The 573,997-nt window shown below is 50.5% G+C and overlaps 1 protein-coding gene across 1 annotated transcript; it reads left to right on the top strand.

Annotated features, from left to right (window-relative positions):
* Positions 1–123,263: 123,263 nt before the first annotated feature.
* Positions 123,264–558,744, top strand: CLSTN2 (calsyntenin 2). The gene is made up of 17 exons (XM_004588347.2): positions 123,264–123,395; positions 279,823–279,945; positions 446,045–446,240; positions 446,662–446,870; positions 458,285–458,434; positions 495,274–495,459; positions 500,455–500,703; positions 508,910–509,031; positions 536,698–536,860; positions 545,381–545,547; positions 548,837–548,985; positions 550,744–550,961; positions 554,941–555,111; positions 555,506–555,651; positions 555,765–555,888; positions 556,520–556,704; positions 557,923–558,744. The coding sequence occupies exons 1-17, from the start codon at positions 123,296–123,298 to the stop codon at positions 558,115–558,117; spliced, it is 2,853 nt and encodes a 950-aa protein (XP_004588404.2). The 5' UTR covers positions 123,264–123,295; the 3' UTR covers positions 558,118–558,744.
* Positions 558,745–573,997: the final 15,253 nt, after the last annotated feature.

Here is a 573,997-nt window from a genome sequence, read left to right as displayed (position 1 = left end):
ACCTCCCATCTTGACAGCAGCTTCATTTTATAAAAAGGAAGTGAGGGAGGAGGAGGCTGATGGAAGGGGAGACAGGAAGAAGACTGACTTTAATTTAAAACCATCGTAGGAGCTCCACAAAGTTGCAGGCTGACTGGTGGGCACATTTCATAAATCCCCACCACTTAACACACACTCTCTGGCGGCATAAATAGCATCACTGCGTGTCAGCCGTTATAGAGGGCAGATTTCCAAAGCCACTTCTCTTCTCCGTGCCTAAGAACGCCATGATTACAAGCCTACTAAAGCTGTGCCCTGGGAATGCAGCCCTTCCCACTGGCCCCATGCACAGGGTCTTCACCCGCCCGCCAGGGGTAGGCTGTGGTTGCCAACGGGCACAGGCAGCCTCGACTCCTGCTTTTGCTCCAGGACGACAGCAGACCAGCTCCTGGATTACGGAATAAGGCTTGGAGCTCACCACTGCAGGGGCCTATGGATGTACTCTCAACAGCTCTGTCCACACAGATAAAACAGGTCTCTAATAATCTCCAGGCAAGGACAAGGGACGCTTCCCAAAGCCTCCAGGATCACATCTTACTTCAAACTGTTTTTTCCAGCTGCGTTCTCCCTGTTCTGAGTGGGTGGCAAGGAGCGAGCTCCTACTTCAACAGCAGCAACTCTTCCCCAGGTGGGTCCACTGCCAGCCCACTCTGCCCAGCCACATGGGGTCAGGTGTGTCTGTGGCCAGCTCACCTACGTGCTAAGAGCTGTGAGGCAGCTCTGCCTCAGGAGCAAGTAGACAGGCTCCCAGGTGGGCTCGGTCACTGGGCAGGGAGAGGGCTCGAATGCCTTCTTTCCAACTCACGCAGCAGAGTTAGCTAGAATCTCCCAGAAGGAGCAGGTGCTGAGGACCTGGATGCCTAAGAACCCACAAAGGGGCTCTGCCGGCTCCAGTGGGGTCACTGAATCACAGCATAAAAATTACTCTGTTTGGAAGTCAAAGCACAGCTGTTCCTGGAAGAACACGTCCTAAGAGTGCCCTGGCAGCACACAGCACCATCCAAGGGCCTTCAGAGGCCGGTGACACTTAGAGGTCCTCATTATACTGCCGTGTCAGTCCCACTGGAAAGATTATTTGAAGGGCAGAAAGAAGGAAACGTATAGAGACAGAGATCTTCCACTACTGGTTCACTCCTCAGAAGCCAGCAACAGGCAGGGTTGGTCAGGCTGAGGACAGGAGCCCAGAACTCCGTGTGGGTGCCCCACATGGGTGGCGGGAACCCAAGACCTTGAGCCATCACCTGCTGCCTGCCAGGGTGCTCCTTAGCAAAACTCCTTCCTAGTTCCTAAGTTTCCGGGCTGGTGCACGGACCTGTGTGTGCACAAGGGACGCCAGAGGCCACTGTGGGTTGCCAGACACGAGTGTGCATGACCGGTCATAGGGTGGGCAGGAGCTGCCGCCCTGAGGCCTGCCTACAGGACGGGATCTCTCTGTCGCCGGGAGGAGCTCTGATGAAAGAGCAGACAGACAGCGGGCAGGACAAGCCATTTTATTTAAAAGCTGCCACAGCCCAGAGTGGTTTAACATAGATGCATTGGGAGATTTATCTAGATGATAAAATACCTGAACTTGAAAGCCACATAAATTACAACATTGCAGTTTCTTCCCTTTTAAGATTTCACTCAGTCGAGTGTTGGAAGTAATGAACGAAAATGCACAGAACACTGACTTCACTGTCGAGGAGAGCTAGCCGATTGGTGGTCTACACGAGGCCTCTGCTTGCAAGCGGGAAGGAGCTGAGAAGCAACACTGCCCACCTATGGCTGGGGCCTTCTCCTGCTCACCATGGCGGCGGGCACTGCAGGAGAGAGGCGTGTGACGCTGCAGCAGCTGCAGTCACCCAGCGTCTAGCACATGACACGCCGTGCACTGCACCAGCACGCCCCGTGCTTGTCTTGCTGGATACATCTGAGGTCCTATGAGTCAGGCGCAATGACTTCCACGCTACAGATACGAAAGCTTAGGTGTGGAGAGCCCCTTGACGCCCGGGAGGCCAGGCAGACATATTCTCCTACGAAGCTGCATATCTACCACCAAGCAAGAGGGTTGGCCCTCAGCAAACGCAACTGGCTCCTGGCGTCGGATCAGCTCAGCTCAGCTCAGCTCAGCCCTGGCCGTTGCAGCCATGTGGGGAGTGAACAGCAGATGGAAGATATTTTTCTGCGTCTCTCATTCGCTCTGTAGATCTGCCTTTCCAATAAAAACAAATGAATTTATTAGAAAGGCAGATCAGGTTTATGCAGAGGAGAGACAAAGCTCTTACATCCCATGGTTCATTTCCCAAATGGTCACAGCCAGGAGCTTCTTCTGGGTCTCCCACATGGGTGAAGGGTCCTAAGACCATGGGCCGTCCTCCACTGCTTTCCCAGGCCACAGGCAGGGAGCTGGGTGGGAAGCAGAGCAGCCAGGACCCGAACCAGTGCCCATATGGAATCCTGGTGCGTGCAAGGTGAGGATTTTTATCCACTGAGCCACCGTGCCAGGCTCTTCACCCACCTTCTACGACACTCACATGCTTATATTTGGAGAAGTTTGCCCCTAGGCTGTGCTCACTTACCCATGGGTGCTTGCATTTGGGGCCTGGTTTCTGTCAGTACCGGGGTTAACAAGCTCCCAGTCATCTGGTCCAGTGGCTAGGATGCAGCTTGGGACCTGCACAGCCCACTAGGCATGCTTGGGTTCTCGCTGCTGACGCCCACCTGGGGAAGCAGAGGACGGCTCACCCTGTGGGAGGCTGAGATGGACATTCTGGGGCCCAGGAACATGGGAAGTCCCTATCAACCTCTTATTTAATACATACATGTATTTTAAAGCTCCTTGCCATTCGGAGCAGAGCATTCCCAGGCAATCACCACCCCCCCCCCCCAGGGGAAGGCTGATGGCAGGGGACCACAGGGGGCAGCGGGGTAACAGCAGCCGGACCCCCAGCTAGCACAGGCTGGAGACACCCTGTAAGAGACAATTTCAGGCCCTGTCAGCCCTGGTTTCCCCAACACCCTCTGCTGTATTTTCTTCGGTCTGAGCCTTCAAAGATTCAATTCCCCGGCCTGCCAGTGTGGCTGCCCAGGAGGCCTTTTATCCTGCAGAACACCCTCGCTCCTGCCAGCCTGATAATTGTTGGCAAACCACCGCACCAGATAACCCAGCTCCCCGTAATCACCCCGCACAGTCCCTCAGGCCCTGGCCGCCCTGGCTTCCGCCCCCGCCCTTCCTAGTCAGGCTGAACAGCCATGACTACAGCGGGGCAGTTGCACTTCTCCAGTGTCCACTGTCTGTCCAGGGCGGCTGCAGGGGTCAGCCAGCCCGCACAGCTACACCAAGCCTGCAGCTTCGTCCTTCCCGGGGCCAGCACACGCAGGGACGACACACAGGCTGCCCTCTCTCCCTCCCCAGGAACGGGGCCAGCCACCAGCCCCAACTGTTGTCCCCCATTCTCCAGGCCTCTCAGGCAGTTTTCACGGAGCAACTCCTTTGCCCCCACCAACCCTGAGAACAGAGCCAACAAAGACATCGGGACCATTCCAGGCAAGCAAATAAACCGAGCACTTGACAAGTGCTTCTGGGAGCCCCAAACCATTTCTAAAGGGTCCTTGGCAAGCGGCTTGCAGGCTCCTGGCCAGTTCTCAGGGTGACGTCAAGAACTCAGGACCACCAGCGACACGGGAAGTCACCTGCGCGCAGTGGAGGAGGCTGGTCCTGGAGGCAGCCAGTGGTCAGCCACAGCTGGGCAGGCAGGAGGAAGGCTTCTCCCAGCAAGGCCAGGGGAGGGTCAGACTGCATCCTCTGGGCCCTGCCAGACTGGAACTGTGGCTTCCACTTGCGAGCCTCACCCCACACTGGCCGCAGGAGAGGAAGGGTCAGTCTGCTTTCTCTTTGCATCGTTAGATTCGGGGGAAGAAGGCAGCAGTGGGATGTTCAGACCCGAATGACCCAATCAGTTGGCCTGTTAGAGAGCAGGTGGAGGCAATCTAGGACAGGAGCACCTGCTTGGTCCTCAGAGCTTCAGGGACAGGGCCACACCGTTCACACAGAGCCCTTCAAGGAGTCAGTGGAGGTTAAGGAACGCGCTTCCCGACCCAGTTGTACCCCAGCGCGCCCCCACACACACCACGGCCTCCATCAGTAAAGCACGCTTGCCCCGTGGCCTTCTTCGCTGGAATTGTTAGTCTTACTCAAGGGTCGGCTCCAGCAGCTTTCTCAGCTGGGCACCCGGAGAGAAATGCCTCAGTTCCACGCAGCTCCCCCGGGGCGTGTGGGGAGCCGTGAATCCCGCGCACCCTCCACGTCAGCCCAGGCCTGCGCGCTGCGCGGCTAGGCCCTGCTTTTTAACTTGAGTGGGACAGAAACTCGCGTCTCTCGGGCTTCTGGGTCAGGCAGGGACCTGCCCGAGAAGGCGGGCGCCCTGAAAGGGTCGTTCCGCCGCGGCCAGGTCTCCCCGCCGGCTGGGGTCTCCCCGCCGGATCCTCCCGCGCCCCGGCGTCCTTACCTGCGGCTCAGGCCCGGCTCCGGCACTCGACAGTCCCAGGGCTCTGCGCGGCCCGGCGCCGTCCAGCACGTGGGGGACTGCGGGGCCTGCGCCCGCTCGCCCGCTCCGCCCCGTGCGCCAGGCTGCCCGTGTGGGGCGGAGCTCGGGGGCGCAGCCGGGCTGGGAGGGGCCCCACAGCCCCGTGCGGCCGTCCACGCGGGCCCCAGGGCCCCACAGCCCGCCCCGCCTCAGGCAGCCGTCCACGCGGGCCCCAGGGCCCCACAGCCCGCCCCGCCTCAGGCAGCCGTCCACGCGGGCCCCAGGGCCCCACAGCCCGCCCCGCCTGAGGCAGCCGTCCACGCGGGCTCCCAGGGCCCCACAGCCCGCCCCGCTCCCAGGGCCCCACAGCCCGCCCCGCCTCAGGCAGCCGTCCACGCGGACTCCAAGGGGCCCCACAGCCCGCCCCGCTCCCAGGGCCCCACAGCCCGCCTCACCCCGTGCAGCTGTCCACGCGGACTCCAAGGGGCCCCACAGCCTGCCCTGCTCCCAGGGCCCCACAGCCCGCCCCGCCTCAGGCAGCCGTCCACGCGGACTCCAAGGGGCCCCACAGCCCGCCCCGCTCCCAGGGGCCCCACAGCCCGCCCCGCCTCAGGCAGCCGTCCACGCAGGCTCCCAGGGCCCCACAGCCCGCCCCGCCTCAGGCAGCCGTCCACACAGCCTCCCAGGGCCCCACAGCCTGCCCCGCCTCAGGCAGCCGTCCACACAGGCTCCCAGGGCCCCACAGCCCGCCCCGCTCCCAGGGCCCCACAGCCCGCCCCGCTCCCAGGGCCCCACAGCCCGCCCCGCCTCAGCAGCCGTCCACACAGGCTCCCAGGGCCCCACAGCCCGCCCCGCCTCAGGCAGCCTTCCACGCGGGCCCCAGGGCCCCACAGCCCGCCCCGCCTCAGGCAGCCGTCCACACAGGCTCCCAGGGCCCCACAGTCCGCCTCGCCCCGTGCAGCTGTCCACGCGGACTCCCAGGGGCCCCACAGCCCACCCCGCCCCAGGCAGCCGTCCACTCGGGTTCCAAGCCCCTCCCCTCACCCCCACCTGCCGTCTGCTGCGCTCTCCCTTAGGTCTTTGTGGCTTTCCTATGCCGTTTGTTTCTTATTTCTACTTCCTTTTCTTCAAAAGCTTGACTTTCTATATAGCTAAGCAATGTATGAACACTATTAAGCAACATAGAATTCTCTAGATGAGCATATAGCGAAAGCAACCGGCACCTCTCCCTTGCTTTCTAACCCAGCCCTCCGTTTAGTCCTTCTGAGGGTCACCCCCTTGTCGCTAAAGAAAGACGCTGACGCAGCGATTTCTTCATCTGTTTATTGACTTCCTGCTAGGGTAGATGAGGATTTACTCTCTTCCTGCGCCCCTGCTTCCTTCTCCTGACAAATTTACACCTCTGTTCTCACGCCCTCCTGGCTCCCGGCTCCCTCAGAGCAGCGCGGGCTGCAGCTTTGCAGAGGCCAGAGGTGACCAACGCGGCTGTGAGGGCTGAGGAGTGCTTGCAAGCTGACGCTGGGTCCTAACAGGCGGGTTGCAGCAATCCTGGGGCACTGCCGAGGAGGCTCCCTTCTCCAGGCTCAGGGTCCTGGGCCTGCCTCCTCCACCACCCATGGCCCCTGTACTTGCTTCCTCCTCCCAACTAGGGGCCCCAGGCCGGCCCCCTCCGGCCACCCAGGGGACCCTGGGCTTGCTTCCTCGGCCCACTAAGAGCCCTTCTGACCTCCCCAGCACCTCACAGCATGTTACACCGGTCTCTGCAGCTAGGACTGGCACGTGGGAGCAACAGAGCCTGTGGCCAAGGGAGACTTGAAGGAGGATGTCAGGGTCCAAACATGTCATGACCACTGGGTCCTAACTGCAGTGACATGTCCTCCTCCCTTTAGTATGGAAAAGTGTTCTAGAAGCTGTTCTAGAAGTGTTCCCGTCCCTGTCACCAGACACCCACAAGGCTCCCTTTGAGGTGGCTGGGCAGGTGTGTGGTCCCCACACTTGAGCTACCCTCTGCTGCTTTGCAGGCTCCTGAGCAGGGAGCTGGATGGGAAGTGGAACAGCTGGGACTCGAACTGGCGCCCATATGGGATGCTGATACCACAGGCCGAAGCCCTCCCTACAACACTACCACGCCAGCCCTTGTGGTCCTATTTTTAGGCGGGTCCATACACTCGTCCCCTTGTGTGAGCACGGGAAGCACTCAGCAGCCAGTGAGGCCCCAGGTGGAGGCACTTCTGCACCCACACTGCAGGCCGTGGCCAGGCCCTGTGTGTCCGCCTTCTCTCCTGCCCGTTGTGTGGAATGCAGCTCCGCCAGGTGGCCTAGGCAAATCTCTTGGCCTCTCCACGTTTCCACTGTCCTCCCTGCACTCGCCACCACACTGGGTCTGCAAAGGGTTAAGTGTTTAATGTCTCCTGGAGCAGGTTCCAGAGTCCTGAAGTCTGGTGTGCTCTTGGGAAGCCAGTGCGTCACCAGCAGGTTGGTGGCTGCTAGAAAAACCCCAAGATGTCTGAACATTGGTGCCACAGGCAGTCTGCGTGTGGCGTCTGGTCTCATAGGCGGTTTGGAGTCCTGGGATCACATTCCGAGGTTGAGTCATTGTGAAGTCAAGGTTGCAGGCCAGAAAGACAGAGACTGGATACAGAGCAAGTGGAGAGCTGGGCAGTGCCACCTGTGCCCCAGGTAAGGCCAGTTTCTCTCCTCGGAGCAGGAAAGGTAGAGGCTTGTCCTGGAGAAAGTCTGGCTTCTGGACCAGAAGTGATGGACCCTGGCATGGAGGGTTCCCCTCCTAGAAGAGCCTTGCTTTATCTGGGTCAGCAGCTCAGAGGTCCACTCTGGAGAGAAATGAGTTCCCAGGTTTCTATGTAGATTGAGATGTAGGTGAGGGTCTTTGCTTAAGATCGTGGGAAACTGCTGGGTCACAGGCATGATGGATGCGTTCTTCCATCTCCCCTTTGCTGGAAAGCTTCGTGTCTGCTCCTGGGTGGCACAGCTAGGGAAAGGAGATGGGGCAATGCTGTGTCAGGTTGGAGGAGGAGAACTTACCTGGCAGCTGCCTGCAGCCAAGGCCCTGGGGAGCGGATCCTGAGCCCAGAAGGCAGGTGCAGGCAGTGGACAGGAATGGCCGTATCACTGACAGCATTAAGTAGGACAGCCCAAGGACGTGTGTAGCATGAAGCCAGTTGCTGTTAACAGGTGCTTGCAGCTTAATCCTACAGGAACATTGTAGAAAGGAGTGCAAGCAGCAGTGAACAGGAGAGGCTGCAGGGGGCAGGTCTCTAGGGGAAGGCTGAAATTGACAGCTTAGCTTTGAACGTAAAAAAAAAAACAAACAAAAAGGATGTCTAGTGTGGACATGTCCTGGCCAGGGTGAGGTGAGGACTGCACTGGAGCACACTGGGCAGGCATCAGGGAGCGGTGACCCGGTGCCATCTCCTGGGGCCATCCTGGGAGGTCCGCTTCGGGAGGGTGCTGATGAGACCCGGATCGGGGTCACAGTGTGGTGAGCTCATTCTCACCTTGGCTTCTGAGCCTTCACTGAGAAACAGCGCCTTGTAAGCTGGGCGAAAACAAAGGATGAAAGGGAGGCGGTTTGCTTTAAAAATGACCAGAGAGGGAGATCTCGTCTGTCATGGGAATAATCCAGGATGGTGTTTGGGGCTTCTCTTGGTTTTGGAGCCCAAGATGGTAACTGCTTACCTGAAAACAGAGTTCTAGATCAAATATTTAAGAGCTCAATTGTTTTCATTTTCTGCATATTTTATATTCCTGTTCCTCCTTTTGCTCTTTCCATAGCCACACAGTTCACACACTCAAGTTAATAGAAATGTTTCATGGTTATTAACTGTGACTAAGCAATGGGCTTTGGTGGAACATAAGGCCGGACGGGGCCACTTTGCTATTATAAGGACATCATGTTCACCTGAAGGTGTGGACGCGGATTCAGCAACCCTCTTACTTGGTGCTAAAGCGCAGTCAGGCAGATGCCTGTCGGCTGCAGGAAGGCCTTGGGGTTTCCTGTGGGCAAGTCCTTGTCCTCATTTTACTGAACCTGTGTGCTGCGTTGGGTGGCGTTGACCCTGCCTTCAGCAAAGTTTCTCCTCTCCTGGCTCTGTGACTTTCCTTTCTTGGGGTTCTCTTCTTCTCTCTCAGACTGTACACACTGTGCCACTAGGATCATTTGTCAGGGCATTAGTCCATGCCCTGGCTCGTGCAAGGATACCATGCTCCTCCACTGAAACTGAATCGTGAGTGAACATGGAAACCAAAGACCTGCAATGGGGGATCCATTGCCCTGTCCATCCACTGTCATGGCCAAGCTGTGGAGGAATTTTGGACTCCAGAGTCAGTCTCGTCTCTTGCCTGGTCCTTCAGCTCTGCAGCAGCCTTCCTGAAAAGCCAAGAACGTCCTTGCCTTTTACATTAGCTGCAGTCAACTGCTGCTGGTGCCCAAGGAGCCTCAGGTGCGAACTGGGGAAGAGGGCACTCCTTGGGCAACGAGCAGAGGGAGGCGCCAGCCTGTGCTGCAGACCCACCAGAGCAGGGCTGTGTGGGGCCGCCATGCCCAGGCCAGTCCTTGAGCTCCACTTTCTGTAGTCACTGGCTGGCCCTTGGCCTCAACGTGAAGACAGGTGGGCTCTGGAGAAGCCAATAACTGGAGATTTCCAGGAAGCATGTTTCTCCCCACTGGACAGGAGTCCTGTCTGAAGGCATCTGGTTTCATCCACATTCTAGACTCTAAAATGACAGCAGAAACTCGACCAGGAAGACTCAACAACAGAGTTCCTAATCGTACAGCACAGTCTCAGCTGTGGGTGGTGGCGCTGTCTCCTTCCCCTGGCTTCCGAGTCATGTTCGCATCCTTGCACGCCTTCTCTCATGTATCCTTCTCACCTAGATTGTACTCACTGGCTGACCGAAAATGAATGAAGGAAAGACTGATGACTCAGATCTGAGAACAAAGGAATGATGAGAGAGGAGCAAATCGAATCAAGATACTTCCACAACAGAACTACCTCCGACTCACGTAGGAACGAGACGATTGTGCCCAGCCCCAGGGACTCTCTGAGAAATTGCTTGAGTGTGTCCTTCGGTGGCCGTGAAGTGGTGTCATTTCGTCTCCTGCCTATTTCCTTGCGATGACAGCTGTTCTGTCGGTGCCTGCAATGCTGGTTCAGCTGCCATCCTTCTCTCAAAGGCAGCTTAGCCAAGGGCGTAGAGAGCTCCATTGTGGTGAAGGTGGTAATTGACTTGCTACCCCAGGGCTTTCCTTCTTCTTCCTATCTTTATTGCTTCTTGCTGTGCCCAGATGGCACCTGGCCACCAGCTGTGGCTGCAGCTGGCTGGAGCTCAGCGACCCTCCAGGGTGGACAGCAGTTCCCTACTCATTTCCCCGTGATCCTAGAATGACTTACAGCCAACCACGCTAATTGGCCTGCCTTTCCTCCGGCAGTAGCAGAGCCCTTGATTGGGACCGACTGTGATGGCTTGCCCCATCAGGAGCGGATACAGTGAAAGTACCCTAGAGGGGGAGATCATTGTCCCAAGATCGGTTTTGGAAAGGACAAGTGGAATTTCACACCCGTTGCCTGGTGACTTTCCCATGTTCCTTCCAAGAGGAAGAAGTGTGAGGGATATTAACTGGCTGTCTTTTTGCAGTTGTCAGCTTAGGTAAAATTACACCATGGCAATAAACAGCGCATGCTTCAGTGGCTGAGAAAAGCAAAGGGCTCCTCCCTGCCCAGCCCGCGTGGCCAGCAGGGCCAACCACAGCTCCGCCATACTCCGTATTTGCATGTTTGCACAATGGCCTTCGTGGAGGTGACGCCTGGTGGCAGAGGGAAGAGAGACAGCACTGTAAGCTGACTTATGCTGCTTCCAGCATCAGCAGGTTTTGGAGGTCCAGCCCCACAGGGGCCAGTGACATGGGAGGGTAGAGTGCTTCCCTGGGAAACACTGCTCTGGGGATTCATGACAAAGTACCTGCACCGACAAAGAGGAGTCAGGTGAGCAAGCAGCCTTCAGGTGCCTACCTGGCTTTGCACCTGCAAATGAAGCAGAGGATGGGCCTTGCTGCAAAGCCTGTGAGTCAGTGGCCGTGGACTGAGGGTCCACTTCTGACATTTTACAGGCTGTCGAATCTTCCTGGCCCTCCCTCCGAGGATTGAACACTCCTTATTAAGGCTGTTGTGAAGAGTGAATCATCTATCCAGCAGTTGCATAATTCATTGGAGATTTTTTTTATTAAAATGAAGGAATCCATGCTTGCTGTGGACAATTCAGAAAATTCAGAAAAATGGGAAGAAATAAATCATGCTAAACCGTTTCTCGCCACTCAGAATAGCCCACATGAAAACGTTGGCATATTTCTTTCAGAAGAGGAGAGTGTGCTATTTTTAAAGTCGCAGCTGCTTCTGCATTTGGGGAAAGGACAGACAAGCCATTTGTTTGGGAAGACACCTTAACGGGCTTATCAGCCACTCTCCCTCATTCTCCTGGGCGAGTCTGAATGTGAAACATTGTAAGGGAAGTTATCTGAATTCTCCGCATGTTTACCAAATAGGAGTTCTGGAGTCCTCGGTGGCAAGCAGAGAGGGAGAGGCCATTGCCGGGGTTCTGGAAACTGGGCAAGATAGGATATAAAGGCAAGGGAGAGCCGAAGTGATAGTCTGAGACTGGTGCACCTGGAGAGAAAGTGGGAGTCCCAAGGAGAGATGTTGCCAGAGGAAAAGACAGAGCAGTGGAGAGGATGGGGCCCCAAAACACAGAGGACATGCACAGGGCAGACCGATCAGTGGTGTGCACTGTCTATGCCTGCACGCATCCCTGTACACACAGGCACACATCCCTGTACACACAGGCACACATCCCTGCACACACAGGCACACATCCCTGCACACACAGGCACACGTCCCTGTACACACAGGCACACATCCCTGCACACACAGGCACACATCCCTGCACACACAGGCACACATCCCTGTACACACACACAGGCACACATCCCTGTACACACACACAGGCACACATCTCTACATACACACACAGGCACACATCCCTGCACACACAGGCACACATCCCTGCACACACAGGCACACATCCCTGTACACACAGGCACACATCTCTGCACACACAGGCACACATCCCTGTACACACAGGCACACATCCCTGTACACACACACAGGCACACATCTCTGTACACACACACAGGCACACATCTCTACATACACACACAGGCACACATCCCTGTACACACAGTCACACATCCCTATGCCTTGGGGCTGGAGTCACTGTTCTTTGATCTCGATGCCTTGAGGATAAAGGCTGTTCCACAAAGCAGTCAGCTGCCTGTTTGTGCCACAGCCAATGTGGGAAGAGCGTCTTTTTTCCTGGACCTGGTGGTGGTGGTGGGGGGTGCTTGGGGAGAGCCTGGCTGTCTGGAGCTCAGGGGGATTGACTGATAATCCCACCAAGAGTGGAAGTGGGGTAAAGCAAATGACAACCCAGAAAAGTCAAAGCCCCCTTCCCTAGGTGCCTGGAAGTCTCCAGGAGGAGGGCTCACCGTCCGTGAGATTGGGGAACATGTTATGTGTGTACTAGACTGGATCTAATGATGGATAAGAAATATAAAAATATAATGATAGCTACACACTGATAACCGTGTGTGCAAATACATAGATACATCCCACATAGTTGAAATGATGCTATGAACATATTGCATCCCCTGAGTATTATATTTCAAACATTCTCCCACACCATTAAAATCTCTCCATAAACATCATTTTAAGGCTTTTACCTTTTCACAGCGATCATACCACCCTCCCTCTGCCTCCCCCTCCGCGGCCCTCCGACGGTTCCTGCTGCCCACCTGCTTCGTGGGCAGACTGTCTGCTGCCTGAGCTGGAGGAGGGGCCTCCGACAAGGCCCTTGGTGGGCTCAATTATGGAGAACACGGGCTGAGACGGGAGTGAGTGATGGCCGTGTCCCTCCTGCCTGTTGTGGGAGCCATCACGAGGGTGCTTCCAGCACAATTTTGTTATTTGCCATTGTGGTTAATGAAAAGATGAAATTGGAGCCGATGAGCACAACATGTAGGCAGCACTGTAATTAGCCCTTTGGAAGGTGAAGGATCCACTTTAAAATAAAAGAAAATAGCTTTACTCCCACAATGAAATGGCTGCAATTTCCCAGCTAATGCAGAACCTGCAGTATTTCTGTAATTATGTCCCCTAGGTCTTTTATTCACTGTAACTTTTTCCTTTCTTTTACTCTCTTTTTCTTCTTTCTTTCTCTTTGAATCCTAAGCAAATTCCCTTCAGTATAAAGACAGCTAAATAATATTATTTACAAACAGAAGGAAAAACCTCTTAGCTACATGATAAACACATCTTATTTTGAAAAAATATCCAAATGATGAAGTTCTTAACGTGGTAGGACTGTGTCTTCTAAAAGATTAAGCCAAATGTATGCAGGTGACACTCGGCCTTGGGTTTTGGTGACTGACCCAGGTCACAGGCAGTCTGGAGGAGGGGAGGTGCCCTGGGCTCTGTCCCAGAGCAGACCTGAGGCCACGCCCTTGTCGCCCCATGCTTCAGTTTCCCCATCTGTAAAACGCATGGTGAGTCCCACCCTGTGGGCCGGTTTGGAGCATGTGCAGGTGTCTAGCACAGCACCCGAGAGTGCGTGGAATATGGTCAGAACTTTGGAAGGATTGATTATCCGTTTCAAACAACTCCTTTCGCAGCTGCACCTTCTCCACCCCCTCCTTTCTCGAAATCCCCTCCTTTCTCCACCTCGTCGTGTTCCTGTGTCTGACCCCACAATGATGCACAACCCCAGGGGCTGCTGTCTGCCAGGTTCAGAGATGCCAGAGAGAGAGAGAGAGGCTTTCAGTTGAGGTAAAGGATTTTATTAATCCGGGAGGAAACCTGATGGACCACTTCCACATGGCAGGGAACCATGTGAGCAGCTGACGGCACATGCTCCATCCCAAACACACGCTCACTCTGCGCCAGGCTAGCAGCATGCTGACTGTGGCTGGAGCTTCGGAGCAAGTGGGTAACACGCCGAAGCACGGGGCTAACTCTCCAACTCTATGCCCTGCGTCTTCAGACCATCGCAAGAGGCATTCCTCCTGTAGTACCACTCCCGCTTTTTCTCCTTTCTAGAAAGCTGGCTCATGGCTGGGCACAGACCCAAGCAGCCAGTCCTTCTGCTGGAGGGCCCATCCTGTCCAGCCAGTGCCAAGACTCATGCCAAGATGTGGATTACAGCAATGGGTAGGAACACTTTTGGAGTGATTTTTTCTCCCCCTTCACCACACTGGCTGTTGAGCTTCCCAGCCCAGCTGTATGGGCTGGCTCTGCCGGACTGTGTCCTGTAATGCCATGCTTGTTCATCCCCAACTCAGGCACTGTGTGTGGTTGGCTGTGCTGCTTCAATCCACGAATCCCGACCCAGAAAAACAAGGCAGGAGCGCTGCAGGAAGGGGTCAGGATTTCCTCTCTGAGCAACGAAGTTGAGACACGTGCATTTGCCAATCAACACTTCTCTGTCCAGCTTCCAGCTGGGCAGTCTCATGCCCTCACCAGCTGCAAGGGTGCTCATTTTTGTTCATTTTGCAACGGGCCATTTCTGTGTGACTTCCAGGGGCCTGCAGACTGTAATTTGTTGATCCTCATTAGGAGGGAAAAGGTGTAGGCACACACTCGTGGCTGTCATAAATCACATTTTCAGGTGGTTTTAGCATGCTAGAACATTTCTGAGCACAGGGCCTGACATGAATAATCCCCAGGATGTGGCTCTGTCGGCAGCCAGCACGCAAAGCTCTTCCGTGAGCCCATCAGTGATTCACCGAACATTCATGCTGAGGCACAGACAAAGGTGAATTAGTTCCAGACAAAAATGCATCAATGCTCCATTGAATAGTCAATTATTAAACACATAATGGAATCCGTGGCTAGCAAGGCAGGCCGAAGATGTGCCGTGTGTGCACAATTTCCGATGCATGAGGAAGGCTGGGTGGTGGTTTCTGAAAAACTAAGCAAGCCACTGACATTTAAGGCAAACCTGGAAATACACATCTATCCTAGGTGAGTAGATGCTGCGCATCACTCACGGGTTCTTCTGTTTCTCCTCTGGCGTGGGCGTTGGGATGCTCAGACCTTACAGCTCAGCACTCCGCAGTTCTGGAGGGCGTGGAGCGGGAAGGCTCAGAGTGGTGGACGACCCCATTTTCCTCTTTGGGGTTCGGATGGTCTTCGTCCCTCTTTGGTGTGAATGTGGGTACAGTAGGGTCTGGAATTCTCAGGGCTCAAGCAAAGGACTACCTCGTGCAACATTTTCCTGCCCTGCCTCCTGGGCCTCGCAGCTGCAGATGGAGACATTGCTCAGGCTGGCTGGGCCGGAGGGAGCAGAGGCTGGTCCTGGGATGGTCCTGGGCTGCTGCCTTCAGCCTGATCGGATCCTACCTGGCTTAGGGTGTAGAGAGCAGCACAGTGGCTGGACTCTGTTTTTTCAGATAGAATGAAGGGACAATTAGTTTGAAAATAGGCAATACACCATGCTAGTGCCCCTAGCGGGGTATTAAGTGCAAAGGCAGGCCTGGGGCTCCTTCTGCATCTGTCAGGAGTTAGTGGGCATGCATTGCCCACTGCTTCCCACGGTGTGTCCCTGGGCAACTTACCGCCCCAATGTGGTTTCAAGCACGTAGGATGAATTGGGAGAAAAAAGCATTTAGGAAAAACTTTTAGTTATTCACAAACATGTTTGAAGTCAGATGCCGCCGGGCTTTGGATGCACGTGTGGTTGCCTCAATTGTCTTAATTCACTGTAAGCAAATTAAACAGTCTCCTAATGGCCTTCCACCTGTGAGCTGGCTCTTTTGTATCCAGAATGACATCTTGGGCAGATACCATCATTTTGCCGCCACTTTCAGTTATTGCAAGCCGAGACAAGTTCAGTGCATTGATCAGAAACTCAGTTTACACAATTTTTCCCCTCGGCCCCTGTGAAGTCTTTATACTTGACTTCAGGGAGGGGAGAGGTTGAGTGTGGCCCCTGGCTGGCAGGTGAAAGCTGGTGCTACGGGGCTGGCCTTTCCGACACCTGTTCTGCCAGTCCCTTGAGTCTAGACACTACAGTGTTGGGAGAAAAGAGGCGGGGAGAGAGAGAGAGAGGGTCTTTCTTCCTTCCTTAAAAAAAGAAGATTCATTTTATTTTATTGGAAAGGCAGATTTACAGAGAGAGGGAGATACAGAAAGAAAGATCTTCCATCCACTGGTTCACTCCCCAAGTGGTTGTATTGGCTGGAACTGAGCTGATCCGAAGCCAGGAGCCAGAGCCAGGAGCTTCTTACGAGTCTCCCATGCGGGTGTAGGGTTCTAAGGCCTTGGGCCGTCCTCGACTGCTTTCCCAGGCCACAAGCAGGGAACTGGATGGGAAGTGGAGCAGCCAGGACACAAACTGGCACCCGTTTGGGATCCCGGCATGTGCAAGGTGAGGATTTAGTCACTGAGCCACTGTGCTGGGCCTAAGAGAGAATCTTCTTTTGCAACTGAGAATTAGTCCCTGGAGGCCAGGCAGGTTGGTGGTCAGGCAGGTGCTGCTGGTCTCCTGAGGCTGGTGCAGTTCTACATGGTGGTCCCCCTCATTGGTGTCCAACTGCTCCCTAGTCAGTGACTTATCCCTAAAGACAGGCAGAATTTACTTCTTTTTATCCCAGTCCCTTTTCTGAAAGCCATGGGAAGACAGAGTGTTTTCTCCTGCTCCAGCCATAGGCCATGAGTGGTGGTGAGGGTACTGATGGGCTCACTACGGCATGATCCTCACAAATGATACTGGGTGAGCTGCTGCTGCAACCACACCCCAGAAATTCCTAGGAGGCAGTCCATAGATTGCTAGACAGTCTACCCTATGAACTACAGGGAACATATTCTCCCCTCCCCTCCCCTCTTCAAATGTCTGTCCAACACCCAGCCTCAATGCCAGAGGCACCTGGGCATGCTGTGTTTACCACACCCTGATGGAGTGCAATGCCAGCCTTCCCTCTGGTAGGCTCCCCTGAACTCTGTGATTTGATCTTTGGTTCTACCATTTCCCCCCAAACCCAGCAGCAGACTGGAGGTGTCTAGCTCTGGGTGGGCTATGTTAGACTATCTCTACTGACTCCCACCATGGCTGGGTTTAGCCGATGATTCAGGAACCATGTAAAAGACCCACACTCAATACTGCATCACAAGTGTGTTTGTGTGTCTATCTGATTGCATTAGCTTTCACAGCGACACATATCCCAAAACAAAGAGGAAGAGCTGCTGAAATGGCTTGAAAAGCATCCCATTCCCACAGTTTCTGATCTTAGCTGGAATCAAGGTTGGCTTGGGTTTCAATAGTAACTGGGAAAGTTGGTAAGATGTGGCCACCCATCATGTGACTGTTCCTGTGACAATGGCCAGGGGCCCATGGCATGTCTAAGAAGGTTCTGACTGGGGGACTTATGGGTGGGGTGATCCATAGCCCTGTGCAGAACAAGTGACTCTCTCATCAGATGGGTCTTGGTGAACACAGCCCCTCACCCCAGGTGACCAGTTAGGCAGGAGAGGGTCTGTGTGAGGGTAGGTGCTGTGGGGGCCTGCCGCCGGGGTGGCCAGGAGACAGAAGGAGGCACCTGCTAGAGCTGCCATGTGGACGCTGAAGCGGATACCCCCTAGTCCTGCTGCTTCTTTCTGTGCTTTGCAGTGATTAATGCAGCCTAGGCCAGGGGCCCCTTCTGGTCACAGCTCCATCCCCTCTTATCACCACACACTTCCTGCCTGTGTGCAAAGGTTTGCATGTATGCTGTGGGGCTGTGCAGCCTGTGGTGTGCCGAGCTTTGTGGTTAGGGAAGGTCAGGCCAAATGAGGCGGCTTCAAAAAGTTTGTGGAAAGTTTGCGTTATGTTTTAAATTTCTTTTTCCTCACAAGCCTTTGAAGTCCTCCTGTATTACTAGGGTAACAAATCAACCCCTTAATCCCAATGGCTTACCGAGAGTCTATTTCTCACCTCGATGGAGTGTGTTAGGGGGTCAACAGGTGGTGGCCTCCGTATGGTGACTCAGAAATCCAGGTCACGCCTAGGTTTTGAGTGTCACCATCCTCACACACATCCTGTGGGAGTTGCGTGGCAGAGAACAGAAGGGATGGACCAGATGGCTTGCCTGGATAGCTCCGCCCCGGCTGTCCTAGACTTTCATCTCCTTTACAGTCATGAGATCTGCCATGTCCATGGGATATTTCTGTCTCCACAACGGAGGGTCGTGATTTGTCTGATAATACTATAGTGACTGAAGTCCAGACTTACCTGAGCTATATTGGCCATGATAGAGACACTGTGCGTTTATATAGCTATTTTATATCTTGACAGCTTTTGCACGTATCTCATTTCACTCTGTCAAGATCTTTCTGAGGACAGGTGGTGCACTTCCAGTACTGTCCGTCGGGGTAGTGGACACAGAGGGCTCATGCCTCTCCCTGATGCCCTGACTGTGTGGCTGACCTGAAGACAGGGATGTGATGAACCACCCCTCCATGCTCAGTGCCACCACAGGAGGTCTTGCAGGAGGTCTTTGACGCTGTAGTAACAACGCAGCTGACTGCTATTGAATACATGATGATTGGATGCTAAGTGGACCTGTCAGGTTCCATCGGGAGATGAGGAGGAAAGCTGCTGCCTGTATCTGTTCTAGAAATTCCCAGAAGAGACTTTTTTTAACGCTCCTGAAAAAAGTGACAAACTGTCAAAAGCAAAAGATTTGGCAGTTTAAATTGCTGCATTTTAAATCATAGGTCTGTTTGCTATGAAACAACATAAAATTGCAGCTTTTTTTTAAGCAGCAGAAGAAATAAATAGAGTCTTTGATTTAAACACGGTGGTTTGGATGCAGCTAGTCATCGCTGCCCTCTTGAGATATCAATAAAATTGCAGCCAAAAGACGGAGCAATGGTGGCAGTCTGCAAGGACACAGAGAGCAGAAGCTAAGAGGCGAGTGGGACAGGGTGGGACATGGGCTGCTGGTGGTGGAGCCCGTGGACAGGCGCTGTTCACGGCCCAGGAACCGCTGGGCACCTGATTGCCTCATGGAAGCAAACCAATGAGGGAAGTCAAGGCCACGCCGGCCATTTCTTTGTCGCTCAGCTTCCATGGAGAGCTGATTGGCAGCTGTCACCCAGCACAGAAGTACTCTGGAGCAGACAGCAAAAGGAACCAAATGGGCCAAAAGGGGTGTGGGGGGGAAAGACAGAGAACTGTGAACCCAATCTGTGAGGTCCGAAGTTAACTAATGGGCACTCCAGAGAGACAGAACAGGGGAGATTGGTGGGAGGAAATTATCAAAGAGATAATAAAAGTGTATTTGCCAGAACCGAAGGACTTGGGTTTTAGATTGGGCCTGCCACCTGCTTAGCACAGTGGATGAGAAATGACTCTCCTCAAGGCCAAAGATCCTAAGAACTTTCAGAGAGAGAGAATCCAGAGAAATAGCGTGCTTCAAAACGACATCAGACTTTTTAGCAGCAACCCAGGATGCTGGCAGAGAATGCTTCAAAATCCCTAAGGGAGGATTTTTTTCAGTCCAGAAGGCCCTGTATGGTCAGACTACAAAGGACAAAAATTACGATCTGTCACACATTCTTTTTATTTTTTTTTTCAGGTTTCCAAAAAATGAGTGAGCTGGGGCCGAAGTTGTGTTGTGAGTTAGGCTGCCATTTGTGCTGTATTGGGGTACCAGCCAACCCAGCTCCCTGCTAACGCACCTGAAAGAGAAGGACGATAATCCAGGTGCTCAGGTTCCAATCAAGCACTCGGAGTGGGTTCCATACATTCTTCTGGCTCCTGGATGAGTTCCTGGCTCCCGGCTGGAATGGCCTGGTCCAGCTCTGGCCATGGTGGCCATCTGGGGAGTGAAGCAGCGGATGGAATATCTAGCCCTCTCCCATTGCTTTGTCCTTCCGGAGGTGGAAGGATGGTGCGTGTGGCCCCGTGTGTGCACGTCTGCACGAATGTGAGCAGCAGAGGGCTCAGGCCTCATCTTTCCCAGTAGAACTGGTGGACGTTGCTCCAGCATGAGCCTCACAAACATCTTACCGAGCAAGATGAAGATGCGGGGCAGGTGATGGGGCACACAGCCTGTGAGGCTGGCATCCCATGCAAATGCCTGTTTGTATTTCAGATGCTCGGTTTCCAACCCAGCTCCCTGCTAAGACCACTGGGAAGGCAGTGGAAGATAGCCCAGGTACATGTCACCTGCCACCCAAGTGGGAGACCTGGGGGAGTTTCTGGCTCTTGGTATGGGCCTGGCCCAACTCAGAGTATTGCTGCATGGATGAGGCATCTCTCTCCCTCTCTGTGTAATTCTGCCTTTCGAGTAAACACATGTTTTAAAAATTTGATTATGTCCCTCTGAAACGTAACATCCATGGCCAGGAGCTAGTGCTCACACATCAAGGCAAACATATGGCATCACTCATTGCCTAGCCCCCATTCTATTGCACCATTACTTCATTAGTTACACTTTTAAAAAGATGTATTTTATTTGAAAGAGTTACAGAGAGAAGAGAAGGAAGGAGGCAAAGAGATGGAAAGTGAGCTACAAAGAGGCAGATGAGGGTCTTTCATTCACTGGCTCACTCCTCCAAAGTCGGTGATGGCCGGGCTGGGGTCGGTTCTAACCAGCAACCCTCAAGCACGTGGACCATCTCAGGCGGCTTTCCCAGATGTGTTAACAGGGAGCTGGATCAGAAATGGAGCATCCATGGTTTCAGCTGGTATCCATACAGGATGCTGGCATCACGGGCAGCAGCCTAACACACCGCACCACAATACTATCCCCTAGAACGAGATACCCAGAGCTCTTGCATCCAACCGAGACCTTATTTTTCAATGTCCTCTTGAGCCAGCATCTGTCCCCGGGGGACGGCTGAAGCCGCATGCTGACTCCCCACAGCTCCAGGTCTTTGGTGTCTATAATAGAGACTGTCAAAACGCTGGTGAGAACTATTTTTAAGAAGACCCATTTAGCATCGAAGTGATGCCAGCAATGAGGCCTATGAAGAAAGACGACAAATGATCACTTCCTCTTCCAATTCCGTCTGAAGCCTGAAGCTGCAAGACTAACCGAGTCTATTCTTGGACAGTCAAGACACAAGATTCTTTTTTTTTATTGTTTTGTAAAATGCCAATCAAAATGTAACGCCATCAGCACTCTGGGATTCTGTGGGTAGTGTGTGAGCCGAGGAGGTGGAGTCGTGCCCACAGAGGGAGACACAGGCAGCCTGCCGGGGTCAGTGGCTCCCAGGCTGCCGGCTCCCCACAGAGCTGGCCACGAAGCAGGTAGTGATTCTTGGGACTCTGTTTGCTAACACCTTTTCTGTCTTTCAAGGTGGCAAAACCCCAGGGGGCTTTCAGCCTGCTTAGTAACTTAATGAAAAACACAGGCAAAACAGCAGTAAGTACATATGGTAAATCCTATTTCATATTAATCTTTTTTTCTTTTTTTAAAATTTTATTTGTGATGATGTTTACACAGTTGATTAGGGTGGGAAGGATTGAGGATTAGGGAAAGTGGGTGACACCATTTGTTTTCAAATTTTCTTTTTCCCTCACCTCACCCGGGACCAAGCACATGGGGAATCCCTAGGTGCTCTCAGCTGCCTGGACATGAGCCCCCAGGTCCCTGCATATCCCAGCTGTTGCCATCCTCCAACCCCCTACAAGCCTGTCGTCACAAAGGCCTAAAGTCATCTTTATATCAATGCAGTCATAAACTCTTTAATTTTTATGGAGGAAGCCAAAAGTGCCTAGGGCTAAGCCGTGAGTGTCACACTGAAGTTTTGGTTCCAATGATATAGGTCAGGGAGCCTGTCTTTGGGGTTGCTGGCTGCGGAGCAGTAGGACCTAGACAGGACTTGCTGGAGAGTGAGGGCGTGGTGCAGGACTGGGGACCCAGCAGCAGCTCAGAAGGTGGGGCCATGCTTCAAAGACAGCAGCTACTGCTGGACGCTCTGCTAATTCAAGCTATGCCGCGTGACTGACGGTTTCCCTAAAGTCTTCCAGATTCCAGACAAGTAACGATGACAGATCCAGAGAAATAAAATCCTTCCAAAGTGAACAAATGAGGAGTTTCTGTTTGGCCAATAGTCAGTAGTTGTGAACAATTTTAGAAACATGAGTATCATTTTCTCCGGGCAAGGGTGCACAGTTCGCTAAGGTCAGAGCCGGAGTTCTCCAGAGCCTTGGCAAAGGGCAGCCTTGAGGTGGGGGGGTGGGGGGACAGGTTTGCTCCTGGAGACCCTCTAGCTACTTCCATGAATGGGCAGTGACCACCTCTCAGATCTCTGTCCGAGTCTTCCCTTCCCACAGGGAGGTGTGGGTGGGAGCTCCAGGAGGGAGGGGCTGACTGGTCTGGATTCTCCACTGAGCTGCTTCTCGGGATGCAGACTCCTGTGCCCGGTCTCTACTCTCATGACTTCTGGGAGGCGAGGCATGGATTTGGTGATGTGGCTCATGCTGTGAGTCTTGGGAAGGGTTTCTTATTATAAAAAGGTATTTGGGAACAACAGAATGATACCAAACCCTTGTTCTATGTGGAAATATTTGCATGTTATTTCCACCTCTCCTGGCCGTAATAACTGATCTTTGTAAAGCACCTGCTCTGTGCGAAGAGCTTTATGCACACAGTTGGCCTTTCTAGGCACCCTGTGTTTTCACTCACCAGTGGAATTCAATGGCCCTCGAGTCGGCAAGTGACTAGAACCATGTGTATCCTTATCATGCCATCACCGTCTTTCTTTTCATGTACCTACTACTGAACACAGGGCTCCTGTGGAAACAACCATGCGGGTAGTCACTGACTCACCTTGAAATGATCCTGTGATACAGATATGTTGGTATTTCTGCTCTACGGCCAGAGACGGAGGCAGAGCCAGTGAGGTAACTTGTCAGGGCCCAATGTCCTGAGCTGGGTGACTTAGTGGCTCTCTGGATCTTCAGTGTACTGCTTTCCCTGCTGTTCATTCTTCCTCTTCTCCTCCTTAGCACCTCATACCCACAGGGCTCCCCGTGCCCTGCACTGATGCAACAGTCCACAAAGGCTCACTTTCCCTGTGTGGTTCTTGGTGGTGGTGGTGGTTTGGGTTGCTAATTTCTTATCCTCATGTTTGTCCCATATGCGTTTCTCCACCCTGCACGATAGGTAACATACTTCAACAGTGTGACAGGGTGTCGGAGTTAAGGTGAGCTCATGTTGTTTCAAACCTCAGAAAATAGATAACTTACTGCAGGAAGGTACGATGTTATGAAGAGGGAGACCTCGTGTGTCCGTGTCTGATAACCAAAACTGCTGCTTGCTTTCACCAGCACAAACACTAAAGTTGAAACGATGACCAAAATGATCAAGAGTGCAGGGAAATGCACCTGACACAAGTCACCGCGATCTCACAGGGCAGGCTCTTGCCAAGGACATGCACCTGGTAGCTTTGACCCTTCTGACTGATCCTGCAGCCAAGGATCATCGTCTCCAAAGGACAAGGCTGATCTCCATGTGTCCCCCGGCCTCACTGAATATGCCCTTCATTCACTGTGGCACACACCCTCCCAGGGGAGTGTTTATTCCTGATTAAATTCATTATCTTAGGAGAATCTGTCTCTATTATTTAAGTTGACAATAGGCATGTCTCATTAGAAAATCTCTGGAGTTGTTTCATTATGCATGCTTGGGTTCTAATTTGTAAGAAAAGCATTGTTCCTCAAAAATCCATTCTGCCTCTGGCTTTTCCCAGCCGCTTCCCTGCTTTCGCGACTGCCCAGGTAGAGTTATGCACACTTGGTTCACAGCTTCTAAAGCACATCCCACTGAATTGCAGGGATGGACCCTGCAAGCATAAGGCCCTGCTGGGAGACCTAATAACGCCGTGGTAAGCACCTGCCTGCTGGTCCTCTGATTAGATCTCAAACCTCTGCGATGTGTAAATAGGAACTGCCAGATTACAAACGCCAATACCCATAATTTTACTAAATCCTGCTAAAGCACTTTCCAAGACAGCTGTTCTGACGTCAAACTCCCAGCAAGCGTTTGTATTTTTCTTAAGAAAGTTTATCATTTTTATTGGGGAAATGGGTGCCGTGTAATCCTTGATTTTAAGGCATTGGCCTTAGCACAGCATGCTTATTAAGAAACACAAAAGCAGAATATGACGGAAGTATAAGAAAGAAGTAAGAAGAGGTGTCCTGAAGGGCTATGTCTCAATCCCTGTTGGACAATAACTCTCATTCTTGGATTATTCTCTTGGAGGAAGTGAAATTCTAGCATTCAAAATATCTTTGGATGCATTTGAGTGGTAGAGCATCTTTCCTTCTTTTCTCTTTCTTTCTTTCATGACACAGTTCCAACACAGTGTACTGCTGCAGGTCACTTGGACATGCGGAGCAGACATGGGCTGGCTATGGCCAGGGAGGATGGGCATTGTCTTCCTGGGAGTAAATTCATCATCACGTACACATTAAAGGGTCTTCCAAGACTTGCTGTATAAAAACGCAGCATTTCTGAGATGTCTCTGGCCACTCAGCTGCCCTTCTCCTGGGCACAGCCATATGATGGGACTTGAACAGGCTAACAGAAAACTGAAGGAAAGGCATGTTTATTTTGGTGTAAAGGTTTTTGAAACTCAGGTTTTGTGTTGTTACAATGCACATTCCTCCAGAAATTGTTGACAACTCCTTATCTGAACACCCTACCTGTATCGGAGTGGATGTGGGTAGGCGCCTCCTGCTGGTTGCCACTATCCGCCTCCCGCTCTCCTCCTTTCTGCCCACGCTCCCCACTCAGACAGCAGTTCTAACATCTGAAGGCTCTTTCAGGGAACTCAGTCGGCGTGCCCCTGGCTGCCTGCCCTTCAACACAAGTGTGGCGCCTTCACTTCTGAACAACCGAGAGCAGGCTTCTTGCTACGCTCATAATAGCACCATGCTTGGCTCCTTGCACGTCGGATGCCTCTTGGAGCTTGGGTGAACTGAGCGGAGGCACGTTGTCAACTTCACGAATCTCATCCGTCCTGTGGGCCTGCAGGGCACCTTGCACGAGCCTGGCTGCTTCAGCCAAATAATGGGAGCTATTATTTGGATAACACTTTAAACAATCAGCCAGATGTTTCCTAATCTAGTACCTCGGTGTCCAGGCTATGGCTGTGTTTACACTGTGTCCTACCAGGCCCTGTGGATATGAACAAACACATTCTAAAGACGTATTTGAACAAATCCTGGAGATGCCAGCAACCCTGGCTCTCAGCCCAGGCTGAAGCCACAACAAGGTGAGCTTTGCCCTGTGATTGAGGCTCTCCCTTTTCTGGCAATTCAAACATTCGTCCAGGACATGAAAGCTCAGGTTTAGCCTAAATCCAACCAAGTCTTGTAAGTGGAAGAATATAAATAAAGAGGAGACATTGCTGGCAAGGTTGCAGCCGTTGGCTAGCTCGGTAGGGCTTTAAATAGCTGCTATTGGGGAAGTGTCAAGGAGCCTAAAAAAGAGTACATTCCATTTCTTTTGCCTCCGGAGCCCTGCTCCCAGGGGTCAGTGGGCAGAGCAGCTATAATTACACCTCAAGTGGTTTGAATGACACAGGGGGCAATGCTGAGGCCTAAGGTTGCGACAGAAGCAGGTGTCTTTCTTGGCTTTGGCCTGGCTCACCCAGCCCCCAGATCTCTGCAGCTGATAACAGCCCCGAGAATTCCAGAGAGACCAGATTCCCTGGAGGGGCTGGTGATGGAAATAGAAGTGCCTATTCTCAGCAGCTTGTAACCCTGGTCTTACGGGCCGCCTCCTCCATCCTTCAGCTGCCACGAGAGCCCCGAAGACAAGAGAGCTGGGGTGGTTTTGCTTAGGAAGACGATGGTGTGGCTGGACACTGGCAGTCCCTCCTTGGAGAGCCAGCAGCCTAGGAAATGCTCCTGTGCATCTTGTGTGAGCATGTGTGTGCTCACATGTGTGTGTGTTCACACGTGTGTGTGTTGTTCTGGAAAGTATGGTTCAAGTCATCACTGTGACTCAAAATCATCCCACTTCAGACTTCCCTCAGCTGGCCCTCCTGCCCTTGGGACCATCAGGGAAGAGACGGCAGAGAGACAGGCCTCAGGGGGAGTCAGTTTCCAGCTTGTCACATGCTCCTGTGAGCCAGGTCCCTTTGCAAAGCAGACCACAGCCACGTCCACGCATTTCCCAGGCACCAGCAGAGGGAGCCAAGAGCCTCCCGGGACCTTAGATGGCAGCATTAGCAATTCTGCTTTCCATCTCCTTCTCTATGTAGGGTACCAAACCTACCAAACCAGCATCAAAACTCTCCTCCTTTGATCTCCCCGAGTGGTCAGAGGCCTGGTCCCTCCGTGAAACAACAGCGAGCGTCCTACAGCGCTGACAGAGGGCAATCTGCTCCCTGAGGCTTATCCCCAAACCTCCCGCCTGGAAAGCCAGGGAGAAGTGGAAGCAGCTGCCCTCCTGACAGACAGCGTGGTTATATCTCATTAAACAAGTAGACCACACTTCGTTTCCGCATTTCTCTAGCCAGGAACATTGTGCTTGTTAGCAGATTCTAACTACTACAGCTCAAGCTGCCGGGAGCACACGGCCCTGTCCAGGTCTGCGTGAGCACCTGTACCTTCACTTCTGCTGGGTCTATACTGAGAAATGCAATCACTGGCTGTAGGGCAGGTTTATGTTTAACTCTAGTCAACACTGCCTAACAGCTTTGGAAAGTGTTGAACCAGTTTACACTTCTGCCAGCCATGAGGGGTGTTATACCGGAGAGGTTTTTTCCGGTGAGCTGTCATGACCACACCGCTGTCTTTGCCCACACCATTTTGCAAACTGGTTACTAAACTCACCTGCTCCTCATCCCCAGGCTCTAAGAGATGCAAGCTGACCATATGTTTCGATGAGCTCGAGCTTCCATTAATAAATGTAACTGAGATCAATGAGACATTTGGCTTTCACTCTAAGAAATCAACAAAATGTAAATGAAGACGGCGGCTGGCAGGGACCTTTGGCACCCCAACTTTGACAACTGAAACAAATACCCTCCAGGAGTGAAACCCTCCAATTGAGTATGACTGAGTATGACTGAGTATGACTGAGTATGACTGAGTGTGACTGATTGTGACTGAGTGTGGGCCCAGTGTGACTGAGTGTGACAGTGTGACTGAGTATGGGCCCAGTGTGACTGAGTGTGACTGAGTGTGACTGAGTGTGACTGAGTATGGGCCCAGTGTGACTGAGTGTGACTGCGTGTGACTGAGTATGGGCCCAGTGTGACGGTGTAGTGGCTAAATCCTTCCCTTGCATGCCCAGGAGCTCATGAGGGTGCCAGTTCATGTCCCGACTGCTCCACGTTCCACCCAGCTTCCTGCCTGTGGTCCAGGAAAGCAGAGGAGAATGGCTTAGAGCCTTGGGATCCTGCACCTGTATGGGAGACCCAGAGGAAGCTCCTGGCTCCTGGCTTTGGATTGGCTCAGCTCTGGCTGTTGCAGCTATTTGGATTTTTATCTCCTCCTCTCTGAAAATCTGCTTTTCCAATAAAAAAAGTAAACAAATCTTTTAAAAACAATTCCCACTTAGCAGGAAAGAAACTCCCTTCCCTAGGCTCCCTGACTAGATGTCGCACACTTGTCTCAAACCCAGACAATCTGACTGTGGAGTTCGAATTCTGACCTCAGGTGAGGCTGGGGCAGTGAGGCAGAGAGGACCCATTACAGCTTCAAGGTGGGGCAAAATGGGCTCTGATGCCTCCTCCAGAAAGCCCACCCTTGTCAGAGCTCCTGGAATGGAGTAGGTAGCTGCCCAGCCCAGGCTTTAAGGAGTGGTGACTGTTTGCAACTACGATTCTTGCAAGCCAACAGCTCTCTGAATATTAACAACTCCAGGAAAGGAACATTTATCTTTCTATAAAGCCAGACTATCTGGCTCCAGGGGATCTATTACCAATACATTGCAATATTTCAGAAGTGATTACGCAGTCTGCTTTGGAATAAAATGTGTTTTGTGGTTAAAAAGTTACAGGTTAAAAAAAATTTTTTTTTAAATCTAGCAATGATGTTTGCTTTTCCCCAAATCTAATTCAGGCCTCACATTGCTGTTCTAAAATCTATTGATCTGTCAGCTCATCTCACATTGGAATAATGTAAAGTAAATTTACAAACTCAAACACCTGCTGAATCAGTGGGGTGGAGGGGGGAGAAAGCCATGTTGCTTCTCTAGGCTCGTTCCCTGTCTTCAGCTTGACTCCGTGTTACTTCCCAGCAACAGAGAGTTTGCTAGCATTGTACCTGGAGCTGGAGTGTGCAGGTCGAGCACAGCTGCTGCCTTCACGGAGCTCACGGTCTATTGTTGATCAGTCTGGGCGTCTTAGACGGCTTCTGAGGGGAACTCGGAAGGATGGGGGCCCTGGGGTCCAAGGGCAGTGGAGATTCAGAGGAACTGCTTGGTTAGTCGGGTGCAGTGTGGATCCCAAGAAGCCACGCTGCGCAGGACTTTTTCCTGTCTGCTGTGGCCTTTGTTTATGCTTTGTGTGCTCGTGGTCCACCTGTCAGAACCCAGCCACCTGTCAGTGTCAAGATCAGCTCACCAGGCCCGGCGGCGTGGCCTAGTGGTTAAAGTCCTCGCCTTGAACGCCCCGGGATCCCATATGGGCACCGGTTCTAATCCCGGCAGCTCCACTTCCCATCCAGCTCCCTGCTTGTGGCCTGGGAAAGCAGTTGAGGACGGCCCAATGCATTGGGACCCTGCACCTGCATGGGAGACCTGGAAGAGGTTCCAGGTTCCTGGCATCGGATCGGCGCGCACCGGCCGTTGCGGCTCACTTGGGGAGTGAATCATCGGACGGAAGATCTTCCTCTCTGTCTCTCCTCCTCACACACACACACACACACACACACACACACACACACACACACCTTCCTGTCTTCTTTCTGACCTCTGTTGGTTCTTGTTTCAGCAATAATCATTGTTTCTGAATCACTGTAGGGCGGGTGCTCTCTCGGTGCTTTGGGGTCTCGCAGCCTCCAGGTTCCCCAGCAGAGCTCTACGAGGGAGATGGCATGCAACAGACACCCCAGTGTACCATCCCTTACGGAATTTCAAACTTCAAGTCTGGTGTTGCTGACCAGTTACGACAGTGTCCACCCGCCTCTGTAGGGCGTCCCTGACCACCTTCTCCTGAGTTTCCCCTCACTTCTTTGCTTGGCTCTTCCCAGCATCTGTGAGACTGTTATGGTCAGAACTGAAGTTTGCTGTCCATACTCATGCACACGTCGACAGCCCTAAGTCTTACTTTCGCGGTTAATGGCTTACTGCTGATGGTGCTGGGTTATAGTGACTTTGATAGCTAGGAAGTGATCCCAGGTGACCGGGACACTGCTTCTGTAGGTGATTCTCTAGACAGGGTTGGTTATGGAGTTTGGCTCAGCTTCTCTCTGCACACCAGCTGCTCCACCATGGAAGTGTTCCTCTATATCGACTCTGCCACTGCCAGCCTCCACCTGATGCCAGGCTGTCCTAGACTGTGAGCGTAGACTGCTCACCAAACTAGCGCCTTGCTCCCCACTCCAGCCCTCCCACGTGTTCACGTGTTGACAACTGCAGTGACTAGCCCTACTCTGGTGCTTCCTTCTGTGCAAAGTCCTGTTTGGGGTGTGTGATTTCCTGTGTCAATGTACCACTTGGCAAGGCTCCTGCCCTAGGGTTTAATTTCCACTCCCTTGCTGACAGGCAAGCAGGGAACTTCGCCTGCCTCTAAGGTTGGTCAGCTCCAGGACTGCTCTATCTTGGGGACTTCCAAACAGATTGATTATACTTACTACCTTACCCCAAGCATGTCCTTCCTCCTGCAGCCTGGTGAATAGCACCAACATAATGTCAGTTGTCAATCCAGAGATGCAGGGAACATTCTAGATTTCCCTTGGCCCCATCTTATCATGTAAGCTCAATGGTGTCTCCCAACAGGGACCTCTAGAACCTGCACCTTCCTCCCCACCCGTCTTCACTATTTATTTTCTGTGACCGAGGCAGCTGCCCTGAACTACTCTTCCTCTCTCCAAGAGGGTCTCTTCGTTTTTCTAACTCACATGTTAGGGTAATATTTAAAATCCTCACCACCATCATCCTTTCCAGACAATGAAGGGATGCGGTAGGGTTTGGTGAGTGATTCAAAGTGTTTTGACTTGCTTGGATGAGCGATGAGGATATTTTGAGCTTATTGTTATAGAATACAACTGCTCCAAACTAAAGTGTCAACTCTGGGACTTGGTGATCAGATGAACACGGTCTGACTTCTCTTTGTGCTGTCTCTCCTGGCCCGGGGAAGGTGAATTCCTCATCTTACGCAGCCATCACCAGTGTCCTGCCGTATCACACGTGATATACCAGTGCTGAATGTTCTTCAAACAGGAACTGGCTTTCTTTGGATGAACAGGTTTCGCTGATTCCATAAAAAGAGGACTTACTGCTGTATTCCAGGGTGTATGTGAGAGAATAAGAACCCCAAGAACTTTTTATTGGGTAGGAATAAATCTGTCTAACCAGCCAATGCTGGCTGCACTGTTCAGTGCTCCACTACAGGACAATGTCCCGTGCTAATGCCTTCATGTTATCAAAGCACTTCTCATGAAGTCTTGCACTTTTATTTTTGACTTGTCATGCTGGCATGGCAGGTGGCCCTGAGAAGCAGGAGTGGCATTTGAGTCTAGAATTGAGTGGATTCCTAGTCCAGTGCTCCTTAGATAATGGCCACAGAATCTTCTCTGGGAAACACCTCCCTTTTGTAACACAGTAGCAATACTGTCTTGAACAGTTTATTTTATTTTTTACACGGAAGGAATTCGTATCTGAGCACCTAAGAATATTCTTCCTATGTGTGGGACCTGAAAAGCTATTGCAATCCAGAGGGCCAGGACAGAGAACTGGGTGAGAAGACAACGCTGCACTTTCATGGGACAAAAGTGAGTTCTCAAACATCTTAGCAACAGCCAGGCTGCACCGATGATGGTGTGCATGGCTGGCCTCATAGACCTGAGTGCTCGCAGCTTTGAAACCCAAGTATCAACACACGGTGGTGAGAGAAGCTTGGGATACACGGCCAGGGAGAGTCCAGGGATACCCAGCCAGGGGGAATCCTGGGATACACAGCTGAGGGGACTCCAGGGATACATGGCCAGGGGCAGTCCAGGATACACGGCCAGGGGGCGAGGGGAGGCCCGGGATACACAGCCAGCAAGACTTCCTGTGACACTCAGGTGATCCGCGCCACCTTGAATGCCTGCTCTCCAGCTCTGCTTCCTCACTCTTCAAAGCACAGCTGTGATGTCACTTCCTCTGGGAATTCCCTCACCCTTTGATGATTGGAATGACCCTTTCATATTTAGGGACTTCAAGTCACTTTGTACACTTCTGGACTTCTTGGTTCTGTTTCTTAGAGGCAGGGTAGCCTAGGGTCATAATGCAGATTTAGCAGGTTGAATCCCAAAGCAACCTCTCACTAGCTGTGTGAGCTTGGGCGAGTTCTCGCCTCCCTCAACTTCTTGATAATGTGAGATGGCGGTGATGGTGATGATGGCCTGCACCACAAAGGGTTGTCGTGATGAGAACACAAAGCAAGCGCCCTGGCATCCACTGTTGCTGTGCTGGGTACGGATGGGCCAGGATTAGAGTGGCTTTATAATCCCACTGCACTGAGCGCATAATCAGTTTGAGGGGGTACTTGTTGAATTCCAGACTTTGCTTAATAGCGATTCAATAGTCATTTGTTTATTGAATTCTTCACTGAATTGAAATCAATCAAGACATACAGGAAAGAATAGTATTGCAAAAAGTCAACCAATCAATAAAAAATTTGTTAAATGTGAATTGAGAGACAAGCCTGGTGAAGCTTTCTGAATCCTAGTAGAGAACAAAACACAGCATCTTCTCTAACATACCGTGCTGTTTAACATAACCTTTGGGCACCACAGACACTCTTAGCGGAGATGTTAATTGCCAGGGTCCGTGCAGTAGGTGTGAATGACACAAAGGTGTGAAGAGAACAGCTCCCTGCATGGCAGGGCCCAGGGAGCTTCCAGCTGTTTGGCAGGGCCCGGCGGATTTCTCTCTGACCACCTTGATGCAGTCTCACCACCCTTTTGCATGGACACTCAAGCACCCCACTAAGAATCCTGTAATCTATTGAGGCATTGTTTGCCCCTGTGAGATGGCTTTGGCAAATAATATCAGCTTGAGAGTTAATGTTACTGATAATGTCCTGGTGAGTGGGCCTTTAACTGCACACAGGAGTACAATCAAGCCCATGCTGTTTCCAGACACCTTATTGTGTACCTACCCATTGCCATAAAATCTGCCCTGGACATTTAGCATGCTTTCTGGGAAATGGCTTGATAAGAATTTTACAAACTAATGGAAATGATGGGAGTATGGGTTAAAACTGCCATGACAAAAAATATAGCTACTGGGACCCTAAAAGCTATCTTGTTACTGGGACCCTAAAAGTTATTTTGTTACTGTGACCCTAAAGGCTATCGTGTTACTGGGACCCTAAAGGCTATCCTGCTAAAGCAAAAAAAATATAGTTACTGTGACCTTAAGGGTTAGCCTGTCCTTGTAACTCTTTAGAACATAGAAACTATAGTTGCTTTAGCTGCTTTCATAATTTCTAACTAGATGAAATATAGGCTGATTTCACTAACATCACAAAGATGTACTTTTGATTATTGTTTAATCACTTATGAGGTTGTAGAACCTGCAGTTGTAGAGGAACTTAATGTTTGGAACCTTTTGTCTTAGCTCTTTGTTTTTTCTCTTTTGATGTATTTCTCCCATTAAGTAATGGATAAGTTGTAGAATAAGAATTGTAGTAAGAGTGTATTACTGAATACGATATGTTGCCTACTGATAAATTCTTGGCTGCAACGTTGGAATGGATAATGCCCTGTCTTGAGGTGAAACAATTTGTAGAATTGTCTTTGGAAACACTCACTTGTCAATTGCAGAATTGAAACTTAAATGGAGTAATCTTGGCTCATTGCTAATTATAATTCTTTCCGCTGTTATAACTCTTGCTTTACTTGTTCAGATAACAAACTGTGTGAGCTTGCTGACCTAATGGCCTTTAGTGCCAATGGCCCGTAATCCCCATACACCAAGACCCCGGACTTACTAACCCATACATAATTCAAGGTAGGGGCCTGGTTGTCACAGGTGGCGCCAAGGTTAGAGCCCAGACCTGAGGAGAGTGGGTGAAGACTGGCAAACCAAGATAAGCAAGGAATGTGGGATCCTTCCTCAATCATTTCTCAAGAAGTTGTAAATTGTGCCCCCCTGAAGCTATGTCAAAATGCCCCTAAAAGAAAACTTTGTACTGCTTCTGTATAAATAAAGCGGACAGCTTTCTTGCAAGGTCCACAATCATCAAGGAATCCTAGTGGTCCGTCTCTCTTTTCTTTCTCTCTTCTTCTTTCTACGCCTATCTCACGCACCCTTCCCGAGCTCCGAACTCTCGGCTGGAGCTGGACTCCGGCAGTTAATGAACGTCTAGTGACTCAGGCTTCCTGCCTGGGTTTCATCGACAAGGATCAGGTAATGGAAAAAGCTACATCATCCAATCTCTTTCTATAGTTAGTTCCCTGTGGCTGATGGTGACATCCCATCGTATCACGTGAGCCCAGAATGCACTCTTACGACTTGGTGTCGTCTTCTGAGTTGCTTTTCACTTTCTATTTGGAATATATTATGAATTTACAGGAAGCTGCAAAGTCAGTATGAAGAGAACCTGGGTCCCCTTTGCAATGGTTGCATCTCCTGGAATTGTAGCACAAATGAAGAGACCGACATCTGTCTACAGCACACACACATCGTGTGTGTGTGTGAATGTGTGAGTGTGTGTGTGATGTTTGCTTTCTGAATTTTGGCTTCGCATCTCTGTGAGAAAGCAGAGCAAAGACCTCTATGAAGACAGTCCCACGGCTCTTATGAGCAAGCGATGGCCCAAGAGCCACTGGAGTGTGGGGTCAGTCCTGCAATGCCTTAGGGGGCTCCTGCAACGGGCACAGGAGGGAGATTGCTGATAGCCTGGGCTGCTCCATGCAGACACCCGGGCATGGGCTATGGAGGACAAGGACCTTGCCAGCCATGAGATTTGTTGGTGGGGTTTCCCATCCCCTGACTCCACCACTTCTTCCTATTTCTGGGGGATCACCCATACTCCAGGACATTGTTCTCCATGGGGACCCCAGCAGCGGGTTCCGAGTCTTCTGTTATGTTCTTAAGCACAGTAATCCAAGGATTGGCTCTGCTTTTATGAGAAGGAGCAAAGACAGAGCCAAAATGTGGCTGAGACAGCCACTGTGCAGCCCTGTTTATGAAGCTGCAAATAACCCGCTCATGGAGGTGTTGACAATGATATTTTATAGGGGTTTCGAACACCTCATAAAGACCTTTTATTCAGCATGCTTAATTTTAAATGGGTCCTTAAATTGTAGGGGATCTAAATGCCAGTGTTCTTTGAATATTTATGTGCTTGCTTCAAGGAGAAAAACAGTGGAAATGACCAAGACGGAGGGGAAGACAAGGGTACTGTTCCTGGCTGCTCCAAGGGACAGGCTTGGTTATGAAGGGGCGTTCTGGCTTATTAGCAGGGCTGGGAAGAGATGTGGCAATTAGGAGCCCTCTGGCAGCTAAGAGCGTGGTAGTCAAACTTCATCATGCAAATGCTAGGGCGGTTGGTGAAGGCGGGTCAACTCCCGCCCCACAGAGCAGTGCCAGGAGACACATGACTTCCAAAAAGCCAGGGAAGACATGCTGTGTGTCAGGATTTAGTGTAAGCCTCATTACAAGTAACTTTAGGAGATTTTATTAGTAATGAGTTTTTATTTCAAAGGTAGATTTACAGAGAGAGGGAGAAAGAGACAGAAAGATCTTTCATCTGTTGCGTCATTCTCCAAATGGTTGCAATTGCCAGAGATAGAATGATGTAAAACTGTGAGCCAGGAGCTTCATCTGGGTCTCTCACATGGGTACAGGAGCCTAAGGAGTTAGGCTAGCCTTAGATGCTTTCACAGGCCATAAGTAGAGAGTTGGATTGGAAGTGAAGCAGCCGGGATTTGAACTGGTATCCATATGACATGTTGGCACCATAGATTAAGGCTTAACTTACAATTCCATGGCATTGAACCCTAGGTGGATGGTTTAATGCCCACCCCGGATAGGAGTCCAAATTGTGGCTCACTCAGTTAAGGAACAGGCTGGGAACCACAGGGCTGATCCACAGTGGACATGGTGTTTAATCTGTTTGCGCTTGGGGAGCTGTTCCCCAGGCTTCCTCACTGCCGTGTGGAGATGAGAAGAGAAGCAGCATGCATTCACCAACTGAGTGGTACCCTAGCTCAGGATCCGGTACCTGCCGCGGCAGGACCAATGTTCACACCCATCACTCTTGGCTTTATTTTGAGTCACAAACACTTAGCATGTGCTGGACACTTCCAAGGACCTTATTATCTCATCAGAGCAACTCCAGGGGCTGGTATTTGTTATCATTTTAGAGGTGGGAGAATAGGGTAGAAGTTCAAAGAGGATGAATGAGTCACCCAATGTCACATGGGTGGGCCCTGGCCAACTGAAGTTTTTGTCCAGGATCTTGGTTTGGACCCACCCTTCTGCACTGCCTCGTCCCTGGGGTCTCCCACTTCTGGAGATGGAGAGTGGTGGTGGGCTACAAGCTCTGCTCCCCCACAGGAGCTGGTGTCAATAACAACTGGTGGAATACAGCTTGCTGGGCCTCAGGGTGCCAGAAGTCCGGGTGTCTCTTGTCTGAGCCCTTTCTTGGAGAATTGGGGCAGAGGGTGAAGGCCAGAGCAGCCTCCTCTCCCATGGATCCGAGTGATCTGAAATGCTCTCTCTCAACTCTGCCTGTTCACCCCTCCCGAGGCGTCACTGTGAGGTTGGCATTTACCTCCTATTTGTCGCCTTTCCACCAGGAGAGCTGAAATCGCAAGAGAAGCTAAGTTTCATAGACAAAACACAAACTTAAAGACAAATGACACCTTCGAAACAGAAACCGTGGCGCAGTAAACCACCAAATATGGGGCAATTCTGACCACAAGGCTTATGTGATCACTCTGATCTTATACCCAGTATGGCCTGGATAGAGCGTCATCACTTGTATCAGGGGTCAGGGAAAGAAGAGGAAGAGGAAGCTGAGATGATCAGAGTTGCCCTCAAGAAGGAAGCGTGCTAAGGTTTGGCCGGAATCTATTACCCTTACCACACAGATGTCTCAGCCCCCAAGTCACACGCTGACGGCACTGACACAGGTGGGACCTGACTCCCGCTATAGTGGCTGGGGAATGGGCCGGGTAGAGACCTGTGGGACTTGGGAGATATGCCATCTGAAGGTGGTGTTCCAAGAAGGCTGGCTGCATACCCACATTGCCCCGGCTTCTTACCATGCTGCCAGCCCTGTCACATGGCCAGATCAACAGGGCCACCTGAACCTCGGCTGTGAGTCAGAGAAAACCTTTTCCTTTTGACTGGTGGTGACAATGCTGAAGGGCCAAATCCTGACACCTGGCTCCTCCACCCCCTCTTTTCTCTTCCTCCAACAAGGACCTGTTTGGCTCCAGGTAAGGATCACCTCCAGAGAGGCTTCACGGATTCTCCTGTTCACGGTCTGGCAGCAGGCCTGATGGCCATCAACCCTTAGTACCAGGACCAGCGCATCTGCAAGCAAAGGTTCCCAGCTGTGTGCACAGTACAGAAGTGTCACCCAGAGGTTGCCCTCAGGGAGGGCCACAGGTCTCCATCTGAGTGCTGACTCAGTGGGTCTGTGTGGGGCATCCTGGCAAGTGCCCGGATGATTCCTGCGTGGAGACCAGGCCCTGCTGCCTGAGTGGCCCTGTGAGCTCTCCTGAAAGGGAAGAGACTTACCTAGGGCTTTGGTAAAAGCAGGTGCTTGCATCATTGGCTAGTTATTAATCAAAACTTTTCCTTGCAAATGGCAGGGACGGGAAGACAGAAGCATTCAAAGTTATGGGGTTGGGTTTTACGATATTCTGAAACATTGAAATTTATCCATGTGGCTCTTTTTCCTGCCTGTAAATGAGTTATATGTAAAGCAAAATAATGCATGAAACATGAAATTCTACATGTATGTCTATCATTGTCAATGTGTTGGGGGCCCCGGGATTCCACTAAGCCCTCCAACTCGCCCACCCTAACTCTGAGCAGGTGTGAAGGCCTGCTTAGAGTTTTGGGCTGCTTAGAAGTTTCCTTTTCCTGGGATGAGATACACTGAGCATCCAAACACGGTGGATTATAAATAAGGTTTATTATCTTCTTTATGCTTCTCTGCACTTCCCTAATTGTCCACCACAGAGAGTATTATTACCAAGATAAGCAGAAAAGTGTTACTTACAAAATCCTGCTTGTCTCCAACACACAGTACACATGACATCGGCTCAGCACACGAGCCTGTTTAGAGAGCTAAATGGTCACAAACTCCATTCTGTCTGGGACTAGGCGTTGCTAGTCAGGCACTCCTTCCGTGTAGCACTCATTGTCTTCCTCAAAGTCCCGACTGTGTTCTTAGCATGTGTTCCCCCTGTGCTATGATCCCAAGTTCTAAGATAGTGTGGCAAGCAATTGAGGGCATGGCATTGCCGTTGGCCAGATGTGAGGTCTAATCCTGCTTCTGCCACCTGCCGGCTCTGGAATGGGTGGTTTGCTTCCCTGGGTGTCGGTGTCCTCGGCTGAAGAGGTCGGAATGCTGCTTGCATATCAGGTGCTCATAGACAGAATGGGGGGAAGATGATACGCCACCTGCGGCCAGCACACACTGAGATCAGGCCCTCGCTGCGGAAGCCTTTGTCCTGAGCGCTACTTCCTGTCCTACAGCCTTAGGAACCACAGAGAGCCCAGCACGCTGCCACGGACAGCCATCTCCACGTTCCTGGGTTGGATGGAGACTGGGCAGTGTGGAGGACCAAGGGCCTGATTTGGAGTGCCACTGAAGTTCCCCATGCCCCACCTTGTCCTGAAGGGACCCGTGTGTCACGTTAGTTGCAGTGGAGGGTGACAGAGCATGGCCAGCCTTCTCTGCTAATGGCTTTGCATCGAGCTGATGATTTGATTTGGCTGCCTTTGGTTTGAATTCTGCAGCCCCAACATCTTATTTCTTTTTGTCCTGCTATAATAGACTATCACAGAAGGGGTAATTTGAGTTGAAATTTATTTTTTACAGTTATAGAGGCTAGGAAGTCCAATATCGAGGTGCTGGCATCTTGCCAGGACTTTCTTGCTGTGTATATGTGGTAGAAACCATCACTAGGAGGGCGAGGAGAGAGAGACGAAGAAGGTGGATGAGGGGAGAGGTGCAGAGAGGGCCAGGGGAGAGGGGACAGGGAGAGGGGATGGGGGGACAAGGAGAGGGGACAGGGAGAGGGGACAGGGGACAAGGAGAGGGGACAGGGAGAGGGGACAGGGAGAGAGGGGACAGGGAGAGAGGGGACAGGGAGAGGGGTGGGGGCACAAGGAGAGGGGACAGGGAGAGAGGAGACAGGGGAGGGGGACAGGGAGAGGGGACGGGGGACAAGGAGAGGGGACGGGGGACAAGGAGAGGGGACAGGGAGAGGGGTGGGGGCACAAGGAGAGGGGACAGGGAGAGAGGGGACAGGGGAGGGGGACAGGGAGAGGGGACAGGGGGACAAGGAGAGGGTACGGGGGACAAGGAGAGGGGACAGGGAGATGTGCAGAGTGGGGACGGGGAGGGGACAGGGAGAGGTGCAGAGTGGGGACGGGGAGGGGACAGGGAGAGGTGCAGAGAGGGTTACGCTCGCAAGGTGAGCATCGCTTCCACAATGACAGTTGAGTAGGGTTCCATTTTTGGAGGTCCTAAGGGTTCCATCTTCCACAAGTGACTCGTCAGGTGGGTGAGTTTATGCAGATTTTTGGTTTATCTGTTTGAAAAGGCTGGTTTTCACAGTCTGTTCAATGAACCCGCCTCCTTAATGCCAGCTTTTTGCTGTGCTATTGTTTGTTTCTCTAGTTATTTAGCCTCTGTGAGTTATTTTCTTTTTCTTTTGTCACTGTTGAAAAAATCCAAGCAAACACCAAAGTAGAGACCATGGTTGAATGAACCTCACTTATCCTTCAACCAGTCCTAATAAGGACCAATTCATAGCGATCTCTCTTCTCTTTGCTCAGTTCCCACTCTGCGTGATTTGAGAGTGAATTCCATTGATCGCATCAATTCACCTCTAAATATGTGAGATTGTAGCTTTATATAAGACTTAAAAGCACAGCTATGATACCATCGCCACATCAGAGATTAGCAATCACTCCATAATTTTGAAGAAGGACCAAGCTGTGTTCCAATTTGCCTGACTGCTTTATGCATATTTATTTTATAGTTTGTTTGAATCAGGCTATAGAGACAATACTCCATGTCACCTGCATTCTATAGGTACCCATTTCACCTACTTTTGTCCCTTGACCATTTTTGTAGAAGGGACTGGTCCCAGCTGTTTGTCCTGGGGAGGTTTGCGGGTTTTTTGTTACACTTGGACTCCGCTGATGGCATTCACATGGTGTGGTCTAACAGATTGCCCCACTGCCTGTATGTCTGGGTTCCGTTTGGGGTAGATGCCTCGTCCTCTGGAAGGCTGGACACAGTGACTGTCTGTGGTGCTGTCTGTCTGTCTCTGTAAGTTCACAGGGACGGCACGACATTGACACACAAAGCCTACCATGATGCGTTTATTAGCCGAAATACGTCTATAAATAGCTGCGTCTCTTCATCAATTCTGCAGCTGCCCTGAGGGATAGTTCATTTAGGAAAATCAAGATAAATGCTTGATTGTCCCCCTCTGCTTGCCAGTTTTGAGATAATTAGCTGCTTCATTTGCACCTTCCAGTGATGGCTAAATAGTGTATTTTTGATTTTTATGAACTCTGGATTTAAACATATCTGATGTTTTTTAATCTGTTGGTTATTACCATTATTGAAACTCAAATTGACTCCCATTAGCAAGTGGCGGCATCCTCACATTTATTCCTGAGTCCATCTGATACGGTCCTAGAAGTCTCCTCCTGCTCCCACCAGGTGTCCTTAGAAAAGTTTTGTTTTCCAGGGATCGATGCTGTGGCGTACTGAGGAAAGCTGCTGTCTGAGATGTGGGCATCCCAAATGAAGGCAGCTTTGAGTCCTGGCTGCCTTCCTGATCCAGCTCCATGCTGGTGTACCTGGGAAAGCGGCAGATGATGCGTGTGCCCGGTCCCCTGCCACCCACCTGGGAGTCCACATGCAGTCCTGGGCTCTTGCTCCCACCACCGCAGCCCCAGCTGTTGCAGGCATTTGCGGAATGAGCCACCTGACGGAAGCTCTCCAATTCTGGCTCTCCCTCTCTGTGTAATCCTGTATTTAAAAAAAAAATTCTTATTTTAGAGTCAAGAAGGGAGGAGAGAGATCTATTCCTCAAATGCCCACAGCGGCTCATAAAGGGTCAAAGCCAAGAGCTGGGAACTCAGCTCAGGACCTGGGCAGCAGAAACCAACCCTTGGGCCGTCACCACTGTCCTCCCAGGCTGTGCATGAGCAGGAAGCTGGAGTCAGGAAGCCCCATTGTTGGGGTGGGAGCTGCATCACGTAGAGCACATCAGGTTAGGAGCTGCCAGGGAGGGTTCAGGCAACTTAACCAGTGCAAGTTTTAAAAATGTTGATGAATTTGTTTTCAAAGACAGAGTTGTAAAGACAAAAGGAAAGACTGGGAGAAATCTTCTATTTCCAAATGCATGAACCACTTCACCCAGCTAGGCAGAAGCCAGGAGCCGGGAGCTTCAGCCAGTCTTTTTTTTTTTTTTAAAGATTTATTGTTATTGGAAAGCCGGATATACAGAGAGGAGGAGAGACAGAGAGGAAGATCTTCCACCCGATGTTTCACTCCCCAAGTGAGCTGCAACGGGCCGGTGCGCGCCGATCCGATGCCAGGAACCAGGAACCTCTTCCAGGTCTCCCACACAGTGGGAGTGTCCCAATGCATTGGGCCATCCTCAACTGCTTTCCCAGGCCACAAGCAGGGAGCTGGATGGGAAGTGGAGCTGCCGGGATTAGAACCGGTGCCCATATGGGATCCCGGGGCTTTCAAGGCGAGGACTTTAGCTGCTAGGCCAGCCGCCGGGCCCGCTTCAGCCAGTCTTACACTCAGCCAAGCACTTACCCCAGTTTTGGAAGCTTTGCCAGTGGCCTTCTAAGAGTGTGACAAGATGTCTCAGACTGGTTCTGTACAATTTCTGTCCCAGATTGGCCAGCACATATTTCTCCAAGAATTCTTGTTTTTGTTTTGTTTTGTTTTGGTGTTGTGTTGTGATTGGTTTAGTCTTCCTTTAGGGCTTTATAGTGGGTAAAAGGGGGGCAAGTACAGGTGGATATGTGTAGACAAGAGTATTTCTAGGGGCCGACATGGTGGCACAGCATGCTAAATTCCAGCCTGCAGCACAGCAGCCCAAATGGACACAGGAAAATGTCCTGGCTTTTCCACTTAAGGTCTGGGAAATTAGCGGAGAATGGGCCAAGTCCTGGGGCCATTGCATCCATGTGGGAGACCCAGAAGAAGCTTCTGGCTCCCAGTTTCAGATAAGCTTATTTCTGGCCATTGCAGCTATTTGAGGAGTGAACCAGTGGAAAGATCTCTCTCTCCTTCTCCATCTATAAAATCTGCTTTTCAAACAGAAACAAATATTTTTAAACAAAGAGTATATCTAAAGGATCATGGAAAATGAAAGATTCATTTTGGTACAAAATTTTTGAAGGCTGTTTATATGTGGGTCTTCAAATAGTTCATGAGAAATGCCAATTATGAAAAAGCTATGGTTTTAACATACCTTATCTTTCAATTGTGGTTTCCATATGTATTTATACATATGCACACATGCACACAATATGCATAGACATGCATCAAAGATGGGGTATATTGTGAATTAACATTGTTGCTACCAAGTCTGATTTAGGATTATGGAACTTTGGTTAACCTCAATCTATTTGGCTTTTCTCCTTTACTGAAATTACAACTGCTCAGTGTCACCAGACAGCTACTTACGGAGTTTGTGGCACAGCACAGCCCACTGTGACCCGAGAATGACAATACAAATGCCACCATGAACACTATGATTTAAACATGATTCACAAACATGGATTTGGGAATTTTTGTTTCAATTCTTTTTGTCCTCAGGGCAGATCCCACTGGGGACGAATGTTGAGCCCAATCACCACATGCTGGAATTGCTTGGGATAATTCTTCTCTCTGTGGTTCTGCTACCCACGGAATAGAGTTATGTTCACTTATTTCATTTTGCTTTTGATTTTAAGGGATTACTTTGCTGAAATTTAATTCTGTTTTATACTCAATGTAAAATATTTACATGGCTCCAAAATTAAATCTATAAAGCAAGTTATATTTTAAAAGTCTACCAGTGATCTACTTTTAATCTAGGCACGTATGTGTTATATATTCATAAATCCTCCCTTTGCAGGTAGGTGGGAGCATTTTTCCCTATCTTGCCTTTTGCACTTGCTTAATACATCTTAGAGATTCCTCCCCAGGAGAACGTAGGCTTGCTCTCGTTACGTGTCAGTATCACAGTGCCTTGTCTCTCAGAATCCACCTGCTGTTTGGAAGTGTTGAGTCTGTCTTTGTACAAATTCTACCTGTGATTGCCAAAGGGTACTGGGTCCGTGAGCACTCTCAGAGAACTCTGGCCAGAGATAACCCAGGTCCTTCCAGCAGACATTTTACCTGTTAAGCCTTGCTCTTCAATGCAACAGCTGAGTCATTTGGCTTTTGGAGGTTTGGCCATCTTCTCGGCCATCCCGGCCTTCTTGGCCACACCAGAGGCCATGGGATTGGCTGCTTCTGGCAGGTGAAGATGGTGGTGTCTGAGAGTCACTTCTCATCCTTGGAATTTCTGCTGGGAAACCTGTCATTCCTGGGAACTTGCAGCCTTGAGGATAAAACCATCTGTTGGACGGATTCATTCCAAAGAAAAGTTGATTTGCTAACCAGGAAGGGCTCACCACTTTCCTTCGAAAACATGATTTTATTGATTGGTTGACTGATTTCTCTGTTCCATGTGTACACATGGGAACCACGTCAGAAATTGGAACCCAAGGAATTTTCTTCCATCTCTGAGCCTGTTGGCATCTGGTCACATCCTTCTGGAAATTTGGTCTGACAATTCCTGGTCCTAGAATACCAAATTCTTCCTGTTGATGGAGTGCTGCAAACCCAGGGACGTGAGAAGGACTGGGCTATTGCCTCTGAGCATGTGTTCAGGTGTAAGGCTAGTCATGTGTCCTTGGGCCATCTTGCTGGAAGAATGTGTTTGCTTTTTAAAGTTAAACATCTAATGGACTCCGGCCAAATACATAGAGATCTCTTTGAGGACCTGAATTTATATATATAAAATACATATTTGTTAGAATGAAGTTTTTCAGGGCAAGTGTTGTGGTGTAGTGAATTAAGCCACCACTTTGTGACACTAGCATTCCATAGCAGAGTTCTGGTTGCAGGCCTGCTTTCTGCCAATGCGCATGGGAAGCTGAGCCCCTGAACCCATGCTGGAGACCCAGATGAAGATCCTGGCTCCTGGTCCCACTCCGGTCCAGTCCTGGTTGTGGTAAGCCAGTGGAAGGACGATTTCTCTCTCCGCCACTTAAGAAAAAAAACCTTAAAAAATGGAAGGTTTTTACTGATTAGGCATTCATAGAGTAGCTGTTTGTGGCCTGGAAATAACTGGCCCCTTTTCTAAATAGAACTCACAGCTGACAAGCCCTTCAGTGCTGGAACAATGTTTGCCTTCTCTGCAGAGCCCAACAAAATATGAATGAATAAGGCGCAGTACTGCTCTGGTCTTTTACTTAAAACAATTTGCTTTTAAAAACTGTTACAAATTGCTCTACACACACCTTCAGGCTGCGTCATTAAACTGTCTCTTGGGGTTCTGTGCATAAAAGAGATAACATTAATGCAGCCCTTCTACAGGAGGGAGCAGCAGGACGCCAGCACACCGCTAAGAACAGGAGAGGTGGGGCACCTGCTCCCACAGTCACCCATCTCACACACACGCACAGACACACACACCGCTGAGAACAGGAGAGGTGGGGCACCTGCTCCCACAGTCACCCATCTCACACACACGCACAGACACACACACCGCTGAGAACGGGAGAGGTGGGGCACCTGCTCCCACAGTCACCCATCTCACACACACGCACAGACACACACACCGCTGAGAACAGGAGAGGTGGGGCACCTGCTCCCACAGTCACCCATCTCACACACACGCACAGACACACACACCGCTGAGAACGGGAGAGGTGGGGCACCTGCTCCCACAGTCACCCATCTCACACACACGCACAGACACACTTGTGCATACACTCCCTCACATGAACACACTACATGCTTGACAGCACGCATTCACACTGACACGCAGACACACGTATACCTACTTGCACAGATGTGTGCACACACACTTGCATGCTCACTTATGCACTCCTCTGCTTATTCATACATGTAGAAGTGCACTTCAAAAGGCTGGTAGAAAATAGAATTAACACGTGAGTTTACTTTCACACAACAGTTTGAAATCTATGCAGTTTTAAAAATAAAGATTCGTTTTTCATTAATGTCTTTAATCAATTGAAGAAGGAGAGCGACAGAGAGCTCCTTTCCACGGGTTCAGTGCCTGCAACAGTTGGCGCTGGGTTGAGGCCACAGTGGGGAGCTGGGAGCTCTGTGGGCTCCCACACTGGGGGAAGAGGCTCCCACATAGGCCGTCACCATCACCTTGTAGGGCCTACAGCAGGAAACTGGCTGGAGTCAGGGGCACACGGGCACCCCAGCACGCTGACCTCGTAGGGCTTACAGCGGGAAACTGGAGTCAGGAGCACACGGGCACCCCAGCATGCTGAACTCGTAGGGCAGGCATCTCAAACACTAGACCGAAACATGCTCCACAATGCATTTTCCACAAACATACCCACTCTAACACACCCACTACCCCCACCCTCAGGCACGCTGACAACACCTATAAGACACATGCTCATGGACACAGGTACACACTGCACGAATACACACACTGTACCTTTCTCGTCCCTCATGGAAGTTTGAAGTGGTCACAAAGATGGAGGCTGTTCTGTTTGTATGGAAAGTCACCTGTTGCTAGGAACTCTGCCCTGGGCATCCCATCAGGTAACAGACTTTCTACGGCTTTGCAATCCACTGGGCCAATGCTGAGAATCAAGGAGGGAAGTGGTATCATCTCTTTCCATCAGTAAGGGGGCGGATAAAAGCACAAACAAGGAGTGTGACCCTTGCCAAGCCCTCCCAGGAGGCCAAGGTAGCTGGGAACAGCCCAATGCCCGCTCCCCCGCAACCTTGGCCATTTTGGCATGGAGCCGAGCTGTCTTCCTCCACACTCCTGGGCAACATTGCTTGTTTCCTGTCTCTAAACATTCTCTTCCATTAGTTAATCCTTTAACCAAACACATTAATCATGTTTTTCATGATCTGAAATGACCCTTGGCGTAAGCCTGTCCACCTTGTTCAGAGGCAGTAGCTGCACGGTCTGCGTCTCGGTTTCATTTACCCAGCATGTGGCGGAGTGACCATGTGCAGGCTCCAGGAACCAGGCGTCTCTGGAAATGGCTGGCCATGATGTTCCCTTGCTGCCTCTGAGCAACGGCAAAGGAGGCCTTCGGGAGCGTATGGCTGAGCTGCTTGCCTAACGCAAGAGGCAGGTCCTTGCTCTGAAAGACAAGCTCTAACCTGAGGTTCGTTTCTGAACAAAAAAAGGCTCGACGTTGGGCCTTCAAACCCAAACCCTTTGCCTCGTGTGGACTCTCTCTGTGTCTACACACACACACACACACACAGCCCTACTTCCCAGCTTCTCCTTTCCATGGACACTGGAAAACGAGGAGGCATTGAATCAAGCATCTTGGAGTGGTTTCTAAATCTCAGGGCAACAGGCCAGAAGTTTGCAAGTCACCTTTCCTTCCTAGTAACAAAAACACTGAGAAATGAAAAGACCAACAACATCTCTTCTATCTGTAAGACAAGTAGGGTTACAGAATGAACTGCTGCCCCCAGATGGGAACCAGCAAGTGGGTTCAGAGGCACAGCATGCCACAAGAGGGACCCATGATCAGAGACCACCGCCCCCGCCCCATGTTGGGGAAAGACTTGGGACTGGGACGCAGGAGCCTCCGTCCTTCTTGGCTCACTTGTTAACGTCCTAGGTGAGACCTCGGTCTCATGGTCCTCTGTACCGTTTCTTCCATCACGGTGGCCAAGTGACGGCCATTCCCATTCAGTGTGTCGTTTGGGGTTGACTGGCTGGTTTACAGCAGCATGTCACTGGAACCCACTGGAAAGAACTCCATGGTTGGTCTGTGGCGCTGACCACAGCTGTGGATGAGGAATGTGGGTAATGACCGTGTCCTTGGCTGAATGGTCTTGAAGACCTCTTCAGCTAAAGCATACGGAGAACTCCCCACAAAGCTTTTCCCTGACATTGCAAGACACGCTCTCCTGCCCTTCCTTGCAGCTCCTGAAGATTCCTCCCCCTGCCCAAGCTCACTCAGCCCTCTGGAGGCACAAGATGCTGCCTAACAGTACTTATTTTTGGAATTTTTTGTTATATATCATTAGATTTTTCCATTTCATGGCATCACTTTTTTACTTAACAACTTGACTCCTCAGGCAGATTGTAAGCTCTTTGGGGGAAGTTCTCGGATTGCCCCGAATCCCCAGAGGCTTGCTACAGACGGATGCGTGTCTGCTGATGAGGAGGCCGCAAGGCCTTCTTATTTGATTTAGTGTTAGCTGTCGGCGGTTAATTGTGAAGTCCTTGGCACTCAATTGGTTCTGGCCTACAAATTTGATTTACAATTTAGACAATGCTAATGGGTGATGTTGGTGTCCTGCCAAGATGTGGCTGCATACTACACAGGAGCCTTTTAACAGCATCTCCTCTTGGACGCCTTGACAAGATCGGGAAGTTCAATGTGTGTTCTTACTGATTCAGGAAGCTGAACCAGGGCCCAAAACCAGGAATTGAACCAAGGCTGTCCTGTAGGCCAACATCTGTCCAGGTTGTGTTAACTCACAACTGCTCAGGGGCACACAGGATCTCCACTCCAGGCCAAGGACAAGCAGTCACCAGGCAGGCTCCCCTGGGATCCTCTGGGGGAAGTGCCAGGCATCGAGCCAGGCAGCAGACACCCGAGGCTGACTTCCAGGGCAGCTTTCGGAGCCGGCTTTGCTGTGTCCACACCACCTTCCCACCTGGCCCTTCACCCTGCGGACAGAGCGTGGGGTTGCAAGTGGTGGATCACACGGCTCTCTCCAGCAGAGATCGGATAATGAGGCCCTGACTTAGAGCAAGACTGCACATTTTGCTCTCTTGGCAGCCTGTTTGGTACATGTGGCCTGGTGTCCTGGCAGTCCTCACATTGCCTGCCCAGCCAGCCATCAGTGCAGGAGATAAGAGCTGTCCATGGCATGCGGCAGCGTCTCGCCTCTCTCCTGCCCGAGGTCTGTGGCAGCTGCTCTTGTGCTGAGTGACTGGGTTCAGATGATGCCACTGACCCTCTGCGCACCTAAGCACCCCAACTGATCAGGGAGGCTGTGGCCCCCAGAAGGCCTCCCAGAGCTCCCCAGGGGCCTTGTGGCCTCGCAGAGCCTTTCTGTCACCACATGCTGGCAGCATGAAGTGCTTTGCCCCCGAAGCCCAGTGCTGGCAGCATGAGGTGCTTTGCCCCCGAAGCCCAGTGCTGGCAGCATGAGGTGCTTTGCCCCCAAAGCCCGGCGCTGGGAGGGGGCATGGCAGTTTCCCGTCCGTGGCACTGTGGCAGGCTGTGCGGGAAGCATCCGCTTCCAGGAGCAGGTCACCCTCCAGGCAGTTGTCATGGCTGGCCCTCTCACGACTCAGTACCTTAAGTCATTTTCTCTAGCCTGGGACGCCCAAGGACCAGAGTCAGCTGAGGGATCCAGGGCTTTGTTAGAGCCCAGCGATGGCCCTTTACCTTGCGTCTGTCCATCGCCACTTTGGAGCTGGAAGGGCAGAATAGGACCCTTGCAACAGATGTTGCGAGCAGCAAACCAACCCATCTGGAGTTGTGCACTCCTGCCCAGGCCCGCTAACCAGCATGCTACCAGACTGTACACTGGGCCTGTGATGGACAGGTGGCTGATTCAGCAAGAGACTGAGCAGCCCCCACTGACCTCCTGGAGCCTGTCCCAGGTGAGGACACAGCAGAGGGATGCCAGGCTTATTTCATGTGTGTGATTCCCAGGTTTGTTTAAGGGAACCCCAGCTCTGTGAAGAGCATAGATATTTGAGAACCACATTCTTGGCCTTCTCTTAGAGATTTGCAACACACATGACTATATGAGAGTCCTTTCAAAAGCTTATAGGAAAATGGATTTAAAAGGTAAGTTTTGGTGCAATTTTTCTTAAAAAAAAAAAAAAAGATTTGTGTTTATTTATTTGGAAGAGTTACGGCAGGAGGAGAGATTCCGTTTGTGAATTACTCTCCCGATGGCAGCAATAGCCAGGCCCATGTCCAAAGCCAGGTGTTTCATGCAGGTCTCCCATGCAGTGCAGGGCCCAAGCACCGCCTGCTGTTCCCAGGCTGTTAGCAGGGAGCTGGAGCACAGGAGAGGCAGCTGGGACTCCAACCAGCATGCTGGCGGCATGCCAGTACTGCACATGGCAGCTTTACTCGCTATGCCATCATTTTGGCCCCACTGGTACAAAATTGTTGAAATTCATTCTTTTTTTCACAATATAAATGTTGCATGAACATTTTTGAAGTAGTTTTGTATTAAAGGCTCTGAAAAGCCATGTGAGTGATAAACCTCTCTAATAAAATTTTCTAATGGAAGTTGATCCCCAAATTATTTTTATATATGTGTCTCAGTCATAGTTCACAAAATGTAGATAAAGTTTTGGAAAGCAATGATCTAAGAGAAAATGCTAATTGCATAAATTTTATTCTAAAATGTAACTTATTTACTGAAAGGCAGAAAGCCAGAGAGAGAGACAGGCTGGTTCTTGTATTCATTCCCCAAATCCCAGCCACAGCTGACTGAAGCCGGACCTGGGACATTGCTGGCATCTCCCATGGGAGGGGCAGCAGGCAGGTACCTGCGTCATCACAGCTGCCTCCCAGGATGCACGGCCGCAGGAAGCCAAGCTGGGAGCAGAGCTGGGACTTCAACTCAGGCACTCCAATAGGTGATGATGGCATTTCAAGCCGTGTCATGGCCGGAGTACCAAACCCCTGCCCCATCGTGAATCGTGGAAGTGATTTGTGTATGAATTCCAGAACACTCTTGCTTGGTTCTATTGGAGGGTGCCAAGACATGCAGTCCCTGGGGGAGTCTGCAGAACCTGAGGTGACAGATGTTTGCTTTCCTTTCCTTTAATAACTCCGGGGTCAGTGAGCTGCGTAGGGACCAAAGAAAGCCAGCACAGACAGTGCAGCCGTGTGGCAGGGAGAGGACGGCTGAGGAAGTCATCAGGGGCTTTCAGCTCCTCACCTCCTCTGAACCTACAGGCTCTGAGCTCCCCTCCTAGCTCTAAGCAGGAAGGAGTGGGATCTTGGGGAAGGCAGCCCCACTGGAAAGCGCCTCAGAGATGGCTCAGAATCACACATTACCCCATCCCTTCTTGTCCGTCTCTCCGATGGCTCATCTTGCTACCAGTGGCTGGGAATGAGGAATGGCCATGTACCGCCAAGTGGTGCTCGTGTTGCAAGTTGTGGACATTTGTGTTACGGGCCGAGGCTCTCTAACAGGGAAGGTGGGATGGGTCCCCCACAGCAGACTGTGGACACAGAGTCCTTCTAGGAGCTCACTGTCTTGTGGCACAGGGGGACTCCCCAGCTGCCACAGTACCCTGTTCTGGTGGCCATCCTCATGTGGGAAAGCCATCCTGGTGCCTTTTAGGTCCAGCAAGAGAAAGCCAGACACAGGTGCAAGGGGGGCCAGTGACAGAAGCAGGTGGCAACATGAAGCCAGAACAAGAGAGAGGGCGCCTGGGCACAGTCCGCTACTGTGAGTTCAGGGTTTGTCTCCTTGGAGACTGGAACGAGTCACAGGCTTCTGCAAGGGAAAACAAGCAAACAAAGCTGCGAATGAAAACCCACTGTGGAAATGAGACAAATACGCAGCAATTCGAGAGATCTGAAGGAAGAGGCAGCGAGAATTGTCTTCTGTGGATGAGAACAGCAAGCCTTTGGTTGAGGACAACAGCTGACTGACAGGCTTGGCGGAGGTCGGCCTGTCCCAGGCTGCTGGCGGAAGGATGCCCTGCTGGCATTTCCGCTGCTGCCCTGTGACCAGATGGTTTCCATTTCTAGAAGCCTGTTCTAAGAGAAAGAGCAGATGCGGGGAAGAGAAAGCTTCATCAACAGAGGGGTCCGTGCAGTGCCATCCGCACGGGCGGGCACCTTCTCTGTGGCCCACTCTAAGGGGAGCTTTAGTACACTGACATTTGCATACAACGCAGTGTTTTATAGACTGTGAAAGTAGTGCTTCCAAAGACATTTTCAGCGATGTGAAACTCCTTTGACGTGGTATGTGATGAAGAGGAGATACACACAACTATTGAGAGTTCTCAAGCATTTACAAGTATGACATGATCGACAATAAAATGTTAAAAATGCTTATTTATGAGCCATGGGATTATGAATAATTTTAACTTTCCTGTACATATTTTCCAAGTTTCCTATAATGATCACACATCATGTTCATCGCCAGAAGAAGGATTTGAGCAAACTCTTGAAGATCAACGAAGGAGGAAAGCAGCGTCCTGGCGTAATCAGAAGACACTGGAAGAGCGGAGTGCGTGAGGGCCCAGGTCAGGACAAGCAGGGCTACCGCGGGACGTGGGCCAGGGTCTTCACCCCGCACCCTCACAGCCAGGGCCCTGGAGGCCTGGGCTAGGCCCTGCTCAGGACCCTCTGCCAGTCCAGCAGAGGACCCACTGCACGCAGGCTTTCTTTGTCTCTGTTTTAGGAGCTGAATTGAAAGGCAGAGTGAGACAGTTTGGTTTTCCCGTCCACCGGTTCATTCTCCAAATGTGCATCATCAGGAGCCAGGGACTTTGTCTGAGCTTCCCACGAGGGTGCTAGGGGCCCAGGAACTCAGGCTGCCTTCCACTGTCTTCCCCGGGTGGGTTATCAGGGAGCAGGGGTACCCCCACATGGGTGCTGGTGCTGCAAGCAGCAGCAACTGAACCTGCTGCACCACAGAGCCAGCCTCACGTTAGGCCCGGCCACCTGGTGATCAGTGAAACCCTGGGGCTCCACTTGCTGTGGCTCTGTCCTGTGGTGGCTGGTCTGGAGGGACTCTGCAGAAGCCAGCCGGGGTGGCCTGCCCCAGACAGGCTGCTTGCTCCCACTGCTCCCACCAGGGCCCTTGGTCTGAATCCCCGGGGCTGCTGCTAGGGCTGACAGTGCATGGGGCTCCAGTTATCTCAAGTTCACTGTGGCTGAGCCCCGCACACGGTGAACGCTGGCACAAGCTCACCCTGCGGGCCCCAGCACACTGTCTCCACACAGCTGTTTGTTGAAGCCATGCTGGACTGAGGACATTCTGAGATTTTTTGGGTGCATTTTCTGGAAGCAAAACAAAACAACAGCCAGGGTTAATGTCACAAATAAACTGTGTCAGAGAACAGTCCGCAGAGGACCGTGTGGCTGGAGGTGAAGAACAGGAACCTTGGTGTCAGACTTGGGTTCGAGTTCTGCCACGGCCACCTGTCGCCAAGGCCCCGACTCCTGAGCCCTGATCTCACTCACCTGTGAAGCTTCTGACCTCACAGCGAGAATCAGACCACGGGCAATGATGTGCCATCAAGGTACCGTCGCAGTTGATGAGAGCAAGGACTTTATTTTTGCTATTTGCCATGAAATACAGTTGAGGAGCCTTTAATTCAGAGCATGTTCTTGCTGGAGGGTGTGAGATGCAGTGTGCAGGAGCTGTCTGAGAGTGACGACAGCCGAGCACACTGCAGCTGGATGGGGACAGCTTTGCAAACAAAAGCTAGGCCGGAATCTGGAGGCGGGCTCCTCTGCCTGCTTTCCCCTCCCGGAGCCTTGCGAGTCCCCTGGGACTGCGCAGGGAGGGAGCCACCACGGACCCAGTGTCCTCAGGAACATGGAGGATTTCAAGCTCAAGTAGAGTAACTGACTTCTCAGTAGTTATTGTGGGTTGGGCACTGTGCCGGGAGCCGCAGAGATCTCACTGCCTGCAGTTTCTGGGCATATGCAGACTAGGAAGGGTGGTTGCTGGAGACACCTGGTTCTTGAGGAAAACGGAAAGCTTGATCTGTGCTTCACCATGCCCCTGGTGGTAATGTTTTCACCATGGTTTATTTCAGCCTGCCGACTTGGTGTGCACAATCAACTCTCACAAACCATGCGAGGCAGTTGTTAGCACACCTCTGGGTATGGCCTCTTCCACAGTTCTCTTGCTGGTGAAGGCAGAGCCGCACCTCACTCAGACACCTGCCTTCACGGCCTCGGTTGTCTCTGCTTCGCTTGACACTGGATCATGTGCAGCCAGCATGCGAGTTCCCACCAGTGACTCACTGCAGCCTTTGCCGGTGGCAATGTCACCAGCAGATCTTCCGGGTCCTGGCCCGGGCAGAAGCGACTCTAGGAAGAATCACAGTGCAGGACGCGGCCTGCCCTCCCTCTCCGTTTATTTCCACTTCTTGCCGGTAGTTCAGATTGTCACTTATTCCTCTGGTGAGAACACTTGAAAAAAAAATGCTTTTCCTGTTAAATCATGTCCTGGGTAGATGCCAGAGGTCATTCATGATGTCACAGTATTTAGTGCAGAATTTCAGAAATACATTGAACATGGCCCCTGTCCAAAAGCAGATGGATGGTCAGGACTGCCTGGTGACAGTGGCTTCCCGGAAGTCTGTGGGCATCCTTTGGTCACTGAAAGAAAATGTCTCCTTCAACCTAAGTACATGCCCATTAATGCGAGGTTCCAAGCACAGTGGGGCTAAGGCGGTTGTAGTACATAAAGAAAGAGGCCCTCTGCTGTTGGTGGTAAAAGGTCTGTGGAAACAAAACAACAGTCATGTGTGGGTTGATGAAAAGTCCTTGTATTATACCTAACTTGTGTATAGTTTAACCAAACCATTTCAGATGGTGGGGGCGGGGGGCACAGGAGCATGCAAATGCTACAGAATTATATACTGTAACATGCACTGGAGGCAGGTGGATCTTCTTAATACTATGTACTTTATGTTCTTCAGGGTTCTAATTTTCTGTACAAAATCTTAGAAGGGGAAAAAGCCATCACTGCGTTGAAGTAGGAATGTACAGACATATATGTGTGAATAGGCGTACTTGGAGACTCAGGCATTCTGTGCCGTTGGCTGGCCCCTGGAGTCATGCTCTCACTGTTCACAGCTTTGCTCCTGAGCAGTCCGCCCTGACCCGTGTCCCACGAGAGGTGCCACGACCCTAACCACGCACCAAGGCTTCCTTCCCATTCCGCCGTCCACAGCATTCCTGCACTGGTGTCCCTTACTTGAAAAGCAGTGTTGTCAGCATAGTGGGTTGGAATGTCTGGCTTTCAGTCAAGGTTTTAGTCCTCATTCCAGCTCCCTGCAAATTTGCAGAGCGGGAGATGGCCCAGTGGTGGGTCACTGCCACCATGGGGAGACCCACGTTGAGTTCCCAGCTCCCAGATTTAGCATTGCCCAACCTCGGCCTTTCTTTGTGGACCTCTGGGGAGCAAAACAATAGATGAGAGAGCTTTGTTTGTCTCTCTCTCTTTCTCACTCTCCATCTTGAATGAATAAGACATAAAGCAGTGTTGTCTGACTATTCAGTAATGTACTTAACCTTACATGTGTTTTTTTCATGGCTCAAAGCTTGAAGTCTCAGTTAAGCTTATAAACATTTGACCTGTCCGAGGGTAGTATAGACAAAATCCTGACCTCCAAGTTTTGGGATCATTCCTTCTAGAAACATGCCTGGTGTCCTGGTACTGGTGTTGTCACCCGGATCCTACGGCACACCAGATCAGCTGGTCTGCGGGCAGTTCAGCTACGTACAGAGGGAAGCTGGCTTTTAATCTGATCCCACATCCAGCTTGGGGAGCTTTAAAATACCCCAATGCTTTCACTACCTTAAAGGTTGCACATAATTTGATTAATAACTCACAGCTTAAATGCTTTCAGAAGGGAAAAAATAGTTCAAAAATCAATTCCCCCAACTGTTCAATTGTTTGCCATGCATTTCCAATTTAACCACGGGAACTGGATCACTTTGTTGAAAATCTTTTTTCAGATCTTAACAACTAAAGGGCCAAGCATACAGCTTAAAAATAAATGTCAAAATACTCTTTCATGTTCCCAATTATTTGCATTTATTTTAATAGCTTTCTCTGATCAAAAGAGCAATAATGCATGCATAGTGTGGAAAAAGTTAACTGTAAGGAAATCATGTAGTTAGGTGAAAACTCCTCTTGAAAGAGCATCATGGTGTCTTGACACTCTCTCCCTGATTCTAAGATGCTACTATGAGTAAGACTACAATCGACATTCTTGTTTTATGTGATTATTTTCTAAGAACTTCTAGAAGCAGATTCCCTGGTTCCGTATTACTTTAATATTGTAAATAGTATGGATGCTGCAGACCAGAAGGGAGGAGTGGGGAGCACAAAGAACAGGAGGGAGCTTTGCACACACCTGGGCTTGCATCCTTCCTCCCTCAGTAGTCCAGGCCACTCAGCTCCTTGACTTTAAAGTTGCTGAGACTAAGTAAGGTATTTTATATAAAGCATCTACTCTGTTCCTGGTCTCCGGAAGAAACTAACAGAGATCAGCTCTAGTCATAAACGGCTGCTTAACAAAGACCATGGTAGTATTTGTCTAAAGGTCACGTGTAATGGTGGGACCACAGGCATGTGTAGGTCCTTGGTGGCCCAGGACCCTCCCCTTCCTTCTCATTCTCTATTGTTCTCTGTCTTTCTTTCCAGGCCCCAATCTCAGCGGCTGAAGAACTGGTTTCTCTGCTCTGAATGTCGCAGACCAAGGCACTGAGTGTGCCGCCTCTGCTAGGAGAAGGGGTGAAAAGCAACTTAGTGTGTGAGCTCTGGGCGTCTGTCCTACAGTCCATTCACCCTGGGCGGCTGAGCGGACTGCTCTGTGCTCAGGCTCGTCCTACAGTCCATTCACCCTGGCGGCTGAGCGGACTGCTCTGTGCTCAGGCTCCCCTTTGGGAAGAGGTCTATAGAAGACAGGAGGTGTGAACCTGGGGGTACCACTGGTGCAGTTCACACTCGACAAATGTCAGCTGTCACCACGTCGGAGTCCACATGGACTCACCATGTGGGTTATGGGAGACCAGACAGCTTGTGTCATCGCTGCCCAGAGCTGGAGTGCTTGCCAGGCGGCCATCACTCACTCAGTGTTTGTAGAATAAATGGCTTCTTGAAACACTCTTATTTCCAAAGAATGGCTGTGGATGCTGTTTGTGCCACTGACTTGTTGCTGTGCTTTTTGCTTCTGACAGTGCTATTCTGGAGTTTACCCCTAATTTCTTTCTCTGCGGGAGAAAATACTACAGTTTCTTGGACATACATATTTAATGCAACTTTAGCTGCAGAAGCATATTCCTTTACTGCCGGTTAAGTCCCAACTGTGTCTGAGTGGTCTGGCAGGCACTTGCTCTGTGCAACAAGTATTTATGTATCTGAATTATCCGGTGTGGGGCTCAGCATCAGGCCAAGCAACGTCGTGTTGAAAAGAACAACCTCTAATCATCAAACTCCTGCTTTCAAGAAGTGTGGACACACACACTCGCACACGTGAGCCCAAATCGCCCCCGCTGGGGCTGCGGCCCAGTGGAGTCATTCCTTGCCCTGAACCATGAGCAGCAGCAAAGGATGATGAGAACAGGAAGGCAGGAGCAGAGGGAATTATGGGAGGAGGAGGATTCTGAGCAAGAGCTCAGCTCACTTGAGCTCAGCAGACTCTTCTCTGCACAGTTCACCAGGTTGGGCATCAGAAAGAGGAGGTGGGCAAGACAGAGCGGCATGGACAGACCGGAAGCCCCTCAAGGAAGGGCCTGAGCATCTCCCAGGGCTGTCACAGGGTCCTGTGCGAATGCTGGACGCACACAGCAACGGGAGTGAGCACTCAGCTGCCACTGCATTGTGGGCCTCGGGTGCTGGAGCGACAGGAGTGGCTGTTTCTGAACAGATGGCCAGGGGCCACCCCCATAGAGAGGTCTGCACACCGGGTTCTACGAGAAGAGAGGTCTTGTGTTTACCACAGCAGGATGGATGGAGTCCCTTGGGGACAGGAGCTTTGGGTGGCCGGCACTGTGGCATGGCCAATGAAGCAACTGTGTGGGACGCCCGCATCCCACATGAGCACTGGGTAAAGTTCTGGCCTCTCCACTTTGGATTCAGCTTCCTGCTTGTGTGTCTTGGAAGGAAAGTTAAGTAGCCCATGTGCTTGGGTATCTGTCCCCGCATGGAAATCTAAACGGAGTTCCTGTGTCCTGGCTTTGGCCTGACTATTATAGATATTGGGGAAGTGAATACGTAGGTGGAAGATCCTTACCTCCCTGTCTCTGTAACTCTTCCCTATAAATAAATGAATCTTCAAAAAGAATAGAGAGTTTGAATTGGGGCCAGGTAGTAAAACCCTGTGCTCTCCCTTCCACATGCCCACTTCTTAGTCCCTGGGACCTAGTGGAAACTTCAGGGGAGGCTAGATGAGGGATCCAGGAATGTGCAGATGATCCAGTAGCCAGCTGTAGTCGATGGCATCACAACGGCCCTTCTAGGAGAGAAGAAGGAGAAGGATTCAGATCAGAAAGGCAGTGTGATAGGGCAGAGGGTGAGCTGAAGCCAGCGGGCAGGGCCATGAGCCATGGGATGCAGGGGGCTCTAGGTGCTGCAGGAAGGAGCAGCAGGATGAATGACGCTCTGCCCAGCTGACCTTCAACACTCCAGGGGAATAAGTTATCATCTAACCCATTGCATTTTGTTACAACAGAATTGGAAATGACAACAGGTGCCCTAGGAAACAAAGGTGCTTGCTGCTTGTTTCCCAGACGGGAAGGTCTGTCTGGGAGGGTGAGATATCTGCACTAAGTCCCAAAGATCAGGGATGAAGGGTTAGGGAAAGGATTCTAGAAGGAGCTGAGATGGAAGGAGGAAGGATGCCAATCACACAGATCATTGTTCAGATGCTGTGGGGGGAGGGGCGTCTGAGGAGGGGTGGTGAGAGACACAGGTGGGCTGCGCAGTGACCGGGTCCCTAAGTGCAGGCTGCAGTTTGTATTTGTTACAGGGATAGTGTCTTCCCATCCAACTTCTCCCAGTCTTGCCTTTCTCTCAAGCTGTTCTGATCAGGTTGCTGGGGAACTTCTGGTTGCAGGCTCTCTAGCTAACACTGGTCCCTCCAGATCTGCCAGCGGATCAGTCCTTTCTGGAAGTTTCGAACCAGCTGGACACCACAGCCACCTGCACTTCCTCCTGCATCCAGTCTGCTCCTTTCCCTCCTCCCAGCTTCCCTGACGCTTCAGGGCCCAGCTCCCGTCCTGGTTTTTTCTAGCAACACTCACAGCTCACAGAAACATGTCAGTTTCGTGACTGGCCTGCATGCTGAGGCTCTCTCTCAAGACTGTCCCCCAAGGTCTGATGTCTGGACTTGAACAGCTACAGGGTTTTTCCGTTTTAACAGGCTTCTAAACTCTTGCTTCCACCCAAACTATGCCCCGTGGTCCTCAACCTCAAAGGGCTTCCTCCAGCTCAGCAGCATGTAATTCCACCTTTTCCATTAAAACACAGCCCTGTATTCTGTGTCTTTCTGTGAGCCTGACCCTCACCACTGTATCCCAGGCTCCTGTGGGTTCTCTGAGCTGTCCCAATGGACTCTCGGTACTTCCCCTTCTTGCTGACTGCTCCTGCACAGAGCCACCAGTGTTTTGCTCTGAGCTCCCCAGTATTTGTCACTCTGATTCAAATGAACCTCCAAGCCCTTGCCCTGGCTTCCACTGCCTCATGAACTGCTCTCATCCCCTGACACTCCCTGCTGCCTACCGTGCTGCGGCCTCGCGGGGCTGTGTGCTCCCCTCTGCCTTGCCCTCCTGCGATTCAGGTGTCTGCTCAAATGCCACCTTCCCTGGCCACTGCCAGTGAGGAGACAGTCCTCGCTTGCTATGCCCTTGCAGTGTTTAATTGCTCTTGGTGCTTTGCTCTACCCTGAGTTCACCTGTGGACTGACAGTTTTCTCTTCCCTGAATGTGTAGTTCCTGTGAGATACAGGACATTTTAAAGCATTTCATTATTTCACACACACACAGGCTCTCCCATCTACTGCTTGCTCCCCGCATGCCCACAACAGCTGGGGCTGGGCCAGTCTTGCAGGTGGATGGGTGCCAGGGGCCCATGCATTTGAGCTATCACCTACCTCCTCCCAGGGTGCACAGGAGCAGGAAGTAGATGCAGGCACTCCAATCTGGGTGTGCCAGGCCCAAGGGCAGTGTCCTAGTTGCTATGCCAAATGCCCACCATGCACACAAGCACTTTTCATTATGGCTTCTCTCCAGGGCCTAGGTGCTGAGTGGATATTTGCACTGATGACTGACCCACTAGTAATGGGATGAAGCGACCTCTCACTCGCCCTCTGAAGTGTGTCAGCCATAACGTTGGTGTGTTGGCGTTCTTTCATCTCACATCTAACCCGACAGTGCTGGCGAGCCCGTCGTGCACTGGGGAACACCTAAATCATGGGAGCCGTCAGAGGTTCTTGGTTTTAAGTTTTTGCACAGAGCAGTGATAAATTCACTCTAGGAAACAGCAATCCAGGGTCCAGGATGGAGGGAGCCGAGGACAAGGGGTGCCACAGCCTCAGCCTCACCAGGCTCTCCCTGAGCCACATGAGCAGGGCAGGGAGGGAGAACACAGCACCATGTGCAGGGAAAGGCACAGGGCTCCAGGTGCTGGTTCAGGCTCAGTAGGTTCCCTACAGAAACACGGAGCCCAGGAGCAGAGTCTGACCTGAACTTGGCTTGAGGAAGGTTGAGGGTGAGTGCCCTGAGGGCCGCCCCAGCTGACACAGGAAGAACGCAGAGGGCCACAAGCCCAGAAGCTCAGGGAAGGCCTTGGTGCACTTAGACCGGGTTTCGGAGATGATCAGGGTTTGGGGTGGTGTGCACTAAAGCACGAGACAGGGGAAGTGGGGCGGTGAGGCCCAGCCAACTGCAGACTGCTGTCCTCATGAGTAGAAATCTGGGTTTCAAGCTTGGGCCTTGGTAGGGGCTGGGAAATAAGTCTCTCTGGGTTCTCATTGGGACGGATGAAAATAGAAGCCATTATGCCAGAAAGGGGGCCACTGCCAAGACCCTACTCGTGGGGTGCAGAGAGCAGGCAGCTCAGAGAGCTATCCAAGTGGCAGCCAGCCTCTGTCCCTCATGATTGACAGGTCATCCTAACTGCTGAGCAGCCCACCTCTCATCCAGGGATGAATCAGCTGGAACGTTGGGATCTCAGGAGCAGCAGGGATGGGTCTCTCTTGTCTCTGGAGATCTGTGTGGGACACTTGGGCGCTGTAACTCCTACCATAGGCATCTTTCATAAAAGGCACAATGGCCTGCAGGTGAGCTGAGCCTAGCAGAGGTACAAGGCATAAGGATTTCTGCAGAAATGCCTTCCTTGGCCCGTTTCGAGGGAAGAGGTGCAAAAAAAGCAGTGCATGCAAGAGGGATGGAGAAAGACAGCCAGCAGGCTTCCCTGGGAGAGGGCTGGGCTGTCTGGCAGGGCTGTGGGTGGGAGAGGCCTTTAGCTGGGAGAGGGCTGGGCTGTCTGGCAGGGCTGTGGGTGGGAGAGGCCTTAGGCTGGGAGAGGGCTGGGCTGTCTGGCAGGGCTGTGGGTGGGAGAGGCCTTAGGCTGGGAGAGGGCTGGGCTGTCTGGCAGGGCTGTGGGTGGGAGAGGCCTTTAGCTGGGAGAAGTTGAGTCTAAATGAGGGACAGAACAAAGCGGACATGAAGAACTCGCAGTGTGGAGAGGGCCTGGGAGCTGGCAGAGAGCCGTAGCCTGGGAGGGACTTTGAATGCTCCCGGTGCCTTCCTTAATTGGTTTCCTCCCATTTGCTCATCAGAGGCAGATGCAACACTGCTGTGTGTCGGGAAACGAAGGGGACAGAACGGTAAGGTCTGCACACCAAAACCTCTGCAAGTCCAGTAGTGAAGAAAGGAAAGAGAAAACTGCCCTTTGGGGGTGCCATCAGACGCAGAGGCGTCACCATCTGGGGATGGCCAGAAATAGCCTCCTGCAGGCTACGGCTGACCAGTCTGCACGCGTCCACCAGCCGGGCGGAGGGAAGCAGTGTGTGCGCTTCTGTGACTATGCAGTAAATCAGCCCCAAAGGCAGCTGATCCAGGTGTTGGTGATCACTGCTGATCTCAAGCAGCCTCTGTGAGTCGTGGATGCGGGTGCAGCTTGGTGAGGGGCTTCTGGCGGGGAGATGCCCACAGGCTTGCAGCTCAGGTTGGCTGGGCTGGAGGGTCAGCTTCCCGGGAACCTCACTTCCTGCTTGGCATCCCTCTCTCAGGGCTGTGGAAGCTCTGGTAACGCGGCAGCTGCTTCACAGGGAGGCAGTGATAGGACACAGAGCATGGCAGAGTCCGTAGGCGGTCGTTGTTCTAAAGCAGGTTAATTTCCCTGGTGGTGCCTGCGTGGTGCCTTGTCGTCCTGTTTTTAAATTTATTTATTTGGAAGACTGAGAGAGACAGAAAAAGTTTCCATTTGCTGATTCACTCCCCAAATGCCCAAAATGGCCAGGGCTGAGCCAGGTGGAAGCCAGGAGCCGTAAACGTTATCTGGATCTCACCCGTGGCTGTCAGGCCGGCACCTGCTGCTCCGGGGAGTGCAGTCACAAGAAGCTGAAGTGGAAGCGGAAAAGGGACTTAAACCACAGGTTCTGTTAGAAGTGTGACTTCATCGCCGTGTCTGGTGCCTGTCCCTGCCTCGCCCCAGGAAGCATGCCCTGTCATCTACGTCATATCCTATTCATTACACAGGTCAATCCTGCTCAGTGTGGGAGGGCAGGACACCAAGGGAGGAGGGCTAGGAGGTGGCCCTCACAGGGACTCCATCAGGGAGGCATTTCAGGTCACCGGGCTGAGACCCAGGTGGGGTTAGTGAGGAATGAGCAACAGGCAACTTGAGGACAAAAGACGCCAATTCAGAGATGGGGAGACAGATCAGATCAGATCAGGGACAGTGCTGTGTGCTCATTCAAGGCACTTGGAATACCTTTTCTGGACAGGACAGCTAACAGGAACCTGTATGACCTCTAAGATCGTGGTTGTGCCGTGGAGGGTCAGGAAAACCAGCTAGAAGGCTCCTGCAGTTGTCTGAGTTCTTTCCTGGGACAGCAGGGGTCACTCAAGGTCACAGGCACTGTATTTAAGAACTAACTGCATGTGGGATGGGATGGCATGCAGTGGGTTGAGAAAGGTTTCCACTCTTCCAGCTGGGAGGCGGAAGTGCCGCTGGCTGAGATGGGGATCTGAGGGGGCAGAGTGGGACGGGATGGTAGCTCGCTAGGGACTGAGTTTGCTTTGGGCCAATGAACTACGGATATCTGAATAGATTTTCCTAGAGCACACATTCTGGCGTCTAAGAGAGACTTCTGAGTCAAAAATAGGAACCAGCAAAGCCTGCCCAGAGGATGCGCAATTCTTTCTTGGGCGTAATGAAAGTGATTTTGCTGTTCTTGGCCCTTACTTGCTCAAGTGGTATGTGCTAACACTGATCAGTGAGTGAGGAGGGAAAAGAGAAAGCACTTACGGCCCTCCTAACACGTGTTTGGAACTGCACTGGGTTCTTCCAGTCTTTAAAACCCTCACAACAGTGTTGGGAGCTCATTCCTTGTCAGGTATTCTCCTGAGAATTTCGTGCTAAATCATTTAGTTCTCATGGCAAAGCTCTAAAGCAGGTGCCATTACATGCAAGGGGCCAGCGCTGCGGCAGAGTGAGTCAAGCTGCTCCACTTCCAATCCAGCTTGTTTGCTGGGAAAGCAGCAGAGGGTGGCCCACGTGCTAAGGCCCTGCAACCTCATAGGAGACCTGGGCAAGTTCCTGTTCCCTGGCTTTAGCTCGGGTTAGCCCAGCCCTGGTTGTTGTAGCCATGTGGTGAGTGAACCAGCAGTTAGAAGATCTCTCTCTCTTTCTCTCTCATTCTCTCTGTGTGTGTGTGTGTGTTTCCCTCTCACTCTCTGTAACTCTGCCTTTCAAATACACAATAAATAAACCTTAAAAAAAACCAAAGGCACAAGCAAGTTGAGATACTTACCCAGGATTTCAGAAAAGGCAGAGATGGGGCCAACTGCTGCTCCATGTACAGATAAGGGACTACATACGTAGTCAACGTGTTGTGTCCAAGATCAGACTGTGATCGAGGGTAGAGCCAGGAGGTGGAGTCGCTGCTTTGCTTCTTCCCCAGCACGTGGGCCATGCTCTGCTGCTTTCCCAGCAAACGAGCTGGATTGGAAGTGGAGCAGCTGGGACTGGAGCAGCTTGACTCACTCTGCCCAGCTGACAAATGAGGAGGTGGCTTCCATGATTCTGCCCAGTGCACTGGCGGGAGAGAGGCATGAAGATGCTGAGAGCTTAGAGTCAAGAAAGCCCCATCTTCCAGGGGGACCATAGTACCCACCCTCAGACATTCCGGCCCCAGTATTTGACTGTAAAACTTCTGCCCACCAATCTGGGGGTGGGGCCAGGGGACTGGCTGGTGAAGTTTCTCCTGAGCAGGCTTGGCCAGCCCTGCCGCAGGCTCCAGATGGCCAGGTCAAGACCTCCTGGGAGCAGTGGGTTCTGTTCATGTTGATAGCACAGCACAGGAGTCAGACCTGCTACTCATACACACTGCCAGCTTTGGTCTGCAGTTCTACTAACGTCCTTTGATGAAAGCAAGTCAGGAAGCCCAGCCTAGTGCTCATGCAATGCTATGACAGAGTGTGAATGTGCAGTAGGGTGGGGGGACTGACATGGGAGGAAGCTCCTCTGTTAATCCAAGGCTACTGAATGGAACGCTGCAATGCGACTGTCTACCTTAGACCACAGGGACATCATTTCTCCAAGCAGGTGTGGGGTCAGCAAGATATGAGCACAGGTGAGGGCCTATGAGGCATAGGGACCAAGTTGTTGGTGGGCAACAGGAGAGGCGATGCAGGTTGGGCTCAGGCTCAGGGCCAGGGTCAGGGTCCTCCGCGGCCACTGCTTCTCAGATAGAGAAACAAAGGCATCACTGATTCAAGAGCAGGTCCTGACCAAGGAGCAGCACTCCATGAAGGGCTTCCTGATGTCTGGGCGAGTGGTTGTCCCACAGAAGAAGTCAGGGAAGGCTGTGGCTTTACCCCCGGGAGCGGGTGACTCCAGGGAGCCTGTACCTTCAGCTCAGGGTTTCCCAGGCTCTGCAAGGCAAGCAGGCTGCTCAGGAGGTCGAGAGAGAGCAGCCCCAAGCTCCCAGCTGCGTTTCCAACAAAGTCCCTGGTGCACACACAGAGGAATCCCAGGTGTCAGCGACAAGGTCTGCTTTCCGTTTCTCCCTCCGGGCAGGGTCAACTGGAAGACACGGTCCAACTCCTCAAGGCCTCAGGTGCCATCATTTTTGGGGATGGCAAACTCTTGACAAAGGCTTCCCCTCTCAGATTGGGATGTTTGTGAGATGTTTGTACATGCCTGCAAGTAGGTCCAGGAGTGTGTCCTCAAGTAATCCTGCCACACTCTGGTTGCACGATGTCACCTCTCTTCATTCTTAACTCTTGCCCCTTCGTAGTGTTCCTAGTTTCAATAAACGCAGGATGTCTGAGATGAGTCTCTGACAACATGGCCCAAGGCCTCCTCGCCACGCTCAGTACGCATTGGGCAATTACACAAATCACCAGAAAGCACGCTGAGCCCAATACTCAACGTTGCGAGTGCTTAGCCATCAGTTTCCACTTACACGGAGAAAAGCTATGGATTTGGAGCTCAGAAGAGCACCTTTAATGATCAACCTCTAGACAGTTTTCAGCCTCATTTCTTTGGCAATTGAGAAACCAGTGATTTGGAAGAGCCAGTGAGGACCCCTCCACAAAACTTACTGACCTATTCCTGACTTCCCTGGAGCGTGTGGGGCTGATGTTGCTAAGGGCTGATTGAGATGTTCTGGGCTGGGGACCTGGCACGCACAGATGTGTCTGTCTTCCAGAGGGAGCAGGTCAAGGCAGACTCTCTTGCTTTCTGCGCAGTCCCTGATGAGCCACTTGGACACTGCACTCATTTTCCCTTCGAGGAACCGATTCCTCAATGTACAGGACAGCATCTCATATTTTCCTATATTTCTTGCACATTGACTCTGCACTAGCTCTGTACATATGTGTCCTCTTTTATCTGCCCAACAACTCTCTGGAGAAGGAAAATATTATATGCCTTTCCATATAGAAAAACCCAAGCTTGGAGAATGAAAGTGAATAGCCATGGTTATCCCACTGAGACTTGTTTTAGGGCAGATCCAAGGGCCTGACATACTATTTCACAGCTTCTTCCTCTCCCCACCCCAAGGGGTTGGTAAAGTGGGTGCTGACAAGGATGCGCCTTTGCCCGACCCTTCCTCCAAGATGTGAACAAAATGCACGGAGCTTCTGCCCCAGACTGGCCATCCTGTGTCTCAGAAGCCAGGCCGAGGGCTCCCGGTTCTCTTCTTAAGAGACAGCAGAAGACACTCCTTCCCCTCCTCTTCAGTATGAACTCCGGGGTAAACGTCAGCTTCCAAACTGCCCTCTAACCGTGAGAACATCGTCCTCCCTCAGCTGTGCTTTCCCGACTGCTTTGTTGGAATTTAGTATGGATTGCAGAAAATACTAAGGACCCTTCTCTCAGCTTTCTTCTCATTTATCACATCCTGGAGGTGAGTGGCGCACCTTTATATTTAGCATGCTATTAAAGCTAATTATACTTTGGAATCAAAAGAGATCGCTCAGATTAAATGGAAAATGATTAAGTTCAGCAGACTCTGATTTTCTACTGAGAAAGGAACCCAAAGAAAGCTAAATGTAGAGGCAGGATTTCCATAGCTGGCCGTGGGGAGGGGAGCAGAAGGGGCTGGTATCTCCCGCACAGCTGCTTTGGGGCTGATATCTCTCCCACGCTGCCACTTGGGGCGGAGCACTGTCCTTGGTGCTGAAGCATCTTGCTAGCTGGTTGAGCAGAGGTCCTGTTGTCACAGGGTGAATCCTCTCTCTTCTGCAGATGCGGGCTCCCCTGATCTCACTACATCATTTCAGCATCCATCAGCATTGCTGATGTTATCAGAAATGATGAGATCTGGTTCAGCCTGTGGCTCCAGGGGACCTCTCCTCATCAGTAAAGTTCCTCTGTGCTTCCAGTGCAAGTCACAAGCTCTGGAAGCATTCCTGAGGTTAGAAGGCACAGTCTGCGACATGGTTTACTGGTTTCATATTTTCTGTTTCCTTTTTAGATGCAGGATATGTGCTTGAAAATCTCAAGTGTGTTTCCAAGATATATAATAGATTAAAATGCACCATGGTTGTAGTACGGGAAGTGCCTGACACTCTGTCACTTGGGCTCACTCTCTGGAGACCCTTGAAGAGTTGACGGAGATACTCTTGGGGACCATACTGCCAGCCACATGCTGAAAGGCATTAATTTTAGTCCCACATTTCCTGCTCCATGACTTTCATCTTTGGAAGGTAAACACAAGTCCCCCCTTACGGAAATGCCCAGGTTTCTGAGGAGGTTTCTTGTGCTGCTAGAGCAGAGAGGAGAGACGGACAGACAGTGTCCTTGGGGTCCTCCAAGTTGTATGGCCCATTCCGAGCTTCAGCTGCACTCTTACCCTTGAGTGATGAGAATCAAATCCTATCCAAAAATAAATCATTATTTCCTTTGTAATTAATGCCAGGGGCTTCTGCCGTATACAGCCAAAGACTTCTGCTAGATGTGGGAGAACTCTTCTTTTAATTACATTTTTAACGATAGCTGAACAGACATAGACTCTCTTATCCACTGGTTCATTCTTCCAAATACTGCCAACAGCCAGTGCTGGCAGCCCAGAGCTCCGTGAGGTTCTCCCATGTGCGAGGCAGGGATCCACACTTGCGACCTGCCAGGGTGCACAGTAGCAGGAAGCTGGATCAAAAGTGGAGCTGCAATGCAAATATAGACATTCTGGTATGTTATGTGAGCACACCAAGCAGGGTTGTAACCATTTCGCCAAACCCTACCTTCTCCTTGAAGTTACACCTTGCTCCCTCTTGCACTCTCCTCTGCCCAGGCGTCTGATTAGGTTCTCCCTGTAAAAATAATTGCATGGTGGAAGCAGGCTGGATTCCCAGTCACTCACTAATGCTCCAAGCAACAACATGGCTTGGGTGCTGCAACCCACTCCATCCTTTGGGTATACGATTTCCCAGGAGGCCCTCTGGGCCCCCACATTAACTCGCACTGCTGGGCACAACACAGCTGGATCCCAGGCAAAATTTAGGACAAGTCCAAGGATGTTCTAGGATGGAAGTGTGCGCCTCCCAGACCATGTCCTTCTCAAGACTTCAGGGCTGAGTCAGCCCAGCCTAGAGGAAATGCTCATGCCGGAGCTTAGAGACGGGTGGATTGAAGGACGGTGGAAGAGACAACCTCCCCCGTGTGTGATGTCTCACAACACTGTCTACCTCTTCAAAGTGGATCCCTTGAGCTGATACATTATATTAGTTTAAAGTAATTGCTTGCAGTGTTCCAATTACTCTGCTTAATTGCTTCTAAAAGTGAACACAACTGGAAGAGACAAGTTAGTTGTACAACCGGAGTCTGTTCTGCCGTGGGTTCCTCTGACATGTGGACAGCAGTGGCTCCTAGTTCACAGCCCCTCACGCTGCAGCCCCTCAGTGCACCCACGGTGATGGGTGAGAGGTGTCCGTTCCTAACCAAAGGCAAACTTGCTTGGTTTCACCTCATTGGAAAGCCGAGCCAGGGGATAAGCTGGGCACCTTCCTCCATGGAAATAGAAGCCCCTTTTGTATTTCACCCAGTCTACTGTCCTGCTCTTTCTTTATATTTGCCCAGAGCTGTAGGCTAAGCAAAACTGGCCTTGTGGAAGTGCTTTCTCTACCTCTATTCTCCTTTCTCTTACTCCCTCACCACCTACTTGCCTATGTCTCCTCCATCTGTGTATAAATGTGTGTGCTTGTTTGTGGTGTGGTTCTAGCTTTGTATCTGGCTATCTTCCTACTTATGTATTCATCCATCCATCCATCCATCAGCCATCTTCTGTGTGAAATAAGCATTTCCTTTAAGTGGCACGGGGCATGGGACAATCTAGAAGGGGACAGGTGTGCACATTGCAGAAAGAATCCAGTGAATGTGAGTGTGTTGAACTGTTCATTTCAATACAAACAGAAAGGAGAGTGATGTACTTAGGAAACATTAATTGCCTTCCTTAAATGGCAGGAGGGATCTGAGGCAGCTGCAAGACCCCCAGGAACAGCCTTCACAGGTTCTCAATGGAGTCACCTTGGAAGGGTTTGAAGAACACAGGAGCACGTTCTGGGATGTGGGGGGTGCTGGGAGGGAGGAGGAAGGGAAAGTAACAATTTCAGAGGCACATTAGGAGAGAGGTGCAGTTTGCAGGCTTTTCTGAGTAGTTGCAGTAATGCCTCATGTTGTCTCTGCAAAACGATCAAAGACAAATTTCAAGACAGAAGAGGATGAGTCAGTGTAATCTTCCGCAAAGGCTCTGGGCTGGGGTTACGGGGTCCCACGGTGGGACATGGCTGAGGCAGTCAGCCCCAGTCCTACCGAAAGCCACCACACAGACACTCCATGGAGGAGCAGAGGCCCTTCGCTGGTCATGGAGGTGCCTTTCCACTCCGAGAGAGGCAGCGGAAGCAGTCACCAGCAGGCCACTGTTTCCCTAGCAGAAGGGAAGACTGGCTAGCAGCCGCAACCGTCAGCTCTTATGCCAACCAAGTCCTCTTTGCGGGATGAATTTGCCGCAATAAACCAAAATATCAGATGCAGAGAGGTACCTAGAAGGTCCTTTATTCCAGCAGGGTCGGGACAGGAGCAGAGGGAGAGAGAGAAGGGGGGAGGAACATCTCCTGCCAAGGCGGCAGGCAGGTCTGCATGCGCAGCGGAAGGGGCAAGACAAAGAGGAACCAGAGAGCGGGTGTGGGGAAGGGGCGGCACTTGCAGGGAAGAGGAGGAGCAGAGGGTGGCCATGAGAGTTGGTGGATAGGATTGTTGCAGCCGCAGGGGAATGGCAGGTGGGCAGGGAGTAGCGGGTGGGGCTGCCAGAGGTTGGTGGAGAGGCTGTCAGATACGGCGCCACGAGGTTACAGAGGACTGTTGAGCAACCAGAATGGCACAGCGAGCCACGGGAAGGGGAAGCAGCTATCTAAAACAGCACCGAGTCCAAAGTGGTGGGGCCCTTCTGGGCCAAGAGGTTCCACCAAGCTTGCAGCTTAACTGGGCCTAGCATAACTGCAGGTTCTAGCGGATGTCTAAAGAGGGCAGGGCTACCAACGTGAGGCACACCTGGAACTGCTGGGAGGTGCGGTATTTCCTGGGGTAAGCTAAGTCTCTCTTCTTTGGGGACCAACCTTTTAACTTTGAATGAAAGGTTCGATTTCTGCCCAGACTCTTGCAATGTACCTATGTCATGAGACTGGTTGGATGAGAAGGACGAGGAGTGCTCTGAAGCCATTTGCACAAAGCCCAGCAGGTAGGAGCAAGGGACATTGCAGGAGCTGTTACAGTGAGGATTCGGATGCACTAAGAGGCCCTGGGGAAGTCACTTTTTGAAATCTTACATCTTGCATCCCCTTATGTTTTTGCCTCCTTTGAAAAGAGAAGTTCCTCAGACTTCTGGATTTATGGTAAAAGTAGCGACTGGGGGCTGGGCGGAGCTCCTACTGGGATGTAAACTTTCCTCCCCTGGTACCAATTTCACCTGAAACCTAAAAAAGCTGAGGAAGTTTCAGGTCAAAGTGTCACCTTTCACCTCTTTGAATTTTTATCATGAAGAAGCAAAGAGCTGGTGCCTGAGATTTCAGCTTGGTGAGGACGGGTGGAGGGGGCAGCCAGTCACACTTTCTGACCAGGAGCCGAACTGCCCGTGGTGAGTCGGTTCCCCCACTTTTCCCTTCTTTCCGCTTGGACTCTCTGCTTTATCTCCACCCCCACCACTTTCTCTGTGCTCCCTTGCAGTGCCCTCCTGTCACTAGGGCAGGACACCTGCTCTCACTCTTAGACAAATCTTGTAGCTGCTGCACCTTGCACATTGAATTCCCCGCAACACTGGCAGGAAGGTTAAGGTTAGCAAATGAGGCTTCCTATCAGCCAGGAAAACAGAAAAAACTTCAGGGCATTGATCATGAGGACTGATACCAAATACGTCTACATGCATGGAATCTGTTTATGAAACAGTTGGATCCGTCTTCTCGCACATGAACGTTATACTGTTTCAATGGTTTTAGCTTTGGCATGTATTTGAATGCAGGTTACAGTCCGTCCTGTCTGCTTTTTCTTTTCCTTTATCATTGCTTTTTTCCACAACATTTTCTTGGTTCTCCGTTTCTTTGTATCTTGCGTCTTTTCTTTTCCAGGATGAACTTGGAATCTGCTTATCAACTTATAGGAAAAGTCTGTTGTCCTTATGTTGGAGGCCAAATATCTGGAGAAGTGTCATGTTCACAATACTGAGTCTTTCTGTGTAGCAATATGGAACATCTTCTGTGTATCCAATTCTTCTGTCTGTATGACTTTCTTCAAACAAGCCGTGTTCATTGCAGGCTTATTGTAGCTTTGGTTGCAGACCCGTATGTGGTATTATCCCCCGTGGCATTTTGCAATTGGCTGTTGCTGATGGAGAGAGAAGCTCCTGGTTGTTGAATGCTCTTGTATTGAATCACATCCCCAAACTCCCTTGTTGGCCTTAACAGCTCTTCAGTGTAGCATCTTGAGTTTTCCAGGCGAGGAGCCAGATTGTCTTAGCTGCCATATTCAAGCTGTTTTCCCTTTTAAGCCTTTATTCACTCACAAGTTCTCTAAAACCTTATCTCTGTGCCTCTACATCCTGTCTTGAACTTTACTAATGTCTGTGCATTGTATTGGCGCTAGTAGGTTGCCTGAGAGTGCAATCCTCTTGCTTCTCTTTGCACCATTTCCTCCATTGCCTGAGACCCCAGTATATCACCTGGCATAGAGGATATAGTAGATGCTCAATAAACGTTTCTGTAAATGCTTAGCCATGCCACGGAGTGAACTGAATTTTGCATGTTAAATCCAGAATCAACTGTGTGAGAAAATATTATTTTATGTGAACCAGTATCCTGAGACTTTTCCCTAGATGAAGCAAATAAATTGGGAACACATTGCTCTGGGGCACAACATGGAGCAAAGATGTTAAAGTGTTGGTTTTGAAATTCAAATTTCAGCTCCAGATAGAAAGACCGACTTTGTGGCTCAAGGGAATTTCATTCTTTTTTCCATTTATCCTGCTGTGGCCACACACACACTACACATACCACACACACACACACACACACACACACACACACACAGATACACACAGATACAGACACACACAGAAACACACACAGACATGCATGCACACACACAGATATACACACACAGACACACATATAATGGTACATCCTATATAGCTCTCAATCTGTTTACCCTAGATACACACTATCCCCATCTTCCTTAGTAGGAAGACAGGCCTCTGGAGATTAAAACAGCCCATGATTCCCATTATTCTCATTGTGCATGAGTGAGAATTGGCTGCTTGGACACAACAATGTCTTGAGTTCTGTTGGGGAAGACAGGCAGCCAACACAAGGGATGTGACGACTGCTCTGACACTAATGCAGTAAGGGGAGTGGTAGGGCTGGCAAGACTGCTGTTCTGCAAAGACCTCTGCGGAGACAGCTGAACTGGACTTGGCCTCAAGGAACCAGCCATGCTATTAGCCCAGGCAGGGGGAATGGGAAATTCAGAGACTTGGGGATAGGAATGAACTTTGCAAGATGAAAATTCCATGTAGCTCTGGACTGATGGTGGGAGAGGAGAGGAGAGGGGCCTTGTAAGGTGGGACTGGGGTGAACAGGAAGCCTTGGGGAGACTTTGGCCAGGGCAGGGCAGATGCTTTCATCTGGGTCACCAGCACACCTGTGTAGAGTGGTGATTATTCCAAGCCAAGTGGGAAGCAGGGGTGGGTTTGGCAGTTAGTTTTGAGTTGGGGATGGCTGATGGTAGAGGCTTGGGCCAGAGAGGTTGTGCAGCTGGGGAGGGGATAGTGGAATGAGGCAGTCTGGGGACAGAACCGGGTTGGGTGATGAATTAGACGTCAGCTGTGAATTGAAGAAACGAGTACGGATGGTTCCTCTGCATTGACTTGAGTAACGGCAAAAAGAGGTTTCTGATCCCTAGAAGGGCTAGCTGGTGAAGCTGAGAGTTCATTTTATGTGTGTTAGTGAGTGGAATGGAGGTGAAGACAGGGTTGGGGAACCACCAACCATCTCTTTTTTCTTCCCCATTTCCTTTCTGGCAGCATCGTAAGATGTGGTCATCATCTGACTCCTGGTCTAAGTGAGACAGGCCCAGTGCTGCCCTTGTCATGTACCTGTAAGTACAACACTGTGGAAGCCCCGAGATGTTGTGCATGTGAAGAGGGAATCGAGCTGGAGCCAGCTGGGGGCTTCTATGGGCAGGCAAGCTGCAGGTATGGAAGGGTCCAGGACAGGAAAGCTTCCCTGGGGCAGTCGTAGGCCACCCACCGCACAGAGACATCAAGGGCAGCCTGAGCAAGGAGGTCAGGTGCTGGGAAGGTTGGAGCAGGAAGAGCTGAGAACAACCCTGAGGCCAATGGAGGAGAGGCAAAGTGGATCCCTTAGTGTGGGAGGAGCAAGCCTGGAGCTCCACGCTTCCCTCCCAGCAGCCCAGCTATGTCCTCCACACCGCGGGAAAGCTGTTGGTGAAGAGGGAAGTCGAGATGGCTAGAACCGAAGGCGGCTAACTGGAAGGTCTCCTTTCCACCTTCAACACTTCCTGAGGGGTTTCAAGGTAAGGATGAGAAACCATGAGTGTGGCAGTCAAGGGAGCCAGGGTGGGGAAGGCATCACTTTGTGTGCATAGGGCCCCTAGGTGGCCCTCAGGTTGCTACCAACTTCCTGTCCCACCTGTGAATAGAGCCTGGCACTCCCTCCAGCCCCTCCAGCTGGCAGAACGTTCTGTTCACCATTGTCACCACCAAGCGCACATTGGTACCAGGGAGCCTCACAGATACTAAGTTTAAATGCAAATGTTTCAGGATTGATATTCACTCTCTGTAATCCAAAATGGACCTGAGACCCCTTGCCTGGGAGGTAGTAGGGTTAAGCCAGAGTAATTTTAAAAAGAGCTTTGCTGAAAGCCCATGAAAGAAGGGAAGAGGAAATTGCGTCAGGAAATCAGGAGGAGAGGTAGTGATCTCTAAATTTAGCATGAAGCTCATCACATAAAAAGGCAGGTGTACACTTTTGCCTACTTCTCCAGAGGCAAGCATTGGTGACATTGGACAAGACATTCAGTTCTTAGAGCACAAGGAGTCTTTTCTGTACAATGAAGGCAATTATTGTAACCAGGGTGCCTCGTAGGCACTCTCTCCACTCCTGGCTCATAATTCTAGGAGGAGATGTGTCACGGGGCTCTTACATAAGAGAAGACACAATGCCATCTGGCCACGTCCACCTCCTCCCTGGCCTTGTGGCCACAGTGTCTCTTGGAAGAATATTTCGAAGGGAAGAACAACAGCCCATGGACGCGGCCCGGGGCTGACCCTGCTGTGGAGTGGGCTGTTCTGTGTGGATCTGCAGCGTGTCTGGAAGCAATGAGCTGGCAGCATCAAAGGCTGCTGAAGGAGCCAGTGTTCTTCAGGAAGCTTAACCACGACTGCACACATCTGAGGCGGCCAAGTGGAGCTAGACCATCCCACTGTTGCTGTCGACTCTGCTGTTTCTTTTATAGGACCGGTGTCCTCAGGGGACCCTTCTCGCATCTCTCCTCTCACATAAGGCTTCCAGGGGCAGAAACTCAGATGCCAAAAGTATTTGCACCTGCTCATCCCCTCCTCTCCTGCTACCAACAAGACCCTAGCCTGTTAGGGACTGAGAGGAAAGGAATAGGAACAAACTCCTAAGAAGCACATGGTGGCCCGGTGGGTTACACTGTCTCCTGTGACACTAGTCCCTCAGCTAGCTTCCCGGCTGCTCTGCTTCTGACCAGCTCCCTGGGAAGGCAGAGAAGACGGCCCAAGAGGCTGGGCCCCTGAACCCATGTGGGGGGGCCCAGGAGGAGCAGTGTACTTGCACATGGCTTTGCATGGCCCCGTCCTGGTCTTTGCAGCCACCTGCTAGCAGCCATTTCAGTTGTTTTTACTATGAGTGTGAGCATTCTGATTGATACAAGCGAAGCTCAGAACAAGAAAATGCTATTGCCAGGTGGTTGGGAAGATTGAAGAGAAGAGGGGAGACAGTAGATGGCAGATTCTTTCTCTGCTGCTCTGTCTTTCAAGTGGACAAAATATAAATACTAGATAAATAGAATCATAAAAGAAGATGACCCTGGAAACAGTAACCGTGACCTCAGCTGTCCCACCCTGTGCACCAGCTGCTGGCTGTAGTTTCCTCCTGGCCCAAGTGGGGCTCTCCCGGGGCCTGGCCCTTCGGGGACATTCACTCAGTGACCCTGTCATTCATATGTGGTTGTCAGTGCAACACAGGTCCCTGAAGGACAATGGCTGCATGCTTAGGTCTTGCTAGGCACCCAGCGCTGGGTAGACTTAGGAGGGAGGGACGCCAGTAGCTGTTGGCATTTGGCTTCCTCAGGCACCAACGTTTCAGAGAAAGCTAAAAAATGCAAGGTCATTCATTGAGCACGGATTGGAATATTCCTGCTTTTCAGATACTGCTAATTAACCTAATTAGGGAGATCAGTCTGGCATGACCACCCTCTGTCCCAGATCCCATGAGCACTCACTCTCCACCAGGTCCTGTGCTAGGAGGAAGGAAGTGAAGGAGACTCACGGAGATACGGAACATGAGCCCCACACAGCCGAGAGCCAAGCAGAGGGACTTCATGGGGAGATGGCCGTGTCCCCAAGCCAAGCCAGCAGGGAGAGGCAGGAAGGCAATGTGCGTGTGAGGCACTGTGGTGACCTGGAAGGGTGCTTCTGGCTTGAACTGACCAGGAGCCAAGTACAAGCATTCTTCTTACCACCCCAAAGCTTTATTGGGGAGTGGGGAGATGGCTTCTTATGGCCCAGGGCCTCTCCCGTGAGTGAGGGCTAGTAGTACTGCTGCTGTAGCCCCTTGTGAGGCTCTGGTCAGCAGGCGCATGCAAAGTGCACCTCACATCACAGCAGGCCTATGGCCAGGGTACACATGTATTATCCATTCGAAATGCCTGACACATGTCACTTGCTGTTTTCATTTTGACTGCTATGAATGAAGTGGCTCAGATTAAAAAATTTCTATTGGCAGGTGGTTGGAAAGATTACAGAGAAGAGGTGAGACTTGGATGAGCACCTGACTGTCCATGGGGAACATGAACACATACAGATGCACGCCTTAGGATCATCAGGATCCGGGAGGTGAGGTCTGGCCTGGTGTGTCCCAAGCTGTGGGTGGAACAGTCATGTCCTGGCTTAGAAGATAAAACCACCAAGTGGCATCTCCCATAGGCACTTTGGCCTCTCACAGCCCTGTGGACTAGGGTGTGGAAGCAGCTTCCTCTCCCCTTCCTGTAGGTGCCTCCAGTGTCCATCCGCTCTGTCCTAGGCCAGCTCCAGCTGGGAGGCTGTTGGGTCACTTTATCGGCAACCTTTTTATTCAGCCTGCCCCCTGCCAGAGCTGCCCCCTCACCAGGACGGCTCCACAGCTGCCACATGCGAAGGTGAGCGTGGGATTTCACATGTACGTCTGGAAGATTATGTAACCTGCTGGCAGGAGGAAGCCGCCACAGTTGGCGAGTTTAGCAGGACTCAGTGTGTCAGCAGTCGGCTTTGAATATGAAAGAATGCAAATGCCTGCTTTGTTCCGTTGGATTTTTTTTTAGAGTTGAGATTGGTCATGTTCTTTCTAAAACATTGTAGATTGAGAGTGTGTTTAACTTATTTGCTCATTCAACAAGTCTATATGACAGTTTATTATGTTGCAGGCAAATGGGGTCCTCAGGGAGGGGGTCTCAGTGAATCACGCCTCCCCAGAGGGGCTGACGCTCCCCTAGGGCAAGGCGGATGAGAAGCAACGTATGCACAACCACGACGCACAGTACATGGCATGATGGAACCCGAGCAAGGTTGCGGGAGGAATTTTAAAAGCAGAGGATCGGAGATGCGGCATTGCAGAGATGACGGCGCATGCTAGACTGGGCACTGACACACCCTGTCCTGAGAACGTGCACTGGCCTGGCTTTGGGTCCCTTTTCATCCTCCTGCTGGGCAGATGTTTAGTCTGTAAGGTGTTTCAGATGCATTCCCTGCTCACCGTGGGTGGCCTTGCTAGGAAACAGCCAAGAGGGCCCAGTTTCCTAGCTGTCCAAGGGAACCAGCTGAGACCAGAGGGCACTGAGGGCATGGACGATGAAGCAGACCAGTTGGAAGTGGCCGCCCTGTCTCTGGGCTGCTACCTAAGTGGACTCTGGCTTCTAACGCAGCCCCTGGGCACCCTCAGCCCTGCCACAAGTGGGCCCTGGCTGGCCGTGGTTCAAGCCTGGCTCATTGGCTTCTGAGCTCCTCTGGGACTTAGGGGGTGACTAACTGCTCTCCCTTCTGCCTCTCCAGGCCTGGTCCTTCAAGACGGCGAGAAGCAACAGGAAGTACCTCGTAGGTCCAGCTTGTCCAGGGCCTCCTGCGCCCCGAGGTGGGGGAGGCAGGGGTCACTCGGTACCTGCCTGAGCCGTGAGTCTCACTTCTCTTTCTACTTGGCATCCTTTGTGATGTCTTAGGTGCCAGAGCCTTGAAGAGGGAGGGTTGACAAGAATGCTCCATCAAACCCCACCCAAACTGCTAGTAAAAGTGATAATTAATCAAATTACTACAAGAAGAGGTCTCCTAGTATCTAAACTGCCCCCTAGACTTCAAGTCATCCTTGCCTCCCAGCTGAAGGTCTCAGCGTGGCCTCCATCAGGGCCAGCACTGTGTACCCTGCACGGACCATGTCTGACCTCCTGTAATCTCTCCCTGAGCGCTGCCTGCAGCTGTGAACTCCTGTTAGCATAGCAGCATCTCCTAGGAAAGTGGGAGGAAGAGCTGGGCTTGTTCTGCTGCTGCCAAGTGTTGCCCTCCCTGTGCAGCTTGTTCACAGCACAGTGTTCTCCACAAAGTTTGTGAAGCCTCCCCTTGGGAACAGACAGAGAGGAGGAGAGGCAGAGAGGAAGATCTTACATCCGATGATTCACTCCCCAAGCGAGCCGCAATGGCTGGTGCTGTGCCGATCTGAAGCCGGGAACCAGGAACCTCTTCCAGGTCTCCCACGTGGGTGCAGGGTCCCAAAGCCTTGGGCCGTCCTCAACTGCTTTCCCAGGCCACAAGCAGGGAGCTGGATGGGAAGTGGAGCTGCCGGGATTAGAACCGGTGCCCATATGGGATCCCGGGGTGTTCAAGGCGAGGACTTTAGCCGCTAGGCCACGCTGCCGGGCCCGAAACACGTTTTTAAAGCATCATTACTATAAAATTCGTCAAACCGAGTGTAAACACTTTATCAACGATATGTTCTGAGTTTTCTTCTCTCCCTCTCTTGCTTCTCCTGCTTTTCAACTGAAACATTATTTCACAGCTGCCTGCCTCCCCAGTTGGGTCACGCGTTAATAACGTCCCTGCCTTGGAATGCAATTGGGCTGTCGTTTGCCTGTCGTGTGGATGAAGCCAGGCCTGTTTGTCATTCCTTGTGGCTGCGGCAGTAAGCGGTGCGTCATTGTTACCGAGCTTTCTTCTTCACTTTATCTTCTACCATCAAGTGCAATCAGAGGAGCAGGGGGGCCCGTGCTCCTTGGAAAGAGATTCCAGACACCAAAACCTTAGGTGTGTGGGGCTCAGGGGAGCCCAGGCACAGGGTGCTGCAGAGCGCATGCAACTAAATAACAAACTCCAATTCATGGCATGTGTTGTGGAATTATTTGGTTGTCACATGGTGTAAACACTGTATTTATGCATAAGACTCAAATATGTTCTTTTATCCTTGGCTTTGAGCACTTAAACTACTGTTCCTTGGTGCCCACACAATGATAGATGTGTACCCACGTGGGCACCATGTTCTTAGGTGACCACAAAAATGAAACATTTTAAAACTTCATCACTTTTGTCGTGGCTTTGAAGACCCACAGGTGTGACGGTGAACCCCAGTTCTGACAGGGAAGGCGGGATCTGCCTGGCTGCCAACCCTGCCGGCCTGTCCCTCTCTGTTGGTTTTCATCATTACAGATTTCTGTGTTGTCTTCCAGCACCTCAGCCTGTATATTCTCTAAATCTTGATGTTTCTATTTTTTGCTGTCGTTTGTCGGCACTTGTCACCCTTTTTTGAAAATGTCTTTGTGATTTTTAGTTTGTGCTTATGGCATAAAATTAGAGGTTGCTTTTCTCCAATCTTCGTATTTGTTCTTTTGTCTTTAAAAGAGCGTTGGGGAAGCATAACAGATGTACAATAAGCTGTATCTATTAAGGTGCACAATTGTATACCCATGAAAAAGAATTCATCACAGTGATTACTTTTAATGATTTTTTTCTTTATTATTTATAACAGGGACATTAAAAACAGTAGTCATAATTGAAATTAAAGACATGTTTGGTCTTTTCCTAGTTCATTTGATGACTCTTGTATTATGTATTATGTTCCTTTTTTTTCCTTTACACAAGTTTTATAGCACTGAAAAAGTTTTCTTAATTATTAAACCATTTTATTTGAGAAGCAGGGAGAGAGAACTCCTCTCTCCTGGTCCATTCTGCCCACAGTGGTGGCAGCCAGGTCTGGGCCTGAGGCCAGAGCCAGGGCTGCAAACATGCTCTAGCCTGCCCCGGGTGGCAGGACCTGAGCGTTGAGCCCTCACTGTTGCTGCTCAGGCTTGGCATGCAGTCAGGTGGGAATTGCCAGGCATGCTGCTATGGGATTGTCTCTAACTGTGTTAGTTTTTAGTTTAAGGTATTACTTGGCCTCTGGTGATTGAGAAGATTTTCTAGATGTGTCTGGCTTAAGGTGGGTATTCAAGAGTGTATTTCTTTATCAGCATTTTCAACATCCCAAAGTCCCAAGGGATCCTTGAGCTGGGTTGGTGACTCAGCTCAACCGGAAGCCACATACGCTCCATCACGGAGCTGCCAGGAGCACGCTGTGCCTGCACCACCAATTCTTGGGTTATTTATCTGGAATCCTTTCAGTTTTGGTTCTTGGCCTTTAAAAAATATTTCTAGAATAGCTTACCTCTCTCAATCCCTCTTGGCCTTTTATGCACTGGTTCTGAGTTTGCAGCAACTTTGACCTGCTCAGGTTCTCTAGTTGCTGTCCTGCCCCTGCCAGCCTGCCACTCACTTACTGGTGCCTCTTGTTGTCACATCACTGTATCCCCGTTCCCGCTCCTGCTGTGGCTCCAGGGCATCACTGCTGTCAGTGAGCCAGGCGACACCGGTGTCTGAGCCCCAAGTCCTCTCCTCAGCGGTGTTTTCTCAGACATCACCGTGGTCACCCACCAAGTTTGAGTCCCAGCTGCTCCACTTCCAGCCCAGCTCTCTGTTGGGAAAGCAGCTGAAGAAGACCCAAGTTCTCGAGTCCTTGCACTCATGTGGGAACGGTCAGCATCAGGAAGTGAATACTATCAGCCGCTGAGTCATCCCCTCCCTGTCCTTAGTCTCCCGGATCCCTTGCACATCCACTCTAATCAGCTCTCTCGCTTGATTCCCGTGGCCCTCCCGTGGCCTCCCTTCTTACCGTGCAGCACTGCATGCTCCCTTGTAAATCCTGACTCACCTGCTGCTTCTTGTAGTGGACATACGTGGTCTACCTCTGTCTCCCAAAAAAAGAGTATCTTTGCAGATATAATCAGTTCAGGAACCAAGATATGATCATGTTAAGGAGTGTTCTATATCCAACGACAAGTTCCTTAGAAGAGAAGTTGGAACATGGAGACGCAGGACAAGGGCGTGTGCAGATGGAGGCAGAGAGAGCAGGTGAGATGCAGCCAAGAGTGAAGGGGTGCCAAGAGCTGCTAGCAGCCCCGGAACCCAGAAGAGAGGCCCAGAACAGCTTCCAGAGTGGCCCAGTGCTGCAGGCAGCAGGGTTTGTGTCTCCTGGCCACCACAACTGTGTGAATCAATCGCAACTATTTTAAATTGCCATTTGCCATGGCGGCCCTAGGAAAGTAATACACTCCTGCTCGGGTACTTAACTGGAAAAGCCCTGAGCTGCTTCAAACCAACTCTTTGCTAATTCTTCACTTATACCTGAGGCGCCCAACTCTGTCAAGGAGGAAATCCAGCTCTCTCCCTCGACTCGGTCCCAGCCCTTCCCCCTCTTTCTCCTGGCCCTCCTCCTGCTCCATGCCAGCTTCTCACCACTCTCAGCTCAAGGGTGCAGATTCTCACGGCAGCTTCTCGCCACCCAAGCTCAAAGAGTCCTGTGGCTCCACTGCTTGTTGTCCCTACTCACACTCACCTGAGAGTGCCCATCCAGCCACAGGCTTCAGAAACACATAATGAGGGTACTCCAAAAGGGCTGTGGGGACGTGGAATTCCAAGATGAGCTTATTTGAGTGCGATGTTTAAATCTGTGAAGGTATGTGTGGGGTGGGGTATGTCTCTGATTGCTCTTTGTTGAACCATTTGAGACTCCTGTTGCTTAGCTCTCACATGGCCCCTTGGATGCCTACTTGAAATTTCTGAATAGTCAGGAACAGATAGATGGGGATTTCTCGCCAGACGATTTGCGCCTGTCCACATCTTAGGAAATCACTGCACACTCCTGGGTCATCATTTTCGTTTTTGAATGTTTTATTTATTTGCTTCTTTGAGAGCCAGATGACAGTGGTCTGCACGGTCACAAGCCCTGCCCTGATGCTAGGGCATAAAATCTGGTCCCCTCACTTTCCTCCAGAGCCTCCCAAGGCTCCTGCCCTGCCCTCAGCCGGGCCCTCGCCTTGCGCTCTGAACTTGCAGCTCTGTGATGTGGTCCCACGGGGCCTGCTGCCGCAGTGAGCAGGAGCTGGCTGTTGTAGATCTGCCCGGTGGCTCAGAGCAGCAGTGCTTACTTCCTGCTCGCATAATAGCACTGGGGCAGCTGGACATGTTGGTCAAGTTGTCCTCCCACAGTCCTTCAGGGAGACAGGCTGACTGTCATCTCTTCCAGGGTCACGCTGGGGAGCATTTACGTATCAGCCAGCTGGAGGGATGCTTTTCCTGAGTGACGTGAATTGTACCACGTCTGTTCACGCTGCCCTGGCTGCAGAGCTCACGCCGCAGCAAAGCAAGAGCCTGGGCCCTGGGGAGTTCCCAGGGGGCTCAGCCAGACTCTCTGGCCTCCCCACCCCCCTCCTTCTGCCCAAGTTCTCTGAGCCCATACACTGTGGCTTTGCTTTTCAGAATGAACACTTCAATCCTGTTCCTTCTTGGAGAGGTTTCTCCTCTTCAGGAGAGACATGAGGTTGCCTCTTCCATGCTTTTAGTGCCCGATTCAAACGGCCATCCCCCAGTCTGCCCGAGTGGCCCCAGCCCATGCTCTTCCTCCTCCTCATGAACTTGTTCACTTGCACACGCTCCTTCATCCGTCTGGTATCTGCACACACGCCTTCTCTGACACTGGATGCTGCTAGTCCTCTTCAGGACCCCAGCTGGGGTTGTCACAAACACCCTTGTGGGGTGTAGTTCTGTGTGCTGGACCAGAGCTGGGGCTGAGGAAACAACCTTTGTAACTAACTCCATGTTGCTTTGGGATGTTGGTTCTGCTCTGATTTTGTTTCGGGTAGGACTCTCTTAAGTAATTTACTTAGAAAGTAGACTTGGGTGGCATTTATGAGTCTTCTTATGGCAAAGAACGTCTTTCTTGTCTCACATGAATATTTCATTGCGTAGTATAAGATTCTTGGATCACGATGCCTTTCTCAAAAAGTTAAATATAGTCTGTTCCCTCCCTATCCTCCAGTGGCCAGAGCTGCAGACGAGGGATCTGTGCTGCTTGGGTTCTCTGGTCCCTTCTCTGCATGTGGGGGCAAGTGTCTGTTCTGGGTTCAGCGATGTTTCCGTAGTCAATGCTTGTACCTCTCGCTCCTTGGTGCTTGTCCTTCGTATGCTTGCTTCTGCTGGATCTGTCCATTGCCTTCCCCAGAGATGACCATGCGTTCCCTACTCCTCATCCGGCAGGTCCTCCACGGACTCGGATCTTCCCTCGTCTTGCCCTGCACATCGAGCTCCTGTGCAGGAAATGGTGCTTTCATTAAATCTTTACTCATTCAGCTTCCCTTTGAATCAATTTAATTTTTCAGTTACAGAAATGAGTCTCTCTGTTCAAGCTTTTTTTTATTTGCGCAAACTCAAATTGCATAGCCTTATGTATTTCTATGAATTTTTAACTCACTTTTCCTTCCGTTTCCTTTGTTCAGATTTCTTCATTAGATGGAGGTCTGGCTCTTGTTTGGTTTTCTCTTCATGCTGCAAAGCCTCTTGCTTTGTAATCATTCATTCCCTGGCGGTGGGAATAGGGTTGACTTCCTGGGTCAGGTTCAGGACGGGGAGGGGCCACCGGCAGAGGTGGGTGAGACCAAGCAGGAAGTGCAGGTCAGTGTTCTCTCAGTGTTGGTGGCAGCTCAGCACGTCAGGCCGGCTTACTTTGCTGGCTACTCAGAAGCCTTCACCCCACACTTTGCCAGGGAGAACCTGGTCTGCCTCATCACCAGGTGCTCCAAGTGAGAGAGGCAAGTCCATGGAACAGCTCTTGTCCGGTGTCTACACCTGCCGAGTCCCCCCACATTCTGGAACCTCGGGTGTGAGCTGTCCCCTCTCGAATCCAGCACTGGGGGGCTGCCCTCTCTGCTGTCCTTCTTCCTTTCTCCTGAGTCACTGCTTCCGTGGGCCAGACACACCAACTTGGGCTGCCAAGCTCCTGGGCTTCCTCCTGGACCTTGCTCTAGAACCCCTGTCCAGGGTGCATCTGTAATCCTCTCCAACTACTGGGCTCACCCAGACTCCCTCTTCAGGGCTAAATCAAGGAGTCAGCAAGAACCAGGGTCCTAATGGCTGAGCACATTCTCCCCAGGGGAGGTGGCTGGAATAGGGATGCTACATGAAGTGGGGATGGAGGCACGGGCAACACCCACGTCTTACCTCTTAGGGGTCCTGCAGTGAGACAGGCTTCGGGATGCCTCCTGTCCAGCGACGGCTGTCCCTGATGGAAAAGAGAGGGCAGCTGGGGCCAGGCTAGAAGGTGGCTGGATTTCTGCAGTGGAAAGGACCCCAGACGATTTCCATATTCTCGACCCGGGCAGGGGAGGTGTGGGTGAGAGGCGTTTCTCTCAGGTGGGTTTTTCTGAGTTGGTCATTCTGCTCTGCTGCATGGAGGACTGGGCCGGCACACACAGGAAGTCATCCAGCCAGGAAGTAGATCTGGGATCCAAACCTTGGTCATCTCTCATCTCAAAAACACAGCTAGTCAAGCTTTGAAGTTTCCCAATGGGCCTCAGAAATGTCGTGTATTTGGAAAGAAGATTGGCATTCACCTGGGAAGGATAAATGGCCACTTCTCTGCCGTTCACAAGTCTTCAAGGCTGAACCATCTCAGTAGCTTATTGGAGCAGAGGATCAGTGTTTCTTCTACACTACTGATAAAAGCTGGAAGTGGAAGGGCCACATTTGTAACGGAAGCCATAGATACTAGGTGTTCTCCAAGATCGGTCCTTGCAAGTGCTGCTGGCCCACCTCCCTACAGTGCACTGCAGGGTTGCTGTCTGCCTCTGCATGCCCAGCTCAGCACCATGCACAAGACACCCTTGGTCTACTGTTGGGAAAGGGTTATGGGGTGGGGAAAGGCAGGAATGTACAAAGGTAAGAGAGAAAGGAGAATGATAAAGGGGCACATGGAGCCCAGAGCTGGGGAGGAGCAGCCAGCCCTCTCAGGCTAGCTGAAGTCAGGGCGGTGGGGAACCTTGCCCGCGGAGGTGCTCTGAGCCAACTGTCAACACTGGCTGAAGGAAGCTATGACCAATCCTATTGCCTCTACCCTGTGAGGTCCAGACAGCTGATCTCCTCTCCCTGCTCTGTGCTTCCCTCCTGCACACAGCCACCTGTGAGAGCTCAATGATGCTTTGCTCCTAGAGGGTCACAGACAGGGACCAGGACCTACATGGGTGAGCAGGGATAAAGAATAAGACATAAAAGTGCTTCCAGCAGTTGAAGAGCACAAAGGGGTCAAAAATGGACAGTAGAGCTGAGGCCTAGGGAAGGACAGGCAGTGCCGGAGGCTGGCAGGCACAGTGTGTGTGCAGCAGGACAGCCAGGAAAATGCCCGGCAAAGACAGAGAAGCAAGCCAAGCAGGCCCCTGTCCACAACTCTGAAGAGGGAGGAGGAGGCGGGCCCAGGCACCCAAAGCTTTCCGAGCATCAGGGCTTGGGAATTCTCCAAACTGCCTGAAATTCTCCGTGTATTTATGAATTGGAAAAGATATTCCCCTACTGGGGGAATTTTGCTAGTGTCCTGGAAGGGGTGGTCAGAAGGTGAGAGTCCTGGAAGCCAGGTGTCCCCTCCACCTCCTCAGTTCTGGTGCCTTGGTCACGGGATCGGTGTAACTGGCATACTGTTCTCTGGGCTTATGTAAATTGCAGCATTGGGGAAGCTTGGCCATCTGCATACCTTCACGAAGTCGCCACCATCAACCCCCGGAGTTTCATCATGCCCGGCTTTAATCCCTTCCTCCCGCCTGTAATCTCCAGGCAACCGCTGCTCTCCCATCAGCAGGGGGAACACTGTCTGTTAGCTTTCAGTTCCTAAAGTTTGGTAAAAATAGAGGCTTAGGCACTCCTTTCCCGGGGGAGGGGCAGGCTTCTTTTACTCAGCCTAATTGTTTTGAGTTTCTTCTGCGAGTGTGTCAACAGTTTGTTGGGTTTCATTGCTGCACTGTATTCTGTTGGAGGGTTTGCCACGCCACGTTGTGCTACCCATTTACCTCTTTGTGGACATCTGGGTCACTTCTAGACTGGGATGCTAGAAATACAGCTGCGATGACATGCCAAGCACAAGTCCTTGCGCCTTTCCTCCAGAACAGTCTGGAAGCTCTGGGGCCAGCTCACGAGGCAGGCGTGGGCGATGCTCTAAGAGTCATTGTTGGACTGTTGTCCAAAGCAGCTCTCCCATGTGAGATCCTTGCCAGCAGTGAGAAGACCTCAAGTTCCTTATCAACACTTGCAAGTCCTGCTAATGACGATTTTAAATTTTATTCTTTTGAATAGGTCTGTGGTAATATTTCATTGCATTTTTAATGTTTGTTTCCCTAATGACAAACGATGTTGAGTTCCTTTTTGTGTGTTTCTTGGTGCTCTATCACCTTTAAAGTGCCTTCTGAAACCTTTCATCCGTGGTGGATGGATGGGGCTTTCTTACTACTGAGTTTTAAGAATTATTTATATATTGCAGAAATGCATACATTGATGTATGATCTGCAAATATTTCCTCTCAGGGTTTGGCTTATCTTTCATTTCTTACCATTATAAACAGAGACTTTTAATGAAGTCCAACTTACCAACATTCTTTATTTATAGATTATATGTCATCATTAATAATTGGTATCACAATTAAGGAACATTTGCCTAACTCTCAGAAGTTTTTTTTTTTTTTTTCCATTTAATCTCTGTCCAAACATTAGAACTGGAATGCACTGTTCAGGTAAAATTCCAAACCTCTGATTTATTTTTATTTCTTCTGAAACAAACACATTGTTTGGAGTTGGCGCCAGCCTGGGGAGTTGTGCCCTAGAACTGCTGCCTCCAGGGGCTCAGCACAGGTTACCAAGTAGGATGCTCTGAGGGCGAGAACTGGCTTCTTCGTGGGCACTGGGCCTTTTCCTGTGCATCTGTTTCCTGCCACACCTGCCCTGGCGAGGAGGGGCTGCGTCCCAGGTGCAGTGTGAACATCTGTTGTGCTGTGTCTTGAGTGCTCCTGCCAAGTGTTTTCTTCGGTTCCCGGGGACAGGAGGATGCACACAGTGCTCCCTGCAATACCTGGGCCTCATTCCAAGCTCCTGCTAATGCACAGCCTGGGAGGCAGCAGGTGAGGGGCCAAGAACTTGAGCCCCTGCCGGCCACATGGGAGATGCAGGTCGGCCTCCGGGCCCTGCTGTTGGGGTCAGCCTCAGGCCTTGCTGTTGGGGTCAGCCTCAGGCCCTGCTGTTGGGGTCAGCCTCAGGCCCTGCTGTTGGGGTCAGCCTCCGGGCCCTGCTGTTGGGGTCAGCCTCCGGGCCCTGCTGTTGGGGTCAGCCTCAGGCGGGCCCTGCTGTTGGGGGGTCAGCCTCCGGTGGGCCCTGCTGTTGGGGGGTCAGGAATATGAAAGCATGTATCCGCACAAATAATTTATACATGAGTATGCTTGACGCTACTCCTAATAGCCAAAAACTGGAAAGACTCCCCTGTTCAGTTGATAGATGGATACATGAAGTGTGGCATGCCCATAGAATAGAATATGGTTTGGGAATAAAAAGGAATGGGAACTGATAATGCTACAGCATCATGAGCCTTGGAAGCACAATGCTGTGTGGAAAGAATCAGCCGTGAGAGATCACACGCTGTGTGGAAAGAATCAGCCATGAGAGATCACACGCTGTGTGGTTCTGTTCCTGAGATCACACGCTGTGTGGTTCTGTTCATGAGAATGGCCTTGGAGAGGCCCAGCAATGGGCACCGAGTAGATGCTGGTTGCCTGAGGTGGGGTGAAGGACCGAACGGGGAGAAAAGCAGCTGCCTGCAGGTGTGCAGCTTCTCCTGGGAGTAAGAAGATGCTGTACAATCAATGACAGTGACACCACACAACTCCATGAACAGATTCAGAAGCGTTGAGTTCTGTACTTTGTGAATTTGTGAATTGTGTTATTACATAAACTATACTTGGTCCTAATTTAAAAGTGTAAGAAAACAAGAACTGTCATGTAAACATCACTTTGTAGCTTACCAGTAAAAAAAATACAAAAGAAAAAATTTTATTAGTTTAAACAGATAGCAAGAAGGTAAAAGAAGCAAAAAAACCAAAATTGCCTGGTAATAATTGAATTTAAGTATATCACACTAGTCCTAACCTGAAGAGTTCTATTGAAATAGGAATTTCAGGGACTGTAGGTGGTGGCTTTTTCTGCCATGAAATCTGAATTTATGCCCCTTTGGAATCTAATTCTAGAAAATGCAGAGCAGGTGGCAGTGTGATGCTCACTGGCTAATCCTCCACCTTGCAGTCCCAGGAGGGCCAGTTTATGTCCTACTAACCCTCTTCCAATCCGGTTCTCTCTTTATGGCCTGGGAAAGCAGTAGAGGATGGCTCAAAGCCATGGTATCTTGTACCCATGTGGGAGACCCAGAAAAGGCTCCTGACTCCTGACTCCGGATCAACTCGACTCTGGGAGTGAACCAGTGGACAGAAGAACATTCTTTCATTCTGTCTGTAAATCTGCCTTTCTGATGAAAATCCCCCTCCTTTTTTTAAAGTGTGTAGCATACTCACAGCTTGCCTGGCCTGCCGTTCTGTATGGCAATAGGAGCATGGGTGAGACACAACCGTGCGCTCAGGGAGAGAAGGGAGCGATAAGATGCTGGGAAGGATATAGGGCTGGAGAGGCGCAGAGAACGCACGCCCACTCCTGTCTGTGGGCCTGCCAGGAGTCTCAAAGGGCAGGTGCTGTCCTCAAGGTGGAGTGGTGGGAGAGCCTGGCATAAAGGCAAGCAAAGCGGCCCAAGCTCGTGAGAGCCTTAGATACGACACGGATTCTGCTGTGGTCAGCAGAGGTGAAGGGGTCACCTTTGCAGTCCGTCACCAAGGCCCACATCGGAAGAATGCCCAAGCACTGGAACCTGAGCTGAAGGGCAAGAGCCTGCCTGGGGCTTTGGAGCAGGACGGGAACAGCTGGAGGGGTGGTCATGCCCAGAGAAAGGAAGTGCCTTTCAGGGATAGGGAGGGTCTGGAATAGGACAAAGTGACCAGATGAGCACTCTGGAAAGGCAGCTGCACTGGGGCTGAGGTGAGCATGGAGTCGGGGTGGGGTGGGGTGGTGTTTGATCAGCACAACTTGGGAGTGGGTGGGCCCTGGGTAAAGAGCCTGAATGGAGCACTTTTCGAGGTGTCCCAGTCCCAAGGAGCTCACTTCAGTCCCTGGTTCTCATGGCTGCAGTCATGTGCTGTGTATCCAGGCTGAAGACAGTGCGGGGAGACACGAGTTGTCAGTGTGTTCAGCTGTGGCTTTGGCTGTGTGCATGTAGCGACTGTCCTTGGCTTTGCCCAACTGCCTCTCGGTGAGGAGTGGCGTCCCCAGGATCGCAGCGCCAAGCAAGCACTGCTGCAAGCCGGTGGCTAACATGCCTTCCTGACACAGCCGCAGTACCAGATCTGATCTTGTCACACCTACAAGGTACCCTGAGCTGGGATCCAGAGGCGGTGCTCTCGGCGCCCAACACAGCATTCTGTGATTATCAGCACTCGCACTTGCCGCTTGGCAGATTGGAAGCGCTGGAAATAGCACAAATTTGAAAATCTGCGTTTTCTCTTAAATCATCAGGCTGCTGTATTTACGGTGTTGCTGGGATTGGCGTCTTAGAGAAGGCAAGCTCACTTCACACTCGAAGGTGAGGTAGTTGTCTCCTCTGGTGTTGCTGGGGTTGGCGTCTTAGAGAAGGCAAGCTCACTTCACACTCGAAGGTGAGGTAGTTGTCTCCTCTGGTGTTGCTGGGGTTGGCGTCTTAGAGAAGGCAAGCTCACTTCACACTCGAAGGTGAGGTAGTTGTCTCCTCTGGTGTTGCTGGGGTTGGCGTCTTAGAGAAGGCAAGCTCACTTCACACTCGAAGGTGAGGTAGTTGTCTCCTCTGGTGTTGCTGGGGTTGGCGTCTTAGAGAAGGCAAGCTCACTTCACACTCGAAGGTGAGGTAGTTGTCTCCTCTGGTGTTGCTGGGGTTGGCGTCTTAGAGAAGGCAAGCTCACTTCACACTCGAAGGTGAGGTAGTTGTCTCCTCTGGTGTTGCTGGGGTTGGCGTCTTAGAGAAGGCAAGCTCACTTCACACTCGAAGGTGAGGTAGTTGTCTCCTCTGGTGTTGCTGGGGTTGGCGTCTTAGAGAAGGCAAGCTCACTTCACACTCGAAGGTGAGGTAGTTGTCTCCTCTGGTGTTGCTGGGGTTGGCGTCTTAGAGAAGGCAAGCTCACTTCACACTCGAAGGTGAGGTAGTTGTCTCCTCTGGTGTTGCTGGGGTTGGCGTCTTAGAGAAGGCAAGCTCACTTCACACTCGAAGGTGAGGTAGTTGTCTCCTCTGGTGTTGCTGGGGTTGGCGTCTTAGAGAAGGCAAGCTCACTTCACACTCGAAGGTGAGGTAGTTGTCTCCTCTGGTGTTGCTGGGGTTGGCGTCTTAGAGAAGGCAAGCTCACTTCACACTCGAAGGTGAGGTAGTTGTCTCCTCTGGTGTTGCTGGGGTTGGCGTCTTAGAGAAGGCAAGCTCACTTCACACTCGAAGGTGAGGTAGTTGTCTCCTCTGGTGTTGCTGGGGTTGGCGTCTTAGAGAAGGCAAGCTCACTTCACACTCGAAGGTGAGGTAGTTGTCTCCTCTGGTGTTGCTGGGGTTGGCGTCTTAGAGAAGGCAAGCTCACTTCACACTCGAAGGTGAGGTAGTTGTCTCCTCTGGTGTTGCTGGGGTTGGCGTCTTAGAGAAGGCAAGCTCACTTCACACTCGAAGGTGAGGTAGTTGTCTCCTCTGGTGTTGCTGGGATTGGCGTCTTAGAGAAGGCAAGCTCACTTCACACTCGAAGGTGAGGCAGTTGTGATTCCTCCCCCCACCTTGCCCACCGCTGCCCCTCCTGGTCTACCCAGGCTCAACATTCCCACCATGTGAATCATTCTCTCCCTGTCTCCCCTCCCCACTGGGCTGTTTCTGCACCTGGCTCGCCCTTGGGATAATTCACCACCTTGGCAAGGAGCCTGTGATGAAATGAAAGATTGTTGCTTTTCTTTAATTACTCACCAGCCTGTGACATGAGCTTCATATGATCCCATGAGTTGCACAGTTTTCATACTTCAATAAAAGCCCAAGTACTTGGTCTGGGTGGCTGAGTCCTGAGTCACCTGTCAGCTACTCATTAACTGGCAATGCTGAGAGGGAAAGAGGGGGAGAGGGAAATTAAGCAATGGATACAAGACACTTGCAAATCTGAAGGATCTTGGCACAGAGGTGAAGGACGTGGGATCAAGATGGGGGCATCTTCACTTCGCAGGCACCTGTGCCCTTGGGGGGCTCTGGCCAGGCCCACCTGCTCACTATGGATCCCTGCTCCAGAGTCCCCCAGTGCCACCCCAACAGTAAAGCCACCAACTTGCCTTGAGGTTGATCCTGTCCCGCTGGACAAGAAGCCCCACCTGGGAACTCATTCATCCCTGCACGTGCCAGCTGTCCAGCACATCAGTGAGTCTCAAGTTAGGTAGTTTCAGGGAGTCTAACAGGTGAAGAGAAAGATGTGAAATCCTGAGGAGGGAATAATACACAAGGGGCTTAACTGTCTTCCCAGCATCCCAGCAGCTTCCAGCTACTCTCTCTGTGCGTGGGGCCCACTTTAGAAGGAAGCAGTCACCATCTGTGTTGTCAATATCATGCTGGGTGAGCCCACATGGGCTACCTTGGTACTAGGCTTTGCAGATGGGAGGGAAACAAGAGTTGCTGACAAGGCTTGGCTTTTGTGATGTGATAGCCATGCAAGAACAGAGTCATCTTTATTTTTATGATATTTACATAGTTGATTAGGGCGCAAAGGGTCAAGAGCTACAGGACAGTGGGTAAGACCATTGTTTCCACATTTTTCCTCTGTATCTGGGGTAAAGGGGAGATAGAGGGAGAAGTCCCACCCAGTCTCCCACCCATCCCAGGTCCCCGATGTGGGGCATGCTCCTAGGGTTCTGCTCAAGTAGTTTTGATAGTTGAACAGTTCTGAACTGCTGCCAGTCTCGCCATTCCAAGCATGATGAAATCTCTCCAGAATCCACTGGCTGACATAGCCCACCTTAGAGTCTCCGTTTGCCCAGATTTTCACTGCCAACACATGGCTGGAGTAGTTGATTGATTTGTTCTGTCCTCCATCCTCTGTTGTGGTACCGGGTGTCCTCTGCAGGTTCTGATGGACTGCCATATCCTCCATGTGCACCTGGGTATGCTGTCCACTGCTCCGTCTGAGCCTCTGAGGAGGCTCAGCTTTGACATTTGTACTCCATGGTCAGACCATGGAACCTGCACTTCTCTTCATGGTGGGGTTTTGAGTTCAGTAGTTCAGTTGGGGGGGATTTCCACCTATTCTTGTGTGTGCTTGCCAGTACAGGGTCTGGCACAGACCATCGCCCCAATCAGCTTATGCACATGCTGGTGGTTGTAATTGCTGGGTCAGCTCTGTCCTGTCTTCTACACAAACCAATGGGTATTGCAGTCCAGCCCGATCCTGCCCACCACATATTCGGCCCTCATGCAAACCAGTGGGAGCTACAGTCTAGTTGGAGTGACCCACAATAACTCCCATCAGGCCTGCCCCTGCCCTGGTTAACAGGGATGCCTTTAGGATAGGAAATATATAAGGATATTAGAATACAACTTGGCTGAAAAGAAACAAGGAACCTTAAGGCACATGACAAAGTAAAATATAAAACCAAAGAGAAACTTAGAAGTCCAAGTGCTGAGGTTTGGGCCTGGAAGAGGTCTTCGAGAATGCTCAAGTCTGTCCCTACCTGAAGTGCGATCCCTGTGCCTGCAAGTCATGGGGAATTTCTTTGGTGCGGTTAAGTGGTCAGCAAGACGTGCTCTCTCTAAAGGTGGTTGATACTGTAGGTGTTGGCCCCTAATCCCTGACACGAGGGTTTCACACAGGGAATCCTTCTGCTTGACGGGAGCCTGGCATGAGTCTGCCTGGCTTTCCCACACAACGTCACTCTCTGTTTGAAGGAGTCATACTCTGTCTGCACCCAGGGTCGCCTTCTCCACCCCAGGCCAATGCTGAGTGGCAGGCCTTTCCCCTTCCTCTCTGTGGGCAGGCCTGTCCAATCCCTCATCACATTGCCACGCGATCCATTCCCAATCCCAGACCGTAAGACCACAGTCTTGGCTCTGAGTGAGAAAGCCGCCCGTTTGTCATAAAGAGAATACGTGACACCCAGCAACTACCAGCATGGTGAGAGGAAGACATCAGTGAGTGTTGGGTTCTTTTTATTAGTAGTAGTATTTCTATTGAAAAGTCAGATACACAGAGAGGAGGAGAGACAGAGAGGAAGATCTTCCGTCCGATGATTCACTCCCAAGTGGCAGCAACAGCTGGAGCTCAGCCAATCTGAAGCTAGGAGCAGGGGCTTCTTATGGGTCTCCCACACAGGTGGAGGGTCCAAGGCTTTGGGCCGTCCTCAACTGCTTTCCCAGGCCACAAGTAAGGAGCTGGATGGGAAGCAGAGCAGCTGGGATTAGAACTGGAGCCTGGCATGTGCAAGGCAAGGACTTTTAGCTGCTAGGCTACTGTGCTGGGCCACAGGTTTTGGGTTCTAGCACAACAGGAGAATGGGAAGGCATGGCCAAAGGCCGAGAATTGATCTCCTGGAAGTGTTCATTCATGGAAAACTGCTGACCTTCCAGCGAGGATGGTGGGAATATGCAGGATTCTTGCCGGGGACTCCTCTCATTCCTCGGAGATGTTCCTACCAGGCTGAGGCGCAGCCTGGACAGCAGCATACTGAGGTAATCCCTGGATTGGCTGAGGACTTGCACCCAGAATACATGAAGCACTCCAGCAAGTCAGTAACAAGAGAAGCAAAATTGTTTGAAAACAGGAGAAAGATCTGAACAGAAATTTTAGCAAAGGAGCTATTCAAACAGCTAATAGGGCTCCACAGCATCCGTCATTAGAGCAAGGCAATTTTAAGCCACATTGAGATTCCATTACACAATCACTAGAATGGCTATAATTAAAATGACAAAGTCAAGTGCTTCAGAAGATGTGGGGAAACAGAAGCCCTGTTAGATTGCTGATGGAAGAGTAGATTATATAGCCACTTTCAAAGGCAGTTTGGCATTACAAAAATTAAACATGAACTTACCGTCCGACCCAGCAATTCTGTGTTCGGTATCTATCCAAGAGAATCAAGATTCTTGTGCGCATGAAGACGGGCGCACACATTTTCACAGCAGCATTATCTGTGCTGGCCTGAAGCAGAAACAACCCAGATGTTCACCAACTGGCGAAAGGACAAACCAAACACAGCTTATCTATACAAGGAAAAACTGTTCAATAAGAAATAATGACATCCTGAGGCACAGCAGGTAAAGCCACCGCCCACAATGCTGGCATCCCATATGGGTGCTGTTCATGTCCCAGCTGCTCCACTTCCTGTCAGCGCCCTGCTAATGCTCTGGGAAATGCGCAAAGGCCGGCCCCTGCATCCACATGGGGGCCTGGGACAGCCCTGGCTGGTGGCCATCTGAGGACTGATCCAACAGATGGATCCCTGTCTCCCTGTTCCTCCCCTCTCATTCCCTCCGTAGCTCTCACTGCACAAAATAAATAAATGACTACCTTTGAAAACAATACCCTGATACAGGCTACCACGTAGACGAGCCTTGGAAACACAACGATAATGAAAGAAATCAGATGCCAAAGACCACGTGTCACGTGGCTCCGTTTCTGGAAAATGCCCTAAATGCAAAGTCTTAGCTCATGAAACGGTGTCTGAAAGTGGATGAGAAGCGGTTCACCGCAACCAAGCTGTTTGGAGAGAGCGACAGGTTCTTAGGTTGGATTTGTGAGTGTGTAATGTGAATTTACTAAGACCATTCAGTTGTGCAGCTACAGCAAATGCATTTGACTATTTGTAAATTTTTCCTCGGAAGGCTGTGAAACCAGGGATTCCGCGAGAGGCACAGCAGTCGAAAGATCCGTGCAGTGCAATGGTGTTTGTTACCTATAGATTGTCAAAGTATCGGACAGCTGGCGCATGAATCACTGGCAAAACATACAGAAAAAAAACAGGGATAGTAATTGTTTTAGTTTTCTTCTAAAGAAATATATTCATCACAATTAAATTTAAAAATAGATGTACTGTGTGGCTCCCGGGAGACAGGATTCTCCCGAGCCTTGAAATCTAGCCCACCAGAATAAATTTAAGCATCTATTTGAAAGGAGTCCATTGCGGTGTTATATTTAGTAGCAAAATAAAGCAACCTGAAAACAAAAGTCTATTGATATGGGACAGATAAACTGTGCAGCTGCCATATGGTAGCTCAGAGCTCAGTTCAGGGTGATTGAGGAGAACATGAGCTGATACGGGGGGATCTGGGAGGAACATGATCTGGGGAGGGTATGGGGGATGTGGATCCCACAGGGGTGCTGGTTCGTGTTCCAGAGGCTCTACTTCTCTCTGGCTCCCTGCTGCTGGCCTGAGAGGGCAGTGGAGGATGGCCCATGGCCTTGGGACCCTGCACCCATGTGAGAGACTCAGAGGAGGTCTCTGGTTTCTGGTTTTGGATCAGCTCAGCTGTGGCTATTACAGCCAATTGAAGGGGGGGCTGGCAGATTCACACTCTCTGTCTTTTCTTCTCTCTGTGGATCTGCCTTTCCAGTAAAGATGAATAATTTGTTTTTCAAAAAAAATGTTGTGATATCTGTAATTTGCTATAAAGAAGTTGGCTCCTGGGGCCAGTGTGATGGCCCAACTGTTTAATCCTCCACCTGTAAGCGCTGGTTATATGGGCTATATTGGGTTATATGGGCTATATGGGTTATATGGGTTATATTCTATCTCCACTTCCCATCCAGCTCCCTGCTTGTGGCCTGGGAAAGCAGTCGAGGATGGCCCAAAGCCTTGGTCCCTGCACCCATGTGGGAGACCCAGTGAGAAATCTGCCGTGGGCCTCATTGAGCAGAAATGAGCAGCTGCCTGGGCTGCCCGCTCTCTAGGCTTGTAGAAGAGAACGCGTCTCGTGCCTTTTCTGGCTTCCATAGGCCGTGGTCCAATGCCTCTTCTCTCCCATCTTCCAAGCAGCCAGGCTCCATCTCATCACCCCAAAGCTCTGCACCCCCTTCCCTACCTGGAGCAGAAAAGGATCTTCAGTTATTGGGATTCCAGCCCTTGGACTGGGCTCCCTGGAAGACGCAGACCACCCCCCAAGCCTCACGCCATGTGAAGTGACAGTCTTATCATGGCAGGAATTAAGGGAACATGTAAATGCTGTCATTGTCGAAGCTCGGTAATGGATGCTCGGGAGTTCCCGAGAGAGAGGACCAACAAACAGGAGAGTTCTCTCAGTCTTAAATGAATAAATAAGAATTTAAATATATAAAAATGTATGTGCTAAATTTTTTGAGCAACTCCCTAAAATAACAAAATTAAAACTATAACCATAAAATAAGCAAAGGAAAAGAAAAAAGGATGAAGAGAAACAAATCAGTATAAAACATGTAAGTTAGTAGGTGAGAAAAAGTTGACAGGTAAATTATGGTAAAGAACAGGCTCCAATGTACTGTAATAAGAAGCGGCTGGAAATGTGAATTATGCTGATGTAAAAAGTAAGAGCATTTTACGTAGACAAAGCAAAGCAATAGTCATAACTTATATAAACATATCCAGCTAACCTGTGAAAATCCAGGAGCTAGCATACTGACCAGAAATCAACATTGCCTAAAAACACATTGATTTCCTGCTTGTTAAAAGTCCACTTCTCTCTGCGTCCTTTCCTATTCTCTCTGTAACTCGGACTTTAAAATAAATAAATACTTTTAAAAAGAGAATTATTCATCTGAAGAATATGTAATAGCTGCTTTTCAATTCATGGTGGGGTTATGACCAAACCCATCTCAAGTTGGAACTATTAAGTTTAAAAGGCATTTAATCTGCCGTTTTCATGCCCTGAACATCACAGCTCGCTGGTGCAGCACACCGCACAGTACTGGTTGTTTGCCCTAAAGAGCGGGCTGTCACTACCTCGCAGCTCAGAAAAGTAAAAGACCAAAATTCAAAGCTCCAGGTGCAGTGTCTCCTGAAGGCATGTGACCTTCGCACCATTGCAAAGCAGTGAAAGCCAGGGACCTCCATGCATGCGCCAATGTTAATAATGTTCATTGTATTAAATAATAAGGACGACTTGTGGATTTAGACTGAAAGGATAATGATAGCAGCACAGTAGTGTCGCGAAAGAAGCAGAGATTAGTAGATGTACAGTGCCCAACGGTTTTCCTATTATGCAAGCGTGGCAGTATAAACTGCTATTTGACTAGCATGAATATTGCAATACAGGAATAGTAACAGGGAAGTAATTGAACAGAAGTCCTCCTTGTGACAATTTCAGTTAAACAGTCGCTGAAATAGTAACTGGAGCTAAGACGAGAGGCGGGCCAAGGTTATAAGTGGCTACTCCGTGTCACAAGCCTGCTGTCCACTGGGTAGCATGGTTAGTCCTTCCCTCCTCCAACTGTGAGCGACACCGTGTGCCCTGTCCAGCTGCTTAGGAGGAAGCACAGAAGTGACGGCAGATCGTTTCTGAGCCGTCGTGTGTCTGCGTGTTCTCTTGTACCATTAACGTGAGACTGTAACCAGGCGTATGACAGACACACAGAACTCAAAGCAACCCAGTTGCGTTACCAGGGGCCTGCCTGGATTAGCAACAGCCCAATGGCTCCCCGACGTGAACAAGGCTAGGCAGCATCAGCCCAGGGAGCTGATCTTTGCCACATGAGCAACAGATACCTTATCCTGTGAACACGAAGGCGTTGTTTGGCCACGTCCATATATTACAGGGAATGTTAATTACACAGACAACGGCAATACAATCAGGATGTGTGGGAGGCAGAAGAGTGACTACTGATTTTGTGCTGCGAAAGCAACAAATGCCCACTGCTCTGTGACATGCAGGATTTGTGCCTTTCATTCTCATCCGTTGACATTGTAGACTCCGGGGAAGGCGGTACTGCCTCACACGGGAGAACGGACTGGAGAGAAGCAGCAGGTGCTGCAGGGAGGGCAGACCAATCTTCTTTGGCAGACCGGGGGGTTGTGGTGAGGCTGCCTCCAGGTCTGCTAATACCACCTCTTAAGGGGCATGGAAATGAAGAGTGGGTGTGCTGGTAGCAGAAGGGCAACGCCTTGTATGTGAGAAGATTCACTCTTCTTCCCAAGGAGCCTCTCTCCTTCAGCATCTTGTCCATAGTGTCTCTTTGGGAGACACACAGTAAGTGGCGTTTTAGGCGGCTGATTGCTAAGCTCACGGCAAGAGCTGAACTCAGAGAGCCAGCTGAGATTAGCAGGAGAGCCGTAATTACCAGCCGGGGAAAACCTCCTGTCTGAGCTGTGTAAATGCGTTATGGCACCACAGCACTTTGCCCTCCTGTTTATTCTCGATTATCTAGTACAGCTCTTGGAGACAATGGAATACAGTTTCATCAAGAGAAATCTACGCCTACAATGACGACAGATTTCTTCTTGCGATGGTCACTTGGCTTGGGAAGGGGTCTCTTCTTATAAAGTCCCCTGAGGCCCATCTGGTGGTGAGGCAACTTGCTGCTCAGTCTGTCATCATCATCTTTTGGTGGCAGAAACAGAGAAGTCAGGGGACTTTGACCCCCAAAGTCTTCGTGCCTGCTGGCTCCTCCTGCCTTTGGTTTGCCCAGCTGTGGCTGACCTGCGCACCTGCTGCTAGGCAAGGGCCACACCTGGCCTTCACTGCTGTCCCTCTTCTCCTCAGACTCCCTCCCCCAGGTCTGTTTGGGAACCAGTGGGGATCGTATAGAGAAAGGGACATGGATCCTGGGGGCTCAGGCGTTCAACTCTTGGATTGTACCGTCAATCAGACACCAGCCCAGCGTGCCCCGACCCGGGGTGCTGTGTGAGACTACAGGTGTGCCCTTTGTCTAATGCAGCCTAAGCAAACACAGGGTACTGTCAGGTGGGGGAGGCGGCCGAAGCGAAGCAGTGTGGGGCTTCAACAAAGACCTCGGCAGAAGGCAGCGCGGCAGAGACCTGGGGGTCAGGGAAAGCCTTGCTTGGGAGTAACATCTGTGCAGAAATCATGAGAAAATGGGAGAAAAGGGCTGGACCCAAGGCCCTGCGGCTGGACTGTTCCGGGAGTGTCTAAGGAGCAGCAAGCAGGTCAGTCTGGGAGCTGACAGCCGCATGGAGTGTGAGCCGAGCCCGACCATCTGGGGTTTGCAGGGTGCATGAACACTTTGCATTTCGTTCTGACAGCCCTAAAGGGTTTGGGACTGGGAAGTGATACAGTCTGAGTTAGGATTGCAGGCACGCTCAGAGCCCCTGGTGGGAGGGGGCAGCCTGCCTGCACACGCTGCTGTGAGAGACCAGGCGGCCTTGGGCCTGGAAAAGCCGTCAAGTGATGACTCATCTGGACACGCAGTCCGAATTCTGGCTTTCACAAACTGTAGCCTTGGGGAAGCTTCTCCTCTCCAGGCCTGCTTTGTCCTCTTCAGAACGCGGAGGCTGGAGACGCTTCTGCTGCGGTGCTTCGACCTGGCGACCACACAGCCCACCTTCTTGCTGCAAGAGAATTCTCTTCCTGCCCCAGAAGTTGAGAGAGCCTGCCTCATGAGCGCCGTCCCTGGCTCAGGCAAGGTGTTGACCTTGTTTTATTTACTTGCTCTGCCTCTCATTCCTCTTCAGCTGCCATTCTCATCCAGTCCTTGAGATGAGGAACGGGTAAACTCTTGCAAGCACCAAGCTGTTCTGTGGCTCAAACTTTCAATGTGTCAAAGTGGTAGACCACACACTTCTTTCTGTTTCTTACTTTTCCGAGCTCCGTATTTTCTAGATGCATTCCCACTGCTGTGCATAATGCTGAAAGATGTATTTGTTTGCTTGTTTGGAAAACACAGAAAGATTTGATTTGCTGGTTCACCAAAAGGCTGAACAGCCACAGCTGGACAGACCAAAGCCATGAGCTACGGACCAGGCCTCCACCATGTTAGTCTCAGGGGCCCAAGCGCTTCAGCCACTGTCTGCTGTATTTCCAGGTCAGCATTAGCAGAGACCTGGACCAGGAGGGCAGCTCTACCCACAGAGGAGCCCAGCCCTGCCCACGCAGGAGCACAGCCCTGCCAGTCTGCCTGCATCCAGGAGATCTCTCCACGCCCTTGGTCCTACTCGGTTCTCACAGGGACATTGCCAGGGCACCTGTTGAGGGTGCACTCTCCTGCTCGGACCCAGTTAGTAGCAGTCTCTGTGTGGGCCCCAGAGTGCATCAGAGAAAACTTTCACTCCTTCCGCTTTCCCCACTCTTTTTAAAAAGAGGTTTATTCATTTTCCTTGAAAGACAGAGTTTCAGGGAGAGAAAAGGAGAGAGAGGGAGAAGGAGACAGAGAGAGAGAAGGCCAAAGGGCCTCAGTGTCTGGAGCTGAGCTGATCTGAAGCCAGGAGCCAGAAGCTTCTTCCAGGTCTTCCACGTGGGGTGCAGGGTCCCAAGGCTTTGGGCCGTCCTCTCCTGCTTTCCTAGCAGAGAGCTAGATTCTAAGTGGAGCTGCGGGACCAGAACTGGCAAAGCAGGCAGAGCATTAGCCTGGGTGCCACCCTGCCAGCCCTTTAAGTAACAATTTTTGTCGATCCTTTTCTGCCTTAGAAATGGAGCTGGCATTTGAGATTCCCCAAGAATATGGTGTGTTCTGTCTCCTCCCTCCTGTTGGCTCAGATTTCTGCTGCTGCTCAGGGTCTCCTTTCATCTTTAACCTCTGAAACCTTTACCTCCTTTCGAAGACCAGGTGAGAACCCACATCCTTTTCCAGCTTGAATCAGGTCACCTGCCCTCTCTCCCCTTTAATCTTTTGAAGCAGTGGACAAAGAGGCGGAGCAGGGAGCGGCCCTCCCACTGGCTCTGGAGCGCCCATGGCGAGTGGTGGCCGAGATCTTCAGCTCATTCCGTAGTGAATCTCTTCCCAGGTGCCAGGGACACAAACGTACTTCACCAACAACAAAGCTTCCCCTTACCTTGCCAATGGCCCGCCCCACCATGGTTGACATTTGCTGGATCCTTTGAAAAAGCACAGGAAGCTACAGCGTGTAGCAGGCCTCCCCACAGTCCAAGGCACAGTACCTACTCCTATAAAAATGTTTGGAGTCCTCAGAAAAGAACAGCTTTAGGGCTGTGGAGACACAGAGAACACACTATCTCACCTCCCCTGTCCCTGCTGAGCCTAGGCACATCGCGGAGGACTTCCTGGAGGAGTTGCTGATGAATCCATCAGAAGCTAGGTTTGTGGTTCCTCCCACCTCACCCTGTTTTCCTGCCAGGTTCCTTCACAACCCCTAACAGACCAACAAACAAGATCTCCAGGGGCTCACTCATACTTAATCTTCCAGCAGCATGGTCCCCTCATTTATTTCTGGTACTAATTCAGACTTTCAGAAATCAGCTTTGCCAGAGGTGAGGGGATGCCAGACCCAGGGTGACATCTGCTTGCACTAGCTTGAACACGTCTGGAGAAAAATCCGTGCTGTGTGGCTCCTGCCTGCTGCACCGGTCTCTTTGGGTCCTAGGAAACTCTATAATATTCATTTTTCAGAAATCGAAGGTTTCCTGTAGGTAACATATCAAGATTTACAATACCTGGGACAAAATTAGGCATGGGATTAGGAACTCAATGCATGACTATCTTCCTTCCTGAGAGATGCTGTGGCCGGCTGTACAGTCAACAGCATTTCATTACAGAGAGCGTGTCAGAGAGGAGCGATTAAGCCCATGGAAGCCGTAGACAGCAATTCTGCAGGTTGCCGAGCAGCCACACGCTCTGGGTGCCCTGTGGCTGAGGGTCTTCAAGTCGGCTCTGTGCTCAGAACAGCCCTGGACGCTGCCAAGGTCGTGGGTTCATTTCAGCAAGGGACAGTTGACTCCACTTTTTACAGCCATATTTTCAGTCTCTAAAAATGATCCAGTGAATCTGCTAGATGTGTTAAAAAGAAAGCCACAATGGATCTGCTAGGTGCACAGTCTTTCCCCAAGCCTCTGTGTCTCAGCAGCAAAGAGCAAGACGGGTTTACCGCAACCACCACCTGTAGTACACCTGTTTGTCCAACACACTACAGTTTCACTAACTTTACTACAGCAAGCTTGGCATACAGGTTGAAGACGAGGGCTTGGGGCAGCTGGGCGGGCACAGCATGAGCACTGCCCTCCCCTTTTCCCTGTGCCTCACCTGTGGCAGCCTGGCCGATTCCTCCTTGGAGCCATGGTGCTGGCTCATAGCCAGGCCACTGGAGGTCCTTACTGCTAAATCCAGCAGGAAGGTGTCAGTACTCAGCTTAGCCCATCTCTGCACGGCATTTGTCCTTGTCCTCCTCCTTTGCCCGAGTGGCCCCTGTCTGCTGAACATTCCACTACATTCCCTTGGCCTTCCTTCTGTCTCCATCATAGGTTTTCTACTTGCTGCCGTCATATCTGGAAATTCTGTCCTGGATCCCATGTGCCTGGCCAGCAGCCAGCTTCTAAGGTCTGTGACCCCACTGTGGCCTTGTCTCAGTAGCAGACCTGTAGCTCCCATCACTCTCTGGATCTCAATGTCCTGGATGCTTCAGACAGATCAAATTCCAGTTCATTCTGAGAAGAACTTAGAATGTCCAGGACTGGTCCTCCGACACCTCTCCTCCCTGTGGGCTCGATCCTGAGCTCACCCACACCACTGTGCACAGCACAGTGAGACTCACGCACGCCTGCCAGAATGGCTGTGACTCTGCCCGTGCGCTCTCGACCCCAACCTTCACCGGGCAGCCTTCTCCAGAGGGAACGCCTTTCTTCTTGCTCCTTCATAGTTTCTTGGTGATCATTGCTTCCCTTCTCCAGCCAGGCCTCCACCCAATTTGTTGGATTTGTACAAAGGGTGGTGTTAGGACTTGAAAAGGAGCTGACTCCCCAAACTCAGTCGTTTCACCCCCAACATTTACCCATGAATGGGTTGATGGAACAAGGATGGAGGTTCAAGCAGTGATGGTGTGTGAGGGCTGGGCCTTTGGCAAGGGCCGGGTTGGATCAGGTGCTAGGGTGTAGCCCATGAGGGAACCACATGGCTTTATGGTGAGAGGCACACAGACACAGTGTGTCTCCTGAGTCTCTACTTCCTGGTCTGTCATGTGGTTGTCTCGCTGTCATCTCCTGGCTCACCTGACCCCTGAACCAACGGGGTCATCTGATTGTGGGCTGTGCACCCCGGATGGTGGCTCCTCCGGGGCCTGTGAGCTGGACTGTGCACCGTCCATCTCTGAATGCTGTTTTGATGTGGCATTTTTTCCCACATTCTCCTGTAGGGAGTTACTTTCTAGCTTACTGTTCTTTTTCCCCTACTCTGCCTGCCCTTCTGTTTCTGCAGCTCCAGCATTCTTGGAGAAGAATAATCCATCCTCCTGCCCCCTCAGGCCCTTGACTGCCCGCAACGCACCTTCCTTCAGTCTCCCCTAGCCGTCCTCTTCCGTGGTGTACCTGAGATCCCATCATCAGGGAATGGCACAACCTGGAGCCCTCCCTTCAGCTGCACAGGAAGCGCTGACCACTACCAGCTCTGCAGTGGGCTTCCTTCATGCCTTTGCTCTGGCAAGTCTGGTTCTTGGGCTTTGGCTCATTCTACCACCCAAAGCCGCATTCCCTTATCTCCCAACATCTGCTGTGTCACTATGTTTACTCTTATATCCAGCTTTGTTTCTCTTTCCTTTCACTGCACTTTCCTGTAAGAAAAAAAGAAAAAACACTCCTGTTGACAATGCCGGCTTTCCGCCCGTTCTGCACCTGTGTGAGCATCGCTGGAGATAGTCATTTTTAAACTTATCAGATCCTGTAAGTCCCAGGTACGACAGTGCTTCACACTCCTCCTTCCACAAACTGGCAGCATGCCCTTGCTCTCAGCTAATAGCCTTGCTTCTTCCTTTACTGGAAAAAAAAAACAGAAGGAAGAAGAAAATCGCCTAATTTCTCCAGCAGTGCGTCATTCAGCATCCTTTCTCTCGGCTCGAACGCGCAGCCCTCACGGGTGCCTTTACTGCCGTTCCTCTCAAGGACCGACCATCCACGTACCCGCTGACTGCCTCCAGAGATGTCTCTTTGCTCCTCATAATTCTCTTCTCTGTTGGACTCATTCTCGTCACCACACAAGCAAAGTAACTAATTCTCATTGTGGAAACACCATCTTCCTTAAAAATCTCATATTCCTCTGCACTGCCCCATTCCTTTGCTCTCTGAACTCATATTCCCTGCCTCCACCTCCCCACCTTCTCTTGTTTGGAGCGTTTGTCTCCGCCCCTTACTGCTTCTAGCTGTCATGACATCTGCAGCCCCTATGTTGCCAAGTTCAATAACCCGCCCGTGTCAATCACACCCTCTTCCTTGCAACTACGTCTTCCCTTGACCTGGGATACACAGGGGTCACTTTCTGCGGACATCCAGACTCCAGCTACCTGTCCAATTGACATATCTAACCGGTACTGCAAACCACAGTGAATCCTGGCTGAGCTCCTAGTGAGTTCTGACACCTTGGGAAACATACATCTCCTCTCCCCAGTATCTTATCTGTATACTAGATGTAGCACTATTACCTAATTTGTAGTGAGAAGGAAATGAGGCAATAACTTGAATAGCATTGATCTTAATGCCTGACCTATAGTAAGTAAATGATGGCTCCTCTTCCCTGTCTCGCATTAGTGCCTCCTGATGGGTGTTCTTCATGCCAAGAAAGGGATCACACAGTCACCCATACTGGAACATTCTATCACTCTTACCTACATTTCACTCATAATCTCTGCATCCACAAACCAAAAACTTGGGGCTGGCATGGTGGCATAGCAAGTTAATCCTTCACCTGCTGTGCCAGCATTGGGTGCCAGTCCTAGTCCCAGGTTCTCCACTTCTAACCAAGCTTTCTGCTTGTGGCCTGGGGGATGCTGGCTGCTAGTGCTGAGACCCATGGGCTTGTGTTTGTTTCCAAGCTGCCAAATGGCCTGGGGAGAGCGTTGGACACAAGGCCAGCAAGGGCCGCTCCATTGGCAGGGCAGAGAGCCAAGCACTTGGTGTAGGGCTTCCTCCTAGTCTTGGCCCGGCTGGCCAGACCAGCCAGGAGGCCCTGGGCGGTGGAGGTGTCCAGTGGCCTGCAAAGCACGTTGGAGCAGATTCCAGACTGTCTGCCAGGAAAGGCTCCTGCAGGAACAGCCAAGCAAAGCCCTTCCCTGAGCGCGGCCGTTATCTGCCCAGGCGAACTTGGAGCTTCTGGCCAGGGCACGGGGGCACAGTCTGCCCATAATTCCCATGTCCCTTTGCCAAGTAATCTGTTTTTACAAGAGGCACTATGTTCTCTGCTCTGAGAGCTATTTGGACCATGTTCCATTGGTCGGAACAACAAAATCCATCCTTTTTCCTGCAGTCCGTCATTTCCCTCAATGGCGGTTCCATTTTATTTTGTTAGAAGCGAAAATTCTGTGCTTTTCTCCAGCCCATTTCTCATCCATGGAAGCAGGCTTTTCTCTTTAATCTTCACACAAGCACCAGCTGTCTCACCAGCCAGGCCATGTTCATCTGACTGGAAGTGCAGTTGATGTGGAGGGCAGAGCTGTGGCCTGCACTGGGTCAGACCAGCTCCTGGTCTCTTTCATCCCAATCCCCATGCATTCCGTCCACTGCGCCAGGAGAAGTGTCTGCCTTATTGTTCACCCGTCTAGTTTTACCTGCACCATTAGATTAGGCAGGGAAAAAACCCACAGGGTTTGAGTGGAATTGCGGCCGCATGTCCCCAAACAAGGTGTCCCTTTGGCTATCCACAGCTTGACATGGCCATCAGAGAAGTAGCACCTGCCGGCGACCTACGTACTGGCTGTGACTTTCTGGATTGAAAAGCAGCTGACAGGAGGAGTTCTGGGATGTGCAGACAAGGAGCCCCCGGGACACACCTGTGTTTCCACTCCGGCGGCAGCAAGTGGCCTCCAGACGTGTATAGCTGCTCTCCTTGCAAATGTCAGCAGCACTGCCTGTCGTGGACACTGCCTAATCATGATTTCTCCATCACTTCTTTAAAATTGGCAGGCAGAGATGATCTTTTTCACAGCCTTGATTACATGTGGAGTCTGATTCCAGGACTTTAGCCCCTTGTGGAGTTTGGAAGCGCAATGCTTTCCCTGAGCAAGCCTAGTGGGCTGGGGACAGGTTCCTCAAACAATGCCAAGGCCTTCTGTTGTCTCTGAGACCTCACTGGGAGGCTGTTGAGTCTTTGAGGTGGCCTGCCCGTGATAGAAAGTCTCCCTTCCGTGAACTTGGCTGTAGCAGCGCAACAAGACTGTGAAGAGTTCTGAAGATGTTCAGGCAGCACCTACCAGACTGCGGGAACTCTCACCTGGAGAGTGACAAGGGAGTCATTAAATCGGGAGCCTGCCCACGCTTGCTGCCTGACCCGAGAGAAATAAACCAGGCCTTGGAGAGCAGTTGGCTCTGACAACTGACCCCTGTGTCCTGGGAGCCACTCACAGTTGTCTCAAACATCCTCGGAGACAGATTTGGAAAAGAGTTTTTGCACAAGGCGGTCTGTCCTGCTTGCGATCCCCGATTCTGTAACTGACCTAGCGTCTCCAGCTGTGCCCTGTGTCTTAGTAAAGCTGCAGCAGCCACCCAGCAACAGAGAGCCTCTGCCACTCTGTGCCAGCCCAAAGCGAGCAGAGTCAGAACTTGCTGACTCCTGAAAGAAAGCCAAGCAGGGGCCTGGCCAGCTGTCAGTGGAGGGAGAGGCTTGGGGGAGCAGGGCTGGCTGGGAGTGGCAGCCCCGAGTCCCTGTGGAGAGTCCTGACACGTGTCCACTCCCTCACTGGAGGCCTCGAGGAGCGCCGTCCCCTTCTGAATCCTAATGACTTGCAGCTCTTCAGTAATTTCCCTCTGGGCTGCAGCTGGCAACAAGCAGGAATATTTAACCAAGATGACTACCAGCTCCTGGCCAGTGTTAGGAAAGCAAGCACACAGCAGCCCACAGCTGTCTATCAGGTGCCACCTCCCCAGCCACCTCCAGCAGGTGGTGCCACCTCCACCAGCCAGCAGGTCTCAATCCCTCCAGGCAAGGTTCCTCCCCAGGCAATCTCTCCTCCCAGTGCCAAGTTATTCTTCCAAAAACACAACATCTTGGACCCCTTGTGGTGACCTAGTGGCTACATCCTCGTGTTGTATGCATCAGGAACCCACATGGGCACCGGTTCATTTCCTGGTTGCTCCACTTCCCATCCAGCTCCCTGTTTGTGGCCTGGGAAAGCAGTGGAGGATGGCCCAAAGCCTTAGGATTATGCACCCATGTGAAAGACCTGGAGGAGGCTCCTGGCTTAAGATCGGCTCAGCTCCATCCTTTGCAACACTTGGGGAGTGAGCCAGTGGATGGAAGATCTTTCTCTCTGTCTCTCTTTCTCTCTGTAAATCTGTCTTTCAAAAAAAAAAGTAATTTTAGAAAAATTACTCAGTCTCTTGCTGGACAACTCTCTGTTTCCATGAACTGTAGCCCTTATTCCTCCTTTCAGGATGCCTAACCCACACCCGCATTATCAACGTCTAAAACAGGGGCTGGGAGTGCCAGTTTACATCCCAGCTGCTCAAAGACTTCATCTTCATTTATTTATTTCAAAAGCAGAGTTATGAAAAGAGAGAGAAATACAGAGACACAGAGAAAGAGACAGAGCCTCCATTCCCTGGTTCACTCTTCAGCTTGCCACAACAGGCTGGAGCCAGGAGCCAGGAGCCAGGAGCCAGGGACTCCATCTGAATCTTCCACTTAGGTGGTAGTGGCCCAAACACTCGAATCATCTTCAGCTGCTTTCCAAGGCACATTAACAGGGAGCTGAATTGGAAGTGGGGCAGCTGGGACTCGGACTGGTACCCATATGAGATGCCGTGGTTTGGTTGGCGGCCACTTAACCCACGGTGTTGCAGTACCTGCCCTGCTCTGTTTCCTATCCAGCACCTGCGAAAGCAGTGGGAGGAGGGCCAAGTGCTTGGGCCTCTACCATCTCCATGGGTGACCCAGATGGTGTTCCTGGGTCCTGGAGTTGTCCCACTCTGGTCATTGCAGCCATTTGGGCAGTGAAACAGCAGACAGAAAGTCCCTCACACACACTCTCTGTCAGCGTCCCTGTATCCCTGTCAGTTTGTTTCAGCCTGTTTCCCACCCTGTTGAATGCGCCAAGCAGCAGGTGTGAGAGAGGGCGTCAGGAGCAGGTGAAAGCCAGACCTTGTGGTCCAGAAGTGGCTGGTAGCAGGCAACAGCAGTGGTAAGCAGGAGTGACAAGATTTGGAATATCCAGTAAACCCTCCATCGTTGGTCGGGCTGTCTCACACGAGCCCCCTCCCGTGAACACCCATCTATAAGTCTGAAGAGCCTTGTTAGAGATAATTCATTTACACAAGAGATCTAAGGTCCTTAATCATTACCACATCTTTGATGCTTTCCACTCTTTTGTCATCGTCGCCTGTCTCATTTGTTTCCCCCTCATGATGTAAGAGCCTCGTGGGGCAGACAGGCAGGCCCTTTCCTCAAGGTTGAAGTGTTTCTTGCCTGACACGTGTTTTCCAACAGGTGATGACAACCAGTAGCAACTCCACCACCAGACAGAAGATCTTTCTCTTCTTCTCTTTCTCTGTAACTCCACCTTTCAGATAAATAAATCTTTAAACATTTTACTCCTAATTATTTCATATTTTTGATGTCTTTGTGTTTTAAATTCTTTATTTTCAGTAATGTGTGGCTGGGATATAGAAAAGCAAATGATTTTTTCATAATGTTTTGTGTCCTGTAATCTTGCCTGAAGGCACTTATTGATTCTAACAGGTTTTCCATAAATTATTTTTACTCTCCACTTTCACAGCTATGTAACGCACAAATAGTTGCATTTCATTATCTTCTTAGATGCTTGCATTCTCTCTCTACTTACTATGCTAAACGTCATCATGGAAAGCTCTATCTTAGCCCCAGACGCAGAAGGGTAACTTGCAAGGCTTCAAAATTAGAGATGCTAAAGTTGTTTAATATGAGATTTAAATGCACAAATACAGCATATACAGTATGTACTGAAGTATAATACCATATAGATACTACCCAGATCCACAATATTTTACAGGAGATAGAAAGTTTCTGTCTAGTCATGTTTTCTGAGACTTTTTAAAAATCATGAATGATACTCCATTTTAAAAGCACCTTTCTGCATCTTTCAACTTTATACTTTGTTTCTTGGGGTATATTAATGTGGTGAATTACAGTACTCTATTTTCTTAAAAGTGAAGCTGGCATGGTCATTGTGGCAGCACACCTACTGGGCGACTGGAGATTAGCACGGCTTCCATGTGAGCCCCACACACTTCACAAAGTGCTCATGTTTGCAACCGTCAGAACAAAATGAGATAATGCCCTATAAAGCTAAAATAAATGCAGTGGCATGGTACTGGCCCCAAAACAACACATAAAAGTAAAAAACCCAGAAATAAACCCACCATCTTTGACAAAAGCACAAAACACATGCAGTGGAGTCAGAGCGGCCTTCAGTGATGGGGCTGGGGAAACTGAAGGAATGAAATAGAGCCTATTTCTCTGTGTGCATAAAAAACATCTCAAAATGGGTCGAAAATCTAAATGTAAGACTTGAAACCACCAAAGTACTAGAAGAAAGCACAGCAGAAACACTTCTATCAGGTATAACCAATACTCGTTTTTGTATAAGATCCCCGGAGCACAAAGAGCGGAGGTGGAAGTGGAGAAACGGGGCGTGTCAAGCTGAGCAGTTTGTGCACAGCAAAGGAGATGACAAACCGAGAACAGGTGAGCTGAGAAAGGCAGGGTGGGATAAAACACGCAGAAGAAGCAAGGAGCACACACACAAAAATGTAATCACAATGTCTTTATTAAAAATGCAGAAGTGCTGTGATAGACATGTCTCAAAAGAAGTTTTACAGAATGTTCTTTGATTTTTTTAAGTTTAATGCTCACTTTATTAAATGAGAATTTTTAAAAATTGCTTCTAGTATAAGCATTAAGGCCATAATTTCCTTTTAAACTCTGATTTGGCCATCCCTAAAAGACTCGGCAATCTATACCTTCGTTCAGTTTTGCAATTCTACTGATTTTCTTATTTGATTTATGAATGTTTTCATGGTGTATCTTTACATGTCCAGAACATGAAGACTTAATGGCATTGTTCTTATTGCTTGGTTATTGCTTCTGCTTTATGACGTACCTGCATTACAGACAGAGAGCATGGGGTATGCGTCAGCCATTGGGATGGGACCGAGGCTGGCTATGCCATCCCATGGAAACTGTGTTCTTGAAATGAATAATCATTGGATTCTATCTGCTGTAACATCCTCTTTTTACTTTTGTTATTCAAATCTTCTATCTCTGCCTCTCCCTCTCTCTCTCACTTCTTCTTCCAATATTTATTTATTATTATTGGAAAGTCAGATTTACAGAGAGAGAGACAAAGAGAAAGATTTTCTATCCACTAATTCATTCTCCAAACAGCCACAACAGCCAGAGCCGGGCCAATCCGAAGCCAGGAGCCAGGAGCTTCCTACAAGTCTCCAACTAGGATCCAAGGTCCCAAGCCATTGGCCCATCCTCTACTGCTTTCCCATGCCACAAGCAGGAAGCTGGATTGGAAGTGGAGCAGCCGGAACATGAACTGGCATTCACATGGGATCCCAGAGCTTGCAGAGGGAGGATTAGCTAACTAAGCCATCGCGCTGGGCTCTACTTCTTATTTTCTTAAATGTGGGTTGCTAAGAGAAGTCTATTAAATTTCTGTAGTATTACTGGCAAATATTTCTACTTTAGTTCTGCCAACATTGTGTAGTTTGTTATTAATGATCTAGAAGTCAGATGTGTTTGAGCCACTTGCATCCTTTCTGTATACTGGACATTTGATATTTATATAGTTATGTTTATCTTAAAGTTATCTTAGTGGGTGTCAGCATAAATATTCTGTCGTTTGGTCAGCTGTTTGTTGGATGGCTCTTTTTCAGTTACACAAAATGAACAAATCACGTGTTTTGTGACACATACTTAGCATAACTATGCCGCTCATCCCCCATTCTCCCAGTCCCCTGCCCTCTCCCCTTCCCTCTCCCCTGCCCTCTCCCCTGCCCTCTCCCCTGCCCTATCCCCTCCCTCCCTCCTGGCCCTCATCGCCCCTCTCTATCTCCCCTTTCCCCCTCCCCTCCCCATCTCCCTCCTTTACCCCCCTAAGTTTTACAATGGCATATTTTCATCTCAGTTTACAATCACAGGCTTAACACCATCTTAAGTAAAGACATCAACACATTGCAAGTGGAAACAGGGACTTATTATTCCCCGGGAATACTGACAACGGATGTATGGCCCTAGGATATCATTCTCATTCACAAACATTACAGTTTTGCATTCTGCTTATTATTTATCACAGATCAGGGAAATGTGTCTTCTGAATTTCACCTTATTGAGTCTTTGTGTCTTAGTATGTTTTATTCATATCTCTTGAAATCAACAAAAATCTTTGCCTTTTAACAGAATTATCCCACTTAGATTTGTTACATTTTACACTCATCTCTGCCTTCTCTTTGCACAATTTACTGTATCCTCTTTCGGTCAACATCTTCCCATCTCATCTCAGGATTTTCGCTGAGTTACTGCTAATATTATTTTTCTGCCTTTAATCTTCCTTTTTTCTTTTCCATTGTACTCGTTTGGCACTTGTTTCTTGTGTGGTGGCTGTTGCGGTTGCACTGCTGTTTCAGCCTGTATAATAACAAGTCTCAACAGTCTACACGGCCCCTTCTTGCTGATCTCCCTTCCACAGCTGGCCAGGAACCCAGCTAACTCCTGCAGAGGGTCACCTTTCCCGGTCAGGTGGTCTGATGGTCCCTGGTCATGTTACCCTAGAGAATGTTCTAACAGGACCCTAGCACCGCCCTTGGCGATGGCCCCCCCTCCCCCCCCCCGTGCCCCTGAGCTTGGCTTTGGCCAAAAGAGCACTCACACCTGTCCCCAGGTCTCCTCAGTCCTTTTATCATGTGCTTTGAATCTCACTGGCCAATTTCACATTGCTCCAGTTACCTGCTACTAATTATTCATATCAAGTGTTAGTTGGTGGAGTCATCTGGCACTTGACAGAGCCTTAACTGATTAAATGCTCTGCAACACATTTGCAGTTAGCATCTGTCATCTTACCCCGATTGTTTTATATTATAAATATTCACATTGAAGCAGCTGCTACCAATCTCTTTGCTCCCATTTGCCTCGGGGCTGCAGCACACCACCTCGCATCAGCGACTTGCAGGAACATGCGTGTCTGCACACGGCGCCGCAGTGGATTTGACAAGGTGGTGAAGAGCAGCACCCTTCGCTCACACCTCCAAGCGAGAGCCTGTTTCCTGGCCTTTGCCCCGTCCTCAAAGATGCCCACACTTCGGCTGCTGGTTCTCTTCCATTCATCTTTAAACACAATTCATTTACCTACTTTTTTGTAAGATTAATTTCAATATTCGAGAGGCCCAGTTCCAGAGGGATAGAGATCTTCCATCTGCTGGTTCAATCCCTAAATGGCTGCGATGCCAGGGTTCAGCCAAGTCAAGCCAGGACCCTCAGGCAGCAAAAACTGCCGCCCTGCAGTGCTGTGTCCCCCCTACACACACACACACACACACACACACACACACACACACACACACATCCTATTCTTGCTTCTTCATCGATGATTATAGTTTTCTACAGTTGTATTTCCTTCCTTCCCTGTCTTCGTGGTCCCTGTGTCCTGTTGACCTTCTCAGGCTCCTCTAGTTTCTTCAGCAATATTGAACACAGTTCTCAGGTTTCTGAACTCCAGTATCTGGCATGTTCGAGTGTCTGTCATCCGCACCTCTGCTGCTCCACAGTCCTACGTGTACACGTAGGTTTGGAATGCGTGCCACTTATCTAACTGAAATTTACTAGTGGCAATTCTCGGAGACCTCAGTGAGGTTTTATTCCTTAGTATGTTTATTCCCATTCCCTCTGCGAGCTACACCTTGAAACACTGCTTTCTGCTTGCTCCGTTTTTTAGAATGTACAGAAAGCATTGATTTTTTTTTAAACCACAAACACATGAAAGAGCTGGCTTATGGCTGTGGGTCCTCGGGGGAGCTGTTTTATCATCTACCCAGAGCTACAGAGATAGACACGTGTCCCTGGAGGCCTTCTCTGTGTGGTAACATGAGCTCCTCCTTCATGCTTGCAGTTCAAATATTCCTGCTTGGGTGGGTGTAACAGCAGTTTCCAAGTTCTCAACCAAGTGTGGCCAGGCAGCCACTCCAGGTGAACTCCAGGTTTGCGGGGTTAGCTGGAGCCCTTGGGGCAAAGACACCTTAGTGCTCACAGGGTTTGTTCTTCATTTCAGCTTTTGCAGAATCATTACTGTTGTTTAAAACTCTCCTGGGGCTGGCCTGGTAGTGTAGCAAGCTAAATCTCCTCCTTGGGCACCGGCATCCCATGTGGGAATGGTTAGTATCCTGGCTGTTTTACTTCTGATTGAGTTCCCTGCTGATGGCCTAGGTAAGCAGTGGGAGCTGGACCAAGTCCTAGGGCCCTTGCACACATGCGGCAGACCTGCAGGAGGCCTCTGGCCCCCAGCTTCTGACAAGCCCAGCACTGGCCATTGCCACCAACTGGGGAGTGAGCCTGTGGGTGGAAGATCTCTTCCTCTCTATCTATAACTCTTCCAAGTTTAAGGGGAAAAAAATGTAAAAAGAAGAGATAGTGTGGCATGTTTGAGAGCTTAATACATTATTAAGAAAAACATTCTCTCTTCTGTCCCTTATCTTTTTATTTAATCCATCCTGCTTCTGTAAGATGAAATATTCAACTTGTGTTTTATGTTTATCATCATGTATTTTGATTTTCACATTCAATATAAGTTCCACTTTTTAAAAGAAGAAACCATTTCTGATTTGTTCTATTTTATTTGAATGCCAGCGTCAGAGCGAGGAGAGAGATCATCCATCCAGTGGTTAACTCCCCGGTGGCTGCAAATGTAGAAGTTGAGCCAATGTGAAGCTCTGAGCCAGGAGCCTCCTCCAAGTCACTCATGTGGGTGCAGGGTCCAGCTTTCGGTATTCTCCAAGGCCATAAGCAGGAAGCCAGAGCCCATATGGGATGCTGGTGCAACAGGTGGAAGCTAAGCCTACTACACCATGGCATTGGTTCAAATATAAGTTCTACTCGATAGATGCTATGTAATATTCGATAGTATATGTATCATAATTGATCAATTCATCTTCTGTTGATGCACAGTTATTTTTTTTAATTTTTCATGGTTTTGAAAGATGCTGGAACAAATGCTTAAAATACGTGCTTGTGTGTGCATGTGTATATTTGAACAACACACAACTAACTGATGTGCATTAAAAGCACTGCTTGAGGTGCCTGCGTGTCCCTGCATTGGATTCCCTGCTCTTGTTCTGGTGTCTGGCTTCGCGCTCACGTGCCTTTTGGGAGACAGTGATGACAGCCCATGCGACTGAGTACCTGCTCCCCATGTGGGAGACCTGGCTCAGCCCCACAGCTATAAGTGCTGTAAGAGGTATGGCAGGTGGGAACCAACAGAAGGGAGTGCTTACTCCCGCTGTGTCTCAAAGCACACGAATAACATGATACAAAATAATAAAGAAGTTGTATACATATCACTCAAAATAACACCTCAGAATATGATCTATAGAATCACTGTAGATGTATTGGGTTCAGACGAGGTCTTGTGGGAGGGACATGGGTTCTTGGAATGGCCGGTGTCCTTGGAACCGAGGACCATTTGCAGACACTGATGATCCATGGCTGAAGACTGGAGCTTTGCTGTCCCAAGCCACTGCATGACCAGCAGGAAGGATGCATCCCTGGTGGTTTTTAAGAGAGCACCTGGTTTTGAACTTGTTGTCCACAAAACCACAGAACATAATTTTGTTACTGTTTCAAGCTAGCCAAACTGTGGTGCTAACAGTTATAGCTGTTTCACAAAGCTAACACTGTAGCTCATGGGGTACACACACATCTAACTTCAGAAAGTTTCATCTAAAAGAGTAAGAAGTGACTGTACAATTATATCCCCGCCAGCAGTATAGGAATACGCCCATTGGGCCACCCTCTGCTGCCTCCCTGGTGCACATCCTAAAATTTCTTCTAAAGAAGTCGTATTTTTCAGATTTCTCCTTGCCTCCGTCTGGAAGTCTGGAACGTGCACCATTGACTGAGCGCAGCATTCTCCTCTGCTGACTTCCAAGAACACAGAGGTGCGGTGTGTGCTCATTCGTCTCTGTTTCTCTGTTGCCTCACTGGTACCACACACACAGTCCTAAGGACTCTTATTCAGTCCCTACCTTTTGGTGCCGGATGCTCAGGCAAACTCAGCAGACTGTCTTCTTGTTCTGGACGGTTGTTGGGAGCTGTTCTTTCTCAACACCCTTTCAGATTCCTTCTCTAAGTTTGACAGGCCGTTTTTCCTACTGTTCAGTCCTGAGCTTTCTCAGCTGTATTTTCGCCTTGCTCCATTATTCATTTGAAAGCTTCTGCCATCAGTTGACAAATTCAGAAACTTTTTATTATTGTCTCTTGGCATAATAGTGATAAAAATATTAGCCACATGATATATATTCTTTGGTATTTGTTGAGGCATGCGTTGTAAATATTCAAATTCCGTTAGCAAATTAAATGGTATCTTTAGTTGTTAAATGTTGGTTTTCAATTCATCCATTAGAGCATAATGGTCTTATTCAAATTTTCTCCCTTCTTTTTAGATTTCTTTGGTTTGACCTACAAATTGCCAAATGAAGCATATTTTGATTGTGAATCTAAGTCTTTATTTTGTAAATCTTTGCTTTACATTTTCAGAGATTGTTTCATTGAATGCATGGAATAAAAGAGCTATTACGTCTTCCTGGGAAATTGAACATTTTACCTTTATGTACTGATTCTCATTAGTTTTGATAATACTTTTTGTCTTAAATTCTGTTGTATCTGGAAATAAAAAGCATCATTTAAAAATATGGATATATGTTTATATACATAGGCATGTGTTTATATGTGTATGCATATAGCAATGTGACCCTGCAAATGCTGCGTTACAAGTCTCAACTTATCTGGGAGTTTGTGTTTTAAGTATGCCAGCATATGGCAACAATAAAAACTTTTAACTGCAGAATCTCTATTATTAATAGATATCTTTAATTCCTTCACATCTAGTAGTGGCAAAATTGGATTTATAGGATCTATTTACTGTATTGTGATAAATCCATCCATTTTATGCCTATTTTATTTCTCTAGCATGATTTTTTGGATAGATCAAATTATCTTCCACCTCTCTTTTCATCTTTATTGTTTTGAGCTTATTTGCTTTATACATAATCTTTAAATGCTTACCCTTAAATTTTTAACAAGACCACTTGCATGAATACCAGCTAAAAATAATACATATCACTACTTTGCTTTTGAACAATGTATAGAGCCTGGTCTGTTTAAATCCCACTCATTCCATTCCTGTTTGCGTGTCATCCTCTGCCCAGTGTTTTGTTACTGGTTTGTGTGTCACTCAAATTACTCCTTATTTCAACTACATTTCTACTTTGTTTGGCCCTTTCAACATATTTTACATTGTTCAGTATTCCTTTTCATCTTTAAGTGTTGATTGTAAACTGGCCAGGTATCTGAAAGTATCTTATTTCCTATTTACTCTTAAGTAAGTTTTGCTATGTAAGAATGTATTACAGAGCTGTTGTTAAGCACTTTGAAGATATAGGCTCCCAATTGCTTTCTATGAAGAATTTAGAGGAAGCCCTAATCTTTGCTTTCAAAATACAAAGTTTAATGTTCTTGTGCATGGTTTATATCCCATGAATCCTCAAAATGCTCAATTCCTGGCAGCTGCTCTTCGAAAGCCCGGCCCCTTCCTGCAAGCACCCCTTCTCCCATTCTCCTATCCTTCACCCTTCTTCCCTGCCTCTCTGCCTCTCCTCTTCCCATCTCCGCAAGGTAGCTCCAGTGTTACATAAATCTGTAGGTCAATTCTAAGGAAATGTATTAAGTTTGGATTTCAGTACTCTGATTTAAGAATGCTCACCCCCCACACTGTAAATCCAAAATATAGCTAGATATCTCCCACAATAACGCCAGCTTCCAGTACAATTGCTCGGGGGTGAAGCAGCATGACAGGTCACTGTGCCATTTGGACAGGGCATTGGGTTTTAATGTTCTTCAATTCCTCCACACACACCCACATCCCCGCTGGCAGAAATGTACCATTTGTCATGTGCCATCCACTTGACAACGCCTTCTGCCTTCCCTGGATATTACAGAACATCGTACCAAGGTGATATAATATATCCTGCCCCCTTGGACACATGATTCACTACACATAACCAAGCCAACCTGGAAAAAATGTTAAATACTGAGAAATTGAAAGACATAAAACTTTAAAATTACTTGTGTGAAATGGTTTCCTTGGAGCAGTGGAGCAGCTCAGCTTCTCATCCCTGAACTAGAACACTCTGAACAGCAGGCACCAGAAGCCTGTTCCTTTAAACCACGAGTGCAGACGAATGTATTCTTTGACTCTGTTTCTCAGGAACCTCTCCTTTGGGGTGTCTGTCCCATGTGGAAGGCACTTGCTGACTCTAGCTTCAAGTGTTTTAAACAGAGGCATTTGTACACGTTCTGCCCCACACTAGGCAATGCAGAGAAAGAGCCAACACTTAGAGATGGGAATCTAGTCCCAACTGTGTGGCATTAAACCAGTGCTGCGACTCTCTTTGCTTCCGTTCCCACATTGATAAAATGAGAACAGTATCTGAATAACCACCATTCAAAATGCTGAATTACCCAACGTCTCCACGGCCATCAATAAGGATTTTCCAGCATCATGCTCAAGACACAAGAAGACATATGCTCTGGCTTTTTGTAAAAGAAAAAACTGCGCATTGCAGTTGTTTTTCACTAAGATATTTGGTGAAACAGAAGGGAGTAATGTGGAAAGAATTAATATTGGGTAAGCCATTTATTTATTTATTCAATTGACCAGTAACTATCTAGCAGTGTGCCAGGCTCATGAATCTATCCTGTTGCTTAATTTTAGTGGGAGGAGATATAGAAATAAATGAACAAGTAAATGCCTACGAAAAATATCAGCAAGCAGTGCTCCAAAAGACTCAAAGAGAGCAGTAGTAAAGAGAGTGACTGAATGGGTTCTCTGGAGAGGTGGCATTAAATGTGAGACCTGAATGCCCAGTGACGGTAAAAGAAAATGCCGCCCCAGGGGTTGGTTCAAACCTCGGGTATAAAATAGCTCATTACGTCTAGAGGCCCAAAGGCTGATGGATCAGAAGACAGTTGGTCAGCAAAGCAAGCAGGAAGCAGCTCAAGCCAGGCTGTGTGAGTCAGACTCAAATGTGTTTCCTTCATTGTTGTCATGATGAGGCGCCTCTATGAGACGCACCTGCAGGGGCAGTCCGAGACTTCTGTTGGAGGCAGGACTGAGCGAGCTAGGCAGACAAGAGAGGGGGAGGCTGGGCAGGTGGGCTCACTGGCATGGCTGCTCTAACAAAGTGCCAAGGAGTTGATGTCTTCTGTCGTTCATTTTCTCACCATTCTAAAGTTGCTGGCGGGGTTGGCCGCTCCAGAGGCTCTTCGTCCATGGCTTCCTCTTGAATGCTCGCCTGCTGCCCTGGCCTTTCCTTATCTTCCAGGAGGCTAGGACATCAGCGCATGACAATGGCAAGGAGCATAGTTCAACTTTTACAAGTAGAGGATATAGTCTGGGTGTGGGTACATAAGCAGAATAGATAGACAAGTCAGCAGTCTGACTGGAGTGAGTTTATATGTGGTGGTGTCGCTGGAGACTAGGCCTTTGGTGGAAGTCTGATCATAGGGACATTGAAGAGTACCTGCTCAGTGGAGGAGAGGTAGATGGTGTGTGAGCCACTGGATGTGAATGCCATGCGGTAGGGGGTGGAGACCACTGAGAACCTAGGACCCTCGGACGGCAAAGAAGGGATAAAGGAAGGGACATCCTGAGGAAAGAACTGACAGGACTAATGAAGAGATCAGGGAATGAGAATTCCAACCAAGGGAACCTGCGGGAAACAAACTAAAATAAAACAGCCTTGGAGATCAAGCAGCCCCATGCACATTCACTGGGAATGGGGCCAGGATGACACAGGGCAGTCCATCCGGTCTCTGTCCAAGCGCTACACCTGAACCCATGGTGGGGATTGGATGCTTTGCCTCACTTAATGGAAACACAGCTTCTGATTCAGGAAGATCTCAGTTCCGATTCCAGCGCCTTCATTTAGAGCTGTATCTTATCAACCTCTTTAATCTACTGACTTAATCTGTTTAAAGCTTAATTTCCTCAGAAGTCTTTCTGGACTTTTGGGGACTAAGGGAGGTAGTATGTACAATGCTTGGCTCAGTAAATCCTGGATTTGGGTTTGAGCTAGAGATTAAAATATCCTCATCTCGCGCTGGATACATGGATTCAATTCCAGACTCCGGCTCCCGCATCTCTGCTGATGTACAACTGTGGAGACAGCAATGATGATACGAGTAGTTGGGCTCCTGTTGCTCCTGCTCTGACCCTGGCCCAGCCTTGACTTCTGTGAGCATCTGGTGAGTAAGCCAGTGGATGCAAACATGTGTTCTCTCTTTTCCAAAGAAAAAAAAAAAAACTGTGTGTGGGGTGCTCACCAGGCATCTGAACTGACCCAGAAGGGGCAAAGCTCCCACGTGGGGCAGCATGTCTATATCTGCATACAAAACACCCAGTAATGGGGCTGGCATTGAGTAATGGGGCTGGTATTGTGGAGAAGTGGATTAAGCTGTCACTCGTGAAATCGCTGTTCAATGTCAGAGCTCTGGTTCCCTGTTCTTGCTGCTCCTTTTCTGTTCTAGCTCACCTGAGTCTTCCGGGAAGGCAGCAGGTGATGGCTGGGCCATCTGTGTAGGAGCTCTGGGTAGAACCCTGGCTCCTGGCTTGGTCCTGGCCCAGCCCCAGGTGTTGTGGGTCTTCAGGGAGTCTGTCAGCAAATGGAAGATCTCTCGCTTTCTCTGTCTCCCACACTGTTTCTGGATTAAGGATCAGGAAAGGGATTACCAACAACCTGTGTGGCTGAGCGTCCACTCTCTCGATGGCTCCATTTACTGCGATCCCTAACCATCTGACAGTGACCGAGTCTGTTTCTATTCCCTTCGACGCTAAAATTAACCTTGTGTTTTAATCTCCCTTTGAGAAGGAGAAAACAGAGGTTCCACCAGGAAATAGCTTTCTTGACTCATGCAGTCAGGAAACAGTAGAGCTGGCTTTGCATCCTGGGCCTGCCTAATTCTACAAGCCGTTCATGTTCCACTAAATTCTATTAATTTCTTTGGTTGACCAATACAGGCCTCAAAGTTTGAATTTCAAAGACAGACTAATTACACATGACTTCTCATGTCTGCTGGGCTTTGCTGTAGGGAACAGCTGAGAATAAAAACCTTCTGCTCGTCCTGGGTACATCAGGCACCACCTCTGATCTTGGTGGCACAATAGCCTCTGATGACACTCGTGTCCTCTGTAGGTCAGGAATTTGGGCAAGCTTGGTGGCAATGAGTTGACTTCTCCTGTGATGTTCACTACCTCAGCTGGGAAAACCTAAACACCAGGGGCATGGGTGTGACTCCATAACTGCAGAACCTGAAGGTTCTGGGCCAAGGCATGGATGGATTCAAGCGCAGCTGTCACCGCACCCAGCTGAGGCTTTCCAACTCACTGCCTGGCGATGCTCCTGGCAGGGCGGTCTAGGGGCAGTCAGACAGGAGCTTCCAAGCGGACACAGCAGAAGCTACGTGGACAGGACCAAACCAGCGAGGCTGCTGGCTTGGTCACATCTGAGTCAAGCAGGGATCAAACCCCAAAAGACTCCGTCCAAGGAGAGGAGCTGTAGGTCTCATCTCTAGTAGTGGTGTTATGAATCTCACACGACTGAAAAACAAACAATCACACAAAAACACTGCAGGATATAAAGGGCCGAGTGACTGTGGGAACATGTTTAGGAATAATGCTCTGCTGTAGTCAATGACATTTTTGTTTTCAGCTTGGGCACTGTGCCTGGCCAAGCATAAAACACCTCGATCCCAGTAATGTTGAACACAAACTGGATCTGGTTGTGAACAAGCTTTTCTCACTTTTTCCTAAAGAGAAATTCTTAATCTTAAATTAGGAAGGAAGGGAGGGAGGAAGGAAGGAAGCAAGAGGGAGAGCTGCTGTGCTAGTAGTGGAGTCGGCCGTGACATCAACATTCCCCAGAGCGATGCTGAACAGCCTGCTCCCTGCTCAGGATCCTGGCGCTTCAGCTTCCCCATGGACGGGGAGAGAGGCGAAAGGAAGAGGCAATGGTCCTGCTTCTTGAAAGGTAATCTTTTCAACCTTCCTTTTTTTTTTTTAAGATTTATCTTTATTGGAAAATTAGATATACAGAGAGGAGGAAAGACAGACAGGAAGACCTTCCATACACTGATTCACTCCCCAAGCAGCCGCAACAGCCAGTGCTCAGCTGATCCAAAGCCAGGAGCCAAGAGCTCTTCCAGGTCTCCCACGTGGGTGCAGGGTCCCAAGGCTTCGGGCCGTCCTTCACTGCTTTCCCAGGCCACAAGCAGGGAGTTGGATGGGAAGTGGGGCTGTCGGGATTAGAACCGGCACCCATATGGGATCCCAGCATGTGCACTACGCCAGGAGGCTATCAGGCTGGGTCCTCAACATTCTTTTTAAGGTGAGTTGCTCTTGGAGTCTGTTTTCTGGACCTGGGCAGCTATTTATTTACTAAAAACTCTTGACTGTGACGATTAGCCTGGGATCATTACTGCATTGTCGGGTGGCATTCTGCATGTGGTGGCGGGAATGCTTATGGTAACGGAGCTCTGATGTTCTGCTCATCATTTGTGAATCTTTAACAAAGCATGTTACTTCAGCACGTCAAGTGGAAGGAATCCATCCACCACAAATCCAGATGTTGTAACATTATTTTTGTGGCAAGTATTATTTAAAAGGTGGTTATTCAGAGGTGATGATAGATAAAGATAAGAAAATAAAACTCCAAAGTCACTTTCTCTGATTTAAAGCTATATTTTCAGGCTTACTTTTCCAACGTGTCTCTCCCTAAACCATGATGAGTGGGACAAAGATGGAATTTAGAATGAGGCAGTCCCGAATTGATATTCTGCATGGTGGTGTAGCTGCGGATACCTTGCTCAAACTGAGTCAGTAATCTGATTGTGAAAGTGCAGGAGACAGCCACGGCACAGTGCAGCATGGTAGGAACCAGGCCATCAGCCACTGAGTTTTTCGACCCATTTTTACATCTGCAATGGATCAGCAGTGCTCCATGCAAACACAGCGGGCTTACGATCCAAGAGTTTCTGTGTTACATTTATTGTTTCTTTGCTTGTTGTTTGTCAGAGGGTTTCCATCTCCTAGTTCACTCCCCAAAGGCCCTAAATTACCGGGGCAGGATGGGTCGCATCCAGTTTGGGTATCCAGAACTCCTTCCAGATGTCCAAGAGCCCAAGTCTTTGGAATCACTTCTGCAGCACCCCAGGGTGCACACCAGAGGGTGCAGGGCCAGGACTCAAACTGTAGGCAGACATCCCGAAGCGTGTCTTAACCCATGCCCCAACTGCCTGCCCCACGGTTGGAGTGTTTCTAAGGCTAAATTGACTTATCTTCACACCTTCTGTGCCAGATCACCACCGCCTTGTCCCCATAGGGCTCAAATCAGGGTTCTGACTGGCACCTTAAAGACTGGGGAAGTGGCATAACAGGAATCCATTTTTACATTTTTTAAGCACTTTGGCGATACGCAACATATGGAATGTTTCACATATTTCTCATTTACTTACTGTAATGAACTTATGAATTAGGGATAATGCTGCTTAATCAACTACTCCAAAACATACTGGCTAATATGACAATCCTTTGTCATATCTGATGAGTCAGCTGGGCAGTTATGATGTGGGTCAGCTTTGGGGGTCACCAGGACTGCTCAGCCTGGCTTTGTGGTCAGCTTTGGGGGTCACCAGGACTGCTCAGCCAGGCTTTGTGGTCAGCTTTGGGGATCACCAGGACTGCTCAGCCTGGCTATGTGGTCAGCTTTGGGGGTCACCAGGACTGCTCAGCCTGGCTATGTGGTCAGCTTTAGGGGTCACCAGGACTGCTCAGCCTGGCTTTGGCTGCCTGACACAGCTCGGCTCTGCTCTGTGTGCATTAACACAGATTTGCCTGGGTTTGCTCTTACGGTGGTGGCAGTGTCCAGGTGAGGAAGAGGTGACCGACCTGCAGACCAATGCAAAGCCTGTGACAAAGCTTGCATGGGGGTGGGGGGAGCACTTCCAAAACAAGGGCCATCAGGGAACTTGGTGTACCACAGCAGCCATGGCTTCCTGCTCTTTGTAAAGGAGACACAGGTTATCCTGGTCACCACATCTCTTCCTGGTGTCTCTCTACGAAATTCTTTCCTCTGGAAGTCTCACTTAGAGATGCTTTCTAATTGGCTATCTGTCTTCCCTCTTCCCATACTTTGGTCTGAAATGTTTGGGATCGTCAATTTGTCTTCAAACCCTTGGGCATGGCAGGAAGAAAACAGGATGAACTTGTATTTCTCCTTTGTTTGCTAGCTTTCCCAACTCTCTTCATATCAGCCTCTTTGGAGCTTGATTCCAGAAGCTGAGAAAGTAAAAGCTAGGGTGTTGGCCTGGGGCACAAGTCAGCTCTCTGACCTTGGGCAAGGAAGCTCTCTACCCTCCCCTGGCCTCCATTTCCTCATGGTGGAATGAGTAAGAGCAGAGAGGTGATCTGCGGTTAGAGGAAGCCTACAGATGGAGAGCCCCGTCTGGTCCGAGCCCCCTGCAGCCACAATTTATGTCTGTCCACAAGCACTTCCGGGTGCCTGAACTGCCCAAGAGCCACCTCTTGCAACTGCTGCAGCTCTGCCTCTGGGCGCTGCAGGGCGGCTGAGCAGCCCGAGGACTTAATGCATTTTATGGCTTTGTTGAGTACTCCAAACTGCAGTTATTAATTATAGGAAGCTGTTTAGACACGGTGGCAATATATACATTTGTTAATTGATTTGCATAGGCTCTCATCTAGCAGCATAGAGTGTGCAGGCCGGCGCACTGCCAATGGGTCGTAATTACCGCCCTCTCTCTCTTCCCTGGCTGGGAACAACGGCTTCCAGGGTGGAACCCCACTTGCCCTCCAACCCCAGGCTCACCCCGGCAGGTGGTCAGTACGTGGCTTGAGCCAATGAACACATAAATAAACGTGTTCCTATGTGAACGTCCACCTTAATTCCAAGCGACCTGTCTTCTCGGAACCCTGAATTGTGAGTGACATTGGCGTGCAGGGCATATATCCATGTATGTGTAATTGTATGCAAATACAATCATGTGCATATATACATGTTATATGTATTTCTTTATTCTGAGCCACTGGTTCGTCTTTTGGAGGCCATGCATGGCCTCCTCCTGGCCTGGGGTGGTGGGAGACACCAAAATGTGCAGAGTCCTGCCCTCAGGGAACTGTCACTGTTCCATCAAGTGAGATGTTACAAAGCAGAGCCAAGTGGGTCCGCATCAGGCGGAATGACAACACAGGGCGCGAACCGTGCTGCAGCCCCGCAGGCCCAGCGTGCTCCCAGGCTGTCAACCCAGGCTGACCATTCCTGGCAAAGTGGCTCTCGCGTGAGCCGGGCGCCCTCCCCAGACGAGGCGGCATAGAGCGCGCAGAGACCCGGCCTAGGGCAGAGCACCCACGCGGCTCGAGCCTCCGCTCCGGTCCTGTGACAGGGCCCGGCAGGGCAGGGTCCCCTGCGCCCCAGCTCAGGGTGACCACTTTCTGAGGGAGCAGCTGTTTGTGGCTAGGGCGGGGTCGGAGTGGCGCCGGACTGGGGGCTCCGGGAGCGGTCCACAAGGTCCTCGGGGAGCCGGGTCCCGCGGGCGGCGAGTGGGCCTCGGCAGCGCCTGGCCGAGGGACGGCGCGCGGAGTGGCGCTCCGGGGCCGCAGGGCCGCGCGCCCAGCCCGGCGCCCGTGTCCGCGTCTCATGAATATGCGCGAGCCGCCTCCCTCCCTCCGTGACGTCACGGGCCGTCCCGGGGTGAGCGCCGAGCGGCTCTGGGTCCTCGGCAGTGAGCGCGGCTGCTGCCGGCGAGCGGGCGGCGCGGCCAAGGGCAGCGGAGGCCGAGGGCGGCTGAGCTGGGTGGCGACGGGCGGCGGCTCCGGGCGGCTCCGGGAGCGGCGACGCGGGCACCGGGCGGCTCCGGGAGCGGCGACGCGGGCACCGGGCGGCTCCGGGAGCGGCGACGCGGGCACCGGGCGGCGGCGGCGAGGATGCTGCCGGGGCGGCTGTGCTGGGTGCCGCTCCTGCTGGCGCTGGGCGTGGGGAGCGGCGGCGCGGACAGCCGGCGGCGCCGCCTCCTCGCGGCTAAAGGTGGGTGCTGGGGAAGTTTCCTCTGCTCGCGCGGGGGCCCCGGGCTGGCCCCGGAGGAGGTGCCCATCCTACCTTGCCGCGGCTTCCCCGGCTGCGTGCGCCCTGGCTCCCTGGGCGCCGTGCAGCTGAGTGGCTCCGTCTGCGGCCGCCGGTCCAGCCTCAGGGCGGGGCCAAGCGGGCCCCGGGGAGGGCGAGGCCTGGGGCGTCCCGATAACTTTGGGGGCTGCCTGTGAGTGAGTGGTGGGCTCTGGCCCGGGGACGGCTGGCGCGGCCGCGGGGACCAGAAGCAGGTCTCCACTCCTGCCCGGCTCTGGGGGAGGGTCAGGACGGCGGAGTGCAGTTCGCGGAGGGCGGCCGGGCCGACAGGGCGTCTGTCTTCTTAGGATGGAGTGGAAACTTGCGGGTTGAGCTTCTCAGAAAGCCGGCACGCCCAGGCTCCCAGGGGCCGGCTCTGGGCTCCCTTGGGAAGGCGCGCCCTCCGGGACCAGTGCGCGCTGGGGCGCTCGGCCCAGCCTCTCCGCCTGGGCCCCGGCTCCTGGGGGGCCCGCCGCGCGTCCCCCGCCCGCCCGCCGTGAGCCTGGGTCTCGACCTTCCGCCTCTCCCGCCCGCGGGCAGCTGGGGCCTAGAAGGCGCAGCCCGGCGAGCCTGGACCTGGCGAGCCCCTGACAGCTGTGGAGAACGCGGGCAGAGTGCTGGCTTTCGGGCGCCGGGAGGGCTGCTGGGAGCTGCTCGAGGAGCAGGGGAGCGTAGGGGAGCGCGGCTGGGGCGCAGGGGAGGTCACGGCGGATGCGGGCTGGAGCGCATGGCTTAGGACAAACTTGTTGATTGCTCTGTTGACAAAGGAGGGCATAGGAAGGTTTTGGGGGATGGTGGTGGGTGGGGGACACATAGTCCCGAAATCGGTCATCAAGGGGTAGAGGGGTTCATGTTGGAAAATGAGAATTAGAGACGACCTGATTTGGAAACTGGGTTTGAAGTCCAGCGCAGCACACTGGAGCCCCAGGACCTTCGAATGACCCTTGGAAGGAGGGGCAGCTAGGCAGGCGCCTGGCCTTGTCTGGGTCCTGCGAACGCCTCTCCGGTGACCTGGGGGCAAAGAGGGGCGCTTCTGTGAATCAGTAATCGCCTCTCCCTCACTTCCTTTGCACATTAAAAAAAATTTGATAAGCAGTCCTCCTGTTTTATATTCCCAGTGTGGTTTGTTTGTTGGAAATAGTGCGGAGTGGGAATGGCTGACGGAGGTGACTCGGAGAGGCGCTTGGGGAAAACAGTGCGCTTGCCAGCCTTCCGCCCTCCAGCTCAGGCGGTACACGAGCCTTGCATTGCCCTGCAAGGCTTACTGGCACTTTTCTGGGTGGCATGTTTGTAAACAGATGCCCAGGAGGGGAGAGGAAGCCCCAGGAAGTGAGGAGCGGGGGTGCCGGCTGGAGGAGGACTTGGTGTGTCTGATGTCTTGGTGGGTCTCAGGTCAGCACGCAGGCTGTTTGAGAGGCAGGGGCCAGACAGCAGATAGGGCACACGCACACTGTGTGTGCACACACGGGCACACTTCCCCCAGCCCTTTTGCCCTCACTACCTAGAACACAGCTGTGTGGTGCTGTTTGTCTTCCCAAGGTAAAGTTTATTGACCTGCGTGGCTGAGTCCCGTGTGCAGCCCTCTGTCTGGCTTCTTTCCCCTTCGTGCCACTGGGGGGCTGCAGAGAGCGCATTTGTTGCATTTTAAAAAGAAACGTGTGGTGTTTGATCTCAGCAGAGACGTCTATGATGACATGGTACTTGGTATTGACAGTACAGAGTTTGCTTATCCCCGTGCGCCTGTGTGTCATGCTTCCACACCACCTAACGTGAGAAGCACACGCGAGGTGACGTGGCTGCAGGCTTCCTGGACAATGCTCCTGCCGCGGGATTCGGCCTTCTCAAGGTTCGCAAGGCTCAAGAAGATAAAACTTGGGAAGACGTGTGAGGAAGCCTGAGACAGATCTGCTTTCTTTGTCCATACGGTTCTGCGTTCCCCTGTGGAGGAGGCTGGGGAGTGGGCGTGCAGCTGCCTGGCGGCCGGCCACTCCCTCCAGACAGCTGTGTGGAGGTCGCACTCCCGACCCTGGGCTCGTGTCAGATGCTGCTCCACGGTGCACAGCTTGTCCTGCCTTGGTGTGGCTTGTTGCTGGCTGCAGGGAGTCGGGCAGCTAATCCCTGACAACTGTGCATTGGTTTCACAGTCCTGCACTTTCAGTGGGAACCCCTCCCCCTCTCCCTCCTCTCTCTGGGCCTGCATTTCCTAGAGAAATTGGAATGACCACATCACAGGCAGTTGTTCCCTGAGCCAAGCTGGGGAGGAACTGTGCAGGCCTGGAGCCCCTAGGGACGAAGGTCGTGTCCTGTCCAAGGCGAGAGGCACACAGTGCAATCCCCACGGCAGAGGAGCTGAGGCAGAGCCCCATGTCCGTGCGCTCCCAACCCAAGCCTGCAGCAGGCCACCCTCTACACTGCCTGGCCAGTGGTCAGGAAGCCCCAGGCTGTGCCACGCCCTCCCGCCTGGATTTCCTGGGCTATTGGGCTTGTCTGGAAAAGACACGTTTTGTTTGTTTTTCTTTGTAATGCAGACAGTTGCAGAGAAGGACAGCAGACAGAATTTGTCCAGGGTAGCATGCCAGCTGTGGGGTGGGCCTCAGGCTAAGGAGAGAAGGAGCTGGCGTGGTAGCGCTTGGTAATCAGCAGACCAAGGTCAGAGCCGACTTGTAACAAGAGTAATGTCATGGTTGTCTCTGCAAGGGAGGGAGTCTCTTGAATGCATAACTGATACTGTACTAATCAGCCCATTTCACAGGTGAAGGTACTGAGACAGAGAGAGAGAGAGAGAGAGAGAGAGAGAGAGAGAGAATAACCTGCCCAGGCTCCCAGCTAGAGGTTTAGCCTTCATGCCCCCTGGCATTTGGCAGAGACTCTCCTTTGGTTTTGTGACTGTGCCTGATTTAGTTACCTAGGAGCTCTGACAGTCTTGCCTGAAGCCTTAGGAGAACAGAGGCTGGTAGGAAAAGGGGCCTGGGAGGCCGTGGGCTGTGGGCGTGCTGGCCCGTGGGCTGTGGGCGTGCTGGCCCGTGGGCTGTGGGCATGCTGGCCCGTGGGCTGTGGGCTGTGGGCGTGCTGGCCCGTGGACTGTGGGCGTGCTGGCCCGTGGGCTGTGGGCGTGCTGGCCCGGTGGGCTGTGGGCGTGCTGGCCCGTGGGCTGTGGGCGTGCTGGCCCGTGCGCTGTGGGCGTGCTGGCCTGTGGGCTGTGGGGATGCTGGCCCCGTGGGCTGTGGGCGTGCTGGCCCCGTGCTGGCCCGTGGGCTGTGGGCGAGCTGGCCCCGTGGAAGCACTACTGTGGCCTGGAGCAGAGCCTTCCCTTGTCTTCCCTCCCATTCTTGTGCGTGTTGTGTATCGCACATGGTGAGAGTTTGTGCGAAGACAAAGGAGTTAGCCAGCCCTTCAGTACTTTAGTGTCCTGTGTGTAGGGTGGGAATAGCTAGCTAGCTTGCATGGTGTTGTCAGGTTGTACTGCGGAAGCACTTGGCCTTGTGTGTGGCACTCGACAGTACTAAATATGCAGTGGCCGTCATTACTGCCCACTCCAAGGCCTGGTGCCGATCAGGTGTCCCCTTTCTGGCTCTCAGAAGTTCATGACTTCCTTTTGTCTTTTTCTCGTGGCGAACTCTGCTCCCTTGATTTCTGTCTCTTCATGCTGTGTCTGTGTGTACAAGATGTGTCAGTATTATGTACACACACGTCTATATCGAATGGCTTGTGAAAACACTTGCTTTTTCCACGAGCCAGTGGATGCCTTTGGAAACAGGCCACCATCTGATTTGGTTCGAACACCCTGACACTTAATGGCAGCTTGGGAAAAGTGTCAGCAGTGTTTGCTGTAAAATCGGTGCATGAGGAAGCGTGCCTCTGTACGCTGGCACGGGAGCGGGGCCGTGATGCCTGGGAAAGCATGTATGTTGTGTGACTTGCGAGGAAAATTGTCCCGCCCCTCAGCAGCACTCGCCTCCCTCCTGGGCTTGTCGTCCTGGACAGCAGGGCACCTTCGTCTGCCTGAGGCCATGTTGGGGGGGCTCGTCTCCCTCCTGGGCTTGTTCCCTGGACAGCAGGGCACCTTTGTCTGCCTGAGGCCATGTTGGGGGGACGAGGTATTGACAACTTTTGCAATGGTTCGTGTTTGCAAGGTACAGGAGATCAGAAGCTGGGATAACCACATCATGACCTAAAGCACTTTTTTTTTTAAAGATTTATTCATTTTATTACAGCCAGATATACACAGAGGAGGAGAGACAGAGAGGAAGATCTTCCATCCGATGATTCACTCCCCAAGTGAGCCGCAACGGGCCGGTGCGCGCCGATCCGAAGCCGGGAACCTGGAACCTCTTCCAGGTCTCCCACGCGGGTGCAGCCGTCCTCGACTGCTTTCCCAGGCCACAAGCAGGGAGCTGGATGGGAAGTGGAGCTGCCGGGATTAGAACCGGCACCCATATGGGATCCCGGGGCTTTCAAGGCGAGGACTTTAGCCACTAGGCCACGGCGCTGGGCCCTAAAGCAAGTTTTTAATTTGTTATTACCTGGAGTCTGTAGAAAATGGTCTATGGGGAAGGTGGGTTTGGAGAGTGTGGCACGGGGCACGGAGGGCTGGGGGCTGAGGGTGCTGGCACTGGGCAGGGCAGGGTCTAGGCCTGCTGGTGAACTAGGGGACAGAGCAGGCAGGAGAGGCTGTGATCTGAGGGAGTGTATGGAGGTGGGAGTGAGGCCCCTCCCGGCGGCCTGGCTTTAGCTTTGTTAGTTAATAGGTCTTCCTCTCCTCCTGTTACCCTCGTGAGGAGGTCCAGCTGCTGGTTTAGGGCAGACGGTACACATGGCAAGAGTGAGTGCACAATGTGGTAGCTTATGAGAAAAGAATTGGCAAGCACAGGAGTCGGGGAGAATTATGGGGAAGATGGAGGGTTCTAGATGGGTCGGCAAGCACTGAGTCAGCTTAAGGGGGTGGGATGGCAGGATGGACCCATATAAGGTCGGATAAAGCTGGGCCTGGTACCCTTGCTGTGCGAGATGGCGGAGCTCAGCCATGGTTGAAATGATGTTTGTGTCCGAGTTTGAGGCCAAACAGTGGAGGTTTGATGAGTGCATCCTGGGTTGCCAGGTGCTGAGACATCTGACTTTTCTTGTTGGATGGTTGACTTTCCCATGAAACCAGTTCTTTGAAGGAGGTGAAGCTAATGCTACCCGATTCACAGAGAAGGAGGCCAGCCCTGAGAGGAGCAGCTGGCTCCAGCAGTCAGAACTGAGTGGTTGGCGTGGGTCCCCACTTCGTGTGGGCTGCCTGCTATGCCACTCCTGAAGGCCTCGCCACAATGTCCGAGTATTTGGATTCTGCGTCAGAATTACCTCCTTCTCTGGCTCTTGTCTGGGATCGAAGTGAGCACGGCCTCTCCTGTCTGGGGCAGCACAAGCCGCCCTCTCCTCCGAGGGGCCCAGTGGCCAGCAGAGCAGGCTCAAGTCTGCACCACCTCATCCCAGATGTTTGCGGGAAAATTGGCCGCTGTACCTGCAATCTGTATGAGAAACAGCGCCCTCTTTCGTTTCACTTTAACTCAGGCAGTGCGCCAGTGTGTTGCTGCTGGGTGGACAGTGAGTCATTGGGCGGGGGATGTTAAAAGGCGCTTGCTGCAAGGGTGGGTCGAGGTGGTGTTGGGAGGAGCAGGTGCACACTGCTCCGCGAGGCTTTCCTTTGCGTGCTGTGGCCGTGTTGGGGTGTGCCGATGAGAGGCAGGTTGGCGAGTGGACAGCGCAGTGTGGGCAGCAGCGGAGTCAGGAATTAGACACAGTTGGTTGCCATTCAGGGAGCCTGTGATGGCAAGCCAGGTGTAGCCACCCGGCGCTCGCTGCTGCTGCTGGGCAGTGCTCGGGAGCCAGGCAGCTCGTCACTGATGCTTTCATAAACACTGGAATCTTGACCCAGCACCTGTTCCCATGCCACACTTCACAGCTGTTCAGGAGTGCCGCCACCTGGGGTGGGAGAAGGAACTGGCCTTCTGAGCTGTAGGGCAGATGTGCCAACACCTCTCACTGTGTGCCTCCTTCGTCCCCACACAGGGAGCTCAGGTCCTCATAGAGCACGGGCCGGGCGGCAGGTGTCTGTGGAGAAGCTGGGAGCCCAGGTGCTCAGAGCACGGGCCGGGCGGCAGGCGTCTGTGGAGAAGCTGGGAGCCCAGGTGCTCAGAGCACGGGCCGGGCGGCAGGCGTCTGTGGAGAAGCTGGGAGCCCAGGTGCTCAGAGCACGGGCCGGGCGGCAGGCGTCTGTGGAGGACTGTTTTCACTGTTGCAGCTAGCACTGCTGTGGAGGAAAGCTGCTCGGGGCTTGCAGTTAGACCTTGATGACAGCCTCCAGGAACACCCCAGTCTTCTCACACTAGGCCCCCTCCTGGCATTAGTCTGTTCTTGGTTTTTCCCTGGCTTCCTGTCTGACCTCCTCTGCCCTCACTGAGCAGAGGTTCACCCTGCTAGCCGAACAGTAGAGTTTTCTCTGCATTTCCCAGGCCTGGAGTCAGGGCCCACTTCTCCAGCGTGATTGTCAGCCCTGGTGGGAGGTCCTGGAGACCCAAGTGAGGGGGCTTGGAGATCACACTGGTGCCTGGAGCTCACCACGGGATTCTGTTGTGATGTTCTGGGGTCTGGGTTTGTTGAGTGGCTCCGGCATGCTGCCCTGCACCTTGGCTGGGAGCACCTCACTAGACTGATGGCCCATGTTCTTGTTTCACATGCCTCTTGTTCCCCCTGCAAGGTCCTATCTGCTACCAGCTTCTGCCGACAGTGCCTCAGCTGGGAGGATCCTGGCTCACTGTTCTGACTGTCGCTCTGCACTGACTGCTGAGTGCTGGGAGTGCTGAGCTGTGCGTGTGCTGCCACCAGCTGCAGGTCACCAGGCTGTGCCTGCCTCTCCCAGAGCTGGCCGTCCAGCCCTCAGTCGGTTCCCTGCCGCATTTGCGTTCTCAGCGTGTTCAGCTCTGCCAGGCAGTCTGGCATTAACCCTGCTGAAACCCACCAGGAAGTCAGGCTGGCAGCGGCTGAGATTCCTGTTGGCTGTCCAGAGCGCATCTCAGGGCTCTACCGACTCCAGCAGACTCCGGTGGTGGCGCTAGCGTTTGGGCTGCTGCCGCCAGGTAGGAGCCTGGCATTGTACTCCGTCTCTCCAGCTTTGGCCCTCCGCTCAGCCCAGGCCTCCTGGGAGACTTGGGGAATGAGCCACCAAGCAGGTGCCTTTGTCTCACTCGGAAAGGCTGAAAATGCTGTTCTTCCGACTTTATTCCTCTAGCATAACCACAGCACATTGTTTTAGGAAGATTACTCGCTTTTCAACACCGCATCGTTCTGTGACTTCTGTCTCTTTGCAGCCTTGTGGATGCCTGTTGCGTCATGTCGATCGTTGAGTCTGCAGCCCTTCATCAGGTCTAACTAGAAAGTCGCTGTGGTTTACACCTTGTGCGGCTGCACACTGGGCCACCCAGAGTGCGGAGCACATGGGCTGGCGCTCTGGGTGTCTGCTCTGGGCGCCCTGGGTGTCTGCTCTGGGTGCCCTGGGTGTCTGCTCTGGGTGCCCTGGGTGTCTGCTCTGGGTGCCCTGGGTGTCTGCTCTGGGTGCCCTGGGTGTCTGCTCTGGGCGCCCTGGGTGCCCTGGGTGTCTGCTCTGGGGGCCCTGGGTGTCTGCTCTGGGCGCTCTGGGTGTCTGCTCTGGGGGCCCTGGGTGTCTGCTCTGGGCGCTCTGGGTGTCTGCTCTGGGTGCTCTGGGTGCCCTGGGTGTCTGCTGTGTCTGCTCTGGGTGTCTGCTCTGGGTGTCTGCTCTGGGCGCTCTGGGTGTCTGCTCTGGGTGTCTGCTCTGGGTGCTCTGGGTGCCCTGGGTGTCTGCTCTGGGGGCTCTGGGTGCTCCAGCTGTCTGCTGTTGGTACTCTGGGTATCTGCTCTCTGGGTGTCTGCTCTGGGCGCTCTGGGTGTTTGCGCTGGGCGCTCTGGGTGTCTGCTCTGGGTGCTCTGGGTGTCTGCTGTGTCTGCTGTGGGCGCTCTGGCTGTCCGCTCTCGGTTCTCTGGGTATCTGCTCTCTGGGTGTCTGCTCTGGGTGCACCGGATGTCTGCATGCAGATGGCTCTGATGGTCCTCGGTTGGTGAAAGTGACTAAGAAAATGAGGTCATTGTATGTCAGAAACCAGAAGGGTGGCTAGGCCTTGGTTCCGGCAGGCCAAAACGAAGGCCTGCTGCTTTCTCTGCTTCTGCTGTGGTCCAGTTAATTGTGGTTTCCGAGACCCTTCCCCAGTTCTTTGATGCGTGGCCTGCATTCCTGCATTCCCGCACAGCTGGGAGTCAGCAGGGTTAGACAGTGAATACAGCAGTTGCAGACCCATCCATTTTTGGGGAAAAACGAGTCAAAATTGTTAATCTTGTGTCAAGTTGATCTGTGGTTTTCCAATTTGCACGTATAACTGCATTTCACCAAATTAATTAAAACAAATAAATGTTAATCTAATGCATGTCTCCTTGTAATTAATGAAATATAACCATTACAGGGGCATTTGATTTATTATTTTAATTTATAAAATGCTGAATTCTCCTATAAAGTTGGATATAGTAATGGGAGGAGCTAAACCATAGATAGCATCGGGAAAAACAATCCCATTTCTATAAATTAATCACTCTCTAAAAGGATATAGTTCATTAACACCATGAACTGAAAGTGTTAGATGTAAATTAGATTAACCTTTTTGGCGACACTTCCATTTATATTGTGCATTCTCTTCAAACACAAAGCACTTTACGCGTATTAATTCAATTAACCCTCCCCAGACCCTTGTTAAGTAAGTACATATATCAAACTTGGAAGGGAGGAGAAGTGAAACCCTTCAAAAATATTCAAGCCCGAGTCTGGGGTATTTTATTTACGATTTCCTGCGCAGCAGTCGGTTCAGGTGGAGCTGGGGCGCTGGAGAGCATGGGCCGGAGTTCACGCTTTCCGTCTCGTGTTGTCAGGGAGCACGTAACGTGTCACTTTGTCCCTGAAGTCGGAGACACTTCTGCCGGAGGCAGGGCCCCAAAGTTTGCTTTGATAAAATGTACCAAGCAGCTTGGGTTGGGAGTGGATGGGACGCCTCCAGGTGGGTGGGGGTGCTAGGCCTTGGCTCCGCCAGGGACCGCGTGTCTTCCCTTTGTGCTGGCTGCTGCCCTGCCTGTCTCTCCTTTGGCCACTGGGATGCTCAGGTGGAACAGGAGCCTTTGGACAAGGCCTTGGGATGCTAACGGAGAAGCAGCAGGAGGCCCTGGGGTGGAGGTGGACTGCAGCTCCCCTCACTTCTCCTTGGGGATCCGTGCTAGGGAGGGACAGGGCAGGCTGCCATGGAGACCCAGATTCCCTCTGTCCACCAGACCTTCAGGCTTGTTTGTAGAGCGAGGCTCCGGACCTGCTGATCTAGCACGGCCCTGCTTTGGCACCGTTGGCGGGAGCCCTGCCTGTTAGAATGCTTGGTGTCACTGCCCAGGCTTCGTGCAGATGTGCGAGGTGGAATGAAAGGGCTTAGTGGGGGCTTGAGCTCTAGAAGCTGGTTCACTCCGGGGGGGGGGGGCTTTTCCAACAGACCTGTGTGTGTGTGTGTGTGTGTGTTGGGTAGCTTGAGGTTCTAAGTGCTCATTTTTACAATTTATTGTTCCCTCAAGTTCTCAAACCCCGGAGCAGTCTTCTGTGGTCACTTATGTCATATTCCGTGAAGTGCGGCATGTCTCGCCTGCCCTGTAGCTAATGGCTGCACGCCTGCAAGGGTGACAGTTAATCAAAAGGGATACGTCATTAAGGGTTAGCTAGGAAATGAAGTGTATGGGGAGTCTGCCCCGCCTCTGTAACTAGAAAGTCAATTACATGGTTCTCATTGGTTGGTGCCGTCCTGCTGCTCATTGCCCCAGCTTCCTGTGTAAACCTCTGCTTTGAGGGATTAAGAATCAGCTCTTAGGGCTGAGAACTAAAAGACAAGTTTTCACTTGGGAAACTCACAGGGATCCTGGAGGATGAGACAAGGCATTGGTCTTGCCATTCTTGGTGTTCTAAGAATCGTCTCTCTCCATCTCTTTCCTTGTACATTTTGTTGGCTTGTGGAAGGCTGGTCAATTGGAGCAGAAAAGGAGGGTAAAATAAGTCATAATTAGAGTGAAAAGAAAATCACAACTAAACCCAGATTTCATCTTCCTAGCTTTCTTTTTGGTTGGTTTTCTTTGTAAAGGAAAACCAATTATTGCAGCGTTATTGCACCATCATCAGAAATGTCAAGATGCTCATATCTTGCTTGATATTAATTTTAGAATTATATTTAAGACTCTTTGGTGATTTACTCTTCTTTTAATTAGAAGTCATGAATAAATCATCTTTTATTGCACTTGCATCTCTTTTTAAACAACTCTTGGCTTCTGCTCCCGCTCCTGTTGTCCAGCCCGCCCTGCAGCTCGGGAGCCAGCCGGGAGTCTTCGCTTCAAGCGGGCCTGTCCCCTTGCCAGTGTGTCCACAGCCCGGTGCGGAGAGTGGCCAGCGGCCAGCGGCATTGCTGCGTCAGGATTCAGCACCGCTCTGGTCTCGCTCTGGTCCCGCTCTGGCCCCATCTTGGATGTCTCTTCTTGCCCCACCCTTTCTGAGCTCTTTGCTTGCCCTTGGTGGCACCAGGTGTTGCCTTGAAAGCAAATCCTTAAAATTCTGCCAACACAGGTGAGATCACCAACAGCACAGCTTTGCAATTTGATTTTTCAACTGAGTGGAAAGTGTGAGTTAAAAGCCTCTTTGGACAACGTGGCTATTTTTTTATTGATAGAACCAGCAATTCTAGTAGAGGCAGAGGATTTTCTGCCAGCTATAGCTTCAAAATGAACCAGCTTGTTCTCTTCTGACTTCTAGGAAGAACCTCAAAACTGCCTTCCTCACTCAGGTCTCAAAGGGGCTCAGTTCCCGTCACCCTATCCTGGTCAGCAGGATCTAGTGCAGGATGTCCTAGAACCTGTGCTGGGAGAGCAAGGTCTCTGTTCAGCCCATGGGGTTAACCGTTCTCACCTGGTTGGCATTTCAGGCATCATGGCAAGCTCTGGGTATTGTGGGTGGACATGTGGGATAGACCTTGCCTAAGTGAGAGCAGCTTCAGCCTAAACTGTGTGGCCCCTGGAGGGTGTGTCCATGAGCCCCGCCTGTTGAGATCTCAAGGCTGGCAGTGGCCAGCCACAGGTTCTGGGCAGCTAAGGTGGGGCCAGCCACGGCCATGGGCACCTAAGGTGGGGCCAGCCACGGCCATGGGCACCTAAGGTGGGGCCAGCCACGGTCATGGCACCTAAGGTGGGGCCAGCCGCGGTCATGGCACCTAAGGTGGGGCCAGCCTCTGAGCAGTGCATAGTGCTTCAACGTGGACTTGGTGCCCGTACAGCTGTGATCCTTCTGTGTCTGCCGTCGTTTTGCTTGGTCCAGTGTGTCCTCGGATAGTTCTCTCTGGTCTGTGTTCTCACAAGCAGGAACCGCACCCCTGGCTCTTGCCCTCCTACTTGAGCCAGCTTGGGACATGGGATCAGGGGTGGGGAGAATAGCCAAGATGCCGTGTGGTCATCACTGCCCAACCTGCTCTTGGCAATGTGGGTTCTATTTGTCTGGGTCCGTGATTTCATACCCTGTTGGCTGTGCAACTGATCCCTATTCAACCCAACCTCACACAGCACTTGATGGATGTTCTAGTCACATTCCCTCAGTCATCCCCTGCTCCCAACTTCTGGGTGATTACTTCTGGATCTGGTCTGCAGCCACTGGCTTGTCCAAGTGCCTACCCATTCCCATGCCACCAGGTGAGCCCAGAGCCCGAGTGGGCAGAGTGGCAGGGGAGTGCATCCGACCTCCAGGCCTGCCTCCCGGGGCTTGCTCGCGCTCTGTGTCACTGCCTGCTGTACCCGTCTCCTTGCTTGGCCGTTTCAAACCCTCTGCCTTGCAGGTCCCTCCACTGCCTGGGGGAGGTGTCTTCTGTTTTCATATGTGAGGGCACTTCAGAAAGTTCTTGGAAAAAATGAAATTAAAAGAAAACTTTGTATTTATGTAAAGACTTCTTAGATCCAGTCAGTGTTTTCATCATCTGCATTTCCCTTTGGAAGACCCTTCCCTCCCACACCTTGCCCACCTGTGTGCCCCTCACCACACTGGAGCTGCCCAAGAGCAGGGCCTGCGACTTGCTCATGGAGAGGGAGGTGGAGTGATGGGTGGAGCTTACTGCAGCTCCGCCCCTCTCCTGTGGCTCTTGGGGTCCTCCTTGCTCCTTCAACAATCTGCCAAAGCCCGGACTGTGCAGTCCTGCAGGCAGAAAGCAGGGTCTGTGTTCCAAACAAGTCTGTTAAAAATGAGGTGCCTTTGTATGCACTGGCAAGGGTGAGGTCTTTAATTGGAAAAGCTTTGTCATTGATTAAAGTGGGGACAGCTGCATGCCAGGAGGCCTGTGAAGTTTTGTACTCGCAGTTGGGGCGGCAGGGAGGAGAATTCCAGGTAGTATAGACATGGTATGCGAAGGAATGTACGAGAAGCTTTCTGAAGTCAGGACGTATGCTCTTGGATCTAAGGACTTACTGGCTCAGTTCTGAGCACCTGCTGGGGGAAGGTCATTGGGCTGTGGGCTGAGGAGTGGGCTGCAAGTAACTCTGATTCTACCGTTGAACTTTCTTTCCCTACGGCCAGAGATTTTCTATTTCCAAATGGTGCAGCTGCTGCTCCCGTGGGCTGGGGCGGGGATGAGTCTGTATAGAATCGTCCTTCTCCCCGTCCCCTGGCGTACGTGGGGGACCAGACTGGAGCTTGGGCCCCACAGGATCGTCTAGAGGCTCAGCAGCATGGATAATAGGGCTATAAACGGAAAGGGCCATTGGTTTTTAACCTTAATAGAACCAATGGCCCCTTTTTACAACACATAGTGTGTAGTGCCCCGTTGCTCTCCTGATATGGAATTTACTGACGCTGTTACCTGCTCATGTACATACTTTATCACATTGATGTGTTGCCCCAACTGAGATATAAAGGAATGAGAAGGAAAATTATGTTGAGTAAAGTATGTGTCTGACACATTGATGCTTGGGCCCAGCTGTATGGAGGACGTGGTATGCGCAGTGGGAGTCGCCATACACTTCACAGGTGCAGGGCTGTGTGAGCTACCTTGGTGGTTCTGGTGTCGTGGACTGTGTGGTGGCTATGTGGCCCTTAGACGTGGCTTCTGTGAGGGACCTGGATAAGAGAAAGCCAGCATTGACTCAGCTGATAGGATTGTTGCGTTCCTGGAAGACTTGGGATATATTTAAGCTATAGAATGTTCTAGAACTACAGGTGTAGGCGGACTCTAGAGAAACAGATGGCAGTGGAGGGGAGCTCCTCCAGGCAGAGCAGTGCCCAGGCACCCTGTGTGAGTGTGTGCAGAGATTCATTCATGAGTTCCTGGTCCTTAGGCACAGCGAAGAAGTCCTACAAGTGCTTGCAGACTGCAGTGTCTTAAAAGTTAGGCAATTTCTAAAACAGAAGTCTTTCTAGGGACTAGGAGGGGAAAATGTTAGAGAAGTCACACTTCACAAAGAGACCCTTTGGAGAGCAAATGGGCAGAGCCAGTGGCACTTCACAGGGAGACCTGTGGAGCCTGGACACCAAGTGCTAGGTCATCTTTTAGATCAAGTGCAGAAAGGGCTTTGCCCTGCCCGGTTATAAGTAGAGATCCCCGTGGCTTTTCCTGTGTCCTGCTTCACTCAGTGTAGGGGAGCTCTGGGGTACGTGCTGGGGCAGGAGGACTCAGTTGGCTCAGAGCATGTGACCTTGGCCTCACATCTGAGACTGGAGTTTGAAAATGAATTGGATTAAATCTTGGTAATTGAAAGAAAATGAAAAGCTGTGAAACTGGGCCAAAATATCTTTAAGGCAGTTGCCACCCATTGGGGAAGAGGAGCTTAACAGCATGATGGGGACGAAAATAACATCATTTTATGTTTATAGGCCAATGGCTGGCTGGGGTGTTCATTATGGCCAGTACTGACAGTGCAGGGATGAAGCCCTGTTCCCTTGGAATATCTTCCTCTGTGTTCTCGTTGATAACTTGGAGAGAGGAGGGTTTTGTTTTGTGCTTAATTGCTAAGGTATGTGTAACCTTCACATAAGGTTTGAGGCACTGTAGGAGACAGGTTTGATTGCTGAAGAGTTCCAGTAATGTTAAGGAAATGCCTTTAATATTCTAATTTCATGGGGGAATGGTATATCCCTTAATAAGTAGTGCAGTGACATTTGGTTGTTCTGTAATATTTGACTTCGAGTTGAGCTTATAAAAATTTCAGCCCAACACTAACTTCTGGGTACCGAGGAATATATGTATTTCTGAGCTGAAAAGACCTGGTTGACATTCTGATTCTAAAATCAACATCATCTCTTATGCGTCACCATATTTTCAGTTATAATGCAGGATGGGTTGGGAATTTCAAAGCAGCCACCCTGCAAGTGCCTGCACAGTCCCTGGTGGTGTGCAGTGAGATGAGCTTGTGGGAGGCTGGGAGCATTCCCAGGCCCCTTCCTCTACCTGCTCTTAGGGAAACACTTCTCTGTTTGAAACTGCGCCCCCCCCCCCCACCTGTACCCTGCTCCATGTTTGCCCCTGGGAGATTTTTAAGAAAGTGGAAATATTTTTAATTTTGTGGGGGGGAATTTGCGTGTTGGTTTGCTAACGATTTTCCCCAAAATGAGGTCTCTGGGACTGTAGGAAATCGCTCTAATGACAGCCAGATGAAATAGCAAAAGACTCCAGAGGAAGCCAGGTGCCTGGGGCGTGGGGTGTGGCATCTTGTGGTTGGCACTGTGCCTCTAATCCAGGTCTTTGCCACCTGCTTGCTGCTTGTTCCACTGCCACCACACCTTCCAAGTAGGCATCCCAAGGCAGTGACTAAGGTTGTTAATAGCAGGTGCCCAGAATGCATTCCAGGGCAGTGACTAAGGTCAGGCTTATCCTCCTACAAGTCCTACAATGCCAGGGTTTTGTGGAGGACTGAATTTTTTTTTTCCTCAGGAGGTTCAGGAGTAGAGCTCTCTATACAAAAGGAAAGCTACAAAGATGGGTCTGAAATGACCTCATATTCTGCCCTGATCAGCCTCAGCTGGGTAAGAGCTGGCCTGCACTCCTTAGACTGAGCCTGAAGAAAGGAACGTTGCTGAATGAGGTGGATCCTGCCACATTATCTGTTGTCGCCGTCCAGCAGAGGTGGCACTAAAAACGCAGTCATACTCTTGGAGGTCCGGGGAAACTGGCAAAAGTGGCTGCGTTTAAAACCTTTCTCCGCTGCTCCTGTCCCCGTTTGTCTAAGCTTTCCTACCCGCTTCTTCCACCACCCTTCTTCCCACATTTCTTCCCGTACTCTGCTTCATTCCCCAGTCTCCTCATCGCCCCCCAGTCTCCTCGTCGCCCCCCCAGTCTCCTCGTCGCCCCCTAGTCTCCTCGTCGCCCCCCCAGTCTCCTCGTCGCCCCCCCAGTCTCCTCGTCGCCCCCAGTCTTCTACTGTCCATCTGTTCCAGTCGTGCCCTGTCCCCCGTCTGCATCCATCCGTCCGTTCCTTACTGGCTACTTTTATATCGTTTTCCACCAATCACTTCTGCCCGTGGTCCTCGGGGCTGTCTGATAGGCCAGCAATCGCAGCGGGGGAACTAGCGTATCCTGTTTACCTGCTGGCGAGACAAATCCCGCCTCCTGGCCCTCGGCCAGCTGCCATCTTGTGACCACCTAACATACACGTGGGGTCAGCCGCTCCCCACAATTTTCAGCTTAGACATCGAGGCCTCCTCCAGGAGGGGCTGTGGCCTTGACTGCTTCCCCTGCATGGGCTTTCATTAGGGCTGGAGAGCCTGGCAAGTGGTGTGGAGTCCATGTGTGGGGTCCTGTGGGCATGGAGGATGGGCGTGACACACGTCCTAGCCTTCTGCCTGTGGCTTTCATACGTGCAGTTGGATTGCTTGACAGCTGCGAAGTGTTGTAGGACATGTTGGGACTGTCCTCATGTGCCCCATGCCCCCTTTGCTAGACACAGAGCTTGCATTTGCTGCTGCCCGTCTAGGTGAGGAGACTGTGCTGTAGCACATGTATTGTGCTGTGTTCTGCGGCTGAGGTGGAAACGTGGCAGTGGTGGTGATGTCTCCCTGTTCAGGACCCTGCAGGTCCCTTGAGGACTGGCTTGTCCCAGCTCCTTTCCTAAGATCTGGGCTAGGGCACCCATGCACCCTCTGGATGTGAACTGAGTGCCTGCAGGCCTCCTATTCCGGTTGTGGGGAGAGCATCTGGCACCTCCCAGTCACAGCATTTTCCCAGACCTCCAGGTGAGTTTGCAAAGCGGTTGCCTCTGTCTTCAGCAGTTCCCTTGCTGGTGTGGAGTGGCAGGCAACAGCCCAGTCCCTTTGCTGCAGCCACTCCTGCTTGCCCACCCATCTGAGTTACTGTGGGCATTCGGGTATTTGATGGATACAAATCCTTCCCTTTCTGTGGGAGACTTCATGCACCGGGCCATTGTCAGCTGAACAGCTGGGTGCGAATTAGTCCAGCAGCTTAGCTCAATCAAGTGGATGAGCTCTGGCAAGTTTTATTTGTTGGACAGCCAAATGACTTTATTTCAGAGGTGAATATTATCAGTCTGTAGAATGCATGCGAATGGGCACTTGCAGGTTCTGTGTTTGACATCTGATTTATTCCTAAAGCTTCTCTTAATTCTTGGGGCCGATTGATTCATTGTGTGAATTAATCTTGACTTAATGTTTAGTTCTGATTATGCCGCTTCAAGTCATAGGATTGTGCATATATTGCATAATTTCTCCCATATTTCTCATCTTTAAAATGGGCATGTAAAATTCTCGCTCAGGATGCTGTTGCACAGATGAAGTGACACCTTGGAGGTGGGGTTTTGTTTATCTATTGCTGCCTAACCAACCACCCAGAACCTAGTGATGAGAAGCACCAGCCTCTTATACTCCTAGATCCGGTGGCTCCGGGATGAGACAGGAGGTAAGGATTAGGGTTTGTCTCTGCTCCCACCCTCTACATATTGAGTTATTTTCTTTGACTCCTGCTAGGCCAGGCCTCCTAAGAAGAGGAAGACAAAGACCTGCTTCACACTCAGCTCTGTGGCCTGGAGTCAGCAGGAGGTGCACTGTGCACACAGGGGCTTCCACTGGTGCCCACCCCGGGCTCAGTGCTGGGTAGCTGAGCTGTGCCCGCAGTGCCCGCAGTGCCCTCAGACCCTGGCGGTCTTAGCCGACTCAGGGCTTCCTGCCTTTTGTGTGGGTCTCCTGTTGGACTCCACTTTGTAATGTTGTGTGATGACCTGATCCTACTCTGCCAGTGCCGGCTGCTGTCTTCCCTCCTCTCCCAGAGCCCATCTCCTGTTAGGCGGAGAGGTGGTTTAGGGGGCAGGGAATAGTAAGATGGCCCCAGACCTCTCCCTGTGTCTCTGGGAATTTTGAGGAGCTACAGATGGGCAGGTTGATCCGGTCTCTGTGCTGTTTCTCCTTGTTCTTCCCTTCTGCCTGGGCTCTGCTGTCGGGTAAGACCCAACTCATGGACCCCAAACACAAAGGATTCTGCAGTATCTGAGAAGATCTTCTCCCCACCTCAACCCCTTATGTTCTTCACACTGTCGCTGTGTTTCTTCTCTCTCTCCCCCACCCCCGCCCTCTCTTTCTCCTTTTAAAGACTTACTTACTTTGTTGGAAAGGCAGGTTTTTACAGAAAGAGGAGAAATAGATAAGGTTTTGTGTCTGCTGGTTTACTGCCTAAATGTCTGCAATGGCCAGAGCTGTGATCTCCTAGTGAAGCCAGGAGCAGGGTCCCGAGGTCTTGGACTCTCCTTTTTCGCTTTCCCAGGCCATAAGCAAGGAAGTTGGATCAGACATGGGGCAGCCGGGACATGCACCAGTGCCCATAGGGGGTGCTGGTGGTGTCGCATGGTGGAGAGTTAGCTTGCTATGCCACTGGCTCAGCCTCTGGGTGTGTGTGTATTTGGAGCCTGCTGCCCTTGGGGAAGACGTGGAGGCAGGGCCAAGCAGCCGTGCCTTGTGCATCTCTTGGCGAAGCTTACCAGGGACCTCGTCCTGGCCAGCTGTTGCAGCGGGCCCTTGGCCTTGGCCCACTGCTGAGCACAGCTGCTGGTATGTGCTAGAAGCCCAGCCAATGCTGGAATGTCCAGGTGAGCCACCCTGTCCTAGGTCAGGCCCGGGAGCGGTCTCCCCTACTGCCCCACTGTTTTTGCCGACTTCACCTTTGGCCCCGTTCCCTAAGGTTACGTGTGCGCTCTCTCTCTCTCTCTCTCTTTCTGTAGTGTATGTGTGTGTATTTGGCAACAGTGAAATATCCGACACCTCTGTTTGTTAAAGGGACTGTAGTGCCAAGTTCAGTATTTTGGTTCTGAGCACGTAGGGCACCGTGCATCCCCTCAGATCACAGAACCTGTGGTGGGGCTGTCCTCCTGGCTCCTCTCCATGCCGACTGGGGCCAACTGGAGGCTTTGCCAGGTGATGGTGCCAAGCAGGAAGTGTCCTGTGGAACTACTGGTGCAAGGGACAAGAGCCGTGCGTGAACCATCACTGTGTTATCCAGCCTGGTGCTGCGGGCTGGAACGGCTGTTTAGTGCGCAGGGTGGGATGTGGGGGGCCTGGGCATGGTGCAGCACCTGTGTGTTTGCTCCCACCTGGAGATCCAAGGAAGCTGCAGGTGGAGACGGCCCCCTGGCCTTGGTCTCCAGGTGAGCTGGGGTGGAGGGCTGAGCCTGGGTGATGCAGGCGCGTGCCCGTGTGCTGCAGCGCATGCGGGGCCCAGCTGCCCCCACCCCGCAGGAGCTCAGGGAGGGCAAGGGACTCAGGCTGAAGGTTTGCCTTTCGTCGGTTGCTTTCTGGAGGGAGGGAGACAGGTGCATGTCCTGCCGGCTGAGTCCTCTGTCTTCTCCCAGGAAACCCTGGGGCTTGCAACCTCACACTGTGTCTGCAGTCACTTTTCTTCTTCCTGTTGTTTGGTTAAACAAAGGCGAAGGGCACTTGCCAGTGGCGTACAATGCAGTGTGCGGAGGGTGTCTTTTTCCCTCCCGGCCACACGTCTCAGGCCCGCTGCAGTTGCCTGGCTTCTCTCCAGTTGGGGAATGACCTGCTTTGTCCTTCGAACCCGAGTTGATAAACACCATGTGATGTTTCTCCGGGCACCCCCATCCGTCTTGATGGCAGGCTTCAGACAACACCTCCGTGCTGACATGTGATACTTCAGGAGATTTTTTTCAGTGATTTCATTTAACGTGCTTTTGATTTTCAGATGCCCTCCTTTGGTCCCCAGAAAGTTTACACGGTGTCATTTGGTGAAGAAAATGCTTTCCTGCCATTCTGTTCAAAGGCTGTTTAAAGGAGTCAGTGACAAGCTCTGTCATTTGCCCAGGACTGGTGGCAGGCGGCGTTTCTGCAGGTGACGACTTGGCATTGATGGATCTGGTCTTCACCTGCCCTGGGCACCTCCACCCCTAGTGGCTCTCGCTGCACCAGCTTTGGGCTGGCCCAGAGGAGCGCAGTGGGCGTGCTGAGGGGGCCGGGTGTTGTCCTCCTGAGCCATCCCTCGGTTCTGAGCAGCCCTGGAGGTCGGGCTGAGCCCGGTGGCTGTGTCTCCACTGGCCTGCTTCGTCCAGGCATGTTTCCCCTCTGACGTGCCCTGGCAGGAGGGAGCAGAACCCTTTCTAGTGAGGCAGCCAGCTCCACTGCGTGGCGTCAAGAGAGCCTCTTGTGTGTTCTTGGAGAATAGGGAAACAGCTGCGGTTCTCTCTCAGAGTGCCAACCCTGGTCCAGCTGTCCTGAACTCTTGAAGCACCAGAGCCTGTTTTCTTCTCATCCTGGCACTCGTTTCTCCATCTCACAAGGTGGCAAATCATTTGTGTGGACGCCCCAGTGGTGCTCAGAGTCGTGTTGGGTCATCTGCCAAGTGTCATCCCGTGCTCGTCTCTGCTGCCCTGTGAACCTGCTGCACAGTGGCTTAGCAACTGGCCTGCTGTGCTTTCTCCATGGAGCTCTGGAGTGGGCTGGCCCTTGCTCAGCACCTGCAGTGGAGCTGGGGAATGGGAGTGAACGCTGAGAGAACCCTGCAGCTGGCTGAGGGTGTGCCTGCCCCCTGGATGGCTCACTGGGATAAATGGTGGGGTGGGGCTGGTGCAGGGCTGCTGTTGCCCTCTGAGGAGGCCACAGCTGGAGCAGGGGTCATGCTGAACAGCAGCCTAGGCACCCTGCTTGGGATGTCCTGCCCTACCTTCACAACCTTCAGCCGGCTCTGCATCCAGCAACAACCCCCCGCGCCGCCCCCCAGCCCAAGTCTCTCAGGGCCGCGCTGCTGGAAATCCTGTGCTTTGCTCCTGTCCTCTGGGGGACAAAGCTGCATGGCACACACCTGTGCCCCGCCCCCAGCCTGGCCTCCAGCCTCACACCTGACCCTGAGGTTGCTTGCCCTTCCTCATGCAGTGTACAAACGTGTCCGGCCTGTGCTGCCGCATGAGCCTGTGGGGGCTGTGCGCTCCCCCTGTACCATTCTGAAAGATGCCAGAAAGCCCAGCCTGGGCGCTGCTGGCCTTCATGGAAAAGGCACCACACTCCACTTGCATGGTTGGTTGGTTTGTCTTTCCCAGTAGGGCCCAACATAGTTTTAAAGATTTTTTTTTATTGGAAAGGCAGATTTGCAGAAAGAAGAGAGACAGAAAGGTCTTCCATCTGTTGGTTCACTCCCCAAGTGGCTGCAACAGCTGGAGCTGAGCTGATCTGAAGCCAGGAGCCCATAGGCTCTTCTGGGTCTTCTATGCGGGTGCAGGGTCCCAAGGCCTTAGGCAGATTTCCCAGCTTCCATAACTTTCCCAGCCACAGGCAGGGAGTTGGATGGGAAGTGGAGTATCCAGGACATGAACTGGCACCAGTATGGGATCCCAGCGCTCGCGAGTATTTAGCCACTAGGCTATCGCACTGGGCCCGAGCCCAATGTAGTTGAGCCCATTGTTGCAGTACTTAGAAGCACTTAAGTGTTTGTTCATAGACTGAGTGAGTGAGTAAAGGGAAGGAGCTCAGAGGCAGGTCTGTGACTTCTAAAGTATTTTTGGGTCTGTGTGCAAAGTTGTTAGGACCTAGGCCTGGTGCTGGGGGGTTATGCAGGAGGGTCACCTACTTCCTCCCCTGTCCCAATGCTGCCAGGGCTCTAGGCTGGCCCTGCCAAGGGAACAGTGTGCCACAGGGAAGGAAGACACCTGAGGGCATAGGACATGCAGGAACATTTTGGGTTGGCAGATACTGGAGCTCGTTGGGGTGTACTTGGCTAAGGTGATGCTACCCCTGACTCCAGGTCTCAGTGCAGCTGCCAGCACCCCCTAATGCCAGCTCCCAGTCATGGAAGCAGTAAAGGACTGGCTCAGAAGTCACAGGAATGGAGGTGGCTTGGGATGGCTTTGGGGCTCAGGGGAGGAGGGAGCATTGGGGAATGAAGTTTGTGAGCACAGGAAAGCCTCCTGCCCCCTCTGCTTTCTCCCATGTGTGCAGCCTGCAAGGTGGGGCAAGGTTTCCCTGGTCTGGGACCTTTTAGACCCTCTAGAGTGCGGCTGTTCCAGATGATCGGCAGGTCCAACAGCAGGCACAGCCGTTGTCGAGCACGCAGACTCCGAGAGGGAAGGGCCCCCGTGCACGTGGGGCAGGGAGGCTGCAGGTGAAGCAGCAGCGTCCCCGAGAGCCTCGTGTGCGTCTCTGTACCCGGGCCTCTCTCTCTTCCTTCTGGGTTTGCAAAAGACTGTTGTGTTATTAAGAGTGGTAACCAATTTACGCTTTTCCTGAAAATGATGATTCTTGGTTTCCCAAGAGTAAAATAGTCCTCTTGTATGCTGGTGATTTGAAGTCGCTGCGGGTAGGTATTTTAAAGCAGTGGAGCAGCCTTGTGAGTTTACATAGCCACACTAATATTTGCCTGTGCTGACAGGGAGGCAGGAGTTAACCCTTTCTCAGGGGCCCCGTCCTCCGGGGGCCTGCTGGAGCTGCTGGAGAGGAGAGCTCCCCGAAGGTGACCGAGGCCTTGGGCTCATGGAATGCAGGGCCCTGGGAGGCCAAGATGTCCCGCGGCAGTTGCTACGCTGTAAGACTCCAGTTAGTTGTGAAGTTCCACAAGAACACACATGCTGCACATATAGCAACTTACACAGCTACTTGCACAGTGAAGATGCCTTCTCCTCAGTGGTTTGTCTTGGACTAGTCTGAGCGGCCTGAATGAGACTCTACAGCTGGCACATGTGCGCACTCCCCTGAACCTGTGGGCATCCACACCAGGTCCACAGAGAGAGGTCGAGGTTACAGTGAACTTGATCTGCACACTTCCCACTGTGGGAACCAGCTGCTGGGCTCCTGGTGGTCAGCCTCGATCCTGTCTGCCATCTAGTTCGTGTGTCCTGTTAGGTCCCTGAGCTGTGACTGCTGAGGCTGAGCCCTGAGGAGTGGGTGCAGACTGCCCTCCCAAGGGCTGTGACGGTCAGGGGTTCCCTTCCGTTCTGCTGTGTCCCTCCTCCGTTTGCTTCCGGTCTTCTGCCACTTGAGATAACAGAAGGCAGGCCCTCACCAGACCTGGAATGCTGGCTTTGATCTTGAACTACAGGAAACGAATCCCTTTTCCTTACACACGACCCAGGATCTGGCATTCTGTGATGGCAGCACAGAGGCACTAGGAGTTGACTGTGCCAGCCCACCGGGCTCCCGGCAGCACAGTGGCACTAAGGAGATGACTGCCAGCCCACCGGGCTCCCGGCAGCACAGAGGCACTAGAAGCTGACTGTGCCAGCCCACCGGGCTCCCGGCAGCACAGAGGCACTAGGAGATGACTGTGCCAGCCCACTGGGCTCCCGTTGACCATGTGGGCTCTTGATGTGGTCCTGAAAATCGATCTGTCAGATATATCGCTGCATAAAAGAAGAGGGAAATTACAAAGAAATTGAATATGTCTTAAGAAACTCGAATAAAAAATTATTGACATTTTCATTCACACCCATGTTGGTAAGCCAGCTCTCTAGGAGCAAAGACATAAACTCTTTATTTCTTCATGACTCTGAGCCATAAAAAGATATAATTATGAACACCTTTTTCTCCTAAGGCAGCGTGGCCTTCACGTTTCCAGGTTTGGGGCTGTAAAGCAAACACTGAGAGGATCAATGCTCCTGAGCTTTTATAACCCCATGTGTAATGCTTTCTCCTCCTGTGGCCAAGTTCGTGGGCATGGCTTCACGAAGACACAGCTGGCCTGTGAGATGGGCAGGAAGTAATGTCCAGTGCCCATTCTCCAGATCTGGATACTGAGGCAAGCAGGGTTCCATGTGTCGCTAGTAAAGGCCAAGGCTGCCCATGTGGGCACCAGGTGTCAGATCTTGTCCAGTCTGCCCTCCTGAGGGCTCTGACAATCTCACAGCCCTACCCTGGGTTCGTTCTCCTGGTTCATTCCATCCTTTTCCTTCTAGAGTAGATGCTGAATGCCTCACCTATGCCATGGCTGCATGATCTGCTAGATACGATGGCCATGTCGAGGAAAATGACCCACATGTGGGCAAAACCCAAGCTCGTACGCAAGGCATGGCAGAGACAGATAGAAATGAACACACACTCACACAGGCACACACACACAGGCTCACACACAGGTGCACAGGTACACACACACACGCACTCACACAAGCACACTCACACACAGGCTCACACACACAGGCACACACACACAGGCTCACACACACAGGTATACACACAGGCACACTCAGGCTCACACACACAGGCTCATACACAGGTGCACAGGTACACACACACACAAGCACACTCACACACAGGCTCACACACACAGGCACACACACACAGGCTCACACACACAGGTATACACACAGGCACACTCACATAGGCTCACACACACAGGCTCATACACAGGTGCACAGGTACACACGCTCACAAGCACACTCACACACAGGCTCACACACACAGGCACACACAGAGGCACACAGGTACACACACACGCTCACACACAGGTACACACACATGCTCAAACACACACAGGTACACAGGTACATGGGTACAATCACACACACACAGGTACACAGGTACACGGGTACAATCACACACACACAGGTACACAGGCACACAGGTGCACAGGTACACACACACACATTCTCCCGTACTCTGTTTACTCCCCCAGTGCCCACAGTGGAGTCTGTCACATGGATGGCAGAAATGGAACTCTCTGAGCCATCAGCGTTACTTCCTGACATCTGCATTAGCACCATAACTTAGCTGCACCTCTTCACTGATGTGCCAGATGCCCACGCTGGCATCAGACTGCAGATGATTCTGATGAATGCAAAGAAATTTGAGAACCATTTGTTTCACGTAACTTCAGTTCAGAGGGTGTGTAGCCTGGTGTTGAAGGTGTCAGCTCAGACGCCTGTGGCTGATACTCGAGTTGTTGGGTTAGATGCCCAGCTCTGGCTCCTGGGTCTGAACAGCTGTTAGTCCTTCCTAATGCCGGGGAAAAGAAACAACTGTGGGAGGCGAGGGTCTGGGAGCTGTGAAGTGCAATGCTTGTGGAATGATAACGTCTCTACTTACGAGGGTTACTGAAGCGCCTCAGTGCTTTGCAGGGCTGGAGCGAGACACGAGGAGAGGCCTCGTACAAGAGCAGTCAGTTGTTTTAAAGCTGAGTTGGCATCTTTTAATTCCTCACAGATAATGAAATATCTATTTGAGCCTGGGGCTGTTGTATCATTTCTGGTGTTTTCATCAAAATCTATTCAACAGTCATCTATTGAGGGCTGCTCTGAACCCGCCCCTGTGCCCGGAGCTGGGGAGACTTGGAGAAGTGATCGTCAGTCATTGTTTTTGGGGGGAGTTCTGTGTGTGGGTACAAGGAGTGTGGTGGGCACAAGGAGTGGGCTGGGAAGCATGGTAGACCTCCTGGACAGGTGTGGCCCTGGGCACAAGGAGTGGGCTCGGGAGCAAGGCAGACCTCCTGGAGAGGTGTGGCCCTGGGCACAAGGAGTGGGCTCGGGAGCAAGGCAGACCTCCTGGAGAGGTGTGGCCCTTGGCACAAGGAGTGGGCTGGGAAGCATGGTAGGCCTCCTGGAGAGGTGTGGCCCTGGGCACAAGGGGTGGGCTGGGGAGCAGGGCAGGCCTCCTGGACAGGTGTGGCCCTGGGCACAAGGAGTGGGCTCGGGAGCAAGGCAGACCTCCTGGAGAGGTGTGGCCCTGGGCACAAGGAGTGGGCTGGGAAGCATGGTAGGCCTCCTGGAGAGGTGTGGCCCTGGGCACAAGGGGTGGGCTGGGGAGCAGGGCAGACCTCCTGGAGAGGTGTGGCCCTGGGCACAAGGAGTGGGTTTCCCGGAGAGGTAAGAGCCCAGCCAGCCTTTCCAGGTGAAAAGAACAGGTGCCTGTGGCCAGATGGGCAGGGCTTGTCCAGGAGCACTTCCTTCCTGAGCCAGTGGCTGTGCTGGATTCTGAGCCCAGCCCTGGTTGTACCGTACAGGCTAGGTCTACCCCATGGTTACCGAGGCCGGCAGAAGTACAGGGCTGCAGCATCTTCAGCAGCCTGTGATGGTCCCTGTGTCTCCAGCCAGGACATGCTGAGCCTGCAGTGAGCCTGCAGTGACTTCTTGGAAGACATGGTTAGATGACCTTGGGGTCACACCGGTGTTGCAGTTGGGTGGAGATCAGCCAACCAGGGAGCCGAGAGCCACTTAGGGTAAAGGAAGAGCCTCTGTTTCTCTTGAGGATGTCCTCCTGGGTCACTCCAAAATGCCTGAACCCCTATCGTCTTTTTTTTTTTTTTGATAGATTTATTTATTTTTACTGGAAAGACAGATTTACAGAGAGGAGCAGACAGACTCTTCCATCTGCTGGTTCATTCCCCAAATGGCACAATGCCCTAAACTGAGATGGTACAAGGCTGGGTGCCAGGAGCCTCTCTCATGTCTCCCACATGGGTGCAGGGTCCCAAAGCATTGAGCCAATCTCTGTTGCTTTCCCAGGCCACAAGCAGAGAGCTGGATGGGAAGTAGAGCAGCTGGGACATAAACTGGGACCTGTATGGGATGCCAGCACTAGAAGGTGGAGGGTTAGCCAATTGAGTCAAGCGCCACCCCCACCGCTGGTCTTCAAGCTTGTATTGCACTGGTAGGTGCAAATGCAGAGTACAGACACTAAAAATCCTGGATCAGCCTGGCCTCACGCTGTCACAGTTTTGGAATATTTCCAGCTGTTATAGCTCCCCGTATCCCTGTATGTTTAATCGGCATTTTATCTCAGCCGACCGGCTGTGCCAACATCGTCTCTTCATGGCTTAAAGCAGGCTTTTGCGTGCCCTTCAGGCAAGCTGTTTGCTGCCTGACCTACGTGCAAGCCGTACACTGCCTTACAGTTCTGCTGTCTGTCCCAGTTCCTTATTTCCTCTCGCAGCCTCTGAAGTAGGCTAGCCCTCCGCCCTTATCCCAGGCTGCAGACAGACTGCAGGAAGGAAAGTAGTTGGGGTTTTGAACATCCTCTGTGACACCCCCACCCCCTGGACACCACCGAGGCACACAGATCCCAGACATGAGGCTGTAGAGTTCCTGCCCAAAGCCCCATGTGGCCCAACCCACCACGGCTGCCTACTGGCCTGTGCCTGGGAGTGTGACATACAGGGCTCACAGCGCCTCGTGTCCTGCTCCTCAAGGCTGCCATGGTGTCTTCCCAGCACCCCAGGAAGGGGAAATGTCTGTGGAAGGCAGCAGGTGTCTTGTGTGCACTGCACAGGCTGAGTTTACACTCTTGCTGAATGTTATACAGCGTGCGTCGTGTTGAGGAAATTGAAATTGGGCAGGAAGGTTTTGGCCAATTCATCAGTCCAAGAGTCCCTGTTAAGAGGTAGAAATGAGCTCTTATGGGGATAATAGTCACAGGAAAACAGAGTGCGATACTATTCTGCTGTTTCCAAATTATGTGTAAAATCGATGATGGGTTCCCCACTAAAGAGCCTGATGGTGTGTATGCTAATTTATCCGGGAGAACAGGCCTGAGGGCTGGGGTGTGCTGCTGGGCTCTGGCCTGCCCAGAGGTCTGTAGACACTTCTCTGAGAGGCAAGCTGAGGACAGGGTGCAGCTGGCCAGTTCTGTGCCATCTAAAGGAGCAGGCAGGCTGGGCAGGTCGCCTCCTGCCCGGGTGCCTCCTGCCCGTGCTGTCTCTCTCCTCCTCGGGCCATGCCAGAGGAGCCGTGGGTCTGAAGAAGTCACTGAGGCCATGCATTCTGCCAAGTTTCACAGCTGTCCCCTCCACCTGCCGGCTCTCATGGCGCCATGTGCAGGCTGGTGGGGATGGCAAGGCCAGGGCTGAGATGGCAGTGTGTCAGACCCGCCGTCCCCTGGAAGCTGGCATCGAGTGGGGCTGGTGAGCTGTGAACAAATGAATGGCCGAGTGAATGCTGTTGTGTCCAGGATGGACCACCAGCATTAAAACAGCGCGTGGGGTCCGTATGGCTTCGTCAGGGACATCAGGCAGTGAGTACGACTCAGCCCATTTTTCCCTTCATGTGTGATGTTTGTGGATTGATGCTTCAAGAGCCACAGGCTGCTGCCTCTTCTATTTTTAAGATTTGTTTTTATTGGAAAGGCAGATCTATAGAGACAAGGAGAGAGAGAAGGACCAGTTCACCCCCACAAGTGGCCACAGTGACCAGAACTGGGCTAATCTGAACCAGGAGGCAAGGGCTTTCCCCGACGTGACACATGGATGCAGGTTCCAAGGAATGACCCATCCTCCGCTGCTTTCCAGGTCACAAGCAGGGAGCAGGGTAGGAAGACATGAGCTGGCGGCCACGTGACCGCAGAGCCAGGCCCGCCCTGCTTTCTTACCGTGTTGAGCACGTACTGAGCGCTTCTGCCAGCAGCCTCGCTGTGTTCTCATGAGGTCTGAACTGGGCACAGGCGCCGAGACGGAGGCTCGGTATCGGCTGACTTCCACAGAGCGAGTGGAAATCAAAAGCTTGAGAAACACAACTAACCAAGTCCCTGTGCCCTCCTTGGGCAGATCACTGACACTTCAGGATCTGTCCAGCGCTGCCAGGCAATGGTGGCACAGCAGTTACAGCTGGCAGAGCCGCCTGCAGGTTACAGGCGGGGGCCTCTCCTTTGGGAGGCTGCCCTGGGCTGCCTGCTCTGTGGACCCTGACCCCCTTCTCTGGGCCCACCCAGAGATGTAAGCTCTTCCTGCCTGGGCAGAGCCATCTAAATGTGCCATACATCTGCATATTAAGGTGAGAATTACTAACAGCTGTCGCTTTTGCAAGCAGCTGCTGTGCGGGAGGCACTGGGCCAGGTGTGGCACTTATGGGAACTCAGGCAGCCAGGAAACCAAACTGGGAAGTGGCTGCTGTCCTCCATGCAGAGGGGGGAAACTGAGGCGCAGGGGGCCTCAGCAACTCCCCCGAACCACTCAGCTCGGAGTGGTGGAGCTAGGATTCAAGTAGTGTCTATGTGAGGCCCATGTCCTTGCCTTTTAATGCTGTGCCCGGTGTGCCCGGGCTGGCCAAGTCAGGAGAAAGGATGCTGGATCAGGGTATTGATGGTGGCTGAGGCCTGGAGCCACTGAAAGCCCCTAACAGGATATCTTGCCATCAGAAGACCTGTGTCAAGCACAGATTCCAGAGAAAGGGTTTGTGTGGAGTCCTGCTCCAGCAGAACTGGGAGCAGAGGGAAGCACAGGACCCTGAGCTCACCTTCCTAGTGGAGAAATAAAGCCACATCCCTGCTGGTGCTTGCTGAGTTCCTCCCCAACCTGGTTGGTGATATTTTTTTTCCCTCTGAGAAGATGGAATACTTGCAGATTGCTGTTGAACTGTCAATATGGGAATAAGCTTTCCATAGTCTGTAAAACTTCCCAGACAGGTGCTGGGGAGGGGGCACACGGGGAGGAGCAGATACACCTCAGCTTCGTGACCCTCCCTTTGCACAGAAAGCACCAGGAGGTAAGGAAGGCAGAAGTTGAAATGGCCATATTTCATTTGGAAAATGCTCAGGTTGGACAGGAAGGGAGAAGTGACCGCAGGCCATCTGCAGGACATTGCTGTATGCATACTGTCCATGTGGTCGTATTCAATAATCATAGACTCCTGGGCTCTGCTGGCCTGCCTGCAGTGTCAGGATACGCTGGTGGACTTGTGACTGCTGCTGAAGGGCCGCATTACTGTCTAGGATGGAGGAAGAGGGGTGGGGGTAGAGCAGAAGGGGTGTCCCTGAGCCCACGCAAGTGTAACACAAAAAATAAAACATTAAAAAAAAAGACCAAGCATGTGTAACTAACTCTGACACTCTGCTACTGTGTGTATGTGTGTATGAGTGTGTGTACATATGTAGATGCTTGTTTGTGCAGATATGTGGCCTCTGCACGTGTGTGTAGAGGCATGTATGTGCAGGTATGTGGTCTCTGCACGTGTGTGTGTGTGTGTGTGTGTGTGTGTGGAGGCGTGGACGGGAGAAAGAACAGAATAGAATAGAAAGAATAGAATCCTCACGCTCCGGAGCAGAAAGTCAGTCGGTGATGCCCGGAGCAGAGGCATGAGGTGTCAGCCTAGGTCTGATATTTCTTGATAGGGAGGTGAATCGTGAGGAGAGCGGCTAGAACAGAAGCAGCTGCCTGGAGGGGTGGGAGGTAGGGCAGGGGCAACATTCAGGATGATTGCTGGCTCTTTTTTGGTTTTGGTTTGTTTTGCAGTAAGCTCTGTAATAGAACTATGTCACTTTTAAACTTTGATGTGAAAAAGTCATCACAAATTTGAAAAGAAGTAAGGTACTTAGGAAATGGGTGTGTGGGACCTAAGGGTACTTGGCTCATGCCCCTAGGTGCATAGCTCCACTTTGGCGGAGTGACCAGAGAACTGGGCACTGAATCCCTGGCTCCTGAGGCACAACAGTGGCCTCTGGGCTACGACAAAGCCAGGCTTGCCGGCCAGTCTGTGGGCCCTGCGGGTGGCTTGCCACACGGACTTCCTGGCATCGTCTGAGCATCAGAGACTTTGAGATCTACTGCCTGTGCATGGAGGCCAGAGCAGTTCTGTGTAATCACGTACGTTTCCTGGGACTCACAATTCCTGGATGCGTCCCTCAGCACCTGTGCCCCTGGAGCCGCGTTTCCTCAGAGCCCTTGAGAGCCCTTGAGAGCCCTTGAGCATTCTTGCACTTGGTCTGTCAGGACTTGTCTTTCAGTGTTGGGAGTCCCCGTGTGGTATTCCAGAGCTTTCCGCTCTGTCACTGTCGTCATTCTTGGGGGTTAGTGTTCGTGTCTCCAGAACTGCGCACGTCCTGCTCTGAGACGCGTTCTGTCCTGCTTCCCTACCCCCGCCCCCATCCCGGGAGATGGTGTTGGCGTTGACTGTGTGCTCAGGCCATCTTGCAATCACCTCTAACCTGCTCTGCTTTTCCGACCCTCCGTCCTGTGCATTCTGGGAAGCGACTTCAGCAGGTTCTTGGAAATGGAATTAAAACAAGTGGTTACTATGGTGCGGAGTTTTGCCAAACCATGCTTAGTCGAATGTACACGATGCACACTTGTTTGAACTTTTTGAAGGTCCTTACTACTTCCCTAATGCGTCCAGAAGCCAGCCACATCTGCCTCTTGCGTGGTGTAGGTCACCCAGCTTTCACCGGGACGGCTGCAACCACCCCTGACCAGTGCCTTCCCAGGACACCCTGGAGAGCACCCCAGGTGCGCACAGTGACCCCCGAGGCTCTGCCTACCTGTGTGCCTCACAGGCTTCATTTCTGTCAGGCTGTCTCTGCTTCTTTGACACCGCCTCCTTGCAGTTCCCTGATGGTCACACTTGCTCTTGCCTCAGGGCCTTTGCACTTGCTGCCCCTGTTAGTCTGTTAGGAATCCACATGCCCTCCTTCACTTAGGTCTGTGCTTATATGCCTTTTGTGGGATTACTGCGGAGTGACTTTCCTTTCCTGCACATCACTGTTGGTCCTATTCTTGCTACCTAATTCTTCATGGTACTTGCTGTCTCTACATTGTATCCTGTAGGTCTTTGTTTAGCATCCTCTCTGGCTGGTGCAGAAACTGTGTTTTGATCACTTGATGTATCCACAGCTCCAGAATAATGTTGCCCTACAAGAGGTGCTCAGTGCAGATCCTCAGTAAATATCTCAGCGCAATACTGTGCATTGAATACACATCCAGACACGTGCTGGAAGTCTGTTGGCTGACCGCAGAGAATGGCTGCTGTCACTCCCAGCAGCCCCTGTGGAGGTGGGGCAGGCCCTTCGTGGTCAGCTGCTGGACTCTGGCGGAGGTGGGGCAGGCCCTTCGTGGTCAGCTGCTGGACTCTGGCGGAGGTGGGGCAGGCCCTTCGTGGTCAGCTGCTGGACTCTGGCGGAGGTGGGGCATGTCCTTCGTGGTCAGCTCCTGGACTCTGGCAGAGGTGGGGCAGGCCCTTCGTGGTCAGCTGCTGGACTCTGGCGGAGGTGGGGCAGGCCCTTCGTGGTCAGCTGCTGGCCTATGGTCTGTAAGGGGAGGGCAGTGTGGCATCATGGGGGATGTGGTAGAGGATCCTCCACACTCAGGAATTACGTGTTTGGCTCTGGGCAGGTCGAAGCTGTCCGTGTGTGGGCCATCTGTGCATAGTTGGGTTTTATTGAGGTGTCTCAGAGGTGTCATCTCGTTTCTGTCACCTTTTTGGAAAATGTCATTCACTCAGCTGACTCTTTGAGACAGCTTGGCTGTGTGTGTGGGAATTCATGCAGCCCTCATTGCCAGGCTGCCCTTTGTGGTGCCCACCAGAGACAGCTGAGAGTCCGCTGTGTCCTTCACTCAGATCTAGTCGATGGGGACAGAGGTGGGGAGTCAACCTTGTAGTGAGACCTTTTTGCAGTGTAAGTCTAATGCCCTTTAAAGGCACGGACCTAAGCCTTCTGATTGCCTACAGTTCAAGATGGGCTATGCCGAACTTCCATTACCCTAACTTTCTTCTACAAATGGAATGGCGGGCGTTAATTAAATGCCAATGACTATTCCTGCCAGTTCAATTTTCTGGTTCTAATTAGACTTAAATGGTGAGAGAGGTTAGACAGACTAAAGTAAAGGAACAGAAAGAGTTCAGGCCTCCAGACTGCGTCCCGGCATGTGTAAATCAATCTCAATTAGCCGGCTGAAGCCGCTTCTTTGCCTTCTGGGGTGGTGGGAAGAAGATGATTATTCTTGGCTGCGCTGACTTGGGGCCACCCCATGGCCTCAAGAGCCCCTGAATCCTTGAGGCTTATTCTGCGTTGTGGGCATCAAGGTGAGCAAAGGTGGGTCTCCAGCCTGGGAACCCAGGGAGCAGAACGCTGTGCTCAGTATCTGTCCTTAGCAGTGGGAGGGGCCTGGGGCGGGTCTGTCCTTAGCAGTGGGAGGGGCCTGGGGCGGGTCTGTCCTTAGCAGTGGGAGGGACCTGGGGCGGGTCTGTCCTTAGCAGTGGGAAGGACCTGGGGCGGGACTGTCCTTAGCAGTGCAAGGGGCCTGGGGTGGAATTTTGCCATGATTTGTCTATTCCCTTCAGTCCATTGGCAGAGTGAGGAAGAAAATAAGAAGCTTGCTAATTTAGCCAATAGTGATTGATTTTCTGTTCAGGAGAAGCCAGATTCACTGTGGGCAGCTTTTCCTGACTGAATTAAGTTCTCATCAGCAAATTAAAATATCCAGGTTGCGCCTCTTCATCTGAAAATCCAAGATGTGCCAACATGACACTGCAATAGAAAATTTCGTGTTGTGGTTTCTGGTTTGAGTGTCTGCTAAGGGTCTGTGTGGTGGTGGGCTGGGTTGATGGTATGAGGAGGGTCCATGGAAGAGCCTAGCTGGAGGTCCTTGGGTTGTTGGTTGCTGAACCCTTGGAGGGAGTTGAGTGGCCTTCAGAGGCCTTGGGAGTTGTCACAAAAGCAGCCTGCCTGGCCGCCCGAAGCCCTGCTTTCTGGCAGATGTCATGGGCTTGTGTCTGCAGGGACTGCTCGCTTCTGTGCTCACGAGGTGCTGCAGTTGGGGGCAGCCCTCCCTGACCCTGCGCTCTTTGCACTTTGAGCCTGCCAACGCATGAGCTCAGCAGATCCTTTGTGTCTTAGGCAGCTGGATCAGACGTTTAAATGGTGATGAAAGGTTGATTCCCCCAGGAAAGTTTGTTTCATGCACAAAGTTATTTAAAAGTACCTCCAGGCTGCATGTATTAAGTCTATATGAAACATAAATTAATTTCCTGCTTAGAGTCGGGTTCCATCCTGAAGATATCTCATTATAAATACACAACTGTTCTCAAGTTTGAAAAACTCTGACATCTGGGAGACTGCTAATCTTGTAAGCATTTCAGATAATAATTATCTGTATTTCTTTCTCATCTCTGTATATTGGTTCTGGGTAAATGTTTATAATTTCAGGTATTATTATTATTATTCTTTGATTACTTTTGGTCAAGTGAACCTATCACAAGCTCCAATTTAGATGGATGTTTTGAGATTAATTTGTAATATATCTGCATTTGTGAATTGTTGCTAATAAACTACTCACAGGTGCCCAAGTGTGTGGCGCCCTTGGTGAGGTGTTGATGTCTGGAATAACAATGGTTGGGAATGCTGGGATACTGGTCAGAAGGGCGTTTTGTTAGCCCAACTTCAGCTTTTTAGGTCTGAGAATTCTGGGAGTAGGGCAAATGCAAAGACCTGTGCCCCGCCACCCGGGGAGGATTCAGGAGTTACCCAGGCTGCAAGCTGCAGTCCAACTGGAGCTGCATGGCTTTGCATGGCACATCCTCCTCCCAGGATTCACATCCCACCTAGAATTACAAACCTGCCTTTGTGGCAACCCGTGAAGGAGCAATGTGCTTGCAATGTGGATATGATAGGAGAAGAAATCAGTGACTCAGTGAAGATGAACAGAAAGTAGACATGGCTGGGGAGCACTGAGGTGGGCACTTGGTGGTGACACAGGGCTCATTTGCAGCGTAGTGCAACCTCAAGTCTGTGGGCATGCGTGAGCGATCTCCCGAATCCGTGGACAGCGGCAGTGACCCCTGGAGGTGCGCTGTCTCGGGTCCCTGTCTGCCTCTCCCTCCCATCCTGGAAGGCTCGGGGCCGCCGTGGCCATGTGCTTCTCCAGCTTGATTCTGTGTGTGTGGCCTACCTTTAATAAGAAGCCACTCATGTGGAAATCTGTTTACAAAAAGAGTGGACTGGAAAAAAGAAGGTGGTTTTTATCTGATTTAATATAATCTAACCACATTAAAATCTTAATTAGAAAAGAAATTTTGAGCTGTGGATCTCATCTGTTGAAATATGCCTCAAAGCACTCCTGAGAGAGAAGTGAGCTTTGCCTTTCATTTGCCATCGTTCATTCCAAAACCCTGAAATAACCCTCCATTTTAACCTTACAGATGCTAGAATCCACATGCTACTTTATTATAGACTTTAATGATTTCATATTGCTGACTACCACCCACTGAATCTTATGAGATTGTACTTGTAAAGCTTGATTTTAAATTAAGCCTTTAAATGCCATGCTATTTAAATTTCTTGAATTACAATGACATTTTCTTTCGCTATGTCATAGTATTATATATATATATACATAGTAATTCAATATCTCATTTCATCACTATTTAAGGATGTGCTTATCTGGAAGGCAGGATGTCAGAGTGCGTGATAACAGAGTTTCTATCTGCTGGTGTCCCTTAATGGCTGTCATGGTTGGGACTGGGCCAGATTCTGTTTGGGTCTCCCATGGGAGCGGCAGGGACCCAGCTGCTCTGGCCGCTTTCTGCTGAGTTCTCAGGCACCTCCACAGGGAGCTGGATTGGAAGTGGAGCAGCTAGAACTCTGGTGCTAGTATGGCATGCCAGCACGGTAGGCAGCACTTAGCTCACTGGGCCATGAATCTGGCCCCAAGTATGTTTTAAAAATCAACTTCCGTATTACTTAGTAGATATTGTATTTCTTGTTTTGTGTTGTATAAAATGCTTCACATTTTAAATAGGAGCTTACCAAATCAATAGTATGTTATTAACCTTGCATGTTTGTAACAACATGGAAATTAAAATGCATCAGTCTAATGCTTCCAAAATGAATATATAAAGTAGTTCTACTTATTAATCACGTGCAACTTGCTTCAGCCTCCCCAAATGGTCTGTCCACATTGCATTTGCTTTTTTCCCTCTTGGAAAAAAAAATGTTTTTTTCCCTCATGGAACCAAAAGCAGAAGTTAAGGGCATCGGCATTCAAATTGATCCATCTCATTAAGCAGCCAAGGCTCGCCCCACCTGCTCTACAAGTCCATGGTTCTCACCAGGCTCCTCTGTCCAAAAGACTCTTGCACTAATTCAAATCTGCTAAGATTTGAAAAGTGTGGTATGGAAGTTTTCATACAAACTGAGAAATAATTGACCCTTCCTCGCCATTCCCCTACGGATTGCAGTCAAAGCCCGGTGATTGAAGTATCAGCTGAACTCACCCTGGAACAAGCCAGCAAAAGTAGCCCATTCTGTCCAGCCTGCCTTGAAAGTTGTTAGCTGTGTTGTTAGCTTAATAGTCACTGCTACTGTAATTGGAAATCCTTTCTTATGTCCTGTAACAATGCTGTCCATGTGTTCGGTAAAGAGCATTGCGAGTTCAAATTACACCTGAGCGCAAATAGGTTGGATTCAGAAGGTATAGCTGATAGGATGCCCGATGGCTCCTAGGAGAGCAGTAAAGTAGAGACGGAGTGGGTGGGGCCCTGTGGGGAGCAGCGGGGCCAGTGCTGAGAAAGGAATAGCACTGCCGAATCAGGTGTGCGCGAGTGCCCGTAGACGGGGTGCTTCTAGGGCTGCTTCTCCTGACTGCAGAGTATCCCTGAATCTTAGGATCCATCTGTTTGGAATTGTCTGACACTTTCCAGATGTGCTGTTGCTTCGAGTGCACTCGACTTGTTGGGTAAGATCATACCACATGTGGGGGACACTTCATTTTCTATTGCGTAGTTCCTGGCCTACCAACAGGTAATTAATCATTAATGCAGAGAAGGCTCGCTAAAAGGGAGGTGCAAAACGGGGGCACCTTGGGGGAGTGTCCACTAAACAGAGGCTCCTTGGGAGGCATCCACTAAAACAGGGGCCCCTTGAGGGGCGTCCACTAAACAGAGGCCGCTCGGGAGGTATCCTTTAAACAGGGGCTCCCCGGAGGGCCCCTCGGGAAGCATCCACTAAACTGGGGCCCCTAAGGAAGTGTCTTCTAAACAGGGCCCCTCCAGAGGGCCCTTCAGGGGGTGTCCACTAAACAGAGACCCCTCAGAGGGCCCCTCGGGGAGCGCCCACTAAACAGAGGTCCCTCAGGAGGCGTCCTCTAAACAGGGGTGGATGCTGTGTGATTTGGGGAAGGTGCTGGATGGGACAGCTTCTGGTTCTCGATGGAAGGGCTCTACTCCCGTGTTCCGCCACCAAGTGCCGAGGCTGCTGCCCATGGAGTGCAGGACGACCTCGCAGCATTACGGGACAAATACTCATTTCTTCATTTTATATTGTCTTAAAGCTCAGCTAGCATTTCAAACTCATGTTATGAACCTTTCTTTCTGAAATGAAATCATTTACATGAACAATATGGGTCTATTTAAAGGATCATTTTAGGTAAACACAGTACAGGTGGCATATAGCTCTAATGAAAATCATGGAGTATTATGCAAATGATGGAATTGTGCAAGATGCCAGTTTTAGCTTATTTAGGTAAATATGAGTGCAGTGTTGATGGAAATTCTGGTGAAAACATATTGTTCTTTCGGGGCAATATATTGTATAATTTGACTTAGTGCTATTTTATATGTGGCTAATTTCAGAAGCTAAAGCAACCATATCTATTAAACAGTATTTTATTTGATTAATAAAAATGCTAGATTGTTTCAGGATTGAATAAATATAAAATGCTAATTGGATATAAAATGCTTATTTATGTGATCATGAGTATTGCCATAAAACTATGAGACAGTTATTGCTGTTTAATATTGCTTTAATTAGAAGTGCTCTTCCAAAAGTTGCAGACAATAAGTTGTTCCTCTTACCAGTTCCTGGGGAACTGGCGTCCTGTTGGCATGAGTTCTCAGCAGGCAGAGTAGAATGGGGTGGGTTTCTCCTTTCCAAATGGTACAAGGTGGGGTAGGATGTGCTCCTGGAGGTCCGGGTTTAGGCTGCCATAGTGTTGCCGACTTGATCTAAATGTAAATGGCCAGGTCCACTGGTTCTGCTACCCAGGTGGGGATGGCATCAGGTGGTTTTTCCCAGGGTAGACAGGATAGCTGCCACCAGAGCCATGAGAAGAGATGTGTGTTATGCCTTCAGGGGGCTCAGTGGCCACTGGAGAATGGGGGGCCAGCATGGAGAGGGCAGAAGACACAAAGGCGGGGAACTGTTAGTGAGGACAGGAACTGGGGGAAGCTCACATTGGAAATTGCTGTTGTAGTGACTCTTGAGGCCGGGCGTGGTGGGCTGTCCATCTTCTCGGAACCAAAGGACAGACTCGTACCTAACAGCCTCCTCACCCACCCTCTGAGAGGTGGTGGGGATGGAGAGTGGTGGGTGAGGACCTGGCAGGAAGCTCCGCAGAACCCTGGTACAGCAGTGCTGGCCTCTGAGGCCCTCAACACTGCAGGGACAGTGGAACTGCAGCCGCGTCTTCCGTGAGGCCCTGTGCAACTCCTGCCACACCAGGCACAGCCGTGTGCTCCGTGAGGCCCCGTGCACACCAGGCACCGGGGTAGGCACAGCCGTGTGCTCCGTGAGGCCCCGTGCACACCAGGCACCGGGGTAGGCACAGCCGTGTGCTCCGTGAGGCCCCGTGCAGCTCCTGCCACACCAGGCACAGCCGTGTGCTCCGTGAGGACCCGTGCACACCAGGCACCGGGGTAGGCACAGCCGTGTGCTCCGTGAGGACCCGTGCACACCAGGCACCGGGGTAGGCACAGCCGTGTGCTCCGTGAGGCCCTGTGCACACCAGGCACCGGGGTAGGCACAGCCGTGTGCTCCGTGAGGCCCCGTGCACACCAGGCACCGGGGTAGGCACAGCCGTGTGCTCCGTGAGGACCTGTGCACACCAGGCACCGGGGTAGGCTCACCGTTACAGCAAGCTTGGATGCCACTGCTTGGCTGTGTCAGGTGTTTGCTGACACATGCTGGCTGTTGAGGATTCCCTGGTTCTCCCATGTGGGTGTGGGAGCCCAAGCGCTTGAACCATCCTCTGCTGCTTTCCCAGGTACATCAGCACATTTTCCAGGTGCATAAGTAGAGAGTTGGATCAGAAGTGGAGCAGCCAGGACTTGAACTGGCACCTATATGGGAAGCCAGTACTGTGAGTGGTGGCTTTACTCGCTACGCCACAGCTATGGTTCCTGCTGTGTTTCTTAGCACCAGGCATATCCCGGTGAGCCTTTGTGTTATAGGAACTAATTAGGAAATCAACAGTGTGTGCACCACACCCGTACGGTGGAGCTGCTGTCAATGTGACAACTCTCTCCTTTGCTACTGAGGAGCTCACAGGGAAAGGTGGCCCCTTCCTTCCTTCCATTGGGGTCCCGATATCCTTCCTGAGGTTCAGACTTGGGCTTTGAACCAAAGCAAAGACCCATCTGGGCTGTTACCTTTCTGATATTTGCTGGGTGGCCTGAGGAAGCCTGGGGACCTTTGGTGAGTTGGGGCCACTGGTTTCAGTCCTTCACTTGGTCTTGGCGTTGTCTTTCTAGGCTAAGGTTGCCAGAGCATTTGAAGGATGCATTTTTGGAATCACATTTCCTTTCTGAGTACACAACATCCAGTTTCTCGCAGGGACCCCCAACTGATCCAGTCGCCCATGGGCAGACATATTTCTTTGGGAAACTGGTTTACATTTCCAGCTCCACGCTTCATGGCATGGCATACTTCCTGCATGCCAAGTTAAATATCCCATTGGCTGTCCTGATTCTCTCTTCTCCGGAGAGCCACTGCAGGCAGGGAGCCACAGCACAGCGGTCAGCCACGCTGCAGTGTCTTGTAGTTCTCATCTGTCATCCTCTGTCAGCCGGATTCTTTTGTCTCCTGTCGCCTGGTCTCCTTGAATTCTTCTCCAGATTGTCTGTCATTCTGGGTGTCCTAACTGTGTACACGTGCGAGAGGGAGTATGACATTTTATCAGGTCCGTTATTGACGTCTGCCATGGCTGTGACAAGAAGCGACTGTAGACTGCGGGGCCTGCAAGTTTTGCTCCATCGGCATTCAGGTGCAGAGTGGGGAGGATGTCTTGGTTGGAGGTCTCCAGTCTGCAGGTGTGTGGGCAGTTGCCACGATCCAGTTGCACCTGTCTCCCAGATGTTGTTTTTATTGGATCTTAGATAGACAGAATTAGGCTAATCATAATTCTTTTCCTGACGTACTGCTATCATTGACCTTCTGTTATTGTAAAATAGAATGAGTGAACACCCCAGCTCAAGGACAGAGTGTTACCAGGACCCTCCATCTGCCCAGATCCCCCTATGTGTCTGCCTCCCCGCCCTTCAGCGGTGATCTTGATGATGGAGTTGTCATTATTGTTCCCTTGTTTATTTGTTTTTAGATTTTTATCACCCGCAATACCCAAGCCCAAATTGTTTAGTTTTACTTGCCTTGAATTTTGTAAACGGTATTGTCCTGGACATTGTTTGCAGGACGGTTAGCTGTACTGTGTGTCTGTGTGGTTCTCCAGAGTCACAGGAAGTGCCAACTCCTTTTTGGAAACACTCTTACCAGTGTATGCTTACCTGTCAATGTGTAGGATATCCATGTTAAACCGGATGCTCTCACACACTGAGTGCTTTGCACTTCTTATTTTCCTACCTGAGTGGATGCACAATGAACCTTGGGATCCACAGTTTTCAATTTCCTAGTTATTAGTAGGGCTTGGCTTTTCTTTCTGTGTTATTGACTATACATATTTCCTCTTTACTGAAAGATGCCTGAGCTTCTCTGTTAATTTTCTGTCAGGTTATCTGTATCTTTTGGTGTGTTTTGGGTGCTTTCTTGTATAAATTCTTGATATTAACTCTTGGTTGTTTCTGGTCCTCAGGTGTCAACCCTCTGTTGTTCATCCTGTCTCCTTTGTGTCATCTTTTAATGAATACAGGTTTTTAAAATTTTGAAACCATGCTTTTCTGTCACTAGGAAGTTTGAATGTCACTTGAGAAGAATTTTCTCTCCTATACACCCACTCCCCGCCACATACACAGGATTGGTTTTTATGAATGGTATGAATGGCAGATATAATTGCGGTTTTACAAATGGAGACCCAATCTTTTCAGTCCCGTTAGTTGAGCTGTCCCTTCTTTCTTCTGTGTCAGCCTTGCTGTTTCCCTTGTACGAGGTTCCGTGTGTGCAATTCTCTCCCAGGGCTTTCTGCTCGGCTCTGCTGCTTGCTTTTCTAGCCCTGCACTATGTAAACTTGTTTTAATCCAGACGTGTGCGTAGTCTTTGTTTCTGGCGAGGGAGTTCTTCCACTTCTTTTTCATCCTCAGCAGAGATGTGGCTAGCTAGCCTCTCTCTCTCTCTCTGCCCCAAGTTGCATTTAGGGTTCACAGTTGTCAACTCTCTTGAAAAGGCTTATTGTGGATGAAATTACATCAGTTTTACAGGCCGATTGTGGCTATCGCTGATTCTCTAACGGTTCAGACTTCCTGTGCATGTGGGCAGTTTCTTCACGTCTGAGCTTTCTTAGGACCTTGGAGTTAGGAGTGCATGTTTGCAAGATGGCAACACCTCCTTTTTTTCTCACGAACCAGAAGTATGGAAGTGCCAGATTAAAAACAACACTAAGAATAGCACGGAATCTTGTGGACATTAGTCTCTTCCCTAATCCCCGGGGCAGCTCTTCTGTGGAATTGTATCTGCTGAAGGTCTCGTGCAGTGTGAGCAGTCCCTCAGTAATCAAGACAGGAAGCCGTGTGGAGGATCCAGCCGTCCGCGGCTGAGGACCCAGACCTGGCATTGCGTCCCTGTGCCCACTAGCCGGAAGGCTTGGGGCGGGAGTCCCCTTCCAGCCACACCTCACTCCAAGGAGGTGGGCTTTGGAGTATCCACCAGGACCAGTTTCTGGGAGTGCTTGTTCAGTTATTGCTGCTTGTGGTAAAGAGTGGTTCCCTTCCCCCAGCTGGGCAGGGCTGGGCCAGAACAGCATCCTGGCCTGTACTCTTCAGGGTCCACCACCTGCCCTGACGCGGGCCCGAGTGCACGCTCAAGAGGACCGTCCCATTGGTTAGCTGTTCTTACATTCTAGTCACGTGCAGAGGCTACATAAGATCTAAACAGGTTTCAGGAAATCCTGAGGCCCAGGTTGAAATGAGATTGCCACTTTGGAAAGAGCAGGGACTTCAGACTCAGCTTTTCTCTATGGCTTGGCCTTGAGATGTTGTTTTGTTGTTTCTGAATCCCAGAGTGATCCCATTACATTAGCTGTCCCTGTGGCCTGCCCTGCCTGGAGCTGTGACTGGAGAGGTGCGGTCTCCAGGCTCAGCCGCTGGGGGAAGTGTCCATGGTGATGAACTGAAGTTTTCTGATTCCCGTCCCCGGAGAGCGTGAGGGTGAGAGTCTGTCAGCTTTGGTCCCCAAGCTGCTTGTTCGCCCATGCAAGCTTGTGAAGGATGGCTGCAAGCCTGGAGTGGAGCCCCCAGGCTCATCTGTTGGTCAGAGATGGGGCAGCTGTCCTGGGGGCCTCAGATCAATCAAGCATTCCTAATAGGGTGGACCAGTTAGCACAGTGCTTCCAACGTGTCCTGGTAAGCGTTGATGCTCCAGCACACAACTCTTAGCTGGAGAGAGACACACTGCCAATTGTTGAACTTCCTTTAAATACATGGAAAAGGCACGGCATTGTGAATGGATGTCTGTAAGCTTCATTTCTCTGAGTGTATTGTGAGTCCGGAACATTCTAAATTCCAGACCTTCCTCCTGCTCCCCTCCTCCTCTTCCCATCCTTCATACTGACTGGCGACAGCCTCAGTCCCCACCTTCCCATCCTCCATACTGACCAGAGGCAGCCTTTGTCCCCCATCCTCCATACTGGCCGGAGGCAGCCTTTGTCCCCCATCCTCCATACTGACCAGAGGCTTGTGGGCCACGAATGCAGTGTTTGTTTCTTGTTTCTGCAGTCCTCGGCGTTCCTCCTGACCCTGAGTTTGATAGAATGAAAGGGCTGCAGAGGTTGCTGGGAGATGCGCATGGATCACACTGCAGAATAGCCTGCTTCCCTTTAAGAAGTCTACATGCAGGCTTATTTGTTCACACAGGGGACCAAGCGAGAGGAGTTGTGTCGCTAAACATGAACACCAGTCAGTCATTCAGTTGTTGAGGAGGTGCTTTATTCCACATCTGCCCACAAACCACAGAACATGTCAACCTCCATGTACATATGCACATTTGCTATCTTGACAATCGAGCATACATGTCTCAGGCTGCTCTCTCTCTCTCTCTCTCTCCTCCAGTTCTTTTTCTTTTACTACTTCTGATGTGTTCTAGATATTTTTAAAGAATTGATTTGTTTATTTGGAGTTCTATTGTAGAAAGACAAACAGAAGAGGGAGGGACAGTCGGGAAGAGATGTTTTATCTGCTGGTTCACTCCCCAGATGGCTCCAACGGCCAAGGCTTCCAGAGGGCCAAACCAGGAGCCAGAAGCTTCATCTGGGTTTCCCACGTGAGTGATAGGACGCAAACACTTGGGTCAAGTTCTGCTGCATTTTCCAGATCATTAGCAGGGAGCTGGATCTAGAGTGAAGCAGCTGGGACATGCACCAGTGCCCACATGGGCTGCCAGTGGTGTAATGCTCTGCTGTAATGCCAGCCATGCGTTCCTAGTTTTATGCATTGCATATTTCAGTTCTGACACGTCTTTTGGAACTTATTGGTAGATTTAAATTGCTGTTGCAATTCTTTATCAACTATTGCAAATCTTTATCAACGATTTTATTTATCCTTTGTTTTCTTCAATGTGTTATTCACAAATGTTTTAAACTTCTAATCTGCCAGCTCTAACATTGGGATCACCTGGGAGTCTGTCTCTGTGATCCGTCTTCCTGTGATTCTTGCTTCTTGGTATGATCACACTGCATGTGAAAGTGTAGAGGCACTAGTATTATTTTTTGGCAAAGAAGCCTTTCCCATTCTTCTTTCAGGTAGGTCGACGGAGGGTATGATGAAGTTAATTCAGGAAAAAATAGATGTGCTCATATATTTCACACCGTGTGGACTTTACAGCTTCTGTGGGGTTTCCATAGTCAGGTAGCTTTTATGGCAAGTTCTTTTTGGTTAATTAACTCAACAAGAGCTTTTGGTGATAGGCAGTGTTCTGTGCTTACTCACAGAATTAAAATCAGAGTGAAAGAGCAAGAGATGCTGATCAGATTGAAGGTGGTTTTAATCATGTAAGCCCAGTGATCTGACCTTGGCTCCATCATGACAGGTGCCAGGTGGGAAGCCCAGCAGAGGAGCTGCAGCTGTTGACAAGGTGAGATGGAACCCACGTCTGGACATCAGTATCCCAGCAGCACAGCACATGCAGCGGTCAGCACCAACAGCCACTCCTAGGGTCCTTCGGGAGGATGAGCCTCTGGGAAGGCTCCATAGACCTTCCGGAGGGAGCTCTCTCCCTGCTGGCTGGGTGGGTCCTTCTGGAAAGAGCTCGCTCCCTGCTGGCTCACAGGCCTCAATGACTGACTACAATGGTGGAGTTTTCAGCATGGAGCAAAGACTTGGAGAACATGTCTGAATTGGAAAAAATTCAAAATCAGGGTCAGGAATATCTGGTTTCCAATGTCCACGTGCCAGTCACCCTAGTAAAATCCAGTGTGAGAGGCTTTCTGCTGGCGTTTGGCTGTTACGTTGGGCTGTTTACAATGAAACTGTCTGGGGTTTGTTTGCTGGGGCTCCATGGCTTTTTTTTTTGTACTGGGTGCTAAGCAAGGTATAGAAGTTATACATGCCTAGGGCTGGTACCCTGGTGTGGCAGGCTAAGCCTCTGCGCAGTACCAGCATCCCATATGGGTGCTGGTTCACTTCCAGTGGCTCCATTTCTGTTCCAGCTCTGGGCTGGTGTCCTGGAGTGGCTGCTGTGGAGCTCCCTTCCCCGCTCCTGCACCCATGTGGAGACCTGGAAGAAGCTGCTGCCTCTCGGTGTCAAATCTGCCAGTCTCTGGCTGTTGGGGCCATCTGTGGAGTAACTAAAGGATGGCCCATCTCTCTCTGTCTCTGCTTCTCTTTCTGCAACTCCTTCAAATAAGAGTGGGACGCAAGATCTTCCTCTGTGTCTCTCCTCGCTCTCTGTATATCTGACTTTCCAATAAAAATAAATAAATCTTCTTTAAAAAAAAGGACATCTGTTGTGAGAAACTCCAGTGTAGTTTGAGATAGGAGAAGGCACAGACCTTGTGTTAGGTTTTGTCATTTTATCTGTGTCTGGACTTTAACCAATGTCAGCACTAACTGATGTGTGGTAAATAACAGACACAAAAATGAGCTGATCAACAGACTTGTGGAGAGACGCCAAGCACACATCCTAGAATGGCGCCAGCCAGCAGTTTCTACCATTGACAGCTGGGTCTGAAATGTTCTGTATTTTACTTAGTCCAAGAGTCAACAATGTCTAAGGGTATTCGTGCCAGAGTTAATGTTAGCAAAAGTACGGTTCCTGGGCCAGGGTTGATGTATTGATGTTCACTATAATAGTCACCTTCTAGGAAGAGAGCTCCCAGCTCAGCCCCTGTGGAGCTTTGAGGGTTCCCATGGATTCCTGGGTGTTAATGGGAATATGGTATTCATGAGCAGACGAACAAGTTGACCCATGGCTTTCAGTCAAATCAGATATTTTGGTATATGTGAGATACTTTGTTGTACCTTTTCTGAAATTTTAAATTGCGAGGAAAATACTTTCACAGAATTCATCCTGATGGTCCTCTCACAAATCTGGAAGATTCTTATGCCGAATGCAAAGCCTGGTTTCTGAAGAATCGCTACGCTGTGAATCCTCAATGCGATGCCTGCCCAGGCTGTGTGATGCCTGCCTAGGCTGTGTGATGCCTGCCCAGGCTGTGTGATGTCTGCCCAGGCTGTGTATACCTGCCCAGGCTGTGTGATGCCTGCCCAGGCTGTGTGATGCCTGCCCAGGCTGTGTGCGTGCCTGCCTAGGCTCTGTGTACATGCTCATGGAAGGTGTGAGTCTCGGAGGCAGGCCTCGTGGGGTGGGTATGCTCTGATGCCTTGGGATGCCTTCCTGGTGTTTCCTCATGCCCTTCTGTCTCAGAGAAGACCTGCAGCATGCTGGCACTGCCCAGGCCAGCAGCAGCCTCTTCACCCTCCCCGTGGTCTCTCACAAGATGTGTGATGCTTGGCTTGCCATGTTATTCTAGTGTTCCAGTTTTCCCACTTGGCAAAGAAAGATGCCCTTCACAGCTGGTTGTCACTTTGTGAGGGTTACGTGGGAAGTTCCTCACTGTAGTGTCTGACATGATCATTGCCATTGTGCGGGATCAAACAAGTGAGGCATTTATCTCCGCTTCTAGTGTGAGTTACACCAAAGCAAAAAAAAGCAGAGTCTCAGAAATCAAGATTCTTAAAAAAATCCCATTCCTCGTTTCTGAAGAGTAAGACTGTCCCCAAATCCACAGCATGCAAAGCGTTGAGAGTTCAAGTGAACGTGAGATCTGTGTTCCTGAGTTTTGCTTTGGCCTCAAGCTCCCAGGCCCAGCAGCTGTGCATCTACCAACACTGCTACCCTACTGTGGCCCACCAAGAGTCCCTGCTGGTGTGGCACCCAGAGGGACCTGAAAATGAGGTGGTTGGTGGGACTGTTTGCCATGTGTAGGGATTGTTTCACCAACCTGTTGCGTCTGTTGAAGAAATGGTACTTAGGGCATCCTAGTGTGTCCAGGAGCAGGAAGAGCCGAGCTGAGGCCTCGCCTTGGATGTGGGTGTGATTAGATGGTTTGGAGCTGGGGAACGGGGCAAAGGGTGCAGAAGTGGTGGCATCTGGTGTGGTCGGCACAGGCGGAAGCAGTGGCAGCGGGGCTACTGGCCGTAATCTGGTGGAGGCATTTCTGTCTTCTCATCCTGGTTCCCATTGGAGTTTAAGGGAATTACGGGGATGAGGCTGAATCCATTAAAGAATTTCACTCACTCCTGGATTTCACTTGTGCAACCAGCTGTTTTGAAGAGGAGGGGAGAGAAAGCAGTGTGGATGAAGCTGGTGACTCCATCCTTCACTGCACTCAGGGAAGTCTGCAGGAGGCAGTGGGTGTGTCAGTTGTGGCTGGCTGTGCAGGCAGCTTGTCCCTGCGTGTCTAGAACCGTGTCAGAACCTTCCAGTGCTGTGTGTCGCTTGTGTCTGTGCCTGTGTGTTCATGTGTGATGCCAGATACACAGGCCCTCTGGTTTTCAGCAAGCTAGTACCCTGATGCACGGAGTGGGGACCGTGCTGGCTCTGTGTGTGTGTGTGTGCGCGCGCGCACGCCCGCTCAGCTGTGGAAGGGGTTTCCTAGGGAGAACCTGGCCCATCCATGATTTTCACAGCAAGTGCTGGTTTAGAGCCCAGCCTTCGGATAAGAAGCAATTTTGTCTTTGTGCATTCATCTCCTCATTTAACTGCCTGTGGTTGCTATTTGAAGACTCCAGGTTGGATCCTGTGCCAGTTGCAAGGCTGCCAAGCCTTGGGATACACGGCCCCCGCTTCAGGGATTCGTGTTCCTGAGAAACGGTCTCCAGGAGCAGCTGATTCCTGCACAGAGTGAGGCTTGCTGGGGACATGGCTGCATGGATGATGGCTTCTCTTTTGTCCCAAGGTCTGTGAGTGTGTCCCGTGAGTGCCTCAGGCCTCTGTGGAAGCTTCATCCAAGCCATGGCCGTTTCTTGTGTGATGTGGCTCTGACATCATTGCTGGCTGGCATCCCTTTCCTCACAGCCCCCTCTGCTCCTGCAGCCTGTCTTGCCTGGTCCCTTGAGCCTCCTGGGACCATCATCACGGTGCTGAGGAAGGAAGCCACAGCCTGGTGGGTGCCATGCGCTTTGCACAGGTCCTGGGAGGGTGAGTGTGGTGCAGCCAGGCTGTTCCTGCAGTTTCTGGGGTCGTGCAGGGACCCAGTTCCCTCTGTGTGGCCAGCCCTGCATAGCACCTGCTCTCTGCTTCCTTCAGATTTGCCAGGATCAGAGCCAACGATTCCCTCCATCAGGGCTTGCAGAGTTTCAAAGTTAACAGAATTTTCCTGATGAGATGAACAGTCAGAGGATGAGAGGTGGGCTGCGGAAGGACATCTGGAGCCGGTAGTGTTACTGAACCAGCGCGTCTTTAGTGGTGGTGACGGTGGAGTTGGCTGCCTTTGCCCAGCCACGGGCTTGATTGTTCTGTTCCTGTAAAATCAGAGAAACATGGGCTCTGCCATCAGTCACCTCAGAAAGGACCCAGGTGGCATTTGGTTTGCAGATTTTCCTAAATAATGGACCCTTTGGCGTACACATTGTTGGCTTAGCGCATTTTCTTCTGACGTTGCACTAACACAGTCCTTGTTAACTTCATTTCTGTGTAGATGTTTCCATCCTCTGATGCGTGTTGGAGTGTGGTGTTTCAGGTAGCTGACTAAGCAGGAAGTGAAGGATGGGCCTGCTTTAGGCAGACACTGTGGAACGCGCCATCTCTCCTCTGTGTATGTGGGGGATGTTTCTTATCCGTTGGACTTGATGTGGCCAGGCTGTTTTCTGATAGCTTTGTTTTTTCTCTTTCCTGAAGGCGTCTTTCCTAATTACAAGTGTTGATCTTTAAAACTGACCTTGCTATGTCATTGCTTGCTCTGGCTAGATTTTCCTCCTTTACCCCCTGGGTTGTTTAAGGACTTCTTGTGTATTGGATGAAAGCGTTAGGTCGCTCAGAAAAGCAGATGTATGATTTAGAGGTCCCAACAATCCCATCACCCAGAAATGATGAATGCAACCATGTTTCCGATGTTCGTGTGTTCAGACGTGTGTGTTTACCATGCACTCTGCTGGCACGCACTGCGTCCTGCGCTCTGCTCCGGCTGTGGAATTCCCTGCCTGTGTGTGTCGACTCGGCTGATTCGCTTGATGAGTTCATCCTTCCAAGTCCACCAGTGTGAGCTGACATCATCTTTTAAAACACTTTTAGCTGTAAGAGCCTCCTGACATGTCTCGTTAGTGTTAAGTCGTTGATGTTATGCATCCGTGTTAGAAAATGTGCTGCGACAAAAGCCCTTATAAATATTCCTTGGCTCATGTCTTTGATTCTTTGGAAAGGTTTTTGTATGTATTTATGTTTGATTCACAAAATCAGGCGAGAGTCCTCTGTCCCAATGCCCTGTCCCAATGCCCCTGTCCCGATGCCCCTGTCCCAATGCCCTGTACCAGTGCCCTGTACCAGTGCCCTGTACCAATGCCCTGTACCAATGCCCTGTACCAGTGCCCTGTACCAATGCCCCATCCCAATGCCCTGTCCCAATGCCCCGTACCAGTGCCCTGTACCAGTGCCCTGTACCAATGCCCCGTCCCAGTGCCCTGTACCAGTGCCCTGTACCAGTGCCCTGTCCCAATACCCTGTCCCAATGCCCTGTACCAGTGCCCTGTACCAGTGCCCTGTACCAATGCCCCTGTCCCAATGCCCTGTACCAGTGCCCTGTCCCAATGCCCCTGTCCCAATGCCCTGTACCAGTGCCCCTGTCCCAATGCCCTGTACCAGTGCCCTGTACCAGTGCCCTGTACCAATGCCCCGTCCCAATGCCCTGTCCCAATGCCCCTGTCCCAATGCCTTGTACCAATGCCCTGGCCCAGTGCCCTGTCCCAATGCCCTGTATCAATGCCCTGTACCAGTGCCCTGTACCAATGTCCCTGTCCCAATGCCCTGTCCAATGCCCCTATACTAATGCCCTGTATCAGTGCCCTGTACCAGTACTGAAGTCCCCGTGTTCTCGCCTGCTGGCTTTGGGAAGCTCACGGGTGGCTGTCCTCTGGCTTCCCTGTCAATGTCGCCTTCTGAGAAGCCTTCGCTGCACCTCCTCTGGCTGTCTCCCACAGCTCTCCATCATGATTGCACCTCTGTCACCAAGCCCTGGACTCCCGTCTTTTTCCTGTGGCTTGGAAGGCTGCCTGCCCATTGTTGAATGAGTACAAGTGACTGGTTCGAAACGAATGCTTTTCTTCCATTTCCACTCTTATCTTTGGGAAGATTTCTGTACCCTACCACAAAGCAGTTTTTGCTTTGTTTTGTTTTTTCTCTCTGAGTTGATAGGCAGACTGTGCCCTAACAAGGTGAGAAAAACCATGACTCCTGTCACCGACTCTTGCAGAGGCTCAGGTGGCTGCAGGCATGGCTGGGTTTGTGTTGACACTGTTGCAAGAAATCTGTCTTTGTGTGTCCAGGGCTGGCGTACTCTCTGAGCGGCACGTTTGCTGGCAGGTGAGGGTCCCAGTCAACAGCTTGCTCTTTCCCAGCAAGTTTACTTAACAACCGAGGGATTGTTCCCAACAAGCTGCCTTGGGTCCCAGGCCCTTCCTTGGGCCTTTCCAGGTTCCTGTGACCCTGGAAGGCAGGAAGAAAGAGAGGAAGGCAGCATTGCCAGCCCTCACTGCCCATAGCTACTGTTGGCTACGTGCCAAGCCTCTGGGAACCTTGCTATGCGTTGCTGATGTTGTTTGTGGGGACGACTTGCAAAGCAATACTGCTTTGATTGTGGAAGGAGGACCCAACGGAGAAATGGTTGTGGAAACAGGAAGTTGTACAAGCACTGAAGTAAAGGGGCTTTAACCTGCTACCTCTGACCTTCCCTTTGCCCTTACATTGGAGTAGCCTGTGCTTCCCTGGTTTCAGGGGCATCACCGGGCAGTGGGCTCTAAGTGTGAGCAGAAGCCATGACACTGTAGTCAGAGCACTGAGCTGAGCTTGGCAGCATGGCTGCTCTCCCAAGCCCTTCTGGGCAGAGCGGCGGCTCCTCCCTCAAGGGTGCTGGCCTTGAGCCACGGTGCTGTTACCCTGTCATCTTGTGAAGGAGCCAAATTTCCAGGAAATCTAATTTCTTGACTGGCATTTGTCCACCTAGAGACCCAGTGTGGTGATGCTTCTTGGCTGAATTTTTGGCAGGTGGAGGACTGATAGCAGAGGGTGGGGAGGCGTGTGTCCTCCATTTCCAAGACATCCAACCTCCACCTGTGGGCTACAGGCTCCCTCAACCCCGTCTCCCTCAACTGACCATTCTGCCCATTGTTTGCTGTGTGACTCCAGACCATCTGCTCAATCTCTCTGAACTTCACAATTCATAGTCTGATGGTAACTTTTATAGTGAGATCACACTCCCAAAGTCAACGGGTACAGAACTCAGTGTACAATGTGTGGTCATGCCACCTGGACTTGAACCTGAATGAACTCCTGGTCCTTCCCAAGAAGCCTGACACCAAGCTAAGACCCTTTTCCTGACAGCTGCCTTCTTGTATCTGACATTTGCTGTGTCCCTACAGCAGGTGTGCCTGTCTGGGGAGTGGGGCTAGAGTGCCAATCCCAGGGTTCTGGTGAGGGGCAGTGGGCATGGGATGAGAACAGGGCTGTAAGGGAGAGGACCACAGTCAGGAGAGAGGCCAGAGAACCCTCAGGAGGCCAGAAGGATGTTGCATCCCAAGAGATTCTAATGGTACCAGGAATTCCAAGGCAGGCAAAGAGGGCCTGTGTCAGTGGCAGTGCAAGCTGGGCAGAACCAGAGGAAGGCACATGAACTGCCGGACAGGGAAGTCCAGCTGGGCTGCTCCCCAGCCCAGTGTGTGGCAACTCCTGCTTTCTGTGTCCTCTGCAGCATGGAACCTGTGCAGCCAGAGAGGACATCTGGAGAGGGGAAGGGGAAAGGCAAGGGAGGACAGAGAGCAGAGGGAGAGGAGGTGAGTGCAGACACCAGGGTGCAGAACATACCAGAACAACTGTCCTGTGCAGAGGCTGGTGACAGTGCTTGCTGTGTGCAGGGGCCCAGGGCTGCAGGAGCAGTGTAGGGCGAGGAGCGGAGGATGCTGGGAGCTGGACGGGTAACAGGCGCCTCCGGTGGTGTTTTCCAGAAGGCAGGGCTTTCCCAGACTCCCCGATAAACTTCTCCTTCCAGCTCATTGGGCAGTATTGCTGCATAGGCTTTGTTGCATTAATCCTGGGTAGTTGGGTGGAGAAGTGAAAGGTCACGTTAACATAGCCACGCAGGTCAGGAGACGGGAGGGGTATTGAAGGGACACCAAGGAGCATGGGAGCCCAAGGGACGCTTGGTGTTGGAAATACAGCATGGAGGGGACTGGGTGTGGAGGCATGGAGGTGGCCAAGCATGGGGCTATTAGCTGGCTGGGCGTAGGGGACAAGCAGCTGGCTGAGCTGGCTTGTGGCCAGGCATGGGAATGAGGAGGTGGCCGAGGTGGGACTAGGGACTCTTTGGGCTTGAGGCAAGGAGGTGGTCAGGCAGGGTGACTAGGAAGCTTCCTGACATGGGGACATGCAAGTGTCCGTGCATGGGGCAGGGGCATGACCCAGTGTGGGACTAGGTGGTGGCAGCCATGGGCAAGGAATTGGCCAACCATTGGGAAAAGGAGTTGTCTGGGCATGGGGCTAGGAAGTGGCCAAGGTAGGACTAGCATGTTGCCAGGCACGGGGCAGGGAGGTAGTAGGGCATTGGGACAAGGCACAGACCTGGTATGAGGTCGTGAATGTAGCTGATTCAATATGGGTGATTGCTCCCCCCAAAAGACAGAGTACTCTGCCTTCCAGGCAGCAGGAGGGGGCCAGGGGCTGTGGGCATGGTGAAGGCTGAGGACAGAAGACCTGTCATTAGATGTATCGAAGAAGGATTAGCCGAGGGGAGCTCTCCCTAGAGGGGAGAGGCAGCTGCCTCTCAGGAGAGGGTTGGGGTTCTGAAGCCTGTGCGAAAGCCAGTTCACCCAGCTCCATCTTTATCTTGCAAACAATGTCAACCAGGAATTGAGCTCCAAAGTCCTGTGGAGCAGACCTTGTTGGGAACACAGATCTGCACTGTGCAGCCTGGGGCTTGGATGGAGTGCAGGGCGCACTCTTGTCTGTTGGACCCTAAGTAGTGATGCGGGCTGGCCAGGGCCACCACTGTGCAGGCTGGGGCTTGGATGGAGTGCAGGGCGCACTCTTGTCTGTTGGACCCTAGGCAGTGACATGGGCTGGCCAGGGCTGCCATCAAGCTGGGCTCTGAGAAGGCGCTGGCTCCTTCCCGAGCTCTTAGTTTAGGCTCACACAGAGCTGGAGGTTGTCACGAGAGCATGAGAACAGAAAGCGGTGCATGGAGGCGTGGAGACAGATGCGTGGGTGGTGTGGAAACAAGGCTGCTGGGTGCCAAATATTGAAATCTTTTTTCTCAGGCTTTTGCAACCCAAGTCTATAAACTGCCTATAGGAACACAACATGGCATGTTACAGACCACCCAGTGCCTAGGTCTCAAGTTTTTAATTTAGGAAAATGCATTTGTGAAACACTAAAAATAATCAGACAGAAATAGTGGAGCACAGCTGTTGTCACCATCAAACCCACTGCCGCCAGCGACAGGAGTAGAAAACGCAGCAGAAACCATGCCCGGCGAGCCAGTCAGCTGACTCCCCCGTCGTCACCAGCAAGTGCGAGAGATGGCTGCAGGCTCTGCGAGTGCCTTGTGTGCTCACCTCATTCTGGCTTGAGCTGAGTCAGCCTTGAGCCACATCTGATGCCCCACATCTGCCTGTAGTTCTCCAAGGCATGCTTGCATCCATGCCAACCTGTGCACATCACTGCTGCCTCTGCTCTGGCATCTGCTTCCTTGTAAATGCTGCTACATTCTGTGGCACTGTCTTCCCATCCTACAGGTAAGAGAGCCTCAGGCCTGCTGCTGCCCTTCTAACCTTCATTGCTGCAGCCACTAGCCGGAGTGGTGCTGACAGTAACTGTTACCCTGCGTAAGCCCTGCTGGGGATGGCCTGGGCCTGGGCGTGTGGCCTGCAGACACCACCGACCTCCTGCTTAAGCTGCTGCTCCCGTCAGTAGTCATAGCTACTCATGCTGTGATGGGGGCACGTTGGGAAGTGCTGGCAAGGAGAGACAAGTGGTCCCTGAAGGTCTGTGGGAACAAGGAGGCCAGGTGGTACATAGATGCAGCTGTGGGACGCAGTCATGCTAGGATGGCACCGAAGACCCTGGTCTTCTGAAGTCCTGACCACATGGTTTCAACATCCATCCTCCCAAGCAGAGTTCCTCAAACCGACTGGGCTGGGCTGACTTCCCCTTTGTCTCGGCTGCACCTGTAGGGCAATCTATGGGACTGTTCCCCACCCTAGTCTCTGGAGTCCTCAGGTGGGCAGAGCTCCCAGCCAATGGCAGTGAAAGCCCAGGGGACTGAAGCTGGGAGTTGGGAACCCATCTCGGTCACCCGCTACTGCTGCCTAAGATTTGTGTTAGCAGGAAGCTGGAGTCAGGGCCTGAGCTGGGAGTGAAACTCCTGAGCTGTGATGTGGGACGTGGCCTCCCTAATGGGCATAAGCTCAAGACCAGTGTGCCCTGGGGCTGGAGGGACCACTGCCCTCAGGCGGCCTTGGCCTTCAGCTTCAGCACTGGGTCTTTTTGTGCCTCTATAAAAACCCTGTCCTCTCTTCCTATAAAGTTCATAGGAAAGGCAGATTATGTGCAGATTTTAAAATGTTCTGCACTAAAAAAATCCATATATTTTAATTCCATGTTCTGCCCACTTTCTGGAGCCCTCGTGCGTGCACACATACACCCTACTGGTTCTGTTTCTCTGGAGAGCCCAGACTCATACAGAAGGCACTGTGAGGTCTTTTTGAGTAATGCTCATCAGATGTATTCCTAGACAGAGCAGTTAGACCCAAATCTGACTTTGGCAGGAGTGTCTGGAGAGTTTATAGCATAGGCTATGGTTTGATTTGTGTTTCGTTTGAAAAGCGTTGATTTCTGAGTCAGAGAGAGAGACAGATCCACTCCCCAAGCACCATCCATGCTGGGACTGCACTGCTCACAACTGCGATTGAGACATGTAACTTGGGCCTCCTATGTGGGTGTCAGGGACCCAGTGTCCCGTGTCACTGTTTGCTTCTTCTCTGGGTCCCTTGCCAGGAAGCTGGACTTGAGAGCTGGAGCCTGGAGTAGAACTTGTAGTCTGCTGCGCAATGGGGAGTGGTGACTGCTGGCTTAGATGCTATTCTGATTGGTATGTTGGGAGACATTGGGAGGGCTGGGTGGTGTGTGGGGAGGCTGAGGGCTGCAGGCGGCAGGGTCCTTATCCAGCTGGAAATGGAAGTGAGGAGGAGAGATGACAAGCCGGATGAGATCCAGGCCTGGTAAATGGGTATGAGGGAGGCAGGGATGCCTGGTGGTGGGAAGGGATGATGGGGTTGAGGCAGAAGATCGGGGAGAGGGCGTGCTATGTTGGCAGGAGGCCCTGGGACATTTGGAAGGGACAGAGCAGTGAGATGGGGAAGCCTCTTGGTGGTGCTTGACGTGAGTGGAACCTGTGTGCCACTGAGCATGTCTGCCCGTAGGTCAGTCATGAGAATTGCGTAGCCTGGCATGTGCCTGGGTGAGGTCTGTTGCCTAGGGGTGCGGGCACAGGGAGATGCTGTCAGGGTGGCAGAGGGACCCTTCAGTGCCTGTTGCCAGTGTGTAGCACAGGGGTAACTACCATGTCACATCAGCCTAACCAGCCCAGGAAAAGGGACTTGTCTTTGCCGGGAGACCCTGTGCCCAAAGGCCAAGAATTTGTTGCTTAGGCGGAGGCTGTGGGAAGCAGGAATGGTCTCCCTGGGTGTGTGCTCCTGCGCAGACACGCACACGTGTTCATGCAGAGCGGCCTGTCTTCTTACTTAGCAGCACGTATCTCACTTGAGACTCACAGCCCCTCTGCTCGCCACCTTGGGCCGGCCTTACTGTTGCTATCGACAGAGAAGACTGAGGACAGGCTGGACAGACTTTGCTGGGGATGCAGATGTGGACGCTATCCTGGGATGGCACACCCAAGGCCAGACAGGCTCCTGGCTTTCCAGCCTGGCCGGCCCTGGCATCTCCTGTGTTCCCAGGCTGACCAGCCTCCCAGCAGGACTCTGCCACCAGGGTTATAAATGTGTCTGTCCGGGTACATTATCTAAATGGTTATGTATCTCCCTGGGTAATGGCAAAAGTAAAAACCGCTGCTAGCTCAGTGAATAAATCCTTGGTGCTGATCAATCATTGCATGGCGTCGATGCCTTTAATAGGCCCAGTTTACACGGAGCCTTGGCAGGCTGCTCCATCTTCTAATTGCAGATGGAGAATGGATGCCGATCTCAGCTGTACCATAAAAACGTAAACTCTAGGTGACTTAAATGCTCATGGGCTCTGCTCTCCATACAGCATTCACTTCCATTCCCTGTTTAGACGAAACTGCTCTCCTGTGAGGCGCTAACTTTCACAACATGGGCTTCAGGGCTTCTCCCAGTCGCTACCCCAGTGCACCCCAAAGCCTTGGCTTCCCCAGGTTTCCCTGTCAGCTCCATCAGCAGTGGCCAGCCTCCTGAGTGCCGTGTTGTCGCTGCACATCCCTAAGTGCCCTGAGTTACTGCCCTTTGGGTGCACTCTGCTCCTGTGCGCTGAAGGGCTCAGCAGCCGCCAGGAGGGCCAGCCCCACAGGTATGGCTGGTCCTGGAGGGCTGGAAGCGGGGCAGGAGTACCGGTTGACCAGGTGGCCTGACTGGCATTCCTGATGAGCTAGCTGAGCATGGCTTCTTCTGCAGGAACTCTGACTCCCCAGTGTGGCTCACTTTGAAGGATTCCTGTCCAGGGCCCGGCCGTGGTGCATACATGAGATTATTACAGGATCCAGGCAGGCTGTGTGAGTGTGTCTGTTTTTAGTTCATATTCAGCGATAATAAGATATGATGAAAGAGGCACCAGAAAACCCTGTCTTGCGACGGGCCCTGACGTTTTGCCCTTAAGAGTTGCAGTTCTTTGAGGTGTTAGGCACAGACACCTATTTTAAAATCCAGATAGGAAGGCTGGATTTGACTCAGTCATCTCTTAGTTGAGCACGTGGAAGTGCTGAGTGTTAGCGATAAGATGATACCACCCAGTGCACTTGTGCTAGGGCCCGTGGAACAAAGGCCAGACTTGACATGTGGTTTCCCAGGCCAGGGGCACTTGCAGCCTGGACACAGCTCCTCTGGAAGTCATTGGGAAAGTAACTGAGGCAATGTGGTGCGTACCAGGCTGTGTTGGCTGAGGAAAGCCAATTATACTGGGAACTCTAAGTCCAGTGCAGGGTGGTGGGACTGCTGGGCAGTGGTGGAAAAAGGAAAGAGTAGCCTGTGGTTGAAGGTTCCTCAGAGAGCTAGAAAAAGTTGAGCACAACACCCCTAGCACCCCCAGATCCTCTGCTTCTGGCCCGTCCAGCTCCCCAGGAATTCTAGGAGGATACTGGCAGTGTGCTGGGGTGAGGGGCAGAAGTACAAGTCACAGAGGTCCCCTGCCATTCCTTTGTGTAGATGACAGTTGCCGAGAGAGAGCCAGTCCTCCCAGGAAAATAATGACCAGGCCCTGTGTTTCCGTGCATCTGCACTGATGTGGTTCTGTTTCGCAGATACAGCCTGAGCTTTTCAGAGACATAAATCAGGTGGAGGGGGCAGGGGCAGCCCTTGGCAGGCTGACCCTTCTTTATGGACAGTGAGTGGCTGCTTCAGGGTGTCATCTGTCTGCAGAGAAGGCTCAAAGTCATTTGTAAGAAAGAGTTTCAAAGCACGTCAGGGTGCCCCCTTCCCCTCCCTGCACACCTCTCTGTTGTGGGAAGGATGCTGGGACAGCGAGGAAAGAGGGGCGAGAGTGAAGGAAGAGACTTCAGCACCTGTAGGTCCCTCCCTCTGCACTGTGGGATGGGTGCCTGCTACTGGCCTGCCTACCTTGGCTCCTGGACCCTGCGCGCACCCAACATCAGTGAGTCAGGTCTCTCCAGGGAAGAGGAACCAGGCCCAGCATGGCAGTGCAGGGTCACCTCCAGGACAAGCAGGTGGCCATCCAGGTGTCTGATGTTAGGGACCTGAGAGGAGGAGCAGGCAAACCTGCTCAGGTGGTTTAATGACCTCTGTGACTCACACTAGGGCCTCTGCATGCTTGAGCCTTGCTTTGCACAAAACCTGCACTCCGGGAGTCTGCAGGAGTGCTTGGCAGCTCATATCGATAGAGCTGAAATGCAAGTACAGTGAGAGCAGATGAGGGTCTCTCAGGCTCAGAACCTGCTTCTTGGGCCTGGGTGGGCCTTGCTCTGTCTGAGCCTGCAAAGTGCTAAAGCTGCCTGCGTGATTCTCCATCGAACAGGGCCTGTTCCGTGTCCCTGCAAGTCAGGCTGTCCCCTCTCCATTCTCACACCAGGTTTGTCCCAGAAGGCCCTGGAGCTGGGCAGCCAGGCACCTTTGTGGAGGCTGGGACCCCACAGGAGCGCAAGCGCGTGCCCTGTTTACCGGGAGGCTCTCCCTGGACGCCGAGCCCGCTGCACTGCATCTCCCTTGAGGCTCTCCCTGGACGCCGAGCCCGCTGCACTGCACCTCCCTTGAGGCTCTCCCTGGACGCCGAGCCCGCTGCACTGCACCTCCCTTGAGGCTCTCCCTGGACGCCGAGCCCGCTGCACTGCACCTCCCTTGAGGCTCTCCCTGGACGCCGAGCCCGCTGCACTGCACCTCCCTTGAGGCTCTCCCTGGACGCTGAGCCCGCTGCACTGCACCTCCCTTGAGGCTCTCCCTGGACGCTGAGCCCGCTGCACTGCAGCTCCTTTGAGGCTCGGCTGCTTGTTGATGCTGAGCCCACTGTGCTGGCAGCTGCTCTGAGGCTCGGCTGCTTGTTGGCAGGAGTCTGGCCCCAAGGAGGAAAAGGGCACTCAGGTGGCCTGGCAACACAAGTGTGATTCCCCAGACTCCTGCTAAGCTCTCCTGCCACCCTTCTCTGCCCTGGGGACTGAGGCTGGCTTGAGGAAGGGAGGCAAGCTCTGGGAAGTGTGTGCTGGGCCCTGGCTCTGCTGCCTGCCTAGTACGGTCCACCTGGGCTCGGCGGCCTCTCTGCTCAGAGGGGATGAAACCATGGCACCTTCCTCAGTAGAGAGGTGAGAATCAGGAAGGCCTTGTGGAAGGCCCTCCCCACACTCGCACACACATCAGCTAAATGTAGCCTGCCTTGGGATTCTTAGCAAGAAGACAGTGTCAGGTCTCCATGTGGATGGAGGGGAGCCCCCTGGGCAATGTCCATTTCTCTTGTGTTTGCCCTTCCTATGTGGGCAGCCGGCTGCTGGCAAGGCTCGTTTCTGCTTGGTTTTCTGTCTCCTGTGGCAGGAGATGGTCTCCCTGCAGGATATTTCTGGAGAGCCATCATGGAGCGCTCTGCTGCTCCCCAGTCTGGCTTGGTCTGCCCAGGCAGACACGCTGGGACTGCAACTGCACCCACACAGCCCCTGTGATGGTGCCTTGTTAGTATAGAGCTGAGCGTGTGAGATCTCACTGTGCACCTGTCAGCCACTCAGACTTGAGGATCTTAGTACTGATATTCCATTAACATGGAAGAGGCCAGAGGGACAGGATCAGGGAGAGCCAGACTGAAGTGTGACTGACTCTAAGTCAATGCCTTATGAACCCCACTGCTGATCCCTGGCGCCAGGGGGCCCGGGATCTAGGATGATTGGCTGCATCGTAGCTCAACATCAGATCTGTGTGCACCCAGGAGAGAAGGGCAGCAGGTGTCATGCAGGGCCGTCAGCCTAGGGAGAAGTTGAGAATAGCATAGTCCCAATTGAGGTTTCTGCCCCAGAAGATTCGAGTCCCATGGCTGCTGACTTACACCTGGAAATGCCACTGCCATGCCTGGGCTGGGACACTTCTACATCCATGTGGATGTTTTGTCTTCAAACGACATCTCCTTCCTTGTTCTCTGCCTCTTCCCAGAGCTCCCGTAGAATTCAGACCCTTCTTTCTGAAACCCCATCCATGATTGTAGTAGGAGTGGAAACGGACTGGAGTTAAAGGAGTTGGAAGAAGAATGTTTTCCTGTTTCATGGTGACAGAAATAGTGAGTCTGTGACTCGGGGTCTGGTGTACATGTGGTGTGTGTTCGTGAACTGACATTCCCCCCGAGGCCTGGAAAGCGCGATAGGGAACAGAGGAACCCAGGGGGCTGTGTGGCTCCCACAGGAGGGGCCTGTGACCCATGCAAAGCTTTTCAACTCACTTCTTTGAAAGTGAAGTAATTTCTCAGCATGATGAAATCCTCGGAGCAGCCTGCTCCACACCATTTGACTCGGTGAGTTGAGAACTTGGCGCAGGATTGAACTTTGGGACTATCTGTAACCAAGAAACAGATGAAAAGTGTTTGCATTGCGTGTGTCTAAACTTGTGCAATTGTGAGGTCAAATTCTTTCTAAAATTTTTTGAGTTTGCAGGATCTCGTATATTGGGACTATTATCCTGCCTGCTTGTACAATCACTAATCACTGGCTTAGTCAATCCCTGATGTCGTCATAGGCCATGCCAGGGCCACGGCTGAATGCCAAAGTTGCCAGAACACAGCAGGTGCCCTGGGGAGGCCCGGAGGCTGAATGAGAAAAGCCAAAGCTGTTTCCAGGAAGCCGTGGATTCATCTGGTTCTCTTGGCATTTCACCTTGGCCCCATGGTTTCCATTCCTTGCTCATTAACAACATGAGTTTGGCCCACTGTGTTGGGCAACACCCAGCCCCTACAGGTGCTCTGTTCTGCTAGCAGGATCAGACCGGAGCCAGCTGGGGCCACAGAGAAAACTGCCATTGCTTGTTTGCAGGGCATGCCTGGCCCCAGATGCTGCCCTGGGTACCCACTCACCCCGTGCTGTGTCCTCCATGCAGTCTTGTGTGAGATGGCTAATGGTTTACCTGTTTTGGAGGTGGGTGACTTTCCCATATCCTACCTCTGGTATACAGTGAAGTGCTTTCATAAGGGTAGGGCCCCAACACCCTAATGCTCTCCCTTCCCCGACACCTGCTTTGGTGGGAAGAAGGGGGCAGAGAAAGCAGAGTAGGGCTAGGGGCATGTGTTGCAGGGGTACCTCCATTCTCCTAGGGAGTTCAGAAGGAAGGCCCAGGCCACTACAGGGGTGGGAGGGGTGAGGGAAAACTGTGCCCTAGGGTTTTCCTGCTGAGGACACAGCCACTGGGCATGGAGGACCTGTGGCCATGCCACTCCTCCACTGCAGCCCCTTCCCAAAGGGGGAAAATATGATTACTTTGTCGTAGATAATTTAACTGAAAACATAATTCCTTAATACACTTTTGAAATTGTTAATTAAAAATGCACGCCCAACAATCTTTTTACTAAGTATCTCAAATGGCAGATAAATTACATCTTCTGCCTTGAATTCCCCTTGGTGGGATACATTATCACAGGCAGAGAAACAGCAGAAGGGCCCTGAGATGTGAACTAGGGAAGGCTGAGGGGAGAGCCTCGGACAGGCGGGCTATTTCCTGTCTGCGTTATGAGCAGTGCCTGTGATGCCCTTGTCTGCTCCAGCCTTTCTCTCTTGTACAGCTTGAATAGAGCCCTGGCCAAGGCTGGAACACGCTTGTGTGAGATGTTGAGGAGGCTTCCAGGAGTCCCAGAGCACTCGCCCTCCCCAGCCTTGGGCGTGCTGGGCTGTGCTGCTGTGTGCCCACACAGAGTCCAGAGGTGGGAGATACCCCGGGACTCCTGTTTCCCAGGAACTAAGCAAGGTACTGCCCTAGGCATGCTGCATGGACATGTTGGGAAAATGTGTTTCTGCGAAGTGAACAGCAAGCTTGTCAATTTACTCATAAAGAAAAATTGATGTATTAAAATACATTTCATGTGAAGCCTTCTTGGGAATCTTCCAGCAATTTTTAATTCCCATATCCTCTCCCTCTCTCTTTCTTCTCCCATCAAACATAGGCTCTAGGGCCAGTAAGTTACTTGGCTGGGTGGGCCACATCTGGCACAGGTGAGGCGAGGGCATGTCACGGGCAGCAGCCCCGAGACCATTGTCGCCATGTCTTGGATCTTTGCCAATTCCTTTGAGTTCCCCACATGAAGAACAGCAGTTGAGGGCCACACATCCCATCGTCCCCTGTGTCTGTGAGAAAGGAGTTGCTGTCCCAGCAAAGTGAAAAGTGCTGTAGAGCCAGGCAGAGCAGCCTGGCTCTGGAGGTGGGGTAAGGATGCCAGAGCCAGGCAGTCCCCATTGAATCCAACTGCACCTGCTGTCAGCCAGTGAGCCAATAGGAGCTCCCTCAGTTACCTTCTGCCTCCTTATTTCAATACATTTACAAATACTTTCAATTGAAAGACAAAGAGACAGATCTTGATTGTCTGATTCAATCCACAAAGGCTGAGTCAGACTGAAACTGCAGGCTAGGAGCTCCCTCCTTGTCTACCATGTTGGTGGGAGGGACCCACGTCCCTGAACCTCTGTTCATTGCCTCTCAGTGTGTGCACCAGCTGGAAGGTGAATCAGAGGCAACCCAGGAACCTCAACTTGGGGTGTGAGCGTCCCAAGGTCTGCCTGAAACTACTGTGTCATACCCCTGCCCCATGTTTCTTGATTTTTAAAATTAAAAACAACTCCAGATTTGTTTCAGTATTGATATGGGAGGCCTGGCATTTAGTAAGTAGTTATGTAAACATTACAACATATTCTGAGGTTGTTTTAAGAGAACACAGATAACAAGCAGGTCCCTTGAGTAGAGGGCACAGGGCAGGAATTGGTCTCTGTGTCCCCACCCCAGGACAGACATCTGGACACGAGTCTCACGCAGGAGCTGGCCTCGAGCCAGACAGGACCTTCAGGGGCCCTCATTGTGGTACAGTGGGGTCAGCCGCCATGTGTGATCCCATGTTGGAGCACTGGTTTGAGTCTTCCAGTCCAGCTCCCTGCTGACGTGCCTGGGAAAGCAGCAGAGGGTGATCCAGGCACTCAAGCCGGAGTCCAGATGGTATTCCAGGGTGTCTGAGTTGGCCTGGTCCAGTCCTGACAACTGCAGCCATTTGGAGGAATGAACCAGAGGGTCTGTCTGTGAGTGTGTTTGTGTGTGTGTTGTCTTTCTCTGCCTTTCAAATAAATAGTAAAAAAATGAAAGGGCTTTTTCTTCTGACTTTTGTTGTTGATTCTTTGGATGCCAATTTTTTAATTGTTGTTTCCATGGCACATTTAGCAGTCATCTCCACAGGCCATTGGCACATTTTTTAAAAAAAGATGTATTTATTTTATTTTAAAGTCAGAATTACAGAAAGAGGGAGAAAGGGAGATAGGAGTCTTCTATCCACTGATTGAATTCTCAAATGGCTGCAAGGGGCCAGCCTGAAGCGGGGATCCAGGAGCCTCCTCCAGGCCTCCCACGCGGTGCAGGGTCCCGAGGATTTGGGCCGTCCTCCTGTACTTTCCCAGGCCACAGGCAGGGAGCTGGGTCAGAAGGGATGCCAGCACCGAAGGTGGAGGATTCGCTTGGTATCAAACCACCCTGTCCCTCTCGCCCAAACACCGGGTGAGAGAGCCTGAGTGCGAAGAATCACCACACATGGCATCTTTTTGCACCCAGCACCTCCTCTGCCTCACTCTGCTCATCTCACCAGTGAAAGAGGCAGCCATTAGTCTGGGCTGCAACAAGGAGAAAAAACATTTTTCAGGGTTGCCAGGCTCTCAAGTGGGCCAGTATGAAAAATGATCACTTTGTGTGTGTGAATAAAATTGTACAGTTTCTTGTTAGAGTTCTTACTGCACTTGGTGTTGTTGCAGGGAGGAGGATCAAAGGTTACGACACACTCCTCTACTGCGTTGCTTTTTCCGACAGGAGGAGGTTGCAATAATTAGTTTTACTATAATATGTGGGAAAAAAATGCTACTCATTAGTCCTGCAACAGCTTGAAAGGTACAAACGTTCCAGACGTCGCCAATGAACATTTTCAGTCAATGTCGGGTAATTTGCATTTTGTAAATGTGATCGTATGTGTGGGACTGGATGCTGGAAACCTTTCCAGGCTGTGGCAGAAAGCACAGCAGGGCACGGCCTTGACACTGACTGTCCGAGTCAACTGTCGATTTGTTTTAGAGATGGCTCTGCAGTGCCTAGAAATTAATAAGTAATTTTCTTGGTGACAGCCTGAGGCAACTGAATGAATGCTTAAATTGAAGCCATATGCAGTGTGGGAAGAGGCAAATGATTTTCACACAGTGGGGCTGTGTGGTGGGTAGGGGATCTGATGGGAATTTTCCTGTTACCCTCATTAACTCAGAGCTGGGGTGTCATCATCCTGCCAGAAGATGAGGGAATAAACATCCCAGCGGCCACAGGAGTCCCCCGTGCCAAATTGGAATCGCAGTGTGAGATGGTGTTCACTTTCCCCGTGAGCTACCCTGCGACCTTCCCGCAGGCATTCCACCTGGACGGCTCACCTGCAGGTACTGGGTCTGGCTGCATGGGCTTGCAGGCAGAGCGAGAAGGCCCTGACCAGGGGCTTCCTCAGCTTGGAATGCAGCATTGACAACTCCAGGAGCCTGAGGGGGCAGAGTGCAGATCCACCTGAGATGGTGTGTGGCGGGTGAGAGCTGAGCACGGGCCCAAGTGCCAGCCGTCGTACACACTGTCAGTCTATAGGACCGTTCCCACTAACCCTGACCCTGTCAGATCCTCTGAATGGAGACCAACCCGACACAGCTTGCCCCAGGGACTGAAAAAGCCCTTTCTCTTCTCAGGAATTTGTGCTGGTGCCCTTGTGCGTGCTACCTTGTGAGTTGATAGACGTGTTGGAAGTAAGGGAGGAGTGATCATATCCCGCTATCCTGGGCAGTGTTTTCTAGATAAATAGCCCAAAGTATGGGCACAGTCCAAGACACGTGAAACTCTTGAGATTTTCACTTAAAGATTCCACTTCTCAACTGTGCGTGAAACGAAAGTGTGTCACTGTCCAAATTACAACATCGCATTGAGAGCCGTGGCCACGCCCGTGTTCCCATCACCTCAGAGACGACGCTGTCCGTACAGCAGGCTGAGCAGCTGATAGAACGCATGGCAGCTCCCAGGCAGCAGAACATCTCTAGTACTTAGCAAGTTATTCATTCACATTCTACATTTTAAATTCTATTTATTTAGGTTGGGGTAGATGTAATCTAATCCTTGAATATTGTGGATACCAACTGTTGGATATGAAAACAGTAATAGTTTTTTTTTTATTAAAAACATGCAATAATTATAGCAGGTGTGTAAAATATCAAAGTGTATACAGGAAAGCAGTATCCCATGATCTGTTCACCCTGAGATAATTATAATTTACATTTGAAGTATATAATTTGGGTCTGTTATGTTATGCACAACTACCGTGTTTCAGCCATAATCATACAGCGTTTGCTCTCTTGTAACAGCCTCTTGCTGAGGTATTGCTTAACATTCTTAATGATTATTAAGGTTTTCTTAAAAAAAAAACTTGAGCCTGAAACACACTTATGAGTTGTGTGGGCAGAAACAAGACAGCATCCTCACCGTGCTGGACTGTCCCCCACTGAGCCCTGTCCTCACCGTGCTGGACTGTCCCCCACTGAGCCCTGTCCTCACCGTGCTGGACTGTCCCCCACTGAGCCCTGTCCTCACTGTGCTGGACTGTCCCCCACTGAGCCCTGTCCTCACCGTGCTGGACTGTCCCCACTGAGCCCTGTCCTCATCACTGTGCTGGACTGTCCCCCACTGAGCCCTGTCCTCACCGTGCTGGACTGTCCCCCACTGAGCCCTGTCCTCACCGTGCTGGACTGTCCCCACTGAGCCCTGTCCTCACCGTGCTGGACTGTCCCCACTGAGCCCTGTCCTCATCACTGTGCTGGACTGTCCCCACTGAGCCCTGTCCTCACCGTGCTGGACTGTCCCCCACTGAGCCCTGTCCTCACCGTGCTGGACTGTCCCCCACTGAGCCCTGTCTCATCACTGTGCTGGACTGTCCCCCACTGAGCCCTGTCCTCACCGTGCTGGACTGTCCCCACTGAGCCCTGTCCTCACCGTGCTGGACTGTCCCCACTGAGCCCTGTCCTCACCGTGCTGGACTGTCCCCCACTGAGCCCTGTCTCATCACTGTGCTGGACTGTCCCCCACTGAGCCCTGTCCTCACCGTACTGGACTGTCCCCCACTGAGCCCTGTCTCATCACTGTGCTGGACTGTCCCCCACTGAGCCCTGTCCTCACCATACTGGACTGTCCCCACTGAGCCCTGTCCTCACTGTGCTGGACTGTCCCCACTGAGCCCTGTCTCATCACTGTGCTGGACTGTCCCCCACTGAGCCCTGTCCTCACCGTACTGGACTGTCCCCCACTGAGCATGGGCCTCTCTGTTACCTCCTGTCCTCACCCTGGTGAACGTGTCGTCCCTCAGCACTTTTTCTGTCACTTCCTGTCCACCCTGGTGGACCTGTCGCCCAGCTCAGTACTGTCTTCTCTGTTGCTTGCTTGCCCAGATGCACTGTTTGGAAGCAAGTCTCTGTGTGTACATCATTTCCTCCATAACTACGGGAGCCTGGAACTCCAAAATATAAGGGCTCTTTTATTAATTACACATTCAATGTCGCATTGTTTCGCCTACGAAAATAGCTATTGCTTCCTCTCATGAAACCATTAGTCACTGTTGAGTTTTTCCGAATTGGCTTTAAAACTTTTTTTCACATTTTGTTGGAATCAGGATCAAACAAAATCCATCTGTTGAAATCAGTCTGTGTCTCTTTGGAGTCTCATGGCCTCACTCTGCTTGTTGTGGCTTATGTATTCCTGTGGACTGTACTGTTCCCCACTGCCAGAGAGTGTCGTGGTGTAGCCTCACATGTAACTGTCCCCTCCGTAGTTCCTGTGAATGGACGGATAGCTGAGAGCCCTCCCGAGGCTCTGGTTTCAACCTACTTCATATATAATGTGATACGTTTCTGTGGTTGGGGCAAGGTGTTTCTGCCGCACAGCGTAACATGTTTCTGCCGCACAGCGTAACATGTCTGCTTGCTTGGTTTTGAGATGTTGATCATAGTAAGTGATTATTTGCTCGTTCATTACTTCATTGCGAGCTACAGAGTGGTGATATCCCACCTCTTTATTCCTCTGCACTTAATGGATGTAATACTTACATAGTTGGCAGTTTCCAAAAATGAGCAGTGGGTTCCTTAAAGAGAACAAATGCATGCTTTATGCTGTGAATTTGTAGAGTGTGTGTGAATCCTTTTTAGCTTGTAAATTGATCTCTGCCCACATTACCCCACACGTGTTCGGGGGAAACGTCCTTGGGTTGGCACCTGCGTGCTTCAAAGCCCAGTTCTGTGTTTTTCGTGCACTTGTTTTTGCTGTTTGCCATAACAAGATATCCCAGGCCTGAACTGTTCATTTTCTGCCCAGACCATTGGTGAAAGGATCTTTGTTGCGTTTATTGGCTGGCCACGAGAGATGTTGGTTGCTACTGGATTCCTCATCTTGTTGCTGTTGGGTTTCCAGTCTCCTCATTGGTTAGAGTTGAAGTAATTGAAATTGTCATGTTAAAGCGGTTGGTGGTTTCCTGTGCTAGCTGTGTTGTCCTGGTGAGCTTGTCTTTGGTTAACCTCAGGATCGTGCGAGGCTAACTCTCGGCCTGTTGGTGCTGTCTCTTTCTCGCTGGGTTTCCTCTCTAAGGGCTCCTCTTGATCTGGAATCTCATCCGTTCATTCACCCCTCCATGGCTTAGTGCTGGACTCTCATTTGCCGGGACCAGACTTTACTGGATTCATTTGTTTTTCTGGATATTTTTACTCTAGTTCTGCTCTCCTGTAAATGCTGCTGTGCCTATGAACTTTGGTTGTGAATCTCAATTTCCTGAGGAAAAATTCCTAAAATGTGATTTTTTCTGGGCCAAAGGGATAGGTTTTGGTGTGTTTTGCCAAGTTGGCTACCTCGTCTCCTTCCACCACTGTCGCTGTATTAGTTCTCTAGATTCATTCTGTGTTCCTGGCTGTCGGGATAGCTTCATTTGCATATTAATAATTGTGTTAGTAATGCTGACATGATTAAAATTGTAGTGAACATTTGTACATAAATTAGAGTTTTCAGTTCGCTTCATCACCCTGCATGACACTCCCCGAGCTAATTCAGAATTAGGCCTGTCTTGCGAACACTGTTCGTCTCCTCTTGCCACCAGGGAGTGAAGGCAGCTGAGGGCTCTGTGCCCTGGGAGGAGAAGCCTGTTTTCTGTTGTGGCTTTCTGTATGCATATACAATGGGTCTTCCAAAGAGCTTGAGGAAATTAACACAAACTATGCCCATACTGCCAAGGCAAGCTTTAATTCCATTTTCCATGAACTTTTTCGGACATCTGTGTGTGCATGTGTATACAGCAAATATACATAGATACGTGCACAACTGTGAAGTAGCCGCTTTTTAAAATGTACAGCTAGATGAAATTTCAACGTGATGAAAGCAATAATGGCCATTTTAAAATCAAGCTTGAACTATGCTGAAATTATTTTGAGTTGCATAAATGTAACCTTTTCATCCCCTGTCTTAAACTGTGTTAAGAAGTCAGAACTCCAGAATTGCGTATCATTTTGTATGGTAAAGTCCTCGTCTGTCTTCCATTGTCCAGGCGTCCTACCTGGAATGCTGACCTGGTTTATGACTTGTTTGCTCAGGGGCTGAGGTCCCAGGACTTGGACTTCACTTTACTGAATCATCCGTGCTTTGCGCATCAAAGCATGTGGAACAGTGATGCCGTTCTTCTCCCACTTCTTCTGGCTTCCTTGAACCTCTGCATATGGCTGAGGCCCTTCTCCCACGCAGCAGGCGGCAGGGATCCCACTCCCAAGGTGTTCATGTGTCCTAGGAAGGCGCGGGTGACCCTTCTGAAGCAGACGTGTCTTCCAGGTGTGAGAACACCAAGTGGATGGACACACGATACTTGGCTCACAGCGTAGCTCCCCACTGCCTCTGGGACTCAGACAGAGAAAAGGCAGTGACGAAGGCTCCTCCTGTCCCCTGGGAGGATTTGTCTGCAGCGACCAGCTCCCCCCTCACACCAGTTCTGCCAGAGCTCTGGTATTATATAGCACCAGTGAGGAGAAGGTTTGACTAGCCTGCAATTTAAGGAGGTTAGAGAAAATGAAACACTTTTTTTTAAAGGAAATATGATTTGACTTCTTTAGCTTGAACCCATAGCAAGAGAGAGAGTCAGCTTGGAGGCTGTTGGTAATGCAGTGAGAGTGACAGCCTGGTGGAAGAGGAGAGGGTTTTTGTCACGGTTACCAGGTGGATTGTGGCATCTGGCTGTGAGGCGGGACCTGCACCATATCAGCCATGTCTGGCATGAGGGGGCACGTGGGGAGGAGGGGGCTTTGGCATCCAACTCGTGTTGCCGATGGCAGTGATGAATGAGAGAAATGAACACCCTCCGAGTCAGACGGCCAGCATAAAGATTGGTGCTGTCTCCCGCCAGCGTGCATGCGCTCTCCCCGCGGTCCATCACCCTTTCAATTCATCACGTTCAATCCCAGCGTCAGCAGGCACACATCACTGCACGGTTTTATCCTCTGAGATGTACAAGTGTCTTGCCTTTAATTCACGGATTCCCAGTGGGCTTATTTAGAGACAACGAGAAGGAAGGATATGCTGAGAGGGCCACTTGGCCAACGTGGTCACGCAGCAGTCCCTGCCAGACATTTGGTTCCAGGGTGAAGGTTGTAGGGGAACAGAGAGGTCTGTGGCAGAGGCTTCTGAGTAAGCCCTCGGTTTCCCCAGGGAAGCTGGAAGCACAAAGAGAAAATAGAACTTGGTGAGGATGGTCCAGGTTCGATGTAGGTCCTGCCCTTGAAGACTCCTGAAGAGATACGTGGTACACAGCGGAGCAGGAGGAGGCAGGTCCCGAGTCCTGTCCTTGAAGGGTCTTGGCGAGGGGTGTGGTGCGCAGTGGCTCAGGAGGAGGCAAGCCCCAGGTCCAGGTCCTGCCCTTGAAGGGTCCTGGAGAGGGGTGTGGTGCTCGGTGGAGCAGGAGGAAGAAGCTACAGCTGGGCCCAGCAGAGGCTCCATGCGGTAGAGCTGGTGCCAGCACTCCTTCGAGCCCTGAGTGTGTCTTCACTCTCCTCTCTTTCAGCCCTCAGGTCCTGCACACACCCCTAGCAGTTCTCTCCTGCTTCCCATTTGTGCCCTTGCTGCTCCTTCCTCCCCCGGGGATCCAGTGATTTCTGCAAAGCGTTGCAGGCCAGTCTGCCTCCTCTGAGATGACCTGGGTCCTTGCTTCTCTCGTGTCTGTAGGCCTCCCATCTGTCTGGGTCTCCACTCTACATTGTGGCTGGCACCATGGGTGATGTGGTGCTCAGTAGGGAGGGAAGGGGCTGAGTTGCCCCTGGGGCCTAGGTCTCCTCCCCTATTCCATCCATATCCCAGCCTGGAGTCTTGACTGTCTTATTTTAATATGCAATGGTGCAGTTGAGCTAGAATTCACATGCGATGTGATTCACTCATTGAGAGTACAGTTCAGTGGTTTTAGTGTCTTCTGGTTAGTGCAGCCATTGCTGTAATCCCAGGACCTTTCTCCAGTGTGTGAGCCTCATACCACTAAGGGTTCCTGCTTTTCTCTTTGTTTGCTCAGGACCAACCTTTTCCTCCCTCCCCAGCGACCATTCATCTACTGGCTGCCCCTTCCCTCTGTATGGATTTGTGTGATTTGTCTATTTCATATCGATGGAGTCCTACGATTCCCAGCCTTTTGTGTCTGTCTGTCCCACCACATGCAGCGTTACCCAGACTCACCACCTTGTAACCTGCTTCTGTACTCATTCCCTCTTGGGTGTCAGGTGTGCTCCGTTGGTGCAAGCACACTTGGTTGACTTTTGTGTTTCTCAGTGGGTAGATGCCGGCCCTGATTGCCATCGATAGCTCTGGTTGTCCCTTCTCTAGGAGGTCTTCGTGACTCACGCTGTCACAGAAGTGGTCACACTGCACACTGTACACTACAACAGTGTCTCTGAGGGCAGGAGGGTGGCTTCCTCATGCCCGCAGCTTGGCACCAGCCTAACTTTGCTGTATGCCATCTATAATGGAACTTCGAAAGTTTATACAGAATGTAAAAGACAGGTTCTTTTTTTTGGGGGGGGGGGAACCTTGAAATGCCTGAGTGTTGTGCTATTGTCAAAAGGTCTGTGGAAATGTGCTTGATGAAAAGTCTGTGATGGAACCTACCTTAAAATAGTGATGGTGAGATGCATGACGTGAAAGGCCAGGACATTTAGGGAACATTCATGCTGTCTCCCTCTAGACCGCTAATTCTGTGTATCTCCTGCAACTAAAACTGGAAAAGGAACGAAGGCCGTTGGCAGGTTGAGAGCCCGTTGATGACCGGTCGTGACTGTGTGTTCTCCTTCTCCACTTTCCGTGGAAAGCTCCAGTTGGTGTGTTTGCACAGCAAGACACTTGTGGTCATCAAAGCTACCTGCAATAGAGTTTTAAGTGTTTCTAACCTCCCATAAATGAGGCTGCAAAATGCATATTGCTCTACAACAATATATTGCTTGTCATTTAGCTGTGTGTCATAAAATCTATCTGTGCTAATCTTTATACCCACATCATCCTAAATGATAATAAAAATTATTCCAAATGACATAATATTTTCAAGTTTGCTCGCAGTGTAGGCTAATATATTCACTTTTAATTCAGTTTTGCACAAGCGTTTAGAAACTATATGCACCTACTTGAAAAGCAGAACATCAGAGTGCTTTCATCTATTGGTTCATTCTCCAACTGCCCACACAGCTGGGTCTGGGCCAAGCCAAAACTAGAAGTCTGAAACTTCCTCCAGGACTCCCAAGCACTGGAGCCCTCTTACACTGCGTCCCAGCCCACGCTGTCAGGGAGCTGGATTTGAAGTGTATTTGCCAGGATGTGAGCGGGCATTCCAATATGGGACGCAGTGCCCCGAGCAGCAGCTTAAGTGGTTACAGCACAATGGCTGTTCTCAAATGAAAGTTAATTTAGAAAGGAAACCCTGTGTCACCACTGTAAATGGGAAAGTGATTATTACTTGCCTTAAATGATGATACAAGGAAGTAAAGCAATGCATGGCTATTAAGGTTAAAATAGGAAGTATTGAAAATGACCAGATGGATATTGTTCCCATGGTGACTGGGGGAGGAGTGGAGAGGAGCGTGGGTAAGGACTGTGATCAAAAGGGACATAAATTCATCTAAAATGTTACCATTGTTTGTTTAAATAGAAAGCTGGAGTTCTTAAGTGCATGGCCATGAGAGTTAAAGCAGTCCTCATCCGTGTAACCCCTACTGATTTCTTGGATTGTCAGTGTCAGATGTGGACAAGCTGAGTTTGTAGCTAAATAAAGGATGTACAGGTGGGGCTTCCACTGTCTCCGGTGAGCTCTAAGGGACTGCACGGCTGCCTCACGCCTTGCCTGCACACAGGCCAACCCTCATGGTGGCCCCATGTACTGCCAACCGTATGCAGCAGGTTCACGGGCTTGACATGTATTCTTGTAGTTCTCATAGCAGCTCTGTCTGGTCTTAATAGAGAAGTTATCCCCAGTTTACAAGTAAGGGAATTGAAGGCGGGAGGCTCTGAGAATTGCCGAGGCTCACACAGCCAGCAAGGAGGAGATCCAGCTGTGAGTCTGGGCAGTGCGACATCAGGCTTTGAGTCTGACCTCTGAGAACTAATGATGGGACCATGCTGAGCCTCTGCTCTGGGGGAGGCCCTGAGCCAAGGGCCTCAAGTCCTGCCACCTGTGTGCTCACTTAGTCCTTGGCCTGGCCTTCCAGCTGCTGCCCTTGGGAGAGGATGCGCCCAGGCATCCAGCCCCGGCCTTCCAGCTGCTGCCCTTGGGAGAGGAGGTGCCCAGGCATCCAGCCCTGGCCTTCTAGCTGCTGCCCTTGGGAGAGGAGGTGCCCAGGCATCCAGCCCTGGCCTTCCAGCTGCTGCCCTTGGGAGAGGAGGTACCCAGGCATCCAGCCCTGGCCTTCCAGCTGCTGCCCTTGGGAGAGGAGGTGCCCAGGCATCCAGCCCTGGCCTTCCAGCTGCTGCCCTTGGGAGAGGAGGTGCCCAGGCATCCAGCCCTGGCCTTCCAGCTGCTGCCCTTGGGAGAGGAGGTGCCCAGGCATCCAGCCCTGGCCTTCCAGCTGCTGCCCTTGGGAGAGGAGGTACCCAGGCATCCAGCCCTGGCCTTCTAGCTGCTGCCCTTGCTCAGAAAAAGTGCCCGGCCATCCAGCTATTGCCTGCCTTCAGTTCCTCAGCAGGTGTGTGGTTCCAGAATCCACAGGGAGCTCTCCCACACCGTGTTTGGCTTGGCATATTCTTCACCTCTTGGGCAGGTGCTCAAAGGAACAGTCTGAGGAGCTGGCAGTTTGTGGAGTGGGCGGCTAATCTGTGAACCAGTAACCTGCAGAGGGCCATTTCCAAAGAGGAGTAAATGACTCCAGGTTCACCCCCTTCCTGTGGCCTCTGCTTCACTTCTTTGTCTTCCTGAAGGCTGTTGCCAAGGAAATGCTGGAACTTAACAGTGAAATCCAGAGAGCCATCTTTTAAGGCAAGTTTTCTAACCTCGGGTGCAGAAAATCAATGTGTGATGAACAGTTTTAACCTCCCTTCTCCAACCACCAATTATAATCTCCAGATTAGAAATATGGCTTGCAGAATGAGGGAGCAGAACTGGCCGTTTATCAAATGCTGATTAGAGACCGCATGTTGTCCTTCCGCTATCTTCATTCTGTCTCCTTTGCCTCCATGAAGGGCCCCGCCACTCCTACAGAGGGGTGGCCCTAACTGTAGAGAGGCCAGCTGAGGTACTGGGGGCAGAAGGTGTCCATGCTGGGCATTGGTCCAGCAGGCTTGAGAGATTCTTGTTGATTATCTGGGTGTAAGAGAAGCACATGGAAGTCCCGGGGCTGGACAGGCACTCACTGGGGACGTGAGGGATCATGTTCTACCTTACAACGGTGGTCAGCCCACTGCCCCCTCGCAAGCTCACCGTGTACAGGGCCACAGGTTTAGCTTGCTTCTCCCCTCTCTGTCTAGTCATCTTCACTTTTTCTATTCTGCTCTGCACCCTGGAATTCTGCATAAAATCTTTCATGGAGGTCAGCCTCCTGGGGCGTGGGAGAGGAGGACACCAGTGGGCAGGCATGAGTGGCACAGCCCGTTCATGCTTAGCATGGAAAGGGCTGCTCTGCAGAGCCCAGCACTTCTGGCTCTGGTGCTGAGAGGTAGAAAGACAGATCCCATCAGCTGACTCACTCCCCTAGTTGCCCCCGTGGCTGGGTCCGAGCCGTGCCAAAGCTGGAAGCAGATAACTTAATGCAGCTCTCCCACATGAGTGCCTGGGGGCCTGGTGGCTTCAGAGTCATCACTGATGCCTCCCAGAGTACATGTGTATCAGTAGGAAGCTGTACACAAAAGATCCTCGGCTGAAACTCTGCATTGCAGTATGGGATGCCGGCTTCGGATTAGCACTGAAACGGCTGTACCCAGTTCCAACCCCTGGATATTCTTCACTGTTATCAGGGTTTCAAAGCCCAAGTGGGATGAACAGGACACACGAAGTTTCAGGACATTCAAATAGAGCACAAAACTAGCATTCGACACGACCTCTGAAGCCCCCAGCTGATCCTGAGACTGACTTGGCACCCTGCTCCCTGTGCTGCCCTTGGGATCTTCCTCAGCTCCAACACAGCCTTGGTGCCTGTCTGAAACCCAGGCTGGGCTGAGGGTGTGAACAGTTTCAAGGTCTTTGGGAGAACTGGGGTTTCTGTGGTAGATTGCAGCCTGGAGAAGCTGCCTGGAGAAGCTATCAATCTTACAACTGCACAGTTTGTACACATTTGCAGAACTTGAAGACTTAGGAGAAATGGCCGAACAGCCCAGGCTGATGGAACCGTTCAAGTTCAGGTCCAATGCCCGCTTGTCTTCAGCTGGCTCCCCATTCGTCCTCGGGTGCGTGCTGAGTGTCTCCCTAAGCCTCCCTCCTCTACCTTGCCTCTGAGTTGCGGCTGCCTCCTTCTGGGCTCTGAGCCCGGTGGGAAGTGGAAGGGAGGCTCAGGGCCCGCTGGCGACATGACCGCCCTTGTCCTCTCCCATTGTCCTCTCCCATTGTCTTACTCCAGGGTCTCCGCTCCCTGGAAGGGGTGCTCAAGCTGAACCCTCCAAGTGCTGCATCCGGGTCCCGCCTCATTGACATCCAAGTCAGTGATGTCACTGGTGTGGATGGCATACATGACCTCCTACGGGAGAAATGAGGGGCGCTCCTGTGCACTGGGCCTGCTCCGTGCAGGCTGTGTTAGAATCCCCTGGAGACGCAGATGGCAGAAGCAATGCATCTGGGCGGTGCTTGGGAACCTGCATTTCCTGTAAGTTGCCAGGACCTGCTGAGGTTCCAGACCCCTTGCTCAAGGCTCAGTGTCCCCTGGTGGATGGACAGCTGGAGTTTGTCCCTTTCTGGGACTCACTAGATCACTCAGTGTCAATGTCCCATTGTTTTCCTTTGAATATTTCTACTGTTATCTTACCCCAGTGTCCTTACTGGCGCCCCACCTTCATCTGAGTTTATCTTGAGGCTCGTGTGTTTGCCACAGACTGAAGGACTCCAGGGCTGGGATGAAGGGCAGCACTGTTTACCATGCTTACCCGTCAGGGTGGCATTTAGTTCAGTGGGATGCCTGCCTCCTGCCTCCGACTCCTCTCAGAGTCCTGGGTTCAAGTCCCGGCTCTGCTCCTAAGGCTGCTTTCTTCTCATGCAGGTCTTGGGGGACAGTGAGTTGGCGGTGCCAGTCATTGCGCATGTAGGAAGCCTGGATGGCATTGACCCCTGCCCCTGGCATGTGTGTAGTGAACTAGCAGTTAGGAGATCTTTGTCCCTTTCTCTCTGCCTTTCAAATAATAACTAAATGAATGAGTAATGTATAAAAATAAAGTGAAACATTTACTGCTAGCCAGCTATATTCTTTGCCATAGAAAAGTCAGTTTGGAAATGCCTCTGAGGTATGCGTTGGCCTCTGGAGCTCCTTCCTCCCTCCCTTCCTTCCTTCCTTCCTCCCTCCCTCCCTTCCTTCCTTCCTTCCTTCCTTCCTTCCTCCCTCCCTTCCTTCCTTCCTTCCTTCTTTCCTCCGTTCCCTCTTTCTTTCTGTATTTTATTTCTCCATTTATTTGAAAGAGGGAGAGGCAAGAAAGGAGCTTCTATCCATTGGCCCTTGGTTCACTTCCCAGGTTGACAATAGCCAGCGCTGGGCCAGGCCGAAGCCAGGGGCCCGAAGGACAGACAGGTCTCCCAGTTGGGTAGCAGGGATCTGAGCCTTGGGACACCCTTCACTGTTTGCCCGGACCAATGAGCAGAGCTCTGGATAGAAGCAGAGCAGCCAGGAGTCACACTGCTGCTGGCTCAGCCAGCCTTAGCTTTTCTTTTGAGAGACAGCTCTTCTCCCATTTGAAAACCCTCTCTGCCGCATTGGCCTTGCCAGCTTCCTTGCTGGCCTGGCCTCTGACAACCCGGGGGCCCCAGCACAGCGTGTCAGCTCAGTCTGTGTGTTTAGCTTCTCTGGGCCTCTCCTCTGTTTCAGGCAGCTGTGTACCTGTACAGTGAAGGTCTGCAGAGTATTAAATGGCATGTATAAATTAGACTGTGGACACGGCATGTGGTCTGTGTTTCTGGGTGGGACAGGAGCAGGTCATCTGGTAAGGGGTGGACACAGCCAGCTGAGCCTGCAGGGGAAGCGTAGACCCTTGTCTTGGGGCCTCGACGTCAGAACAGCCAGCGCATCCCCTGTTCTCAGCTTGGGGGGGGACTTGGAGCCCCACACCAGCACCCTACTGTCCCAGTGGCTGCTCTGCTAGGATTCTGCAGCCCTCCAGGAGGGAGTCATTTCATGCCCCTGGCTTTCTGCTCCCTGGTGATGTGTGGAAGTGACCTTGGCCCCAGCAGCAGGCATCGGCACAGGATGATGTAATTGAGTTTGTATACACCGTAAATTTTATTAGAGGAACGCAATCTAGTCCCAGTTCTGCGCCTCCGGAGCTACTGGATTGCCTCTGAGGACAGACTTGCTGGTCGGGGCTGTGGTTAATCTCTCAATAGCTTCCACTGGCCTGATTTCTGAGAGTCTCAAGAGTGCAAGGCAGCGGGTATACAGAGACCTCGCCGGGGTGTGTTGCAGCAGGAGCACATGGATAGGAGCGGGGCTTTGTCTTGTATGCCTGCCTCTGCGTCTGTCACTCCTCCATCTCCCTCCTTACTTCTCCTTCGTGGTTCTGCCTAGATCCTGCCATCCTGAACTGGGAGGCTGTGGGAAAGCAGCGGGCTCATTTCCGAGCGTCTCAGTTCTGAAATGGAGCTATCCTGGAGGGTGGTTCTGGGTGTGGAATGAGATGGGGGGCGCTTAGTATTGGGCATGGAGTGAGACGTGACACCTGCCAGGGCCCTCTTCTCATGGAAGCTTCTTTGGATGTTTGCATGCCTCATCTTTAGATCTTTAGACACCTGCTGGTGAGATGGCCTTGGTCCCTGCAGGCGGGCCGGCCTCTGTCAGTGCACAGTGGCTGTCGCCTGTCTGGGGAACCTCAGCAGGTCCACTTCTCACACAGGACAAGGCAGTGAGTGAGCAAGGGCAGTGGCTGACGGAGATCAGTACTGTCTTGGGAGAGCAAGATGCTTGGGACTCACAAGGTCAGGGAAACCTTTCTGGAGGAGGAGTGGGATGAACTGGGCCTTAGAAATACGCCGCATTTGCAGAGGGGGTAACCAGAGCAAGTGGACCTGCATCTAGTGCCTTCCAGGTGCCCAGAGCATTACACTGTTGGTTAGTCTGTGTCATACCCCTAGGAGAGAGGCATGGTCTTCTTCCCCTTGATGGAAGCTGAGACATCAGGGTATTGGGGGAGGGGTTTGGATTTTTCCCAGGCTGCACAGCCAGCAAGGGGTGGAGCTGACTTCCAAACCTAGATCCGTGTGCCAGCAGATTTCGCTCAGAGCCGCCCACAAGCACACCTGCTGCCTGATCTCCTAGGAGCCCTTACCTGGCAGCCGGGTGAGGAGACATAATCCACGCCTACTGGTACACAGAGTACAGGTGGCTCTGTAGTGAGAGCTCCTGCACAAGCGCTCACAGGGTGTGTGTTCATGGAATGGTTTGTAAAGGGTGGCCAAGTTTCTGAGTGCAGGGACCTGCAGGCTGTGATGAACCCCCCACTCCCTGCTTGGGTCATCCTGTGTGGGAGGGAGAGGGAAAGAAGGGAGTTTAGGATGAAACCAGAATTCCGACATAACTTCTCGACCTTTTGGCTAAGATCAAGTGGAAACCAGCGCCTCTGTGGTAAAAGGCAGGCATCCCTGCCTGTTTGATTGTTCAGCAGTGGCCGCAGCTGTCGCTCACACAGGTAGCAGAGACAAGCTCACCCCCATTTGATCCCCATCCTCAGGTTTTCAGAAGCGGATCTATTTCTGGAACACACTTGGGATACGTCTACAGGTTTATGTACTGTTATTTCTGAACTTGACAGAAAAATTGACTTTGATTTTGTTGAAGGTTTTCTGTTTTATTAATGCTGGGTTTTCCCTCTAGATAGGAAAGCAACTCAGTGATGTGTAAAAATTCCATTTTCATCTTTTTCCCTCAGAATTTCATTCTGTCTCATCACCTGCTGCTTCCGAGAGAGTGATGAGGGGTCCAGAGACCATCCTTGGGTTCTGTCCATCTTGTTGCTGGAAACCCTGGCTTGCAGCCGCAGTGGCCCTTCCCTTAAGGGAGTTCTGGATTTTGAATTTTTTTGTGGTAACTGTTACAGAATTGTAATCTTCAAGATGGCAATTTTTAGGATTTTGGACCAGATTTCAGGATTTTGACCTTTGATCTTTGAGGATGCCAATGTCCTGAAGTCAAGGGTTGAGCCTTTTGGGCTGATGACTGGCACCAGGATGGATGAAGGGTCTGCCCATGTGGGAACATTTTGGAAACATCAGTGGATCAGGCCACACTGGGAAGTTGTGGTGGGGAGGTGGAAGTGTGTAAATGGATATTGGAGGTGGCCCTCGAGGTGCTTGACTTGGGAAGAGGCATGGCATTGCTTGTTGGTTTCATCTTAGCATCCAGTACAGGGCCTCGTCTGTAGCACTGCTCAACAGATAGCTGCTGTCTTGATAAATGTCCAGGATTAAGATTTACCTCTTCTAGGAAGTTCTCCTAACCCCTCTGGCTCTGACTTGGGTAAGCTGCCTCTCCTGTGCTCTCAGGTGCACTTCTCTGCTTTAGACCTGGCTGCTCCGGGTGGCCTTGTCTGTTGCCAGTCATCCCCAGCTGGGTAAGGAGTTGTTTGTGGAACACAGGGGTCGATCTGTGTTGGTGTATGCTGGAAGAAGTGGGAGCAGCTTCTGGATGCTAACTGAAAGAGGTGCTGTGAAGCTTGGAAATGTCAGTGCTTCGTCAGGGCTCCCAATCAGAGTAGCTACGGTGCAGTTAGAGGCATCACAGCCACAGTGAAGTTGATAGTAAGTCAGTTTTGAAACATGCAGGTTGCTTACTAACAAAACATTAGGGGAAGATTGGGAATACTATTTTATAGCACTGACTGATGCTTTCTATAACAGTGGTTTGGAAATGGTTGCGTGAACTGTGACACCGTGACTGGAGTACCTGGATTCCGTGCCTTCCTCTGACTCCCCACTCTAGCTTCCTACCAAGGCATAGCCATGGAGGCAGCAGGGAGGCCTGTGTGATTGACCTGGGTTAGTTCCTGGCTCTCTGCTGTGACCGAATCCAGCCCAGGCCATTAAAGGCATTTGGGGAGTGGAAAATTGGATGGAAGCTCTTTATCTTGCCTCTTGAACAAGCCACTAGTGAAGCATCAGTGTGAGATCAGCTGGCTTGCATGTGGAGGAGGGGGTAGAGCCCAGGATCTTGACTCCTGGGTCACCTGTTGTAGAACTCCCTGCTTCATGCTACGGCTCTCTATGGGAACAAGGAGTCACTCATGCCCGCAACACTCAAAAGCTTCGGCAGCATTTCCCCAGCACACACTGACCCATCTCAAGCATTGGGCACTTGACATTCTCATGAGATTCTCACGATCTTGGAGGATTCCACAGATGGAGAAGGTGCAGCTCAGGACAATGCCATGTTAATCCAGTCACTGAGACCGATCAGGTGGAGCTGGGGTGGGAGCCCAGTGTTCTGTCCCTTAAGTTAATGCCACTTGATGGGTACTACATTGGGAAAAAGCACCTGATACCACAGCAGTTCCTGCTGGTGGGAGCATTTGCAACCACAAACATTTCATAGCTGATCAAATCAAGCTGGAAATAATAGACACTTAGCGTGACCCTCCGTGGATCCTGCCTGGTGCCCTTGGCAGAAGCAAAGCCCTTCCTCCCTAAATCTCGTTGGTCACTGATTCTACCAGCTGAATTTCTTAGCAGAGCTCTTACATCCCAGGCACTGATTTTCCTGCATAGTATTTCCAGAAAAGCTAATCACCTCATTAGTCATATTTACATTCTGTTTTAATTGCATCCTCCAGAGCAAATACATTCATTTTCTCCTATGTTATAGTACTCGCTGTAACAACCTCTTAACAGAGGAGAGACAAGATCAGAGCACACGAGGAACATCTTGGCTTCTTAAAATATATAACCTCCCCAAAAATGTAGGGCCCACTTATCCCTGGGGTTCTAAGCTATGTATTGGATCTGAAATAGGGACTAATTATCATGGTCTAAACTTATTTTGTAGCTGCAGATCTGTGTAAACTAGGTTAGCATTATGAGAGAGAGAGAGAGAGAGAAAGAGAGAGGTATTTAAGTAGAAACACAGGAACCACAGTTACAAGTGGGAATGAATGTTTATATATGTTTGACAAATGGCAAAGGCAAAGGATAATTTTTCTAGGTAAGGGTGAGATTTTTCAGGAGGTCGTCTGCTGTGAAGCCTTCTGCATGGAGCACCGATGAGGCAAAGTCTGTTTCGTTAACATCCTGGAATGTTTTATTTGAAAATAAAGGTGGGTTGATTTCATTTTCGGCTTCTTAAAAGCTGAATTCTGTACTGCTGTCTACAGAGCACTGCATTAGGTGAGGTGAGAAGCTGTGAGTTGGCTGGGTCGATATGCCTGCCCTCCAGGGGCCTCGTGGGAAGGTGGAGGTGAGATGCGATCCCTAGTTGGAGCAGTGGAGCTCTGAAACTCTGGGAGCCACGAGAGAAGCTGTGGGCGACAGCTCTGTCTGGCCTGGTAACCCTGGGACTTGGATTGGCAGAAACTGCGTTTCACTGAAGAGCTATCTAGGGGAGCAGCTACTGAGGCCACATGTCTCAGTTTCCAGCCTCCTGTCTCTGGGCCAACACTGCTTGTCCTGGGCAGTTCAGGCCATTGGCTCACTCACATCATGCTGAGGGATCCTTTATTAGTCAGCTTTCATTACTTTAAACTACTTCAGAGGAGTTTCTTAGGATGGAAGAAGGCTCGTTTCATCTTACAAGGGGAAGGTTCACAGTTAATTGGGCCACCTCGTAGTTCAGCCATCTGGTGATGCCCAAAGGAGGTGTAGTCTGCCCGTTAATAAATCCATGTGGTTCTATCATGGGCTGTACCCTAGCAATATGCCTCAACCCTATCGCTTGCCAAAGACCACCTCTGTATCTTAAGCTGTCAGCCTTTGGTATAAATCTTTGAAGATTGCCTGCCATGGAGAATCCAGGTCCTGTTTAAACCTTATCAGATGTCATAGGGAAACATGCGCTTGCACTTGTCATTTAAGTCGAAGTAAAACCTGATCACTTGGAGGGGGAAAATATCGCTTTCTTTTCTGGGGACAACTGAAAATCAAAAACATAATTGCAAACTATTCACAGAGCAGAACTGCCTGCCAAAACTCATGGGATGTAACCAGAGCTGTGCAAGAAACAAACCCATTGGCTTAAATGCATTCATAGTCAAAGAAAAAGAATGAACGTCAATAATGCATACCAGATAAGAAGTTCAAAAAAGAAATCTGGAGGAAATTAGGAAGTAAAATATCAATACAGTAGAAATTAATGGATCAGGAAAGAGAAACATTTGAATCTGTAAGTGAATCTAAAAGCTGATTCTTTGAAGAAACCAGTAAAATAGACATGCTCTTCTTAGAGAAAATCTAAAATAGCACAAATACACAAGATTAGGGATGAGAAGAGAACTAGACCCACAGATCTGGAGTAGATTGAATCCCATTACAAGGGGATGATACACATAGCGGTACATGGGTTTTATAAAGCCTCCGGGATGTGTGATGCCCGGAAAAGATACACACGGTCGGATTTGGTTTTAAAAGTTCATTTGGTTAGCAATGAAAGCAACTTAAAAAGATGTGTAATGAATTACCCCAAAGAAAAAGCAAATGGGTCTCAAGAAAGGATCAAAATAGATGCATTTGGGGCCATTGCACCATGGCATAGTAGGCTGAGTCTGGGGTCCAGCATCCCCTGTGGGAGTTGCTTTTGTCCTAGCTGCATATGACCTTGGAAAGCAGCTGAGGGTGGCTCAAGTCCTTGGAAGACCCAGAGAAAGGTGCTGGCTTTGGATCGGCTGACCTTTAGCCATTGCTACCCTTTGGGCATGGACAAGCAGAGGGAAGAACTTTCTTTATGTCTCTCCTTTTGTGTCACTCTGCCTTTCAAACAAAACTAAATCTTAAAATTTTTTTTACTGGAGTAGAAGAGTAGAGAGAACACAGCAATGAGTAAGACCGGAGCACAGCCTTAAAGACACAGGGAAGAGAATGGTAACAGGCCAGGACTGAGAGCAGGTGTGTGGGAGGGATCCACCTTGGCAAGTTCCAGGTGTGGACACACTGAGGTTGGTGGCCAGTCCACAGCATCCTCCTGTTGACCAGAGGTCTTGCCTTCTGTGCCCTGAGTTTCATATTCACCACCTTGAGCGATGGGCTCTTACCCTCTCCACCACTGAGCTCTGAGACTGTTTCAGTGGGAGCGGTTAGGAAGGTTTCAACACAGTCCACACTCAATTTTGACAGTAAAGTAGGAGAAGGATTCTCTGTTGCTTCGGATGCTTCCGAAGAAGAGTGGAGCTGCCAGGAAAGCTGGGGACTTGGAGGCAAACTCACTCTCCTGCCCTGGGAAAAACTCACCCTGTTTGGCTCCATCAGTGCTGTGGCCAGGAAGCAGAAGGTGCTGGGATTTCAAAGATCCATTTCTGGAAAGCATGAAGTGCATCATTGACCTCGATTTCATTTGTGTAAAGGGTGATGTTGGGAGAGAGTGCATCTAGTGAGCAATAAAATGGTGGATGGGGGAAAAAGAAACCTTTGCTTGCCTCCACTGGTGCTTTGGAAGGATTTTTCTTATCTTTTCAACCCTGGTGGAAAGAGAGGTACAGACTCCCAGGTTCTCACAATTCACCATCAAGGTGAGAGCCTCGTTTGGCCCGATAGTTAACTGGAGCTTGAAGGAGTTAGTTTGCCAGTAGCCCATCAGCTAGAAAGTGGCAGAGCTGACATTTGCTAGAATTCTGATGTCTTTCTTGCATTTTCCCCCTCCTCCACCTTACTGTTTTCCCTTCCTGGCTGCTGCTGCGCCTGTGTGCCCATGGCGGCCTGCCTCTCTACAAGGGAGTGCGGAGTATAAAGACCTCTCACCTTGCGTCTCTGACAGGGAGCCCCTCCCTACCGCGCCCTACCAGCCTCTGCCATGGCGCTTTTTCAACTCTCTGCTCAGTCTCTCACTGATTCCTGGAATTCTATTCACAAGTGCCAAACCTTTTGTTCTCTAATGCAGGAAGACACATAGGAAGCAGTTTACCGTAGTGTCTTACATTAACCTGCAAGGCTGATCTGTTCCTGGAGATGCTCCCTTGAGAAAACATGGAGCAAGAAAAGGCTAAAGGTGCCAAGCCTCCTGTGCAGTGACAATGTTTGCATTGGAAAGGAAGGAACACAAATTGGAGAGCCCAGGCAGCACGCTACCCTTTCCCCACCTTGCCTCCTTGGCACTGTTAGGGGTGGGTAAGTGTGAATCTTTTGCTTAGGTTCATGATGTGTTAAGTGACAGTGGCATGCCACTGGCTCCCACTCTTCTGTGTCTACCCTGGCCTCCATGTCCGCTGCCGGTGCACCAGCTGTCTTGTTCTGCACCTGTGGACACTCCCTGGGCATGTGGGAGCCAGACCCAGATGGCCAGGAGGTCGGCTGTACCTCGCTGTTCTTCCCTGTGCTGTGGTAGCTGTTTGTGACACTTGTGCCACTCATATCTGCAAGTGAAGGAGCTTGGTAATTTATCATCAGTGCATTTTAATCAGAGCAAGGGATTCCTGAAGTGGATGTCATTAATCTTGAGGCATACGGGCTTGACCTGTGACTCTTTCCTTACCCTCTCCGTATGAGCAATGCCATGATGGATTACATGAGATAATGCTCAGTGACGGGAAAGCAGCCTAACTTGCTCCAGGATGGACCTGGTGACGTCATACAAGCGCTCTGTGTCTTAGCCTCCTATTTGTTGAGTTGGAGACACTCTAAGACAAGACCTGGCAGGAAGGCATTTTGAAGAACATGTCTGTGGAGCTCCAAGAATATGGCTGGGGAGAAACAGCTTTTGGCTTCCTCTCTCGGGTTTTAAAAGGTAGTACTATAGTTCCTGGCCAGATGCCCATAAATGTCTATTGCTGGGCCTAGCATGGTTCCTGGTTCCCAGGCACCTCCCTGGCCTCTGCTGTTCTGGTCAACACTCCTCTGGCTGCAGTGAGGGGATACTCACATTTTGCTTCTATTTCATGCAGAGGTTGTGCCTACACAGTCGTATTTAAGTCCCAAGGACACCTGTGCAGTAGGCATTGTGCAGGGTTTGGAGAAGAGGAAGTCAGCCCATTTCCCAGGGGTTAGAGATTATCACACAGAGGTGCTGGGCATCTCATGGCCAAGTGACAGGATGGCAGGTTCAGCCACTGCTGGGATCACCAGGGTAACCTCAGGAGAGCACATTTGAAAAGACACAGTGTTCTGAGGAAAATGGGGCTGCTTCCATCTTTTTGTAAAAATTGAAGTGTGAGAGGCAAAGAGACAGAGAGGGATTTTCTGTCCCCTCATTCATGCCCCAAATAGCTGCAGTAACTGGGACTTGGCCAGGTAGAATCCAGGGCCTGGGAACTCCTTCCGGGTCTCCACATGGATGTCACAGAAGCAAGTGCCTGGTCTGCCTTCTGCTGCTTTCCCAGGTGCGTTAGCAGGGAGCTGGATCTGAAGTGGAGCAGCTGGGGCCTGGACTGGTGTTTGGATGCCAGGCACCACAGGAAATGTTGGTGTTCAGAGCCACACTGGTCCCTGGCTCCATTCTTTTGATGTTAGTCTCTTTGTCTCACTGGGTTCTGGTAATGAAGTTCTTGAAATCCAGTCTCGTCACCTCATGTCTTGCCTTGCCTAAGAGGATTAAGACGATCAGCGTGCATTGTCCACTTCTGACTGATGTGCAGTCTCCATGCTCCTTTGTGCTCTTTTGGCTGGAGTACAGTTCTGTTCTTCCAGGGCTCCACGTCCCAGGGCAGTGGCCAACAGTTCGATCCAGACACCCATTGGGGATCAGAGAAAGGCTAGCCAAGTCTGGTCCAGTGCAGGGCCAGACTGGGTTTCATGAAGAATAAGGCCAAGTTTGTCGTGGCTGAGAGCACCCATTCAGTGGGAACTCAAAGCAGACCAGGTGGAGGATAGCACTGGCGTTTGGAAGAACGCGTCTGCAGACACTAGTTGTGACTCCAGTCTGCTAAAAATCTAGAAAATTTGTTACCTCTTCAGGCCTCAAAGTCTGCCTATAAACAAATCCAAGGAATCCTATTAGCATCACGTGGAGACACAGATGAACTGATGGTCCTGGTTCCTGGCACAGTGCTGGACACTTGGGAGACTAAGCCAGGACCCACATGGCTGCCTTCTGTCCAGATGGGCTTGAACGATCCTTGTGCATTCAGGATGTTCGGTAGCAGTGGTTGTTTCTCTTCTGCAGAAGGATGAGGAATAGAACTGGAGACTCCCTGACCACAGCCTGATTCCTGGATGGACAGTAGCCAAAGCACTCCCTTTTTGGGATCACCCCTGTAGGATAAGCAGTTCTTTGGGGATGTCCAGTTTCTGAGGCAGCAGCCGGAATCTGGGGAAACGGGCAGTTCCTGATATGATAGCCATTTGGTTAGGAGACCAGTTCTTAGCCATCAGTTCATTTCTTCTTCAAGTAAGGGCATCTATATTTCACCTAACATCTGGCAGAGAGCCAGTGTGGGGCCTTCACTAATTCTGTGTTATTTAAAGCTCACCATGAGAGGCATAGAGAGGAAACTGATTAAGAGCCAGGGTCCTAGTGTCACATTCCAGGTTCATAGTTCAATCTTGCTGCTTTAAGCATATGACTTGGCTACTCTTTGATGATAATAGAATCTCTCTCTTAGAGTTTCCTTTTGACATATGATGGGTGTTCAGTACATTGGGTTGCTGTTATAATTTTCCTATATCCTACACACCAAGAAACTGATGCTTAATAAGTATTGCAGTCTTCTTATTCCAAGAACAGTCAAGCTCAAATCTTGCCTGAGATTCAGTATTCAGGGCAGCCCTTTGCATCATGACATCTCTTTGCTGGTCAGTGAACTGCTAGCCACACCTCTGAACTAAGTGACAGACACCAGAGTGCTCACCAAGTCAGTGCTGCACTTGAACTTAGCCACCACAGGCATCCTGGGTACAGTTTGTTCCTGACCACCTGTATCTGGATCCCATCTCAACACCAAAGCTATTGCCTTCGCATGCTTCAAGCCAAAGGGAAATGGACAGGAATCTTGAAGATCTGGCAGTGGTGCGAGCAATTTCAGAGTGCATGGATCCCATGGTACAAGTGATTTCAGTGCGCATAGATCCCCCTGTTTGTCTGCCAAATGGCATGGAGAGCTATCGACCTGGTTATACTCCTTGTGTTGAGTGGGTTGAACCCTCATGTATGGGAGTGTTGAACAACACTCAGTCGGAACATACAATCCCATATGAGTCTATTAAGACTTAGAAACAGATGAAGTATCTTATGCTAAACTTGATCATTTATATGCAAGAAAAGTAGGAGGAAAATCCCAGGCTCCTAGTGGACAACAAAAGTGAAGCTGTGACTAAGTACAAAGAATATTGACTTGTCCTGTGTCCTAACCTCTCCATCCTAGCAAAGCCCCTCATGGGGCTGGAAACCACTCACTTTGTAATAAATAGTGTAATAAAAATGTTGAAAAAATATGGTCTTGGATCGGAGTGTAATAATGTTGTTCTCCCAGAGTTGAGCAGTGACATTCAAACAGCCCTAACAGTTATCCTGAATTGTTTGATTGTCTGAAAAGTGTCGCCAGGGTTCACTCGGAGTCAGAGTTGATCATCCGTGGCTCACCTGGGCTCCCTGTGGTTTATTAGAACGCAGCCATGCTCACCTGGTCGCGTGTCTCATCTCCAGCTGCACCAGCAGAATTGATTGGTTACCATAGAGACTGTAAGGCTCACGACAGTGCTGTGTTTGCTAGCTCTTGCTTTGGGAGGAGCTTTGCAGCCCTCTCTAGAGGGCTAGGCCTACGAGGATATCCCTGAAAACCTCAGGAAAGAGGACTGATACGGACATCCTGGCCTTAGCCAATTTCAAAATGTCTTAAAAAAATAAGTTTTCATGTTACAGTTCCCTAGGCTCAGAGATCTCCCGCATTAGGGCAGTAATGTAGCCTTCAGAAGCCGCAGGTCCGTAGTCACATGACCCTTACATCAGTTTTGGCACAGGGACAAATACTTCCATGAACCAGAAGAATAAAGCAGTAAGTCCAAACATTGGGAGAATTTACATCCTGGATGTGATATCTTGACATTTCAAATCAGTAGGAAAAGGAAACAAACAATGCTGATGTTTGCGAAAACGAAAATAATATCATTACTTTCATTTTCTAAAAAAACTCCAAATGGGTAAAATATTTAGTCATATTTTTTAAAAAATGGAAGCAAAAAGCTAAAAAGACAAGAAGCTGATTTGTTTTACTCCAACAATGATTTTCAAGCCTCTGCAGTGAAACCCACAGGCGAGGAGGTGGATGTGCAGAGTGGGCGCCCAGCAGGAGGACAGTGGAGCTGTCCAGGAGGAGCCGGCTGCAGGCAACAGGCAGTGTGTGCACACCCAAGAAAGGGGGAATTCTCACAATGTGAGAAATGCTCTGTCAGCTTACAACAACCAGGATCTATCTCTTTACCTGTCTGCTGAGTGAGGAGCTCAGGGTGTAGAAGACCCTGTGTGCGGAAGCAGCCATTGCTGTGTCTGGCTTGGCAATGCCTGTCACTGTCTTGTTGGAGGGTGATTTAGAAGCATTTAGGAACACTGTAGATTCATCCAGAGTTGGACCCAGCCCTGCCTTGTCTGGATGTGTAACCTTGTAGGTAGGCCTTCTCAGCACGAACACACTAGGCAGAGAGTAAGGCCACAGTGTTTGTGTTGCTAAGACAACAGGAGATAACGCTGCATTTCCCTTCCGGAGCAGTCTCTGCTCTCAGCCCTGCTCAGACCTCAATAATCTATCAATTCTATTTCAAGGTAAAAGAAATTCCCTGAAACTCTTACTACTAAATTTCATTGCTTCTATTCCAATTTTTTTTAGTGTATATGTATTAAACTGAGAAAAAAACCTCAGGGGATTGTAGTCCTTATAATTCTGTAAGTAGAATTAATTCATTACATATAAAAATAAATTTCAAGTTGGCAAAATTCAGTACAGCAAATAGTGCATTATATTCGAGCTAAGGGTGAATGTTGTGTTAACATTGGGGTTGTATAGGCACAGTTTCAATTTTACATGAGAAATCTATGCTTTTAATTTGGTAATACAAATGTAAAAAAGGGCTGTTTACAAAAATTGGCTTTCAAATGATATTAGTACATCAAGGCTTTGCTTGTTAGTTCAGGATATTCAGACTCATGATTAATCAGAATCTTCAAAGCCAATTTTAATGAGCTGTCACTGATAATTCTATGTGGCTACCCGGCTTATTGAAGATAAAGTTGGCATTGTGGCTGAGATGTGTGTTAAATAGTATTTAATCTAATTATCCTTGAAACAGAACTGGCATGTTCTTTCTGGGGTATCCGCGGCTCCGCTCATGCTAATGAACTGGGACATGTGTCTGCCAGCACGTGGGGCTGCTGGGTTCCACTCCCTGTCTGATGTGTTCTTTCCTGGGGACTCTCTCTACACTTTCCTTATGTTGCATTTCTTGGAAGAATCCTCCTGTTTGCTGAGTAAACTGTGTGCTATGCCTGCTGGAACCATAGCAAAGCTTTGAAACCCAGACAACATAAGTTCAAATCTAGGCCGGTCCAGCTGACTGATGGGGCTCACAGAGTGAGAGCCAAGGTACGCTGAGGGCAACTGGGCTCTCAGCTCAGGGTTGCCCACTCCTTTTGCAGGCCTCAGTGAACCCTGCTGCTAATCCGCCAGTACCTCAGAGGCACCCCATTCCGCCACAGCCTCTTCCTGTGGACTAAGACAGGTTGGATCTCTTAGGCCAAGGGGCAGGGATGCAGGCAGGTGCACCACCAGGAAGAGGATCTCTGGGTGCTCGAGTAGATGCTGGAGGGCATTTAAGCTCCTTACATCAGATGTTCTCATGCATTCGCCTGCTGAGAAGTGCAAAGGGTGCTTGGTTTAACTGTGGTTATTTACAGCCACACAGAGTGTCTGGCAGCTCGCAGAAGCCAAAGGTTTTATTTCTCATTCCTGTTTTCCATTTCTGTGATTTATGGTTCTTGGAGTTAGCAGTGCTTGCCTGAGAAGCTCTGAGCTGAGTCCACTGTGGCTCTGAGTCCACTGTGGCCCTGCAGCTTTGGTTCCTGCAGGTGACGGAGGGCAGCGGCATGCTGCTCCTGCTGCAGGAGGCAGGGGTGCGGTGCTGCTGCCTCGCGGTGGCCAGCTGGGCTGTCCTGCTTCGTATCTGGACCCGAGCTACAGTGACAAAGCTCTGTACGTAGTAACAGGTCAGAGCCACAAGTGACTGTTTTACTTTGCTATTTTATTTTTGACATTTGCTTTTTCCTGAGTGAAATGTTTTTGACAATGTGCCCACTTCTGCTCCCCGGACCGTTATCATCCACCATCTTCGTGACTCTGCAGCACCAGCTTTCCTCCTGTTCTCTGACAGGTTGGATCTCTTAGGCCAAGGGGCAGGGATGGAGGCAGGTGCACCACCAGGGAGAGGAAGCTCTGGGTGGCAGACCCAGACCCCTTGGAGGCAGACGGAAAGCCGAGATTTTTATTGCTCTCTCTGGTCTCCCCAGCTTGACTGAAGGAACACCTTGAAGGATGAGAACACCTCGAAAATAGACTAGGTGCTTGTACCCACGGATCCGCAGCCCATAGCACTGCCTTGCATGGTGGTGGGGTGCTCGGGACCCCCAGGAGGCCCAGCCAGCCCCCATCCAGGGCTCTGGCTCCCTAGTGTTTAATACTTGAACTACATTTTCCACCTTTAAGTTTATGAGGATGACATTCTGAGTGGCAAAGTTCAAATTCTCTCAGTAAAAGGGAAAGCATGTAGACATTATTAGAAGCCAGCTTATCACACTTTCTGATCAGTTGCAGGAGGTGCTCCAGGCAGCCTCACTGTGAGCCTGAAGTTCTCTCAGACGCCCAAGGCTAGGTCTGTAATCGCAGTCCTAGCTCCTTCTCCACAGTTCAATTCTTCCACTCTCTGTGGCGATACCCCACCTCCCTCCGTTCTCCACACTGACCCATCCACTCCAGGCAAGTTCCAAGCTGTGTTCTCAGCCTATCTGTCTAGTACCCACTCAAGAATCCTTCCTGCAGCAAGGTGCCCGTGGAGTCCAGAGCTGCTGAAGTTTTACTTGGTCCTGTGGCTTCTGTTTCCATTGGCATGGGTCCTTGCAGTGTAAGACAGGAGGGCCTGCCTCCTCTGCTGCTCATGCTCTCTCAACCCAGCTAGCCTGCTTCCCAAACCCCATGGAAGGATTTTGTCAGCTCCTACTTTATTTAGAGAGAGACAAACAAGAGCCTTCAAACCTCACAGTGTGAAAAAATGCAAACCTAAATACTGTCCCACCCAGTGCCTACCAGATCTTCTCTGCTTGTGTCCAATGATCACATCACTGTCACTGTTGCTGCAGCGGCCTGGCATGGCTGGAGTGCTCCTCTGTGGGCGTCTAGCTGCTTATTCATAGGTGAACTCTGGGAATCTGACCAACATTGAAGTGTGATGGTTAAAGCTTGCAGCTCCATCTCAGCGGATGTGGTTGAGACTGGCGTGAAATGAATAACTCACAAAAAGAGGTTGGGTTTAGGACAGAAATCCCCCAGCTAAGGGCCTCTTGGGAAGCTCAGTTTGGGATAATACATGTGGAAAGGAAGAAAGGCATAAGAGAGAAGGCCAGGGCTGCTGTGTGTGCTGGTCGAGCCCCATCCTGGGCCCACGGGTCACCCCGTCCTCTCTTGGATCGATGCTCAGAGACTGGTAGCATCCCTCCTCTGATCAGTTCTGACAGTCCGTAACTTCACATCTGTGCTTGATCTGTCTCTTCAAGGAGGAAGTAAACACAAAGGTGCTGGACTCATTTCTGCTTGTTGATTGAGTTGGAAATTGGTGCATGCAGCTGTCCAGTGCAGCCTCAGCAGAGCCCTTGCCTTCAGAAAGGAATCTTGAGCAGGTGCCGGATATTTTAAAAATTTCTTGTAACTGGATTGAAAGATCATTTTAGGAATGATCTGTTAGCCTGGTAGTTAGCGTTCCTGCTGCTAAGTCCAGCCTCTTGCTCATGTGGGCCCTGGAAGGCAGTGGGAGTGGCTCAAGCAATTGTTTCTGACCTCAGTGTAAGAGTTTAACAATGGTCGAGCCCTGGCCATTGCAGACATTTGGGAATAAACCAGCAGAAAGCAACTATCTTTGCATTTGTTCCTTTTTCTCTTATTTTGCTGCAAAATATTTTGAAATCTCTGCATACCTCACATAGAGTTAGGGTTAGGCTTAGGTATGCATATGTATTTGTGCATACATATTTGTTCTGGGAAAGTATACATGGATTTTAAAAAAGATGAAATCCAAAGACACTTATAATTCTATTTTTTCTTGTGAATCTCTTTATATATATATATATATATATATATATATATATATTCATTTATTCATTAAGTACATTGTATTACATGACACAATTTCATAGGTACTGGGATTCCCCCCACCCCCTTCACCCCAAACCCTTCCCCCATGGTGAATTCCTTCACCTTGATGCATAACCACAGCTCAAGTTCCGTTGAGATTCCCTAATTAAAAGTTCACACCATACAGAGTCCAGCATCCCACTTGTTCAGTTCAAGTTCAACGGCCTCTTAGGGAGGCCCTCTCAGGTTTGAAGGCAGAGCCAGCAGAGCGTCACCTCGATCAATTAGAAGCTCCAACATATCATTAGCAACAGTCCAGGTATGATGAGGCTGGTGCAGAGTCCACTGATTGACATAGTCCATCTTAGAGTTTCCCCTTGTCCAGTTTTCCGCTGCAAGCATATAGCTGAGGTGGTTGATTGATCTACTCCGTTTTCCATCTTTTCTTGGTTAATGTGTTGATTCCTCCATTTTGTTCAGGGGAATCCCCTAAAAACCTGTGAGGCCTTCCCAGTCCAGGCTCCCACATGCACTACTAGTAAGCACAGTTCTTGCACATCTCTTTGTGGTCACTGCAGTTTAGGGTAGACAGTTAAGGCTAAAGTGAGTCATATTTTACCCAGTGTAGAGCCAATGTGTGGTGTAACATACTGCTAGGAAGCATTATGAAATTAAAGATGACTGTTTAATCCGGGCTTGCCAGCCCATGGCAGACTGTCTGGGGAGATGCCCATAATGAGCGTAGTATCTCCAGTAGGAGGCTTCCTTGACAGATCGGGGCAGAGCTGCGCCACAGCCCGGAATTATGCTCACATACAGAAGAGGGCGAGAGTGACAGCGTGGCGATCTGTTAGAGCTGTCTGCGAGGTTAATGGTGAGTGTTCCTGCTGCCAGTGGTCTGTAAAGAGAGCCGAGGAGAGGGAAATGGCGTGGAAGAAAATCGATAGTGTTAACAGTCATGGCAATAGATGCAATCGTTTACTGCAGGGATGGTTTTTATTGAACTGGTTATGATTTGGTACTTTTTAGCTTCTAAGTTGGAGAGAATGAGATTTGGGAAGAAATCTGACTTTCTGGTAGATGCTGCAAAGCATGTTGAGGTGATTAAAGCTGCCTTCTGTAGTCCTTGAAGGCTGCAGGATCCCAGTTATGCCTGATGCTACCTGCATGACCATCTCTGGTTGCTCTGCACCTGTAACAACATCAGGTGCATCTATAAAGGCGTCTCACTCGTGCCTGCTCGATAACAGCCACTTATCAAGTCATGTCTGTGGGTACAGCACTGTCTTGCCAGTTTGTACTTATATTCTACTTCAGTGACCTGAGCCAGAGGCCAAGAAAGAGTTGCGAGGTGGGAGGGAACCTCTCAGTCTGATGTTCAGCATGAATAGAAAGTCAGCATCTTTGGAGAGGCAAGCTGAAGTCTCCCAGATACCTGGAAGTTATTCCAGAAGATGACAAACCCTGGAAATGTCCAAGCAAAAAATGGTAGGAGCATTTGTCAAGGACATTGTAGAAAAAAACATTGGACTGAATGAGAAGTTTTTTATTATGATGCTGTTTATCAAAAATTAAGTTTTAGATAGCTGATTAAATTTTTTATTTCATTGAATTTTAATTTAAAAGGCAGTGAGAGAGAGAGAGGAGAGAGAGAGAGAGAGAGAGAGAGAGAGAGAGAGAAATAGGTTTCACCTGTTAGTTCACCTGTTACTTGGCTTGGGGATGGAGCCACAAGGCAACACCAGGATGCAGGAATTTGGTTCGGGTCTCTCTGGTGGCTGGCCAGAATACTTGGGTCATGAACTAATGCCTCCCCGAAGATGCGTGTCAGTAGAAAGCTGGAGTCTTCAGTGCAGCCAGGACTCCCAGCCAACAGCCGGGAAATGCAGTGCTGGCGTCCCCAGCAGTGGTTGAACACTGCGGCAGATGAATGCCACCCAAATAGCTGATTTTTTTAGGAGCTAGCAATAAACTATGAGGAAAATGTGGTCGTTTACGTGTTTAGATTTTCAAATGGTCCAGTGCATGTGAGTTTAATTGTTCTTGATTATTTGGTAGGAAGAAGTTAATATGTTTCAACCATGAGACAGATTTTCCCATCTGCATTATTTTCATAATTCAATGATATATAATATACATAATTTGCATATTTTACATGAGATTGAGAGCAAAATAATGCACAAATTTTTCTTCATTTGTGAGATAGAAGAGAAATGGGGTGATATGGAGAGAGATCTGCTGATGCACTTTGGAAATGTCTACCGTGACCAGACTGGGCCAGGCTGAAGCCAGGAGCTGGGAACTTGAGCCAACCTCCCATGTGGGTGGTAAGGATCCAAGTGCTGGAGTTCTCACCAGCTGCCTCACAGCATCAGTGTGCACACGGAGCATTGGTGTAAGCCCAGAGCATCGGTGTGTGCATGGAGCATCGGTGTGAGCACATGGTGTGAGCACACAGCATTGGTGTGAGCACACGGTGTGGGCACACAGCATTGGTGTGAGCCCAGAGCATCAATGTGTGCATGGAGCATCGGTGTGAGCACGCAGCATTGGTGTGAGCACACGGTGTGAGCATGCAGCATCGGTGTGAGCACACGGTGTGAGCATGCAGCATCGGTGTGAGCACATACCATTTGTGTGAGCTCACAGCATCGGTGTGAACACACAGCATCGGTGTGGGCACACAGCATTGGTGTGAGCCCGAAGCATCAATGTGTGCATGGAGCATTGGTGTGAGCACGCAGCATTGGTGTGAGCACACGGTGTGAGCATGCAGCATCGGTGTGAGCACGGAGCGTCAGTGTGTGAGCACAGAGCATCGGTGTGAACACACAGCATCGGTGTGAGCACGGAGCATCGGTGTGAGCATGGAGCATTGGTGTGAGCACGGAGCATCGGTGTGAGCTCACAGCATCGGTGTGAACACACAGCATCGGTGTGAGCACACAGCATCGGTGTGAGCACGGAGCGTCAGTGTGTGAGCACGGAGCATCGGTGTGAGCACGGAGCATTGGTGTGAGCACGGAGCATTGGTGTGAGCTCACAGCATCGGTGTGAACACACAGCATCGGTGTGAGCACACAGCATCGGTGTGAGCACGGAGCGTCAGTGTGTGAGCACAGAGCATCGGTGTGTGCATGGAGCATCGGTGTGAGCACGCAGCATCGGTGTGAGGACGCAGCATTGGTGTGAGCACACAGCATCAGTGTAAACACGGAGTATCGATGTGAACACAGAGCTGAAATTGGGAGCAGGATTGGGTAAAAAGCTCAGGTGCTCCTGTCTAGGGCATGGACATCGTAATGGGCTTGGTAACTGCTCTACCAAACATGCAATTTAAAACAAAACATTTAATGTAGACTCAGGTTTCAAGAATTTCTCCTTGTCTTCATGGCACCTGAGAAAGCTTTCCTGAGCCTTTTTCATCTCTCCCTCCCTGAGTCCTGCTGAGTGACTTTTCTCCAAGCTCTGAGAACTTGTTAGACCAAGACCTGGTTAGATCTTGTTATAGCTCTCTGCATCAGGGCTGTTTAGCAGTCTCTAAGGTAAACTATAAGCTTGGAGAACAGGTGTGTCCTCTATGGATTCGAGAGCAGGGATTTCTGCCACTGATCAGCTGTAATGTGGCTAACTTTCAGGGCCCCTTTTTCCTCATCTCTACAGATCCATGCCCTGGATTAAGTCTATCAAAGTGCAGACTTGACTCCAGCATTAGAACAGTGCTCTATGGTGCAGGCTGTGGCCAGCTGACCTCCGTGTACCAAAGCCAAAGCATGCCACATGACCCCATTCATATGACAGATGTGCTTTTTCTTTGTCGAAAACACTCCTGCAGGAAGGAAGATGCTTCTAATAAGAGAATAGAACAAACACAAAAGGTGAAGCTATATGAAAGAGAGGGCTGACAGCAAGGAAACACATTCTGTGGGGGAAAGTTTTAAGTCAGTGGAATTTTCCAGTTTGGTTGGTCTCACCCCACAGGGAAAACCCCTCACAGATGTCAAGACACAGCTAAGAACGAGCCACGCAAAGAAGGGGGCATCAGGGTGTTGGGAACGTTTGAAAGTTTCACTTGTTCCTTTGTGTTGGAAGATGCCAGGGTTGATGATTCCTCTCCGCATGCTCGTCGTTAATATTCTGTGTGAAAAGTTAAACACTTGAATGGATAAAGATTGCCTGCCAGTGCATTCCCCACGAATCAGAAGAAAAATGCAAACTGTGACACGAGACAAAGATGGTTATTTCATTTATTAGGGATCCAGGAGAGGGAATTGCTGGGGTTTTGCTCGCAGCCACAAGCACGGTTAGATGAACGGGCGTATTTCTCATGCCCCCGCCATTCTCCCCACTCAGTTCTCTTCCCCTCCCCTTTTCTGTGTGGTGCCCTGAGACTGGGTCACCTCTGCTGAACTCCTTGAAGGAGTTCTGTGGGGGGCAGGGGACAGTGCCCGGCCCATTCTGATCGACTGGGTTTGACTGTCATTCTACTCAGGAGAGCAGAAAGAGCATGGTTTTAAATTATCCAGCTCTGCAATTTAATAGCTGTTTGACCTTCCGCAAGTTGCTCAGTCCCTTTGGATCTAGCTTGCTTGTTTGTTACACACACACACACACACACACACACACACACACACACACACAGTAGCCCTACCTACTATTGGTTGATTCATTTAACTGTAACCCCTTTGTTCATCACCTGCTGCCTGCTTGGAGTTAATGTCAAGGAGGACACTTCTCCCCAGGTGGTTTTTTGGGGTGGATGAGGGAGTTGGAGTGACAAATCTGGTAGAAGTGCTGCAATGACTAAAGCACCTTCAGTGGAACAGCAGGATCAGGCACAGCTGTCACGCTCTGCAGCAGGTGCACACCCTACCAGCAGCAGCAGCAGCATTGTCCTCAGTTGGTAGTGTCACAGGGCTGGGGAGGGTTGCAGGAATGGGATCTGTTTGGCTCTAAGCTGCAGTGTGTGTCCTGAAGCTGCTTGCTCTCTGGCTTCTCTCCTGTCATCTTTTTTCTCATTCCCTGACCTCGGAGTGCTACCTGCCGATTTTAGAAGTGATAGGAATGTGCGTGGCTGGGGGGATTGGGATTTGCATGTGGAAAAGCTGGGGTTGGCCATCCTTGGCTTGCTTTGGGAGTGGTAGGCAGAAGAGACTCGGAAGCACATGTTTACAGTGAACCGAGCTCCCCTGTCCTTCGTTGTGATTGCAGTGTGTCACGTACACTCTCTTCTCTGGGAGCCTAATGTCCCGGCTCCTGTTTGTGTCTACAAGCCTTGGACTGCAGTCGGATGCCCCAAACGAGGGGAGTGGCTTCCTGGCCGCTCTCCTACTCCATTCATGTGACTGCCTTCAGACCCAGGTCCTGTGACAGGTCGCTTTCTGGAGTGGCCTTTCTGCCACTCTCTCGTACCATGTTCAGTGCTTTCCTCAGGCCCTGACCTTTCCTGCAGTCCTCCTGGCTTCCCATTTCAACCCTGACCTCTGGCAGGAGCTGGGCCAGGTGTTGAGGACATGAGCAAGAACTGGACATGGTTTCTGGCTGCAGTGAGCCTGCAGGGGAAACAGTCCTCATACTCTGTCCAGCCATTAGTTTAAGTTGTATCAAGAGTTCAGTGGCTAGTTGGACGAATGGATGAATAAGTGAACGGAGAGCTGGATGAATGGAGGAGAGGATTGAACAGACGCTGGGAAGCAGGCATCCAGATATTTTTTAAGGTGCCTGCCCTTTCTGCTTTATCCTCTAGCATGGACTTTGCGCTTCCAATCTTGCATGACACCCACCGTTCCCCAGGACCTTGATTCCTGAATGTCTACATCTCCAGAGGAAGAATTCTGTTCCTTGCGTGCGGTGCTGCAGTGCAGGGTGTCCTGTCCGCTGGCTTCTGGCTTGGTGGTGCTGGGCCATCTTCCTGGGCTCAGCGATGAGATCTCGTGCTGGTGCTAACTGGGGACGCACTCGAACGAGCAGCACCGTGGCTCCTGAGCTCGCCAGTCCTTGCCCCCCTTTCTTTGTCCGAACGGTAAACTTTGATCTGCTGTCTATTCAGTGAGCATCAAAGGCGGCTCTTGGATCTTGTGTTTCTGATGTGACACAGAAGCTGGGGAGCAGTAGGAGACTTTCTTCATGCCTTCACAAGACTCTTGCCAAAGGGAAGTAATAGATTCTCTTGATCTGGGATGCTGGCTTTTCATGACGTTCATTGTATATGACCCCAGAGCAGGGGTTACAGCTCGGAGAGTCGATGAATCTGTGCTCTCCTTGCCTTGCTTGTGGCAAACTGGATGCGTGTGAATCGCCTGTGTGCCCTTCTGAGAGGCACGAACACATGCCATGGCGTTACCTCCCTCTCCTGGCCGAAAGACAGGGACGCGGGTCCATGGGGACAGGTTTCAGGAAGTACACGTGCCAAGTACTTACCTATAGCCTTTATTCTTTTTTAAGGTTTATTCATTTATTTGGAAGTCAGAAGTATAGGGAGAAGCAGATGTTCCACACATTGCTTTCCTGCCAGAAAGCCACAATGACCAGAACTGAGTCAGGCCATGTGGCTGGTCGGGACCCACACAGTTGCTCTATCTTGTGCTGCCTTTCCCAAGCCAGTAGTACGGGGTCAGATCAGAAGTGGAGCAGTGCCCGTATGCGATGCCAGCGTTTCAGCCTTTCCGGCTATGTCACAGTGCTGGCCCTTCACGCCTGCTTCCTTTCTGGTGAATGACTGCTGGGCATTTTGTAAAGCTGGAGTCCTGCCTGTGAGCGAAGCACGTTCCTTCCTGCATGCGGCTCATGCTGGAGTGAGGAGCAGGGCTGGGCATGGCCTCAAGAGCATTCATCCGTACTGTAGCTGCCTGCACAAGACCTAACTTCCTCCAGGAGCTGAGGGCCCATTGAAGTGGTCAGAAGCCAATCCACAGGCAACTGAAACTCATGTGCTGCTGGTTCTGTAGTTATTTGACTCCATGCATATATCCGAGGAGTCTGGGCTGGAGGGTTCTCTGCTGTCCTGCGTGGCTCAAGACACACTGATAAAAGCTGAACTGGAACGAATTCTAGAAACACAGTTTCTAAGAGTTGAAAGAATACTTAAAGGCATTCCTCCCAGAAGACAGTAGAATCCGTTTCTAATCTTGGCAACAAGAATTTTTACTCGAGCGTATCCACTTCTAGTGACAAGGAACGCAGTACTCTTCCAAGGAAGGGCCCTTGCTCTTTGAATTGGAACTCATGAAACTTGGGTCTGTGTGTGGGGTGGACAGATGAATATATGTGTATGTGAGAGTGGTTGTAACATCGGATTTTATGCAGTGTGTATGCGGCTGAATCGTCCACCATTTGCCTTTGTATTATTTCTAAAAGTCAACAGAATGTTTCTAGGATTGTTGGGTATTTGGGTTTCTGTCAGACTCCTTCCCCTAGTATCGTGCATGGAGAGTTGTTTCAGCTTGTTTGTATTATGCACTATGCATACAGGGTCTCTGTGGACCCGAGATGGGTGTCGTTGCTGTTGTTTTGCTGTGCTGGAGGAGAGATGGTGAGTCGAGGCCTTTTGTTCTGTCTGCACAAGGGGCTTCCCTGCCAGCACCAGAAGTGGTGCTGGACCCCACTGTTGCTGTTGTGACCAGCCTTAAGCCCGTCTGCTTTCCTCATTACATACGTGTAGGTGAAACCACACCGTGAGGTCATGTCTGACAACTCTACAGACACGTTTCTGTCTTACTGGGGACCAGCCTCAGCTACACGCAGGAAGAGGCCATTTGGGCTGTGAATATCATTTTGGGAATCCAGTCATCTGGAGGTAACTGACCATATCCAGAGAGCTGACACAACTAACCTTCTGCGTTTGGGTGCTGGGTCCATCTGGCGAGACACAGGCAGCACCTTCAGTACACCTGCTGTCACCATCCTGGGCCAGGATGTGCCTGTAATTGTGCCTGCTCCTGCGTTACTGCTGCCAGATCTCTCACAAGTCTGAATGAATACAGGTGCAATAAAATCATGTCTAGAGTGAAAGTGTGGCTCCATCAGACTGGAAGGGTGAGTCGCACAAAAGCTGTGATAGATGATCCTCCTGTGTGATACAGTTGTGTAGTCACCACGTCTTACGCTTTAACTGTTAGTCCTCAGCCAACTCAAGTGCACGTGACTTGCAGCAGCTCCTGGAGAACCCTCCAGAAGGGTGCCGACCTATTAGCGAGAGGCAAGAAGATGATTTTAGGTTAGTGTATTCAGTCAGCTTCACGTCTACGCGAAGGGTTCCTTTCCATCTAATTCATTACACGCTATTAGAAAACTGCAACTATTCTGCCAATGGCAGGAGTGACAAAAGGTTTCTCTATAATGTGACAATGCCAACAGGTTAGAAGTGGTGCCCCTGACTTACTGTCATGGGAAGAATGTCAAAGGTGATGTCTAATCCTTGATAGTGAAGGCTGGGGCAGATTAGCAATGTCTGCCACGAGAATGGGACGGCAGAGTGGCAACTTGCATTCTGTAGTGGGGGGAGCCACCAATTCACCATTCAAATCCCAGCTCGTGTGTGATCTAAGGCAAGCCATTGAAGCCCTCTGTGCCTCTTTAGCTTCATCTATCAATTGAGGATGCTGACCGACAGTGCCCACCTAGTAAGGCTTTTATGTGGATTGATCCATCACAGGCAGATGGCACTGAGAATGATGCCTGCCATAGACTGTCATCACAGCTACGAATCCAGAGCGCTGGCCTTCGATTCAGCAGGGGTTGCGGTTCAGTGGTTTATCTGTGGTCAGTAGGTCCAGTTTGTGTCCTCAGATTTACCACTCCCTTGGGGATGTATTCTGTAACTTCCCTTACCAGCTCTGTGCATCGCTCAGACATCTGGTTTGGTCGATGCGTTCTCAACCCTTCAGAATCAGGGCTTTGCCATCTCTGCGTTTGCTCTCACACTGTCTTTCGATGGCGGCCTTTGGCAGATCCTGGAGACATATTTAAGCAGTCATTGTGTGTCACATTCAGCTCTGAGAGCTTCTAATGTGTTGTCTCATTGCTTCTTGGCACGAGCCTTGATGGATTGGTGTTAGGATCAATCCCGTCTCCCACTTTACAAATGAGAACACTTGAATTTAGAGGACTTTTATGTTTTGCTTGATATTACTCCTCTGGCAAATGCCATTGATTACATGAAAGATGATTTGAAGATGTTGAGCATGGGCCTGCCAGGTTGCAGCTGGTATCTGAGACAGGAAGGAAGATTCTGGTCTTGGGTAGACTTTTCCCAGTGGGTCAAGGGGCAGGTTGCTGAGATTAGAGTAGAGTCCAGGTACAGCCACAGGTCCAGGATAAAGTGATTAAGGACTAAAATACGAATGTTGACTATGCTCCCTATGGAGTTTATGTTTCTGATCTGAGGTAAATTTATAGTAGCTTCTGCTGTGTTAGCTGCTTCAGAAGGACCCGTCTGCCTCCCAGGATCATTCTGTTGGAAGAAGTCCATCCAGCTGTCTCTGATCCATAGTTCCATAGAGGTGAACAAGACAGGCCCCTCTCAGAGTCGAACAGGGGAAACAAACCAGAGCAATAGCAAATAGACCGGAGCAATGTGGAGACAACCTTTAAAGCTCTAGGGCACCCCCCAGTGGGTCACTTGACCAAGCCTGGGATAGGAGCAAAGTTGACTGAAGGCTTCTCAGAGTAGGAGAGCTTGGAGTTCACCGGTAACATAAGGTTTTGTGGCATGGAAAGGAGTTGAGGTGAGAGATTTGGGGCAGAGGAAGCAGCGAGGAGCCAGGTGAGGAGTTGGGCTAGTGTTTGAACCATTTGGGAAACATCGCACAGATTGTTGGCATGAGTACAACACCAGGGGTAAGGGTGGCGGTGCTGGGGGGGTGAGGCATCCCAATCCTGAAGGAGCAGTGTGAACTTTGAGAAACAGAGAGCTAGCTGTCTCACCTACATGGGTTGGATGGAAGGCTGAAGGCAGGAGAGGTTCCCTTTGTTAGGCTGTGACATCTCTAACATGTTGGACACTTCGGTGGCTCATTACTCTCCCCCTAAAAAAGCCGGATGCAAACACAATCACTTGGTTTGAATGAGATTTAGAATGCTTTGATTGTAGAAGAAATGGCACTGTCATAAGGGGCTCTGTCCCACGGGCAGTGTGTCCATTATTTGAGAATGAGAGTTGGGCTGAAATGGGCAGACAATGAGTCCCTGACACAGTTTGTAATCTGGAGTATCCCGTCTTCTTGGGCAGAGCAGGTAAATCAAGATTGACTTTTATGTGATGCCTGGACATGGCGATATTTTTTCCTGAAAGCCTTGTAGGCTTTTAATCTAGAATCCAACTGAGCACATCCTCCAACCTCCAACCCTGTGCAGGTTCCTGGGCACTGCGGCTCTACTGATGTTGAGGGTCATTGGAGTTGACCTTCACAGTGATAACATGAAAAATTGAGGAAGCTGGATTTTCATAGCAGCTGTCAAGATCATCTCTGTCCTCGCCCATCAGTTTTCCCAGTCTGCAGCATATGCACTCAGATGGCTCCATAGCTCCCTGCAGACCGGCAGGATGCCCTGACACAGCGGATGCCATGCGTCTTTGCTGGGCTTCTCCCTGGCCCTCTGTGAGAGACCTTTATAACTTGCAGTAGGGTACTTTGAGCCCAAATGTGCAAACCAGAAATCATGGTTTACTTCCCATTCTTCTGTTTCCTTTGTCTTCTGCTCTGTGTCCCAGCATCTTGATGATACGTCAGTTTATAGACCACTCATGTAGGACCTAACCAGACTACATTCAACAAGCAGATGGAACTATCCAAGAGGCGAGGGCTGTGCCAGCCCAGGAAACTCCTGGAGAAAGTGAGACTGAGTGTGATCTTTACTTAAGTTTACAGTAGGACAAAGTTTTGCAAATGAAAATTAAGACTCAGAAGCAGGCTGGCCAAAACAAGGGCGAGGAAGACTGGACAGGGCAGGGACAGTGCTGGTTGGGAACTTTGTGGAAGGGAGTGGTGGCTCCCAAATGCTAGGCTTGGAACTGAGAATCTAAGCCCATTGAATATACATGGCCCAAACACAAGTGGAGGGATTCTGGGCAATAGAAGGCCTCTCATAGTGCAATGGCTTGGGTAGAATAGACTTTTGTTACTGGCTGTGTTCTCCCAGAGTCCATCACTGTTTCTAACCCGGACCTCCTGCAGGTGCTGTGGGGATGGCTGTGAACAAAGACTGAATCTGGTGCCCCATGGAAGTCAAGGTTGATACACACAGGTCCCCAAGGGTGTGGGTAGCGCCCTGTGGAAAGTCAAGGTTGATACACACAGGTCCCAGGGGTGTGAGTGGCGCCCCATGGAAAGTTAAGGCTGATATGCACAGGTCCCAGGGGTGTGAGTGGCGCCCCATGGAAAGTCAAGGCTGATACGCACAGGTGTCAGGGGTGTGGGTGGCGCCCCATGGAAAGTCAAGGCTGATACACACAGGTGCCAGGGGTATGGGTGGCACATGGAGCAGCTGGGAGTTTCGCCCTTCTTCACCCACCAGCTGGCATCGGCTCTCAGCTTTCCTTGGGGGAGGGAATTCTGAAAAAAGCTCAAGAGCCTGCCTAGGCAGCCCGTGGCAGTTGGAGAAGCTCGGAGTGCTTCGTTACCCAGACCTGTTTACAGTGTGGAGACATTTCTGAATTTTTGTAAGGACTTTCTGCACTTCTCTAGGAAATCCTATTTGAAATCACCCAGGAAATGCGAACCTTTCCTTATGTTTTGATGTTGAAATGCGCTAGACGTGGGCCATTCATGCAAGAGCTGGGACCTGGGAGAGCTGGTGGGGCAGTGGAGCATCTTTCTGAAGACACATGCTGCCTCTAGGCTGGAGAGAGCTGGGCACAGACACAGAGCCTAGGCTCCTGGCTTCCTGGGTCTGATCACAAGTGGATTGGAGCATCAGGAATTTGCATGCATCCTGGACGCTCCTCCAGCTGCCCCAAGCTTCATGCATAGCTCTGTTGGCCAGTCGCTGAGCATTCAGCTGCTCTCTGCAGTGTCCCCGGGTCTCTCCATGGAGGACTGTGCTGGAAGCTGCCTGGTGCATCACACCCCTCCTAGCACAGAGGTTCTCTTCGCTGAGCACCTTGGCCAGGAGGAGTGAGAGTTGGGCAGGGGCTACTGAGCTCCACTGAGACCACCTGATACATCCCTGCATACTGTGTGTTCACATCTGAGACCCTCATCACCCAAGGTGATGAGGTGACAGTGCTGCAGAGTCAGAGAAAGAGATCAGACACGTTTACAAGGTCTTGGCCCATCCAGCTCCCTGACTCTCACCCATTGCCCAGCCCAGACCGAATGCAGACGGCCATGTCCTTCTGTGAACCACTGTGTCACATGGAGTGCTGATCTGGGCAAGGGAAGAACCTGAGTCTACGTGAGTGTGAGCCAAGGCGGTGCAGCAAGCATGAGTGATGTGGAGGTGGCCAGTTGCATGTCCCAGGCACAGTGCCTGGGGTGTGCTTGCTGCCTTCCTGGTCCGCTGCTCAGCCTGCTGTGCAGCCTGTCTGTTCCCTAGGCTCCCTGGTCTGCTGTTCAGCCTGCTGTGCAGCCTGTCTGTTCCCTAGGCTCCCTGGTCCGCTGCTCAGCCTGCTGTGCAGCCTGTCTGTTCCCTAGGCTCCCTGGTCTGCTGTTCAGCCTGCTGTGCAGCCTGTCTGTTCCCTAGGACCCCAGCCCTCTTTCCTCCCGCATGTATGTATCAGTAGTCTGGTTTGGCTTCTCTCTGGTCCCCTGTGGGTCCTATGTGATTCCCTTCTTTGATGTTGAGTCCCAGTTGTCCCCCAGTGGTACGGACTGAGGGTGCGCAGAGGGTGGGCTGGGCCTTGCCCGATGCTGCTGTACTCTGGGCACTAGCAGGTGCTGCTCTTAGGATTTCAAGCTAGGGAGGAGGGAGGCCAAGGCAATCTTCCCCTCTCCCATCCCCTAGGGAAGCACTTCCCAACCTGCAATGTGCAGAATCATTCTCCATGCATCCACAAGGTGAATGCAGTTCATTTGCAGTTTTGTATTTACTTCATTGTGTATGAAAAGGATTATGATTAGCATGGCAAGTCTATTACTTCTCAGATACAAGTAATAGCATCTTAAGGGTAAATGAGTCAAGTGAGTTTGTTCAAAGTCAAATCAATGCAAAGAATCACAGGTAAATGGGGGTACAAGTATCCTGGGGATGACGGGAAGGCTGGAGTGCTTGTATAGGGGTCTGAGACAAGAGGCCATGCCTTCGAAGGTGCAGTGGCCTCTCAAACCAGCATGTTGTGCGCACGGGAACCTGTAGTCCTGCTAGTATCAAAGCTATGGTTCTGTGATTCATCATGAATGTGCTCAGAGGGACAGAGGGGTGGGCCTTGCAGTACAGCTGGTTAAGCTGCCACCTGTAGTGTCGGCATCCAACATCGGAACACAGGCTCTAGCCCCGTTACTCTACTGCTCATCCAGCTCCCTGCTAATGCACCCAGAGGACAGCAGGGTGCGGACAGACAGCCCGGGAGGACAGCAGGGTGCGGACAGACAGCCCGGGAGGACAGCAGGGTGCGGACAGACAGCCCAGATGGACAGCAGGGTGCGGACAGACAGCTCAAGCGCCTGCTATTCCTGTGAGAGACTTCGATGGAATTCTAGGTGCCTGGCTTTGGTCTAGCTGCACTCTGACCATTGTCCATAATGGCCAGTTTGGGGTGCAGGGGTAAATCAGTAGATGGCAGATATTTTTCTATCTCTATCTGCCCTCCTGTAACTATCATTGAAATAAATAAAAGTAAATCCTGTTTTTATTATTATACAAGAGAAACATCCATTGTGACTCTCAATGCTGCAGGAAAGTGGTTCTGAGACCTTCCCTGGTGTTCATCTCCCCGGGCCCCTGGGGCTGGGTTGGGGCACTGTCCTGGTCCCAGGTCCCAGGCGCCAGTGGGTCCCAGGCGCAGTGGGGCTGTGCCAGTGGGTCCTAGGCGCCAGTGGGGCTGTGCCAGCGGGTCCCAGGCGCCAGTGGGGCTGTGCCAGCACCAGGCCCAGGTCCGACTTCAGACACAGTGCCCTTTCCTTCTCTTTCCCCTGGAGGAGCTGGAAAATGTCTTCGAACTCTGAAATCTATGAGTTGAATTAAGGATGTTTTAATTTCTCTCCATGCCCTTTGAAAAATAAAACTGACCTTCTATTTTCCTGGGGCACAGATTCCTTTAGTTTCCTGAGGCATTCTAATTAGCATCAATTCCATGTGCTCAAGGAAATGGATTTTTATTTCAAATGGTTTGGGAGCCTCCATGGCAAAGAAAGAAACGAAACCATATTAGCAACAGAAATGGTCAGCGCTCAAAACTTTCTGATTTAAAAACACAACATTGCAAGTGTGCAAAGTAAGCCGCCTGCGTGCTGTGCAACATTAGTAGACTCTCCTTTCCTGGGCTCAGCAGTGGCGGACACCCCCACCCCACCCCGGCCATGCCATGTCCCCAGGTAACACTGCCAGGAAGATCCCCTTGGATGTGGAGATCTCGCACTGACTCGTTGTGGCCAGCTTCCCGCGGAGTGCACTAACTCTGTGAGTGAATGAAACACCAAGGCACTGCTGTAGCCGAGACCTTGTACTGAGAACTAGTGGGACTAGCAAAGCCATTCCAGGGCCTTGTGTTTTTAAGATATTTTTATGTGAAAGGTAGAATTACCAGGAGAGAGACGGAGACACATTGATCCACCACCCAAATGATCTCAAACACCAGGAGCCTGGAAGTCTAACTGGATCTCCGACATGGCCTGTAGGCACCTGAGCACCCAGGCCGTGTGCTGCTGCCTTCTCTGGGTGCGTCAGCAGGGAACTCGATCAGAATGGAATAGCCGGGACTCAAAACGGTGCTCATATGGGTGCCGGCGTCTCAGGGAGTGGCTCCACCCACCGCATCACACCAGTTCCACATTGGAGGGTCTTAAAGGACTTGAATTTAAGACCAAGGCTGAGGTTGTAGACACATGAGTGGGTCTTACTGACTGTATGATGCTCTCACGCTGTGAGAGGTACACTCCACCCTTAACCTGAGAAGGAACGTTCCCAAAGTGACAGGAGCCAAGTGTCTCTGACCCCTCTGCTTGGTTCTGTCTTCCATTCAGGGTAGCCTGAGGGCTGGGAGCAGTCACACTGGAGCTCAGCAGGTGGTGGAGCAAGTAGTGATGCTGTTCTCAATGTGCCTGTGGATTGCTCCTGGAGCGGAGGGCAAGCTCTGGCCCCTCACCTGGATGTTACGCCTTCACTGAATCCCTTGATGACCTGCAAGCCCAGCATCCACAGGGCGTGGATTATGGCTGTGTAACACAGTGCAGTTAATGGGGAATTGGAGGATCTGCTGCTGTTTTGCAATTATTCCACCCTTGATAATGTCAGGCACTGGAGCACAGCCCGCAAGCATTTCCCACCTTGTGATCAATGTGCATCAGGCATTTAATGCCACTCCACAGCTGATGCCCAGAGCCGCACCCTCAAAGCTTAGGGAAGCTTTGCCTGTGCCCTGATGTTTTGAGGGTGTGTCACACTGTGATGAATGCTTCTGTTTATGGGGGCTGGAGGTATGGCCCTGTGGCAGGGAGCAGTGACAAGCTGCTGTGTGTCTCCCACGCTGCGTGTTTTGCTAGGACATCCACAGTAGCTCCGATGAAGAGACTGAGTTCCAAGCTGGCAGCCATGCTGCTGCATGGGATGCTGTCTGTCTGCTCATTTCTAACGGCCGTGGGGGTGGGTCCAGCTGCTGTTCCAGGAGAGGAAGCTCATGGTGGAGCAGCAGTGTTAGGATGCTGGGTGATGGTGTAGGCAGTTTCCTGGAGTAGTGGAAGTGTCTGTCTCCATGGAAGCCTCGAAGGGAAAGGGGCTGGATTTTACAGTGTGGCTGCAGCCTCATCCTCAGGCTTTCTGCTCATTTTCTTCTGTGGCCAGTGCGTTCTTGCTGTTCCCAGGACACAGACATCTCAGGCCATAATTAATACTACTTCTCATGCCTGCCCCTTTCTCCTTTAAGCCAATGCTATCTAACAAAAGTCATGTTCTGCTAAGAGGCTACCCAGGAAGGTTTCTGATAATCCAATTGACATTAATGGCTCCTGATGCATTACGTCTCGAAAGAGCATTAGTGCTGGGCTGGATAAAGGGGAGTGCTGGGGGTGCTGGACCTCTGGTGCTGGACACTGGAGAGCTGGACCTCTGCCAGTGGACACTGGGAGAGCTGGACCTCTGGTGCTGGAAACTGGAGAGCTGGACCTCTGCTGGTGGACATTGGGAGAGCTGAACCTCTGCTTGGGGATGCTGGGAGGGCTGGGCTTCCACTGCTGGACACTGGGAGAGCTGGACCTCTGTTGGTGGATATTGGGAGAGCTGGGCCGCTGCTTGGGGATACTGGGAAGGCTGGGCCTCTGTCGGTGGACATTGGGAGAGCTGGGCCGCTGCTTGGGGATGCTGGGAGGGCTGGGCCTCTGTCAGTGGACATTGGGAGAGCTGGACCTCTGCTTGGGGATGCTGGGAGAGCTGGGCCTCTGTTGGTGGACATTGGGAGAGCTGGACCTCTGTCGGTGGACGCTGGGAGAGCTGGGCCTCTGTCGGTGGACATTGGGAGAGCTGGACCGCTGCTTGGGGATGCTTGGAGGGCTGGGCCTCTGGTGCTGGACATTGGGAGAGCTGGGCCTCTGTTGGTGGACATTGGGAGAGCTGGGCCGCTGCTTGGGGATACTGGGAGGGCTGGGCCTCTGTCAGTGGACATTGGGAGAGCTGGACCGCTGCTTGGGGATGCTGGGAGGGCTGGGCCTCTGCTGCTGGACACTGGGAGAGCTGAACCTCTGTTGGTGGACATTGGGAGAGCTGGGCCGCTGCTTGGGGATGCTGGGAGGGCTGGGCCTCTGTTGGTGGACATTGGGAGAGCTGAACCTCTGTTGGTGGACACTGGGAGAGCTGGGCCTCTGTTGGTGGACACTGGGAGAGCTGGGCCTCTGTTGGTGGACATTGGGAGAGCTGGGCCTCTGCTGGTGGACATTGGGAGAGCTGGGCCTCTGTTGGTAGACACTGGCACAGGTGGTAGGTTTTCCTGCTGGGAGAGAGGCACAGACAGGAAGGCTTCCTGGCTGTTCTGTCCTTTGGGGGAATTGTGGCCACACTGCCATGACTGTTTATCACAGGGATACAAAGAATGTCTTCTAGGTCATGGCCCAGGAAGCATGAGCTGACTTGGTGCTCAGTTTGAATGCAGAGCCACCAAACATGCCAGCAAAAGCCCAAAGCTGAATGCAGTGGACAACGGAAGCCTGACCCCTCCCCCAGGCCTTGGGGCATCAGAGTTGGTCTTGTTTGGTCTCACAAGTAGCCTGCAGTCTTTCCCTCTGGTGTAGGAGGCTGTGCAGAAGGGGCGGGTCTCGATCTCTTGGGCTTTTGTTTAGAGAGACAGGAAGTGAAGGAGTAAGGGAGGCTGAAAAATGACGACCTGGGTGTTTTTTCTAAGGAAAAAAAAGGTTTATCTTATTTGAAAGGCAGAATTATATGGGCACGCACACACAGATTTTCTGTCTACTGGTTCACTCCTTGAATGACTACAAGGGCCAGGTCTGGCCAGGCTGAAGCCAAGAGCCTGACACTCCTCCAGGTCTCCCATGCAGGTAGCAGGGCTCCAAGCATTTGAGGCATCATTCAGTGCTTCTCCAAGTACATCAACAGAGAGCTGGGTGGGAAGTAGAGCAGCCAGGATTCCAACCCCTGCTCACTTGGGATGTTGATCTCCCAGGCGAAGGCTTAAGCCAGTACACCAAGGTATTGGGCCCTAGTCTGAACAGTTAGCTTCTGGTTGAACGTGGCACAGTCTAGCTCCTTTCCTGGAGCCATGGCTTGTTCATCTAAATGTTGAGGGGGCCAGCTGAGTACTCGGATTGCTCCCAGCCGCAGTGTTGGGTATGGCATTGTAGAGTTATGGCTTCCTCTGAGTGGACACTGCCTCGGTCCTACAACATGCCAGGAGTGCAGCATGTGTTTTGACAGAAGCCACATTTTCAGCCTCACTTTATGTGAGGGTTTGTGTGACTTGGGTAGACTGGGGAAGTGGGGTGCTGGGCTGTGGCTCAGGCAGACATGTCTGCACGCTTAGCTCTCAGCAGGCTGGTCCCTTCTGCTCCCGACCCGGCTCATTTGCTGAAGCACCCGCTGCCTTCCTTGGGCCTTCTGTTTCTTTGGGGATCACCATCATCCTAACACTCGGCAAAAAACGTTTTCCTTCTCAATGTGTCTTTGGGCAGTGGAGGAGTCAAAACATGCTTATGCCAACATTTCAGCTAAAACCACACACATGGTTGAAACAAACTTGTAGTTTTATATTGAATCAAACCTGTAGTTTTATGTTGAATCCTGTTGTCCCATCCTTCTTGCTTCCAAGTTTTAGAAAAGAAATAGGTTGGGGAGGGGATTGGTGTTGTGACATAGTGGGTAAAGCTGCTTACCCAGGGTGCCGGTCTTTTCTGTGGACACTTGTTTGAGACCTGGCTGTTAACTTCCAGTTCAACTCCCTGCTATTGCACCTGAGGGAGCAGCAGAATAGGGGAGAAGTGCTTGCACCCCTGCACCCACGTGAGAGACCCGGAAGAAGCTCCGGGCTCCTGCTTAGTCCAGGCTGTTGTGGCCATCTGGGGATGAACCAGTGGATGAAAGTTCTCTTGCTTTCTATTACTTTATGCCTTTCAAATAAATGAAAAGTAAAGCTTTGAAGAAAGTAGAGCAAAGGAATATGTTGGTCTGACCTGAAAGGTCGTCCTGGTGACCTCACCTGCTCAGAGTGGCAAGGCTGGGAGGTCTGCAGGTGGGCTCCGCCGAGTGCACATTTTTAGCGTCGCAGGAGTTTGAAGTTCTCAGGAAGCGATTTAAGATGAGGATATAAAGAACGTGATAATTCCCCCAGATGAAGATGGGCAGCTTTGAGGACTTTGGATGGGAGTCTTTGTGCTTTTGTTCTCCATCTGAAAGACAATGACACTTTATTTCCTGCTATTCCTCCCAGAGAAATGAATTTCCTGAATGTTCTGCACAATGTGGTGATGTCAGACGTTAGGATAAGTGTTCCTGAAAATGGCTTAGTGGAGACAATAAATCTGAACCAATGTGTCTATCCTGCACAGCAGCCAGTGGTGGGGAGCGTGTGGTCCGAGGGGATGCTTGATGCTGTGCAAGTGTGAGAAATATTCTGAGGTTTCAAGAACACTGCCACAAACCACGTGGAGATCACAGCCCATGCGCCTTCTGCTCACTGTCCTTGCTTTACAGCTACGTCAGGCCTTCCGCACACCAAGTGGTTGTTTTCTACTAACTTCGACGAAGATGGTACAATCTGCAAAGCTACAATAAGCCTTTTCCACCCCATTAAGTTTTAACATTTCACATTTCCAAGTGTTTGGCTACTAACACAGCATTCCTTTTAATGAGACATCTCAAAGCTGGTCTCTCACCAGCTGTCACCGTGGAATTGTTTGATGTTCAATCCTTCGACAAGACTGAGGGAGGGAGGAGAAAGAGCTGTAAAGTGGAATTAATGATTTAATCGAAATATGTTTGTTTGGAAATGATAAACTCTGCGTATTTACTATTTTGAAGGCACTGTGTATGGTTCTTGTGGGGGGACAGGGCTGGATATTGTGTTCATTCTCTTGGTTTTATAGATAATTGCCAAATACTGAGACGCAAGCAATCCTCCTTGAGTGTAGTTCACTGTTTTATAGTACATACTGAAGACACTTGTCTCCCTCCCATCTGGCTTCTAATATTTTATTCCTTAGGCCCTAAATTACTGAGCTATAAACTGTATTCTGCTGGGAGTTTTGTTATTTTATTGTTTCACGTGACAGCCTTCGGAGTTTGAGTGTCGTTGTATCCGCAGATGTGAGAGTGAAAATGCCATGAACACCATGTCAGAAAAGTAGAGTGGACGCATTGGGCTTGTGCCTGGCCGGGTGTGTGCCTGTGCCCTGTACTGAAGTGACTGAGTTCAAATCTCACCTCTGCTTTCTCTTCTGACTTCATACAAAAGCACACGGGGGCAGGGGTGAGGCAGCAGGTGTGGTTACAGAGGTACCCGGGGGCAGGGGTGAGGCAGCAGGTGTGGTTACAGAGGCACCCGGTGGCAGGGGTGAGGCAGCAGGTGTGGTTACAGAGGCACCCGGGGGCAGGGGTGAGGCAGCAGGTATGGTTACAGAGGCACCCGGGGGCAGGGGTGAGGCAGCAGGTAGGTCGCAGGTGGTTGAGTGTCTGCCATCCACACAGGAAACCTGGGTTGAAGTTCAGTCTCCTGGTTTTGACCTGACTCTGCCCCAACTGTTGTAGGAATTTGGGGCGCTGTCTGTTTGCCTCTTCCAGAACAGATGCTTTTCAGGCAGATCCTAAATCCAGGGCTAACCTGCACAGAGTCAAGCCATGCTTGGACATGAGCTCACACCTGGGTGATGTGAGCATTGTGTGTCAGAGCAGAGGCAAGTGACGGGGTACCTGAGAAGGACCACACACTCGGCCCAGACCTTCACGTACAACTCAGCATTCTCGCTTCGGCAGATTTTAATAAACGAGAGGGCAGAAGGTGGCTGCTGGAAGCTGCACTGTGTTAGTGCCTCTTCAATGTCTCAGCTTCTTTCTGCCTCCCCTGGAGGTCCCACAGAACACTGGCCTTCCCTCTCTCATAGACTAGCTTGCTTCGCGTTGGCATGCTCTATTACCTTAGTGAGGTCCCACATCACTGTCCCTTCCCAGTTTCATCTACTTATCCATCCATCCATCTGCCCATCCCTGAGCAACTTCTGTGATGGCTGTGTTGGGAAAGTCCTACCTTTCTCTGTGTGTTCAGGTGTGTCCTCACCTTCTGTAGGGGCTCATTTCCTTCCTGACTTGATGTAAGGCCTTTTCGCTGTTCCTCGGTAACTTCCCCTCAATACCAGATAAGCCCCTTGGTTATGTGTGCACAGCACCAAGGTATCCCAGTTACAAACAGTGCTTGAGAGGGACGGGTTTCCAGAAAAGGCAAATGATTGAAGATACTGCTTTCAACATTTACCTGTAAACTCAGAGGAAGAACTGGGAACTATCTGATGCTTTTAAAGTTATCTCACGCCATCTTTTTAAAGATTTAGTTTATTTTTCTTGGAAAGGCAGATTTACAGAGAGCAGGAGAGACAGAAAGATCTTCAATTTGCCGGTTTACTCCCCAAGTGGCCACAACGGCTGGAGCTGAGTTGATCCAAAGCCAGGAACCAGGAGCCTCCTCTGGATCTCCTACATGGGCGCAGGGTCCAAAGGCTTTGGCCCATTTATCTACTGCTTTCCCAGGCCACAAGCAGGGAGCTGAAAGGGAAGTGGAGCAGCAAGGACGTAAACTGGTGCCCGTATGGGATCCTGGTGTGTTCAGGGCGAGAATTTAGACACAAAGTCATTGCTCTGGGCCCTTTTAGGCTTTCTTGAAAAAAGGACCTTGAGATGAGAAAAATACCAATTTTCAGTCACTGGAAGCCTTCTCATTCCTAAATGCAGACCGGGGCTGCCTCTGGGGGTCCCTCATGCACTCTCTCAACAGAGGTGAGCTGTGAGGCTCACAGTAAGACCCTGAGGGAGAGGCACTATTAGCTGTGGAGCAATGGTAGAGCTGTGTGGCATTATACGGCTCAAAGTTGATGCTAAGGGCACCTGTGTCTGCACGTGATACCCAGGACTCTCTGCTCCTCCCAGTGCCTGGGGGCCCTAAGAGAAGGTGAGCCAGCCTGTCTTGAAAGCTTGAAGGGTGTTCTTTATGGTTGGGGAGTTATCACTGTGGGCCCTCGTGTGAGACAGAGATGCAGGGCTCTATTAGGGGGTCAAAGTGTGTCTCCCTCATGATATAAGGTTGTAAAATAGAGTTGATACCCACTTTGTTATTAGACTCTGTATATGAGTCAAATGAGGTTGTATTTGTGGAAGTTAGTAGGCACCCACTCAGTTACTCCGTGGACCTAGTCTCCGGCTCGCCTGTGCCCTGCCCTACCAATGGCCTGCATTGCCCACTGCTGGCCGCAGACAACTGTAGTTTGCCATCTCCTCAGTTGGTGAGCACGTGGAAGTATCAGTGTTTGTATCGCTGCATTTGATACTTTAGTGTTAATAGCACTGCCCTGGCTAAGCCAGTCCAGTTTGCTGGTGGCCCTGTGTGCTGAGGACTGTACATGCCTTTCGTGAGCATTCAGCAGGCAGCAGCTGGACTGACTCTGAAGCTTGTCCTGGATGGCAGCTCTGCACCTGCTGCTTTCTTAGGGTTTCCAAACTGTTTGGTGAATCTGTATCTTTCTGTGCGTTCCCCAACTCCCCTCCCCACACTGAGGCCTGTAATGGCTCGGAACGTATGGTTCAGTCTGCCACTTATAAGACCCCTACTCTCCACGGGATCTAAGACTTTGTGGATCACTGTTGGGAAGTCTGCAGTGAGTTGTTCTGCTTTCTCTGACAGTTCTTGCCCAAGGCTTCATACAGTGGGTAAAACTGACATGCCAAGCAGAAGTCTAGCCCTGGGGCTTGCCCTGATCTCCCAGGTCACCACCTGGGAGTGGTCCTCCACAATTCAGAGCGAATGCCCGTTGTGCTCACACCTCAGCTCTGCCCATCAAATGCATGTCCTCATCGCCTTGAGTCTCCATAATAACCGAGCAAACTGCTTCAGACCGCGGGCAGCAGGGCGGAGGGCAGATGAAGAAGCACACCAGAGAACTGCCTATGGTTGCTTTCCTCCGTAGCAGGAGACAATTTCCTGGACAAACCACAAGAACTGACCTGAAAGTGATGTCTTCCAGGATCTAGGTGGTGCCTTTGCTATCTCAAGTTCATACTGGTATTGGTGTTGAGGACTGGGGACCAGGTTGTCACCAGAATGCCTTGGAAACAGAATCTAGCTGTGGTGTTGGGAACAGCACGCAGCAAGGCAGAGTAGCTGGAACACGCTCAGTAGCTGGAAGAATACCAGGCTCAGACAATAACCCAGAATCTGAACTTTAGGGTCAAGCGTATTGTGAGACAGACCCAACCTCTGACACTTACTCTCCTATGATGAACAGGGTCGTGGAGTTCTAGATTTGTTGTGTCTTTGAAGGACGGCCTGCAAGTCAAATGGCTCATTTCCTGCAGAAGCGAGTGTTATTTTAAGAGTCCTCTGAGGGCAGCTGTCTCCTGGCTGCCCAAGCTGCCTGGGTCCAGGTATTAGACCAGCCAGGCTAGTGTGCTTGCAGCAGCTGGACGGAGTGTCTGCAGCTGTTTTCTGTGGCTGAGATACTGGTCTGTCCCGTTAGCCGAGCCGGAGAGAGCTAACTGTGTGAGCTTGGCGTTGTCTGCTGCACACCAGGCTGGAGACTGGATGGATGGCAGTTCCGCTCTCCACAGTGGGCTTTTAGAGGAAGGTGGCAAGCTTCTGTCTGTGGCTTTTCTCAACTTCCACTCCTGCTGTTGTGCCTCTAATTCTATCCCACAGGGTCTTCGTGGCTGCAGTTAGAGGTGAGACATTTATCTCTCTGTTAGTGGCATGAGGAGTTGTGTATTTGTGTATTTTTGCGAATCTTCTGAAGATGGTGCCTTGACTGTCATCTCAGAAAACTAATGAAGTGTGGACAGGGAAGTGCACTCAGGGTCCAGATCGCCTAGGAAAAATTCCAGCTAGTTTCTCAGGAATGATAAACGGTCTTCCCCCATTGTCCATGCCCTGCTAACGCCCTAGGGAATCACATCTGTGTCCACAGCCATGAAGAAAGGATTCACAAAACAATGGAGAACAATGCCAGTTGGTGATTGAAAGACTGTGGTCTGAGATCTCCAGAGAACCGGGGCAGGATTGATAGCGCAAGGAGAGGGACCTGTGAAAGCTGATTAGGACGTTATCTGTGCCTTGTTCTTATCAGGGAACAAGGAGATGCTTGTTCGCAGTAAAAGCTGGTGAATGTAGCCAGCGTGCAAGGAATCGGACAGCTTTAATCTGAACACTTCCTTATCATGGGGGTCATCGGAGTGTCTTTCTCCACTGCAGGCTCTCTGAGTCAGAAGAGTCAAATGACACCCTTCAAAGGGCGACCTGGATTCTTCCAGAGACACTCCCTCCCACCTGCCCTCATCTTCCTGGGACCTGGGCCAGGGCCCTGGAGAGAGGGACGCTCTCCGTATTGTCCCACCCACACTGGGGAGACCACAGTTGTCCAAGCAGGGCTGTTGTGTTCTGTTCCCGCGACAGGTGTCAGAAAACTGACTTGGGGCCCTTCCTGTGGTGCCTACCCAGCAGCTGGCAGCGGGCCGGAGCTCCTGCTTGCCTGGCTTTCCACCCCAGGTCCATTGTCTGACAGCTTGGTGGAGTTGGCTTTAGACTGGCTTTATGGCTGCAGCAAATGTGCAAAATGTAACACTTCTAGCTTGTATCAAATAGACATGGGCTTACCCCAGAAACAGTAGCTGTTCGTAACTAAGGAACAGCTCAAATCCTGCAAGAGAAACTGTTGCTGACAGGTAATAAACAAAAGCCCAAAGTCTGAATCTGTGGTGAAGGACTCTCATGCTAGGACAAGGACTCAGAGTGGTTTAGGAAGGAGTGTGCAACCCAAGTCTTGGGGTATTTCCAGGCTTACACAAGCACTGATTAATACTGGTTAAGAATTAGTAAGATGAGTGTCATGGTTATCTAGAGCTTACGTCCTCTAATTCTGCTTAAACTGCTCTCTGACTTCAGCTGTGTTGGGTGAAGTGCCTGGCAGCATGTACTCCCTGGCAGCGTGTACTCCCTGGCAGTGTGTACTCCCTGGCAGTGCGTACTCCTGAGCCCCTTGACAATTGGTGAGCTTAGGACAGAACTTGGCATGGGTCAAGGCTCCTGCCGAGGCTCATGTCACAAGCGCTCACCCTATTCCTGGGCTAAAGATTCGTGCCAAGTTGGCAAAACACGTGGAGAGCTGGTGCATGACACCCGTGTTGGGCAGTTTCACAGCACCTCGTATTTGGACAGTACCCTCTGTCCTCTCGCAGGCCTAGCCCCAGATAAGGGGCAGCACAGTCATTTCCTCCCCTTGGCTGCCCAGCCTATGTGCTCCCTGTGCAGAGCAACATGAACAGCTTCACTACCCACTGCTAGGCCCCAAGACCCTTCTGCAGTCAATTTCTCTGAGCCGCTGAGTGAGCCAGCAATTACTGAGCATCTTACTTGTGCTTACTTACTCCTTGCATGGACAGGCGTCTTTCCTGGAAATGTGATGACCCTGATCCCAGCTTGCCAAAGACTGAACTGCAGATTCCGCCTGTTGCCGCAGCCCTGTGTGTACACGAGCACTCGGCTGCAGGGCCCTGCATTGTCTTCTGGCGTTGGCGCCGTGTTGGTGTGAGCCGCACACATGCACCTTGTGCCACCTTTTACTTAGAAATTCAGATCTCTATCATAAGAAGTTCTGTTCACTCAAATAGAATTGAAAATAAGGTTATTTTGGTGCTATGATTTTTGAAAATCCATCCATGTTTTTTTTGTAAACATGTTCTATTGAAGACCCGTTTTACTTGCCCAAGATCTAGAGAGAGAGAGTTCTTTAGGGATTCCTGTAGCCACTGGAGGCTGGGCAGCCTGCTACAGTGGCAGCTGGATTGACCCACCTCTACCTGCCCCCTTCAAGCCTCCCTTTCCAGACACTTCCTTCTGTCACCCCAACACTGCCCCCTGCAGCGAGGAGTTCCATCTCCTGAGGAGCATGCGTTCCGGGGCATTCACAGTGTTCCCTGTTTCAGCGTGAACCAGGAGAGAGCAGACCTTCAACCCAAGAGAAAGGAAGGACTCGGCCTCTGTTTCACCCTGCTAGGGGCCAGGAGAGATTCATCTGTGCCCCTTCACCCCGGGCACAGCTCTGTGGATTGGGCGCCATGATCCCATCTCCAAAGTGGAGACAGCCTCAGAGGGGTTGGATGTCTTACTCTAGCCAGCTGTGCAGCTATTTGACTCAAGGGGACTTGGGGCAGTGGGACTCCAGGGGTGGCGCTCCAGGTGTGTTAGTGGTCCTAAAGGGTTACTTCTGTCCAGTGGCTCTCTCTTGGATCTCAGCATGTGTTGTATGGGAATGGCTTCTGTTCTCTTCCTTGCCCCCATCTAACAGGAGCTGACCCGCTGAACAGTTGCCCCTGCCCCAGACTGAGGCTGCTGGCCCCATGATGGCTTTGACTGCTGTCTGAGGCACCCTAGTGGGTTTGAGTGAGTCAGCACCTTCCGCAGCCTTCAGCGTGGGGCTCTCAGCACAGGTGGTTGTTTATGACAGCTGTGTGGCTGAGTCCCGTGCATGGGGGAAGCCTTGACTTGCTCTAACTGGGAGAAGGACAGAGAGAAGCAGGTTGGGGGAATTGCTGGGCCTGGTGACTCTTGGGGACATCAATGGATATGGGGAAGGAAAGGCGGAGTTTAGGGAAGCCCCTGTAGTGACTGCTGTGTTAGGCTCTAGGCTTTGTCATGGTCTGCAGGAGGCTGGGGGAACTGCAGAAGTTTGCGGACTACACTCTCTCCAGCAGGTGAATTTTAAGGTGGCACAGAGTCAGAGCCAAAGGGACAGCCAGAGGGACGGTGAGGACACAGTTTTCACGTCAGCCTGTAGGGGCCTTGCTCCAGCTCTGACATCTGCGTGGCCTGATGGAAACCTTGCCCTCTCCAGCAGTAAGTGGGAAGGAATTTGCTAGTGCTCCCCAGGCTCCCTTCCCCTGAGCTTGGGCTAACACTGGACAGCCGTCCAGCAGCCTCCATTCTCAGACTCGTGTGCTGCGTTTACAGGAGTGTTTGCCTCTGTGTGTGTGCTTTGTTGAAACGACGGGAGGTTCAGTTTTCTGTCACTGCTCAGATAAGCTGCATGTAATGAGCCAATTTCACTCCAGTGTTCAGATTTTGCATCAAATTTCTCCATCATTTTATTTTGACGCTCATACTTTTTGGGCTTTTTCATCAGGACAGATTTCTTGATTCCCAAGCGTATATTTTCAAATGGCCAGTGTCGTCCCTGTGGAGCGCTCTGTGAGCCACCTGCACCTTCCATGCTGGCAGATGTTGGAAATCAGCAAAGAGGGAAGTGTTCAGGTGAAGTGCCATAGGGCGTGATGCTCTTGAATTAACAAATGAAGTCCTAGTTTCTGTTGTGAGGCTCCAGGGCTTTGAGGTCAAGACATTGTTGCTCCTTTGGAAGCTCTTCTAGTTAGCAAAGGCTAACTAGGAATGTTCTCAAACCCTCCATGGCGAGGAAGGTGTGCTGCCGCCAGGATCTTCGCAGTGGGTCTGTACAAGCCAAGGTTCCACAGGGTCAGTGCTGCTCTGGGGCGCAGCTTGCACCACGACCTCGGGGTGACTCCCACCTACCCCAGGAGCCCTGTCTGCCAGCCGGGAGATCAGGCTCTCCCCAGGAGGTTGTCATGTACAGGTTTGTAGGATGAACAAAGACAATAGGAGTGAAGTTGTTTTCAGCATCCCAGGTTGGCCCCTGGCTTCTCCTTCATCAACGTGGTTACTGTTCCCAGATGTCAGGGAACCAGCTCTTTCAGGAGTCATCCCTGGGATCCCCTTAGTGACAGCTGTTGCAGTCACTGCTTTCCTGCTGTCACGTGGCTTAGGACTTGCCCTTTCCTAGCCCTCTGGGGGTCTGTGTCGTATCCGTGATCCTTCAGTAAAATATAGCAAACACACCTCTTTTCCAGTGAGCTTCCTGCCGATTGCATGAGCTATTCCCTGGATAGAGGAAGCACTGACCCATTTCACAGTCTAAGAAACTGAGGCTTATTCTCCATCTCGTACTGTGAGCAAATGACAGATGGACTTGCACCCCATTCTCCTGCCCCTGAGCCTCTGTATTCTTCTGGCACTCTCTCTTCAACCTCTAATTACTGGACAGTGTAGTGCGATGCATGGCTGTCTCCTTAAAGCATGCAGAGGTTTTCTTGTGCGTGTGTATTTGTGTGTTTGTGTGTGTGTATGTATCTGTGTATGTCTGTATGTGTCTCTGTGTGTGTGTGCTTGTCTGTGTGTGTTAGCAATGTTCAATGGTGTGGAATCGGGAGACACAGGGCAGCCTTGCCTTGCTCGGAGTGTGTGCGTGTAGTGACCCACATACTTGCCAGCTACCTCACGTTTCTTTTGGCTTCAGTGCTGGAAAGCAGCTTCCTCCCTCCCTGTCTCACCTTGCAGGGCTCTAAGCAGCATTGAGAGCAGAGGGTGGCGGGGAGAGGGCAGGCAGCAAAAGGCCAGCTCTATCTGAGGCTTCTCCCCAAGCCAGGTGTTTCTTTGTGGTGCTTTGAGATTCTTTTCAAATCCAGCCCCAGGGCCATGGGCTCCTGGCTCACGGAGCTGCCACACTTTGAAAATGGTGCATAGAATTTAAGATGGGCTTCCCCAGGAAACTTCCCGACCCATGGCTCTGCTGCCAGCAGTTCTGCTTCCTCTGAGAACGAACCCTGGTGGCTTCAACGGGTACGTGGACACCTTCCACCGGTGGAGCTTGCTGAAGCGAGGGCAGAGGGGGCTCGTGGAGCAGCCCGTGCCCACACAGGGGCGGCTGATGGGAAGACCTGTTTCTCACCCTCAGCTCCTCACCTCCACCTTCAGCTGAGTCCCCTGACTTAATATTTCTCTTTAAGGACACTTACCTTGAAAAAATTGGGCTGCCCTCTATTTTGAAAGGATGCTTTATATTTCAAGCCTAAATGGAAAGCTAACCCTGCTTACTGTGAATCTCTGAGAGTAAATACGGTGAAATGAATGCCATGTGAATGCCTGGCTCGGCCTGGCTGCCTGCCAGAGGCCGTGGGCTTAGGCCTGCGCTAGGCCGGGGAGTGTGGACAAGCTTCGACAGGTGCTTGCCTTGCCCTGCAGGAGGCACAAGGAGCTGACCCTGAGCTGAATGAGGGCGTGCTTTGCCCTTGTGACCAAGCTCAGGACCAGGGGGTCAGGCAGGCGTGGGGCCGGAATGGCATCTCCCTGAATCACTGCCTCTCAGGATGGCCCTGCGCACGTGCCTAGCCAGGGCTGTCCCCCAAGCCCTGGAATACCGCCCCGCCCTACCAACCTGGGGAATGACCGAGGACACTTCTGAACTCCAGCCTCCTGCAGAAGGGCCTTTGCATGGTGGATATCCTCTGTGGCTCACGCATCCCTCAGTTCATATCCTAGTGGCAGAAGTGGTCAGAGAAGGCTACCCAGCTTTCAGGTCAGTCCATTTCTGGAATCTTCCGTCTTGCCCCCTTGGAAACCTAGGTACTCTGTGCTTTCCATCAGGCTTCTGGAATCACACTCGTATTCCAGTCCCTCCACCCCACCTTTTTCCTGCTCCACAATTCCAGCTGGAAGGGTAGAGTTTTGTAGGGTGGCCTTGAGTACACCATGCTTGCCTCCCATCCCTTACAGCCACGCGCAAGCGTCCCACAGCCTGGGTGAGCGTGCCTCGCCCTTCTCTCCCCTCTGTCCCCTGCTCGCTGGTTCTGGCTGTCCTGGTAGCCTTTCTGCAGCTCCTGTCCTCCAAGGTGCATGCCCTTGGTGTGTGTAGACAGCTTGGTCCAGCAGCACACAGAGCAGGGGACACACACAGGTGCTGAAACTAGGCCAGACCTGGCTGCTACAGAGGGCTCCCTCTGGAAGCCTGCAGCTACCCACGGGGAGCTGCAGCCCACGGAGCCTTGCATCAGCTGGTGGGGAGCCTGATCTCAGGTAAGGCAGCTGGACCCCATCTGCAGAGGCAAGGGCCTTTTGGTATGGGCACCATGCCTCCCTGTGAGCACACAGTCCTTTCCATGTCAGGGTACACGGGAGAGTGACGCAGGGGAGGGGGCTGTGGAAGGGTGGGTCTGGCCCAGGCGCTATCCAGGGAGCTTAGTGAGCAACACCAGTCCATGGTGGAATGATGGGCATGCCTTCCAGGGCTTAGCTGTGCAAGATGGGGCAGTCCTGCCCATGTGAGTGAGTAGGCTCTGGCTTGGCCATCTGTGATGAGCATAATAAACTACTTGTTAAAAATATTGTGTGTAATCATCTCCTCTTAGAGTGTGAAATGTGTGAAATGTTAGTTAATGTAAGGCAGTGTTAACTTGCGTGTAATTTCCCGTTAGAGAAAGCAATATTAAGTGACATGTTTGGACTGGCATAAGAGTGTGTGTTGTCAAGACAGTGTTCTTCCTCCCATCAGATAGTCTGTAGGAGAAATGAGAGAGAAGCTGAAGGCCAGGCAGTCAGCAGCAAGCCCTGAGCCAAGAGAATGGGTCTGAAAAGGGACCCTGACAGTCACTGTCTAACTCCTAGAGGGACAAGAGCTGGAGCCCAGAGAGCCCAGCACTGCTCTCGCCACGCACGACTGAGGGAGGCACTGCATGTCACCTGTGTCCTCCCCGCAGGGAGCACAGAGCACCTCTCCTCACCTGTGTCCTCCCCGCAGGGAGCACAGAGCACCTCGTCTCACCTGTGTCCTCCCCGCAGGGAGCACAGAGCACCTCTCCTCACCTGTGTCCTCCCCGCAGGGAGCACAGAGCACCTCGTCTCACCTGTGTCCTCCCCGCAGGGAGCACAGAGCACCTCTCCTCACCTGTGTCCTCCCCGCAGGGAGCACAGAGCACCTCGTCTCACCTGTGTCCTCCCCACAGGGAGCACAGAGCACCTCGTCTCACCTGTGTCCTGCCCGCAGGGAGCACAGAGCACCTCTCCTCACCTGTGTCCTCCCCGCAGGGAGCACAGAGTGACCCAGTGTGAAGGTGTCAGGATGGGTTCTCTGCCTCAGACTAAGGGGTGCACAAGCCCTTTGTGTAGAGGAGTAAGACTTAGGATTGAGTGTTTGTGATTAATAACTAAGTCTTGAAGGGCGCGATCGTGGAGTCTTAGTTGTGTTTGAAGTGAACTGAGCCTGAGCTGTTGAGAACACCAGCACTTGCAATCAGGAACACGGTGTGGGTGTTGAGCGGCAAGACCTTTCCAGGGGCTGCAAGAGGACCTGTCTCAACAGATGTTAGTCCAAGTTTGGTTTTTCTTTTTTTTTTTTTAAAGATTTATTTTATTTTTATTACAAAGTCAGATATACTGAGAGGAGGAGAGATAGAGAGGAAGTGGAGCTGCCGGGATTAGAACCAGCGGCCATATGGGATCAAGGCGAGGACCTTAGCCACTAGGCCACGCTGCCGAGCCCTAAGTTTGGTTTTTCTTAAACTGATCTTTTAATTCCATTTTGCACAAATGTTTCCCTTTAATTTTATTTATTTTAGAGACAGAGAGACAGAAAGGGACAGAGCGAGGCTCAGCCCCTGTCCAACCTCCATTATCCAAACAGCATGAGCTGGGCCTGGCAGAAGCCAGGATCCTCACATAAGTAGTAAGGAACACGACCATTGGAGCCAGAGCCAGCTCCTGCCTGCCTGAGTGTCCCAGGATGGCAAGCAGCCCTGAGTTGTGCCAGCAGTCACGTGGGGGCTTCTAAAGCCTGTGTTAGCCTGTGGTCAGTAGTGGCCCCGGGCACTGGGGATGAGAAGCAGGCCCGGTGCTGGCCCTGGACTCACAGTGTTGAGCCATCAGTATCAAGTCGAAGCCAAGCAGACATTTCCCCAAGTTCTCCCTGAAACGTCCAGCTGCCCACTGGAAGCTTGTGGGCGTGGCTCAGGACCTGCAGCCCAGGAAAGGTGCCCCTATAACTTTGTTAGGTTGCCTTCAGCAGTGCCCACCTGTCTGTGCTGCTGGCGTTGAGGAGGAACTTGTAAGCTTCTCTGCGGGAGCCTGTGAGGGCAGCAGTGCGTGTGGCGTGTGAAGCTAGGTAGCAAGGATGGATGGGGACAGGGATGCACTGGGTGAATACAACCATTTTGTTGGATGGTAAAGGCCACCTTTACTCCCCAAAGTGGGCCCTTACAAAGTTCTCGTGCAGAAACCTTTCCATCTTCCAGCTGTGTACCGCATTAGCTCCCCTAATGGGCTGGAAAACTGGTATTAATGGTGCATGGAGAGTATGCCAGCTGTGGTCTTACGGTTGGCATCTTTCTGAGGGTGGCAGAGTGAGGGCCCTGCATCATGTCAGTGTTATTATTTTTAAAGATTTATTTTTATTACAAAGTCAGATATATATAGAGGAGGAGAGAAAGGGAGGAAGATCTTCTGTCCATTGATTCATTCCCCAAGTGGCCGCAACGACCGGAGCTGAGCTGATCCGAAGCCAGGAGCCTGGTGCCTCTTCTGCGTCTCCCACACGGGTGCAGGGTCCCAAAGCTTTGGGCCGTCCTCAACTGTTTTCCCAGGCCACAAGCAGGGAGCTGGATAGGAAGCAGGGCTGCTGGAATTAGAACTGGCTCCCGTATGAGATCCCAGCACCTACAAGATGAGATGCTAGGCTACCGCACTGGGCCCCCATGTCAGTGTCCTTGTGGCCATCTTGGTCGGTTCCCTTCACGTCCTCCTTTGTGTCCCTCCTCTTTCACAACACCCTGAAAAGTAAAGAACAGGAGCAGAAGTGTGCCCAGCTTAGGGACTGTGGGAGGTCGGCGAAGGTGGCGTCGTTGCCCTTGGCCTGGAGCCGTGCAGACAAGCCAGCTCTGGTCACCAAGGTGTGCTGCTGCTGACGCTCACACTGCGGTCAGGTGACCTAGCTGCCTTTTCCTTAACAAAACACTCCAGGCAAGGTGAGTTAAGTGGCAAAAACCAGTTTTTTGTGGCTGTGCAAGCTGGAAGCCCATGATGCATGTGCCAGCTGTGAGTCAAAGGCAGGTGGAGTGAGAGGGCAGGGAGAGGTTTTCAGAGCATCACTCCGGCCATTTGCTAAAATATATTCTAGTTAGTCAAGGGCCGTACCTTCACAACGACTTTCTTCCCTTGTGCACTCCCGTCCCCTGGAAGCTGAGCTGTGTCAACGTCAGGCTAGTTCTGAGCATGGAGATGCCTCAGCAGAACCCTGCCCACAATAGAAGCCTATCACGGGTCCCACTGTGTGGGCCACCCGTCAGCTGCTCTATGTTGTTCCTAAAGAATTGGCAATTTATCGACTTGGAAAAATTTACAGCAAGGTGCAACTCACCACTGCAATTCTTCCTCAGTCACAGAGTGTGTTTGTGTTTGGAGGACAAAGGGGTGATTCAAGGACCAGGAGCAGGAGCTGGTGGTTTGTGATGGTCCCGGTTCCCAGTCATGACCTGGGACTAGGTTCCCAGCCACTGAGGAGCCACTGGACCTGGAGCAAGTTGCTCCCGTCTCTGAGCTGCTGCTTCCTGGTGGGAGAAATAGTGATAATATCCCCAATGACAGGAGGCGAGTGCGCACATCCTGACAGCAGGCTGACAAATTCCCTCAGCCTGTGATCTGTGAACGGCCTGCAAATGTATGCAGATGTTTATAAAAACATGTGCTTATGTATTTTCTCTCAAACTGCACTTCGGTCAGATTCCCTAAGAGATTTGTGCTGTCAAAATAGGGTAAACGCTAAACTTTCTCAGATAAAGAACTCTACTTGCGAAAAAAAAAGGTTAAACTCGATTTAAATAAATTTACCGTAAGCCCAGCTCTTAGTGAACAAACATGTCCAATCAGGCGCTCCCTTCCCACTGTGGGCCTGGCTCCGCTCTGCGGCTGACAGCTTAGGTAATCAAACAATGCATTAAATATAGTTTCTGCTTTCAAAGATGGTATCAGGCGGCATTCTGGCAGGAAACAGATGGCATATTCAAATTAGGTAGTTTGAAGAAAAGTAAATAAAGGGATTGTTTACAGAAGGGTGGGCAGGGTGTTATAAACCAGAGAGGCAGTGTGGATTAGGGGCTGCCCTGGTGGGCATCATGGTCACTGGGCAACCTGGGAGAAAGCAGGGCATGAAGGACAGCTCACAGCACTGTGACCTTTCTTACTCCCTGAGCAGGGAGGCAGCCCAGCTTCCAGGGACCCGACCAGAGCAGGCAACAAGAGGGTGCATTGACCTGGAGGGGCAGGTGGTGGGTCCTCCTTAGACACCGTGGCAGGGCGAACGGGTAGAGGTAAGGTCATTAGAGACGCAGGCATCTCGATGGGAAAGAGTGGGTCGTGTGTCCAGAGGCTGAGCGTGACCCCTGCACGTTAGGGGAAACATCGTAGCAATATCTGACAGCTCACATCCCGAGTTTGTGGAAGCCTCTGGCCAGCTCAGCTTCTCTGAATGTCAGCACAGAGCTGAACCCAATTGTGGTGCTTAATATTAATCAAAATGTTGAGCTGATTTCTACCACTTCTTCTCTAAAAACTTGTGTTTTAATCTAACTATAGCCTTTTGCACAACTGGGTGGAGATCTCGTGAGGCGCTACTCTAGAGGAGAGCAAGGATGACAGGGCACACCCAGAGCCTGATGCGCCACAGTGCTTGTCCTCAGTAGCTCTCGTCAGCTGCAGAACTGCACAGAAACACAGGGATTCCGGGCACAGGCATCTGTGGGTTCAAGCCCAGGGTTTCTGACTGCTTGCTGTGATGCTTGGCTCATCCTTCTGGGTCTTAGGTTTCTCATTCTGTGAATGGGAAGTGGTGAAGACTGCGCGAGATGATTCGTGCACCACACCTTGCACACAGCGAGTGCGCAATGACTGATGCTCTCATTGTTAGAGGCCAGGTTTGAGATGAGGACTGTATCTTCCTTGTGTCCCTGCAGCCTCTGCAGCCTCTCTCAGGCCCCTGGTTCTGACAGGGTGCTGAGCAACGTGCTGACAGATTGCATGCAAGAAAGACGGATTGAATCTTGAACGAGTTGGTACTCTCCTAATCAGGCCCCACATCAGCTGGGCTTGCGTAATGAAGCTTGAACCCAGCGCCAGGAGCCCTTTCTTTTGGAACCGCATCCATCAGTCCCGACTTCTGCACACCGCCCCTGCAAGTGGTGCCTTTTGGAGCCCCTTATCACGTGTAGAAGCCTGCTCTCCAGTCCCGCTCTCATGTAAATGCAAACGGGACCCCATTCATCAAGGGGACACAGCAGTGTCCTGGCAAACTAAACTGCCTCATGTACAGTGAATACAAATTCCACCCACAGCATATTTAGCAGCCTTTGCAAGGACGGGTTGCTGCCACTGGCGAGATAAAACCCCTGTATGTCACAGTGTGATGGTCACAACAGTGTGAACTTGAAAATGACACATACCTTCTGTGAACCCCTTAGCTCCTGGCTGTGAGAGCTCCTACCAAGCAGAGTGTTTAGCGGTCCTCTGCCAAGCAGCTCTCTGTAAAACACACACTCAACCTCTTTTTATTATTATTTTTTTGCGGAGAGATTGGGAGAAGCTTCCCTGAGTTCACTGAATACTCAGGCACTGAAGTCCTGCCAAAGGCCTTGTTCTCAGGGAAGGTTGCTGAGGCGTTCCAAAGGCACTTGCGTGTTTTGCTTCATTCATTCCTTGAGAAGACATTTACAGGCACAAAGCAGATGCTTCCAGTTTGAGGGGAAAAGAGGCAAACACAATAGCCCTTGTTCTCAAGGGGCACTTGGCTCTTCTGATGGCGAAGGGCACATGGGTACATGCAGCGTGCCATGTGCAACAAGTACCGTGACACAGAGATGTCGGGGCAGGGCTGAAGCAGCCTGGAGGGTCCCGGGAAGCCTTCGTGGGGGAGAAGGGAGTTGCTGCACGTGGCTCTCTGGAGATCCTGATTTTAGACTTTGCACCTTTTTGTCTAGAAGTTGTGATAGTTGTGATTCAAAATAAGGTTTAGACGCAGGATTTAAGTGATTGTAGAATTTTTTCTCTCCCCCTTTTCCATCATTCTGGTCTCACTTCTCTGATTGGATTGAGGGCTCCTTTTCCTGGACCTCCTGGAATACTGCGGTGGCTGGGGAGAGGGCATGGTGGGTGTGCCTTCTGGATGCTCACTGGGGGTGGAGGATATTTCCACTGGCATTTCAAGGAAGGCACCTTGTTCTGTGCTGTGGCATTTGCCAGTGAATGATTCTGAGGGCAACTGGTGTCTGATTTGCTGGCTGCAGAGACATTTTATAGTTTCTACCTGAGTACCTGTGCTTATTAGACCATGCTGCATCCTTTCAAATGCACACCTTTGTATTTGTAGATGATTTATAAGGCTTAGCTTCTTTAAGAGCTAAACACACACACACACATACACACACACACACAGAGAGAGAGAACCTTTTAGGCCTTTTTGTAGCTCTACAAGTTTTCGATGTCTTCATTTATTGCTTGTAGAGAATGCACTCTTTGCTGCTGTTTCTTGTACAAGTCACGGGGATGTTGAGTGTTTCTGATCTCATGTGTTGAATCTTGCACTTTCTCCTGGCTTTTAGTTTTTACCTGTTTTTTCTACATCTTGAGACAGGTTGTCAAGTTGTTGTTTCATGTGTGGGATGAGTCGTCATTGCCCTTGGAGACACTACCTTTCCTTCCCTGTGATCTGTGATTCCGTTTCTACTTAAAAACTGGCTTGGTGTGGGCAAGTTGGGGGAGGCAGGTGATGCTGGGATCCTGTGGCCAAGCAGAGCCACCCACCGTTCTTTGCTAGCTCACTCTGGCGGCCCTGGAGAGCAGAGGGGATCAGAAGAGAAGAGGCAGAGCCTGGCATGCTGGCACAGAAGGGGTTCTCAGACTGTCCTAAGACTGGCCAGGGTCTGGTCTGGATCTGCTGGCAGGTGTGCAGTTAATGTAGGCGCAAGCCATGACGTTAACAACATCAGAAACTCAATAGACCATTGCGGCCATACTTGGGTTTGATTTGAAAGCAGGTGATACAACACCCTCAAAGTAATAAGCTCCTCGCAGAGATGAACTACAATTCCATCTGGCAATTACATTAATGTCTCTGACAGATCGCGAGCACAGAGAGCTGCAATTATGATACATCTCGCTCTTCAGCGTGGCGGGCTCACATCACTCATGTTGGCTTGAAGCATAATGGGAGGGAAGAGTGGACGGCTCCTCACTTTAAGTGGAAATGCCTTCCTCTGATTTCCACAGTTTTACCAATAGCACTTAAGTAATTAACTCCTTTCCCCCCTGTGTTTGAATGAAATAATACATAGAAGCAAATGTACCTTCATTTTTTTTTTTTTTTTGAGCTCATGCAAGTAACTTCACTTCGGATGTGTAACTTTTCTGGTAACAATGTGGGAGGCAGCTTCAGCTCCCTGTGCGGGATAAGAGATGATGATTCGCCCGTGCTGCTAAGTGCAGGGAAGGGCGGGAGTGAGCCGAGAGAAAGCATGTGGATGGAGGGCTCTCGTCGACTTAACGTCTCCAATTTGCCACTTGTCGGTGTGCAGATTTGCTTAGTGTGGCTGGGGTTCCACTTCTAGCCTGAAAGCTGAACAAAATAGGGGCGTGAAAATTAAATGAGCTACCATGAAAGTCTGGCACGGAATACGTGCTCTGAGGAAGTGGACTCTTTAAAATTGTAGTGTATTGCTAAAGCAAAGCCCAGCCAGAGTGGCTCCTACAAGGAGCCCTCATCTAATATCCGTGACTGGACGATGATGGCCCATGTGGAGATAACGGCATCTCGCCATTATTTCACACCAGGAAAGCCAAGCTATGGTGCTGAAACAGCAGATCTTCTGGGAAGGCCCGGGGCTTGCCACCGCATCTGAAGGTCAGTTCCTGGAGCATGGTGTGGGGAGGAGAAGGGGAGATGGGTGCCAGTAGGGAGCCTGTCTTCATTGCCATACTTGTCAGGACTCACAGATTGTGTAGCTGGGAGACCCCACACTTAATGCAGATTTGTGAAAGCCTGGAGGCAGGGATAGAGAACCCATTACAGGGTAGAACCCTCCCCTCTGGGATTAGTGGAGTGATTGGCCACAGCTCACTGTGCAGGGCCGTGAAGCCAAGTTCTGCAGTTTTAACTCCAGGAGCTCAGGGCTTGGATGGAGTGCCTGCCCCTCCCCCCCATGGTCTGTGGGTAGCATGTTAGTGTTGAATGAGCAGCTGACTTGAAATGAGACCACGTTTGATGACTGATGCCTCCAGGATGGAACTCCACCTTCTCTGACTGTCCTTGCGTACTGGTGTGGCATAGGTGAGAGGCCCTTGCCCTGCCCACAGTCTGGATGACACGCTTGGATGCTGAGCTCGGTGCAGCCCCTCCCTCCAGGTGTAGACGAATCTTTCCACAGAGCTGCAAAGTTGTCTCTGCTGGTGCCTGTTCATCTCCTGCTTGGCTGGCCTCCAAGGGAGCAGCTGGTGTAAGTCAGGCCTGGTTCCTAGCCTCCACCCCACAAAACTCGCTTCTTGGGAAGAGCCCATCCAGCTCCCACGGCCATTCAAATGTTCTGGGGAGCTAAATTAAGACATTTCCCATGAGATAATGTTTCCATAGAAACCTATCCTATGCCGAAGTTGTAGAAGCTTGGATTCTTAATGAGGCCACTCTTTGGGCAAAGCGAGTCAGCTCTGCAGCACTGGCTTAGCAGAAGACAGCCTGACACTTTCTGAGCACCGTCTTTACAGAATTCTCCTGGTACAGCACAGGGGCTTCCAGGTAATACATTGTCCAGAGCTGATCACGGTGCGGAGCTGGGCTAGTGCAAGTAGCGTGAGGGAGCAGCTGTCAGGTTGTACCCAAGATGCATGAGCTGTCCTCCACTGATCCATCAGGGAACCTCATATTCATCAAAAGCACCAGAATGCATGCAGTCAGCCCTTCAATGGCGGCTTGTGGGTAATCTCCCAAGTGGTTGCCCAGGAGGGTGGAAGGGGGTGTACCAGAACTTCCTTTCAGAATGGAGCGCCTGTGCAATTCCTTGACTCCAGGATGGCAATCACTTTGCAAAAAGTTGAGTGTGTTCTCGAGAGAGTATTCCTCACAGTCATAGCACAGGGTGATGCTTCCTATGAGAGCAGATGTATTTTAGACTGTCTAGGCCAAGAGAATTCTCCGCAAAGGACACTTGTATATCAAAGACTCAGAGGAAGCTTAGCGATACTTCCTGTTCAGTTTTGTTTCATGCATTGCTTTCTAACCTTGCTGTTTCTGGAATATGCCCTATCTCTCTTGACGGTTCCCGCTTTGGGAATCCATCATACTTTTCATGCTGTAATCTCTATGGCTACCGTCAAAGGCAGAACCTAGAGCTGAACAGATAGAGGCTGGCCAGTGCACCTTTGCTGCCGTGTTTAGTCTCACTAGTGCTAACAGCAGACCAGCATGGCAGGAGGAGTCCATGGGTGTCTGCACTGTTAGCTGTATTAAGGAAAAGCCACTGAAGGGGTGGAGTCGGGGCAGATGTTACAGAGACGTTCTGGGAGCCTGTGGCCCTGGCCTTATCATATGCTGAAAGGAAACCACCTGCCATCACAGAACAATAACTGGGCAAACAAAGAAATACGTGGTGGGCACATTGGTGACCTCAAGTGGGGGTAAATGGCTCAATTATCTTCTTGCAGGGCACTTTTTAAAGCTTAATTTTAACTGATACATAAAATAAATAGAGGTAATCACATCTGTCTTCTAACACATTCATCATTTCTTTATGGTGAAAATATTCATTATCCTTTCTTACAGATTTTTAAAGAAAAATGCATTATAATTGCCACTATGGTCACCCTGTTGTACAATTGAACTCCAGGCCTTCTCTCCCCAGTATCTGTGACTTGGTATCTATTAGTCATCCCCCAACAACTCTCTCCTCTCCTTACTGTGTGATAAACATCTTCATATTTTCAACGTATGTGAGATCAATTCTCCTGGATTCTTATATGGTGATTATTTTTGATATTTATAAAGTTTCTGTGTCTGGCTTATTTCGGTTAAGATAATTGCCTCCAGTCCTTTCCATGCTGTTGCAAATAACAATATTTCTTACTCGCTGAAGTCCCCAAAGCATTCTATTGTGTATATGTAGCGTATCATGTTTATTCACCCATCAGTTGTTGGGCATGAGTTTGTTTCCATTTCTTGGCTATTGTGAACATGGGAGCTCACTGGTCTTCGGCAGACCGATTTCATTCCCTGGAATGTACACCCCGTAGTGGGATGGCTGGATCATATGGTAGTTCTATTTTTAATAGAACTGCAGGGTGCTTTTGTTGTGTAGGTTTCTTCCTGTCTGGGGCTCTTCTGTTTTGGGAATCTGGCTTAGACCTTAATCTCTGAAATGTTATGACCCCAAGCTGAGTTCTGTTTGTGTTGTTCACCAAGAATTCTGGTGAACACAGATATGCACTTTGGAGATTTAGATCTCTACCTGAGGGCATTAATATGAGCAAGTCATTATTTATCTTGGACTTAAGAAGATTTGAACATGTTGGCTAGAGAAAAGCAGACTGAGGGTCACTTTCGTCCTTCATGAGCAGTTCCTTTGGAGCTGTTTAAACAGAATGAGGCTGATTATGCCTGTCCGTCATGATTTGGATGGATAACAGTGCTTTAATAATTAGGAATGTATGTCACTCTTGGTCATCATGCTCCAATGGGATCTTGGATTCCTGTTGATGATGACAACCAGATCTCTCCCTTAATGCTTCCTGTTTGCAGCTGGCAATAATGTATATTTGTGGTAAAATGACAGAGATTGGAATTGGGTGAAGTATAATTCCACAATGTGATACTGTGCCCTTGAGAAGGTAATTTAACTCTTCTGGAGCTGGTGGCTTAGCAAATTAAGCCACTTTTTATAACTCTTTCAGAAGGCTGGTTCGAATCCTGGCTCCTCTGCTTGCAGTCCAACTCTTTGGTAGTGTACCAAGGAAGTCAGAAGATGAGAGTCCAAGTGCTTGGCAAATGCCACCTGTATGGTGAACCATCTTGTGGTTCCTGGCTTTAGGTTTCAACCTGGCCCAGCCCTGGCTGGTGTGGTCATTTGCGGGAGTAAATATGGATTTCTGTAAAATGAAGACGCACATCTGTCTGTGTGTTCCCTAGGAGTGGTTACGTGGTTAAATAAGAAGCTAGTTAGTACTTTGACAAGCAGAGCTGTGATACTCAGGTGTGATTAAGTAAGAGACTAGTTAGTATGTTGACCAACAGAGCCATGACATACCGTATGCAGTAGTTAGGTCACCACCATTGTTTTTCAGCTTTGACCCAATGCAATCATGGCAAAAAACACAGATTTGAGGGTTAAAGAGACTTGATCTGGAACCCTGATTTAATATGTATTATTGACCATCTGTTTGACTTTAGGGAAAACCAAAACTGTGTAAACCATGGTGACTCTCAGCTGGCCTGCAGAACTGTGACTGAATGGGAAAACCCAAGGAGATCTGACCCAGCATCGCTCTGGCAGGGGCAGATGGTCAGTAGATGGAAGCTGTTCTCCTTCTGGGCTTTGGAAAGGGACCCTGGTGACTGGACGGAGCAAGGAGAGCTGAGTTTGATTTCTTGTATGGAGGGGTGAGGAAGTAGAGGAGACGGGAAATATGGCACGTCACCAAAGAGACAGCTGGAATCAGTTCATAAGTGACGTGGGTGCAAAGCTTTTGGCGGTGTTGATCATAATCACGCCTACTGCCTCTAGATCACTCTGGAGGTTGAAGATGCATTAATTGAACAAATATTTGCTAGTAACCAGTCATGTGTTAGGACCTGGGCATGCTTCTGGATCCACTAACTTATTGTGACCAGAGAAGCATTGATGAGGGTCCCAGCAGAGCCCCAAAGCCTGGTGGCAGGGAGCTGAGCAGCAAGGAGCCAGCCAGTTCCTAACGCAGTGTGTGTGTTTGGATGTAGGAGCCACAGTGTTGCTCTTTCCTGCCTGGACATCTTTCTCACCATGCTCGGCCTCCCACTCAGCGTCAGGCACACGCATCCTCCCAAGCAGAGCTCAGGTCTGCCTTGTCTTTGAACTCTTCTTGGACCAGAAACTCAGTTTGGTTCTTCTGGTGTGCAGCCTGCAATTCCCGCCCTGTGCTTCCTTCCTTGTAGTGCAACACGTGGTGTCCATTGTCCTCCACGATGGACCTTGTCCTTCTGGACCAGATGCTGTTGATGGTAGAAGCTAGCCTGATGATTGTAATGTGCTTGAGGTGGTAATGCTGTGACTTGACTGTGTATATCATATTATAATTTCAAAGAGATGTAATACTAGTAACTGTTATTATAACTATGCTAATATTTACATTATGTTTTGCAGTTCGCAAAGCACTCCTTCAGTTTCTCCTCACTTAATTCTCACCCAGTCTCACGAGACAAACACCATCAGTTTAACAGACATGGCTTCCCCATTTGCATCTTTCAATGAGGATGCAATGTCAGAACGTGTATGTGGGCGGCTCAGGCTTAAGCATTGCAGGACTGGAATTCAGATCCAAATCAGGCTAATTCCAGATCCGTTTGCTGTCTGTTACACTAGCTCTTTTGTTGATTTGCTTGGTTGTTGGTCACAAGTCATAATCAGTATTGATTAATTAGAACCTGAACAAAAACAAAACATTTGATATATATGTGTGTACACACGGATTCCTACTAGCCAGGGCAGCAAGGAGGGGAGCCTTTTAGCAAGAAATCTCTTGTCTGAGCTCTTCTTCCCTTCAATTATTTACCCTTGCCAATTTTCTGACAGCTCTCTACAGAGACAAAATGCAACAATACAATAGGGCCTAGGTTGCAAATACCGTCAATATGGCAGATTCTGGATAGCAGGTCTCTGATCCATGCACTTGAAGGGAGAAGAAAGTATCTTGCGGAGAGAGGCCTCAGAAGGTCAAGCAGGAATCAGGATTCCGTGTGTCCATAGCACTGCATGCCATGGGACCTCTTTTTGTGCTGGTCTTCCTGTCTGGTTTTCACAGGGCCAGCCTGGTGGAAGCACCCCGAGTCACAAGGCTGGTGCTCAGGGAGCCTGGCTCGGGAGCTGTTTTGGGATAAAGATTGAGTGAAGCTGGGTGGACTGGCTACCTCATCTGTACCTCAGATTTGGAGGACAAGTTCACCAACAGTTAGAGGACACTTACCCCGATGCACCCTTCAAACTTCAGGCTGTGGGAGCATATGGGCACCCTGGGAATGGCATTCTCCCTAAACCACTTCCCATCCCTGAGCTGCCCCGTGTTCTTATCAAGGTCATGGTCTCCACTCTTCTCTTGGTTGAGTTGATTTTTATAAAAAAGATTTGGGGATGTGCAAAATCAGAAGACATAGATTGTGTGACTCTTTCTGGGCTTGAGTTGTTTTGCTGCGATGGCCCAAAATCAGAATCTCCAGGCTAAGTGGACATTCTCTCTGCTTCTCCTTTGAGAAAGGTAGGGCAAGCCTGGCGTGGCACCCTCGTGGCTAAAGTCCTCGCCTTGCACGTGCTGGGATCCCATATGGGTGCTGGTTCATGTCCCGTCTGCTCCACTTCTCATCCAGCTCCCTGCCTGTGGCCTGGGAAAGCAGCAGTGGACAGCCCAAAGCCTTGGGACCCCGCACCCACGTGGGAGACCTGAAAGAAGCTCCTGGCTTCTGGCATCAGGTTGGCTCAGACTGTTGCGGTCATGTGGGTAGTGAACCAATGGGTGGGAGATCTTTCTGTCCCTCCTCTCTGTAAATCTGGCTTTCCAATAAAAATAAATAAATCCTTAAAAGAAAAAGGGCAGTATAAAGGAAAACACTGCACTTACGCAGAAGGGTAATGGGGCCGGGTGGGGGGTGCTTCATAAGCATAGCTGCAGAAATGCCTCTTGGAATACCCATAACTCATCCAAAGTTCCTGGGTTCGAGAGCCAGCTCTGTTAATCTCCTCCCGGATGCTCTGGGAGCCAGCTGTTGGTGGCCACCCACACAGGAGTGTAGATTGTTGAGTCCCTAGCGCTTTTGACCTGAGCCGGTCTCAGCTGCTTGCTGTAGACATTTGGGGAGTGAACTTCTTGTCTCACTATCTCCCCATCTATGCCTTTCAAATAAATAAGCTAAAAACAAGAATAAGGCAAGAGATCCAGGTTCAACTCCAGCTCATCCTTTGCAATCAATGGGATACAAGACAAGTCCTTTTCTTGAATTTCTGTTAATAGTGTAAAAAAATCTTATCCCACTGGCAGGATGGGGCTAAGGAGACATAGTGATGTCAGATGCTTAGTACATAGCAGGTACTCAGAGTGGCAAGTGGAGAAGAGGGCTCGTCCTACTGACAGGAACTGGTATGAGGAGGACAGGGCCAGGGCCAAGTGTCCGCTCAGGCAACCTACTGATCAACGCTTGAGATTGAGGGAAGCAGTGGTTTTCTTTTTCACCTTCCAAATCGAAATCACAGCATTTACCCTCCCTTTACGAAAGGTTTTTGTGAAGCCAAAATAACTGTCAGGTGAAAAGCTGGCATGTCAGCCATGAGGGTGGCAGGGCCTGGGATGGGAGGAGCTGGCAGTGACCGGCTCTGCTCCTGCCTGCCTGCGTGTCCCAGGATGGCACCTGGTGCAGTGGTTTACAGCCCTGAGCTGCACATTAAGTCACCTGGGGGCTTCTGAAGCCTGTGTAGACCTGCAGCTCACCCTGCAGAGCCCTGGTGTGATTTGTTTGGGATGCAGTCTGAGTATCTGGGTTTTTCAGAGTTCCCTGGGTGATTCTAATGTGCAGCCAGTCTTGAAAACCGTAATTTAAGGGAAAGTGGGTCTAAAGAACTCTCAGTGACAGCCCACATTTGTCTGTCTGTGGGTACTGAGAACCTAACTTTAGGGCCAGTTCATGATGTGGTGCAATAGCCAGTCTGCGATGCTTAGTGGGCTGGATCAACGCGGACATGCGCTTGACTCATGTTCAGGTCACTGGAGCCACACTCCCCATCAGCACCCAGTGACCTGTCCTAAATGACCGTGGTTATGTTATGGCCACTTCCTTATATCAACTCTGCAGCGGCAGCTTGGGGCCGATGAATGTCATCGCTTCCCTTCTGGCTGGGGAGGGAGGGGACACTGGCATTTGCTGGGAACCCACGGAGTTTCTCAATCTTACGTCCAGCAACGTCATGCTGAGGAGTTGTGAAAATGCAGCTTGGAGGACCCAGTCCCCAGCTGAGGCCGTCAGTTGAAGTAGCAAGTTCTCTGATGCTGCTGATGCCGGGGGCCACGCCTGGAGAATTTCTGATCTTGGCGTTTGGTTGCTTGCTTCTAATTCCAAAGACTGTTAGGGCAGACACAGCTAATGAAGCAGCTTATTGTTGATGTTTTGTTTTGTTCTTTGGTTAAGTAGCTTGTTATGGGGTGGGAATCGTGGTGTGAGTTTCCGGTCTGAATAGGAAAGGCAAACACCAGCACACGGGTGTCTGCAAGCAGAACATCCTGGTTCCTCTACTTTTGTGTTCCACCTGGCCCCTCGACAGATCGGGTGTTGCTTACCCACGGTACTGAGGGCACATCGGCTTTATTTCACTCCTTTGGCTGATTTCCAGGCTAGTTTCCAAATATTGGGGCTCACCAGCTCTCTGTGTATGTCTTAGTGGAATCAGGGCAACACCCCACATTGCCCGTCACCCCATTGTGCAATCCTTGCAGGGTGGTTCCTGGGTGTACCCCATTCTTTCTTGCAGGTGGGGAAATCCACCCTATCATTTGTGTGGGAACTCGGGATGTTCTGATGGCAAACTTCCAACACTGCTTTGCCTAAAGTCTTTGAACGAAGCGTGCAGAAAGACATGTTATGATTGCAGCTTCCCGGCGCAGCGGAGGCACGGGGAGGGCGCTGTGCTAATTAGCGTGTTGTATATTGTCTCCCTCGAAAAGGGCCTTGGTGCTGTCAGCTCCTGCTCAGTAGATACGAGCACTGTTAAGGCAAATGATATCATGACTGACAACTTAATAGATGCCTTTTCGAGGGAAGAGTGCTCTTCAGTGCTGCAGCCAGACGAAATGAACACAGCTTTGCAGCTGATCCCCTTCGGGCTGCCAGGATCGCCCGACTGGGTGAAAGGCACCGGGCTCAGTCAGGTGGGAGTCAGGAGTGCTGCTGCAGAACTCAGTGCCTGCAGGGAGGAGGGGCTGAGGCAGAGGTAACTGGTTTACCCAGAGTTTATGGTAGACAGCGATCCCCTCACCAGGGGCTGGCAGTTTCTGGCATCCTCTGATGGCTCTGGAAGTCCAAAAATGCCTTCAGAAGGGCTCAGCACCGTAGCCTAGTGGCTAAAGTCCTCACCTTGCATGCACCGGGATTCCATATGGGCGCCGGTTCATGTGCGTTCTCTGGGCTCCAGGCCTCGCAGAGCTGGTGTTTGTAGCTTCTCTGGGCTCCAGGCCTCGCAGAGCTGGTGTTTGTAGCTTCTCTGGGCTCCAGGCCTCGCAGAGCTGGTTTTTGTAGCTTCTCTGGGCTCCAGGCCACGCGGAGCTGGTGTTGGTCACTTCTCTGGGCTCCAGGCTTTTGCATGTGGCCGCTGGATTGATCTTCTGTCTGAACCAGCTCGCCATGCCTTATGGTCATGAGGACTTCTCATTAGCCACAGACAGTGCCACTTTAACTCCTGTCTTGCAAGGAAGAGGCCCACCCCTCTCATTTTTCTCAAGAAGGCAATTACTGGTCCCTTGTGCTGCTTGTGCTTGGAACATTGACTGGGTTGGAATCTGGTTGTGGGATTGCTCCCTTGACCTGAGTTCTCTCAGGCCTTTAGACACTGACTGAATTCTCTGAATTCTCTGTGGGCTTGTAGCCCACCGTCTGACACGAGTGTCATCTCAGTGCCATAGTTAGCTCCGGGTAACAGGCCGAAGTGTGAGGAAAGCGTTCCGGAAGCACTGTCAGAGGACTTTGACTTCAAATGCCTTTTCCATCCCTGCAAGGAAGAGCAGGTGGTACTTGCAGCATCTCTGAACCTCATGCCTCCATATCTTTGCAAGGGAAGAAAAGGTTCCGACAGGCACAGACTTCCTGGGGTATCAGAGGCCCTCATCAGCAACCTGTATAGCTTTTGTTACCATGGAGAAGTTCCCGGTGGTCTCAGCAAGGGTGCGTGCTTGGGATGAGCATCTAGGCTCTCAGGGGACACTTGGAGGCCATCTCTGCTATCCCTGGAGTAAGTGGGGAACTCAGGTTTGTATTACAGCATCCGAGCCATATGTTCAAGGTGGCATGAATCTGAGGGCCCTGGTGGCAAGCCCTGACCCGGTCTCAGCTTCATCCGTGTGCTGTCAGCCAGCGGTACTTCAACAATTCCAGGCAAGATTCCAGAGCCCCTGCCAAGCACAGGAGGACATCCTGGGTTCCAGAAATGTCATTCCCGGAGCCAGCAGAAGGCCCTCTCTGACATGTCCCACTCGTGTGGGATAGATGGCGTTCCTGAACATTCTTTCTGGTGAAAATCCCTGCCTGTGAGTGAGTGTGTCCAGCCTCCATGATTGCCTGCATTTCCCAGGACATTCCTTAGGAATTCTGCTTTGTTTCTGGGGATTCACTGGGAGGATGGAGATCTGTGCTGATACAGTGCTTGTAGTCACAGCATAGGTTCTGGGGAGACCTTTCCCTTGGAGGGCCTGAGCCACCTGTCGCCTTCCAGGAAGGATGTCCCCTGTGGGCCCTGCTGATTTAGAAAAACCTGTGGTCAAGAATGTGTACAAAGGGGCCAAGAATCCATTACAGAACTGCAAACAACTGGAATTTAATAAGCATATAATAACTTCAATAGCTGGAAAGCCTTCCAGCTGCTGAACGCATGGTAAGGGAGACAGAATGAAACTCGAGTTCACACATAACACAGGTAGTTTTCATTAGGAATCAGCAGCAGCGGAACGCAGTGCTGTTGGGCTGTTGTGGGATAGCAGTGAGCCTGGGAGTCTCAGAGAGAGAGTGAAGGCAGCGGTGCCTGGGGGAGCGCCCTGCAGGGCTGGAGTGGGCAGTGCTTGCAGAAAGACAGAATGCCCTGTGCGCCTCCAAAGTGCTTTGAGGTCTTGCTAAGTCAAGCAGGCGGGCGTTTGGAGGCAGTTCAGTGAGGGAGAATAAAAGATCATGTTCCACCACCGAAGTGGCAGACATGCTGTAGTAAACACTCTACTAACAGGACGTGGAAGAAAATGCCCCATCCAAACAAGCGATGGTTCAGGGACTGGAAGAGCTGTTGCGGCTGGTCGTTTGGGATATTTGTGTCCATCTAGAGGCTACAATTAATTCCTACATCACTGTCCTCACCCTCCCTCACTGCCCTCTCTGCCCCATCAGGAGGGATGCCTGGGGACCTGGCCCTGTTCTCAGAGCATGTCCCCGAGGCATCCCCACATTCATTCACTCTGCTGCATGCCAAGCTCTGACGCACACAATGTAAGCACTCAGGACCAGGAAAGGAAATGTTGACTGTTCACGTGTTGAATGAGTTAATGACCAAATGGATGAATGGGCTGGGCAAGTGAGTTGATGTGGACATTTCTGTAGCAGAGGTCACAACCAATACACAGAAGGGCAGCAAGACAAGGGGTGCCCATGTGCTCAGACAGGAGCCTGTGTGGAGCTCTGTGGGTGCCGTGGGCAGTGGGCTGCTTGCCCTGGACTTCAGGGAGATCATCTCAGGGTTGATGGAAAGTCCTGAGGCGGAGCCTTTAGAGGTGATTTCCTTCCTTGCCCACGTGGTGCCTTCCTCCAGCCTGCAGGCAGAGCCCGCCCGACAGCCTTTGACCCAAGTGTTGGCACAGCCTGCTGCACCCCCCTGCCTCCTCCAGCTCCTGCTTCCACGATTGGTGTCCCACCTAATGCAGCCTCTTGCCAAGGACCCATCTGCGGTGCCAGCCCCCGTGATTGGCCCACATTCTTGGTACAACAAGGGCAAGGTGACACTTGGGGAGCTTGGTTACTTTTATAAAAGAACATGGTGTGCTAATAGCCACCTGGTTTTCCCTTGCAGGTAAAGCAGATGTGGCTCATTCCCATTGTCAGAACTTTAAAGAGGATTCAGTCAAAACTCACAGATCAGTTGTAAGGTCAGGGTGAAGCACAGTTGGGAGTCCTGCCCTGGTGCCAGGGACTGCTCCCAATGCTTGGCAGCCGCCAGGGCTGCTGCTGAAGCACAGCTGGTAGTCCTGATGCCAGGGACTGCTCCCCACGCCTAGCAGACCCCAGGGCAGGCTGAAGCACAGCCGGGAGTCCTGTCCTGGTGCCAGGGACTGTTCCCCACGCCTGGCAGATCCCAGGGACTGTTCCCCACACCTGGCAGACCCCAGGGCTGCTGCCAAAGAACCTGGTGGCATCTTAGGAGAATGCTAAGGAGTTCTCCCACTCCAGCCATGGACTGGGTGAGGCAGGTGAAGTTGATGAGTATTGTCACTGAGCATCAGAGAGCTTGGATACCTGACTTAGCTGGTGAGATGGGGACGTACCTCCCGCTTTTCCTCCAAAGCCTTTAATTGCTAATGACTTTGAGTGGAATTTGTTGAGGCAATTCTTTATGTTCAGTCTCTTTCTTAAATTTTTTTGTTCCACGTCATTACTCACTGTGGTTGGCTTGGATGTTTGAAACAGCCCAGCCTGGCATACCCCCATCATGGCACTTTATAAATGTTCATGCTGATTAGAACTTTTATTTTTCATAATGACCCACTAATGTAATGATAATGCAAGTAATAGTCCATATCTAATGGCTTCTTGTCCAAGGGCTGAGGGAATCCATTTAATGTATTTAGTGCCAAACTCCTAAAAGAAAACTATTTGAACTGCTGCATTCACTTATGCATTTTTATGAATCTCTGGGCAATAACGGGGAGCAGCTTGTCTGGAACCTTGGGAGAAAAGGAAGACATTTAGGTCACATTTTGGTTGTCCACACCTTGTTCCCTTATTGCAGAGCTACTAGGAAGCCTCAGCTTCTAGACCAACTGCAGGATGAGCAGATTCTGAGCGGGAAACTGGGCCAGTCTCGGGCCTGTTCCAGGCATAATGGCACGGGGCGAGCAGACTGCCTGGTGCCCATGGATGCTGCTGACAGGGATCCTGCCAGTGAACCCTCTGAGCAATCCTAGACAATGGGCATGTCCTCCTCTGGAAGCCACATGGAGCCACATGGAGAGACACACTTGGGTATCACACACATCTGCAGCTTCTCTCCTTCCGAGCCTCTCGCCCCTTGGACGTGTCTTTGCTGCCTCTCTCTCCTCTCCACCTGTCTTCTCTTGTGAGGTTCTTCAACACCTGCTCATATGAGAGGGGCTCTTGGAGAATATCAGTGGGCTGGAGGCAGGAGCCACTGGAGAACCTTGAGAGTCAGGATGCTGACCAGCTCGTGAGCAAACTCTCCTGAAGCTTTTATGTTTGCAAATGACTTGTCCAAAGACGACACGTGCTCCATGTGCTCTTCTGAGGCCAGACAGCGAAGCAACACCCGATGACTTACTGAGCAGCTCATGTGGCTCCAGTCCTATTGCTCTAACGGCAGTGATGGGGGTTTCACCAGGCCCATGAGGATGGGAAGCCAACTCAGGATTCTAAACTCTCAATCTTGCTGTAATGTCCCTTGTGCTGCTCTAGGCAGGAGCCATCAGTTCCTTGTCTCCCTCACCCTACACTTGTTCTCCACTCAGCTCCTCTCAGCTTCTTTGGACTCTGTAGCCCGTGTAGACAGGCTGCTGTACAGACAGAGGGATGGAGGAACGGTGCATCCACTGTCTTGGGGAACCCAAGGATTTTTCAGGCAGTTAAGAATGTTGTCCCAGACAAAATCATGAGCATTTTGTCTCCCTTTGACTGTGTAACCATCCCTTCAAGGCTGGAGCTTCCTGCCTGTGGTGGGCAGCATGGTGAGAGCTCAGCAGCCTCTTCTCCAGAGCTGGGGTGGACTTCCTCGCTGATCTCGCGTAGCGGGCAGCCAGGATGTGGAAAGGGCTGTGGGGGACACACTACGTGTGTGGTGGAGGGAAGGGGAAGTGTTTCAAAGGGAGTCAGGGCACAGCTGAGTCAAAGTGGACAACTTCAAAATTGTCACATTGTTCATGGATTCCTTCTTGGAATATTTCAACCCCCTTTAGTGATAAGACCCTGAGACTTCTGAAGTTCTCTTTGGACAGAAATGAGATCATAGACATGGGGAGTGTCTGGCAATGGTCTATCCTCGTTACCTTGATGATATTGGAGAGAGAAGGGACTTGTGCAAGTCATGAGAGAGAACACTTGTGGGAAAGGGGCTTCTAGAGGGAGCCAAGCTAATTCAGCAAGGGCTGTACATGGTATGAAGACTAGTCTAAGAAGCTTTCCGAATTTCACCATCAGGCTTGATGCATGTTAGTCCATTGGCTGACACATCATATATTTATTGAGGCCAATCAGGAGCCCAGCAGCATCTGAGTTATCTGAGAAGCAGTGATGGCTGAGATAGAACAGGTACTTTATGAAGGTTCCTGCTCAGAATTTATATGCCCAAGCAGAGATGGACAGTAAAAAAGTTGGGCCTCACATAGGTACTTTCAGTTGGAAGCACGGTAATAAAAAGAACATGGGTGTGAATGAGTTATGGGCATACAGAAGATGCTTCAGAGGGGCTCTTCAGGAAACTCCCAAAGGTCTAAGGAAAGGGAATGTGACAAGGAGCTGATCATGTGGCTACAGAGAGCCATTCCAGGCGGAGGCTACGGGTGTGTGTTCCCTACAAGGCTGACTGGTGACGTCTAGGGAGAGTGAGTGAGGGAAAGTTAATGGCAGATGAGTCCAAGATGGATCTGAGTGATGTGCCATGTTCTGGGCAGACTAGAGAGGTCTAGGTAGAGATTGCTGTCATCTGCCCTAGCACATTTGCCCTTGGAAAGTGCCAGTCTGGACACCTATGCAAAGGCATTGCAGAAGGAAAAGCAAAGAGACTGGCAACTTAGGAGGTGAGGCGGAGATGGTGCTGGCTGTGGGAGATGTTGGCAGGTGGAAGGAAGTAGAATGTTTTGTATTCTCTGGTATCTTAGCATGAATAGTTTGGTGGTAAGCTGTGTGGATCTGGGAAAGCTGTTGGCTTGGGAAGGGCAGCAGTCAAGGTGCTTCCTGGGGTCTGGGCCTCTGCCTCTTGTTTCCAAGTGGCAACCATAGATCAGGGGTTTCCCTCATGCTTAAAAAGGCACACTAAGTTACATCTGGCCAGCGACTCATCATTCAGAAAGCAACAGAGCTCAGATTCTAAAGTGTGTACCCTTGCCTTGTGTTTCTCCCAAAGCAAGAAGATGCATATTCTCAGTGTGCCTGAAATCCTGCCTGCATGGTATTTGGAAAATACTAGATAAAATTCAAGTGAGACCAATGTAAACCTGCTTTCACCCCAGTCCATGTACTTTCAGTGGGTGCCTATTCTTAGTGACATTCACTACCAGTGACCACCACAGTTATGGAATAGCAAGTCTTGGTATCCCCAAATCCCAAGAAGGCCATGATGGTTCATGAACTGAGTTCCAAATCTTTCAAAACTCATTGCCAAGCCAGCTAGTACTGAAATAAAACATAAGAACCTGATTATATCCGTAGGTGTGTTTACTTTCACTTGTCACTCAAGACTGGTGTATACCCAGTCTTCCTGCTGGCAATGTTGACTTTTTCAGCATAAACCTTGATCTGGCATTTCATTTCCTTCTCACTTCGTTGCTCACCACGAATCCTAGGACAGGGATGGTAGATGAACTTCATTCTAAGTGCAACCTCGTGTCCAGAAACATTGTTTAGAGAAGCCAAAGTCGTGTTCAGGATCAGTGGGAATGCTTTCCGAAGCGTGGGGTCATGTTATTTTAAGTCATCCATGTCCAGATGTTCTGGGAATATGCTGCTTCTCTGACAGAGCCCTGTGTCATAGTTTCTCACCAAGAGTTGAGTGAATAAATGAGTGAATGGTATCTGGCAACTTACTGGTTAAATGCTTTTGTTAATCTGCTTAAAAGGCACAGCTGGGGAGATAGGAAGGGAGATGGGGCCAGAGAAAGAGATGTAATGTCTTCTGCTTCATTCTCCAAACACCCAGGCTGGGCCAGGTGGAAACCAGGAGCCAGCCAGAATTGAAGCCAGGTTTCCCACATGGGTGGTAAGGGCCCACTCAAATACCGAAACCATCTTCTGCTGCTATCACGTACATTGGCCAGAAACTGGATCAGAAGCACAGCACGTGGAACATGACAGCTGGCACTCTGAGGAGAGATGCAGTGGTTTAGGCCGGTACTCATTCTCCAAGTTTAAGGGGATTTAGGGCACGACTCAGGACTCGTTAGGGTGGCCTGAGAAATCATGTCGAAGACTTCAACCTCAGGAAAAGTAATGAGGACCCATGCTTGGCACTGGGTGCCTGCCCTCCCTGGCTTGTTGTCAGCCAATGACTGAGTACTGAGGATAGGGAGACCCAGGGTTACTTAGTCAGCCCTGGTCTTGGGAGAGGTGAGTCCCCTCTGACAGCAAACTTGAGCCTTGGTTTTGTCAAGATCCTGCTGACAGTGCTTGGTGTTCTGGTGCGTTTATGTCCATCCGTCTCTCCCTCTCTTCCATTGGGATTGTTGTGTCAAGGGCTAACCTCTTTACCAGCTTGTTCTCTTGACCTGCTCCCCACTTCTCCAGCTCTTTTCCCTAATACAGGCCTGGCACATTCAGTTCTATCTTGCTGTCAGTATCTCAGAGGCCTTGGGCTAGCCCCTGATGCTGATGTCAGGGGGCAAAGTCTCATTTTGTCCTCCCAGAGACCTCCTGGGTGGTAGGGGTGGTCCTGCCCCTGCCCTTGGTGTAGGATACAATGTGAAGCAGGCAGGCTCCTGCCCTTGGTATTGGATACAACGTGAGGTAGATAGGCCCCTTCCCTTGGTATAGGATACAATGTCAGGTAGACAGGCTCCTGAAATGTTCTATAGTAAGAGGCATCTCTGCTAAAAATTCAATCTTTACTTTTTAAAGAACTTGAAGAAATGATATTTAGAAATAAGACATCACTGTGTTTATAACTATCTCGATTTTCACTAATATATAACATCCCAGTTGAAATGCTACCCCTGACTTCGTAAGTGCCCATCTTAAATCCAATATAATGAGCCATGCACAATTATCCCAGTTATCATTTCTTACCCTCCAGAATCTTGTAGACTCTCTGATCTGCTAATCAGCCTTTTGTTAATACATTTGTGCATGTCTTGTTCACCACTCAAGCATTTAGCGACAATCTGATTCGTGGGTCTCCTCCTAGGACCCTTTCAAATCTATGACACTCATGGAGCTTTCCTTCCATGAACTGGTCCAGGTCGGTGTACAGCATCTGCTGATTTCCAGTACTCTGTCCACTTACTCCGTTTTCCTTGTTTCTTCTTTGTTAAGTTGGTGTCCATGAAGCAAAAAGTCTCTTCATTAACCAAATGTTCAGGAATAGATATGCCTAAAGAAGAAATCATCATTAATACAATTTACAATCTAGAAAAAGCCATGTATATAGGCTTTTGCCCAAATAGCTGCTATAAATCCTTAGAACCTCTCATTCAATGATGATCTTTAAAAAAAGATTTATTTACTTTTTCTAATTGAAAGAGGGAGAGAGAGATCCTATCTGCTTGTTCATTCCGCAGATGGTCCCAGGAGCCCCGTTGGGCCATCCTGAAGGCAGGAACCAGTTCTCCATCCACATGGCTGGTGAGGACCAAGGACAGTCACCACTACTTTCTTAGGTACATCCTCAGGGCTCTTGATCAAAAAGCTGCAGCCACAATTCAAGCCAGTGCCTTAGCAGAGCACGCCAGGGTCATAACTAGATGCGTAACTCGTTACACCACAATTATAAATTATGATTGTGTCATTCGTGATCTTTTAACGTAGATTTGGGAACACTTTCTGGTAGCCAGCCCCCTGCTTAGTGGTGGTAAGGGGGCAGATGCCTTACGCGGTGAGAGTGGCTCGTGGCTGTAGGTGCCTGTGCTGTTTGCCTGTAGGAGAGACCCTGCTCAGAAGTGGAGCTGTCATTTCCAGTTGCTGAGACCCCTCACTCTCTTTTGAGACACAATGGTTGCCTCCTGCATGCTCTGCATATTCGGAGTCCAAATTTATTTCAAAAATTCAACACAGCACTTTTAACCTTTGACACCTTCTGCAGGGATGATTTATGAAGTTTATTTTATGGCGGTTTCTCCAAGCAGGTTGCACGAGATAGAAGGCCGGCGATTTCAGTCAATTATTCTCCTGACAGCATACACTCAAATTCATCCAGCAGGAGAATATGTTCCCCGTCATTTTCCCAAACAGATCAGGGGTTCTGTTACTTACACAGCAGCACAGCTATTGGTATGCAAGCTGCCTCTGCTTCACAGCTAGAAATGACTGGTCTCGTTACTACATCATTGATCTAAGAGCTGACTCTGCGAGTCTTACTGCTCTCCTCCCTCCCTTTGTACCTTGCTCCTCTTTCCTTCTCTGCCCATCAGCCCCCACCACCCTTCCTCTTTCCTTGTCGGAGTAGTGGGTACAACCACTACTGAACACCCTTCAGTATCACTAATAACCCCAAAGAAATATTGTGTTGTGCCTATTTCTATTCATCATAATAATATATATGATGGCTAAAACTTGGAAATATGTTTAGTAATTAATCTAGTGTCAAAATATAATTTGAGTAACTATTTTCAACAATGAAATATAGCAGGTACCATCATCTTACAGTTTTTCACATGGCTTAGTGTTCAGCTTAGCAGAAGCCGGCTGGATTATCCCACTGCTTGTACGTCCAAACTGTTGGGATGTCGTCTTCCTCTACAGACTCCAGAGAATGAGAACAAAGCAAGCCAGTGTTTTACCTTTGTCTTGAGAGCGTCTCAGGGACCCTATTGTAAGAGCTGTTATGCTTGGTTAGGGTTGCAGGCCCTGTAGGCCCAGTTCTTTCCTCACTGACTGAGAGAAGAAAGACAAGGATATGTGTATCTTTGTGTGTCCTTCCTAGGTTGGAGATGTCCAGAAGGGAGGAGGAAGCATAGGCTAATTCAGACTTGAACGTGTATGTAGATGGAGGGGCATGGGGAGAGTTAGAACCCCTGTGCCCGCTACCCCCGCCATCCTGAGCTGAGCTGAGCAGACATTTGGGGAACACAGCACCTTCATACCTGATCCACTGGTACTTAAGACTAATTATGAAGCAGCCTGAAGCACTTGACTTTCAGCTTTATTAAGATTTTGTATATGGCTGGGGACAAACAGGAGGATTTTTTTCTGGCCTGTTCTGTACCTTGGATATTTCACACTTTCCCAGGATGGACCCGGAGCTGGAGAAATGCAGATAACAGTCCACATAAATAAAAAGTGAAATTGGCTTGCCGGAGCTCTCTTCCCAAAGCATTGAGAAGCAGGCTAGCTTTTCGCAGTGAATATGCCGTAAGCCAGATAATTGCCATCCGTAGTCCTGAACATCTTGGGATCAAAGGCATGAAATAGAATTTGCAATAAAAATGTATCACACATTTGCTACCTTCTAGAACACAGTTGATAGCAGAAGCCATGAAGGTTTTATTTATTAGTTTTCCAGTAGAGAAACAAAAATGTACTGTTTCTCTTTGAGGCTAAGAGGAATTTGCCATATCCCATTAAATCTTCTCAATTTGAACAGAACATTTTTAGTTTGTGAGGTGTCAACAAGCCAGGCTGTGGAACTGGTTATTTAATCAAGCGCTAATGCAGGCATAGCCGTGAAGGTGTTTTGTAGGTGTGGCTCATATCTACAGTAAGTTAACTTCACATAAGAGAGATGCCGTGAACATGGTGGTTGGGCCACAGCTGGTCATTTGAAAGGCTTTATTAGCCAAACTTGAGTTATCTCAGAAGGACAATAAGTAGCTGGACTCCATGCTTGGTATATGTTTGCAAGGAAAGAATCTTTTTTTTTTAATTATTTATTATTTAACTTCAGTAATTACATTGTATTATGTGACACAGTTACATAGATACTTGGGTTCTCCCACCCCTCCCCAAACCCTCCCACCATGGTGGATTCCTCCACCTTGTTGCATAACCACAGCTCAAGTTCAGTTGAGATTTCCCCATTGCAAGCGTATACCAAGAATCTTGATTGAATTTGAACTGTAATGCTGCATCAAGGTGGAGGAATCCACCAGGGGGGAGGGGAGGGGAGGGGTGGGGAGATTCCCAGAGCCTATGAAACTGTCACATAATGCAAAATAATTAATAAAAATATATATATATATAAAAGAAAGAAACCCGTTCTGCTTGGGACTTGTCTCCTGCCTTGGATTTCAGCCTGCAGGTGGTGTGATTCCTCAACTCCCCAACACAAATCGTTCAAGCTGGTGTGTGTGTGTGTGTGTGTGTGTGTGTGTGTGTACGTATAGGCACGAGGATTTTTAAAATACTCACACAAAATTCACCATAAAAGAATGCAGAGATTTCAATATTTGTGCACCAAAAAGCTTACATTTTATTTTTAACGATTTGATCGTTTAAAAGACAGAGTAGTAGAGAAAGATCTTACACCCATCGGTTTACGCCCCAGATGCCTGCAGCAGCCCACTCCGGGTCCGGCCAAAATCAGCAGCCAGGGGTTCCATCCGAGTCTCCTACAAGGAGGTCAAGTACTTGAATGCTTTAGCCATCATCCGCTGAATTCCAGGTGCGTTAGAAAGCAGCTGGATTGGAAGGAGATAACCCGGAACTTGAACTGGCATGTCAATACAGGATGCTACATCTGAAGTGGCAGTGCGATCCACTGCTCCACAATACTGACCCCACATTGATCTTCCAATTCCACTTTTCCCGCAACTATTTGTAGTACTCGCATGTATGTATGCCATGAGTATGCACACATACTCTTACATGTTAATATAGACACAGGTGTAAAGATACACAGATGTGCACACACATCCTACTGGTTGTGTTTTCTCTAAGCCTCTTAGGTCTTGTCTATTCTGTGTGTGTACCAAGACCAATGGCCTGATGTAAGGCTTAGATGAATACATGCTGTATTGCCCTCTGGGCAGAGGAAGAGTAACCAACAAAGGTGGGAGTTTGAATTCTTCCATCTCAGGACCATGACTTTGAAAGGGTTTCTAGCTGCCCTGTGACCCTCCATTCTTTCATCCATGAAGTGGGACCAGTACTGCCCACTCCATGGGCTTGTAAAGATTTAATGAGATCATGACCACAAATCCTTAGCTGCTGATGAGCTATGCAGTGGTTCTGGTAAAACAGTGTCAATTAAAAAAGGAGTTTTAGACAATTAAATTCAGTAACATAAATTCCAAAGCAAGTTAAAGGCTGGTTTTAGGGGTTAAAGATGTTTCAAATGCAGTGAAGTATGAAGTAATGAAGTAATAACAATCTTGAGGAATTATAGATATAATAATTTAGTGCACATTTCAACCCAGTAACGTTGTTCAGTAGGTGAGGCATTTGTGTGATGAGCGCGTTGGCACCAGCACCTGAACAGGAGCATTGAACAATCAGACCCATTTGATTCCCTGCATCCTATTCTGAGTCATCTTTTCTTGACTAGCTCTCACATATTATTAACTGAATCTTTCCAATCCCTGGGAGCGAAGCTTAAGGTCCTGTTGTCCAGATGTAGCAATAGGCGGGTTGGGTCAGAGGACTGTGTACTGGGGAGCACAGGGAGTCCTGTGTGGGTCCTGATCCTGGACTGGACATTGGGGTTCAGAATCAAAGAGCTGTTGCCTGTATGCTGTGATAAGTGGGCACTATAAGTAAGCTCTGATCCAAAGCCTCGTTTTATCCTCCTTCGGACCATCCCATGGGATTTAATAAAGAAGCATGGAGGCCTGGGAGGGTTGGAAAACGTGTCTAAGATGTGCAGTTGGTGTGTAGGCTGAAAACTTTGTCATTAAGCCCCTTGCTGCTTTTACTCAATCGCAGGCATCCAGGATGAACTTCAGCCCATTGGCCTAATCCAGATGACCTGTGTGAGGACCACTTACAACCTCACTTGGGTGCGGCCACCTGAGGCCTGGCCCACGTGACAATAGCTAAGGGGACATTGGCATGTGGTCCTCCCGTGGAGAAATTTAAATATGACACTGGGAATACCGTTACTCCAAACAGTGGAGCATTCATGGATAGAAAGTGATGTGTGGAGAGAAGAATGTAGGAATGGTGTACATGAATAAGAAGAAAGGAAGAATGAATCAAGGAAAAGAGGAAGGAAGAGAAGGAGATGCTCTGACCTCTGAAAGCACCACCACACAGCGAAGCATGACTGACTCAACGTCTTTGCCTCGAATACCTTTCAGTCCAATGAAGACAGTGCGGGAAAGGCCCGTTTTCTGTGAAATTTTGCATGCGTGAGTCACACACCTGGGATTTGTATTTAAAACTCTCTAATTGGTACTGCTAGCAAGCAATAATGCTGCCTCTAATTATGTAATGGGAAATGTCACCCTAAGACTTTCTGTTTGTGTGATGTAGGGATGCTTCCACAACTGACTCAGTTAGCACTGCTAATTGCTCCAGATACTGCAGGTGCCAGCAAGCAGAAGAGTTCTTGCTTCATTTGCCAGTGACTTGCCCTGTGTCAGGCACTGTGTCAGGCATTGTGAATGTTATTATAGCAAGGATACTGCCTGCTGCTCTAGGAGTGCGCAGTTCCTCGGGAAAGAGTGGTGAGTAGGTAGGAGGAGAGCTCATGTCTGTGGAAAATCCAAAGGGCAAGTTTGAGTCCAGCATTGGGATGTAATGCTGTTGCCTGAAGTGCAACCTCGAATGTGGGTTCAAGTCCCCACTGCTGTACTGTCGATCCAGATAACTGCTAATGGCCTGGGCAGTGCAGCGGAAGATGTACCTGCTGCACCTGCACCCATGTGTGAGATGTGGGGAATCTCCCAGTTCCTGGATTCTGCCTGGCCCAGCTCTTGGCTGATGTGGTTATCTGGGGGGCAAACCAGCAGATAAAAGATTCTTTCTGTCTCTCATTCTCTCTCTCTCTCGCTTCTCTTTTTCTCCCCTTCTGTCTCTGTAAATCAGACTTTCAAAAAAAAATTGATAAATCTCTATAAAACAACAACAACATAAAGGACAAATTCATTTTGGTATGAAAAACGGAATTCTGTGCATAATTTTCTCATCATGCTCATTTTTTGAATCAGCCACATAGCTAAAGGCAGTGCAGTGATGGGTGTAGTTGAGTATGTTTTGAAAATGCACACACTCACTGGGTGTGAATAGCATCACCACAACCGAGGTGATGCTTTGCACCTCTGCAGTCCCATCTTGTCACAAAACCCAGGCCACAGCAGTTTCTGACCGTTCACCTACCGCGCTGCCCCCTTCCCCCATACCTGCACATTTTCTAGAATGTCACACTAATGCCATAACATAGGACTAAGTTTTTGTCTGACTTCTTTCGATTTTGTTTTGCCAGTGAAACATCTTAGAGATTTAGCCATTTTGTTCTATGGATCTGTAGCTGGCCTCTTTTATTGCTGAATTAGTGTTCGTTATCTAGATAAGCTGTGCTGCAATGTGGAAATCTGTTCACTCGTGGATGGTCATGTTAATTTCCAATTTGGTTCTATTTTGAATAAAGATTTTAGGATCATTTACAAGCTTTTGTATGATTTATGTTTTTGTTTCTTTATAGCAAGTACTAGAAATGAAACTGCTAAGTCATTTTGTAAGAGACTGCTTACTGTTTTAAAAATGGGCTGTATTACTGGTATTTATTTTTTAAGTTATTTATTTGAAAGTAGAGTGATACACACACCATACACACTCACACATATACACACCCCCCACACACTCACACATATACACACCCCATACACACCACAGTCATACACACACACATACTCATATACACACACACCACACACACACTATACACACACCACACAGTCATACACACACACACCACATACTCACCAAACATACTCAGACATATACACGCACTACATAGTCATACACACACACATACTCACATACACACCACACCCTGCTCCTCCCCCACACACTGGTGGGGGACAAGAGAGAGAATCTCCCAGCTGGTAGTGTACTTTCCAAACACGCTCACTTGGAAATACAGCTGGGGTTGAGCCAGGCTGGAGTCAGGAACTCCGTCTGTAGCTTCCTCCCCCAAAGCAGCTTCTTGGGCACTGTTTCCTTCCCAGTTTCACTAGGAAGAAATTGAATTCAAATGGAAGAGCCAGGACGCAAGACAGTAATCCCTGTGAGATGACGGTGCCCCAAGCAGTGGCTTACCTGAACTGCATCAGAGCCTTACCCCGCTGTGCTGTTTGAGCATTCCGCTTGCTTTACGTCTTTATTGGAATTCGGTCTTTGTTTTAGCCACTCAAGGGGATCATAACATTCCCATGGCTTTCACAGACATATCCCTGATGCCTGCTGTTGTTGAACATATCTTTATGCTTTAATTTGCTGTCTTTGTGTTTATTTTGGTGACAGACTTGTTCACATTTTTGCAATTTTTATCAGGATATTTTCTATGATTATTAAATGACAAGATCCATTTACATAATTTGGGTGGAAGTCCCTTATGAGATGTTTTGTGAATGCTTTCTCTTGGTCTGTGGCTTTAAATAAGTGCTCCCACACCATGTAAGACTTTTAAAAGGAATAAAAGATCATATTTTTATGAAATTTGAAATTACCTTTTATTTCATCTGTCCCTTCTAATAAATCTTTGTCAAATCCAAGGACACAAAGATTTTCTTTTAGAAAGGGCTTAAGGGCTTATGTCTGAGGCTGAAGTTGTTGTGTACTTATTTAAATCTAGAAGTATTCATTGTTATTTTATTTGGAAGGTAGAAATACATCTTCTATCGAACTGTTCACTTCCCAGAAGTTCACACTTCTAGGCTGGCCAGCCAGAAGCGAGGAGCCCACAGCTCAGTATGGCTCTCCCCTCGCTTGGCAAGGACCCATGTGTAGGAAGGGTCGTTTTCCAACTCCCCGGATGAGCAGGAAGTCAGGTTGGACTCACACTGCCTGAACCAGGCACTGTGGCAGCAGCATAGCTCCTGAGTCACTGCTCACTCCAGTTGGAAATAGCCTTTAGGAGCAGTGTATTTTTTGAATTTGGGCATTTTATTTTCAAAAAATTACCCACTCACTGGAGGTCTTTTGAAAGCTTTTGAGGAAATGTACTGATGATCCATATGGGTGTCTGTTTCTGAGTCTCTCCTTCCTGCGGACCATATGTGTGTCTCTGTATGTCAGTGGCAGGCTGTCGATGAAGGCAGCTTTGCAACAAGACTTGATATCCAGTGATGGAACTCCTCCAACTTTGCTCTTCTTTTCCAGAATTAACTTTTATATGTCACGTCCTTTTCATTATCATATAATTTTTGAAATAGTTTATGATTTAGCAAATCCTGCTGGTATTTTCATTGGACTTGCATTGAATATACAGATCACATTTATATTTTGTGTCTTGTTCATACTGTGTTGTCAAGCCATGAACATTGTCCGTCTCTGCATGAAGACATCAGCAGGTCTTGCTTAAATTCTTTCCATGGTGTCTGAGCTTTCTTAATGCATAGATATTGGCAAGCATTTTGTGAAAAATATTACTGTTTTATGTTTTGGATGCAATAGTAACAGTATACTTAATTTAAATTTTGAACTGTTCATTGTTAGTACATGAAGTGCTATTGATTTTTATATACTCACTTTCTCTCTTGTTACCTTCCAACTCTTTCATTAGTTTTAGTAGGATGTTTGGTTCTGTAGGCTTTTCTTCCCTGGTGTCCCTTCACTGTGAATACAGCCTGACTTCTCACCGGCAGCACTGGTTAGCACTGATCAGCACCCCAGGACACTGTGACTACCAGTGATAGAGCATCCACTCTTCCATCATGGATCTTAGCTCTAGGTTTTTGTCAAAGTCCTTTAATCTAGAAAGTGCCATTCTAGAGTTTGCCGGCAGCGTTAATTATCAAGGAACATTGACTGTTGTGAAATCCCTTTTCCCAGGGCTTTTTCTTGCATCTTATCTCAGTGTTTTCCATGCTCGCTGCATCCTCAGGTTCTGCGTATGTGTTTGTTGAAGGACTGGGACTGGAGCGAGAACTCCAGGAGGACTGTCCAGGAGCCTGAAGTGGGCTGTTGGGTTAAGGGTGTGTGAGGGCCTGCAGTGTGACAGGGGCACTAGATTTGCCTATTATTTCATTCAGTTTTCACAACAGTGCTCAGAATTCAGTATCTCTATTTTCTAAATGAGCAAGGAGTAATTATTTATGAGCTATAGGACGACTGGGTTCTTGATTTCATTACTCAGTAGAAGTAAAATGGCAATCATTAAGCTTAAAAAAAAACAATAAAAAATTATACAAAGGAGGCTGTCTCCAAAAATAATGCAGGCTTAAATGGAATGTGATTCAGCCATCAGTGGAGTGAAAAAGTAAACATCCTGTTGGCCTGGACACAAGTTAATGCTGTCCTTGAAGTGACCACAGGACCACCAAGGAGAGAAAGTAGCTGATACAATAGCTGAAGGACACCCTCATGGTCAGAGTAGTGTGGCTCTGAGGGTGTCATCTGGGAGCAAGAACATATACAAAGCAAACCTTTACAACTTTGGCAAAGGAAATGTCCAGAGGGTTTGAGGGAGGCTTGAATATGAGAGAAAAGTCTCAACGTTGGTGAGAGCTTCTGTGCTCCGCAATCGGTGGCTTTGAAACCCTGTAAGCCTCAGTTCCCATAAAACACCTTATGTACAGGGACTGCTGTGGTATGCAAACGCTTGATATGGAACAGGTGGGGGTGACAGAGAGCAGGGAAGCCAGGCTGCTGTTCACTGAGAAGGGACCCTCTGGGAACCTGCCCTCTGCAGACCCTGTCGCTGCTCAGGGAGCAGGCTGTGAGTGTGAGGGTTGCAAGGACAAGGGCAAAGGTGGTATGTCCTGTGAGCACAAGATGTCAGGATGACAGAACAGGCTTGTGGGTCCTGGGCACTTCCTAGGCCAGGAAATTGAAACTCTGAGATGCTGCCCACTCTCCTAGGCATAGTCAGAGTTAGCTGAGCAATGGGGATAACCAGGGACTGTGGTTCCTGATTCCATCACCTGGCACCAGGCCAAATGGCACAATGTGAAACTCTGAGATGATGCTCAGCTCGCCTAGGAACAGCCAATTGTAGCCAGGAACTGTGGCCTCTGGTTCCATTGCTTGCCACAGGGCCAAGTGGCCTCTGGTTCCATTGCTTTCCACAGGGCCAAGTGGCACAATGAATCAGAAAACTAGTTGAGTTCCTAGCATGGGCTCTGTGCACATTTCTAATGAATAAGCCCCTGGATTTAATTAAGGGGGGAAAACGATTAATTCTATCTCCCAACAGTGGCAAATTATTTACAATGCATTTGTGTTGATGGCAAACAAAAGAGTGAAGGAGTTTGGGAACAACCCAAGGTAGCTCTAATTCTTCCAGGTCTGTAATGACACACTGGTCTGCAAGCCAACTCACGGGAATGGATGAGCCTGCTGCCCTGCTTACACCTGCCATGGGCAGAGCTGCTCACTCTCCTGGGCATAATTCAATCAGCAGAGACAATTGGGGCCAAGACCCCCGACTGGCAAGGCGTGAGTCTCTACCCCACCACACTGACTCTCGGCAACAGTGGCTCCTGTAGAGGTCACCGCTTGTCCTGGAAGGGCTCTGCAACAAACTTTTCGAGGAAACTTGGTGTGGAAAGGAGAAGGGGGCCTCTGAGTAAGAAGTGTTCCATGTAGAATTGCTCATGATGGCTGAGATTAGGCTGTGGCCGGAAAGTAAAGCACAAGCCCATAATATATTCATTTTATTTCACTGACAGTAAACTTTGCAGTATGTATTGATAGATGAGTAGCATTTGTAAATTAAAGTTTAAAGTGTTTTCCTTTTTAGAAAAAAAGATTTAGTTATTTATTTTGAGAATTAGAGGAAGAGAGGGAGATCTTGCAGCTGCTGACTCACTCCCCAGATGGCTGTAATAACTGGTTCTGGGCCAGGCTCAGGCAGAAGCTCCATCCTGGCTTATTCCATAGGTGGCAAAGCTCCAACCGCGTAACCTGCTTTCTGCAGACTGTGAAGGTGCTGCATTGGAAGTGGGAAAATGGGGCACCAAGCAGTGCCCGGGTGGAATGCCAGCATTGCAGGTGGTGTCTTTGGCTGCACCTGCACAACATGTCCCACTAAATCCATTCGTAACAAGCTCTCTGTACTGCACCTTTAGACATAGACATAATGGAGTTTGGGTCCAGTGTAAGTCCATGGGCGTGCCTCAATGCTGCCTTCCATCTCCGTGTGCTGCAGTAGGCTTTCGAATCTGTCCTGAAGGTGCCCTGGCTATAAAATGGGGCTGGGATGCCCAATATCCCACATGACTTTGTTGGATGAAAATTGTATGGTGTGAATATGCTTGTGGGTTAATAACTCCAGTGTTGATGTTTGTTGTGTTTTCTAGTCAACAAGCACAAGCCATGGATTGAGACTTCCTATCATGGAGTCATAACTGAGAACAACGACACCGTCATTTTGGACCCACCTCTGGTAGCACTGGATAAAGACGCACCTGTTCCTTTTGCAGGTAAGATGATGCCCTGGTAGGGCTGGTAGTCCTCACTCAAGTGTGGACTTAACATGGTGTCCTTATTTCTGGTGGACTTTGTATCTCTTGGTTGTTGCTTCCAGTGCAATGCCTTGCTTCTTAAAGGGGTAGTAACTTGCTAGAGTGACCCCTGGCCCTGGAGGTGTTAGGCTAGTAAAGTTATTAGGAGAATTTCCTCTACCCCCAAAGAGATGATCCATAAACATGGTGAAATGGGAGAGCCGTTGTGTCCAGTACTCACACGCCATGAATGGATGGAGACTTGGAGGTTGGTGGATTGGCTAGAGGCAGGGAAAGGGCAGTCAGGAAGCACAGGCTGGGTGGCCTTCCTGTGAGCTTCCAGGTGGACGTGGCCTCGAGCCACGTTGCCCTGTCTAGTCAAGCCTGGGGCAGTGCGGGAAGAGGATGGGTGACGGCCGCATGGAGGAGTGACGGACTGAGAATTCCTGAAGATGCATGCAGTGTGAGTAATATTGTTAACATTTTATAACTGTCAGGGGAAAGACAGGAAATTTAATGAAGGTTTTCAAGACTTCTAGAAGATTGCTTTATGATGGATGGGTGTCAGGCAGAGGTTCTCACCATGATGAAGTCCGTTTTTCCTGACAATTTGTCTGCTGTGTTATAAGCTACTTGGGCAGGAAAAAAATGGCTGTTTTGCACTTTTAAAAGATAATCTCTGTGAAGGCGTTTTTTTCATTATGAAATACAGTAAGGCGTGGTGGGTGCTTTCAGTGGGGGCAATTAGGCGGTGCGGGAAGGCTACGCACAGGCTTTGCTGCAGAGCACAGGGGTGGTGTGGCACTCTGGACTCTGAGCAGAAGGCTTTGTCCATATTGTATGGGGAGTGAAATGGTATCCAGCAAGCTAACTCGCTCTTGTCTTCATGGTGTTTGGTATTGGGGTGTTTCTGCACCCCTAGAAGTCCAAAATCAACCCAACGCTCAGCAAGTGTTGCAGCCACACTGTCTTTTCCATAAAAGAGTAGTTGTTCCCAAACCTTACTTTCCAGCTTAGGAATACGCCAGTTCATTCTCTTCTTCAGAAAATGATAACTAATATGATTAATGAGCCGGCAGTCCCACCACCTTGGGATTGATTGTAAAGCAAAAGCCCTTAGGGTCATATCATGTTTGGCTCGCCGTGCGCTATGTGCTTGTGAAATAAAGACAGCTTTGAGATGTAAGAGATTTGGCATAAGAATCTAGGCTCTGGTTTATCTTGATGACTCAGGTCATACAGAGTTGAGTTGTGGCTTTGCTCTGGGGCCGAGTGTGCCCTGTGTTCCCAAACAGCCCAGCGAGGAGCCCCTCTGGGACCTCCTGTTCTTCTTTCCATCCCTGACAGGAAGTAAGCACATGTGATGAGGTCATTTTGTTGTGGGGAGACGGTCTCGGATGTCCAGCAGTAGTGGACAGGGACACTGCAAGTGTTGACCAGGCTGTTGTACTGGAGCTCATGGCTCTGGAAAGTGCTGATTCGGCTAGAAGAATACCTTTCAAAAAGATCTGATATTTGGAAGTTCGGAAGCACAAAATTTTGTTTAGTTTTCTTGGTTGGAAGGCTGAAACACAATTAAAATTTTCTTCTGAGGATTCACCAAAATGTTAAATCATAAACCCATCAGATGCCTTTAAAGTTGCATTTGCGCTGTGTCTCTTGGCTGTACTCGCAGGTGTTCAGACATATCCTAAAACTAAACTGTATTTCTGAGCCAAGTGCTGATCGGTTATTTCTACCTGAAGACAATTCCTATGCTCTTCCTATTATTTGCAGCTGCCTTTAAAAACAAGCGAGCTTAATGCATCAAAATATAATCTTCCAAGCTCTTCAGAGTGAAAATTGGAGGTGCTCTTTGCAGTGGTCAGAGCTGCTTTTCCCGGTGTTATCTATGACTTGCTCTAAGACAGGACATAGGCAGTGGCCATCCATCCATGCTGCAGGCATTTATTTTAAAACATTTATCTTAAAAAGAAAATACTCAAGATTTATTTCAGATCGCTATCATTCTCATAAAATTGAAAAATGCGTATCTGCCAGCTCCATCACCGGTCCCTGTCAGTGGTGACTGTTGGCGCCCCCTTATTGTGGTTCTGGGGTTGTGGGTCTTTTGCCCGCCCTTTCCCCAGGTGTCTCTGCTTCCAGTCTAGCCACTGAGGTGAGCTTTGCACTTGGTGGGAGGTAGTTGGGTCCCTATCACTTTTTGCTCTGTCTCGTTTATTGCTTCCATCTTGTGAAAAGCATCTTTCAGGAAACATCTTTCAGGAAAAGCATCTTTCAGGAAGCATGTCTTACCTAGAGAGTCTACTAATCATGTATGATCTCACGTGACTTTCAGTAAATAGCAATAGTGAATGCACTTGTATATAAATACACAATCCAAGGATATAAATTAGCTTTATGTTTTGTTTCTTGAGTGTAAAATCAGTGAACATTTTGCATAAAGTGTGGAAGTCACAGCAACAGACAACACATGAATTATGTTTTCCTGCCACCAGAAAGCACCTGTTTCGTCCTGCACTGTATTTCCTTCCAGTCATTTCCTTAATCTTTTTTCAAAAAATTATTATGCTTTTTATTTGCTATTAATACTAATAAATTTAGTTAAATCGAATAATATAATGTGATCAGATGAATATGTAATCATTGATAAAGTTAATTAAGACCTTAATAGTGATACTTAAATTATCTCACTCAACTAATGAAAAGCTGCCATTTGTTTAAATTTTCTGCTACAACTGAGCAATGGCTGTATGACTCAATGCCTAGTGGATGTTCTGTAATTTGCCATTCTTTGATAGGCAGTTGTCTGATTTCCCTTGTTTATTATAATAAATCTCAACATTTCAGTTTCTGTTGCTCTGCTGGATTTCCAGACTTGGAATTAATTGTTCAACAAGTCTGAAGTCCTGAAACATGTGAAAGTTGAATAATTCCAGATGTGTGTGGTGGGTAGGTCCTTGGGTCCACCTGTGTAGTGGGTGCTGCGGCAGTGAGCTCTAGGGCTGGGAAGGCCGGCAGGGCCTGGTCATCTGCCTCAGGTCCTTGGACCTGCCTGTACAGTGGGTGCCGAATCCGTGAGGCCCATGATTGGAGGGTTCTTGGGTCCACTGTGCAGTGGGTTCTGGGTCTGTGAGCCCTGGGGGTGGGGTGTCTGGCAGGGCCTGGATCCTTGGGCCCACTTGCAAGAACCGGTCCTCCTCAGTGGAAATGACAGAGCAGTGGATGGCAGGCCCTGATGCGCGTGGAGGATGTGGCCACTGGGGTCTGCAGAGGACATTTGATACCATAGCAGAGGAAAAAGGACAAAACGAGTTGGACAACTGCTCCAGCCAAACAATGACAGCAAGAATCTGAACAAATGGAGATTGTAAGATCGACTGCTTTAGCCAGTGGAAAGCAGAAGGGTTTCCTCATCCTTGGACAGTGAGATTGACAGCATTTCAGAACTATTGAAACCACCTGGCAGAACCCTGGGAGTGTGCACACTTTGGGACCCTGGGTTGATACTGAGTGGCTGTTCCCCATCCCTGGGTACTGGGGTGGTTGGGAACCAGGGTATGGCTTCACTGCCTATCTCCTCCCCTCCTCTAGAAACAGGCAGGAGAAATAGAAAATTTGGAAACAGTGATCACACCCACTTTTCCTTAACCCTTGATCCTTCCAACCCTGATCAACTGTGTTAACATTATCAAAAATAAATTAAAAATAAGAAATTTGAGTGAGTTACGGGTACAACCACGCCATGTGAGCCTCCGTTGCCTGGCTCTCATCTGCCTCAGTTCATGGTGTGACCCAGCATGGTGGAGTTAGCTGAAGATGGTTCAGTTCACAGTGTGGTCCAGGATGGTGGAATTAGCTGAAGATGGCTCAGTTCATGGTGTGACCCAGGATGGTGGAGTTAGCCGAAGATGGCTCAGTTCACAGTGTGGTCCAGGATGGTGGAGTTAGCTGAAGATGGCTCAGTTCATGGTGTGACCCAGGATGGTGGAGTTAGCTGAAGATGACTCAGTTCACAGTGTAGTCCAGGATGGTGGAGTTAGCCGAAGATGGCTCAGTTCACGGTGTGACCCAGGATGGTGGAGTTAGCTGAAGATGACTCAGTTCATGGTGTGACCCAGGATGGTGGAGTTAGCTGAAGATGACTCAGTTCATGGTGTGACCCAGGATGGTGGAGTTAGCTGAAGATGGCTCAGTTCATGGTGTGACCCAGGATGGTGGAGTTAGCTGAAGATGGCTCAGTTCACAGTGTGGTCCAGGATGGTGGAGTTAGCCGAAGATGGCTCAGTTCACGGTGTGACCCAGTGTGGTGGTGATAGTGGAAGACAGTGAACTACCGTCATCTGATATAAGCTTTCCAGGGTTATTGCTTTGATTGAGCATACACAATGTCTGTGACTCAAGGTGCAATCATTAAAGGTGTAGTGAGTTGAGTAAATATTTCCTTTTCCAATGCTTTCTCTCTGCCCATTTCTTAGGGGAGAGAACTGACTTCCACAGGAGCTAAGCGTTTGCCCTGAAGCCCACATCAGGCCAACCTGGGCTGGACAGGAGCCAGGGCTTCTCGGTGCTTGCTCTGAGCCGCCATTTCTGGTGATGAGACCTGCTCATCCCTGCCCCAGCTGCCCGGAAAGCTGCTGATGCTGAGTGAATGAAACCCCCTCCAACTTCAGTCAGATCCATTCACATGACTCCGTTCTCAGGCTCATCTCTGAGCTCTGCAGACTTGGCCTTCTTAGAAGGATCAGACACAGGAAAAATCCTTGAGTAATAATGAAAATCCTGTCTTTTGCTTGGCAAAAAAAAAAATATTAATGAAAGCATGCCGGGCACACCGTGAACTTATTAATTTCTACATGTGCCCCCACTGAGGCCTGTTAGGAAGCTGTGGAGACTTTTGCATGTAAAGGGAATTAGACTGCCTTTCAGAGATAATAGAATTGCTCATTTGTCTCCATTGGGCCAGTCTGGACTTGTCGTTTTAAGGACAAGGCTGCAGAGTATTATCAGGCATAATTGGCTGGCTTCTCAGGCTGGCCAACTCTCTGAAGACTGCCCAGAAAATTGCCAGGGACATGATTTGGCCTGAGTTGACGAGCTGCTCGTGGACCGCTTGCAGTAGGGGACACCCCTTCCCTCCACTGTCAACACCTGTTCTTTGCCTGTGCTGCTCAGCATGTGCCCGTCCACCTCCTGCTTGTCTTTGCTCCTTCCCAGGGATCTCATTTATGCCTTGCATCCCGTCAGTGCTTCATGGCTGAGGCCTTCTGGGGATTTAACACATGGGGTTGTCTTATAGAGAATGAGAAGATGGAGGTTGTTAACAACTATAGGTCTATCTGAAATATTACTGTAAATCAAGAGATGACATTGTGGGCCTAGCGTGGTAGCCTGGTGGCTACAGTCCGCGTCTTGCCTGCACTGGGATCCCATAAGGACGCCGGTTCTAATCCCAGTGGCCCTGCTTCTCTTCCAGCTCCCTAGCTGGGTGATGCTGCATTTGAGGCACTGACCTTCTCTTGGGGAAGGGGCAGTGGCCATTTCCTCTTGTTGAGAGCAGGAGTGGTGAGGCAGCTGCTACAGTTCCTGTGTAGCTTAAATAAGATACCAAGCCAGGGTCCCTAGAGCCAGTATCTGACCAGCAGGTCATACTTTTTATTTTTACTATTATTAATTTATTTATTTGAAAGAGTGACAGAAAGGGGATGGAAAGAGATCTTGTATCCTCTGGTTAACCCCGTAGCTAGTGCTGACTCAGGCCAAAGCCAGGAGCCAGAAGGAAGCTCTGTTTGGGTCTCCCAAGTGGACACAGCAGGACAGCATGGCTCACAGGTGTCCCGTGGAGTGGCTCAACCCTACCCTCCACGTTGTAGCAGTGGTGACAGGGAAAACCACTGGAGTCATAATTATGAACACTGTCAGTAGACCACAAGTGTCTGATTCATTTAGTACAGTGGTTTAATGGTAATATGATTAAGGAAGGGAGGTTTGAGCTTCTTCTACGGCTCTGCTGTCAAGCCGTACTGTCTTACATTGTTTGATCACGTGATGTTGTAGGGACAGTGAGTAATGTCATTTAAAGTAGCTTCAAAATCACACAGAACTCTATAAGTAAATACCAGTTAGTTGAGAAAAATAAATGTTTTTATATCCCACCTGTAATTTACCCTTTAGGATACTTACAGACCTTGTCAAGCCATGTGTTTTCTCGTTAGAACACGTGTGCATCCACAGACACAGACATGCACACATGGTCACCAGTTGCTGCACGCACCGAGCCACGTTGAGAGCTCACACACGCCGTGAGAGAGGAAGAGCGGCTGCTATGGCTCTGCCTTACGGGTGACAGCTTTGAGACCTGGGGAGATTTCGTGAGCAGGCCTAAGTTCCTCGGCTGGGGTGGATCAGCCCGATTTCAGGCTCAGTGTGAGTTCTGCTTCCGTACCCCATGGATTGTCCCAGCATGTCTAATTGGCTATGGGAAATTTACGCCCTACCCAGACATGGCATGAAGGATGCTAAACTCCATGCCAAGTCGTGCCTTTGGAATTCCGTATCTTTCTGATTGTGTCCGGGAGGAGGGTGCTGCTTAGCAGGCTCGGGATGCCTCCTCTGTCTCTCAACCACTTGCTGTTCTCTGTCCTTGATAACACAGGAGCCAGTTCTATCACTGAATCTTCTGTAGGCACCAACATTGAACTGGGATTTTTAAAAAAAAAAAACATCCTGTTATGTTTTATTTAGGTTACTTTCTGAGGAAAGTATTGTTGGTTTTCATTTGCATTTTCTTTTTAAATAAATTCATTTGAATTTTTTGAAATCCCAATTTTAAAATGCAAATAAGTAGGCATTAAAGTCGTGGGTGGAAGCATCGAAAACCATGAAGGAGTTCCTGGGTTGAATGCCTTGAGGCCCCAGGGAGGGATCAGTGCAGCAGGACCTCACTCCCTCTGGGACCTCCTCAGGAGGACCTGCAGGGGACCCGGCTGGCTGCAGTCTGTCTGGCTCAGTGGCCTTGACACCCAGCAGTCCTGGCTGCAGGGGAACCATCTTCAGGAGCCTCACAGCGGTGCTGCCAGTGCATGCCAGCTGGTTATACTGGGGTTGCCTTCCACTCTGCTCTCTGAGCCGCCACCTGACAGGCAGTCCTGAGGTGAGTCCAATCCAGAACCATCTGGAATCAACTTCCCTGCTTGTGTTGGAAATCCAGAATAATATGAGACAGAGACCCATACCTGTGCACTCGAATACATGTGGAAATCACTAAAAAGAAAAGAAAAACTAATAGATAACAGAGCAAAAGTCACCCCTAAGATCCTGCTAACCACCTTAAATACTGATACTGGGGTATTTTTTATTCACTTTCACTATATTTTATGTGGTTCTAAGTCTTTGTCTTCAAGTTTCACACTTTCCAAAATGAATTGAAATATGGTTGATGAGGAAAAGGTATTCAGAGCGGGATACACTCCCGGTCTGCCGGGACTGAAGGACTTCCTAGGAGCTGGAACGGAGCAAGTCCAGGAAGACCGGGTGAGCAGACCGCCCTGAGAGGAGAGAGGTAGAGTCTCAGGTTAGAACGTTTGAGAACTGGCGCTGGCAGGGAGCTTGGAAAAGGCACTTGAATCCCAGTACTTCAAGTTCTGTGAGTCTGCAAGTTAATCACAATGCTATGGAAAAACAGGATCGAAAGTGAACACTGATATTCATAATAATAGCAGGACTGCTGCCAGCCCATATGGCCACTGTGAAAGTTAGAAGCAGGTGCCCCTTCCTACAGATGGATAATGTCCCACTTGAGCACGCACAGCTTGGTAGGTGGAGAGTCTAGCCTTAGCGTCTCCCTTCAGTCCCACATCCTTCTGTAGAAAGCAACTTGCACAGAGCAGCACTGAGCATTGACTTGTATTAGTTGCTGCTGCATGCCAAACACGACCTTATGGTCATCACGCCACATACTTCTCGTGGTGGCCCTCCGGAATAGGCAGTGTCAGTGTCTCCGTTGTATAGATGTCAAGACTAAGGTTAAGCCATAGCCTGTGGTTTTTCCAGAACAAGTGGAAATGGTGTAGTTTCAGTTCCAAACTAGATGTCTCATTAACCATGGCTGCACAATGACGAGCCATCCATTGTTGTTCATGTGTCCACTTGCTCGCTGGGCAGCTCTGCCTTGACTCACTCAGGCATCTGTGGGCAGCTAGGCTGGAGACTCCCTGCTCTAGGGTGACCTCGGCTGGGATGACACATTCTTCTTGCTAGATATCCTCCTGCCATGTCTGCTATATTTGCAGAGGGGCCAATGGCACAGGAATGTGGAAGCAGTGTGCGTGTATCTCCCGGTGACAGGCGTTATAAATGACTGTGCCACTGCCTAGAGCGAATCACCTGACCACTCCCAGAGCTGGTGTAGGAGTGGCCTGCCAAGGGCATGCAGAGGTGACATGTGAGGCTCAGTGGGGCTCAATCTGTCACAGCCCACATCTTGGCCACAAGGATTCACACCCTTGACCCATGCACAATATGTTTATCACTGTCTTGGGACACTGCTTCCCTGCACACCACCCCCTCCCACGAAGGGTAGTGCCCTATCACAGCTCCTAGCTTGAAGCTGAGGAGTATGTGGGCCTCATCAGGACTGGATGCAGGCCCTGTAAATCAGCTTTCTTCCTTCACATGCCCATCAGGGAAAAGTGCATCTGACTAAACACTGCCATTCAAGACAGTAACTGGAGGTTGGAGGTTTGTAGCAACCCCTGGCCCAAAGCAGTTCTGAGATCCTGCTGGGGAAGTACTTCTGAGAGTGATTCTGTTCCCCAAGGGGCCTAGCAGCATGCTCTACTGCTGCCTGTTACCTACTTGTCTTTTCCCACCATCTGGGTCTCCAGCCAGTGTCTAGTAGATTCAACAGGAAGTCAGCGTCCTAAGCCAGGAGCTCTAAAATCAGGAGTCTTCATAGGATACGTCAGGAACAATCAGCAGCCCAACAAAGTTGCATGCTATTTCTATTGGAAGAGCAGTTTAGACAACGTGTCAGGCTCCAAGTGTGGAGACACCCGTCTCTAAGACTAAGTCTATGATAATGTATCATTGGCAAGTAGATTAGCCTGTTCCTGGCATTTCCCACACACTGCCTTAGGTGGTCAGCTCTCAAGCCACCCAGCTGAAGCTGGGCCTGGAGTGGACCCTTAATTCATGGTGAACACATAGTAGACCTAGTGACACGCTGGGGCTGCTCTCCAGACCACACAGGTCATTGGCTTCCTGTGCAAGCATAGAGTCCAAAGAGTGGGTTGTTGATGAACCGTTCAGGACATGCATGTGGGAATGTGGTCTGCAGACATGGGTGCAACTGGCTTCAGGGAGAGGTAGGGGGAAGAGAGGCTCAGGGCATCCTGAAGGGATCACTAGACTGATGCCTCCACTGTGTCTCCTGAAACGGCTGAGGACGTCTGTTGGTGGGATGCTGCTCCTAGGGAGCCAGGAGCACAGGTGTCCTCTGAGCTACAGGGGCACGAAGGGTCCAAGCCACTCAGACCAAGAGGCAGATGCAGAAGAAGGGCTGGGAGTGAGGGCACTGGCCAAATCCTCTTAAAGAGCTGCAGCTGGTAATTATCACAGCGAAATCAATGATGACTGTCAGTAATTGGACCATTTAATAGCCAAGCTTAGACAAGTTAATTCTTGGAAATCCTTTCTCCAGGAGCCATTTCCATGGCTTACCATGGTGACTGTATTGAATTGGTCCAGAATTGGAGCCTGCCACAAATATTAATTAAGAACATGAATTCAAAAGATCAGTGGTTTTACATTAAAAGGAATTCTGGGCATATGCACATAGGTCTTACATGCCCAAGATTTGCTTGAGATTCCAAAGTGAAGAACTACAGTACAAGCAGGCGTTTATAGTGCATTCTGCTTGGCAGAGTACGGAGTGAGATCACTGAATACCTTGGCTTGGGTTCAGAACTCGATTTTATTGTCTTGTAGCTGCCTGTAATCACAGACGAGGCATCAAAGGCCAGCTGTCCCCCGTGAACCTTGACAGTCTACATAAACTAATTACATTTTTATGAGCCATCCTTCCTGTGGTCTGGAGAGAGGACCTGTTAAGCCAAGTTCAATATAATCTACCAACTTTAAAAATTATTATTATTTGTCTACTTTCTAGCTGAGTGCCGTTGGAAATGACATCCCTTGCAACAGCTGGCTGGGGTGGCCTGGACCTTATGAAACTAGAGCTCTCTGCACGTCTTGCTGGAAATAAGAACCCCCCTGAGTGGTAGGGATTCTTCCTGTATATTGGTGATACTTTTAGCAAAACTTAAAGGACAAGAATTTTAAAAAATCAAGTTTGGAAAGTGAGAGCACATTAGAAAAAGCTCCTTTCCCGTGATTCTAGGCTGTGAATTAAACCTTTGTACTCTTTATCCCCAAATCCAGTGCACAAAGATTACCCCTTGTCCCTGTCCCTTTTGTGTGTCTTGAAACCCTGGAGGGGTGAGATGCCAGATGTACACTCATTGTACACTACCCCCCGCCACCACACATACACACTATGTCCTTGGGCCACTCCTCCAGGCCACGGTTTCCTCTTGCCTATTCAATCTGCAAGGAAACTCTAGGTCTACCAGCCTTTGTGTGACAAAGCTCCGTCCCTCTCTCACATCCGGGGCATGTCCAGCTTTGAGTTGCGCTTGTTGTTCTGCCATGATGCTGAAATGCTAGTGGCCATCCTGGTTGGTGGACACTGAGCCAGGCTGCACAGCCAAGGAAGACATGCCCTTCCTCTTCCTCTGGCCTTCCCACGTAGGGACTTCCTGGGACTCCTTGTGATACTGTTCTTTCTGGTTTATTATAAAGGCTTCCTTTTGTGAACGTGGATGGATGTTCCCAGGTTCTAAACACGAGTGATGTGATCAAATGAGGCCCTGAGTTCTCCGTGCAGTTACCTTGCACTCTAATCCTTGCTACAGATTCTTTTGTTTGAAAGGCAGAGAGAGATACAGACAAACTTTCAAATGCCTGCAAGGGCTAGGCCAGAAGGAAGGCAAGAGCCAGGGACTCCATCTGGGCCTCCCAGCTGGAATCACGCACAGCCAGGACTCAGACCCAGCACTCTGATTTGTGGTGTTGGCATGCCAAGTGGTGTCTTACATGCTGTGGACACTGACCACTGCTGTGGCCAACTCTCACCCCTGCTGTGGCCAACTCTCACCCCTGCTGTGGCCAACTCTCACCCCTGCTGTGGACACTGACCCCTGCTGTGGCCAACACTGACCCCTGCTGTGGACACTGACCACTGCTGTGGACATTTACTGGTGCTGTGGACACTGACCACTGCTGTGGCCAACTCTCACCCCTGCTGTGGCCAACACTGACCCCTGCTGTGGCCAACGCTGATCACTGCTCTGGCCAACAGTGACCCCTACTCTGGCCAACGCTGACCCCTATTATGGACTCCGATTCCTGTCATTTCAATTCTGCTTCAGGTATAACGATTCTCTACTCTCTCAACAACTCCGTGGTGTCTATTCCCTTACTCCCTCACCTCTCATGCCTACACTGGGTCAATCAGACGAGACTACAGTGTTTGAAGCTGATTTGCAGCCCTGGCTGCTCAACCAATGGCAGGAAGGTGCTGAGTGTGTCGCTGTAATTCCACTGACCTCAAAGGAGGCCTCCCTTGACCCTGCACTGACAGCATGTGATACGGATCATCTTCTCAGAGCGGCATCCTTATTGCATCCATCCTGGTGATCCTCCAGTTCCTGAGGTGCTGCCCTCAGCCCAGATCTTGCCACACGAGGCTACCATTGTCTGCGGCCGAGTCTACCTTCTCACTGGCCTTAAACGGGAGTGAATTCATTTGTATTCCTAGCACCTAGCAGTGAGGGGGTGGCAGTTAAAGTTTGCTGAATGAATGCCTGATAGATTGCTATACAACGATGCTTCCAAAGGTTCACGAAGAAATGCAAAGCTAAGTTTATTTGGGGATAAAAATTTGAAATTCATGAATGGGAGGAATCTTCCAAAGGTTCATGAAAACAAGTATTATGCAAAACTGCAAAGATTTCAATTTTTTTGTAACAAAATATATTTATCTTTGAATTTCATTGTTCGTGAAATGTCTGAAGTACCCCGGTATTATATGCTCAAGCCCACCTGTCTTTTGCTCTTCTCATCTTTCATGTTTGCTGGTGGGCTTAACACTAGGTTCTGCCCCACTTTCTATGCAATTTTTTTAATTGCTGCTCATACCATACCGAGCAGACTTGCCTATGCTTAGGTCCTAGCACACCTTCTAGATTAGAAGTTCTCAGTAAATATTTGCTGATTTGAATTGAAAAAGATTGAGTGGGTTGCAAGCTGTTTCTAAGCTGTGTGGAGGTAGTGAAGGCGTGACGCTGGAGTTCTCCCTCATCCCTGCGGCTTAGGCTGCACCCTGCAGGGACTAAAGCTACTCCTGGGAGCCCTCTCATGCTTAGAGCAAGGCCACCACAATGGCTGCATTTCCCTGCCCACAAAAGGAAAAAAGAGGCTGGGGAGGGAAGTGCTCACTGGGGCTCGTGGTGATCCAAGGAGGGAACAGCCTGGTGGAGGGAACGCGGGCACAGCACTGAGCAAAGGTGCTTCAACACTGAGCTGCTTCACTTGGAACTTTAAGTTTTGCATGCGGTTACACTAACCAGCAGGCTCTGGTGTCCCACTGTCCCAGTGTCCCCAGTGGTAGTGTGCCCAGCAGCACCACCAGAACTTGCCACCACCTCAAGGATCCCACACCTCTGAACGTCCTTCCCAGTCTCTCCTTATCTGATCTCGTTCCAATAATTTACTCATTTCAACTAGGTTGTACAAATGGACTTTTACTGTAAACAACATTTTGAAATGGCTTTTTCTTTCTTTTTTTTTTATTTTTTCACTTAACATTATCCCCTGGAAATTCATCTGGTCTGTTGCCTGGTTGAATAGTCGGTTCATTTTATTGCCGGGTTGTCATTCCCAGTATAGATGTGCTACCGGTTGCTTGCTCATTTGTTGAAAGATATCGCGTTGCTTCTGGGTTGGGCCTGTTTTCAGTGGATGTACTGTCAGCATTGTTACACAAGTTCTAATACTTCTCTGGTGTGTCAGGAGTTGAACTGCTAGGTGGATGGTATCACATGTTTAGTTCTACAATGAATTTCAAAATTGCTTTCTACCGTGGCTGTGCTTTGCCACCAACACTGTATGAGTGATAAAAGTTTCTTTGCATGCTCACCAGAATTTGATGTAGCCACTATTTTTTTATTATGGTATTTTAGATAGGAATATAATGTTATTTTATGTTAATTTTAATTTTTCTGGTGGCTAATGATGTTTCATGTCTTTTCATGCATGTCCTGTGTGCACCCAAATCCACGGAATGCCTCTTCATGCCTTCTGGATATTAAAAAAATAATGTTACTTTTGAGATTGCTATTTATTTGTTTTAGATACTAGTCCTAATCAGATTTGTGGTTTATAAATTTATTTTCTCATTCTATGGTTTGTATTTGTACCTTCCTTAACAGGTTCTTTTTCAGAAAAAAATTTTGATGGAGTCCAGATCTATGCTTTTAGTGTCAAGTCTAAAAACTCATTATTAACCCTAGAGTCTGAAGTTTCTTTCCTATGTTTTAAATGCTTGCTGCATTTTGAATTATTGTTTAATTGTTTACTGCTTTTTGAAAGGTTTATCATTTCCCCCCAGTTGTATCTTTGTGAAAAGACAGCTGAGCATTGTCCTAGTGCATTCAGGTTGCCATAACTGGAATCTGGTGGGTTAATAACAACAGATTTCTTGTTCTCACATGTCTAGTGGCTGGGAAGGCTGAATTCAGGGTTCTAGCATTGTTGAGTTCCGATCAGGGTGTTCTGGTTGGTTCTCAGTGGATGGCTACTAGCGCAGCTCACACATTGTGGAAGGTCGGTTGTGTGAGGACTGTCCCCTAAGCACGTGACTCCCATACACATGAGCTACTAGCCCCCTTGGGATCAGTACCACAAACCCAGTGGTGCTGAGCTTCAGTGTGTGACGCAGAGACATTTAGCACATTGCAGGCCTCTGTGAGCGCCCATTTCTGGACCATGATTTCAACAAAACCAGACACTGTTTATTGCTGTAACCATGTAAGTCTAAAAGTTGAGATTAGTTTCAATTTAGTTCTCCTTTTCATGATTGCTTATTTAATTGTCTCCACTGTCCAAGTAAATTTTAGAATGATCTTATCTGAAAACATTTTAAAAATCTTGCTAGGGTTTTAATAAGATTAGAATTAAAGTTGTACATCGGTTTAAAGAGAATTGACATATTATCTTAAGGAGCCTGTCCATCCATTATAGATACCCATTTACTCTTATTTTATTTTATTTATTGATTTCATCAGTGGTGATTAGCTGTCAGCAGGCATTTCAACACATGTCCTTCAGATTTATACTTCAGTGTTTCATCTTTCTGCATCCACTGAGATGATGTGTGATTTTTCTTCTTTATTATTGTAGGAATAAAATTTATGGATGTTGCAAATGTTGAACCAACCTTGCATCCTTGGAATTAAACCCCACTTAGGCTCAGTATATAATTCTTTTTGTGTGTTAAAGAAGCTTTCTTTTAAAATCTATTTGTTTATTTGAAACTCCGAGGAAGGTAAAGAAGGAGGATCTTGAGCCACTGGTTCACTCCTGACACCAGTGATGGTCTCCTACATGTGGGCCAGGAAGCCAAGTGCCTAAGATACCTTCTGCCGCTTTTTCAAGTGAATCAGAAGGGATCTGGGTTAGAATCAGGGTAGTTGGGATGCCGGCACCATGGTTGACAGCCTTACGGCTGAACCACAACGCAGGGCCCGAGCTGGCTGGGCTCTGTCTACCTGTTTTGCTCATTTTTGTTTCACATTCGTAAGTAATATTAGTGTAGAGTTTTCTTTGTACTGTCTTCATCTGTTTTCATGGCAGAGTAATTCTGCCTCTCATAAAACGAATTAGTATTCCTTCCAATTTTATGAAATTGGTGGTGGTGTTTTTTAATGTTTGAAAGGATGTTCTAGTGAAATTCTCTATAAAAATCTGCGTTTGGTAATTTGCTTCAGGTGGTTTTAAATCATATATCTAGTTTCCTTGATAATCATGGTGTCCCGCCAGTCCCTTGTGTCATATTTGGCGAATGTGAGTCCATTTGGTCCAAATGTTGATTTGGTATCTGCGTGACGATTTGTCAGGATGGTTACCAGCTGTTGCCTGGTAAATATTTCTCTTGTTGCCTTGCCAGATTTGCTAGAGGTTTATCAATTTTGTTAATCTTCTTAAAGAGAAAGTTCCTTATGTCATTGATTTCTCTATTGTTTATCTGATTTTTTATTTTTAATATCACTAACTTTTGTCCTTGTCAGCATGACTTCCTTCATCCTACTTGGTTGGTTTTGCTTTGGCCTTTTCATTTAGGCCTTATAAGAGGGAGTTTGGGTTATCGATTTGCTTCTTTGTGACTTTCGCGTTTAATGCTGTAATTTCCCTCTCGACATTCCTGGGCCCCACAGATTCTGATGTGTTCTTATTTAGTTCAATACATTAGTTTTATTTCCACTGAGATGTCCTCTTTGACCCTTCAGTTAGAGTGCGGTGCAGTTCCTAAGCGTTTCAGGATTTTCCTGCAACCTTTCTTTTACTGGTTTGTAAATTCATCCAGTTGTATTCTGAGAGCACACTTTGCATGATTTGTTTTATCGTTCAGGATGTGGCCTTTCTCAGCACTCGGCCTAGAGGCGCTTGGAAAGCTTTTGTACATTCTGCTCCTGTCCTATAGCAAGTTTTCTATTAATCTCAACTACAGTCTGTTGCCTGGGAGTTACTCAAGTTTTGTATAACCTGTTTCTCTGTATTTCTGTCAATTGATTAGGGGTGTTAAAATCTTTGATTGTAATTATGGACTTGTCTGTTTCTCCATATAGTTATTTTTAATATTTATTTATTAATTGAAAGTCAGAGTTACAGCTCCAGAAGGCTGCAAAGGCTAGGGAGGATCAGACCAATGCCAGGAGCTTTGTGTGGGTCTCCAGTGAGTGCAGGGGTCCACTTAGCTGGGCCATCTCTGCAGCTCTCCCAGCCCATGTGTGCAGGGGTCCATGCAGCTGGACCATCTCTGCAGCTCTCCCAGGTCACGGGTGCAGGGTCCACGCACTGGGCCATCTCTGCTGCTCTCCCAGGCCACGGGTGCAGGGGTCCAGGCACTGGGGCCATCTCTGCAGCTCTCCAGGCCACGTGTGCAGGGGTCCACGCACTGAGCCATCTCTGCAGCTCTCCAGGCCACGTGTGCAGGGGTCCACGCACTGGACCATCTGTGCAGCTCTCCCAGGCCACGGGTGCAGGGGTCCAGGCACTGGACCATCTCTACAGCTCTCCAGGCCACGTGTGCAGGGGTCAACTTAGCTGGACCATCTCTGCTGCTTTCCCAGACCACGGGTGCAGGGGTCCACACAGCTGGGCCATCTCTGCAGCTCTCCCAGGCCACGGGTGCAGGGTCCACGCACTGGGCCATCTCTGCAGCTCTCCCAGGCCACGGGTGCAGGGGTCCAGGCACTGGGGCCATCTCTGCTGCTTTCCCAGGCCACGGGTGCAGGGGTCCACACAGCTGGGCCATGTCTGTGGCTCTCCCAGGCCACGGGTGCAGGGGTCCAGGCACTGGGGCCATCTCTGCAGCTCTCCCAGGCCACGTGTGCAGGGGTCCACGCACTGGACCATCTCTGCAGCTCTCCCAGGTCACGGGTGCAGGGGTCCACACAGCTGGGCCATCTCTGCGGCTCTCCCAGGCCATGTGTGCAGGGTTCCAGGCACTGGGGCCATCTCTGCAGCTTTCCCAGGCCACGGGTGCAGGCGTCCACACAGCTGGGCCATCTCTGCTGCTCTCCCAGGCCACGGGTGCAGGGGTCCAGGCACTGGGGCCATCTCTGCAGCTCTCCAGGCCACGTGTGCAGGGGTCCATGCACTGAGCCATCTCTGCAGCTCTCCAGGCCACGTGTGCAGGGGTCCACGCACTGGACCATCTCTGCAGCTCTCCCAGGCCACATGTGCAGGGGTCCACTTAGCTGGGCCATCTCTGCAGCTCTCCCAGGCCACGTGTGCAGGGGTCCACGCACTGGACCATCTCTGCAGCTCTCCCAGGCCACATGTGCAGGGGTCCACTTAGCTGGGCCATCTCTGCAGCTCTCCCAGGCCACGGGTGTAGGGGTCCACACAGCTGGACCATCTCTGCGGCTCTCCAGGCCACGGGTGCAGGGGTTCACGCACTGGGCCATCTCTGCAGCTCTCCCAGGCCACGGGTGCAGGGGTCCAGGCACTGGGGCCATCTCTGCTGCTTTCCCAGGCCACGGGTGCAGGGGTCCACACAGCTGGGCCATGTCTGTGGCTCTCCCAGGCCATGTGTGCAGGGGTCCAGGCACTGGGGCCATCTCTGCAGCTCTCCAGGCCACGTGTGCAGGGGTCCATGCACTGGGCCATCTCTGCAGCTCTCCAGGCCACGTGTGCAGGGATCCACGCACTGGGCCATCTCTGCAGCTCTCCAGGCCACGTGTGCAGGGGTCCAGGCACTGGGGCCATCTCTGCTGCTTTCCCAGGCCACGGGTGCAGGGGTCCACGCACTGGACCATCTCTGCAGCTCTCCAGGCCACGTGTGCAGGGGTCCACGCACTGGATCATCTCTGCAGCTCTCCCAGGCCACGTGTGCAGGGGTCCACTTAGCTGGGCCATCTCTGCAGCTCTCCCAGGCCACGGGTGTAGGGGTCCACACAGCTGGACCATCTCTGCGGCTCTCCAGGCCACGGGTGCAGGGGTTCACGCACTGGGCCATCTCTGCAGCTCTCCCAGGCCATGGGTGCAGGGGTCCATGCACTGGGGCCATCTCTGCAGCTCTCCCAGGCCACGTGTGCAGGGGTCCACGCACTGGACCATCTCTGCTGCTTTCCCAGGCCACGTGTGCAGGGGTCCACGCACTGGACCATCTCTGCTGCTTTCACAGTAACATTAGCAGGAGGCTGGATTGGAAGTGCAACAGCTGAGATTTGTACCTGTGCCCAAATGGGATGCCAGCATTCTGTCAGCAGCCTAACCTAATGTTTCATGTTGACCCTAGTTCTATTACTCCTGATTCACATGTTTTTCAGTTTTGGGGTTTAGTCTAGCACACACATTTAGTACTGCTGTATCTTCCTGGCAGACCAATCCTTGCATTGTTACAGATTGTTACTCTCTGGCACCAGGAATTTATTTTGCTCTAAACTTTGCCTTATCTGATATTAAATAGTTTTCTCTACTTTCCTTTGATTAATGTTTGCATGATATATCTCATTCATTATTTTATTTTCAACTTGTCTCTACTATTCCATTTGAAATAAGCTTCTTGTTGACAATATATGGGTTTGATTTTTCAGTCTACTTTGTCAATGTCTTTTAATTGTGTTTAAATCATCTGTGTTTAATATAATCACTGATAAATTTTGGTTGAGGTCTGTCATTTTTAAAAGATTTTTAAATATTTTCATTGGAAAGTTTTACAGAGAGAAGACAGATCTTGCTGCCTCTCATACACTCCCCAAATGGCTGCAATGGCCAGAGCTGAGAGATCTAGAGCCAGGGGCCCCGTAGGTCTCCCTTGCAGGTCCCAAGGTGTTGGGCCATCCACCACTGCGTTCCCAGGCCACAAGCGGGGAGCTGCTTGGGAAGTAGAGCAGCCAGGACACGAACCATCACTCATATAGGATGCCAGCACTTTAAGATAGAGGATTAGCCAATTGAGCCATCTTGCCACTCCCCAAACCCCAGGTCTGCCACTTTTCTTATTTTTTTTTTTTTGCGTCCTTTAAAAATGTAATTATTTATTTTTATTGGAAAGGCAAATTTACGGAGAGGAGAGACAGGGAAAGAGATCTTCCACGCACAGGTTCACTCCCTAGATGTTCGCAGTGGCTGGGAATGGCCAATCCAAAGCCACAAGCCAGGACTGTCTTCCAGGTGTCCCACATGGGTGCAGGTGCCCAGGCTTTGGCCTGTTTTATACTACTTTCTCAAGCAATAAACAGGGAGCTGGATAGGAACTGGAGCAGCTGGGACACAAACCAGCACACATATGGGATCCTTGTGCTTGCAAAGGCAATATTAGCCAATTGAGTCATCATGCCAGGCCTTGTATGTTCTGTTTTTAAAATTCTTTCTGCCTTTTTGTCAATTACTTGAACATATTTTGGAATTCCTTTCTGATTTAACTGTAATTTTTGAATGTTTTTTTTATAACTTTAGAAAGTATTTATCTTGGCATTATATGTATATAGCTTAACATAATCTACTGGAGTTGCCATTTTTATCTGTTAAAATTCTTCCATAACAGTCATTTCCTAATCTCTGTTTTCAGTTGTCTTAAACATCTCATCTGCCTATGCTTAAAACTGTATCCCATGGTGCTGTCATTTGTACTTCAAATGTAATATAGAAAACTCAGAAGTTGAAGGAAAGGATAGTGTATTGACTCATATTTTTGCTTGTTTTCTGTTCTTTCCTGAAATCCCCCTTCTTTCATAGTTTCCTTTCTGTTTTGAAAACTTCTAAAAGCGAATCCTTCAGATTAGGTCTGTTGGTGACAAATTCTTTTAGTTTTTATTCATCTGATTTTAATTTCTGAAGAATACTTTTGCTTCATAAGGACAGACAGCCGTGCTGCTCCACTCAGCCTGGGCACCCGTGCTGCTCCACTCAGCCTGGATGGAGTGGGCACCTGTGCTCCTCCACGCAGCCTGGCTGGGGTGGGCACCTGTGCTCCTTCACTCAGCCTGGCTGGGGTGGGCACCCGTGCTGCTCCACTCAGCCTGGATGGAGTGGGCACCCGTGCTCCTCCACTCAGCCTGGCTGGGGTGGGCACCTGTGCTGCTCCACTCAGCCTGGCTGGGGTGGGCACCCATGCTCCTCCACTCAGCCTGGATGGTGTGGGTATAAGTGAGGCCATGATTCTTTATGTGGTGCTTATTTAGACAGTCACTGCTTTCTGAATATTTCCTGTCTTGTTGAGTTGCCCCTTTCTCCGTACTTTGGCTAGAGATATTAGCATATTGTGGTGGGGGGTGTCACTGTTTATGAGGCTGTACCTGTTGGTATTTAGATGTGGCTGTCTTCTTCAGCTCTTCATCTGGAATACATAAGGCAAAAAGAAAACCAGGGAAGTTCACTTTGTGTCATTCCTTGGGCCAGAAGGTTCCTAACAGATTTACTGCCTTCTTTGCAACTCTCGGAGTCTCATGATGTTTGTTTTATACATGATATTCAGGGTTTCTAGTTGTGAATAATAGGAAGAGTTGAGTCTCATTATTTTGTGCTGAAAGGTATGAACAAGACTGCTAGCTCTTGTCATTTTTCAAGAGAAACCATAAACCCAAAGCTTTGTATGAATTAGTGGTTTTTTTTTTTTTTCTAAATAAGCTTTTATCCACAAAGCACTGCGTAGGCTGTCAACAGGTTAGACAACCCTTTGAATGAATGTAGCACAAGTCCTCTAGTTTGTGACCCCTGGTTGCAGCTCTACCCCAGCTACTCAGGGTTTGCATACTCCAGTGAGGTGCATTTCCTCTAGGCCATCATTGTGAGTAGCTACTACGTGTGAACCATGAGGGTGAATCTTCTCCATACAGATCTTACACGCTCCGTCAGGTCAGACACGCCCTCTGCAGTAAGTGCTGCAAGGGAGAAGAGGCCTCTGGAACAGACTGCCTCCAGAGTGTGCTGTCTTTCAAATGGCTAATCCCAGGCAGACCTCCTGAGGAACCCAAAGACATCTATGTTCCTCATTGATCATAGAGAATTCCCGATTCCGTCTGCACCGCCTTTTAGTTTCAGAAGATTCTAGCATTATGGCTTTCTGTGATGGAAGCTGGTCATTGTCAGAAGTGGCAGAGCATCCCAAAATTTTATGGTAGGGGAAGGCAAAGATGAATCCCAGAGCCACATCAGTGAAGATGAAGGAAATAAGAGGTCTGAGATTGGAGGTTGCTGTGGTCTGAATCCTCCTGGCTTGGATTTGACTTGGAGGTAGTCATTGAGGTCATGGGTGGTTGCCTTGGCTGATGCATACCTGATCGAACCATGGTTATTGGAAGGGGCTGGATAAATGGGAGACCACTTATCATTTCCAGGAGGGGAAGGATGGATTCAGGAAGCCGGGGGCCCACATTCTTTTGACATTTGTTGGTCATCATCATTTGTTGGGTATGGGATACTCAACCCTGTGTCTATAGGTCCCCTGGGATTCCAAGCAACACAGATTAGGAATAACTGAAACCACCCACTCTCGTCTTCTGCACACACAGGTTTCATGGGTAAGCCCACGGTGCAAAAACAGCAAAACTGAAGTTTCTATTTATAATTGTGTAACACAGTGTGATCGTAACAGCAACTTGGTTATTTCATTGTGGAAAAATATTACTTCTCCTCTTATTCCCAGACCTTTTCCCTCTCAAACTTTGACATCTGCAGAGGGGTTTCGTAATTCCACATTTCTGTGAGTTTCAGTATTAAAAGCAGTTGACTTACTCGGCTAGGAAAAGGATGATAAATACTAATTGAGTTTTGCTTTGCGGAATCCTGCAGCTTGAGATAAAGGCTCTTAAAGACACGACAAAAACAAACAAATAGCACATATTTTGTTTTCCTGCATGAGCAGATACAACCCTGTGTGGCCTGCAAGTATTCCTCTTTTCCTCCAAATGTTAGAGGGCCACCGTCTCTGTTCACTGCTGCCAAGTTAGCTGCCCCCACTGTGAAGTGGTTGTTCAGGAATGTTTATGGCAGATGGCAGAGGGAGAGAGAGCTGGTTGGATACAGACAAACTAAGCCCTGGTGTCAAAGGATCATAACTCCTAAAATAACAGCTACAGTTAGCTTACCGTGTGCCTGGCACTTAATATTCATAAGTTCATTTACATTCATCAGTCATGTGAGCTTAGGAAGATAATAGGTTACATCATTAGTTCTTTACCAGGAGTATTTTTGCCTCAGAAGATTTTCAGATTTATTTATTTGAAAGTCAGAGTTACAGGGGGTGGGAGAAAGAGAGAGAAAGAGAGATTTTCCATCAACTGTTTCACTCCCCAGATTGCCACAACAGACAGGGCAAGGCCAGATCAAAGCCAGGAGCTTCAGCCAGGCCTCCTACATGGATGCCAAGGGCCCAAACTCCTGGACCATCTGCTGCTTTTCCTAGACTGTGGGCAGAGAGCTAGATTGGAAATGGAGCAGTCTGAACGTGAACCAGAGTTCACACAAGATGCTGGCGTTGCAGGGGAAAGCTTTGTCCTTTACTTCACAACCCAGGCCATAAGCCAATCCACGACCACAAATGTAGCAGAGAATCTTAAGGGGGAGGAGTAGGAGTCTATGTAGAAATGGAAGTTGCATGACTGACAGTTACCCACAAGCCATAGAGCACTTCCCAGGTTATTTTGAACTGTGGTGCTGATCCCATACACTTTATATTTATAGGGTAACGTGAAAAATGAAATATGTCAAGAACGTGCAAGCATCTGGAAGCACGTTAACAACGCTGTTTGAACAGGAAGGATGCTGTGAGGCTGAAACAGATTTTTCTGCTTCTAAGGCATCAGATTTTTCCTCGGTTTCATCAGGCATTGTGTGTGTGTCATCAAGCAGTTAGAAAAGCATTAAGATGGAATGCTTCTCAATGACCCCATTGGATTGAGCCATAGTGAAGAGTCCCTTGCTAGTTGTGACTCCAGGAAGCCTCTGTTCCCTACCTGCTTCTTCTGTGCAGTAACTTTGCCCGCTGTTGTCCTTGGCTCGGATGCTCGGACGTCCTACTAAACCACCCTCCAGCCCCCACCTTATCCATGCCAGCTCAGATGTTTACTAAACCACCCTCCAGCCCCCACCTTACCCATGCCAGCTCGCATGCTCTACTAAACCACCCTCCAGCCCCACCTTATCCATGCCAGCCCATGACATCTTTGGAGAATGTCACAATTTGACCTTGAAGCTGCTTGCTTTGTCCAGGGATCTCATTTCCCCGATGCATGCAGAGGACCTCTGCACCCTCAGGTGCCCAGTGCTAGCACAAAGGACTGTTCTCTGTGAAGCAGAAGGTTGTGTCCTGAGTGTACAGCCTTGTACATGTTGCTTGGGCTGGGACAACAAGGGCCCGGACTAAGGAAGCAGCTGTCAGGAGAGACTCCCACAAGAACACTGCGTTGTTCAGAGATTCGTGTGGCCTTTGTTTAACTAGGAACATCGGAAGGGCTTGGAAGTGGGGCAGTTGGAGGATACTTGGCCTCAGGGGCTTCCCCCCACCCAAAAAAAAGAAAAGAGAAAGAAATGCCAGTAGCAGGGCCACAGAAGGAATAATGGGGAAGTGGCAGCCTTCATTCAGTTTGCCTGGCACACAGGCCTTGTGCCTGGGGAAGGTAGGAGCTACGCTAAGGATGGAGAAATGTGCAGACACCTCATTGTCAGCCAGAAGTGCGTGCTCAGTCTGGAACCAGCAAGGTGTTTGGATGGCGTGACTGGAACACATGTGTAGAAAGCAAACTAGCCTGTCCGGAAGAGAGACTCTGACTTTGCTCCAACCCCCAAAAATGCGAAACACTAAACATTAATTTTAAAGAAACATAAATTGTGCATTTGGCTTAATGTTTAAAATGCTGCTGGGATGCTTGTTGGAAACCAGCTTGGCTCTCAAATCCAGTTTCCTGCTGATGTACGCCATGGGAAGCAGCGGTTCTGATTCAAATAGTCGGGTGCTTATCAGCCACGCAGGAGACATAGGTTGGGTTCTTGCTTGCCAACTCTGCTATCTGGGCGTTTGGGGAATTAACCAGTGGATGGGAAATCATGTATCTGCCCCCCCTCCTCTTCCCTTCATCCTTCCCTATCTCTGTCTCTTCCTCTCTCTGCCCCTGGCTGCTTTCTTCTCTCTGCCTTTCAAATGCACAAAAGCATTTTGTTTTAATTTACTAAGCACCTTCTGTGTGCTCAGCTCTGTTCCAGAGACGTACAGCCCTGGATTTATACAGAGGCATACAGCCCCAGATGTGTACAGAGGCGAACAGCCCTGGGTGTATACAGAGACGAACAGCCCTGGGTGTATACAGAGGCGAACAGCCTTGGGTGTATACAGAGGTGAACAGCCCTGGGTGTATACAGAGGCGAACAGCCCTGGGTGTATACAGAGGCGAACAGCCCTGGGTGTATACAGAGGTGAACAGCCCCGGATGTATACAGAGGCGAACAGCCCTGGATGTATAGGGACAGGCTGGGACAGAGTGGATCCAGCAGGGTTTGTTATCTGGTCAGGACTTGGTCTTGTCTTTTATAGAAGTGGGAGCCATTGCAGGGCTGTAAGCAGAAGAGTGACCTTCTGATCGGACTGCTCTGCCTATCACGTTGGAGAAGCGTAGGCTCAAAGTGGGTATCAGGAGGCCAAGAAGGTGGGCGACTGCCACCCTCCAGCAGAATGTTCTGCCTTCCATCAGTGAGAGAGCAGTGACAGAGTTGGTGAGTTATTCTGTTTACTTGTACTTCCCATCTGAGCTGTGGGATCAACAAGCAGGAAGTTCCTCCTGTTTCAGAGGACTCCAAGATTTTGACCTTAACAACTGAGAGGTAAATGTTCCATCATCTGAGCTGGAGGAAGACTGTGCATGGAGTAGGCTGGGAAGGATGGGCAGGTCTCGTGTTCTGGGTGGTTCTGTGTGAGCTGAAGGCATGTGTGCTACCTCCATGATTAGGCAATAGACTCTCCACTGTTAGAGCCAGCGAGGACCACATGGCCCACTGTGAGCTGTGTGGGAATCTGGTTCCCAAATGACTGTAGCAGTACTCACTATCAAATCAGGGCTGTCTTCTGGGTGAGGAGTAAGCTGTTGAGCTTTGGGAGTTGGTCAGTACTGTGCTCTAAAAAGAAAAGGGCGTGGTGGAATGCTGCTACATCAGCTGAGAAGAGGAAGGCTCACTGGATGTGACACCTGGATGTCATGGTGACCTTACACAGGGTTGGGCCAAGACAAGGTGAGTGCCACTTTGGAGTCAGCTCAGTAGAAAATGGCAAGTGAGACCTGGATGACAAGTGAGGACCTTTCTCTTTCTGAGGAGTGCAGATGCAAATGAGCACAAAGAGCTGTGGTGCCTGTTGATGGGGTTAGAAGGAGCCAGAGAAGATGTGCCTTTGTTTGGTTTAGTTTGTCTTGTGGCTGCCTTTAGATGAGAGGGAAGAGCCCTCTGAAGGCCATTTGTTAGTGGGAAATGTTAGCTCTTTTCCCGAGACCGTGGTGCAATTTGGCACAGGGCCCGTGCCTGCCTCTGCAGCTCACCTGGGATACTTATTTGTTTCCACCTGAATGGCAAATGATATCATTTTGAAAGGCCTCCTGGTGCCTGATTGATTTGTTAGGGAGTCTGACAGCTTTAATGGACTTTTCTGACAAGACAATGGCCTCTGCTGGCAGTGTTTATCTTGGAAAGATTCCAGGCTGGTAATGAATGGTTTATGCATGAAGATTGAGGATGAGGAGGCGGGGGGGTGGGGGGGGAGCACACAGATTTGTCCTAATGTGGGACCTGGAGAATGAGAAGGAAACCCCAGGGTTCTCTCCGATTGCCAGCTGCCAGGGAGAAAACAAACAAGTGGGGAAATGTGTTTCTGGAAGCATAGTCAGGAGGGGGCACCTGGGATCATCCCATGGGGATGTCCTCTGGACCTCCCCCTACCTGCTGCTGGTCTTTTCCCAAAGGAACCATATCCTCTGGGGTGCTGTGTGATGTTTTAGGTAGGCATGATGCTTCATTACTGTCTCAAAGGCTGCCCTTTAGCCTGGAGGTTTAGATGCTGGTTAACATGCACACAACCCAGAACTGAGTACCTGGGCTCAATTTTCTGATCCAGCCAATGCAGACCTCAAGAGGCAGCAGTGGGTGATGGCTCGAGTCACATGGAGGTGTGGGTTGAGATGGAAGCTCCTGGATTTGTCTTGAGCCAAGCCTTGGTTCTCCCTAGCTGTGCTAGCCAACAAGGAGTGACCCAGTGGATGGACATTCTGCCTGTGTCCCCATCTGTCACTCTTGCCAACCAATGAATCCATAAAATCTTGCCTCACAATTTTCTGCCTGTGTCATCTTGAGCAAGTCTCTTAACTTTTCAAATCTTTAAATTCCTGTTCTGAAACAGGAATGCAGCACAAGGAAGTCCCTCCCTTTTTGAAGCATCCAGGAAGACATGGTGACTATGAGGGGTGGGACAGAGAGAGTGTAGCCCAGGAGCTCACATACTGATTGCTACTGTAATGGTCTACCTCCTTCTCTCCCACTTGCACAGGTTTCTTGGTGTCTCTCTCCCTCCCTCCCTCCCTCCCTCCCTCCCTCCCTCCCTCCCTCCCTCCCTCCCTTCCCCCCCCCTCTGGAGCCTGATCTTATCATCCCTTATTATGAGAGAAATCACAGTTGCAGGTCTTAAGTAGCCAATGAACCCATCAGCCAAAATACCACCTTCCATCCATCCATGTGATTGAGCTCCTGCTCATAGGCACCAGGGTTATAAATCATGGCCTGTGATGGGCTCAGAGAGCCCTGCCTCACATGCATGCCGGCAGTACCTACCCCTGAGCTGCCCTGGTGCCCACTGGGTGTGTGGAGCTGGTGAGAGCAGACATTCCTGGGCACACGAGGTGTGCACACTGTACCTGAGCGGGCTGAGAGCTGCATCTTTTTCCTTTAAACAAACACAGCAAAGGTAAAGAATTCTATTGTAACTATAACCTTGAACCCACTCCTATTGCAAACAAGAAAGGCATCATTCACAAACTTTAGAACATTTGCTTTTATTAGTAACAAGTTACTGCTCATAGAACTACTGCTGCTGTGGCTCAGAGCTGCAAACAACTCCAAAGCAGTGTGTTCATGGGGTTGGAAGGGCGCAGAATCTGAGAATGGAGTCAGGAGTCCAGAGAGGCAGGGATGGAGCCCAGAAAGCCAGCTGTCCTTTTCAGCAGGGCAGCCCTGGTCTCAGCTGCCCTCAGAGACAGAGGCATGGAGAGAAAGACCATTCCCAGCAGGTAAATCTGGCTCCTGGAGCCCCTTACCTGCCCTGCCATGTTTGAGGCAGAGGCTAAGGGTGAGTGGCAGAGCAGGGATTTGCCGGAGTGGCCCTGAAGGAACCCATCAAGCAGTTGCAGCCCCAGACAGCAGGAAATGAGCCTGAAGAGCTCCAGGAGGGTTCTGGCATCATTAACAGCCTTCTGCTCAAGTGGGAAGGCACCTGGTGGGAAGTCCAGACACAGCTCTTATCTTCAAGACCCGAGTCAGTTCCCCACACCACCTCTTCAGCGCCTCCTCTTTTCAATAATGAAGTATCTGATAAATGTGCAGCTAAACAGAGACCAAGGGCAGAGCAATGTCTCCCAGAGGCTACCCTGGATTCACCCTGTGGGTCCCGGGCACCTTAGGGAGGGTATGGCCTGGGCACTGACCAGGGACCTGAGCATCTTAAGGGGACAGTATACCATGGGCACTGACCAGGGACCTGAGCACCTTAGGGAGGGTATGGCCTGGGTGCTGACCAGGGTCCTGAGCACGTTAAAGGGACAGTATGCCCTGGGCGCTGGCCAGAGTCCTGGGCACTTTAGGGAGGGCATGTGCTGGGCGCTGACCGGGGTCCTGGGCACCTTAAAGAGAGGGTATGCCCTGGGTGCTGACCAGGGTACTGGACACCTTAGAGAGAGTATGCACTGGGTGCTGACCAGGGTCCTGGGCACCTTAAGGGGAAAGTATGTCCTGGGCGCTGACCAGGGTCCTGAGCACGTTAAAGGGACAGTATGCCCTGGGCGCTGACCAGGGTCCTGGGCACCTTAAGGGGAAGGTATGTCCTGGGCGCTGACCAGGGTCCTGGGCACCTTAGGGAGGGTATGTGCTGGGCGCTGACCAGGGTCCTGGGCACCTTAAGGGGAAGGTATGTCCTGAGCGCTGACCAGGGTCCTGAGCACCTTAAGGGGAAGATATGTCCTGAGCGCTGACCAGGGTCCTGGGCACCTTAGGGAGGGTATGCGCTGGGCGCTGACCGGGGTCCTGGTTGAGAATGCTCAGAAGACAGTTGACACCAGGTGGGCCAGATCTGGCAGAGCAGAAATCCACACCATAGCTCTGTTCTACCCCCAGGAGGGAACAGATCTTGCTTGATCCACGAGGTGGATTAAGCAGAGAGTACGTTGCCTCTTTCTGCTGTCTCTCCCTGTTTATTCCCTCAAGCGCTCAGCTGTTTCCAGGACCCCATGAGGTGAGTGTGGGAGAAAAGGGAAATTCCAGAACTTTCTTTCGATCTTCCTTAATCAGTTTGTCCATTAGAAGTGGGCTATAACCTGCCCATTTCCCATATCCAAAGAGCCCATGTTCTCCCTAGTAAGTGAACAAACAACCAAGAAAACTTTGGGTGGGGGCTTACAGGGTCCTCCTTGTGAGGCATATTTGTGACTTGCAATGATGGAGTGCAAGAGGCAGAGTGACCCAGAATCACCACATAAGCTTTAGGAAGACATACCTCACCAGCTAAATGACAGTTAACTGCTATGGGAGAGAAGTTGATCAGTTAGTGAGCCTTCCCATCTGTCATTGCCATTCCTTCCAGGCATCTGAGAAAACTTCTGGAGCCCTCTAACTCAGGCTGTCCCCACTGACTTGCCTTTCAATGGGGATGATAGAAAAAAATGACTTCGCAGAAAGTTGTTTTAAAATTTAATAAGATTGCATTTTTTGAGCATGCTTCAAACATTACAAAGTTCCAAGAAGCCTGGGAGGATTAACAGTGATGGTGGTTTGAACAATGCTTATGTCTCTAAAAGCAAGATGGAGAGTAGCCACGTGTCTCCACCGTAACAATGACGTGAGGCCGTGGAGCTGACCAGCTGGGCCTCCTGTCTCCACCGTAACAATGATGTGAGGCCGTGGAGCTGACCAGCTAGGCCTCCTGTCTTCACTGTGACAAACAATGCTTGTGTAGGGTTGGTGCGTGACGTTAGGCTGTGGAGCTGGCCATACTAGCCCACGTATCTCCACCCCTAATGATCTTGGTACCAAGTGTAGAACTGGCTCACCAAAGGACACTGCCGTCACAGTAGTTCAGAAAGAAAAGCTACTCGTCTCCCCTGTTTTGCCAATTTGATCAACAAAATTACTGCCACATTTTCTTTCCCATTTAGTTGGCTGGTGAGTGTGAACATTTCCAGAATAGCTAGGGGGTATATGAGTTTCTTGTTTCATAATTTTCGTATTCATGAATATTTATAACTGAAATGATTACTGCTTCTCTATCAAAATGTCACAATATCTCCGACTTCTTAATAGTAACCTCTTGTCTGCCGTATTTTTTGCAACAAAATTATTTTTCTTCTGTGCTTTTAAATTTTTATGAGACTGTTTTGGATATGAATTTTAAACTGTGTTAATCTCATCCATTGATGTTGTATTTTGTGGGTTTTCCCATTACTTTTTGCTTTAAGCAAAAAGAAAAAGATTCCATGTCCAAAAATCTGAACAGTGTTAATGAAGTTCATAACAGGGCTCATTTTAAATTAACTGTTTATCTAAATTGGTCTTGGGATTGGAGGTGCTGTGCTAGCAATTTCTTTTTTATTAAGAATAGTTCACTGACAAAATAATTTTTGTGTTCTCCAACTTGTAAATTTCATTGCTGAAGCTAGGAAAGCATCTTTTTTCTCTGATTTTCTTTCTGGAATGCAATGGTTTAATTTTCATTATGCACTTGCATTTTGTTTTGATTCGAACAAGGGAAGTTGGCCACATCTGTGTTACTGATAACGTGTAGGATTCCTGCCCTCTGGGCCCGTGGAATTCCAACTTTGGGATTTGACACTGGACATTTCCTGCCATCCCAGACATTTTCTCACTGTATGTTTTGTGTTTCTGGCTCAGTTACAATGTATTCCTTTTTCATTTGTGGGTTGCCAATGTGAACTTTAATGAGTCTTTTTAAGGATGTATTATAATCCTTTTTCTTTCACTCACCTGCTCACATTACAAACTTTATTTCGTTGTGTTTTCCAATGATTTGTTTTAACCTGCTCTCCCTTAATTTGACGAGCTGTGTGGCTTTCCCGTAAATCTGAAGAGGCACTTGGGGGAGTGCGTGACTGTGGAGCGTCCAGTAGTCCAATGTGACTATTAACACCTCTCCCTTCCGCCACTTCCTTCTTGTTCCAGAGTGTGAAACACATATCCAATGGAAAGACAACTTGGTGCGCTTCGAAGTGCTCTCATTTCTCCATGTTTTTTCCTTCATAGTGCCTGTCTATGAGAACCACTTGCCGAGGGGAAAACTCTATCATTACAGTTTTATTTGCCGCACTCTCGCCTTGTGCTCGGACTTTGGCTGTCTGTAGACACACAGCCATGCTGTGGGTGCTTACAGTGATCGTCAGCAGGAGAGGAAGGTAGACGGCTGGGGACAATGCTGGGGGCAGCCTTCCTGCTCAAACCATGGCTCTGGTGGTCAGGGATGGAGATGGAGCCTTGTCTGTTTCCATTTCATTGGTGGGAGATAGCACTCTCCCCTGAATTCTCAAAGTAGACTTTTGGATAGGGCTGCAGAGTGGTGTTTGGGGAGTGGTTTTTCTTCCTGAGTCAAGAGTGCAGTGTGGTGTTTGGGGAGTGGTTGTTCTTCCTGAGTCAAGAGTGCAGAGTGGTGTTTGGGGAGTGGTTGTTCTTCCTGAGTCAAGAGTGCAGAGTGGTGTTTGGGGTTGTTCTTCCTGAATCAAGAGAGTGGCAAGGTTGTTGCAGCAGCTGCTGCTGACCAGGATCCTTTGAAAGTCAGCTGTACAATCAGTAATTGCAAAAACATGGAAGCAACCAAAATGCCCATCAACAGAGGATTGGATAAGAAAGCTATGGTTCATCTACTCCATGGAATACTACTCAGCTATTAAAAAAAAAAATGCAGTTCTTTGTGGCCAAATGGGCCAAACTGGAAACCATAATGCTAAGGGAAATGAGCCAATCCCAAAAGGTTAAATACCACATGTTTGCCTTAATTTAAGATGATATGATGTTATGTATAACATGTTATGTTTTGAATGTTATATGTTGTGTATAAACTAAATTGAAGTATAGGTGAGGTGGTCACAGAAGGTGGCTGGGAACTCGCATTTACTTTTAACATATTGGTTACTCATTACTATGTCAATTAATTCCATAATGATGTAAATTTTTGCTGATGGTATGTTGGAGCTTTCAGTTGACTGGGATGATACTCTGCTAGCTCTGTCTTCAGACCAGAGAGGGTATACCTAAGAAGCCGTTGAACTTGACTGGACAATAAGATGCTGGACTCTATGTTTGGTATATGCTTGCAATGGGGGAATCTCAACTGAACTTGAGCTGTGGTTATGTAACAAGGTGGAGGAATCCACCATGGTGGGAGGGTTTGGGGAGGGGTGGGGAGAACCCAAGTATCTATGTAACTGTGTCACATAATACAATGTAATTAATGAAGTTAAATAATAAATAATTAAAAAAAAAAAGAAAGTCAGCTGTAGATCTCTGCTGCCTGCGCCCTCCAAGCACCTGGGGCTTTGTGTCTGAGAAGGATTATTTCCAAAGGGCACACTCCTGGGCCCAGAGTAACCGTCAGTGGCTAAATCCTCACCTTGCCTGTGCCAGGATCCCATATGCACTCCGGTTTTTGTCCCAGCTGCTCCACTTCCCATCCAGGTCCCTGTTTATGGCTTGGGAAAGCAGTCAAGGATGGCTCAAAATCTTGGGACCCTGCACCCTTGTGGGAGACCTGGAAGAAGCTACTGGCTCCTTGCTTTGGATCAGTTCAGTTCTGGCCATTGTGGCCACTTGGGGAGTAAGCTAGCAGATGAAAGATATTTCTCTCTGTCTCCCGTTCTCTCTGTAAATCTGACTTTCCAATAAAAAATGTATAAACCTCAAACAAAGAGAGTACTGTTCCCTGTAGGCAGGAAGGTGGGGAGAGAATATACTCATTCAGGTACTGGCAAATGCAGACCGTGCAACAGTTAAATACTGAAGTGACTGCAACTTTTCACGACCATGTTGGAGCCTTCCCTAATTGGGTTCTCGCTGTAAAGCAAAGATTTCAACATTTTCCCATGTCCTTGCAGGGCTGCAGATTAGATGTCAGGTAGATGTTCGTGCGTTCATGCCCGTACTCCTACTGATTCAGTTCCTGCCGTGTACCAGGTGCTGGGCGGCGGTGAACAAGACGAAAACTTCCCCGTGTCTCCTGAGTGTCTGCTCTTCATTGCACACCCTCTATGCCATGTCGCACAGTGATAGTCTCACGTGTGTTACCAGGCTGGGAGGCAGCAGATGCTGCGTCCATTTCACAAGGAGCTGGTTTCTGTCAGTGAAGGGCCAGGATCTTAGCTCGGCCTGATTAGAAGCCCCATGACTCACGCTTCCCAAAGCCACTGTCTCTTGCATCTAGTGGATGAGCAGAATGCTGTGAGGAGGTGGTCCCTGAGCAGATGCAGCATCCAACCTGATGGAAGTGGCCGTGGCTAGAGCATGCTAAATGTCAGGTTGCTGAGAAACATCAGGAAGTGGTACACACTAGTAGTGAGAGCCAGTCAGCCAGCAGGAGGCTCACCCCGCAGGGAAGAGGAGCTCCCAGCTAGCGCACAGTCAGCCAGCAGGAGGCTCACCCCGCAGGGAAGAGGAGCTCCCAGCTAGTGCACAGTCAGCCAGCAGGAGGCTCACCCCGCAGGGAAGAGGAGCTCCCACCTAGCGCACAGTCAGCCAGCAGGAGGCTCACCCCGCAGGGAAGAGGAGCTCCCACCTAGCGCACAGTCAGCCAGCAGGAGGCTCACCCCGCAGGGAAGAGGAGCTCCCAGCTAGCGCACAGTCAGCCAGCAGGAGGCTCACCCCGCAGGGAAGAGGAGCTCCCAGCTAGCGCACAGTCAGCCAGCAGGAGGCTCACCCCGCAGGGAAGAGGAGCTCCCACCTAGTGCACAGTCAGCCAGCAGGAGGCTCACCCCGCAGGGAAGAGGAGCTCCCACCTAGCGCACAGTCAGCCAGCAGGAGGCTCACCCCGCAGGGAAGAGGAGCTCCCACCTAGCGCACAGTCTGCTGAAGTTTTTTTCCTCCTGTAATTTTCAGGGAAACCATGCGCTTGTCTGGGCTGTGGCCACAGGGCCTAAGAAGACATCCTGCTGCTTTTCCTTCGGCTGTGTCATTCTTTCCCCCAAAGCCATTCCGTGTCCTGTGCAGCCTTTGCTGCTCTCCTGCGTGGTTCATCACAGGTGGATGTGGGAAGCTCCGCCCACCATGCAGTGGGACTGGTGGAGGAGGATCTTCATAGAGACCTAGTTAGGCCTGAGAGTGGAGTTGGCAGGGGTGGAGTGGCAGCAAGTATGCCAGCAGAGCAGGTGTTGTGGGTGACCTAACCCCCTCTCAGCATCCCAGGGAAAGGGGAGCTTTGTGTGTCCAATTCCACACTCAGTCAGCAACACCACGCATAAGCATGAGTTTTGAAAGATTTATTTATTTTATTGGAAAGGCAGGTCCACAGAGAGAAGGAGAGACAGAAAAACTTCCATCTACTGGTTTATTCCCCAATGGCAACAACGGCCGCAGCCAAGCCTATCTGAAGCCAGGAGCCAGAAACTTCTGTCTCCCATGCGGGTGCAGGGTCCCAAGGTTTTGGACAATCCTCTACTGCTTTCCCGGGCCACAAGCAGGGAGCTGGGTGAGATGTGGAGCAGCCAGGACATGAACTGGGGCACATATGGGATCCTCGTGCCCGGAGGTGGAGGATTAGCCATTTGAGCCATCACATCTGGCCCATAAGCATTATTTTTTAAACAACAGCTCTGTTGGCTTGAAATCGTGAGGGTGCAGCCACTCGTCTGTTGGACAGAGAGAGCCAGGCTTCTGTGGAGGATCAGAGCAGAGGAAGCTGTGGGTGGCTCAGGGCTCACCAGCAGGCAGCCCTGGGGCTGGGCCAGGTCTTTCCCCTCTCTACCCGGGCTGCTTTTCTCTTGTGTCGAACTCTTCAGATGCTTTGCAAGAAACTTTGAGCTCCACATTTAAAAACCCCTCTACGATCAATAGTGATCAGTTCCTATTTTTCATGACAAGTACACACGAGAGAGGCGTGTGTGTCTGCTCTAGCGCATCAATGCATTTAACTGAACAACAAACTTCAGAGAGTTGCAATACTTTGAGTAATGAAATGGATTGTAACTCACATCAACCTGCTTGACTTGAACTGTATTATGAGAGAAGCTTTCTGCATGACGTAGCTTTCTGTAGCTCTTTCTTCCCCAAGTCTTCAAACTGCACTTCCACCTCTAGTGAATCAGTAATATAAGGGAAAGGGGAAAAAGAGGAAGGAAGGAAGAAATAGATGCTTTGTGGCTGTTAAAAACCCAAAAAGCCTTTTAAGTGCTTGCGGTTTGAAGAGGATTTACAGTTGATCATTTTTTTCAGGTGAAATTTTGACTGTGCTTCATTTTCAAAACTTAGCATGCTTGCTGACTTTTGAGTCTAAATCTCCAGACTTCCCCACATCATCCGTAGTCGGCATCAGATGAAGGGGTGGACGCCCTGGGATCGGCCAGACACCGTGAGCTCCATATTCAAGCATGGTCAGATGCAGCCGCATCACTGAGTGGCTGGAAGCATCTCAGAGACACAGTCAGCCCTTCCTTGAATAAGCTGTCATTATGGTAATCGCATCATGTTAATCCAGAGCGCTGCCTTCTGGATTCGGTTTGGCTCAGCCCAGTATTAAAATGAGTTTGCACACTTGGGGAGCTGATGACTAATGACTGGTAGACAACCATCAGTGTCTCGTCCAGGAATGCAGACTCAGTCTGGGACCAGTGTTGTTCATTCGCCATGGATAATCCCAAGGCAGTAATGTGCACATAGCTCATTGCAAGTTGATTCTGTTGTACTTCTTTGAAATCAGAACTGGACAAGGTAAAGTTGACAGGAGAAGCCTCCATTAGCTGGAGACTCTGTGGGTCTCTTCCGCATGTAATTTTTCAGTGGCTCCCTGCTGCTTTTAGGCTAAGCGCTTTAACCTGCCTCCATCTCCTGAGTTCTGTATCTGGCTGGCTTGTCTCCCGCTGGTCCTGCTTTCTCCCAGCAGGAAGAACAAGCCTGTCAATGCTCTTGTGTTCCCGCTGGCTCTGGACCTTACGCCTTTAGGCCTGAATTATGCAGCCCCAGGCCTGCTAGGCCTCGCCACGGGCTGTCTTCTCCAGCCCTATGCTCACAGCCCCTTCACACTCCATCTGAGGTTGCCTTCCGCAAGCTCTGTGAGGGGCAAGTGAGGGCTGCTTTCTTCCACTGATGCCTGAGAGGTGCCCAAGAGATGGTGGGTGCTGGTGAGTGAGCAGATCCGTCTCACCGCTGAAGCTCTGTCTGCTCCCCTGGCCTTCTGCACTTCCACCTTTCATTTTGACTATCAGAAGTAGCACGTGAATATTTTCTCCTTGTTAAAATAGAAAGGGAAGAAACTGCGGATGAAGCTAACTGCTTTCAATGCCTGTCCCTTCTCCTTCATTTAGTGTCCCTCCTGACCTGTGTGTGTGTTTTCACGTGTCTTCACTTATCCACGTGTCTCCCATAGAAAACATACAACGTGATGTGGTAATATCTGTCTGCAACTTGCTTTTCAGATTTACAGCATGTTAACCACGCCCTGTGTCAGCGCCCATGCATAGATCTGCTTCAGTGTTTCTAAGGCTGTCTAGATCTCATGTGGCTGGAGCCGTTTATTTAGTTGTCCATCACTGTTGAAGCAGTGTGATTCAGTATGCTGTGAGACAGGGAGAGCCTAGGTAATCCTGATGGGGTCTTCCCTACAGACCCCCTAGTGCCGTGTCCCTGCAGACCCCCTAGTGCCGTGTCCCTACAGACCCCCTAGTGCCGTGTCCCTGCAGACCCCCTAGTGCCGTGTCCCTGCAGACCCCCTAGTGCCGTGTCCCTGCAGACCCCCTAGTGCCGTGTCCCTGCAGACCCCCTAGTGCCGTGTCCCTACAGACCCCCTAGTCCCCCTAGTGCCGTGTCCCTACAGACCCCCTAGTGCCGTGTCCCTACAGACCCCCTAGTGCCGTGTCCCTGCAGACCCCCTAGTGCCGTGTCCCTGCAGACCCCCTAGTGCCGTGTCCCTACAGACCCCCTAGTCCCCCTAGTGCCGTGTCCCTACAGACCCCCTAGTGCCGTGTCCCTGCAGACCCCCTAGTGCCGTGTCCCTGCAGACCCCCTAGTGCCGTGTCCCTGCAGACCCCCTAGTGCCGTGTCCCTACAGACCCCCTAGTGTCGTGTCCCTACAGACCCCCTAGTGCCGTGTCCCTGCAGACCCCCTAGTGCCGTGTCCCTATAGTCCCCCTAGTGCCGTGTCCCTACAGTCCCCCTAGTGCCGTGTCCCTGCAGACCCCCTAGTGCCGTGTCCCTATAGTCCCCCTAGTGCCGTGTCCCTGCAGACCCCCTAGTGCTGTTGCCTTGCAGGCCTTGCACACCTGTGCTGCAGGATTTCAGCCACCCCCTACACGTGGACACTTAATTCGCATGCTTCCTTCCTTCTCTTCCTTCAGAACCTCACTAAGGGCACCTCCTTCTCGCTTCATGCCTGCACTGCAAGTGTAAGTCTCCCACCAACCATTCAGATGAATCCTTGGCCCATAACATTTTTGGTTTGGTTTCAAGAACCAGAAACAACAGGACATCCTCTTGCATGTACCTGTATGTGGGAATTCTTGTCTCCAAGTGCTGGTCTCAGGATGGAGTGCTGGACTGTGTGCAGCACAGCAGACAGGACCTAACCAGCCCCTGTCTACTTGGTGGTCATCTCCATACTCATTTCACCGCTATGCGTGTGTTAACAGCACCCTCTTTCAGGCCCCAAGAAGAGGCAGCTGGAGTAAGGTTGCATCAGACTAGGAAATGCAGACGTGGAGATCAGGCTGTGCCCCTGAGCAGGGGTGGAAAAATGAGAGAGCCCTGGGGGTCCTGGTCAGTGCTAACCAGCAGAGGAGCCAGGGGATGTAATTCCTGCTTTCCTGGACCTGCACGTGTGTTTGGTGTGAGCTGTGGAGGAGGCCAACCGTGAGGAACAGGGACTCACCCCTGCAGGGTGGTGGAGCACCTGTCTCTGAGGCCTGCGTGGATGTAAGCATAGGTCCTCACTGGCATGCAGAATGAGGCTGCTGCGTTCAGTAGCAGCTGTTGAGGGCCAAGGCCCTCGCCTCTGTGCTTCCTTGCAAAGGATGCCTGGCTCCAACCCTGTCTTCCGGCTCTAGGTTGGGCTTTGTGATGTAGTATGCTTTCGTTTAGGAGTGTGTGTGGACCCATGTTTGGCTCAGATCTGGCCCTGTTCTGTGCACAGCAGCACACAGTGGGAGAAACAGCAGGAGAAATACAAGGCTGATGAACAACAGAGGTGTGTTTGTTGGAAGCATATGAGGGCAGGAGGAGCTTACAAGCCCCACAGGAAGCTGAAGACTGAGGCTGGCTTTCCACCACTGAGCCAATCCAGTCAAGGTTCAGTGACCCTGAAAGCTCAACTGGCCCAGCAGCTTGGTTTATGGTTTTAATCTAAAATGAGGAGTGAAGGGTGGAAGGCATCCCCAGGCATCCACCCTGGTTCTGTCTTAGAAATGGCTACGCAGGCCTTAGTTCCCACATCCCTCTGAATGAATACATATATCCACTCCATCCAGATGTGTTTGAAGAGGGCCTAGCATTGAGTGAGAAGGTGGGGTCCCAGGGACCAGAGCCCGAGCTTGCATCGTACCCGTGTGATCTTGGTGTGACGCGAAGCACGTGTCGGAGTTCTCTCCAGCACATCCTGGCTGCCTGGACACTCCCGTTCAGGCTCTCGTCCTTGAATGGGTGTCTCTAAGATTGCTTCCAGAGATCTCAGGAAAATTCATACCCCAAGCAATCACTCATGTGGGAGACAGTGTTGAGGAGAGGAACAGCACAGCGTCGAGGGAGAAATTCAATAACTGCATAATTTAATGAAAGCAATCTTTCTTTGACTGTGTGAAGCCTTCTCTGTTTCCTTACACTTTGGGAGGGCATAGACACCATGTATTTTTGAAGTCTTAATACAACATAATAAAATTAGACTATTTGTTATATGTACATTAGTCAGAATGTATCAAATTTTTATCAAGCAACCAAAATCACTAATGCTTACGGAGTGTGTGTTGTGATGTAGATCTAGGGCGAGGGGATGAATGTTTCAGAAACTGCACGTAGGCCTTGTGATGACACAGAGCGTGGCCTTCTGGTGGAAGGAGGTGGGAGGAAGGCTTTTTTCTGCCTTTGGCATTTTTAAAAAGTAAAAAAAAAAAAAGGATGTTTATTTCATTTGAAAATTAAGAGACAGAGGACAGAGGTAGATCGAGGTGTTCCACCTGCTGGTTCACTGCCCAGTGGAGAGTTAGAACTCCATCCTGGTCTCGCACATGAGTGGTAAAAACCCATCCTCTGCTGCCTCCCAGGTGTGCTGGAGTTGGAAGTGGAGCCAGGACTCAAATCCTGGAGCTTAGAGAAAGGTTGAGGTTTCCCCAGGTAACATCCTAACCCCTGCACAGGCTGCCCAGCCCCCTTCCTTCACTCTAACATGTGGCTGGAGGCTTGACTGAGAGGAAACCATCTGAGCCATTGCCTGCCTTCCTCTTCCATTTCAATCTCTTTCCAGGACTCCTTTTTTCTCTTCTCTCATTCCCTCTGCCTGTTGCCTTCTCCTTCTCTTTGTTCCTGCTCTCCCCCCTTGTTTCCTCCCACTTCTGCCTTGAGTGACACCCCCAGATTATCCTGGGGTCTTGAACCCCACCATGGAAGGCTGATTCCCTGGAATGAACTCAGCTTCCTTGGCGAGGAGCACTCAGAACAGGAGTAGATTAGATTGTACGCTTGAGCGTAGAGTTCCACTATCTGTCCATGACCCTTGTCTTGGTGTAAGAGCCAGTGACAAGGCTGGGTATTGTCACTTCACTTTCTCTGGAGCAGGGTGCCATGACGCCTGCCGCAATGGCTTCGTGTCCTTCCTCGGGGAGGCAAGTTCGTGGTTTAAAGCCTGGGTCCTTGCGTTGGTCTTCTAGAAGCGAGTCTGTACCAAGGCCTCTCCTGGCATGAGAGATTGGATGGAGCAGCTGGGCCTGGGGATGGCACTCCCTGGCTTGAGTTTTCTTTTAGAATTCTCCTCATCCAGCCTTCGGTGATGTATCTTTCTTGGTCTTCCCAGATAAAGGAAAATAATGTTGCTATTTAGCAGTCATTATGAAAATATTTTGTTAATATACTGTGTACATGACGAAAGGAAGGAATAGGAAAATGCATTCAATGAAATGATCGTTGCTCCAGGACGCGTCACACTGTTCTTTGTACCTTGTCAAGATCCCGGGGAAGCAGGAGCAGCTGCTGTCTTGAGCGAGGGTCATGGCCCCAGGATCTGTGGCTCATAGGACACATCTTCTAATCTCTTTCCTTCAGCTTTAGTTTTGTGCAAGGGCATAAAGGGCATATTTGCCTTACAATGCTGGCGCACTGTTGCTGCGCAAGAAAATGAAACAATTCAAGAAATGTCAAGTGCAGAGGAAGCTTGAAAATTACGCCTTTAAATTTTAACTTTTCACTGCAACAGAAGCAGAGGAAGAAGCCACGCTGGGTCTGCTCCTGCTCAGAGGCATGTTGTGACGATGCAGGAGGTGCTGGCATGACTGGTGCTCCCCAGAGGACATGGCCGGCCTGGCAGCTGGCTGGCCAGCAGTGGGCCCTGTGGCTATCTTCAATGAGCTGCCATGGGACTGGAACTACTAAGAACATACCGATGAGGAAATGCAACGGTCACCATGTTCTTTTAGCTGCTGTTGGTAGAAATTTCCAATTCTCGTTGGAAAAAAGCCACTGCTACCAGCAGACTCCAATACCAAATACACTGGGCTCCGAGGCACCACGGTCACTGTCCTCATGAAGCCAGAAATCCCAAGTTTTCCTAATTCTAAAGATACGTTGGTGACAAAATACTTATTTCAGAGCCTTCATTTGTTGATTGTTCAAGTTTTTATTGTTATCCTGTTATAGCACCATGGAACATGATGGGTCAATGTCTGTGTTACACAAGCAAGGAAGTGAGCTCCCAGTCCCTGTCGGCCACTCATGCTGTCCCCGAGTGCTGCTTGCACCCTCGCCACGAGGTTGTCCATGCTCACTGCTCTCAGCCTTTTCTTCAGTTGGAAATATCCATTTCAGTGAAAGCTCGTGAAATGGCAAGATGTTAACTGAACGGCTGTTTGGGGTGCAGAACGCCGGAGGGGGCCTGGCTCTCACTGCATGCAGGACCCAGACTAATCAGCGTCTTGGAATGCTGACCCATATTCTGTTTTGTTGGGAGGAACCCGAGGAGATACAAGAATGATGGGGGCCTTTCAGATTGGCAGTGGGTTGACATTTGTACACTACTTCAAGTGATGAACTGTGCATGTTTCAGGGTCAAGCAGGGTCAAGGTAGGTCCCCACCTGCACCCCCCAGGAACTTTCTCCCCAGGAAGCCTAGAAGGTGATGGCGGATTACACAGTAACTCATGTTCCGTGAGACCTGGGGCACACGCAGTGCTCAGAGGTAGAACTGTGTGGGATCCTGGGGGACAAGAACATGGAGGTAGTCATGCAGCCATCGGAGCTATGAGCAGAGGTGGCATTGGACAGGAAGCCCCGCTGGTGGTACCTGGTGCACACCTGTGATGCTCTGGGGGCCACATGGCGATGTAGTTTGTTTCCTATCATTTGATGACTGGCGTTGCTGACTTGAGTTGAATACCAACTCCAGCCACCTGCTCATCCAGTTGCACCTGTCATCTGGGAGCTGCAGGAGCAGTGGTGGACGCTGGAGTGCCGAGTGCATCTGTGTGTGAGGAGTGCGCCGCACAGCCTTTCATGGAGGGTCAGGAGGAAGGGCAGCGGGGGCCCACATGAATGCCACTGAGGCTGCCCATGCTTTTCTCATCAGAGACCTTCTGTGACCCCCTTCCCGAGAGCATGCAGGGGCCCTGTGACTTGCAGGGGCCCTGTGACTTGCACATTAGTTGCACGTGAGTGCATTTTAATTAAAGCCCAGGCCTTTTAAGAGTCTCAGATATCCTGCAGGTAACCTTTCCGACCAAAGCTGTTTAATTCAGAGAACTCAAGGATTCTTAGGAAAACAAGGTGGCGTTTTATCTAGGCGCGATCTTGCTTCCAGAGTTCTGTTGCTTGATGTATTCTTTAATACTTTATGATTGCTCTTCATCACGTACAGCAAGCCCTGTCTTGGTGTCCTAGAAGCTGGGAAATAGAGCAGGAGGTAGCTCTCAGACACACACACACAGTGTCTCTCACACACACAGTGTACCACAAACAGTGTCACACACACAGTCACACACAGTCTCTCTCTCACACACACAGTGTCACACACAGTGTCACACACAGGAGCAATGCCCCACCCTGCCAGGCAGCCCTGTGTGTTCCGCTCTGACATTGAGACACTCCCTGCCTCGTAAGGTGACTGGGTGAGAGGGCACTGGCCCCTGCATTTCCCGGGGGTGATGTCATGCCAGGAAGAGGGGCACTGCCCAGGGCTTTCTGTCCACACCGCACTAAGGACCTTTGGTCATGTTTACCCCTTGGCATCACTCCAACCCAGGGTGAGTGGGCCGTGTGTCCCTATTTCACAGCTGCCGAGATGGAGGAGGAGACAGGATGTGGTCACCGTCTGTAACCCAGTCTGGCTCTGGATACTGTATGGTCCTGCCCGTCTTGCTTGCCTGTGTCAGGCACAGTGACGTTCAGGTGCAAAGAATGAGCAGCCTCAGCTCAGCCTTCAGCACCAGCTCGGTGAGTCACCTGTGGCTGGGCCTCTGCTGGCCTCCCACTGCCCACTGCGCCCCCTGGTGGTGTCAGCCTCTGAGCAGGAATGCACTTCGGTGTTAGAATGTGTTTGGAAAGATGGAATGGGCAGGGATGGACATTCCTGGGACACCAGGACTGCGAGAACGATCAGGACCACCATGTGGAGTCTGGCCTTTGTTTTCCCACCAGAAAGCCACGGTTAGTTGATTGACACTTTCCACTTTCCATCTTAAATTGATCTGGGTATCTTTAGCTTTGCAAGCGCGCTGCCTGGACGCGACAGCATGGCAAGCACCCCTGCTGTGTCTGTTGTTATGAACCCCATAACTCATGAAAAGGATTTTGGATCAGTCAGAGGCCAATTCATTGAGCGGCATTTCCATCTGAGTCAGTAACGATGCTTTCAGATGCCTGTGAACGTGGAGAAAAGCAAGAACAGACCAAGACTGGGACTGGGTGCTGTAATGGGAGAAGGGTGTCGTCCTTCTCATGCAGAAGAGATGAGATGCCCCGTGCCCCCAGCCCTGCGTGCCTAGCACACATGGACAGTGCACCCTTGGAGCCTCGCCCATGTCTCGCCTTCTCTTCGTAAATCTGCCTTTCCAATAAAAACAAAGAAATCTGTTTTACAAAAAGTAAAGACACCTCTTTAATTTGGCTGCAACCAGCATTCTCCATACATTCTCCATCCGTGCATGTTCTCAAGTCCTTGCCTCTGATTCCAATGAGACTGCCACCGACATGCCCACAGAGAGACACAGGAGGCCATGTCCCACGCCTGAGAAGACTGGAAAGGCAAGTCTATGACACAGTCAGCAGTCACAGGTTGGCTAAGGACGGGGCACCAACACAGGGCGTTTCCTCTCCTCCCGTGGAGGAGACAGGAGGTTGGCTCCAGGAACACCTGGCAGCCAGCTTGGCATCATGTCGGCTGTGTGCCCAGGTTGTTCTGTGTGTTGATAAAGTAGCAACTTGCAAAGGTGCACTACTGATACAGCAGCCTGCCAGCTCTGGGGATTCGGCTCAATCCCACCCCCAGAAATGTGGGTCGCTTCCTCTGCTGTCCACTCCCTCTGCCGTCCACTTCCCTGTTGCCTTTCAGGAGGGACTCCATTTCCCCTGCAAAGAGGGACTTCTCTTCTTGTCACTGGTTTGCCCTTTTGAGTGACTCTTGGGGAGACGCTCCCCTGGGCTCCCTCCACACTCCTGCTGCTGGGAGTCTTCCCTGCGGAGATGCAGAGAGCAGAGCTGGAACACAAAGTGCAAAGCTTCCAAACTCGTGCAAAGAATTCCATAAATCTCCAACTGATGCTTGCCTTGTTTCTTACACTCTGCTAATTGATTTCTAAAGATTGCTCTTCGCAAATTAAATTATACTTCCCTTGCACCTTATGTAGAGGAACCCTAGCCAATCTCCTCTCCTGGGCACGTGTGCCCTCCTCTGGCTCCCGGGGTGTTATTACATTACTGCAGTTACACTGCTTCCACGCAACTCCAGCCACACAAATTGTTTCCCTTGCTTGTTTAATTGCCCATGTCTTATTACAGAGACAATTTATTGTTTTAGTGCAACATAAAGTTCAAATATTTCATACAGGATGAATATGGCCACTGACATTTTTATGCCCTTGCCAAATTCTCATATACAAAAACCCCACCAGAAACTTTTAAGGATTTGTGGTCAGTGATTACCAAATGTCAAAACTTCCATAAACTAATTGCTTTCCAAAAGGAAAGAGTCCAAAGAATATTCCCTTCTAGAACTTGGGTAGACATTCTCTTGGTGAGAGTGATACAAGCTCATGAGGCACTTCCTCCAAAAGGTGCCTTTGGGAACATGTCAGGATAAATGGTTGATGGATGGATCACCAAAGAAACTATTGGGTGTGAAAGCAGCCAACCTAACCCATAGAGATGAAGCTATTTGTACAACATTCTTCACATATTTTTGTGTGTTTATTTTACCTTGTTTGAAAAGCAGAGATAGAGAGAGAGGTGGAGATAGAGATCTCTCGGCTACTGGTTCACTCCCTTCATGCTCACAGCGAGGGCTGATCCAGGCAGAAGCCAGGGCCTGCATCTCGGTCTCGCACAGGAAGGGCAGGGATCCAGGCAGTCAAACCATCACTCATTACTTGTCAGAGTATATGTGATGAAGAGTTTGGACCAAGAGCAAAGCTGGGACTTGAAGCTGGGCACCATAATAGAGGTGTGGGTGTCCCAAAAGGCGTGTTAACCAAATGCCGTTACCATGTTGCTGACATAGAAAGACATAAAAATGAGGAAGACCGTGATGCAATCAAGGGTTACAGGAAAGGCTCAGGACAGGAGGCACATAGTGTGGTGACCACCAAAGGCTACATGAGAGGCTACGGCAACGTCAGGCTTGTTGGCGCCAGGGACAACTCGTTGTGATGCCACTCTCAGCTTTCTGGAGAGCATTCCTTGGAGGGCAGTGAATTCAAGCCCCATTCCTCTGGACCTTCAGCTGTGTGAGCAAGTTGCTGGGTGTATGGGTCTCCATTATAGAACTCCTTCATTTTCATCCATGCTTAAGAATGCTCATGACACAATGCTGGGAGAAATGCGTTGGAAATGGCAGTAATTGTCTCACAGGAAACAGGTACAAGACAGAACCCAAACTCTGCATGGCAGAAGATCCAATCTGGCCTTTCGTCCCCTGGCCTAGAGAAGAGAAATAACTGGTGTCCATTTTGTATGTGGAGGAGGCAGCGACCTCTGAGGTGACACTGGGGATTGTGAACACACTGGCTTCTGCCAGCAACCAGAGAGATACCCAAGCCCCAGTGTGAATGTCCCCTGCATGGATCCTGTAGAGCCATGAACAGTGGCCCCAGATCGGGGCCAGCTGCACATCTCTTCAGTGGAGTTCCCAGGAGCTAGTGATGTGTATAGAAATAGGTTCCAAAGCTCATGGCATATATTCATAAATGTATAATAAGGCATTCAGTCAACTTAAGTTCCAACCACTTCTTAACAATGGCCTTACCCTTGCTGCTTGAACAAATTAGTAAAACCCAGCAACAGTCCACCTGTCCATTTGTGATCCTGTTCCAACCTCATCACTCAGAGCCTGAGGCTGTGCAGGGGATGGGGATGGGGATGCCACATCTCCAGCCTCCAGAACTCGGAGCACTGCTGTGTTTAGGTCATTCACTTTAGGGCAGCCTGATTGGACTGGGGCACAGCCATTTCAGAATCCAACATTGCACAGATAGTGGAATCTGTAGGGAGGCTCTGCCCAAATGGCTCCTGTGGTATCATGGCCTTCCTGGAGTTTAGAGCACGCCCCAAGGATGAGAGTCTTTGTTGCTTCTCAGAAGAATTCACTGGCTCTGTGAGCTCAGCCGGGCAGTCTGGGAAGGCACGGAGACTTTTCAGACTTGTCTAGTAACATGAGCGATCCTTTACCAACTGCCTCCTGATCAGATCTTGTTCATCTCCTGTGTGTGAGATGAGCATTGCCAACATGGAGGATCTTTGTTGAGGACCAAGAGAACTCTCAGCTGCTCTGGGGAATGTCCCGCTATGTCCTGATGCTGCCCGGTAGTCCTTCCTGTCTTGTAGGCATCTTCTCCCCCTGCCTGGCTCAAGAGCTGTCAGTGTCCTCCAGTCATCCACTGGAGGAAAACGGTGCTCCATATTCTAGCCCTCTGAGTTGTAAATGTCTGTGTTTACTATCAGCACAAAAAAAGGAGACTGAAAAAAAATCTTGAAGATTCTTCTTAAATTGCACACTGTCTCATGAGCAGTAACCATCACAAAAATACCTTCCTCAGGAAAACACACGAGGGAAGACAAATTCAGGTCACGGCAAGCCTGAAATACGCAGTGATTACTCCCTTAAACGGGTTTGTCTGTTGAAGCGCTCTCCTCTGAGGGCTCTAAAAGCCTGCATTGCTCTTGGCTGGCCCCCAGTTCAAGGCTCCGCAATCTGTCACTCAGGGGCATTCCTCTTTCACGTTCTTCTTCTTTGTAAAAATATTTATTTACTTGAAAGGCAGAATTACAGAGCCAGAAGGGCAGAGAAATAGAAAAATCTTCCACCTGCTGATTGATTCCTCAAATGACCACAGTGGTTGGGACTGGACCACAGACACCAGTCTGGAATTCCATCCAGGTCCCCTACATGGTGGCCCAAGCACTTGAGCCACCCCCTCGACTTTCTCAGGCATGTTAATAGGGAGCGTTACTAGAAGTGGAGCAGCCAGGATCCCAGGTGGTGCCCACTTGGGATGTTGCTGATGTAGGCACTGGCTTCATACGCTGACCCACAACACCACCCTGTTCCTTTATTTATAGAAAGCACTGAATTATATACCCATCTGGGCAGGAATAGGTTTTTTCATGAATTATGACAACCAACAATATCTGATACCTAACAGTTGTATAATTGGCATTTGTTGAAGGAAATATTTCAGATCAATTCAAACTCAACAGTGTAGTGATGAGGTGCATAAAAACATCTTGTGTATGACCAAGTGCCCAGTCCATAGTCTTCCACACTCTGGACGAACCCGAGAGGCTCACCTCAAACACCTGGAACCCAAAGCTGTCTTGTCCCTGACTGCAGGATCCTGCCTCCTTTCAGCTTGAGGCCGTTCTCTCTTCCAAAGTCACTCTAACGGGAGGATTAGCTGGCGCTCTGAAACAGGGGGTGGTCAGCTGTAGCCTGAGGGTCGAACTCAGCTCTCCCCGTGTCCTGGAAATAAACATCACTTGAAACCTGGCTACACTCAGCCGTCACATATTGTTTATGGTTTCTCTCATGGCACAGTGGCAGAACTAAAGGGTCATGCCAGACCAGATGGCTGGCCGAGCCTGAAATATTCTCTCTCTGTCGTTTAATAGGAAGAGGGTTCCTGCTCTGACGTCACTGGAGAGCATCTGGCCCATTCAGTTCTGTGCTAAGATTCACATACGCAGGCATAACCCAAGAAAGGGTCACGGTCTCAGATCCGATTTCCATGGCTGAAAGGCATTTCTAATGCATTCCCCTTGCTAATGCTTGATGGTCTTTATTCATTAAGAGAAAAATCCTCAGATCCATCCGTGGTGCTTCCAGGTGAGGCTGTTGCGATGCTCTCTGGAGACGCCATGGGTGGCAAGGCCATGGATGGGACAGAGCTTCCTTGGGACCCTGCTTGTGCTTCAGACTCGGTGGGCACTCACCTGTGCTGTGCGCTCAAGCAAGTTAAGGCTCCTCTTCTGGCTGGAGGCGAGGTCTCTTCTGTAAAATGCAGTCCACCCCTCAGGTCTCAGCAGGCAGCAAATGGGTCACGCACAGCTCTTGTCACTGTGGCTTAGTTTATTTACAATGCTACATAAATGTCATCTGCTATGACCCTGTTGGGCTGTGTGCTAGTGTCATGACAGAAATTTCTAGAAAACATGCATTTGAGGATTTCTCACACTGCATTTTCTCTATATCGTATGAAATCTCCTGCTTGTGTTTGGTATCTACCAAATGCCAACCGTGTGTTTTCTCTGTGTTGTCTCCTCTGTCTCTGGTATCTACGTGAGGAGCTCACAGCTAGGGCTCCTTTTCACCTTTTCTTAAACCCCTGCACACTTCCCTGGTCGGTCTTGCCTTGCTATGTCCCCCAGCAGGCATGCTGTTCTCCACGCTCTGTCCTCCCCAGGTCCAGCAGGAACTGAGGACTGCGGCTGTGAGCCAGTAAGCTCTCCTTTCCCCTGCTGGGGGCCTGGCAGCCACACAGAGCTGGTTTCCCTGGATGTAGGGCTTGGCTCTGCTATCTCATCACTGTGTGACTCATCTTCCCTGAGCCTCAATTCCCTTAACTAACGGAAGGAATAATAGGGAGTCGTGGTGAGCACTTACTGCAACAAGTTACTGCACACAGTCAGCGCCGAATGCACTCTGTGTCTTCCACGCGTCCAGCTCAGGGGTCTGCACAGTTCTCCCCTGCAGAGCTGTGTATCAAGAGAACTGGCAGTAGTGGGGGCCGTGGGGGACACCTTGCATCCCTAGTGTCCATAAGCTCCTTCTTATGAGCAGAGCAGTGCTTCCCCAAGCTGAGAGGGGCGTGGGTGGGGCTTGTCTTCACCCAGCAGTCCTTTGAGCTGGATGATTAAAGAAGGTGAGTGAGACCACAACTTATTTATTCTTATTTATTCTTGAGCAGGTGTCACTCCATTCTGAGTCTCAGGGGTCAATTTTATAAACTCACAGATTTGGACTCAGTGATGTTTCAGGGCTCTTCTTGGACCTAAAACCATCAATTCCCTTGGGGACAGAACTCTGTAATCCAACTCTTAAAAACATTTCCAAAAAAATTTTTTAAAATCTACTGTGCACTTTTCTAAGCCTTTTAGAATGACAGCATTGCATCTAAAGGCATGCGTTCGCACAGTCCTCAGGATGAAGTCCCGTTGTTTTTACCTGTGCTTTGAGGCTGCTGTTCCACTCACTGCCTTCTGATTCGTGGCCTCTAAGGACACAAGTGGGAGAAGTCTTTCCTCTCCGGGTGTATTTTCTGCCTTCATCCTCCAGAAGTGGTTTTTCAGAGAAGTTGACTGAGATGTGTCTTACAGGAAGGGGTTTTTCTGCTGCTGCTGGCTCAATAAGCTTATTATAGGTTCATGATTTTCTTGAGATTTGTTAAGTTTCTAAACTTTTTCCTTATTTTTTTTCTATTTCTACTTTCGTTTTCTGAGACGCCAGTTGTGTAAATGTTAAGCTGCTTAATGTTATCATCTCATAGCTTATTAGTTCTCCATTCATTTGATTTTTTAATCTTTTTGATGTCTTCTGTTCATTTTAATAATTGCTTTTGCTATATCTTCTATTGCAGTGTTTAGTCTACTGCTTATCCAATCCATTATACACGTATATTAAATCTCGAATACTATTTTGTTCATCTCTAGAAATTCCTACATATATAATATATGCTATACAATACATATTATATAATGTATATTAAGAGAGAGAGGAGAAATCTTAAAAGTTCATGGGAAATGCATGTTTTAAAAAGCTTTGCGTAATGGGCCTGGTGCGGTAGCCTAGTGGCTAAAGTTCTTGCCTTAGACGTGCCAGGATGCTCTATAGGCGTTGGTTCATGTCCCGGCAGCCCCGCTTCTCATGCAGCTCCCTGCTTGTGTTCTGGAAAGGCAGTCAAGGACGGCCCAAAGCCTTGACACCCTGTTCTCATGTGGGAGACCTGGAAGATGTTCCTGGTTCCTGGCTTTGGATTGGTTCAGCTCCAGCTGTTGAGGGTGACTGGGGAGTGAATCAGCAGACAGAAGAGCTTCCTCTCTGTCTCTCCTCCTCTCTGTGTATATGACTTTCCAACAAAGATAAATAAATCTTTTTTAAAAAAAAAAAAAAGCTTTGCATGGACTTCAAAACATTCACTAAAATACAGTTCAATACTCTTTCAACAAACTTTCTGAAGTATTTTCATGCACTTATATATATGTATACATATATACATAAATTTCGATGATATATACACATATAAATTTTTATGTCTTTATATGTTCATGCTTTTAATGTATTTATTTTTATTGAAAGACAGATTTACAGAGAGAAGGAGAGAAAGATCTTCCATACATTGCTTCACTCCCCAAGTGGCCACAGTGGCCAGAGCTGAGCTGATCCGAAGCCAGGAGCCAGAAGCTTCTTCTGGGTCTTCCATGTAGGTGCAGGGTCCCAAGGCTTTAAGCAGGGAACTGGATGGGAAGTGGAGCAGCCAGGATATGAACAGGTGTCCATGTTGGACGTCTGTGTTTGTAGGCAGAGGATTAGCCAATTAAGCCATCATGTTGGTCTTTGATAATTTTATTGATTTTTTTTTCTTGAACATGTGGTACCTAGTGATAGTGTTGCATTCAAGTCCCCCTCTACTAACTCTATTATCTTTGTCATTTCTGGGTCTGTTTGTGTCAACAGGCCTTTCTTCTCATTATGTTTTCTTGTTTTCTTGTTCTGTTTCATGCCAGGTAACTTTCAATAGATTTTGGACTTTGGACATTTTCTGTTGAATTGCTAGACATTTTTGCATTCATTGCAATGTTTGGGAACTTTATTTAAAGTTTGGAAGCAGGTGGAGCTTCCTGAGGCACCCTTTGAAACACTGGATCGGCTGTTCCCTGGGGATGGTTTCTTCCCGCTCCGTGCTTGACTGCCCAGTTGGCCGCAGCTGCTGGGAGCTGAGGCAGTGAGGGTGCCAGGGGTGGCTCAGCCTCTCCTCCCCAGCCCTGCTGGCCTGGTAAGCGTAGGCTCTGATGGCGCCCTGTCAGACCTGGGGAGGCGCCTCTGAGGGCTCCATGGGCTGCTCTCTCTCTCTCCCCTACCCCTGCGTCTCCCTTCTTTCTGATATTCTTCCCCAAACATCACAGCTGTCCTGGCCTTCTGTGACTTAGATACTCGGGGAGCCTGCCCATGCCCTTTGAGCACTCTGCCCGTGCTGTCTCTGTGGCTTTGTGTGGGAGAGTGAGTGGCAGTGCAGGCTTATGCCACAACCCTGCACCGCCTGTTACGACTCACCAGCATCTTGAACCACTGTTCTGGTGTTTTCTGGTGCTTTAAGGGTTAATCCAATCAGTGACTGAAGTGGAAACCTACTAGATACTATTTTCATCCTTGTTTTACATTGTTAGTGGGGCACAACAGTTGGATAATTGGCCCAAGTAGGCACCCTTAGTCATGAACTGGGGATTTCCAGTCCTCTTAAACTTCAGGCTCTGCCCTCAAAAATATTCCAGTAAATCAACTCAAAATCTTCATGTATGAGACTTTGGCCTTTCCCATTGTAGAGGAAGAATATTAAATATCAACATACGTTTGTGCATAAGCTCATCAGGTTGGGTTTTTTAAATTTGTTTTGTTTGTATTTGAAAAGAGATGCAGAAAGGAGGGAGAGAAGGGAGAGGGAGAGAATTTTCTTCCATTGGTTCACTCCGCAAAGGGCCTCAGTTACGAAGCTGAGCTGATCCAAAGCCAGGAGCCAGAAACTTCTGAGTCTCCCATGTGTGAAGAGGCCCAAGCTCTTGAGCCATCCTGCTGCTCTCCAAGGCTGTGGGCAAGGAGATTGATCAGAAGTGGAACAGCCGGGAAATAAACCTGCACCCACCTGGGATGCCAGCTTTGCAGACACACGCTTGGCTTGCTATGGCACAGCACCAGCCCCTCAGCTCATCTAGTATTTGTTCTATTGCTATTATCATTTTCCATGACACCATTCTGTAGTTAAAGGGATTTCCCCTCTCCCTTGCCTTCCTCTCTCCCCATTTCCGCCCATGTTATTACAGTAGTGTAGTCCTTTAGTCCAGTTACAAGTTTGCCATTCAGCTGGTTAAGTGTATCGTGGCACTGTAGATATAGGCCATGGCAGAAAATCTGGTAGCGTCCAGTTGTTGAGGAGCTGGTCCTGTCCTGCCTTGGACCCAGGCCAGAACACCTCCCTTCCCACTCTCTGGGGCCAGCACAGATCCCCAGAGCCTCTAGCTGGGACACATCCTTGTTTTGAGTAGAAATACCATCTGACTTTTCAGTACTATCTGAAAAGTTACCATTTGCAGAACACAAACCCTTTACCCAAACAGCATAAAGAATTGTGGTTCACTCTACCCTGAATTATGCATGGTTTTCACATCAGTAAAGTTCTCTGTGTTCTATTGTAGGAACATTTTGTCCACAGAGAAGGAAAATTCCTGTACGTCAAAAAGTAACCATTTTTGATATGTTTTACATCTACTAGGGAAATACATGGAACATCTGAATCTTACTTTTCTCGATTTCATTCTATAATTGTGAAGCGGAGATTTCGTTTTCAGAAGTGGAGCTTTCCCTTCATGTTGTAAGGCATTTAAAGAAAGGAAAAAAAAAAAGCAAATTTGGCCCAACTGTTAGAACATCTCTTGTGGCGTCCTCATGGTGATCTTGTTCTAGAATTAGGTTGACTAATCCTGGTTAATACACGAGAGTGCTTGCTCTTACAGCTGTGCCTTCTCAGGAGAGCATGGCAAGCCACTTTGCTTTGAGTTAGGAGTGATTAAAAAATGTCAGCTCCAGAAGGACTATTTCCAGAGTGCCCCAGAGCCTTGGATTTGGCTGCAGAAATAGGTGATGTGTTGAAATAATGGAACGATTAAGGCAGAAGGGATTTGGATTCCAGAGTTTCAGTTCAGCATTCATGGTGTAAAATACAGTAGATGTGGATCTGCAAAGAAATTAGACTGTCCAACTGAAGTGAAGGCGCGTGTCTGGGACAAGGTGACCAAAATGACACACGGGGAGAGTATGTCGTACATTTCACAGTGCATTCTGCATGTCATCATCCATCCCAGCCAGCTATGCCACGTTTACTTTGCAGAAGGCCCAGTTACCCACTTGTCTGTCAGTCTCCCCAGTAACCCCTGTCAGTCCGTCGGTCTCCCCAGTGACCTCTGTTGGTCCATCAGACTCCCCAGTAACCCCTGTTGGTCCATCAGTCTCCCCAGTGACCCCTATTGGTCTGTCAGTCTCCCCAGTAACCCCTGTTGGTCTGTCAGTCTCCCCAGTGACCCCTGTTGGTCCATCAGTCTCCCCAGTGACCCCTGTTGATCTGTCAGGCTCCCCAGTGACCCCCGTTTAGCTGTCAGTCTCCCCAGTAACCCCAGTTTAGCTGCCAGGATCCCCAGTGACCCCTTTTAGCTGCCAGGCTCCCTAGTTACTTGCTGTGAGCAAGGAGCAGCAGGGTGACTAGTGGCAGAAAGAGTAAACTGAGATCATTGCAGATTTGATTCAGTCTGGATCTGCTCTTATTTTTCAGAGTGGCAAAATAGACTGATATGTTTCTATGTTTCAAAAACTACTTTAATAAATGTAAGATAAAAATGTCTGGGTATTAAGAAAGCATCATGCCACAGTTCAGCTGGCAAGTTTTTTTATTTCCTCATGGTTGATAAAATCTTACAACCATATCAATCAGTGGATGACATCATCGAGCGAAACTGGCAGCGATTCATAACCGGAGGACTATTAAAACCACTTGAGCAAATATTTCAGAGCATGCCCCACATCCGGGACTTGGGGTGGGCGGGAAAACGGGTGGGGCTTTTCCCTCAATATCCCCCTTTACCTTAGATACATGATGGAAACAATATGGACATAATAGTATTGCCCACTTCCCTATACCCCCTGAACCTTTTTTTTTCTTTAACCATAATTAACTATGTAAAGATTGTCAACAACAATACAATAAAATAGATTAAAAAAAACAATTAATGGCGTATTATTGTTAGTAGAGTACTTACCATCATGTGTGTCTGTGTCCTATGTATATGTGATATCTGTGTCCTACGTATATGTGATATCTGTGTGTCCTACGTATATGTGATATCTGTGTCCTACGTATATGTGATATCTGTGTCCTATGTGTGCATGGCTCTCTCTGCATCTCTAAACAATGCGGGTTGCAGATCTGCATGGAGTCAGAGTTGTAGATGGGTGCTGTCTTCTGAAATCAGCTTCACGCTCAGAGGTTGCGCTCGCCCCTCACCTGAAGTTCAGGGTTGTCTCAGCGCACGTGTTTGTAGACAGCATCATGCTCGTGCCTTTCAGAGCGCTGCTGGCGCAGTACGTCCTGAAAGCCTTCCGTTATCATGACCAGAACTTTCTCCAGGTGCTTAAAGCCGTTCTTCAAGTTTTGATCCGTGCACACCAGCCGCAAAAACTCCATCCTGACTCAGCCTGACTTCAGTGATAAACCATAAGAAACTCTGCATCTAAGACGATATCAAACCATGAGGCTATATCTTCAGGGATGTGCACACACACACGTATATACACATGTGCATACATACATGTATGTGCAGTATATAAAAGCACTTTTCTAAAAGGAAAGAGAGTTCTACATTGTTGGCTCTCACTGCAGAGGTTGGACCTGTCTTCCTGCCTTCGTGGGCGTAGCTGTTCCATCCACTCTTCCCTCTGATCTGGGCCTTTCCCCGGCCCTCTCTCCAGCCTCGCTACGGCTCTGCGTTAACAGCAGTTGGATGACCCGCTCTTACGATGGTGCTTCCAGAGCAGACTGCCTATCATTGTGGCAAGAGAATGAGATGGGAAACAGGAAAAAGACTTGACATGCCAGCCAGCTATAATATCTTCCAGTTGTGGAAATGTGAGTCAGTTCCATGTCCTCCATGCATCTCCTTTCCTCATCTGAAAACAAGCACACCATTAGCGCACTTTCACAGGTTAGAGGAGAGGACAGAGGATGCGATGTTTGTGCACCGCAGTGTGCGGACCCTGCCCGTGAGCTTAGGGGTGAAGAAGCTCCTGTCCTGGAAAGTGAGCCTCACGCTCGCTGTCAGCAGGATTCTCAGGAGGAAATAAGACAGGAACAAGCCAGCTGTGAGAGATTAGAGCAGGGAGGAAAGGGTATTCTGGAGCTGGGCTAGGAGAAGGCCAAGTTTTACAGGGCGCCTCAAGGGTCTCTGCCTTCGTGTGCCCCTGTCCATCAGGGAAGCTTGCTCTGCCAGCTTGTGTGCTGCCCACCACCTAGGAGGTCCCGGGAGGGTGAAGTGGCGTGTGTCTGCTGCTACCAGGAAGGAAGGTACCGAGACTGCAAGAGATGGAGCATTGTAATCAAGGACCACGTGATAGACCCTTACACATGCCAACATGAACACGGAAACTGTGGCTTGTACTTAAGGTTCTGTGTGTTCTGTTTTTAAAGCAGGATAGTAAAATCTCAACAACAACATCAAAAAAATATGACTTACACACATCTTGTGGCTGAATATCCTGGTCACTGTGGTCATTTTTGGTCATTGCTGGGGATACACTGTTGGTCAAAGCCTAGCACTCTGGCCAAGTGTTATGAGAAAGTGCTCACTGCCATGAATAAGGGAAGAAGAGGGCCTCAGTGTCTTGTGGTCTTGGTTCCAGATCTGGGTGTGGACCTGTAGGAGCTGGCTGTGCTGGTCCTCATCACGGTGCTGAGGCGTGGCACCCATACCCTGCTGGCACGAGGGAACTTTGTGTGTCCGTTCACCCACCCAGCCCTTCCTTCAACAGACCCTCACTGGGCATTCATTGCTACATCGGTGAATAAGACAAGCCGAGTGCCTGGAACCGTTCTGTCACCTGCTGCATGTTATTTCCTACAATTGCCTTATGTGCTATGGTGGTCAGTATAGTCTACTCTGGGTACATAAAATGGGAGAAGCCTGGCCCAATCCAGAAATTAAAGGAGATCCTCTAGAGGAAAAACTATTAGAAATCATGTGGTCATGTTTAAATACATTTTCAGTGCTTTTCTGGGAACAGGTGGGTGGCACTATGAAGAACACCCATTGAGACATAACACTGGAAGGGTGTCCCCATGTTCCCTTGGGGCAAGTCATGGCAATGTTTAAGGCAAGGGGTCGTTTGGAAGTCTTGGCCTGCCCTGTCCTGTATGTCCATCCACCGCAGGCAAAGCTAACTCTATACCATGTGCTGGACCAACTGTGTTGGGACCTCCAGCCCAGGTCCCACCTGGCTGCCAACCACAGGGCTCACAAGGACCCATGGAGTGTTGTTCCTCAGCCATGACCTTCCCATGGGGTTGCTTAACAAGCTCCGAGTGTTCTGATCTTGATGGGAGGACACAACTCGCCTTCGCCTGGAGGCCTGTGTCCGGCATCACAGAGGTGATGGGGCCTGACGGTGTCCTCCGTGCCCAGCTGCCCGTGGAAGAAAATGTACTCCGAGCGAGCCCTGGGAGCTTGCCAATGTGTGTCCTGGCCTGGAGCAAGGGCTGCTCTCTTGCTGAAACAGCTTCAGTTGTCTCTTCCCAAGTTAGGAGTCACTCGGCAAGAAAGGTAACATAGATAACTGGTTCCCTCCAGCAGGTCATAAAGGGGTGATGATTCTCTCCTTTGCCTGGAGTCATCACATGAAGGGAGGTTTGGGAAAACACATGTGCAGGAGAGGGAGGCCTCTGGCGTGTATCTGTGTTCACGATGCACAAGACTGCATGTTGTGCGGTTTCTAGCTATTCCCCACAGTGCAAATGCCACATCTGCACTTCACTTCCTACACACACAGTGACCAGCAGTGCATGCAGGGCCTACACACACAGTGACTAGCAGTGCATGCATGCAGGGCCTACACACACAGGGACCAGCAGTGCATGCATGCAGGGCCTACACAGTGACCAGCAGTGCATGCAGGGCCTACACACACAATGACCAGCAGTGCATGCAGGGCCTACACACACAGGGACCAGCAGTGCATGCAGGGCCTACACACACAGTGACCAGCAGTGCATGCATGCAGGGCCTACACACACAGTGACCAGCAGTGCATGCAGGGCCTACACACACAGGGACCAGCAGTGCATGCAGGGCCTACACACACAGTGACCAGCAGTGCATGCAGGGCCTACACACACAGTGACCAGCAGTGCATGCATGCAGGGCCTACACACACAGTGACCAGCAGTGCATGCAGGGCCTACACACACAGTGACCAGCAGTGCATGCATGCAGAGCCTACACACACAGTGACCAGCAGTGCATGCATGCAGGGCCTACACACACAGGGACCAGCAGTGCATGCATGCAGGGCCTACACACAGTGACCAGCGGTGCATGCATGCAGGGCCTACACACACAGGGACCAGCAGTGCATGCATGCAGGGCCTACACACACAGTGACCAGTAGTGCATGCAGGGCCTACACACACAGGACCAGCAGTGCATGCATGCAGGGCCTACACACAGGATGCAGAGCATGAAAGAGCAGGAGAGCCTAGCGTTTTGCTTCTTGAAGTGTGGGCTGTGCAGTGGCAGTACTGGAACCGTGAGGAGCTTGTTAGCAATGCAGTGTCTCAGGGCCAGCACGATGGCGTAGGACGCTTACGCATCTCTCTGCAGTGCCGGCATTCCATATGGGCACCAGTTTGAATCTGACTGTTTCTATGGACTGAGAAAGCTGTGGTGGATGGACCAAGTTCCTGGGCCCCTGCACCTATGTGGGAGACCTGAAAAAAGCTCCTGGCTCCATTTGGGGAGTGAACCAACATAATCTTTCTCTCCGTGTGTGTGTCTCCTTCTCTCTGTAACCCTTTCAAATAAAAACAAATATTTTTAAAAAAGGAAATGCAAACTTTCAGATCCTCAGATCTGCTGCAATAGACATTGCACTCGAAACGTCTTAAGGGATCTCTTAAGTCATTAACGATTGGCAGCAAGCACAAGTTTAGAGTTTGTCTCTGTTGTGCAGGAGTGAGAGAGGATGCTCCGTCAGTCCAGGCCGGAGCAGCATGGAGCCTTGGCTGACCGGTCATTCGGAGCACATGAGTCTCATGTCCACAGCTCCTGTATGTCAGGAACTGGCCCCATCTGCCGGAAGTCCAGGGAGCAGGCAGAGAGCCAAGGCAAAGTGCTTGGAGCTAATGGCAGATGCCCTTGCCTTTGACCTCAGGCAGGGTGGGGAGCAGAGATGCAATCAGGACAGGATTACACAGCACCCTGCCAGAGCTCCTCCTGTCACCACCTGCTCCGGGACCTGCTCCACCTGCGTGATGTGGCAGGCAATGGAATGCATACAGAGCTGGGACCCTGATGGGAGCAGGGGCGGGATGGGAGTTATGGCCTGTGATTAACCAGAAGGGAGTTCCCTTAGCCTGAAGCCCAATTGAAATCACTGCTCTCCAGACCCTGTGTTGGATGGGACCTGCCCCATTGCTCCGCAGGAAGTTCCATCTCCACTTTTCCTGCTTCCCTCCGTGCCCAGCTGTCTGGCTGTGGTGCCATGGGAAATTCCACTGACTTGGGCCACAGACAGGAGCGCACACACACAAGGGGATAGAGGTCAGTCACTCACAGCCCTGAACTCTGGCTTTCCACTTGGGTCAGGGTCTGTCTTATTTCCATAGCTCCATCCTAAGCTCATGTGGGTACATAGAGTTCCTTAACAAGCCTTCCTTGGACTTATACTTAACAAGGACTTATCTGTGGTGCGCCGGTGGTCCTTCTCCAAGACCAAGGGAGAAGTCAGTCCTGTTAACCACCTTCCCTAGCAGATTTCCTTTTGTGTTTCTGTTCCTGTGTTATCAGGTTTATACTGCTAGTTATATATTTAAGACAGTTCTCTGTATCACTTGTGCCTATAGAATTTCAACTTAGTTGCTATTCTCATGAGAAGTGAAGAACTCCCTAGTGCAGTCCACAGGGCTGCTGGCGTCATGCTGAGACCCGTTCGTCCCCAACACGTGGAGTGTCATCAAGGCTTTTTGCTATGCAGTGCACCAGCTTGCACACAAAAAACTAAATCTGTGACTTGTAAAAATGCATTTACATTGATACTTCCAACTTGAAATTTATTTTGCTTTTACTTTCGTTTATTTATGGGCTAGGAGTGACACTGATGGAGAATCTGTTTCCACACTAATAACACTAAAATAGATTTAGATGCATATCAGATGGAAGCTGAGTATCATTTTTAATTATGATGAAGGTGACGTTTCATTATTTCCCCCAGGAGAGCCATGAATTTTGACTCTGCATGAAATGTTAATTGAATGCATCTGCTGCCCCTTCAATCAGGGGGTCTCCCTGGAAAAAACAGGGGTTTTTGGTGGGCGGCTGCTCGAGGGAGAGCTTCCATTCTGCAGGACCCAAAGAAACTTCCCAGGTAACCTCCCTGTTCCCTGACCGTCTGGGCAGGGTGAAGGAATCGGAAACATGAGGCTTTGAAGCCTGGTAGCACTTTCTAGCAGCAATATACACTTTAATTTGTGTAAGCCGGAGCTGCCCCAGCTGCACAGTGGACATAGTAGAGACCTCATGGGAGGAGAAATACAGGAAATGGTGACATAACACGCATAGAAAAATGCCTGGCCTATTGTGTTATTACTTTATTGTGATGTTGATAAAAATGGGACATCTCAAACGTAGACATCAATGTAAGAGCTTGGAGGACAGCAACAGGGCACACCTGGGCAGGTGGTTCTGAAAGGCTCCGAGATCAGTACTGGGCTCCTTCACTGCTCCCACGTCTCTGCTGTGAGGCCTGAGTGTGCTGAGAAGGGCTGGGCTGTGAGAACAGAAATGCTTCAGCTCTAGTCCTAGCATTCAAGTGAGACAATAACACAGCTGTTAGTTGCTGGGAGGATTGCGAATCATGGAGGTGTTAGAGCTGCAGTGTGAGTGTCCAGCACCCATAGCTGCTGGGAAGTGTCTACTGGAAAACTCAAATGAGGGACAGACAGATTCATCCTGCCAGGAGTTCAGGTCTTCTAATGAAGAGGGAAACCATCCAGATGTGGAATTTAGTTTTCAGAAAAGTGAGCTGAAATTCGTGAGGAGTTCAGCCTTGCCATGGACCTTGCCGTCTGCTTGGCTCTCAGTGTTTGTCCCAGGCACCTTCTTCCGAGGCCTACTTCCGGCAGCAGGTAGGACCTGGGTCCTGGCTGGATGCCCAACTCATCCAGGTTTTCCTAAAGACATTTCCAGTGCTTTCACTAACAACGCCGTGCTGCAGGGAGCCTTGAGTCCCAGACACACAGACTGGCTGTGCAACTTGTTCCTGGCAGGTGGACGGTGACCTGTGGAAGCTCTACCGTCCTCATTGTACCCAGATGCACTAAACCACCTTAGCCTAAAGCAAGCAAGCAAACAAACAAACAAACAAAAAAAAATACCTTCTAACTGGTGGAATAGTTGTGTTTTTCCAGAAGCTAGCCAGGCCTGAGAATCTGGAACATGAGGGAGTATCTTGTTTGCTTTGCTGCAGTTCCCCCCTCCCGAAGGCTTTGGGAAGGCTGGCTGTTCTCTGCAGGTGTCATGTGATCTGAGGGCAGGTGGAGGAGGGCGAGGCATGCATTGACAGCCCTCACACCTGTACCCCTCACACCTGCACTGGGAGAGCTTGGTCCCCTTGAGTGGAAAGACATGAAGCCAGTCAGCGTCACTAGGCCCTCAGGAAGCTTCCATGCTCCATTCCAGTTAGTACGCAGCCCTCTACCAACCTAGGCAGCCACACTTCCTACTTCCAGAGCCTTCTGAGGCTGCATGAATCCCCGGGGCTCTGATTTCACTCCTGTCCGTGTGAGGCTAGGCCATGTGCTGCAGGTCACTCCTGCCATGAGAGGCCGGGCCGTGTGCTGCAGGTCACTCCTGCCTCCATGAACTGTTACTCTAACAAACAGGGCCTGGAGAGAGACTGTGCTGTCTCTAAAATGGTTCCCTGTTTAAACAACTGAAAATCTGAGCCAATATGAAGATCTATCGACAGTGACAAATGTTCAGGCTACAGCAATTGGCCTGCAGCTTACGTGAGATCAGTATGCCCTGGCACTTGTGGGAGGAGTCTGAGAATGCTGCTATGCACAGAGGACCTACCCAGGGAGTGGGAGGAGTCCGAGAACACTCCCCATGCACAGAGGACCTACCCAGGGAGTGGGAGGAGTCTGAGAACGCTGCCCTGCACAGAGGACCTACCCAGGGAGTAGGAGGAGTCTGAGAACGCTGCCCTGCACAGAGGACCTACCCAGGGAGTGGGAGGAGTCTGAGAATGCTGCCCATGCACAGAGGACCTACCCAGGGAGTGGGAGGAGTCTGAGAACGCTGCCCTGCACAGAGGACCTACCCAGGGAGTGGGAGGAGTCTGAGAATGCTGCCCTGCACAGAGGACCTACCCAGGGAGTGGGAGGAGTCTGAGAACGCTGCCCTGCACAGAGGACCTACCCAGGGAGTAGGAGGAGTCTGAGAACGCTGCCCTGCACAGAGGACCTACCCAGGGAGTGGGAGGAGTCTGAGAATGCTGCCCATGCACAGAGGACCTACCCAGGGAGTGGGAGGAGTCTGAGAACGCTCCCCATGCACAGAGGACCTACCCAGGGAGTGGGAGGAGCCTGAGAACACTCCCCATGCACAGAGGACCTACCCAGGGAGTGGGAGGAGTCTGAGAACGCTCCCCATGCACAGAGGACCTACCCAGGGAGTGGGAGGAGTCTGAGAACGCTCCCCATGCACAGAGGACCTACCCAGGGAGTGGGAGGAGTCTGAGAACGCTCCCCATGCACAGAGGACCTACCCAGGGAGTGGGAGGAGTCTGAGAACGCTCCCCATGCACAGAGGACCTACCCAGGGAGTGGGAGGAGTCTGAGAATGCTGCCCATGCACAGAGGACCTACCCAGGGAGTGGGAGGAGTCTGAGAATGCTGCCCATGCACAGAGGACCTATCCCAAGTGCTGTTCTCTGGAGGCTGGAACTGTGAGCAGGAAGTTGTCCTAGGGAGTGAAGGCTCACGGATCTGGTCTAACAGATGTGACCCGGGCTAGGAACATCATAGCAAATGGTTTCCACAGCAGGTACTGACGATGGTGCTGGTCCAGAGTAAGCTTCTGCATGGCTGATCTAGTTGAGTCCTCTCACCACGTCCATGCCATTATTATGTGTATTTTAAAGAGGAGGCTTAAAGGACAGCGGCTCTGACATGGGCGCCTTTGTCCCTTCCCTAGCGCATGTTGCATTCTGCCTATTCTCATTTCACCCACTGTTCTTGGAGATCACTATAGCACTTGAGTCCGAGCCAAAGGACTCGGGTAGTGAAGAAGTTAGAGAGGTTTGGGAGGGACTTGGAAGGGTCCGAGTCACCAAGGAAAACAGCAAGGGGACAAATCAACACCAGTGACAGTGGAAGGACACAAAGCAAGCCTCACGTCAATTCAAGAAATAGCAGCTGTTATTGCTGCTTTCCGGGTGTCCTTGCAGAATCTTTTAACTCAGAAACTTGGGAATCATTTGTGCTGTGGAGGGAAAATGTCAACCAAACCTAACAGACAATGTTCTGGGGAGAGAGACGTTGAGCAACTAAACTTTCTCTGCTAAGTCAAATGCAACTTGAGGGGGTGTGCATTCACCCAGCACAAGTTCACAGGCACTCACTCTTGTGCTGGCCTCCGTTCCAAGGTCTGGGAAGGCTGAGTGAGACAGAACTGGTCCAGAGCCCTGTCAGAGCATGCTAGGCCCTCTTGGTGGAACAGGGGTGGGGACCAGAGGAGAGGCAGCTACAGAATGTTTCCACGATGCACGGTTACAGCTGAGAGCCACAGCTCTGCCTGTGCCTCTTTGGGGAGCTGGGACTAATGTTTCATGAAGTTTTCATTGCAAAAAAAATGAGAACAATCTATTTCAATTACATTTAGAAGTCAAATTTACATAATCATAGATGGAATGCAGTTCATGATGGGTTTCCCCAGAGTGGAGTTGCAGAGCCGCTGCCTCGCCAGGGCCTGGGCTTGGAGGAGCCAGCAGTCTGCTCCACGCTGGGCAGTGCAGGCCGCCTTCTACTGGGGCTGCATGGGCTGTTGGTCAGGACTGATTAGGCCGAACGAGATGAACACACCCCAGAGGAGATAAGAAACACATGCATCCTCTTGAATTAATCATTGCGTTTTCCAAACTTGAGAGTAAAATTAATATCCATTTTCATAATACAGTCTTTATTCTTGTGAGATGTAGTTCTAGGCAGACTTAAATTCAGAGCTTATTTTTTTTCCGGTGGAAAAGGAAAGAAGATTGCTTTTTGTGTGACATTTAAGAGATCCACAGCTAGCCCTGCGGAATTGTAAAGGATTTCCTAAGTGGCAGAGCCCTGCCGACTGGCTCTCCACGGAGAGGTGTGTCCACCCAGTGACATGTGTGCCACGGCATGTGGGCACCGTGTGCATGGTCCCTCTGTGAGTGTTCCGCAAGTCAGAGCCACAGCTTCCGTCTCTTCCGTGCATCTCCTCCAGTGGACACGTAGGAATGCTGTTGAAGAAAGGAGGAAGAAAGGAGGGAAGGCCTGGTGTGCCCTTCCCAACAACTAAACTAAAACTTCATTGTTCTGAAGACTAACCCTTGGCATCTCAGCTGGGCAGGGCAGTCACCGAGTTAGCCATTGGTAAAAATTTTCCGAAATGAATAGTAGCATTACCCCGTGAACAAATGGCTGTGCCCGGTACGATTTATTTAACGTCTGTTGAGTTATTTGTCTAGGTGTAACCTGCATGTTCTGTGACAGGGAGTCTGACGGGCTCATTTGCTTTCCTACAGCCTTTGGCAGGAAGAAGCTAAAACATTGTCGTGAAGTTTGGAGACCGTGTTTATTCCCTGCCTAGGGTTGGACATCAGGATATGACAGGAAGGACATGGTCCTGCTCTCCTGGGAACTCTGTCCGTGAAAGAAACGTGTAGGCAGACAACTCAAAAGGCAGGCAGAGTGCTTGGAGGAAGTGCAGCTGTGCCCAGGCTGTGCCAGGAGGAGGGAGGGTAGGTGGACAGAGTGCTTGGGGGAAGTGCAGCTGTGCCCAGGCTGGGGAAGGGGGAGGAGGAGTGACTGCCTGGGAGAAAGGGGGAGGAGGGAGGGGGGAGGGCAGGCAGGGAAAGGGCTGCACTCTGAAGAGCTACATCCCTGAAGCCGGGAGGCAGACAGCCATGACCTAGCTGGGAGTTTCAAGATTTGGTTTGGCAGCAACTCAGCATGAGAAGACAGAGCGGAGACAGCAGCTGTGGCAGGAAGACAGGGCCGAGATTCTAACGAGTCATAAATGCCATGTTAGGAAGTTGGTTTTCCAAGTATTACATGAGGGCACTGAGATTTTTAAGCAAGAGAGGGATACCGTGAGACATAGGGCTTATTTGTGAAGAAACAGTTGGAAACAACATGCAGTGACGGAAGAAATCGGGCCAGTGGACAAGTGGCTGGTCAGGAGGCAGCTGCTCAAGCCCAGGTGCTGTAGTGGTGAAGCAGAGGAGACAAGGAGCAGATCCATTTGTAGAAGCCAAGGCTAGAACTCACGCACTGGGTAGCACCAAGCACTTCCTGCAGTGGCTGAGCCTGGATAGGGATGCCACATCCCACACCAGAATGATATTTCAAGTCCTGGTTTCTCAGCAAACAATCCAGCTTCTTGCTAAGGTGTCTTTGGGAAGGCTGCAAATGATGTTCTAAGTATTTGGGAAACCCACACTGGGCTGCAGGCTGCTGACCAGAGCCTGCCCAGTCCTGGCTGTGGGCATCTGGAGAGTCCACCAGTTGGTGGAAGATCAATTCACCTCTCTGTCTCTCAAATAACATAAAAATAAGTACAATGCAATAAAAATGCAAATTCGGTGCAGCATTTTCAGCTTCCCCCCACCCCCACTGGAGACCCCAGCCGTCAAAGTCTGAGCTCTTCTACAAAGCCGCAACATGGCCTTTCTGAGCCGTGTCGCAGATGTGGACCGTGGGACCCGCTGGGTCATCAACTATGTTTATGTGACAGTTGAGAGACAGCGGTGCCAGGATCCTGGAGGAAGTGCCCATCTGTAAGGGTTGTGACCTAAAATGTACACAGGGAATTCTGTCAGGTAAAGTTGATTTCATTCTTTGAGACTTAAAGATGTGCCCTCCTGCCCATGTTAGGAAAGATAGTGAAGGGTGGATCTGTTAGCCCGTGTGGCTCTGTGGAAACCAAAAAGACCAAGCCAATGTGCTAGGTAGATGATAATCTCCCGTTCACCCCGTACATCTCACCAAGCTATCAAGAAGTCAGCAGAGTGTGTATTTCTTCCTAGGAAGACTGTTGATCCAGGCGTGTGTTTGAGCATTGTGAGCAATTTGGTCACCTGAACAGACAAGATGAGCAGAGCCCAACCTAAGCTCAAAGGAAAGGGTTGGCACACAGGAGATGGATTCCAGATCCCAGAGGAACAGGAAGGAGTAGAAAGAAGGTGGGATGATCATGGTCTGCACCGAAGCCCTACCTGGTTCTACCCAGGATCCTCTGTGTAGACAGGAACGTAGGAACTGTGTCTTTGCCCAGGAAACCCGTTGCCGGCTTCTCTGAACTGACGGACACAGTGCATGTGGCGCCAAGGGTGTCTGATGTCCCCTAATTAGTGTTGGCAGCAGCTATGCTTATTGATGATGTTACATAATCAAGTTTGTAGCTTTGCTCTTTCAAAATTCATTTTAAAATAGAAACAACACAAGGCAGGCAAGGGAGCATTTGCCGTGGTCCCATGGCGTGTCTGCATTGCAGCTTCCCCAGACGTGGAAGGGTGTGCTGATGGAAGAGCACCCAGAAAGGAGATGGCTGTACACGGTCGAGGTTAGTCCTAGATGATGCAACTGAAGAAGAAAATGCTCCAGGTCTTCTGTTCTATCATTCACCCAGTCCTCTCCTAGGCTTGAAGCCCAGACTTGCAAAACACAGGTGACTGCCTACATCTGACAAAAATTGACGTGGTACTACATTTTGCACAATACTGCCCCCAAAACCAACCTTAGGGCATGCTGTGTTTTTGATTCATAATCAAATTATTTCCCTAAAAGAATATATGTCTTTAAAAGACTGATAACTGCATTTGATCTGTCTGTGGTGTGTTAAATGAGTTCTTTGTACCAATTCCGTTGGGTTGTTTGTGAAAAATTAATGAGATAAAATAAGAGGATTAGTGTCAGATATCAAAAATGGTCATTTACCTTGGTAACCTTTAGAACTGGTTTCTGGTTGATATTTCCATTTCTGTCATTTCACTGTATATCCCAGAAGAATAGGTGCTCGACCTGAAGCTGTGGGAAGAGTGGTCCTCAAGGTTTAATAGAGTAGGGCTGTTCCAGGCTGATTCTGTCTGGACATTATTTGCTTTAGTTCAACAGAAAAACAATCAAATGTATCCCATTAACTGAAATGCACTCATTAGCAGGACTGTTACACAGTTTGTGATGCACTGAGCAGTGGTTTGTTTTCTTGTTTGGTGTTGCTGTGCTAATTTGTCTTCTGATTCAGAAAGTAGATGCCGTTAAAGCAATCACACATGCTTGCTTTCTCCATGTGACCCTGACTTCAGAAATCACACTTTGAAGTCTGGCCAGACAAACTTAGTGTACACAATGCTTTTAAACAGCCTGTTTGATGCATGGAGGCATACGGTAGGTTCTTAATCAACATTTCCAAAAGATAGTGAATCTATTCATGAAACTGAATTCAGTGTTGGTGGGATTGGTTGAAGAAGGGTAAACCTGTGAAGCAAATGGGCTTCATGCTCATGAAAGGCCCTACAATAATTGAGTGCATGCTTTATAAATGGCCCTCGGCACATACAACATGTGGAAACCATCTCTGGGGATCAGTTGGGGTAGTTAATCAGGAAAAGTGGAAAACCAGGACCCAGTGGACAGACGTGATGTGCACTAATCCAATCTGCCTGTGTGACAGGGAAAGGCATGCGTGTTGAGTGCAAGTGTTCATTTGAGGCTGATTAAAAGACGTTTCGTAGGTCACGTGTGTCAGGGTGGCACTGTCTTGTGTCATGAACACGTGGCTCAGAAGAAAATAAGGAATGAGTATTTAGGTCTAGCACTTGCTCTTCTAGTTAACATGCCCACATCACCAACAGACTGCCTGGGTCTGACGCCCATCTGCGACGCAGAAGGCTGATAGCAGTGACAAGGGTTGTTGTTAGACACCTGAATACTATTCCTAAGGCCCAGCTTTAGCCCCGGTCGAGCACCACCGTAGGTATTTGGGGAGTGGGCCAACAAACGGGAGCTCTCTGTGCCTTTTCTATATAAATAAACATGTACACTTAAAAGTCACCTGTATTCAAACTGACATGAATGGATGTCATCAGTATTCTAGTCTATTTCTTTACAGCTTTGTGTGTTGGCTCTGAGATTACATTCTGCATACAAAATTATTTTTGTGTATAATAGTAAATAATGGCTGTCATTGAAAATGTGTTTCTAAGTGGCTGCAAACTGTTATGACATATAGATGTGTCATAATTTAATTAACAGTTCTTCTGTTGCTGGGTTCATGGGCTGTTTCTGAAATTTTGCTGATATAAGCATAAATATTACAAATCCTGCGACGAACACGGGTGTTCAGATCTTCCTTTAACACATTTCTTGCAGTTCTTCTGGCTTGCCATCCAGCAGTGAAATTCCTGCGTCACACGGCAGCTCTGCTTGGAGTTGCTCTTGTTGTGCTGCCGTTGTGGTGGTGTTTTATTTTTTCCTCTTGAGGAATGTCTGGACTGTTTGCTATCATGGTTGTGCTAAGTCCCTTTCCCACCCTAGTCCCCTCTGTCCATATCCTCTCCCATCATTTCTGCCTTCAGTCCTACTCGTCCTAATCATCTTAACAAGCATGGGGTGATATCTCATCATAGCCATACTTTGTGTTTCCTAATCACTAATGATGCTGAGCAATTTTTCATCCACCTATTGCCCATTTGTGTGTCTTCATTGGAGGCATGACTGTTCAGAGCATTGCGCATTTTGGGGGGGGGGCAAGTTATTTGTTTTCCCTCTATTAAGTTTAATTCCTAATATACATTGGGAAGCTTCACCTCCTATTGGATATGCAGTCTTAAAATATTCTCTCTCATTCTTCGGGTTGTCTCTTCACTATGTTGATTGCTTTGCTGCACAGAAGAATTTCAGTTTGTTGATATCCCCTTTTGGCTACCTGTGCCTTCAGGGTCACAGCCACAAAAGGCATTGTGCTGATCAATGCTGTCGAGCTTTTCCCTTGTTTGTTCTAGTACTTTCACAACTTCAGATCGTGTATTTTAACTCTACTTTGTTTTAAGCTGATTGTTGTATCTGGTGTTGCGCAAGGTTCTAATTTAATTCCTCCGTGCACGGATCTCTGGATTTCCCAACACTATCCAAGATACCATCTGTTTCCTATTGTGTGTTCTAAGTAGATCCTAAATACATCCATTTATTTCTTGGTTTCAATCCTGTTTTATTGATTGATGTGTTTGTTTGCCAGCACCTTGCTGTTTTGATTATAGTTGCGTTATAATGTATCAAATGAGGGACTATGTTGCCAAAATATTTTTGCTGTTGTTGTTACTACTATTTAATATTTTTTGGTTACTTATGGAATTTTATGTTTCCACACAAATACCAGAGATGCATGTTTACGTCTTTGTGAAAAGACATTGGAAATTATATGGGAATTCCTTTCACCTGGAACCACGTTGGATGGTGTGGATATCTTCACTCTATTGGTTTGTTTCATTCCATCTATTTGTGTTTTCTCTAATTTCTTTCATCACTGTTTTGTAGTTTTCAGTTTATAGGTTTTTTGCCTCCCCACAGCATCATATACAATACATGAAATATGGAAACAACCTGGGTGTCCATCAATGAGCAAATGGATATATACAAAATGCGAGTGCTACTCAGCATCAGAAAGTGAAGAAGGCCTGGCGTTTGTGATAGTCTGGGAGGAGAAAGGAATGGGAAACGTTTGTGATAGCCTGGGAGGAGAAAGGAATGGGAAACGTTTGTCAAAGGTACAATTCTATAAGTAAGAGGAATAGGCTTTGAGATTTTTTTGCAAGGCAAAGTGACTCTTTTCAATACTAATGCATTATATATTTAAAAATAAGATAGTAAATTTCAGTTGTCTTATCAAAAACATGGGAAATGATAGAGATAGCTTAATTTGCCTGATTTAATCATGCTTATATAACACCCATTATAAGTCACAACTGTATGTAGTTATACTTTATAAGTTAATAATAATAATAATATAATACATTTAAAGGAATATTTAAAGTAGTATTATAATGATCAGTTTTTTGTCCATTTCAGATTTTTCCCTTAGGGTATGCTCCCAATGGACAAATAGTTAGATCAAAGGAATGTGCACGTTTTGAGTCTCTTCATGTATACTCCTTACAGATTCGTCATTTTACAGTCCCATTAACACTGTTCAAAGGCCCTCCGTTTCAGAAAATCCTGCCGGTACTGAATGCTATTCTTTTGGTTGCAGAATTGATCTCATCTTTGTTTGAATTTGTTGGTCTTTAGTTATCGATTGAGCATTCCCCGTTTTAATTTCCTCTGCTGCATATTCCAGCCTCCTTGTACTGGGCTAAGCTCCCTCTAGTAGTTAATTTAAATAGACCTTGAGATTAAGGAAAGATGGCCCTTTGTGGAAACTTCCATCTACCAATGTGCTAATTCCAGTTGGGCATTGGCTTTCTCACAGACACATGTAGCTGAAATCACTTTAATACTTTGTGCTTTGGACAAATATATTTACGTGGGTTTTTTATTTGACAGCTAATCGGTGCCTGGCTTTGAGGAGGCATTATTTCCTCCATGTGAGCAACAGTAGTGGATGAGGTCATTTCCAATTCATTTGTCTTTTCCTTTTTCTTCTTTTAGTTCTCTTTAAATGAGTCCTTAGAAAACTTGTAAATGCATTCCAGTGAGGAAGAGAAGTCCTGCTTCTGATGGGAGCTTTGTCAGGACGCATTTGTGGCTGTGATGTGTATTCTGTTCAAAGCCAAAGCAGGCTTGGGTTTTTTCCTACTTATAGTTAAATTTCTTTACCTCCTCCCTTTTTTTTATCCTTCCCTCTCCATAATATCTTTTGTGGAAACCTCCACCTTCATATTTTGAATCACTTTCTACAGGGCTGCACAATCTCTTTGGGTTGTAATATGTTGGAATTTTCCATCATTTTGACACTTGCCATATGATTGGTAGGAACTGCACAACTCTCTAATGACAGGAACTTAAGAATGACTTTTCCTGGGGTTCATAGCTTCGTGGGAGTTGTTTTACTAAAGAAAATGAAATAGAATCAAATAGGTGGTGTGGAAAGAGAAGACCACTTCGCATCTACATTGTGAAGGCAAATATGTGGTCAGGGAAACCAAGCCTTTGCTCTGACCATGGAATGGGAGACATACTGGAGGAGAGGAAAGGGTTTTGGGTGGTGCTGTCAAGGCTGAGGCCAGAATGGGGGATGGATTCTTCCGAACGACATGGGACATCAAGCAGTGTGATGAGGAAATGGTAAGCCAGGACCTCAGCCGTCCCGATGGGGACAAGTTCCACCCTGGAGGTCTGAAGAAGACAAGTGTGAAGAGGCGGGGAGGTGGTGCAGTGGTTTAACGTGGAATGAGTGAGGAGCTTTGGAGAAGGAAGGACAGCCAAGGACTTGTAGTGACCTGAGACACCCTTACAACAACAGCAGCCTCTGATGAGAAGATTGCAGTGGGAGTCGTGCCTCCAAGGCAGTCTGATTTTCCGAGAAAGAGAAGACGCCCTCCAGAGAAAGGAAGAGTGTCAGAGTCACACACTGACAATTCCCGAGAAGCAGCAGGGAAGGACGGCAGCAGCAGCCTGGGTGGCCAAGGCCAGTGGAGCCGTGGCGATGAGTGGCCAGCTGAGAGGTTGAGGTGGTCACGGTCTGTTCTCTTAGGGGCTGACAGTGTGCAGGAGTGTGTGCCCCAAAGCAGGCACGATGGCTTTGGGAAATCGTGCCTCAGTAGCTTTATCTATATAGGGAGTCTAATTTCCAATTCACTTCATGTAATGAAACAGATAATGCTAATCACTGCTTGTCAACAGATGCCACCTACTCTGGAGGCTCAGAACTACTGGCCAAGCAGTCGAATTCACTACTCGTTGGTAACTCCAGGAAGTTTAAAGTCAAATTTTGATAGTTGAAAAGCATCCAAAGCTGTCGTCTTACAGGCTCCTTAGTTACTGCATAATCATAGATGGTGATTTTTATTATTGCAAGTTCCATTTTTGCTAATTTGCCAGATTACCAAAAATTCTTAGTGAACTCAGTGTCAGTTCCCAGCGTTCTTTCACAGGCACCTGTGGACATGGCACAGGGTGGAAACATGTCTGAATTACACAGTGTGCCCGTCCCCAGCTGAAACCCAGCAAACGATGCTCTTCCTTGACCTTTCAGCTCCCATGCTGTGAGCAGGTGCCCTGGCCATGTCTGTTTAGTGCTGTGGTTGCACATGGATCATCGCAGGGAAGTGTGCTGCTGAAACTTTGTCTACTACCCAGAAGCACATGGATTTTCTTTTAGAAGAAAAGCATGTCAGACAAGCTGTGTTCGGGTGTGAATAATAGAACAGTGACTGTGAGTTCAAAGTTAGTGAATAGATTATATATTAAATAAAGAGTTTTAAACAGAGGCACTCATAATACAACAGTGATGTAAAGTAAGGTGTATGGGAACCACTCGATGACACTTCACCTGTTGTTTTCCTTAGTGCAGAGGTTCAGTGTTAATTCAGCATCTGCAACAGCTTTGTAGAACCTAAGAATGGCAGATAATGAGAATTAATTGAGGACGAACCCTTCCACTGCCTTCTGTTGACCTGTCAGCAACAAGTAACCCAGGAGCTTGGGACAGAGGTGGCAGGGGGGATTTTGACAATTAGTCATTGACTTTAGCACAGTTAAGAAACTGATGTTTCTACAATAAAGAATGACAGTTGATGAAGAACCATGCCAATGGGAGGGATTTTTCTAACATGTTTGTTGAGAGCTGCTTCTGTGTCCCGCTAGTTCTAGGATTGCAGCTGTGCTTTACTCCAGACCCTGGGGGTGGTGGGACTTGCACTCTTTTACCATTGCCTTCATCCCAACCTTTTGGAAAGTGGAGTGCATACCAGCCACTGTTGTGGTTCATTCAGTCTGTGTGGGGACCCCATGAGCAGGAACTGGCATTGTCGTTGCCCTTTTTCAGAAGTCTGGACTCTCCAGGCCGGTCTCCCATGTCCAACAGGGAGGACAGAGGTGTGAGTTACCAGCTTCTCAGCAGAGGAGGGAGGGTTCCAAGGCACGGTGTCTCTGACTGTGCAGTCTCTGTGGGATCTGAGATCAGAGTTGTAAGCTGTATTTATACATGAGCCATCAGCACCTCCAGCAAATCAGCCTCCAAGAAAATAAGCCATTGTCAGGGAAAGGTAATCACTCTGGCTGGCTTAGCCCATAGAGCGTGATTCAGTGCCGTTGGAATGCACTTCCCGTGGCATTGACTTCTTAAAGCGATTCTCCTGCTGCCAGTTTGGAATAAAGGCCAGTTTTATCTGAAAGAAAAATAAAACATCAACTCCCTGAGTCTTCTTAGAGAAGAGCTAGATTCCCATTCTTCTTCACACTCCCACACAGAGCTCCCAAAGAGGAAAGTTTGTCAGCCATCAAAAGAATGTGCAAGGCTGGCGGCTGTGATCTGTGCTGATACATTCAGAAAGCATATTCCCATGCTGGGCACTCTCACATCCCTGGGCCCTCACTAGCTACAGACACGGACACTGCACTGTCCCATCCAGCCCACTCTGCATGCTTCCTGCTCTCAATGTTGGCACGCCCACTCCCACCCCTACCCTGGGATCATCCTGGTTACCGGAGGGAGTGCCGAGAACACAGTTCCCTTGGTGGAAGTGCCTTAATGCATGGGGGAATGAAACCAATGAGAGGCATACAGAGGCATCAAGTGAGGTAAAGAAAAGCAACTTTGGAACCCACAACAGCAAACGTGAAAAGGTGTTGAATTCCTATGACTAGAGAGTTGGCGATGGTGTGCTTACGAAACCAAGACAACATCTCCCAACTTTCCTTCTCTCCAAGTGAAGGGATGCCTTGCTTCCCAAGAGCGTGTGGGCACTGCTAAGACACAGCACAGTCCTGTTGTTAGTTACTGGAGAACAACTGGGTGGTACAACCCTGCTGTTTGCTGAGGTCCCTGTTCCTGTACCTCAACATTAATGTCAAGGGGTGCTTCTGCTGGAAATGGGGGCCGTGTAAAGGAACCCATTTCCGGGTTTCCTCTGGGGTGCCTAGTGTCTGAGGCACAGGAGCTCAGATGAGTTAATGCTGAAATCCTGGCTGCAAGCTGGGATCTTTCTGAATCAAAGTGTGAGTGCACTTCAGCTTGAGCTCGAGACACAGTAAATACGTGGATCTGCACCGTGCTAACCAGCAAGCTGTCTTTGGCTATAGGGACATCGAAAGAGAACCACCTGTGGTTGATAGTCATTGTCTAGAACACTGTTGGAAACAATGCCAGGGCTGAAGCTGGGCTCAGCCAGGGACACTATGATCAGTTAGTAACGTCTGTCACCAAGCGCAGGTGCAGAGAACTGAGACAGCTTGTGTTACTTGAATCCTTGGAGTAAAACTTGGGAGCAAGCCTGGCTTTACAGAACTGTTCTGTGGGACAGTTTGGACATAGAACATCTCCATACTGACCTAACACTCTCAGCTTTCAGATTCTAAATATTTGATTTGCTAAAGGTCTCAGGGTTTCAGCGCAAGTTAAAAGTCATGGGTACTGGGGAAACTCTGAAAACCGGGGAGAGCAAGCTGACTCTCAACAAGTGTCAGCAATTACTGAACAAAGGTGAGGGTGGGTGACAACAGGCTTTCCCAAATGGAAATCGCCTGCATTCCTGAGGTGGAGCAGACTGTGAAATGTCCTGTGTTGCCTCTAGACACAGATCTTGAAGTCTTACTGTGACCCAGCAAGAAGCAGGCAAGCCTCAGCTTTCTAGTTTCAGTGGCCTGGGGAAGGGTTTTGTCGGCATTTTGGTACCCCCAGGTTCACATCTGCACCAAGCCTTGATGGTTTGAAAATTACGGGGTGAGGAGCAAGGCTGTGCAGTGGGCGAGGCCATCGCCCGGGAGGCCATGTCTCATTTGGGCTCAGGCTTGTGTTCTTACTGCTCCCTTCTGACCCAGGTCCTTGTTAATGGCCTGGGGAAAGCAGAGACCGTTGGTCCCATGTTTGGCCCCTGTTCTTGTGGGACACCTGGATGAAGTTTGTAGCTTCGGGTTGCTCCGCACCTGGTCAGTAAAGCCAGATGGGGAGTAAATCCGCAGATAGATCAATATCTCTCTCTGGTCCCAACGCCCTGCAGTGCTGCTTTTCAAATAAACAAATAAATAAATGAATCTTTAAAACAGAAAGAATTATGGTGTGCTCAGACACCGAGAATAGGAGAAAGCATAGGCCGGGGAAGGGAGAGGCCTTGGGAGAATAGCTGGAACATTGCATTTGGAGAAGCTGCTGCTCAGCGTGCACTGACTGAGTCTGGGAGTTAAAGTTATACACACCTTAACATCCCCTACCTCCCGTCACATGGCTTATCCTTTGTTCTTCAAAAACAGACTACAGGGGTGTGTGTTTGGCACATCTGTGAAGATGCTGCTAGAGAGGCTGTGTCTCCTGTTAGGGTACACGGATTGGAGTCTGGCTCCATTTCTGACTCCAGCTTTGTGCTACATGCACCCTGCAAGGTAGCAGATGCTGGCCACCGTCTCTGTGTATCTGTGCTCCTGCACTGTCATGTCAGGAACCCAGAATGAACTGCTGTCTCTGGGCTTTGAGCAGGCCTAGCCCATGCTGTGGAGATCATTCTGGGATACGCCTTACCTACCTACCTCTCTGCCTTTCAAATGCGTTAAAAAGTAAAACCTGTGACGCGAAAGTAGGGGATTGCTTGACCGCAGAAGAAGGGGATTGCCTGACCATTGAATGCCAGACTGCCAGCTTGCTGGAACGACGCAGACAGTGCCCTCACCAAGCTTCCCAGTGAATATCAGCTGCTGAGTAGCTGGACGACTTGGGGCCCAGGAGAAGCGTGGGGAAGCCCGGCCTTCAGGGCGGGGGCGGGGTCAGGATGTGTAAAGAAAGAAGCCTTAGATGTGCATGCAGGCTTTCCTTCACTCATCCCCTTACCAGGGGCTCATCATAGCTTCTGCAGTAGTGATGTGGTGTTCCCTTAAAGCACAGTTCTCAGGAAGGAAATTCAGGAAGCTATGAGCAGGAGTTAGCAAGTAGATAAGCATGTATGTTACTGTCCTGTGGGAGCTCTGTCTGATCTTGAGAGGAAGAGGGGAGGGAGCAGGGAGCAGCTGTAAGACCCAGGGGGGACATTAGAGCACATTAGAGAATGACACTCCCTTGAACTGCCTGTAGGCATATGGTTTGGCAAACAGAGTGGCATTGTATGATTTACAGTAAGAAATACCAGCATCCCACCCGACTCAACCTGCAGTCATGGTGTTGCCTTAGCCAGCGAAGAGTTGGGGTACACAGGTATTTTAGTGTGGGATAAAACCTATTCAGCTACATGTAGTACCCTTGTGGCAAGGGCTAGAAATACGTAACCCGTGTCCTGGCAATGAAGCTGGTGTAACATTGCAGAGCCCAAGGTGCCTTCAGAGTCTCCTGTCCCCTATGTGCAAGACTGAGGAACCATTGTGTGCACCTGTTGTGATCCGTGAGAACACCAGCCAATAAGACAGTGAGCACAGTGGTTCCGCACAGCCTGGAGGGCTCTATGTAGAGTTAAGAGTTGTTATTAAGTGGAGATTTGACTGTTGCCCAGCAAATTTAAAATCCTTTTTTATTTATTAGTTGGTTTTAAAGATTTATTTGTGTGTTTGCAATTCAGAGTAACAGAGATAAGAGACAGGGAGGGATCTTCCAATATGACCAGAATGGCCAGCGCTGCACTGGTCTGAAGCCAGGAGTCAGCAGCTTCTTCTAGGTCTCCCTCATGGGTATAGAGGCTTAACCATTTACACTGTCTGCTACTGCTTTCCCAGGCACATTATCAGGGAGTTGAATCAGAAGTGGGGCAGCCACAGCTCGAAGCAGTGCCCTTGTGTGATGCCAGCACCACTGGCAAGGGATCTTCCACACGTATAGCAGGGACCCAAGTACCTAGTCCATGACCTGCTGAATTCGAGAGTGCACATTAGCAGGAAGCTGGAACTGGAAGCAGAGCCAGGAATTGAACCCAGACACTCTGGCATAGCTTGGGGGCGCCAAGTGGTGTTGCTGTAGCAAATGACCACCCAGTAAAGTCTGCTGGTGTCTAAGCCTGCTCTGTCTGTTTGTGTCTGTTACACACACTCTCTCATGCAGTCCTGAGTACTCCCACTCAACTCATGGCTGCACCCCCAGTCACTGAGTCCACAGGCTCACTCCCCCAGTCACTGAGTCCATAGACTCACTCCCCCAGTCACTCAATCCACAGGCTCACTCCCCCCCCCAGTCACTCCATCAACAGGCTCACTCCCCCAGTCACTCAGTCCACAGGCTCACTCCCCCAGTCACTCAGTCCACAAGCTCACTCCCCCAGTCACTCAGTCCACAGGCTCACTCCCCCAGTCACTCCATCAACAGGCTTACTCCCCCAGTCACTGAGTCCACAGGCTCACTCCCCCAGTCACTGAGTCCACAGGTTCACTCCCCCAGTCACTCCATCAACAGGCTCATTCCCTCAGTCACTTAATCCACAGGTTCACTCCCCCAGTCACTCAGTCCACAGGCTTACTCCCCCAGTCACCTAGTCCACAGGCTCACTCCCCCAGTCACTCAGTCCACAGGCTCACTCCCCCAGTCACTGAGTCCACAGGCTCACTCCCCCAGTCACTCCATCCACAGGCTCACTCCCCCAGTCACCCAGTCCACAGGCTCACTCCCCCAGTCACTGAGGCCACAAGCTCACTCCCCCTGTCACCCAGTCCACAGGCTCACTCCCCCAGTCACTCCATCAACAGGCTCACTCCCCCAGTCACTCAGTCCACAGGCTCACTCCCCCAGTCACTGAGTCCACAGGCTCACTCCCCCAGTTACTGAGTCCACAGGCTCACTCCCTGAGTCACCCAGTCCACAGGCTCACTCCCCTAGTCACTCCATCCACAGGCTCACTCCCCCAGTCACTCAGTCCACAGGCTCACTCCCCCAGTCACTGAGTCCACAGGCTCACTCCCCCAGTCACTCAGTCCACAGGCTCACTCCCCCAGTCACTCAGTCCACAGGCTCACTCCCCCAGTCACTCCATCCACAGGCTCACTCCCCCAGTCACTCAGTCCACAGGCTCACTCCCCCAGTCACTCCATCAACAGGCTTACTCATTTCTTCCTGACAGATGCCTTTTTCTCAGGACTTTGGTCGTGTGGTGGGTTTTCCTTGGACACAAATTAGAACCTAAGGGTGTTCTTTGGCCCATAGTTGCTTGCTTCATAAAGAAGTTTTTGGAAGGACATAGAAAGTAAACAGTCAAGAAGTTTGTCCCCAATTGGAAAGCATTATTGGGCCAAATGAACTGAGTTGAACATTTGCATTGATTAAATTGACCATAAACCTCACTTAATGTTTCCTTTCACCTTTTTGCTAGCGTGGTGGTGCCTGAGTGTTCTGGAATTCAGATACATACCCGCTGGCAGGGATGGCTGGAAGATCAGAGACAACCAATGGTTGTAATCAAGGGAGATTAAACTTGGTATTAATTAATGGAAGTTTAAGGGTCAACACTGATGTGGAGCTGAGTGACCCAAGTTTATGACACAGTGGCAGTATGTGGAAATTAAACTGAGGCCTCTCTGGAAGGATAAGGTTTGTTCTTGCTGATTATTAAACTCCGTGTGCACAGCCCCAATTCCTGAAACAATGGGAAACCACACCGTGTCCAAGAGGAAATAGGGACTGCGTGAAGTGTGGCTCCCAGTCTGCCCCTTCAGTGTGCCTGGCTGTAGAGGAGTGGGAAGCAGTGTAAGAGAGCAGGCTTGGCACGGCAGGAAAAGCCACTGGCTCTGGCGTGGGCATCCCATGTGCATGCTGGTCATGTCCTGGCTGTTCACTTCTGATCTAGCCCCCTGCTGATACACTTAGAAGAAGCAATAGAAAATGGCCCAAGTGCCCTGTCTCGAACCAATCCTGTGGGAGACTCAGATGAAGCTTCGGCCTCCTGGATTTTATTTGGCCACATACTGGTCATTTTGGCCATGTAGGGAATAGACAAGCAAATAAAGATTTCTGTCTCTCTCTCTTTGCAATAAAAATAAATAAATCTTAAAAAAAAAAAAAAAAGAATTCTGACAACCACACGACTGAACAGTCCAAGACCTGGAGAGAGACCTGACAGGTCCCTCCTGGCCATCACTTCTCTGGGCAGATGTCCACACTTGACCTCTTAGAAGGGAGAGAATTTAGGCCATTGGGCAGTGTCCTAATCAATAACTGAAGAGAAGCCACTCCTGGCCTCCTGCCATCCTTCTGCAGCCGCTTCCCATGGAGCAGCGTGATCCCTCTGCTGTGGCTCACCACACAGCTGATGGCTCGTGGCATCATTGCCCCAGGCCAATGAATTTTGAGTGTCATTGTCTTCTGTCATCATCGATTTGTGCATCTCTTGGAGGTCACCTCTGTTCTTCAGGGTCCCAAGCACGCGAGAGGGAAAAGGCCCCAATGCCAGTGGATACCCAGGCAGAAAGGGCAAAGGCAGCATGCAGGACTGGAACCAGTGTTCCCCAGGGAAGCTGGCCTCCCAGGTGGCAGCTGAGCACATGGTGCCTAGTGCTGACCCTTAGCTGAGTGATCTGGTGTCACATGTCACTGCTTTCCGTTTCTCCAGTCTCGTAGGAGACCCAGTGTCTGTGTGTAACACTGCACACAGTGGCCAATGAAGACCTCAGTAGTAGCTGCAGAGAGTAGATTCTGTATGGGACAGAGTGTGTCTAGAGACGGGGCCCCAAGAGCAGGGTGCTCAGCATGTCGCAGTCCGTTGTGGTGATTGCCGGAAGGGAAGATCATATGTTGGAGGAAGGTCGCATGAGCGATGTTCCCTTCAGCAACGTGAAGGGATTACCCCGATACATTCAGATGTGGACGTTCACGGCACGGCCAAGCCTCCGAAGGAACAACTTTGTCCTGACATTAGATGCCCCGTCTCTAAATTCCTGCGGAAAAGCTGCTCACTTCCCTCTTCTTGAAAATATGTCCATTTCCTCCTTGAAAATATGGGCCATGCTCCATAGAGAATCAGGATTCGTAGCAAAATGATTTGGTCTGCAAAAGACAAATGTCTTATGTTTTCTAATCAGTGCCAGCTAATATACAGAATGCGAAAGGGAGAGAGAGAGAGAGGGAGAGAGAGAGAGACGGCATGTAATCTGTAAGTGAGAGTAGCTCCTGGGACTTGATTACTGTTGGGCCATGGTGGTAGGATTAGCAGATCTTTCTCTGCTACGTGCTGTGTTTTGATATCTTCACCTCTTGCAGAGTTGAGCTTGTGATGATGAAGCAGATGAAAATATGCCTTTGTAAATAATGAGGGAAAGAAAGGGTGGGAGAGACAGAGAAGGATGAGAAATATGCATCATGAAATATTCACTTTATATAAATACATAAAATTAATAAAAATTTAAAAAATAAAACATGGACCATGCACCATGCTGCAAGTCTCCTGGTTGGTCCAACACATCCTCATAACATGTTCCAGCTGGAATCTTAAAGCCCTGGGCAGCCTCAACTCAGTCAGAAATGAGTGTTTTTCTATGCTGCATATGAATAGCAATAATAAGATAAAGCTCAGAGCAGGAAAATCTGCACCAGGTGTTATGTTACAGGCCCTGGTATACAGGTGGTGTCTCACAGATGCCCACACTCAATCACCAACTCCAGTAAGCCACCAGTAACCCCGCCTCTGGGGAAGCCAGCCCCTCCATTGCCTCCTGGAGGTGGGTGGAGGGACATTCCTCCTGGAGGTGGGTGGAGGGACATGCTCCTGGAGGTGGGTGGAGGGACATGCTCCTGGAGGTGGGTGGAGGGACATTCCTCCTGGAGGTGGGTGGAGGGACATGCTCCTGGAGGTGGGTGGAGTGACATGCTCCTGGAGGTGGGTGGAGGGACATTCCTCCTGGAGGTGGGTGGAGGGACATGCTCCTGGAGGTGGGTGGAGGGACATTCCTCCTGGAGGTGGGTGGAGGGACATTCCTCCTGGAGGTGGGTGGAGGGACATTCCTCCTGGAGGTGGGTGGAGGGACATTCCTCCTGGAGGTGGGTGGAGGGACATTCCTCCTGGAGGTGGGTGGAGGGACATTCCTCCTGGAGGTGGGTGGAGGGACATGCTCCTGGAGGTGGGTGGAGGGACATGCTCCTGGAGGTGGGTGGAGGGACATTCCTCCTGGAGGTGGGTGGAGGGACATGCTCCTGGAGGTGGGTGGAGGGACATTCCTCATGGAGGTGGGTGGAGGGACATGCTCCTGGAGGTGGGTGGAGGGACATGCTCCTGGAGGTGGGTGGAGGGACATTCCTCCTGGAGGTGGGTGGAGGGACATGCTCCTGGAGGTGGGTGGAGGGACATGCTCCTGGAGGTGGGTGGAGGGACATTCCTCCTGGATGTGGGTGGAGGGACATTCCTCCTGGAGGTGGGTGGAGGGACATGCTCCTGGAGGTGGGTGGAGGGACATGCTCCTGGAGGTGGGTGGAGGGACATGCCTGCTGCCCCTGGTGCAGGGCTGCCAGGAACCAGCCAGGCCTAGCAAGTTAGCCCTGAAGCCTACTGGGAGGGCTCTAGCACTGCTCATCTGGCCCAGGACAGGGATCTTCTAGGGGAAATCTGGACACAGATCCTGTCTCCGGGGATGACCAGAACAAGCTGCTTAAAATCCAACTGCCAGTCCTGAGAGTCACAGTTATGGATATGTGCTAAGCATGGCCAGCTGGAAGAAGCAGAGTACACAGACCGGAGCAGTAAAGGTGGTGTTGGGCGAGCGGTGGGCAGGGATGAATCCGCCAGCCTCAGAGGGTGCCATGCCCCAGAGTGGCTGTGGGCAGCATAGCAAGGCGGGAACAGACAGTATACGTATCTTCTGGGATGGAAGTCCAGGGCCTGGGACTGAGAGCCAGTGCTGCCTTGAGATCTGAAGAGAGATGGGGCAGCGGGGAGCCCACCAGCTGCACGATCAGAGACAAAGATCAGGGGCTTCAAAACACAGACAAGAGGGCAGACTTGAAGCTGGACATCAAGAAGCATTCCAGATGCTGTTGTTTGTGTGGTGGCCACTGGTGGGAGTGTGCCACCAGGAGGCCTGAGGGTCAGGGAAGGACCCCCTTGGCTTTGGCCCTCAGTAGCTGACATCTGGGCCTCTCCTTTGGAGGAGCATTTGAGCCGCTGGGGGCTTTCTGCCTGTGGTTGGACAGCAGGAGGTGGGTCCACCTCAGCCTAGGACACCTTCGAGCCACAACGTGCGTGTCGGTGTTTCCTTGCAGGATGCTATGGAAGCCACCTTTCACAGCACTGTGTCTAAAGTCACACCTTGGCTTGACCTCTCCGTCCTGTGCTATGAATCCCCCGTCTGCTCTGCTTCCTCAGCAGCATCTCTTACTGAACAGTTCACACCAGCACCTGCAGTGGGAGTGCCCATGTGACACCGTTAGACCCCATGTCCATGATGGCCTGCCAGTCCTAAGCCGGCTCTGAATCCCCTGCCCCAGGTTCCCCGGGAAGCCATCACCACTCTGCTCTGTCCTCTCCCTAAAACCCTGATCTAACAGCTCCTGTGTGAGGCTAGGACCACCCTGGGATGGGAGCCCAGGGAGCTCCTGCTCGGAGTGAACAAGGGAAGAAAGCGGAGAAGGTGGTCAGTGACGCGGTGGTGGGCGGGCTACTGATGTGGGAGCCTGGGCCCTCCTGCTGGAGACCCTCGGAAGTGTGCCGTCCCTGCTGACCCAGGTTGGCCCTGAAGGGCCCATATCCTGTGTATATCCCCACTTCCTCTCAAACTGGTACTGTGGGTCACGGATATTGTGCAAAATATGCACAAAAAATCGAGCAAAGCTGATGTTTGTTGCTTCCTGTGCTGCTTGGTGCAGAGTGGCATCTGAGGACTGCCACTTCTGGGCTGACTCTCACGGGCTGTTAACACAACAGAAAAGCTGGAGTTTGTGGCCCTTGAAGCAACAAATGTGGAATGGGTTGGCACAGTGGCAGGCTCACTCAGACCCTGCCGAGAACTGTGGTGATGTCTGTGGGGGGCACCTGGCACTTCTCAGGTGCCTCGTCTGCCTTAAACCGTTTCATGGGCTCCTGAACAGTGCCAGGCAGGCACGGCGCAGCTGATGGCAGGTCCGAGGTCAGCTGTTCAGCCCCTGGAGAGGTGATGTCAGCCTCAAAGCCCAAGCTCCCTGCTTTTCACCCACTGCCCCGTTTACCTGCCCTGTCTAACCTCCATCATCTGCAGTGACATCCGACCCCAGACAGACTCCTGAATTGTTCCCCAGACAACTGCTCCAAAGAGAGGCTGTGGAATTCAGTTAGTAAGAGCTCACCTTGAAAAAATAACAAGGTTAGCCTGAAGAATGTTGTACTCAATTCTGTTGTAATTAAGAGAACTTCCCTGCATTGCATGCTGAATAATCAAATTATGGTACTGATTCATTTTTTAAGTAATTATTTGTAGATTTGTTTCTCCAACTGGCACATTAAAACAGAAGAAATAGAGTTTGGCATGTAATAAAGCAGCTAGCTGTTGAGGGAGAGGTGGTGGAGGAGACGCTGTTTGCACTTAGTGACTGCAGAGCTAACATTGATCCTACAGCCTTATCATTCACCTCAAAGACACTGCAATTAATAGGAATGGAAATGAAGTATTATCCATGTTCCCGTGAGGCTTTGTTGAAACAGGAAATAAACAGTGCACGTGGGCAAGCCATAACTCTTTGTTGGCTGTGACAGTGGTGCTTTCAGAGGAAGGATGGGTCAGCCTCCGTAACCAGGCTCTCCTTGCCCACGCTGGGGGGTGTCCACTTTAACAACTAGCCAGCGGGCCCCGGAAGCCCCTCCCTAAAAGCCCAGCTGTCCACTGACCTGTCTGTGGCCTTCTGAGGTCGAGCTGTAAGCATGAGCCTTGCTCAGAGCTCCATCCTGTCCTTGGCATTCAGGACGATGGTTCTACCGTCGTCTAGAACCCTGGACAGTCACCATGTGGATGACAAGGCAGAACGGATGCAGACCCAGCTGAACCAGGTGTGACCTTCCCTGGCTGACCCCTCCTGCCCTGGCACCTGTTGCTCCTGGTGCTGCTACTGCACCACGCTGCATGCCAGTTCCCTGCCCTCCTTACTGCGCCTCACAACCTGTGTCCTGGCCAGAGAGGCCCTTTCTCTCTCATGCCCCAAGCCAGCAGTTGAATTGCCGGGTCGTGTCCTCAGCAGACTTGGCACAGATGAACACTGTTCTGCTTCATGGCTGTCAGCCGAGCCTCAGCAAGGAGGAGACACAGAGGAGCCTACTGGAAACTGGAGTGAGCCAGAGTGAGATGTGCAGTAACTACTGTACCAGAGCTCCCAACAGTATTTTTTTTCCAATTGAGGGATAATTTATCCACAATAGGATATACTGGTCCTCCAGGCACAAATGGATACACACACACAAGCATATAGATACCATGTGGATACAGACAGAGCATTTGCAGCACCCCGGGTGCCTCATCCTGCTGCTCCCAGTCCCCCACAGCCCACCTCCCAATAAGCATCCTGATCCAGGGCTTGAAATAAATACAGTCATGGGGCAAGTGCGCGTGTACCTGTCATCTCCACTCATATGGGCAGGTCCTGTGTGTGAAGTCATTCTTCCAGGAGGCCAGGGACAAGCCCAGGCTGCTGAGGACTCCGGGCTCAGCACCACAGCCTGGCTTGCCTGGGCAGTGGTCAGTTGGGAACCTGGCTCAGGCGCAGAAGCTGAAGCGGCGTGGACCTTGCTTTGGTACAGGAAAGCATCCCAGGGTGTGCACCCAGTGGGCCTGCATTGGTCCCGGAGGTAAACGGAGGAGGGACAGTGTATGGTGCGTCTGGGCAGGTAGTTGTGATGTCTGAACCCCTGGTTTGCTCCTCTGGGTGACCGCTCTGACGGGCATGCTGCCCTGACTGCTGCAGATGCACTCTGCTTCTGTGCAGTGGACATGAGCCTCTCCTGGTCAGCAGCCGATCCCTCATGCAGTGGACATGAGCCTCTCCAGGTCAGCAGATGATCCCTCATGCAGTGGACATGAGCCTCTCCAGGTCAGCAGCTGATCCCTCATGCAGTGGACATGAGCCTGTCCAGGTCAGCAGCCGATCCCTCATGCAGTGGACATGAGCCTGTCCAGGTCAGCAGCCGATCCCTCATGCAGTGGACATGAGCCTCTCCAGGTCAGCAGCCGATCCCTCATGCAGTGGACATGAGCCTGTCCAGGTCAGCAGCTGATCCCTCATGCAGTGGACATGAGCCTGTCCAGGTCAGCAGATGATCCCTCATGCAGTGGACATGAGCCTGTCCAGGTCAGCAGCTGATCCCTCATGCAGTGGACATGAGCCTCTCCAGGTCAGCAGCTGATCCCTCTGTGCAGTGGACATGAGCCTGTCCAGGTCAGCAGCTGATCCCTCATGCAGTGGACATGAGCCTCTCCAGGTCAGCAGCTGATCCCTCATGCAGTGGACATGAGCCTCTCCAGGTCAGCAGCTGATCCCTCTGTGCAGTGGACATGAGCCTCTCCAGGTCAGCAGCCAATCCTGTCTGTCCCTGTGCCCTGGTGCCTGTCGGATGCCTAGTGCACAGCTGTATGCTCAGTAACATCTCTGTCAAACAGACGGAAGATAAATGAGCCAATCGTCCCAGCTTTCACACTTTCAAAGTTCCCTTGTCAGTAAGGAAGTGTCCCATCCCCTCCCTCTTGGTCTTCCCAGAGGCCGTGCAGCTGTGCAGCAAGCTGTACCTGGGCTTCACTGGAGGCCCATGCAGCCCTGCAGCTGTGCAGCAAGCTGTACCTGGGCTTCACTGGAGACCCATGCAGCCCTGCAGGAGCGCAGCAAGCTGTACCTGGGCTTCACTGGAGGCCCATGCAGCCCTGCAGCTGTGCAGCAAGCTGTACCTGGGCTTCACTGGAGGCCCATGCAGCCCTGCAGGAGCGCAGCAAGCTGTATCTGGGCTGCACTAGAAGCCCTCACAGCACTGTGAGAGTGCAGCAAGCTGTATGTGGGCTGGCCCATGCAGCCCTACAGGAGTGCAGCTGTATGTGGGCTGGCCCATGCAGCCCTGCAGGAGTGCAGCTGTATGTGGGCTGGCCCATGCAGCCCTGCAGGAGTGTAGCGAGCTGGGCAGAATGTAGCCCCTGTCTTGCTGTGATTTCTCAGTGGTCCCAGCCCTATGTGGTTTCCTAGCAAGCTCCGTTCACCTTGTGTGCCTGCAGCCCCATCATGGGGTATGCACTGGGCAAAGCTGAGTGTGTGAGAATGAAACATTCATGTTCTTTCATAAATAAAGAGCTATTTGGCAAGAAAAAAAAGATGTTAAATGTAGGTTGCATTCAGAGATTCTTTTTTCCAATGCTAAAAGAAATACATGTTGCATTTCCAAATCCATGTCGCCTTCTCTTGATGCTGTCTTGTAAAATCACGATGCTAACCCTGGTCTTCTCATGTGCAGAATCATTATGATGGGCAAGTGGGAAGTGAAAGCAAGAGCATCTGGCTGAGTTTGTTTGAATTGAAAAAGGCATGATTACTAGTGAAAGACAACAGGAGGTGTCCATGAGGCACCAGAGAGATGACAAGCCAAGCAGGAAGGACTACTGGAGGAAAAGGTTGAAGAGCTGGGAGGAGGGAAGCAAATGGGAGTTGGCCATGTTGGCTGTAAAGAACTGGCAAATGTAAAGAGGGTGTTCAGGGCCGAGATCCTCGCCTTGAGTACGCCAGGATCCCATGCGGCACCAGTTCTAATCCCGGCAGCCCCGCGTCCCATCCAGCTCCCTGCCTGTGGCCTGGGAAGACAGTTGAGGACCCATGGGTGGGGCAGCATGAAGGCGTCATTCTGTGTGTGGAGACTCACAGGAGCAAATCCTTTCATTTAAACAAAACTATTCCCTGTGTAGACAAAGTGACAGGCACAGTGGAATGTACCAGGAGGCAGCACGGTCCTGCCCTCAGGGAGCTCGTGAACATGGAAGAACATGCAGAAATGACAAGGAAAACACAATAAAGCACCACACACTCTGAGCACGGCTGCTTCCAGAGTTGCATCTTGCTCATGATGGGGCAGAGCCCAGAGTCATGTAGCCGCTGCATTCTGCCTGTGTCTCTTGGTTCAGAAATGCAAGAGGGAAAAAGTAAAACTTCTAGTTACCCATTGACCTCTCTCTGGAGTGTCTTTAGGTTTTCTCACATCCCCTGAGATGTTATGGAAAATGAGTCCTCTTGTTTAAAAGGTTGGTTGAGGGCCCAGCACGATAGCATAGTGGTTAAAGTCCTCGCCTTGAATGCGCCAGGATCCCATATGGGTGCTGGTTCTAATCCCGGTGACCCCACTTCTCATCCAACTCCCTATCTGTGGTCTGGGAATGCAGTCAAGGACGGCCCAAAGCCTTGGGACCCTGCACCCGAATGGGAAACCCGGAAGAAGCTCCTGGCTCCTGGCTTTGGATCAGCTCAGCTCCAGCCATTTCAGCCACTTAGGGAGTGAATCATCGGACGGAAAATCTTCCTCTCTGTTTCTCCTCCTCTCTGTATATCTGCCTTTCCAATAAATAAAATAAAATAAAAGTTTGTTGATTCCTCAACTTACAGCTGAGTTAAAGCAGCAAGTTTGGAGCTTGGGGTGGGCAATGGAGAGCTCTGGAGGAGGAAATGAGATAAGCACAGGGACTTGGCAACTCCAAGAAGCACAAACCAAATATGAAAACCAGCAAAGAGGGGACATTAACTGCCCTGGGGCTCCGGGCACAAGCTGCCTTCCTGCTTAGTGAGCAGCCCCAGGGAGGACCAGCACTTGGACGCAGGGATGTTGGGTCGGGGGTTCTTCTGCCGAGTGCTGCTCACTGATGGGCTCGAGCGCAGAAGCCCTCGCTTCTCAGACAGAAGCCATCCAGTCTCAGCTGCAATTTGTTTTCTAATTTATTTAGTGTCCTCTTCCTGCCTTTTAAAGTCTTTCATGAACTGATGACATCCCCTGCAGGGTCAGCTTGTTTGCTCCTCCCTGAAGAGCTCAGGGCTGGGAGCCGAGTGGGTGGTGTTTTGAGTTATGACTTGTTTAGGAAATTGAAATTGGCATTTTCTGTACAGTTTGCCTTTTTGCTGTGAGTTACTTTGCTCTCATTCTCATTAGAAGCTCTAACTGGAGACGAGGCAGGCTAATTAAAAGCTAGAAGCTGCTAAATGGTACCTTAAGCTGCTGGCATGGTCTTTTGACAGGAAATGATACAGTGATCGACCAAGTAACAGTGTCACCCAAAACAGCATTTTTTTCAAAGAGAAAGCAAGAGAGTGGTGAGATGTGTGTCATTGAAATAAGCTGTTGATCCAAAAATACAGTTATGACTTGTGAAAACCTGATGAATTTTTTGTCAAAATGAAGAAGTGTACATAGGTTAAAATCTAAATGTTGCTGTTTTTTTTTATTCAAGAACAAATTGTGCTTCTAATTTATTGCTGGACTGAAAAATTCTGCACTGCAGTCCTACACACACACATGTCAAATCGAACTAAATTGAAAAAGCATCAAGATTAATTCAGCCTTGGGCAGTCTTTAAGGTGAGGCAGCCGACTGCAGAGTCATTGCACACGTGTACTACCGATAGGGTCCTACAGGCAATTGTAGGCGTATTTTTTTCCATCTGAGAAAATCGTGTGATTCCCAACCCACAGGGCAGCCCAGGGGTCAAGTCCTCAAACCAGGACTGTGGGCTGCTGGCATAGACTTCCAAGCTGAAGAGTACCCCACCTCCAGGCTCTGCTTTCTCAGGAAACAGAAGCGGTTTGTTAGCATAAGCCCTTACTCAAAGTCCCTGCCAACCCCAGACTGAGATGGCTCTTTGCTAAGGCTGCTCTGGTGAACTCCAGCTCAGACTTCTCCATCTACAGAGCATAGATGGAATGCAACCACCTCTGCGTTCCTGGTCAGCTCCTGGACAGAGCTAGGGCCAGGGGCAGGAGTGTGTGCAGGTGTGCCTTGGGGAGAGGACCTTTGTCTCTGCCTGACCCTTCCTAGGAGTCCCTACCCCAAGGAAGCCAAGCCAGAGATCATGACTCGCAGCTCACATGCAGGTTCCAGAGCACAGGACTGCTGGACTGAGGAGGGGAAACCCAAACTCAGGTGCATTTTCAAGTTGGGCACTGCTATGGACAAGTGGGCCTTGCATCCCTGGGCTCTTTCAGGAGCATGCTCTGTGCTGTCTTCTGGATCGTCTAGTGTGCCGGGGGAGAGGAGGGCTTGGGGAGGAATGCGGCTCCTTTATTTCTCCTATTTTCATTCATTCATTGTGATGATTGGCATCTCTCTAAGTAATGACTGACCCCTATACTGGAAAGCTCTCCTACAGACTGGACATTGGTGCCGTGTGCCCCTGGGGTGGGAAACAATACCCCGTCGACTGGCTGTGGCTCCTGTGCATTCCAGGTCAGTCTGTGAGGGTGCAGGTGGCTCTGCCAGAGCAGTAGGTATAAGGTGGGCATTCTGGGCTGCAGCTGTGCCAGGAGCTGATGGACTCCTCCTGGGCAGCACGGGCAGCAGTGTCTCAAACATGAGGCTCTCCTTGAAGTCTGCTTAACACACAGATCTGAGGTGCAGCCTGAATATTTGCATCTCCAACAGGGCCTCTTGATGCCACTGCTCTGGGGGCCCCATCTCCAGAATACCTGTGCTGAAATGAGTACTGAGCCCCAGGGTAGGCGTTGGAGCCAGGGGGTGTCCAGGGTTTGCCAAGGACTCCAAGGACTCAGAGGATGTGGCTCTCAGTGTTTAGATCTCAAAAATCAGGGCCCGAGTGTGCACTGGCCCTGCAAGTCGGGGACTGCAGTATCCAGGACAACGCCCTGGGCTTTAGCACTTGGTCAGGTGGGAAGTTGAGGCCTGGCCTGCTGGCCTCCTGGGAGTTTGTGAAATCACAAGTGTTGTAATGCAGCAGGCTCGTGGTGACTCCTTCAAAAGTGCTGCCCAGTGAAAAGCGAAATCCTCCTGTGTGGGTCCTGCTACCAGGAGTGGCTGTGCTGGCACTGTGCAGAGCTGCCCCCTGGGCTTTTCATTCCTACCTAGCTATGGTTTGCTTCCCTGGTTAGGGTGGTGTTCTCAAGGAGATGTGGGAAGACTGTGACCCATTGTGTGGCTGCCTGGGGAGGGAAGCAAAATGAAGGGAGGGTGGCATGGGGCAAGAAGAAACATTTAGGGTGAGGAAAATGCTTGCCATCCCAGAGGAGGCAATGGTTTCACAGCACACACACCTGTCCAGACTCACCAAAATGCACACGTTGGTGTGTACAGTTTCATGCACTTCAATTATACCTCTTTAAATGCCATGAGGCTAAATCAGATACATGCTTCCAGTCCACTCCCCACCGGCCTCTCCCCGTTCAGTAATACTGACTGCCCTCTCTCCCTCCATCCTGTGATCACACTGTCTTTCTGGAACCGCCTTCTCAGTGACTTTTCTTCCTCCTCTTCTTCCACAGGAGAGTCACATACTGGAGTCTTGGGGTCACTGTGTTTACCCTTTCCCTGGAAGTTATCTGCTGGCCCCGTCTATATGCAGCCAGCCTCCAATCTACCTGAGGGGTCCACTGCACTTACTCCCAATCAGCGGACACACAACGTCACAATCAGTTTGTTCCTTCCTCCCAGGTCATGTGGTGGACACTGTCCACATATGAACAGAGGAGCTCACAACAGGCCAGCTCAGAACCACCCTGATTGCTCTGTACCGCAGTGCAGATCTTGACAGCTGTAGCTTCAGGTACATTGGTGCACCCTCCACCTGCTTTGCCACAGTGCCCCCTACAGGAGGCTCTCCCTGTGCCCTCTCTGCTTCTCCCCCCTACAGGAGGCTCTCCCTGTACCCTCTCTGCTTCTCCCCCCTACAGGAGGCTCTCCCTGTACCCTCTCTGCTTCTCCTCAGTACACATCCTACTCCAAATTGGGGCATGGCGTGCAAACAAAGTCCAGGTCGTAGTTTCTGACCGCTTTTTGCTTCCATTCATAGATTTTCCAGTGTCTCTGCAGTTAAAACAGTGCTTCCCTCTGTGGCCTACAAAGCCCCACTGACCGATGTGCCCGTCTGCCTCCCACGCGCTTCTCTCTGCGCTCTCTCCTTGCTCACTGCACTCAGACCCTCCAGGCTCTCTGCATTTCTCCACAGATGGTGTTCCTGCTCCTGGCTGCCGTGGCCTCCTTCTGCCCGAGGACATCAGCCGCTTGCTTCCTGCTGTGAATACCCAGCTATCTCCTTCTTAAGCAGACCTCTCTGACCCAGCTAGTTAGCTATGCCATTGGGATTTGTTTCTTTTCTATTTGTTCCACCCAAATTGAGTCCCCCACTTGCAGGAATGCTGCTGTATCCCGAGTGACTCACAGAATGCTGCCTGGGCATTAGCTTCTCAGTGAAGGCCTGATGCTGCTTGCTGTGCTGACTTCTCTCAGCCCAGCATCCCACCACACCCAGGAGAGAGCGTGCGGGATGCAGTCAGATGACGTCTCTAGAAACCCACTGTTCCACCTTGATCAGTCAAGTGACATTAGGCAAGTTGCTTAACCTCCCTTATGCTCAATTTCATCATTTGCCAAATGAGGGTGAAAGTAATGATCTAGCTCTCCCAGGGTTGCTGGGCAAACTACCCAAGTGAATGTGTGTCTCTGCTTTAAAAATTACAGAGAAATGTTCTCATCAGAGCTGGTGATTAAAGAAACTTCAGCTTTCTGCTTTGGCTGCTGCAAGGTTGTTTAGTTGTGCTTGCAAACAATGAGCTAGAGTCTGGTTGGTGGCTGGCCTGGAGTCACCTGTGTCCCCGATGCTCAAGTTGGTAGAAAATGATTTCTGAGGACTTAAAGGAACTATTAGAGCACACCTCCCAGGTGACATGTTGTTAAAGGGACTCGCAAAGAGAATCAGAATCAAGCTTGAGTTCTCTCTGCTCTTTCTCCTTAATAACAGCATTCCAAGTCTATCTATCACACCCAATGTTCAGGGAGAGAAAATAACTAAGATTTCCTGAAAGAAATGGCTTTTGAAGAGGCACTTGGAAATGATTCATTGGGTTGATAGGAAGGTGAACCTATGGGGTGGGCTGGGAAGTGGACAGTGATGAAAGGAGATGGTCATGGCAGTGCCAGGCCAGTGGCCGGAGACCTGACTGGCGCATGCACCTGTCGGACATGCTTCACCTTGCCTTCTCAGAGGAAAGATACGTGAGCTGAGTTACACAATAATGGCAATGACTGGTGGGGGCAGGGGGAATGAGGAGAGATAAAATTAAAAGGCAGGAGCGGCCCTAGAATTCTGCTGATGGCCTGGATGGCAGAGACAAGAAGAGAAGAGCCCATGTTGTCTTCTGAGAAAGGCGGGAGTGCTGAAGCCATGGCTCATTGATGGCAGCCACCGGAGGCAGGACGCTGCTCGCCCTGACAGCATTGTTTCCGCTTGTTGGGTCCGAGCATCGCTGACCACACCTCGTGAGCTAAGCCAATACCTACCTGGCTCCTTCCTGGCTGAGTGCCTTGGTCTCTTTTCCTAGACTTTGCCTAAGTTCTGTGACTAAGCTGCAAGCCAGAACCATGGGAAGACTACTGATTGTGACTGGCAGTCTGTAAACCAGGTTTACTTTTTTTTAATTTATTGCTTGTTTTACTTAAAAGTCAGAATTACAGAGGACTAGATGGAGAGGCAGAGATAAAAAGAGATCTTCCAGCCACTACTTACTCCCCAAATTGCCACTGCTGCCAGATCTGGGCCAGTCCAAAGCTGGGAACCATAAACATCTTGCAGGTCTCGCATGTGGGAGCAGGCACCCAGGTTGGGTCTTCCTCGCCTGCACCAACCTCACTGCTTCAACTCTTTCCCTTCTCTGTGCAAGAGTCTCTCTGGTTGTCATGCGGCTCTCCACCCTCACTCTTCCCCAGTCAGCCCGCCTTTTTTTCTGCCTACAGCCCACCACTTCACGACCGAGTGTAGGTCTTGGGACCTACAAGGGCACCCCCTCTCCTCGCGTTTCCTGTCCTTAGATCCTGAGGGCATGCTCCTGTGCGAGGGAATTCTGAGAAGTATGTGCAAAGTGGAATTGAAAGATTCATTTATTTGGGTGCAAAAAGCTTTGTCATCTATGCATGCATTTTTATAAGATGAATTTTCCACGAAATTTTTGAAGATTCCTAGTATTGGTGTATTTGATTTTTTTTTTTTTTTAATCACAGTGAACACTGGGGAAGGTGTTTAGCTCTTGGCTAAGGTGCTCATGTCCTACATTAGACTGCCTGGGTTCAGTTCTGGGCTCTGACTCCTGACTGCAGCTTTCTGCTAAAGGCCAACTCAGCAGCAGCCGTATGGCTGAAAGTCGATTGTTGCACCCATGGAGGAGAACTGTCGCCATTTCCCAGACCCTGTGTTTGGTCCTGGCCCAGCCCTGGCTGTTACAGTCATTTTGAGAGTAAATCTCTGACTGGGATGTGTATGTGTATAAGTAAAAACAAACCTTAGTTCCTTTTTTCCATCAATTTGCTAAAGTATCCTCATATTTATCCTTCAGGATGGTCTTTAGAATCACTGAGTTCCTAAAAAACACCTTGTTGGAAAATCCCAAGTGATGTGGAGTGTAGGGTTAAGATGTTGACAGATTCGGGTAGGTTGCTGCCTGGGAAGCTCGGACTAATTTATATCCCCAGAATTCCCTCACACTTGCGTTCACATCAGACATGACCTCACTCTACGTGCATTGCCATACAGGAAGTGGCATCCCGTTGTCATGGCAAGCCGCATCTGGGGGATTCTCAGTGAGGCTGAGTGTTGATCCCGTATCTACAGCTCACTTGTTATGTGTTTTCTGGATTGCTCAATTTACACCCTTATCTGCTTTAATTAGGATGCTGATCATTTTCTTGCTGATCTGTGAGAGATCTTTATAAGCTAATAATGCCAATCTCTTGCCCATCAGATACAAGGCAATTTCTAAAAATATATGTGCCTTTTGACTTCACTTCCCATGCACATTTTTTTCAGTTTTCAAGTTGTATGCAACCCATACTTGGAGCTTAATAAATATGTATTTGATGCTGAATTAATGAAGTCAAAACTCCCAGTGTTTTCTCCGGCTCTGTCCCCAACCACCCTGCCTGAGGTCATCACCAAGGCTATACCATTACATCTGAGTTTCCTCTGATTTTTCATCACCTCTGCCAGTAGAGAGGAAAGGAGCAAAAAGGAGATTTCAGGTTGAGACCTTGAGGGCAAGCAGGGGGAAGAAGAGCGGGCCGGGACACAAGCAGCAGGATCGGGCAGCCTCCCCTGCAGGCAGCCTCCACTGCCCTGGACTGGGCAGCCTCCCCTGCAGGCAGCCTCCACTGCCCTGGACTGGGCAGGCTCGCCAGCGGGAAGCCTCTCCACTGCCCTGGACTGGGCAGGCTCGCCAGCGGGAAGCCTTCACTGCCCTGGACTGGGCAGCCTCCCCTGCAGGCAGCCTGCACTGCCCTGGACTGGGCAGGCTCGCCAGCAGGAAGCCTCCACTGCCCTGGACTGGGCAGGCTCGCCCACGAGCAGCCTCCACTGTCCTGGACTGGGCAGGCTCACCTGCAGGCAGCCTCTCCACTGCCTTGGACCGGGCAGGCTCGCCCACGAGCAGCCTCCACTGCCCTGGACTGGGCAGGCTCGCCCGCGGGCAGCCTCTCCACTGCCTTGGACCGGGCAGGCTCCCCTGCGGGCAGCCTCTCCACTGCCTTGGACAGGGCAGGCTCACCCGCGGGCAGCCTCCACTGCCCTGGACGCCCAGAGAGACGAAGCAGTGATGAATGCTGGAGCACTTCCAGAGGGTGACCAATTTCCTCCACAGGAAATCTGGACCTCCCAGCTGCTCTGCCATGAGGAGTTCTCTGGACATTATTTAGAATAATTAACTTCTTACCCATATTTTCACTAATGAAGAAACATTTGGACTCATTTTGGTTTGTTTGGCAAGCATCTGCAGTCAATTGGCATTTTACTCAGCAGCAACTCTAAGACTCAGCCTCACCCGAGACTTGCATGGCTCTGTGCTGGCGGAAGCCACAGACCCTCAGCCCACTGCTTGGAGGACAGGGAGAGGACACTACCTCCGACTGCATGGCTCCATGCTGGCAGAAGCCACAGACCCTCAGCCCACTGCTTGGAGGATGGGAGGACACCACCTCCAGCATTGGGATCGGGACCCTTGTTGATCACTGTTGTGCTTGTAGATGGCTTTGCATTGCACCTTCTCTTATGGAAGATTCCCACCCACAACCTTAAACTGACTGCAAGCGTGAGCTGGTGATGGGATCACTACCTACACAGAGGTCAGCACCACTCTTTGTTCAGGTAAAGTGCCAGATAGCAAACACTTCAGGTTTTGCAAGATAAGAGACAAAACTGAGCAACTCCTCTCCCAAAAGAGTGGAATCTTTAAAAGTCTGTAGTTAACAATCTTGAAGCCGCTCTCAGGTCACAGGCCATATAAACATGGAGAAGGCTGCACGTGGCCTGCAAACTCCAGTTTTCTGATCCCACAGCACTGTTAGCACATGACAAAAGCAAAACTGGAGCTTCCAAACTCCGTCCTGATACGTCAGCATAACAGTCACTCAGTTAGCAGAAATTAAGCATGCTTTCGTTGTAAGCCTTATGTTAAGAAAGTGGTGCAAAGAACAAGGTTCAAAGCTCTGGCTGCAAATTAGGCCAGCACAGTCTTCAGACCGGCAACACACAGGCTGTGTGACCTTAGGCAAGTCATTTAGAAGCTCTGAGCCTCTCTTTTCTCTTCTGTAAAATGGGCCAAATACAGTTCACCTGTAAAGATACACATAAAGTTCTTTGGACTTTTTTCCATGTTTAAGGAAATATTCAGTACAACATACTTCAACGGTGCCTGAAAATAATGTCTGTACATGCGGAACAGCAACAGTGTTAACTGTGACTGTAATTGATGTTGGCCTGGGAGGCTTCAAGGAGCTGAGTCTAGAAAGAAAGGCGTAGCAGCCCATGGTTATAGTTCACAGTGGCTAGAGCTGCAGCACACACAGGGGCCAGAGGCCGGCCTGTGCGGTTCAGAAGCAGGGTGTGTGCAGGGAGCATGCAGGGCAGAAGGATGAGAAGCCCAGGGAGGCTGTAAGGCTCTGCTGGAAGCCGTCCTCCCTCGCACTACAGGCCATGGTCAAAGTGCAGCTCTCCTAGACTAGGAAGGGGGAGCCCAAGGAAGGGACTTGTCCAGGATCCGTTCATTCTTTCAGGAGCTCTTGAGTGGATGCACAAAGGACAGGGCAGTTGCTCAGACTCCTGATTGTTGCAGTTGGGGTTGGAGGTGGTTATTAACACAGGAGGATCAAGAACACACGGTGTGACCCCGGGGAAGGAAGGAGAGGGACCTCGGAGCAGGGCAAAGGCAAGGGAGTCCTCGAGGGCTGAGGAAGAGCTGGGGCTGCAGGTCTGAGGCCTGGGAACTGTAATCAGTGAGCAGTGCCTCTCCCAATGGAGACACACGGTGAGCACCTGCCCTGCCTGTGTCTCTGTGCCTTATCCCCACTTGGATGCTGCAGGGTGTCCAGGCTTTCACCTTGAAGCTCACAGTGCTGGTGTTCCTTCTCCCCTCCTGCAGTACTAACATTGTCATTGAATGGTTGGAAGAACGCCATGTGCAAGAATCGTTATTTTGTGTGTGTGTACAGCTTTGCCTTTTGACATAAAGGGAGAACATCTATATTGTGAATAATCTGATAATGTTTCCTTTTGTTGTTCAGCAGATTACAGCTCTTGGCTTTATGACTAGGAGTTGTTGCTCAGAAAGAAGCACTCCCTCCCTACTCCACCTGTATAGAATTTGATATTTAATTATTGCTAGAAGTCGGAAGCAAAAATATCCAGTTTAGCACGTAACTTATGGGATCTGTCTGTATGCTAATGCATAGGCAGCCAGACCTCGATGCAGGGCTGCCTAGAGACAAGGTCTCCACGCACAGCTGATGATCAGTGCTTTAGGGGTCTTTTTGGATTCTTCAGCCAAAATCCCCTCAGGGCCCTGCTCTTACACCTGCCTCACTTCCTTGCTGCCTTCATTCCTTCCCTGAAGACTTGCTGAATTCTCCCCGGATGCCTGTCCTTAGGTATTGAGAATGCAGCAATGAAAACTGTGTGACTGGGCCTTAGAGAGCTAGCTTTGGGACGCACCAAGGAGGGAGACTGAGAGTATGACTCATGGCCATAGGTGCTGGGCAGAGGCCGGCCCAGGTGACACATGGGCATTGGTGTGCCAGCACAGGTGATGCTCAGCCATTGGTGTCGGGGCAGAGGCCGGCCCAGGTGACACTTGGCCATTGGTGTGCCAGCCCAGGTGACACTCAGCTGTTATGGTAGAGGCTGGCCCAGGTTTCTTTGGGGTCAGGTCTCTGAGGGCTTCCTGGCAAAGGTGTCTTGAGAATGGGACTGAAAAGTGAGAAGGAATTAGGAAGACTCAGGAAGGGCTGAGACATGTTGATCTCAGTAATTCTCATGTTCTTTGATCTTGGGGTATTTCTACACCCCTCACATGACATTATTTTGGGTATTCTGAGTTGGCTGCTTCCATCATAATGGCTCAACCTAGCATTCATTCACTCAGCAACAGTTGACTGAGGTCCTGCGATGGGACAGGCCTTACGTAACATACAGAGTAATATAAAGAACAAGGACTTAAAGCTCTGGCCACAGCCCTGTGTTCTCACATACCCACTGTGTGATCTTAGCCATCTGATGTCTCTGAGCTTCTGCTTTCTTATCTGTAAAATGAACCTAAGAGAGTTCATCTGTAATTTGTTGTTGATGTTGTTGTTGTGGCTGTTCTAACTCATACCAGTTGTTGACCTTGTTTCATGGCTTCTCACTTAGGGTAATGTGTAGTGATGGAGTAATGGGGTCTATCATATACAGATGTAGGGGCATAACGGAACATGCATCCCTGCATCCAAACGAAAGATGGAATCCCAGTGAAACTGCTGGGCATGTGTAGACAATGGGACGCTGGACTGTCTGACATTGTCTGTACCAACAATGTCGGGGTACACTTAAATAACAGACTGATAGAATTATGATTCCTTATGAAGGACTACACTATTGTAACAAAATTGGAAAAATTTGACTGGGGGTGGGAGTTTGGGGTGGAATCCCAGCCTACACAAAATTGTACATCACAATTCAAAATTCAGAATAAAAATATATTTTAAAAATACCCGTAATAGTTCATTGGACCCGCATAACTATTTTAAGGGAATAATCTATATAAAGTCCATTCAACATGCTTGGAGAAGAGTGTCTGTTGGTATGGAAGGAAAGAACAGTAACAGTGAGAAGAGACTGGGTGAGAAGGGTGGCTGGCTAGATAGACCCATGAAAGCTGATAGTAGTGGGACTACGTGTGCTGGTGCAAGTGTCTGCCCTCACCCTACAGTGAGGTAAGACTGGTAGTCAAACTCAAGAAGCAGAGGGGGACAATGCTTCCACTCTGACACACTACTTTCTTTTCTAAGACAATTCTCAGATTGGTTACGGTCCATCCACACTAGGCGAGTAACACCCACTAAGCCCACCCTTTCAAGTGCTAAGGTCACCCAGAAACACCTTCACAGCCACATCAGAAAGTGTTGAATCTCCGTCCCTTCCATGTGAAACGTAAAATTGACCATCACAAAGTTAGGTCTATCAAAACGTAACCCTAGAAGGAACTAAAGTTGGTTATTTCCAAGGCATTGATTAATGTATTTTTAAAAGTTTGTAACAAACCCGTAGGTATTAGCATAAACAATCTTCAATTAAAAATAAACCTGTTTCCTAAAGCAAGGTGAATCTGGTAAGAGTGGCATTGTTTTCCACGACTGCAAATCTTGAATGTTTAGCTTAATAGAATCAGCAGGATTCTTGCTTCTGCTTTTTCATTTGCTTGTTGCAATCATGAACCTCATGCGGCTTTGCTAAGAGCTCAGTGTACATTCAAGGGAGACTGGAAACAACAAATAACATCTTTATGTAATTACACAAATGGTGTTGGACTTCATAGAATGTTTCCTTCCCAAAAGGGCCACAGGGAACCTCAGGGATTCTTGAACTGCGCAATGAGAATTTCTGTTCCAGATCCAAAACACTCAACAGTCACGGCTGGCTGACTCACCAACCTTTGGGCTTCTACCGAGCAGGCAGACAGCATGTGTCCTGGCACCCAGGACCCTGTTAGGGCCAGCGACACGCGTGGGATTTCCTGAGACCCTTATGGTTATCTTTTGCAGCAGAGTTTCTCAGATGTGATCTAAGAGGCACAAGTCGGCACAAAAACTTCAGGCTTCTGTTGAAAGCAAATGCACTAAGAAAGTAAGCATAGATAATATTCGCTGCATAGGCTGAACTGCTTTGTCATTAGCAGTGTGTTTTCTGTGCTGTTGTACAGGATAGCATTCGCATGCACTTGGGTAAAAAGCCAGCATCTTTAGGCCTGCATCTTCATGTTTAGAACACCTTGCTTATCGGAGGCTTGGCTGCATTTTGTTGGTTTTCATTTGGAGGAGCGTTTGTTTCCGCAGATCAGCAGTGTGAGTTGTTATTACTAGGCTGGGTGAGTTGCCGGAGAGCTCTGATACAGGCGACTACTTGTTCACTGTGCTGACACACAGGGTCCATATTGATGAGCCACATAATTGAATAAAGATGGGTTTGTAGGTGGGGAAAAAAGGAATGATAGAAAAAGTGGTGAATAACTGCGTTCATTTGACTCCCCTGGGATCAGGCTTGTTTTCTGCTTTCTTGCTATTAATGAAAAGAAATCCAATTTGTTCTACATGGTGAGATTTGTAATTTAGATGCTTATTAATTCTGGTTTCGCGCAGGAGCTCTTTGAAAAATATGGTCTTCAAAGCATTTACTTTCAAAGGCCAGAAAACCTGGCCTGAAAAACAAGCCAAACATGTGTGGCTAAAAAGCCATCTGTGTTTAACACAAGTGTATCGAGTAGATGCCACGCACCAAGTCCTGACCTAGATCTTGGAGCATTTGGGGTGTAGGAAACACACCTTCATGGGGGCCACTGTCTAGCTGGGCAAGTGAGGGGAGTTCAGACAGAGCATCCTTCTCTGAGGGGGCCGCATGGTCAGCCGTGGGCCCAGTGTGGACCCAGTGTGGACACAGGTGGGCTCGGTTGTCCAGCTCAGGACTCCAGAGTTCCGCTGTGATCCAGGGGTGGGCCAGCCTGGAGTTCCGCTGTGGGTCAGGGGTGAGCCAGCCCGGAGTGAGTTCCACTGTGAGCCAGGGGTGGGCCAGCCCGGAGTTCCGCTGTGAGCCAGGGGTGGACCAGCCCCAGAGAGGGGCAAGACAGTGATGGCTCAGCCATTGCTGATTTCCAGGGTCTGTCCAGCCCCAGAGTGCACACTGCTGTGGGCCCTGACCTGTTCAAGTGCACAGTCCTGTGGGAGAAGCTCATGACTAGAACACCTGACCGTTCTTGCGTGAGGTTACATCTCGGGCAGGCAGTGGGGCTTTTGTTGTTCGCAAGAGGAAATGAGCTGGGCGTCTCTGTGTTCATTCATCAGGCAGTTCTGGAGTTTTAGTGTGAACTACACCGCTAGACTTGGGGAACCACAATGTGATCTCCCCGTGCAAGGACTTGCACCTTCTCCCTTCCCAACGTGCCTAGCTCGATCCTGAGTTGCACAGGGGTGTCAGCCAGTGCTACGTTGGCAAGTTGGTGGAAGATGCCAGACCCCATTCTGCCATTGCCCAACCTGGGGATGTTTGACACTGGGAGTTTGAACTCTCGAAGGAGATAATTCTTGTAAAAGAATTATTTCAAATAATTCGTATGTTTTTCTAAGTTACAACATCCTCCAGAGTTCTCTGCAGTTTAGAAAATATCTTTATATACAATTTTTTAACATTTTAAAGATTTATTTATTTGGGGTCCAGCATGGTAGCCTAGTGACAAAAGTCCTCACCTTGAGTGTGCTGGGGTCCCATATGGGCACTGGTTTGTATCCTGACTGCTCCACTTCCCATCCAGCTCCCTGCTTGTGGCCTGGGAAAGCAGTAGAGGACGGCCCAAAGCCTTGGGACCCTGCACCTGCATGGAAGACCCAGAAGAAGCTGCTGGCCTCTGGCTTCAGATCAGCTCAGCTCTGGCTATTGTGGCCACTTAGGGAGTTTGTTATTTCTATATATTGCTTTACCTTTCCCAGGGATTCTGTGATGAATGTGTGTGACTTCTACAACTACAGGGAGAATGGTGTTTTGAAATCTTGGTCTCTTGACTCTGTGAGGACGGGCTGCATGTGCCACAGTTGTCCCCAAAGCTGTCAGTTCCTCATGCCCTGCCCTCCTGCAACCCCAGAAAGTTCTCTCCCTCTCTGTACGTCTTTCAGTGTGTTCTCCCAGTGCCCTCACAGCACCTGCCCTGTGCACCCCCTGAATGACTGTGGAACACGGGTGGCGGGCAGCTCTGGGCTCTCACGCAGCCGTCTTGGAGTCAGGGAGTCACCCTCCTTGGGGAATCTCTTCCTGTTGCCTTCCTTTGATGCAAACCCTCACCGCTTGCTCTCCCTTAGAAGACGAAATTCTTCCCCACATTATTAGAATTCTGAGGACGGCAATGTGTTTAGGGGTAAGCTGGAGTTTAGTGGCCAGCTGTTCCCAGATCCAACACTTTGGGGTCTTGGGAGAGTTAGTGAGATTCTGAGTTCCATGTTCCACCGCTCTAAGATGAGTGTGAAATTCAGAAGCCTTCTTGAAGGACTGCAGCCCTGGGGAAAAGGAATGAAGAAAAACTCAGGCTTGCCTCCAGGGAGCTGCTGGCAGTGTGGTCCCCTCCTCTGCTTTATCCTGCTCTTGATGGACTTAAAGACCTTGTGGAGGCCGCAGAGTCCTCTTCGTGCCCCAAGGCCCTGGTTTCAGCACCCATGTGCTGTGTCTGCCAGCAGATGGGGGCGCAGCCACTAGCATGTTTTCCTGATGTACTCACGGCAACTTATTGCATCTCGACTCGCTGGCTTCTGGGAGCTGTTGCTTTTATTCCTTGTCCCCTTGTTTTTGTCATCTCTGTTGTTTCTCCATGGACAATCCTACACATCCAGAACCTATCCACCCTGCAGGGCCTGTTCCATACCCTCTGCAACTGGCTAATTGCTGCTGGGAGCCAGTGCCCAGCCCGGCCCAATCTGCTAGCGATCCGGCTCCTGCTTCCCAGTGCATCTGGCAGGGGCATAGTGTGCTGATCTGTTCATGACAGAGAGAGAAAGAGCAAGAGAGCTCAGTCTAATGGTCTCTAACTGTTCTATCAGAAAGAATCTGGCATAAGGCAGGTGGTGTGCAGTGAGAATTCAAAGCGGAGGGTACACACCAGTGCTCTTGAGTGCTCAGCAGGATGTGCTGGGTGCCTGCTAAGCATTCTTCCTTTTTCAACCTTCTCAATATTGCCTCTACCTTGTTGAAATCAACCACTCTAAAAGGAGCAGGCCCTAACTTGACAGCTTTCTTTCACCTTTCAGAGGTAAAAGGGGGAAGAGCAATTGGAGTCATTTATGCTTTTATGAGGTTTTAAGCATATTAAAAAGAAGAAAGAAATAGAATAGTGCCAATCGGTTACTAGTAGCATGTTGTATCTGGAAGTTTGCCTGTGCTGATGAGAGTTGCTGGTGAAGGCATCCCCTGCCATCTGCCAGGTTGTTCTGCCAGCAGGGTCTGCAGAGAGCAAAGAAGCGAGTGTCAGTGCTAGGCTGTCTCTGAAGGTGGGGATGAATCAAGGCCCCCCCTCCCCCCGAGCTTCACTAGGCCTCTCAGCTCTAGCTGAGACCTCATGGGAGAGGTGCCAATCCTTTGGAATGGACTATTGACCTTGAAGGAAGATCACGGCCTCTTAACAGAGGAACACTAACAGTATCAGCCAACTAAGGAGCCTGGCAAGATGGAACTAGAGAATGAGCGTGGGCTGCAGGCCAACTTGAGTTCATGCTTCCCCTTGGGAACCATCACTGGAACACACCTCATGTGTTCTAAAGGTGTTGGACAGCACCGAGGGAGGACATCAACAAAAAGCCTGTGCCATACTGGCACCTACTAGGCTCTCCACCACCACCATTCTGGTTGCCACAAACCTTGAATGATACCATCTGGAATGTATCCTCCATTCTGATCAATAAATGCATTGCTCTGGGTGGAGAATTCTTGTGCCTCCTCTGGGAGAGTCAGCCTAGTTAATTCTAGAAGCGCATTTCAAAGTGAATGAGCTTGTTCCCAAGCACTGTGCCAAGACATTAAAATCAGATTAGTTGGCCATCCCCAAGAGAGTTGGGGAATGTTGAAGAACCACCCCTGCTCATTTCTCAGCCAGCTGGAATGCAGCTCACAGCTCGCTTCATGGTGACAGAGCCCTTTCACCGTGGATGCCAAAGTATTAACCAACAGTTAGCAATGCACAGGTGCAGTCTTCACTCTGGCTGTATGCTAATCTAGCATTTCAGGAAACTGATAGTCATTGACATGTTACAATTATTTCCCAACCAGCTACCTCCCCACAGGCAGTTCCCATGGATACCCAAGAGCAGACCCTCCATTAGGAACCATTTCCTAGCTGGACTGACCTTAAGCCTATGAACAGGTGGCTGGATTGCCTTCCAGAGTCCACTTCACTACACATGTGTTAGTGAAGTGTGCCGAGGATGGTTCCCTCGATGGATGATTATTAAGCGTATGTCATGGCTTGGTCCTGAACCTACTCCTCCTCCTAGAGAACTTGAAGTTAGGTAGAAGAATCAGCCTGTAGCACATGATTAAGAAATGAATAATTTGAATCATAAAGTGACAATGCAAATAGAATTTTATGGTAGGAGAAGCAAGGATGTGGGGATTCTGACTGAGCTGGAGTTGGTCCAAGATTTCTTCAAGGAAGGACCCTGTGGGCCAAGCCAGAAGCTGCAGAGGAAGGCTGAGGCCCCAGAACACATCTAAGAAGAGCCTGAAGTGGCAAAGATGCTTGGGGCAGATGGGCAAAGGATCTGGTCTGGTCTGCCTTCCCAGCCTAGTGCAGCAGGTGTCCCATGTAGGCTGGTGGGAGGAGGACCTCTCCATTCATTCAAGATGGGAAAGATACTAGGTAATACACGAAGAGCACTCCAAGCAAGGCCTGGCATAGACCAAACACTCAACAGATGTTTGGTGTTGCTGCCCATTATCTTACATATGAGTTTAAATCTTTGCTGTCTTATTCACTAGCTCTATGAATGCTAATCATTCATGTATTACAACCCAAGTGTTAAGTGCTATGGGTTCAAGAGCAAACAGAACCAAGTATCTACTCTGGCCTCTGAGATCCTAGGCTGAGGGCCCAGTCTATGTCAAACCGTTTAGAAGGGACTGGCAACTGCCCAGAGAGAGACTGGGGGAGGCCAAAGCCACAGAAGCAGACAGAGGAAGGAACAAGTGAATACAATGTGGTCAAGCATCGATGGATTGATTGTTTCTGAAGTAGTGGAAAGCTACTGAAGGAGGCAATAACACCAGATTTGCCTAGCCCAGAACGGAGAGTGTTGTAAGTGCTTATTAAATGCTGCTTTATAAAAAGATAATGGTCAGATATGAATTAATAATACTAGCAACAACAACAGCCAGGAGCTATGAAAACTGATTGCTTTCGGGAATTAGTCAAAGGACTTTACATGCAGTAACTCACAATCCTCATGACACCGCAGTAAGTTCATGCTATTGGAGTCATTTCCATCCCCTGGAGTAAAGTGAACCATGAGTGGAGCAACTTGCCCAGTTCCACAGCTCAAGAGTGCAGTAGGATTTCCATGGGGGCGCTGGATAAGGCAGATTTAAAAAAAGAAAAAACTTCCAAATGACCACAACAGCCAAAACTGAGCTGATTCGAAGCTAGGAATAAGAGGTCTCTTCCAAGTTTCCCAAGCGTGTGCCAAGGACCCAAGGCCTTGGGTCATATCTTCCACTGCTCTCCCAGGCCATAAACAGGGAACTGGATGGGAAGTGTGGCAGCTAGGACATGAACTGGCACCCATAGGGGATACTGGTGCTTGAAGGTGGAGAATTAGCCAATTAAGCCATTGTGCTGCCCCCTGATGGATGAGAGAAGGTGGAGGGAGGGACAAGCTTTTGCTAACTAAGCAGCCAGGGGAAAGCCCTTCTTTCTCCTGAGCTGCTTCTCTATGAAGATGGTTCCAGTTACTACCCTGCATGTGGGTCAGCAGTGTTCTTTAGTTCTCGTCCAAGTCACCTAACCAGAGGTAATCCAGTTGAGCCTGGTTCAGCGTTTGCTTTCTCCGCTGCAGCATACAGTGATTTCCCAATGTTTGGATGTGATGCTGACATTTACTTTTAATGAGAGGGCCAAGAGTTTCATTAAGACGTGCATGTAAGATCTCCTCCCAGTAGCTATGCACCGTGTCTTCGTTTCTCTAACAAATAATTGGTTTCTGATCACTAGGTGGGCATTCCTTCACAAAGTGGATCTCTGATGTTCAAAAGCATTTGCCTTACCCGTTGCTGCGTGTGTTCTGCACAGCTGACCTTGGTGCCAGCTGAGTCGAGGAGCTGCTGCCTGGCGATTTCCTTCTCAGCACTGGAGCCCTTGACCTGCGCTGCCATCCCTGTGTGTGCATGCACTCTGGCTTTTTTCTCCTGCGTTTTCTTTCAAGCAGTGTTTCCCCAGGGAAATAAACCAGCAGTCTTGACAACCTTGGTTATCGTGTTCAGTCTGCGACTCCTTCTGTAGAGTTTGCCCTGCGATTGAGCTGCATTGGGAACATGCAGGCAAAGGCGCATCCCTCTCTTGCAAGACCAGGAAGTGCATAAGCTGGATGGACACTCCGAGTGTCTCCTCGAGCTCGGGTGAGCTGATGGCATGCGATCACACCGACACTCTGTAATTAGTCGGGGCCCAGGGGGAAAAGGGGCTTCTGAGAGGTGCCCTGCCTTGGCTTGCCTTGGCGTCAGAGTCTGGTGATGCTCACAGGGGAAGGAAAGAGATGGAAATTTGCATTTGTTTTGAAAATTGAGAGCGAAACCTTTTAAAAGTTGACATTTTCTGCAATTGGGTTATTTGTTCGCTTGCCTCCAAAGGTCTACACCCTATTCCTGGGCAATTCCTCTTTTGTGTTATTGGTATATTTGTTCATTTCTTTTGGAACATACAGGATACATTTGAAAGAGGCAGTGCAAGGGGTCCTGGGGTGAGGAGTTCAGGCAATTCCATCCAACAAATCACACAGTGCGTGCCAGAGGCTGGGGTCATGGAGATGGATGCTTCTTACCCGGAAGCACAGACTGTAGCGAAGGAGACAGGAAAGCAATGGCAGCAAATCACGCCTGAGCTCCGAGTGTTACAAGTCACCATTCTTTGCAACTTCATCACGGAAACAGCCCAATAAGTAAAGGAATATCAGTTTTTTCCACAGATTGGGAAAGTGCGGTTGGTTATATAGCAAGGTGGCAGGAGTATGTGAGCTCTCCCTCTGAAGTCCAGTGTGCCTTCCACTCCCTGGACAGTCCCAAAGCCCCCCGTAGGAGACCCTACCTGGGGAGGGGCCTCCCAGCTCTAGACACAGGTACTCAGTGGGATGCGCCGTCATTTTGAGTTCCCTGACAAATTATCACTGAGAGAGGCTCAGAACAGAGGAGAGCTGTTCGCTCCCAGGGGAGGCGACAGCGGTGGTCAACACCCCGGAGCAGCACAAGTGGGTCCTAAGGCTGTAGCAAAGGGGATAATGACCCTAGGAGTGGGGCAATGTGGAGACTGTGGGTGGAGCTTTTGCAGCTTCCAAGCGCTTCTGCACCGGCTACTCAGCAGCTGCTTCTCAGCTCCCAGAGTGAGGTGTGGCAAGTCTAGACAACAGAACGGCTTTGTGACACAAAGCACAGGGCACTGACTTCAACACACGTCCAATGTGCCTGGAACACTCTTTGCCCACAGAAGGGCTTGGGCTTTTGAGGAGGGGACATTTGTCAGTTTGGGAAGACCTGCTTTCTTAGATCCTCCATTTTGTCCTGTTCTCCAGTGGCCACAGGGCCAGCGTGTTGGAGTGGGAGGTGTAGGTGGCTCCCAGAGAGCATGCTGTCTGCAGTAGCACTGCGACGTGAATGCCACATATCTGCAGGTGACAGACAAGCCCTGGACGTGTCCTACAGAGCATTTCATGGAACCTTCACAAGCATTCTGTGAGGTGATATGTTTTTTTCTCCATTTTCCACTTGAGAAATTAGCTAACCTCAAGGCCACTTTCTTAGGAATGGGTTGCGTGAAGATGACAAGCTCACACCTTTAACTAAACCAAGCTTGATTTCATAAAACTCAGGAGGCCAGGCTTCCATTAACAGGAGTGAGCCTTTTATCACTGCCTTAGAATTACCCCGACGCATGGCTTTGGTGCCAGACCCTCGGGATCTGGGTGGGGAAGACAGCGCACCATTCCTATGAACCCAGGGCTCTGTCCATGTGGGTTTTGGTGCATCAGATCCACCCACCTCCCTCCCTAGTTGGAATGAAAACAGCTTCATGTCTAGACCCCCCTGTGGCCGCCTCCCTGGAGGCCTCATAGGACCGCCTGAGTAGCAGTTCTGAATGCTCTTTATCTCATAAAATCCTGCAGTATTGTCTAGTATGAGGTGTGTGTGTGTGAGTGTGTGTGTGTGTGTGTGTGTGTGTGTGTGTGAGTGGGGGGTATGTGTGAGTGCAACTGTGTGGCAGTGAGGTGTGTGTGTGTGGGAGGTATGTATGAGTGTGGGGTGTGTGTAAGTGGTGTGTTGGAGACTTGGGGGTGTGAGTGGGTTGTGTGTGGGTGTGTTTGTGTAAGTGGCGTGTGGGGGTGTGGGTGTGTCTGAGTGTGTGAGGTGTGTGGGTGGGTGTAGGGGGTGTTTGTGTGGGGTGTGTGGGTGGATAGGTGTGTGTGCATTTCAAATAAGAGAGTCCTGAAATACGAAACAAACAGCCATAGCAGAAACAGGGGTGTTTGCACACAAATCTGGGTTTCTAACTTTTCAGGGAAGCCGGGATAGCTAGGAACTTGGTGTCAGCCATTTTTTTTTTTTTGAGCCTGTTAGTGCCCTCAGCCTTAAAAGGGACCTTTTGGGGCCAGTACTGTGGCTCAGTGGATTAAGCCACTGCCTGCAATACCATTAACCTATGTAAGTACTAGTTCAAATCCTTGATGCTCTGATTCTAATATAGCGCTTTGCTCATGTGCCTGTGAAAGGAATGGCTGGCGGCTGAGGTTTGTGGGCTCCTGAACCCATGTGTAAGACTTCGCTGTGGTCTGGTTCATCCCCAGCCTTTGCAGTTACTTGGAGAGTGAACCAGCGCATGCAATATCTCGTTGTACTTCTCTCCCTTATAATTATTTCAAACAAATAAAATGGACTTTTAAAAATAAATAGGGATTGTGTCTTTTTTGCTAGTCATGGCTTCGACCCCAATCTCTTTTTACCCCAGGCCCACTCGTGGCTGGTGTTTGCAGCATGGTATCCAGGGACCCAGGCCTCTAACTGCCTCTGTGAATGTCCAGCTCTGGAGAGGAAGCAGGCCTCAGGGCAGGCCCCAGGTCCCAGGCTTGGCCACTGTTTAGTCCTGCAAGCACTGGCGGAGGATCCCGAGGCGCTGCATGGGGCAGTTCAGTTTCCGTGGTCTCAGAGGAGAGAGTTGAGTCCATTTCTACTGCTGTCAAAGGGTGGATTACTTTGGCCAGGAAGCTGTGGGTACTTGCTTGTGAGGACCACAAGGTACAGGGTGGAAATGAAGCAATGCTGCTAGGAGAACCTTGAAAGTCTGGGGGGGGGATGGCGGGTGCTTTGACGTCATGCCTGGACCCTGACTCAGAGCCTGGAATGTCCACATGTACCCATGAGAGGCAGAAACTGGGGGGCGTCCTGATAGAGTTTGGTGGCAGCATGTGTGGGCTGATGGGCCATTCAGAAGTGTAGGTTTGGGCAATGCCTGTGATCTCCCAGGCATTGTCGCCCCTGTTTGCCAAGATTTGCTCCAAAGGAATCACGTGAGGCCCGTTAATGGCTCCAGAGCAATCAGCCCAGCTCCTCTGATTGAAGCCCCACAGACCAATCTGCGTTAATTGGATTTGATCGTATTTGCTACTTGTCCATGTGGCTGTTATGATCCTCCTCGCACTGCTGTGACTCTGCTGCCTTCCACGTGTGCCCTTGCTCATGTCTGGTCATTTGAAGACTGGTTTTCAGTTGGTAAAAAAAGAGGCAAAAGTCCACATGTTCTGAGTGTGTGGGGGAATCTCCTTAGTGGGAGGCTCCCCCATGGCTATTTCTGTTCAAGAGAGCTGGTACCCAGCACAAGGAGCGTGCCGGAGGTCTGCCGTGAGGAACAGAGGGGAGTTCTGTGCTCAGGCCCTGGCATGCTGCAGATCAGTCTAATGAGTGCCAAGGTGCAGACCCCTGCAGGAACTTACGCCTGCCTCTGCTTCAAGTCATAATCACTTTGCTCTTTGGAGACGCGCCCCAGCCCCAGAACTGTGCTGATGCTGCGGACTGGTGGCAGCTCCGCCACTGCCCCCTCCCCCAGAGCAAAGACCACTTCCACTGCCCATGCCTTGCAGATGCTTTATGGCTTTCCCCAATCTCTGGACACGGCGCCCAGCAGCCCAAACAAATGTCCCTCTCCTGCAAGACACTTCCACATGACAAGTCATCTTAGAGCGGGAAGTATGTCCAGCCACATGTCAACCTTCGATCAGCTCAGCTGCTCTGACAACCCGTGTCCAGGGTCCCTATAGGAGCCCTACCCTGCGTCACCCAGCATGAGCCCCTGACAGCCTGGAGACTTCCTGTGCAGGGGAGCTAGGTCCCCGGAGCAACTCCCCACCTGGGGCCAGGCAAGGAGTCTTTTCTGAGTTAGCCCATGTTTGTGGACTCTGTGTGGGGGAGGGGATGAGGACACATGTGCTGAAAGAGACAGGGAAACTATAGATCAGAAATGAGAGTAATAATCCAATCGCCTCCTCATGACTGAAATACAATGTGAGCAGTAGGATGGATCGGGAAGTGAGAGTGAGCGGCACAGGCCCCAGGATACCCCTCCCCTACACACCACTGTTGGCGTTGAGGGGACTTCTCAGGTCACTGCTGTCACTACAGGGCTTGGCAGCGTTAAGCAGATCTCACTCTCAACCAAGCACTGTCCATGTCTGCCTGGCATCTGTGTGTGTGGTCTTGTTGGGGAGTGAACCTCTATCTTCTGCGTCACTCAGGATCCAGGAGCACCAGCCTTATTCTTTGGAACCCTGGCCTGTGTCAAAATAAAAGGGTATCTTCAGGATGCAAGGGCAGCCTGCTCTGCCTCCATGGGACCCATTAGGGCATCGGTTCGTATTCTGGCTGCTCTACTTCCCATCCAGCTGCCTGCTCATGGTGCTGGAAAGCAGTAGGGGATGACCCTAGGCCTTGGGACCCTGCACCCACATGGGAGATACGGAAGAAGCTCCCGACTGGATCAGCTCAGGTTCTGCCACTGTGGGCATTGGGGGAGTGAGCCAGCAGATGGGAGATTTTTCTTTGTATCTCTCCCTCTTGTAAATCTCTCTTTGCCATAACACAAATACTTTTTTTAAAGACACATTTGTTTTCTCAAATATTTTCCGTCCATGGCTGGGTTCAAATGTGGATGTAGAGCCCCAGGATGCGGTGGGCAACAGCATGGGGGGCGGGCAGACACAAATACTCTTGTCCCTCGGGGAGGGCATCAAGAGGGTGACTCAGTGGGCATGGTTCTGAAAGCTGATGGGCACCGAGTGGTTGAGTGGGTGCCTGAGGAAGATTGTGGTGAGCTGTTCTCCTGTGACCTCCGTATGCTAAGATCTAGAGGAAGCCTCCACTCACACTGAAGTCCCTTGGCCTCTATCTGTTCTCTCTGACCACAGCTGCAACATTGTCCCACCGATGCCATGACCTGCCAGGAGGGCAAGTATCCCTGGACGTCAGCCCTGACACTGCTGTCTCCTCTTGGAACGTCCAAGCTCAGGGTGGCCTTCTTGTCCCATCCATGTAGTTTCTCCTTTCGCATGTTTTCCCTGGACCCTTGCATGTGGCTCCATGGTCAGGGCCACCACCTTCCCTCAGCAGGGCTGGAGGGAGCATACCACAGGGGACCCTGGAGGTTCAGAGCAGAGCATCTTTTCCAGCAGAGTGTTGACATTTTGCTATGCTTTGCACAAATGTGGATGAGGGCAGCCAAGGAAAGGGTCTCTGAGAGAACACCCCGATCGAGAAAGCAGAGCGCCTAGGGAACCCACTGCCTTTTGGGAAGACAATGAGGAGACAACCTGGCTCCCTGGGCTCACTCTACCCATCAGGGTTACTCCCTGAAGAGTTCTGCAAAATGCATTTCTCCTCATTTCCACTATTTAAATGTCCAATAGCCAAGGTGTCATCTGTATTCCCAATTCCCCTGGGAACCTGCACTGTAGCCTCAAGTGTGCAGAGCCTGTGCTGGGAGCAGAGTAGCTTTGGCCTTGTCCGTCATTTGCTACTGTCACAGGGTTCCTGAGACTGGCTAATTTATAAACCATCAGAGTACCTCAGAAAGTTCATGGAGAATGGGTAAGTTTATCATTGTGCAAATTTTTTTTTTAATTCATGCATGATTTTTTCCGTGAAATTTTTGGGGATTTCTTGTGTGCATCAACTTCATTTTTTTGGCACCAAAGAAATCTTTTCATTCCGTTTTTCATGGATGTTTTGAGGAACCCTTGTAGAAGTTTATTTGGTTCACTGTTTTGGCAACTGGGAGAGTTAAGATCATGGGACCATATCTGGTGAAGCCGACCTGCTGTGTTGTCATTTGACAGGAGACATCTCACAGGGTGGGGGTGAGAAGCTGAGTACCTTCTTCTCCTAACTCACTCGCTTTTGATAAGGGCCTTACTCTTGTAACCTAGTCACATCTGAAATGTCCATGTGTCAACCTCATCACAATGGCAGTTGGGCATCCACATGTTTTGGAGAGAAGTGCAACCAGCAGGTGTTCCATGGTGCTGGGCTGCAGGTTCCAGAGCCCTCCCAGTCCTCTTGCACTTTCTTCTGTGGCTCCAGATCCGAGGACAAGAGGGGCCCTGTGCCATCGACGGTCCCAGGAGACAGCACATTGTCGTGCCTCAGCTCTAGCACAGGGACCAACCAGAGGAAGAGAGGCCCAGGGCGGAGGAAAGGCTCAACACAGGGAAGAGGCTCGGCGCGGATTAGAGGCAGGGACTTTCGCCAGCCTCGACCCCACTCTGCAAGGCAGCTTCACCTCAAATCTGAGACAATCTGTGGCAGCTGCCTTACCTGCAGCCTGCGGTGGGAGCAGAGTCACTGAGCTGGTGTCACTTACACGTGACCGATGTTCAGTTCAGGCTCCATACAGTGTTTGTAAGGAGCACCTGCACCCGTGCCTGGCAAGCTCCAGACTGTGAGCTGCAAGTCCAAGGAAAAAGAAGGGCCCAGTTTCCAAGTGCGGAACTCAGCCTGCTGTGGGAGATGGGTGAGGACACACCAGATGCCATGCAGAGTGATACGTGCAGAGCAGGGTCATCCGTATGGGGACGCCGTGCAGACAAGGAATCCAGGCCAACCAGAGGTGAGCAGTGCTGGGGAAACATCTGAGCAGAGAGCAATGAGCCTGAGTCTTGCAGGAGAAGCGCTTTGTGAGTATTTCTTGTTGGACTTCAAACATGAAATACAGAGATTTCCCCCACGTGCAACTTGCAAAGAGACATCGGAGGAGACACCGTATGTCTCAGACTTGCACACCCCCGGGAATGGCAGCTGTGAAGCCTCCCAGGGTTTTCTGGGTTACAAAATCCTGATGGAATCAGCAAGTAACAAAGACGAATCCCCTGTTTGCAAGCCAGCACCCCTGCTATGCAAAATCCTGTTTCCTTGGGCAGGAGTTTCTCACCCCCTGGAAAGTCACGTCCATTAGCTGAATTAAAATCTAAGGGAGAAATAAAAAGCACACCTCATGCTGGGTTGATTTTCTCTAATGAGGTGATCCATGTTCCTTTTTTGGGGTGGCAAGTTATTGCAGCCGTAAATACTTGTAATTCTGTCTGATGGATTGTATTTGCTAACAACTACAGGGCAGACACTGTGCTTGAGAAAATAAGAATGTTGAATGGTGGGTGGGAACTACAGAGAGAAAGCCAGGAAAGGAGGGACTTGCTCATAAACCAGGCTCCCCAGCAGCAAGCCTTGGGTTCTCCCTGAGTGCTGGGGCGGGGGATGGTGCTGGAGGGGGCCCTGGAACAGATTCCCCAGCAGCAAGCCTTGGGTTCTCCCTGAGTGCTGGGACGGGGATGGTGGTGGAGGGGGCCCTGGACCACAGGTCAATGAACCTGGGACCCAGTTCAGCTCCTGATTCTATGTGCTATTGTCCCTTGAGACAGAACATTTCAACTGTCACCCCTTCTGTAGAGTAGGATATGTGTTAGAAGATGCAAAGTGATTCTGCCAAGCAGCATACTCCACACATGCACACCTGAGCAAGGAGTGGTGGTGCTGGGGATGCTTCCAGCCTCCCCTAGAGCCTCATACATGACCTGCTTGGCGTTCTCTTACCAACCAAATCTAGACTCACCTGACTGTAGATTCCAATCCTAGTTCCTTGGTTTGGGTTAGATAGCATAGCTTGTGTAGCTCTCAGTCTCATCGTGTATGCAATTATAGATGAAGTCTGTAGTACATTTCATAAAGAGCAGCCCATCATTATGGTGTGTGTTAGTTTTAGCATGTTTGTTAAGATGTGTTCAACTGCAGTCAACAAACAGCCCAGTTCTGATAGAAAAAAAGAAGAAGGAGATCTTAATCCGATAATGGGGAATCTGGCTGTGGGGACAGAACCAGTACCAGTTGTGTTTAATCAGCAGCTGACTGGTGTCACGAAGGACCCAGATCCATGACCGGTTCCTGTCCCGGGTGGGGAGGGAGGTCCCTTGCCTTTTTTTTTTTTCACAACGTGGTTGCAGCTGCTCCCTGTGTCAGGCCTCCACCCATGGTCAGGGCCAGATCCCTCCTGAAGCCAATAGAACAAGAGTGAATCCTGGCTGACAGCCGGGCAGAGGCACCTGCCACGCTTCTTCCAAGAAGGCTCAAGGATGGGGGTGTGATACTGTACTGCACACTCTCCCCTATCACCTTGACAAGCCCTTTGCACACATCAGGCATCTACTCACATCTTATTACTAATTAGGAACCATTGTTAGAACACAGCGCATCCTTTGTCTATTCACAGTTTATCCACATCTACTCTGATATGATTTCTAAAAGCAAGAAAGAAAATGAAGCAATGTGTTTACTATTAGAAAGAGTGTTAAACAATCAATGGTGTGCCTAAATCTGCAATATGAAAAATAATTACCAGTGATATATAAAATTTCAGGCTGTAATGTTAACTGGGTCCTAGAAAGGTACATAAACACCACGTTACTTCCACTAAGGAAAACAACAGTGTGTGCGAAAGAAAACTGTGCAAAGGCTGATGTTGTGGTGCAAGTTAGCTGCAGCCTGGGACTCTGGCAGCCTGTGTGTCTTCCATCCGTCCCTGCTAGTGTGCCTGGAAGGCAGCAGGCAGAACCTCAAGCACTTGGGAGCTGCCCCTCCTGTGGGAGACCAGGGCACAGTTCCTGGCTCCTGGTGACACCTGGCCCAGCCTGGCAGTTGGATGGAATAAATTAATGGATGAAGATTCTCTCTCTCTCTTCCTCCCATGTCTTTTTCTGTCACCCTGTTGTTCCAGTAAATAAATGAATAAAATCTTTTATTTAAAAGGCTGAGGCAATCTGAAGTAAAATCAAAATGTTGACATTAATTTTTCTTAGGATTATAGAAGTCTAACCAGTTGATTTTCCTTTTTCCTTCCCTACAACATTCTAAATTTTCTGTCACTCACATGTTTACTTTTAACAGGGAGAAAATGAATTTTAAGAAAATAACAGTGCTTAGGCTGGTGGCGGATGATGCCTTCTTGGCGTGGATCTGCGTGTATATTTATATCTTCCCCCTTCATCCAGATCCTTGTGAGGAAGCGGTCCATACTGTGTGTGAGTCCCTGCATCTCATGCATTTTTAACAGATTTATTGAAACAAATGAGAAATGAGGGAGAGGACCTTTTTGCCCTGAGAGCAGGTTATATAAACAAGAAAGGATACTGTGGCAATGGCAACCACGGAAATCCAGGTTAGAGAAATTTTCTGAGGCTGCAAATATGCCACCAAGCATTGATGATTTGGGAAGCCACAGTTAATATCTGTGACCAATTAAAACTGACTCCCATGTGTCTTTGTTAAGAGATCTATTTTGATTATAAAGGGATTAAAGAGCTGAAGATGCCCCCAAAGCAACAGGCTTGATGAGATGCGTTGGGAAGCGAGATGTGGAGCTGCCCGGGGCCAGCTTGGTGATCAGTGGAGGCAGTGTGCCTCCTCAGGGGCTGTGACTTGACCGTTTTGTGAGGAAAAGGGGTTCTGGAGGTGCATGATTCAGGGACCACATCTTGTGGTTGCCTTTTTGCAAGAGTCCCAAGGAAGCAGAGAGCAGGAGATGGCAGACAGGGATACCACACATCCCAGCTCTCCAGGGTCTTCCTGCAAACCAAGAGGACTGGACTCTGATGATCTTACCTAAACTTCATCACCTCCCAAAGGCTCGCCTGTGAACACCACAACTGATGAAAAACCCACCTTCGTTCCTCACATTGGAGGTAAAGCTTTAGCACATGACATCTTGAGGGACCCCAATCTATCTCCAAAGCAGAACAGGTCATTCATGAAAATCCCTGCCCCAAACCCTTTACCAGAAGGCAGGGATACAAGTTGTTCAGAAAACAAATTTATATTGTCCTTCTTCACAGTGCAGCCTCATAAGAAAGTGTCACAGGTAAGAAGGGCCATCTTCATGCAGCATGGTGAACATTGAGTGCGGGAGAATTCTTCCAACACCATCATGTCCAACTCTCCGCTGCTGCTCGGCTGTATCTGCAATGTCCCCATTGTAGTTTTACTGTTTCGAGCCTTGAAAGGTCCCCAAGCCACATTTTGGGGTGTTAGATAAATCTTTGTATGATCACTAGCAGCATCTCCTGGATTGGGAGCTGACTGCCTAAGGGGAAGACCTCTGGCAGTGGAGCTGGGGAGAGAAGGAACCCCCAGAAGCAGGTCCCTCACAGCTCCTGCAGGCATTGCACAGGAAGCTTGTGAAGGTGGTTTTCCATCATCTGAGAATTACCTAATTTCTTTGCAAGGTTAAGGAAAGGAGAAGCTGGAATGTACTTCCCAGACATGTTGTTGCCTCATTTCAGCTCTCCTGGTTTTCAGGAAAAAGTCGGTTCTGATTACTTAAGGAATTTGGAGATTTGCATATTCATATATGAGATGCAAAGTGATGCATTACTCCCCCAACTCAGCTGTCTTCTTAGACCCAGAAGCCCAGGAACCCACGAGATAGGATTCTCCCCTCCATGTCCTCTTGGCAACCTTCTGGATGCCGTGCCATTGTGCCGAAGAACCTACAGAATGAAAGCTCGGGTTCTGGTTACAATCTACACATCTTTTTTGCTTTTGTACTTCGCGGACAAAGCTCGCTCACTGACCTGTGCAATTTGGTGTGACATTTTCTCCAAGTGCCCTCTATAACTGTACTTACTTTAGACATTTCTCTAAGAGCAAAAGTTCAACATCCTGACTATAAAATATTTTATATCTGACCTTTTATCTATCACTGCTGAGATTATTACAAACTGTTTGCCTTGAAGGATAACTTAAAATGCAATCAAATGAGATTATGTATTGCGTAGACAAAAAGAATAACACTTCATTAAAGCAATTGTGTATGAGCTCTTGGCAAACAGGTCAGTGCCACTAATGCAATGCTGGGAAGCACATAGAAGACAAAAGAGATAAGTCTAATATAGAGAGAGGGAGTAAGAGAGAGAAGGAGGGGAGAAGAAAGAGAGAGGAAAGGTTGGATAGAGACAGACACACACACACACACAGGTAGGTATGTGCTTGACAGCACGAGGTTGGCACTTACAGGGATAATTGAAAATTATGAGGATTGAAACCAAACTTGCTGGTGGCCAATCAGAATCTCTGGCTGCAGTGCGCACCATGGTAACCAAGGCACTCATTGCTCCTCACACATGGCCATTGTCCTGCGCTCCAGAAGAACAGGAGAGGGGAGGAGAGTGGCCCTGGCTCTCTTAACCTGCTCCCTGCCCCAGCAACAGGCACAGTTCCTGGAGTTCCTCTCTGCATGGAAAGGACCCCAAAGGTTTCTTGAATTCCTAGGATATCTGTGAGGCCCAGGAAACTTTGACCGCATGATTCTGTGCTTGGTGTGAAATGGCTGATTCTGGCATCCGCGACTCAGCCCCTTGTCTCTCCCTGCTGTGCTCCGTGCTGCGTATCTGCACAACAGACTCCAGCCCTTCATGAGAGGATTGGGAGTTGGCTTACAAACACCAGTGACACACACCTTGAATTAGCTCTACCTCATGTAAAAAGTCAAACTCTCTCCATTGATTTGTAGGTGTAAGCACTTTGGGCTGTGTTTCTGGGGTCAAGCTCCCAGCCCTGATCGATGGCCTCTCATCTGGCTGCAGATGGGCATGGGGGATCTATGGCTGGTGCCACTGAAATATAAATGTTCCTTCATTTCTAATGGATGCTGAAGAACGCAGTTTGTATCATTATGCCTACCATAAAATACTAAATGTGAATAATTTGATGTTACCCAAGAGCCAGGGCCAAGCTAGTGACTTCTTTCCCTGTTCTGGGCAGGGCGGTGGGAGGAGGAGGGTCCTGAGTTCTCAGCCTGGCCCTGTTTGATGGCAGAATGCAGAGGCAGCCCCCTTATGGTTTATGGCAGGAGGTGTCTTTGCTAAGATTGTATGATGCTGGCTGCTGCAAGGGGAATAGCAGGCAGGGAGCCAAGCCTTTAAGCTGCGTCTTGGACTGCCGAGAGAGAGCCACCCTATTCTTGTATTACGCTCCTTCAGAGCATCCTGGGCAGGATTAACCCCAGCCTGACGCTGCACCTGTCAGGGGACAATAGTCTGCTTTTCCTGGGTTCCTTACTCTGCATTCTGGTATCACCTCCCTAGTAAATCACCTGGCCACAGTTCTGCCTCAGGCTCTACTTTCAGACCAACTCCTTTCCAAGCAAACTCACCAACAAAAAAGAATACTTCTGGAAAGGGAAGAGAGTTCAGGAGGATTGGGATGCAAAGAACAAACACCTGGACAACTCAGGTTTTATGAAAAGAATTGGGCTTCTGTTGTACCTGCACTTAGGGTCAGCCTCCGCAGCGGTGCAGCTCTCCGGGCCCTTACCACCTGCGGAGGAGACCCAGCCCCTCGGTGTTCTGCCCCCGCCTCTCCTGCTTTGGCAGAATTTGGAATTCCTGCCACCACCTTGAGCCTCTCGTGCCCTTATCCCCCTTCTCCCCAGGTTTGTCAGGTCCACCGGTATTACTGCGTAGAGAGAAAACATATACTAATTTGAGTTTCATCATGAGTGGGGATTCCTGATTATAAGACAAAGTGTGATCTGGTGCGGGATGTGGTCCATGAATTCCTCAGCCCAGGCCTGTGGGCAGGCATTTGCTGGGACGAAGCGGAGATACTAGCCTGGCAGTAGACTCCTGAGCAGATAAGGTAAAGGTTAGAAAAATGTAAGAATGCTGCACGCGGACTTAGTGTCTGAGGCGTGTGTCACTTTGATGGAGTAGAGGACGGTGGTTGAGGAGAGAGGCAGGCAGGGACAGAGCCTTCCTTTGACCTTGAGCACAGCTGGTCACCTTCCTGGGCCTCAGCTTCTTCATCTGCACGCCATGTGCTCTGGATGCTGTGTTGTGGCCTGATGGAGAGGTTACACCTACAGCTACATCAGGAGGAAGTACGCAAATGCTACCCACAGGGAAAGTGTTATCATGAAGTCATTGCTTATCATCCATTACAGCAAGGCATTCTAGAAAGAGCAACAGCAGCCACCCACTCCAGCCGCTGAGGAATGACTTATTTCTGTGGATGTGACCTGAATAAAGGGAGGCAGTGTGGCAGCTCCGAGGAGGGAAATGCGAGAAGAAATCAGCGGCTTCATTTGTCAATGCCAGTGGAAGTTTCTGCTCTTACTCTCGCACTTCCCCTTCTGTGTTTGCCCAGTGGACACAGAACATTTTTCCAAACATTTGCTCCATGCCAGGCCCTGGGCTAGACTGTGAATACACCAGAACAGGGTCCATGCCTTGAAACCTCCCCTCCTGGGCCGTGGCCACACAAGACACCTCAGGAATGGAAAAATCAAAACACCTTCTGCGTCATGACAGTGTCAAGAGTCATTCCATGTGACATTGCGAAAGCAGCAATAAGTCATCCAGGGGGAAAAGGAAGCTTCACAGAGAAGGTAGCCTCTTGTCATTTTTACATAAATTAGCCCATTTGTCATAGGCGAGTGATGTCTCTTGGTCTTTCAGTGCCTTTTTGCTGGGGTGCCGTGGGTGCAGGCCCCACAGGAACCGCAGTGCCAGACCCTCCAGTGCACGTCTCTGCGTCCCACACCCCCACTGCGCGTCTCTGCACCCCACACCCCCACAGCGCGTCTCTGCACCCCACACCCCCACTGCTCGTCTCTGCACCCCACACCCCCACTGCGCGTCTCTGCGTCCCACACCCCCACTGCGCGTCTCTGCGTCCCACACCCCCACTGCGCGTCTCTGCGTCCCACACCCCCACTGCGCGTCTCTGCACCCCACACCCCCACAGCGCGTCTCTGCGTCCCACACCCCCACTGCTCGTCTCTGCACCCCACACCCCCACAGCGCGTCTCTGCGTCCCACACCCCCACTGCGCGTCTCTGCGTCCCACACCCCTACTGCGCGTCTCTGCGTCCCACACCCCCACAGCGCGTCTCTGCGTCCCACACCCCCACAGCGCGTCTCTGCGTCCCACACCCCTACTGCGCGTCTCTGCACCCCACACCCCCACTGCACGTCTCTGCATCTTGGTTTTGTACAGAAGAGCACATGGGCTCAGTGAGCTGACTGGTCTCTATTTTCTCATGCTTTTCCAAGAAGAGGCATTGCAGCAGGTCCTGACCTTGGGACCTAAGTGTCTTTGGCCATCCCCCAGAGTTCAGGTGCTGGCATTTCAGAGGCGACCAGAAGGCAGGCTGAAACTCTGGCTGAGAGGGAAGAAAGAGTCAAGTGAGTGAGAGAGAAGAGCCATGGAATTGGGACTGCATGTACTCAGGCTGAAGCTGGGGAGAAACGAGACAACAAGCAAGCCAGCTTCAAGCCAAGCCAGCATCTGAGAGCTGGTCCTGGATGCCAACCTGTCCTGAATCCCAGAGCTTCTAGGCTGTGCTGATGGTGCTGCTCCCCCCAGGAAGGCAGATACACCACCTATGTCTTCAGCTGACTGAGTAGCGCCCTATCTGGACCAGAGGTTCTCTGGTTGAATGTTGTCTAGGCGTGAAGACATACCTATAAAGACACACCTATAAAGACACACATGCTCTCCCAGTCTGTAGCTCTGTGCTGTAAGCTGCATCCTTGTGTTGATTAAAATCCACTCGTGGAGCAGCCAATCTCACCTGCTCCCAGCCCTTGCACCTGATGAGCCATTTGATGACGAGAAATAGAAGGTAGGCATAAGATGACTTTTTTAAAGACTGTGTACTCTCATGGTGGGAGCCGAAGAATCTGAGCGCCACTCTCTGTTCTTAGCCAGACCACTGAGAGCAGGCTGCAGGCAGGGCAGGAGTTGTAGAGAGAACTGCAGGCAAGCTGTGTGCACCTGCTCAGAAGGTGGCGGGGACGAAGAAAGCCCCAGTGAGATTTGAGAAGACTTTTCTCTGCTTCAGAGGGCTCAGTGCAACCTCCAATTTCATGACCTTCCCCTCCATTACAGGCCCCGGGTCCCCAGGGCTCTAATACAGGCAAATCTATAGTCTGGCTTACAGTACAATCAGATCGGGTGCCTTAGTGACTGCATTCTTCCTAGTAAAGACAGAAAAGAGAACACAATTATTCTGAAAGGTCTTTTCAGAAGGCCACTGTCCCGGCAAAGCTGTTAAGAATGCAGTTATACACAGGGGCCACAAACTTAAGGAAGTTACCTCTCCAAAAGCAGAGGAAATGGACCAGCGGAAGCCTTGAATATGGCCGGGGTTGGGGTGGACTCCTGCCACCCTCTGTCCTCCCCCCAGAGTCGATCTCCATCCTATCACGATCTAACTGAAACCAGACCCTCAGAATGCTACTGTTTAGAAGCAGTGGGCTGGGAGGACAAAGCTGAAGGGACAGACTGCTAGTCTTTCAGTTGTTGGCCAGTCTGCTGCCAGTCATCAGTTGCTTACAAATTGAATGCTGGTGAGCTAGATTGTTAGTGCATAAGTTAATAGCAATCACTAACAGACCCTGCGTGCCCCAGGTGGTGCATACACAATGAATTAATCCTCGGCTCTCCATTTTGTGGAAGTGTAAACCCTGTTTGCAAAGTGGCCGCTTGCTGGGGTAAGAGTAGAGAAAGAAGAGCCAAGACCAGAGTTTAGCTTAGGAAGTGTCCAGAAACGTCTTCACCACCATCCCAGGGGCTTCAATGTCCTCCGTAGTTTTCTGCCCCAGACCAGCCTCTCAGAGCACCTATGCGTACTGCATAGCTCACACACCGCTCAGTGGCTCTTTTGGGTGCATAGCCCTCTCCTCACCCAAAGCTGGAGTGGCTAGGCACTGGTCCTATGCCAAGCACACCAACACACCCTGGCTTTCATCAGCTTGTCAGAGCAGCACAGCCTTGCCAAGACGGTGGGGAAGAGCTTCTACTGTAGTTAAAGCTGAGTCCTGGTGGGGGAAGGTTTTGTGTTTTCTTTCACAGAGCCATTTACTGCTGCTCTGTGTGAATGGCGCTGCTGGGAACCGACTGCCAAAGGCTTCGATCACCAGCATTCACTGGTCAACGGGCCAGCGTCCCGTCGCTGCTCAGAAGGCTGCGTCGGCATCAGAGTCAGGACTCGGCCCTCCTGCTTGGGAGAGCTCATTCACTCCCTAATTCTGGAGTTCCAGGGATTGCTTATTCTGCATGGTGGCTTATGCTAATTTCCCAAACAAGTCCAATCTGGGTGGCTTAGACATCAGAAACCGGGAATCCAGAGCTCAAGGTATCAGTAGGGAGGCTGCACCGGAGGCTGCTGGGAGGCTCTAGGAGTCTCTGGCTTCCTGGTTTCCTGGGGCTTGTCAACAGGCCCTTCCTTCTGTCCCTGGCTGTCCATGTGCAAATCCGCACTTTGGTTAAGACACCTGTCATAGCAGATTGAGGCACACTCTACTGGTTTCATGGTAACTTGGTCTTTTGCAAACATTCCATTTCCCAATAAGATCACCTTCCCAGGTATGGAGGAGTCAACATTTATTTTGTCTTTTTTTGAGGGGGAGCAAAATTAACCTCCAAATAGTCAACAGGTTGTTTTTGTATGTGAGCTGCACCAGGAGGCGTGTCCATAATTGTGTGTCACAGCTAAGGTTGTGGACCGACTCACATGAGGGGAGGAGGTATCCTCTTCCATCTGACACCTTAGCCAGGCGTGGACCATGAGCTTCCTGCAGTGGGCCTTGAACCGTCCTTATCCTCTCCGGAAGCCATCGGGTGGACCGCTCTCTTACTGTGGGTCTGGAGCTGAAGACGGGGGGTGGACACCTGTTACTGTGGGTCTGGAGCTGGCTGAAGACGGTGGGGTGGACCGCTCTCTTACTGTGGGTCTGGAGCTGGCTGAAGACGGTGGGGTGGACACCTGTTACTGTGGGTCTGGAGCTGGCTGAAGACGGTGGGGCGGACACCTGTTACTGTGGGTCTGGAGCTGAAGATGGTGGGGCGGACACCTGTTACTGTGGGTCTGGAGCTGGCTGAAGACGGTGGGGCGGACCGCTCTCTTACTGTGGGTCTGGAGCTGGCTGAAGACGGTGCGGTGGACCGCTCTCTTACTGTGGGTCTGGAGCTGGCTGAAGACGGTGCGGTGGACACCTGTTACTGTGGGTCTGGAGCTGGCTGAAGACGGTGCGGTGGACACCTGTTACTGTGGGTCTGGAGCTGGCTGAAGACGGTGGGGTGGACCGCTCTCTTACTGTGGGTCTGGAGCTGGCTGAAGACGGTGGGGCGGACACCTGTTACTGTGGGTCTGGAGCTGGCTGAAGACGGTGGGGCGGACACCTGTTACTGTGGGTCTGGAGCTGGCTGAAGACGGTGGGGTGGACACCTAGCAGGATGCCTGTCTTACCTACAGCCAAGGTCAGTTACCAAGCAGAGGGTAGAAGAGCTGGGAAGCCAATGCAGGCACTCTGGCTCCAGGGCCTGACTTCTCAACCCCAAATTCTTTCAACATTCTAGACTTTTAGAGTAATCGAGGTCGTTCTCAGGAAGGTTGCAGTGCTACAGGCCACAGGAAACATGGGGAGCTGGCTTTTCTGACACTTTCCTGGGCTCCTGTTCTCGGTTTCTGTCTTCCTAAGTGCTGGGCCTCCATCTGTATCTACTGTGCTCTCTTGCTCTTGTATCCATATGCCAGCCAGAAGCATCTGTTTGGGTGCCAGTGTGGGGCTCCAGTTCCCCTGATTCTCCAGCATGCCTTCCCTGACTGTGCAGGTCCACTCCTGGCCCCTAGGGGGCACCCTGTACACGCCTCAGCCTGAAGATTTTCCAGAGAGCTGTTTGGGGTGAGGGGCCCTATGGGGTTGCCTGTTGCACTTCCCTGCATTGACTGGGTACATATTCCCAGGGGATATTTTCCGGTCTGAGCTCAGGAAAACAAAAGTCCTTCCAGATGCAAGATGCTCAGGGTACAGAGACTATGCCTTGCTGATCTCGGGGCCTGACAACTACTCCCTGCTCTCTCTTTTGTTTAAAAAGATGTATTGTATTTTTATTGGAAAGGCAGATTTACAGAGATAAAGAGAGACAGAAAGGAAGATTCTTGGTATGCTGGTTCACTCCTTAAGTGGCCGCAATAGCCGGAGCTGCGCTGATCCGAAGCCAGGAGCCAGTATCTTCTTCCGGGTCCCCCACGCAGGTGCAGGGTCCCAACACTTTGGTCCGTCCTCTGCTGCTTTGCCAGGCCACAAGCAGGGAGCTGGTGCTCATGTGGGATCCCAGCGCATGCAAGATGAGGACCTCAGCAAACATCTACTCCCCTGATCCAATATGCAATGAGTATGTAGCTTTTTCCAGATAGGCAGTAGTGCTGCTTTTCTGGATACTTCTATAATGAGGTGGAGAGCAGAGATGAGGGCGCTGGTCACCGGACTCAGCTCCCTGGGGTGGGAATCCGATGCATTCCAACGAAGCCTGCTTGCATCACACATCTGACCGGCAGCTGCACCAGTGGCTCCCATGTGGATGTGAGGTGAACAGAGCAGGTCTGCATACAAGTTGGCACCTTGTCTGCCCCATATGGGATTGAATGGAAGGGTTTCAGAAGGTTTTTCCCACTTGTGGTTTTTGATATTCAACGAAGAATTTTGCTCCTTAGGCCAGTGTCTTGTGCAGAGGGCAGAAAAGCAGTAATCGTTTGTTCTCGCTCTCCCTGCAAGGAACAGGTGTTAAAACCCCAGAATAGTCTCTTTAGAATTACACATATTTGGGAGGCCTACTCACAGGGACTTGATTTGCTAGCCAATTGCTGTTGCAGTCTCAAAATTGGCAGGGACCTACTATCTCAGCAGTTTGCAAATCTGACTGTGCACAGCACCGTGCGGGAAAGTTAAAATGATGCCATTGCCTGGGTATTAAGGGATGGCCCTGGGGCTGGGACCCAGGAATCCTCATGTCTGTCCCAGCTGCGTGCTTCCCCAGAGCCAGCGTTAAATGGCCCTGGGGCTGGGGCCCAGGAATCTGCATGTCTGTCCCAGCTGTGTGTTTCCACAGACTTGCATGTTCACTCGTTAGCAAACCTTCACCCACTTGTGTTTGCCCAGCATTTGCATGCAGACACTCACATCACTTGGATATTCAAACCGCACAAACTCAAATACGCACTGCATGTTAGCGAATGTTCTAGCACCTGAAATTCAGTTATCCTCATACCTGAGTTTTATTACCTCTGGGTGCTTCCATTGGTCCAAATAATGATGCTGCCAATGTCTGAGAGCTGGGCATGGGTTCAGACCCCACCTCCACACACAGAATGATGCCCAACATTGGCTGAGGCACAAATTCCCTCCCCACCCCCACAAGCTCCTGAAAATACAGGCAACAGTGCAGATCTCGAGGGCTCCCATGAGACTGAGAAGTGGTGTTCGGGGTTTGTGAGGTAGGGATGTGCAGTACCACACTGTTTCCCTCTCGTTTCGCTCCCGTGAGGTCAACGTGGCCGTGGTTGCTTTAAGACAAGAAAGTGTTCTGAACATGCACTTGGCCTTGCTGCATAATCATTTGTGAATGAAGCCCAGTTTTCTGATATGCTGATGTGCTTCTTACACATACAAGGATGCTTTGGAATACTCGTGGAAATGGAACTAAAACCAAGTTTGTTCTGGAGAAGAAGGTTCTGGAAACGTGTGTGGAGGGTCCTTAAAAGATTGCAAAGGGGAAAGGTCATTGTCTTCCAATCCTGCCAAGGCTTGTTCTTGTTGCCCTTGATCTCGGCCACCAGTTCAGGCCATGTTTGTTAGGCTCCTCTACTGTAAAGTTACTCTCTGTCACTTCGCTTATTTTTATTGGAAAGTCAGGTATTCAGAGAGGAAGAGAGACAGAGAGGAAGATCTTCCATCCATTGATTCACTTCCCAAGTGGCCACAACAGCTGGAGTGGCGCCTATCCAAAGCCAGGAGCCAGGAGCCAGGAGCCTCCTCTGAGTCTCCCACATAGGTGCAGGGTCCCAAGGCTTTGGGCCATCCTCAACTGCTTTTCCAGGCCACAAGCAGGGAGCTGGATGGGAAGCAGGGCTGCCAGGACTAGAACCAGCACCGATATGACATCCTGGCACATGTAAGACGAGAACTTTAGCCACTAGGCCACTGTGCCAGGCACCACTTACTTTTTATTGTTACGTATTACCTAATGATTTTTTTCAGTGAATGTAATTACTTTGATAAATAGGAAAGACAAAAATTATTTTCGTTTTAGGAAAAAATGAAGTGTCATGGGGCTTTGTTCCACGTTTTCTCTGTTTGGCACTATTGCATGCATCTTCAGAAGTCTGTGCCTGGCCTTGCCCCTGTTGAGTGTGGCTGCACGGCAGAAGCTGCAGCGTGCAGAGTCACTTGTGGTGCCACTGGGGCAGGCCCATCAGTCAGCCTGGGACGCTTCGCCCTCACTGCAATCACGAAGGGGACCTTCAGCTCCCTTTCAAACAGCCGTAAATCTTGCTGAAGGAGAAATCTTATCCGTCTCCTGAAAACAAAGCCCAGCAGTTTGCACAACAGTCTGCAGCACACAGGCTTCCATGCAGGATACTCAGTGGCCAGCACAGGGGCAGATGGCCACACTGTGCTCTACCATAGTAGGGACAAATAAGTGAATGGTACTAGACGCTGCCGCACAGACACAGAGGGTGTTTTTTTTTTTTAAAAAAAAGATTTATTTAAGTTTATTGGAAAGGGAGATTTATATAGAGACAGAAAAATCTTCCATCCACTGGTTCATTCCCCAAATGTCCACAATGGCCAGAGCTAAGCTGGTCTGAAACCAGGAGCCAGGAGCTTCTTCTGGGCCTCCTACATGGGTGCAAGATCCCAAAGCTTTGGACCTCCCAGGCTATGAGCAGGGAGGTGGATGGGAAGTGGAGCAGCCTAGACACAAACTGGCACCCAGCACTTTCAAGAGGAGGCTTCAGCCACTGAGCCATCATGCTGAGCCCTGCAGAGGCTTGTTGTCAGAGAAGTCAGGGAAGGATACAATGAAATGGGATGGCTTTTATTACAGCGGCAACTTCCTGGCCACCTGCTGGAGACACCCGATCCTATAATTCACTAGCTTTAGTCAACACACACACACGTGTGCCTGCATACACATACAGTGTAAAATGTTATTTTCAGGAGAGGCAATTCTTTAGGGCAAGTCTGAGAGCAGACAGCCAGTTGTGCTTACAGGGGAGTCTCTGAGCAGGCTTTGTGGAGAGACCCTGACACAGACAGCCTAAGGGTCATCCTGCATTTCCTCAAACAGAAGCAGGAGAGCCTTGCACAACACTTTGTCACAGCTTGTCCCGCTAGTCCAGGCAGCGTTCCTCTCTGAATGGCTGCTGCGTTCCTAGGGCGAGTTTCTCATCCCTGACTCCACTGACACGAGAAAGGACTAACCCTTAGTTGTGGGAAGCTGTCCTGTGCACTGCAGGGTTGTAACCTCATCCCTGGTCCTTACAAGGGACATGACGGCAGTGCTACTCCTCCCAGTTACAGCCGTCAAAAATGTGTCCAGATATGGACAGACGGTCTTGCAGAAACAGGACAAAACCATCCTCATCCGAGAACCTGTTCAAAGGGATGGTTCTTTGCAGGTACCCTTTCGTGTGCTTTTGTTTCGTCTTGAGGCCTGGTGGATCGGAACCCTGCCTTGCACCTGTGGCAGGAGCGCCTCATCTCCCCTTGCTGGGTTCTCACATAAAGGCCTCAGGCGTCTGGCACTGCAGGCAGCCACAGATGTGTCACTCTCAGAGCTTGCTACACTCCATCTCAGCCGGAAGGCCAAGAAGCAAGTTGCTGTGCTGCGGTCCGTGGTGCTGAAACAAAATAAGGAGGGCAGGAGTAAAGGGTCAAGGAAAGAGGAAGTCTGTTGATAACCAAGTGGTAGCCGGTATCCGTCCAGTAAGTGCTGTCCTGCTGAGGGAGAGTCTCTGGCATTCATAGGAGACACAGAAGGAGACAAAGTCAGGAATGACAGGAAGAGGGACAGCTGCATGCTGGGCTCCAGCCCGCAGTAGGGGACTGTTCCACTCATGCCCGAGCTCCTGGTTGGCAGTAGTGCAACATTCTTCACAGAATTTTGGGGATGGCAAAGTGGACTTCAGTGCTGGAATTCCCCTACATGAAACTGTTTAAGATAAAACCGGCCATCCAGGTGTTGTTTGCTCCCAACCCTGCAAGGCAGGCAGTGACACTCGCTTCATACAGTGAACTAGAAACAGGCCAGGGGTGGAGGCCTGATGGTGCCTGGCTGTCATCAGACCACTGAGTGTGGTCTGTACCTCCTTACACTTGGCACCCGGGTGCTACTGCATGTCTTAGCTCTCCATAAGCTGGCACAACAGTGAAGCCAGGTGGACACTAAATGTCCTTTTATGACCAAGCCAGGGACTTCCGTGTTGCCATTTCCACTGTGGTCACAACCCCTCCCAGAAGCGAGGCGTGCCACATGCCTCCCCCCATGGGCCGGCTTCTGTCTCCTTTCTCGGGCTCTCTGTCCTCCTTGCTCTAATTGCCCTCACATCCCCACCACACAGCCGTGAGAGACTGGCATGGAAATCACTCTGCTTCCACTAGAGTGTGATGCAGGGTTTTTCCGTGGCTCTGAGGACCTTTTGATTCTCAATTCTGGAGATTCTGAGAAGAGCTAGCTCCATTTTACCCTACGAAAGCTCATTTCAAGGTAAAATCACATTGGTGACTGTGGAATGAGCTCAACAAAGCATTGTGGTGCTAAGGTACTTGAAATGAAGCTACATAAATCTTCATGTCTGAGAGACTGTCTTAGACAATTTGTGTCTTCCCGGGGTCTGCCAGTGCAACGCACGTACTGGGCTCTTAACAAATGCTCATGGAATAAACATTTCTGGTTTCAGTGACCAGGCACTTTATTGTGTCCAATGTTAACTACATTAAAACCTTGGGAGATTTTTTTGAGCTTTGTATTCCTAGAAAAATATAATTAGAATATAAATTCTTCGTCTACTCAAAAGGCAGAGTGACAGCAACAGAAACAAACAGGGAGATCTTCTGTCCAGTGGCTCACAGCATCCAGTGCTAGGCAAGACAGAAGCCAGAAGCTTGGAAAGCAGTTGGAGCCAAGCTCTTGGGTCCTTACCTGCTGGGTTGGAGATGACTGGATCAGAAGATGGGTTGGATGGAAAGTGGAGTAGCCAGACTTGCACATGCATTCCAATATGAGCTGTAGTCATTGCAAGGTTGACTCTGTGATGCCAACTCTGCCCCTAGAAGATGAATTTTTATTATTCTTTCATATATGTACAAGTTCTTATTACAGCCATAAGTTGATATGTTGTCAACTGGAAAGTGTTTCTAAGTGGTGACCATTGCTAAAATTGAACCTGAGAGTTTCAGCCTCGTTTTGCAGATGGACTTTTGTCCTGGGTGTGTGCCATCTGTGGCTTCTGACTGAGGATGCATGGGTTTGGTCATGTAGCTGTCTTTACAGGATAGTTGCTGTGTGACCAGGCATGGGTGACCTTATGGATCTAGGAAGGCAGTCCTTTTTCCACTGCTCATTGTTTCCTTTGGTTATTTGCTGTTGGTTGTGGCTGGCGATTTCTTCCTTTGCCTTGCATGTTCCCAAAAAAGCTACTTACAAAACTACCCCAGAGCTCATGGCGCACAGCAACGTGCATGCACCCCTCACCTTTCTGTGGGGAGCTGAGCACCAGAGCTGCCCCCATGAATATGAAGGGCTGTGGCAGGATGGTGGCTGGCCCAGGGCCAGGAGGCGGGGTTGGTCCCGCTAGTAGGCAAACAGGAGGTCACAGGAATAGGCTGATACCCTCGGTGCAATTATGCCATTGCTACTGGCCTATCAGGTAGCACCGAGTGGGCCTATGGGGAGAAGTGATTGGTGGAGAATGGTATAAAAGCAGCCACTTTTTGCAATAAGGGGTCCGTTTGCGGTTCCTGTTTTCCCAGACCCTCAAGAGTATGCCTCGTCATTAGTGTCACTGCTGGTCGGCAACACCTTTCTGTTACCATTGTAATTTGCTTGTTTGGACTGAGATCAGTTGAGATTGGGTTGGGTCTGTTCTACATAGACCTCTCCATTGTCGGACCTGGAACAACAGGCAAGAGATGGAACCTGACTACACAAGAACGTGGGAATCTCCCACTCCCATTGTGTCCGCTATCATAACCAAACTAGTTATATTTGCAGCCCAAAGTCAAGTTGCTGCAGGGAGACTTCTCCCAGAGGATTGGGCAGGGGAGGAGGGGAGATGTGTGAACACTTCCTAAGTATTGATCTTATCTTCCACCTATTGACCCAGAAGTGTCAGTACAACTACCAAGATCTTTCCAGTCTCTGGGCCTCAGGTATGCCGTCTTCCGCAACTGAAGTACCCTCCTCTTGGGGGTCAACGAGCCCATTCCCTAACTGCTTTCTGTTTATCTGTTGAGATCCTAGCCAGTAACCACCTTCCCTGAAAACACATTCAGATTTATTGCCTGCTTTCTGACTCATATGCACACACATTTGGACCCTGTACTGCTGCACAAGTGTGTGTGTCTCTGCCTCCCACGTCCTGTTGCCAGTTTCCCTGGCATGCAGCACAGGGCTGTAAACTTTGGAGCAAATGAGTGTGATGTTAGCGATGTAAGGTGAGGGCTTGTGAGCCATCTCCACTCACAGCCCTGGAGAACAGAAGGAAAAGCAGCACTGGCATTTCAAGCAGGCCAGCCATTGGAAATGAGCTGTACGAGCCGTCTGGGCACAACTGCCTGTGTCCAACAAATGCCATCTGCTTTCAGAACATGTCGAGACAGGGAGATCAGCGTAGACCATGTGGCTCTGGTTCTGTTCGGGATGGCGTCGTTCCTTATTTGCCCTTTTTGCTTTGTTCTTGTTCTGTCTTACCTTACGAGCAGTTCTGAGATGCTGTCGGTCTGCTCCCCTAAGAGGAGTTTTGGGGATCCAAGGACAAGAGGCCTTAGGTGGATACTGGCTCTTTTGTGCAGCACTTATCATTGGTATTCATTGGTAAAAGGATGAGACCAGGAACGTGGAGCAGAAGGCTGTGCGTGTGTGGCTGCCACTCAACCCTGACTGGATTTTTCCAGAGGTGATAGGTACCATAGAAGGGACAGACTTGTCGGCTGCTTTCAACACACTCCAGATTTCAGTTTCTTCAGAATGGGGCTGGAAAGGGAAATTTAGATGTTTGCTGGTGTTGTTTTAAAGTCACAGCTGGTGCTCATTTAAAGGCATTCAAAGCCGTTCACTCTGAATGATGCTTCTGAAGGTAACTCGATTATCTGTTCTTGGGGTTCAGTATGGCACTCCTAGATGTAACAGCCCATCATCTCTGCTTACTGAATCCACACATCGCTTCCCAGGCTGGATATTCATCCCAGAAGCAAGTGAAGAGATTTACAAGTCTCTTCCAAATGAATAGCCAGATACGCTTGATGTCGGGGGTGGCCTGCTATCTCTTCATGTGCCAGTTCTAATTCCCTTAGGCTTGCAAACATTTGGATGATTCCTAACATTTCAGAAGTGTTTATTCCATGCCAGTTGAATTGGCTGGAAAAGTTATCAAGAAAGATATCACACCATTTATTTAAATTTAGAATTTTGTGTTAGCCAAATCCCTGCAGTCATCAGCCAAATAAAGGCCCAAATAAATTATTCTGGATGTTTCTGTCTAGGCAGAGGTCCATAGGGTGATGGCGTAAGTGTGTGGACGGTCAGGACAGTGTGTGTCTAGAACCCGCATCTTGGCTTGGTGACTCATTCTCCATCTTCTCTGTACTCCCACAGCCCTGGTGTGTTTGAGATCTGACTGACAGTTCAGACCTTCCGGGCAGTGCACCCTCTGGCAGAATCATTTGAACAGAGGGATTGGTTACTGAGTTTGTGGGGTGCAGTGATGAAAATTAAGCAAGTTTAGGAGGCATCAAACACACAGAAATTCAAAGGAGTCGTTATTGATTGTGACTTATTTCAAATTCTAAGATGAACATGTCCTTGTGGTCTCTGTACAGTCAGCCTTCCCCTCTCCCCAGTGACTGTATCTTGTGGGATTTGCCCACGCATACTGGAGATAAAAGCTTGAAGGTGACTGTGAGGGTTATGAATAAAGGATAGAGCAAAACATATGCAGCTCTTGGTAGATGATCTAGAGTCCAGAATAGGGAATGAAATTGGGGCCTGCCCACTGTGAGTCTGTTATTGCCTACTGGCGTGGGAAACCTTTTCATTGCAAGGGCCTTTTGGATAGTTGTAACACAGTCATATCAGCTTAGGAACTAGCCTGCTATACATTTATTGAATTTCAAATCTTTCCTGTGGTTGGCTCAGCAGGACCAGTCCAGTTGATTTCGGGGGCCGTATGTGGCCTGAAGGCAGTGCATTCCCCACGCCCAGAAGCCAGCAGCATAGATGTTTGTATACCAGCACCTTGGCTCATCGGACTTCTCTTCTCATGATTACATTTTCAAATACTAGAATACCTTCTCTACCCTTTTTCACAAATTTCCTCTCCTGGAGGGGATTTCACAAATCAATTAAAGAGTTGTTTTCTTAAAAGGGGTACAAAAACATCTTTCTATTGAGAATTGTACACATATTTGGAATAGAATCACTTTTCTCGATGATCTCTGAAGAAAACTCCGTTGTCTGAAACATGAGGTGAAATATGCTATTCGGCAACTCTTGCTGGACTGATAACAGCAAAAATACCTTGGACTGTTGAGCTTGTTGTTGTTAAACCAAAACTATTAGCACATTCCTGGTGACAGGACACTGAGAGCCTTGGAGATCTGAGCAGGTTTAATAGGACTGAGGAAACATGAGGCCATCGTGACTCTGTTGGATGGTTGTGTATGCGTTGGTGAGCTCCAGTCATCTTCCTGGGGTTTAACACCAGAGGACTAACAAAGGGAGTCGCCTGGTGTAGATAAACTGGCTCCTACCATCCCATTGCCTTACGGTGAGACAACCACCTGATTTGTCATTTAAACAGACTGCAACATTTCCTTCTTTTTTTTTTTTAAGATTTATTTATTTTTATTGGAAAGGTGGATATACAGAGAGGAAGATCTTCCATCCGATGGTTCACTCCCCAAGCGGCCACAACAGCTAAAGCTGAGCCAATCTGAAGCTAGGAGCCAGGAGCTCTGCCGAGTCTCCCACATGGGTGCAGGGTCCGAAGGCTTTGGGCCGTCCTCGACTGCTTTCCCAGGCCACGAGCAGGGAGCTGGATGGGAAGCGGCGCCACCGGGTTTAGAACCGCGCCCATACGGGATCCCGGCGCGTGCAAGGTGAGGACTTTAACCACTACGCTATTGCGCATGGCCGAAGCTCTGTGTAGCTAAGGCCTCAGTGGAGTGTTTCTTTCCAAGCAACAGTGAGGGAGCAGTTGTAACAACTGTACAGTCATGATCTGAGTGCTGCGTTCTTTCAGCCTTACTATCAGGAGCGTTTGTTGTGGGTCAATGGTGTGATCCCGTTCCACATGCATTCCCAGCAGATGCTCCTAGAGCTGTGTATCTCCTTGAATGCTCTTCCCTGAATCGCCTCTTCAGGGAAGGAAGCAAAGAGATGAGCCATTGGACAAAGCTTATGGGGAATTCTTTATTGCTGTTGCTCAAGAAAGGAACAAATCCAATCAACTAGTTTCCAAAACCTGCCTCGCTGGGCTGAGAAGGACTCTGAGGCTGATGCTTTGGTAAACTAGCATTGACTACCCCTGGATGTGAAGGAGGAATAGCACAGGTGTTGAGTGTGGCTGTGACTTAGCAAGGTGACCATTTGCCATCAAGTTATACAGCTTTGATCCTTGGGGATGTTTTTCCCACTCTGGGAATGGTAGAGTTACTAAAATGGAAGTGTAGCTTCTTTGAAATCAAATTCCTACACAAACACGGAGGAATTCAATCTCATGAGCTTGGATGCACTTGAATGTACATGTTGATATGTGCTGGAGCCCGCAGCTAAGTTTTCAAACATTAAAAACATCTGTTTCAAGTTACAAGGGCTTTCTCCTGCTCCTAACAGCCTCAAATTCATGCCTCGCTTTAGGGTCAGTTTAGCAGACTTTCTTCAGTTGCCATGCATGCTCAGTCCCTGACCCGTGAGCCTAGGCCTGGTGCTCTCCTGCCTTCCTCCCAAGGCTTCGCACCTGCCTGCTCCCTAGCAAGAGCTTCTGGCAGCCATCCATGTCTGTCTCAAGTTAGGTCTCCCTTCCTCTTAGAGAATTTTTAATTGTTCTGAGGACTGAAAGACTCCCTCCTCTGGGAAGACAGGTCTCAGAAACGAGGCAGGGAGCTAGCTTCGTGCAGGAAGACCTTGACTGTGCTCCAGGTCACTCTACTTAACGTGGAAGTCCGGCCCGACTGCTGTTTGAGTTCTGCTGGTGGCAGTTGCTTCCCCTTATGTCAAGACGTGCGTAGGACACTCCCTGAAGCCTGTTTACTCTCTCCTTTTCCTCCTTAACCACCTCATTCTGGTCCAGATACAGTCTCAATGGCTGACTGTCAGTAATTACTGCAGTTGGCGGTTTTTTCCTTTCTTTACAACATTAATGTCTGTTTGATTTTGTTATTGGCTCAAAATCCAATTACTTTTAGAATGTACTGAAGGAATTTAGTGTAGGAGGAAAAGCATCATGTTGCATTTTGTACAGTGAAAATCACTTTTGCAGCAGGAATAATCCATTTATTTATTCAAGAAGCACTGTGCGGATGCTTCTCTTATAATATTGCAGACTTGTCCAGAAGAAGTAGATGCTCTTCCTGCAGAAGCGTGTGGTGTGAGGGAGGAGGGAAGGGACAGAGCTGAGATCTGTGAATCTGGAAGGTCTTTCAAGCACTTGCTCAGACATCTGAACGCCCAGGTGTTTGAATCTAATTGCAAAGGCGCTCCCAGCGCTAGAGTGAGTTACCTGTTTACCAATTGCTTGCTGTTTTCCCACTTGTGTTCCATGACTAGGTTTGTTTCTCCAACAGTTTGCAAATTCATGCAGTTAGGGGAAGTGCCATCCCTTTGGTTGCCTGTTACTGTAAGATGGGGACACAGGCTAAGCAGCTGCACCAGAGCCTCTCTAAGTCCTTCTCTGACTTCGCCTGCCTCTTGCCTTGCCAACATTTCTTGTAGACTGAACGGGTCACTTGGTTGACAGTTTCTAAAACTTTGTCTGAAGTTCAGGAAGAGGATCCAAGAAGCATGCGGAGGCGCAGGGATAGTTCTTTTTACTACTCAGGCACCCTGAAGTCCCCAGGGAAAATGAGCTGGCTGAGACAACATACCTGGTTCTGACTTGCAGCTTGGTGGCAAGTTAGGAAGGAGGGCGGGTAGACGGACAGGAAGATAATAGCTTTGGACAGCCGAAAGGATTGTATCCCAGAAAACCAGATCCTTCTTTAATGATGCCAAGAATACTGCCTGCCAGAAATGCACACGGATCTCAGCAGATTCTAACAGCTGGAGGATTTTCACACATGCAAAATGAGCATGCACCTGCAGGCGCCATGTGAGAGCTGAGCACGTAGCTGCAGGCTTCAGTTCAACACAGTACTTTATCCTGGTGTGGGGTCTGTGGAAACCCCACAGTCAGAGCTGAGGGATTGGACCCAACAGAGGAAATGGGATGTGAAATGAGAATGTGGTAGAACTTGTGAGAGCCCCAGGTGTGTTTTGTGTCCCTAAAAGTAAAACACGGATGAAATTGCATTCTCAAAGTAGTGGGGGGGTGGGGACTGTGTACAGTGAGTTCTGTTTACTCAGTTATTCCTTGCTTACTGGAAGCTTCTTGGGCCCTCCCTTCCCAGGTGTTTGGATACAATGCTGCTAAACTGATGCTTTCTTTCACAAATGTTCATATTCATTTGATTGCATCTCTTCCTAATCCAAGTCATGATTTTCTGTGTTGGACACTGGGTTGCTGGAGCCTGGGGCCCTCGGGCATTCGGGGGAGTTAGCAAGCAGACCTAGAGAGGCGACAAGACTGCAGTGGCTTGAAGTCATTAGGTGTTTTGGAAAGCTGGAATCGCCAACACAATCCCCTACCCTGACCTCTTTGTACACAGTGTGCTCTTCTGGTCTCAGCTACTGAAGTCTGTTCCACCCTCATCTGCTCAGTGTTCTTTCCTTGTTCACAAGCTGAGGAACAGTGCTGGACAGAGGGTACTCAGGGTGCCACAGGTGCTGAGAAAAAGGACTATATATAACCAGAGAGCGTGGAGAGCCACTGACGGGGAGGGCTCCCTCGCAAAGGGAGCAGGCATCAGCACTCAAGCTGGATGGAAGTGGATGGAAGCTTATGTAAACTACACTCTCGACATGTATGTGTTAGTGTGTGAGTGAGAGAGACAGAGAGGGAGAGGGAGGGGCAGAGGTACGGAGCACATGTATCGAGCTTAACTTTGTAATGAGGGAACCAGCAGGAGGATAAAATGAGTACTGAAGGGAACATGAGAACTAGGGTTTATAAAGTCTGAAATAAAAAGGGACGCTGAAAAAAACAGCTAAGTTAAACACAATGCTGAATAACCCTGCAGGCCAATACAACTCTCACTGTTAAGAATCCTCCCTGTCAGGGAGGAGGCCCACCACCTGTTACCTGTGAGATGTCACTGAGTCATGCAGGAGCCTAGACCTGCTCTGATCCCCATGTGTGAGTCAACAGGATTGAACTAGTCTTACACCGTACTTTCTTACTTCCAAAGGTTTATGCTTCAACCTACCAATAGATTGCTATGACACTTAAAAATACGTATATTTTTCAAGTGCTCAGTAAATAATAGCTTTTAACTGCAAAAGTCTTATGCATAATCTTTGTCCATCAGGGCCAAGAGGAGGTCCTGGGACAACAGACAGTCACGGTTGTTTGTTGGGAGATCGCAGGTCCTGCAGACACCAAGACCTGCTGGAAAAATCTTACTTCTCACTTTGCCCTCATTGAGACCCGTGATCCTTGAACCTTTGTTCTAAAACCCCTCAGATTGCTAGCTCAGAAGCCTTGGTCCTGCAGGATCTGTTCTGAACGTCCCCCCAGCACTCCACTAGCGAGTTGCAAGCAAGGATCTGAGGACAAGGCTCTTGTGAACGAGGACACTAGTTTGGTTTGCTTACAGAAGCTGCTTGGCTTAGCAACCAACCACATTTGCATTCTGGCAATGAATAAGGTAATTTACAGATTCTCATCTGTTCCCTAAAGACTCTGAGATCCTCCAAGAAATATGCCTGCCTCCTTCACATGCTTGGCGCTCTCTCTCTCTCTCTCTCTCTCTCTCTCTATCAGTTATCCTTTCAGACCAGGGACTCATCCCTTCCACCCAGCCCCTGGCGTCCCCAACCAGCCTCCATCAGACCAGGAACCTCATCCCTTCTATCCAGACGTTGGTGTCCTCCACCCCAGCCTCCATCACACCAGAGACCTCATCGCTTCCACCCAGCCCCTGGCGTCCCCAACCAGAATCCATCTTTTCGAAAGTGTAATCTATACCTCACTCAAGTTGTGGGTTGATGTTTGCCTCAGTCAGCTGCTTTAAAACTTCCCCCAGATATTGCCATAAAGTGTGAATAGCTAATGATAATACTTGTCTGAGCCATTCTTAATTTTCTCCTTACTTGTAAATGCTATTAATGCCTAAAAGGCAGTGAGTCAAATGTGTGTGGCTGTGCTGAGATTGTCAGCCTGCGGTCCTGTTGAGTGAACCCGGCATAGACCGGCAGGTTGAGGTTGCCGGCCTGCTATGCATCCACTGTTCAAAGCATTCGCAGCGTGCTGGCTGACTTTGCAGAGGCGCTGTGCATCTGAAGAGCAAGCAGACACGTAACTTTGGTCTTCAGAAGCAGGGGAGGGGGAGCAGCAGACTCCTGAAAATGCAGCAACTCCTCTCGCACCCAGCAGCACGCGTCTGTACATGATGCTGTCGCTGACAGGTGCATGGGGCACGACGGAGTCGGAGGAGGACCTGGCACCTGTCCAGGAGTGGACCTCCTGTCTGAATACTTAGCTTCTATATCTGTTGTGGCTGAAGACTGCCGCCCTTTGGTTGAAGGAGATTCTGTATCTTAATTTTCATGACAACATAGCCTCCATTTCTGCATCCTTGTGCTGGTGGGCACCCACCCTGATCCATGCCGATGTTAGTCCCATGATGAGAGCACTTTCTAGCACTTTTGTGGAATAGGATTCCTGCCTACTCTAAGGTTCTCTCAAACCGCCGCTGCAACACCTCCTAAGCCATCGCCAGCGTGCGTGCAGACGATGCACCCTGGCCAGCATCACCGCTCCCGATGTGCCCGGCCTGCCCAGCTGCACAGGGCAAGATGCTGCAGTGTGTGGTTGAAATCAGCCTGGCCTGCGGTTGATGGGACTCAGACACATAAAATCACCCTTTTTACATCCTTCCTGTGTAAGAAAGATGCGAAAAGAGAACAGCTTTCTCGTTGCCTCTTCGTTTTCCTGTCGTGGTCTACATGATCACCAGGTCTTCGTGGACCTCTGCACGGCAGTGCCTCCTGTTCACAGGCAACACTGTCTGGCCCATGCCACACTCTCAGAGCTCTCCCTAGGAGAATGAGGCCTGACCTGACTTCGTGACACTGAGAAATAGAAGTGAGGCAGGAGCCACACCCGTCACTCAAGATACTCTCAGAACACAGGAGAAGCAACTGTAGAAGTCTAGGGTGATTTACAGAGTGTTTATTGAAAGACAGTGACAGAGAGAGAGAGAGAGAGAGAGAGAGAACCCTCCATCTGCTGGTTTACTCCTTGAAGGACCACAACAGCCCAAGCTGAGCCAAGCTGAGACCAGGAGCCTGAAACACGTGACATGAATGTGTGCCCCTATGGGATGCCAGCGTCCAAGGCTGTGGCTACCCACTTGGCCACAGTGCTCTCAGGGGCAGTTTGAGTTACCGTTGTCTCTCTTGCCTGGACGCCTCAGCAGTGTCTCATGTTGGAGGAGATCAAGCAGACAGCAGTGTCGCTCATGTGTCTTGGCCCTCGGCAGAGACTGCCAGCTGCCTCAGTTTTCCAGAATGAGGCTCAAAGGCCAGGATCTCTGGGGTCTGCGGCGTGTGCTACTTGGACCAGCTCTTTGAGCAAGGCCAAGCCCCCAGGGCCCTCTAGTCTGAGCTGGTTAAATCTGCCACTGAGCTGACCAGCTTCAACTACTTGATGCTCCGGCAAAAATGAAAAAAAATTTGGATTACAGGGCACAAATGCAGGCTCTCTCATGAATGCTGACAGCCCGTTAGCCAGGAGCGAGGGGTTAAGTGTGAAGGGCTGTGGCTCAGGTGCCTGCCCGTGCTTGAGTGAGAGCCAGGTTACAGCAGATGCAGGACGCTCGCGCCTCATCGGGGTTAAGCTGTCTTCGATCCGCATCTGAGCTGATGGCTGGCAGAGTGCCCACTGGGCAGGCTAGAACAGAAGGTGGTGACCCTCAGGTCTCCTGCTCGAAATTCCATCAAGCCTGCCTCCCCAGGACAGCCAAGAGTCAGAGAGTCATGGCCAAACTCACCTCTATCAGCCCTGGAAAAACTGTCCGGGAGCCTCTTGGCTGTAGGAAGCCATTAGATCAGCAGGCAGCTCAGGGCTGGGACGGCTCAGCACTCTGCTCAGTAGCTGGTAACCTTGGGAACAACCAAGTTCCTTTTGGGTGGGAATTTTTAATCTAGGCAATGTTTCACCCATTAAGTGCCTAGAAGGCCTACCTCCTTGCAATCTGGCATTTATTTAAAAATCTTCCCTTAATGACAATGGAAGCAGTTGAAGAACAAGGTAAGGCCTTGGAATGTCTTTTTCAGCCATGCTAATGCAGCGGAAGCCAGGACCCTTTATTAGGTCATGCTTCCCATAATAAAATTTCCACACAGACCTAGAGAAGACTCAGGAGATGATTCTGGGTTAATGTTATGCCTGCTCTGAACCCTGCCATCTCATTACCATTACCTGGAACTTTTTCAGATGCATCGAACCTCTAGCCCTAGTCCTGCCATATCATGCAAACCCCCAGTTCATCTGAGGATATGGTAACAACACAGGTGACTTTAAATTTTACTCATTTTGGACCTGGTGCAGTAGCCTAGTGGCTAAAATCCTCACCTTGCATGTGCCGGAATTCCATATGGTTATCGGTTCTAATCCCGGCTGCCCTGCTTCCCATCCAGTTCCCTGCTTGTGGCCTGGGAAAACAGTGGAGGACGGCCCAAGGCCTTGGGACCTGCACCCACATGGGAGACCCAGAGGAAGCTCCTGGCTCCTGGCTTCGGATCAGCTCAGCTCTGGCCACTGTGGCCACTTGGGGAGTGAAGATCTTCCTCTCCTTCTCTCCTCCTCTCTGTATATCTGAGTTTCCAATTGAAAAAAATTAAGCTTTTTCTCATTTCATGTATTTGACAGACTGACAGATGAACAGCTTTCATCCTAGGGTCCACTCTGCAGATAGCCACAGAGCCAGAGCTAATCCAGGTCCCCCGTGTGGTTGGCAAGGACCCAGGACATGAACAGTCAGTGACTGCCTCTAGGGTGAACTTTTTCCAGACAGCTGAATGCAGTCCTGTGGGGAGGGAATCAAGAGACAGAAAATCTTCTCTGTCTCTCCTCCTCTATGTATATCTGACTTTCCAATAAAACATAACATAAATCTTAAAAAAATAAAACAAAGAGCAAACTCCTGTGGTTCAAGACACCATCTTCAAGTCTGGGCCCCTGAGACAGTCAGCAGCTGCAGGAGGTACTGCAGAAGCTCCTGGTCACTCTGTGGGTGGCTGTCAGAGGCGGAGCCTAGGGTCAGGTCACCTCGGAGAGGGGCGCAAAGCAGAGAAGTGCGGCCTGGGTCACTGCCTGTGAGGACGCGCAGGTGTCTGCAGAGAGCTCCGGAAGGCCTCCATTGAAGCCAGGCATGTCACACAAAGAATCCATCCCTATGCTCAACTTGGTCTTCTGCCCTCAGTTTGGAGTCAGCATAAAAAATAATAATTTTGATAATTACCAGAGCTGAAATGATGCTAAACATTATTTGTGCTCACATTAAGCAAGGCGAAGGCAAAAGGCATGAGGCTTTTGAATCTCTGCGTAATACAATACACCATCTATGGCACTCATTGTGTGTAATCACTTAACGATACAATTGTTCTCATGTAGCTTGCCCAGAGCAGCAAAATCACAGAGTGCCTTTAAATCCAAGGAAGTGATTTTAAAAGGAAGACTGGCCCTTCCTCTTGTGAATTGGGTGACTTAGCATGCTTCCTTCCCCTGTCACCCACCAGCCTCTTCTTCAAAGGAAACTAGCAACAACTGACCTCACTGAGCTGGGTCTATAGAGACAGAAAATGCTCACTTTCCACTCCATTCGCTTGCCGGAACTAGCCACATGGTCTCACTGTAACTGCCGGGGAAGTGCGGAAATGCACAACAAACTTCAATCCACTCTATGAGCAATGAAGTCATCAGTCTTGGATTCAAGCTGGACCCAACCCAGGCACGTGGACAGTGAACCAATACATAGGTACCCAAGAAAGGCCTCTCAGAAGAGTTGGTATTTGGTAAAAATTCATAGTTTTGAAGCAGCCATTCCTGAACATTCTCCTGTCCTGAGAGGTGAAGATCTTGTGCCAAAACCCAAGAAGAATGATTCCAGTCCTGGAATACTGGACTGGCGCATTCAATAGATTCTTTTCCTAAAAAAGGAAAAATATAACAAAATCAGTTTATCAAAAACAAACACTTCAGAGATCTGGAAAGAAGTACCACACTGCAGGGTTGAGGGTATGTGTGTGTGCACAATTTCATGCCCATAAATTGGATCCTCACAAAGAAATGTAAAAATTCCTTTTAAAAAAAACCATTAAAATTGACTCAAAAAGAAGTAGAAAATCTGAATCAACTTCAACATTCTCTCCCATATAGGAAAACTCAGACCCAAGCGACTTCACTGTTGAATTCTCTTGCCTAGTTACAAAGAAATAATGCCAGTATTTCTTCCACAAGCTCTCCTGGCACACAGAGGACCAGGAAACACTCCCAGTTCATTTAGTGGGAGCCAAATTACCTGCCACCTAGGTCAGAGAAAGCTACCACAAGGAATTACAGACAGTATCTGTCATGAACATGGGTGCAAACATCCCAAACAAAATATTGGTCAATTCAAGCCAGTAGCACAGAGAGAATTATACACCAGGGACCCCACTGGATTTGCCCAAGGTCAAAGGATTGACTTAACATCCAAGCATCAGTGTAATATGCCATCTGATTAGAAGGAACAAAACTAGAGAAAGACATAAATCACATGGTGATCTCAGTAGACAGAAGAAGCGTGTGAAGAAATTCAACAGCCACGGGCACCGAGAATGCAGGAATTTCCTCCACCTGAGAAAGGACTTTAGCAAAGATCCTGAATAGTGAAAATGTTCCCCATGAGACAGGGACCAAGTAAAGACAGCCACTCTGCACACTTCTGCGAAGGCGATTGAAGCCAGTGACGTAAGACAGGAAAGATAATAAACACCTTCAAACTAAAGAAAGGATAAAAATTGTTTTTATTCACAGTACCATGTAGAAAATTCTACAAGATCAATAAAACACGTAAGTTCAGCCCTGTTGCAAATACACGATTAATAGGGAAAAGTCCATTGCATGTTTCACATTTTCAATGAATAACATGAAAGTGAAATTAAGGAAACAATAATATTTAAAATGGCAATTTGGATAATAAAATATCTACACATAAATTTCACAAAGGAAGCACCATGTCTGCTGAAAATTACATTACTTAGAAAAGATCTAAATAACTGGAGGAAATGCTAGCTTGTAGATTGGAAAATTCAGTATTATTATTATGACAGATGCGCATGGATTCATGCACAGGTTCAATCTAATTCCCGTGAAAAGCTCAGCAGGATCTTCAGCAGAAAACGGCAAGCTGGTTTGGGAAATACAAAGAATCCAGAAGAGCCAGCAATTTTGAAAAGGAAAAAGAATGTCAAAAACTTCGACTTTGGTTTCAAAAATCGCTATAAATTAAGAAAACATAGACAAAGAAAGCAGAATTAAGATTCTCAAATAAACCCTTTTGTGATCAAGTTTATTTTTCAACACAAAAGTCAAGTTAATTCAGAGAGGACAAGATAATCTTTTCAAGAAGCAGTACTAGGATAATTGTATTTTATACAAAATGGTCCGTTTAGGCCCTTTACAAGAGACCCAACAACAAGTTCAAATGGATCATTAATTAGTTTGAATAGACCAGCCTGATGGCAGAGCGAGCTAAGCCTGTTCCTGACAGCCGTGTGCCCTCTCTGCATGCTCGTTTGGCTCCCAGCTCTGCTGCTGAGCTGGCTTCCCACAGATGCACAGAAAGATCTCACAGATACTTAGGCCACTGCACCGATGTGAACGAGGATGGACTTGGCTGGCTTCAGCCTGGCACAGGCCCAGAGGCTCCAGCCCTGTGGGAATGAACCAGCGGACCAAAGAACTTTTTCTGTCTTTATCTCTGTCACTCTGTCAACCAAATAAGTAAATTTAATTTGAAAAAAGAATGTGCTATCAATGTTATGTTAAGTAATTATAAATCTTCTAGGAAAAAAAGAAAAATCTTCATGGCCTTACATGTGATTATACACAGACTTCCACATGAGTATCAACTGCACTAAAATAGAAACAACCCAAGCATAACTGGTGAGCTAGAAGTAGAATGCCATTCAACAACAAAACGGAGTGGGTTATGGGGCAGGTCCAGTGCTTGGCATGCTGGTTGCGATACCCATGTCCCACACCAGAGCGGTGTTTAATTTCCAGTTCCAGCTGCTGGCTCCAGCTTCCTGCCAGTGCAAACAGCAGGAGACAGCAGGAGACGGTGGGGAAGTTCAGGTAATGAGTCCTTGCCAAATGTGGGGGAGCTAGATTGAATTCCTGACTGTTGTCCAGAGAGCTCTGCCTGCCTAAGGGAGAGTATGGAAAGTAGAAGAAGATTATGGGTTGGAGTGACAAGTGGAAATGGGGAAGTAGAAGAAGGTCATTGGGTTGGAGTGACAAGTGAAAAGATCTGTTCATGCACTTGCTAATCACAACTGTTCCAAGTGCATAGGTCACTGAGAACCTTGTGAATCGGGAATGCAAGGGGCAGGAAGACTCCTCAGCTGAGGTGACCTGGTTGGGTTTATTTTTTTTTAAGATTTATTTATTATTTTTATTGAAAAGGCAGATTTCTAGAGAGAAGGACAGAGAAAGATCTTCCATCCACTGGTTCACTCCCCAGACAACTGGAGCTGAGCCAATTCAAAGCCAGGAGTCAAGAGCTTTTTCCAGGTCTCCCAAGTGGGTACAGGGTCCCAAAGATTTAGGCCAATCTTCCACTGCGTTCCCAGGCCACGAGCAAGGAGCTGAATGGGAAGTGGAGCAGCCGGGACATGAACCAGTGTCCTTATGGGATGCCAGCAGTGGTGAGTGGAGAATTAGTCAATGGAGTTCCCACCCCAGGTCCCACTCTGGATTTCTTAACATTTACACTCTGTCTGCTGGGCCTCATGTGCCCTGCAGAGCCCTCCTTGTCTCTACCTGGCCTGGACTCTGCACTATCTTCTCTGCAAGTGCCAGGCCTCTGGGTTCCATTGGTTCAGCCAGGCAAGAGCTCAGCTCTGGAAGCACGGTGACTATTCACTGCCCTGAAGACTCGTGTCTAGCCCTGACAGGCTGGATGTGCCCAGGATCCAGGTCCCAGGACCTGCTGCTGGCTCCATCACTAGGCCTCTAGACTGCTCATCTGGAGCTGACCCATCATTTCCCCACACTCACACGTCACCCTGGTGAGTGGTCCTTTTCCACACCCCTGCCATGTCCTTCTGGAACTCTGCTACATGTAAGATTACATACCTGTGAAAAGACCAGTGTTGCCTTGGGTCCAGTAAAGGCTTCTTGGTGTAATGCAGGTGGGAGAAGTAGGCAGGGACCATGAGAGACAGGCTCTCACTCCAGCATGCCCAAAGCTGCAATTGATTTGGTGCAAGCATTTCAGGATGCCTTTTTCAGGAGACCTTCATTTGAGTTTCCTGAGAGTGTTTAAGCTGCATGCAGGCTGACGTGTAGATATAAATAACACTGCGGGAAGCTTTCTTACCCCATCTTGCCTTGAAACCTTCTCCAGCCAGAGAATCGCCGGGCTATCACTCAACAACACCTCAGACCTTTTGTTTGGCTAAAAGAAAAATAGAATACTCATCAGTTGCATACTAGGCATTTAGTTGTCATAAATCACTACTTAATTGTCTTGTATGAAATTCATCGGCAACTGTTGTAAGCCAGAGAAAGCAGGAAGGGTTCTTCTGAAGTGTGTGCTAGAATTTCATCCCAGGCAGCAGAGGGAAGCCAGCTGTGAGGCTTCCCTGCTCTGATGTCATGCATTCAATGATGATCATTCCTCACGGATGAGGAATTGCTATCACGTGTTGGGTGTGGATGCCCTGCTCGGTCACTCTCTTGGCTGAGAAATGCAATCTGATGAGCAGATGCCATGTTGCCCTTGCTTTGCCCAGTATGTTCTGTTAAGTGGCTTACAGGGTAGATTGGCTTTCAACCTTTAAAACTCAAAAGGTTTCACATGATAAGGTTTCACATCTGCAGCTCTGCCCACAGGGGCCTTCAATTTTTGCCAGGCGCTATCGACTGGAGCTAGATAATAGCCCACCCAGTGTTCACACTATAATGGCCACAGCAAGCCCACCGCCCCACCCCAGTTCAGTGTCCTTCACCGGGCCCGCTTCTTGTTACTTAGTCAACGTGTAACACCCCATAGCAGCTTGTAGAGGGTCCTGTCGATAGCTGTGTGCAGATGGGTTGGTGCCCCTAGAAACACTCTTTGTCGGCCATGGGCTGCAGGGGCAAGCGCACCTGAGCAGACTGTCTGAAATGTGTCGGGTACTCGGAGCAGAGCTGTCCCCTGGCTCTGAGTTAGCATCCACAGCCTGGGCCTTCCCAGAGGCTGAGGTCCAGCCCTCAGATGAAACTTGGGATCATCACACAATGCTTCCGTGCAGCCAAAGTGGAGAATCATTGACCCCAAGAAAGTCCATCATTGTAGGAATGTAGTGCCATCAGGGATTGAATGCTTGGGGGCTCTGCCTGCACTGTCTTTAGGTTTAGCTGTATCCTTCACTCAACACTGTGTCTGGCATGTGGCAGATGTGCAACGCACATGGACATAGGGGAGGAGAAGGCCAGGGATGGGAGGAAGGCAGAGGAAGCAGCAGGAAGAAAGGAGTTGTGATGGAAAGCTTCTGATGTCAAGCAAGTGCTGACTTGGTGGTTCTAGGATATGGCTATTGTGTCAGGGTGGAGGAAGAGAGGGAAGATCGCAGGACAACTCCAGCATGGCTTTGCCCCAGGCAGTCTGGGGTTCAAGCTAGGTGCGAAGCACATAGGATTGGAAAAAGATGGCCATCAGAAGAGTAAAGGGCAGACATATATTTTAGGATGTGTTGCCTGCTGGGAGCTGGGCACCCTTTTCCACAGCCCAGCTCCTGCCGTGGCCATGTGTGATCCATAAACACACTTGTCTTTTTCCATAAGAATCCCAGACACACCCCACCCCTACCAAACCCCTCACATCACACCTTCCTCCAGCAAGTTGGCCAGGAGAGTATGGTGAATCCAGAAAGCAAGTGTCAGCTGAAAGCCTGTGATTTCCCCCAAGTTTGTGTCTCATAAAAATTTAAACACCCGCTAAGTGAAAACAACACCTTCTGCAGTGATTCTGACCAACACCTTCCACAGGAATTTTCTCACTTTGCAAGAGGTGACACATTTCACTGGCAATTTCCCCTGCACGGAAACTGCTGGAGGCTGCTGGGAACTGGGAGATGTGTTCTGCTGGAGTAGCTGCAGGAGCTCCTGGTGTCGGGAGTGGAGGGGCTGAGGGGAGTGAAGGGAGTCAGATCCACACGTAGGTTGGTCTTCGGAGAGCACAAGTAGCAACTGGACTGAAAAGGCTTGCCCTGAGAGGCTGTTGCAAAAACATCTACTTAAGACTAAGGAGAGTTGCTCAGCCCAGAGACAGGTAGTCAGGCTGGGCAGGGGTAGGCAAATGAGAAACCGTTACATCTCAGGATGGACCGGCCACATGCCAGGATCCGTCAGTAAGCTTCCCTAGGCCCCACTGATCCTGATGCTAGTGGGACTACTCCCTAGTGTGTGTTCTCCATACCCAGGCAGCAATGGCCCTGAATGGGTGTGTCCTGCAGGCCACAGCTCTGCAGCGCCCGTGTGAATGTAAGGGAGCATCTCATGCCTTTTCCTGATGGAGGGTGTGACACGTTCCCTTGCAGTTCATACGTTGAAGTCCTGGGCCCTGGTACCTCAGAATGGTGTCAATGCTGGAGTGGGCCTTCAATCCAAGGACTGCTGTCTTTTCTAAAACAAAGAGGACATCTGGAAGCAGTTGCACACAGGGAAGATGCTGGGAAGAAGCTAAGATGGCATGAGCCGGAGCTAGGAGGGATGAGGAGGAGCTGGGAAGGATGAGGAGGAGCTGGGGGGATGAGGAGGTGCTGGGGGGATGAGGAGGAGCTGGGGGGATGAGGAGGAGCTAGGAGGGATGAGGAGGAACTGGGGGAATGAGGAGGAGCTGGGGGGATGAGCGAGCTGCCTTCTTGGAACCTCATGCTTGGACACGTGTGTCTTCTGCCTGGCTGCTCTGTTTCTAGTGGGCCCCATGGTGAAGTCCATGTGCCATGGCCCCTCTCCTTAGGACATCCCTGATGTGTCCTCTCCACGTTTGTGGGTCACAGCCCCATGCAGATGACCTAAAGTCATCCTTTCCTTGGGGTGTTCTGGCTCCTGTGCTTTGACCCAGCCTCCTGCTTGCCTGTTCTTGTAAGCAGCAGATATGGCTGCAGTCCTTGGGTACCTGCTGCCCATGCAAAGAGACTCACATTGAATTCTAGGAGCTTCGCTTCTGCTTGGCCCAGCTCTGGCTGTTGTGCTCATTTGGGTCATAAATCAGCACATGAAAGATCTAGATTTCTCTGCTTTTTAAGTAAATAAATAAATACTAGAATAAGCAAATCTAGCCATCCTTCTCAGCAGTCTCGCTGGATGACTTGTACCTCCCAGCCTTTGCTCACGTGTTCTGTTTTACTGGACTTGTTTTCCCAGTTTCCTAGCTGGATGCCACCTCCTCCTGAGGACTTCTGTGACTGCATTCTGTCTCGGCTGCTCCTGAATCGCTCAGTGTACGCCTAGCACAGCCCGAGCACCCAGGATAGTAACCACCTGCTAGCTCCCTGTCTCTCTCACCTGTCGAGCTCATGAACAGTCTAGAACAATCTGTATGCAGTCTTTCTGAATGACTACATCTGTGAATAAAGGATGCCTGTACTCATAGCTAACCCAGTGAAAAATCTTCAACCACTTATGTCTTAATGACAACCTATTTCTTTTGTTTACGCGGTAAAAACCAACATTGAGATTCCTAGCCAGAGCTAAAGGTGAAGAGCAGTGAGATCCTTGTCCGTGTTTTGCTGACTTGATAACCTCGGACCATTCAGTGTCTCCCACTGTGACACACGCAGAGCCCTGTGCGTCCCGGGGAGTCTGCTCTTACAGGCTTCTGTGGGGAGCCGAGTCTGAATGCAAGTGACTCCATCAGACAGGGTGCCATGACCACGCAGCGGCCTGCCCTAACAGACCAGTGAAGCTGCATCCAGTGTGATGCTGCACAAAAGGAGAGATCTGAGAAGATACAGCCCTGGGAGCACCAAGTCTCAGGTGAAATACAGGGAAATACAGAGGTAGCATGTGAAAAGGTCAGGAGTGTTTCCCATTTAGGAATCTGTATAGGGGATGGCATGAGACAGCAGGTTAAGCCACAGGAGCTCTCAGGACTGGGATCAACCATGCTTGGAGTGAGGACCAGGCATAAAAACCATGTGCAATGTTAATAACCACATTTTCAAATGGAAAATCATCAACCTTCTACTTCACTGCCCTCTCAGAAAAGGTCCATTGTGAGTGCTGCTCTGGAATGAGCTGTCTGTTACATGAAGCAGCAGACGCTGGGTCCAAATGCCCAGAACCACCCTCTCTGCCCTCCGGAGTGTGGGGCCGTCTTTAGGGGAAGCAGCACAGCGCTCTGGCTGGGGAGGGAGACCGCTCTGGTGAAGGGCTCTCCCTTGGAAGGGGGATGGCTCTATTTCAGGGCAGAGCAACAATCCCTGTGGCCCATGAGTCCTGTCATGTGGAAGAGTGATGGTGGTGAAGCTGGGGGTGTAATTGCCTTGGTGGAGGGGACAGTAAGGTCTGACTTCCTGACCAGCGGGGCAGGAGGTCAGAGCAAGGCGGCTGGGGATGCCCTGCCAGCACTGGGGTGCTAAACGGGTCATTTACACCTGCCAAAACTCTCCAGAGCCCTCTCACATAGACCTGACATCTATGTGCCCTCAGTTCTCTTCCCTTCCCGTTCCCTCCAGCTTCACTTAAGGTAAGGCCGGCTCCTCCCAGAGGCAGAGGGTGAGGCCGGCTCCTCCCAGAGGCAGAGGGTGAGGCCGGCTCCTCCCAGAGGCAGAGGGTGAGGCGGGCTCCTCCCAGAGGCAGAGGGTGAGGCGGGCTCCTCCCAGAGGCAGAGGGTGAGGCCGGCTCCTCCCAGAGGCAGAGGGTGAGGCGGGCTCCTCCCAGAGGCAGAGGGTGAGGCCGGCTCCTCCCAGAGGCAGAGGGTGAGGCGGGCTCCTCCCAGAGGCAGAGGGTGAGGCCGGCTCCTCCCAGAGGCAGAGGGTGAGGCGGGCTCCTCCCAGAGGCAGAGGGTGAGGCGGGCTCCTCCCAGAGGCAGAGGGTGAGGCCGGCTCCTGCTAGAGGCATTGACATGGGCCCTGGACAGGATCCACTCCCTTATCACCATCTTCTGTCCCAGCATCTTCTCCCTCTGCACCTTGCAGAGAGCTCCTCCTCCATCTTGGCACCCTGCATCCACCAGACTGCTTCTACTGCAAGCCCCTGGTCACTGGCTTTCCTGTCATGGCCTTTATGTAGCATTTGGCTCCTAACCTGAAATCCCAGGCCAGAAACCAGGTCCATCAGCATGTTGGTCAGGACTGCCCCGCGTGCCTCAGCTACCTCCTGCCCTAACCCTTCCTCCCCTCAGTCTGTGCCGATACTGTCATCCTTTGCTATCCCACTCAAGTCCCACACCTGCCCAAGTATCTGGGCCTTCAGGTATGTTAGCAGGGAGCTGGATCAGAAGCAGAGTGGCTTTCACAGAGGAAGACAGAGTCACAAATGGTAGCTTGACCTGCCACACCATAATCCTGACTCTAACTGTAGTTTTTGTTGTTTTATATTTTCCCTGTGTTAAGTCCCTATGGGAACTTATGTTCTAAATTCAGAGCTTTTGTGGAAAATATGTGTTATTAAAAGCTATCCATGGGGCCCAGGATGAGGGCTCCATGGCTAAATGCTCACCTTGCAAACGTAGGCTTTTTCTTTCTGTCTCTCCTTTGTAATTCTGCCTTTCCAATAAAAATAAGTAAATCCTTTTTAAAAGCTATGCATGGGCTTCACTTTCTTGCACCTAAATAGCCCACTTGTACTTCTGTTTTCTGCACCTGCTTGCTGTGTCTCCCAGTGGTCTGATGGATAGGACCCACTGCTGAACCCTGATGCTGTAAAACCTCCCCTCACGCTTTGTTGGCTAATCTTTGTAGACCCTTTCTTGCTGTGCCTGACTACTGTCTATTTGCTGTTCCACAAATTCCTCCTCTTTGGGGTGAGGCCTTTATTAAAATCAAAGAGAAAAGAAAAACATCCCAACCTCTGACCTTGGGGGACCTGCACCCCTGAGCATCTTTGCTGTGGGAAGGCAGCAGAGCGAGCCTGAGCAGCTAGAAAGGCCTTGATGGTTTTTCTGCAGGGGACACAGCCTTGGGCACCGGTCTGGTGGCCAGAGGCGTCTGGTCTTCTGGTCGGTTTTGTTTTATTGTCTGACTCAAGTTTTACATTTTTGTGGATTATATTGTTTCAGTGTTCACTTCACTCTTTTGTTTGCTGTATTTTAATTGTTCTCAGCAGACTTGGGACTTAATGACTCTTTTATCTCACTTTGACTTTCATCCGTGCCTACTGTTTTATCTAGTTCTCCCATCACGCTCCACTTTTATTTCGAGCTTTATTTTTATCTCATTCATTTCTGTTAGCCTTGTTGTTCGCCTTTCATGCTACTCTAAATGGCTTTTCCTTGACGCCTCTTTTGGTTGATGGCTTGCTGTTGTTTTATTGTCTTTTATGCCCTTTAATTACAAAACAGACAGTCTGAGACCAGGCCTAGAGGGAACGGGTTGTGAGGGGTGTCCAGCGTCTTAGAAACAGCATGAGCGGCAGACACAATGAGCTGCCCATGCTAACTGTGTGCTGGCAAGGCTCACTGGAAGGATTCAGGCAGACACGAAGACAAGGCCCAGGAAGGATCCTCCCAGCTTGTTAGATGTGAGAAGTCAGCCACAGTGATGCTATCCATCTGTCTCCATGCCAGAGTCGCTCCCTTCTCCCTGCTGCAGGTGCTCCCTGCAGCATGCTGCCGTGGCCGTGCCGATCACATGACAGTCTGCAGGCCTGCAGCACACACTGCCAACCCTAATGGATGTAGTCCCTGCTGACCAGCTCCGTCCACATGCCAGGGATGGAGAATCTGATGGGAACGTTGGGGGTGGCTCCCTTTGAAGCCCCCACCTTCACCTGACCTCCGTCATCTGAGGCCAGCTCAACTCCAGCCTTTGCAGCCACTTGGGGGAGTGAATCAGTGAATGGAAAATCTCCTTTCTGTAAATCTGCCTTAACAAGAAAAATAAGTAAAATATCTGTTTTTTTTTTTTTTAATGTGCTTAAGGTTTTATTTATCCATTTGAAAAGCAGTTACAAAGAGAAAAGTAAAGAGACGTTCAGTCTTCTGGTTCACTCCCCAGATGGCCAAGCCTGGGCCAGGCAGAAATTGGGAGCCTAAAAGTCCATCCACATCTCCCATGTAGGTGGCAGGATCCAAGGACCTGAACAGGGAGCTGGAGCAGGAGCAGGACCAGAACCAGTGCTCTGTTATGGAAGCCAGGGACACAAGTGGTGATTCACCTGCTTATAATAATGCTATCCCCTCGGGTTTTTTTTTTCTATTTTTTATTCCTTTGTGTAGAGTCCCTGTGGGAACTGGTGTTCTAAATTCAATGTCTTCTCTAATTATACGAGGATGCCTCAAAAAGTTTGTGGAAAACACATATTATTAAAAACCAGGCATGGATTTGAAATTTTTTTGCACTTAAATGAACCTTAAATAAAATGTTTTCTAGTCCCTTGGCCAATGACATTTGTTCAGATTTATCAACGGTTAAGAGAGCCCTCATGGTGTTTGTTTAAAAGACAAAGAGAGAACCTCCAGGCACTGGTTCATTTCCAAGGATTTGATGTCAGTCTTCCGCAGGGGCAGCAAGAGCCCATCACTGCTGACCGCCAGACTGCTCACTCGGAAGCTGGGTCAGGAGCACCGAGCAGCACCGAGCCCACTCTGGTGTGGGACGCTGGTGTCTCAGCTGTGTGCCACAGGCCTGCCTGCTGCCGTGGTCTCCACAGCCTGCTCACAGATCTGTCGGGATCTCTTTGAGGTCTTGGAGCAGGCAGGCACCGTGTTCCAACCTTCTGGGGTAAGGAAAGCATTGGCTTCCTGCTGTGGGGATGCTGGCTCCTTTTCTCTTGGTAGCAGGTCCCTGTGGGAATTGGCCAGAACTTGGAGGATTCCCCGTGGGTGTAAGATCTGGAACCAGACACTTGATATGATGTAGACTCTGAAGGACAGAGTCCACTTTCAGGGGTCTTTGCTCACTGCAAAAGTGCCCTGGCCCTGTTAGAGAAGCCAGTGTGTATGTTTAGATGGGCCAGGCACTTGACCATGCTGGGCTGTGTGCAGGCTGGGACCACAACCTTCCCCCTGAGGATGGAGGGTGCTCTGCCAGCAACAGCAGCACGGCACCTCTGGGTCCTCTTGTGGGGCTGCCCTGTTCACCCTTCGGAGGCCTGAGACGAAGCATTGCCGCTGGAGCAGTTACCCAGCAGCAAAGGGGCTCTGAATTCTCAGATGGGAGCGTCCAGGAGTAGTATGAACTGTCCAGACTGGGTCACTTGCTGGCCAAGGGTGAAGCACAGAGCCTCTCTGAGCTCCAATTTATCTTTCTCTCTCACATGATTTCAAAAGAAAACAGTTTTCAGAGGATCCATTGTGCTGATGTGCGTGGAATGCCATATCCAGTGTTTGATGTATGACCAATGCTTGGAGGGACAAGGTTTTCTTCCTTCCTTTCATCAGCCACAGCCTGCCTGCCACACTTGGCAACATGATGAAGGCCTTCAGCTATAGTTGTTGACTGTCACCATTGGTTAGCAGCTGGACCGCCCTAGCAGTAGCACTCACTGCTCCCTCCCGGTGCTAATGAGAGACCCCCTAAAGGGCGAAAGAAGAGGCGGAGACAGTGGGCCCCTGCCATGGTTGCTTGCTGCGTGTGAGTCAGCAGGGGTGGAGAGTGTCCCGCTGGGCAGGCAGGACCCCTGCTTTCTTGCCTATGGCTCGTGTAGCTGTATGGCCAAGGAACAGGAGAGCCTCCCTGGACCAGTGCTCAGGCCTGTGCTCCCTGAGGGCCATGGCGGACAGTCCCAGGGGATGAGCAGGGAGGAGACAGTCACGAATCAGGGTACTCACTGGCTTAGATTTTCTGTAGTTCATTGGAAGTCATCCAGCCGTGGTGCTCCGTGGTGGGGCTGCTGGCCCCTAGCCCAGGAAGGGGAACACTCATCCCACCATTTCCTGCAAGGATGATGTCCGAACAGTGTGTGGATGCTGTGCGTCATGCTGAAGAGGGGGACCTGGAGGGCTGCATTGTTCTGAAAAGGTTCATGCCCAGCATATCCACTCCTAGTAATTCATCATCATTTTGTCAACAACACCTTAAGACAAAGTGACACTGCTCATTTCAGTGCTATTTATGGCTCTGTGAAATTGGAAGGAAAGTACATTTCTACCTTCTGAATCCAGGCTAAATATATTTGCCACATTTACCGAGTAGAGCATTTTGAAGCCATCAAAATAATGCTTGCAAGGAACTTTGAGTTAGCAAAATACACTCTTATAATAGGAAATAAAGATAGAGGTGATGGAATTGGGTAGATAGCATGATTTCTACATTTAAAAGAAGCCCACAGGAAGATTGGAGTATGCCTAAAATTACTGTGGATTGTCTCCCAGAAGTAAGATTGCCATTCTGTTTTTTTTTCTTGTCTCTTTATAATCCTAATTTGATCTACTAAACATGAAGATAAAAATTGAAAAATGAAACCACAGTGCAGCTGAGAGGTACCAGTGTGGGTGGCACGGAGCCTGTGGAAGCAGACATTGCTGGCAGTGGGATTTCAGGCACTAGCAGGGCGGGTCACTGGGTCTGTGGAGCTGACCTTGGGCGTGGTCAGAGCTGTCTGGGAGAGGCAGCTGGACTGTGTGGGCCTGTCAGCACAATCAGCTCCTATTACAAGGCTGGGTGGACCTGGAGCCCACCAGTGGACAGCACTGCCTGGCCAGGGACAAGTTGAGATGCTTAACAGTCTGTTTTCCTCAAGGCAACAGCACATGACCGTGAGATAATAACAGGTTTATTTATAGCTCCTTATTAAAGTACTTGAGAAATTCTTTTTTGAAAAACTCTGCAATACTTCCAGGTTTCAAAAACAGGCAAGTGTTATTTTCATTTCCTGTGGGGGAAATGTGGCTGGAGTCATGAAGCCTGCGTTAGCACCTTCGGCAGCCCCTGCTGGCCCAGCCCCTACCAGGCACCCCCTTGCCTGGGCCTCTGGCTACCTCTGGTGTGCACTCCACTCTTCCCGTAACAAGCACACTCTGAGCTCTGCGTTGTCTCCACCTTAGTGCACCACTGGCCTGCTGTTCTCTCCTTCCCTGTGATGCCAGCACTGGTGGGCTTGAAGGCCAGCTTGGGGGAAGGGCGACCATGGGCTTGGCCGTTGGCAAGTGGAGCGCATCTGCCTTGCAGTTCGGAAGGCCTTGAGGAGGACGTCTAGGTCATCTGTTCTGATCTGGGGCGCGTTCCTGGTTTGTTCTCACTTGTGGTGATTGATGGCAGTCTCGTCATTCCTGCATGAGGAGATGCATCCCGCAGTCACATGATCACCCTCTTCTGGGTGATGTCACATGATCCTCCTCTTCCTGGGTGATGTCACATGATCACCCTCTTGCTCATGTCATTCCCTGGCTCCAGATCAGGGCCTGTGGTAATGAACTCACCTTACCTTACTTACCTCTGAAAAGACCCTATTTCCAAATATTGTCTCATTCTGAAGCAAGATGTTCACCCTGCATTTTTTTTCCGAAGAACACATTCCAAATAGCGCTTCAGCCACCTGCTTCTCTATGCATTTGCAAGTAAAACCTGAATCTATATTCTGTGGTCTTGGGAGGGCCAAATGCAGTTGTGAGTGTAACACATGTAGTGTCCATATCAGACTTCTCATTCTACACCTGTCCATGCAGTTTAGGGTTTGTCAGGTCTGATTCCACAGAGCAGAGTGTCCCAGTCTGCCATGCTGGCCAGCGAGGTGTCCCCAGCAGAGGCACAGTGCCAGGCATGGTTGGGGTGTCTCACGGTGTGCTGAACTGGACAATTGCAGCTTGCCATCTTGGAAGAACCTCACAGCGACCATCTTGGCCAGGAGGCCTACTGAGTACCAGAACGCAGGAGGCCTCCTGAGAATCCCATTGATTCAGACTGCAAAGCCTTGGGCTGGAAGGCCTGACGGGTATAACCCTCCCTCTTCAACTCTTCATGCCACCCAGGCCCTTTCAATAAGTTTGTGTTCCTTTTCTATTCCATGAGAGGAAGCCTGTACTCTCCTTCTCTGGGCTGTTACATTTGCTGTTCTTTCTACCCCATAGATACACTGTACCCTCCCACCTCCCCAACTTGTCTAATTTCTTCTCTCTGTTTACTCAAGTTTCCCTTTTCTCGTCATCCACCGGCCATTCTCAGGAAGAGCCAGTTTGCTATCACATCTTTAATCGTGAGCCTATTCACCTGATATTTACCTCTGCCAGCAGGCCAGGTCCCAAAGTAAAGGGACCGTGTTAGGTTTACTCTTCGTGAGCTACTTTATGCCAAGGACTGGTACTGTAGAGCAGGTGCTGGGGACATTTTGTAGAGGTGCGATGAGCGAAATGGTTGCTCTTTCCCTAGACGATTAGACTCACAATGCTGAGATAGGAGTTGGACACAGGTTCTGCTTGTAGCTGAGTTGTGTTTGAGACGATGTGTTTGTCAAGGAAGTTGGTTCACCTTCATGGAAGTTGACAAGCTGCCAGCACCGTTTTTGTATCTGTGGGTGATGCTCTTTGGGGGACTTGTGTTAACAGGATGACTATCTTAGGGTTGGGTGGCTAAAACAAGGCATCAAAGCCAATGGACATTTACTTCTTACAGATCAGGGTGTCAGCATGGCTGAGTTCTTGTGAGGGCCTCTGCCAGGGTGCAGTCTGCTTCTGGCTGGTTCCTTATGCCATGGGAGGGACAGACACACCTTCTGGGGCTTCTTTTATAAGAACAATAATCCCTTTCACAAAGGCTCTGCCCTCAGGACTGGTCACTTCCTGCTGGTCCTACCTCTTAGTTTGATACACTGGGGATTCAGTTTAAACATTTGGATTGCAGAGTGCACAACGATTCAGGACACAGCAATAATTCTGCTGAAAAACCCTCTTGCATGGAGAAGTGAAGTCAACCCAAAAGGAAACACGCAGAGCTGCGATTCTTAGTCGTAAGGCCAAGCATTCGTGTATACTGCATTCACATTCCTGAGAGCAGCAGAGGAAGGAAGGCAAGGCAGGTCAGAGTCCGAGGGATCCCCTGCTGTGTGACAAATGGCTGGTCAAGGACTGCCTGAGTGTCCAGCTCACCTTCCTAGGAGATGCCAGCTGGGAGGGCAGAGGGCAATTACACAGTGTTTCACATACAGTAGATTCTTGCTGGTGACCACGGACATCCCAGACACAAGGAGGATGTGGCTGAGAGAAGAACAAATGACGAAAGATGTAGATGATTGAATGAGGAACTTCTCAAGGAGGTTCTGGACCAATTTATCTACCAGAAGGAAGAGGCAAATCTACTGCTGGCAAATTTGGGCAGAAATATGCAGTGCAGACTCCCGATCAGTGAAAGCATGGACAATTCCGAGGAGCCACAAAAATGGCTCAGTTGCTTCATTTTCTTGGTGTGTACAAGATTTTGAAGTTCACTGGAAATGGTAACATTCTGTGATCTTTGCCACTGGAACTAGAGAATTAAATTCTGAGGCTTCTCCAAGAAAACCTCTATGTGGAGAGAAGAAAATCCGTCTCTCTTCCCTCTATAGGCAGCTTAAAAGGCGCACTGTACCCGCATGTGTTTTCCTGGAAAAGCAGAGCATCAGGGTGTTTACTGTACAGTGAGTTGGATCATAAGGCTGTAATTTGTCTTGCGCCAGCCCGGGGAGGGTATGAAGCATGCTATCAGCATTGCTGGTCCGTGAGAATCACAACAGGCAAACTGCAGACAGAGCAGCACCAGTGGCACAAATATCCGCACGCAGCCCAGGGAAATGTCAAAGCAAGGCTGCGCTCTGCGGGAAATGGGTTACATTTAGGAAGACATTAGCTCTGGACATGCAGGGCCTGTGGAATCTGTAGCTGGTTCGATATGTTTGTTGTAAACTTGGAGGCAGCCAAGCTTTTATATTTGCATTGCCTTTCTTTTGGCAGCCAGAAGAAAAACTACATGAGAAGGGAAGAGAGTTGTTGCCTGTGAGTCCTTTGCTGGGCTGGCTCCCTGGGGACTATGACCCTGACCTAGGAGCGCCTTGCCCTTGCTTGCTCAGGGCCTGGCCAGACAGCATGCTCAGCTCCGCCATTTTATTCCTGTCTCAGCCAGTTTCTTGGAAAATAATTGTTTTCTTTTGCTCCATAATTAGAAACATTTGCAGCTGAAGAGTTACGTGTCTTAATTATCATCCTTGGCCTTTTCTGTAGGAACCTCAAATTGACTTTCAAATTTCTCTTCTTAACTTGATTTAACATTTTAATCTGCATGCCTTCAGTGGGGTCTTGGTCAGCAGTATTGATGACCAGGCAGTGAGAAAATAGCCGACCACATGTGAGGCACTTGCTACCCATCGAGCAGCCCTGGCCTTCGTGAGGGGTGGGGAGGGCTTGGTGTCGCCTGGTCCCCTCCCGTCTCCCACTCGCCTGCCCACCGAGCAGCCCTGGTCTTCGTGAGGGGTGAGGAGGGCTGGGTGTCACCTGGTCCCCTCTAGTCTCCCATTCACCTGCCCACCGAGCAGCCCTAGCCTTCGTGAGGGGTGGGGAGGGCTGGATGTCAACTGGTCCCCTCAAGTCTCCCACTTACCTGCCCACCGAGCAGCCCTAGCCTTCGTGAGGGGTGGAGAGGGCTGGATGTCAACTGGTCCCCTCAAGTCTCCCACTCACCTGCCCACCGAGCAGCCCTGGCCTTCGTGAGGGGTGAGGAGGGCTGGATGTCACCTGGTCCCCTCAAGTCTCCCACTCACCTGCCCACCGAGCAGCCCTGGCCTTCATGAGGGGTGGAGAGGGCTGGATGTCACCTGGTCCCCTCCCGTCTCCCACTGGCCTGCCCACTGAGCAGCCCTGGCCTTCATGGGGGGTGTCCAGGGAAGGGGAGGGCTGGGTGTCACCTGGTCCTGTGAGTCGCTGCCTACAAGCAGTGAATCTCTGAACTTTGGTTTTGAAGTATGAAGGTGCCCCCTGAGATGCTGACTTATTAGCTCCAGAAATTGACAGAACAGTAAAAGAGTCCATATACTTGTGTTGTATTGATCAAGCTGCCATTTCTCTCTCACACAGCTCAGATATGGATTTTCCTGACACTTGCCTTAATTTGAATTAAGCATTTAAAATATGCCTCTGCCCCTTTGAGGTTCCCCACCTAAACATGCGGGAACTCCAGTACAACATATGGATTATGGGTGGGCTTGTCAGGGAGTGGAAATACGAGAGTCAGATAGCCCACACTTGCTCAGTGATTTCATGGGCTTGCCACACAAAGAACTTGGTGTATAACAGGAGTCCCAGAACCAAAATAAGGGAGCAAATGCTGGTGTGACTTAAAACAAAGTATTCAGTTGCTCTATGGCTCACTTGAATCATCTGTCTAATGGGTGAACAGCTGCCAGCAGCAGGAGGAGCAAACAGCGTGCCCAGGGGCTGGCAGTGGAACGGGGAAGGACTGAGTGGCATAGATAGCAGGAATGGTGTTACACATGAGCACCGTGATAGCTCAGAGCACAAGGCTACAGCAGCAAGCTGGGTTAGAAGCCAGACAGATCTTGAAACTAGGCTTGTTGCAGGGGGTCAAGTCGCATAATTAGTAGCGAGTGCAGAGGCAGCGTCCTAGAGATGGCCCTGTTCGGAGCTTTCTGACACCATGCAGTGATGTGCTCCTGGTTCCTTGTCTCCTGTGAATTCAGACCCAAAAGAACATGCATTTCAGCCTCAGAGAAAAAGTGCTGCATGGCTGTTAGTAGCCTGATGTAAAGTACTCCATGCACCGATTTGTTCGTGGAGACCTCTCCATAGCCCATGCGTTGGGATCTTATATCATGCTCATTTGGGGAATGAGAGGATTGAGGTTGGAGAAGTTATGCACCTCAGCTGTGGTCCCCATAGTTATGTGGGAAGCTGGTGGTACTTGAAAGCCATTCATTCTGACTCCCTGTGCTGTGGCTTGACTCATTAGACCTGCTCACATACAGTTTCCTGAACACCCAGCTGACATCGCCTGGGCGCCTGTGTGAATCCAGGCTCTCCCAGGCTGGAACATCAGGGAGACGGGCAAGTACAGACTTTGGTCTCAAGGATCTCCAAGGATAAAAGAGATGTGTGGACATGAATGACAATACAGCAAGGAGCGCAGGGTGCAAGAGGAACAGGTGAGGCCAGCTGGTACCAGGAAGTATGCCTGTCAGCTGGGAAGCTGGAGCAGGCTCCCTGCAGGGCAGCACACATAACCTGGCTTGGGGAGCTTGTCTAGAAGTCCTCCTGGCATGTGTGAGGCAGACTTCTCTGTTGGGTTGACCAGGAGTAGTAAGAAGGATGGCTCGTGTTCTTGGCAGCACAGGCTGCGGATGGCTCTGCCGGCTGCTCCCTAATGTCTCCCCTGGGCAGCGTGCAGACTTTTCTGTCTCTGTTGGTCCCCATGTAGTGAAGCTTCAAAAGCCTGCTTATGATCAGGAGTTCTGTTCCTCCTTAATTTCCAGATATAAAATCTTGCTGATTTGTTCCCATTCAGGTCACTGATGCTCTAACTGAACCGGAGTGACTGTTGTCCAACAGATGTGAAGTTGCCAAACAATTGTGCCATGTTTTCTGAGCTTATTCATTCTGTTTAAACTGTGCAAGGGCAAAACACCATTCATTTCCTATGAAAACATAGCTAGGTATTTTATAGAGTGAATTGCAAAGTGTGTTTCTTAAAGAAAATCATAGCTTTTTGGGGAATGTTGATGGCGGCCACTTTCTGTTGTAGCAGTTCCTTTTCTGATACTAGGAGGCAATGGAAGAGCTGAGTGGAGCTCAGGTTCAGGTTTGCCGTTTGTGGTCAGGGAGATTCCTGCCCTTGACCAGCCCCGGCACCCACAGCGCCCCTGGGTGTACTCCCTACAGTGTCACCAGTCGTATTGCTCCTTACTAACAATGAACGCTGAGCCTGCCCCTCACACCTCACTGGCAGTGGCTGGAATCTTACAGCCGTTTAATGTCTTGCTTGAAATTAAAGTAATGGGAGGCACAGCCATAAGAAACCCACGATAGGCCACATTGAGTCATAAAACTGCAGTGCTGGCAAAGCATGGCGGCAAGAAATCAGGGTGATGTGAAAGCAGCAAAATAAATATCTGCTGGGGTTCTAATGAACTGCCTCTAAGTAAAGGGAACGAACAAACGGGACTCGCTTCCAGGAGCCAGATTCGTCGTCGTTTCAGTATTGCTGTCGATGGCCAGCACGGCGCCCGAGACCGTGGAGAGGTGGAAATGAGCAGCGGCTCTCCAGGCTCCCGCAGAGCCGGGCGGCCCGGCCTGGTCCCTGGTGCACAGGTGCACGCGCATGCAGGGACTTGTGCTTCTCACTCTGCAGAAAGGCACCTCTGGCTTTCCAGAGTGACGGGGACTGCTATGCCACCGAGAGGAGGGCTGGCAGGGTGTCCTGTTGTGACACTGGAAAGCTGCTGAGCCTCTTTCGTTGCTTTCGTCTTCTCACCGACAGGGACAGAGGTTCAGCCAGTGGCACAGGACCGGGCTCGGAGCAAGCATTCAAGAAGTGTGCAGTGGGGAGAGCGGGCCTCTCGCTCACCACATCTCAGGGAGGCAAGATGGAATAGCCCATTGCTTTGTACAAATGATGCTTTGTGCAAATGATGTCTCACATAGACTTTACCCTAGTCAACACAGTGAGTTACACGGATGAAGTATTGCATTCCTAGGCTGAATCCTACTTAGTCATGATTCCTTTTATGGTTTTGGGTTAAATCTTTGATTCTCTTTAATAGATTTTTGTGTCTTTGATCATAACAAATACAGACATTTGATTTTCTTATAATGTCTTGTGACATCCTCTTTGGTACTAGCCAAATACTAGCCTCTTAAAAGGAGCTGAAAGGGTTTGAAAGTATTACTTCCTCTATTTTAAAAAGAGATTTATTTGTTTATTCCTTATTTGAAAGGCAGAGTTACAGAGAGAGAAAGAAAGAGTGAAAGACAGAGAGAGATCTTCCATCTTCTGGTTCATTTCCCAGAGGACCACAGTGATCATCTTGTCTTGGCTGGGCAGAAGCCAGGAACCAGGATCCAGGAGCTTCTTCCTGGTATTCCATGTGGATACAGGGTTCCGAACACTTGGACAATCTTCTGCCTTCCCAGGTCATTAGCAGGAGCCAAGATTGGAAGTGGAGTAGCTTAGGACTCAAATGGGATTTGACATTGCAGGCAGGGGCTTCACACACTATGCCACCACATCAGCCCGACTTTGCTTTTCCTTCATAGCGTATACTTCTACTTTTACAGCTATGTATTTCTCTCTGAACACAAAGTCAACCTCATCCTTCACTGCTCGGTGTGTGGACTTTGCATTATCTTCAGTTCCCATTGTTTTTGATTGCCTTCGTCATTTTGTCTTTGATTCTCATAAACATGTATTATTTAGTTTCTAAATAGCTGGTGTTTCTATAGACTCCTTATTGTTAAATGTTGTTGATTTCTGATTTACTTTCCTTTTGGCCACAGGCTGCATTCTGTGTGTTTTCAGTCTTTTGGGAAGATTGGGGCTGGTTTGTGGCAGGCCCGTGGTCTTCATCACCCTGCCATGTGAGACTACACTGGGCTACAGGTGAATTAACATTCTGCACATGTCAGGCCAGAGGGCTTGGGGGGTCTGGTCTAGATGCGACTTTATGGGTTGCATTTTATTTTGTTGTATTAATTACTGGCTGGGTAGTTTAAGCCCCTGTGTTATTGTGCAATGTCTGTGTGTCCCTCTGACGTTGTCTCTCTCTGCTTCATGTCTTGTGTATACCAACAGGAGCTTAGAGCATTCTCCTGTGAGCATTCAGGTATTTGCAGTCTCAGGGTTGGCCTCTGGTCTTAGCCATTAGCAAAGGGTTCTTCTTATGTCAATTTAGGTTCGAGTATATCCTGGACATCCCGAATTTATGTTAGGACACATCTGAATTGTCATAGATCTGCAAACAGCTGCTGCTTGGCTTTGGCTGACCCCAGGCTTAGCTGACTCCAACTGCAGACCCGGTCCTGCCTGCCCGGGAAGCATGCAAGGGGGCCTCTGTTCAGGTGGACTGCAGCCTCTCCCGTGGAGCAGGCCAAAGGCTTTCCTGTAGTTTGAACTTAAACACAGTTCAGGAACCCCCTCCCTGGCTCTCTTCTCAGGCGACTTCTTGCTCACCTTCTAGCACCGCGCTGGGGTCCGTTAAGGTCTTATGCTTCTGCCCCCGTGCAGCCGTGTAGGGCTGCACTGCTTCTGTGCAGCCAGAGAACTCGCCCTTGGCAGTGGTTTCCTCCATCGCAACCTTTCCCCAGATCAGCCTGTTTCTAGCACTTTCCAGGACCCTCCCGCTTCTGTTTGTTGCTTTGGGACAGGGTGGCTTTTCCAGTGAAGTCCCTGGGAGTTCCTGCAGAGGGAGGAGGAGCCCTTTCCTGGGCTGTCTACCTGGTGCTGCTCTGCCTCTCCTGTGTCTGTAGACCTGCACTGTGCGTAACGTTCTGTATGATTTGGAAATATTCTGGGTAAAAATCGTGTGAATATTGACGTGACTTGTGCAATATACAATTATTACTTTGCAAAATTAAGATAATCTTCATACAATGCCATTTGACTTGTTTTGAAACAATGTGCAGAATTCTGCACCTTCAGTTCCAGCGGCAAAGGGCATGGCCAGCTGTACCCCACTTGCCAAAGGCCATCCCTCTGCCATGACAATGAATCAGTAAGAATCATCTTTTATGCATACATGTGGATTTTTATAAGCAACCGAGGTACTATTATTTTAATCTCCAGTGTTATTAGATAATTTTGTATCCTTTAACAGTGCTATCTGAGCAGTCATTAATAGAGCAAAATGTCATAGAACCACCCGAAGAATGCCAAATGGGCTTCTATTTTAAAACAGTGCATTGTCTTTAGTGTTAGGAACCATGTCGGGAAACTGAACACCAGTGAAGGGCAGAGGAACCCTTCAGTTACTGCAGAACACGCCCTTTCTCATGGATGTCTCTCTAAGCAGATCCATATAAATGAAGAGCTCTGATAATTCGCTGGAGCAGAAACTTAATTGTATGTTTTCTTATTTTTAATGTCTCAGAACTACCAAAAACACTCAAGCAGTACCCTTGGGATGTTCTCCACACTGGGATTTCTAAGGCACTATCCAGTGGCCATCCCCCATGCCCGGTGCTGATGTCATTTGGCAGCTAGGAGCACCCCTCACTTCCTTCCTTCCTACCAGAGATAGGAGAAAAAGGGCATAGTGCCATCACCCTGAAGTGGCACTGGCTTCTTGCCACCTGTGGGAATGATGCGCAAAGACACCAGTGCTCTTGTTCGCTGCCGTGCCTGCATCCTTGGTGTGAGCTTCAGCACCAAGCCCAAAGCAAGCTGCACGTCACTGTTCAAGGACTTTGTGGAGCCCCTTGAGAGGGTGCCAGCACCAGGCTGCCCAACTGAGAGAAAAGAGAGGGTGCCAACCTTCGATACCAAAGGCCTGCATTCTGGTCAGGATGCTGTCCATTCCATCACAGCGGCCCTGGACAGACAAGATTCGCTCAGGCTCAGGTTCTTCATCTGCGCAAGTACACTCCACAGTCTCTGCTCCCCAAGGGCAGCCGGGGCTGGGAGAAACCCAGTCTAGACACATAGCCCGCGTGCTGTGTGGGCCGGGGCTGCAGCTGCCTGAGTGTCACACAGTCTCCCTCCCAACCCTCTGGGCCTGCAGTCCGTGGGCTCCCCGTTTTCCTCAGTATGAAGCCCCTCTGCTCCCTCTTCTGGAGCTTTCAAACTGGTCCTTTGGCATGGCAGCCTGTCCATCACAGCCCTAGGCAAGGCCACCTCCTCTGCCCCCTGGGATCCTGACCTTGAAGCATGTGGTAGCTGCCCTCACAGCAAGCACCCCAACCCTCGATCCACTTGGATTGCAATTCGCTTGCTTCTTTGGCCTGTAAGAGCTCGTTGCCCAGGGACAGCCTGCCTTTGTTTAGCACTGCTCCACGGGTCAGTCGGGTCATCTCCGACAAATATCCACCATTCAAATTCACATTTACACAGACGGGCAAATGAATGTGTTTGCAACCTGAGCACAGGTGCAGGGTGAAGAGGTGAATGAACTCTAGACTTGGCCCTTAAGTGCCTACGTCCTGTGTCTGAGATGGTGACGTGAAGAGAGCAGTTCGTTGTTTGTTCCCTTGTCTTTTCTGGTGGGTGTGGAGTACTTGACGATAAAGGATTCATATTAGGCAGCTGTTTGTCGCCCTAAGGAAATAGCCAAGGCAGAAATTCCCATTTTCTTTTATTTGGCACCTCTGCCACATATACCTGGCTACCTTGACACAAGAACCTAGTCATAGGGCTTGGCCCTTGTGGCTCTAACCAACCCGCGTATGCTTCGGTTTCTGCCCCCTAGCTGCCATGATGCATTCAGCCTGCGCCTCCTAACATCATCAGTGTGTGATTTTGAGGCTGAATGTTATGCATATGTTTCGACACTGCACTTTCCACCAAGCATTCTTACACTCCCAGGGACCCGGTGTCCTCTCGGTGTCTCCAGGCCCCACACAGTCGGCCTCAGCTGAGTTCAGTGAGACAGAAATTGTCTTCCAGAGGGTCACTGCATCTTGTCCGCTCCCCCGTGCCTCCCTCCCCTTCCTCTGTTCGCTCTGTCCTCTCCTTCTCCTTATTAAGAATGTCTGAGTCTTGGGTACTACTTTAGTTGTGATCCAATGTTTCTAACAGAAAATTACCCTCATCGATTTGGGGTTTAATTTGATTCTTCAGATCTTAGCCGTAGAGTCTTGGTGGTAGCGGCACACCCCAGAGAATGTTCCAGAAGCAGCCTGTGCGCATTTGTTGGCAACGTTCTCATATTGGCATTGATCTTAGGACAAAATCACAAGGCAGGCACTTTAGAAGTTTGTCTGTTCGACCTCGGCTAACTCAGAGCCAGAGAAACTTTGAGGGTCAGTTGAATCGGAATGGACAGGGCAGAAATGCCGAGTGGCTGAGCAGCAGCAGCCAAGGGGAGCCGGCCTTCGTAATGGAGCCTGGTCCACAGCCTGTCTGTCTGTTATTCCACAACCACACTGGAGGAACAGCCAGGGAAGGGAGAGGTAATAAAACGGAGGATGGAAGAAATAATGAACAGCCAGAAATCTGAAGGTAAGATTGACACTGATCGAACAGCTCAGAAAACGCTGTTTGGGAGGTCAGCACCTGCTTCCTGATTGTAAAGTGGGAATTTCTCTCTTGAGTGAGACATGAATGAGACTATGGACTGTTCCTGGAAATAAGGCTTAGAGAGTGGGCAGGAACTAGGGGCTGTTGAGAGGAGGTGGGTGGAAGGAAGCTGGCCAGGCTACGTTTTGTACCCAGGCCCAGCTCTGTGACCCTGAGCGATCGCTCTAATTCTCATCATTCTGCTTTCTCTGCTTTAATTTGTACAAATCCAGATAAAATGCCTGCTCTGCGGGGGCTTTGTGAAGGTTAAATGAGATCACCTGGCTTGCCCAGAGCAGCATGCGATGCCTGCGCAGGCTCCATTCTTAGGAGAGTGGGCAAGGCCAGCAGCAGGCTGAGGCAGCCATGTGTTGGGTTACTCTGTGAGCAAGGCCTCCTTAGATAGTCACCCTGGATGAGCACGGGCTGCGTCAGCTCAGGGCTTGCACGACTCTAGTACTTACCCTCCCCTACACCATCCATCCTGGCATAACTTCCAGGTGACGCAGTTAAGGACCAGAGAGGCAGCATGACTTGGTTTTTCAAGCTGAGCGGTTACTAAAAGGCAGACCTGGAACGTGAATCCGGGTCTTGGCTCTCCAGGAGCCTGTAACTGACCATCTGCCATCACACAGCCTGGGCACCAGGAATGGTCTTTCCAGACGTTGATACTTTCTCTCCTGATAAGTCCACTGTGAGCACTCTCAGTACAGCTGGAAGACAGGTCTCCAAGTTCCAGCCCTTCCCAGAGCACCTGTCACAGAGCTTGCTGGGAGTCAGGTCAAAGAATTAAACAGCCATCACTTGAGGAAAAAAAGAAAGTTCCTTAGGTCTTCATCATGTTAGTGCGGAGAAACAGAACCAACACTCCCCCAGCCAAGTTTCACAATATGCTCAGCTTTCTGAGCTTGTCCAGCTCCCGTGGGACTCTAGTCTCACACAGACTCCCTCCACCGTCTCCAGGGAGAAAGCCGCAGCCCTGGGGTGTGAGTGGCACTTAAGGAGGGCGGGGATGGGGTTCTGGTCACAAATCAAGGGGTGTTTGCACCGTGAGTAAGGAGAAAGAATGGTTCTGTTCCCACTTGTGCGTCACCTTGGCACGCAGGTGGTCAGGATGGGACCAGGACTCTGTTCCTGATGAACTCCTGGGGATACAGATGCTGACAGCCGTGGTGTGCATGCTCAGATAAGCAGGCAGCCGTCCCAGCTGAAGACTGTCTCGAACTTCTGCTTTCTCCCTTTTCCTCTGCCACCATTTGACTTTGGACCACAGTCCCAGTCCTTAATCTCAGGCTGGGGAAACTGGAAGAATCAGGCAGTTTCCAAGGCACTAGAATGCATGCCTGTGTTTCCACCGGATACTCATGGAGGGTGACATCTCCATGCAGGAAATGCATCCACTTCCCCAACCATGAGATGAGCGTGCTGGTCTGGACCTCCGGCAACCCCTCAAGGTCTGATAGCTCTGTGTACATGGAGGCAACTCTAGGGGGAGGTTGAGTCCATAAGGCACCAGGCTGTGTCTCATCGTGGTGTTCTCCCAAGGCCCACCCTGTGTCTCATGGTGGTGTTCTCACAAGCCCACCCTGTCTCCCATCCCTCTGCAGGAGAAATCTGTGCATTCAAGATCCACGGTCAGGAGCTGCCCTTTGAGGCCGTGGTGCTCAACAAGACGTCTGGCGAAGGCCGGCTCCGTGCCAAGAGCCCCATTGACTGTGAGCTGCAGAAGGAGTACACATTTATCATCCAGGCCTACGACTGCGGGGCCGGGCCTCGGGAGACATCCTGGAAGAAGTCACACAAGTGAGTGCTTGCCCTGGTTTCCTGGACGCGTCTTCCATTCTCTCCATTCACATGGGGCCCCAGCCTTGCAAACCCTAATGGCGTGCTCCCTGTATCACCTTCATGGCTGAGTGTCAGTGTCACTTCCTGCAGGGGGTCATCACTGCCTTGGTGCCCAGCACAGAGGGAGAGTGAACGACAAGAGGAGAGCTGGTCTGGGAAGGCCAGGGATGAGAGGGGGCGTCGCAGGGTGGGGCCATCTCAGCAGCAAGAGGGAGGCGGGCGAGGACGCTGAAGGAATCATGATCACTCTACCAGCATCTGCCCCAACTGGTTTGCAGTTCCTCTGCTCATTTGGCCTTGGAATCTGAGTCAGGTGCCTGGGGAGGAGCAGGCTCAGTCTTCCCCAACACCGTCTCTTCCTTGTCCTGTGTGGTCCCAGGGCCGTGGCGCATATCCAGGTGAAGGATGTCAATGAATTCGCCCCCGCCTTCAAGGAGCCAGCCTACAAGGCCATCGTGACTGAGGGCAAGATGTACGACAGCATCCTGCAGGTGGAGGCTGTGGACGAGGACTGCTCCCCTCAGTACAGCCAGATTTGCAACTACGAAATTGTCACAACGGATGTGCCTTTTGCCATTGACAGAAATGGTGAGTGTGACTCTAGTGGAGTTCAGGCGTGAAAGCTCAAGGCTGCGGGTGGGGGCAGCCAGGAGGGCTCTCACTGTGCCTGGTAGATGATGCCTCCCCTGGCCCCAGCTCAGTCCTGCCCTCCGGATGGCTTCAAAGGATTAGCAGTCCTGGCAGGCCTCAAACAGCCCCAAGGAACCTCAGACCTTCCGCACTGAGCAGTCGATGGACCTGGCCATCTGAGCATCCAAAATGGCTGATTTGTTAGTAAAAAAAATTTCCAGTTGTCATTCTGATAGTCCTGCGACTGACTTAACCAAGTCTGGGCCCTCTTCTCTGTACGTAGGTATGAATTACCCACCTCCATCACCACCATTTGCAGCCTGCCATCTGCTGCCAGATGAAGAGATACTAACAGAAGGTGTGGATTTTAAAACACCTTCCAAGGCATAGACCCAAGTGTGAAGCTTTCAAGCTCTTGCCAGTGTCCCTTGTGGGGATTTCAACATGAAAATCAAGTATGAAAAAATGCTGTACCCTACTCCCAGACTGAACTGAGGGCAATCCCAGAATGCCAATGGGCATTTTTGTCACCGTTCATAAACTCAATGCAGTAGAAGTCCCCGGGCAGAGGCCCAAGCAATCCAGCTCATTTGACTATCGCTTTCACTACTTGGATAGTATATTTAACATAATTTAGAAAATAATGTGCTTTAATGACGTATGAGATAATTTGCCTTATTGAATCATATCACTTCATTGTTAGTGTGGATGTGTGTTGGCCCCTGCTTGGTTACAAATAGGATTTAGCTGCTGCACAAATGTGCAAAAGTTGTGAAACCTAGTTTGTCCACTCTAATTACTTCTTGTTAGATGTGGAGCTGGACACTTGGGGTAGAAGTAGAATAGAACTTGGCCCAGTGCAGTGACTCAATTGGTTAATCTTCCACCTTCAAGCACCAGGATTCCACATAGATGCCGGATTGTATCCCGGCTGCCCCACTTCTCATCCAGCTCTCTGGCTGTGGCCTGAGAGAGGAGTGGAGGATGGCCCAAGGCCACATGAGGCGTGTCACGGTGCACTGTGTGCATGGGCGCCATAGGCACCACAGGCAGCACATTCTCCCAGAGCAGCTGGGCAGTCAACATCGAAAAGGCAAAATCTCCAGTTAGTGGCAGAAATATCACTTCCTGTAGGTGAGCAAGAGCACCCTTTCTCCATGACACAGCCTCTGTATCCTGAGAGAAGTATAGCAGGCTCCTTAGGGATGGAGGCCCGGGACCCACACTTAGTCCAGAATACAAACTATAACAGAACTAAAGCTTACAAGAGAAAAAATAGTAGTGACGTAGTTTCCTGTAACAGGTTAGAAGCCATGTGAACAGCAGTGACGTGCCTGGACATTGCTAATAGGAAATTGGACAGGCCAGCAGATCAGCATGGGAGAACCCCTGTTGAGGCCCAGGGGCTTAACCCCCTACTCACAGTCCTGGCACCCTGTATTAGAGCTCTGGTTTGAACCTTGTCTGTTGTGTGTCTGATCCAGTTTTCTTGTAATGCACCTGGGATGGAAGCGGGTGGCTGGCCACATACGTAGCCCTGCAGTTCTTGTGCGAGACATGGGTGGAACCACTGGTTCTTGGCTTGGACCCAGCCAGCTCTATTTCAGCCATTTAGGGTAGTGAACCAGCAGATAGAAGTCTCTCTCTCTCTCTCTCTCTCTCTCTCTCTCTCTCTCTCTCTCCACCCCCCAACTCTACCTCTCTCCACCTTTGCCTCTTCCTCTGTCTCTTTGCCTTTTAAATAAAAATAGAAATCTTATTAAAAATGAAAGTAAAGGAGGAGATACTGGAATCTAATTAAAGTTTGGCTCAGGATTAGAAGGAAGGTCACTTCCATTAGCAGAATTGATCAGAGCTAATTCCTGACACTTCGTCCATGGCTGCAGCTTCAGCCCCATGCAAAGCCGGCCTGTCACCACCACACACTGACAACACACACCTCATCCCATAAACCGTTACCTTGCACTTTTCCGCTCTGAGTTTCTGTTCCCCTGAAAGCTTTGGAAGTGGTGGAGTGCCAGAGCAGAACTAGACAAGAGGAGGTATCTATGACCAGTAGTCAAGCTCCGTTTGGCTTGCTGCCCTTGCTCTGGAAAGCCACAGCCCAATGAGAGACGAGGTGCTAATTCTTTGATCAGAGGGTACACTGCCCCCATCCCGGAGCTAATCACTCACCTTGATGAGCCATTTCCCTAACATATGCCAATTTATTTCCCTGGCTGTCTCATTAAAAGTGAGTAATGGGCCTTTGCCAGGCCTCTGCTCCAACTTTGGTTTACAACAGAAGATGAAGAGCAGAGTGGGCACACCCAGAGAGCATGGGCCCCCCAACAGTGAGGTTTTCCAAAAGCGCCTCTCCAAGTAATGAAGCAGGACCTGGGGCAGACGCAGAGGTAGCTCCCGTTCTAATGAGCTTCCCAGTTGGCCCCAATCCATCACTACTCCTGGCGACCTTCCCAGCTCCTTGAAGGTCTTTGCATCCACATCAGGGAAAGCTCGAGGCCCACTCACTGAGGCTGTTACCCCACAGCTTTGGGTCCAGGGCTCTCTGTCATCCCATGGCTTCAGGTACATGGCTCTGCTGAAGTATTTGCTTTTGAAAGAAGGAAGGGATACATCTGGGTGGGGAGAGCAGAAAACATGGTATAGAGTTTAGGCTGACCTGTCTTGAACTGGAAACACAACTTGGTTCAACCAGAGAACCATCCTAACAGTTCAGGACACTCACTCCCAGGAACCTGTTCCCCTTTCACCTGCCCAGGCCCCACTTATGCAAGTAACCAAGCCCAGCTGTCTCCCTGGGCCTCACTGCTATGCTGGTGACCATGCCCAGCTCTCTCCCTGGCCCTCACTGCCATGTGGGCCACACCTATGCAAGTCACCATGCCCAGTTCACCTCCTGGGCTTCACTGCCATGTTGGCCACCATGCCCAGCTCTCTCCCTGGGCCTCACTGCCAGGCTGGTGACCATGCCCAGGTCTCCTCGTGACCCTCACTGCTATGCTGGCGACCATGCCCAGGTCTCCTCCTGGCCCTCACTGCCATGTTGTCCCCTGGAGTTGGCCGCTGAAGCCATGTGCATCCACCCTGGCAGTTTGCGTCCCTGTAATGGTGCATGTGCATGGGACCAGCAGTTCTCATCCTCAGCATCCGTGGTCTCATGCACTCACAGCTGGCTGCTGCAACTGCACACTTGCACACCACCAGCCACCTCCACAGCTGCAAGCGTGAACCTAGGCATCGCTGCCCACCATCTGGCCTTACCACCATGGTGTGGCCCCACCACCACACACACACAAAGCCACATGTGTGCCCATTGCCAGCCAGAGTTGGCCCCTACAGCTGTGCCTGTACATGTGTGTAGCCTTGGTTCCTGTAGCCATGTATGCATGCACCGCCAGCCCCTCACTACACCTGCAGTTGGCTCTCCCCCAGCCCTCGACACGCACACGATGGCAGCCAGGTACACACAGACCACACAGACCACGAACCAAAGCCTCTCCAGTGTCCTGTAGCAGTCATTCACCATTAGACCTGGGGCGACAGTAATGGTGACAGTAAGGACACAGCCCCTCAGCTGTTACACCAAGGACTACGCTGTTACCACGATTGCAGACCTCAGCCACCTGAACCACCCAGGAATTATACCCCTCTCCGCAGTGTCCTCTCTCCTCCTTTTCCATCTGAAACAGGTGAACATGTTTCCCTCATGAAGCCAGTCCATCAGGTCTAGAAGAGATGACCTCTACTTTAGCGCTCAGACAACGCAAACTGCCACTGGTCGTGAAGAGCCAAACATGATGAAATACTAACAGCAAAACTCCAGAACATTGGAAGGCCACAAATAACTTGACAAGGAATTCAAATTAATTGCTCGATAAGAAATTCAGTGAGCTTTCGTGCAATGCAGATGTAAAAATTAACAATAGGTCCCAGCACTTAAGTCCTCACCTTGTATGTGCTGGAATCCCATATGGACACTGGTTCTAATCCCGGCAGCACTGCTTCCTATCTAGCTCCCTGCTCATGGCCTGGAAAAGCAGCCGAGGAAGGCTCAAAGTGTTGGTACCCTGCACCCACGTGGGAGACCGAGGAGAGGCTCCTGGCTTTGGATCAACTCAGCTCTGGCCATTGTGGCTGCTTGGGGGAGTGAATCAGCGGATGGAAGATCTTCCTCTCTTTTTCTTCTCCTCTGTATATCTGTGTTTCCAATAAAAATAAAATAAATCTTTTTTTGAAAATTAACAATAAATAATGCAAGGAAATTATAAGTTTAACACAAAGAATCCACGTGGGAAAACAAAGCAGAAAGTTTGAAGCTGAAGACGCTGCAGCGACAAGTGCAGTGGAGTCTCAGCAGCACGCAGGTTAAGGAACTCCAAACAGAGGACGCACGCAGCTGTGCAGAGAGAGAAAAGAAAGATGGTGAATAGAAAGTGTCTCGGGCTATGAACCTAGCATCAGGCAAGCTAACAGTTGCTCTCTGCATATTTAGGTGGAGATGAGAGAGTGACAGGATCAGGATGTTCAGTTAAAGAATATGGCTGAAAGCCCCCATATTTGGAAAGATAGATGGACATTCAGGTGCACAAAACTCAAATACCTCCAATCAGATTCAACCAATAGAATATTCCAGCAAGATATATTATCATAAACTCAAAAATCAACACAGAAAGAAATAAGAAGCCCATTATTTACAAAAGAATATCAAGAAGCCTGTCAATGGAATTCTCAGCAGAAGCTCTGCAAGCCGGGAAAGAATGGGTAACACGTTAACAGTGCTGGAAAGAACAGGCAAGCAAGAATATGTGCCTGGCACAGTGCTTAAAATGAAAAAGATGTGGAAACGGTCCCAGAAACACCAGCTCAGGGAGCTTATCACCATTAGAGCTGAATTACAAGAAACGCTAAAAGGAATTCCCTAAGATGAAACCGATAGATGAGAGTTAGTAACATAGACTTGAGAGAGGAACAGTTATTATTAAAAGGAAGCACATAGTCACACTGAGAATAATACTGCATCGATTGTATGTTAGCCACTTATAATTAATTTAAAGGTTAACAGATGAAAATATTAAAAAAGGATATAACCAAAATGCCTAACCCTAACCCCAATCTACAGTGCCCTCCCGCGGGCTTATGCACCATGCCATCCAAGATATAAAATACAAGGAAGAATAAAAATACAAAAACTTACGTGTGCTTTGAGTTGCCTTTAGCGTAAGTTAGGCCGGTGTGACGGTAAGATATGTTATGTAAGCGTCATGTAACCACAAAGCAAAACCTGCAGTAGACAGTCGGATGATAAATACGAGATAATCTAAGCAGGACAGGCGGTGTTGTCACACAGCAAGGCGGCGTGCGAGAAAGCAGGGGACAAAGGGTCCCCAAGACGGTGAGCTAACAGCTGGTAAAAGCAGCATCGCCCTGAGACAGATCCAGCTACATGACGTGTCTTAAAGACTCGCGTGATCCTTCAGAGCACACATACACTGTAAGGGAAGGGGTGGAAATCAAGAGAGCAAGGGTAGCTAACATAATCACATAAAATAGATTTGAAGCAACAAGCTAAAGCGTGAGACAAAAGGCACTTCTTAATAACAAAGGAGCCAATTCATCAGGAGATTGGGACGGTTTTAAATATGCATGTACTCAACACCTGAAAATACAAGGCAAGGACTTAAAGACTTGAAGGAAGAAATAGAGGACAGTACAATCATAGAAGGTGACTATTTTTTTAAAGATTTATTTATTTTATTTTATTGGAAGGTCAGATACACAGAGAGGAGAGGCCGAGAGGAAGATCTTCCAAACAATGAATGGCCGGAGTTGCGCCAATCTGAAGCCAGGAGTCAGGACCTTCCTCCAGGTCATTCATGCGGTGCAGGGTCCCAAGGCTTTGAGCCATCCTCGACTGCCTTTTCAGGCCATAAGCAGGGAGCTGGATGGGAAGTGGGACCACCGGAATACAAACTGGAACCCTTATGGAATCCCGGCATGTGCAAGGAGAGGACTTTGTCCACTAGGCTACAGCACCAGGCCCAAAGATGACTATTTTTTAACAAGGGATAGAGTAGCCACAGAGAAAATGAGTTAGAACACATCAATATACAATAGAACAAGCCATCAAAGGTGCAAGGTGCCAGGAGACCAAAGAAGCAGGAATAAATACAAAATGTAACTTAATGGGGAGACTTCTGGACAGAAGGGTGAGAGCTCAGTCAGCCTAGGACATACAGACTGCTGTACTCAGGGGCAGTATTTGTGTGGTCTTTAGCAAGTTACTGCAACCTTCTCTCAGTAACAAGGAAATGAAACATTGTACCTTTGTGATGTGATTTTCACATGAACTCACACACTCCTTAGAGCACCCAGCACAAGCCGACCACTCAGCCACGTTGGGAATGAGGGCAGACGGGCAGCAGATCTGTTGACACCACAGTGACACCTGCTAGCTTTCCGACGGTGTGGTGGTCTCTCAGACTCACCTGGACCCTGTCTGTGACGGCACAGTGACACCTGCTAGCATTCCAACGGTGTGGTGGTCTCTCAGACTCCCCTGGACCCTGTCTGTGACGGCACAGTGACACCTGCTAGTATTCCGACGGTGTGGTGGTCTCTCAGACTCCCCTGGACCCTGTCTGTGACGGCACAGTGACACCTGCTAGCATTCCAACAGTGTGGTGGTCTCTCAGACTCCCCTGGACCCTGTCTGTGACGGCACAGTGACACCTGCTAGCATTCCAACAGTGTGGTGGTCTCTCAGACTCCCCTGGACCCTGCCTGTGACGGCACAGTGACACCTGCTAGCATTCCAACAGTGTGGTGGTCTCTCAGACTCCCCTGGACCCTGCCTGTGACGGCACAGTGACACCTGCTAGCATTCCAACGGTGTGGTGGTCTCTCAGACTCCCCTGGACCCTGTCTGTGACGGCACAGTGACACCTGCTAGCTTTCCGACGGTGTGGTGGTCTCTCAGACTCCCCTGGACCCTGTCTGTGACGGCACAGTGACACCTGCTAGCATTCCAACAGTGTGGTGGTCTCTCAGACTCCCCTGGACCCTGTCTGTGACGGCACAGTGACACCTGCTAGCATTCCAACAGTGTGGTGGTCTCTCAGACTCCCCTGGACCCTGCCTGTGACGGCACAGTGACACCTGCTAGCATTCCAACAGTGTGGTGGTCTCTCAGACTCCCCTGGACCCTGCCTGTGACGGCACAGTGACACCTGCTAGCATTCCAACAGTGTGGTGGTCTCTCAGACTCCCCTGGACCCTGCCTGTGACGGCACAGTGACACCTGCTAGCATTCCGACGGTATGGTGGTCTCTGAGCGTCACCTGGACCCTGTCCGTGTGAAGGTTGCCTTCACAGGCCACGAGGCTTCTCAGTGGAGTGTGCCCCACAGTTACCTTGAGCTGAAGGTCAAGGGAAGTGCTGTTTTCACATCTGAGTCACAGATCAGTGCACGCCCTGTGTGGGAGAGGTGGAAACGTGGAAGGTTTGGGTGACACCGGTGACCTGTGACCCACCAGCAGGTTTCCGCATTGCCAGAGCTCTCCTGGAAGTTTGCGCACAGAATGGGCTCACACCCTCCTCACTTCACGTTCTCTCTGTGTGGTTCCTCATGCCTTGAAGCCCTTGGTAAGCAGCACTCTTTCTGCTGAGCAGCATTCCATCTTCTTCATAGATACTTCACCCTTCCCTTCCCATCAGTCTTTGACGTGTAAGTAAGACGTAGATGAACATCTCTGCAACATGCCTGCGGTTCTGTCATTTCTCTGGAATGCATTTCCTGATGAAGTGCATTGCCCAAAAGGAATAAGCAATTTCAAAGCAACTGGTATGTATTGCAAAGGAACTTTCTAGAAGGGCTATTTCAGCTTCAGCTGCCAGAAGGAGAGTGCCAGGCAGTGCACTCATCTCCTGCTCTCTCAGTTTTAAATACCTACGTTGGCATGTAAGATACGCACTGATCCTTTCCAAGGTGAGCTTTCTAAGTTTATTTGGAAATGGAGAAATGATCTCATGGCCCAGAACTTATCTTGGTTAACTATGAGCTCTGGTCTTCTGAGAAAACATGGTCATGAAAACTCGGCCAAACGTGCAAGGGAAAAACCACAGTTGTAGGGGCGGCCCTGTTGACATAGTGCGGCGTGGCCGGCGGCTTTGCTTCCCATCCAGCTCCGTGCTAATGGCTTGGGAGATGTAGTGACTGATGGCTCAAGAGCTTGACCCCCCACTGGGGGTCCAGATGGAGCCTCTGGCTCCTGGTTTCAACCCGGCCTGTCCCTGGCCATACTTGCAGACTGAACCAGTGAATGGAAGATCTCTCTCTTTCTCTGTCTCAATTTCTTCGTTCTCTCTCTTCTTTTTCCTCTTTCTATAGTTCTTACATATAAGTAATATTTTTAAACACGTGAATTTTTTTAAAGATTTATTTTTTAACTGGAAAGGCAAATTTACAGAGAAAAGAAGAAACAGAAAATCTTCTGCCTACTGGCTCACTCCTCCAGTCGCCACAACAGCCTGAGCTGAGACAATCTGAATCCAGGAGCCAGGAGCTTCTTCTGGGTCTTCCACATGGTGCAGGGTCTCAAGGCTTTGGGCCATTGTCACCTGCTTTCCCAGGCCACAAGCAGGGAGCTGGATGGGAAGTGGAGCAGCCGGGACATGAACTGGAGCTCATATAGGATCCTGGCGAGGACTTTAGGCGCTAGGCTATCACGTTGGGCCCACACACACACACACACACACACACACACACGTGCACGCGCGTGCACACACACACGTTGTAACCACGCATCCTGAGTAACTTTTCCTGAGCTTTCACGAGTTTTTGAAAATGAGTCTTAGCCAAATATGATCCTACTTCCACCATCAGTGCACCAATTGGTCACAAGAGCGTACTTTCTCTTTGGTCACAAATTCTGAGCTTCGGACCCCATTTTCACACGCATGAAATTGCAGGTGGTGGTGAAGGGAAATAGTTCTTTAGACAGTTTCATTAGGACTTGTCACAAAAATGGAGCTCTAACAAACTCAGCCAAGAATTCAGCTGAAGTGTTTATTTTTCTACCACAATCTGTAGTGTTTGGTCCACATGAGAGTCACATTGTAAACCCTGAGCCTTGCTTTTTCAGGAGCTGTATTTTTGGGAGCCATTTAACTTTAAAGAAAGAAAGCAAAAAAGAAATCTGTCCAAATTCAATTTGTTGTTGTGGAAACACACTTCTCAAGGTTGAACAGCCTTCTTCCTTGTACTGACCACAGCCACACGAGTGTGTTAACCGGAGCTGTGGGAAGCCTTTCCAGCCCACACGAGTGTGTTAACCGGAGCTGTGGGAAGCCTTTCCAGCCCACAACAGAACCATTGCATGCCAGGGAAAGCCCTCAGAAGCAACACTGAGGCCAATATTTATAGGGAAATGAGATTTGAACACCATCTACAAAGCCAGAAACACATCAAATCTGTTTCCATTCGGAGATTGGGGACTGACTTTGCTAAGCTGAAGTCTGCCTTCAGTCCGTGGACCCAGTGCGGAGCTGCAAGCGGAAAGGAGTGTTCTCCTTCTCAGCGGCTTCCTAGTCCTCCCTCACCATCCTCAGCCCTCATTACCCACACCTTGTGCTGACAGATAGCATCAGCCCTCCCTGTCCATGGGTTCCCCTCCGCAGGCCCAACCAGCCAGGATGGGAAACATCTCGGGGCTGCCGCTGGGACACAGCAGATGAGCTGCTGGTTCGAATCTGGGCCAGTCACTATGATCCAATCTCTTGCCTACATGCCTGGGAAAGCATCACACAAGGACCCAAATACTTGGAATTCCTGGCTCCTGGCTCTGGCCTGGCACAGCCCTGGCCCCGGCTCCTGGCTCTGGCCTGGCACAGCCCTGGATTTTATGTTTATTTGGAGAATGAACCAGTACAAAGATCTCTCTGTGTTGTCACTCCCCTTCTCTGTCACCCTGCCTTTCTGATGATCATCATCACACAGCCTTTGAACAAAAAAAAGAAAAGGAAAATATTTGGGAAAACAGTGATTCTGCCCTGAGTTTATTTCCCAAATAGCAGTATATGCACTGTGTACGTGAGAGCATTTTCATTGCGTTTCGTGTAGTAAGGACCTGGAGATGGTCTGACAGACACGGGGGGATTGCATCAGGTAGATGTACGTGCTGTGGCGGTTCCTGTAAGGGATTGGAGCAGTCTCAGGTTTTGGCATCCAGGGGGGATTCTGCAACCACCCCTGCCCTCTGACTCCCAGATGGAGGAAAAGCTACTGCCATGTCTGTCCTCAAATGCACCTGCTCATGGGCCCCTGATGACCACTCTTCCACTGGTATGGGCTGATTGTTGGATCAACGCCGTCCATATCCCGAGTATTATTTGGGTTCTCTAGTTTTTCACACTTTCTTGTCTTCATGTTGTTACGTATAAACATCCGTTGAGATGAAAATCATTCAGGTGATTTTCCTTTTGTCTTGTGGGACTATGAAGACACCAAAGTCAATCATTCCATGTTTGTTTATTTGTCTCATTTCCATTTTCTTTATATCACTTCAGGTAAAAGATGGTATCATTTGAATTTTAATTTTCTGTCAGCGCCACTGTAAAGGAAGAGAAAAGCTGAAATGAAATTATTCTCAGCAAAGGAAGGCTTTAATGTATTGGAATTAAAAACATAAAAGTGTTCATTGAACTTTTGATCTTTATTATTTCTTTGGACCCAAAATTTATTTCAGCAAAGGCAGTCACTAAGATTTTACTCATTAATTATCACATGTTTATTTCTGAGTGATAATATAAAACCTACAGAAAGGAAGGCACACATTAGCTTGTGAAAAAAAAATGGTCTCGCTTAAAGAAGAAAAATACCTCCTTCTTTAGGGCAAGGAATTCATTATTCTGCTTTGCTTCCAGAAGGGAGGTCACATGTTTTCCTATTGATTTTGCTTCCTATTTGGTAGCAAAATAATGTGAGAAGAGGCAATGAACATGCCTGGTGACAAGCCTGGATGCTAAAAAAAAAGTGTGTCAGGATGTATTCTTAACTCCATCTTTTTCCCCCATAAATTTTGTGCATGGTGAGCTTTCTGTTTCCTCCATGGGGGACACCCAGGGGTGAACTTTGGGCTGGAGGTTACTGACAAACTTGTTACTTAACGCCCAAGCCATGGGATTCCCCCACAGCCCCGTCATACAGCAGGACTAATGTCCACCAGCAAAGTCCAAGCAGGTGGAGGTGTGCCCTCATCTCACAAGGAGAGTCCTCGCATTCTTATGAAGGTTGGTGGGGTGCAGAGGGGATGTTGAAGACATTGCCATGTACCTAACTTGACCTAAAATAACTGGGCATTCCTGATCCTCAGGCAACATCAGGAACACCGAGAAGCTGAGCTACGACAAGCAGCGCCAGTATGAGATCCTGGTGACCGCTTACGACTGTGGACAGAAGCCAGCTGCGCAGGACACACTGGTGCAGGTGGACGTGAAGCCAGTTTGCAAGCCTGGCTGGCAAGGTGGGCTTGGTTTTCACAGCTCCACGCATGAAGGCAGCTAAGACTGTACAGTGAAAGGTGCTGGCCTTGTTCTCACATCATCATCCCGCAGAACTAGGGGAGTTCTTAAAGTCAGGCTGCAGGAGATGGGTGTGGCTTGCTTATTCACACAATTGCTAGGATACATCAGCCTTACATATGTCTGAGAATGTCAGAGGTAACTTGTCTGTTATCACATGCCCGGCTGGTCCAGCACTCCCTTCCTCAAACCTCTCCACATTTGTGATCAACAGTGGTTATCCCCCAGGGCATAGAAGAAATCGCCAGAAAGTCTCTTCACTGGATCCGAGGGTGCTGAAGCCAGCTGATGCGCTTCACATTTTTACATCATTGGTCCATGCCTGGGAAGAGCATTATGTTCCTTACAAGCCAGCACACATAGGCAGAGGGGACCGATGCGGCCTCTGCTTTAAGGAGTTTCTAAAATGTTAGTGTAGCACTTGAGACACCTGTGTCCCATGTGAGAGTTCTTGGGTTCCAAAGAGCCTCTGGCTCCTCTCCCAGCTTCTGGGTAATGCATACCATGGTGCGTGGCAGTGATGGCTCTCAAGCGGTTGGGTTTCTGCCACTGGCATGGAAAACCTGGACCAGCTTCCCACTCCCAGATGCGCCCACATCTAACCAGTCCAGGCAGCTGGAGACACACTCTCTCGCTCTCTGATCAGTGCATTTTCAAAAAATAAATAAGTAACTGTCGACTCCAGGGCTAGAGGAGCACTGGCTTTCGTGGGAGGTGGGCTTTCGTGGGAGGTGGGCTTTCGTGGGTGGTGGGCTTTCATGTCCATTCTACTCTCCTATGTTGGACATTACAAACATTGCAGTCACCCTCAGGTGACAGGGCCTGTCACTGGGCTACACAAAGTATGGCAAAGGCAGCTGAACAGACGCACTAGCATAGACGTGGGGTTTGTGAACGTTAGCATCTCCAGTGCCACACTGCTAAGCCTGCTACACCATCTCTTTGGTGTTTCTCTTCGATATATTGGTGATGTGGCAGGCTGCTGCTTACAGAAACCCAAGTTCACGAATCCATCTTCTTGGTGTCTTCTGTCTCCTCCCTGCTCTTGGTTTGTCTCTGACACCGCTGCAGCTTTCTCTCTTCCTCACTCTCGTCTTTTATCACCTTCAGATTCCCCTCGAGACTGTCTGTGTTGGTCACCGACAGGTGGTGGTCACCAACAGCTCTCTTGAGCAGAGTGCAGCGGGTCACTTCCTAGGCCCTTAGGCCAGCCATTCACCGCTGAGCGGCATCAGCAGTCAGATTGTGGTGTGGATCAGGAACACCTGTGCTCAAGGAAGTCTCTGAGAACACGCCTCAGACTTCCTCAGAAACTCCCCCAGTGTACTTTCCCTGCATAGCTTGTCTCCCTGAAGCATCCAGCAGGACGATGGGCAGGGGGAACAAAGCCCACTTGAAGGTTCTGTTGACCTCTTAAAGTAGGGACAATCCATGCTGGGTGGAGGAGCCACAGGTGGACACACACTTTGTTATCGGGATGGCAGAGGGACAGGCCAAGGTGGTACCTCAGGAATCCTGAATTCAGCTTGAAAAGCATTCGGGAAGCCTACAGCATGAGCCCTGCTCACCACCGAACTTCCCAGGCAGAGCACAGCGCATGGCATCTGACCACCAGCAGGTACTTAGGAAATAGCCATCAAATCAATGAATGAAGGGAGACCTGGGCTTCACAGAGAAAGCCTGCCAGGAACACCTGTGCTTTCCAAGCCTGGGATATACCCACTGTGATATTGCAGTGGGAAAAACAAAATGCAAAGCCGAATCTGGAGAACAGTCCCAATGCTTTTTTGTGCCTGACAAATGAGGCACCACAGACTTGGGAGTACATGTTTATACCAATATTTCAGTGTAATTTCCTCACAGAGCATGTATTTGTTAGATGTATGCAAATGCCCTGCTGTGGAAATGCCAAGGAAACTCCCATCAGAGGGTGGGATTCTGTGCCTATGCCCTCCAGTGCTCAGTGCTGCTGGTAGCTACTGTCAGCAAACTTCTGCCTCCAGGCCCCAGGCAATGGACAGAGATCTAGGGGAACTTTTTTCCCCATGAAACAGGGAAAAGAAGGAAGCTGGGACTGGCACTGTGGTGTCTCAAGCTACACCTCCACCTACAGTGCCATGGGAGTGCCAGAGGGCTTCCCAGCTGCCCCAGTTCTAATGCTGCTCCCTATCAATGCACCTGGGAAAGCAGCTGGGGATGGTCCAAGTCCTTGGTCCGCTGCACCAACTTGGGAGGCCTAAAAGCTCCTGGCTTCTGACCTGCCCAGCTCTGGCCATTGTGGTCATTTGGGGAGTGAACTGGCAGATGGAGGATCTCTCTGTGTCTCCTTTCTCTGTAACTCTGTCTTTTATTTTATTTTTTTTTAATATTTATTTATTCATTAATTACATTGCATTACATGACACAATTTCATAGGTACTGGGATTCCCCCCCCTTCACCCCAAACCCTTCCCCCATCATGAATTCCTTCACCTTGATGCATAACCAAAGCTCAAGTTCCGTTGAGATTCCCTAATTAAAAGTTTACACCATACAGAGTCCAGCATCCCACTTGTCCAGTTCAAGTTCAATGGCCTCTTAGGGAGGCCCTCTCAGGTTTGTCTTTTAAATGAAATATTTTAAAAAAATAAAAAGAAGGAAGCATACCGTGTTGGTTTGCCATGCCTCACCAAGTGACTTAAGCCTCCGTAATGTCAGAAGGAACTGCGTCCTGCCGGCTTCCCTGCCTAGGCTGGCCAGCCTACGGTGGAGGATGTTGACACCAGATCTTACATTGTGTCTCTTCCTACTGCAGCTTACTCCTCTGGATAAGCTCTGGGGTCCTCGTACCCAGCCTAGTCACAGCAGGCTGTCCGATGGCACATAGGCCCTGCAGGCTGTCTGGATGGTGCGGCTTGGTCACCGTGCCCTCCTGACAGTGCCTTCTCTACCCGGCAAACTGCAGAGGAGCCGGACTCCTTCTGAAGACACACTTATGCTCTACATTCCTGCACTTAACCTGCCCCACAGGTTTTCTCTGCTACTCCTGGTCAGGGCTGCAGTCACTTGTCTGGAAAAGAACTTTCTCCAGGGCAGAGTTGGCCATAATTGCTCTCAGAGGTGTGCCTTCAATCCAGTCCCTTTTTCGAGTTTTGTAAAGTCATAGAATGAGCCATACTTCCCTGGGCTCTTGGCCCCTGCAGGTGAGGCAGTCTGGCCCTCCTGGTGAGAGATCATCAGGCGTCTTGTGGCAGGGAGCAGGGTGGCTTTTCTTGGAGTTGTGGGTAGAATCCTGTACTTTGCAGAAAAGAGAGGAGTGTAGGGCAAGGAGTGGGGAGTGCGAGGTTGTGCGTGCGGAGATACGAAGCATAGGGTCCCATGGGTGACTGGGAAGTTGAGGCTGGGCTGAGGAGCTGCAGTGAGCCTTAGGGCCCTGTGTCTGGCCAGAACACGCCAGCTGGGACACCCCAAGGGTCGTCCAGGAGAACAGAAGCCCCTCCCAAGCAAACGCAGCTTGGCTGGAATTTCAGAACCTGTTCTAAGTCATTTTCTTCTAGGCAGGAGGGGATTGCAACACAGTGAGAGCAATCCACCACGTTCAGGAGCCGTCGCCTCCCCAGCGTTCTCCATCATCACAGCGCCCAGCCCCATGCAGCTGGCTTCTCCCAGCGGCAGTGTAAGCAAAGAACCCTTCTCGTGGCCAGAGCCTCCCCTGATTTTGTGCAGTCTCTAAAAACCTGCTCCAAAACCCCTCTGATGCTCCCGTTTTTATCCCAGTGACCCTTTCCATGTGCAGGATCTTGGCTTTCACCTTCGCAGATTCAGCTGCCGCCTGCCTTCCGGAACATGACCAGAACACCATCTGCCATGGTCATGGTTTTCCAGCTTCTGTCTTCTTAGAAGGGATGTGGGCTGCCTGAGGGCAGAGCCATGTTTCTTGTAGCCACTGACACTGAACTTCCCATCTGTCACCAAAACATCAGTGAACATCTTGCATGGTGATGTAACTCATGAGTGAACAGAGTGGGGCTTGTCAGCAAAGGGAAGAAGGAAGGCTTAGCGTCCAGGACATGACCGCTGGGTGTGTGTCTTAATCTTGCGCGACTTTTATTTCCTCTACTGTTCTCTGAGCTTGTCATTCTGAAGGGAGCAGAGGGGAATCTACCACTCTCCCATGTACCGGAGGAAGAAAGGCTTCAAAACATAAACCAGCCTGATGGGATTGAAGGAAGAGTTACAGCATGAGCTTCAAAACCTGCAGTGGGATTACAGGTGCCTGGGGTTAACAGAAGTGCTGGGATTTCAGGTGCCTGGGGTTAACAGAAGTGCTGGGATTTCAAGTGCCTGGGGTTAGCAGAGGTGCTGGGAATACAGGTGCCTGGGGTTAACAGAGGTGCTGGGAATACAGGTGCCTGGGGTTAACAGAGGTGGTGGGATTACAGGTGCCGGGGGTTAACAGGGGTAGTGGGATTACAGGTGCCGGGGGTTAACAGAGTGGTGGGATTTCAGGTGCCTGGGGTTAACAGGGGTAAAAGATCTTCCTGGGAACCATAAAAGGTGCACTCGCGGCAAGACACGTGCTGACTGCAGCCCAAATTCTGCCTCCTAGGCCAGGCTTCGCCGCAGTCCTCTGAGGACAATGCACGCTAGATTACGGGGAAAAGAGTCTGAGCCCAGACCCATGGGTGCTGTGAGGCTGGTAAAAGGGCCTGAATTGTCTGGACCGGGGGCTGAGGTACTGTGAGCACTGAGAGAAGGGAACACATTGTCTGGGCCTGGGTCCATGGGTGCTGTGAGTGCTGGGAGAAGGGGCTAGAAGAAGGGGCTGAAATGTCTGACTGGGAACAGAGCTGCTGCAAGGACTTGGAGAAGGGGCTACATGGTTTGGGCCTGGGTCTATGGGTGCTACATGGGCTGGGAGAAGGGGCTACATGGTTTGGGCCAGGGTCTATGGGTGCTACATGGGCTGGGAAAAGGGGATACATGGTTTGGGCCTGGGTCTATGGGTACTACATGGGCTGGGAGAAGGGGCTGCACTGTGTGGGCCTAGATCCACTTGTGCTGTGAGGGCAGATACAAGTGTCTAATTATCTGCTCCTAAGAGCATGGGTGCTGCAAGGACTGGGAGAAGGGTCTACAGTACTGGTTCTAGGGGGATTGTTGCTGTGAGTGCTGAAAAAGGAGGGGAGAAGTGGTTGTATGCTTTGGGCCTGAGTTTGTGAGCATTGTGAGGACTGGGAGAAGGGGCTACATTGTCTACACCAGGGGCCACAGAGCTGTGACAATGAGAAAGAGGCTGAGAGAGGTGGTAACATTGTTCCGGCCTGAGTACATGGGAGTTCTGGGCGATGTAAGAAGGGGCTGAACTGTCTGGGCCTGGGTCCCTGCAGCCTATGAGGAAAAGTAAAAGGAACTAAATTATCTGGGCCTGAGTAAATAGGTCCTACGAGCCGTGGGAGAAGGGTCTGGGAGAAGAAAAGGCGTGGTCTGGGTGAGGGACCATAAGTCCAGCAAGGCCTGGGAAAGGGGGCTGTATTGTTTGGGCCTAGGTCCATGGTCACTGCGAGGGCCCAGAAAGGTACTGGGAGAAGCGGTTGCATTGTTTGGGCCTGGGTCCATGAGTGTTGTGAGGGCTGGTGGTAGGGGCTCCAATGTCTGGGCCTGGGTGAATGGGTGCTGTGAGCCCTGGGAGAAGGAAAGGCGTGGTCTGGGTGAGGGTCCATAAGTCCAGCAAGGGCTGGGAAAGGGGGCTGTGTTGTTGGGGCTAGGTCCATGGGTGCTGAAGGGCTGGGAGGAGGGCCTGCATTGTCTGGGCCTGGCTGCATGGGTGCTGTAAGGGCTGGGTTCAAGGATGGGGTGAGGACGGGAAGAAGGGGCTGCATTATCTGGTCCTGGGCCCATGGTCACTGGGAGAAGCGGTTGCATTGTCTAGTCTTGGTGGTCAATGGGTGATGATAGAGCTGGAAGAAAGGGCAGCATTTATGGGCCAGGGTCCATAGATGCTGCAAGGCCTTCCAGAGCGGCAGTACTAACTGGGCCTTTGTGGATGGGTGCTGGGAGGCTGGGGAGAAGGGGCTGTCTTGGCTGGGCCTGGGTCCATGGGTGTTGTGTGGGCTAGGAGAACGGGATGCATTCTCAGGGACTAGCCCATGGATGCTGTAAGGCTGGGAGATGGGGCTGCATTGTGTGGCCCGGGTCCATGGATGCTGTGTGTACTTGGAGAGTCGGCTACATTGTCAGGCCCTGGGTCCATGGGTGATGTGAGGAAAGGGAGAAGAAGCTGGGAGAAGCAGCTGCATTGTCTGAGCCTGGGTCCATGGTTTGTGCAGGAGCTGGGAGAAGGGCCTGCATTGTCTGGGCCTGGCGGCATGGGTGCTGTAAGGGCTGGGAGAAGGGGCTGTCTTGGCTGGGCCTGGCTGCATTGATGCGGTGAGGACTGGGAGAAGGGGCTATATCATCTGAGCCTGGGTCCATGGATGCTGCGAGGGCCCAGAAAGGTACTGGGAGAATCGGTTGCATTCTTTGTGCCTGAGTCCATGAGCGTTGTGAGGGCTGGTGGTAGGGGCTCCAATGTTGGGTCTGGGTGAATGGGTGCTACGAGCCCTGGGAGAAGGAAAGGCGTGGTCTGGGTGAGGGTCCATAAGTCCAGCAAGGGCTGGGAAAGGGGGCTGTATTGTCTAACCCTGGCGGCATGGATGCTGTACGGGCTTTGAGAAGGGGCTGCATTATCAGAGCCTGGATGCATGGATGCTGTAAGGGCTGGGAGAAGGGGCTGCCTTATCGGGGCCTGGCTCTAGGATGTGGTGAGGATGGGAAGAAGGGACTGCATTATCTGTTCTTAGGCCCATGGTCACAGGGAGAAGGGCCTGCATTGTCTGGGCCTGGCTGCATGGGTGCTATAAGGGCTGGGCTCAAGGATGGGGTGAGGACGGGAGGAAGGGGCTGCATTATCTGGTCCTGGGTCCATGGTTGCTTCAAGGCTGGGAGATGGGGCTGCATTGTGTTTGCCTGGGTCCATGGATGCTGTGTGAACTTAGACTCGGCTACATTCTCAGGCCCTGGGTCCATGGGTGATGTGCGGAAATGGAGAAAAAGCTGGGAGAAGGGTCCGCATTGTCTGAGCCTGGGTCCATGGGTGATATGTGGACTTAGACTCGGCTACAGTCTCAAGCCCTGGGTCCATGGGTGATGTGAGGAAAGGGAGAAGCTGGGAGAAGCAGCTGCATTGTCTGAGCCTGGGTCCATGGTCACTGCGAGGGCCCAGAAAGGTACTGGGAGAAGCGGTTGCATTGTTTGGGCCTGGGTCCATGAGTGTTGTGAGGGCCTTTTGGTAGGGGCTCCAATGTTTGGCCCTGGTGAATGGGTGCTGTGAGCCCTGGGAGAAGGAAAGGCGTGGTCTGGGTGGGGGTCCATAAGTCCAGCAAGGGCTGGGAAAGGGGGCTGTGTTGTTGGGGCTAGGTCCATGGGTGCTGAAGGGCTGGGAGGAGGGCCTACATTGTCTGGGCCTGGCTGCATGGGTGCTGCAAGGGCTGAGCTCAAGGATGGGGTGAGGACGGGAGGAAGGGGCTGCATTATCTGGTCCTGGACCCATGGTCACTGGGAGAAGCGGTTGCATTATCTAGGCTTGGTGGTCAATGGGTGATGATAGGGCTGGAAGAAAGGGCAGCATTTATGGGCCAGGGTCCATAGATGCTGCAAGGCCTTCCAGAGCAGCAGTATTATCTGATCCTTTGTGGATGGGTGCTGGGAGACTGAGGAGAAGGGGCTGTCTTGTCTGGGCCTGGGTCCCTGGGTGCTGTAAGGGCTGGGCTCAAGGATGGGGTGAGGACGGGAGGAAAGGGTTGCATTATCTGGTCCTGGGTCCATGGTTGCTTCAAGGCTGGGAGATGGGGCTGCATTGTGTTTGCCTGGGTCCATGGGTGATGTGAACTTAGACTCGGCTACATTCTCAGGGCAGGGGTCCATGGGTGATGTGAGGAAAGGGAAAAGCTGGGAGAAGGGGCTGCATTATCTGGCCTGGCTGCATGGATGAGGGGAGGACTGGGAGAAGGGGATACATCATCTGGGCCTGCGTCCATGGATGCTGCGAGGGCCCAGAAAGCTACTGGGAGAAGCGGTTGCATTGTTTGGGCCTGAGTGCATGAGTGTTGTGAGGGCTGGTGGTAGGGGCTCCAATGTTGGGCCTGGGTGAATGGGTGCTGTGAGCCCAGGGAGAAGGAAAGGCGTGGTGTAGATGAGGGTCCATAAGTCCAGCAAGGGCTGGGAAAGGGGGCTGTATTGTCTAACCCTGGCGGCATGGATGCTGTACGGGCTTTGAGAAGGGGCTGCATTATCAGAGCCTGGATGCATGGGTGCTGTAAGGGCTGGGCTCAAGGATAGGATGAGGACGGGAGGAAGAGGCTGCATTATCTGGTCCTGGGTCCATGGTTGCTTCAAGGCTGGGAGATGGGGCTGCATTGTGTGAGCCTGGGTCCATGGATGCTGTGTGAACTTAGACTCGGCTACATTGTCAGGCCCTGGGTCCATGGGTGATGTGAGGAAAGGGAGAAGCTGGGAGAAGGGTCTGCATTGTCCTGGCCTGGGTCCCTGGGTGCTATGAGGGCAGGCAGAATGGGCTATATTGTCACCCACCAGCAGCGACACTAACGACAAGGCACACTCTGGAGGGTCTTGGAAACGCCGGAACCACAACCGGACCCCTTATTACCCAAAGTGGCTGCGTTTATACCCTTCTCTCCGCTGCCTTTATCTCCGTGGGTCTAGCTTTTCTCCCTGCTTCTCTAGCCCTCTCTCTGCTGCTTTTCCTCCCCATAAGCCTTAGCTTTTCCACCCGAAGACCTCAGCCCCTCTTTTCCTCTCTGCCGCCCCGTTCTTCCGGTTCCGTCCGTCGTTCTTCTGCCCGTCTTTGTCCTTGTCGTCCCTCTCCTTAGCTTTTAGCGGCCGCTTTTATACCGTTCTCCACCAATCACTTCTCCCTGTGGGTCCGCATGCGCTACCTGATAGGCCAGTAGCAATGACATAATCGCAGCAAGGGCATCAGCCTATCCCTATGACTTCCTGTGTACCTGCTGGCGAGACCAACCCCGCCTCCTGTCCCTGGGCCAGCTGCCACCCTGCCACAGCCATTCCTATTCCTGGGTTCTGGGAGTGGCTTCAGCGCCCCGCTCCCCACACTATATTGTCTGGTCCTAGCTGCATGGGTGCTGAAGGGCTGGGCGGAGGGCCTGCATTGTCTGGGCCTGGGCTCAAGGATGCGGTGAGGACTGGGAGAAGGGGCTACATCATCTGGGCCTGGGTTCATGGTCACTGGGAGAAGCGGTTGCATTGTCTAAACTTGGTGGTCAATGGGTGATGATAGGGCTGGAAGAAAGGGCAGCATTTATGGGCCAGGGTCCATAGATGCTGCAAGGCCTTCCAGAGCGGCAGTACTAACTGGGCCTTTGTGGATGGGTGCTGGGAGGCTGGGGAGAAGCGGCTGTCTTGGCTGGGCCTGGGTCCATGGGTGTTGTGTGGGCTAGGAGAACGGGATGCATGCTCAGGGCCTAGCCCATGGATGATGTAAGGCTGGGAGATGGGGCTGCATTGTGTGGGCCTGGGTCCATGGATGCTGTGTGTACTTGGAGAGTCGGCTACATTGTCAGGCCCTGGGTCCATGGGTGATGTGAGGAAAGGGAGAAAAAGCTGTGAGAAGGGGCTGCATTATCGGGGCCTGGCTGCATGGATGCTGTAAGGGCTCGGAGAAGGGGCTGCATTGTCAGGGCCTGGGCTCAAAGATGAGGTGAGGACTGGGAGAAGGGGCTGCATTTCATTGTCCTGGGTCCATGGTCACTGCGAGGGCCCAGAAAGCTACTGGGAGAAGCGGTTGCATTGTTTGGGCCGGAGTCCATGAGTGTTGTGAGGGCTGGTGGTAGGGGCTCCAATGTTTGGCCCTGGTGAATGGGTGCTGTGAGCCCTGGGAGAAGGAAAGGCGTGGTCTGGGTGAGGGTCCATAAGTCCAGCAAGGGCTGGGAAAGGGGGCTGTGTTGTTGGGGCTAGGTCCATGGGTGCTGAAGGGCTGGGAGGAGGGCCTGCATTGTCTGGGCCTGGCTGCATGGGTGCTGTAAGGGCTGGGTTCAAGGATGGGGTGAGGACGGGAAGAAGGGGCTGCATTATCTGGTCCTGGGCCCATGGTCACTGGGAGAAGCGGTTGCATTGTCTAGTCTTGGTGGTCAATGGGTGATGATACAGCTGGAAGAAAGGGCAGCATTTATGGGCCAGGGTCCATAGATGCTGCAAGGCCTTCCAGAGCGGCAGTACTAACTGGGCCTTTGTGGATGGGTGCTGGGAGGCTGGGGAGAAGGGGCTGTCTTGGCTGGGCCTGGGTCCATGGGTGTTGTGTGGGCTAGGAGAATGGGATGCATGCTCAGGGCCTAGCCCATGGATGCTGTAAGGCTGGGAGATGGGGCTGCATTGTGTGGCCCGGGTCCATGGATGCTGTGTGTACTTGGAGAGTCGGCTACATTGTCAGGCCCTGGGTCCATGGGTGATGTGAGGAAAGGGAGAAGAAGCTGGGAGAAGGGCCTGCATTGTCTGCGCCTGGGTCCCTGGGTGCTGTAAGGGCTGGGCTCAAGGATGGGGTGAGGACGGGAGGAAGGGGCTGCATTATCTTGTCCTGGGTCCATGGTTGCTGCAAGGCTGGGAGATGGGGCTGCATTGTGTGAGCCTGGGTCCATGGATGCTGCAAGGGCCCAGAAAGCTACTGGGAGAAGCGGTTGCATTGTTTGGGCCTGGGTCCATGAGTGTTGTGAGGGCCTTTTGGTAGGGGCTCCAATGTTTGGCCCTGGTGAATGGGTGCTGTGAGCCCTGGGAGAAGGAAAGGCGTGGTCTGGGTGAGGGTCCATAAGTCCAGCAAGGGCTGGGAAAGGGGGCTGTATTGTCTAACCCTGGCGGCATGGATGCTGTACGGGCTTTGAGAAGGGGCTGCATTATCAGAGCCTGGATGCATGGATGCTGTAAGGGCTGGGAGAAGGGACTGCCTTATCGGGGCCTGGCTCTAGGATGGGGTGAGGATGGGAAGAAGGGACTGCATTATCTGTTCTTAGGCCCATGGTCACAGGGAGAAGGGCCTGCATTGTCTGGGCCTGGCTGCATGGGTGCTATAAGGTCTGGGAGAAGGGACTGCATTGTCTGAGCCTGGGTCCCTGGGTGCTGTGAGGGCTGGGCTCAAGGATGGGGTGAGGACGGGTGGAAGGGGCTGCATTGTCTTCTCCTGGGTCCATGGTTGCTGTAAGGCTGGGAGATGGGGCTGCATTGTGTGAGCCTGGGTCCATGGATGCTGTGTGTACTTAGACTCGGCTACATTCTCAGGCCCTGGGTCCATGGGTGATGTGATGAAACGGAGAAAAAGCTGGGAGAAGGGTCTGCATTGTCTGAGCCTGGGTCCATGGGTGATATGTGGACTTAGACTCGGCTACAGTCTCAAGCCCTGGGTCCATGGGTGATGTGAGGAAAGGGAGAAGCTGGGAGAAGGGCCTGCATTGTCTGAGCCTGGGTCCACTTGTGCTTTGAGGGCTGGGAGAAGGGCCTACATTGTCTAGCCCTGGCGGCATGGGTGCTGTACGGGCTGTGAGAAGGGGCTGCATTTAATGGGCCTGGGTCCATAGATGCTGCAAGGCCTTCCAGAGTGGCAGTATTTTCTGGGCCTTTGTGGATGGGTGCTGGGAGGCTGGGGAGAAGGGGCTGTCTTGGCTGGGCCTGGGTCCATGGGTGTTGTGTGGGCTAGGAGAACGGGATGCATGCTCAGGTCCTAGCCCATGGATGCTGTAAGGCTGGGAGATGGGGCTGCATTTTGTGGGCCTGGGTCCATGGTTGATATGTGGACTTAGATTCGACTACAGTCTCAATCCCTGGGTCCATGGGTGATGTGAGGAAAGGGAGAAGCTCGGAGATGCAGCTGCATTGTTTGAGCCTGGGTCCACTTGTGCTGCAAGGGCTGGGAGAAGGGCCTACATTGTCTAGCCCTGGCGGCATGGGTGCTGTACGGGCTGTGAGAAGGAGCTGCATTTAATGGGCCTGGGTCCATAGATGCTGCAAGGCCTTCCAGAGTGGCAGTATTTCTGGGCCTTTGTGGATGGGTGCTGGGAGGCTGAGAAGTGGCTGACTTGGCTGGGCCTGGGTCCATGGGTATTGTGTGGTTTAGGAGAACGGGACACATGCTCAGGGGCTAGCCCATGGATGCTGTAAGGTTGGGAGAAGGGCCTGCATTGTCCTGGCCTGGGTCCCTGGGTGCTATGAGGGCAGGCAGAATGGGCTATATTGTCACCCACCAGCAGCGACACTAACGACAAGGCACACTCTAGAGGGTCTTGGAAACGCCGGAACCACAACCGGACCCCTTATTACCCAAAGTGGCTGCGTTTATACCCTTCTCTCCGCTGCCTTTATCTCCGTGGGTCTAGCTTTCCTCCCTGCTTCTCTAGCCCTCTCTCTGCTGCTTTTCCTCCCCATACGCCTTAGCTTTTCCACCCGAAGATCTCAGCCCCTCTTTTCCTCTCTGCCGCCCCGTTCTTCCGGTTCCGTCCGTCGTTCTTCTGCCCGTCTTTGTCCTTGTCGTCCCTCTCCTTAGCTTTTAGCGGCCGCTTTTATACCGTTCTCCACCAATCACTTCTCCCTGTGGGTCCGCATGCGCTACCTGATAGGCCAGTAGCAATGACATGATCGCAGCAAGGGCATCAGCCTGTCCCTATGACTTCCTGTGTACCTGCTGGCGAGACCAACCCCGCCTCTTGGCCCTGGGCCAGCTGCCACCCTGCCACAGCCATTCCTATTCCTGGGTCCTGGGAGTGGCTTCAGCGCCCCGCTCCCCAAACTATATTGTCTGGTCCTAGCTGCATGGGGGCTGTATGGGCTGGGCGAAGGGCCTGCATTGTCTGGGCCTGGGCTCAAGGATGCGGTGAGGACTGGGAGAAGGGGCTACATCATCTGGGCCTGGGTCTATGGATGCTGCGAGGGCCCAGAAAGGTACTGGGAGAAGCGGTTGCATTGTTTGGGCCTGGGTCCATGAGTCTTGTGAGTGCTGGTGGTAGGGGCTCCAATGTCTGGGCCTGGGTGAATGGGTGCTGTGAGCCCTGGGAGAAGGAAAGGCGTGGTCTGGGTGAGGGTCCATAAGTCCAGCAAGGGCTGGGAAAGGGGGCTGTGTTGTCTGGGCCTAGGTCCATGGGTGCTGAAGGGCTGGGAGGAGGGCCTGCATTGTCTGGGCCTGGCTGCATGGGTGCTGTAAGGGCTGGGTTCAAGGATGGGGTGAGGACGGGAAGAAGGGGCTGCATTATCTGGTCCTGGGCCCATGGTCACTGGGAGAAGCGGTTGCATTGTCTAGTCTTGGTGGTCAATGGGTGATGATAGGGCTGGAAGAAAGGGCAGCATTTATGGGCCAGGGTCCATAGATGCTGCAAGGCCTTCCAGAGCGGCAGTACTAACTGGGCCTTTGTGGATGGGTGCTGGGAGGCTGGGGAGAAGGGGCTGTCTTGGCTGGGCCTGGGTCCATGGGTGTTGTGTGGGCTAGGAGAACGGGATGCATGCTCGGGGCCTAGCCCATGGATGCTGTAAGGCTGGGAGATGGGGCTGCATTTTGTGGGCCTGGGTCCATGGATGCTGTGTGTACTTGGAGAGTCGGCTACATTGTCAGGCCCTGGGTCCATGGGTGACGTGAGGAAAGGGAGAAGCTGGGAGAAGGGCCTGCATTGTCTGAGCCTGGGTCCATGGTTTGTGCAGGAGCTGGGAGAAGGGCCTGCATTGTCTGAGCCTGGGTCCATGGGTGATATGTGGACTTAGACTCGGCTACAGTCTCAAGCCCTCGGTCCATGGGTGATGTGAGGAAAGGGAGAAGCTGGGAGAAGGGCCTACATTGTCTAGTCCTGGCGGCATGGGTGCTATACGGGCTGTGAGAAGGGGCTGCATTGTCTGGGCCTGGGTCCATGGTTGGTGCAGGAGCTGGGAGAAGGGCCTGCATTGTCCTGGCCTGGGTCCCTGGGTGCTATGAGGGCAGGCAGAATGGGCTATATTGTCACCCACCAGCAGCGACACTAACGACAAGGCACACTCTGGAGGGTCTTGGAAACGCCGGAACCGCAACCAGACCCCTTATTACCCAAAGTGGCTGCGTTTATACCCTTCTCTCCGCTGCCTTTATCTCCGTGGGTCTAGCTTTTCTCCCTGCTTCTCTAGCCCTCTCTCTGCTGCTTTTCCTCCCCATAAGCCTTAGCTTTTCCACCCGAAGATCTCAGCCCCTCTTTTCCTCTCTGCCGCCCCGTTCTTCCGGTTCCGTCCGTCGTTCTTCTGCCCGTCTTTGTCCTTGTCGTCCCTCTCCTTAGCTTTTAGCGGCCGCTTTTATACCGTTCTCCACCAATCACTTCTCCCCATGGGTCCCCTTGCGCTACCTGATAGGCCAGTAGCAATGACATGATCGCAGCAAGGGCATCAGCCTGTCCCTATGACTTCCTGTATACCTGCTGGCGAGACCAACCCCGCCTCTTGGCCCTGGGCCAGCCGCCACCCTGCCACAGCCATTCCTATTCCTGGGTCCTGGGAGTGGCTTCAGCGCCCCGCTCCCCACACTATATTGTCTGGTCCTAGCTGCATGGGTGCTGTATGGGCTGGGAGAATGGCCTGCATTGTCGGGGCCTGGGCTCAAGGATGCGTTGAAGACTGGGAGAAGGGGCTACACCATCTGGGCCTGGGTCCATGGATGCTGCGAGGGCCCAGAAAGGTACTGGGAGAAGCGGTTGCATTGTTTGGGCCTGAGTCCATGAGTGTTGTGAGGGCTGGTGGTAGGGGCTCCAATGTCTGGGCCTGGGTGAATGGGTGCTGTGAGCCCTGGGAGAAGGAAAGGCGTGGTCTGGGTGAGGGTCCATAAGTCCAGCAAGGGCTGGGAAAGGGGGCTGTGTTGTCTGGGCCTGGCTGCATGGGTGCTGTAAGGGCTGGGTTCAAGGATGGGGTGAGGACGGGAAGAAGGGGCTGCATTATCTGGTCCTGGGCCCATGGTCACTGGGAGAAGCGGTTGCATTGTCTAGTCTTGGTGGTCAATGGGTGATGATAGGGCTGGAAGAAAGGGCAGCATTTATGGGCCAGGGTCCATAGATGCTGCAAGGCCTTCCAGAGCGGCAGTATTATCTGGTCCTTTGTGGATGGGTGCTGGGAGGCTGAGGAGAAGGGGCTGTCTTGGCTGGGCCTGGGTCCATGGGTGTTGTGTGGGCTAGGAGAACGGGATGCATGCTCAGGGCCTAGCCCATGGATGCTGTAAGGCTGGGAGATGGGGCTGCATTGTGTGGGCCTGGGTCCATGGATGCTGTGTGTACTTGGAGAGTCGGCTACATTGTCAGGCCCTGGGTCCATGGGTGATGTGAGGAAAGGGAGAAGAAGCTGGGAGAAGCAGCTGCATTGTCTGAGCCTGAGTCCATGGTAGGTGCAGGAGCTGGGAAAAGGGGCTGCCTTGGCTGGGCCTGGCTCTAGGATGGGGTGAGGATGGGAAGAAGGGGCTGCATTGTCTGGTCCTGGGCCCATGGTCACTTGGAGAAACGGTTGCATTGTCTAATCTTGGTGGTCAATGGGTGATGATAGGGCTGGAAGAAAGGGCAGCATTTATGGGCCAGGGTCCATAGATGCTGCAAGGCCTTCCAGAGCGGCAGTACTAATTGGGCCTTTGTGGATGAGTGCTGGGAGGCTGAGGAGAAGGGGCTGTCTTGGCTGGGCCTGGGTCCATGGGTATTGTGTGGGCTAGGAGAACGGGATGCATGCTCAGGGATAGCCCATGGATGCTGAGGGCAGGGAGATGGGGCTGCATTGTCTCGGCCTCGGTCCATGGTTGGTACAGGAGCTGGGAGAAGGGCCTGCATTGTCTAGCCCTGGCGGCATGGATGCGGTGAGGACTGGGAGAAGGGGCTGCATTTCATTGTCCTGGGTCCATGGTCACTGCGAGGGCCCAGAAAGCTACTGGGAGAAGCGGTTGCATTGTTTGGGCCTGAGTCCATGAGTGTTGTGAGGGCTGGTGGTAGGGGCTCCAATGTCTGGGCCTGGGTGAATGGGTGCTGAAGGGCTGGGAGGAGGGCCTGCATTGTCTGGGCCTGGCTGCATGGGTGCTGTAAGGGCTGGGTTCAAGGATGGGGTGAGGACGGGAAGAAGGGGCTGCATTATCTGGTCCTGGGCCCATGGTCACTGGGAGAAGCGGTTGCATTGTCTAGTCTTGGTGGTCAATGGGTGATGATAGGGCTGGAAGAAAGGGCAGCATTTATGGGCCAGGGTCCATAGATGCTGCAAGGCCTTCCAGAGCGGCAGTATTATCTGGTCCTTTGTGGATGAGTGCTGGGAGACTGAGGAGAAGGGGCTGTCTTGGCTGGGCCTGGGTCCATGGGTATTGTGTCGGCTAGGAGAACGGGATGTATGCTCAGGGCCTAGCCCATGGATGCTGAGGGCAGGGAGATGGGGGTGAATTGCGTGGGCCTGGGTCCATGGTTGGTGCAGCAGCTGGGAGAAGGGCCTGCATTGTCTGGGCCTGGGTCCCTGAGTGCTGTAAGGGCTGGGCTCAAGGATGGGGTGAGGACGGGAGGAAAGGGTTGCATTATCTGGTCCTGGGTCCATGGTTGCTTCAAGGCTGGGAGATGGGGCTGCATTGTGTGTGCCTGGGTCCATGCATGCTGTGTGAACGTAGACTCGGCTACAGTCTCAAGCCCTGGGTCCATGGGTGATGTGAGGAAAGGGAGAAAAATCTGGGAGAAGGGTCTGCATTGTCTGAGCCTGGGTCCACTTGTGCTTTGAGGGCTGGGAGAAGGGCCTACATTGTCTAGCCCTGGCGGCATGGGTGCTGTACGGGCTGTGAGAAGGGGCTGCATTATCTGGGCCTGGCTGCATGGATGCTGTAAGGGCTGGGAGAAGGGGCTGCCTTGGCTGGGCCTGGCTCTAGGATGGGGTGAGGATGGGAAGAAGGGACTGCATTATCTGGTCCTGGGTCCATGGTCACTGGGAGAAGGGCCTGCATTATCTGGTCCTGGGTCCATGGTTGCTGCAAGGCTGGGAGATGGGGCTGCATTGTGTGAGCCTGGGTCCATGGATGCTGTGTGAACTTAGACTCGGCTACATTCTCAGGCCCTGGGTCCATGGGTGATGTGAGGAAAGGGAGAAGAAGCTGGGAGAAGGGCCTGCATTGTCTGGGCCTGGCTGCATAGTTGCTATAACGTCTGGGAGAAGGGTCCGCATTGTCTGAGCCTGGGTCCACTTGTGCTGCGAGGGCTGGGAGAAGGGCCTGCATTTCATTGTCCTGGGTCCATGGTCACTGCGAGGGCCCAGAAAGCTACTGGGAGAAGCGGTTGCATTGTTTGGGCCTGGGTCCATGAGTGTTGTGAGGGCTGGTGGTAGGGGCTCCAATGTCTGGGCCTGGGTGAATGGGTGCTGTGAGCCCTGGGAGAAGGAACGGCGTGGTCTGGATGAGGGTCCATAAGTCCAGCAAGGGCTGGGAAAGGGGGCTGTGTTGTTGGGCCTAGGTCCATGGGTGCTGAAGGGCTGGGAGGAGGGCCTGCATTGTCTGGGCCTGGCTGCATGGGTGCTGTAAGGGCTGGGTTCAAGGATGGGGTGAGGACGGGAAGAAGGGGCTGCATTATCTGGTCCTGGGCCCATGGTCACTGGGAGAAGTGTTGCATTGTCTAGTCTTGGTGGTCAATGAGTGATGATAGAGCTGGAAGAAAAGGCAGCATTTATGGGCCAGGGTCCATAGATGCTGCAAGGCCTTCCAGAGCGGCAGTACTAATTGGGCCTTTGTGGATGGGTGCTGGGAGGCTGAGGAGAAGGGGCTGTCTTGGCTGGGCCTGGGTCCATGGGTGTTGTGTGGGCTAGGAGAACGGGATGCATGCTCAGGGCCTAGCCCATGGATGCTGTAAGGCTGGGAGATGGGGCTGCATTGTGTGGCCCGGGTCCATGGATGCTGTGTGTACTTGGAGAGTCGGCTACATTGTCAGGCCCTGGGTCCATGGGTGATGTGAGGAAACGGAGAAGCTGGGAGAAGGGCCTGCATTGTCTGGGCCTGGGTCCATGGGTGCTGTAAGGGCTGGGCTCAAGGATGGGATGAGGACGGGAGGAAAGGGTTGCATTATCTGGTCCTGGGTCCATGGTTGCTTCAAGGCTGGGAGATGGGGCTGCATTGTCTGAGCCTGGCTGTATGGATGCTGTAAGGGCTGGGAGAAGGGGCTGCCTTCGTTGGGCCTGGCTCTAGGATGGGGTGAGGATTGGAAGAAGGGACTGCATTATCTGGTCCTGGGTCCATGGTCACTGGGAGAAGGGCCTGCATTGTCTGGGCCTACGTCCATGGTCACTGCGAGGGCCCAGAAAGGTACTGGGAGAAGCGGTTGCATTGTTTGGGCCTGGATCCATGAGTGTTGTGAGGGCTGGGTTCAAGGATGGGGTGAGGACGGGAGGAAGGGGCTGCATTATCTGGTCCTGGGCCCATGGTCACTGGGAGAAGCGGTTGCATTGTCTAGTCTTGGTGGTCAATGGGTGATGATAGGGCTGGAAGAAAGGGCAGCATTTATGGGCCAGGGTCCATAGATGCTGCAAGGCCTTCCAGAGCGGCAGTACTAACTGGGCCTTTGTGGATGGGTGCTGGGAGGCTGGGGAGAAGGGGCTGTCTTGGCTGGGCCTGGGTCCATGGGTATTGTGTGGGCTAGGAGAACGGGATGTATGCTCAGGGCCTAGCCCATGGATGCTGTAAGGCTGGGAGATGGAGGGATGGGGGTGAATTGCGTGGGCCCGGGTCCATGGTTGGTGCAGGAGCTGGGAGAAGGGCCTGCATTGTCTGGGCCTGGGTCCCTGGGTGCTGTAAGGGCTGGGCTCAAGGATGGGGTGAGGACGGGAGGAAGGGGCTGCATTATCTGGTCCTGGGCCCATGGTCACTGGGAGAAGGGCCTGCATTGTCTGCGCCTGGGTCCCTGGGTGCTGTAAGGGCTGGGCTCAAGGATGGGGTGAGGACGGGAGGAAGGGGCTGCATTATCTGGTCCTGGGTCCATGGTTGCTTCAAGGCTGGGAGATGGGGCTGCATTGTGTGAGCCTGGGTCCATGGATGCTGTGTGAACTTAGACTCGGCTACATTGTCAGGCCCTGGGTCCATGGGTGATGTGAGGAAAGGGAGAAAAAGCTGGGAGAAGGGTCTGCATTGTCTGTGCCTGGGTCCATGGGTGATATGTGGACTTAGACTCGGCTACAGTCTCAAGCCCTGGGTCCATGGGTGATGTGAGGAAAGGGAGAAGCTGGGAGAAGCAGCTGCATTGTCTGAGCCTGGATCCACTTGTGCTGTAAGGCTGGGAGAAGGGCCTACATTGTCTAGCCCTGGTGGCATGGGTGCTGTACGGGCTGTGAGAAGGGGCTGCATTATCTGGGCCTGGCTGCATGGATGAGGGGAGAACTGGGAGAAGGGGCTACATCATCTGGGCCTGGGTCCATGGATGCTGCGAGGGCCCAGAAAGCTACTGGGAGAAGCGGTTGCATTGTTTGGGCCTGGGTCCATGAGTGTTGTGAGGGCTGGTGGTAGGGGCTCCAATGTCTGGGCCTGGGTGAATGGGTGCTGTGAGCCCTGGGAGAAGGAAAGGCGTGGTCTGGGTGAGGGTCCATAAGTCCAGCAAGGGCTGGGAAAGGGGGCTGTGTTGTTGGGGCTAGGTCCATGGGTGCTGAAGGGCTGGGAGGAGGGCCTGCATTGTCTGGGCCTGGCTGCATGGGTGCTGCAAGGGCTGGGTTCAAGGATGGGGTGAGGACGGGAAGAAGGGGCTGCATTATCTGGTCCTGGGCCCATGGTCACTGGGAGAAGCGGTTGCATTGTCTAGTCTTGGTGGTCAATGGGTGATGATAGGGCTGGAAGAAAGGGCAGCATTTATGGGCCAGGGTCCATAGATGCTGCAAGGCCTTCCAGAGCGGCAGTACTAACTGGGCCTTTGTGGATGGGTGCTGGGAGGCTGAGGAGAAGGGGCTGTCTTGGCTGGGCCTGGGTCCATGGGTGTTGTGTGGGCTAGGAGAACGGGATGCATGCTCGGGGCCTAGCCCATGGATGCTGTAAGGCTGGGAGATGGGGCTGCATTTTGTGGGCCTGGGTCCATGGATGCTGTGTGTACTTGGAGAGTCGGCTACATTGTCAGGCCCTGGGTCCATGGGTGATGTGAGGAAAGGGAGAAGCTGGGAGAAGCAGCTGCATTGTCTGAGCCTGGGTCCATGGTTGGGGCAGGAGCTGGGAGAAGGGCCTGCATTGTCTGAGCCTGGGTCCATGGGTGATATGTGGACTTAGTCTCGGCTACAGTCTCAAGCCCTGGGTCCATGGGTGATGTGAGGAAAGGGAGAAGCTGGGAGATGGGGCTGCATTGTCTAGCCCTGGCGGCATGGGTGCTGTACGGGCTGTGAGAAGGGGCTGCATTATCTGGCCTGGCTGCATGGATGAGGGGAGAACTGGGAGAAGGGGCTACATCATCTGGGCCTGGGTCCATGGATGCTGCGAGGGCCCAGAAAGATACTGGGAGAAGCGGTTGCATTGTTTGGGCCTGAGTCCATGAGTGTTGTGAGGGCTGGTGGTAGGGGCTCCAATGTCTGGGCCTGGGTGAATGGGTGCTGTGAGCTCTGGGAGAAGGAAAGGCGTGGTCTGGGTGAGGGTCCATAAGTCCAGCAAGGGCTGGGAAAGGGGGCTGTGTTGTCTGGGCCTAGGTCCATGGGTGCTGAAGGGCTGGGAAAGGGGGCTGTATTGTCTGGGCCTGGCTGCATGGGTGCTGTAAGGGCTGGGTTCAAGGATGGGGTGAGGACGGGAAGAAGGGGCTGCATTATCTGGTCCTGGGCCCATGGTCACTGGGAGAAGCGGTTGCATTGTCTAGTCTTGGTGGTCAATGGGTGATGATAGGGCTGGAAGAAAGGGCAGCATTTATGGGCCAGGGTCCATAGATGCTGCAAGGCCTTCCAGAGCGGCAGTACTAATTGGGCCTTTGTGGATGGGTGCTGGGAGGCTGGGGAGAAGGGGCTGTCTTGGGTGGGCCTGGGTCCATGGGTGTTGTGTGGGCTAGGAGAACGGGATGCATGCTCAGGGCCTAGCCCATGGATGCTGTAAGGCTGGGAGATGGGGCTGCATTGTGTGGGCCTGGGTCCATGGATGCTGTGTGGACTTGGAGAGTCGGCTACATTGTCAGGCCCTGGGTCCATGGGTGATGTGAGGAAAGGGAAAAGCTGGGAGAAGGGCCTACATTGTCTAGCCCTGGCTGCATGGATGCTGTAAGGGCTGGGAGAAGGGGCTGCCTTGACTGGGCCTGGCTCTAGGATGGGATTAGGATGGGAAGAAGGGACTGCATTATCTGGTCCTAGGCCCATGGTCACTGGGAGAAGGGCCTGCATTGTCTCGGCGTGGGTCCCTGGGTGCTGTAAGGGCTGGGCTCAAGGATGGGGTGAGGACGGGAGGAAGGGGCTGCATTATCTGGTCCTGGGTCCATGGTTGCTGCAAGGCTGTGAGATGGGGCTGCATTGTGTGAGCCTGGGTCCATGGATGCTGTGTGAACTTAGACTCGGCTACATTCTCAGGCCCTGGGTCCATGGGTGATGTGAGGAAAGGGAGAAAAAGCTGTGAGAAGGGGCTGCATTATCGGGGCCTGGCTGCATGGATGCTGTAAGGGCTGGGAGAAGGGGCTGCATTGTCAGGGCCTGGGCTCAAAGATGAGGTGAGGACTGGGAGAAGGGGCTACATCATCTGGGCCTGGGTCCATGGATGCTGCGAGGGCCCAGAAAGCTACTGGGAGAAGCGGTTGCATTGTTTGGGCCTGAGTGCATGAGTGTTGTGAGGGCTGGTGGTAGGGGCTCCAATGTCTGGGCCTGGGTGAATGGGAGCTACGAGCCCTGGGAGAAGGAAAGGCGTGGTCTGGGTGAGGGTCCATAAGTCCAGCAAGGGCTGGGAAAGGGGGCTGTGTTGTTGGGGCTAGGTCCATGGGTGCTGAAGAGCTGGGAGGAGGGTTTGCATTGTCTGGGCCTGGCTGCATGGGTGCTGTAAGGGCTGGGTTCAAGGATGGGGTGAGGACGGGAAGAAGGGGCTGCATTATCTGGTCCTGGGCCCATGGTCACTGGGAGAAGCGGTTGCATTGTCTAGTCTTGGTGGTCAATGGGTGATGATAGGGCTGGAAGAAAGGGCAGCATTTATGGGCCAGGGTCCATAGATGCTGCAAGGCCTTCCAGAGCGGCAGTACTAACTGGGCCTTTGTGGATGGGTGCTGGGAGGCTGAGGAGAAGGGGCTGTCTTGGCTGGGCCTGGGTCCATGGGTGTTGTGTGGGTTAGCAGAACGGGATGCATGCTCAAGGCCTAGCCCATGGATGCTGTAAGGCTGGGAGAAGGGCCTGCATTGTCTGGGCCTGGGTCCACTTGTGCTGTGACGGCTGGGAGAAGGGCCTGCATTGTCCTGGCCTGGGTCCCTGGGTGCTATGAGGGCAGGCAGAATGGGCTATATTGTCACCCACCAGCAGCGACACTAACGACAAGGCACACTCTGGAGGGTCTTGGAAACGCCGGAACCACAACCGGACCCCTTATTACCCAAAGTGGCTGCGTTTATACCCTTCTCTCCGCTGCCTTTATCTCCGTGGGTCTAGCTTTTCTCCCTGCTTCTCTAGCCCTCTCTCTGCTGCTTTTCCTCCCCATAAGTCTTAGCTTTTCCACCCGAAGACCTCAGCCCCTCTTTTCCTCTCTGCCGCCCCGTTCTTCCGGTTCCGTCCGTCGTTCTTCTGCCCGTCTTTGTCCTTGCCGTCCCTCTCCTTAGCTTTTAGCGGCCGCTTTTATACCGTTCTCCACCAATCACTTCTCCCCATGGGTCCGCATGCGCTACCTGATAGGCCAGTAGCAATGACATGATCGCAGCAAGGGCATCAGCCTGTCCCTATGATTTCCTGTGTACCTGCTGGCGAGACCAACCCCGCCTCCTGTCCCTGGGCCAGCTGCCACCCTGCCACAGCCATTCCTATTCCTGGGTCCTGGGAGTGGCTTCAGCGCCCCGCTCCCCACACTATATTGTCTGGTCCTAGCTGCATGGGTGCTGAAGGGCTGGGAGGAGGGCCTGCATTGTCTGGGCCTGGGCTCAAGGATGCGGTGAGGACTGGGAGAAGGGGCTACATCATCTGTTCCTGGGTCCATGGTCACTGGGAGAAGCGGTTGCATTGTCTAATCTTGTTGGTCAATGTGTAATGATAGGGCTGGAAGAAAGGGCAGCATTTATGGGCCAGGGTCCATAGATGCTGCAAGGCCTTCCAGAGCGGCAGTACTAACTGGGCCTTTGTGGATGGGTGCTGGGAGGCTGGGGAGAAGGGGCTGTCTTGGCTGGGCCTGGGTCCATGGGTGTTGTGTGGGCTAGGAGAACGGGATGCATGCTCAGGGCCTAGCCCATGGATGATGTAAGGCTGGGAGATGGGGCTGCATTGTGTGGGCCTGGGTCCATGGATGCTGTGTGTACTTGGAGAGTCGGCTACATTGTCAGGCCCTGGGTCCATGGGTGATGTGAGGAAAGGGAGAAGAAGCTGGGAGAAGGGGCTGCATTGTCTGGGCCTGGGTCCATGGTTGGTGCAGGAGCTGGGAGAAGGGCCTGCATTGTCCTGGCCTGGGTCCCTGGGTGCTATGAGGGCAGGCAGAATGGGCTATATTGTCACCCACCAGCAGCGACACTAACGACAAGGCACACTCTGGAGGGTCTGGGAAACGCCGGAACCACAACCAGACCCCTTATTACCCAAAGTGGCTGCGTTTATACCCTTCTCTCCGCTGCCTTTATCTCCGTGGGTCTAGCTTTTCTCCCTGCTTCTCTAGCCCTCTCTCTGCTGCTTTTCCTCCCCATAAGCCTTAGCTTTTCCACCCGAAGATCTCAGCCCCTCTTTTCCTCTCTGCCGCCCCGTTCTTCCGGTTCCGTCCGTCGTTCTTCTGCCTGTCTTTGTCCTTGTTGTCCCTCTCCTTAGCTTTTAGCGGCCGCTTTTATACCGTTCTCCACCAATCACTTCTCCCCATGGGTCCGCATGCGCTACCTGATAGGCCAGTAGCAATGACATAATCGCAGCAAGGGCATCAGCCTATCCCTATGACTTCCTGTATACCTGCTGGCGAGACCAACCCCGCCTCCTGTCCCTGGGCCAGCCGCCACCCTGCCACAGCCATTCCTATTCCTGGGTCCTGGGAGTGGCTTCAGCGCCCCGCTCCCCACACTATATTGTCTGGTCCTAGCTGCATGGGGGCTGTATGGGCTGGGCGAAGGGCCTGCATTGTCTGGGCCTGGGCTCAAGGATGCGGTGAGGACTGGGAGAAGGGGCTACATCATCTGGGCCTGGGTCTATGGATGCTGCGAGGGCCCAGAAAGGTACTGGGAGAAGCGGTTGCATTGTTTGGGCCTGAGTGCATGAGTGTTGTGAGGGCTGGTGGTAGGGGCTCCAATGTCTGGGCCTGGGTGAATGGATGCTGTGAGCCCTGGGAGAAGGAAAGGCGTGGTCTGGGTGAGGGTCCATAAGTCCAGCAAGGGCTGGGAAAGGGGGCTGTATTGTCTGGGCCTAGGTCCATGGGTGCTGAAGAGCTGGGAGGAAGGCCTGCCTTTTCTGGTACTAGGTCTGTGCGTGCTACGAATCCCGGGAGAAGGGTCTGCGTTCTGAAGGCCTGGGTCCATAGGTGCTGTGAGAGCTGTGGACAGAGACTGCCTCGTTGGGACCTAGGTGCACAGTTGGTCTGAGAGCAGGAAAAGGGCCTTGAGAAGCGGCTGCATTGCCTGCTCTTGGTGGCATGGGTGATGCACAGGGTGAGAGAAGAGGCTCCAGTGTGTACCCTTTATTGCATGGTTGCTGCCTGGCCTGGTCAGAGACTACATCCTCTGTCCAAAAGCAATGGGTTCTGATGGGGCTTAAAGAAGGTTCTGCATTTGGGCGCCTGGGTCAACGGGTGATGATAGGGCTGGGAGTTGGGGCAGTATTTATGTGCCAGGTCCATCGTTGCTACAGAGCCTTTCAGAATGGGCAGCATTGTCTGGGCCTTTGTCGGTGAGTGCTGGGAGGCTGTGAAGAAAGGGCTGTATTGGCTGGAGCTGGGTGCATGGGGGCTGTGACAGCTGCGAGAAGGCTCTGCATTGTCTGTGCCTAGGTCATGGGTGCTGTGACGACTGGGGGTAGGGACTGCAGTATCTTTCCTTGGCTCCATCGGTGCTGAGCAGACTGCCAGAAATGTCTGCACTGTGTGGTCATGGTTGCGTAGAGGCATCATGGGTTGGTTGTAGGAGCTATCTTTTAGAGCCTAGGTGAATAGGTACTGAGTCCTGGGAGAACTGGCTGCCTTCTCTGGTCCCTCGTCGAAGGGTGCTGTGAGGCATGGGAGAAGGGGCTGCGTAAGCTGGTTCCTGATGCATGTATGGTGCAAGTGCAGGGAAAAGCATCTGCGTTGTCTGGACCTACATCTATGGGTGTTGTGAGGGCTAGGAGATGAGCCTGCATATACTGGGTTGGATTCATGTGCTCTGCGAGGAATGGGAAAGGGGCTATACGAGGGAATGCATTTTCTGGGCCAGGTTCCATGGGTGCTGCAAGCATTGGGAGAAGGGTCTGCTTTGTCTGTGCCTAGATGCATGGGTGCTGTGAGAAAAGGGAGAAGGGACTGTATGGTCTCTGTCCATGATTGCAGTATCTGGGCTACGATGATAGCATAATAGTGCTTTGTACATGGGTGTTGTAAGAAAAAGAAGGGGTTGGGAGAAGGGGCTGTGTTGTCTGGGCCTGGGTCCATGGGTGCTACATGGGCTGGGAGAAGGGGATGCATTGTCTGGGACTTTGTCCGTGGGTGCTTGGAGGCCTGAGACAAGGAACTGCAGTGGTTGGATATGGCTGCATGAGTTCTGTGAGGCTTGAGAAACGGGGCTGCATTGTGTGGTCCTGGGTCTGGGTCCTTGTCATGGGTACTCAGAGCCCGGGGAGAAGGGTCTGCATCAGCTGGACCTGAGTCCATTGGTGCTGTGAGGGCTAGGGGGAGGTGTTGCGTGGACCCAGACTGTGCAGCCACTGCTCCCAGGCCTCACATCACCTATTCACATAGGCCCAGAGAATATAGCTGCTTTGACCAGCTCGTGAGCCTCTACGCAATTAAGACCACATGGTGCAGCTCCTAGCAGCCTGCTCAGCACCCATGGAGTCAAGAACAGATACTGCAGTCCCTACTCCCAGCCCCTTCTCCCAGCCATCAATGTGCACATGGACCTAGGTTCAGACAATGTAGCTCTTCTCAGTCATTCCTCTAGTCCAAGCAAACCCATGGGCCCAGGCCCAAAAAATGCAGCCCCTTAACTCGGCACCTAAAAAATTTTTTCAGCACCAATGGACCCAGGCCTAGGCACTGCAACACCTGCTGCAACACACAAGCACTCACAGCACCCATGGACCTAACCCCCAAAAATGCATCTCTTTTCACAGCCTTTCTCCAAGCCCTTGCCTTCCCATGGATGCAGGCCCAGAGGATGCAGGCCCTTCACCCTGCCATGTAGCATAAATGGGCTCAGGCTCAGCCAATGCAGCCCATTCTCCCAGATCTCCCGGCAACCATCGACAAAAGCCCAGACAATCCTGCCCATTCTGAAAGGCCTTGCAGCATCCATGGACCCTGTCCCGAAACGCTGCCCCTTCTCCCTGCCCTATCATCACCCATTGACCCAGGCCCCCATTATGCAGAACCTTCCTTAAGCCCTATCAGAGCCCATTGCTTTGGGACAGAGGATGTAGCCACTTCGATCAGGTGGTGCATCACCCATGCAATCAAGACCAGACAAGGCAGCCCCATCTCCCAGCCCATCTCCCAGCGGTCACTGTACACATGGGCCCGGGCCCAGACAAGGCAGCCCCCATCTCCCAGCCAATCTCCCAGCGGTCACTGTTCACATGGGCCCGGGCCCAGACAAGGCAGCCCCATCTCCCAGCGGTCACTGTACACATGGGCCCGGGCCCAGACAATGCAGCCCCATCTCCCAGCCAATCTCCCAGTGGTCACTGTTCACATGGGCCCAGGCCCAGACAAGGCAGCCTCATCTCCCAGCCAATCTCCCAGCGGTCACTGTACACATGGGTCCAGGCCCAGACAAGGCAGCCCCATCTCCCAGCGGTCACTGTACACATGGGCCCAGGCCCGGACAATGCAGCCCCATCTCCCAGCGGTCACTGTACACATGGGCCCAGGCACAGACAATGCAGCCCCATCTCCCAGCCAATCTCCCAGCGGTCACTGTTCACATGGGCCCGGGCCCAGACAAGGCAGCCCCATCTCCCAGCGGTCACTGTTCACATGGGCCCAGGCCCAGACAATGCAGCCCCATCTCCCAGCGGTCACTGTACACCTGGGCCCAGGCCCAGACAAGGCAGCCCCATCTCCCAGCGGTCACTGTACACATGAGCCCGGGCCCAGACAAGGCAGCCCCATCTCCCAGCGATCACTGCACTCATGGGCCCAGGCCCAGACAATGCAGCCCCTTCTCCCAGCCAATCTCCCAGCGGTCACTGTACACATGGGCCCAGGCACAGACAATGCAGCCCCTTCTCCCAGCGGTCACTGCACTCATGGATCCAGTCCCTGGCAACGCAGGCCCTTCTCCCAGCGGTCACTGCACTCATGGATCCAGTCCCTGGCAACGCAGGCCCTTCTCCCAGCGGTCACTGCACTCATGGAGCTAGTCCCTGGCAACGCAGGCCCTTCTCCCAGGCTCACAGCACCCATGGAGCCAGTCCCTGGCAACGCAGGCCCTTCTCCCAGGCTCACAGCACCCATGGACCCTTCTCAGGCAATGTAGCCCCTTCTCCCAGCCTTTCTACAGGCCTCGCATCACCCATGGGCCTAGGCCAAGTAAATGCAGCTTCTTCGCTTAACACCTTCTCCCAGAACTCGCAGCACCCATGGACCCAGGCCCAGACAAAGCAGCCCCTTCCTCCCAGCCCTCACAACACCCATGGTGCATCAACTCTGCAAGCATGGGTGCTACAAGAGCTGGTAGGAGTTGCTGTATTGTCTGTACTGCATTCATTGGTGCTGTGAAGGATGTGAGAAGTGGGCTAGTAGAAAGGGCTGCATTGTCTCGGTCAGGTTCCATATGTGCTGTGAATGCCTGGAGAAGGGCTCCATGGTCTGGGCCTGTGTCCATCGGTGCTGCATTGACTGGATTAAGGTGCTGCCCTTTCTGGCCTGGATATGGATCTGTGAGGGCTGGGAGAGTGCTGTGAGAAGTGCTGCATTGTTGAGGCATGGATCAATGGGTGATGTTAGGGCTGGGAGAATGTGCTGTGAGAAGGGCTGCCTTATTTGGGCCTGGGTCCATGGATCCTGCAAGTGTTGGTGGAAGTTGCTACGTTTTCTGGACTGTGTGCATGAGTGCTGTGAAGGGTGGGAGTACTGGCTAGGAGAGGGGCTGCTCTGTCTCAGCCTGCGTCCATGTGTGCTGTGAGGGCAGGGAGTATGGCTGGCCTGTCTTGGCCTGGATGCATGGATCTGTGAGGGCCGGGAGGATGTGGGTGAGATGGGGTTGCAGTTTCTGCCTTTACCAATGTGTGATGCAAGGGCTGGGAAAAGGGACTTGGAGTCTGCATTGTCTGGGCCTGGGTCCACGTGTGTTAACGCTGTTTGAAGGGGCTGCTTTGTCAGGGCCTGGGTCTATGGGTGCTATAATTACTGAGAGGTGGGGCTGCATTTTCTGGACCTGAGGCCATGGGTGCTGCAATGGATGGTAGAAACAGTTGAATTGTCATGCCTTGTTCCATGGGTGCTGCGAGTCTTTGGAGAAGGAGCTGCATTGTGTGGGCCTGGGTCCATGGCTACTATGAAAGCTGGGAGAATGGCCTGGGAGAAAGGGCTGCATTTTCTGGGACTGGATCCATGGACGCTTCAAGGGCTGGAAGAAGGGGCTGGGAGAAAGAGCTGCATTTTCTGGTTCTGGGTCCATAGGTGCTGCTACAGCTGGGATAACTGTCTACATCGTCTGGGCTGCATCCATGTGTGGCCTGAGAGCCTTGAAATGGTCCTAGGAATGGGGGCTGCATTGTCGGGGCCTGTGCAATGGGTGCTTCAAGGGCTTGGGGAAGGGGCTGCATTGTCAGGGCTTGGGTTTATGGGTGCTGCAAGGGCTGGGAGAAGTTGCTGCTTTGTCTGGGCCTGGGTCCTTGGAGATGGGGCTGCATTATCTCAGACTGGAGAACTGAAGAGGCTGCTATGATTGTGCTGGTGGCAGCATAAATCCTTGCTGGCTGTGTAACTGTGGTACTGGACGCCAGCTTAGAGGGCCTGCGTGGTTTCCCGGAACACCCTTTGTGATGCGGTTCATAGTTTGTTGTGTTCTTTTGCTTAGGCTTTACGTTCCTGCTGCCTTATTGGAGGAAGTATATCCTTGCTCATGCTTTCATGCCTGCCTGGGCCAAATGAGGTCCCTGCTAGGCCTGATACAGTTCAGCTCATCGCCCCAGCTGTGCCTGCCACCACTCTGCCAAGGGGAAAAAGCCTCAGGCCCTGGAGGTCAAGTGACTTCACCATGCTCCTTCCAAAAGTAGAATCAATTTCTGACCAAGTACGCTGCAGAGCTGACTTAGGTCTTACTACATGAAAGGCAGTGATTTCCAATCCACAGTGACCAGCCCAGGAAGTAGCTCAGATTTGCTTAGAAACAGTCGTGTGGGGCTCCAAATGCATCAGAAGTGCCTGACAATGTCACTCTGTCGCAGGCTGTTGCACAAAGCATTGCCAGACAAAGGGAGCACAGCCGGGCTCCATGTTGTCGCCCCTCCTCCTCGGTGCTGCCAGGCGGCTGAGATTACATCAAGGCAGCACTAACCCTGAAGCTAGCCCGTAACCCCAACTTCAGCTGCAGAACCTCCCCCAAAGAGTAGTCTGTTAGACATGCGATCATCAAAGTGCAGCCACAGGCCAGCCAAGTCAACTATTTTTATACAACTGCATGTTTAAAAATACTTTGTATACTTTAAGTGAGTAAAGAAATGAATTAGCATGCTTGGTGGCATTTGAAAATTTTAAGAAACTTGAGCTGCAGTGCCCATAAATAGGGTTTTACTAGAAGGTAAGCACATTTGCTCATTTGTACCCAACCCGAAGCAGTCCCACAGCAGCAGAGCTGAGAACACCTGGGCCGGAGGCTAATGTCTACCAGCTAGGCCCTTGTTTAAGAAAACAGAAAAGGGTAGAGATCTCCATGTGCTGGTTTACTCCCCAAATATCCCCAATAAGCAGGACTGTGCCAGGCCAAAGCCAGGAGACAGGAGCTGCTTCAAGATCTCCCATGTGGTTGAAGAGGCTTAAGTTTTCTTACCCTGCAGGAAGCTGTTCACCGATGCCACTGCAGGGCATCAGATACTGAGGACAGCTAGTGTGGGACATTGGACAGAGGCACAGAGGCTGGGCGCAGCTCTGCGAGTGAACCCATTCCAGCTTACTTTACAAAGAGAACTTGGGCCAAGAGCCTGAGTAGCATGCCCCTTATCTCGCCACTGGTCTTGGCAACCTGTCTGTCCCACCTCAGAGGGCTCTGGCATCAGTGAGAGCAGAAAAGGAGGATGGCATTTCCTCAGGAGACCGTGCAGCGACACAATCTGTCATCCTTACACCATCTAATTTTTTTAACGAGAGAGCTTCAGCCTGCTAATCCATTCAAGTGCCAGCAACAGCCAGAGTTAAGTCAGGCCAAAGTCCTAGGAGCCAGAAACTTCATCCTGATCTCCTACGGGAATGTTAGAACCCAAGTACTAGGGCTATTTCTGCTGCTTCCCCAGGCACATTAGCAGGGACCTGGAACTCAAATCAGTACTCCATTATAGGCTCAGTTCATCGCACAACACCACCAGCTCCCATGCCACAATGCCGGGCAGACAGGTCTGCTCCTGGCTGCAAACCTCGCGGGGTATGCCTCCATTGGTTTAACCTGTCCTGACATCCTTGACGTGGCCAGTCACTAAGCTGCAACAAGTGGCTGCATACAGGATGCTGATTTACCTGCTCAGTAGTGTCTGAATGTGCTTACAGACCTTTGGATAAGGGTACCCACTTCTGCCTGACTCGCCTGAGCCTGCAGGGATGTGAGCCCTGAGCGGGGAAGGCTGTGGGCAGAATGGGCCCATCACCAACAGTCCTCGCCATGTTGCAGTGCCTTTACCAGCAGTAGCAACAGCAACAGCAGCTACCACGAACAGGGCTCTCTTCCAGGTCTTAGCCTGCATGTCCGCGTCCACTTTTCACCACCCGCCGCAAGCTGTTACTGGCCCACTTCACAGATGGAGACAGAAGTTAGGAACTTGGGCCCGCAGCTCAGGTACCAGCGGGTGAGTTCCCTGGCTTGTTGCTTCAGAGCAGTTTAGCTATGATCTTTGCCGCTATTTGGAGAGTGAACCAGCAGATGGAAAATCTTTTGTTTACCTTTTTTATTAGACATTCATATTTACAGAAAAGAATATCTTCCTTCCGATTTACTCCCTAAGTGGCCACAGTATGGGCAGAGCTGAGCCAATCTGAAGCCAGGAGCCAGGAACTTCTACCGGGTCTCCCGTGCAGGTGCAGGGTTCCAAGACAGGGAGATGGATGGGAAGTGGAGTGACTGGGACATGATCCATCGCCCATATGGGATCCTGGCACATTCAAGACAAGGACTTTAGCACTAGGCTTCTGTGCCAGGCCCATAAATAAAATATTATGAGAACATTTGACAGTTAAAAATCTGAGGTATTAATGATTTGCTGTCCCCTCACATCCTCGTCAGCATCTGCTGTGCAGGCTGTGACCCCGTCAGCAGGTCCAGAGTGTACCATCTGCAGAGCCCAGACAGGCGAGAAGCACACTGTTCATGGGTGTCTTAGGAACTCTCTGTCCTGGGGAGAACTTCTCGGAACAGAGTGGCACTTGGGCCACCAGGACTGTATGCAGACAGTTTGACTTGCCAAATGTTGTAAGAGTTGTTTATTTGAAAAAGTAGGATTACAGAGGGAGGAGGAGAGGGAGAAAGTTCTGGAGATGAGCTAGGTCAAAGAGCCGGGAGCTTCATCTGGGTGTCCCACATGAGCGGCAGGGGCCCCGGACTTGGGGGGCCCTCTGCTGCTTTCCCAGACTATTGGTTGCTTCTCCCACATGGGCCGCCAGCCCTGCAGACAGCTTTGTCAGTGTCTGCACCAGGATGCTGGCTTAGACTTGGCCACATGTTTATGCTGATTGGAAAAACAATCATAAAGTCCCCCTCGATCCACTTGTCATCTATATTAAGGTCTAATTTTCTCCCTCCATGGCCATTTCAAGCTTAGGTTATCTCTTCCCATTATGTCGCTCCCATTTCCCCACATCCTGAAGCCTCATGGCTCCCATGGTGACACACGGCGTTCCTGCCTTGGGCTGCCTGCTCAGGGGCCTGCCTGTGTCTTCACTGTCCGACAAGGTGTGGGACCGATGGTCATGTTGTCTCCGTGTGTCTTCTGAAGTCGCTGGTGAAGAATCCCACACAGACGTCCTTGCTTTGGGGCTAACCTTTCCCAGAGTAGGGTCCAGTCAGGGTCAATAGCTGGGCGTTCTGAAGCTTGTAACTTTTCCGTTTCTAATTGTGTGGGATGATTTCCCACCATCATGCTAAAAGAAGCAAGGGTCTCGCGCATTCGGCGGGTGCAGGGGCTGTCGGTCACATTTCCTACAGAAAAGGGACTTTGGGCTGGCCTGCCTCCCCTCCATGGCCGTTGTCCCATGGGACCTCAGGTGCCACGGTTACCTGGGGAAGAGAACAAGAGCAGAGGTGGCCGACTTCTGGAGGTCGCAACCTGAGAATCTTGTTTAGGGAAAGAAAGTCCAGTGCTGCAAACACTATAGTAAAAATCCTTTAGAAAAAACAAGTTTTAGAACCATGTACCATGGATAGATTAAAAAAAAATTCGCATAACTTGAGTATGAAAAAGTGGACACAAGCCCTCTTTTCATGAAGAGTGAAAACATTTGTGGGAAAAAATATACTCTTCAGTTGTAAATGCTAATCCAGATCACAAGATTTAAGAAATCCCAGAGAGCGGGTTTGCCATCTTGCAGCCGTGATATGTTGGACCCAAGGTAGGAAAAGAGAAGAGGAGGGTCTCTGTCGGCCCGGGCAGAGACCCGTTGCTTGTCTGAGTCCTGCCTTTTTTCCCTGGCGAAAATGAGCCTGGCAGGGGTGCCCAGTGTAGCTTAGAGGGGCCAAGAGAAGGCAGGAGGTTGCCACAGTTACTGGCCCAGGTGGTCATCGGACAAGGGATGGAGTCGGCTGAGACTTATGAAGCCGAGGCTCCCTGGCCTTGTGGGCTGGCCGGGCATCAGGCACAGGGCTCACCATGGGTCTCCAAGACCATCCTGCTCAGATGGTCAGCAGCAAAGCAACCCAGGCTTCTCTGTCAGCTGAGGTCCAGTTCTTTCTGAAACCATCTTAGAAAGCCGATTACCTTCAGCTACATACGAAGAGAGTCAGGTGGCTGTGCGATTTGCCAAGCGCCCACTCTTGGCTTTTGCGCTTACCCTATCACATGCCTGTGTCCATGGTGGGGGCTGGGAGGGGGCAGCAGCCATTAGGACTCTGTGGGTCTGGATTTGAACCCCTCCTGGCTCTTGCCCTGCAGAATTGCACAGAGTTCCACCTTGCGTGACCTGAGCCTGCACAGTAAGTCACCTGTGGCATGCTGTCCTACCCTGGTGGCCCCAGTTCTCAGGGCAGAGGCTGTGAGATTAGCCCATGTTCACAAGAAGCTGCTGGGCTGCAGCTGCCTGTAGAATGAGCTAGAATGAGGCCTGGCCAGGTCAGCCACTGTTCCACTGCAGGCAAGATGGAAGGGACACGATAGTCAGTGTTAATTTGCAAGTAACCTCAATCCCCTCCATCATGGAACACTGCTGAAGCTCACAGCCAACACAAAATTTGAGGATAAATTTTTGACTGTTTCAATTGGCATTGGTTTCGGGGGACAAAAAGGGTCAAAATACCTAAGAGCCTCTAGGGTGGTAGTTGTTTATTTTAATATTTTAAAGATATATTTATTTGGAAGGCTAGGCAACAGATTGAAAGTGTGATACACAGATAAAAACCAATCTTCCGGGTTGAATGCGTCGAGGTGCCATGTGGGCACTGGTTCTAATCCCGGCAGCTCCACTTCCCATCCAGCTCCCTGCTTGTGGTCTGGGAATGCAGTGGAGGACGGCCCAAAGCTTTGGGACCTTGTACCCATGTGGGAGACCTGGACGAGGTTCCTGGTTCCTGGCTTCGGATCAGCACAGCACTGGCCGTTACGGTCACTTGGGGAGTGGATCATCGGGTGGAGGATCTTTCTGTCTCTCCTCCTGTCTGTGTATCTGACTTTGTAATAAAAATAAATCTTTAAAAAACACACACACACACACAAAAACCCAATCTTCCTTCTGCTGATTCACAGCTCCAAATAACAACGATGGCTATAGCTGGACCAGATCGAAGTCCGGAGCCCAAGCACTTGGTCCATCTGCTGCTGCTTTTCCCGGCGTTTGTAAGGAGCTGGTTGAGCAGAGCAGCTGAGACTCCAAGCAGCACTCCAGGAGAGCCCAGGGAGGCAAGAACCAGACCTGCAGGCAGAGGAGGAGCAGGTGCAGCCCGGGGAGGTGGGGACCAGACCTGTGGGCAGAGGAGGAGCAGGTGCAGCCCGGGGAGGCAGGAACCAGACCTGTGGGCAGAGGAGGAGCAGGTGCAGCCCGGGGAGGCAGGGACTGGGCCTGGGGCAGAGGAGCAGGCTCAGCCCCAGTCTAGAGTCTCCACCGAGGGGACAGTGTATGAGAATCTTCTCTGCCAGCCCTCCTGTTGTGGGCAATTGTCGTCTTTAGTAGGAATTAGATGGTAATAAAATGCTCTGGTGAGAGTAAAATATAGCAAATGGAAAAGGATCAGTAATGAAGGGAGAGAGGAGGTTCCTTCTATTTATAATTGAGTTCCAAGAGTTTGTGTTGTTTCTTGGTAAATGGCGCCTGCATGTAATTGCTTTTAATTGGAGACGAGAAAGTCATATAATTGAGTGCTCACAAATGTATATACTTATATGTGTCAGGCATGGGGCTGTATGGGGCATTCATCAGATGCTCTCCACTGCTCCCATGACAGTGAAGGAGACAGCTTGCCCACAGTGTCTGAGGCCACATGGCAGCACTGCGATTCATAGCCAGCATCCTGCCAGTTATGCTTCAGGGTCTTCCTGTGGGGCAGGTCACTGATAGTCCAATTCTACAGGTGAGGAAACTCAGGCTCGGCCACACTAAGGGACATGCCCTGGTCATGCGGCTGGTGAGGCACAACCAGCTACATCATGAATAGATCCCAGGACAAAATGCCAAGTCTTGAGTGTCGGCAGAGGGTCAGTGCCTAGAGGCTGGGTAGATGGTTAGTGCAGCGATCAACTCCTATGAGCTCAGACTTGGTATTCATTTCTGTAGTCAGTTCGTTTCTTGTGTAGTGGAATTTTGGTATTAATTTTGTTCCTCTTCATTGCTTCATTATCTCTGAATTGTTTCTGTACTGAAAAGCAGAATGGTAGTGCAGGGACCAGTGCTGTGACCCAGTGGGTTAAACCAAACCAGTGACACCAGCATCCCGTATGAGCATTGGTTCAAGTCCCAGATGCTCTGACCAGCTCCCTGCTAATGGCCTGGGAAGATGGCAGAAGATAACCCAAGCACTCGGGTCCCTGCTATCCACATGAGAGACCCGCCTGGAGCCCCAGGTTCCTGGCTTGGCCTGGTCTAACCCTGGCCTTGCAGCCGTTTGGGCAGCATGTTCTGAGTGTTGGCAATCCTGCCTTGTGATGGCATGCAGTCCTCCAAAGCATTCCTAGAGCTCTCCGTGCATGGCAATGGCCAAGAAGCACAGGCCCAGAAACGGTCATCTGTGACATGTAAGAGAGAAAAAGAAGACAAGGACACCGAGGGCTGTCTTTAAAAACAGACATTTTGTTGATTTGGAAACAGGGTAACACGGAGATGGAGAGAGAGAGAGTGCGCGCTTCTGTCTGCTGGTTCATTTCCTAGATGACTGCAAGGGCCAGGACTGATCCAGGCACAAGCCAGAGGCTTCCCTGGGTCTCCCATGTGGTTGCAGGGGCCGAAGCACTTAGACCATCCTTTGCTGCTTTCTCAGGCACGTGAGCAGGGAGCTGGATTGGAAGTGGAACAGCCAGGACAGAGGGCAGCAGCTTAACCTGCCCTACGTTAACATAGGTTTGCGTAAGTACTTGACCTGGAAGAGACCTGAGTGTAGGTAGGAGGGCTGCAGTGTGTGATTCATGAAGCGTTTACTGAAGTGGTGGGTGGAGGTCTCGCCGGTGAAGGAGGTTGTAACTGCGATGCAGGCATGCCAGCATAGCCAGGTCTCCCCACGCAATATACACATTTATTGTAGTATTTGTGCAACATTTCCTCTTTCTGCCCTTTAGTGAGCATCACCAGCGATTGTTTTGTGAGCACTGTACCTCTCTTGAGAGTCCCACGTTCCTCCTGCTGTGCGCAGAGAACTGAGCAGCCGGTAGAGGTTTAAGATACGTGCGTAGGCACGTCATGCGTATTCCCATGTGGCTGAGTTCAGCTGAGTGCAGCTGTGTGCACTTGCCTCGTGTTTCTCAGACAGGAGATTTGCATAAACCAAAGCAAAATTCCTATCAGCCTCTGAGTGCTCCCTACTGTGTTGGTTGGGACAAACGCAGTGCAGCCAAATATATCGGTTATGACAGGAAAAGTATTCTTGCAAAACTGACCACCCTGCTTTGTCTTTTGTCCTTGTTAATTCAGACTGGACCAAAAGGATTGAGTACCAGCCGGGCTCAGGGAGCGTGGCCCTGTTCCCCAGCATCCACCTGGAGACGTGTGACGGAGCCGTGTCCTCCTTACAAGTCACTACAGAACTGCAGACCAACTACATCAGGAAAGGCTGCGACCGGGAGACCTACTCCGAGAAGTCCCTGCAGAAGCTGTGCGGTACGTGCATGCCTGCTGGGCCTGGCTGAGTGACACAAATAAGGCAGTAGGAAAGACCCAGCCTTCCCACCTGCACTCCATTATGGAGCAACCAGGTGGATTCATTTGAAAGGTTGGTGGGGCCCGATTCAGACTCCATTGTATTAGTTGGTGGGCTTGGCCAGTGGCCCCGGCAAGCCTCTGGCTTTCATTGGTGACACAGGGTTAAATGATTCGGTAAGGTTAGGAACAGCCAGCACAAGTCCTGGAAGACCTCTGCCATGTCCCATCTGTCTCTTCCAAGGAGCCAGCTGGCCAGATTTGAAGAGTGGACTACTCCCCACAGAACCAGCTGCATGATTTGCTGGGCTCCTTGCAAATCAAACTGCAGCACCATTGTTCTGTTAGGAATCTTAGTACGGCAACAACAAAGCTTTAGACCAAGGGCTCACGAGTAAGCCTGGAGTCCTTGGTCTCTGCTCAGGTCGTGGATCCCTGAGGCTGGGCTTGGCTGCCCTGAGCAGGGAGGAGCTTGGTGTTGGGGTGGAGATGGGGACATTAACATACGCTGGTGTAGGCAGGGAGGGCTGGGGTCCGTGGATGGGAGGTGGGACTGTGAGACACGGAGCAGGCCAGGACTTGAGAAGCTAAGCTGAAGGAGCTGTGCTGTGACAAGTGGGTGTGGAGGAGACCCGGCTTTATGAAGCAACTACTGTGTGCACCTGCAGACTCTTCCACGCAGTGTTTAGTGCAATGCTCACCTTCACCATGACAGTGATGTAGATGGGAAATGCAAGGTATGAGTTCGTACAGAAGGAAAGAGACTGAGCCAGAACCTGAAGGTGGATCTGGGAATAGCGGACTCATTAAGTCAGCGTCCGTGGAGCCCCTGGCAGGCCTCTGCAGCGGCAAGGTGGCTCTCTGCAGGAGCCTGGTACATGTGGCAATGCACAGCAGCTACATGAGAAGGGCCGCTATGCCTGCCTGCCCGCCCACCTGCCTGCCCCCACCCCCGCTCGCCTGCCTGCCTGCCCACCTCGCTGCCTGCCTGCCCGCCCGCCTGCCCACCCTCCTACCTGCCCACCTGCCTGCCCACCCTCCTACCTGCCCTGCCCCCACCCCCGCTCGCCTGCCTGCCTGCCCTGCCCCCACCCCCGCTCGCCTGCCTGCCTGCCCACCTCGCTGCCTGCCTGCCCGCCTGCCCGCCCTCCTACCTGCCCACCTGCCTGCCCACCCTCCTACCTGCCCACCTGGCTGCCCACCTGGCTGACTGCCTGCCCGCCAGCCTGCCTGCCTGCCCGCGTGCCTGCCAGCGCGCCCTCCTGCCTGCCCACCTACCTGCCCGCCTGCCGGACCGCTCGCCTGCCTGACCACCCGCCCACCTGCCTCTGCAGTTAGCTCCTCCTGTCTCGTTCTCTCCACACATCCTCATGTGCCCCTGCAGCCTTGCCGCGGGGGGCTTGGGAAAGGGCCTTCTCTCATGCTAGACCTGCCTGTGGGCATCACTTCAGTTCCACGAAGGAAGCAGAGGCCCGCACATGCACCTTCCGGTCTCCAGGACCCGGTCACTATCTTCAGGACAGTTAGCAGCACGCACACAAGCACACACACACACGCACACATCCCCCTCTTCATCCACCCTTGTCGCAGCCGCATTAGCCAAATGAAAATGTCAGAACTGAAATCCACTTTACCTGGGCCCCACCTGTTCCTTCTCTCACGTTCCAAGGCTGGTGTTAATGGCACTGTGATTCCCACCGGAACAGCAGGTCCTTTGCCAAAAGAAGGGCCCTTGCTTTGCAGTCAGGCAGGCAACAGGAGCCCTCTCTGCACAGGCTCCTGCTGACTGCGTTGGTGTCCTTGGAATGAGCCAGCAGGAGCCTGTGTCCCTCTGCCTGCCCCAGGTTTCAGGAGCAGATCCTCATTCTGAGTGTGAGGGTCACTGGCCTCACACTGACCGAATCCTGTGTCCAACTCAACTGCCCTACTGGGTCAAAGAGGATGCTGGGAGAAAGAATACACTTTATCTCCCGGTCCTAAATCAACTTATGAATCTGCTACCACCTTGCTTGGTGTATTTTTTAAAGAAAAGATTTATGGATTCGTTTTGAATGGGAGTGTTAAAGAGAAACAAGAAGAGATAGTGAGAGAGTGACTCCCATGTGGGCTGCATTGGCCAGGGCTGGGCAAATGCCAGGTACTAGGTACTTCATCTGGGTCTCCCATGTGGGAAGCAGGGGCCCAAAGACTTGGGCCTTCTTCTGCTGTTTTCCCCATGCCATTATCAGGAAACTGAAACAGAATGGGGCATACAGGAACTAGCAGTTCTATGCGATGCTGGCATTGCAAGTGGTAGCTTTCTCTGCTATGCCACAATGCCAGCCCCGATTGATGTCTTTCTTAATACATACCCAAGGAGTGAAGGTTTTGATGGTTATTACAAGAATATGAATTAGTTGATAAAATAAGTACGTGTGTGCCAGTCCCATTGCTGTCAGTCTGGGAGGAGAAGGGTGGGGAGGGGCTCAGCAGCCAGGATGCTCAGGTGGGCAGGTTTCTTGGAGCATTGATACATGACCAAAAGCATCCAGGGGAGCCTGGTGGAAGAAATAGTTATAATTACTGAGCCTACTATGCTTTGAGAAGCCCAAGCTAAGCATGCAAGTTAACTGCAAGACTTGAATCCTCCACCGTGATGGTCAGTCTTCCAGTGCCTTAAAAGTGACCGAAGGGAGCTTCTGAGGAAGGGAGGTTTGTCTCAGCTCACAGGAAAGGAGATTTCAAGATTGGACAGCCCCTGGGCTCAGGCACCTGATGAGGGCGGAGGTTGGCAGTGGTGGAACATGCACAAAGGAACAACCACTTGGTGATCCAGGCAGCAAACTGCTCCTGCACGTCTGTGTGCCTCTCTGGAAAGCTGTCCTGGTCCCTCGTGGGGCTGCACCTAGCAATGTGATCCAGTCCCCCGACTTCCCAAAGGTCCCACCTTCAGGCACTGTCATTGGATTAAGCCTTCACCCTAATCCCACCATCTTTAGCATTAACCCATTAACAATGAAAGGAAGACAGTGGGGATTTAAATTTCCCCAGGAGCTTGAGGAACTAAATGCAATTCAAGCCCTAACATCTCCTTTCTCGGCCTCCTGACTTCTGGAGGCCTCTCCCAGGGTGAAGTCCTTACAGAGTAAAGAGCCTCTGGACTGTGAGGCTGCGTACTTCCTGCAAAGCATAGTTTTACATTACAAGTCAGCAGAGTAGACCTGCTGACCTGCTCCAAGGCAAGAAAGAAAGCTAGCAGGGTTGAACATTTTCAAAGAAGTGTGTTGGTTTCCCATATTGTGCCTCCCCGAAGGATTTTCCAACACTGTTCCAACTACAAGAGATTTTTCATGGTGGCTGACTTGAAACCCAACCCCTGAGGTGAGATGAGGTTCTGATATATGGAAGTCAAAAATTCAGTGATCCTAGACAAATGGCAGGTAATACACACAACCACCGTCCATTAAACCTTTCAGAGTTTATGAATGATTGGGTAGCCCCATGCTGAGAGGGCTGTGCACTCAGCCCCCAGCTCAGAGCCCTCCTTAAGCTCCCTGGGTTTTTTCCTCTCTTTAAAAGATGTATTTACTTATTTGAAAGTCAGAGTTATGGGAGAAGAGCGGGAGAGAGAGATCTTCCATCCCCTGGTGACTCTCCAGATGGCTACCACAATAGGCACGTCCATAAAGGGTCTTCCACAGGGGTGGCAGGGGCCCACGCACCTGGGCTATCTGCTGCTGTTTCCAGGCCATCAGCATAGAGCTGGATCAGAAGACTAGCAGCTGGGACATGAACCAATCACCCTACTCACATGGAATGTGGCATCTCAGGCTGTGTCTTTACCCGTTATACCACGACACGGGCCTCTGGAATCCCTGTTGCTTACTGCGTGAACACAGCAAGAAGCTCCTGGTGCTCCTGCTTCCCTGAGCAGCCACGCCCAGCTTCTGAATGGAACAGGGGATGTAAGCTGTGCTGTATTTGAGCCTGTGGGGGAAGCAGTGGAGGCCCAGGACTCCTGTGGGCCAGCCAGAATTATTAGCCACCCCACCCCTGGGATTCTAATATGTCAGCCTGCCCATGGCCCTTCCTCTGCTTCAGGCTGAGTGCTGTACCTTGGCCCCGGGTGACTGCTACTATCGCAGAAACGATAGTGATGATGACGATGGTAGCATGCACTCTCCATGTGGCAAGCAGTCTACGGCCAGCTCCGGTGTATTCGCTCATTCAGCCCTCACAGCGCCGTAGGAAGAGGAAGCCAGAGTCAGAAAACTCAGGCAACTGGCTCACAGTCACACGCTAGCGAGCCTTGCTGCCCTGTGTCACGTTCACACCAGCATTCTCCACCACTGGACATTTAATCTTAACAATGGTTATAGAAATGTGTGCTGAGTGTGAAGTGGCTCATATGCCTTTTCATGGGATCAGGATCTAGGATCCTGACACAGCCCTGTTCCTCAGTCACAGCCCTGATGACAGCCTTGTCACCATGTTGACCCCAAGCTCCTTCAGGTCTGGAGCTGTGTCTGATTCACTTTCATATGGCCAGCATTCTCAGGGGCTGTTAGCACAGATTGATGCTTATTAAACTGATTTCAGGTGAGTGGATGAAAGATGCTTGAATTGAATTTGGGCATCCAGATCAAAACTTGGCTTTCTCCAGGAACCTTCCCTGCTAATAAATGCCCCAGGACTCTCCCCTTCCCTAAACTCCTCCCACACCTCTTCCTTATAGTATAGTTCATTGCATCCTGCTGTGTTCCATGCAGTGCTTTTGTATATAACTTACTGAGGCTTCCCCAAGCAGACCATAAGCAACTCAGGGACTGGGATGGTATGCGTGATGTTTCTTTCCCCAAGTCTCCAAGCCTATGCTGGGCCCCAGCCTCCAGATAAGCTCGCTCAGTGTTACATCCTGATCTGGGGGCAGGTAACAGAGAAATGACTGTTTCTCTCTGTGTCCTCTGCCAATAACAGGAGCCTCCTCTGGCATCATTGACCTCCTGCCGTCCCCCAGTGCTGCCACCAACTGGACTGCAGGGCTGCTGGTGGACAGCAGTGAGATGATCTTCAAGTTTGATGGCAGGCAGGGCGCCAAGATTCCTGATGGGATTGTGCCCAAAAACCTGACAGATCAATTCACCATCACCATGTGGATGAGACACGGCCCTAGCCCCGGTGTGCGAGCCGAGAAGGAAACCATCCTCTGCAACTCAGATAAGACCGGTGAGTCTCCAGCCAGGCACCCTGGGTCGGCCGGCGGGGTAGAGGCGGGAGTCTCCAGCCAGGCACCCTGGGTCGGCCGGCAGGGTAGAGGCGGGAGTCTCCAGCCAGGCACCCTGGGTCGGCCGGCGGGGTAGAGGTGGGAGTCTCCAGCCAGGCACCCTGGGTCGGCCGGCAGGGTAGTGGCATAGCACTGCAGGGTATGGAGAAAAGCCGCAGCATGAGAGCGGCCCTGCAGATATATCCTGAGCATCGGGGAGAGCAAGAGCCCAGAGGGTGCAGAAGGGGAGGCACAGATGCAAAGAACGTAGAAGAGAAAGGGAGAGATCTTCATTCTGCTGGTTCACTGCCTAGGTTGTCGCAGTGTCCTGGGCTGGGCCAGACTGAAGCCAGGACCTCAAACTCCATCTGGGTCTCTACCTGGTGATGGTGTTTAGAGACAGGTCTCTCTACCTGCCTATGGCATCTACCTGGTGATGGGTCTCTACCTCGTGACAGTCTACCTGGTGACGGGTCTCTACCTCGTGACAGTCTACCTGGTGACGGGTCTCTACTTGGTGATGGTCATTGAAGCCCTTGGGCTGTCATCTGCTGCCTTGCCAGGTGAATTGGCAGTGAGCTGGACAGGAAGTAGGGAAGCCAGGACTGGAACTAATGTAATGACATGGATGCTGGTATTGTAAGCCATGACTTAGCACATTGTGACACAAGATTGGGAACTGGTGGTTTTCAAACCAGGTTCCTCAGAATCCCAGTGAACCCAGAAGAACCTCAGGGCTGCTATGAGTGAGGTGATGATGAGGGGGGAAGCTTCACTCTTCCTTGAAGCAGAGAGCCTCATCTGTAACAGGTGGTAAGGAACACTTCTACAAGCCATCTGAATGAAGGGCTGACTTAAAATACAAGTTGGAAAATCCCTCTCATAGGTAATCATGAACCTTAGTAGATGCTTATTGCATGTCGAGTGTTTATACAAGTCACAGTGTGATGGTTTAAATGCTCCTTAACTTACTAGTCATGTGATCTTGGGCTCATTGTCAGCCTCTAGGTCTCACTTTCCATGTGTAAAATGGGCCATACAGTATTATCTACCTCTTAGGGGTTTTATGAAGATTGAATGTGTTGATGTATGTATGGAGTGCTCAGGACAGTGCTTGGAGCAGAGAAAATACACCTGGTGTTAGCTGTTGCTGTTCCAAATGGTTTTTGCATTTGTTCAACTTTATGGAAGTATTATTGCCTTTCGCATGCTAAGGGTAAGCAGAAATCACTGAGTGCTCAAATAACTTGTCACAAATAGTTATACAGCCAGTAGATTTCAAAATTTGAACAGCAACTTGGATCCAATGAAATTTGAATTCTTTGTACACACACACACACACATTGAGGTCAGAGGCAAGGTTGACAGCTCTGATTCTAGTCCCCCATTCCCCATGCTGTGAACTACCCGAGTCAAAACACCCCGACCCCATCATCACCAAAGCAGCTGTCATTAAGAAGTCCTTGCAGAAGCAGGACTCAGCTTGACCACTCCTTCAGTGGCTTGGGAAGTTCTAAAACCAACAAACAAAAACTCATTGAGCCTCAATTTCCCCATTTGCAAAGGGGGGACAACACAAACATGGAATACAACATGAAACCACTCAGCCACATCTGACAACCAGTGTTCAGCTGTTGTGATCCTTGTTAGTCTGGGTTTGTTCCCGCTAGCTGGTGCTGCAGGAACTCCCACACTGCCCGTCCACTGATCTTCACTTACGATGTTCATCTATTTTCTGGATGTAGAAATGGAGGTGGACTTGCCTGGCTTTCCCCCTGCCCATGACTGAGCTGCATAGGCCTCAGGGCTGAGGGCTGGCTTTCCCCCTGCCCATGACTGAGCTGCGTAGGCTCCAGGGCTGAGGGCTGGCTTTCCTCTCAGACCTGCATGAGGTGGCACTGGGTTCAGAACCATGCTCAGCAATCAAGAGTCTGGGGTACACGGTGGGCTGCTCCTGCCATGCTGTTTGAGCCGCAGCTCAGGAATGTGCAGAGGCAGAGAGCCGAGCTGGGATGAGTGGCTGCAGGCACACCAGCCAAAAGGTTTGCATAACGAGAAATTCAAGAGTAAGTTATTTTGGTGCAAAAAAGATACATTTGAAATCCACGCATAGTTTTCTCATATTATGCATGTCCATGAATTTTTGAAGGCCCACAGATAGAGCCTTGTGAGATGTGGCAAGCACACCCAGGAGGGAGGAGAGACAGACACATGTTCCTGCCTACAGAGGAGGCCCTGCACTGTGGCAGGTGGAGGGACTGGCCCAGGACAGCACAGCCACTTACCAAGAACCTGGATTCCTCGGGCGGCATGCTCCCAGCCCAGACCACAGCCCCAGCAGTTCTTGTTAGAATAAGTGAGTGCATGGGTAGCAGTGTGTGGACGCCAACCCCCAGCATCCCCATCTCAAGGAGCCAGAGTCTCAGGGGGTTCTCTTGCGCAGCCATGGCCAGCAACCCTGCCTTCACCTGCGAGACCTCCTGTCCTCTCAGCAAATCCGTCAATGGGCATTCAAGCTCCCATGGTCAGCAAGGCCTGCTGTTGTGTAAAATAACACTTGACAAATTAATTCATGATCAGCTCAGAGGAGATGAGAAGATTTTTTTCTAACTTCTCAGACTTAAAATCTGTATCTACCTAGCTCCTTATCCTAAATGAAAACAAAAATGTCAAAAATAAATTAAAACTTAGTTCAGAATTTTTTATGTCAAAAATCTTTCAAGTTATATAAAAGCAACATATGTTTATAGCAGAAATGTGAAAACACAGAAGAATATAAAAAAGAGGATTATAAACCACCTTAAATCCTAACACTTGGGGACAAGCTGTCTCATAACGTTTTGCACATTTCATTGAGATGCTATTTTTATTGCCATACATATGTAGAAAATGCTTACAGTTTTCAATATATTTTTATAATACACGTGATGCTATTATCTGTCTCTGTTATGTAACTATATCCAGATAATTTTTCTATGAGATAAAATATTCTTTAAAAATGTGAATTATATAGCAGTATAAAATTCTGCCATATGGATTTATCATACTTCATTTAACTTGCTCCTTTTTGTTAAATATTTAGATTATCTCCTTTGAAATACAAATAAAACTGTGCTGTAGTGAGCATTCTGGCCCGTGCCTTTGGGGCATTCCTGATTCTTTCCTGACCAGAAGTGGAATTACTGAGTCTAAGAATATAAATGTTAGGAAAGCTATTAATGTAAATTGTCAAATCACCCTTCATAAGATCACAATAATTGCTGTTTGCCACACTAAGTAAAGCTTATTAATGCACATTCATTATGAAGTAATTTATAAATAGCTGTATATCAGAACTGACTAGTCAGCAAAGGCTGATTGCAGGAGAGAGAACAAGAGAGCAAGTAAGAGATTACCACTGCCACCAACCAAAAACGAAACTCTTGGAGGCTGCTTCTCCATCACAGTGTTCCCTCTGGCCCTGACAGAGCCCTCCTGTGCAGCTACACTTTGTCCATGCAGAGGCCGCAGGCCACCATGACACGTGGGGCTGCCATCTTTAACCACAGGGCATCGTGGTACGTGGGCTGCCATCTTTAACCACGGGGCATCGTGGTACGTGGGCTGCCATCTTTAGCCACAGGGCATCATGGCACGTGGGCTGCCATCTTTTTTTTTTTTTTTTTTTTTTTGGTTTTAGTCCGTGTTTTATTTATTTTTTTTTATAATCTATTTTATTGTGTTGTTGACAATCTTTACATAGTTAATTACAGTTAAAGACAGAAAAAGAAAAGAAAAAGAAAAGAAAAAAAGAAAAAAAAAAAGGTTCAGGGGGATAGGGAAGTGGGTAATACTATTATGTCCACATTGTTTCCATCTTGTATCTGAGGTAAAGGGGGATATTGAGGGGGAAGCCCCACCCGGTTTCCCGCCCACCCCGAGTCCCGGATGTGGGGCATGCTCTGAGATATGTGCTCGAGTGGTGTTAATAGTTCTCCGGTTATGAATCGCTGCCAGTTTCGCTCGATGAGGTCGTCCACTGATTGATATGGTCCATCATAAAGTCTCCGTTTGCCCCATATATCGCTGCCAACATATAGCTGAGATGAATGATTGATCTGCTCTGTCTTCTGTCTTTACCACGGGGCATCGTGGCACATGGGCTGCCATCTTTAACCACGGGGAAAAAAAGAGTTGAACACAGAATATTGTGTTAGGACAGAAAATGGTGGATCTCACCTCTAATCAAGTTTCATTGGCCAGAAAGTGGTCCTAGTGTCCCAGCTAGGCTCAGGGGAGGCGGTGAATGGGCGTCACTGTGTCCAGGAGCAGGATCACAGGGTTTGGGGGTCTGGTGTGCAGCCCTGGGCCGACTCCATCCTCACCTCCCAGGTTGAGCCTTTCCTCTTTCTGCTGCTTTTTCTGATGGCTGCTCATCACCTGTCTTCTCTCAGTAATCCCCTTTGAGCTACAGCTGCCATTCCTGCTGGGCTGTCTTTAGGCTAGTTCTTATGTTTCATTGAGAACAGTGACTGATACGTGGTCTCCGAGGCATTAGCCATGACCCTGAATGCCTTTATGAGAGAGAGAGAGAGAGAGAGAAAGAGAGAGGAGAGAGGTCAACCTTGTCCAGATATCAACAGCAGGCAAGGTGACAGTGCCAGCTTAGTAGAATGCTCTAGAACATTCTAGAACAGCCTCCTGCCTGAAAGGGAAACCGTGTTCTTGCACCCCCAGACAGACCTAGCAAAGTCACTCGGAAGGCATGAGATTGTCTGCTCTCGGGAAGAAGGTAAGCCTCACTCCATACTGGTGTCAAAGCAGATCCCCAGATAATGTCTCCAGGAGTTTAAGATCCAGGAAAGCTGGGACCTGGCTTGTCCAGAGTGTCTAAAGTCAAGGGGCTTAGGGTTGCACCCATGGGAGAGAAAGACGGGGAAGTTAGGAGAGCAGATTTTGTAACTATCTGGCAAGAAGACTTAAGTGGTTTCCCTCTTGTCCTTGGGGGCCAAATGGACATCCAGAACTGAGCTACAGGCCAAAGGCTGCCTGCCCTGTGAGTCCAGAAGTGAATGAGGGCATGGGCAGAACACTGAATGTGGGCATGGGAAGGAGCTGAGGGGCATCAGGAAAGTTCAACTGGAATGGAGAGGCAGGGACCCCCAAAGTGGGGTGGAGTCAACATGGAGGACGGGCATTCCTCCATGGACTCAGAGCAGAGCCATCCTCCCTGGGGAGGCAGTGAGGCAGTGAGAACCTCAAGTCTCTGCACAGCCTCCCCACAAACCAATCTTTATACTCCTGAAAGAGCCTCTATGTAGACACCTGCCAGGAGAGAGGGGTTACAGCAGCCGCTGGAAAATCACCAGACCTTCTGTCTGCCTTCCCCACCTCTTACCTAGGAGCCAACGGGGGCTGGGGAGATGAGGGGTAAGACAAGAAGAACAGAAACATAGGTCTCCCCGGCCACTGAGCCATGAATCCAGGCTGAGAGGAGGATGGGTTACATCTTGCAACTGGTTGAGATGTCTGAAGTGTGACCTGGATGTACCTCTCTGAGGCTTACCCTGCCATCTAAAGTGACTGGAAGGCTTTTGGATCTGCCAGGGATGTAGACAAAGAAAAGGAAAAAAGCTTCCCTGAAGAATGCCTAAGGGCAGTTGACTCCTGAACGTGTGGTGCCAGTGTGCACTGGGCACACCAGGTGCCTGCAGTGCACATGAGGCAGGGAGAGACGGACCACCAAGCTAGAGGCTGTGTACAAACATCTTGCAAAGATCTGTTCTTTCCTGCTCCACATCTCCAGCCTTTCTTGTCTCTAATTAAACACAAAAGGCAAGAACTCTTTCTACAGGGAGGTACCTCAAAAATTCACAGGGAAATTGAATTACAAAATAATTTGAATGCAAAAAAAAAGGAAGCACATGTCAAGCTTTTCATAATATGCAATTTCCATGAACTTTGGAATTGTTTTAGAGACAGGGAAGGGAGGCTCTTCATCCTCTGGTTCACTCCCTGAATGGCCATAACAACCAGAGCTGAAACAGCCAGAACCAGGAGGTGCAACTGATACTTCCGTGTGGGCTGCAGGGACCCAGGCATCATCTGCTGCTTTCCCAGGTGTGTTAGCTGGGAGCAGGGTTGGAAGCAGAGCTGCTCAAGTCGAACGGCAGCTCTGACAAAGGATGCCTGACCTAACCCATCTGCACCACAACACCAGCGTTGCCCCCTCCCCGTAATTTCTTCTTCTTTTTTTTTTTTTAGAAAAAGAGAGTATTTATTTAGTTGAAAGTCAAAGTTACAAAAAAGAGAGGGAGAGACAGACAGAAAGAGGTTTTCCATCTGCTGGCTCTTTCCCCAGATGGCTACAGGAGCAAGGACTGAGCCAAAGCCAGGAGCCCAGGAATTCTATCCAGGCAGCCCACATGGGTGGAAGGGGCCCGAGCACTTGGTCCATCTTCTGCTGCTATCTCCAGGCCATTGGCAGGGAGATGGACTGCAAGTGGAGTAGGCAGGGCTCCAACCAGTGGCCATATGGAATACTGGCATTGCAAATGATGACTGTATCCTCTGTGCCGCAACACCGGCCTGCCCTTCTGTTTCCTTAACAGCTACCAATAGAAACTATAGGGAGCCAGAAGGACAGAAGCACTTAGCAAAATCCGATGACCCTCCTGGGGTGTGCCTGAGACCCACACTTGGCAACCAGTGGTCTCCTACCTGCCACTCCTTAGTGAGATCCTTATGTGAAAGCAGCCTCTGCTCGCCCTGGCTGCACTGCCATCATCGCGAGGTGAGGAGATTGTTCTCCTAATAGCAAACAGCTCCCGAGCATCTGTTCTGGGCAGATGCTTTCCACGCATCTCCTCCTTGTACCAATTAAAATGCTCTCAGCTACAATGGATGGGAAGTCCAGGTCAAGCTGATGTCAGACGTAGCACAGGCTGTCTATGGCCCCTTTCCCTGCAGGTTCTCAGCTCTGCACCTACAGGGTGTCGATGTCCTATTAGCACGTAGGCTGCAGCAGCTCCTGGCCACCACTACATGGTGCACCTTTCAGAAGGGAAACGAATTCTCTTCCAATTGCTGTTTTCTCAGAGGCAGAGAGAGGGGGTTCTTTCTGAACTGTTTAGAGAAACTCACATTATTGCCCTGAACTAACTCACATGCCAGGTCCCAGTTGGAGCCCCGTGAGGCAGAAGCATGGTGGGCATAAAACCCAGACCAAACCCTGTGGCAAGTGACGGGCCAGAGCCTGCTAAGCCCAGCCCTGGAAGTGGATCAGTGTCGGCAAGGGTGTGCATGGTCTCCCATCCTTGGGGCACATTTTGTGGTACAAGTGAGGACATTGAGGCTAGATAATTCTCCCCACCTTCACTCGAAGACTCAGTTCAGCTCAAAATCTGACTCTCAAATGCATGTTCTTCCCATTGTACATGGTCACCTCCTAACCTGACACACACAGAGCATGCTCCTGGTGGATTTCTGGGTGCCTGCTCTGAGGGCAGCTCCCTATCTGCCAGTTGACAGATGTAGGGGCAGGGATCCAAGGGGAGTCTGGCTGGCCAAGCAGGAAAGGCAGTTTGTAAGCTTAGGTGCAGGATGGGAGAGGTGGGAGGGTTCATTCATGACTTTGGAGAGTCACAGAATCTCACTCTGGGGAAGCAGTGTGCCCCCCTCTCCCCTCTCCCTCTGCCCCCCAACACCTTCCCAGCGGCTGATAAGGTGGCTGCGCCTCTGAACAGATTCGGTAGGGAGAAGAGAGGAGCTCCGTGGCCGATCGTCAAGCTTGATGAAATAAAAGCCAGCATTCTAGGAGAACCCGCTGTGTCCAAGGAGCACACAGCAGCTGGTGGTGCTGGCAGAAGGCCCCTGACCCTCCTGCAAATGCCGGCAATGCTAACAGCAAAAATGAGCTTGTTAACCTAGATGCTATTCTAATGCTGGGTTGATGCAACCACTGAGCTCAAGTTGGCTAATACTTAAAGCCCCACAGATTCTCATGGTTGTGCTTGCTCTAGTCTTCCTTGTCTGACTCAGGGAGCTCTGTGTTCTGGAGCCTTCCAGTGCGAACTAGAATGGCTGTGGCTTTGTCCTCTGAGCTGGGCTGCTTGATGGAGTAGGCTGACTCCTCCACAGGGGCCGACGTGGAGGGTCTCTCACCTGCCAATCCTTCCTTCTGCTTTTCAGAAATGAACCGGCACCATTATGCCCTGTACGTACACAACTGCCGTCTCGTCTTCCTGTTACGCAAGGACTTCGACCAGGCCGACACCTTCCGCCCTGCAGAGTTCCACTGGAAGCTGGACCAGGTAAGGCTCTCGCCAACACCTGCCTCTGCCCGTGCCTTTGCAGGAGATGGAGGGCCAGTGTGTGTGTGGGCGGGGGGAGCGGTTTGCCCCCATGGTGACAGCTGCAAATAGGCACCCCAAGATTCTAATCATTTACCAGTTTGTGGACCAGTCAGCTCAAGGGACTCACAGCATCTCCAAGTCAAGGTGGCAATTGTATCCTTAAAGCCTGTTGGAGAAGGGGAGGGCCACAGTTCTCAGCTGGGACACTATACGGGAGAAGACACCCCTGCCTGTCTGTGTCAGCTCACATGCCACTGGCTGTCCTGACGCCCAGGCCAGTGTTGGGATCTCTGTGGGTCTTTATCCCTTGCATACGCTGTGGCCACCCTCCACTGCCTGGTGACACTGAGTGATGGTGGACTTGGCTTTTGGTGACACGAGGTTGAGGGTAGAGACCCAGTGGTTGTGAAATAAGCCATGGCAGCAGTGTGGCAGGCCACACCTGTGAGCTTCATAACTTGTCACATTGTCAACAATGTGTCCAGCGTCTGGAAGTGTCTGTTCCCCAGGACTGTGCAGCCTTGGGCGCTGACCTTTCTAGGAGTGGACAGGACACCAGAAGGTAGACTTCGCTTAGATTCAAAAGAGGCCAGGAATTCTTTTTAAGAGATTTCTAACGATCCAGAGCTCAGCCCAGTCTCAGCAAATGCAGGCATTTGGAGCACTTAGGAAGTGCGTCAGTGGACAGGGAGCTCTGCTGTCCATCTCCCAGATAAGTAAGTGAATCCAGTGCTGGGGAGGCTGTGTGACAGCAGCCAGGGCTGCCCAGCGTGGAGCGGGGAGGACACCGGGTCCCTGAGCTGAGGACCCTCAGGCTCCTCGTCCTGCAAAACCCACTGTCTGCAGTCCCTGCCTCCCGCCGGAGCTGAAGGGGTCACCATCTCACCCCTTCCCTCTTTTCATTGCTGCTCCTCTGTCCCCTTCTGGCCCCCACTGTGGCTGATGGCAGCCCTGAGCGACAGCTTCCCCCTTCACCCTCATAGAAGACCACCCAGGGGCTCTTTAAAGCAAAGAAGCATTGTTGGGCTTTCTCAACTGTTCACCTCCTGGCAGCATGGCAGGAGCCAGGGTGTCACGCTGATGGGAAAGAGAGCTGTTTAACCTGCTCTCCGTACACCCCATCTCACTGTATCCAGGGCCCCAGCGAAGATGGACATCTGGCTTTGTGTGAGCTAGGATTGCTGGGTCTCGCAGTAGTAGGCAAGTCTTGACCTCTTGTTTATGTGATTTCTCTGCAAATTCTCAGCCAGGTCTTAAAGTGCCAGATGAGACACTTGAAAACAGAGAATCTGAATGGAAGGGAGTTAAAACAAAGTCCATAAGGTGAGGGGTGCTTGTATTAGAATACAACTGAATGGGTAGTTTATTCTAGATGCCCTGCAGCCGCTTCTGACATGGAATTGAGGGAGTAGTTTGCGTTATTCATGCAGGGAGGAGTCTTGCAGTTCTAAAACCTGTTCCTACAGCAGTGGGATTTCATCAGTGCCCTCCCTCCCACCCCCATCTCACTGACAGTCAAAGGGGCCCAGGCTGTGCCAGGCACACTCCCAGATGTGCCCTCTTGGGAGGAGCATGCCCTTTTGAATTTGGGTCCCAACCATATAATTTTGGTGAACATGAATTATGTTCTAAATACCCTGTCTATTATATTAGCGGTTAGTGTTTCAGTGTGTGCCTGGGAAGGGGGACACAATGCGATCCTTGACGTAATACAACTGAAGAAATATAACATGGAGAGCTCACCTGGACAGCTGCCCTTCCTGTGACCAAAGCCACAGTGTGGAGGGTGAGGAAGCCTCAAGGACTCCCGTGCTGGTGATCAGATAGTATTTATGGGACAGCCTCAATTTCCTCCTTCTCCTCACTCAGCAACCTGTTAGAGAGAACCTTACCAAGGATGTTCATCACTTGGTGCCCAGAATGGACATGCTTGCTAAGGCCCCCTACTCCGGGCAGCCAGCCTCACTCACTCCTTATCTCCACATTCTCCAATGCAAAACTCCATCCTGGTGCTCACTGTGCAGGTGGCCCAGTGCTCACTGTGCAGGTGGTCCAGTGCTCACTGTGCAGGTGGTCCAGTGCTCACTGTGCAGGTGGCCCAGTGCTCACTGTGCAGGTGGCCCAGTGCTCACTGTGCAGGTGGTCCAGTGCTCACTGTGCAGGTGGTCCAGTGCTCACTGTGCAGGTGGCCCAGTGCTCACTGTGCAGATGGCCCAGTGCTCACTGTGCAGGTGGTCCAGTGCTCACTGTGGAGGTGGCCCAGTGCTCACTGTGCAGGTGGCCCAGTGCTCACTGTGCAGGTGGTCCAGTGCTCACTGTGCAGGTGGTCCAGTGCTCACTGTGCAGGTGGCCCAGTGCTCACTGTGCAGGTGGTCCAGTGCTCACTGTGCAGGTGGCCCAGTGCTCACTGTGCAGGTGGCCCAGTGCTCACTGTGCAGGTGCTCCAGTGCTCATTGTGGAGGTGGCCCAGTGCTCACTGTGCAGGTGGCCCAGTGCTCACTGTGCAGGTGGTCCAGTGCTCACTGTGCAGGTGGTCCAGTGCTCACTGTGAAGGTGGCCCAGTGCTCACTGTGCAGGTGGCCCAGTGCTCACTGTGCAGGTGGCCCAGTGCTCACTGTGCAGGTGGTCCAGTGCTCACTGTGCAGGTGGTCCAGTGCTCACTGTGCAGGTGGCCCAGTGCTCATTGTGGAGGTGGCCCAGTGCTCACTGTGGAGGTGGCCGAGCGCTCAATGTGCAGGTGGCCCAGTGCTCACTGTGCAGGTGGCCCAGTGCTCACTGTGGAGGTGGCCGAGCGCTCAATGTGCAGGTGGCCCAGTGCTCACTGTGCAGGTGGCCCAGTGCTCACTGTGCAGGTGGCCCAGTGCTCATTGTGGAGGTGGCCCCATCCTGGTGCTCACTGTGCAGGTGGCCCAGTGCTCACTGTGCAGGTGGTCCAGTGCTCACTGTGCAGGTGGCCCAGTGCTCACTGTGCAGGTTGCCCAGTGCTCACTGTGCAGGTGGTCCAGTGCTCACTGTGCAGGTGGCCCAGTGCTCACTGTGGAGGTGGCCCAGTGCTCACTGTGCAGGTGGCCCAGTGCTCACTGTGCAGGTGGTCCAGTGCTCACTGTGCAGGTGGCCCAGTGCTCATTGTGCAGGTGGTCCAGTGCTCACTGTGCAGGTGGCCCAGTGCTCATTGTGAAGTTTGCCCAGTGCTCATTGTGGAGTTGGCCCCATCCTGGTGCTCATTGTGCAGGTGGTCCAGTGCTCACTGTGCAGGTGGTCCAGTGCTCACTGTGCAGGTGGTCCAGTGCTCATTGTGGAGGTGGCCCAGTGCTCACTGTGCAGGTGGCCCAGTGCTCACTGTGCAGGTGTTCCAGTGCTCATTGTGGAGGTGGCCCAGTGCTCATTGTGGAGGTGGCCGAGTGCTCACTGTGCAGATGGCCCAGTGCTCATTGTGGAGGTGGCCCCATCCTGGTACTCACTGTGGAGGTACTCACTGTGCAGGTGGCCCAGTGCTCACTGTGCAGGTGGTCCAGTGCTCACTGTGGAGGTGGCCCAGTGCTCACTGTGCAGGTGGTCCAGTGCTCACTGTGCAGGTGGTCCAGTGCTCACTGCGCAGGTGGTCCAGTGCTCACTGTGCAGGTGGTCCAGTTCTCACTGTGCAGGTGGCCCAATGCTCATTGTGGAGGTGGCCGAGTGCTCATTGTGGAGTTGGCCCAGTGCTCATTGTGGAGGTGGCCCCATCCTGGTGCTCATTGTGCAGATGGCCCAGTGCTCACTGTGCAGGTGGCCCAGTGCTCACTGTGCAGGTCGCTGTCCATTCATCCTGCCTGTCTTCTCATGCTGCTCTGAGCATCAGCAGGGCATGAGTTCGTAGTGCAGCTGTGAGCATGTGGTGAACGTGACTGATGGAACGTGCCCAGGGAAGGTCTGTCTGACAGTGCATGATGTTGAAATCAAGACAGAAGGAGAAAGGAAAAGCCCAGAGATCTTTTCAGTCTTCCCAGTGATCAGTGGGCCTTTTGAGTCCCTTGATTGCACAGTTTAAAGTTTGCCAGGCTTTACTCTTTGGATCTCAGTCTTGTCTAGTGTTTGCTCTTGATATCTTATTTCAGAGATGCAGTTGGAGTTACCACTGGGGATCTGCTCCTGTGTGCCTATGGTAGGGCCTGCTCCTGTGTGCCTATGGTAGGGCCTGCTCCTGTGTGCCTATGGTAGGGCCTGCTCCTGTGTGCCTATGGTAGGGCCTGCTCCTGTGTGCCTATGGTAGGGCCTGCTCCTGTGTGCTGGTAGGGCCTCAAGCCTAATGTATTATGTGTGTTCAAGCCCCTGGCCCTCCTTAGGAATTCTCGGCTTTGTGCCTTATGGGAACTCATTTATTTCTTCAATTGTTGCCTATTTTGAGGACACACACACACAAAGAAGATGAAAAGAGAGAGACAGAGTGCCATCTCTACGATGGACCTGGGTTCTGCCACTGAATTGGGGCCGCTGCTCTCTGCAAGTTTCCCTGACATGGATCACACAGATCACTTACAGTCTGCAGTAGGTGCTGGGACAGACAGCAGGGGCAGCGGGGGGCATCTGTGGAGGCCCATACAGGGGCAGCTGACACGAATGTGGACTAGGAAGGAAGTTACAGTCCCTGCAGTAGGTGCTGGGACAGAAGGCAGGGGCAGCATGGGGCATCTGTGGAAGCCCCTACAGGGACACCTGACACGAATGGACTAGGAAGGGAAGGGTCGGTCATCTGCACAGGGCAAGGAGCTCTGTGGCCCAGGGCCAGGCAGCCAAGAGGTCAAAGCCATGGGCAGGAGGGGAGGCTTCACCAGGATGTCAATGTAGAGCAGCAAAAATAAATCACATCCCAAGAGGCGTTTCCTACAGGTTGTTGAGTTGATTCTTGATCCCCGTAGAAGTGGGAGACTTCTTGAATCTTTTGTTACCCAAGAGGAGGCTTACTGTGCTAGGGATGGACAGAAGTCAAGCGTGCTAGTAAGGCGTTCATCCCCACACGTCAGGCTTAAACAAACATAACTCCTGCCAGGCCATTCCATGTGTCCATGGCAGGAACTGTGTTGGGTCAGACTCTCCCACTCCCTGTTGGCACAGCCAGAGCAGAGGCAGGTGTGCTTGCACAGCTGGCTCCTGGTGGGTATCCAGAGCAGGGCCTGATGCCCAGCTCTAAGCAATGTGACGAGGGAGTGGAGCAGCTGCCCTCTGGGCACTGTGTGCTTTAAGTCCCGTAGCCTTTCCCAAGGTGACTAACGTCCAGATCAATCCATTAGCAGGCAACTACAGGATATGCCTCTGAAACCCCAATGACTTTTACAGAGTGAACCTAACAATGAACAGATGTCATTGTCAAGGCGTTCTTACTTAGGGCCCACTCACACATGTTCCTCAAGTCTGTATTTCATCATGTACAAACAGCTCAAAGCAGAGAAGCAGGCCCAGGCGTCCGTGTACACAGGAGAGGTGTGTCCATGTGCAAGCCCTCCTGGTTTGCATGTTATTTGAATATGGTTGAGTCGGTGTTGTAAACGCTAATGATGCTCCCTTCAGAACTGCTGGACTTGGAGGCAAACGTGATGCTTCCCTCCAGGACTCTCACAGGGATGGCAAGGGACCCAAGTACATGGGCCATTTTCCTCCATTTTCCCAAGTGCATCAGCAGAGAGGTGGAGGAAGTGGAACAGCTGGAGGTTGAAAAAATACTTATATGGGATGTCAGGATCACAAGCAGTGGCTTAATGCACTGTGCTGCAACCCTGGCCCAACTTGATAGTTCTTAGCTATGCCACCTCACCTGTGCACCTGTGGGTCCCGGTAAACTTGCAATTTTCTGTTGTGCTTCACAAAAGAAGTGTTTGCATGTGTGAGACGCCAAGGATCTTGTCATGAAGACAGCATTCTGGACCCAGTGTAATGACTGGGTCTGTAGAAGACGGGAAAGCAAGGCGTCAGAGACAGAGAAGGAGATGGGAAGGTGGAAGTGGAGTTCAGGGGAGTGGGAGGCCACAGACCAAGGACAGTGACAGTCTCCATGGGCTCAGCAAGGGAGGGAGCTTGATTCCTGACTGCAGAAGGAACGTGGCCCTGCTGGTTTCCTGATTGGAATCCGCTGAAGCTCATTTCAGATTTGACCTCCAAAAGCGGCAGGTGATAAATCTGTGTTGTTTGAACCCCCGAAGTCGGTGGTAATTTGTTAAAGCAACAATGCAAGCTCCTGCATCACTCTTGGTCTCGGGGGCCCTGGGCCTGCCTGTGCTCCTGAAGGAAGCTTCCCCCTTCTCCCCCATGTGCTGCTGCAGTGACGGGGCTCCACTGTTCCTAAGGGCCACAGACTTCCCTCTGCCACAGGTCTCCCAGGAGCCCCTCTCCACACAGCTTCATCTGTCACAGGAGGCAGGCAGGAATGTCCCGTTCTCAGCTGTGCTTGCTGCTGGAAATGCTGACCCAGGCCGAGAAAACCTTTTTCTTGACTAAGACTCCCTTGTAAGCTTACCAGTTGGCCAGGTTGATCTGACAACGGGTACTTCAGAAAATGCCTGCTCCCTTCAGCTGGACAGTTCCCCAGGCAGGGCACAGCACAGGGCACTGCTGCAGGGGCTCCCCCGGGCGTCAGGAACCTGCCTGGTCGGCATGAGCACAGTCCCACAGTGCTGCAGCACTCCGGCCCCAGCAGTACCTCTGCCCTGTGGGGGTCTAGGGCAGCACGTTCTTGCTGGTTCATGTCCCAGCTGCTCCACTTCTGATCTGGCTTATGACCTGGAAAAGCAGTGAAACATGGCCAAGTCCTTGGGACCCTGCACCCAAGATGAGCAACTGGGCAGGCGCTCCTCACTTGACAACAGCCCAGCTTCAGCCATTGCAGCCATTTTGGGGGGTGAACCAACAGACGGAAGATCTGTCTCTCCTTTCTGTGAATCTGCCTTCCGATAAAAATACATAAAAATCTTTAAAAAGAAAAAAGTAAGGAACTGATTTTCCATGGTTTTCTTGAATATCTGTCATTCCTCAGAGGGTGTTCTCTCATTTTTCTTCTGAAGCGCCATTGTCAAAGGAAAACAGGAACCAAGAGCTGCAGGATGTCTCTCTGCTCCTTGCTCCGTCTTCCTGGCTCCCCCTGGCTTCCCCGCCTTCTCTTCCCTGCATGAAGCCTGGCTGCACACCTGCTAAATGGCAGGAAAGGTGCTAATGATCCTGTGCTCCTCCCTGTGCTGCCAGGGTTCACCCCCTCCTTCCCCTGGTCCCCAGAAATCATTGTTTGTGTTTTAGCCTGTGCATCTGCCCACAGGCAAGGAGCTCCAGTTTCCAGGAGACATACCCTAATGCATATTTAAAATCAGTGTTAAAAAGGAGGAAATACTGTCAACATTAAGAGAAATGTTGTTTTGCAGTTAAAAAGGAGAAACTAATGTCAACACAATTAAGAGGCTTTATAATCCCAGTAACCTTTTCAGCAGTGAAATAAGACACTGGAGCCTTGGGATGGTCCCGATGGAAGCAGCCTGGATACAGTCACTGTGCCAGTTGTGCCATGCTCCCACCTTACCAGGCTCTTCTGGGCATTGGTGCCAGTGGGATGAGAGGGAGGTAGCTTGCTATGAAAACCAAATGTTTGCTTCTATTATATGAGAGAGATTTTTCTTTGTCACCTTCAAACTGTGGAAAGACAGGAAGTTAGCAAAAGCTGACTCCCAATACAAAATGAAGAATCCTTAGACACAGGTCCCTGTGGAGTGCGGAGGGGACTTGGAACTGGCGTACTTCAGTTCTGACTTGTGCCAGGTGCTTTCTGTCCATTCTAATCCAGAGCTTGCCATTTGGGCGTATCCCCTGGGTGAATGGATGAGCAATGTGAGACATGGTGAAGTGCTCTCCTCAGGCTTCATCTAAGATCAGAGCCTTTCACCTGTACGCCCTCCGAGGAGGTGGTGGTGTCATCCTTGGGAGAATGTGCAGCCTTAGCGAGTATCCAAGGTAGCGGGACTGACCCACTGTCCAAGCAATGCCTCATTCCCAGATGGGGCCGGATGTCCATCCACGAGCAGAGGCCATGCTCAGGTCATCAGGAGTCACATGTGTGCACTTTTGAAGCCAAAAATGAACCTGCTGTAGTGGCATGGGGTGGAGAGCAAGACAGGGCTGACTTCCCAGGGCCAACTACTCCTTGAAGGAAGACCTGAACAGCAATAACTGGGAGGCCCAGCTGTGAGATTGATTTGCCCTATCTTCCCTGCTTCCTCCCGATCTCCTACTAGTCATCTGTTTCCATCCTTAAAGCCTAAACATGCAAATATTGCTGCACTTACTGCTCATTAGTTTAGCTAAAGGAAGTACCCTTTAATTATGCCTCTAAATAATGAACCTCCTCCATCACCTTGACAATCAGTGCATATTTAGAAGAACGCAAGGCCTCATTATGGTGCTTGGAGTATGGTGTCTTTCTTGAGGCAGTGGAAATGGGAGCCATACAGCCTTGTGGCTGTATAACTTCTGTGACCTGGAGTGTTGCTGTCCTGCAGTGAATGACTTGGTGGTCAATAGCCAAAGTTTATTAACAGCACCAGACTTGTAAAGAAGTTTGTCACGTAGGCATCCAGGGAGGTGGGGCTTGAGCCATTTATATCTCAACAGCAAGGTACAGTTCCCCAAAACACAGCTAGTTCCTCTAGCAGGTTCTTTATCTAAACCTGTGAACCAGGATGGATCCTGCTCATTCATCTCCTCACCAATTGCTCCTGGCGCCTTCAGGGGAGAGTCAACTGGCTATGTCGCCCACAAGAGCAAGGATTCTGAATGTCCTTCTGTACTGGAGTGCTAGAATGGTAAAAAAAAAAAAAAAAAAAAAAAAAGAGCAGCATTCAGTGTGAGGGGACACAGGACACCAGCCTGATATGAGAGGTTGTGGTGCACCAGTCCCTATACTCTTGGTTTGCATGGGAAGCTGCTAAAAGATTCAGGAGAGGATGATTAACCTACAGGTTCCATTGCCTACCTACTGCCAAAGTGTGCCTGGGTTCAGTTCCAGGTTGTGACTCTTGATTGCAGCATCGGGTCTCCTGCTGAAGTAGGCCTTGGGAAACAGCAATCATGGAAACGATGGCTTGGGTAACTGACTCCTGCCATCCACACAGGAGATCTAGGGTCAGTGCCCAGCTCCCAGTTCAGTCAATGTGGACATTTGAAGAATCAATCAGAAGAAGTGTGTGAGAGAGCGAGCTTGATTTTCCCCTGCTATTGAAACATACATTTTTAAAATATCTAAGTTCATTAAAAAATAGGGTTAAAGTATACATTTATTTTCAGTCAAAAAATTTTGAAATCCGTGTGTTTTTAAAAGTACATATTTTCTGTGAACTTTTTGAACATCCTTCATATGTATGCATTTCCATTTTTTTCCATCAAAATAAAGTTACCCATTAATTCCATTTCCCCAGACCTTTTGAAGTCCCTGTCATACATAAGATGCAAGCTACACAGTTATTTTTAATGTTCAGTCATAGCTCCACTTTGTAAATAGTGAAATAAAGATTCTGAAAGATTAATTTGCCAAAACTTTTGGACCAACGGCATCACTTTCCAAAGCTCTGTATTACCTTCCATTATGTTTCCATCTGTGGAAAGATTTACAAAGCTTCATATAAATAGGTATCTACCAAGTCTTCTTCATACTCCTTCATTGTCTGACTCCAGAAGAAATTCACAGAAACACTTCTCTAGCATACAGTATCCACTGCCATGTGTGTCCAGACCACACTCTGTGAGCCCTTCTGCATCCCCAGGATACAGTATCCACTGCCATGTGTGGCTGGACCACACTCTGTGAGCCCTTCCACATCCCCAGGATACAGTATCCACTGCCATGTGTGGCCGGACCACACTCTGTGAGCCCTTCCGCATCCTCAGGATACAGCCCCATGTGTCCCAGGCAGCATCCTGCAACAGCCTACCAAAAGGCTGTATCCTTGATCAAGACTTTTCCTGTAACTCTCTCTCCAACAGAGAGTTGGCCTCACCTCCAGGAAGGGAGCAGAAGACTTTTATTGTGACATTTTTCATTCTTAATTCCATTGATTTGTTCGCTGGTTCATTTACCACACTACACTGGAATTTTAAGTCTTTGCACCTCTTTACACTTTAACAAAGTGTGTAACACAAAGGTACGCTCCATAAATGTTTCTTAGTTTTTAAAAATTATCTGCATGGCAGAATATGGTCTTTGATATCACATTTCCATGATTGTGAGGCTGTGACAACAGAACATGTGGCCCATGGAAATGTTTCATGGAGCTAGCACACACAGTCTCACACACTCACTCATGCATAGATAGATGTGTGAAGGCTGCTGGAGGATAGATAGTATATAGAAAGATAGAGAGATGGGTAGTATGTAGCTAGAGAGCTGGACAGGTAGCATATAGAGTGGTGAATAGATAAAATATAGAATGAAATGAACAACACCTGGTAAGATAGATGGCAGATAAGTATACATGTCAGATGCACAGATAACAGAGAGATACATGTAAGTAGATTGTCAATAGCTACATAACTGATGGACATCTAGATTCAGAGATGATAGGTAGGTAGGTAGGTTAATACATAGGTAGATGACCCTTTAATAGATAAACACATAGATGGACTGAACGCACTGCAGTGTTACACTGAACACATGCATTGATATTAGCAACTGCACCGTATAGGCTCTGGGCTGCTGGGAACAGGGCGTGGAGCGGCTAACGAGCCCTGACAGGTGGGAACTGGGCGTGGGTGGAGTGGTGAACAGACCCTTGACAGTTCTTTACTCTCAACATTTGGGGTGTGGTCTCAAAATACAATTTCCTGAGAAATAGCTGGGACCAAACATGGACATGTGCATCTCAGAGCTTGTTGTCTTTACAAAGGAAATCCTGGGACTCAGCAACATTTTGAACCACCACCAAGCATGAGCAAATAGCAAATCCACACAAGGAAAGTCTGTGGTCCATGTGTGCTGGTTCTCTAACAGGTGGATTGTAAGGAAAGTGATGGAAGAGGAAAGTGTAGATTTAAAAGGACTTCATAAACACAACAACGTGTTGTTTTAATGTACTAAATTATAGTGTCTGAGGATGGAAAGGTATAGGTGCTGAGAATGATGAACATCCTGTTGGCAGAACGGGGTGCTTGTGGTGGGAGTAGGGTGCAGGGAAGGGACTTTCAAGTAGCTGCTAAGATTCCAATTCTGCACCTGTTCTGTGTGGCCTGCTGTGTCTTGCTTATATCGCAATTTAAAAAATAACTTAAATGAAGCAGTCAACATGTGCTCAGAGTTCCTGTGAACTGGAGGCTGGCAGGTGCTATGGCAAAGAGTGAGGCTGAGTCCTGTCCCCAAAGGGAAGGGGGAGGTAACTGAAATGCCAGGATTAGGGCTGGAAGAGGGTGAATGTGAGAGACTGGCTAGAAAGGGTCACCCAGTGAGCTTGGACAGAACAGCCGGGACAGCCCTAACTCCTTTTAAACACCCCCAGAGCCAGCCCATGGCTTTCACAGTCTGGGGGAGCACAGAGGCAGCCCATGGCTTTCACAGTCTGGGGGAGCACAGAGGCAAGCACATGGCTTTCACAGTCTGGGGGAGCACAGAGGCAGCCCATGGCTTTCACAGTCTGGGGGAGCACAGAGGCAAGCCCATGGCTTTCACAGTCTGGGGGAGCACAGAGGCAGCCCATGGCTTTCACAGTCTGGGGGAGCACAGAGGCAGCCCATGGCTTTCACAGTCTGGGGGAGCACAGAGGCAAGCCCACCTGGGGTACAGGCAGACGCAGACTGCACTTTCCTGTGCGCTTTTCACATCATCTCCATTCCTTCCAGCCAACCGTCAGTATCCTGCTATCGGATGCAGGGTGGCTGTGACTTAGAAAGGTTGAAAGCCAACTGGCCCTCGATCAGCTAGCCAGGAAACAGGAAATGTGAGGTTCAAACCAAGTCTAGACCCCTTTGCCAAAGAAGTTGCGAATCAGGGGCCCCTGCCAGGCACAGGCAGCTTGGTCTTACAGGAATGAGCAGCCCTAGAGGGAAATTAAAGAGGTTGGCAACAGAAAAGCACAAATTATCATTTTTAAAGTATAATTTTTATCAAGTAGAACAGCAGGGCTAATTATATTTTTGTCTTTGATTTAATGAGAATACCAGGTGTTGGCAAGGATGCATTACAAATAGGCTGTAAGTGTGAATTGGGGCAAGTGTGAATTGGCACAGACTTGCATGATGCACCCAAAGGCGGCAGCCTCTTGCCTGGGGGACAAAGGAGTCTTTGCAGTCAGAGCCCCCAGGAGAGGATGGCTGCTGTGCAGGGAAGCATTTAGCCGCACGAGGACAGTGGTATGCGTGCAAGCAAGAGGAGGGCTACACGCTGGCAGTAGGAGCTTGGCGATGTTCTCTACCCCAACATCTCTAAAATGGGTTATTCAAGCAGTAAGTACACCTAAAGTATGTGATGTGCCAGAACATCACTAAGCTAGGTTGTCTTGCCCTGTCCTTTCTGCTTTGTTGTAGCAGACACTGGAGGTCCCAGCTTAAGCAGTCTTGATCTTTCTGAAGGATTTTGGGATATAGGGCTCTATGGGAACTCGAGCCTGTGCCCTTTGGTGTGCCTGGTTGTGAATGGTAGCCTGATTTAGAGATCAAATAGAGAAGCTAGTAACTCTATGTAATTACTGAAGTACAGTTCTTCATACAGTCATGTGTCCATCATTGCAGGCTCTGGACTGTGTGTTGTGCAGGCTCTCAGTTGTACCAGTAGGATTCTTGCACTTGTGCCATCTTGGCTGTGGGCATTCTGTTCTCCAAGCAGCATCACTGAACATGGACAGCATCACTTGCTTGGTAACCAAGGTATTTATGCTGTACTTGCAAAGCCCACTTACAGCTGTGCCTCAGTGCCCTGGCAGTGCACCTGGGAAGACGCAGGTCACCCAAGCACTCAGCTCCCTAGCACCCATGAGGGAGGTGTGCATGGAGCCAAGCCAAGGAGCTCTTGGCTTCAGACTAGCCCGACTCTGACGTTTGTGGTTATTTGGGGAATAACCAGCAGTTAACAGGTCTCTTTTTCTTTCATTCTTTCCTTTTGTCTCTGTCATTCTGTCTTTCCAGAAATAAATCTTCAGAAGTAAAAAAGTCCCCCAGTGTTAGCATTTATCGCCAGACACAGTAAGTTACGCAGGAGACGTTTATTTCAGCAAGGGAGGTGGCTGTGGCAAGAACAGGGAGTAGAGAGATAGGCAGTGGGGAAAGAGGGAGTCGGACGGACCCGGAGACAGCCCGGGACCAGTTCCACATGGCACGGTGACCCAGGAGGGGCGTGCCTGCCAGGGTGTGCAGCACCAGGCTCTTACACATCCTGGGTGTGGGGGTTGGGGAGGTGGCAGCTCCTCAGTTTGCACATGGCTGTGACATGTCATCATGACTGCCAGGGTGTGCAGCACTGGGCTCTTACACATCCTAGGTGTGGGGGATGGGGAGGTGGCAGCTCCTCAGTTTGCACATGGTTGTGGTTGTGACATGTCATCATGGCAGGTGTTGATCTTCTGCACAGACTTGGAATTTGAAACTTTTCTAGAGCTTAACCCTGGCAAGAACAGCATTGAGGCTAGTGGAGCTCTCCTGTTGTTGGTGGCCGGGGGCGGAAGGGAGGCAGGGATAAGAGAACACTGAGTCTCGGTGGGCTGCCTGGTGTTCCAAGGTTACCAAGGAGAAGCCAAGCTGGTGAGACCCTCTCATTGCATCCCTTGACTCTGGTGACTGACTACATTTCTGCATTGCATGTGAAAAGAGCTGATCTAGGGAGAATGGAGCAGCACTCAGAGAGCCTGTCCAATCCACACAATGTTAACATGATCTGAACCTCTTGCAAGGCTTTTGTCTCCAACACCCTGAGGGTTTTTTTATTTGTGTGGTAAAACATAACCATTCCCTAAAAGTCTTCAGAAACTGCATTGCACATCACAACCGGTTGCAGCATTCATTTTTTTCTTTCATGTCTGTGTGTCTTGCCAGCGTGACCCCCTCTAGCCTTTCTTTCACTGAGTTGGCTTAACTCGATGATTTTTCCAAAACCTTTTCCAGGGTCCCTACACTCTGCCTTGTCTAGACACGTTCCTGGACCCTGTGTCATCCTCACCCCAGGTGTGCTAATGTGGCTTTCATCTCTGGAGCAATAGGTCATAGGTCATGAACACTCACACAGAGCCAGTGAATGACCTTGGGGACCTTTGCTATACCCAATAATGTGAAAAGAGAGATATTAGGAAACCATGAAGGGACTTCTTACAACTTCAGTTGTGACCCATCTGTTCAGATATATGAAAACAAGTATAACCTGCACCTTACAGCATGATTTCATAGCTGGGAAATGGTTTAAATTTCTTTTAAGTCGGTTTATTTAAGTAAAAGTGAGTTGATTTATATATAAATATTAAGGAAGTGATAGTAGAAAAGACATGTAGATTTACTCACTTACATAACAAATACTTCCTTACCTTGCTTACATTGGCCTGCATGCTGGGAATAAGAGCGAACAGAGTAGATCAAAACCCTGGAGAAACAGTGACGAAAGAAGGTATCCACATGGTTCATAGACGCATGAAAAAGCATTCAACTTCATTAGACGGGGGGAAATGCAAGCTTTAAAGCCACAGTAGACTGCACTAAACATGCATCAATATGCCTTAAAATTATATAGACATTTTTAAGAAGACAAGATCAAGATTGGATAGAAAAGTAGAGCAAGCAGAAGTCTTACACATGGCTTGTGAATTCAGGCTGATATGGCCACTCTGAGAAATTAGATCATGATATCTACCAGGGTGAGCTCAATAGTTTGTTCTTTGTCACCTACCCAGCACACACTCTCACACTCTCACACACACACACACACACACACACAAGTTCATTGAGACATGTACAATGTGTTTGTGATGGGGAATGGGCTGGTCTCTAGTACTAATTAGCTATGCTAAAACCTATTGATTATGAAGTGTCCTATAAAATGGGGAGTCATGCCGTCCCTGTCCTTGAGAAGGGTGCCTGCCTTGCGCTGAAATCAGCTTTTCTGAGTGTGTACCATGTTCTGGAATTCATGTGGGGCCTAGAAGAGAGACAACCTTTACTTTCTTGGGAAAACACAAGAATCCTAGGTCCTATGCTTGTGGCTCAAGGAAATCTGGTTGATTTCCAGTATTTGATGCCATTGGTTCCTTTGTGAGAGCAAGAGCCATGTCTGTCCTATTTCCTTATCACGCCAGAATAGAGTGGTGTCCAGTAGCAGTACTCATGTGATGGGCTCAGTCAACATAATCTGGGCAGCTGGATGTGTGCACATGCAGACAGGTACTGGGTGCATTCCCAGATAGACATAGGGAGAAGGAGGGATGAGCGGATGGAAGGTTGGATGGTAGATGGGTGCGTGGATATGTGGATGTATAGAAATACAGGGATGGATGCACGCATGGGTGAGTTAATAGACACACGTATAGATGTGTGGGTGGAACATGGACAGGAAGCACTCAGGAGTCTGTAAACAAAGGCCTCCCACTACATAAAGCATACTCCACAGACAGTCTTACAAGCCCTGTGTCTCCAGCAAGGACCACAGCAACATTTTCTGTTGTTACAATCAACTTGGTTTTGCTTAAAACATACATTACTATTTCAGGAGAACGAGATTCTAATTTACAACCAAGACCTTTGGTTTCATCAGCAGAAAGAAAAAGAGAGAGATGTATAAACATCATTGCCTCGCTCAAGTTTTCCCATTTCACTCCTGCCTGGCTTTACCTCTTTGGCCTTTAATTATTCCATTCTCTCACGTAGCTTTCTCTCTGACACTTTGGGATGAAAATGTGATTTGCCATTCAGAGGTTTCAGCAAAAATCACACTCAAGTCAGCAAATTGAGAGTCTGATAAAACAACAGAGGGTTGGGATCAGGCTTTGAAAGGAGGCTTTTAAAGTGTCTTTAATTAAATCTGTGTTATTATTTACGAAGGGAGCAAATCATTTACATGCATTCCAGAGTTTGGTTGTAATCTCAGTCGTGCTGTTCTCTCAACTGTAGCTTTTGTCGTGCAACCTAAGGGCAATGTGGCAAGTGCGCTTCTCTGGTCAAACAGCTTACAGCAGCACCTGCCATAAGGCCTGCTTGGAACCAGGCATTAAGTGACATTCTGTGCGGAGTGACAAATAAACCCTTGGCAAAGTTCTCTGCCTGTCACATGAGGGGCTGAGTGACCTCCTTACCCACTCATACTCTAACAGAAGGTGGGAGAACTCTCCCCGCCGTCACCAGCCCAGGGTGCTGTGCTGCGTCCACTCTTCCTGTACCCTGTGACCAGTCAAAGGTGAGAGACTCAAGGCTAGGAGCGTTGGAATGACCTCCCGAAGCCACACATCTCTGTAAGGTGTCTTTCTCAAGCCTTGCCACACATGGTTGATGTTAATTTCTCAGATCACACGAAGGGTGTTGGAAGCCAGCTCCCACACACTGTTAGACCACGGAAGGGTGATGCTGAGCATCACGGACTGTCTCTGAAGACCCACAGACAGATTTCTTTTTGGACTCCTTGCAAGAAGTAGCTCTGTTTTTCCTTAACAATACTTGTCGCTTCATTTTATGGACACCAGAATACCAACCCGGTGGATCATTGAGTGTCCTCGTTGCAGTGGTTGTCACTGTGTTCTCAAGAACACAGCTGCTGTCAGTCAGCACATGGATCACAGCCCTTTACATACCTCCGAGGCTCATCTTCACTGTGTGTTGTTGTGAGTCCCCAGAAAGCAAGGCTGGAGGCAAACCCTTCTGAGTGCAGACAAGGAGGTAAGACTAATGGAGAGAGGAGGGAGATGAACCCAAAAGTGTACTAGCAAGCTGGGCATGGGCTGTGGTCAAGTTCAACTGATCCCTCCTCCAAAGCAAGTATTAACTAATCGCTAGTAACTAACGTGTCTATGTCAGGGAAGAAAGGAAAGAGTTGCTCAAGTGAAATGTGTCTCGCATTGACTCAAAACTTCTCCCAGGAGTCTTAACTCCCTTGCCCATGTGGGTGGCATGGTGTGAGTTCTACCATGCCTCTGGAACAACCAGGGAGCCCAGCACAATCTTGGGATAGAGTGACATTGAGTGATGCCTCTGGAAGTCTATCACGGGACAGCAGCTGGGAGGACTGTGGGAAGTCACTTCCCAAGGAAGCAGTTAGAGCCAACAGGAAGCACCACACACTGTCTGCCCAGGTTGGGCCTGTAGCGGTATAGACAGATTCTCCTGACCACATGCTTCTTCCCACGGCTTTAATTTGCTGACTTTGAAAAAAATCTTGTATCGATTTTGTTCTCACAAGCCAGAGGGTCTGCCCTGATTAGGTCAAGGTATAAATGAAATTGAACAATTATTTGCTGTGCACTAATCCAACCCCTTCAATAGCAGCCCCTCCTCCAGGTGGCCTTTCTGCTTTATCCCCTGGAGTGCCCCCCAGGAGTGGCTGAAGTGGGTACTTGAAGACAAGTTGTTACCAGCAGTAACTGCTGTCATAGCCTTGAATACACTGTTGCGTGCCAAGCACACTGCTTCTGTTCTCCCAAGTGTCTCCTCTCAGCCGTGTGACATCTGTCATTGCAAGCCCCAAGAGAGTACAAGGACAGCATGTCTTTGAAATCTCCAGTGCCAAGCACTCTGTTGGTATGCATCGTGGGCGCTAATGAATGGTTCCTGCACTGAATCAAATAATTCATAATGGTTATAGCAAAAATGAAACAACCATTCGAAGAGCTTTTACTGTATGTCCAGCACTGTACTGTACTGGCTGGTGTACCTTGTTTAATTCTCCTAACTCTTAGCTCTTTTTTTCTTTTTTTTAAAATTTATTTATTTTTACTGGAAAGGCAGATCAAATTCACAGAGAGAAAGAGAGACAAAGATCTTCCACCCACTATTTTACTCCCTAGATGGCCGCAATGACTGGAGCTGAGCTGAGCTGAAGCCAGGAGCCAGGAGGTTCTTCTGGGTCTCCTACATGGGTGCAGAGTCCCAAGGCTTTGGGCCGTCCTCAACTGCTTTCCCAGGCCACAAGCAGGGAGCTGGATGGGAAGTGGAGCTGCCTGGATTAGAACCAGTGCCCGTGTGGGTTCCCAGCACAATCAAGGCAAGGACTTAAGCTGTTGCATGGGGCCCGGTATTGTTTTCTTTCCGGGGCTAAGACACATGATGTAAGGAACTAAGACTGAGCTGCCCCGGTGGCCTGGGAGTGGCATTTGGAGGGACTATGACTTGTAAAGCGGGGAAGCTGTGCTTGCTGGCAGAACTGCCCTGTGCCCAGGGGGAAGACAGTGAGATTTCCTGCTGAGTATCTCTGAAAGTCCTCTGATGCTTCTGTGGACTCTGGGCTGCTCACTGATCCCACTCAGCACGACACAGGGACATGTCTTCTAGCTGAGTGGTGGGGACTGGTCCACAGCAGCTTTGCTGTGTCGGAGCCCGGAAATCATCTGAGAGGGACAATACAAACAAAGCAATGTGTCAACCAGGCACAGGGTCTTCAAAACGTTTCTGTAAAGGACACATATGTAAGAATTTAGTCCAAAATGTACTTGCCTCAATTCCATTTTCCATAAGCCTTTTTAAGAAAGATTTATTTTATTTTTCTTGGAAAGGCAGATCTACAGAGAGAAGGAGAGACAGAGAGATCTTCCAGCTCTGGTTCACTCTGGAAGTCCTTGCAACAGAGTAATCGGTGAGGCTCCTGAGTCACAACGTTGCATCTGCTCTCTTCTTGCTGCTTTGGGTTATGGTGTGTTCTCATCGTTGGTTTTGTCTTCCTGTTTGCCGAGTTGGCTGGAAAGCCAGACAAGGAAGAAATGCCATTTAGACTGCAGGAGAGCTAGACCCAATTCCCAGTCCTCTCACCCCGTAAGCTGCCTCTGATGAAACCAGGTACTCGCACCTCACTGTTCCCACTCAGAAGCTGTGTAGGGTATTCACCCACCCGCTCTCCGCGGAGGCTGAGGGGAAAGGGGATCATGTTGTAGGGTCCTTTGAGAAGAATGAAATATGATTTTGTTAATGGAAGATGATTAGTGCTGTTGCCATTAATGATAGCTATTAAAAATCTATTATTAATTCAAATTGATGTGAAATCTGATGAGGAATGAGGTGGGTATAAATAAATAAATAGGATATAAATGAATGCATTTTAAGGCAGTAATTATGATGAGTAAGTATTAGTCCTGCTCCTCCTGCTCCCCGTTGAGTGTTGGAGGAACTCCCAACAGTGTAGACTGGAGCAGATTGGCAGTGGACCAGCTCTTCACCACATCTGGTGCCCAGTGCAGCTCACTGCTAGTTCGCCTCCCTCCTCTCCCACCTTGCTCTGGGCTCCCACTGGCTGTTTCGGCTGTGTGTGTGCCAGCTGGCTAGCAGTGCAGTGCCTACAGTTCCACTGCTTCCTCCTCGAGCTAAGGAGCTTTGCATCCAGTCCAGACCCAGATGTTGCAAGAACAATCCACTTGCTTGGAGGTCATGGGCTTCCGTGTCCACCATGCTAGCCTGGACATCCCATGTATTCCTGGATATTTGTTGGAATCAATAATTCTGTCATCCAGACAATCTGTACGTTGTGCTGTGGCATCTCATTCATCGGTCTGTTCCTAATTCTGCCACCGCCGTTCTCATCTACATTTCATCTATTTCTTTACGTATTTTTATTTTAAAAAATTATGCCTTCTATTCCTGCAACTTTTATTTGATTCCTTTTTCCAGTCTGCCTTCCCCCATCTGCTTTTCTGTGGTTCCTGTTATGTGTTTGAGGATTTGTGTGCCTTCTCTCTCTCTCTCTCTCTCTCTCTCTCTCTCTCTCTCTCTCTCTCTCTCTCACACACACACACACACACCAAAGATGGCTTGCTTTTTCATTTCTTACTGAGCTCACTCTGGTCGGCATTGTCATGCACATGGCCTGTGTGTGACAGTCTCTCTGGTGAGAGGTTTGTGTTCTCTTTGCTGAAGACCCTCACTTGATGGGCTCCAGGTTTTCACATCACGTGAGCTCATTGCCTTTAGACACGACTCTCATGCACAGACCATGGGGCTCTAGCTTCTGGAAGTCACCTGGTAGCCCCCCATCAGAGGGACCCTGGGACCTAGGCAACAGGCAGTGCCTGCCCGGCAGCAAGCCGCATGCAAACATCCTTGCTTTGTGCAGAGGCCCTCAGCCTCCACTCCTCTGTCACCTTGTCTTTGAAGCTCTGAGCCCCTAAGACACCACTCAGGGTCAATTCCCAGGTGCAGCTCTGGGCCTCTGTTACCCACTGCAGCTCTGACCTCTTACCCACCTGTAGCTCTTGCTTCTTTGTTACACCTAAAGCTGTTGCATTTTTGCTTACCTCTCGTTCTGTTGCTGCTCTTTTGCCCCACATTTCAATGCACTTGGAAATGGAAAGAGATTCTTCTCTGTGATCAGGCTGGAAATCCATGCTGAGCCTGGCTCAGTTCACACCGTCACACCAGTAAATAGATACTGTTGTTATACTCACTTCACAGATGAGGCAGCCAAGGGTTAGAACTGTTTGATTATTTTCCCAAAAATCCAGGATGTAATTTATCAGAAATGATAAAGCAGATGATATCTAACCCATTATTTACAGACTAGGCCTGCATTAATTGTATCATGTCCTCTTCTTTGTTAAAAAAGAACAAAGTTTTTACTTTTTTAAAATGAGTTATTTTATTTTTATTGGAATGGCAGTATTACAGAGAGAGAAAGATACAGAGAGGAAAGGTCTTCTACCCTCTGGTTCACTCTCCAAGTAGCCACAATTATAGGAGCTGAGCCAACCCAAAGCCAGGAGCCAGGAGCTTGTTCTGAGTCTCCCACATTGGCACAGGGTCCCAAGGCTTTGGGGCAATCCTCAGCTGCTTTCCCAGGCCACAAGCAGGGAGCTGGATGGGAAGTGGAGCAGCCGGACACAAACTGTCATTCATATGAGATCTGGTGTCTGCAAGGCGAGGATTTAGCCACTGAGCCATTGTGCTCATCCCCGGTTTTTACCTTTTTAAAGATGTAAAGAGAGGGAGGGAAGAAACTTGAATCTGCTGGGTCGCTTCCTGGATGGTTCCACAGTCAGGGTTAAACCAGTTTGAAGCCAGGATCCAGGAACTTCTTCTAGGGCTCCCACATGGATGCAGGGGCCTAAACATTTGAATGATTCTCTGCTGCCTTCACACTCCATTAGCAGGAAGCTGGATTTGAAGTGGAGCATCCAAGCATTGAACTGATGACTATATGGGATGCTGGCATTGCAGGCTACAGCTTAGCGTTCAATGCCGTGACACTGGTCCCCATCCTTGCTGCCCTGCCATCTCCCGCTGAGGCTGCCTCAAGCCCCAGGGCATCCATTTGGCCCACACTCACACCAAAGCCCTGTCCCATTTCACTGCTACAGATGGTCCTCTTTCCAGGCTAAAATGCATTCCACCTCGCAATCACCAGTTCCAGACACCTGTCGCCATCAGGCAGCTCCTCCTTCCATCTCTTTGCCTTCCACCATATGCATTGCAAGTGCTGTGTGTTGTTGATGGTAGAGAAGGGAGATGTCCTCAGAACTGGGCAAAAAAGTAATTGAAGGGAGGGTAAGAGCTTAGGGAATGCACAGCCATTCCTTATGTTCTGGCCTGGGCGTTATAGTCTAAAGCAGTGTTTGTTGAGGCAGGAACGCAGGAGGGGTATGTTAGCCTGGAACACTGAAAATATTGAGCCCTACTTTAGACACCGGGATTTAGTGTTACCTATAGAGCAACCTCAGGGATCACCTGTCACACAAGCCCACCAGTCCGAGAGATGCCCAGCTCCAGATCCATCGCAGCAGTGAGTGTACAAAGCAGAGCCAGAGCAGGTGTGCAAAGTGCAAAGCAGCCTGAGTGGAAACTGCAACACCGATTAGATGGTAGGTTCCTTGAGATTAAAAACAAGGTAGCTCGTTAATATGCTGATCTCCTTCTTTCCACCACAGACCCAGAGTGAGATGAGTGGGTCATATAATGGGTCTGTTGTTCACTTCTTCGAGAACCTCCATCTGGCCTCCAGAATGACTTACTAATTTGCATTCAGCCTATCAAAGAGAAACCTGCACTGCGTGTTCATTGCTGCACCGTGCAGAACAGCCAAGATTCAGTATCCATTGGTGGAACATGTGGCATCCACACGTGATGGAATGTTATTCATCCATAGAAGAATGAAATCCTGACATATGCAGTCAAATGTGTGAAATGGAAGATCATTGTGTGAAGTGAAGTGATCCAGGTGGAAGGAAGGAAGGAAGGAAGGAAGGAAGGAGGGAAGCCAATAGGAAATTAGCTATATGGATGTGCCAAAACACTGCTCTGTGTCCCCTAAAAAGTACAGATATGAAAATATCACCTATGGATCCAACAATTTAAAGAATAATTTAAAAAGGAAGCCGCACCGTTCCTTCCCTTTATTATCTAGAGGCTCCATGGCAGAATAGCTCCCCCTGCTTTATGGGATGTGGCGAGGGCGCAGCAGTGTCGGGGCACAGGAAAAGCTGCTCCAATTTTGGGAAGCATGGTCCATTCTGTTGTCATGACGACCACCCAGGCCCACCCCTCCATCCCCCAGAAGCCTCTGCACTCCAGACTTCCTAGTGCCTGTAGAGAAACAGCAGCTAGGGTCTGGGTCCTGAGCTCCAGGCGTCTGCTTGCAGCCTCATTTCACGCCGCTGGCTCTGTCTTTGCTCCTGCCCTTCCTCTCAGTGGCAAGATGCCGCTGTTCTGAGCTGGGTCAGCCAGGCACTCAGCTCAGACCTGTGACGTGCTGGTCTGCTGCAAGCTCTTCGAGTTGTCCTGCACAGATGCAGGTGCTGGTTTTGGTGCTCCAGCCAGGAAATGAGCTTAGGCATGTCTGCAGGAGTGAACGAATGAGTGAGTCCACGTACAGTCCACACCTCTGATGATGACAAGACAGGTGGGTAAGTGAAGGAGTCAGGGGGGCTTTTGCTTCATTTACTTCACAGCATTCATTCCTAATGCAATCTTGGCCCTTCAGTGTTCTCCCCAAACCCCACCTTCATCCAGCTGGAGGCAGTCTCTGCTCTCTGACATCTTGCTGTGATGTGTAACTGCTCTCTGACAGATATTTGCTTTCTTTTTTTTTTAATGAGGCTTAGATGTAGGACCATTAGTGATGATTACATCAGCTTAGTTCATGGGGCCCCCATGACCACAGTGGCCTTGTAAGAGGAGACATACGGATGCACACAGTCTCCTGCCACGTGGGTTCCTGTGCTGCCTCACAACCCCAACAGCCATTGTACCATCACCGGAGGTGGAAACAGTAAATCCCATCCAACCTGGGGCTGGGAATCTCCAAATCATAGGCCAATGTAAACGTTTCCTCCACAGGCTTCCTCAAGTATTCCATTGCAGTAAGAAAAAGGTGGGCTGATGTAAAGTCAGATGTAGAAACAAGAGGTTCGGTATATTAATGTAGGAATCTGCATTGATGAAGACTCCCAACACCTGTGTACCTGATAACCCCACCCATTAGATGGAAAGTCTGGAAGGCAAAGGATGCATCCCACAAGCTCTGTGTCCCCACAGCCTCCACAGACACAGTAGCTGTAGGTGAATGCATCCCGTGTGGAAAAGCTGCACTTAGAAAACACCCGGATTGACTGAGAAGCCCAAGCCAGCCCTTCCAATCTGGTCTGCTACGTGATATTTTCGGATCAGCTGGTCAAACACAGGCCCTCTCGCCTGATCCTGTTCCTCTGCCGAAGGTTCCTCTCCCTGGCCCTCCGACCCACCTGCAATGTCAGTCCCCTCTTGAGTCAGACCTCCTTTGGTGCTGTCCCTACCACTCTTCCGCAACATGTGCTTCTGGGTCTCTGCTCTGCCTTGCTCACCAGCCAAAGCAGCAGCTGCAGCTGCAAACCAAGGGGACAACAGCAGGTGTTCAGAAAGTAGAGTGTCTCTGGGGCTTCACCCACGGGGTGGTGTGGGGCACGTGTGGTGCCAGCTGGAGGTGTCCGTGACCGATGAACATTCAGAAATCTACCATGCGAACTTCCCTTCTCCTGGTTGGATTCTGCATCCCCATGTTAGTTCCTGCTGCCGTGTCTCCGGGGCATTGTCTCTGCACTTCCAGCAGAGGGCAGGGCACGTCTCTTTCTGAATATGGACTCATGTTTATGAAGCCCTGATTTGGCCTTGTCTCTGCTGCTATTGATGACTGCTTGGTGGGGGCAGCCTACAGCAATAAGCTTAGAGCACACTAGAAGACGGGGTGCCCAGTAAGGAGCTCCTTCGAGCAGCCTCATTTTTTCCAGTCTCGGGAGTTGTAACTCAGGCTGGTCCCCTCTCCCAGAATTCCCTCCTTGTGGTCCTAATGAACACCTATTGCCATCTTTTGGGACCCAGGCTCAAATGAGATTGCCAAAATGTGCCTTTTGATGCTTAATCCTGGAAGTGTAGGGGGCGTTAGCACACTACTGGGAGGGGGATAGGAATATAAATACAGTCTTGGGCAGAAAAAAAGTTGATAATGTGTATCAAGAGCCTTAAAAATATCTCCAAATTTTGACCCAGCAATTCTGTTTCCTGAAATGTTTTCTAAGGGCATCACGAGAAGCACTAGCAAATATTTATGCAGAAGAAACTCATTACAGGATGTACAATGGCTAGCACATAATTAATGCATGATAATAAGTGGCTAGTTAATTATGGTCTAGTACAATCATGCTATACAGCCACTTAACTGAAATTGGTGAAGACATTTTAATGCTAATATTAGGGAAACATAGGCACTGCCTAATTGCTACACAGTGTGACCCAAATAGGACTTTCCCAACTGTTGTTTCACAGAGTATCTCTAGGAATATTATAAAGAACAAAGATCCATTTTCCAACAAGGTTGAAAAGCTATTATTACAGTTGGAAGCTGTCAGGAGCTGTGGATATACTCATGAAGCAGAGAAATCCTTCTCGGCCACACGCGCGCACACACACACACACACACACACACACACTGAAAGCCTAGGGTCTCGGGGTTAGTGCCTTTCTGTGAGCCATGGCAGCTAGAGAGAGGATGCCTGGGGGAAATGTGATATTGAGAGGATCTGCTGTTACGTGTCATGAAAGAAAAGAAGGCAGAGAACCTTGCTCCATCAGCTTTGGTGGTGATGGGGTCACCCTAGAGGGCTGGTGATGAGGACCATATGGGGAACTGCCTGGCCCATGCTCTGACCTGGGGATATGGTCAGAAGCGCTGCACTGTCCCCACTCCCTCCTGAGTCTGGAATGGCCCTGAAACATGATCCCGCTCCCAGGTTACCCTGCTGCTGCCTGTCCTTGCTCCACGGCACTAGAGCTCCCCCAGCTGTGTGTTTCATTCATTTCCTCTCCCTAGTTCCCTATGCTTCCATCTGCCCTGGACCCTGACTTCAGAGCTTCCTCTGTGGCCTACCAGGGTCACACACCCTAATCCCAGCTCAAGAGCACTACACTCAGCCAAAGTACTGGCTTGAGACATCAAGCAGTGGAGGATTGTAAACTGAGCCAGGGTCACCTAGGTGAAACTGGTCCTGTGGAGCCATCTGCCTGGCCCTCTCCTTGCTTACTGTCCAAAGGCCCTAAAATATTCATCAGGCTTTATCAGGCTAATGGGCTTCAAAAGAAGCAATTTTCTGAGACATGAGATGGGACAATATGAAAAGGACATTAAGGAAAAAAATTCTTATCCCAAAATGAAAGGAGAAAGATCATTTAGCATCCCTGTTGGCGTTATCTATTCATGAGAAACAGCACATCGGATCCAGAGTGCGAGGCGGGGAGGGCTCTGGTGCCCTCACTTCGGGGTCACCTTCCCATTGAAGACACCTGTCTGCCCTGTAAGGGAGGCTGCAGCAGCACAGAGTGTGAAGGGAACCGGGCGCAGGTGGCACCGTTCTCCCATCTGACTCTCTTCCCAGGCCATGGCAGTCTTGGCCTGGCTTTGATACAGAGGTCATTCTGTGTGGGGTCAGTCCCTTGAGGCGACTGAACCTAGCCTACCTAGGTTCACCAAGGCTGGATGCTGCTCCCCAGGCCCCAGTTCCTGGGTGCAGGCTGTGTGAGGTCCCATGTGGCCAGCTGGGCCCTCATGTGCTTCTCAGGTGCAGCAAGGAGTGAAGCTGAACCCTCAAGGGCAGATTTGTCTTTCTGGGATTTGTTTTGCTTGACTTGAAAGGCCATGAGATTAGAGCAACTTCTCCGAGAAGTCTCCCAGCAGGGAGGGACCCTTATTCTGCCAAGAGCCAGTTGGATATTTATAGTCCTTCACGAGCCATATAAAGCTATAAAGGCTGACTGAACAATTAGCCTGCTGTAGGGTCACTGATCTGCAGTCTAGCTGTTGTCAGTTGCCTTAGCAGGGCCTGGTGCAGCCCTGGGCTGGACACTTCCCACCCCTGCAAGAATCGGTAAAGAATTAGGGGCTCCGATTCTTCATCGCTATCTCCCTCTTCCTGTGTGCATTGCACGCTATCCTCCACCTCCTCCTTTTTTAAAGATTTTCTTGTTTGTTTGATTGTTTATTATTGGAAAGACAATTTACAGAGAGAAGAGACAGAGAACAAGATCTTTCATCTGCTGGTTTCCTCTCCAAAAAGGTCACAGTAGCCAGAGCTAAGCCAGTCCTAAGCCAGGAGCGAGGAGCCTGCTTGGGGTCTCCCACGCAGGTGCAGGGTCCCAATGCTTTGGGCCGTCCTCAACTGCTTTCCCAGGCCACAGGCAGGGAGCTGGATGGGAAGTGGAGCAGCTGGGATTCGAACCGTCACCTGTATCAACTGTGGTGCTTGTAGGCAGAATCCTCCTGCTTTCTAACTACTATTCCTCCTCCTTTTTCATTAAATTATTTCCCTATCCCTTCCCTCTCAGTACTGTCTTGATCTTTATCCCCACTTTCAAGTTAGCACTTTCTTCTTGCCTTCCCAACTATTCTTAAACTTAGAAGTACAAGTTTTTTTTTCTAATGGACTAAAAACTTTCATAAAAAGCAATTGAAACAGTCACTCTCGGCCATCCAGCCAGAATTCACCAGTCTCTCCAGCTGCTAATTGTGTCGCCGAGATCATCTTGCTGTGGCCGAGAACATCAACGCTCAGCTCTGCATTTGAAGATTCATCCTCAAATATTCTTAAATGCAACGATACTGAACAAGCATGGACGTTAAACCCTAGACAATATGGCCATTTATGTAGCATTTCCCTTACATTGGCTGCTACACATGATCTGAGATGAGTTCACCTGTGCATCATATACAAATGCCACACCTCCTCATATCAAGGACATGAGCATCCAGATGCTATCTTTAGGGGAGCCCAGAGCCAGTGCCTTCCAGGGACTGAGGACAAGTAGGTTTGCCTGACTGTTCGGTTGCCAGGTGCACCTTTCTCATGTGTGTGACGATGAGCTTCTGTTGACTGTGTTACGAAGAGTTATTTGCAATAAAAATGGCTAACCCTAAAATGTCCCCTCTCCTTTTCATAATCAAAGTAAGAACCAATTTGGCATTGCATTGAATATTCAATTTTAAGTGTTGCTTCTCTTCTTTTTCATTAGATTTGTGACAAAGAGTGGCATTACTATGTCATCAATGTGGAGTTTCCTGTGGTCACCTTATACATGGACGGAGCAACATATGAACCATACCTGGTGACCAACGACTGGCCCATTCATCCATCTCACATAGCCATGCAACTTACAGTCGGCGCTTGTTGGCAAGGTAACCCCAGGTGGAGTCTTCTCCCTGGCCTGGAACACCCTGAGTGAGAAAGGGAAAGCAAGTGATGTCAGAGCCAGAAACAATGGTACTGGATTTTACTGATAAATCAGGACTTTAAAAAGTATTCATGGTCAACTAAATCTGATTTGAGATTAACATAGAGAGTTTCATAGTTGCCTCTGGATTGCTAATGTCTTTTGTTGTTCTGACATCTAGTTCCACACTAGAGCTGTAGATTGACAAAGCTGGATGTAGAATCTTCTGTGCAAGCTTGCTGTTGATGAGTGCTAGAGGCCAAGGATCTCCCTTTATCCCCATACAAGTGACCCAAGACCCCTACCCTCTGTTCAGGGCTGTGGGAGGCAGCCTGTTCACAGAGTAGGAAGCCTAGGAGACCATTGCCCAGGTCAGCTCAGTCTGTGCCCCTTCCTCGGTCCCAGGGGTACAAGCCCTTTGTTGCCTTCTCTGGTCCCTCCTTACTTCCTCAACAACTTCCTCTTTTCTGAACCCTGGCCCAGATTAGGCTCTGCTGTGGAAGCAGGAGCAGCAAGTGTCACAGGCAAGCATGTGTCTCCTGGAGGCACACAAGGACTTGGAAGTATGAATCAATCTGTATTGATAAGTTGGGTGACATTTAGCAAGATTGGTGGCTTTGATAGTTCATATCAGGAGCTGAGTGGACAGATGGGAAACGGAGCTGAGACCAGTGGGTGGAGCTCTAGGGAGCCCCATGCCCAGAGTATGGGACAAACAACGCATGAGGACACCTGGAGCAGCAGGGAGGCAGCACCCCGAAGGTGAAGCAGGAAGGAAGTCAGGGGAGAGAAGGTGCTTGGGAGCTAAGGCCGCTTGACAGCTCACTGCACATTTCAGGAGAACTTGGCGGTGAGCCTTTCTGTAGTGCGTTAGACTTCCCAAGGCAGTCAGGAAAGATCTCTCTGTGTCACTCAGCAAAAATCCACATGATGAGCATAACTGCACAGGAATCAGCAGCCAGTGCTAGAGTAACGACCTTGTGGTGTGGCTCCTGGCCCTCGCTGGACTGCTGCCAGCTGGGACTACTGACCAGAGCCTGGGGAATGCCCACACCACCGAGAATTAAGATGGTGAATCAGCCAGAAAGGGCTCAACCTCACTTATCAGTCACTTAAAATAATTCTCACCTCAAATCATTTCTCCACTTTTTCATCAGATAGGAATGCAAGCAGACAGAACAACTACACAGCTGAGCAGGACGGTCTGCGTGTAAGCTCTCAGAACTTGCACCTGCAAGCAATACCCATCATTTCAATTCACATCTTATTGGTGACAGCAAGTCATGGAGCCACACTTAACTCCAACACATAACTTCAGGATGTTTCTGGAAGAAAGCCTGAAAATGTTTTATGAACAACACAGTCTGTCTGCCTAGTCAACAGAGATTTATTTAACTTTCCTTCCATGTTTTAAAAAAAAGTATATATATGTATGTATATATACTTTACTTATATGTATATGTATATACATACATATATATACATACACCCTCCTCTGAAGAGATCATTCAGAAGCACCACTTGACTGGTTTCTGAGATCTCAGAGGGTCTTTAGGAGATCAGGAAGTGGCTCCAATTTATCTGGAAACCTATATGGTAACAGGACAAATCTTTTGCCATGACCACAACCTTTCCCATTTAACACCCACAACACAGTACCCCAACACACTGTCTCACACATGTAACTCTGTATGACAGTGGAATGAAGTGGAGCAACCAAAACATACACCAAGACAGAGGAAGTATTATAAAACTGCAATATTTGGTTCATAGTGAAGTCAGAAACCCTTTAGGTCCAAATGATAGGAGTTCCCGCCCGTGCGGGAGGGATCCCTCCCGTGTAGTAGGAATCCCGCCCGTGTGGAAGGAGTTCCTTCTTTAAGGCAGAACGTCTTCTCTGTGGCCCCTGACTGGTTACTGGTCCACATAAAGACCATCGACACTCCCTGAGTAGCAGCTAAAAGACAAGGGTACTCCCAAAAGTTTACGGAAAATGTAACTACTAGATAAATTTACTTTGGTGTAAGAAATTTTGAAATCCATGCATTTTTTTCTAAAATAATCTCTCAGTGTTTTGAGTATCCCTCTCATGCATGAATTCAATGTTTTATACATCAAAACACGCTTCTCTTTTAAGTCCATTTTCAACAGACTTTTTGACATGCTCTCATATCTGATCACAATCTACTTAACAACCCATCTACAATATGACTTTAGGCAGGAAATCTGTGTGTGTTCTTCCTTTCAAGAAATGTGGTAAGTCAGATAATAACTGATGTGCTTATTCAGCTAGTATTCCTGGTCATCCTGCTCTGACTCAGAATCAGGTGAGGGAGTGGAAGGGCCTTATGTCACTCCCTGGTTGGAACTTGAACAGCCAGTGTTGGAAGGAGGTCTTCCTAAGCATGTGGGGTTAGCCGTAGTCCTGCAGGCTTTCCTAGAGTGTGGGTTAGTCATAGTAACAGTGGTATCCATCCCAATTTATGGGTGAGGACACAAGGTTCCCCAAAGTCTCCAAGTCAGGGCCCAGTGCCTGCACACTTCTCCCCACGGCTCTCTGTCCTTGCTTTGAGTTGGCCACTCTGTTAGTGCCATTATGGGGTCAGGAAAAACCAAGGCATGATGGGGATTGAGGCAAGTGCTATGGATTCTTTTCTGTCTCTAGCAGATGACTGTCTTGTAATCAAAACCCCACAAGAGGCTGAATGACCCCCTAGTTGGCCCCACTATCCACTCCCTAAAGAGACCTAGCCCAAGGAACAGTGAGAACGAGTTTAGACCTTACAGTCAGAAAAAGGGTTGAGTGTGAGTCAAATCCCTGCCCTGTCACTTGCCAGCCATGTGGTCTGTTAGAGTCTTCCCTTCCCTGAACTTCCCTTTTCTTACCTATAAAGAAGAGGGAATCCCACCTCACAGGATTATTCTAAGAGTTGGGTGCCAGGGACATGGTGTGTGTGCCGCATTTCACTTGAGTAAGTGCATGGAGTTAAAGCATCTGCTGACATCTGCCCTGTTTGCCTAGCCCAACATCACAGGCAGCCTGCGAGCACAAGTTGCACTCTACCTTTTGTGGTCTGCATTCCCATGGCTCCTGCACATGCTGGCTCTTCCTCCCAGCCCAGGACTGGGCCTCCCACACAGACCTTGCACTACCTCCTCTGCTGATGAGCCACACGGAGGTCAGTGAAGATGAGGAACAGGCACTTAGGACTGTCGTCAGAAGATGGGTCTTGAGACACAGCGGAAACCTGATCATGCAGTGTTTGGGGCCATAGAGAAGACTTGTGTATGTCCCCAGAGAGAGATAACAAACCTGGTGAAATTTTAGCAGGAAAAACATTTTCAGGATCTTTCAAAGTGAGCTCAGCTGGATGAGTATGTGAGGAAGGTGAGAGAGACTGCAGCATGTGGAAGGCAGCGGAGTTGGCAGAGGACGTTCAGGGTGCCCGATGGGGGGAAGGAGCAGAGCAGCTGGGAAGCAGTTGACCGAGTCCTGGGACACCACACCGCCTTGTTAAGGATTCCCACAAATTGTCTGGGTTGGGCACATCCTGAGATTTTGCAGTAGGAGATAGTGCTGTGGGATAAAGGCCTGCGGTGCAACCCTCACTTCTGCTTGAACCAGACCTTCTCAGGCTCAGTTCTCTGCATTGCGTAAGTCTCTGTGTGACTCTCCTTAACTACCTTTGCAGCTGCAATCATGGGGAGCCTTTCAGGGGCTCGGAGGTTGGCAAGGGAACTGGTTGTCATCTGTGAGATTTCCAATCGGGTTGAACAACGGGAATAAGAAATGATTGGAAGGCAGCTGCTGGCTGAGTTCCCCTGGGAACCAGTTCCAGTACTGTTGCCAGGCAGTGTATTAGTCTACTGTGTCCTGTTAGTGAATTTGAAAGCCAGTGTAATCAGTGGAACTTCATTTCCATTGGAATCCTTTCCAGTAATTAGAAAAATGAGACTTCATTTACACTTAAGAAGCATTGTTAGTGAAGCCTAGAGCATGGAGCATCTCATAATTGTAGGGGGAAGGCTTTGCACTTAGCAGGTGGCTGGCATCCTCAGAGTGTGGCTGTTGCACACGCGCTCATTGTGGCTTCCTGGTTCTGGGTGTGCTGTACTGTCCAGTGAGGGTCAACTCCCTGCTCAGGGCCACTCACTCTGGGCTGACTCAGCCACTTGTGGCTTTATCAGTGCCCGCTTTTTGGTTTTGCTATGGGCCACAGCAAGGGAGATGATGGTTAGAGATGAATTTAATTTGTCCTCTATCTTAGATTCTCTACTGATTCTTACTTCTAAGAACAACAACAAAAATGAGTTCTACTCGTAAACAGTAAGAACTGTATACTCATGTTGGCTTCATCCTCTGACTTTTAACCTGTGCCTTCCCACCTGGGCCTTCCGCACCTGGCTGTGCATGAGGGTGAATCAAGAGGGCTGTAGACGGAGACCAGTTCCTTGGAGAGCCTGGGCTTCTGGGAGATGCCTAGCATGCAGAAGTCCAGAGTGCCTCTCCAGGAGCTACAACCAACACAGCTCGGCTTTACCTGCTTCATGGTGGACATGTAAACAGGAGTTCTTTTCACCAAGACACAATCCCATGCACCTGCTCGAGAGGTCACCTTGCCTGATGTCTGGGTACTCTTGGTGATCTGCTCCCAAGGCACCCAGCCTGGGGTCATTCCGTTATGACCAGCTCACCTCTGGGGCTCTAGACCTTGGTCTTCGAGAATGCCCAGCCTTGGCCATCTCTATGACAGGGGTACAAGAAGGCTCAAAGGAGAAAGGCTGTTCACTGTGGATGCTGGTCTTCATGGATCCTAACAAGCTTGACAGCAGGAAATAGAGATGGTTCTAGAAATGTTGGTCTGTGAAAGGACGATACAGAATCCCCACGGGGGCTTTTGGAAGGAGCCAAGGCAAAAACCAGGAATGGCTAAAAGGAAATGGAAACAAAGCCAGAAATGACCTGGGAGCACTGCAGGAGACAGCTGCCTGCGGTCCTCAGACACAGGGCGGTGGAACCACTTGGGATCTTGAATCTGTTGTACATTTTTAGTTCACTTTTCTGCCAGACACCAGCATTAGCACACAGACATGGAGTACATGCTTTCACTTAATAAGCTTCGTCTAATTTAGTACAAATTTCTGTTAATAAAGTCTGTGTTGGAATTATCCTGTCTCCCTTGGGTCTCTGCCGTGCAAGACAGAGGCACAAATTTGCCCTGTCTGCCTTCCATTCAAGTGGTGTCTCCTGAGGAAGGGTTCGGGGAGCTCCAGGCTTACAGCCGACCAAAGGGCCGAGGTCAAGTCTGGGAAACACAGCCTGACACTTCCCCACACCACTCCCTGGGAGAGGCTTAGTGCACATTAACCTATTCAAATGTCTTGAACGTACTCCAGGAAAGATGCCTGTCTAATGCTGCCTAGCCCGTGGAGCTCCCTGTGACCTGGCATTCCAGGAGTCTTCTGCAAAGCTAAGAGCTGCCAATGCCAGGCTCCACCCCTGCCCAGCTGAGAGCTGACCAAAGGCACGAGCTCTCTGCTGTCTTGGAAACTTCCCTAACTCCAGGACCTGGAAAAAGTCAATAATGTTTACTAAGATACATCCTGCTTTTAAGATGGCTTTGATAAAGCTGTGTGGCTCCACCTGAGGCACACAGAGAACCCACAGAGAGTCTGCTAACATTGTCCTCAATGGACTCTCTGATTTTTAAGTTCGAGGATGGCACGAATGAAATCAGATTTAAAAGTAAGTGATTGTTGCTAAAAGGACAGTGTAATTGAGTTACATTTCTCACGTTGCATCCTTTAGAAAATCCTTTGATGATCTTAAATCAAGAACTATCACTTCAGCATCTCTGAGAGACACACAGCCAGAGAGGGGGAAGACAGCAGAGGCAGAAGTCACACGATGCCGTAATCATGAGTGCCTTGGCACCTTGCAGCCACCATGCCTGGCTGCGTGGTTTGAGCTCTACCTCTGTCCATACTTACCATGCTGCGATACATTAAGTAGCAGAATTCTGGGCTGGTGACTGCTGCTGAAGGAGTATTCTATGGGGGAGAACATTAGTGAGGGGGAATAGGAGGGTGGAAGGGGAAATCCCTGTGGCTCTGCACCACATTATGAAAAAGGTACAGATTTAGCCTCAGGAACCCATATCCTGCATACCAATACTTAAATAAGGCTTTTTATGGAAAAGCAGGCTTTCATTTCTTAAAATGATTCATGCACCTGTCTATGTCTAAAACCACGTGGTCTATGCAAACTAGACAATAAAAACACAGATTTTTAAATGTATCCACTCCTTTTTGTTAAAAAAAAATCTTCCATCACAACCACCACTGGGTGCAAATATATATCAAATTTTATGTTGGACTCTTGTTGCAAAATGCTAACTGAATTGATGCTCCAGAGTCTTGTCGCTAGTAAATGGAGTCCATCACAGACCTGGGACTCTTGAAAGAAAATAGCCTGTAGGAAAATGTCTTAGTCTCTAAGAGTGCCTCAAAGCCTGGCCTGCGAGGATACAGCTGCAAATGAACAGAGGAGGAGAGCAAGAAATCACAGAGGGTCCCCAGAGGTGCCCTGTGTGAGCAAGCACTCCCCAGAGGTGCACTGTGTGAGCGATCACTCCCCAGAGGTGCCCTGTGTGAGTGATCACAGGGGTCCCAGAGGTGCCAAACCCCCATATCTCAGGACTGATTTTGCAGAAAGGAAGGAGTGGAACACACGTGGAGAGGCAGCCATTATGTCCCCAAGGTTCCCAGTACTCAGTTCAGCATCACCCATAACTCAGTAGAGAGTTCTGGGATGTCTGCTGTGTGGCAGACAGAGTCCAGAATGCAAGGAGGACACAGAAGCCCAGAGTTACGGAGAAGGATGAGTGAGTCGACTTCGGCCAAGGACCCACTGCAGCCCTTATCCCCTAATTCTCGCACAGTCTTGTCTTCATTAAGATGAATAATGCATGAGTGACCCCAGCTTTCTAGGAATGAGACTTAAACTAATAAATTATAGCAGTGTGCAGAGAATATGCCTGTGGGCAGCATCAAGGAGGGAGATCGCAAAAGACCCAGCCTCAAGAAACATACAGCTCAGTGGTTCTTAACCTTGGCTTTACATTTGATTCACCCAAGGAGCTTTAAAAACTCCCCAAACCAATTAAGTCAGAATCCCTGGGGCTGGGATGTAGCAGTAGGATTGGTTTGTCTTTGTAACGATTCCCGATGATGAGAACGGATGGCCAAGGTTGAGCATACCTCCCTTTTAGGCTACCGAGGGCACAGTAAACACATGTAAGGCATTAGTTAGCAACGCTAGGTGGCAAGGGGTATGTTAAAAGGAGCTGTTAGTGTCCCAAGAGGCTCAAGGTGGGGAGAGGACATGGTGAGTGTTGCTGGAAGTTGTGGGGCATGGAGGCTGAAGGGCCCCTGAAGAACTGGGGAATTGGAAATGTGGTCTGAACAGTGTGGAGACAGCGTCTCTGTGGGCCAAATGAATGGATTTAGGCAGAAGCAGATGCTCCAGGATGGGTCCCATCAGGAGAGAGTCCACACAGCAATATGAACAAGAAAGCTGAATAAGTCACCTGGCACAGGTCTGCAGTCAAGAGGGACACACAAATGAAAAGTAAAGAGAACTGTGAAAGTACATACAAGTTAGAACAACGTGGGTGTCAGTGAGGAGCCCCCAGGACCCTGAACCTGAGACACAGCACCCCAGTGAAAGCCCACACTCCTGTGCTACGTTGGAGTTGGCCATGGCCTGGCGTGGCTCATGACACAGCAATGCCCCTCACTGGAGATGGCGCCATCTCCTGGTGTGCACGGGCCACTGCAGCTTCCTGAATGGGTTCCTTAGGGGCTGGTTGGAAATCTTGCCCTCTACAGCGTGGAGAATCTGTCAGCAGGGAGGGGTCCCATTGCAGCCTACTCTGTCAGCACACTGCCGGCAGCACGGCACTGGGGGAACTACGGGAGCCGTGCGGAGAGGCAAAGCCCGTGCCTGTGAGCCAACACAGGCACAGAGGGCTCAGAAACCCTTCCCAGGAACTAGCAAAGCTCGAGGTCAGCCCAGGCCGCTTTGCTTTCCCTTGCCTTCTTTCTATTCAAGAGGAGAGTAGTGCAAGCTGCAGGGGAGGCCTGTTTGTGCCGGTGCAAAGATGGACGTGCCAAAACCGAGCGGCCTCTGTAGGGAAGCTCCTGAGAGAGGTAGGAAGCAGAGAGGCCTCAGGGAAGGCCTAACGGGGAGAAAACAGCGGAGAATGGCTTCAGCTGGCTTTGGCATCATGTACACTTTGAACAGTGGCACATGGGTGAGCGTGGAACCAAGACCCCATGGGACTCAGCACCAGAGTGCATTTTTAAGGGACACACAGTCAAGGTGACCTTGGTCCACAACTCGATGATGCTTTGAGTTAGTGTGACCTGCCCAAGACCTGCAGGACAACTGACACTACCCCCAACCCCCACTTTTGTTTTTCAGGAGGAGAAGTTGCCAAGCCGCGGTTTGCTCAATTCTTCCATGGGAGCCTGGCCAGTCTCACCATCCGCCCTGGCAAAATGGAAAGCCAGAAAGTGATATCCTGTTTGCAAGCCTGCAAGGAAGGGCTGGATATTAACTCCTTAGAAAGCCTTGGCCAAGGGATAAAGGTAGGCAGGAGCTGGGACCACCCCAGCAGAAATGGAGCCGTGAGGCTGCGGCTGCCCACGCAGGCCAGGAAGTGGAGGCATTTCCTGTGACATTGCTCAGGAAGGCCATCACAACAAAGGTGCTGCCCAGGAGAGCTCGGCGACGGTCACTTCTCTGCTGTCGGCCTCCTGAAACACACGGATCAAGCCCACCTGGGTCATCTGCCCACGTTCAGCGTTTCCTTCGTGTGTTTGTGAGTCGGTTGTTGGCTTCGCCAGTTATCTGCTTACAGGAATCAAAGTAGCGCCAGGGGCCTTTCTAATGCATGAAAGTTAAACAAAGAGCTAGGACTCTGCAGAAAAGACAATGAAAAGGAAAGCGAAAACCAGAGCCAGATGGAATTGAAAGCAGAATGGGAGGTAGTGAGGTCCCACACTGTGACCAGCACGTGAGGGTAGCTCGGAGCAGGCTTTGTAATTTTTGTTGTCCATTCCGTGAGTACCAGAGCCACTGTCTCAGAACTTGAGCAGGAGTCAGGGAAGGATGTGAACAACCCTGGACAAAGGGAACTCATCTAAAGTCCCCAAGTTAGTGACAAGCAGTCTGGGATTTGAACCCGAGTTGTCCTGCTTCAAAACTGCAGGATCTGGAGAAGCAGCCATCAGAGAAAGCTCCTTGGAGGAAGACAAGCTTGGAAAGAACGTCTGAGAGTGGTTGGAGTCACGTGGAACAAGGCAGGGCTGTGCGAAGAGGGCACCATTCAGTCAGGAGAAGGGTAGGCAAAGGCACGATGGGCAACAACCCCTTCGCTGTGTTCCAGCTCTGTTCCAATGAATACATTTAATTTTTCTGTTAGCAATGAGGAGCCATCGAATGCACAGGTATGCAGGGCTAGGATGCCAACCCTAGAGCCTGGCTCAGAGCAGGCAGGTAGGACCAAAGGTACGGTTAAGTCAGCAGGACTTCCCAGGACCTTGTGCCACGTGGACAGCACACACACACACACGGACTTTCTGTAACTACCCACTTGTCCCTGGAGGGTGCTCGACCTACTTTCTGTGTTGTTTCCCTGGGGCTTTGGCTAACCCAATGATATGGAAATGGTGCCTCCAGCCATAGCTCTCTTTCTGAATCTGGATTGATCCGCTGCCTCTGGGAGCATCCCCAGTGCTCTGGGTGGTCCCAGGGGACCTGGCCGCCCGGGGCCACCATGCCAGAGACCGATGCCGAGGGTCAGCTATGGTGCCCCTGGGACGTCTGCCTTCTGGGGTCCAGACATGGAGCAGGAGAGCCATGCAGAAACATTCACTCCAGAAGCAGGGGAAGTTGGTGAGGTTTGCCTGAAAGTCCTGAACAAATTGCTCACCTTCCTCCAAGAACAAATGCAAGTTTAATCCATGCAGAGTTGGCAGTGCTCCTGGGGGACGGTATTCCTGTAACCCCCAACTGTGGGGAGCTCGGCAACATTTACAAAAGCTGAAGGTGCGTGTACGGTGGCCTGACAGCCTCACATGTAAGGCTGCACCTACACATACACGTACACACTTAGGAAACATCAGGCAGGGAAGGTTGTACGTGGTGCCCTCCTTCACTGTCAGGCACAGATTCAGAAGATGTGATAGTTTATCCAGTGGAGCTGTAGCTAATCTAGTCAATGGAACATCCTATGCCCATCCAAAAAAAAAGTATGAAGAAGGTTTTCATGTATTACAGAGACAGGGTCAAGACATAATCTAGTGAAATGTAGAGACATGGAATATTCTGTAGCACGCTGCCTTTGAAGCCTGGGTATAATCACTAGTTACAAACTTGTAAGCATGCTCAAGTAGAGTTACCCGTGTAGACCACTTCATCCTGGAGTAACAAATGACTTACATGTCAGGAGCATCTATGGCAAAATTGTATTTATTACTCAAATTCCACAAGCACTGTAGACTGACTCGCAGCTTGGATCCACTGTGCTTGGAAGACGCAGGCTGACGGGCCAGCCCTGAGGAAAATTTTGCAAGTTTCACAGCAGAGAAAAAGACACATGGGAAACTGCGGTGTGGCTGTTAAACCACCCTTTTGCATGTGAGCCAAACGGTATTGCTGCCCAGTGTTCACTGACCAAGCAAGACATATGAGTGCAACAGGGCAAAATGTCCAACCATCAGGGAGGGCTGCTGTCGTTCATGGGGTCCACACTGTGGATGGAGCCGCTGTCCCTCACGCAAGGGGAGCTCGCCAATGATGAATGATAATGCAACCTGTGCTAGGAAATCCATGGCAATCGTGGTTGGCTGTCAGATGGCATTGTGGGAGCTGGAGTGATGGGAGCTAGGACAGACAAACTTCCCACATAGGTCTACCTGACTAGTTGAGTAGCTACTCAGAATAGTAGACAATGGTTAAATCACATAAGTATATGAAATTGATTTCTATAATTAAATAAGTAATTTTATAATTACATAAAAATTATGGATTGCATAATTATGTAAGAACCATATTAAAAAGCTTCCCTTCCTGTAACATGAGCATTCGAGTCCATAGATAGGATCCTAATATTTCGCTGATAGCATTTCTTAATGCCTCTTGCTTACAGTGGGTTGGGCTCGGTAATGCAGAGCTGCCTGAAGGCAGGTCTCTGTGTCCTATTAGAATAATAGCTGCTGAAGGGACAGGGATCTGGAGCTTGTTGGAGACCCACGTGACTCGGTCAGTGAGGAACATCATGGCCACATGGGCCTTCACCAAGTAGGAAGCCCCACGGACCCAGGCTTCCATGGAAGAGTGAGACCCAGGTCAGTATGCAGGCAGCTCACAGGAAAGGTGAGTGCAGCACTGAGAAAAAGATCTAGACTCCTACCTGGGAAAGGCAGGAAGTCAGTTCCTGGAAGACAAGCTGCAAGGCCAGAAGCTAAGATGTGTCCTGGATTAGGAAGTTGGATGCAGGATGACTTGGGGAGCAGTTCAAGGCCAGAGACAAAAGCAACAAAAGAAGCCTCTGCCCAGGTTCTAGATTGCTGCTGCTCAAGACTCCCCAAAAGCACCAAGCATGGGTTGCTCCTCACCAAGGCTGGGCTGCAAGGCACCATGTCTGGGTCTATAAACTCAGCTTACCCTCGTGTTGCTCATGGCAGCTCAGGCTTACAGTGCCCAAGCCTGCAGAAACTGCCTCAGAGGCAGAAGCCCTCATGGGAACACAGGACTGCCTCACCTGCAGGGGTAGTGGAGCTGCAAGTGTGGATTTTCCTTGGAGAAAGAGGACTTCCATGGGTCTTTCCCGGCACTGACCATTCTCTCCCCGATACCCACTGTGTCTTCCAGTATCACTTCAACCCTTCGCAGTCCATCCTGGTAATGGAAGGGGATGACATTGGGAATATTAATCGTGCACTCCAGAAGGTCTCCTACATCAACTCCAGGCAGTTTCCAACCGCGGGTGTGCGACGCCTCAGAGTCTCTTCTGAAGTCCAGTGAGTAGATGCCGGTCAGCCTGGGACCTGAGGAGCACATGCAACCATGGCAGTGTCCCCTTGCAAAGCACGAGTTAGCTTAGCCATGGCTAACGGGACACCTCGGTGAATCTGTTCCCCCTTTGCTTTCTTCTCAAGTGTTCTGACATCCTTCCAACTCTAATCCCTCTTTTTCCATCGATTCTGTTTTTAAGGTCATACCTTGAGGGTACTGCTTCCTGTCGATTCTCAGAGAGCTGAGTTTTAAGGTGTTTGAGTCAGGGCATGGCACCAGAACCTAGTAGGTGCTTGAGAAATGTTTCTTAAAGTGAATTACATTGAGCCACCTTGCTTTGTGAAGTTCCAAAAGACTGAGTATTCCAGAGAAAGAGCACACATGGTTCTTGTGCCCAGGGATGATTTAAATTAATGAAAGAGATTATTTCTTTGGCTAACTTTCTTACCGGGCTATCAAATACATTCTTAGCCTTGCAGCTACCAAGGAAGGCAGCCAGGAAGGGGACCCCAGGGATTCCCTTGGGAAGTGGCAGAGGAATCACAGATACCTGTACCAGAAGAGCTCAAAGAGGAGCAGGGTGGGAAATGCTGGCTTGGGTTCCTGGGGCCTAGGACAGAAGCCAGGACTGAGCCCTGGGAGGAAGTCATGCGTTGTGGATCTAGAGCCACAGAAGAGGTGCCCATACCTTCAGAAGTCTAGGGGTATGGAACAGACACCTCCAAGTCAGTGCCACACTGGAGTCAGGGGCAGGGACCAGACTGGCCAGCATCTTGTGTTTTGTAAACCTGTGAGGAGAGGGGAGCTGCTTGCGGGGGTGGCCCAGGGGAAGGAGAAGCCCTGGAGCCATGATCTCCAGAGCAGCGTAGCTTTCCCACCCCACAGAGGATGAGGAAATGGCTCAGTGTGGAAAATACCTACAGGGAGCTTGCCCACAGCCACTCACATTCTCAGAGCACAGGCCTGGCCTTGGGTTCCCCGTCTGACCCTTGCTTGGCATTGGCCTGGACAACTGGTGTCCAATGATGGACACACCCTTGAAGAGGTTTGGTAAGAGAATCGCAACACTCCGCGTGTCCTGAGCACACACCATGTACAGGCTTCTTCATGCACTTCGTCTTTCCTTCCATAAGGCATCCCTCTTATCCCTTCCTTGGATAAAGAAAGAATTGAGGTTCCAAGAGTCAGCTGCCTTGTCTGCAGTCAGCCAGGCCAGGAGTGCCAGAGCTAGGCTGTGGGTCCTTGTGACTGGACTTCTCAGGCCTCGCTGTTGTGGTCAGACTATTTCTGCCTCCTAGAGATTTTATGCAGCAGCATTTTGGGAAAAGAAGGCTGAATATTTCCCACTCAGCCACTGCATCACACAGGCACGTTTGTGTGACACCCTTGCAGGGGTACAGTGCATGTGGGGCGGGAAGGGGTTTCATCTTGCGCCGTTCTTCAGGGAGAGGGCCGAGAGCTCCTCACTTACACAGCACATGCAGCTCACAAGTAGTTGTGTCCAAGAAGTGCTGCCATCAGCTACTCTGGTGAAGGATAATGAAAGGGTGAGGGGTAACTATGGCTCGCTTAGGAGGCCCCCTTTCCTTCCAGAGGCCAATCCTTCAGTCTGAGATGGGTGCAGTTTTGACAATGGTAATGCTTCCATCTGAGTGCCTAGACTCTCAGTCACGTTGCCTCATCAGGGGTGACAGTGGCAAGGCCCTGTCGTGGCTGCTTGGATGCACTGCCCCTCAGTGTCATGATGCAAGCTGCTTTTCCAGGTGCTTCGGGGAGGATGTGTGTATCAGCATTCCCGAGGTGGATGCCTACGTGATGGTGCTGCAGGCCGTGGAGCCCCAGATCACCCTGAGGGGCACAGAGCGCTTCTGGAGGCCGGCCGCTCAGCTCGAAAGCACCAAGGGAGTGATCCTGTTCCCTGACATCAAGATCCTGAGCACCCTGGCCAAAGCCGAGACCCCGGAGGACGGGAAGAGCACAGGTGCAAGTCCGTTCCCACCTGGTGGGTAGTGGGGGGCTGGGAGGCAAGAGAAGGTGGGGAATCTTGGTTTCCAACAGCCTTGTAAACTCGAACTCCCGACAACAACAGCATTGTTCAACATGGCAAAGTAGACCTGGAAACCACCTGTTGAACAACAGGAGAGAAATGAGTGTATTAGCAAACCATGGCACATAAACAAGTTAAAGGGCATGAGGTTGGACAGAAGGCATTTGAATTGAATGTTCAGTGCAAAAAGTGAGATGTAAAATTGCACAGCCTCAGGGCGGGTCTCAGGCCTCCTGGCTAAGAAGCCGGCACCTGGATTTCACACTGGAACACCCAGGTTTGAGTCTTGTCTCTGCTCATGACTCCCCGAGGGGCACAAAGTGATGACTCGAATGTGGGGATCCCTGTCGCCCATGTGGGTGACCTGGCGTGGTCCAGGCCCAGACACCGTGGGCATTTGGGGAGGGAATCACTGGCTTGGGATTGCTCTGTCCAGCTCTTTCTTCAGAACATGACAGTTATTAACACCTAGCATGATCTCAACCCTGGATGCAGCCAAAAGACCAAGGAGACACACCCAGTACTAGCAGGTTTCCGAGAAACCTGTTGGAGCTCATTTGTCTCTGTTTCTCTTCCCTTGTTTTAGAGCATGTGTCTGTTATTCTGATCATCAGGAGAAAAGCTAAAGATGCACAAAGAAAAAGTAGAGTTAATTCTACACTGTGAACGTTAGGGCTCGCCAGCAGCACTGCTAGAAGCTCAGGCGACTTTCAAGTTGTGCTTTCCCACCATCTCATTCTTGGGGGGTTGCTTTGTCTTCTGTCTGCCAGGGAGAAGCAGTGGCGCTGAGAGCTACGGCACTGGTGTATGCTGGGGTGAGGAGAGGGGCCCGAAGGAGGGAAAGTGGAATGAGACCAGAAGAGGGAGAACCTTGATTTCTATTCATAAGGACCAGGGTCTAGAAGGGAAACTCCCATTTGAGAACTGTCTTTCACTGCCTTTTCCAAAGGCTTTGCAGCTTGCCCCGTCCTTCCAAACTGCTGCTAATGATGTTCTGTTGCCAGCAGGCCCGAGGTCTCTGAGACCTGCTTCTGGAAGAATCTGCTTACCTAGGACCACAGACCATGCCACTTCCTGGGTGGCTGGGGTGCTTGCCCAGAGGTTTCCAGCCTACACGCCAAGGGCAGTAGGTCATGTGACTTTCTGTCTGCCTATCTTCATTTGTGGCTGAAATCAGACAGCAAAGTGACGGGGCCTCTGACCTCAGTGGCTGAAGGCAGTGATTGAGAGTGTCCACATGTGCTTGGTCTGACTCCAGCATGCAGGCAATTCTGGGAAGAGCAAAAATCTGGGTCCACATTTCGCCTGCTGCTCATGAGAGCTGCAAGCAGAGCACACAGCCGAGTGCCCGGGAGCTGTTAGGAGGACTTGTGCATGTGACTCTGTTGTTGTAACAAGCGTGATCATGGGTGCTGGAACAAGCAGGTTAATTCCATTTGCCACCAGGCCTCAGGGACTGGGCACAGCCCCGTTCTCTTGCTCTTTCTGCTGTCTGAGTACCAAAATCAAGAGACTGCCCCGACACACATATGCACACACCCCTCTCTGTCTCTCACCTTGGCTCAGAGCTCTGCCCCTTCTCATTGTCCACTGTCCTCAGTGTGTCCTCCAGCTGCCCGCTCGACCCCGGCTGGGTGTTCCGCTGCCTCTGGACCATGCCGCTGCTGGCACTCCCCTAGAGGACATGGCTGAGTCACCTCTGGGTCCCTGAACTCTGCACAGTGGCGTCAACACAGTGGGAACAAGGGAACTGCAGCTGGAAGTGAATGCCCGCAGTGCTCACATGGCTTGTCCCAGCACCCGCGCTGTGGGCACTGGGGAGGTGGGAATGAGGATGATGTGAAAGGACCCACTGAAGACAGAGCTACACACACAGGATTGCTAACGAGAGGCATCCTCAGGGTGTATTCTTATATTTGTAGATTTTGTGATGATACATGAAGCACTGTTGTTAACAAGCATTTAAAAATTAAGCATGCAAAACATTAGTTATGACATACGTCATCTAGTGGGAGCCAAGAATATTTTTGGTTTCACTAAAATATTAACCTAAATAAAATAATTATTTGAAGTAATTCTCTTATCTTACATGAGCCGTAGTTAAATTTTCAACTCTCATCAATGTTTTATGATGGATAAACATATTTAGTCTTCTTTATAAGTAAATATACATGCTTACTTGAAAGATCTCATTTCACCAATTTTTCTTTTTTCAAGATCTATTTATGTATTTGAAAGAATTACGGAGGAGGGAGAGATCTCCTGTCCACTGGTTCACTCCCTGAATGGCTGCAGTGACCAGAGGCTGGACCAGGCCAAAGCCAGGAGCCAGGAGCCTCATCTGGGTCTCCCATAGGCATTCAGGGACCCAAGCACTTGAGCCATCTTCTGCTGCTTTTCCTTGTGCATTAGGAGGGAGCATCTGGGACACGAACCTGTGCCCAAATGGGCAGCTGTCATAGTAGCAGCTTTAGCTGGCTATGCCACTACACTGGCTCCACTGCTTTGTCAATAAAGGAGTGTAAGATAAAAACGTTTGGAAGAGGTATTTTGCCTAAACGTTAAGACTCTCGTGTCCCCTCTCAGAGCATCTGAGTTGGACTTCTGGCCCCAGTTCCTGATTACACCTGCTGCCAGGGCAGGCTGTGGACAGCCCCAGGGATGGGCCGCGTAGCTGGGTCCCTGCCACTCACGTGTGCGGCATGAATGGCTTCAGTCTTTGGTCCTCGCCCGGTCCTAGCCACTGGCGCCACTGGGGCACAAACCAGCAGGTGGGAGCTTGCCTTCTCCCCTCTCTCCCTCTCTGTCTTTTCTGTTCAAACAAAAAAGATATTATTTTGAATACCACTGAATTAGAGGATGAGAATTTCCAAATCGAAAGATGATGTTGAACTCAGTTCCTCTTCTGTGTTACCTAGCCCATCGGCCAGTCTGATCTTCCTGGGGAATAGCCGGTTTTGTATAGTCACTGTGTAGTGGAGGCTATCACATAGAGATGTGAAGATACAGCACAGTGAGCATCTCTGCCTACAAATCAAACACGAACTCCCAGTGAAACTGCTGAATGCATCTTGACAAGGGGATGCTGGACTCTGCCATTGTCCATGAGTGATGAACTTATAGCTGATTGTGAAGGACTGTACTATTGTAATAATATCGGGGAAGTCAGTGGGGGTGAGGCGCAGGGCTTTGGGAGGGGGAGAAGGGAAATTCCAGAGCCTATAGAACTGTATCATCTAATCATAAAATAAACTAATTTTTAAAAAGAGAACAGTATCCCCTCTAAGGTCTGGATTACATTTGCATAGTGCCTGGAACATAGCATGTACTTCATAAATATCACCTTTATTGTAAGATGAGATTTTAAGCAAGACTGCCAAACTCTGTCCTGTGTTCAAACACCCAGGCATTCCCTTGGGAACTGTGGAGTCACACAATCAGGCAAGGACCAACTTACTAATTAGTTAATCAATCCATTATTATTAGTTATGTTGTATTGACTTGAATTAGCTCACTAATGATCCGATTCCATTTAACACTAAGGTTTCCTTCAGGAGCTTCTGCCCTTGAGAACCTCAGTGTCTGCTGGGAAAGAAATCTACACCCAGTGACGGTGGGCAGGCCACAAGCACCCCCGAGTGAGAGCTCCCAGCCCTCTTGCAGCCCAGCGTCCCAGCAGCAGAGCTGCTGTTCAAAGTCACAACTTTTAATGACAGTTTTCATGTTCTGCCCACTAGCTCATGCCAGCAGAGCTCAGGGCAGCCTGGGCATCTGAGCCATGGCGGTGACATTCGGGCTTACACGGCTCTTCTCCAACCCGCTCACCTGGGGTGCATCAGCGGAGGAGGGAAGGGTTGTGCAAAGTCTGTTATCCAGCTGACCAGCTAACGCCCACACCCGCGTCCCCCAACAGCCCCCAGATCTGCAGTGCTGGAGGAAATGCTTCACAACCTGGACTTCTGTGATATTTTGGTGCTTGGAGGGGATTTGGATCCAAGACATGAGTGTTTAGAACTCAACCACAGTGAGCTCCACCAGCGACATCTGGATGCCACTAACTCCACTGCAGGATACTCCATCTATGGTAAGGTCACCCACCGCTCCTTTCACCCCAGGGCTGTCCTGTCAAAATAGCCTTGTCCATGGAGACATGAGTGTGATGGCCACTATGGAAAACCACTGGGAAGCCTCAGGGGTCAGTGGAGACCCTCAACGCCAGAGTGTGGATTTCCTGACCTTTTGGGAGTTGCTCCTGCCTCCTGGGGACTTGCCCTACATCATGTTCCTGGGGATCGACTGAAGCAAGGTAGATGCCTTCTCTTACACGGTTGGATCTCATCCAATGTCGTAGCAACACTAGGCGACCGAGACCAGCATTGCAGTCAGAGTGTGGTGCTTGTGGTGCATTGAGAGGGTCCCAGCCTGTGTGTCTTGCTTCCTCTTCTGCCTCCCGATGACAGGGTGGTCTCTTGGCACAGGTGTCGGCTCCATGAACCGCTATGAGCAGGTGTTGCGTCACATCCGCTACCGCAACTGGCGCCCAGCTACCCTGGAGGCAAGGCGGTTCCGGATCAAGTGCTCAGAACTCAATGGGCGCTATACCAGCAATGAGTTCAACCTGGAGGTGAGTGGGCCCCGCCAGTGTCCCCAGCTGTCCCCTTCATCGTGCAGGAGCACTGCTGCTCCCAGCCCACCTGCCACCCCTGGCCAACAGCATCTCCTGTCTGCTCTTTGCAGCTCGGTGTGCTCCATGAAGTCAGCCTGCCAGACAAGGAGCATGTCAACCACCTCATCGTGCAGCCTCCGTTCCTCCAGTCTGTCCACCACCCCGAGACCCAGAGCAGTATCCAGCGCAGTTCAGGTAGGGACCACTGCAGGGCTGGAGAGTCATTGTGCCTCCAAATCCCCCCACTGAATGGGCTGCTGTGGTGCAGCGGTCCAGAACTGCGGGAGAGACTCAGCAGACTCCCACTTGAGCGAGCAGGAGGTTACACACAGCAGGTGAGAACACAGGCTGGTAAAAAGGGTTCCAGCAGACTGGCTCATTCCTTCAGGATGCTGAGTATGTCCTATACAGCCATCTGTAAGTCCCTTACATTCACACGCGCGCACACAGACACACGCACCGTGCTGTAACATCCTTTGCCTGTACTCTTGCTACGGAGCTCCCTGCCTTGTGTTTCCCTTGGAGCCACTCGTGTCCATTCCTCTTAGTGGGAGAACCCTGTGATTTCGGGGGGAAAGCCAAGGTTAGAATGAAGCTTGAATTTATCAGATTCCTTCTCTATGCCTCTGTGGCAATTCGTTAACTCCTGCCAGTGATCCTTAGGGTGGGAGAGAGGCAGACCACAGTGAGACCCAGCAGGGTCAGGTGCCCCGGACCTCCCAACTGCCTTGCACAACAGCAGCCTTTGTCCTCTGCGTGTGCTGCTTCGAGCATGCCCATCATAGCATGAGCTCACCGTGTCCTGTGGCTTTCTTCTTCCTTCCAGTGGTCCCAAGCATCGCCACCGTGGTCATCATCATCTCTGTGTGCATGCTCGTGTTTGTGGTGGCCATGGGTGTGTACAGGATCCGGATCGCCCATCAGCACTTCATCCACGAGGCTGAGGCCGCCAAGGAGGCTGAGATGGATTGGGATGACTCTGCGCTGACGATCACGGTCAACCCCATGGAGGTGACCCTCATGTGGGGCAGGGAGCTGTGGGTGGGCTTCTCCCCTCGCCACCAGCCTTGGTCCTTCCTGACCCATGGCTACTCCTAGTCGGTGGGGAACTATGGGCGGGCTTCTCTCCTTGCCGCCAGCCTTGGCCCTTTCTGGCCCATGGCTACTCCTAGTCGGTGGGGAACTATGGGCGGGCTTCTCTCCTTGCCGCCAGCCTTGGCCCTTCCTGGCCCATGGCTACTCCTAGTCGGTGGGGAACTATGGGCGGGCTTCTCCCCTCGCCACCAGCCTTGGCCCTTCCTGGCCCTAGGCCCAAGGCCACTCCTCGTCCAAGCAGTTCAGTCCTGCCGGTTCTCCCACCACAGGGCTTCTGCAGCTCTCTAAGTCTGAAACAGCTCATACACTAACACCTGGCTTAAATGTGGGAGTTGCTCTCGTCCCACAGAGAGACGCAGAAGTCCCTGAAATCAAGCAGCCATGGTGTCTACCCCTCGCTTCCTCCATCATGTTTGGCTCAGAGCTGACTGACCCTGAGAACTCAGGACTGTGTTCTTGGTGAACTAACATTGCCAGCCAGGTGGCTTTACTCCACGCCTCCTGTAGGGCTTCATTCAAGGCTCAGAGTAGGAGAAAAGAAAACTGTGTCATTGTCCTTTGCCATTCACTGAGTCTCCATTCTGAGATGCTGTGCGCATTGCACTCCGAGCAGGGCACTGGCTCTCAGTCACCCATTAATGTGCCAACAGTCTGTGGAATAGGAGCTGTCATCCTCCTTCACCAAAGTGGGAACCCAAAGTAAAGGGCTCAGAGGTACACAACCACTATTCAAAGTCAAGGTTGTCCAACTCTAAAGAGCCTATCTCCAGTTAGCCAACAACCCCTGGCATCTGACCATGAATGTCAAAGGTCCCTCCTTGGACATGTGGCTGTCCACAGAAGCCACATGCATCATGCCCTCTGCCCGCAGGGGTCTGGGCAGTAGGTAACATGTGGCTGTGTCCACAGAAGCCTAGCCTTCACGTCTACCCCATCCCTGATGCACACACATCCCTTGGGGTTCAGGTCTTTGAAGTTGCTGCTTCAGGGCTTTGGTCTCTAAAGCTGTGACTCAAGCAGTCCCCGGGGTTTAGCATTAAGAGCAGAGACCCCCCCAAGGGCTGCTAACTTTCCTCACTTTCCTAACTTTCCCAAGTGCCTGATGTGAGCCTCTCTCCTGTCCCTGGTGTCCAGAAGCACGAAGCTCCGGGCGGTGGGGAAGAGGAGACGGAGGGCGAGGAGGGCGAGGAAGCCATAACCAGCAGCAGCAGCGACTCTGATGACAGCGAAGACGACGAGGAGGAGGGGGGCGTGGGCAGACGCCGACATGGGCAGAGTGGAGCCAGGCAAGGCCAGCTGGAGTGGGATGACTCCACCCTGTCCTACTAGCACCTGAGGTCTGCCGTCCAGCCCACGTGCCCCTTTTGTAAACCCTGACCCGATCGATGTATGCCTGAGCCTATCACCCCTCGCCTCTGATTTCTATGCCAGGTCTGGCCACCTGGAGTCTGCCCTCTGTACCTCGGGCACTCTGTGTCCCAGCCACGGGGCAGTCCCAGCATCCTCCTCAATAGCAACCTCAGGGTGGTCTTGCTCCTGAGGTCACCATGGTCCTCAGCGTCCCATCGGCCAGTCTGCAGAGTCCTGCCTCTACCCTTCCTGCTGGGGGGAAGGGCCACCTTTCTGTCACTCACCTCTCCCAGCCCGGGGCTCCTGAGGCCTCGGTTCCAAGTCACTGTGCGTGCACCGGCATTGTCTCCCTCCACACAGACCAGCAGGCCCTCCTTATAAGGACGTCCCTGGGTCACTTCACACCAGGAGGGTGGCTACAGTACACGCTGAGGTCTTAGTGCACAACACTGTGGAGGCAGCATGAAGTATGTAGCAAAAGGCACACACCTCCCAGCTCAGAGAGCCCCATCCCTTTGCTGCTCTCTCAGATCCAGGAAGCTGACCTGAGATGTTCCAGACTAAGCAGGGGTTCATTGACCCAAGCAGGACCTAATCCTCAGCCAGAGGGGCTATCTGCCTGGGCAGTGAGCGCAGAGGTTGGTGAACCCTGCCAAGGTCATTCCGCATATGAGACCACAAAGCCCCAGAAGCAGACCACATGGGCACTGTCTGGAGGCAGCCTTGGCCATCCAACATCCAGGCTGATGAAAGATGTGCTAGGTTCCTTGGAAACTGCAGGACTGAATGGCAGGGTTAGGATGGCCTAGATGGACAGAGGAGCCCTAAGTCTTACCACCAGCCTCTTGGTCTCTCATCTTCTAATTTACTGCAGCCCTTACGCTTGTGGACTCCACCAAGTGCAAAATGAAAGCCTGGAAGTCTGACAGTGAGGAGTGGGTGGCGTGTTTGCAATCATAGTGGCTTCTTCTCACAACAGGAGAAATGCTTTGGGTAGAGAGCAAATCCACCTGAAAACCTAGATTCTTTTCCCTTTCTTCTTTCTTTAACAAGGGCATCTTTTCCACCGCCATGTTAGCGTGGGCACCACCCAACAGGAGCCCTGTTGCCTTAGTAACTGCTTGCTCTGTGATCTGTTGTGGCCCAAAGAATAAGAGGAAAGAACGAGGGTCTTTGTGAGTGGCTCCCAGAGCCCTTCGGGGGAGCGCCTCTTTGTTCTCAGCACAGATTACACCCCATCTTCTGACCCCTCCCCAGCTCACCCCATATTGGTCTGGCATAGGCACAGAGCGGAACCCTGGGCAAGGGGCTCTGGAATTCAGTAGGTTTGCGACACGTTATGTGTCACCAAAACAGAGCTGAGCAGGAGTGTGGCTGCTGCTTTCCCTGGGGGCTGAGCCCTTCCAGGGAGGACTCACCACTGGCTCTAGCAGCCATGTGTTTTGGGAAGACCACCCACACAGCTCTGTCCATTCTGTCAAGCATTTCTCATGTCCATTCCTTTTTTGGAAGCTTGTGATGATCCTGTGTGAAGTCATTGGGACTGACATTAGCCACGCTTTCGCAATGAGTAAAGCAAGGGCCAGAGGTTCAGTGTCCTGCTAAGCATCATTCAAAGGTATAGACAAGATGGGACCCCCACCTCCCTCTCCCAGCCTGTGCCCACTATGTGCCAGGCACTCTACCAGCAGCTGAGCACGATAAGCTCCTCCCCTGAGGAAACAGGCAGGGGATCCTAGAAGAGGGAGGGGACAAGGAGGGATACAAAGGCCACGTGCCCCCACGGCCAGAGAGGAAAGGACAGGCAGAGGCTCGGGGCTCACGTTCATTGAGTGGAGATAGACCCTTCCTCTAATTATCCCAAAAGTTTCTTCTTCCAGCACACAGTGTCTGCCCACTGACAGGGAGGAAACTTGAAAGCCTAGTTAGCCCTCATACCTCCTTATTTCAACAAAAACAGAGTCTTCCATCAGGCCTACTGATTGTCCCCAAATTAAGGCAGCAAAAGGAGCGCTTTCTGCTGGTAGGGCAATTCTTTCTGAGTTTTGATTCTGATGGAAAATATTCAAGTCTAGTACTTATGAGAGTGCCTTCCTCTCCTCTCAGTCTCTTCAATTTGTGGGGCGGGGGTGGCTGTCCTTGGCAGGTGTATAACCTGCTCATGGCTGAGGGAGCTGTTGGGTGCTCCATGAACTCTTTAGGTGATGCTTGGGTTAAGTGGGGAGCCAGTGAGAGCAGCAAAGATGAATCACTGGGGGTGTTTTAGTGACAACAGAGCAGACCTCTGTCTAGAGGTCACCCATGTTATAAGCCAGCCCCAGTGAGTTAATGAAGATGTTGGGTCAATAGGCATTTTATTGTATGGCAACACCTACTCACCAGCTTGGGCTAGACACATTGAGGCAGTTAGGCCAATGGAGCAGAAACTAGAGGAGGTATCCAGGAGAGTGGCGGGTCACAGGTTTGCCCTTTGTGGGAGAGTCCCACTATATCTGAGAAGTATCACTGATGGACTCAGCATTTTCCAAGCCTCGTGTGCTGACATTCAGGAACTAACTTCCCAGATGGCCTAGACACCCTCCGACTGCAGTAGCCAGATGGATGTGTGCAGACCAGGATCCGGAGAACCACTGATGGGTCTGACTGCAGGCCTGTGTATTAACTGTCTTGACAAGTGACTGGTCAGATTCTATTTTTTGGAGCTTAAAAACAATAGCCTGAGCCCTCCTAGGCGACTGGTTGACAAGGAAGAGAAGGAAGAAGAGGTTGAGTTGAGAAAGATGCACCATGATGAGTTGCCACCACGGAGAAAAGCAATCACCAGGTGTTGGCTGGTTTTCAAGAACAGTACAGGTACATTTTTTAAGATTTATTTTTATTTGAAAAGTGGAGTTACAGAGATAAAAGGAGAGATGGAGAAATAGAGAGAAAGAGAGATCTTCCATTCTCTCTGGTTCATTCCCCAAATGGCCACAATATCTAGAGTTGGGCTTGTCCAAAGTCAAGAGAGAGGAGCTCCTGGGTCTCCAACAAGGATGCAGGGTCTCAAAGCATTGGGCCATCTTACACTGCCTCCCCAGACCATCATCAGGGAGCTGGATCAGAAGTGTAGTAGCCAGGACTCCAGCCAGAGCCCAGATGAGATTAGTTCACTATGCCACCATGCCAGCATTCTAGTGGACTTAGTCAAATGCTGTGAGACTTACCAAACCCCACATTCTCCTGGATATTAGCAATGGGATTTGGTAGGGCCTTTTTTCATTATGCCTTCCTTGAACTGGTTCAGTCACCCTGTCTAGCAAGTTTTAGCTGAAGTCCATCCAGTAAGAGGACTCTGGAGGGAGGCCATTCCCTGCTTTCTGTGTGCCAGAGGTAAGCCGCTTCTATCTGTGTAACACCAGAGAGTAAGTGTCTGGGGCTTGCAGACCATATGGTCTCTGTTGCAAGTCTTTGACTGACTCTTGCCAGCACGGCACGGAAACAGCCACAAAGCTTACGGACAAAATTGCACATTCAAAAACCCTTGGCTTGTGCACACCAACAAAGCCAGCAACTCAACTGATAGCGTTTGCATTTCATGCATAATTTTTGCTCTTTCAGCTTTCATGCACAACCACTCAAAAATGCTAAGGCTTTTCTCAACCTGCAGGGGCATACAGAATTGTGCAGAGGTAGCCCAAGGTCTGTGTTTGGTGATCCCTATGGCGCAAACAGCTCTGTCGCCCAGGAGAAAGCACACTGCTCCTGGACCACAAGCAGTCTGCTTCCCAACTGCAGGGGAAAGCCTGTAGTCCTTAGAGAAACTGCTTTAGAAGCCCACCCTCCGAGGGAAAAGCAAAACAAACAAAAACAAGAATACCAGACACCCGTGGCCCGTTGCTTTGACACACTCAGCTGACCACTGGATTCAGAGCTGCGGGCCACAGATTTTGAGACCTACGTGACCCCAAATAGCAACTGCAGCTGCTCTAGGCTCATCTCTCTGAGGCTCAGCCCAGGATCTTTCCAAACGCAAGTGTTCATTATCTCAGGCTCATGCTGTTGTGCTAAAAATGATCCTAAAGACTTGTGACTGTTTAATCAATAGTAGCACACTCAGTGTGAACACAACCAGCACTCTTGACAATTAGCAGTCGGCTCAGCTCTGAAACTCAGCATTAGCATGAGGCAGGAAAATGAGAGTTTTTTTCTTCATCGTGCCCTCCTTTAAATCAACCAAATAGATTGTACCCCCAAAGTGGGGGTTTTATTCTTTGTGAGAAGTTGCTGGTAAAAAGTAGATGACATTGAGGTGTGATGTCCAGGCCTCTGGGCAACTGCAGTGCATTCTGGCAGGCCTGAGCTGTGCACGAGCCTGTCCGCATTGGACATTTATCGAGGCTGACAAGCCAAAGCCCTAGGCACAATTTAATTTTCATGTAACCACTTTCTGTTGTCCAGCTGCAGCTGAAGGAAATGAGCAATGGAAGTTTGAAAGTCCACTCCAGCGCCCTCGTTTCCCTGGCTTCGCTTGCTTTGCTTTACAAATTTCATCCTGCACCTGCTCTTGTAGCTCTCCCACTCTCCTTGGGCACCAACAGGGGCTGAAGGGTTAGGAGCCTGTGCCTAGGTTTGTTCTGAGGATACAAAAAGAGGCAGCGTGCCAGGAAGGCCCCGTGTGCAGTTAGGGAATGCAGAGGAAACTGGGTGTGCAGCCATGTATAGTGGGATTTGGTAAGTCCCACGTGAGCCAGTTCTGCTCCAAGGATGGGAGGGGATGGTGAGCAAGTGCCAGGCTTGGCTGGCGCTGGTGCAGCAGTTGCAACTGTTTGGGGAGGTGCTTGGGATTAATGAAGTCTGGGTCACCCCTTTGGTGACCATCTGCCCAAAATCAAGTCACAGATGTGGTTCTAGGAGCCCTGGGTAGACTGGGGATATTCCTAGGGTCATGGACAACGCCTGCCTAGATAGCCCTGAATTCTCCTTGAGCAGACTTAGACCAGTTACAGAGCAAAGCCAGCCACTCTTCCCAGGGGGCAGAGATCGTGTGGCCAACAGGAGGGATTCAGGAAGCAGCCAGGCGCGCCCTAGAAGTCAGCAAGGCTGGTCCAGGCACAGTGTCAGCGTGAGCAGAGGTTCTTGTGCATGACCAAGAGTGTCAGAGGTCCAGAGCTGAAGGGCGAAGGAGGCCAGCCCGCTCCGCAGTACCTGCAGGGGCTAGGTCGGTCTCCCTACAGGACCACAGGACAGGCAGTGGGGTGGCTAGAGTGGACAGGGCTATTTCTGCTAGCTCTGGAAACTGCATGGGTCCTGCTTGTGTTGGCAGGCCAGGACATGTGCGCAGCCTAGGAAGGACTGAAGGCCAGGAGCTCAGAGAGCGTGGGGAGCGAGGCTGCTGCCTGGGATGGCTGGATACAGAGCAGGTGGGCAGACAAAGCACATCCCACCATTCACATCGGTCAGAAGCAATAGGCAGATGGTCACCTCAAAGATGTGGTGTCTCTTGGTGCCCTCCTGCAGAGTCCTCCCAAGCTGTAGAGCAGGAAGAAGGGGGCTCTGCATGCCCAGGGTGACAGGTCCTCCATGCTACTTCCTCAGTGTCTGATAGGCAGCGGCCAAGGCCCGTCTGGGTCCCCAGCTCGTTCTGCCTCACCTGTTACAGGCCATCTTCCCAAGGTAAACCCTATAGGTACCTGGCACTACTCAACAAATGTGGCCTTGAATCCCAGAGATCTAACCTCCATGAATGGACTTGCTCTGAAAAGTTGGGAAGGCTCCATAGAGGGAGTCTCCCATTCTGTCTCTAATTTGTAAATCAACATCTGACACAAAACCAGATGTAGGATGCGAAGGAACAAGTTTAACAGAGGACACTGGTCCTGCTACCCAAGAGGAGAGAAGAAGGGCCACCTCCCGAGCTGGAGGAGCCTCTAAGACAGGAACAGGGTAGAGGGACCTGAAGGAGCGCCTCTGGCCCCACCCTCTGGTCCTGGACAGACCCCAACTGCAGAGGGAAGGCCTGCCTGGTGACTCCCGGTCCTGTGCTGCTCCACACTCCCCGTTACCGCATCAGCATGAAGCTCGACTCCCAACAGTCTAACGAAAGGCAGGCCACAGGCAAGAGGAGCCAAAATGCAGGTTGCTGTGCCTTCATTAACCACGGGAACACATCAGCTTTCATGTCTGTTTGCTTTTATCTGAAAATGAAAATGCTTCTCTACTGCCTGGCTCCTGTTTCCTGGGTCTGTCAGAGACAGATGGGACACACACACACACACACACACACACACACACACACACACACATGCCTGGCTCCTGTTTCCTGGGTCTGTCAGCGAGAGGTGGGACACACACACACACATGCCTGGCTCCTGTTTCCTGGGTCTGTCAGCGAGAGGTGGGACACACACACACACACATGCCTGGCTCCTGTTTCCTGGGTTTGTCAGTGAGAGATGGGACACACACACACACACACACACACACACACACACACTGGATTCTTTTCCCAGCAGGAAAAGCTATTAGAGCAATGAGTTCACAGAGGGAGAGAATCAACTCCTAAGTGTCAGCCAGACTGCAGTGAGAAAGGCAGGGATGGGTGAGGAGCCCCATCTGTCCTCAGCCAGTGTGACGAGGATCACAGTGACACCTATGGATCACACACCTGAGTGTAGCGTGCACACCTACATCTGGAGACACAAATGCAACCCTGCTGGAACCCAGGATGGAATTCCAGCCTCTGGGGTTCAGGGCCACCCACTCCCAGTTCCGCAACACAGCTGCAGAGGAGCTGCTGGTGGACAGGGCTTGGAGAGCACCAGCCGTCCTCACCACCAGACTTGAGGGGGTACAGAGGAGGCACCAGCCTTGGTGGCAGAGGGAGTTGGACTTGATATCCAGAGGTGGTGACTCAAGAAGGGAAAGGAGATGTGGGCGGAGGGGCGCCTCAGGGTTGGAGGGGCTGCCGGGCGTGGTACCACAGAAGCAAGCTGCTTAGAGTGCCACTTCAGACTTCAATCTGAGTCCAAATTTTAAACAAATCGTGAACCAGCCTGGCCATGTGACTGCAGAGGTAGGAAGTAGCTGAATTCTGCTCTACAATGAGCTGATGGTGATGACTCAGCACACTCAGGCTGCCAGCCTGAGCGGGGCGACTTCCCAAAGTGCTTGTTAAAGGCCCGAGCTGGACAGCTCAGCAGGACATTGGAGGAAGTTGCGGAATGATTTTAGAAAAGGAATTGTAGGTAGAAATTGGTTGTCCTTAAAGAAGTGTAGGGATTTGTGTTGGGTTTGTGATGCTGTTAGCATGGCTATCATAACGTTGGCAGGGGAGAATGACTTGGAGGGTTGTTCTTAGTTTTGGAAGTTAGAGTAGGAGTATAAGTTACCAGAGGAAAGGAGGCTGAGCTACTTATCGTGTGTGTGTGCAAGAGGTCTTCAAGAAGTTCATGAAGTCCATACTGTGACAACCTGAATCTGCATGGATTTCAAATCTTGCGCACCCAACTAATTGTATTGTTATAATTCCATTTTCCATGAACTCTTCAAAGCACTGTCATGTGTAAGTGTGTGCACACACACAAAATCCAGGTACATATTTATAATACAGAAGTAAAATAAACAAATCTACGGCCTCCACACATGTAAAATCCCTTAGAAGCTGTGGATTGGTGGTTATGTGACTTTCAGGGACTGTTTATTTCAGCTGCCAACATGGTAGGGACAGTGCCTGGCACAGAGTAGGGGTTTGGTAAAGATTTAGGAATGGAAGGCCCAGCTTGTCACGACTTGCGAGAAACTTGTGATGTCACCATCTAAGAACTAAAGGAACCTCAGAGAAGCGGACTGGCCACGCCCCCCTTGACTGAGGGGCAGCCTCGGGACTGGTCAGGTCTGTGCAGTCCTCAGCCAGCTGCAGGCCTGGCTGTGGGCAGTGCCTATCTGAGGTGCCACCTCCTTAGCACCCGGGCAAAGGCGATCGTCCTTGTTTCCCACAGATGTGAACCTGGAACTAAATGTGCAGGTTCTTGTTGAGTCCACCTGAGGCTTCCCCTGACTGCTAGTCTCAACCCTCCCCCTTTCCCACGGCTGGAGACACCACCACCATTACAAGGCCTGCTGCTGGAAGTAGGTGATTCCCAGCTGCTGCACGTTAGAGTCTAGGACAAGATGTGTTGCGGTCCTGGGGGCCCTCCTGTGGCAGTGTGACAGAGCAGGGGAGGGCAGGATCATCACAGGAATCCACTCACTCTTGCCGTCTGGGCATTCCTGCCCATCTCACCTGACAGTCTCCCCACAGCTGACTTTACCTCAGGAGCAGGCCCGTGCACACCTGGTGTAGGCAGGCTCAGTGCCCAAGCTGCCGCAGAGAACAAGCCTTTCCATCCTAGACAATGTGCTGATTCACTCAGTAGACTGGTGTGTGTGTGTGTGTGTGAGTAACATGATGTAAACGTAGGATATCATGAGCAGAATACTATGAGGCTGAAGGGAGTTGAACGTAAGTTTAGAAGAGTGAGGCATCTTCCCAATGAGCCAGGGTATCCAGAGCAGAGATCCGAGGCAATACCCTCCCCTTAGCCCTGCCTCACCTGGCAGGGCTGCCGCCCTCTATCCAAGCCAACAGCCAGCAGTGTGGAGCACCCACGTGAGCATGAAGACACAGGAGGCCCTTGGGGTCATGGAGGGAAAGTGCTGGGCCTCTCCCCACAACTGTGATCCCACCCATGGCTGAACCACATGAACTTCAAATTTCTAACGATTATGATTCTTGCCGTTTCTGAGTACGTTGTTAAATGCCTATTCAACACAGATATTTATTTTCAGCCTTGGCTTGTAAATGCCTACAAACTGATTCATGTTGGTGATCATATGACACTTTCTGTGAATTGGTGAATAAATATGATTTTAGAATTTCACAGTAAACATGGCCTGGTGGTTTTCTCGGTCTCTCTGGTGGGGTGCAATGTCCATGACTGCTGGGCTGGGCTCTTGTTCTCTGGCCTGTGTGCTAAATCTGTGCTGAGACCAGAGACATGCATGTGTCATGGGAGCCTCCCGTGAAAATGCTGAGATGTAGAAGAGTCCAGGGCACTGCCCTCTTCTGACCTGTTCCCCTGGCTCCTCCATGCTGACCCGGCGTGGTACCCAAATGACCCCTGGAGCCCCTTGAAGAGGGGCTTCCCTTGACATCCAAAGCCACGCTGCTCCACAGCATCACTCTAGGATGCTGCAAGGCACAGGAGCTGTAACCCCGGAGTTACAATCTGCATTCTGCCTGCCTTCTAGAGGAAAGGATGGGAAACTCAAGGTGTGAGGGGTGAGGGGTCAGGAAGAAAGTTGCTCTGCACATGGCATGGCTGTGTGGACCACAGCGGGCAGTCTCTTCAGGCACCTTCGGGCCACTCTCCCCAGCCCTGTGCCATCTGCCTTCTATCTCCACCCCTCCTGACCCCCATGTTCCCAACACAGGAAATAAATCCTTTGCCTGTTCTCCCTTGAGAGTATCACCTTTCCACTGTTTGCCTGGCATGCTGCCAAAATCTGTGCCCGTCTCGCCAGCCCAAGCCATCCGTCAAGATTTCCCAGATCCAGACGGTCCACACATGGCTGTCTAATGGAAAGAGCTTGTTTAAACCACTGCATTCTTCCACGAGCTTGGTGCGTTTGGAAGTTCTTCCACACTTCACCTTGGTAAATTGCCCATCAGTGCACACACACACACACACACACACACACACACACCCGTCTACCTGCCCCAGTCTCTCAGGGTAGAGCATCCATAGTCCTGAAAAAGCCCTACTCCATGCAGCTTCAGCCTGCCCCAGCCCTGAACACTGCAGCCATTGGAGGGAGGGTCTCTCTCCCTTGCTCTATCACTCTGCCTTTCAAATTTATAAATAATCTTTAAAATACATAATGAGTAATATCACCATTTATAAACATGGGAATAAAAGCAAAGAGATAGTAAGTAAACAATCTAAGATCCCATGGTGTATACTTTGAGGCCTCCCAAACTCATCTGACTAAAGTTGTGCATCTTTAAAAAAAAAGTTTAGAGGCAAGGAGAAACCCAGGTGCAGAGAGCATCCACTGGTTCACTTGTCAAATGCCACAATGGCCAGGACCTCAGGTGGGAGCAGGAATTGAGTTGGTGGCAGGAACCAGTCACGTGGGTGACCATTGCTGCTGCCTAGGCTGTGCAGTAGCATGGAGCTGGAGCTGGGACCACAGCTAGGAGCAGGGACACGTGGAGCCGGGACCACAGCTGGGAGCAGGGACTGAGTCGATGTGCCCCACGTGGAGTCACAGCAAGTATTGAACCAGACCAAACCTCTCAGCCAGCCCAGCAGCAGGTGGCAATGGTCTGCACACTCCCAGCATGAGTTTGGCCACAGAGCTGCCTGGAAACCTTCCAGGTAGAACACTCGGGTATTGATGTGCACCGATCAGATTCCAGAGACTCCCAGATGTACCAATGGATATTTACTTTGGATCAAGACTTGGTGGGATTTTCTAGTTTTGTCCTTCAGTCACCCCCAGGTAATAAGAATCTTCATCCACATTTTTTTAAAAATTTATTTATTTGAAAGGCAGAGTGACATAAAGACAGGAAGAGAATCTTCCATTGACTGGTTCCTCCCCAAATGGCCACAATGGCCAGGGGTGGCTGGTCTTAAGCCAGGAGCCAGGAACTTCCTGGTCTCCCACATGGGTGTAAGGTCCCAAGAACTCGGGCCATCTTCTGCCTCTTTCCCAGGTGCATCCGCAGAGCAGCTAAATCCCAGCCATGCTTCCCGAACCCTGCCTCTGATGAGCTCACCCCCTTTGGCTGGACGGGAGAAGCCATCTTTTGGCTCTCAGCTTGTCACCGCCTCCTCGTCGGCCCCCAGGGCCACTCTCTCCTCCCCCACACCCCCATGAGCTATCTCTGAGCAGGGCCACAGCAGGGTCTCTGTGAAGGGAGCACTGCTGGAGCTCCAGGGCTGCTCACTTGCGCAGCAGGAGTGAGGCCGCTGTCACGCACCCCTCACTCTCAGGGTGCTGGGACTGGTACACCGCCATCTTTTTCCACCCACCTGCCCTGTGCACGGCTGCCCCTGTAGTGACGGCCTCACCAGCCCTGCCGACCAGCGTCAGCAGTCATCGCACTGACTCAGCCCACAGCCTGTGCTGAGGCCCAAGGCCAGGGACCCAAAGCCGGCCTGGGTAACCTTCTCACAATCCAAGACTCTTCTCTGGTCCAGACTCCAGCCTGCCCACCACCTGTGACAACCAGAGTCTGATCTTGGTGCCACCTGTGGGGGAATCAGGTTGAGGTCTTGATTCGTGGGGATTAAAGGTCGTAGGCATTAAAGGTCACCTATGTCATTAGGCCTGCAAGCTCACATAGTTTCTTAGCCAAGCAAATAAAGCAAAAGTTACAAAAGCAAAAAGTATTGCAGTTAGCAATGAGCCTGTTTACTCCATTTTCATTTCAACTCTATAACGAAAGAACTTTCTATTACTCTTTTAGATAAATAAATCTTAAAAAACAAAACTGAATTGGTGTCAGAAATGGATAAGAAGAAGCCAGCACAATAGTTCAGTTGGCTAACTGGGGAGCCGGGCACTGAAGATGCTCCCTGGAATAGCAAAGGCTGTGGCAGGATGGCGGCTGGCCCAGGGACAGGAGGCGGGGTTGGTCTCGCCAGCAGGTAAACAGGAAGTCGCAGGGATAGGCTGATGCCCTTGCTGCGATTATGTCATTGCTACTGGCCTATCAGGTAGCGCAAGTGGACCCATGGGGAGAAGTGATTGGTGGAGAACGGTATAAAAGCGGCCGCTAAAAGCTAAGGAGAGGGACGACGAGGACAAAGATGGGCAGAAGAACGACGGACGGAACCGGAAGAACGGGGCGGCAGAGAGGAAAAGAGGGGCTGAGATCTTCGGGTGGAAAAGCTAAGGCGTGTGGGGAGGAAGAGCGGCAGAGGGGGGTACAAAAGCGGTACAGAGGCAGTAAGACCTACATACGGGGGACGACGAGGAGAAAAAGCAGAGAGGGGTTGCAGAAGCAGTAAGACCTACGCACGGGGACAAGCAAGGAGAAGAGCAGCGGAGAGAGGAAGGTAAAAGGAGAGGGATATGAACACAGCCGCTTTGGGCAATAAGCTGTCCGGTTGGGGTTCTGGCTTTTCCCAGACCCTCCAGAGTGTGCCTCGTTATTTAGGGTCGCTGCTGGGCAGCGACAGCTAACCCTTCACCTATAAGCACCAGGATCCCACATGGGCACCTGCTCATATCCTGGCTGCTACACTTCCCTTCCAGCTCCCAGCGTGTGGCCTGGGAAAGCAGTAGAGGTTGGTTCAAAGCCTTGGGACCCTGCATCCGCATGAGAGACCTGGAAGAGGCTCCAGGCTCCTGGCTTCGGATTGGTTCAGCTCTGACCATTGCGGTCACTTGGGGAATGAACCAGCAGAAGATCTTCCCCTCTGTGTCTCCTCCTCCCTGTAAATCTGACTTTCCAATAAACATAAATGTATCTTTAAAATAAAAAGAAGTGGCTAAGAAAGCAGAGGTGAAGAGCCAGGCTGACTCCTCAGGCTCTCTCTGCGTTTCCCAACTGCTAGTCATAGAAACTCCCTTTGTGTTATCCCCATTCATTCCCATTTTTCAGAAAAGATACCTGAGGTCCAGAGAGGTTAAGAAATCAAAGCAAATCAGCACAAATACAAATTGTGGTTTTCAAATTGCCAAGTTCATGAGCCCCCAGCACCGAAGGCTGCCTTTGGGGACCACAGGCATTTCCCACCACCTTGTAAGACTGGAGAGCTGAGACAACCCCGGGCTGAGTGGGGGCTTGGTGCCTGCTTCCCACCTCCCTCACCCACCCGGTCCTCCCACCGCCCTTGCTCTGGCCCTGTCACAGCAACTCCTTCATGTCTGAGCCCAGCTCCCTGGGGACAGCCTTTGAGGAGCTCGGTGACTGAGGGTGTCCACACTAAAGTCCTTCCTTTAAACACTCAGGATTTAACAGCTGCTATTAATACAAATTTTGCTTCGTTAAGCGTGAAGCTAAGGGCAACGCAGCTCCGAGGCTCCAGTTCAATGCTTGGAGCCGAAGGACAAACAGCGGCTATTTTTAATCCTGGCAGTTGTCCATGGGGAGCCGGAAGCTTGAGGGTGCATGTGCCGCTGCTGCAAGGCCGTGGTTCACGTGCCTGGAGAAGGTCCCATTGCAGGTCGCAGTTAGGATGGGAGAGCCTCTCCCGTTCTCGAGTGAGCAAGGATCCAGAGTATCTCACCTCCACAAGTCTTTCTTGCTCAGCAGCATCCAAGGTGCCACGCAGGAGAAGTGCAGCCTGGCACGTGTCTGGCAGAAGTTCCTGCTGGAAATCTTGCTGCAGATGGCCGCTCCACAGAACCTGCTGCACCTGTGCCATCTTGGCTTGGTGCCCTCACCAGGTCCGCACCGCGCCTTCCAGAGGCAGCCCAGAGCAGGCAGGAGTCACACGTGTGGCACAGATGAAGTCATCGGTAACTGCCCCAGAGTAAGCAGCTCACCCTCTGTATCAACGACTCAGTCCTTTCAGGGCAGCCTCGCGGATCCCACCGAGCAGCATGGGAGTGACTGTGTTCCTATAAGACTTTATTTACAAAAACCGAGTGTGGCCAAATTTGCCAGCAAGCCAAACGTTTGGCACCACCATAGGTATTTGTGATTTTTTTAAACATTTATCTATTTTTTAATTTTTATTTAAAAAGCAGATTAACAGAGAGAAGGAGAGGCAAAGAGATCACCCATGTGCTGGGTCATGTGCCAAACAGCCACAGCAGGAGCTCAGCCAATCCGAAGCCAGGAGCCAGGAGCCACCTCGGTGTCTCCTCTGCGGGTGCAGGGCCTAAAGGTCTGGAGACGTCCTCCACTGCTTTCCTAGGGCACAGGCAGGGACCTGGATCAAAAGTGGGGTAATCAGGACATGAACTGGTGCCCATCTGGGATGCCAGCACTGCAGGGGGAGGCTTAGCTTACTATGCCACCATACCAGCACCAAACAGGTGTTTCTAAGTACACATATGCTTGGTCATTTTGCAGAATGTTCACAATAATTATATCAGTTTCCCAACAAACTTGTGACACTGGTGTTGCTTTGTTTTGTTTTTAAAATTCCCTATGAGGAATTTCGCCCTCATCGTATCAAGATTGTTGAAATCTACGTCATCAGCGCTGTGGTGCTCAGCCAAGCCTGTGTCACGTTCACGGGGGGTTATTTGCAGTGAACCCTTTTGATGAGGCATTGCTTTGCATGCTTTTGTAGCTTACAAAGCACACGATCATTGTTTGTTCTGAGACTCCAGCAACGAGTGCACTGCAGGACGTTCTGCTAATGAAGTGTTCCAGCTTAGCCAGTGTCCAGATTGGAAGCTTGGTCAGCTGCTGGGCATTGCCCCTTGCTTTTGAGTACTTGCTGACCTTGGTGGGAGTACTTCAGCCACTGAGGAGTTAGAGTCCATTAAAGGAGAAGGTGCTGGAATCAGCAGGGATGGGAAGGAGTCCCAGGACAAGGACTCCAGAGCTGCTGCCAAGAACATACAAGGAACAGAGTTCCTTGTGGCCCTTCAAGAAACAGCATTGTTTTAAAAAGGCCTGGGTAGGATCCCTATAGAGACAAAACAAAACAAAATGGAAAAATGCAAAATGTTGGCAGATCAGATATGAAAACCATTGCTGTCTTACAGGGCACTGAGGTCATCATTAGGAGTGAGAGAAGAGGACTCTCCAGCGAAGGGAACTGCAGCTAACATGTAACGTCTAGTGCCTGGCCTCTGCTAAACGGTAGACAGTGGGTCAGCTGGGCTGTTGGCTGTGAAGAGCCACAGTACTGAGCACTGCTCGGTGCCATGCGCCTGTCGACTCAGTGCTCAGGTGGCCGCTGCGTAGAGATGAACAGCAGGTTTTGTGCATGTGCCTCATGGCAGGGACCGAAGGAGCAACTTCAAGGAAGGAAGGCACAGCTCTTTCATGCAATGTGGTAGCTTCCGTGGACATGGCCTGAGACCAGCGCCTCCACAGCTCTGCTTGTATTCCCTGCGCTTGGGGCCATTCTGGAAGGCTGAGCTTGTCCAAATGGGCCTGAGGTGAGCAGGATTACTGACCTTCCTCTGTCTGGCAGTTAATCCAACATTTCCCAAATATGACAATAACTCTAGAAACTTAAATGGCTTTTCCAAAAAATGAAGTGGTAAACAGAAAGAAATGTGTCTAGAACTATCAGTAATAAAAAGCAAATTTAGATCTACCGCACAAGGGAAAGCCAAATTACCGTGTAATTCTCCTATAAAGAATGATATTATATGATTCTTGATATGTGAAAAGGCAATCTAAGATATGCAGTTAAAATGTAGCAAGACTGGCTTCCCCAAAAGTTCATACTTACTGTTCATATTATTAGATGAAGACGAGGATGCTGAAGGCAAGGGTGGCTGCCTCAGACGGCTGACACCCAAGGAACTGGCCCACCAGTTATGCACACTGCTGCTAGGTGGTTTAAAACAACACGCCATCCAGAAACCCAGGGCCAGATCTCAGGACAAGTGCACCTGTTCCCTGCTGCTCACCCCCAGAGGTCTAAGGGGGCACATCCCCAGCTCTCTCTTTCCCATTATCCGTCTGGTTCCCACGGAAGTGTGGGGTCCTTGATAATAACATAGGTACAGCCCAGTGAGGATGAGTCCAAGAGGGGACGGCATGTTTTGAATGGCTTCCTCTCAGTCTTCCACCAGTAAGTTCAGGACTTTTCAGGAGCCTCTCTTATCTCCTGGGTGAAAAGGGGCTAATAGCCTGGATCCCGCATGGTGTTTATGAGGAATAAATTGTCTAATGTTTGCATTGCACCTG

This window comes from Ochotona princeps, chromosome 30, assembly GCF_030435755.1.
Source record: "Ochotona princeps isolate mOchPri1 chromosome 30, mOchPri1.hap1, whole genome shotgun sequence".
Lineage (NCBI taxonomy): Eukaryota > Metazoa > Chordata > Mammalia > Lagomorpha > Ochotonidae > Ochotona > Ochotona princeps.
Note: the sequence above shows the minus strand (reverse complement) of the source record. Positions and strands in the feature narration are given on the sequence as shown.

Bases quoted from the DNA above. Each gene is read 5' to 3' on its own strand.
- CLSTN2 (XM_004588347.2), top strand. From the start codon at position 123,296: ATGCTGCCGGGGCGGCTGTGCTGGGTGCCGCTCCTGCTGGCGCTGGGC. The intron at 495,460-500,454 runs GTACGTGCATGC...TGCCAATAACAG, and splicing joins GTCCCTGCAGAAGCTGTGCG to GAGCCTCCTCTGGCATCATT. The intron at 548,986-550,743 runs GTGAGTAGATGC...CTGCTTTTCCAG, and splicing joins AGAGTCTCTTCTGAAGTCCA to GTGCTTCGGGGAGGATGTGT.